The 576,716-nt window shown below is 38.3% G+C and overlaps 2 protein-coding genes, 4 long non-coding RNA genes and 2 pseudogenes across 10 annotated transcripts; 3 read left to right on the top strand and 5 right to left on the bottom strand.

The window, feature by feature from the left end:
* The first annotated feature begins 9,954 nt into the window (after positions 1-9,954).
* CCDC192 (coiled-coil domain containing 192) lies at positions 9,955-253,781 on the top strand. The gene is made up of 7 exons (XM_003900059.5): positions 9,955-10,986; positions 15,473-15,524; positions 48,152-48,259; positions 104,021-104,155; positions 105,044-105,100; positions 183,319-183,451; positions 253,451-253,781. The coding sequence occupies exons 1-7, from the start codon at positions 10,868-10,870 to the stop codon at positions 253,747-253,749; spliced, it is 903 nt and encodes a 300-aa protein (XP_003900108.2). The 5' UTR covers positions 9,955-10,867; the 3' UTR covers positions 253,750-253,781.
* LOC108586409 lies at positions 83,150-86,167 on the bottom strand (annotated as a pseudogene).
* On the bottom strand, positions 129,826-139,554 carry LOC103885394. Its single transcript, XR_648448.3, has 3 exons — positions 138,232-139,554; positions 135,535-135,742; positions 129,826-132,209 (listed from the first exon to the last, which is right to left on the bottom strand). It is a non-coding gene; the product is annotated as an uncharacterized LOC103885394 (long non-coding RNA).
* LOC103885393 lies at positions 253,002-325,297 on the bottom strand. Of its 4 annotated transcripts, none has more exons than XR_004183818.1 (5): positions 321,135-325,297; positions 307,765-307,883; positions 290,341-290,431; positions 288,800-289,966; positions 253,002-253,489 (listed from the first exon to the last, which is right to left on the bottom strand). It is a non-coding gene; the product is annotated as an uncharacterized LOC103885393 (long non-coding RNA). The 4 variants fall into 4 exon arrangements; XR_002522725.2 differs by lacking the exon at positions 253,002-253,489 and adding an exon at positions 276,870-277,344; XR_002522726.2 differs by lacking the exons at positions 288,800-289,966; positions 290,341-290,431 and having other exon boundaries at positions 321,135-321,284; positions 322,382-325,296.
* An 858-nt stretch (positions 325,298-326,155) lies between these two features.
* On the bottom strand, positions 326,156-340,051 carry LOC103885392. Its single transcript, XR_648445.4, has 3 exons — positions 332,983-340,051; positions 330,849-330,874; positions 326,156-330,250 (listed from the first exon to the last, which is right to left on the bottom strand). It is a non-coding gene; the product is annotated as an uncharacterized LOC103885392 (long non-coding RNA).
* Positions 340,052-393,124: 53,073 nt separating this feature from the next.
* SLC12A2 (solute carrier family 12 member 2) lies at positions 393,125-496,384 on the top strand. 2 transcript variants are annotated; one of them, XM_021939656.2, is made up of 27 exons: positions 393,125-394,056; positions 421,997-422,116; positions 423,372-423,447; positions 423,747-423,842; positions 438,147-438,286; positions 441,095-441,205; positions 442,616-442,724; positions 445,490-445,617; positions 445,717-445,801; positions 448,717-448,868; positions 454,447-454,554; positions 455,582-455,705; positions 456,819-456,920; positions 458,110-458,265; positions 459,532-459,631; positions 464,752-464,863; positions 468,363-468,503; positions 474,859-474,965; positions 478,890-478,969; positions 481,718-481,843; positions 484,249-484,296; positions 485,732-485,854; positions 487,676-487,787; positions 489,650-489,736; positions 491,124-491,259; positions 491,542-491,609; positions 493,232-496,384. In XM_021939656.2, the coding sequence occupies exons 1-27, from the start codon at positions 393,307-393,309 to the stop codon at positions 493,365-493,367; spliced, it is 3,633 nt and encodes a 1,210-aa protein (XP_021795348.2). In that variant the 5' UTR covers positions 393,125-393,306; the 3' UTR covers positions 493,368-496,384. The 2 variants fall into 2 exon arrangements, with proteins under 2 accessions (XP_021795348.2, XP_021795349.2); XM_021939657.2 differs by lacking the exon at positions 484,249-484,296 and having other exon boundaries at positions 493,232-493,764.
* LOC103885391 lies at positions 418,016-421,990 on the top strand (annotated as a pseudogene).
* LOC116274954 lies at positions 484,551-492,951 on the bottom strand. The gene is made up of 2 exons (XR_004183817.1): positions 492,864-492,951; positions 484,551-485,165 (listed from the first exon to the last, which is right to left on the bottom strand). It is a non-coding gene; the product is annotated as an uncharacterized LOC116274954 (long non-coding RNA).
* Positions 496,385-576,716: the final 80,332 nt, after the last annotated feature.

The raw sequence follows: 576,716 nt of genomic DNA on the forward strand, positions 1-576,716 counted from the left end.
GTAACCACACATTCTGTTCTAAACGAAAGAGATTATTTGCTTCCCTTCTGGCCCAAAGTCAGATTCTTCTTCCTAGTATGAACTTTCAGCACTTTATTTTGATTAGTTAAGAGAAGTCTAAAAATCCATACTAAATATCAAGAGAATTATTAGCTTTGGCAATTCAAAAAAATTAAAACTTATGATGTTTCCTATGTAGGAGTTAAGAAATTAATCTACTTTTCCTAAGTACAGAGAAAAAGTACTATCTTCAATGCAAACGTCAACAGAATCTACATCTCAGGAAGAAGATGGGGACTGACCCACTTAGAGCATCTCCAGTCCTCATTACAGAACACTGAAGTAGTAAGATGATAGTTTAACATAAGAAAACTGCCTTCCTGGATTTTCCTTGAGAAGTGATTAATATGTAAGAATGGACAACGCAGGGTTTCACTTCTACCTTCTCCATTTGATGACTTTCAGAATGACCAGATATGCCATGCATGGTGATGGAGAACAAGAACGATGGTTTGAAATCAGAACAATGGGATTCTACCCAGCACTGGTACCTATTAAATCTATTTGAATCTCAGTTTTCTCATTAGTAACAATCTCAGAAGGATTGTTTTAAAATTCATTGATGAAAAGTGTGAAAAGTGTTGCTGTACACATTATCCTTGTGATTTTTATTGCTTCGTGTGTGTAAATTCCAGAACATTCTAAGAGAAGCAGCATGATTTAGTTATTCAAACACAGATGCTGTGACAGAAATTTAACTCTGCCATTCATAAGCAGCATGACGAATTTAAATCTTCATTCCATTCCTTCAGGGTACATCCAAAGATATGCCTGCATAAGGGATCCCTGGAAAGCTTTTGTCAACTGACATAAAATTTTAAAATAGACTTTGAAGTTCATCATGTAAATTTTAAATATTAAAAGAATTCAACTAAAATATTTTTTCTAAAAATATATTTTCTTTCATCTACCACACAGAAAAACACCAGCCAGTCTTGTTATATAAATGACATCATTTTAATTAATATGAGTTTTAAGAGAAACTAACCCTTGAATTAGTTATTGTTGAATTAAGTTGCCATGTCCCTTGCAGTCAACAGAAAGTGACTGCAGAGAAAGGTGAAGTTTGAGGTAGTATTACTATCTGTTCCTGAAAAGATGTGAGGCAGTGGGATGAAAGGGAGAGGGGATCATAGCCACTTCTCTAGTTCCCAGAAGGATATATTGTGATCATTAGGCTTCTCTGACATATTCAGTGGATGAACTTGAGTGCCCTCCTTCATGATCTATGATAGCCAACATATATTTGGAGTGATGGGAGTGTGTAGGTAATGGATTATAGCATAGAGACGAACAGTATGAATTTTAGCTCCAAAAAGACCTGTATTTGAATCTCAGTCATTCTAGTTCCTGACTGCGGGATCTTAGGAAAATTATTAAATTTCTGTAAGTATCATCTTCTTCACATGAAATGGAGCAATAATCATAACAATTGTTACCAGAGTTGTAAGAATTAAATGGAATAATATAAGTAGAACACTAAATCTTGTACTTTATGAGAGCTCAATAAATAGGAACTCTACATATATTGCTATTTTCCATGTGCTCTTAAATTATGTATAAAAATGGAGATGTAGTCATATATTTTAATGATATTCCTAAGTTTCTGAGCCCATTCATCCTCATATTCAATACACATATATTTCTCATTTTATAGCATCATTTTTCTTATACTTTCTTTTGTAATATAGATGTAGTCCTGATAAACTAAATCAATATTTTGTAAACCAAATTATATTTGGTAATGAGGGGTAAGTATTACACTAGAGAAATATATTCTTTTAAAGGAATAATTTTCAAAATGTATTAAAATACATATTCTTTTGAAAATCTGATGATAGCTATGTATCTGTTTTCTACCGAAATGCACAAATCCTTACATGCACCAAACTGTATGTATAATTAAAGGGATATATGGATCTTCCCTACAATTTTTTAGAAATTTTTAATGAAGTGGCTAAGCATTTGAGCCAATAGCTCAACCATTATTTACCTGTTGTATAAAATCAAATGTATGTATGGTAACTTCTAATGAAGTACCTCACACTAAATTTAATGTTTAATTCCATCTGAAAGATGTCATATGTCAAAATGTTTGCTAATAAAATTATTTTTAGCCTAGGCATATTAACTATGCTGTACCTAGCAGTTTCGTATCCAGTAAATAAATTGTCACTGGAGTACCATTAATGTTAGTGTCAGGTGGAAATATCAAGTTACACAATCTGATTAATTACTTTTCTTTTATGTTTCTTCTGTACCAAAGAGCCAGAAAACATCTTTTTTTTTTCTAGAGCAGTTTTTTTTTAAAACTCTGTATTTTCAGTAAACTTCTTTTAGAAATTTCTATAAAATACTTATTCTCCCAGCATATCAAGATCTAACAGGCATTTGAATCTTAAAATGAGTCAACAAGGTGGTAAGTTTACAACTAAACACTCAATTTCACTCCAACACTCGATATTGTATTAAAGTTAATGCAACATGGTGTTTTAGTATTTAAAACATCAAATTATTAACAGACTCCAAAGACTTCTCTGCAGCAAAATTTGATATTTCTTTTAATAAGAATAAATCCCAGTGACACCTTCTGAATCTGAGTTTAAAGATCGGTTTCAGAAGATATGAGATCTTAAGGAAATGTAGTTTAGCTATTAGATAATCTTTAAAATTTCATTTCTGAAGTTGAACATTAACCGGGGATAACCTAGGTTACCATCTCATTTGCAATTTGATCTCTTTTATGTCTCCAAAATTCAACTAAAGGAGACCAATTGTTGGCTTCACCTTTTTTTTTTTTTAACTATGGAATTCTGATAATGTGTTTTATTGCAAGATTTACATTCGTTTGTTTGCTTCAGTGGCATTAGGTAAATCAAGAGGCACGTAAAAGCAATTCCCATCGTGGTACTGAGAAACAACCTACGCTGGCAGTTGGTTGGGTTGTTGATCTGGTGCATCTGACATGTGTAAAATGACAGCAGGATCACTCAGGAAATTCAATATACCCACACACAGAAGCCAAATATGTCAGCTTATTTTGGGAACCACTCTATCATGAAGATGCATTTGCTCTTGGAGCAGCCTCAGAAAGCCTCCTCTTTATCCAACTGTCTCTTGATTAAAGAAGCAACTGATGTATACTATTGTAAAGAATGGTCTTTCTCTGGAAAAGTTGTCTTTTTGTCAATATTTTTCTTATTGCAAGGAAGATATTTTATTGCTAAATATTTGTTAATTGCTTTGGTAGCACAGAATGAAAGATGGTTCCTGGAAGGCTGAGCACAGTCATCTGATAAATCACAAATAGTAAATCCTTGTAATAACGTATATGACATTTTTATCATATAAACAATAGGCTTCTGAAGCAGGATGTATGGCAATGTATCTGCTGTTTGTTTAAAATGTTAGATTTTTATTCCTTATGCTTGTAGTATAGTTCACCAAAAATTATTTAGCAACTAAAATTTAAAAATTAATTCAAATGCTATTTTGTGTTTTTATTAGAACATTTAGATAAAAGCAAATAATACTATATTAATTGTGACTAAAAATTAAGAATGATATTTGTTAGGGCACTAAATCATGCTTTTTCTCTTTCATTCCGTTGAATTGTTTTCTTTACTTTACCTATAATTTCTACCCTATCTTGGGATTTGCTGTTCATGTAACTTCTCTTACTAATTCTATCCAGGATAGCCAAAATAATACTTTATAAACAATAAGTGACAAAAATGATATATTGAAAGTAAGCGAGTACCTCTGTCTTATTAGTTTCTGGGACTTGACACTACTGAATTGCTTTTAGATTCAGCAAGCATTTCACAAAACTCACAGGAAAATAAAATAATCATCAATATCTTGCAAGGACAAGCAATGCTTCACTGGTTGAGATGTGTCAGGTAGGTTTGGAGCATTTTTTCTCTGTGTGATAGAGATTAAAGGTTTCTAATTAAAACCAAGAACTGTGACAAAACTATTTGCCTTTTTGAGCTTGTCTACTAAAACAATATATTTTTTTCTTGTTTCTAACCTGCCACACATTAAACCTCTCCAAGATCAAATTGTTCTTTGCTTACATTGCAGTTAACAACTCATTTTCTCCCCAAAATTAAAACTACAAATACAACATTCCTCTATACTTTCTAGTTGTTAGAGATAAACTTAATTTCGAATAGTTTCCATATGTTTTTTATGAGTCAAACGCTGTTGAGTTTTGAAATGGGCAGTTTCTAGGAGGAATCGTTTCTCCACCATGTTTGGCATTAACCACACGGATAGTGCATGATGATTAATACTTCTACAATGATGAAACATTCCCTGCATTGAATAAGTACAGATGGTGCTGATTGTTTTTCCTACTTGTCATTGACTTTTAACTCACATTCACATTGAGTCCCAAAGCGTTATCCTCTTGGTGAGGAATAATGATGAAGATGTGACCTCCAGGTTAAAGATGTGACTTGTCAGTTGTTTTCAGACTCTGGCATCCGGAGTTGAGAACTCTTTTCCTGCTGCTCAGTGACCTGGCATTAGCACTTTGTAAAGGCAAGATATGTACCTTTATCGCATCCCTGTTCTCTCCAGTCTCTACCTCAGCTCTGAATCTCCAATCTCTCCTTCGTTGTTCTATGGGCTTCAGGAAGGGTTCCAGAAACCTCTTAAATTCCTTTTCATTTGTGCAAACACCACACACATGAACACACACACACACACATACATATTCAGTGCTTAGTGGAGTGCCTGTCACAAACTATTAATAAAGTTTGGTAAATTGCTGATAAAATGAAAGAATAACCAATGAAATTAATTACATTGAAATATGAAGGAAAGTTCCAGTCAACTTTGGAGTTGGATGAAAACGTTTTGTTTTGTTGCTGATTCTATCAAGGTAAATATGAAGAAAGATTCATTATTTGAGGGGATAGATTAATGTGGATATCATTTATAAATTAAATTCATTGATAGACATTAACATTTCAAAGTAATTCCTAAGCTACAACTCCAAGGTGATTGGTAATTTTCTGAAAGTAATATAATTATTACATTGTGAAAATAAATTATATATGTACAACTAGTTAGTTACTGTTTATTAAATTTATAGTTTTGCCTAAGAAAATGATCCTGAAATTATTTTTCACACTAAAGTCTTAACTGTTCTCTTTACCCTTTCTTTAACTTTTTGTTTTCCTTACTGGTACATTATACCTCATTAAGAAAGGATAGAAGTAAAGAAAGAGAGAAACAGCTGTAATCGTTGCAAAATAAATTAATCTTATTGAATATTTTTCTAGTCTAGATAATATAAAAAAGATGTAAAACATGTATATACGGTAACACCTTATATTAGTAATATATGATCACTATTATTTCTATGGTTGAATAATCAAATGAGAAATTTATGTGAATTATATACAAATTATATGCAAATATATACCTGCATTGGATAGTGCTAGAGCTCCCATATATATTTCACCCTTCCCCACTATGTAGTAGCCCTGGAATTTGAGTGGGATTGATCCCACTGGCAGCTCTAAGGGTGAGTTCTGATGGATCCTTTCTCATTGTCACAGTGATTGGTTTGGGGTGGGTATATATTTCAAATGGAAGCCAGTCAACATGTCCTCAGTCGTAGTGATCACCTATTTAGGATCAGTCAATTAGAATAAAACATAGGACTTCTGTTCTAAGGTCATGGAAAGCAACTCTGTCTTTATCTCTGGCCATGAACAAAGTCATCTGTAGTCCCAGTTCTTCTGGCAGCCACTCCATGCCCACAAGGAAAGCCAGCCCTCAGAAGAAGCCACACTGTTTATGGAAAGATACCACACGCTGATAATATCAATGATTAACCTTGAAGTACCTTTAACTTCTGGACTTTCTAGTCACATAAGCCAGCAAATTTCCTTATAAGTTAACTACCATTAGTCACCTTTTCTGTTACTTGTAGCTGAAAACATCCTTCACAGTACAATAGCCATCAAAACATCTTCATCCATTTGACAAAAAGCCATGAGAAAATCCTGGAAGATGATTTTTGAGAAATGCCTTCTTAGGATTCCCTACTGTCTTGTTTGTTTTTACTTATTTGAGACAAGATTCTTTATTGAAAGTACATGAAAATGAGTTTTAAATGAAATATTTAGATAAATTGTATTTAATTTTACAGCTAATAAATTTCTAAGAAATGTTATTGGAGACATAACTAGGGACATAAAGAACCTGGATTCCACAAAACCTAGAGTAGCAAAGCATTAGAAAAGACATGAAGAATATTTGAAAACATTCTGACAGCAGAAACAACCTGGAAGACGTTTCTTGGTGAGGATGGCAGTCTAACAAATATGCCTTGAAACCATGACTGTTTTGAACCACGCCGATCTCTAATGGCTTGCATTGTGATAGGCACGAGACAATGATAAATGTTTCCAAATAAGTGATCTACTCTCAAGAAGTGAATGTTATAAAGAAAAGTAAATCAATCCTTGGGAAACCATAATTCGGTACTCACCAACACAGTAGTAACATTTTAAGGAAAACAGTGTATATAAGTAAAAGAATGAATAGAGATTGTGCTGTAAGTTGAACAATTGTTTCCTGGGTAAAAATCAAGAATAATATGAAAAATTTAAGTGTGTGAACTAGGCATTTACTCGTAGGAAGTAATAGGAAGCAATTCTGGCTAGAAGAGAAAAAAGGAATTGATTGTTGGCATACTGGGGCTCATGGAATCAGGAGAAGGCTGAGTTAGGTTTAGAAATAAGCAGAAACCCAGACCACTCCAGTGATTAAGAAGCAAGACTTATAACAGGAAAATTTAGGTCAGAATGCTGCTGTTTAAGGACAAGATAGAGGTTGGCAGTGACCAAATGACAGCTGGTTCAGAAGAGTCTATGAATATTCGATTGGAGGAGATTGAAGAGAGAATGGAAAAATAAGCCACTCTTCTGAAGAATTTTTCACGAAAGGGAGCACAGAAAGAGATGAGGTCAAGGGAGGTTTGTTTGTCTTTAAATGGTGCTACTTGAGCATGTTTCTGTGATGACAGGACTGAATCACTGGCTGCAACACTTTTCCCTGCAAGCGCCCCAAAGTTGGTTTCTTCTCATCTTTCACATCTCTGCTCTATGTCACCTCCTGGTCCTAGTCTTATGACATCGTTTTATTTTCTCGATAGCACTTGTGTCTGTCTGTAATTATCTTCTGTGTTTGTTTGATTGCCGTTTACCAACTACAGTATGAAATTCATGAGAGCAGCAACTTTGTCCTGCTTATCACTGTCATATAAGCATCCAGAACAGTGTCTGTGGCAAAACTGAGCCTTAATAAATATTTGTGGGAGAAATTAGAAAACAGATAACTAGAACTTCAACTGTTTCTTTCCTTCTTATGTTAACTGTTTGAGATTTAAAGACCCAGGATGCAGTTGCTGATGAGCCAAGTTCAACGCTGTGTAGTCCTTTGTCTGGACAGGGTCTGCACCACCAAAGGTTATTTGGCGGGGTCTAGGGAACTGAATTTACTGTCAGTCCAAAACCAACTATGAGAGGAGAGAGGCCATTCTCACAGGAAAATCAAATACTGCTAGGAATCTCCAAATGACAAGTGCTCAATGCAGTAAAGCACAGTAAGGAGGGAGAAGAAATGTTTATTTCTTGCCACAAACAAGCCAGAAATGAAAAGTTTACATTCTGGCTGATCCATTAACAGCTGTCAGTTTCATCCCTAGGTTTCCCAAGAAAAAACTTTAGGACCAAGGGGACAGACAAGTCTGTCTGCTTATACAGATAAACATCCCTCTTCATTAAAACAGGCTGGGAGTCTGGAGATAATTAGACCCACTGTGTCAAGCAATCAGCCACACAGGGAAGAGGTCAGAAAAACAATGACAAGCGACCTGGCTAATTCTTAAGAGAAACAGAGGAAAGCCTTTGCAATCAGTTGAAAGACTTTTTGGCTATTGTCGCTCATGGCCTGACCTGTACTTGTTTGTGTGCTGTTCCTTTGGTTTCTCTGTCACTTTCGCCCTTTCTCTTGTCCTCCCCTAGCACAGACACACTCACCTAGACTCGCAGACATGAGCACAGTCACCACGTGTTCATCACAACGAGAACACAGTGAACTTTCCCAGCTTAACTTTGGGAAGGGCGGTCATCTTTCTCTACAAGATTCTACCTCCTCAGGAGGAAAACCTAGGAAGTGCCCCTGTTTGCTTCTATTTACTTATCTTTTTATTTTTTCAGTGCTTGGGATCTGTTAAGTTAGAAGAGCTTTTTGGGAATCCCAAATGTGCTTCGTTAATTTTTTCTAATAAGACGTTAGTGGCTACTAGAATGATAGCATGATAGAATAATGAGCTCCATGAGGGCAGGAACAGCATCGATTTCATTCGTGCTGAGCACCTTGCCTAGCACAAAGTGAGTTTTCAATGAATATTTGGTGAATAAACAAATAAATACACAAACAAAGGAGTGAGCTGAAGGGCTATTTTCTAAGCAGAGACTCCGAAGACCACTGCAGCTTTCTCTGCTCTCCTCAGTCACACCAATTCATTGTAAATCTATTATCTTTTCTGTCTTGCCCTTTTCTCATTGCAATGTTCTCCCTTCCATTCTCCTTTCTGATCCTATTGATATTTACTCACCTAAGTTAAATAAGACATCCTGATAAGCACTAGCTGTGGAACATATAAAATATGCATATTCTTAAGATTCTTCCTTGTTATATAAGCATTATATGATTTCTGATTCTAAGAAAAGATATATTTTTGATAGGCTACAAGGTAAGTTTTTAAATTGTACATAATAATCTACAAGATCCCCAATAAGCTTACAGCATTTTTTCGATTTAAAACAATGTTAATGGTGGAAGTGTCAATGATTTATATGTATTTCTAGAAGTTTTGTTATAATACCTCCTTGTTTGCTTTACATTTAGAGGGGGAAAATGTAGTTTTTCTAAACTACAACTCAACTTTTTAAAATAAAATCATTTGAGTGACTTTCATAAGTACTTTTCCTTAATTATAAAAGAACAATACCATTAATTTTGTTAGTTAGCATGTTTAGAGTTCTGTAGGTCAATATGCCTTTAACGACCCAGCCAATTTCCTCACCACCACTTTCTGAAATCCTCCCATGCAGTATTTTTTTAAAGGAGAAATGGGAATGGAAGAGTCACTTTGTTTTTCAAGGACTTTTTGAAAGTCTGCTTTTGTACTAGCCATATCTCTCCACCTCTCTTTTTGATCAGCTAGATGCATGATAAGATTAATAACCATTACAAATAATTAGTGCCTACAGTGCCTTTCACCAGCCATTATTGAAATGACTTTTCTTTTATAAAATATTATGACTGCAACTACACGGTGAACATCTGGACATTTCCTCTAAAATGCACTAAAGTGTAGTCCACTCTGTGGGTCTGTGGTTTTTGTCTTTTTTTCTTTTAATGAGATGAGCTAAAGAAACAGAACAAAATGTTAGAGTTGGAAGGGATGACAGAAATAGTTCAAGTGGTTCTTTCTTTTTTTTCTTTTTGAGATAGAGTATCGCTCTATTGCCCAGGCTGGAGTGCAGTGGCGCAATCTCGGCTCATTACAAGCTCCACCTCCCAGATTCATGCCATTCTCCTGCCTTAGCCTTCCGAGTAGCTGGGACTACAGGCGCCCACCACCACGCCTGGTTAATTTGGTTCTTTCTTAAAGTAACAAATCCAAAGCATAGAGAGGTAAGATGATTTCTGATCCCCAACAGGCTGCTAACTACATGCTAGGCCAATTGCCCAATCCTTGTCTTTCCACAACTACCCATTTAGTGTTGGCTTTTCTATCCAGCACAACAACTGCTCAATAGTTCTTAATTTTATTCATAGGGTTGTTTTACTGAGGAGCTGGGTCACTTGAAGTTTTGTTGAAGAAGTAAATGCTAATTATACTCTTGAATAGATAAGTCTTAATATTCATTCCTGTTACTATTGTAGTTACTTGCTCTATAATGCTCTAACCCTAGAAACAAATTCTGTGATTAGAAACATTGCTGTCATGCCAATCCAATTTATTTTAGGATGAACACTGTGACTAGGTTGGGTGACTCCAGCACATACAGACCAAAATCCAGGAGTGATTCTTAACTGTCGACTGCAGGGATCCTACATGTACTTCCTGTCAGAGCAGAAAGTGAAGTGGATACAGGTTCACCTGGTCTACAAAGGCATCCAGGGAGAGATGCAGCAACTGGCTGGGAGAAAGTAAGTGGTGTCTTTGGACAGGGAAGTTGGAGCAGCAGCTGCAGGTGAACAATGAGCAAAATACCAGCTACTCAGGCACAATGAATCACTTGTACAATCCTGTGTTAGGAAAGAAGCTTTCATGAGAATATGGCCAGGTGGGGTCTTCTGTCTGTGGCCAGTGGGTCCCAGGGAAAGCAGATCATCACAATAAGGGGTTGGTTTGTGATGAAATCACTGATTGCCTGTAAACCAATGCATTTCTGGGTATGCACCCCTCTCAGACAGCAGTGTGGCTGTTTCCTTAGCATTGGTTCTGGATGTAAACATGCCTTGGTTTGAGCACAAAACCACTGTTTCTGTTCCACTTTGAATGAGTTTTACAGAAATGATGACTATGTGGTGATTCTTCACCTATTCTCATGCCTGGATCTGATTTGTGAGATGTTTTGAGAGGTTACTGTGGCTTTGAAACCGATATTTTTTTCTTTGGGAAATTAACTGTCTTTTCCACAGCCATTGTGGTAGCCTAGCAACAAGGGACAGCAGAGCAATAGCAGGGATTCTAAAACTCTAAGGAATGATGCCTGTTGACGCCTGTCCCAGGGATAAGGGATCCCAGTGGGCCTGGCTTGAGATGGGACAATGCTATAGCAAGAAATCTGTGGTCCCAGAGACTGACAGCCCAGAGAGAAGCAGGTGAGTTCCCAGCTCCTCTCATCCCAAAATAATTAATGGGAATTCCTGGATAAAGTAGCTTTCACTTAGTACTTCAAAGAAAATCTTTCTTTAAAGTCTGGGGAATAACAACAGACAGTTTTTTATCCTTTCCTGGAGAGTGACCCCTTTCTTTGAAAGCTGCCGTCTTCCCAGATCATAGGGCATGGCCTGACACACAGTAGGAGTTCAATAAATATTTGTTGAACAAATAAATTGTCCCTTACTTGGTCTTCTAAAAATCACACACTCACCCACCACAGCCATTTTACTGATGTGGGAAGGGGGAGGGTTTGAAGCCAGCCTTCTTACAGTTGAAATGAAATGTCATCTTCACTACCCTCTTGCCAAGAGATGCACACACAAAAAGCTGGGTCATTCCTCCTCTACAGGTTCCCCACATAAAAATCTAGATCAATGCTGGCTAGAAATATGGAAGTACAGTTCACTTCTCTAACTGATCTGCATTTAATTACTAGAAATTGAATGTTGACACCATACTCATCTCCCTTTCAAATGTGGAAATATCTTCCATTTACCCAAATTTTCTTTTAAATCTTGAGTGAGAGTTGACCACATCTCTGTAGCAGGAGTTACATCCTATAAGGCAGTATCTTTGTGGGATGTTCACATGCAACCATGGTTCTGGTTTTAAGTTTTCGTTTGTTTTTGAAACAGAGTCTCACTCTGTTGTCCAGGCTGGAGTGCAATGGAGCAATCTTGGCTCGCTGCAACTTCTGCCTCCCGGGTTCAAGCGATTCTCCCACTTCAGCCTCCCGAGTAGCTGGGATTACAGGCATCTGCCATCATACCTGGCTAATTTTTGTATTTTTGTAGAGACAAGGTTTCACCATGGGTCTATGGTCTGTGGATGATGTGAGAAACTCACAAATCTAAGATTTTATGTAAAATGTTGTTTATTTGTGCAAAGGATTCCATAAGCCTCAAAAATTAAATAATCTATGGGAGGGAGTAAGGCTTTTTCCATTTATTAAAGCTAATGAAATTTAGCAAACACTCATTTTCTTTTAATTTCCCAGAACAAAGCAGCTGAAGAGATAACGTATCAATATGTAGGCAATTGGAGAGTTGAACATAAAGTTACCAAATGGAGGGAAAATGCCCTGTGATGAACAACTTTCAAATGAATAGCCCAGTATACATTCAGCAGAAAAACCAAGTGAAAAGCAGGACTTTGCTCTCTCTGTAAATTATTGTTAGTGTTTTTTACTCCTGGTGTGTGGAGTTGAGTGTTCTGTGCAGGTAGAAAGCTGGGCTTTTGAGGTAGGAGGCAGGGGAGTGTCACACTATTCTTGTTGATCTGTAGGTGAGTTCAGTTCAGCTTCTTCACTTCTAAGCAGGAACAAACTGGTCCCGTGTGTCTTGTTTGCCTTTCCTTCTCCTTTTCCTTCCCCTTTTCTCTTCTCATGCCCTTGAAACAGACCTTCTCCACAGTTTACATAAAATGAATGGAAACTTGCTCCTACTTTGTCTAAGTAAGGGAGAGTTAGGCCCTGGATGTAATTAATCTAAGGAACAAAACAGAATTTTCCCAGGAAATCTTCTCTTATAAAAATTAAGTGCTCAATAGCTGTATTTCCTCACCAATTTTATTAAAATCCTTTATTCACCCAGACTAATTGGTGACTAATTAATCCTCCAATTTGACATAAAAAGCATGAAGTAAAAAGTTTAGAAACCAGATATAAGACATTTCATTTAAAGGAGGAAATTTCAATGTTCTTATAACACACTGAGAAAAAAACTATGCAAGGTTGATATGTCATCTCATTACTCCCTGCCAGTAGAAATTTAAAGAAGTTTTCCCAGGTTTCCAGTGAACCCTGAAGTAAGAAAACAATGCAATAAAAAACAAACTTCATAAACACATTTATTAATTATATGTTGTCTTTATCTCAAAGCTAATAGGCTTTCTAAAGCTTTCTTCCCCCCTTAATTATTGTACAACATGACTTCTCCTGTGTATGTGGGTTACCATGGTTACTCTGAGGCCATGACTCATGACTTTTAAATATAATTGTCAGGCAGCCAAAGCTCTCATTTTTAAATCACCAGTTTTGTTTCAGGCATTATTTTTTAAAAGTAATCTCAAATTGTACTTTCTGTGATGCATTTGTGGCACATCTGAGTATGCACATAAGGATATTGCACTCACATATTTTGTTTTGTTTGGTTTCATTCAGTGACTGAAAATGACTTTCTTGCCCAGCATAAAAAATACACGAAGCACAGCCTTTGTCCCCTATGAGGGTGTTACTGAGAAATGCAAAACACAGGTAGAGAAATAGTCACATACATCATGAACCATAATAAGGGCTGCAAGAGGTGGATGCCCAAAACCTGCTTGTGCAATATAAAGGCAAGAAATACTTCTGACCAGTAGGGTCAGAGGGCCTTCAGGGAGAGGCAGCATTTGAGTTATGGTGTGAAGACCTGTAAGATTTCAACAAGCAGAGAAGAGAGTATGAGTGTTCTGGCCTGAGGAAACAACTAAGAAAAGGATAAACGCACACTCTGGACTATTAGGCCGTTCAGTTGAGGGAAAACATCCGTTTCGTGAGTTTCACTGATAGAAGATAAAATTTGTTAGAGGGCTCAGTTTATTAAGATCCTTTAAAGCCATTTGTTGGTTTGTCCAGCAACTGTGATGACCAAGAGTTTGTTTTCCATTTCATGATAAACAGGTGTTGTCAAGTAGAAAGTACCAAAATACTGGTTTTTTTGCTGATCTGGGTGTCATGTGAAAAAAGCAATTACATCTCTTAGAGCCCCAGTGTCTCCTTCCAGTAAGTGAGAACTTAATTAATTTTATTCAGTAGTCACTGATTACTTTATGAACATTTGTAAATGATTTCAAATTTTTTGAAAAGTAAGTAAAAGAGAGAAATGTGCACAGACATATGGAAATAAAACTATATATTCATGAGGAAGATAGTGGGATAAGAAATAATAAAAGTACCTTGGAATTTAAAAGTAAGGCTTTATTGGCTGGGTGCGGTGGCTCATGCCTGTAATCCCGGCACTTCGGGAGGCCAAGGTGGGCGGATCACGAGGTCAAGAGATCAAGACCATCCTGGCCACCATGGTGAAACCCTGTCTCTACCAAAAATACAAAAATTAGCTAGGCGTGGTGGTGGGTGCCTGTAGTCTCAGCTACTCGGGAGGCTGAGGCATGAGGAACACTTGAATCCCGGAAGCGGAGACAGTGAGCCAAGATTGTGCCATTGCACTCCAGCCTGAGTGACAGAGCAAGACTCCGTCTCAGGGGGAAAAAAAAAAAGTACGGCTTTATTGATTGGCAACAACAGAAAGGAATCTATTAAATCTATGAGATTTATTAGATAATTCATTTATTTATTCAACAAATATTTGTTGACCATCCTATCCTTCTTCAAGAGGCTGAGGGTAGAGTAACAAAAAGAACAGAAAAAATTTCCTGTCTTCAAGGAGTTTACATTTTCAGTTGGGAGATGACATAAAAAATATAGTAAATAAGCAAACTGTATAGCATGTTAGAATGTGATAAGTATCACAGAGAAAAGAGTATGGTGATGAGGTGAGGGGTTAAATTTTAAATAAGATACATATGGTAGGTCCCACTGAAGTGGTGACATTTGAGAAAAGACAAGAAGGAAGGAAGAGTAAGCCAAGTAGATAGACTTAGAGAAAAATATTCCAGGGCCCTGGGATGTACTGGGAACTGAGTGAAGAAAGTATTTCAAAGAGAGAATGATAAGTCATGTCAAAAGATGTTAAGGTGAGTTGTGAAAAGTAATCACTGGGTATAAGAATGCAGAGATCTTTGGTGAATTGGACAAGTGCAGTTTCTGTGGAGTGGTACTAGTGGTGGCACTAGTCTAATTACAGTGGCTTTAGAAAAAAAGAAAGAAAAATGAAGGGGAGGAATTGGAGACAGTGAGAATATCGTTTTTCTGTAACCTGAAAAGCAAAAGAGGTTAGTATAATCAAGTGGAAACTAAAGCAGTAAGAAGGCTCTAGGCATGATAAATAACAACATGTTTATAAGCTAATGGAAATGATCCAGGAGACAGAGAGAGAGAGAAGAGAGAGAGAGAACAGTGCAGGAGACAAAGAATTCTCCACGTCTGCTGATTCTTATGAGGTTATGCTTTCTTCTCTCCACTTTTTTTTTTTTCAGTTGAAATACCAGATTTTTCAGGTTTTCAGAACAGATTGTACTGTTCAGAGTACTTATTCTCAAGAGAACCTTTAAAGGCTATTTTATCTTCTGCGAGTAAAGTTTACATTCCACTATTTTTATTTCCTTTAGAAATGTCCAGAAATTGACATTTGGAGGAAATACTTTAGAAAATTTACTTTAAATGTTACAGTGTAATGATCTATTCAATGTAGGTGCGGGGGTGTGTGTGCGCACATGAGTGCTTGAAATAAAATTTTGGAATTCTAAACTTTTACTTTATTTCAGCATGACGTCTGGAAGTTTAGAGTCAGATACACAACAAGAAAACAAAGTATCGGTAAGAAATGAAGTTTGCATAAATTCTTTATTTAAAAAATCATTGTAGGTAATGAAACTAACTTCTTTAATTAATATTGATGTTTTCTTGATATTGTTTAGTTTTCACATTTTACTAGTAAAGATTTTAGAAATAAAACATAGAAAGTTGTTTTCCAAGTAGAAGATTGAGGTAAAGTGGAGTGGAGTGGTAACTATGGGATGTTACTGGAGCTTTGGAAAAGTTAGGCATGATGTGGCATGGCCTTTCTTATTTTGACATGTAATAAATGCCACAATGCTCTCTGTGGCCCTACAATACTATAGACATCCTGGGCTATTTTTTGAAGTGTCAGCTTGTGTATGAGGAAATCCTGGAATTCACACATGAATGATACACATTGGGTACAACATACTATTTGGTTTAGCTAGACTTAGGTTTAAATCACAGTCTATTCCAGATATATCTAGTTTTCTTCTCTTTCAAGTCACTCTGACCCTTGAAGACTTCTTCCACCATGAGCTCCATTATGTCTTGGAAAAGCTGGGTCCTTTCTACCTGAGCACCACTGGGTCCCTCCCTAGGCCTCCAGTGAAACTGTGGGTTGCTGAGAGGTGCTGGAGTTGGGTGATGGGTATACAGAAGATTATTATACCAGTTCTCTACTTTCATGTAAGTTTGAAGATTTCTCTTTAAAAAGAAAAAAAATAGCTGTCTATATTTCCCCAATCTCCTTTGATTCAGGTTGAAGACCCTCTGCACTCCACCAGAGATATTTCTGGAATAATCTTTTCAGCTCTAATAGAGAGGCAGTGTAGTATGGAGAAAAATTACAGACTAGGAATCAAAAGACTTGGAATGAGGCCAAAATTTGCCATCTTCAACCTGTGTGATGACAGCCAAGTCATTTAAACTCTCCAAACTTTACTTTTCATCTGTAGAATGAAGATAATGAGACTTAACTAGTCTACTTCAAATAAGATTTTTGGGATGTGAAAATGGTTAAGTGCCTGAGAGTGTACAGGAGCATGGTTATTTGGAATTGATAGCATTCCACTGGGTTTCCCTGCGGGCCAGGGGACTTTGTTCTTTAATTTCTCTATTTCTTTCTGGATTCAGCAGTTCTGGCCTACCGCTCCCTTGCAATCCCAGCATCACTAGCTGTATTAGTTCATTCTCGCACCACTCTAAAGAAATACCTGAGACTGGGTAATTTATAAAGAAAACTTATTTAATTGGCTCGTGGTTTTGCAGGCTATAAAGGAAGCATAGTGGCTTCTGCTTCTGGGGAGGCCTTAGGAAGCTTCCAATTATGGCAGAAGGCAAAGGGTTAGCGAGGCATCTCACATAGTGGGAGTAGGGGCGAGAGAGAGAGAGAGGACCGATGCTACACACTTTTTAGCAACCAAATCTCCTGAAAACTCACCATCATGAGAACAGCACCAAGGCACCAAGGGGATGATACTAAACCATTCACAAGAAACTGCCTCCATGATCCAATCAGCTTCCACCAGGCCTCTTCCTCCAACATTGGAAATTATAATTCAACATGAGATTTGAACAGGGACACAGATCCAAACTTTATCACCAGTTAAGAACAATTGATTCTCAAATCATGCTGCTATAAAGACACATGCACACGTATGTTTACTGTGGCACTATTCACAATAGCAAAGACTTGGAATCAACCCAAATGTCCATCAGTGACAGATTGGATTAAGAAAATGTGGCACATATACACCATGGAATACTATGCAGCCATAAAAAAGGATGAGTTTGTGTCCTTTGTAGGGACATGGATGCAGCTGGAAACCATCATTCTTAGCAAATTATCACAAGAACAGAAAACCAAACACCGCATGTACTCACTCATAGGTGGGAACTGGACAATGAGATCACTTGGACTCGGGAAGGGGAACATCACACACCGAGGCCTATCATGGGGAGGGGGGAGGGGGGAGGGATGGCATTGGGAGTTATACCTAATGTAAATGACGAGTTGATGGGTGCTGACGAGTTGATGGGTGCAGCACACCAACATGGCACAAGTATACATATGTAACAAACCTGCACGTTATGCACATGTACCCTAGAACTTAAAGTATAATAATAATAATAATAATAATAAAAGAAATTAAAAAAAGAACAATTGATTCTCTTGTGAGTTAAATATCTAGAATCTCACTTCTGTGCAATTATTTTTGATCATAAAATGTTAACATCTCTCTTCTCAGTGTAGTTCATTTTACCTGGTCCTAAACAAACTGGACATAGCTCTCAAATGTATAATAATTTTCAGAAAGAGAGTTTCTCTTGAATAAATATTAGCCAAAGGCAAATCAAATTAGTTTGGTTTCAATTAAAAACGTATTTTCTAACTCTAGTGATAATTTAATCTTATGTTGCTTTTTTTAAGCAAGAAAACCTGATAATGAAGTTTTGCTTCATTTAATGGAGCTGTTTATGATACTGTTGCCCAAAGAGTGTCCCTCACTGGACCATATGAAAACAGTTTTTCTCTGGTTGGTGGGGACCCTTGAATTGGGTACATGGGACTCTTCAGGTCACCAATCTTTACTTAACTGCCCTGTCTTTTAAGGATGCTAATCAACCAGCACCCTAGAGGTAACCCTCTCGTGGGCAGTATCTATACTGAAAAGGACAAGGTGCCAATTACCTACTACCTTTAGGATTTCTACCCAGGGCTCCAATTAGCTTCCTGGAGTTCCAAATCCATCCTCTTCTAATTTACATTTGGCAAGGTTGGGATCCCTGGGGCTTGAAGGAACTGGTTCTTCTTCAGTTTCTGATTTTTTTTTTTTTTAATATTTCTAAAGAAATACATTTAGCTGGAGGGAGTTGGGATTAGAGACCTCAAGGTGGTAGTGATATCCATGATTACTGCTGCCTCCCTTCACAACACAGTCCCTTTTAAGTCATGGAACTCACAGAGCACAGAACTCAGCAGAATGAATTCTGCTGTGAACCGTGAGGAACCAAATTGCAGGTGGTGGATCTCAGTTGCCTCTTTTAAATAATTGCTTTTAGTTTTGGTTGAGAAGACAGAGATGAGAAAATCTTCTCAAGTCTTTGAAGATTTCTTGACCACCAAGCAGAACTAACCCCGCGCTCTCTGCCTTTGTGTCTTGGTGGTTCTTTATTTGCCTTTACTGCACCATTCTCTGAATCTACTTTGACATTTGAACTCTGTTGGTAAATTGTGCATTCCTAGAGAAAGGACTAGGCTCTACTAATCTCTGGGACAAAATTTCAGACATCAAAATGACTCTCAATCTATATCATTTGAAATAAAACAAACAGACTGAGCTCCAGGCATAGTAGCAGGTGGTTGAAATTCCCTGTCCCTCTGAATCTGTAGAGCAGCACATGAGGGTGGTGTCTGGCATCATCATTATTATATTGATAATTTTCTTCCTATTATTATTATTACCAGTTTAGAAATTGAGATTTGGAGAGATTCAAGGAGTTCCGGATGTTAAGTGATCAAAGAATATGTGTTTACTTTGTCACAGGAACCTGATGGGATAATCTAGTAAGACTTTACTTAAATTCACTCTCAGGTGCCAGGTAGTCCCCATTTATCTCAACCCTATCTATACCTTGGGCCTGCTGGAGAATTTGAATGTTGTTTATTGCTTTTGCTGCATTTTAACATCTTCTGACAGAATAGCTAGTGCATATAAATTATCTTATTTGAAACTGTTTAGGAAATAATAATTCTATTGCAAGAAGGGTTGGCCTACATAGGATCAGGACCACTCCCTCTGAACTATTTCTGAGAATCTAGATGCATAGAAATGAGCAATGTAAAACATATAATGTCATTGGTTATGTGGAGTGGCACATCTAAAAGACTATGGGTGTGACTTCATTAGCTCTAGAATATATATGAAGTATTTTACTCAGTGTGCAAAACTAGGCTTATTATAAAATCCCATAAGCCCTTTAACTTTCAAGTAGTAATTTAGTGATGACTTTATTAAAGAATCATTATTTTAAGTGCCAAAGATAATGAAAGAACTTTCTGGTTTTTAATTGGTAAAATCAAATCATAGCCCACTATATAAAAAGTCAGTTTTACAAAGTTACCTTAAATTAGCTAAAAGATGTTATATTTGATAAGTTGGAGAAAGCAAGCAGTGTCTTAGTTGTGTCAAATTATATAAATTCTGTTCTTCTTTTAATACTTAGTGTTATATGCTATTAGTTTTGCTGGAAACATACAGTTGGCCGTATTTCTGGTATCTATAAATTTTAACATTCTAAGATGACTTTCAAAAGATTCTTTCCTTTGATGAACAAACTTTCAAATTGTTAACAAATCAAGGTTATAAATATGTCATTTGTGTTTTAAATAAGTGATTTAAAGGAGATATCACTCTTTATTGTTAAGATGAGAACAATATAGAATTGTATATGTATCTATATTTAAATAAACATTTGTTGCTGTTCTGGGAAGAAGGTTAATTTTTTTACCACTCTAATAGGTAAGAAATTACATCTCAAAACTTTTTGTTTTGCGTCTCCTTTCTTTCTCTCTCTTTCAGCTTTACTAAGACATAATTGACACATTTAAAGTATACAAGTTGATGAGTTTTGATACCATGTGAAGCTACCACCACAATCAGGCTCATTATCCTCAAAAGTTACTCATGCGCCTTAGGAATTCCCCCACCTGCCTCTCCCCACCTGCCCACACCCCTCAAGCATTTCCTGGAGATTTTTATAAACGGAGACATACAGAATGGGTACAGAATGTACCCTTTTTTACTGGTTCCTTTCACTTAGAAAAATAATTTTGAAATTTATCTATGCTGTAGTGTATATCGATAACTCATTATTATTGCAGAATAATTTCCCATTGTATTGGAGGTACCAATTTGTCTATCCCTTCTACAGATTGGATATGGTTTGTTTGTCCCCATCAAATCTCATGTTGAACTTTGATCTCCAGTGTTAGAGGGAGTTCTAATGGGAGGTGTTTGGGTCATGGGGGTGGATCCCTCATGCATAGATTAACATCCTCCTCCCGTGGGGGTGAGTTCTCAATAAGCTGATTGTTAAAAGAAGTCTGGCACCTCCCTGCGTTGTCTCCTTGCTTCCTCTGTCACCCTGTGATATCTGCACATTCCTGCTCCTTCCACCATTAGTGGAAGCAGTCTGAGATCCTCCAGAAACCAAGCAGATGCTGACACCATGCTTCTTGTACAGCCTACGGATTCATGAGCCAAATAAACCTCTTTTCTTTTCAAATTACCCAGCCTCAGATATTCTTTTAGAGCAGCACACAACAGACTAAGACAATCCTTTGTCTGTTGACTGACATTTAGATTATTTCCAGGTTTAGGCTCTGAAAAATAAGACTGCTATGAATATTCATGCATGAGTCTTTGTATAGACGTATGCTTTTTTTTCTCTTGGGAAAATACACAAGCGTGGAACGGTAGATTCATATGGTAGGTGTACTTTTAACTTTTAAAAAACCTGCTAAACTGTTTTCCAAAGTCATTGTATCATTTAACATCTCCACCAGCAATGCATGAAAATTTTAGTTCATCTACATTCTTTGCAAGCCTACGAAGGTCAGCCTTTAAAATTTTAGTCATTCTGTGGCTGGGTGCAGTGGCTCACGCCTGTAATCCCAGCACTTTGGGATGCCGAGGTGGGCGGATCACCTGAGGTCGGGAGTTCGAGGCCAGCCTGACCAACATGGAGAAACGCCATCTCTACTAAAAATACAAAATTAGCTGGGCATGGTAGTGCATGACTGTAATCCCAGCTACTCAGGAGGCTGAGGCAGGAGAATCACTTGAACCCGGGAGACAGAGGTTGCGGTGAGCCGAGATCACACCATTGGACTCCAGCCTGGGCAACAAGAGCAAAACTCCATCTCATATATATTTGCAAGTATTTTCTCCTGTCTGTATTTGGTTTTGTAATTCTCTTAGTAATGCCTGTAGATGAACAGAAGTTTTTTATTTTGATGATATCTAATTTATCAATTTGTATTTTCATGGACCATGCTTTTGACATCTGATCTAAAAAAATCTTTGCCCGAGGTTACAAAATATTTTTTCTAATTTTTATTCTAGGAATGTTATACTTTTAGAAATTTTTTCCTGTTGTTTTCATCTTTTAAAAAGTAATTGACACATAATAATTGTACATATTTATGGGGTAGAGTATGATGTTTTAATATGCGTATGTCATGTGTAGTGATCAAATTAGGATAATTAGCATATCTATTACCTCAGACATTTATCATTTCTTTGCTAAGAACATTAAAAAACCTCTTTTCTAGCTATTTTGAAATATATAAATGTATTATTGTTAACTACAGTTACTCTGCTTTGCAGTGGAACACTAGAACTTATTCCTCCTATCTAGCTATAACTTTGTATTTATCCCCCTATACCACCATCTCCCCGACCTTCCTTAGCCTCTGGTAACCCCTATTTTACTCTCTATTCTATGAAATCAATTTTTTTTAGATTCCACATATAAGTAAGATTATGCCGTATTTGTCTTTCTGGCTTATTTCACTTATCATGATGTCCTCCAGATCCACCTGTGTTACAAATGACACAATTTCAGTTGTTTCTGTGGCTGAATAGTATTCTATTGTGTAAATAATCACATTTTCTTTAGTCATTCATCCATTGATGGACACTTAGTTGGAGTTCATATCTTTGCTATTGTGAATAGTGTTGCAATAAACATGAGTGTGTAGACATCTCTTTGACATACTAATTTCGTTTCCTTTGGATATATACCCAGTAGTGGGGCTATTAGATCATATGGTAGTTTTATTTATTTATTTATAGACAGAATCTCACTCCATCACCCAGGCTAGAGTGCAGTGGTGTAGTCTTGGCTCACTGCAACCTCTGCCTCCCAGATTCAAGTGATTCTCCTGCCTTAACCTCCTGAGTACCTGGGACTACAGGCACATGCCACCATGCCTTGATAATTTTTGTACTTTTTTTAAAGTAGAGATAGGGTTTCATTTCCTGACCTCAAGTGATCCATCTGCCTTGGCTTCCCAAAGTGCTGGGAATACAAGCGTGAGCCACTGTGCCTGGCCAGTAGTTCTATTTTTAATTTTTGAGGCACCTCCCTACTCTTTTCCGCAGCGGTTGTACTAATTTACATTCCCACCAACAATATATAAGAATCTCCCATTCTCCACACTCTCACTGGCATTCATTATTTTTTGTCTTTTCAATAATATCCATTCTAACTAGGGCGAGATTATATCTCATTGTGGTTTTGATTTTCATTTTCCCAATTAGTGAAGTTGAGCATTTAAAAAATATACGTGTTAGCAATTTGTCTTTTGAGAAATGTCTGTTTAGGTCTTTTGCTCATTTGTAATCAGATTATTAGGTTTTTTTTTTTTTTTTTTTTTTTTTTGCTATTGAGTTGTTCAGGATCCTTATATATTCTGGTTATTAACCCCTTGTCAGATGCATACTTTGTGAATATTTTCTCCCATTCTGTAGGTTGTTTCTTCACTATGTTGATTGCTTCCTTTGCAATACAGAAGCTTTTCAAATTGATGTAATCCCATTTGTCTAATTTTGCTTTTGTTACACGTGTTTTTGAGGTCTTATTCAAAAAATGCTCACCCATACAAATCTCACAAAGCGTTTTCCCGATATTTTATTTTAGTGGTTTCATAGTTACAGGTTTACATTTAAGTCTTTAATCCATTTTTAGTTGATTTCTGTAAGTTGGAAGAGATAAGAGACTAGTTTCATTTTTCTGCATGTGGATGTCCAGTTTTTCCAGCACCATTTATTGAAGAGACAGTCCTTTCCTCAGTGTGTATTATTGGCAACTTTGCTGAAGCTCAGTTGGCTGTAAATGTGTGGATTTCTGTATTTTATGCCAGTAGCATGCTGTTTATCATTGCTTTCCAGTATATTTGGAAGTAAGGTAGTGTGCCTCTAGCTTGGTTCTATTTGATCAAGATTGCTTTGGCTATTTGGGGTTTTTTTGTGGTTCCATACAAATTTCAGGATTGTTTTATCTATTTCTGTGAAGAATGCCATTGGTATTTTGATAGGGATTGCATTTAATCTGTAAATTTCTTTGAATAGTGAAGACATTTTAACAATATTAATACATGTGCATGAACATGAGAAATCTTTCTATTTATTTGTGTCCCCATTTCTTTCATCAATGTTTGGTAGTTTTTATTGTAAAGATCTGTTTTTGTGTGAAGTCTTTGAAGTTTCCTATACAAAAGACCATGTCATCTGTAAACAGGCATAATGTGATTTCCTCCTTAACAGTTTGAAGGCCCTATATTTCTTTCTACTGCCTAATTGCTCTGGCTAGGGCTTCCAGTACTATGTTGAATAAAATTGGTAAAAGTGGACATCCTTGTCTTGTGATTTTAGTGAAAATGTTTTCAACTTTTCTCCATTCAGCATGATATTAGATATGACTTATCATATATGGTCTTTATTGTGCTGAGGCATATTCCTTCTATACCAAATTTGTTGAGAGTTTTTATCATGAAGGGATGTTGCATTTCATCAAATGCTTTTTTTTTTTTTTTGCATCTGTTGAAATGATCATATGTTTTTGGCCTTCGTTCTGTTGATGTAATGAGTAATGTTTATTGATTTGTGAATGTTGAACTCTCCTTGTATCCCTGGTATGAATCCCACTTAATCATGATGAATAGTCTTTATGATGTGCTGTTGGATTGGATTTGCTAGCATTTTTGTTGAGGATTTTTGCCTTTATGTTCATCAGGAATGCTGGCCTGTAGTTTTCTTGTTTGTTGTGTCCTTGCCTGGTTTTGTATCAGGGTAATGCTCACTTCATAGACTGAGTTAGGAAGAATTTTCTTCACTTCAATTGTTTGGAATAGTTTAAGAAGAATTTATATTAGTTCTTCTTTAAATGTTTGGTAGATTTCAGCAGTGAAGCTGACAGATCCTGAGATTTTCTTTGATGGGAGATTTTTATTACTGATTCAATCTTGTTATTTGTTATTGGTCAGTCCATGTTTACTATTTCTTCATGCTTTATTCTTGTTAGGTTGTATGTGCCCAGGAAGTTTCTCTTTTTATATTTAGGTCTATAATCCATTTTGAATTAACTTTTGGCTGCTGATGACTCACAGCTAAGTCTCTAGAAATTTCCCTCAGCTGAGGGAGCTGCAATTTACCAGAATTACCTGCCCCACCTCCTTCTTCATAGGATTAACCTTCATTCAATGACTTCCGATGCAGGGCCATAAGATGTGACCTCCTTGCTTTGATTGGGAACAGTTTTGAAGGGCTAGCCTAGCTCCATATCTCCCCTTGGAATTGGCTGAAGCCTCTGCTGTATTTTTCCTTCTCTCCTTCTTTCATAGGGGCTATCTGCAATAAGCCTTCTGCAGCCAAATCTCTCTTTCAGACTCTGTTTCCTGGAACCCTAACCTCATACAATCACAAAGATCAGAATAAATCATAACCTAATGAATGAGGTTGTGTGAATAGAAATTGATAAGAAATATTAAACAGCTATAGTATTATCACTGAAGGCAAGACAAAAAAATATGAATAGAAACTGTCATTGTAACTGACAGCCCTTTAGAGAAATCTTTCTTAATACATAAAAGAAATTAAATGAATATCTGCTTGCAAACTTTAGGGAAGCAAAATATTTTATTTAACAAATCATTGCAATGTTCATATATTCAATTTTAAGAATTTACTTTTTGCCACAAAAGGACACAAATAGTATGTAAATTGAATCTTTATTTCTAGATTCTTCTGCTAAAGGTAAGTGATGTTATTTTCCCAGATCTTATTTATCCACATTATCTCTCCTGTTCCCATTCTGTTCCCTGCCCCTATGTAACTATATTCACCCAATTTAAATAGTGTAGCCTAAATTCTCTGCAGAAAAATGCTTCTGAAGATTTCAGCTCAAGCAGTGCATAGAAAGGTAGTAGCAATAGTATCCTTGTAATTGGGATTTTTTTTTTTTTTGCCTGATATCAAGAAAGATCAAAATTTCAATTAATTTAATTTGATTATCGTTAATTTTTTGAGTGTTATCTGCTGCAATTGACTAAAGTCTTAATATTTTATTTGCCTTAATAGTTTATTTCTCCTTCATAAAACCCATTAAAGTTGGGAAGCAGAAGGTCTCTAGAGAACTCTCTGGATGCACGCTTCATCTGGGAATGCACTTCTGCAATCTGGGCAGCAATAGGAAGGAGGGGGAAAATTGTCATTGTGAGAGCTCTCTCCAGAAGTTACACATATAATTTCTGCACTCCTTCATCAGCCAAAGAAGTCACATGGTCCCAAACAACTTCAGGCTTGTGGAAGTAAAATCATATTATGTGCCTGGGAAAAGTTTTAGAACTATCTTGAGACCAGAAAATCACAGCAATATAAAGTTAGACTTAAAAAAAAAAAAAGAAACAAAAAACAGAATTAAACCTAAGAAGGAAGCATTATCTCCAGAAGTTCTCACTTTAATAATAAGTGCTATTTAACTTGAGAGCAGAGGTCATAAAAAAGATCTTAGTGATTTAAAATGAGGTTGGCCAAATATCTGGGAAGTGTCCTTTAGAAAATGATCCTTCACAAACAGCGGGGCAAGATGACCTATTTCATTTTTAATTTATATGATAGTGTAGATGCATAAGAAACAAAAGGTCCTGTCTTCATGCAAATGTGTTCTTTTAATTTTGTAAAATGTCAACAGGCAAAGAAATTTAGAAAACATGTGGCACTGAAACAGATTGTTTACAGACAGAATGTTTTTCAGAATTTCCCCAAGAGGCACCACTGGTGCAAAGAACCTCTATAAATGGAAGCATTTGAGTGTCTCCAAATTTGTTTCATCAGATACCCATGACATTTTTTTCTCCATTTGGCTCCTTCAAATGGCAAAAAGTTCCTAACAACTGGCATAATTTGAGGCAAGCATACTAATTTGTGCTGTGTAGTGCTGGCACATTTTATTCTCTATGAGGGTGTTGAGGAGTTCGTATGTATAGAAGGAAGGGAATTTGGTAATGTGAAAAGGGGAGAAAAATATATATCCGTAGAGTTTAAGGGTTACTCTGTACTAACGTTTTGAATAAAATCAAATTTTATGTGCAACTTGCTCATCCTCTGGAAACTGAATGTTTAGATCAGGGAAGACTGGGCAAGGGGAAGCATGTTTTGAGGATCGTCTTGTTAAAAATATTTTACAATTTTTAATTGTTATGGGTACACAGTCGGTGTATATATCTATGGGGCACATGAGATGAAATGTTTTGATACAGGCATAAATATATAATAATCACAACAGGATAAATGGGTACCTATCAACTCAAGCTTTTATAGTTTCTTTGTGTTACAAACAATCCAATTATACTTTTAAAATTATTTTTAAATGTACAATGAGTTATTGTTGACTGTACTCACCCTGTTGTGCTATCAAATACTAGATCTTATTCATTTTCTCTAACTACATTTTTGTACCCATTAACCATCCTCACTTCCCCACCCCCTTCCAGCTTCTGTTATCCATCCTTCTGCTTTTTATCTCCATGGATTCAATTGTTTTAATTTTTAGCTCCCAAAAGTGAGTGAGAACATGCAAAGTTTGTCCTTATGTGACAGGTTTATTTCACTTAACATAATGTCCTCCAGTTTCATCCATATTGTTGAAAATGACAGGATCTCATTCTTTTATATGGCTGACCAGTACACCAAAGTGTATATCTACCACATTTTCTTTTTCTATTCATCTGTTGATGGACGCAGACTGCTTCCAAATCCTGGCTATTGTGAATAGTGCTGCAATAAACATGGGAGTGCAGGTATCTCTTCAATATGCTTGTTTCCTTCTTTTATATATATACCAAGCAGTGGGATTGCTGAATCATGTGGTAGCTCTATTTTTAGGTTTTTTGAAAAATCTCCTGTATTAGTCCACTCTCACATTGCTCTAAAGAACTACCTGAGACTGGGTAATTTATAAAGAAAAGAGGATCAATTGGCTCATGGTTCTGCAGGCTGTACAGCAAGCATGGCTGGGAGACCTCAGAAAACTTACAATCATGGTGGAAGTTGAAGAGGAAGGAGGCACGTTTTGCATGGCCAGATCAGGAGGAAAAGAGGGGGAAGGTGACATACGCTTTTTAAACAAGCAGATCTCATGAGAACTCACTATCATGAGAACAGCAAGGGGGATGTCCACCCCCCTGAGCCAATCATCTCCCACCAGGCTCTTCCTCCAACATTGGGGATCACAAAATTCAACATGAGATTTGTGCTGGGACACAAACTCAGACCATAGCATTTCACCCTCACCCTCCCAAATCTCACATCCTTCTCACATTGCAAATTACAATCAACCCTTCTCAACAGTCTCCCAACTCTTAAATCATTTCAGCATTAACTCAAAAGTCTACAGTCCAAAGTATCTTCTGAGACAAGATAAGCTCCTTCTACCTATGAGCATGTAAAATCAAAACCAGTTAGTTACTTCCAAGATACAATGGGGGTACCGGCATTGGATACATACTCCTATTCCAAAAGGGAAAAATCAGTCCAAACAAAGGGGCTAAAGGCCCCATGCAAGTTTAAAACTCAGCAGGGCAGTCATTAAATCTTAAAGCTCCGAAATGATTTCCTTTGACTCCATGTTTCACATCCTGGCAACACTGATGAAATGGGAAGAATCCCAAGGCCTTGGGTAGCTCTGCCCCTGTGGTTCTGCAGGGGACAGCCCCCATGGCTGCTTTCATGGGCTGGCATTGAGTGTGCCTGCAGTTTTTCCAGGTGCATGGTGCAAGTTGTTGGTGGACCTACCGTGCTAGGGTCTGGAGGATGGTGGCCCTCTTCTCACAACTCCACTAGGCAGTGTCCCAGTGGGGACTCTGCGTGTAGGCTCCAACCCCATATTTCTCCCCCACACTACCCTAGTAGAGGTTCTCCTTGAGGGCTTTGGCCCTGAAGCAGACTTCTGCCTGGACATCCAGGCCTTTCCATACATTCTCTGAAATCTAGGCAGAGGCTCCTAAGCCTCAACTCTCACATTCTGCACCCACAAGCTTAACACCACATGCAAGCCTCCAAGGCTTACAACTTGTACTCTCTGAAACAATAGGTATCTTGGGACCTTTAAGATACAAACCTTAAGATGACTAGACCTGGATTGGCTCTAATGCATGGCACCATGTCCTGAGGCTGTACAGAGCAGCAGGACCTTGGGCCTGGCCATGAAACCATTCTTCCTTCCTTGGCCTCCAGGCCTATGATGGGAGGGGATGCCATGAATTTCTCTGAAATGTCTTTGAGGTGTTTTCTCCATTATCTTGGCTATCAACATTTGGCTCCTTTTTCCATATGCAAATTTTTGTAGCTGGCTTGAATTTTTCCCCAGAAAATGGGTTTTTCTTTTCTACCACATGGCTGGGCTGCAAATTTTCCAAACTTTTACAATCTGCTTCCCTTTTAGATATTAGTTTAAGTCTCAGATAATTTCTTTGCTCATGCATATGACCATAGGCTGTTAGAACCAGCCAGGGCATGTCTTGAATGCTTTGCTGCTTAGAAATTTCTTCTACCAGATACCCTAAATCATCTCTCTCATGTTCACCATTCTACATATTCCCAGAGCAGAGGCACAATGCCTCCAGCCTCTTTGCTAACACATAACAAAACTTACCCTACTCCAGTTCCCAATAAGTTCCTTATCTCCAGCTGAGACCAACTCAGCCTGGACTTCATTGTCTATATCACTATCAGGATTTTGATCACAACCATTCAACTAGTCTCTAGGAGTTCCAAACTTTCCCTCATCTTTCTGTCTTCTTCTGAGCCCTCCAAACTCTTCTAACCTATGCCCATTACTGAGTCCCAAAGCTGCTTCCACATTTTCAGGTATCTTTATAGCAATGACCCACTCCCAGTATTAATTTTCTATATTAGCCCATTCTTGAATTTCTATAAAGAACTACTTAAGACTGAGTTATTTATAGATAAAAGAGGTTTGATTGACTCAAGGTTCCACAAGCTGTACAGGAAACATGGCTGTGGAGGCCTCAGGAAACTTGCAATCATGGTACAAGGCAAAGGAGAAGGAGACATGTCTCACATGGCTGGAGAAGGAAGAGAGAAAGGGGGGAGGTGCCACACACTTTTAAACAACCAGATCTCATGAGAACTCACTCACTATCATGCGAACAGCAAAGGGGAATCTGCTCCAATAGTCCAATTACCCCCCACTAGGCTCCTCCTCCAACATTGGGAATTACAATTCAACATGAGATTTGAGTGGGGACACAAATTCAAACCATATCACCTCCATACAGTTCTTTATAGTAGCTGTACTAATTTACATTTCCACCAACAGTATATGAGGGTTCCCTTTTCTCCACATCCCTGCCAGCATTTGTCATTGCCTATCTTTTGGATAAAGGCCATTGTAACTGGAGAGAGATGATATCTCCTGTAGTTTTGGTTTGCGTTTCTCTGATGATCAGTGATGTCAAGCACTTCTTCATATGCCTATTTGCCATTTGTATGTCTTCTTTTGAGGAATATCTATTAAGATCTTTTGTTCATTTTAAAAAAGAGTATTAGCTTTTTTTTTTTTTTTTTTTTTTGCTATCGTTTGAGTTCCTTATATATTCTGGTTATGAATCCCTTGTCAGATGGGTCATTTGCAAATATTCTCTCCCATTTGTGGGTTGTTTCTTCACTTTGTTGATTATTTCCTTTGCTATATAGAAGCTTTTTAACTTGATGTGATCCCATTTGTCCATTTTTGCTTGGTTCCCTGTGTTTATGGAGTATTACTCAAGAAATATTTGCCCAGAACAATGTCCTGGAGAGTTTCCTCAGTGTTTTCTTTAGTGATTTCATAGTTGAGGTCTTAGATTTAAGTCTTTCATCCATTTTTATTTGAGTTTTGTATATGGTAAAACATAGGGGTCTAGTTTCATTCTTCTTCATATGCATATCCAGTTTTCCCAGCACCGTTTATTGAAGAGACTGCCCTTTCTCCAATGTATGTTCTTGGCACCTTCGTCAAAAATGAGTTTACTGTAGATGATGAATTTATTTCTGGGTTCTCTATTTTGCTCCATTGGTCTGTTTTCATTTTTCTGCCAGTATCATGCTGTTTTGGTTACTATATCTCTGTGGTATAATTTGAAGTCAGGTAATGTGATTCCTCCAGTTTTGTTCTTTTTGCTCAGGGCATCGTTGGCTATTCTGGGTCTTTTGTGGTTCCATACAATTCTTGGATTTTTTTTTTTTTTAATTCTGTGAAGAATTTCATTGGCATTTTGGTAGAGATTGCATTGAATCTGTACATTGCTTTGGGCAGTATGGACATTTTAAAAATATTTATTCTTCCAGACCATGAATATGGATTTTTAAAAAAAATTTTTTTTGGTATCCTCTTCAATTTCTTGCATTAATGTTTTACAGTTTTCGCTGTAGAGATCTTTCATTTATTTGACTAAGTTTATTCCTGGGTATTTTATTTTATTTTTATCTCTAGCAAATGGAATTACTTTCTTGATTTCTTTTTCAGGTTGTTTGCTGTTGGCATATAGAAATGTTACTGATTTTTGTATGTTGATTTTGTATTCTATGACTTTACTAAATTTGTTTATCAGTTCTAACAGCTATTTTTTTTATGAAGTCTTTAGGTTTTTACAAACATAAGATCATATTATCTGCAAACAAGGATAGTTTGACTTCTTCCTTTTCAATTTGGATGCTCTCTATTTCATTCTCATCTCATCGCTCTAGGTAGGAGTTCTAGTACTATGTTGAATAACAGTGGTGAAAGTGGAGAGACCGTCAAAATTAATCAGTCTGACTTTGAGAGCACACTTCAATTGCTATGATCTGAAGAAAATTACTTTTCAAAACTTTAAAATTTCCTTAAGAGAAGATATCCTTCCAAGAGGCTAGGACAATTACTCAATCTAGCCTTTCCCTTTGAGAGGCTTTCTCTGGATACATGGGGAAGTTGGCAGAGAGTGCAGGTGGCAGCAGGGTAAATAGCACAAGGATGCAGCCTCTCAGGAAGAAAGTCTGACCTCTGGCTGCCCTCAGTCTCACCGGGCAGATTTCATAACATCAGTTTAATTTATTTTGATAGTTTTGTTAAACTGAAATTTGCTGCTGGATATAATAGCCCCAGGTCTTCATATCAATAGCTAAACCATTTATGTTAGATCAGGTATCAGAATCCATTGGTTATTTTGAAATACATTTAAATATTTCAATCAATGTGGTGTACTATCTGTACTTAGGTTCAGAGAAATGGTGAGTTTTTCTAAGTTTGATTAGAGCTTGCTTCTTCACAAAGTTGATTGTCTCCTTGAATGAGGTTATGCATTAACACACAAAGATGACAAAATAATTTGGATTCTGAAAATTCTGTATCTCATAAGAAAAGTTATCACTTACCATTTTTTCAACCCATTTAAGAAGTATTTCCAAATACTCAAAGTAAGTGATGGAAAAATATTTATAATGTTTATTACAATAAAATATCCTTCATATATTAAGGTCTTGCCTCAAATGCCTAAGGAGAATGCTATAAATTCTAGAACAGCCTGCTTTCTCTAGGGCCTATTTCTACCTGCAATCTTCCTTAAAATAGAAACATCTATGTCTGTGGTGACTGCATTCTGAATCCTATTAATCTTTCTTCTTCCAAATTATATTATAGCAGCATTGAGTTTTTGTCTCCTAATGTGTTCTTACATTCTTTTCTGATAATTATGTTATTGAAAATCTAGAAAGAAGACTTCCATAGTACTTGCTTTGTTACCACTCATCACGTAATGCTGAAATCTAAATGTACTAAATGGTTGGAACTGATTTGTGGTTTTAAAAAAAAAGTCTAGGCCGGGCACGGTGGCTCACGCCTGTAATCCCAGCACTTTCGGAGGCTGAGAAGGGTGGATCATGAGATCAAGAGATCAAGATCATCCTGGCCAACATGGGAAAACCCCGTCTCTATTAAAAATACAAAAATTAGCTGGGTGTGGTGGCACGCGCCTATAGTCCCAGCTACGTGGGAGGCTGAGGCAGCAGAATTGCTTAAACCTGGGAGGCAGAGGTTGCAGTGAGCTGAGATAGTGCCACTGCACTCCACCCTGGTGACAGAATGAGACTCTGTCTCTCCCCCCACCAAAAAAGGAAAGTCTAGTACCTGCAAGGTAAGTTTCAAATATTCTAGTACTTACCCTTGTGTATACTACGAAAATAGTCATCATCATTCACCATCTCAACTAAAGAAATCCATCTAAATTTTTGTATTTTTAAAGTCATTTTTCAAATAATTTACAGAAGGATAAAGGCATAATAGAAAAACTGATTAGAAGTTGTAATAAAAGTTAAACATAGCAAAACTCTTTATATCAAATAAAAAATTTGGCACACAAACATTATAAAAGATAAAAGAATATTGTCATATATTCAATTAGCAAAAAAGGAAAGTCCAAATTCTTGTTGCAAAATATGGTGTGATACAGTCTGTCCTGTATGAAAGTACCCTATTTTCTTTATTTTCCATAGAGACAGGTTGTTTACTCATTGATTCATGAATTTGAGGAAATTTATTAAAGTTTGTAGGAAATCATGATCTAAAGATTCATAGTCTATTTCACTTACATGATTGATTCCATCATCGACATTAGTGTGTAAAGTAGCACTGTCCAACAGAAGTATATTTCATGTTATATATATAATTTAGAAGTTTCTAGTAGTAAAATAGAAAATTTTAAAGTAACCGGTGAAATTAAATTTTAATAATACATTTTATTTAATCTCACATATTCAAAGTATTATCATTTCAACATATAATTGATATAAAAATTTAATAAGATATCTGACATTCCCATTTATTGTACTAAAGCTTCAAAAAATCAGTATGTATTTTATACTTAAAACACATCTTAAGTCAAACTAACCATATTTTCAGTACCTGAATGTCACATGTAGTTAGTGGCTACCCTATGGGACAGTGCTGGTCCAGAGAGCTTGCTGTAGCTCTTTATATTCATCTTCTGATTTGTCTAAGAATTGTGAAATATCTCCCTCTGTCAGTTTTCTTCTGTTTGGTCATTATAGATGGAAAAAGAAAAAATCAGTATTCTCAACTGTGTTCAATGAAAGCTAAAAACATACTATACACATGGTGTCCCCTCTTCTGCACCATCTTGAAAGATGATGTAATACTTTCGGCAACACAGTATAAAATTCAAAGATGATTATTAATTTCACTATTGTATTTGTCTTCCTAGTAGGTTCCATTATTTTTTGTTTTTCTCTTCAGTCTTTTTTTTAAGTCATAGTCGAAAACAATTGATGAATAAGAAAAAAAAAATCCTAGTATAACAAAATAGCAAAATGTTTAAAATGTTAGAAAAAGAAGATCACTAAGATCCCACAATATATCTTAGCTTTATAGAAGGCTCAATGGACTTGTGTGATAACTGCAAGATAGAATAAATTTTATTTTAAAATAAATATATGTTATGTTTGTTCTTTGTAAGACTATTAAGAAATAATAAACTTCAAAAAATATCAACTTTTACAGATAGAACTGCTCAAAAAAAGAAACAAAACTATAATTGAGTCCAATGAACTTCGATGGTATATGGAGGGTTAAATCGCATTAATTAAACAGCATGTGGGGGAAAACTTCAGAGACACATTTACTTTTTAGTCCCCCTTTTCTTCTCTGTAAGCTTTCATCTCATAGGACTTTTCCCAAGTTTTCTCCTCAAAAAGTCTTTGAAAAACTTTCTCTGTTAGTCCCAGTCCACACTCTCTTCATCTCAAAAGCCCCAAAGAGCCTGTCTAACAAGAAGGTCGCCCAGAGGAGGGACAGCAGCCATCACTGCAGCTCCAGTCTGCTATTTTCTCCTGTGGGTGCAGGCAAGACTGGGCGGTTTGGGCCCACAGCACAGCACAGCGGCTGTGGCAGATCATGACCAGACTCCCTCTTGAGGCCAGACCTGGACCCATCCTTCCTCACTGGTCAGGGCCTCCTTGTGGGAATTTCAGCCATTCTGGCCAGGGGTTTACAGACAGAACTCTGATCTCCCGGGGTAAGGGGATCAGCAGACTTAGTCTTTCCCCTTGCTGGCTCTGAGGAATCCAGGCAGTCTGGATGAGTGGGATTCCTCCCACACAGTGCACCCCCTCCACCAAGGGGCTGCCAGAGTGCTTCATTAAGCAAGTCTTTGATCCCATGCCTCCTTACTGGGTAAGACCCTACAACAGTGGTTGCCAGCTCCTCTGATCTCTCAGTGAAAACCTTACAAGCCAGAAAAGATTGGGGTGACAATACTCAACATTCTTAAAGAAAAGAATTTCCAAACTAGAATTTTATATCCAGCCAAACTAAACTTCATAAGCAAAGGAGAAATAAAATCCTTTTCAGACAAGCAAATGCTGAGAATTTGTCACTACAAATCAGGCTTTGCAGGAGCTCCTGAAGGAAACACTAACTATGGAAAGGAAAACCCATTACCAGCCACTACAAAAACACACTGAAGTACAAAGACCAATGACACTATGAAGCAACTACATCAACAAGTCTGCAAAATAACCAGCTAGCATAATGATTACAGGATCAAATTCACACATAACAATATTAACCTTAAATGTAAATGGGCTAAGGGCCCCAAGTAAAAGACACAGAATGACAAGCTGAATAAAGAGTCAAGACCCATCAGTGTGCTGTATTCAAGAGAACTATCTCATGTGCAAAGACACACATAGACTCAAAATAAAAGGATGGAGAAAAACTTACTAAGCAGATGGAAAGTAGGAAAAAACACAAATAGCAATCCTAGTTTCTTTTTTTTTCTGTTTTTTTGGAGCTGGAGTCTGGCTCTGTCACCCAGGCTGGAGTGCACTGGCATGATCTCGGCTCACTGCAGTCTCTACCTTCTGAGTTCAAGCAATTCTCCTGACTCAGCCTCCCGAGTAGCTGGGACTACAGGCACATGCCACCACACCTGGCTAATTTTTGTAGTTTTAGTAGAGACAGGGTTTCACCATGTTGGTCAGACTAGTCTCAAACTCCTGACCTCAGGTTATCAGCCTGCCTCAGCCTCCCAAAGTGTTGGGATTACAGGTGTGAGCCACTGAAACTGGCTGCAATCCTAGTTTCTGATAAAACAGACCTTAAGCCAACAAAGATTGAAAAAGACAAAAAGGGCATTACATAATGGTAAAGGGTTTAATTCAACAAGAAGAGCTAACTATCCTAAGTATATATGGACCCAATGCAGGAGCAACTAGATTCATAAAGCAAGTTCATATATACCTTCAAAGAGACTTAGACTCCCACACAATAATAATGGGAGACTTTAAGACTCCACTGTCAATATTAGACAGATCACAGATCATAGCAACAGAGCATTGACAAAGATATTTAGGACTTGAACTCAGCTCTGGATCCAGTGGACCTGATATATATCTACAGAACTCTCCATGTCAAAACAACAGAATATACATTCTTCTCAGTGCCACATGGCACTTACTCTAAAATCAATCACATAATTGAAAGTAAAACACTCCTCAGCAAATGTCAATGAACTGAAATCATAACAAACAGTCTCCCAGACCACAGCACAATCAAATTAGAATTCAAGATTAGGAAACTCACTCAAAACCACACAACTACATGAAAATTGAACTACCTGCTCCTGAATGACTCCTGGGTAAATAATAAAATTAGGGCAGAAATCAAGAAGTTCTTTGAAACCAATGATAACAAAGAAACAATGTACCAGAATCTTTGGGATGCAGCTACAGCGTGTTAAGAGGGAAATTTACAGCACTAAATGCCCACATCAAAAAAGATTAGAAAGATCTCAAATCGACATCCTAATATCACAACTAAAAGAACTAGAGAACCAAGAGCAAATAAACCCCAAAGCTAGCAAAAGACAAGAAATAACCAAAATCAGAGTGGAACTGAAGAAGATAGAGACACAAAAAACCTTTCCAAAAATTGATTAATCTGGGAGCTGCTTTTATGAAAAAATTAATAAAATAGATAGACCAATAGCTAGACTAATAAAGAAGAAAAGAGAGAGGAATCAAATAGACACCATAAAAATGATAAAGGAGATATTACCACTGACCCCACAGAAATACAAACAACCATCAGAGAATACTATAAACACCTCTATGCAAATAAACTAGAAAATGTAGAAGAAATGGATAAATTCTTGGACACATACATCCTCCCAAGACTGAACCAATAAGAAGCTGATATCTGAATAGACCAATTACAAGTTCTAAAATTGAGGCAGTAATAAATGGTCTACCAACCAAAAGAAGCCTAGCACTAGAGAGTTTTATAGCTGAATTCTACCAGAGGTATAAAGAGGCGCTGGTGCCATTTATTCTGAAACTATTCCAAACAATTGAAAAGGAGAAACTCCTCCCTATCTCATTTTATGAGGCTAACATCATTCTGACACCAAAACCTGGCAGAGATACAACAAAAAAAACTTCAGGCCAATATCCCTGATGAACATCGATGCAAAAATCCTCAGTAAAATACTGGCAAACCAAATCCAGCAGCACATCAAAAAGCTTATCCACTATGATCAAGTCAGCTTCATCCCCAGAGTGAAGGCCGGTTCAACATATGCAAATCAATAATGTAATTCATTACATAAACAGAACTGAAGACAAAAACTGCATGATTACCTCAATAGATGCAGAAAAGGCCTTCAATAAATTTCAACATCACTTTATGTTAAAAACTCTCAATAAACCAGGTACTGATGGAACATACCTCAAAATAATAAGAGCCATTTATGACAAATCCACAGCCAGTATCATACTGAATGGGCAAAAGCTAGAAGCATTCCCTTGAAAACAGGTCAAGATGAGGATGCCCTCTCTCACTACTCCTATTCAACATAGTATTGGAAGTTTTGGCCAGAGCAATCAAGCAAGAAAAAGGAATAAAGGGTATTCAAATAGGAAGGGAGGAAGCCAAGCTGTCTCTATTTGCAGATGACATGATCGTATATCTAGAAAATTCCATCATCTCAGCCTCAAAGCTTCTTAAGCTGATAAACAACTTCAGCAAAATCTCAGGATACAAAATAAATAAGCAAAAATCACAAGCATTCCTATACACCAATGATATACAAGCAGAGAGCCAAATCATGAATGAACTCCTGTTCACAATTGCTAGAAATGGAATAAAATACCTAGGAATACAGCTAACAAGGGAAGTGAAGGACCTCTTCAAAGAGAACTACAAACCACTGCTCAGGGAAATCAGAGAGGGCACAAATGGAAAAACATTCCATGCTCACAGATAGAAAGAATCAATATCATAAATTTATAATTTATAGATTCAATGCTACTCCTATTCAAATACCACTGACATTTTTCACAGAACTAGCAAAAACTACTTTAGAATTCATACGGAACCAAAAAAAGAGCCTGTATAGCCAAGACAATTCTAAGAAAACAGAGCAAAACTGGAGGCATTATGCTACCCAATTTTAAACTATACTACAAGCTTACAGTGACCAAAACAGCATGGTTCTGGTACAAAAACAGACACATAGACCAATGGAACAGAATAGAGAACTCAGAAATAAGACTACAACCATCAGATCTTTGACAAACCTGACAAAAATAAGCAATGAGGAAAGGATTCCCTGTTTAATAAATGGTGCTGGAGAACTGGCTAGCCATATGCAGAAAATTGAAACTGGATGCCTTCCTTATACCGTATACAAAAGTTAACTCAAGATGGATTAAAGACTTAAATGTAAAACCCAAAACTATAACATCCCAAACAGAAAATCTAGGCAATACCATTCAGGACATAGGCTGTGGCAAAGATTTAATGACTAAAATGTCAAAAGCAATTGCAACAAAAATAAAAAATTGACAAATGGGACCTAATTAAACTAAAGAGCTTATGCATACCAAAAGAAACTATCATTAGAGTGAACAGACAACCTACAGAATGGGAGAAAATTTTTGCAATCTATTCATCTGACAAAGTTCTAATATCCAGAATCTACAAGGAACTTAAAGAAATGTAGAAGAAAAAGAAAAACAACCCCATTAAAAAGTGAGCAAAAGACATAAACAGACATTTCTTAAAAGAAGACATTTATGTGGCCAACAAACATATGGAAAATAGCTCAACATCACTGGTCATTAGAGAAATGCAAATCAAAACCACAATGAGATACCATCTCACACCAGTCAGAATGGCAATTATTAAAAAGTCAAGAAAAAACAGATGCTGGCAATGCTATGGAGAAAAAGAAACACTTTTACACTGTTCGTAGGAATGTAAATTAGTTCAACCATTGTGGAAGACAGTGTGGTGATTCCTCAAAGACACAGAACAAGAAATACCATTTGACCCATTTTTAGGTATATACCCATTATTAGGTATATACCCAGAGGAATATAAATCATTCTATTATACAGATACATGCATGCATATGTTCATTGCAGCACTATTCACAATAGCAAAGACATGGAATCAACCCAAATGTCCATCAATGATAGACTGAATAAAGAAAATGTGGTACATATACACCATGGAGTACTATACAGTCATAAAAAGGAATGAGATCATGTCCTTTGCAGGGATGTGGATGGAGCTGCTAGCCATTATCTTCAGCAAACTAATGCAGGAACAGAAAACCAAATACCACATGTTCTCACTTATAAGTGGGAGCCAAATGATGAGAACACAGGAACACAGGGAGGGCAATAACACACACTGGGGCCTGTCAGGGTGAGGGTGGCGGGAGGAAGGAGAGCATCAGGGTAAATAATTAATGCATGTGGGGCTTAATACCTAGGTGATAGGTTGATAGATGCAGCAAATCATCATGGCACACGTTTACCTGTGCAATAAACCTGCACATCCCACACATGTACCCTGGAACTTAAAATAAAATAATTTTTTAAAAAGAAGGTCAAGGAAGAGAAGAAATGGAGCAGACCAAGTAAAAATTATCCTTTGCTGGCAGGGGAGGATACAAGATTGTGACCTACCCACTTGCATTTTTGAATTTTTGCTCTTAGTTTATGCATAACGATGTGCCTTTTCTAACAAGGGGTAACCAGGCTAGGAGGTATATTCACATAAAGCCAAGAGTTTCTGGTCCTTACAGTCAACTCCCAGACTCTCTCCTAGGCTGGGAACTCCCAGAAGCTACACCATAGGAACATAAAATCTACAGCTTGAAGAGAGAATTTTCTTTTTACTTGCTACTGTGGACCAGTCATTATACTAAGTAAGTTTCTGAATTACCCCATGTAATAATCACAGTAAACCCTGGAGTTATCATCTCCTCCATTTTTATAGATGAGGAAATGGGGGCTCAGAATAATTAAATTACTTACTTAAAGTCACACAAACAATAAGTATAATTATGTCAAGGACTTTGCATCAATCAGATTCATATTTGAAATCAACAGAACCCGTACTAGTTCAGATTCAGGGGGAAAAGAATTATTGGAAAATATTAGATATTTCAGAGGTTCTTTAGGAGAGCCAGAGAATCAACCTTGGAGGCTACACCCAATTACCTTGCAGATTCTGAGGACAAACCTGTTACTGCTGCCACCAGACCTATAACCTGTCATTTTCCCTGAATCTGAGATATTACTTCTAAGTCTTCTGTCACTGTAGCCCCTGAAAACAGAATGACCCCGTCCACCAAGCCAGATTCCACGCTGTTTGGCACCTTTTTCATTTCAGTCTCATCCACATTGAAGTTTCATGCTGGTGTGTCTGACTTGGTGGAGTCTAAGTCACATGACTATACCTTGGCTGTGAAGAACGCTTGGGAAGGAGCTCCCGGCTTTTAACTTTGGAAGACAGGGTATATGGGATGGGAAATTCTCCAAAGAGAGAAAGACACTGGGCAGTCAAAACAGCTCGCCAAATGGCCCGTGCAGAGGTCAAGTTGAATGACGTACAATGGTCTTCTCATTTCACAGATGGGAAAACTAAGGCCCACTGAGTAGCTACAGTTGGCTGTACTATGCTTCCTTCTCCAATATTTTTGCCATGCCTCTTAGAAGCATTTTGACTGCAAGACCTTAAAAGAAGTGGAAATTCACAGCACAATGAGCCTTTCCATCTGTCTTCTGTGCCTTATCATATTGGAAAGCACTATGGAAATAGTTGCTAAACTTTTATCTGTTATGAAAGGATGCATAACACATTTCTCCTTCGGATCTTGGTAAAGAAGGGAGTCTGCAAATGCCAGTCTGGGAGGAAATGAAAGGATTTCTCATGAAAACGGTTTCTATGAAACTTCAAGTTCAATGAAGGATTTCCTTGCTAGGTTTTGGAAATAGCATTGTTGGAATATTGAAGTTCTTATCATTGTAATTGATTTTTTAATTTTTTAAAAAATTCACCTATTTAGAATCTAAAACTCTTTAGTAGAAAAAAGTTACCTCCAGTCTGAACACTGTCAATCATAAAACATTTGCTGTTGATTTTACACAGTATAGCAAAATTTATATAACAAAACTAACTTTGAAAAGCCACAATCAACTTGGGCAATGAAATGTCATCAATTCTATCACTTTACTCATGAGCTGACGTGAAAGTCCTACAGGCATGTGCATTTCCTGAAACACTAAAATTCAGTTGGAGAATGAAAACATAATTGGCCAACATGCCAAAGTACTCAAAATCTAAACTTACGCATGATGAGTGAGAAAATAAATAATCCTCTCACACAAAAAAGTACCGTCTTTACAAATGGCAAACGATATCCCACTTAACTGAAAATTTTATTTAAAAACAAATAGTTTTTAAAAAAATTTTGTTGTTGTTATTGTTGTTGAGACAGGTTATTGCTCTATCATCCAAGCTGGAGTGCAGTGGCATAATCTCGGCTCACTGCAGCCTTCGCCTCCCAGGCTCAAGCAATCCTTCAGCCTCAGCTTCCCAAGTAGCTGGGACTGCAGGCACGCACCACCACCACCTGCTAATTATTTTTAATTTTTGCAAAGACGAGGTCTCACCATGTTGCCCAGGCTGATCTTGAACTTCTGGGCTCGAGATACCTGTCCATCATAGCCTCCCAAAATACAGGGATTGCAGTCTTGAGCCAGCACACCCAGCCTGCAATTTATTTTTGAATAAAAATTAAAGGTTGCTAACATGTGACATTCCCTCTAAACAAGGATTGCTTAATGTGGGCTACATGAATGACATTGAGAAGGGTGCTTAAACACCCTGAAAGCATATACAAAATTATGTGCACATGTGCTTACTGTATGTGTGTGCAAGCTGTGCACATACTTTTTTTGATAAGAGAATTCACAGATGTTATCAGGTACTCAAAGGAGTCTGTGTTGCTCATAAATCAAATGATAGAGGGCTATTTTAGGTCACAGAACAGATTCTGTAACATATGTAATATAATATGAACTCGAATTCAGGACTCCTCTAGCCCAGATCCTATTTTGCTATTAACTTTAATTTAAACCATGGAAGATATCCATCTTTTGCAAGGTCCTTTTTCTCCTCTGATGCTGTTTATACAAGGTCTCTAAGAGCCTATAAAGCAATATTACTAGAGATAGACCTGGAATATTTGAAAGCAGATTAGAACTGCCTCTTACCACCTTCTATCAGATTCTAACCAGAATCTTCATCAAGGAGGAAGGAACAAAGCCCTAAAGCTTAAAGCAGTATATTATGAGTGAGTATAAAAATGTTAAATTAACCACCAAACTTGTGACATTCTTTTCATTTTTACATAAACCCAATTCCAAGATTTCTGTATTGGAGAGAAATTCTAGGCTGAGACTCCTGGTGAGCATATTAATCACGTCTGCTTTGTTACTCCTTATTTCCCCGTTGCCTAGTATAGTGCCTGGCAAATAGTGAGCCTTCAATAAATATTTTTTGAACTTGAATTGAATTGCTTTGAGCTGAACTGGAATAAGAGCTGGCATGTTAAGAGTTTTGGGTTAGCCATTATTTAAAGTTATTTATGAAGCTATCAAACGTCACGTGGTCATTTCTCTTTAACTTCCATGCCAACAACCTTTTTATAAATTAAAATCTGAGTCAACAATTTCTTTCCAATATCTTTTTCTTTTAGTCTATCAGTGAGGCTATAGAAATGGACAAGTAGTTAAATCTTTCACAGGGTGAAAGGTTGACCTTTAGGAATGTGTTTATTTCTTTAAAAAATAATATCCTGGAACCTTGCTAAGGCAGATAAGTTGATATAGAATATAGATGCATCTTGAACGAGGTCCAGGGTGATTCAGGGACTCTAGATCTGGAAAGGCCACCTGATAAAACATTCAATTCACAATTTAACAGGGATCATTTAGATAGGAGGTCTCTATACTTAGATTTCATAAGCCAGTAAGAATTTTCACACCCAAAATAATTAAGGTTAGTTCTCATATGATTGCCAACTTTTCAATTTTTTTCAAGACACTAAAACACAATAATTTCCATATACTGCCATCATTTGTTAAAGAAATATCCTCTTAACACCAAAGACAGTAGAATGATTATAATCTCAGAATAAATGACAGTCTTTAAAGAGGAATCAATTTGGCTTCATGAAAAATTCACAATGTTCTCTTTAAAAGTTTGCCTTGTCCTTTTGTTACTGGCTGGCACAAATGTTATCACAAACCAACACTGATCTATGGGGTGGCATTTGGGAACCACTATTATAATTAAACCCCTTTGGGCTGAGGTTTCTTTGTTTCCTCCTCCCTATCCACTCTCCACCCTTTCCAACTCATCTTTTCAGGGAACGCTAATCTTTCTGGACATTTATTCGGGTTCTCTTGACCTCTGGCTTGTTGAGTTCAGCCGGAGAAAGACACAGACAGGAGAACAGGGGATGAGAGGAGTTAAGGTCAGGCTATTGACTCCGCTGGTTCGTTTCCCCTCCCTACTTCTCTCCAACCACCACAACTGCCTAGACATAGTTGGCCGTGGCTGTGTTCCTCTCCTCAAGCTTTCTTTCTAGACCTATCAGTTTTGCTCTTCCCCTACCTCTTCAGGTCAAGGTAAGGCAAAGGGCACCTGTACTTCCAGGGAATGTCTCACCAACCCTTGTTGGTTCCTTTAATCTTACCCACACCTTCTAAATCGTCCCTTCGTCTAATTCTCCTCAGTTTCTGCACTGGAGTAGCCATCTATTTCCTCCTGGGCTTTATCAATACATTCTTCATTTAAAGACAAAAATGTTGAGACGCAGACAAATGAAGCAGCTGGCTCGAAGTCACATGATCACTTAGAATCAAGTCAGATATAGACCATACCTTCCAGATTACAAGCAGGGTGCTCCTTAGGCTATGCTCAATCCAGGCCACCATCCTCCCAGAGCCACGTCCTGCTCAGCCATATTGATGAGCATTTCGATAACTAGTTGTAATTTGTTCACATTTTGAATTTAAATATCTTCTTAGGTGACTATTGAGGCAAACCCAAACACAGAGGAATACTGTTTTCATCGGAATGGATTAGAACCAGGAAAATTGAGTTTTTAAATATTTGCCTAAGTAGAAATGGGCAATTTAGTGTAAGAAACTGCTGCAAACGCTAAACACAAAAGAACATGAGAGTGATGCAATTATCACTGTGACGTGAATTCTGATCATGAAAGGGCAGTGGGGAGAGATGAAATAAATGTGCCCAGGGTGAGGGGATGAGGCATGGGTGGTGGGTGGGGGAGAAGATGATCAGCTGGGGAAAGACTTGACTCTGCATGAGAAAATGAGTAGGTTGCAGAAGGGTAAGGAAGAATAGGGTGAGAGGTGCCTGTCAAGCAGAAGGAGAGAGGAATGGGCAGCAGTAATGAATAGATATCAAACAGGATATTGTAAAATGTGTTCATCTGGAAGGAAGTTACTGTACCACTGAGCAGGGGCTGCTGCTAGAACCCTGACATATTAGTAGCTTCAGATTTTAAAGACGCTGAATTCTCCAAAACTGACCTATGTCAAAATGCTCTTCCACAAAGGTGAAATTTGCCATAACCACACTTTTATTTAAAACTCTTTCTCTTAAATAAATGTACGTGCACATATTTAATACATTAACTGTTCTTAATTACAAACTTGACTGAATTTCCCACTGCCGTTTGATCACTTGCTGTTATAAAAGTGTCCCCGTGGGTATTTTCTTTTACTTGGGTTTTAAAATAAGCTAGAGAGTCTTAATACGAAATTATTCTCTTTAAAGGAATTGGGATAATGGAATTATTAACATGTATTGAGCACTTCATCTGTCAAAGCACTTATCTGCTTTACCTCATTCAGTTCTTACAACAACCCTACCATCACTCAGCCTCATGACCACATTCTTGTCCTCATCTGCACAGTCTGGCCCCTGACCATGGCAAGCAGAACTTCTCTGTGGCTCTGATCCCTGTCAATGTCCCAGGTCAGATGCATGAAAAGTATTGCTCAAAGAAGCCACTGTTATAGCCTCTCAGCATGAAGGACTGCTCGTTCTGGTACAACCACCTTCATTGACTGCCGAGCCTTTAATCAATCAACAATTATTTATCAGGCTCCTACTTACTGTTCAGCAAAGTCCTGTCTGGCTTCTGCAGACACGAACATTTCTAGATATGGTACATGAAGTTGGATCAATCAGAAACCTTGAGCCAGTCCTTAAGGGTCAAAGGGTTTGTATAGCTGTCATTTTAGGACAGAGAAATAAAGCCTTAACAGCAAGGTAGAGGATAATGAGAAGGTACTGGAATAGATTAAGAAATCAAGAAATATAAAATTAGAAAATAATATGTAAATTTTCCTTTAAATTATCATATGAGAAACCTTTGCAACCAGAACAAAGTCTACTCTTACGATGTCATATAAAATTTGTTCAATTAGTAAACTATCAACCTCAACATCCATGCATAATAATAGTCAGGTGTCTTTACTGTAATCAAAGAGTTTATTGAATTTTTAGTGTTATTTAGTATCATCTTCGATTGATCATCTTGGCTGCATTAGGTATCTGTATTTAGATAATAACTTTATATTTAGGTAGACAATTTTAAGACAAAAAGTAGAAATTCACAATGGGGATTATTATTAAATTGTTGGAATTTACCATTTGGAAATCCATACACAGGTTCAATTCCCAAACACCTGTATATTGCCTATATTTTCATCATTTTGATGTCATAGACTGTTGATTAATATAATTCACTTGCAACTACTTTAACCACTGAGAATATTCATTTTCATTATTAATACAAATTGCATGTGTCCACATGTACCTGGAAGTAAAATGAAATTAATAATGGAAGTCCTATCTTTCTGCCCTTCTGCCATTGTACCTTGCAAAACTGGGACAACGACTGAGTGCATCTAACTTTTTTAGTCTTTGAAACCACATATCCACCTCCCAAACCTCTATCTTCATGTGTTTACTTATTTTTGAAATTGTTCTTGACTTCATTTTTGTTTGCCTTTGTTCTGTTAATGGAGTTACCTCCTATTTAAAAAGTGCCTGCTTTTGTGTAAGCTTTTTCCCTTAAGAGCGTGGCAGAAGCTGAAAGGCGGGTCAGAGAGCAGGGCGTGCTCACTACAGCTGGAGTGGGGGTGTAAAAGACTGACTTTGCATTCTCCATGGTTTGCTCAGGTCTTTCCCTGTCCTAAAACACATGACAATTCCCTAAATTTGTCTGTACAAAAAGTCCTGTGTTATTTAATAACAGTTTTCAGTTATGCCTGTTTCATTTGGCTTTGACTTATAATGCTTTTGTCTTATGGAAATGTTTGTTGTTCTCGGCGGGGGAAATTTTGGGTGTTTGAAGAAGCCCTGGAGAAATGGATTAGATGATCTTGCTGAGTCTACTCACACAAATTTTAAAAAGTTCCTCTTGAGATCAACCGTTCAACAAGAAAATTTTCCCTGGAAATAGAAGTCTAGATCAGGGATTCCCCATCTTTTAAAAATAGTTTGGCCTCATGACAATTCCCCATTTCTGCATATAATGTCTTACAGCCTGTATTCATCTCTAAGTGTAAATGCACAAGAATTTTGTTTAAAGGCTTTTTTTTTGAGAATTTTTGAACCCATTTTTGAAATTACTGGAACCATCAGGGATCTGAGGACAATTGGTTCACTTCCTAGTATCACCATTCCAGCCTAAGATGTTCCTCCCCTAAAGGCAAACTTTTGAGGGTGAGTATGCCCCTGTAGTGGCAGAACTTGACTGTTGAGCTAGGCTGTTGGTGAAGTAGAAATATTTTTTTGCCTCTCGTCTCATAGAATTCTGTTTATATCAGAGGCCAGTGGCAGAGACTCAAGGTTCGATGTATGGTATGAACAAGTACAGAAACTGAATGAATGCTGTATTTTTATGCCTGGTTCCATTTACCACCAGATGGCTCTATTGTATCGTCAGGAAATGCACACATGTAAAATCGGTGGTCTCATAAGCCACAGGGAAAAAAATAAAACAGAAGTTAGACCTTTAAGATATGTAGGAATGCAGTTCGTTCTTTATGGGGTTAATTGGAAACAGCTGCAGCAGGAGTATTCGCAAGAAAACAGGACGCACCCAGAGAAACTATAGGAAGGTCATCATCCTAGCATGTACAAGGTTTCCCAACTTTTTGTATTGCTTTGTAATTATTAAGTATTACAATAGCAAAAGAGTAGCAAGGAAGTGCTCTAGCCTCACAAGGGCCTGTACCTGGTGTTTTCATACCAATTTTGTGTACTCTTCAGCTTGTAGCTGAGGAAAAGTAACTTTAGAAACATTTTGAGTCTGGGCACAGTGGCTCACACCTGTAATCCCAGCACTTTGGGAGGTGGAGGTGGGCAGATCACGAGGTCAGGAGTTCAAGACTAGCCTGGCCAACATGGTGAAACCACATCTCTACTAAAAATATAAAAATTAGCTGGACGTGGTGGCACGTGCCTGTAATCTTCAGAGGCCGAGACAGGAGAATCGCTTGAACCCAGGAGGTGGAGGTTGCAGTGAGCCAAGATCGTGCCCTTGCACTCGGCCTGGGCAACAAGAGTGAAACTCTGCCTGGAAAAAGAAAAAGAAAAAGATAAAGAAAAAGAAAAATTTTGAGAGGCAGAGTCTACACATCTGCTAATTTGAGTCATATTAGCCAGGCTCTGGGGAAGAATGATCTGATTCTAAAACATGTGGTATCTTTGCTTTAATGACATGTGCTGAGAAGGTGAAGATGAGAGGAAACAGGGTTTCTCTGAGTTCACTTGACTCCGTTCCTACTGTTAGGTGAATGTTAAAAACATAGGCATTCTAGGTGACATCTTCCATCAGGAATGTGAAATTTTAAACCTAACCTTTTGAAGAATAAAAGTTTCAAAGTAATCAAATTCCAATGACAGTTATTTAATCTAACTTTCTAAAGCTGTTCATTGTCATCATTTATTTTTTACTCTTTTTACATTCTATGTTTTAAATAAAACTATTGTTAAAACATTTTGCCATTTTATTTCCTTGTTAAGAAAAGGGGAGGATTTGTGTGAGTTTATCAAGCCTATCATTAGTCCATAAGATTGTTTGAGATGTGCTCAAACAATCCCTGTCAAAAAGTAATAATTGATTTTTTTTTTTAAAGAAAGTGTCCCTGGATACTGGACAGATGGCGTTTACCTTGGCCCAACTTGAGTCATTGGAGACTTGTCTGAAAGAAGCAGAAGAAAAGGCTAAAGCTTTATCTGAACAGGTAACACCTGTTATGGGAACTGGAAACAAATGTTCCCCAGTGTGCAGCATGGCAAGTGTAAATGTAAACACATGTTTTAACCTCTGCCTCTACTGATACACACACACACACACACATTGCAGTTATGCACACACACACACGCACACAGCATTCCATTCATTTTAGACATAACAGTGCCTACTTTAGTCTGTATGGAACTTTTCGGTCTTTAAAACTTTTTTCATCTTTATATTTTATTTGAGTTTCATTCACCACAGGCCATGAGTTAGGCAAACCTTCTTTAACTAAATGGTTTTCCTGAATAAGCAAAGCATATTTGCATTATAAATAGATAAGCTCAAAGATAAAATAAAGCCTATTGGAGTCATGCAGAAGTAATTTTATTTTTAGGAAACAGTACTTAGAAGAGAGTTTTTCAAATATTGACATCTCTCTTAGGTTTTTGAAACTTACAGAAGCAAAGCAGCAGATGATAAGTGGAGCCTGGCCTGCACCAGGTGGCCTGGACACCTTAGAGTGCTTTGCATGTACAGCAGGTCCATGATTTCAGAGGCAGTAAACCAGCTTTACTAGTATCAGTAAAGCTCAGACCAGGGCTGGAACATTTCCCAATAAGATTATACTTTGCAAATAGTGCAACTATTGTTGCCTTTCCCCCGGTCAGAGAGACTTGGCCCCAGAGGACAAACTGCTTGGAGTCTGGGTCCCCCAGTGCTCTCTTTTGGTGACAGTCAGTGAAGGAAAAGGATGGAGGAGGCCGTGCAATGTTAGAAATGTTCATTAATTTCTCCTGGATTGGTATATTTAGATAAAAGTATATTTTAGATACTTTGGAAAAAAATAATTTTAAGGTACTTTTAATAAAGACAGTCTCTCTGTACAGTAAAAGCTAATTGCATCAGAATTTTAGCGGAAACTAAGGAGGAAAGGTGCCTTGTGTTATGAGAAAAAGTATAATTAATATATAATTTAGTGATACACACACAAATGCCCTTCATTTCTTTTTCAGCTTACCAAAAAAGGTACATCCCTTACTTTGGCATATATTTATTGTTTACTGACTAAATGCGATTGATGCAAGGGGTCACAGGGGAGTTGTGTCAGCTAATAAAAATGTGCTACCCTTTTGGAAAAGTTTCCATCTCAGCCTCAAGCCATAGCTCTAGCCTGCCAACTGTTTTTTTTTTTTTTTTTTTTTTTTCTAAAACAAACAGAAACAAGCCTCGAACTGTGGCAAAATTAAGAATTACCAAGAATATAATGATAAACATGAGGTACCATTTCAAAGCAAAACAAACAAACAAAACAACAAAAACAACAAAATAACCTAAGAATTTCAGAGTCTCCAAATTGGGAAGGATTTTTCAGTGGATAACTAAAAAGGGGCACCCCTGCTGGGATTAGGTTACACTAAGAAGGTATATGGGATTTTTTTGGTAATCAAATGACTTTTAATGATTTCTCGTTTGAATCAGTAAGATTCAATTCACTCATAAAAGTACCGATTCCTGCACTTTGGGAGGCCGAGGCGGGTGGATCACGAGGTCAGGAGATCAAGACCATCCTGGCTAACATGGTGAAAACCCCGTTTCTACTAAACATACAAAAAAATTAGCAGGGCATGGTGGCAGGTGCTGAGGCAGGAGAATGGCATAAACCCGGGAGGCGGAACTTCCAGTGAGCTGAGATCGCGCCACTGCACTCCAGCCTGGGCAACAGAGGGAGACTCCGTCTCAAAGAAAAAAACAAGTACCCATTCCTTTGGTTCTTAATGAAATATTTCTATTTTATCCAATGCAGATGTAACCACCCAGTGGGTTCACCTTGCCCGCTGCCTAGACAGAATCGATTTATCAAGACAGGGAAATTACAGTGGAGAAAGAGGAAATCACAGAGCCACAGAGCTGGCTGTGCAGGAGACCGGGGTTTTATTATTACTCAAATCAGTCTCCCTGAGCATTCAGGGATCAGAGCTTCTAAAGATAATTTGACGGGGAGGCACCCGGAAAGTGGGGAGTGCTGGTTGGTCAGGTTGGAGAGGGAATCATAGTGGGTGGAAGTTAGGTTTTCTTAATGTCTTCTGTTCCTGGGTGTGATGGCAGAACTGGTTGGGCTGGGTGGTGTCAGCTGATCCATCAAGTGCAGGGTCTGCAAAATATCTGAAGCACTGATCTTAAACTGTACAATAGTGATGTTATCCCCAGGAGCAATTTGGGGAGGTTCAGACTCTCAGAGCCACAGGCTGCATGACCCCTCAATTGTAATTTCTAATTTTGTAGCTAATTTGGTAGTTCTGCAGGGGCAGATTGGACCTCAGGCAAGAGCAGGGTCTTTGGGAAAAGGCTGTTATCAATTTTGTTTCAGAGTCAAACCATGAACTGAATTCCTTCCCACAGATAGTTCGGCCTATGCCTAGGAATGAACAAGGACAGCTTAAGGGTTAGAAGCAAGATAGAGTCGGTTAGGTCTTATTTCTTTCACTGTCATAATTTCCTCAGTTATAATTTACAAAGGCGGTTTCACAGATAGCTCCTAATATTTAAGATTCTTTGCTGGATGATCTCTTTGTATAACACCAAACAATTAGATGTATTCATTTTTTCAGTAATATAGCAGATTAAATATATAAAATGGAAACTGGATTTCACAACCTTTTCGTACCTACCATAAGTAAGATGCTGGTTAGGTGTTTTGCAGGAAAGACATATAAGTCAGAGCTTCTCTATCCAAGTAGCTCACAGACAATAGAAAAATTAGAAGATATGAAGAATGAAAATAGGTGTTTATATGACTCCAAGATAAACTGCACAATAGCATTAAGTTGCAGGATCTGTATGTGTTAATTGTACTAAAGCATTTTTCTTGAAGTTGCCAAATTTGCATAACCAAGTGAGTTTAATTGGAAGTTGGCCATGGTTTGAGGAAAGGGAGAGTATGATATGTAAAGCACATTGCAGGCATTTTCGATATTATATTTTTAATTAACTTGAGCATTTTATGAGATTTGGCTGTCTTCATTGTTACTGTTGAGAGGAGTCAATCAACACTGTTGTCACAGGATTTAATCCTAAAATTTTTGCTTTCTCCAGTGTTTGAGTCTAGTCTTTTCCTTGAAAAGATAAAAACTTTAAGAACAGTCCTCTGTCCCCTATTTTAAAATTTAAGTCAGCATTAAAAACATGGATGAGAGGATAGGGAAAGGGAAGAACCTGATATTTCCTAAGAAAGTTCTTGAGAATATTTCAGAATGGAACACCTGTCTCAAACAATCAAACATTTGTCCACTGGGTGCCACTGTCTTCCTTACCAGGTCGTGCCACTAAGCGATTACAGAAAGATTGCCTTTAGTGTTAAAGACAATGATTACACACACACGCATACACACACACTCTCTCAATCCGTGTATATGTGTGTGTGTGTGTGTGTGTTGAAGGAATATTTTTGCCTGCTATACATGTTAATGCTTCTTCTAAATGTCGTTAATTTAGGATTTGTCACAAGGATGTTGGGAATGCTACCTTGCCTTTACTGGTAACCCAAATTATGGGCTGTCCCAGTGGAGTAGAATGAGGTGAGGAGTGTGGAAGAAACAAGAAGAACCAAGATTTGTGCTAGAAGGAAGCAGTGGAAGCTTGCAGTATTATCAAACAATGGGTCCTGCCTTTGAGAAAATGGTTAATCTCACTGTTATTCAAGACCTTATCTCTTAGCTTTGCCTCTGAGAACATAGAATTAACTCAGAATGGAAAGTATAGGTGCCTAGGGTTGTTACCTACATTAATCATCTGTTGATCCGGGGCCTCGGTTTATGCAAACTGGACATTTCTAAGGACTCCTTCAGCAAGGTCCACTGTTACAAAGAAAAAAATAGAAATAGGCAACAAACAAGAAGGTTGTGGCCACTTCCTCCGATGAGGTCACACAGTCAATAGAATTCTTTGTTGGGCTTCACTTTAGCTTACAATTATTCTTTATTTCTCTGCAGTCAAGTCACTAATGTCAAAATAAAAGAAACATGAAATTAGAATAATTTGCAATTAGGACTTATCATCTGGGTTAGTCAAGACTTTGAGAAATAACTGACTGCAGCAATTCAGCCAAAGTAGAGTCAGAAAGTGTCATTAGGCCCCAATTTCTAACCTGGATTATAACGATAAATCACTCAACATATTACCAAGTCTTGCTTAAGAAAATACTTTATTATATTTCCCATAGGTTAAGATCAGGTGGGAGGAAAACTAAATGCCTGGATGTTGGGTAATAGATAAAGAAAAAGGGTGAATAAGAAAGGGAGAAAAGCTGTTAGGAATGTGAAAGAAAGATGAGAAGTAAAGGGTTTCTAGAGAAGCCCATAAAAAAAAAAGGCTTTTCATGTGTGCTGGCTTCTATCACCAGTGAATATAGGAGGACAATGAAAAGGACTCTGGTGGACTGCTGTTTATAACCATACACAAGCAAATAGACCATACAGCTTTTGTGTTGAGACAAAAGAAAGTGTCAAGAAAACCCATACTTTTGCAATGAAGCCTGAATCCAGATGCACGCCAATGTAGAGTTTATGAGGCAACATTCCCTTTGGCAGCAGTGTTAGCCCAGAGTCTCTCTCATTTATTGATGGCTTCTGGTTCCCAGCTCCAGGTATCAGATCAGGGAGAGCCCAGGCTTTGTTCCTGTTCCACTATTTGCTAGCTTTATGGCCTTGGGCAATTCACTTTGTCTCCCCAGCTACAGTTGTCTTATCTAGGAGGGTGTAAACATGTTAGTTTCATAGGGCTGTCAATAGGGCAGCGAGGATTAAATAGGATAGGTATTGGTCCTTCTGTCCCTTTGTAGGTATTATGGCTGAATGTTTCTGTCCCCCCATCAAAAAGAACAAATTCATATGTTGAAACCTAATCCTCAATATGATAGTATGTGGTGGTGGGATCTTTGGTAGATGGTAAGTTCTTGAGAGCACTGACTCAGGAATGGGACTAGTGTCCTTATAAAAGAGGCTCAAGGGAACTTCCTCACCCCTTCCACCATGTGAGGACAGAGTAAGAAGCTGCCATCTGTGAACCAGGAAGCAGACCCTCATAAGACACCAGATCTGTTGGTGCCTTGATCTTGGACTGCTCAGCCTCTAGAATTTTAAGAAAGAAAGAAATTCCCATTGTTTATATGCTAGCCAGTTCATGGTATTTTGTTATAGCAGCCCAAATGAACTAAGACAGTAGGCTCTCAAAAATATCTGTTTATTTTCACTCCTACCAGTGGTCATAATAGAACTGTGTAGTTCTCTTTATGCCTTGAGCCACATAAATTAACGAGTCCCAACTTACCACAAAAGTCTTTCTCTCTCACATACACATACACACTGCCCCCCTACCCAAGCTCCCTTTGTCCTAACTTGGCTGGCTTTTCTACTATCCAGTTTCTCTTCTACTCTTTCTCATCTCTTCATCTGGTAAAGGGATTTTAGTTCTTTAACCTTGTCTTTCCTTTCTGCTTCATCTCTTGGAACTTTTGTCTGTTTCTGCCCATTATCTGATTTTGTACAGACTGGGAGCTGTTTTCCTTGGCAAGCTGGGCAGGGAGGGTGTCAGGAGGTGAATCCAGTAAGAATTATGTAGTCAGAATTCATTTCATATATCTTCTGGGTACCATACCTAGCAAAATATAGTCACATATGAGAAGACTTTTTAAAGTTCATGGAAAAATGGAATTAAACAATAAAAATAAAAAGCATAAATTTTATTTTTCAACATGAGCTTCATCAAGTTCAAGATACTTTTGAAGTGATGATACCAGCCCTTTAGTCCACTTTGAAGAACTGAGGGTCCTGGGGATTTAACCATCTAAATACAGTGTTTTCTTTACATCATTAACTAAAGAGAAATGAGTGCCCTTTAAAGGTTTTTTTTAAGACTAGGAAACAAAAATAAGGCAGAAGCAGCCAAATCAGTACTGTAAGGAAGATGCCTAATGATTTCCTGTGGAAACTCTTGCAAAGTTGCCCTTTTTGATGAGAGGAATGAGCAGAAGCATTGTCATGGTGGAGAAGGACTCTCCTGAAGCCTTCCTGGGTGTTTTTCTTCTAAAGTTTGGCTAACTTTCATAAAACACTGTCATAATAAGCAGATGCTATCATTCTTTGTCCCTACAGAAAGTCAACAAGTAGAATGCTTTGAGAATTTTAAAAAACTCTCGCCATGACCTCTGCTCTTGACCAGACTTTTGCTTTGACTGGACCACTTCCCCTTCTTGGTAGCCGTTGCTTTGATTGTGCTTTGTCTTCAGGATTGTGCTGGTACAGCCATGTTCCATCTCCTATTACAATTCTTTGAAGAAATGCTTCAGGATCTTGATCCCACTTGTTTAAATTTCCATTGAAAGATCAACTTTTGTCTTCAGCTGATCTTGGCACAACAGTTTTGGCACCCATTCCCATCAAGTAGAAAGTTTGCTCAAGTTTAATTTTTCAGTCAGAATGGTGTATGCTGAACCAATTGAGATAGCTATGGTGTTGGTTATTGTTTCTCTTATTAATTTTGGTCCTCTTCAATTAGGACATAAATGAGATACATTTTTCCTCAAAAATTGATGTAAATGGTCTGCTGCCACAAGCTGCTTCTTCAACATGGTCTCATTACTTTTTAAAACAAATTATCTACAAATAAACTGCCAATTTCTTTGGGGCATTGTGTATATAAACTTTTTGTAAAGCATCAATTATTTCACCATTCTTTCACCCAAGCTTCACATAAATTTGATGTTTGTTCTTGCTTCTATTTTAGCAGAATTCATGTTCCTCTGGTAGAGGCTCTTTTCAAACTGTTTTCTTCTTCTTAATACCTCATGCTAGATCCTGTTTGGGCATTTTTTCCCCTGACCTGATGAGAGAGACATTTATTAAGGCCTATTAAGGCCCAAAATAAAACTAGGAACAGGGCATTCTTGTATCCTCACTCTATGGCTGACCTGAACAGTTAAGTTATATGCAAAGAAAATTTCTTTCTCTTTATTTTTTTCCTCTGGGATGTCTCTGCCTTAGGTTCTTTCTCATCTTAAAGAATAATTGAACCAATAATGGAGACATAAAAGGAGGTGGAAGAGGGTGTCTAATCTTGCATCCTGCAGAAATACATGCCTAGGACCAGATCCCTGGGGCAATGCATTATAAATGATAGAGAGTGGAAGAACTAACATTTATTAAGCATGTACAGTTTTCCACGTGTTGTGTTGAGATTTATAAACATTTCATTTTAGCTACACAATAACCCAATTTGCTATTGAGGACAATGAGAATAAAAATCATTTTCATTTGCTAAAGCTCATATAGTCAATAAATTGTGATATGGATTGATTGTGTCCCCACCCAAATCTCACTTTGAATTGTAATAATCCCCACGTGTCAAGGGCAGGGCCAGGTGGAGATAATTGAATAATAGGAACGTTTTTCCCCATACTGTTCTCCTGGTATTGAATAAGTTTCACAAGATCTAATGGTTTTACTACTGGGAGTTCCCCTGCATAAGTTCTCTTGCCTGCTGCCATGGAAGACATGCCTTTGCTTTTCCTTTGCCTTTTGCCGTGATTGTGAGTCCTCTCCAGCCATGTGGAACTGTGAGTCCATGAAATCTGTTTCCTTTATAAATTACCCAGTCTTGCGTATGACTTTTTTAGCAGCATTAGAAGAGACTAATACAAATTGTTAATCTAGAATTAGAACCAAAGTATTTTTAAAATTCAAAGCCCCTATTCTTAACATGTGGTCATAGACCAAAGACACTTAACAGACATTTCTTACACAGCAACATCGAACAAGAAGAATTTGCCTAGGTTTTCAAACTGGCACCTCAAGAGCCTGTTAAACAGATTGCTGGGCCTTATCTCTAGAGTTTATGATTCATAGATCTGAGGTAAGTTTCAAAACTTTGCATTTATAACAAGTTCCCATCTAGCTTCAGTACCAGATGCTAACCCAGACCTTCAGGCTGAGTTTCTTTTTCGCCCTTGTCCTGTGTTCTCCAGCTGCATGGCTAACATGGTGAAACGCCATCTCCACTAAAAAGTACAAAAAATTAGCCGGGCGTGGTGGTGGGCACCTGTAGTCCCAGCTACCTGGGAGGCTGAGACAGGAAAATGACGTGAACCTGGGAGGCGGAGCTTGCAGTGAGTGGAGATAGTGCCAAGTACTCCAGCCTGGGCAACAGAGTGAGATTCCATCTCAAAAAAAAAAAAAAAGAAAAAAAGAAAAAAAAAAGAAAGAAAGAAAAGAAAAAAGAAAAGATGTAGGAAGAATGACAAAATAATATTGCTCCAAGAGCCCCATGTTATAGTTCACAGAGATAATCTCAGCAAGACAGAAGACCAAGTCTCAAATTAGCAGAAGATGGCAAGAGCTGAACTCTGATATACCTCTCCTTGTTGGAGTTGTATGATGAGACTTCTGGAATGTAAGAGGTGGGGATAAATTACCTGTAATCTGCATTTGAAGAAAGAAAATATTATGTGTATGTTGTCAGAATGAACAAGAAAGTTAAAGGAAATTCAAGAGGGGGCAAAAATGCAAAAGAAGCATTCCTTTCTGAAAAAGACTTGTATCTATTCTGACTTGCTCCCCAACGTAGTGCTCCCCGTCAGGCCCATTCTGGCTTATTGCAAGAACCTAATTTGGGGCATTTGTGGCTTTGTACGCTGTTCAACGTCAAGATCAAGCCAAGTTTAATTTCTTTCTTTTTTTTTTTTTTTGTTCATTTGTTTTTGTTGGCCAGCACTCATTTGTTCATATAACAAGTGCTTATTGAGGATTCACTATATGCCAGGTACTATATCTAGAAGTGGGAATACAGCAGTAAACAAGATTAATAAGATCCCTGACTCATGGAGCTGACATTCTACTGGAGGACACAGACAGAAAACAAATAAACATTGAAAATACATAGTGCTTCAGATGGTGTTAAGTACTTTGCTGGGCCATGCTAAAGGATATCTGTGGGACTACGCTTGACCTTAAATCCCATTGGGAAGTCTGGTTCCTGAGAATAACCTTGTGGGCCCTTGTCCTTGAGAAGCTGGTGACTGTAGATCTGTGTGTATGTGTATGTGCATGTGTGTGTGTGTTGGGGTGTGTGTGTTATTCCTGTTGTTTTTGATATTAAACAATAAAAGGTAAGGCCAAATTATTGCTCTAGGTTAGATCAAGGTTCTTGGGACTCAGGTTTTCTCTTCAAGATGGTATTTTCAAAGAAACGGGAGGATTTTAACAGTTTACTTTCTCTTGAGAGTTTTAACCATTTTGCTAATATTTATCCTAAATTCTTCAGGTATATTTATGTGTATTGTTATAAAGCTTGGACTAGAAATGAACAACGCCCCACAAAAAAAATATAATATGCTATGTTTAACTCTAATCAGTAAGAAATTATGAATCATTTTATGCCTAAGGCCCTAACAAAACTCCCATTATTTCTCTCTTAGTACATCTTAGTGTCCAGTCTATCTTTTCTTTATGTTTAGGAATAGAAGGAACAAAGATACCAGCAAATTTTTAGATACTGAATTTGTGTATTGAGTAGCTAAAAGTAATCTGATGCATACTGAGATTGTCCAAAAAATGTTCTGTTTTTTTTTTCATTGTTTATATGCAACAGTGGATCTTTTGATGTCAAGTTTATTTGAAATAAACAATGTGCCCTTGGTAGGAGTATTCATTTCTGCAAATGCTCAGAAATTATGCTTGACATGCCAATCTGAAATCATGAGTTTTGTGAATGAGTTTTTGTTTTCAGAACTATTTTGAAGTGTACTTTAATGCCACAAAATCACAAGCAGTCTGTTTGACCTGGAATGGGTTCCTTATCAACATGAAACCTAGTTATCAGGAACTTCATTAAACAATTTGGCTAGCCAGAGTTCTGATTGATTTTACAGCAGACAAGTTCCCTCTGTATTAAAAAACAAAATCCAACAACCTCTCATTTAAGCAGATGTTCATCTTCATCTTGTTACTGGGTTGTTGGCATAAATTGGTAGCCTCAGAGAATGCAAGGAAAAAAATTAGAAGCTGGTGAAGAGATGGTGTTGTTTTGAATAGAGTCAAACACAATGACAAATCGGTTTCTGTAGTGTATTGTTGTTGCAGGCGGGATGTGTGGATTGTTGGCCTGTTACATAACTAAAGACTTCCTTTTGCTTGTAAATGTCAAGATCAAACAGAGGTCAGTTTTAAATAGCTGACCGGTGCTAATAAATGTGACTTTCTCCTCTTGGAAAAAGCAAAAAGCCTAATGCCTTAAGAGTCATGGCTCTGCTGTTAGGAGGATGTGTCTTTGTGTATGGGCTTAACTTGTACTTTGTTCATGAGATTTTCTTTGAGATGGTAAACGAACTTTCCCTTTGCTTGTTGTCTACAAATAAATTAGTAAGTTAGGTATACGCTTTTGTTCAATTATTCATTCAGTAAATATTTATTGAGTTTATACTATGAGCTAGACATTCTGTTTGGGACTCCTGTGAATTTTAGCTCATGTATTTCTCCAAACAGTCCTGGAAAATTGTATATGCCATTTTGCAAATGATGAAAGATCTTTTGTGGGCTTGCAGTCCTCCTGTCTGCTCCTTCTACACACTCTCCTTGGTGATCTGACTTTAGGGTACACAATCTGCTGAAAAGTCTTAAGTCCTCACTATTAGTTCAGGTCTTCCCTGAATCCAGACCTAATTATGTGTACTGAACAGCTCCACCAAGGTTCTCACAGACAACTCAAGCTCTCAATCTCCACAATTCAACTTACCTGCTTCTTGCCCCAAACCTCTTCCTTTTCCCACATTCCCTAGGTCAGTTATCAGTGCTGCCAGCCACCCTGTGCTGCTTTCATTCTTTCCTCATGCCTCATATGCAATCAATTGCTGAGTACTGTGGGTGATGACTCCCAAATCACTCTTGAATCCATCTTTTTTCCTCTATCTCCACTATCATCATTTTTGTCCAGGCCACCTTCTGCAATGCCTCTCCTGACTTCACCGTCATTATGGCCTTTGTTTAATGACTCCTCAACACTACACTGGAATGAAGGTTCTGTAACAAAGACCTCATATCTCTCAAATTTAAATCTTAAATTAGCCTGATTTCACTGTCAGGGTCAAATCTATCCTCTAACAGATCTTACAATACCATTTATGATCCACCCACCTGCTTGTTTCTCCAGCTTTACCTTATACCACTCCCTGTATACCACTATGACGCCACTTTCAGTTCTTTAAAGGTATTATATCCTCTCTCACCTTTCTAATCTAGAAAAAACAAAGGCCTCATTTCTTAGAGTCAAATTTTCATTAATACACCTCTTCCTAGAATTTCTCTGCTAACTTTCTCCATTTCTTCTTTTTTTTTTTCCTTTTTTTTAAATGATATTTTAAGTTCTAGGGTACATGTGCACAACGTGCAGGTTTGTAATATATGTACACATGTGCCATGTTGGTGTGCTGCACCCATTAACTCATCATTTACATTAGGTATATCTCCTAATGCTATCCCTCCCCACTGCCCCCTCCCCACGATAGGCCCCAGTGATGTTCCCCTTCCTGTGTCCAAGTGTTCTCATTGTTCAATTCCCACCTATGAGTGAGAACATGCAGTGTTTGGTTTTCTGCTCTTGCGGTAGTTTGCTGAGAATGATGGTTTCCAGCTTCATCCATGTCCCTACAAAGGACACGAGCTCATCCTTTTTTATGGCTACATAGTATTCCATGGTGTATATGTGCCACATTTTCTTAATCCAGTCTGTCACTGATGGACATTTGGGTTGATTCCAAGTCTTTGCTATTGTGAATAGTGCCACAATAAACATACGTGTGCATGTGTCTTTATAATAGCATGATTTATAATACTTTGGGTATATACCCAGTAATGGGATGGCTGGGTCAAATGGTATTTCTAGTTCTAGATCCTTGAGGAATCGCCATACTGTTTTCCATAATGGTTGAACTAGTTTACAGTCCCACCAACAGTGTAAAAGTGTTCCTATTTCTCCACATCATCTCCAGCACCTGTTGTTTCCTGACTCTTTAATGATTGCCATTCTAACTGGTGTGAGATGGTATCTCATTGTGGTTTTGATTTACATTTCTCTGATGGCGAGTGATGATGAGCATTTTTTCATGTGTCTGTTGGCTGTATGAATGTCTTCTTTTGAGAAGTGTCTGTTCATATCCTTTGCCCACTTTTTGATGGGGTTGTTGGTTTTTTTCTTGTAAATTTGTTTGAGTTCTTTGTAGGTTCTGGATATTAGCCCTTTGTCAGATGAGTAGATTGCAAAACTTTTCTCCCATTCTGTAGGTTGCCGGTTCACTCTGATGGTAGTTTCTTTTGCTGTGCAGAAGCTCTTTAGTTTAATTAGATCCCATTTGTCATTTTTGGCTTTTGTTGCCATTGCTTTTGGTGTTTTAGACATGAAGTCCTTGCCCATGCCTATGTCCTGAATGGCATTGCCTCGGTTTTCTTCTAGGGTTTTTATGGTTTTAGGTCTAACATTTAAGTCTCTAATCCATCTTGAATTAATTTTCCTATAAGGAGTAAGGAAAGGATTCAGTTTCAGCTTTCTACTTATGGCTAGCCAATTTTCCCAGTGCCATTTATTAAATAGGGAATCCTTTCCCTATTTCTTGTTTTTGTCAGGTTTGTCAAAGATCAGATGGCTGTAGATGTGTGGTATTATTTCTGAGTGCTCTGTTCTGTCCATTGGTCTATATCTCTGTTTTGGTACCAGTACCATGCTGTTTTGGTTACTGTAGCCTTGTAGTATAGTTTGAAGTCAGGTAGCATGATGCCTCCAGCTTTGTTCCTTTGGCTTAGGATTGTCTTGGCAATGTGGGGTCTTTTTTGGTTCCATATGAACTTTAAAGCAGTTTTTTCCAATTCTGTGAAGAAAGTCATTGGTAGCTTAATGGAGATGGCATTGAATCTATAAATTACCTTGGGCAGTATGGCCATTTTCACCATATTGATTCTTCCTATCCATGAGCATGGTATGTTCTTCCATTTGTCTGTGTCCTCTTTTATTTCACTGAGCAGTGGTTTGTAGTTCTCCTTGAAGAGGTCCTTCACATCCCTTGTAAGTTGGATTCCTAAGTATTTTATTCTCTTTGAAGCAATTGTGAATGGGAGTTCATTCATCATTTGGCTCTTATTGGTATATAAGAATGCTTGTGATTTTTGCACATTGATTTTGTATCCTGAGACTTTGCTGAGGTTGCTTATCAACTTAAGGAGATTTTGGGCTGAGACGATGGGGTTTTCTAAATATACAATAATTTCATCTGGAAACAGGAACAGTTTGACTTCTTCTTTTCCTAATTGAATATCCTTTATTTCTTTCTTTTGCCTGATTGCCCTGGCCAGAACTTCCAACACTATGTTGAATAGAAATGGTGAGAGAGGGCATCCCTGTCTTGTGCCAGTTTTCAAAGGGAATGCTTCCCGTTTTTGCCCATTCAGTATAATACTGGCTGTGGGTTTGTCATAAGTAGCTCTTATTATTTTGAGATACCTTCCATCAATACTAAATTTATTGAGAGTTTTTAGCGTGAAGGACTGTTGAATTTTGTCAAAGGCCTTTTCTGCATCTATTGAGATAATCATGTGGTTTTTGTCTTTGGTTCTGTTTATATACTGGATTACGTTTATTGATTTGCGTATGTTGAACTGGGCTTGCATCCCAGGGATGCAGCCCACTTGATCATGGTGGATAAGCTTTTTGATGTGCTGCTGGATGCGGTTTGCCAGTATTTTATTGAGGATTTTTGCATCGATGTTCATCAGGGATATTGGTCTAAAATTCTCTTTTTTTCTTGTATCTCTGCCAGGCTTTGGTATCAGGATGATGCTAGCCTCATAAAATGAGTTAGGGAGAATTCCCTCTTTTGTATTGATTGGAATAGTTTCAGAAGGAATGGTACCAGCTCCTCCTTGTACCTCTGGTAGAATTCGGCTGTGAATCCGTCTGGTCCTGGACTTTTTTTGGTTGGTAGGCTATTAATTATTGCCTCAATTTCAGAGCCTGCTATTGGTCTATTCAGGGATTCAACTTCTTCCTGCTTTAGTCTTGGGAGGGTGTACATGTCCAGGAATTTATCCATTTCTTCTAGGTTTTCTAGTTTATTTATGTAGAGGTGTTTATAGTATTCTCTGATGGTAGTTTGTATTTCTGTGGGATCAGTGGTGATATCGCCTTTATCATTTTTTGTTGCATCTATTTGATTCTTCTCTCTTCTCTTCTTTATTAGTCTTGCTAGCAATCTATCAATTTTGTTGATCTTTTCAAAGAACCAGCTCCTGGATTTATTGATTTTTTGAAGGGTTTTTGTGTTTCTATCTCCTTCAGTTCTGCTCTGATCTTAGTTATTTCTTGCCTTCTGCTAGCTTTTGAATGTGTTTGCTCTTGCTTCTCTAGTTCTTTTAATTGTGATGTTAGAGTATCAATGTTAGATCTTTCCAGCTTTCTCTTGTGGGCATTTAGTGCTATAAATTTTCCTCTACACACTGCTTTAAATGTGTCCCAGAGATTCTGGTATGTTGTATCTTTGTTCTCATTGGTTTCAAAGAACATCTTTATTTCTGCCTTCATTTCGTTATGTACCCAGTAGTCATTCAGGAGCAGGTTGTTCAGTTTCCATGTAGTTGAGTGGTTTTGTTTGAATTTCTTAGTCCTGAGTACTAGTTTGATTGCACTATGGTCTGAGAGACAGTTTGTTATAATTTCTGTTCTTCAGTCGGTTACTGAAGCTTGTGCACTTGTCATGTAGTTCTCGTGTCGTGGTTTTCATCTTATCCATTCTTTTAAGGTCTTCTCTGCATTGATTATTCTAGTTATTCATTCATCCATTCTTTTTTCAAGGTTTTTAGTTTCTTTGCGCTGGTTATGTAGTTCCTCCTTTAGCTCTGAGAAGTTTGATCGACTGAAGCCTTCTTCTCTCAACTCATCAAAGTCATTCTCTGTCCAGCTTTGTTCTGTTGCTGGTGATGAGCTGCATTCCTTTGGAGGGGGAGATGCGCTCTGATTTTTTGGGAGATGCGTTCTGATTTTTTGAATTTCCAGCTTTTCTGCACTGCTTTTTCCCCATCTTTGTGGTTTTATCTGCCATTGGTCTTTGATGATGGTGACATACTGATGGGGTTTTGGTGTGGATGTCCTTTCTGTTTGTTAGTTTTCCTTCTAACAGTCAGGACCCTCAGTTGCAGGTCTGTTGGAGTTTGCTTGAGGTTCACTCCAGACCCTGTGTGCCTGGGTATCAGCAGCAGAGGCTGCAGAAGATAGAATATTGCTGAACAGCGAGTGTACCTGTCTGATTCTTGCTATGGAAGCTTCGTCTCAGTGGTGTACTCAGCCGTGTGAGGTGTGAGGTGTCGGTCTGTACCTAGTGGGAGATGTCTCCCAGTTAGGCTACTCAGGGGTCAGGGACCCACTTGAGCAGGCAGTTTGTCCGTTCTCAGATCTCAACCTCCATGCTGGGAGAACCACTGCTCTCTTCAAAGCTGTCAGACAGGGACTTTTACATCTGCTGAGGTTTCTGCTGCTTTTTGTTTAGCTATGCCTTGTCCCCAGAGGTGGAGTGTACAGAGGCAGGCCAGCCTCCTTGAGCTGCGGTGGGCTCCACCCAGTTCGAGCTTCCCTGTGGCTTTGTTTACCTCCTTAAGTCTCAGCAATGGTGGGTGCCCCTCCTCCAGCCTCACTGCTGCCTTGCAGTTAGATCTCAGACTGCTGTGCTAGCAATGAAGGCGGCTCCGTGGGTGTGGGACCTTCTGGGCCAGGTGTGGGATACAATCTCCTAGTGTGCCGTTTGCTAAGACCCTTGGTAAAACGCAGTATTAGGGTGGGATTTACCGGATTTTCCAGGTGTTGTGTGTCTCAGTTTCCCTTGGCTAGGAAAAGGAATTCCCTTCCCCTTGCACTTCCCAGGTGAGGTGATGCCTCGCCCTGCTTCAGCTCTAGCTGGTCGGGCTGCACCCACTGACCAGCACCAACTGTCCGACACGCCCCAGTGAGATGAACCCGGTACCTCTGTTGAAAATGCAGAAATCACCCATCTTGTGTGTCACTCATGCTGGGAGCTGGAGCCTGGAGCTGCTTGTATTTGGCCATCTTGGGCGTGCCTCTCTCCACTTCCTCTTATCCCCTTCCCCGTTATCCAAAGAATCCCATGAGACTTCTTTTCAGATCATCAGTTAGATGCCATTCCCTCCAAAATGCATTTCTTCTTCCTTCAAGTTTGGGTTAGATGTCCTTAGGTGCTTTCATAATCTCTCTTCCACCTCCTACTGATAATAATTGTTTGTCTGTGCCTCCCACTATACCATATAATCCATGGAAGAAGCTCAGACAGTAACTCCTCTGAGGTCCAAAGTCAAATTAGAATTCATTACTTGTCCCTTTTATGTCAAAGCCCATGTTTTTTCTGTTATACACTTGGAGTTGACTCCTACACAAGGAGGGCCACTGAAGGAGACACATTCAGATCTGTGCTCAAGAGAGAAAACAATGAGGGTACTGAGAAGGACAGATTTGAGAGACCAAAACCAGGCATACCGATGTGTAGGATCTTATAAAAATCCAGTTTGGAAATGATAAAGGCCTAAATTATTGGTGGAGAGAAGACAGAGACAAGATAAATTTATGAGTTGGATTTGGTGATTAAGTAAATGTGGAAGTTGAGGGGAAAGTGGGATTCAAGACTGATCCCAAGTTTCAGGTGACTGTGTAACCTGTGGTTACCCAACTGTCTTATATTAGAATCATTTGATGTTAAAAATGATTCATTTCTTATGGACAACTCCATGCAGGCTCAATTTACCACTTATGCTATAGATTCTTCATCCAAGTTTTGGATGATTTTAATTTCCTTTTTTAGATCTTCTGAATCTTGTAATCCTTGGATATTATGTCAGATTCTTTAACCCAGGGGTGTCTAATCTTTTGGTTTCTCTTGGCCACAATGGAAGAAGAATTGTCCAAAATAATAAATGCTAAACAGACCTCCAAAGGGGGAGCCTTATCAGTGGCTGGTAACTGGAACAGTTGGTCACTCTATCACTGAACAGAATATTACTAAATGTCCTTCAATTAGTAGGAGAATATCAATGAAATGAGAGTGTTCCTTATTCATACTTCCACAAGACCATGAATGAAAAAGAAATTGTCCATATTATAGAGACTCTTTGTTTTCTTCCTGATCCCCAGTATTTGTGCATCTAAGCTCCCTGAGCCTGTTTTGTATTTCCCTGCTCACTGAAATTCTTCCTCCACTGCCTGTTGTCAGCTTCTTAAGCCTATTTTCACAACATGCCCTATGTTGACCCATCCTACTCACTTATGCCCTATGTTGACACTGCATTTCTGATTCTGACAGGATGATTTTTAAATTTATAGCACACACAGGCAGATAAATGCCTTTTTCAGAATTGTTTGAGGAAAGGGCAAGGGCTTCTCTCTGATTTTGCCTAAGATGGAGAGCAGTCTTGGTGTCAGTGGTCTGAGTCTGATCTGCTCAGTTAAGGAAAAATACCTCCAGGGAGTGTTCTTTAATGTCGTGAACAGCAGAGAGGCATTTGTTGAGAATGACTGATTACACAGAGTATAATATGCAGGCACATATAGAAAAAAAAAGTTCTAGAGAGGATATATAATGGATTATGAAATCAATCAATCAAATTCAATTTCCTCTCTAAGGAATTGGTAAACAAAACAAAAACCTGTTACCTAATATAAATAAGGGAGCAGTTCTAACCTTTTCTACATTTTAATTTCAGGCCATGGGACTTCTGTGGATTCTATTCTATTCTTGTCCTACCCCATCCAAATGTCTACTTCTTACTTCAAAGTCCCTTATTATCTGTGTATATGCTTATGTCCTGTGTCCAGAAAAAAAAGTATGAACTCTATAAAGTTTCACTTACCTGAATTACCTCAAATATGTTATCTCAGATTGTTTCCCTTAGTAACACAATGGACTGCTGCATCATCCTGCCGCTTTGAATGTGTGGTGTCCTTGTCCACCCCCACTCCCCATCTCTATTCCTCTGTTCTCATCTTGAGTATTCTGTGTTTTCTTTGGAATCCACACACTCTAAAGAAGCAGTAAGTGGAACTGGGATTCCATTCCGGTGGGAACAATCACTTCCTGCTTTAAAATTCATCTGGGAACAGTTGCCTTCCTCATTCAGAGTAGGGGACTCTGTATTTCCTAACCTCAGGGACTTTCCCTGAAGTTGCCTAATTTTTGTTTCCAAAAGCCTAAACCCATCAAAAAGACTAATAAGGCCTTGAGAGAAACGGAGACTCCTGAGAGAGACTCAAAGATAGCAGAGTGCCTTTTCCCCACACTGGAGACAGTCGGCTCTCTGAGTCACACCAGCATGGGAAGCCTGTACCCTGTTCCATGAAAATGCTCTTGAGAATGTGCCAGTTAGAGGGATTGTTGTATCCTAGGAGTGTGTCCTAGGCCTCTGTGAAATGTAGGATTTAGGATTCCAGACGAGGGTTTCTGGTGGGATGAGAAAGGTATTGCCAGTGCCCTGGGGATATATAGGGTTCCCAGATGGGTAAACTACACTGGGGAGAGAAGATCTTCGAGAACGGTTGTGTAACTAGAGGTGAGGACTTAACGTTGAAATAAATAAGATTTACAGAAAGTAAAAAATGTGCTATTTTTTGTACACTTGGATTTGTGGATTGAGAACTGTCTGCTTTGCAGTAGCTCTATTTCTGTGTAATTACTTTATGCCCAATCTCATGTTGACTTTAATTTCTTAGAACCCAATATTATTGCTTTTTGACCTTTACGTCTAACGGTTGCCCTTTATATCCAAGTCAATGATTAATCGCCTCACCTTTCCCATATCTTTTCATTTCTCTCTGGTAATCTTATCTATTCTTAAGGCCTAGAGAAATTTTTCAAAGATTAAAGGAAACTTAGGAATCTCTTTGCCTGCATCCCTAACTTTGTATTTCAATTATTGATTGACCTGTTGGTAAATATTTCTATTTTCACTTGAAGTTTAAATGATCCTTTATTAAGGCTTATTAAATGATCCTTTATTAAAGATCCTTTTCCCCAAAATAATGTGAGGGTGTTATGGGTTAAATTATATGTCAACCTCCCAATTAATTTGTTGACGTTCTAACTCCCAGTACCCCAGAACATGACTTTATCTTTTAAAAGGGTCATTGCAGATGCAATTCATTAAGATAAGGTCGACAGGGCATGGTGGCTCACACCTGTAATCCCAGCACTTTGGGAGGCCAAGGTGGGCAGATCACGAGGTCAGGAGTTTGAGACCAGCCTGACCAACATAGTGAAACCCTTTCTCTACTAAAAACACAATAATTAGCCAGGCGTGATAGGACGCACCTGTAATCCCAGCTGCTCAGGAGGCTGAGGCAGGAGAATCGCTTGAACTCAGGAGGCAGAGGTTGCAATGAGCCAAGAGCCTGCCACTGCACTCCAGCCTGGGTGACAAAGAGAGACTCCATCTCCAAAAAAAAAAAAAAAAAAAAAAAAGATCATACTTGAGTAGGATGGGCCTGTAATCTAATCTGATTGGTGTCCTTATAAAAAATGAAAATTTGGACACACTCATACAGGGAGAAAGCCATGTGAACCTGAAGGCAGACACCCGAGTGATGCTTCTGCAGCCAATGAATGCCAAAGATTGCCAGCAAACCATTAGAAGCTAGGAGAGGGGCTGGAATATATTCTCCCTCACAGCCCTCAGAGGGAGTCATCGCTGCTGACACTTTGATCTCAGAATTGCAGCCTCCGGAACTGTGAGATAATAAATTTTTGTTGTTTAAGCCACCCAGTTTGTGGTACTCTTTTATGGCAGCCATAGTAGACAAATACAGGAGATAATTATACTTCTAAGCAGACCCTTGGAGATCTATTTTATGTGCATAAACCTAGAAATGACTACTAAAGCTATTAAAGACAAAAAATATTAATAAACATAAAAGTCTCTTCTGTCTAGGATGGGCTTAAGGTAAAGATTTTGTTGTTTGTTTAACTCCTAAAATTGAAATGAGACTAAACCTGTTCTGTGAGCTCAGTCTACATTCAGATATAGGGCTTCCTGCCCATTCCACAGATAGGATAGGTAACTTTTAAAGTGCTTGCCTCTGTTATTTACTGCCAGGAAATTTCATAACTTGTGTTACTAATCCAGTTCAGCTTGCAAAGCATTTGGCACGAGAGAATGCTTTGTTTTTAAATTAAGTCCCTCCTTTCTCTGTAGCATGAGCTCTACAAGGTCTGGCAAGACTTAATTTGTTTTTCAGTGATTTTTGAGTGACAGTGGAGAACTATTCTGCAATATTAATTGCTGCATGTAAATGTGTGGGTTGTAGAGGAGAAAATTTTGGAGAACAGACAATTAGAGGAGATAACTAGGAAATTCACATTACTTAATGGAGTGGTTTTAGTAATTGCACCAAGTGATGGATTGCGTGAATGGTGAGAAAAAGAGAAGTCTTTTGTCTTTGTGGCTTAAACATATGGATGGATGGTGCCATGTATTGAAAGAAGGAAGTCTGGGGAAGGAATAGATTATGAGGAGTTCATCTTGAATGCATTAATTCTGATTTGCCTGGTATACATTCAAATGACAATATCAAATAGGTTGTTGGATTGTGTGTGTGTGTGTGTGTGTGTGTGTGTGTCTGAAGCTGAGTGGTTGTACATTTGAAAATTGGGAGTCATCAGTATGTGACTGGCATTTAAACTGTCCTATCTAATGAGATTACTTAGAGAAAGAGTATAGATAAGGCAGAGAGGAGTGCCCAGGACCAAATCCTTAGATGTCAACATGTAGATTTGAAGAAGAGGAAAATCCAGCCAATGAAACTGAGAATGTGAAAGAAATTCAGAGAATTCTGTCCTTGCAACAGAAAGAGGAGAGTGTTTCAAGGGGCATGAGGTGATCAAATGAGTAATACTTTATTGTGAGGTTGAATAAGGTGCCCAGAAAATTGTATATTGCACTTGGTAAAATGAGGATCAGAGGAAACCTTGACAAGATCCATTTCGATACCATAGTGGAGGGCACAAGCCAGATTGGAAGCATGGTTGGGAGAGGAATGTAATTTAGGCTGCTGGCAGCCCTCTTCCCAGTTACTGGAAAATTTTTTCCATAGTGAGAGAAAGATATAGAGATAGAGATAGAAACAGAAAGAGGGGGGAAGGAAAAGAGAAAGATTGAGAGAGAATGGGCAAAGGACTAATGGTAGAGTGAGAGATTTCTAAAACTCTAATTTGAGATTCAGGTTCTAGGGGAGCCTCTACTTCCCAGTTAAATGAACCAATTTATTTTTTGCTTTGTTTAGAGACGGAGCCCCACTCTTTTGCCCAGGCTAGAGTGCAGTGGCATGATCATAGCTCAGTGTAGCCTTGAATGCCTGGGCTTAAATGACCCTCCCACCACAGCCTCCCAGGTAGCTGACATTACAGGTGCAAGCCACTAAACCTAGCTCAGTTATCTTTTTAACCTAAACATATTTGCACTGAGTTTCTATAATATAACTGCAGTGGCCTTGACAAATAGATAAATTGGTGACATACCTGAAACTGGAATTTAGTACAACTCCCCCCCAAAGGAATCCTCCGTAGCTCTTTTCTTGGCTATGGCCATGGAAGTAAAGGACAAAGAAAAGCTCTCAGAGGTCAGAAACAGTCAAATTGTTCAGCTACCTCCACTCACTGCACTGCCAGGACAGTGAGGCCTTTCTATCTCTGACTAATAGAATCTGCAAATAGAATTTGCAATGGCTGGTGACAACTGTAAGTGATTTCCATTTGCTCCTGATTGTCCTGTTTTTCTGTATATTGGGCATATTAGGGATGGTACCTTCTTTATTTAATTTTAGATGCTATATCATGACGATTCTCATCTGGATCTGATTCAGGAGGGAATGCACATCGTTTGGAGATCTGAATGTAGAGCTAAAGGCAGTAACTTGATACAATTTTGGCTTGTCTCCTTTTGAGAGGGAGTGAATGCATTTTTGGATTAACATATAACAGATGCATTATATTATGCAGGAGCATTTTAGGAAATGCATATTATGTATAGGTATAAGGGTTTAATTGTGCTGAACACCCAGAGGTCAAGGGTGGACTGTAATTGGCTTCCGTTTTTGTGTCTGCTTTATTTGGAGAATGACTCCTTTCTCACTCCAACCTTTTAACAATTCTATGGCTGTAAATCACAGTATTCCTGGCTAGAGGGAATGACTTTTGAGCACAAGATCTAGGTCCATTCAATTATAATATCTCATTTTCTTGACCATAAAAGTTGATTCAGGACAAGTTATACGATCTAATAGAGTCTTTTTTCAATTTTAACTGGAAGATGAAGTGCCTTACTACTAAGGCCATGAAACTGGAAGTCTATAGATGCCATTTTTCCTAGTGTGTGAAGATAGCTTGTCTGCACTGGGAAATAACAAGGCAGACACATAGGAGCAGCACTAAGATTTGGAGGTAGGAAGAGACAGAATACTATGACCTTGTTTGAGTTTGTGGAATCTAGTTTATGTGAAACAATACCTATTTCTGACTCCTTAGTTATATAAGCCAATAATTTTTATGTGCCTTTTTAAAAGAGTACAATTACAAAAAATGACAACAGTAAGAGAAGGTGATTGTTTTACAAAGTTTTGGAAAAGAAGTAAAAGTATGGGATGATAATGGAGAGGGAGGCAATGGAGTGTTCAGTGGACACCTTTCATTCATGGAAATGTCTATGTCATGTTTATACGCTGAATGGAATCTTTCAGAAAGAGTAAACTAGAAAATGCAGAAGTGGATTGGGGAGTAGGGTACAGAAATTACCAAAGTAAAGGCTTTGTGACAGGTAGGCGTGATAGGAGTCAAAGCCAAGTGCAGTGGCTGGCCTTTGATAAGCCGAAGAATATCATCTCTATTTGTTCAGTAAGGATGCTTTCCTCTTCAAATAACAGAATCCCAATTAAAGTAATGTAATAACGTTGCGGGACTTTTCCTTAGTTCAGCTAAAGATAGGGTCTTTGTCCCACGGCCAGCAAGGTTTAGGCTCACAGGTTTGAAGGGTGAATACAGCAGGGTTTTATTGGGTGAAAAGGAAAAAAAGGGGAAACAGGGACTCTCTGTGAGGCCAGAGTTCCTGTTGATGTGCTTCCCGCCTTGTGTTTGAATCCCAGGTTCCACACAGGAAGAGGAGGGGCAAGCTCCTGCCTTCTGCAAAGGGTGTGAACTATGTGGCTCAGTCCCAGTGCATTCCTTCCAGTGCGCAGGCCAGTTGGAGTTTTGCCAGGGACCCCTTCCTACCTTGCTGTTTCAATAATGCCAGCTATCATCTTATATAACAATATGTCTATAGGTGGGCCAGTTTCAGAGTTGGTTAATTCAGTGGCTCAGGACTGTCACCAAGGGCCAGGTGCAGTGGCTCATGCCTGTAATCCCAGCACTTTAGGAGGCCAAGGCAGGTGGATCACTTGAAGTCAGGAGTTCAAGACCAGCCTGACCTACATGGTGAAACCCCATCTCTACTAAAATACAAAGTTAGCCAGGCATGGTGGCATGCACTGTAATCCCAGCTACTCTGGAGGCTGGGGCAGGAGAATCAGTTGAACCTGTGTGGGGGAGGTGTGGACGTTGAGGTGAGCCAAGGTCATATCACTGCATTCTAGCCTGGGCGACAGAGTGAGACTCTGTCCCAAAAAAAAAAAAAAAAAAAAAAAAAGTTACCAAGATCCTTTGCTCTACCCTCCTTTGCTCTACCCTCTCTATTTGTTGGTTGTGTCATACTTGCAAGATATCAGCAGTAATTCCAAGCAATAAGCAGTCAAAACTACATCCTGATAAAAAGAGATGTGCTTCTTCCTGTGCAGCTTCTTAAAAATCTAGTAAAAATCCTCCTCAAGCTCTGGGGGCCTCTATATATTGCATGCCCGTGTCAGAAATGATCTCTTATACCTGGAAATGAAACAAACATGACTGATTTAGTTCAATCATGATTCATGTCTCAGGACTGGACAAGGCCAAGCTCTCCTGAACACATGGATGCTAGCTAATCCAAGTTGGGCTTTGGTTAGCAAGAGATAAATGGGTAAAAAACTCATGGGAAATAGATGATCAGTATCTGCTGCAGTAAGGTTTATAGATTAACTGGTGGGAAGGTGAGGGAGTAGCTATCTGGCAGCTTGTATTTTTTTCAGGGACTTACTGAGGTTGTCATTTGGGGTGGGTAGAATTTTTGAAGAGAGGGGAAGTATGAAATGATATTTGAGGAGAAAGTTGAGGGAAATAAATAGCTACCTCACAGAAGAGAAAAGTCAATTTACTAGGAGAAAAATATAGTGGTATTTTTATTTCAGGATATTGTGGAGTACCCACCTGAGGTTTGTGTTTATTAATTCAAAATGAAACCAGTGAATCCAATTTTGTGATGCTTTTTCTGGTAACATTCAATGAGTGGATGTAATGCTAACAATTTTCTAAACCTTAAAAAATCATTTTATTTATTTTCTATTTTTAATGGGGGTAAAATTCACAGAACTTGTAATTCATCATTTTGAAATATACAATTCAGTCACATTTAGTGTGTTCCCAATATTGTGCAACCATCGTTCTCAAGTTTCAATGCTTTTTCATCACCCCAGAAGAACACTTTATGCCCATTAAGTAATCACTCCTCAAACCCTCTTCCTCTCATCCCTTGAAAATCACTAATCTGATTTCTGTCTTTATGGATTTATTTATTCTGGATATTTCAGATGAAAGGATTTATCTAATATGACCTTTTGTATCTGGCTTTTTGCACTTAACAAAATGTTTTTGAGGTTTATCCAAGTTATAGCAAGTATAAGTACTGCCTTCTTTTTTATGCCTGAATAATATTCCATTGTGTGTACATAATGCAATTTGTTTATCCACTCTGTTGATGGACGTTTGGTTTCCAACTTTTAGCTATTATGAATAAATATTAGTATGCCATATTTTGTGGATGTAAGTGTTCATTTCTTTTTGGTATATATGTAGAAGTAGAATTGCTAGATCACATAGTAATTCTATGTTTAACTTTTTGATCGGTCACCAATTACTTTCCACATTGCCTGTAATATATTACGTTCCTACCAGCAATGTGCAAAGGCTTCTATTTCTCCATATCCTCAGCAATACCTTTTATTTTCCATTTGAAAAATTTTAGTCATAATAGTAGATATGAAGTAGAATCTCACTGTGATTTTGATTTGTACTACTTTAATGACTAATGATGTTGAACATCTTTTCATGTGCTTCTTGGCCATTTGTGTGTCTTCTTTAGAGAAATGTCTACTCAAGTCCTTTGCCTAGTTTTCAAATGAGTGGTTTGTCTTTTTGTTGCTGAATTATGAGTTCTTTATATATTCTACATACATATATGATAAACCTTTATCATATATATTATTTGCAAATACTTTCTTACATCTCGTAAGTAGTCTTTTCATTTTCTTGATTATATTCTTTGCTGCACAAGTTCTTAATTTTCGCCAAGTCAAATTTGACTATTTTTAAAGTTTTTGTTTGTGTTTTTGCTGTCAAAGAATCCATTGCTTAATTCAAGATCATGAAGATTTACCCCGGTGTTTTCTGCTAACAGTTTTACAGTTTGTGCTTACATATTTAGGTCGTTGATTTAGTTTAACATCATTTTTGTTTATGAAGTAATATAGGGGTCCAACTTCAAGCTCTTACATGTTGCTTATCCATTTGTGCCAGCACCATTTGTTGAAGATCCTCTTCTTTGTCTATTAAACTGTCTTGGCGCCATTGACAAAAATCAGTTAGCCATAGATTTCTGGGTTGATTTCTGAACTCTCAGTTCTATTTCAGTGGTCTATGTGTCTATCCTTATTCCATTCAGATACTCTTTGGATTACTGTAGCTTTGTAGTAAGTTTTGAAATCGGGAAGTGTGAGTCTTCCAACTTTTCTTCTTTTACAAGATACCATAGGCTGTTCTGGATCCTTTGAGATTTCATATGAATTTTGAGGATTGGCTCTCTTATTCTGAAAAAAAGAAGCCATTGTAATTTTAATACAGATTGCATTAAATCTGTAGGTTGCTTTGAGGCATATTGCCATCTTCATAATATTAAGACTTTTAATCCATGAACGTGAGACGTCTTTCCATGTATTTAGTTTTTCTTTATTTCCATAACATTTTGAGTTTGCATTGTACCAGTGCTTCCCTTCCTTGATTAAATTTATTCCTAGGTAGTTTATTCTTCTGGATCGATTGTGAATGGAATTATTTTATTTCCTTTTCAGATTGCCCATTTCTGGTTGTATAAATCATGCCTTTTTTCCCGTGTATTTCTGATACGTTGACATATGAGGCCTTGGTGACCCTGGTTACACTACCACTCCTTCCCAGGGCTAGCCAATTCCTAGAAATAGCAAATAACTTTCCCGGGAGCATTCCTTTCATTTGGAAAGTAACCAGTCCAAAGCCCACACTCCCATTCCCTCCTCTATTGGGTTCTCAAACTCAGGGCCACAATTCCCCTGCCCTAATCACCCTAAGTTCTGGTACCACACAACTAGGGATAAGCCCCTATGTTCCCGAGTTTGCTGAAATTTTTCAAACTAGCCAATCCAGTGCTTGCCTATCTTGACTTATTCGTCCCTTCTTAACGAAACCACAACAAGGGCTCTTGCCCATGTTTTCCCCTTGCTCCCTCTGCCTCCTGACCAACTCCGGTGCTTTTCTATGTTCCTCCTGTGGTGTAGCATGCTACTTCCTCTTGGGAACTGTGAGTGACAGACTACCTTTTCAATGGCAGTCATCTCCTGATTTCTTAGCCTCACCACACCTGAATAATAATAAAACCTACACTTTAAAACACTGGTGTATAGAAACATGAACTGATTTTTGTGTATTTATCTTTGATGTGGTTTGGCTGTGTCCCCACCTGAATCTCATCTTGAGTTGTAGCTCCCATAACTCCCACATGTTGTGGGAGTGGGAGGGACCTGGTGGGAGATAATTGAATTATGAGGGCAGTTTCCCCCATACTGTCCTTGTGGTAGTGAATAAATCTCATGAGATCTGATGGTTTTATAAATGGGAGTTTCCCTGCACAAGCTCTCTTTTTGCTTGCTGCCATGTAAGAGATTCCTTTGCTCTTCCTTCATCTTCTGCCAGGATTGTGAGGCCTCCCCAGCCATGTGGAACTGTGAGTCCATGAAACCTCTTTTCTTCATAAATTATCCAGTCTGGGGTATGTCTTTATTAGCAGCGTGACTACAGCTTAATACAGTAAATTGCTACCATTAGTGACTTGCTGATGTAAAGATACCCAAAAGTTTAAAAGCAACTTTGGAACTGGGTAACAGGCAGAGGTTGGAACAGTTTGGAGGGCTCAGAAGAAGATAGGAAAATGTGAGAAAGTTTAGAACTTCCTAGAGACTTGTTGAATGACTTTGACAAAAATGCTAACAATTACATCCAGGCTGAGGTGGTCTCAGATGGAGATGAGAAATTTGTTGGGAACTGAAGCAAAAGTTGCTCTTCTTATGCTTTAGCAAGGAGACCATGGCATTTTGCCCCTGCCCTAGAGACTTTTGGAATTTTGAACTTGAGAGAAATAATTTAGGGTATCTAGCAGAAGAAATTTCTAAGCAGCAAAGCATTAAAGAGGTGGTTTGGGTGTTGTTGTTAAAAGCATTCAGTTTTATAAGGGAAGCAGAACATAAAAGTTCAGAAAATTTGCAGCCTGACAATGTGACAGAAAAGAAAAACCCATTTTCTGAGAAGAAAGTCAATCAGGCTGCAGAAATTTGCGTAAGTAATGAGGAGCCAAATGTTAATCACCAAGATGATGGGGAAAATGTCTCCAGGGCATGTCCAAGGTCTTCACAGCAGCTCCTTCCATCACAGGCACTGAGGCCTGGGAGGAAAAAATGGTTTCATGCACCGGGCCCATGGTGCCTTTGCTGTGTGCAGTCTAGGGACTTGGTGCCCTGCATTCCAGCCACTCCAGTCATGGCTAAAAGGGGCCAAGGTACAGTTCAGGCCATGGCTTCAGAGGGTGCAAGCCCCAAGCCTTGGCAGCTTCCATATGGTGTTGAGCCTGAAGTGCACCAAAGTCAAGAATTGAGGTTTGCAAACTTCTGCCTAGGTTTCAGAGAATGTATGGAAATGCCTGGATGTCCAGGAAGAAGTTTGCTGCAGGGGCAGTGTCCTCATGGAGAACCTCTGCTAGATCAGCACAGAAGGAAAATGTGGGGTGGGAGCCCTCAAACAGAGTCTTCACTGGGGCACTGCCTAGTGGAGCTGTGAGAAGAGGGCCACTGTCCTCCAGACCCCGAAATGGTAAATCCACTGACAGATTACACCCTGTGCCTGGAAAAGCCACAAACACTCAATGCCAGCCTATAAAAGCAGCCAGGAGGGAGGTTGTATCCTGCAAAGCCACAGGGGCAAAGTTACCCAAGTCCATGGGAACACACCTCTTTCATCAGTATGACCTGGATGTGAGACATGGAGTCAAAGGAGATCATTTTGGAGCTTTAAGATTTGATTGCCCTGCTGGATTTCAGACTTGCATGGGACTTTTAGCCCTTTCAGTTGGGCCAATTTCTCCCATTTGGAATGGGTGTACTTATGCAATGCTTGTACACCCCTTGTATCTAGGAAGTAACTAATTTGCTTTTGATTTTACAGGCTCATAGGCAGGAGAGACTTTCCTTGTCTCAAGTGAGAGTTTGAATGGTGGACTTTTGAGTTAATGCTGAAATGAGTTAAGACTTTTGGGGACAGTTGGGAAGGCATGATTGGTTTTGAAATGTGAGGACATGAGATGTGAGAGGATCCAGGGGTGGAATGATATGGTTTGGCTGTGTCCCCACCCAAATCTCATCTTGAATTGTAACTCCTGTAAGTCCCACATGTTGTGGGAGGAAGCCAGTGGGAGATAATTGAATCATAGGGGCCATTTCCCCCATACTGTTCTCGTGATACAGAATAAGTCACAAGAGATCTGATGGTTTTACAAATAAGAGTTCCCTTGCACAAGCTCTCTTTTTGCCAGCTGCCATGTAAGACATTCCTTTGCTCTTCCTTCATCTTCTGCTGTGATTGTGAGGCCTCTCCAGCCATGTGGAACTGTGAGTACATGAAACCTCTTTTTTTTACAAATTATCCAGTCTTGGGTATGTCTTTATTAGCAGCAGGAGAACAGACTAATAAGATCTTATACCCTGAAACTTTACCAAATTTATTTATTAGCTCGTGGGTGTGTGTGTGTGTGTGTTGTTTGGAATTTTTCTTAAAATAGAATTATGTCATTTCCAAATAGAGATAGTTGAACTTCTTTGTTTCCAATGTGAACATCTTATTTGTTCATTTCATAGCTCTAGCTAGGATTATCAGTACAAGGTTGAGTAACGGTGGTGAAAGTAGACATCGTGTCTTGTTCCTGACCTTACCAGAAAAGCTTTCTGTTTTCCACCATTGAGTATAATGTTAGCTGTGGAATATCCATAAATGTCTTTTATCATGTTGAAGAAGTTTCCTTTTCCTACTTTGATAAGTATTTTTGTCACAGAAGAGTGTTGGATTTTGTCGTCTTTTTTTGCACCTGAAGTGACCATGTAGTATTTTTCCTCTATTTTATTAATGTGATCTATTGCATCAATCCGTTTTTAGATATTGAACCACTCTTGTACATCTGAGATTAATCCCGCTTGGTTATGGAGTATAATATTTTTACTGTGCTGTTGGATCCAGTTTGCTAGTATTTTGTTGAGGATTTCTGTATCTATATTCATAAAGGATATTAGGCTATAGTTTTCGTGTACTGTTTTGTCTGACTGTAGTATTAGGGTATTGTATTAGGAAGAATTTCCTTCTCTTCTGTATTTTGGAGGAGGTTGAGTAATATTAGTGTCAGTGTTAATCCTTTTTGAAATGTATAATATACCAGTGAAGCCAACTGGTTCTGGGCTTTTCTTTGTTGGGAGTTTTGTTTGTTTGTTTCTTTTTTTTTTTCCTACTGATTCAATCTCTTCAATTGTTGTAGGTCAGTTGACATTTTCTATTTCTTCTTGAGTCAGTTTTAGTAATTCATGTTTTCTAGGAATTTATTCAGCTCATCTAAATTATCTAATTTGTTGGCACTCATTTGTTCATACTAGTATCTTATAATCCTTTTATTTCTGTAAAGTTGGAAGTATTATTTCCACTTTCATTTCTGATTCTAGTTATTTACATCTACTGTCTGTTTTTCTTAGCAAGGTAGCTGAATACTTATCAACTTTGTTGATTATTTCAAGGAACTAATATTTGGTTTTATTGATTATCTCTATTTTTTTATTCTCTAGCTTGTCATCTCACTTTAACCTTTAATATATCCTTCCTTTTGTTGGGTTGTTAATGTGACATCTTTTTCATTTTGTAATGTAAGCATTTTCAGCTATAAACTTTCCTCTGAGCACTGTCTTTACTGAATCGCGTAAGTTTTTTTTCTATATATATAGATTTTATATGTGCATATATAAACAAACAAACATATATAAGGATCTATTTAAAATTACATACCATCACCCAATGCAGAACCCATGCATTAAATAAGTAAGTTGTCATCAACCTGAGACTGACGTTAAAGCAGTAATTTCTTTTTCTTCTCAATCTCCTTTGTCCTTTTTTTAAAAAGTTTTAATTTTTTTATAGGTTATTGGGGTACAGGTGGTGTTTGGTACATGAGTAAGTTCTTTAGTGGTGATTTTTGAGATTTTGGTGCACCCATCACTCGAGCAGTATACACTGCACCCTATTTGTAATCTTTTATCCTTCACTTCCCTACCACTCTTTCCCCTAAGTCCCCAAAGTCCACCGTATCACTCTTACACTTTTGCATCCTCAGAGCTTAGCTCCCACATATCGGTGAGAACATATGACGTCTGGTTTTCCTTTTCTGAGTTACTTCTCTTAGAATAATAGTCTCCAATCTCATCCAGGTTGCTGCGAATGCCATTAATTTATTCGTTTTTATGGCTGAGTAGTAGTCCATCATACATATAGATATAGATATAGATATAGATATAGATATAGATATAGATCACAGTTTCTTTACCCACTCGTTGATTGATGAGCATTTGGGTTGGTTCCACAATTTTGCAATTGTGAATTGTGCTGCTACAAACAAGCATGTGCAAGTATCTTTTTCATACAATGACTTATTTTCCTCTGGGTAAATATCCAGTAGTGGGATTGCTGGATCAAATGGTAGAACTAAAATATTCTACTTTTAGTTCTTTAAAGAGTCTTCACACTGTTTTCCATAGTTGTTGTACTAATTTACTTCTCACCAGCAGTGTAGAAGTGTTCCCTGATCACTGCATCCATGCCAACATCTACTGTGTTTTTATTTTTTGATTGTGGCAATTCTTGCAGGAGTAAGATGGTATTGCATTGCGGTTTTGATTTGCATTTCCCTGATCATTAGTGATGTTGAGCATTTTTTCATATATTTGTTGGCCATTTGTATGTCTCATTTTCAGAATTGTCTATTCATGTCTTTAGCCCACTTTTTGATGGGATTGCTTGTTTTTTTCTTGCTGATTTGTTTGAGTTTCTTGTAGATTCTAGATATTAGTTCTCTGTCAGATGTATAGATTGTGAAGATTTTCTCCCACTCTGTGGATTGCCTGCTTACTTTGCTGACTGTTCCTTTTGCCATGCAAAGGCTTTTTAGTTTAATTAAGTCCCAGCTATTTATCTTTGTTTTTATTGCATTTGCTTTTGGGTTCTTGGTCATGAAATCCTTGCCTAAGCCAATGTCTAGAAGGGTTTTTACAATGTTATCTTCTAAAATTTTTATAGTTTCAGGAAAGCACATAAGATTTAAATCCTTAATCCATCTTGAGTTGATTTTTGTATAAGGTAAGAGATGAAGATCTAGTTTCATTCTCCTACATGTGGCTAGCCATTTATCCCAGCACCATTTGTTAAAAATGGTGTCCTTTCCCCAATTTATGTTTTTGTTTGCTTTGTCAAAGATCAGCTGTCTGTAAGCATTTGGGTTTATTTCTGGGCTCTCTATTCTGTTACATTGGTCTGTGTGCCTATTTTTATACTAGTACCATGCTGTTTTGGTGACTATGGCCTTATAGGATAGTTTGAAATTAGGTAATGTGATGCCTCCAAATTTGTTCTTTTTGTTTAGTCTTGTTTTGGATATGCAGGATCTTCTTTGATTCTACATGAATTTTAGAATTGTTTCTTCTAATTCTGTGAAGAATGATAGTGGTATTTTGATGGGAATTGTGTTGAATTTGTAAATTGCTTTTGGCAATATGGTCATTTTCACAATATTCATTCTACCCATCCACGAACATGGGATGTGTTTCCATTTGTTCGTGTTGTCTATGATTTCTTTCAGCAATGTTTTGTGGTTTTCCTTGTGCAGGTCTTTCACCTCCTTGGTTATGTATATTCCTAAGTATTTTTTTGTTTGTTTGTTTGTTTGTTTGTTTTTTGCAGCTATTGTAAAAGGGATTGAGTTCTTGATTTGATTCTCTGCTTGGTTGCTGTTGGTGTATAGAAGAGCTACTTATTTACATACCTTAATTTTGTATCCAGGAACTTTGTTGAATTATTTTATCAATTCTAGTAACTTTCTGCAGGACTCATTAGGGTTTTCAAGGTAAATAATCATATCAGCAAACAGTGACAGTTTGACTTCCTCTTTACTGATTTAGATGCCCTTTGTTTCTTTCTCTTGTCTGATTGCTCTGGCTAAGACTTCCAGTACGATGCTGAAGGGGAGTGGTGAGAGTGGACATCCTTATCTGGTTCCGGTTCCCAGAGAATATGTTTTCAACTTTTCACCATTCAGTATTATGTGGGCTGTGGGTTTGTCATCTTTTATTACATTGAGGTATATCCCTTGTATGCTGATTTTGCTGAGAGTTTTAATCATAAATGGATGCTGGATTTTGTCAAATGCTTTTTCTGCATTTGTTGAGATAATCATGTGACTTTTGTTTTTAATTCTGTTTTTGTGGTGCATCACATTTACTGACTTGCATATATTAAACCATCCCTGGTATGAAATCCACTTGATCATGGTGGATTAGCTTTTGGATAATGTTGTTGGATTTGGTTAGCTAGTATTTTGTTAAGGATTTTAGCATCTATGTTCATCAGGGATATTGGTCTGTAGTTTTCTTTTTTGGTTATGCCTTTTCCTGGTTTTGGTATTAGGGTGATGCTGGCATCATAGGATGACTTAGAGAGGGTTCCCTCTTTCTCTATCTTGTGGAATAGTGTCAATAGGATTTGTACCAATTCTTCTTTGAATGTCTGGTAGAATTCTGCTGTGAATCCATCTGGTTCTGGATTTTTTTTGTTGTTAATAATTTTTAAATTACCATTTCAATCTTGCTGCTTGTTATTGGTCTGTTTAGGATATCTAATTTTTCCTGATTTAAGCTAGGAGGGTTGTATCTTTCCAGGAATTCATCCATCTCTTCTAGGTTTTTTAGTCTACATGTAAAGACGTACACAATAGCCTTGAATGATCTTTTGTATTTCTGTGGTGTCGGTTGTAATATCTCCCATTTCGTTTCTCATTGAGGTTATTTGGATTTTCTCTTTTCTTGGTTAATCTTGCTAATGGTCTATCAATTTTATTTATCTTTTCAAAGAACCAGATTTTTGTTTAATTTCTCTTTTGTATTTTTTTTTGTTTCAATTTCATTTAGTTCTGCTCTGATCTTTGTTATTTCATTTCTTCTGCTGGGTTTGGGTTTGATTTGTTCTTGTTTCCGTAGTTCCTTGAGCTGTGACCGTAGATTGTCAGTTTGTGCTCTGTCAGTCTTTTCGATGCAGGCTTTTAGGGCTATGAACTTTCCTCCTAGCATTGCCTTTGCTGTATCTGAGAGGTAGTTTTTGTTGTTGTTGTTGTTGTTGGGTTTTTTTTTTGACAGAGTCTCATTCTGTCACCCAGGCTGGAGTGCAGTGGCATGATCTTGGCTCACTGCGACCTCCACTTCCCAGGTTCAAGTGATTCTTCTGCCTCAGCCTCCTGAGTAGCTGGGACTACAGGCAGATACTGCCACACCCAGCTAATTTTTGTATTTTTAGTAGAGATGGTGTTTCACTATCTTGGCCAGGATGGTCTTGAACTCCTGACCTCATGATCCACCCTCCTCGGCCTCCCAAAGTACTGGGATTACAGGCATGAGCCACTGCACCCAGCATCCCAGAGGTTTTGATAGGTTGTGTCACTATTGTTGTTCACTTTGAAGAATTGTTCAAATTTTCATCCTGATTTCATTTTTGATCCAATGATCATTCAGGATCGGATTATTTAACTTCCATATATTTGCATGATTTTGAAGGTTTCTTTTGGAGTTGATTTTCAGTTTTATTCCACTGTGATCTGAGAGAGTGCTTAATATGATTTCAATTTTCTTAAATTTATTAGGGCTCATTTTGTGGCCTATTATATGGTCTATCTTGGAGAAAGTTCCATGAGCTGTTGAATAGAATGTGCATTCTGCGGTTGTTGGGTGAAATTTTGTATGTATATCTTTTAAGTCCATTTGTTCCAAGGTATAGCTTAAATCCATTGTTTGTTGTTGTTGTTGTTGGCTTTCTGTCTTGATGACCTGTCTAGTGCTGTCAGTGGAGTATTGAAGTCCCCCACTACTATTGTATTGCTGCCTATCTCATTTCTTAGGTCTATAAGTAATTGTTTTATAAATTTGGGAGCTCCAGTGTTAGGCGCATATATATTTAGGATTGTGATACTTTCTTGTTGAACAGGCCTTTTACCATTATATAATGTCCCTCTTTGTCTTTTTTAACTGCTGTTGCTTTAAAGTTCATTTCGTCTGATATAAGAATAGCTACTCCTGCTCATTTTGGTGTCCATTCACATGAAATGCCTTTTTCCACCCCTTTACCTTAAGTTTATGAGAGTCCTTATGTATTAGGTAAGTCTCTTAAAGGTAGAAGATAGTTGGTTGGTGAATTCTTATCCATTCTATTGTTCTGTATCTTTTAAGTGGAGCAATATGGCCACTTACATTCAATGTTAGTGTTGAGATGTGAGGTACCATTCAATAAGAAATCCTTTAATTTTCTTTATTTTCACACATTAAAAATGAAATACACTAAACAAATGGTTTTTCATAACAGATTACACATGAGTCCATTCAGACTTGCTCTCAAAGTGCTGCCAACATGACAAGTGCTGCCAATACAACAGTTGCTAATGGGGGAGCCCATGTCTTGATTTAAATGCAGTAGCAGGCAGCCTTCACCATGGGAGGTTCAGTCTTTTCTGTTCTTAAATTAGGGTAAATGGCATTGGTGTCCATATTTACAGATTTGAAATGTATCTATCCTGAGCAGTTCCAATGTAAATCTGAGACCAGCTGATAGGAGTCTTGGTCTCAGTTTTAAAAAGGGAGGTCCAATGGTGGCAGGCTGGCTGCTATAAACTTGAGTTGTTTCCATTCTTTCCAACATGAACTATTTGCTGCAGGACACACAATCAGACCCTTCCTAGAGGGTTAGGTGAAGTAACTGTAGGTGTCTTTTTCACCATCAACTTGCTCCAAATGTTCTTTCTCAATTAGAATGTCAATGCATTTCTTGATCAGGGACCTGGGGTTTGAACCTGGAGGATAGCTGAGTGAGGGCCTCATCAACTAACTGCTGGTGTTTCAGAACCTTCCTCATCTTCATGATTCTCATGATGGCCGTCTGAGTCAGTAGTTTGCAGTCTTCCTCAATATTTTTGTGTGTGGTTTCTTGTTCCTGCTTCTGTTCCATTTCATTGGCACATTAATGTTAACCCTTAATTTCTAATTTTTATAACCAAGATATAATTTTATTAAGGTATCTGGCTTCAATTCCACCTCATCAGCATTTGCATTTTCATCTTCCAGGACCAAGGCATCTTCTGTGTTGTACTGAAGCAGGATTGCTATCTGGAATGTGGATGCCTGAAAAGTATATCTGTTTGTGAAGCAGTTAGTTACTAATTCTCCTTTAGACAACTGATATAACCATGTCAATTTTCAGCCACTGTGACGACCGGCATAGAAAGCTGTGAATTGCCGATAACTACATTCCAACCCTAAGGGAAGGCAAACATACAAGACTGCTCAAAGGACCAGGACCCAGAGCTCAGCACTTAAATGCTGAAATCTCAGTCTATGTGTTCTGAATTTGTCAGGTGATTTTTGAATTGCTCATTCAGATCTTTGCTCATACCAGTGTCTTGAAACATCCACTGAAGTTTAGAGATATACTCGAAACCACAAGCTTGCTTTAACTTAGAGAACATGCTGGCTTCAGCAATGTCACTCACTGCCTTCCCTTAGGGTTGGAACGTAGTTATCGGCAATTCACAGCTTTCTATGCCAGCCATCACAGTGGCTGAAAATTGACATAGTTACTGGCATCATCACTCGCATTGTCACCGTGGATGAGCCTCTTGGCCAGCATTTTTCATAGAACTTCTGAAACATGTCTTTGTCACCTGTGTACTTGTGACAACCATTACATGATTGAGTGTATCTTCTAGTTCTGCCTCATCTGTGTTCTTGGAACTTTTCCTCAAGAAGGAGTCACAGTATTGAGCCAGTGACTCAGGGGATTTTACTGGATGACTGGGCCATCTTGGTAACCACATTATTGTTTATGAAGCAACCACAAGCCTTGTCAAGAGCAGCCACAAAGCCAGTGTCATTGTTAAATGCAGACATTATCAAGGCAATGCATTTTTTGAACATCAAGCACAGTCTGTATATACATTTTGGGGTCATTTAAAGCAGCTTCTCCACACTTTTCAATGGCTAAAAGACCCTGATTATGAATGTGCATCTCCAGCAGTTTTTTTAATTCTCCTAGGTTATTCTGGATTCTAGATACAAGATTATACATGTGTCTCAAATCTTCATTTTTGTCAGCTTCCAATAAATTCTGAAGTTCTGTGTGGAAAATTTCCAAGTGTTTTTCAATGAGGACATGCTCACATTTCCTTGCTAATTCATCTTGTGTGCCTTCATGAAGGTAAACCTGAACTCTTTGCTGTTCCTGAAGCACACAAGCTTCTGCCTTATTCATATATTCAGTAACTGGGTTCTGCTGCAAGAATTCAGTGCTCTCTTTGGCATAAAATCTCTCTGTGACAGAAAAAAAAAGAGAGATTCAAAGGATTCTTTATACACTGTTAACGTAGGGCCCTTTGCAAATGCATCATCTTCATTCAGCTCCAATTCCATGTAAAACTAAAACTCCACTCACAGTTTTGTATTGATGGTTTCACCATTTCCTTCCTTTTTGATCAGCTTTGAAGCAGAGTTTCTTACCTGTTTATTCAGTGGCCTAAATAGTCTCTACAAGTCACTAATGCAAGGGAATAGATTTCACATATTCCTTTCATCCTTTGTCACATTCACAGTGAACCCAATGTCTATTGAGGTAGGCACAAATTCCATTCAGCACTTTGCTTGAAAGTCAGTAATCTTCCCATTGTTGAGTGTAGAATTTCAGTACACTCTTGTCCATCAAATCTTCTCCATCCTTAAGAAGACTTGTCAAATAATTCTTCAAAAATTACTTAAGTTGTTTGTATAATTCCAAGCCAACGAACTGAGCACCTTCAGGTGTCTGCCCCTTTTTTGACTTAGAAACTCCAGCTCCTCATGCTTGGTTTGACTGGTGTACCCTAGCACACTAGTTATAAACATGAGGGTGGAGCTCCATGTATCTGGACCTGGTCATGCTGTGCGGCATGTACACCTGCTGGATGGTGGCTCTAAGGTCGTCCCAGATCTGGTCCAGGCCAATCTGCTTCAGGCCTTGGGGGTTCTGGCTCCGGGTTTATGACATCGTGAGGGATGTTCTAAAGTCATGCAGTGCAGCAATCCTTATTCAAAGTGCAGCTAGTTCTCCATTAGATAAAAATATGCAGTACCATTCCAAATTTATTCACAGCAGTTTGGAAAGAATGTCCTTTAAATGTAGAGAGTGAAATATATTGCAGGCAAACACACATCTCCGTGGTACCCAAAAGGCTCCCGTGATGCCTCCACCTAGTCGCCAGACCTAGGCCTTGGCAAAACCCGCATCCCACCAAGGTCTGGCTGCATCCCTCAGCCACTGGACTGCCCTGCCTGGAGTTGCATGTGACATGGCGCCTACCTTCTCCTCCCCTGCCAGCCCAGGCCTCCTCCTCCTGCTGCCGCCACCTCATCCCATAAGTTTTTGTATGCTATGTTTTGTCTTCATTTGTTTCTAAATATTTTTTAATTTGCCTTGTGATTTTTTCTTTGACCCACTGGTTGTTTAAGAGTGTGTTATTTTTGTGTATGTGAAAATTTTTCAATTTTCCTTCTGTTATTGATTTTTAGCTTTATTCTCCATTGTTGTGAGAGAAGGTACTTTAAATGATTTTATTCCTTCTAAATTTATTGAGAATTATTTTTATGAACCAAATTATAGCCTACCCTGGAGAATGTTTCATGTGCACTTGAAAAAGTATATATATTTTTCTGTTGTTTTGTGGATTGTTCTATCTGTCATACTATGTCTGTTATGTCTAGTTGGTTTATAGTGTAATTCAAGTCTATTTTCTTCTTGTTTTCTGTGTAGATATTATATCCGTTATGAAACTGGAATATTGCACTTTGAGAGGTCAAGGCAGGCAGATCACTTGAGGTGAGGAGTTTGAGAACAGCCTGGCCAACATGGCATTGGTCTCTTCTAAAAATACAAAAATTTGCTGGGCATAATAATGCATGCCTGTAATCCCGGCTACTTGGAAGGCTGAGGAGGAGAACCTCTTGAACCTGGGAGGCGGAGGTTACAGTGAGCCAAGATCATACCACTGCACTCCAGCCTGGGTGACAGAGCGAGACTCCACCTCAAAAAAAAAAAAAAAAAAAGTGGAATATTGAAGTCTCCAACTATTCTCACAGAAGTGTCTACTTCTCTCGTAAATTCTATCAATAGTTGCTTCATATATTTTGTGACTCCACTGTTTGGTGCATTTATGTGTATAATTTTATATCTCCTTGACAAATTGCCACTTTTATCAATATGCAATGTGTTTCTTTCACTTTTATAAAAATTTTTTATAAAAAAATTCAACATCTATTTGACTATGTGACTATAGTCACATTCGCTGTCTTTTGGCTACTATTTACATGCAACGTCTTTTTTCATTCTTTTACTTTCAACCTATTTGTTTCTTTGAGTCTAAAGTGGGTTTCTTGTAATCAGCATATAATTGGATCACACTTTAAAATTTATTCTGCTGGTTTCTGTCTTTAATTGGGGATCTAAGCCACTTAAAATATATAATAAAGAATATACTTCTGCCACATTGCTTTTCATTTTCTATATATTTTATATCCTTTTTATTCCTCAGTTCCTCCAATACTGCCTTCTTTTGTGTTTGATTGATATTTTCTAGTGTTCCCTTTTGATTCTGTATCTTTTGCAGTTATTTGTTCCTAGAATGTGTATGTTAGTATGCTTAAGAGTGTCCCATAGGCCTCTTAGGTTCTGTTTATTTCTCTTCATTATTTTTTTTTTCTGCTATTCAGACTGGGTAATTCCAATTTCTCTATTGCTATGGACTGAATATTTACACCTCCTCCAATTCATATGTTGAATTCCTAATTTTTAATGTGATGGTATTTGGAGGGGGTGCATTTAGGAGAGAATTAAGGTCATGAGGTTGGAATCCTCATGATGCAATTATTGCCCTTATAAGAAGAGGAGATAAGAGTTCTACTTTTCTCCATCATGTGAGGATACAGCAAAAAAAGGGGCTGTCTGTAAAACAGAAAGAGGGTCCTCACAAGACACTGAAATTTTTGTCACTTTGGTCTTGGACTTCTAAGACTATGGAATTGTAAGAAATATTTTTTCTTTAAGTCACCAAGTCTATGATGTTTGTTATAGAAGTCTGAACTGACTAAAATAAATTGGTTAACAAGAAGTGTGATACTACTGTAACAAATACCTTAAAATGAGTTTTGAGCTTCATGCTTTAAGAAGTAGATATTTCCATGAAGGGGCTGCTGAAGACAATCTGGTGAGGCCTGACCAAAATAGGAGAACTGGAGAGAAATCCTCCTTCTTCTTAGAGAAGACATAAATAATCATGAGCAGAATGTTGGTGGAAATATGAACAGTAAAGGCCATTTTGATGAGGTTTGAGATGGAAAAGAGGAACATGCCATTGGAATCCAGAGGAAAGCAATCCTTGTTGTAATGTGGCAAAGAACTTGGCTAAATTATCTTTGTGTTCTAGTGTTTTGCAGAAGATAGAACTTGTGAGTGATAAAATTGGATATTTAGCTGAAGACGTTTCTAAGCAAAGTGTTAAGAATACCAAGGGTGTGGCCAAGCAACTGTCTGTTAAGGAGATTGGTATGGGTGTGAAACATGGACTTAATCAGTACTCCACCAAGAACACTGCCAGTCTGAACTGAAGGAGATGAAAGTTGGGGGGAATGAAAAAAGTTTCTCAGACTTCTTAGAGGCTACAGGACAGGATGCTAAAGTTATTCAGTAGTCTTGTGCTATTCTAGAAGATGGGGGAAATAGCCCCAAAGGCAGTTCAGAGATTATCAGGGACATCATCTCAGCTTCAACAGGCCAAATATCCTCCAACTAAAGCCATGAAGGTGCGGTCACCTGGAGCCATGGTAGCACAACCCTACCTGGAAGAAATTTGAAAGTAAGATCCTTACATGGTAGAGCCCTTGGGGTTTAGTTTCTCTCTGACAGAACCCTGGGGGAGAGACCACAATTCTGAGAGCCTTTGGGCATAACCCCCATGCAGTAGGGCTGGGTGAGCACAAGTCCTGCTCAACCTAGCCACAGCATGGGTGGATCTCTGCCAAGCTGTGGGGGTGACATTTCCACTCCAGTGGTCCTGGAGGGCAGAGTATCAAATGAAAAAGGATTATTCTAGATTATTCTTGAGCATTAAAGTCTAGTGGAATTTGCTGTGGTTGGTTCTGGACGTTTGTGGGACTCATCACCTCTTCCTTCTTTCATTTTTCTCCCTTCTGGAATGGGAATATCTACCTTGTGCCTTTACCATCCTGTATTTTGGGGTTTGGGGGCCATTTTGGGATACGTTTTGTACTGACAGATCATAGTTATACGTATTTTGGGTGCATATAATATTTTGATACGTATATACAATGTGTAATGATCAAATTAAGGTAATTGGGACATCCAACACTCAAACATTATTTGTTTTTGTATTGGAACATTAATATTTTTCTTCTAGTTATATTGATCACAATAAATTATTGCTAATCATAATTTTCTTACTGTACTAATGAACACTAGAACTTATTTCTCCTATTTATTTTTGTACCATTAACCAACTTCTCATTATCCTCTCCTCTTCCCTTTTCTTCCCAGCCTCTGGTAACTACCATTCTACTCTCTACTTCCATAAAATCTGCATTTTTAGCCCCAGATAGAAGTGAAAACGTATAATATTTGTCTTTCTGTGCCTGACTTATTTCAATTAACATACTGACCTCTAGTTCCATTCCTGTTGCTGCAAATGATAGGCTTTCATGCTTTTTAATGGATGAATAATATTCTGTTGGGTATATATACCACATTTTCTTTATCCATTCGTCCATTAATGAACAGTTAGGTTGATTCTGTATTTGGCTATTGTGAATAGTACTGTAATAAACATGGAAGTACATATATTTCTTTGATATAGTATGTTCTTTCTTTTTTTTTTTTTTTTTTTTGAGACGGAGTCTCGCTCTGTCGCCCGGGCTGGAGTGCAGTGGTATGATCTCAGCTCACTGCAAGCTCCGCCTCCCGGGTTTACGCCATTCTCCTGCCTCAGCCTCCCGAATACCTGGGACTACAGGTGCCCGCCACCTCGCCCGGCTAGTTTTTTGTATTTTTTTTTTAGTAGAGACGGGGTGTCACCGTGTTAGCCAGGATGGTCTTGATCTCCTGACCTCGTGATCCGCCCGCCTCGGCCTCCCAGAGTGCTGGGATTACAGGCTTCAGCCACCGCGCCCGGCCAATATAGTATGTTCTTTGTTTTGGATATATACCAAACAGTGAGATAGCTGAATCATATGGTCATTTTAGTTTTAGTTTTTGGAGGAACCTATATAATGTCTTCCATTATGACTCTATTACTTTACATTCCCACCAACAGTGTATGGGTATCCCTCTTTCTCTGAATACTCACCAGCGTTTGTCCTTTTTTGTTCTTTTGATAATAGCCATTCTAACTGGGGTGAGTTGATATCTCATTGTGGTTTTGATTTGCATTTTTCTAATGATTAGTGATGTGGAGCACTTTTTCATGTACCTATTGGCCATTTGTATGTCTTCTTTTGAAAAATTTCTATTTAAATCTTTTACCAATTTTCAGATTGGATGATGATGATTATTATTGCTGTTGAGTTGTTTGAGTCCCTTATATATTCTGGACTTTAATCCCTTGTCAGCTGGATAGTTTGCAAATATTTTCTCCCATTCTTTAGGTGGTTTCTTCACTTTTTTAAGTGTTTCTTTCTCTGGACAGAAGCTTTTTAGCTTGATGCAATCTCATTTGTTTATTTTTGCTATGGTCACCTGTGCTTTTACCTGTGGTTTTTGTGCTTTTACCTGAAGCATTTCCCCAATGTTCTCTTCTAGTATTTTCATAGTTTCAGGTTGTACATTTAAGTATTTAACCCATTCTTTTTATTTTTGTATATGGTGGAAGAAGGGGTTCTATTTTCATGCTTCTGCATATGGATATCCTGATTTCCTCATACCATTTATTAAAGAGACTGTCCTTTATCCTTTGTATGCTCTTGGCATTTTTATTAAAAATGAGCTGACTGTAAGTGTGTGAATTTTTTTTTTTTTTTTTTTGGTTCTTTATTTTGTTCCATTTGTCTGTGTATCTGTTTCATTTTTGTTCGGGGTGGTTTTTTGTTGTTGTTGTTTTGTTTTGTTTTGTTTTGTTTTTGGGGTTTTTATGCCAGTATTGTGTTGTTTTGGTTACTGTAACTCTGTAATGCAGTGTGAAATTAGCTTTCAGCTTTGCTCTTTTTGGTCAAGATTGCTTCGGTTGTTCAGGGATTTTATGGTTCTGTATGAACTTTAAGTTTTTTTTTATTTCTGTGAAGGATGTTACTGGTATTTTGATAGGGATTGCTTTGAATCTGTGGATCACTTTGGGTAGTAAAGACATTTTAACAATATTAATTCTTCCAATCCTTGAGTGTGGAATATCTTTCTATTTTCTTATATCCTCTTCAATTTTTTTTAACCAGGATTTTATAATGTTTCTTACAGAGATCTCTTATTTCTTTCATTAAATTTATTTATATGTTTTGTTTCCAACTATTGTATATGAGATTGCTTTCTCAATTTGTTATTCAGGTTGATTGCATTTAGCATATAGAAACACTACTGATTTTTGTATGTTGATTTTGTATCTGCAGCTTTACTGAATTTATTTATCTGTTCTAGGAGTTTTTTGTTTGTTTGTTTGTTTTGTTTTGTTTGAGACAGAGTCTCACTCTGTTGCCCAGGCTGGAGTGCAATGGCACAGTCTTGGCTCACTGCAACCTCCACCTCCCGGGTTCAAGCAATTCTCTTGCCTCAGCTTCCTGAGTAGCTGGGACTACAGGTGTGTGCCACCACGCCCAGCTAATTTTTGTATTTTTAGTAGAGATGAGGTTTCACCATGTTGGCCAGGATGGTCTCAATCTCTTGACCTTGTGATCTATCTGCCTCGGCCTCCCAAAGTGCTGGGACTACAGGCATGTGCCACCACGCCTGGCCTCTAGGAGTTTTTGATGGAGTCTTTAGGTTTTTCTAAATATAACTTTATGTCTTTGGGAAAGAAGAATAATTTGACATATTCTCTCCAATTTCAGTGCCTTTTATTTCTTTTTATTGCCTAATTGCTCTGGCTAGGACTTCCAGTACTATGTTGAATAAAAGTGGTGTAAGCGAGCATTCTTGTCTTGTTCCAGATCTTAGCAGAAAGGCTTTCAATTTTTCCCTTCCCAGTATGATATTAGTTGTGGACTTGACATGTATGACCTTTATCATGTTGAGGCTTGTTTCTTCTGTATTCAGTTTATGCAGACTTTATTTATTTATTTATTTTTGAGATGGAATCTCACTCTGTCACCCAGGTTGGAGTGCAGTGGCGCGATCTTGGCTCACTGCAAGCTCCGCCTCCTGGGTTCACACCATTCTCCTGCCTCCACCTCCTAAGTAGCTGGGACTGCAGGTGACTACCACCATGCCCTGCTAATTTTTTGTATTTTTTTTAGTAGAGACGGGGTTTCACTATGTTAGCCAGGATGGTCTCGATCTCCTGACCTCGTGATCTTCCCGCCTTGGCCTCCCAAAGTGCTGTGATTACAGGAGTGAGCCACTGCACCCGGCGATGCAGGCTTTTTCTTAAATCATAAGAGGATGTTGAATTTTATTGCATGCTTTTTTAAGCATTATTGAAAGGATCTTATAATTTTTCTCCTTAATTCTGTTGATGTGACATATTAATTTGCATATGTCAAACCATCCTTGCATCCCTGGGATGAGTCCCACTTGATTATGATGAATGATCTTTTACATTTGATGTTAAATTTGGTTTACTAGTATTTTCTTGAGGATTTTTGCATCTATGCTTATCAGGAATATTGGCCTGTAGTTTTCTTTCTGTGTGTGTGTTTCTGTCTGGTTTGGTATCAGGTTAATGCTGGCCTCATAGAATAAGTTTGGAAGTATTCTTTCCTTTTTAACTTTTTTGAAGAATTTATGTAGCATTGGTATTCTTCTTTAAATGTTTGGTGGAATTCATCAGTGACCTCAACAGGCTTTTCTTTGATTGGAGACTTTTTAATCCTGCTTTGATTTCATTACTCATTATTGGTCTGTTCAAATTTTCTATTTCTTCATTGTTCAATCTTGGTGGGTTTTTATGTTCAGGAATTTATCAGTTTCTTCAGTGTTTTCCAATGTTTTGATGAATAATTGTTCTTAGTAGTCCCTAATGATCCTTTGTATTTCTGTGGTATCATTTTTAATGCCTCCTTTTCTATTTCCAATTGTATTTATTTGAGTTTTCTCTCTTTTTTTCTTTAGTCTAGCAAAGGTTTGTCAGATTTGTTTATTTTTTCAAAAAAAAATGCTTCATTTTATCTTTTGTACATTTTTAGTTTTAATTTTATTGAGTTTTGCTCATATCTTTATTATTTCATTTCTTTTACTAATATTGAGTTTGTCCAGTTCTTGCTTTTCTAGTTCCTTGAGGTACATCATTAGGTTGTTTATTTGGAGTCTTTCTTTTTGTGTGTGTGTTAAATGTTTATTGTTTTAACTCTTTTTGCTGCATCCATTAGGTTCTGGTTTGTTGTATTGCCATTTTCATTTTTCTGTCCTGAAGAATGTTCCTTGTGCTGATGAGAAAAAATATACTGTGCATCAGTTGGATGTAATGTTTTGTAAATGTCTGTTAGGTCCATTTGCTCTAGAGCACGGTTAACTCCAAATTTTTCTTTCTTTCTTGATTTTCTGCCTGAATAATGTCTTCATTGCCAAAAGTGGAATGTTGCAGTTTTCTCCTATTATCATGTTGCAGTCTATTTCTTCCTTTAGATCTATTAATATTTGCTTGTATATTTGGATGCTCTGGTATTGGGTACAATTCGTTTCCTATTGTTATTTCCTCTTACTTAATTGACACCTTGATTTTTATATAATGACCTTCTTTGTCACTTTTTACAATTTTGACTTAAAGTCTACTTTAACTGATGTAAGTATAGCCATTCCTGCTCTTTTTTGGTTTATTTTTTATATTGCCCACTTCTTCACAAAGTGTTCTAGTTATTTTTTTAGGTTTGTCTTTTATCTTCTTATTAAAGATAGAAGTGGTTTGAATACAATAGTTGCAATATTAGTATAGTTAGTGTCATTTTCTTTCCATTTGAAGAGCTCTCTTTAACATTTCTTATAATGACAAATTTCCTTAGCTTTTGTTTGTCTTGGAAAGTCTTTGTAGTTCCCTCACATCTGAAGGAGAACTTTGCTGAGTACAGCATTCTTGCCGGGAATTTTTTTCTTTTGCACTCTGAATATATCACTGCACTCCCTCCTGACCTGTACTACTTTCAGGATCCCTCTTTGTAGTTGACCTTTGTGAGTTTAATTATAATATGTCTTAGGGTATTCTTATTTGGGTTGAATCTAATTGGTGACTTTTGACTTTACTGTACCTGAATATTTATATATTTATACAGGTTTGGAAAGTTTTCTGTTATTATTTTTTTGAATAACCTTTCTACCCTTTTGTCTTTCTCAGTTATCTTTTTAACTCCAATAACTTGAATGTTTGCTCTTTTGATGTTGTGCCATAGATCCCGTTAACTTTGTTTATCCCTTTTCATTCCTTTTTATTTTTTTCCTCTCTAATTGTGTGTTTTCAACTAGTCTTTCTTTGAGCTCACTAATTCTCTCTTCTGTTGGTCCAGTTCTGCTCTCAATTCAATTTTTGTTTCCTTCATTGTATTTTTCAGCTGTAGGATTTCTGTTTTTTAAATTATTTTTATCTCTTCGTTAAGTGTCTTTGATAAATTTCTGAATTGATTCTCAGTGTTGTATTGAAGTTCATTGAGCTTTCTTAGAACAGCTATTTTGAATTATTTGTCTGAAAGATCACACATCTTCATCACTTCAGGGTTGCTCTCTGACACTTAACCATTGGATAAGCCATATTTCCCTGAATGTTCTTGATGCTTTTGTAGGTGCAATAAGGTCTGCATGTTGAGGGACTAGGTATTTGTTTTTGTCATCACAGTCTGGCTTTGTCTGTGCCAGTCCTCCTTTAGTGGGCCTTCCAGGGAATCCAAACTGACTGACTGTTGTGTTCCCTGAGCTGTGATCACTGCAGCCATCTTAGCACTAGAGAATGCTCTAAGCCTGGGCCTGCTGAAAGTCTCACAAGGGCTCTGAGGTTGATGTGGCTTTCTGGCCCAGATAGACCTGGGAAAAATCCAAGGAGGACTCTGGAACTGTGTAAAACTACTGGCCAGCACTTGAGTCTAGAAGACTGTTCCAGTGGCCCAGACAGGGATGTCTCCCAGCAGGTCTGTGCACAAATGGGATAGGTCCCTAACTGCAGCAGGAGAGTCTGGATTTCAGACTGAGCCCTTTCAGAACCTGCTGTTTGGGTCCCCAAAAAATCATATGTTACAGTCTTAATCTTCAGTGGGATGGTATTTGGAGTGGGACTTTTGGAAAGTAATCAGGTTTACGTGAGGTCATGGGGGTGAAACACACATGATGAGATTCATACCCTTATAAGAAAAGGAGAAAACTAGAGGTCTCTATCTCTATTTTCCATTGAAGATACAATAAGAAGGCAACTATTTGTAATCCAGGAAGAGGGCCTTCAACAGAATCCAACTCTGCTGGCATTCTGAAATAAGACATCTAGCCTTGAGAGGTGTGAAAAATAAGTTTCTTGGTTTAGCCACCCAATCTATACTATATTTTGTTATAGTAGCTTGAAATGACTAAGACATCTATCTTCAAGTTTGGTGATTGTTTTATCTGCCAGCTTATATCTTCTATTGAACCCCTCTAGTGAATTTTTTCTTTTAGCCATTGTGCTTTTCAACTCCACAATTTCTATTTTTCTTCTCCCTTCTTCTATTTCTTCTTCTTCTTCTTCTTCTTCCTCTTCTTCTTCTTCTTCTTCTTCTTCTTCTTCTTCTTCTTCTTCTCCTCCTCCTCCTCCTCTTCTTCTTCTTCTTGTTCTTCTTCTTCTTCTTCTTCTTCTTCTTCTTCTTCTTCTTCTTCTTCTTCCTCTCCTCCTCCTCCTCCTCTCTCCTCCTCCCTCCTCTCCTCTCCTCCTCCTCCTCCTCCTTCTCATCTTTCTTCTTCTCCTTCTCATTTTCTGCTTCTGCCTCTTTTTTGAGATAGGGTCATGCTCTGTCACCGAGGCTGGAGTGCAACAGCACAATCTCAGCTTACTGCAACCTCTACTGGGCTCAAGCAATCCTCCCATCTCAGCCTCCTGGGTAGCTGAGATTACAGCTGCACACCGCCACATCCAGCTATTATTTTTTGTATATTTTATAGAGATGATGATATGGTTTGGTTGTGTCTCCACCCAAATTTCATCTTAAATTTCAGTTCCTATAATCCCCATGTATCCTTGGAGGCCCCCTGTGGTAGGTAATTGAATCATGGGAGTGGTTAATCCCACACTGCTGTTCTCATGATAGTGAGTGAGTTCTCACGAGATCTGATGGTTTTATAAGGGGCTTTTCCTCCTTTTCCTTGGCACTTCTTGCTGCTGCCATGTGAAGAAGGACATATTTGCTTCGCCTTCCACAATAACTGTGTTTCCTGAGGCCTCCCAGTCATGTTGAACTGTGAGTCAATGAAACCTCTTTCCTGTATAAATTGCCCAGTCTCAGGTATGTCTTTATTAGCAGCATGAGGATGGACTAATACAGACAGAATTTCACTTTTTTGCCCAGGTTTGTCTCAAATTCCTGAGCTCAAGCAATCCACCCAACTTGGCCTCCCAAAGTGCTGGAATTACAGGCATAAGCCACCATTCCCAGCATTACTTGGTTCCTTCTTATAATCTCTGTCTCCTTATGTATATTCTCAATTTGCTCATACTTTGTTCTCCTGATTTTCCTTACTTCTTTGCCCATGGTTTCTTTCACCTCTTCGAACATATTTATTTGTCCAGTAAGTCTGGAATTTGCTCTCTAGGCTTCCTGAAGAATGGTTTCTGTCTGTGTCTTCTTTTTCTTATGAATCGGCCGTACTTTACCTTGTAAGATTTATAATATTTTGCTGAGAATTTAACATTTTATATATTATAATGTCATAATTCTAGAAATCAGATTCTTCTCCTACCCCAAGGTTTGGTGTTGCTGCCTGTTGAAGACTGCTGTCATCCATTTGTTCAATGACTTTTTCAACTAATGTTGCAAAGACTATATTCCTTATCATGTATGGTCACTGAAGTTTCTATTCCAATATTTCTGCAGCCAGTGACCTGACAGGAATTTCCTTGTATTCCAGTATCTTTCTTCATCAAGCATTTCTCTGGAAGCTGAAAGAGTCCTGCTACACTCCAGAGTTCTGAAATAATTGATTCTGACAGTTCTTGCCAGTTCAGTAGTTATTTTTGTGAAAGGACCAATTCCTAGAACTTCTTATTTTGTCATCTGCTGTGATGTTCAAATCATCTTATTAAGTGTTACTTAAATATAATTCCAAAATATATCAGTACCCTTTCTTGACTGCAACAATATGGTACAATAGATATAGTTTATCTTCCTTTGACTTTTAATATATTGCAATAATTTTATGGTGTTCTTTTATTGGACATTGGAGTAAATATTGAAAGTTGAATTTTCTGAGTAGATTTGCAGAGCTTCAAATTTATATATGACAATTGTTACCTCGCTGTACACAATTTTTCAGATGAATATTGTTCATTCTGTTTAAATGATCTCCTCCTTCCAAACTTGTTAGGACCACGGGTGGAGGGAACAGAGTCCTGGTCTTCACAAGGTATCATATGTAGAATATTAGCTTCCCAACATCATGTAAACTATATATTTCAGCAAAGGTGGCTAATTACAATATATAGAAATTGGTCATTTAAAGAATGGATGCATTTCTACTTTCTTTTTTGTAAGCAAATACATGAAACTAAATTAGGCTGAGCTTTCTTTTTCTATGCTCTTTCAAGAAAGGTAGTCTCTAAAAACAAGAAGTTTTTATTAACAAACAAACATTTAAAAAGCAATAAAAAGGAAGTTATACCCAAGTTTCTCAGAGTTTAAAAAATTCAACTCTGATATCTTGCAGTTGTTAACTTGAATTTCCTTATTTATGTTGATACCTTGTTTCCTATCCCATAATTAAATGTGAGTTTAGGCAGAATGCCTAAGTGAATCCCAAATTGAGAATTATACTTTAAAAAGCTTTAAAACCCCTATCAAGACAATGAAGTAAATTTAAGATGGCAGCTAACATCTTGTGATTAAGCAGTAGAGCACAATCATTTTCACAGAGCTTAAATTTTTTAAAAAAAATCTCAGATGTGTAACTTATTTTAGTCTCATTTCTCCTTTTTCCTTCTGGATTATCAGGTGTGTTTGATAGGCCATTTGCAGTGGGGATGGGGTATATCAATTGTCCTATGTTGATAAACAATTTCACCATTATATAATAGAATCCAATAGTAAATTATTAGTTCTTGCTACAACTTGTCTGTGTAAGGAGGAAAAAATAACATCCCTTTATCTTGCTTTTGTGAAGTGATGTTACATATGAGAATTAAGACCCACAGTTTAAAAGTTAATAAATGGAATAATCTTAGCAAAGATTGCTCCTGGCCAATTTGACTGTATCTTATTATACATTTTGACAGAATTCCTCATCCATCCTTCTGGGGAATTTGCAACCTAATCTGAACATATATGACTGGATAACTATCCTACTAAGATACAACAAGGTAGCATAGTAAAGTCCTATTATTCAAAAGAATAAAACTGCACCCCTTTCTTTCACAGTACACAAAAACTAACTCAAGATGGATTAAAGATTTAAATGTTCAACCTCAAACTATAAGAATCCTAGGAGAAAGCCTAGGAAGTACCATTCTGGACATTGGCCTTGGGAAAGAATTTATGACTAAGCTCTCAAAAACAACTGCAACAACAACAGAAATTGAAAAGTGGGTCCTAATTAAGCTAAAGAGCTTCTGTACCACAAAGGAAACTATTAACAATGTAAACAGATGACCTACAGGGTAGGAGAATAAATCTTCAAACTATGCATTTAACGTAGGTCTAATATTCAGAATCTACAAGAAACTCAAACATTTCAATAAGTGAAAAATTAAAAACATTAAAAAGTGGGCAAAGGACATGAACAGACACTTCTCAAAAGAAGATATGCAGCAGCCAACAAACGTATGAAAAAGCGCCCCACATCACTAATCATCAGAGAAACACAAATCAAAACCACAATGTGGTACCATCTCGCACAAGTCAGAGTGGCCATTATTAAAAAGACAATAACAAGTGGTGGCGAAGCTGCTGAGAAAAGGGAACACTTGTACACTGTTGGTAGGAATGTAAATTAGTTCAGCCACTAATTTAGAAAGCAGTTTGAAGATTTTTTCAAAGAATTAAAATAAAACTATCATTTAACCCACCAATCTCATTACTGGGTGTATAGTCAAAGGAAAATAAATTGTTCTACCAAAAAGACATATGAACTTCATCGTAGCACTATTCACAATAGCAAGACATCGAATCAACCTAGGTGCCCATCAACAGTGGATTGAATAAAGAAAATGTTGTGCAAATACACCTGGAATACTACACAGCCATAAAAAGAATGAAATCATCATCACGGATGCAGCTGGAGGCCATTACCCTAAGCAAATTAATACAGGAAGAGAAAAACAAACACTGCATGTTCTCACTTATAAGTGGGAGCTCAGCACTGGGTACACATGGACATGAAGATGGGACCAAAAGACACTGGGGACTACTAGAGGTGGGAGGGGAGGAAGAGGACCAAGGGCTGAAAAACTACCTGTTGGGTACTATGCTCACTACCTGGATGATGGAACCATTCATATCCCAAACCTCAGCATCATGCAATACACCCATGTAACAAATATGTACATACACTTTCTGAATCTAAAAAAAAAAGTTGAAATTATTTTTAAAATCCTATTATAGGCACCAAGGTTATAGAGTCAGTGAGTTGTGGAATTAAGGCTAAAGCATAGGTATCCTGATTCTAAGTCAACATTTCTTAGAATTAAGCTGAACCTGAGCTAAATATATCTGAGTTAAAGAGATATTCAGTAAGAAACTTATTACAAAAGGAGAGGAAATAAGGGGTTAGTGTCTGTATAAAAGGAAGCAAGATGGTGGGTTAGAGAGAATTCTAAGATATTAGAAAAAAATTCCTGTAAGTATATAAGTTAAGATCCTGAGAAATATTGCTGAAGTCCATATGGTAAGGAAAAAAACATCACAGGCCTCATTGTGACAGGCAGTCTGAATTAGGATTTGGATATGATATAAAACCAGGAATGGAGGCAGACAAATGAGGGCCAAAATCTAACCTCTTCTTATTAGCTTTGGAATCTTACACAAGTTAATTCACCACTAAAGCGTTTAGTTTCTCAATCTTTTTGATGATGATAACAAAAATATAAAGAAAATTGCTGATAGGGTTTTGAGCAATGACGTAAGGTAACATTTATATATGTAGCACCCAGCAGAATGCCTAGTATACTATATCTACCAAACATGTGTTAGTTTCTGCTGTTTTTCATAAACTTTCCTTACTCGTGGTCAAGAACATGGAATCTTGATACCAAACAGCATATCCGTAGAATACTTTTGGCAACAGGTAATAGAAAACTCAACTCCTTAAACAATAAAGGAATTTATTGACTCACTAAGTGCAAGTTGCAGGGTAGGGTGTGCTTCAAGATTGGTTAATAAAGCACTTCAATAATGTCATCAAGAACTTAAGATTTTTCTGTTGTTTACTCTTCCTTTCTGAGTATGCCTGGTTTCCTGATGTCTGTAGGATGGCTGTAGTAGCATTCGCGTCTGGTCGGTGACAGAGGGTGATTCTCCAAATCACTCTCCAATTCTGTGCAGTGGGAGTAACCCAAATTAGGTCACATCTCCTTATACGATAACTGTTGCTACAGGAAAGCCAGGCTATGATTAGTTTATGCTTTGATTCCTGAACCAATCAACAGCAAAGAGGATAGAATTGTCATGATAACCAGGGCCTATTTTGGAGCTGGGGTCAAATTTGAGTGTAGGGAGTCAAATCTGATGTCCACTACTAAAAAGTTGAATTCCAGAATTTACTTGCTATATCCTTTGATAAGTCATATAATTTTGTTGAAACTCAACTTCTTTATCTGCAAAATGGGAGCTATAATAGAATGAGCCTTTAGGATGTTTTGAAGATAAATCGAGACACTAAAATAAATTTGAAAACAAAAGGCTCTGCAGACAGTCTGACATGTAGTAAGTACCCAAGAAATGTTAACTACTACTAATATTATTTATTCACCTATATAGTTTTGCATTATATAATAGCTATTTTTAAATGATCTGACTTTCTGGCTAAAGTATGAGTTTTTTGAGGATATGAACGACATTGTTTTCATTTTTTTAATCTACAAATTCTTACATATAATAAATGTCCAACTTATTTCTTTAACAAATGAGTGAATAAATGATGTCTTTTGAGTGAACAAATAGAGGCTTTCAAACAATAGAAGGTAGATTTAAAAGAAAGACAATAAAATGGTAACGATGGATCACGTAACAAACAGAATATGGGAATAAAATGGACCCGACTGAGAGAGACTATACATGAGAAAAAAATAATTCCAGACATAGAGAGGAGATTTCTCTGAACATTAGAGTGGTTGTAGGAAATGAACAAATCAAATATGGCTTGAGTTCAGGCTATGCAGCTCATAAAGATTATGATGTCTTCAGATATTTTGTTTTTGTTTTACAATTTGATAAATAGGCTGGGCACAGTGGCTTACACCTGTAACCCTAGTACTTTGGGAGGCCGAGGCGGGCAGATCACTTGAGCTCAGGAGGTCGAGACCAGCCTGGGCAACATGGTGAAAACCCATCTCAAAAATACAAAGCATTAGCCAGGCATGGTGGTGTGAGCCTGTAGTCCCACCTACTCAGGAGGATGAGGTGGGAGGACCCCCTGAGCCCAAGAGGCGAAGGTTGCAGTGAGCAGAGATCGCGCCATTGCATTTCAACTTAGGTGACAAGGTGAGACTCTCTCTCTCTCTCTCTCACACACACACACACACACACACACAAAATTGATAAATATTTAGATAAAACCCAGAAAAACACCTACTGTGATCTAGAAGAGGCAGAAAAATAATTATAATAAGAGCTGCTAGATGCTTGATATGTTCCAGGTATTGTTCTAAATGTTTCTGTTGTTTAAACTCATGTAATCCTTAAAAGCAACCCATGAGATAAGTAGTATTCTTTTCATCCCCATCGCTATTTACAGATTAAAAAACTCAAGCCCAGGTAGGTTGAGTAACTTGCTGAGATCACACAGATAGCAAACAGCAAAATTGAGTTGTTTTTTTTTTTCTTTTAAAGACAGAGTCTCACTCTGTTCCCCAGGCTGGAGTGCAATGGTGTGATGTTGGCTCACTGCAACCTCTGCCTCCTGGATTCAAGCGATTCTCCTGCCTCGGCCTCCCTAGTAGCTGGGACTACAGGCACCTGTCACCATGCCTGGCTAATTTTTGTACAAAACTGATATTTTTTTTTTTACCCAAAGAATAAAGACACAAGACTCCTTGGCTTTAACCATCACACTATACTGTGTCTCTAATAAAATAGAAGGGTAGGCAGAGAAGCCAGACTGCAATCCCAAACCACCATGGACTCAGGAGTTAAACACGTGTTAGTGATCATGAGGAGCACCTCTGGTCTCCAAGGCCACCACGAGCCAAAAGGCATGGCCAGCAGTTTGTAACATGTGTGTTCCCTCTAACCCTTATTTTGCACTTTCTCAATCTGCGGCACATAACACAATGGCTGTGGAGGAGGCAACTGAACAAACATTTGTCCGGTGAATGAGTGTGTGGCTGGATAGTTTGGTGCCGGTGTGTATGATGTGCTCACAGTATATATGATACGCCAGTATGTATGATGGGCCAGTATAGAGAACATGCTTATTTCCTTGGCAGACTGAATTCTTCATGCTTCCACATTTGATACATTGTCTTTAAAAATCTAAGGACAATTAAGTTTTTTCAAGATGAGACAACTTGCCTTGCAACAACATTCAGAGTAATGCAAAAGAAATGTAGAGATAATCCATGCTTCAGAGAGTACCCTGGGAGTTGAGCTGCAGTGAATACAGACTTGTGTGTCCCTTTCCAGGGAGTCTTTCAGGATTGTTGCTGAACTGTAGAGAAAAAGCACAATAGCTGTCAGAATGAAAGGAGAAGCTAGTACAGGCGCTCTCCAAGGGAATTAGAGACTAAGGACTATCAAACTACCACTTTCCTCAAGAGGAATCTACAAACAGTCAAACAAAGACAAAGTCATTGCTAGGAATTTTTTGGTTGTGGCTTAGCATAGATCTGCCTTTGATCAGACTTTAACTTGAAATTCCTGCATATACCCCAGTTCCATGCACCCTGCCGCTTCTGTGGCGAACATTCAGGAGAGTCAGAACTCCCACTCTTTCTAGATAGCTGTAGCCGCCTAAGAGTTAAGTTTCAAGGACCATATATAAATCACAATACAAGTTTCAAATTCAGCTGTACAAATAAAGTGCAATCTTGAAACCCAGTGAAGATGAGTGTTGAGATCTTTGCACTAGACATTTCACTATTTCTAGTATTTCTATATTCTCCGTTGTAACGCGGTGATTTCATCTCTTGTTCAGAAAGATCTTAGTTATAAACAATAAATAAAATCAATTTTTTCCTTCTTTCTCTATGCTAATTTATCATTTATGAGGAATGCTCCAGAAGCTGTTTTCATGTTTAATAGATACTGGTGGAAAATAAATTATTTCTAAGTTGAATTTTTAAAACATCACTGTACTTACATACTCTTATAAAGAAAATATCTTTAGCTTTCAGTCTCTGAAGGAACAAAGTCAAAACTGCTTGAACAAGTATCCCGGCTGGAGGAAAAACTGGAGGCTGTTGTGGACCACAAGGAAGCCAGTGGGGAACCATATGAAAAAATGGTTCTTGTGAAAAACCAGGTATGTTGTAGAACAACGTCATCTTTATTTTAATAGTTACCTAATTTTATATGAACTGATAATCCTGGAAAACCATTTCAGTCTGGATTAAAAGTTCATATTTTTAAGTTCACAATGGTAAATAACAATATTTGTATTTGCTAAAAGTAATTTTATTCCCTGATGAATATTGACATAAAATTTATTTTGCTAGTAGTAGTTTTAAAGTTTGTTTGATATGTATCCTTTTGAATAATATTAGCTGAATATTCTATTTATTTTATAAATGGTATTGACTGCACAAATGTCTCTCAGTTGTCAACGCTGGAGTGTTTCTTTCTGTGCAGGAAAACAAGAGGATCATAACATTTGGCATATGTTTCTTAATCAATTACTGTATAAAAAATGATTAATCTCTGAATATCTGAGTGTTAAAATATATATCATTATATAAATTTAGCTCTTGTTAAGTCCAAAGGGTTTGCATCTGCTCTTGGAATATATGAATATGCTCTCATGTGAAGGTGTATATATATATATATATATATGCGCAATATATATGATATACATATCATATATATATGATATATGTATCATATATATATGATATACATATATATGATATAGGGGCATTTGCATTAACCATAGCATGTCAAGCTAACATTATCTTACTCAGGCATATCCTAGTTCTTAATATATTTGTGTGTTTTTATTTTGGGCTCTTTCATAAAATGGAAGAGAAATAGGAATGGTGGGATGATTTCTCTAATGACGATTTTCAAAACCTGTAGCTGAAATAATGCTGCCATTCACAAGATTTGAAAACTGATACACATTTATGTCTGCAATAGGTTGAGTATGTAAAAGAAAGAGTTACACACTTAGTTTCTAAACTTGTCTCCTTTTCAGTGCATCCAGAAATTGCAAGCTGAAGTAAAAGCTTCCCAGGAGCAACTTACAGCCCAGGTAAGTGTTTGCCTCCTTTTTTCATCGCTTTATTTACGTCATTGTTAGCTTGGAAATGAACAGAAACTGGAAAGAAGTTATAAATGAGTTTTGCCTGGTGCAAACCAAATCACAAGGCTAAAAATGAGTAGTTCTACTGAGTCTACACAGCTTCTTTTCATACCTAAAATTCTGATTTTTGTGGATGACAAAAATTCCAAACTGAGCTCTTATATATAATCAAATGGCCTAATCAGGTGCTATCATGAGAAGAGAACTGCAGGGCAGAAAGATGAAGAAGCCAGCCTAGTTGGGTGAGTAGGTAGAAGTGGAGAGATGTGGTAATTATTGACCCATCAGATAAAGGTCTAGAGAAGTGCTTCTTAAACTTTACTGTATGTAAGAATCACCTGATAGCTTCTTAAAACAAATTACCCAGATTCTGTTTCCTGCACACCTAGGGTGGGGCCTGGGAATTTGCACTTTTGGATGATTCTAGATTCAGACAATGCTGATGCTGCCAGTCTTCAGGACACACATTAAGTAACGTTGTTTTTTATACATACATATATATATTACATATATTTAATATATATTATAATATATATTTTGTTTACGTATAAATATATATATTCACTCTGCCCCAGCCTTGTGATTTTAGGCAAGTGACTATATAAACCAATCAGAGTGCATAGTTGCCCATTTTCTCCTGCAAGTACTCGCCTGAGACAGACTCCATGAATTTCTACGGCAAATTTCATTTACACACCAGCTTATGTTTGCTCAGAGAACAACATGTGAGCATCTTCTGCCACCATGCCCTGTGTGTCTGTGACCATAAATCTGTCACCCTGCCACTATTCCTTCCCAAGGATCTGAACAATAAATGCCTTAGACATCTCCTCAAAGACTTGATTGCCATCCTTTTGGACATCTTTTTCATCCACATCTTGGTGGCTATGGAATGATTTCTTGATTAAAGACGCTGACCAATCACGTTAATGACCAATCTTAACTACACCAGGCTCCTCAGACAGACCGGAGACCTATGAGGTTGCCCTCCAAAAGACTGCAAGATAATACATTCTGGTGACAATTCCTTTGGGGTTTGGAATGAACTGACTTGGGTAAAATATTGGTAATTGTCCCCATTTTTGGGCTGGAGAAGAGAAAAGCTAATCTGCTGTGGCAGTTAGCAGAGCTTTTAACTCTAAATTCAGAATCTTTTTTGGGCTTGTATGCTCAATTGTCCAATATTGAAAATGACTAAGGCTTGCATTTGTAGCACCGTGACATATTTAGACAGAAATATGTCTCATTAACCAGTATTTTGTTGCAGATGCCTTTCCCCTGGTCTCCCCCTGAGGGTGCCAGATAATGACTATTGTCAGAGGATGTTCCGTCATGACAATTTGATACCCACAGTCATTCACATGGAAGGGGCTTTTAGCTCAGGATTTTATATGGAGGGCAAATGTATTCACTAAGGCTCAGATATTAGCTTCCAGCATCTCTTTGTGAAAAACAGATGAAAAAATCATAGCTCCTGGTGCCTTAGGGAAATTCCTATGGTGTCTCCTTTCATTGCCTAGTTACTATGGTTGCTATTCCCATACCATGCTGTTAACTGCTTGAGGCTTGTCTGAACTAGGATTGCTTCCCTGTATTAGGGTATTGATACCAATGACTGAGAGTTCTCATATGTAATTGTTCAACATTCAGGTTTCAATATAGCAGCGTATTCATCAAGGTTTTGCTTCAATATGTCAAGAAAAACTTAAATGAAAACAGTATTAACAATAGTATTTATTGAAAGTGGATTATGTATTTTCTATGTGGAAGATATTTCACGTATCTATTTTAAATCTCAACACAAGCCAACAAGGTAATCATTAATTTTCAGAAAGAAAATGGAATCTTAAAAAGATATAGATCACTCGTCACACTCTGAAACCCATGATTTTGCTATTACAACTTGCTGTCTCTCCAAATTATATTCTCTATGTGCCATTTGAGGTATCAAATGGTGTTTATCAAGGCTCTATCTCCAACCTCCTTTTCTCTTTCTGTTCACTTTTGGTGATTCAGCAGTTCATAATGCTTCAACTCTCACTCCCATGCAAACAAACTGCCTTCTCCCACAGCAAGTTCCTTCTATCTTAAGTCTCCCCTGATTAGAGATCCGTAGTGTTTTAATGAGCATTTCTCAGAACATTGTCCCTGAAGAAAACATTCCATAGGATACTAAGAGGTATTCTGAAAAAAAAATAAATAAATAAACAACAAAAGTTAGGAAAGAGTGTTGGAAGCAAAGTTAAATGGGTTTATTTCCTGCAAGAGTTATCCATGTACAAACAATCTCCAAGAACAGGCTGTTGTCTGTCATTTTTCCAGAAGAGTTTGATTATGAATGGTGATTTGTAACATCCAGGTTTAGAGATGGCTGGTATATGGCATCAGATTGAAGTACTCTAGTTCTTAAATACGACCTGAATGTCTTGCTGACACCTCAGACTAAGCATATACAAAGCCAAGTTTATCATCTTCTGTTATTATCTCTTAAATATGTTTCTCTATTCGTATCCCTCAGCCATGGTGGATGATATCACACTGTTATTTTTTTCTAGATTCAAACTACAAAGCAGTTTTAAAATCCTACCTCTCTCTGCCTCTGTCCTACTTTGGTTAGTTGTCAGGCCCTGAGTATGTCTGTACAAGTTATCTCACTTTCATGTCTTCTATTCCATTATACTGCCACTTCTCTAGCTCTTTCTGATCGTCTTATATTTTAATTATTGTAACTGTCCCCAAATTGTTAACATTTGTGAGTGAATTCAGAGCCTCCCACAACCTCACTCCCCGTTGCAAAGTAGTCCACTTGCTCTGACACCATCAAGCCCTATTGGCAGAGAAGAGAGAGGATAAAAATCTGTGTGTAGAGATTTGGAGTGGGTGCAGAAAACTAAACAGAGCAAAAGTATATCACTCACAGGGTGAATGTGATCTGCTGGAGGGGCAGAGAAGAGAAAGGGGATTAAAAAACCAGGGTGGTAGGAATGGAACACTGAAGATGGGGTGAGGGTTCTTCTGGAATAAGAGATGAGAGTTCTGAGGATGCTGAAGATTAGGAAATAATTTGAAGTATTAATAAGAGTTGCCTGGCAAAATATATACTCGAACCCCTTTAAGTGAGAGTCCCATGAAAAATCTGAAATTTCTGTTTGAGGTGTGCCTCCTTAATGTAATACCTGTGGGACTTGACCTCTATAATAGTCTCCTGGTTTCTGTGCCTCCATCCTGAGTGAAGTTTCCAAAGCGTAGTCCCTGCCCCTCATCTTCTCTTCTCCCTCACTCCCCTCTCTCTGCCTTACACTGAGCCTACTAGTAGAATGGAGCTGCTGTCTTTCTTTACACATCCAGTATTATTTGATGTTCTGTGATTTTTCTCACAGTATACTCTTATACTGGAATAACCTTCTCTCTTCTCTTCATTCAAATAACTCTTTTCTGTCCTTGCAAGACTCAAGTTAGGTACCAACTTCTCCCTTAGTCCCCAGATTACTTTCTGTGGGTCTTCACAGCCTCCTTTAGATACATCTATTTCAGCTGTTAAAATAAACATTTTAGGCAAATTAAATTTAACAGAGTTCATTTGAGCAAAGAATGATGCCTGAATTGGGTAGAAATCAGAACCAGAAGAGGTTGAGAGAGCTCCATCCAGCAGCATGAGTAGCAAGCTTTTATAGGCGAAACACAGAAGCAAAGTAAAGACATTATCTGTTGGCTACCTAAGTTAGGTATTTGACTTATTTGGGTGTGGTTGGATCAGTTGGGTGCCTGTGATTGGCTGAAGCTCAGCTGTTTGTGATTGGCTGAAACCCAACTATCTGTTACAAAAAATATACTCCTAAGTTAGGTTTCAGTTTGTTAAGTAGGAACTCAAAATAGGGAGAGAACCTCAGGCCAGTGGCCTCCCGCTTGTTTAACAGAGCTCAACATACTATACTTTGTTGACATTATCTGTTTATATATCCGTTCCCCCACTAGACTCCAGGGACATTGAAGGCAACACTAAGAATGTGTCTCTGAATGCACTACACTAAGTACAGGGCTGGGTGCATTGTAGCTACTCAATACATTTTGCTGAACTGCATTGAATTTTACTCTGATCATGTCATTTCCTTCGTTCCAAAGCCTTGAGTGAGACAATGCTTCTCCATTATCCCAGAATAAAGTCTAATTTCCTGACCACGGTGTTTATCATGCTGACAGTGGGGACCTGACCTCCTTTCCTGCCTCATCTCCATCTCCAACTGCGACCCCCAAGTGCACCCGGCATCCCTGCCCTAGCAGCTTTGCTTGTAGTTCCTTGCTACCCTGAATACCTGTTCCTGCCATTGATTTTGCCAGACTTTCTCCATTCTTTATCAAGACTTTTTTTTCCAGAAAGTTCTCCCTGACTATCAATCCAGAAGTAATCTCTCCTTCTTTGGTGCATTCACAGCACCTCTCTGAGCCTCTTTACAGTCATTTTTCACACTATGCCCCACAAGAGAATAATCTGATGTGGTCTCTTTTTCAAGACTGCAGGTTCCTGAGGAAATACGTCTGTTTATCTTTATGACTCCCACAGTGTCTGGCTCAATGTCTTGTACAGATTTTATTGAAACGAATTGTTAAAATGGCTAAAATAAAAATAAAATTATTTTGGCATCTGTGGGAGCATCCTTTATATATCAGGGAAAATCACTTTATGAAAAAGGATTGTATTCCGTGAAGATGTAAATATTACATCAGACATTAATTTAATGAGGCTGACACTTTCAAGATATAACATGCAAGTGACAAAAGGTAAGGATCTCTTAGAGGGGAAACAGAAGGGAAAAAATAGCAGAGAAAGAAAACACAGTTTCTGGAAATTTCTATTTCGCGTGAAATAAAAAGAGTTTCTAAAGGAAACATGGTTTTAACATGAAAATTAACAACGTAATATCTAGGCTTGCTTTTATTCAGAGTTCACTGCTCTAGAACTCAATAGTTGAATAATATTATTGTTTAATCAAATTGATAGCTATGAAATGGAGAGGAAATGAAAGCCTTAACATTTCAGAGTTATCATTTGCTAATACTTTGAAGATTAAAATCTCATCCCATTAAATTTACAGTGCCTAGTCACAACTTATACTTCTAAAGAAATTCTTAAGGGTTGCCCCTCCCAGTGCACATGTGGGCACACAGCCTGAGCCACCACCGGGCTAAGCTGCCTTGGGCATCTTTATCACTCCCTCCGGTGATTACTTATCCGCTTAACGACCTACATGGGATAAAACAAATATTTGAAGTGAATGTTTATATTTACTTAAAGATATCTGTTCATCTTAGGGCAATTTGAGTTAGGAATAGGGATCTTAATTAAAAAATTCCTTTTAAAATTAATACCTTCCAAATTATGGAATCCATATGTTGCCTATGTTTAGTATTGGCAGGTATAAGTATGCTCAGCCCCATCTCTTCACTTCTTCATTGATGACCTGAATATCTGCAGTACTCCAGATGTCTGCCTCCCCTCTTTACCTCCATTTCTTACTTCCTTCAACTAAGGCCATCCCATGTCTCAGTTTCCAGCCACCCACAAGACCTGACAAGGGCCAAAAGCTCTGTAATATTCAATGGGCTTATTGCAAAATGGAAATCTGGGTAATTGGGTGGTAGGCACCCAAGTGTGATGTTATTCTCTATACCGTCCTGTATGTTTGATACATTTCATAATAAACTAAATAGTTAAAAACATCCAGATGAAGGAATCCTTCAAATGAATCATACAGCATGCTTGAAAGTGTAGGACAGATGAGTGAATTTTGGAAACCAGAAGATCCTGAACCACAGTCCCAAGGATCCACTGAGGCCTGAAAGCTCAGGGTGAAGAACTCAGGGCATGGGAGGCACCCAGGACAGGGGTCTCCCAAAATGCTGGTTTAACTTCCTTTCCTCCTCTAAAGAAGCTATAAACTGCCATTTTACTTTCTAAATTAAGAATCTACAAGAGCAGACTGCTCCCTCCTAGAATTCCAGGCCCTCTGCTAATTGACTTGTTCCTACCATAACAGAGGACATGGCCTGTTTCCTTGGGTTTGGTTCTGTTTTGTTTTGCTGCCTAAGCAGCCACTGACACACCTTTGGCAATAATACCCAGATATTCTTTACAATTGCATCTCTCCCTTTATGTGCAATCTTCCAGGGCCAGTCATTCAAAGAACTCCGTCAGCTACTAGCTGAGGAGTAGACATGTGCCAACTGGACTCTTTCTCCAGGGACTCAGCACATTAAATTCAGGTGAGGAAAGAGAGATAAAACAGATGGAGCTGGTACATTCTACCAGGGATGCCCAGGCATCATGGTGAAGTAGCTTATGCTGCTTGAACCAGAACTGTCCTAGATCCTCTCCATTTCTGAATTTGTTTCCTATTGATTTTAGGAGCTACCCACAAACCCTCCAGTAAATTCTCTTTTTCTGTAAGCTAGCCAGAATCAAAGTCAGTTGTTTATAACTGAGAACCCATCATTCTTCTTTTATCCCAGTGGTTCTCAAAATGTGGCTCCTGGACCAGAAACATTAGCATCACCAGGGACTTTGAAATGCAGATTTTGAGGACTAACCCCATTCTGCTAAAATCAGAAACTCTGGGAAAAGGATGCAGAGTTTTTAAAGTCCTGTAGGTGATTGTGATGGTGGCAAGATCTGAGTTGCACTGCACTGTCCAGTGAAGCCCCTAGCACTTCCAGCATAGACCCCTACTTTCTGACCAGGACATCGTCCCCGACCAGCATCTCACAGATGAAGCTGGCCTCACGGGCCTCACGCTCTTTGTGCTGAGATACTTCTCCAGCCTGGTTCCTAGTGCAGTGCCGGGGATTGAGACTTGGAGACATGCTGCAGCACACAATACGTGTTTGTTCAACTGATGAGTCAAATGAGAATGATCTTCCTGCCCTCCCTTTCTCAACCCCACACTTCTATGTGCTCTAGAAGCATCACTTCATTCCTGAGGCTTGTCATGACTAATTCTACTGTACAGTGACAGCAGTTAATCACACCTTAGAGTCACATAACAATATACAGCTTCCTAAATGCTCCCACCCACATCGTGTCATTCGTATTTCACAATAATCCTATGTAGTAGATATCACTCCCCTTCCTCGATCAGAAGAAGAAAGTGAGAGTCAAAGACACAAAGAGCCCCGCTCACAGTAAATAGCTGGTATGTAGCACAGCAGACGTGCATGTAGATATTCTGACTGTAAAGCTCCTGTTTTTAAAGCTGAATTTCACTTCCAAGTCAGGATTTTTGCTGCATATATATGCCAATGCACTTTAGTGTTTAACTTTAGTGTTAAAAGATCATGTGGGACTCAGACCACATGGCAGAGTTAATCAGTGGTTATAATAGAATTCTACCTGTGCCAATGAGGAATGGGGAAATTCCTTTCCTGTGGGCCATTCTCTTAGGGCCACATGTACATTAGTCTAAATGGAAAATTCCTCAGTGATTATTTATGAACAGAACCAGGTGGTACTGAATGATTGCACTGAGATCAATCTGGGGAATATTTTTGTTGCATGTGTTCATTACATTAAAATGAGCCCCTCTCTGTATCCCACCTTCCTTGGTTAGGTTATCTGCACTGGATGAGCATTTAGCCCTTCATTTTAACCCTTTATGTGCTTACCCCATGGCCCATCTTTCCCATGCTGAATCTGGAAAGGTTGAATATCATAGAAGAATAGCAGAAGCTTTCAAATTCCATTAGTGGGTGTTGCTGCCAAGCTTCTCTGTGCGCTCAGAAGAGGAAGGGTTCTGAGCTCTCTTCACATCAGCAGGTTGATCCTAACCTAGATAGAATCAGCACTCTCTGAACTATGATCCACTGACAGATCCTGCCCAGTTAGACGTAGTTAAGAAGCTAATCTCTAACACATTGAGGCAATATTCAAAGTGACACTTTGGAGCCCCACCAGGATATTATCTTTTCCTTTCCCCATAAAATAGCCAATGCACAACAAATTGCTCTAGAAGCCGCTAATTAGTCGTTGGGTTTACTAGTGAGGATGCACGGAGGGGCAGGGACCTAAAGTTTGAGTTGGGTTCATTATATCACACAAGGTCCCTGGCTGGCACCCAGGAGGCTTATTTTCCCCTTTCTGATCAGATCTAAGTCCTGTTTCCTCATTTTCTATAGATGATGAATAAGTTGAAGCTTAACAACCACGTGTACCAATTCCTGCACCGCACCCCCCCCCCCCCCGCCCCTGGCCACCCACCCAGCTACCCTCACATGTGTCTAGTGTTTGCTTAGCTATTTTATTAGACACAAGGGGTAGACCTTTTTTTAAAAATAAATACCTATTAGCTAACCATGCATTTCTTCAAACATGTATTTCAGTTTCTTACTTAATAAGTTTAGACTTCTCACGTCAATATTCTATCAAAGGAATATACAGATTTTAGAGGTTCTCATATTCAAATACAGATCATCATTACAATCCCTATTTACTTGTTGAAAAATCAGATGGGAATAACGTAAGACAGTCTCAGCTTTTCCCTGCTCTAATTCTGAGCCACATTTATCTATATAAACCTCCAGCCATCGAGGTTCACTCAGAACTCACCCTTTACTATTACTGTAAGAATCTAATAGAAATCATATTTGGATTGTTCTTAAAAATTTAAATTATTCTAAGAAGACTGAGAGGCATACCTCTCCATTACAGAGAGCAGAAAGATGAGCTATTTATGTGAATCATGAGGGATTTTTAAAAGGCCTCTGGTCCTGCTGCCTAATCCCTGCCAAAGAGGAAAACAGCACTGGGAAGTGAAACACTGGGCTAGACCTCAGCCCTGCTACCAGTTGTGGACCTGGCAAAGGTTACTCTATTTCTATTCCTCCTGTCAGTAGAAAGAAGCTGACATTACTTAGCCCCATAGGGTTTTCTGGAGGTTGTAAAGTGAGATAATTCACATGAAGTGGTTAGCAGAGTGCCCAGAACATAGTAAGTGTTCAATAAATCTATTAACAGGTTATTCTAAAATCGAGTTATCCCTTACAGTAACTGTCCCCCAGTTTATAAGATTATAGTTCATAATTCTATAAAATAAGGCACCTCATGTTAGCTGCCTATTTATTTTATAGACAACTAGGAAGTTAATTAATCAAAGACAAAAGTGCTTTCTGAAAAGAATCCTGCCACATCCTGTCAGGTCAGTACTTTCTCAGCACATTCCTTTCCATGGTCAATGTCTTCTTAAACCTTTCCCAAAGCTATCTGCTTGTCATTTGTCTGTTTCTTTCTCTATCCCCCGTTAGATCATAAGCTTCTTGGGGGTAGAGTCTGGGTCTAGTTCACTATGCCTTCTGAGTAGTAGATTGTCAATTAGTATTTGTTCAGTCAATCAGTTGTTCGATCAATCCTTCAGTCAATCAATGGATGAGTGGATGAATAAATATGAGTCGTCCTTCAATTCAAGAAATATCAAGAAAATCATTTCCAAAAGATTTCTGTTCTACCCCTCACCCAGCTGGCCATTTCTACCAGAGAGCTCTGTGCTTCACTCCACTCCTGGGATGATCAGGAGTCAATATTTGAGCTCAATGCTTAGCTTTAAAAAGCTTAGGTGAAAAGATGCAGGACTATTTAAAATATAGTCCTTTTTTTTCCGATATATAACTTAAAATCCTTCCTGAATTAAGTGAGATCAGCAGAGAGCCACATTCCTAGACTTCACCAAGGTGCCCTAGAGCTACTTTATTGAATGGCAAGCAGGAGCGGGTAGTCTGATGTTCATGACTTACTGTGGGAGGATTTTATAAGAAACTGCCCTGTGAAGCTTATTACTGTTTACTGTCAGGTTATTATTGAGGACATTTATTATTCTATTAGGTAGTATGCCTTTCTGCACCAGTAATGTTGCTGCTTCCTCTGAGCACTGGACTTGATTTTTATTTCATGGATGCGTTTTTGTTTTTATAAACGGTTATTTTGACCATCAGAAAGACTACAGCGAACGTTTGCCTTACCTCTAACAAGTGAGTATTTTACGTTCGGGCATGAATTGTGTGAACCTTCCCTCTTGCCCCATTTTACTTCTCTGCCCTTAAATTCTCTTTATCACATCTTTTGAGTTCTTATTTTAGTGGTTTCTCACTTAGTTTATCTACCTTTTTATTCAAGATACATAAATCCTTTCTGAAATGTACAGTCTCAAAGGAAATCAATGAATCCTAAGGGAAGTAGTCAGATCCATATTGGCCCTGAGTGGTTCTTGCAAAGTCAGTTCCATGGACTGTGGATTCAGTTACATAAGTCTCACTTAAAACCCTCGGTGGTTGCCCATAGGTCTCCTGACACTCTCCCTCTACCCTCTACTGCTAGTTGACACTCAGCGATGGTGCTCATTTGAAGACTTGGAATTTACTAAGAATTCCTCTAGGTTCAGGCCTCCATCTCTTTGCAGAGTGAGTCTTTCCCTCTGCTTCATCCACTACTTACTTTCAACATCTGGCACTCATCTCCCCTAAAGGACAAGGCTTTCTTGACTTCTCAGTGAGAAGCCAACCTCTTCTTGCACATTTTCTATGGATCTCTTTTTTCTTTATTCTATTCCATCAGTAGAGTTCCCCAGGTACTGGGACTTGAGTTTATTCACATATAGTTCTTGACACACAGGAGGTGCTCAGTAAATGCCTTTTTCAATGAATGAGAATGGAGTAAATGAGAGAATGTATAAATGCCATATACCTGGATTTAATGTTGATTTTTAAAAATGAGCAAAGCGACAACAGTTAAGTGTGTCTCTCTGTAGCAAATCATCCAAAAAAGATATTAAGAGATTTATGTATAATTTTATCTTATTTTCAAAAAGGAAGAAACAAAATCAAATAAAAATTTGCATCTCAATTGGATATAGCCTGTTACTTTATGAATGTTAAACTTTTGCTGTTCTATTGATACAATTTTATACGGTTGTTAAATATTAACTATAATGTTTAATTTAACCATATTTATTTATACTCTATTTAATTTCAAAAAGGATCTGAGATTGTTTATAAGAAGCAAATATGTGAAATAGCTGAATTTTTAAAAAGCACTTAAAGAGCCATAACTGAGAATACATATTTAAATAAAATAGAAATATCAGGGAAAACAAATAGGATACACATGTGTGAGTTCTAACTTCCCATGCAATATAATTGAAACATAAATATGACTTTTATCTTTCTAAGAGCCAAAGGCAGATCAAGGAAAATGATCAAATAAATAATTAGTGTGTTGGGGGATTCTACAGGATGCTACCATTTATTTCTACTGAGTTAACCCTAGAACGAGATTCTGTGTTGAATTTCATATAGGGAATATTGAAAGGCATAGTGGGGGAAAAACTCATGAACAATATCAGACCAGCAAATGTAATAATTGGTTTTATTTGGCTATTTCTATAATTTCCATCAAAAGAAGCCAAGGACATAACATGTAAATAGTTAATCTTTCCTTATTGTAATTCTAGGCTAGCTAGTATTGCATATAGTTTTAATCCCCAGCTATTTTTGATAATCCAACTGGCAAAGTCAACTGCAGTTGAAGGCCAAGTAAGTAATGTAGAAGAGGGAAGATGGCCAGAATCAGCCATGTGGGTCCGGAGGGTGCCTGACTCACATAAAAAGGAGAATAAGGCCCAAGATCACTGATTTTTCAGAAAATGAAAGTCCAGATTTTTGGTGTGAAATCTTCTCATTTGTAAATGTTGTTAACTGATTTGAGTAAAATAGAGTGCTCTGTGTGGCAAACAAAATATATTTATTCGTAGCCTAAATATGAGCCTTACACTGGATTTTACATTCAGGCTGCTATTTTCTTACATCTGTTCTACAATTTGAAAGACGTTCTTCAAAAAAGGACAGGAATAAGTGGCGATTGATTGTAAGTGAGGGAGAATTAGGTTTTGTAGTGGTTGTTTCAGTCACTTTAAGTTTGCTAGTTACATAATGCTAGCTTTTGTAACAAATAGATCCCAGAATTTCAGTGCTTACCACAATAGAAGTTTATTTCTTTCTCATTCAAATAACAGTCCATTGTGGGATGTGCTGGTGGGCAGACTCTGCCCATTCATTGTTATTTAGAGTCATTCTGTGATAAAAACTGTTGGAGCCTCTGCTGTGCTCAACATGTAAGATCCAAGGTCATTTTGGGGTCATCTCTATCCCAATTGACCAAAAGAGAAGAGATTGTTGAGATGTGGGCTTGGAAAATTTCTAATTGGTCATACCTGGAAGTGGTGCATTGGTTAGAACTCAGTCATGAGACTACATTAATTACAAGGAATGCTAAAAAGGGTAGTCTCTCTGTATACCCAGGAAGGAGAGGGGAACATGATTTTTGTTAAGCAGCCATCAGATTCCGCCATGTGAGTCTTTTAAGTGATTAATTTTATCTTGGATCTCTCTTCACAATTTGATTCCAGGGTGAAGAACATTAGAAATTGGTTTAGTATTACTATTATTATTATTAAGCCAAGTTAAACTGGAGATTAAAATTTATGCAATAAATACAAGACAATACAAAGATATGAAAGAGAACATACAGTCTTGCTCTATGATATTCCAGGGAAAAAAGTCACTTTTTTGTTGTTGTTTAATATAATCAAATCTGACTCAGGCTCCATGTGTCATTGTTAGCAGAAAGTTCAGTTTCAGTAATTTGGGAGGAAGGGTGGTCCTCTCTCCTTCCTGGGATTTGCAGAAGTACCCCAGTAACTTTACTTGCCAAAAGTTGGGGCCACTAACTTCTAGTCAATTGTGACTTTCCTTCCCTCTGCTCCATGCCCACGCCTATGGGCCCATTCAAAGCCTTGTGGCTCTTTTTGTTCACTGCTAAGCTTTAACAGAGGGTTTGTAGCAGCTCCTTGCCTATATACAACACTCAGCATCAGGCCTCTCTTCATATCACTGCCTATTTCAGGTCTTATTACCCAAAGGACCTGTATACAAGTGGAGTACACTCTCTGCTGTCTTAAGAACTCCCAATATTTAATCTGCTCTAAATTCTGAAGCAACTTCCTCCCCTTAGGTTTTTCTACTTCCTTTTCCTTTTCAAAGCACCAATCTCCATTCCCTCCCTTGTTGGGGCATTTTCAGGTTGTTTTATTAATGAGACCAGGTTTCCCAACCAAAGGCTTTCCAGATGCTCAAACTCTACCACAAAAGTTAATTTCCTCTCCTTGCATGGGAGTTGGGGGTAGTGCCAGTAATACAGTAGCAGCAATTCTTCTTTATGAAGAAGTTAATGTTTTTAGTCTGAACTTATTTGAAACTTAAGGGATTTTTTTAAGAGGGTTGTATACTTAGTAATGTTTAGATAGGAAGATTTAAACAGAAATGCTTAGACAGAAACACGTGCTTAGATAGTTGAGTCAAAATTTGATATATTTTAATTTATTTTGTTCGCAAATGTGAAGAAATATTAAAATTATTAGGTAAAATAAAATCAAAGCTGTAAGCATTAGTTATTAGCACTGAAATGGACTTTGCCTATTCTTTCACCTGTTAGATATCATTTACTCCCCAGTGATAAGTTTATTATCATCAGATTTACCAGGTGGTAACATGCATAAGAGGAAATATGAGTACTTACACCAATAATCATGATACATGATAGAGTCATGGGCAAGGTCTGAAAAGAAAAGGGAGACTCGATAAATGCCTGTCTCTCCTCTCCCCAGCCTCTCCTCACACTATCTACCCCCTTCATACACACTGCTCCTTGCCCCAGTAAATTGGATAAGTTGACTAAATATTTAAGAAATTCTTGAGTATAAACTGCATGTGTAGAACATTTTCTCCTCTGAACATTCAAGACAGACTGCTTGGGTTTAGAGCCCAGCTCTACCAGTTACTAGCTGCGTGTCTGTGAGTAGATCGCTTGATCCCTCTGAGGCTTTATTTCCACAACTGCAAATGGGAATACTAAATGTATCTAGCTCACAGATTTGTCATGAGGATTAAATGTGTTAATTTTTATAAAGTCCTTAGACGGTACCTACAACACAGTCAATCTTATGTAAGTGCTTGCTAAACAATAAAACAAAAAAATAAATAAAACAACAAAACATTTCCACGTTTTGCTCAGTGGTAAGTTTTAACCACATTCTTTGTGAGAGAATGCTCTGAATATTCAGCAGCATGATTATCTGTAAAATGGAATAATGGTAGAACCTACCTCAACAGAATTATTGTGAGAATTAAATGAGATGACACTGGTGAAGAGCTGAAAGTGGTCCTGGGGTATAGCTAGCCCTCATTAATGTGGGTGATGATTATCAGTGCATCGGTGCTGCTGCTATTTTTTGCCTTGTCCTGACCCTCATTTGCTATATATGCTTTAACATTTATCCAACTGTTTAAAAGCATATATTTTTTGGTACCAAATTCCATTTTATTGATTTTAACTCTTAATTATTTCACTGTCTTCAAAAAAATACATGTCCCTGTTGAGCCCAAGGAATTACTCACTCATTCGTTCTGGGCACAAGGAGAGCATGTAGGAGTGTTCTGTTTCTGCCAAAGGAGGAATTAGTATGGGGCGTTTCTGCTCACCTTCACTTGAGTGAGAACACAGTGGTTGCTTTAGGCAGAGGCCAATGCCATGGGGAATGGAAAATTACTGCCTACGACTTTTGCAACTGAAAAAGACAATCTTTGATGTTTCAAGGCAATTCTGACCACACTCTTTTTCCTCCAGCTTTGCTGCCCTAACCTTTACTTTCTCAGCTTCCTGGAGAATGTCCTCCTACCTGTTTATCTCTAACTCTTGCTTGAACCCATAACCAAATGCCCCAACTGGGAATTTTTATGACGCATATTCCCTGTGCTCAGTGCTAAATCAAGTGCAGCTGATTTTACCGGTTTCTTTGACATCCATTTTTGGATGCATGTTCCTGGAGACATTTGTGTCCCTTTAGAGTGGGAGCCCATGCAGAGCAGAGAAAGGCCTGATGGCACACACCTTTCCATGAGACCCTTTTGATGTTACTCTTCACCTTCCTGATTGTGGGGGCCAAGGATGGGACTTAAACTGTCCCTATTTTATTACTTTGTTCTTTTTCTGCTTTAGCCTTTCCACTCTCAAATTCTCTTGTCAGGAATTCCTCTAGAAGCACCCTCAAGCAAATTGAATGAAAAAACTCAGAATTTTTGAAAATTTAAACAAGTAAATTTTTGTATAGTTTCCTAAAAATCATTGAGGATATCAATCCCCTCTCTCGCAAAATAGAAAAAGGAAGTTGCTTCTAATTTTAAATTTTATTTAAGTAACTGCTTATGTGCAGATGTTTATCATTTGTAGTGTTTCAAATACAAATAATTCAATGTTTTGCCCAATCTCTTTGCCATTTACTGAGGGCTGACATAAATCCCGTTGGGAGACTACAGAGAGTAAAAAGGGACCTGGAAGAGTTTGCTTGAGACTTTATGACTGAAAAGTTTTGTCATAGTCTCAGAATCTGTAACAATAATTAGTGACCATATTTTAAAAAATGATTCAGACAGACTTGTTCAAGCAGGTGTGATTTCTGCAAGAAGGATAGCCAGGTCAGAGTCCACAAATGGTTTAAATATGAATCATCTTAAAAACAAAGAAAAACTAAAATAGTAACTCTACACCTCTTCAACTTTTTCCATTAAAAACTCATGACAATATTGTGTTTTAGGAACTAAGAAGGGCCTGAGTTTCTCATAGAAAGGATACCAGTAAATCACAAAATCCAAGAAGAGACAAAGGAATGCAAAATCAAAATAAATAGTTATTAATTATTCATTCTTCAACTATTTTACTGATCCTAACAAGCCAGTTTCTCATCTGTCAGGCTTAGTGGGTGCAGGGAGCCTTGGTTGTGAATTGCTATTGTCTCCCTCACAGAAGAACTGGTTTAGAGGAAGGATTGAGACGAAAAGCAAGAGGAGGTTTGGAGGATCAAACAGGGAGGCTGCTTCAGGAGTAGGGGAGAATGCAGAGGGCAGTAGGGTGGGAGTGGAAGCAGGAACAATGTGAATAGTGAGACTGGAAGTTCAGCAGAGGGAATAAGTGGAGATCAGAATAGGAGGCGTTATTCTTCTTTGTGGAATTGCTAACGAGAATACAACTAAATGTTTGCATTAAGCATTAAAAACAAGTTATGTCCAGTTTGAGCCCATAGGAATGTTTCCCCCTCAATGCTCTTCCAGGCACAAAACACACATTCTCCGGAGTGTGGAGCTCAGGAGGTAACCAAAGTAACCAAAAAGCTCTGCCGTGGTAACCCTTACAAGGCTACCATTTTGAGTTAAAGTCATCGTTGTGGATAAAAGCTTAACTGAATGGAAACGGAGGATTGAGATTGTAGCCTAAACAGTAGCATGTTTAATGCCCATAAATATCTAGTTTTTAGTTAATTGGAATAGTTAAAAGCTTAGTTGGGAAAAGACTCAGTAACATTTCGGGAGATCGTTCCGTGACTTCTCCAAAATTGTGTTGCCTGAGGAATTTACTTTGCCTTTCAGCCCTGGATCTAAGAATAAGAATTTAGACTTTAGAATGACTTCCCAGCAAAGCAATCCTTGCTGGTCAGTTTCAAGTCTGACATGTTTGGAAATTTGTGCCAATGAAATTCTAGCTGTGCAGCTCCCACTGTTCTCCCATTCATGTCCTACGTACCTGTGTTGTCTTAAACATTGTTGATGGTAAACAGTTGTTTTCAACATCTTCAGTACAGCGAATTTTTAAAAATATATTTTAATTTGTTTTCACGGATGAGTTTTTATTTATTTTTATTGTCAAGACAGCGTGTGTTGGGAAAATTTCTAGCCTCAAAATATAATTCTTTGCACCTCTCATGAATAAATATTATGACAGAAGGATCTCTCTCTTTTAGCAATGACCATGTGTAGCTTTAAAAATTCTCAGTAGTAAGACTCTAGGCTGGTGTTTCTCTCTCTGAAACTGTAGGTTCAGGAGCATATTTTCAGATCTATGCGGTGTATTTATAGGCTGTGTGACCTGGGAGCTATTGTACACATCAACTTTACCATATTTTAGAAAGAGTCGATGGATATTTGTGTGCCATTTTCTGTTGACTCCCACTATCAGAGCAAACTAAATCTGAGGAAGATGGTGAAATGTCAGAACAGCAAGTAAAATCCTGCTTCTCTCTTGCTGGATTTCATTTAGAAGCAAGTGATCAAAGAGACTCAAAACCTGGAATCTTGAGGCTGGGTCTGTCCAGTGGCACATTTGGGGATGATAGCGGGTGGGGAAAATCAGGTTTTACATGGTTTCTATAAATTCACAGAGTTGCTGCATGGACTCTACCTTCAGCTTCACAGAAACAATCTTCTCTTAAGCCTTCCAGGTTGCCCACAAGAGTCTAAGGAGTTTCTTTAAAGAGAGATGTACCAGCCGGGCGCGGTGGCTCACGCCTGTAATCCCAGCACTTTGGGAGGCCAAGACGAGCGGGTCACGAGGTTAGGAGATCGAGACCATTCTGGCTAACACGGTGAAACCCCGTCTCTATTAAAAGTACAAAAAATTACCCAGGCGTGGTGGCAGGCATCTGTAGTCCCAGCTACTTGGGAGGCTGAGGCAGGAGAATGGCGTGAATCCAGGAGGCAGAGCTTGCAGTGAGCCGAGGTCGCACCACTGCACTCCAGCCTGGACGACAGAGCGAGACTCCGTCTCAAAAAAATAAAAATAAAAATAAAAAACGAGAGATATACAAGAAAGAGAATTTGTCAAATTCAATGATTGACTATATTTGGGACCAGGTGTTATTAAATATACTGTATATATATAGAAAGTACAAAAATCACAGATCCATATTTTGTCTCTAAAAGTTTTCATCCATCATTGGTTAGATAAAGCTATTAGACAATGTACTTTAAAGAAGGTGAGGTACATTAATATGTGTTAAAGAAAGGTGATGAGGTGGGGAGGGGATTATGATGGATTTGGCAAAGAAATCATGATTCAGAGTTAATGTTCTGGAGAGAGTGACTTAGAAATCAACATACTGTTGTGTGGATAAATATCTTATAATTAGCATTAAACATTACAAAGGGTTCAAATTGCATCAGTAAAGCTTTGTAAAGGGAATTTGCTCCATTGAGCCAAGAAAAGGGGGGATTTTCTGCAAACGAGGCAGACAGAGATTTGCTAGGACCCTAAAGCTAATAAGCAAATTTGGGATAAGCTTGTACTTAAAGTTTAGCTTTAGTGGGGCTTCTAAGGTAGAGTCCTGTGATATCAGTTATGTTCTTGTTTTACAGAAATACCAATTTAAGCAGAATAGGTATTAAGTGAAGGCCATGGCTAACTCTCACTCTCCAGGAGAGCCAGAGGACCAGACTTGGAAATGGAAGCTGAAACAATGGTCAAATCGCACCACAGAACTTCCCCAGGTAGCCTCCCACTGCTGTATAGTTCTTGCTGGTACCTCTGGCTCTGGGCACTGGAAGCCTCCACTAGAACTTTTGCTTCTAAACAGGGTGTATCTGCTGTGAACAGAGAGTACATAGCAGCTATTCTTATCTGAATTCTGGCATAAATGTTTCAAGCCTGCACTGAAGATGCAAGGGAGTCTTCTGCTTTGAGAAAGTGAGGTCTCAAGGTGGGGAAATAACCAAGCTTAGGATATGTGTTCAAAGATGGTTGGCAGGCAAAAAGAATGGTATATTTCCATCACACCCAGTAAGTTTGTGGTTCTCAGATAAAATAAAATCAAGGCAAGTTCAACCGTAGGCTGGAAAAATAGTAGAGTTCTTAATGATTGACTTATTCCATGCTATTTGTTTCTTTAAACCTTGTCCTTCAGTATATCTGGATTTAAATTTGTCAAACAAAGGTGATAATGTGATATTATTAGTTATTCACACTGTTGACATTTTGTTTATGAATCATAATTGATTGGATGCTGTGACAGGCTTTCTTTTCCACCTTTTACCGGGTGCAATGTCACACCTGTTGGCAGTTGGTGGATCGCAGATACAGTGCCTTGGAGGAAATAGTGACACCCTAAAAAAGTGGTTCAAATTTAGTGAGTGTTAGATTCACCTGAAAGGCCTATTTAAAATACAGGTAGAAGAGTCAAAATATGACCCAGCAATTCTGTTCCTAGGTATATACTGCAGAGAATGGAAATATGTCCACACAAAAACTTGTACAAAAATGTTTGTGGCAGCATTATTTACAATAGCCAAAAACTAGTACAACTCAAATGTCCAGCAATTGATGAATGGATAAAAAAAAGTAATATATTCAACTAATGAAATATTATTTACCCATAAAAAAGGAATTCTGGTTCATACTACAACATGGACGAACATTGATAATACTGTGTTAAGTGAAAGAAGCCAAAAACAAAACTCCACATACTGTATGATTCAACTGATTGAAAATGTCCAGAATAGGTACTGGTTGCCATTGACCTGAGGGGGTGAGATGGATAAGGAGTGAGGGAGTGACTGCGAATGGATATGAATTTGTTTTTGTGTTTATGAAATGTTCTGGAATTAGATAGTAGATAGTAGTGATAGTTGCACAACTTTGTGAATATACTAATATTGCTGAATTGTACACTTTAAAAGGATGAATATTGTATCTCAATAAAAAAATAAAAATGAAAACAGATTCTTTAATTATTTCTCAAAGAATCTAAATGCATATCTAGGATGAAGGCTGGAAACATGTATTTTTATTTGGATGCAACTGATCTCTGTACCACACTTTTAGAAATATTGCATCTAGTCCTTACGTGTATAAACCTCCTAAGCTATGACATTGTAGAAGTATTCATACAAATCCACAATTCTTCAAAGTTCATGAACTTACTTTAGAAAATATCCATAAAAATAGTACAAATTACTATTAGAAGAGTCTTCAGAATAAAGTATATGGAAAAAAAAACCCAGTATGGTGTTTTCCCAAATCACTGTTCTAAAATCAATGGGCTTAGTGATTTTTAATCAACTGGATATTTACAATTTTTTTGCTTATAACCTGCTTGCACTCTTGAATAAACTGCTACCTCTTAATGTCACGTGATAAGAGTCTAAAGCACTTGAATTTGAACATATAAATCCATTAATTTAGCAAAATTTTAACATCAGACAGTCTTATGTATTGGGTTGACATACTAAAGACTGAGCCTCTAGGACTTTGCCATCTAATGCAGAGGTTCTCAACCTTGGTTACCATTGAAGTCAAGTGGGAAACATTTTTTTTAATGAATCCTGGGTTCTACTCCAAGACATCCAAAATTCTATTGATTTGGAGTGCAAACAAGACATTGGGACTTTTAACATTTCCTCAGGTCATTCTAATGTGCAACCAAAGTTTGTAATCACTGCTATCAGGAAGAGATTACATAGAGACCCCATATAAAGGTCTTATAGCACATTATGACAGGTGGAATAATGGTGGCTGTCAAAAATTACTATGAGAATTCAGAGGAACCATCCTTAACCCCAGGTGGAGAAGCTCAGAGAAGCCTTCATGTAGGTCAGTGATACCTGAACTGAGTATTAAATTAAGGAGAGCAACTGTCCAGGGGAAGATGGGGCTGAGAGTGGGAGTGATCTAGGCAGAGGAAGTAGCCTGTACAAAGGCAAGGAGAGTTGAAAGAGACTGGATGTTAGCTAGGGGAAACTAGCTAACCCTAGGAAAATCCCAAAAGGCTTGTGATATATTTTATAGCTGGCTACAGCCATTGGAAGTTTCCTCAGAAACCAACTTGAGTTGGCAATGCTGGGACTTTCAGGTCATGACATCTTCTTGCTTTGTTTCATTCGAGGAAAAGCAACAATTCCTTAATACCCCACATAACAGACTCGTAGAAAACGAAAGCCTAGCAGTGCTGGGCTTTTCCTGTGAGATTATTAACTGTTCAAAGGGATCCTAGAGTTCGTTATTTGTAAGCTGTTTCATACGTGTCTACCTATATCCATTTAAATGTCACTTTTCCAGACGTTGCTGAAGCCCATGGTTCCAGATAAAGACCCTCTATTGTCCCTAAATTAAGCCACCATTGAAAACAGCGAGGGTACACACTAAGGCAAGCACTAGGAAGTGAGCTAACAATGACTTTCCCTCAAGAGATGCCTGTTTCTTTCTTATCCCCAAAAGAACTTCGGGGGTTGGGCTGTCACCACATAATGATGTCAACAGACTCTGCTCTAGGTTCCTGACCCTGTATTCTAACTCTCTCCCTAGTCAGAATGCCAAATACAGGCGGTTCTCAGGTAGGGTAAATAACCATGTTATTTCCACAAGAATATTTGAGATTGTAGGGAGGCTGCCCTTATCTGGCAGGGTAGAGTCAGTGATATGATAATATATGTTCTCTTTTTTGAGTCTGGGTGGTCACTTCCATCATGTGACTTTAAAGACCTAAAATGAAAGAAACTTACAACTTAGCAAACATTTAATGCCACAGGGAAGGCTAGCATGGGAGCCAAGCCCTCTGATGGTTGTTTCTTTTCAGATGTCTTTACTTCTAAAATGAATTTATTGTATAGATTGCATCATAGATTCTGAAATCCTTTCATGAAGAAGTTTGCTCTTTCCTTAGACCGCCACCACAATCCCTATCAAACGATTTACAGGGAGATTCAACAGCAGTCGAAGGTTAGGGAATCATCTTTGTCATACTTTCGGCAGAAAGAGGTTTAGACTCCTGCTCCTCTGCACAAATGAATAGTCCATGGTCTATAAGGTGCTTGCACTTGCACAGGCAGCGTTAGTTTCCATTCTCAATGATATCTTTATCCTTGTTTGTTTTCACAAAGTATTTTAAAGCATGCACGCACGCAGACTCTGTCACACACGTACATCTCTAATATTGAAACTTAACCTTAGTATTTCATCTTCATACTCTTACTGATTGTTTTATTTTAAAATGTTCTTATTTTGAGCAGATAATGCTGTGAATTTTGTGTGTGAGACTGAATGAAGATAATTTCCCTTAGAACTTTTTCTGTACACCTGTGACATTTCATTCTTATTACATTTCTTTTTTTTTTTTTTTGAGACGGAGTCTCACTCTGTCGCCCAGGCTGGAGTGCGGTGGGTGGTGCGATCTCGGCTCACTGCAAGCTCCACCTGCCGGGTTCACACCATTCTCCTGCCTCAGCCTCCCGAGTAGCTCGGACTACAGGCGCCCGCCACCGCGCCCGGCTAATTTTTTGTATTTTTTAGTAGAGATGGGGTTTCACCGTGTTAGCCAGGATGGTCTCGATCTCCTGACCTCATGATCCGCCCGCTTCGGCCTCCCAAAGTGCTGGGATTACAGGCTTGAGCCACGGCGCCCGGCCATCCTTATTACATTTCTAAATAGGTTATTCTTTAAAACAATTTTACTCAGCCTTTGCTCTGCAACCACAAAATATAGCCAATGAATATTTGGCCAGAAAGTCAATAATATAAAGGCATATAAATTTTAATATGTCGGCTGGGTGTGGTGGCTGACGCCTGTAATCCCAGCACTTTCAGAGGCCCAGGAGGGTGGATCACCTGGGGTCAGGAGTTCCAGATCAGCCTAACCAACATGGAGAAACCTAGCCTCTACTAAAAATACAAAATTAACCGGGCATGGTGGCACATGTAATCCCAGCTACGTGGGAAGGCTGAGGCAGGAGAATCGCTTGAACCCAGGATGCGGAGGTTGAGGTGAGCTGAAATCATACTACTGCACTCCCGCCTGGGCGACAGAGTGAGACTCCATCTCAAAAAATATATTTAATAAATAAATAAATAAACAAATTTTAAAATGTCTTCCTTCTTCCTACTTTCTCACTCCCCATGTTGACAACACATACTTTCTATACACTACAACATAGAAAAACACATATATGCACGTTATTTCTTTTAAGTTGATTTTTTATTTTTACAAAAATGTGATCTTCTATATGTATTACTTTTCAAATATATGTATCATCTGTTTCCTTTATTAGTCATAGACATATTTATCACATGACTTTAAATGATATAATCTTAAACTAGTGAAATGTCTACCAAGGACTAATTTAATCTAAGTATATTTTAATATAAAAACATCTCATTAAGTTTGAGATCTTACTTTCCATCTTCCCATGCTCTCTGGTCTCCATCTGGTTAGTTCTTTTCAAACATCCTTTTTTCCCTCCCATCCCTATAGTATCCAAATATTACATGTACACACACACATATACACACACACTGGAAGCTCAGGCAAGCAGCATTCATAGTAACATTGAGTAATGACTAAGGACTAGTGGTGCGCTGGTAAATGTTTAGCAACTAGCTCTGGTGGAAGGGTGGCTGATTTATAGTTTTTGCTTATTTCTGTGGTTTAAATGCATCCTTTCGACATGGTCCTTTTTGAGCTACCGATGTTAGATCGACCAGTTCACAATTTCCTGAAATTTTAACAACTAGCTTTCACAAATCTAAAAGAACTGGCTTCAGGTTGCCACTGACAGAAGTTATGTTGTCAACAATAGAAGGTGCTATAATTTATACAAAGTATTCTGTGGTTGGTGGAGAAACTCATCTCGGGGACAGCCTCTTTTTCAGGAAATTCAAAAAGTCACCTCAGCCCTCTGCCTTGATCCAAAGTTGACAAGAGATTGGAGAATTCAACTTACTAAGGATCCCATGAGTCCCTTTTAAATACTTTAGGGATCTTTAATGTAGCTCCCAATCTGGTATGGGGTAACTAGGCTTTTGTGGACTTTATGAGCTTATCTCCATTTTACTAAAGTTGAAGTTAAGAGTTTGCCCAGGCATCCTGCAGGAAGTCTTAAAACCCAGCTCAGAACCTACAGTCCCTGGCATCTGGAATTCAGAGTTATAGAAAAAGAGAGAACCTGGGAGATCAAGTACCTCCTCAGGTGGTCCTTAGACCCATTGATGTTTGAAGATCCTTTCCTAGTAGGTGACTATTTCTTCCATGGCAGAATAACTATAACTGCCATAAAGACCCTGTTTGAAGACCCTTTCCTAGTAGGTGACTATTTCTTCCATGGCAGAATAACTATAACTGCCATAAAGACCCTGCGTTAGAAGGTAGTACCCAGAAAGTGTGGAACAGAAGGGCTAACGTAACATCCAGCCAACTATGAATCTTTCCATACAACTGAATTACGAAGTTAACTGTAAATATCTCACAAGCTCTATTGGCTCAAAAAGTTAAATCAAGGGACAATAACGGGAAGATTTAAATAAATTAAAATTTATACACAGGTTAGTAACTACTGAACTCTGGCATTTTCCTAGGCTACCTTTAATCAGTTGTCTTTATGCTTTTTGCCTAAGAAACAGGAACTTGCCACTGCAACTCCAGGGACAGCATTCTGGGCTTGGTAGATTCCTGCCTTAGACACGTAATCAGAAAACACTGAAAACTGTTTGCCCTTCTCAGAGCGAAGGGCCTTTCACATTGTCCCTTCATAAACTGCTGAGGCTCAGGACTGTGGCTGCTTTTAGGCTGTGTCCTCTGAAGAAAACCTTTTCTATCTATCATCGCTTTTGGGATTCGATCTGCCCATTGGTCTTAGGAAACAGTTAACAGCATTGCTTAAAACCTCATTCATTCCTTTCTAAAATATTTACAGGATGCCTATGGTGGGACATAGCAGTAAGCAAAATAGACTAAATCTCTATCCTCAAGGAACTTATGTCCTAGTGGGGTAAAAAAAAAAAAAAAAAGACAATAAGCAAATAAACTAGTAATTACAGGAAATATCAGATGGTTGAAAGGCTAAAAAGAAAAACAGACTATGAAAAGGGGGAGGGGTTCTGGGAGAGGGTGTACAGTTCTTTTCCACGTGGTCAGGAAGGCCTCACTGGTGAGTGCATGTCAGAGCAGGATGTGCAGGGAGTCAGGAAGAGAGCTCTAGGAGCAACTGTGGAAGGACGCTCCCTCAGAGGCTCCAGGAAGGACAAAGATCATTCCTTTGGGGGACTTAGGAAAGATTTCAGGGCACAGGTCTCTGCAGGCTATGATTTCCAAAGAATAACAGATAAAATGGCCCTCAAGGATGAAGTGCTCTTGCTGCAGGGTTGGAGGCTCTGCCCAAGTCCCCAGACCTCTGAGGCCCAGTGAGTGACATCCAGCTTCAGGGGAAGACCATGTCTACCTTGTAGGCTGGATATCTTCTTGTGGTTCCAGGCCTTAAGACAAGGTTTCCAGGGAGAGAAAGAACCAGGGCCCTCTCAACGCTCCTCAAGAAGTGCCCCAAATCCGGAAAAACACCACATTACTCTGATGAAGATAACCCTGCCTATCAGCTCTGTATTGCAAAAGGGCAACCCAGGCAAAACGCTACCCCCGCAAAGCATCTCTCATAGGGTTTTGTTGATTTGTTCTTCTCCTCTGAGTACTTCCTGACAGCAATAGTGCAGCAACAGTAATCTCACTGTACAGGTGTCTCTCCCACACTTTGTATGGGTAAAGTCCGTCTTTTCAAATCTGTGGGCACAGGTAATGTTGACAGAGCCTGGAGCTGTTTACAACCACGCCTCTTTCCTCTACCATCTGCCCAGGTCTTGGAACAGAGAGAATCCCTCTGCCTTTGATTGTTGAGTTCCAGGTTGATCCATTTGCCCTTGGGATCATCCAGAAGTTTCCATGATGCCACATGATTGGGTGTCACATTTTAATAGATTCTTAACATGTTCTTCTCTCCCCACTGATTTTACGTATTCAATTTCCCACACTGAAGACTATTTTATTAGTGAACTACCCTTTCTCCACCTATGAATTAAAGGTTGTTAAACTCTACTAGGCCAGCTTTCCCTTGTACCAGCCAATAAATTTCTATTTTCAAGCCTTGTTGGAGTTTCTGCCTTATATCTAAAAAACCACTGAACAAGTGGGACTGTTCTCATTGGAAAGAGTTGTCCTCAAAGCTTCATTCCCTCTCTGACCTCCAGAGTCATCGTAGGGTCACCCTGAGAGTCCTTCCTGTGGGCCGCCAAGAGGTCAAACGATTTTCCTTAGTGCCTCTCTACAATCGTGTTTCAGAAGTGTTATTAAAATTGGTGAAAGGCTTTCTGTCCCAGCTGTGCCTACACAAAAGAATCTTATTGATTGGACCATTAGTTACCAACTGACCAATTTTTTCTTTGCTGATGGAAATCATGGGCATTTCCAAAACGTGCAGTCCTCATGTCACCTAGCACAACAGACCAACCAGGGGCCACATCAGCTGTGTGTGCACCTCCACCCAATAGCAAGGTTTCTAACCATTAAGCACACTCAGGAAAGAAATGAGAGCAAACTAATGAAAGGCCAAAAACTTCTATTACTACTCCTTGCCCTTAGGGAAATATTAGGCCTAAAGGAGCCTATCTTCAAGGACAAGATGAAGGTTAAAAGATGTGCTTCCCTTAAGAAAACAATTAGCAGCTGTGCTAAGGTTTCCTTGAGACACTAACAATAATATCAACAACTTCTTTCTTAGCCATTAGAAAGGAAAGAAAAAGGATTGAGGGTATAATACAACCTTTAGTTTTGATTGAGAAAGGTACCGGAATTGCTCAATGTCCCATGAAATCCATCTGAATGGATCCTGTTTAAGCGTGCCAGCTGGAGGGAATATTATTTATAAAAGCAACAGGCAACATCCAGTAAGGAAACAGAACCTGTGAAATAATGTGGAAAATTTTTATTTCTAAACTTCCATTCTTAATGGTTTTCTCACTGAAGGTTTATATAAATTAAACAGATTTTGTTTGAGTATTTCCAAAACTCCCCAAATCTTTCACTGAATGGAGTGCTTTCTGAACACTTTTTGCATGGAATTTCACAGACCCAAGGGCAGAGATACAGCTGGGAAGATTTTGGATATCATTAAATTTAGAAATTGCCTTGTAGATCAAGATGAAGTCAGAGTCTCTGTTTAAAAATCCATTGTGATTGCTGGAGCATGGGAGCCCTGTGAGCTGTGCAGGATGTAGGATCACCTCAGCATGCCTTGCCTTCTCTCCTCAGGCTCCCGGGGTCACTGTCTTGGAAAAGAGAATATTCAGGAAGTCACAGAGCTTCTTATGAAGTAGCCTATTTTTCACCACCTGTGCTAAGATAAATGAGGTTACGTTGGTGACAAATCCTTGAATCCAAACATGCTTGTTTACAGAGAAACAATGAAAGGGATTAAAAGTTTTTAGTATGGGAGAAGACTAGTTTGGTAGTTGTTCAAGCACACGAGCTTGATCTTTAAGAAAATCTGGATACCTAAACAGGAATACCACAATAGCGTTGTCGAACTCTTTGACCAGATTTTGTTTTATGATAAAACAAAAAATTAAAGTATCTTCAAGTGTTTTCTTAAAGAGTTTTGAGGAGTATTGACTAAGAATGGAGAGTCACTTCGAAAAGTTTGAGAATAGCATTTACTTATTTTCTAATCTATTAAAACACATTAATATAAAAACACATCACCCACAATGGCATAGAGTAACAGTTCAGAGACACAGTCTAGAAACTAACAAGTTGTATTAGTAGTATCTGTCTTAGAACATCAAGAGTACAACTTTTGAAATACGACTTAGAGCTAAAACTCTGAGAAGAAATATCTCCTCATCAGTCATAAATGGTGACTTTCAGGTCAGCAGGAGCCTTAGAGACCATTTTGTTCAAAGCTGATACAAGACTGGAACCTCTCAGTAGCATCCCAGTACTTCAAGGACAGTCTACTATGCTCCATCAGGAGTTTCTCTAGTTCTTAGAGGTTTATATCCCTCCATTCATGGAATAAGTGGGTGAAGCAGTCTCCTGGGCATGACACTTGGGTTTTCCAGAATGGTCCACATCCCTAGGTGCTTCTGGGAGGTTCCTCCTGATGGGTCTCTAACTGCTCCAAACGCACACATTCTTCCTTTTCTTTATAGCCAATGATGTACATTTTATGTACAATATATATATACATTCACTTTTAGGGAGGGCCAAAGATTTTTACTAGTTAAATAGAAGATGAACGATTATAGATTATCAATATTTGAGGCTCATCAACTAAACTTAGCACATTGTTAATATTTAAGGAAGAAGATATTCCATAAGAAGATATTCCATATTTAATGCAATGCTTGGCAGTACTAGAAAGCTACTTCTATGAACATGAACAAGTAGTTGATTTTTGGTTTTTAATTGTTGCGTTTTTTGGCTTTAAATTATAAATGAATGTTACTTTAGCTTTATCATTTTTTATTTAATTTGTTGAGAATTATTTGGTCATTTATTGAGGGTCATTAGGTTAAACATTATTTGGATATTTGGTTGATGAGTATTAGCATTAATAGTATTTCAAGTTTATATGTTTCATTTTTAAATTTAATTTAATTTTTAGTTTTATTTTTATTACCACTTATCCCCAAGTTCTATATCTTTCAAATAACTAGTCATTATGATATGTGCATATTAAGGTTTAAATAGGAATCATCCATATCATCCATATTAAAGATGTGTACAGTCCCCATACTACCACTTCAGCCCACTTCTACCAAATGGCTAGTAACATGAAACTCACTGATGAGATGTACTAACTGAATCTGTGAAGATTAAGTGGTTACATGCCATCAATATACGTGTGATAAAATTAATATATTGATTTTTGTTTTCTAGGATGCTTCTTTATAGCACAATGTGTGTATAAGCTCAAAGTGCAAATTGTTTATTTTTTTCTTCTTAGTTGTCACTGGGTTCTTTTTCAACTGGAAAGGCAGAATGAATCAGAGAGATGGATTAGAACCTCTGACTTCCTTTATTCTTCATCACCGATGTAGACTGCAATTTTATTTAAAAGGTGAAGAACCACTGCCTTAATCCACAGCATACTCTACAATGTGTTTAAGTCAGAGAGGAGTACACACAAGCCTTTTGCTAAGGGACGTAGTTGGATTGCCAAAGAGACCATTTAAGCATAAGGGAAACTAAATGAGTGAAATAACTAGTCCATCTGTGACTGTCCTGTACCCAACCTGTGCATTTTCAGAATCACAGACGAAATAGGCAGCCATTTATCGTATAAGAGTATTTCAAGATGTTAGTAAGGGTTGGCTTTAAGTGAATTTGAAATGCATGTCCTCTAGAGATGACTGTCTCTGGTTCTTCGGAGGTTTAAACTAATCCATTCTTCCTGCTGAGGTGAAGATCACAGTAATCTTGAATTGAATTTTGTAATGATCTTAGAAATAGATCCATTTACATATTCACAGAGTATGCATCCAACAAAAGTCTAATATACAGAATCTGTAAGGAACTCAAACAAATGAACAAACAAAAACTAAATAACCCCATTAAAAAGTGGGCAAAAGACATGAACAGACACTTCTCAAAAGAAGACATATAAGTGGCTAACAAACACATAAAAAAAAGTTCCACATCACTAATAACAGTGAAATGCAAATTAAAACCACAATGAGATACCATCTCACAAGAGTCAGGATGGCTATGGTTAAAATGTCAAAAAAACAACAGGTGCTGGTGAGGCTGCAAAGGAAAAGGAAAACTTATACTCTGTTGGTGAAAATGTAAATTCATTCAGCCTCTGTAGAAAGCAGTTTGGAGATTTCTCAAAGAACTTAAAACAGAGCTACCATTTGACCCAGCAATGCCATTATTGGGTGTATATATCCAAAAGAAAACCAATCTCTCTACTGAGAAAACACATGTAAGTTCATCACAGTGCTATTCACAATAGCAAAGACATGGAATCAACCCATTAACGGTGGATTGGATAAAGAAATTGTGCTGGAGGCCATTATCCTCAGTGAATTAATACAGGAATAGAAAATCAAATACCACATGTTCTCACTTTTAAGTGGAGACTACCAGATGGGAGAGGGAGGGAGCGGGGCAAGGGTTGAAAAACTATTGTGTACTCTGTTCAGTGATGGGATCATTCATATCCCAAACCTCAGCATCATGTAATATGCCCAGGTAACAAACCTGCACATATACCCCCTCAAGCTAAAATAAAAGTTGAAAAAAATAATAAAATAAAAATATTTTTTAAAAAGAAAGAAATCGTTTTACTGGAGAACAAGAATAAAGACCATCTCTCAAGCTTCACCACCTCCAATGTTCTGACCATGCCTTGGTGATAACTTTAATAGAGTAATTTTTTAAAAGAGGAACAATGTTTTCATCAGTGTGCTTTTCTCCAGGTATTTTGAAATCAAATAGTAAAACTTGTGTGTATATTTATTTTTAAAATATGACAAATCAAGATAATATGGAAATGCTGAATGAATCATGATTTGTGTAGTGGATGAATTATGTCACCTATACAGGCCTGCGTTCCAAGATGTAGGTCTGTGATATTTGTAGGGCTGTCTGGGCCAGCTCTACAGAACAAAAAAATTACACAAAGTAGGGAAAATTCCCAAAATGCCGAACCTTTTTCAGAGAAGTCAATTTGTCCTTCATTGATTTGAGGAAGAGCAAAAGGAGTAAAGGTTTCTCAGTAGGCACCAAATACGCATTTGGTCTGTCAAGACATTAGATCTTGGTAGCAAACTTCAAAGGGCAGTTTCTGGTGCTTTTTTCCAGCATCTGCTTTTCTTGGGCCACACAAAACATCCACCGTGTCCTTAGGGAATAAAGCCTGAAAGAAAAAGAACAGATCTCAGTTGTTTAGAAAATTAGCTTATTTTTATTATTCTAATGGTGAAGGATTAGCTTAAAGTCTTGGAAATGTCTGATTTTAAAGATCTTGTAGTTTATACTGACATGGTTTATGGTGTCTTTAAATACGGAACCAATCTGTTCTTAAATATTTAATTAGCGTGGAAGAATTAGGTGTGGTCTGTGGAAGAACGCCTTGTGCTGTCTATTGTCATTAACTCAGCACTTCTCCCCTGCCCAGACACAGCTGTGCAATGTGCAAGGGCTGTCCTGAAATAACTGGACCAACATATAAATGTCAGAACAATAAACTAATGCTTCCCTTCAACTTGATCATTTGGTCAAATGCTAACTTCCTACTACTTCTCTGGCGCAGTCTCACCAGTACCTAGACAGAAAAATGAGAGGTATATACCTCAACTCTCCCCGTGTAAAATCCTTCACCAAGGTCAGCAATCTCCTACCCATTATTTGCTAAGAATTTTTTTTTTCCTTTGAGACTGAGACTCACTCTTGTTGCCCAGACTGGAGTGCAGTGGTGCGATCTCGGCTCACTGCAACCTCTGCCTCCCAGGTTCAAGCGATTCTCCAGCCTCAGCCTCCTGAGAAGCTGGGATTACAGGTGCCCACCATCATGCCTGGCTAATTTTCGTATTTTTAGTAGAGACAGGGTTTCGTCATGTTGGCCAGGCTGGTCTCAAACTCCTGACCTCAGGTGATCCGCCCACCTCGCCTTCCAAAGTGCTAAGATGATAGGCATGAGCCACCGCGCCTGGTGCATTTACTAAGAATTTGAAGACATGACTCCATGATTCATTTTTCAACATTCATCCGATCATTTCAAGAAATTTAAAACATCCTTCAAGTTCTATATATGTGGCCTCGAGAAAAGGTTAAACTTCTCTTGAGTAATTAGAAACCATAGGGAAAAGTGCATCACACCTTAGAGTCATCTGGTAGACGACTAACAAAAAGACAAAAGAAGAGGTTCATTAGAAGTAGCATGATCTTTGTTTGCTAATTACTATTTTCCTGTTCATTTAATAAATACTTGGTCATTATCTGTTATGAACCAGGCTCTATGCACACATAGTGACAAGCAACATAAAGATGATTGCCTGTGTCTCTCCCGGTACTTTCAGACCCGTGGAGGACACCATCAAATTAACAGACATTTGCAATGCAGAGTGTAGCATGCTAAGACAGGGTAAATATGCATCTTTGTGACAACATGTGGGAATAGCCCCTAATTGAGCCTGAGAGCAGGTGGGGAGGTCTCTCAGAAGAAATGACATATAAGTGGAAATATGAAGTGCCCATAGGAATCCAGGTGAGAATATCAAGGAGAAGGGTATTATATTTAGTCCCTTGAAAAGGAATAAGGGCATTTCTTGGAACAGAAAGTTGTCTAGAAATCAGGGTAAGGAGGTAGGCATTGCCAAGAGCAGTTGGTAGCCATCAGGTGATTTTCAATATACTCAGATTTATATTACAGAAACAGACTGGGAGCAATGTGGAGAGAGGATTGGAGAGCATGGGCCAAGGTTAGCTACTGCAGCAAACCTGGTTGGGGGCATATACTGGCTCTCCTTTGGAAAGAAGTAATGAGGATAGACACGGAAGCCATGCGGGTAGGATGGTGAGAGATGGGAGATGTCTAGAGGGAGAACCCAGTATGCTGCTCCAAGAGCTTGAGTCAGAGGGTGGAAGGTGGCAGCAGTCATGGAGACGGGGGAGTCTGTTGAAGAGCAGGCTGGGGAGTAGGCTGAATTTGATTTTGAACACACTGCCTTTTGGAACATCTAAGTACATGTGGTGGTCAAGAGTAAGTTGAAAATGCAGATCTGAAAAAGAAAGTGCAAACAGGATTGGAAACAGTTTTAAATACAAGTCAAGGAAACAAATGGGAAATTTAGGTCCTCTTTTATATGTTTTCCTAGAATTGTTTTTTGGTAATTAACTTTATAAACATCCTTTGGAATCTTTAAAGGGGAAAAAATCATCTCCCACCTTTGTCTTGCAAATATCTATGACAGCTCTATAATTTCTAATGAGTTTGTTTATTTTTAACATTATTGCTGGGAATCAAAGAGAAAAGATAGCAGGGAACAAAAGAGATTGCCATAGGAGGAGCTAGATGAAGAACACCTACGCCATGAAATACAGTTTTAATATACAAAAAAGAAATAGTTCTAATCTCATAAAATATTTGCAAAGAAAATTAGATGCATGAAGAAGTACAACATCTTAGTAGGCTTTTATTGGTCCATTTTTTAAAGGTTACTTTAAAAATTCCCAGTTTACTAATTTCCAGAATTAGTGCTTTTGTGTCTTTGTTGATTTTTATGGAGTCAATTAAATACAGCTCAGGGACATGGCAGTATCTTTCCCCAACTGTAGCCCCCACAACTGTTACTAATAACAACACAAACACAGACAAAGGATCTTTAACAAATGAGAATAACATACCGGTGGCTTGAGTAGAGTCGTGAAGGAAAAAATGTACTCTATTTTTTAGTAAGTTATCCATTTTCCCAAAAATTTGCATTGTGAAATGGAATGAAAAATAAAACATGAACTCATATTTATTACCTACTTTTTATTCATTCTAAATTTATTTTCTAAGACTCAGAATTGTTTTTAAAACCGTCTACATTGTCAGGTCATGATACACCTTATATAGCAAAGGGAGAAAAACAGTGCAAGGGTCACATACAAAAGATACCCAGATGCCTTTCGCAGTCTCAAAAAAAATCAAGGATTCCTGTAGCAAGCGTGTGTGTTTTTCTGGTCGATTTTTAGTCAAGAGTTTGGAAGATACATTCTTGCCCTGACCAGTCTTCTAAGGTCAGTGGTTTCCATTTATTTTTGTAGAGACTGAAGAAAAGGAATGACTACCTTGTGTGTTAGTCTTTGAGGGTTGCCATAACAACATGCCACAGACTGGATGACTTAAACAATGGAAATGTATTTGCTCCTCATTATGCAAGCTGGAAGTCCATGATCAAGGTTCCAGGAGGTCTGGCCTCTCTCCTTGGCTTGCAGGCTTCTTGCTGTGTCCTTCCATGATCTTCCCTCTGTACATGGGCATGTCTAGTGCCTAAATTTCCTCTTCTCACAAGGACCCCAGTCAGACTGGGTTAGGGTCCATTCTGAAGATCTCATTTTAACTTAAATATCTCTTTAAAGACTTTATGTCCAAATATGGCTACATTCTGAGGTACAGAGGGATAGGACATCAATATATGAATTTGTGAGGTGGGGGACACAGTTTGGCCCACAACATTCTCTTGCCTCAAGTTAGCATGCAGGAGATTAAGAACAATGCTAAAGGTTTTTGAGGAAAAAAAAAAGGAAAGTTTCCTTCTACCCCTATGACTTTATAATCTGCAAATGAACTAAAAAACAAATAAAACTATTCTTCTTTATGAAAAAGTAAAAATTTAAATTTATCTAAACACAGAATGTTAAACCACAGCTTAAGAACATATTTTGGCAACCTATGGGAATCCTAATTGAGTATCTGTTAATGCTCTGTTTTCAGCAAACTCACCTAGCAAGCTTAGCAAAGAGGCAAAACCTCCAGGGCTGGTGAGTTATTTATGGTTAATTCTGAGGGTTGCCACTTCTAAATTTGTACAAGCTGCAGCTCAGTTCATGTTTTCTGTAAATAAGTACTAGGGGCATTCTAATTCCAGTTGGGTTTGGAGGTTAAGCTCCAAAAACGAATTTTTCTCCTAAAATACTGTGTCTTCTATCTTCAAGATTTTGTATTCTTATCCTATTAAAAATCAAAAAAAGCTATGTTTTTTAAGTTCATAAGACGTTGGTATTAATTGTAGTAAAAATTAAACATTTAAAATCAAGTCTGTAATCATAAGAATAAATTGTGCTTTAAAATCTTTAAAATCTTCAAAACTGTGTGTGTGCATGTGTATGTATGTGTGTGCACGTGTGTGTGCGTGCACTTCTCCAATCATTGAATTAACAATCCATGTTGCATGTTGGGTATTTTTATAGTCTGAGCTTTCTCACATTACTTTCTTCCCAACGAAATTCAATGCCTATATTACGTGTGTGTGTTTTTTAAGTAGTTGTTATTAGAAAATAATCATATAATGCTGATAAGGAAACAACTTATCGAGGTATTAATCACTGGTTATGACATACTTATCGTTAAGAGTCTTGGAAATAAACAAAATGAATACATAAAGGTAATCCCTAATGATACAAATTCAACTATTATAGCACATTCAAATTCATTAATATAAACATAATTAAAAATACACTTGAAAGTAAAGTATACATACAAACATATGTACACAAGTACTCCTGATTAACATATGATCTTTAAATATTATAATTCACATTATGATTTCACATTATGAAAACTTATATATAACTTATATAATAAGAATATTATATCAAAAAATCTTGTGAAATAAAACTTAGATACAAGGAAAATCATAACATTAATTGCAAGTTTTTTTAAAACTGTAAATAAGTTAAATTGCTTATTTAAAATGCAAGATAAAAATAGCATAGTAAGTTCAAATAAATAGAAGGAATTAAATAATTAAAGTAATAGAAAAAATATGAACTCTGGCAAATCAAATTTTAAAAAAGAAAAAGAACAACCCAGTAGAAAAATAAGCAAAGTTATGAGAAAGCAAAAGTTACAAATAAAACTGAATAGCTAGTAAATATATGAAAATATCTTTAATCTCACTAATATTCAGGAAAACAGAAATTAGTACAGTGAGGTACAATTTCACACTCATCTGAATGGATAAAATAGAAGAGACTTCAAATACTAGAGAAGAAGTGAAAAACAGGAAGTCTTGCAAAATGCTGGTAAGAGTTTACATTGGCGGAATCACTCTAGAGCCATGAGGCAAACTCTGATTTGGATGAAAATGTACGTGTCCTCTATCTGTGCAATCCCACTTCTGTGTATGTACCCTGAAGAAACTCCCACACCAGGAGAATCGCTGAAAAAAGATCTGGACAATATAATAGCATCAATGTGAAAATTTTTAAAGACATATGATAAAGGCATAAACCATGCCTGTGATAAAGGATATGTAAAAGAACCAGTGAACAAAATAGAGTAACAACTTTGTAAGAAACATGGAAAAAATTACAAAATTCCAAATCGTGATTGCATCTGGAGGAAAAAAAAATGGGAAAACAGAACCAGGGATTAGAACAAAGTGGATATAAAACTTAGTAAATAAATATGACACACACACATGCATACATGTATATTTAATATATAATAAGTTAACATTAAGAGCTAAACCAAATCACCAAAACCCAAACTGTTCACATCTAGCTAAAAACCAAACCAAACAAAAATGCCCTGGAGCATGGGCATCTTTAAACTATGTCACATGTGTCAGCAAGTCCTGTCTATTGTGGGTTATCTTGGGGCTTCGATCTCCTAAATATTGAAACTGTAGCCAGAATAGCTAACCTTTTCAAGCAATTATAATATTCTCCACTAAGCCAAAGAAAGGAGTTATTCTGCAGGCTGATAGAATCTGAGGGAAAAATGTAATCGTGCCCACATTAAAAGGCTTAGCCCTCTTCTAATAGATGATCTTATTCTTAGGTTATTGTCTGTGTAGCTCTTATTCAGAAACCATAGCTTGGAGTAAAATTCAAGCGTTAACATTCTTATAACTCCTTTCTCATTTCACAGTCCCGCCTTGTTCTTTTTCACTAATGGGTTGATAATAGATAATCAGGTAGTTAATTATCCTACGCATGTAATTTATACCTCTACTCTATCATTTTTATTTATTGTTTGAATTATTTTATTAAAATTGCATTCCATCACAATTATTTTATGTGTTCACCACTTTCAAAATTTTTTAGACTTTTGATTCACTGTCCTACTGTCCAATGGAGGGAACATTCAGAGCTCACTAAATAAATACTGATTAGAACTTCTTTGATCTCTTCTGGTCTCTGTTTGTATTACATTATAAATATAAAATAGTAAACTACTTGAGAACGGGGACATTATGTTCCATGTACCCTCCTTATACTACTTGCCATCATACATATAGCAATTGCTTCATATTATTTGAATGGTTGTTTAGGTAGAAGGATAATACTTTTGTTTGTTTTCTTTACCAAAGCAAAGCTGTATTTCTGTTAATCTTCAGAGGGTACCTGTGCTTGAAAGCTAGTATTTCTTTGCAGATGACCTGTTTGTGCTCCTAGAATTAATAAACCTATTGATAGAAAACCTATATTTTCTAGATTTGCAAGATCAGATCACTGCAGTTAGCAATAAGTGTTAGAATAAGCTGTATAAAAACCAATTCAGTTAAATTTTCTGTCTTAGAAAAAGTCTCAATCTTTAATCAAGACAGAGAACTTGAAAATTTCTCTTCTATCACACACCAAAAAACTTACACAGTGTTTACTGTGCATCCACAATTAAGTGACAATTAGAGATCAGCTTAAGAAAATGGAAATCATAATTATGAAAGGTAAGAGAATATGCCATCCCAAAATATGCCACTTTGACATAAGAATTATTTTGAGCTGAGGGCAATTGAGCTATGAAAAAGCCTCTCTTCCCTCTTCCTATTTGTCTAAAAGCAGGACATAAATTGGTAAAGGTGTTCTGACTCCCCTCTCTGCCTAAATGACAGAGGTTAATCACCAGAGATGTGCCTAGACCCTTATTAGCACAGAGATGGCACTAGCGGAATCTACAAAACAGATTACTAACCAGCCCTTATCTTTCATTAGTTCCCCCATATATTAACCTTCCCACAATTTGTTGCCCTAGAAACTCAAAGTCCTTTTCCTTTGTCTGGTCACTTGTCTAAAAAATTTATTGTTCTTTTGTTAAACTATGCAAGTTCAAATTCTAACCACTCCTTTGAGTTACTTATCAACTGAATACTCCCATGCACGGTGTACAGATGGATATGTAAAAAAACTTCTGTTTTTCTCGTTAATCTGTCTCATGTCAGTCTAATTTATAGGGCTCTAAACAATGAACCTAAGATGAGTGGAGGAAAAAATAACAATAGCAAAAGCAAAAGTTAAATATCAATTGTAGTGCTTAGACAAACTTTGTAAGACGTACAAATGTGTTTTATAGTATTACATGCTGTATTCATAGCATCTTTACAGGCAAGAATTTCATGTTGAAAAATAAGCCAAAATTCTCACCAGGAGAATTTTTTAAAGGGAGCAACTGTTGTGTGCAAACACTAGTCTCCTGGGCACTGTCAAACAATACCTTCCCCGAGTGTCAGCTGCTAATTGTTAAACTCTCTGGTGAATAGTAAAACAACTGTGTCTTGAATCTGCAAAAACATTATCATCTAATGAGTGAAGAAAATGTAATTGCACAATAATAAAAAGGAAAAGGGGCCAGTGTGTGGTTAAGTGTGCCAGTAGTACAAATGGGCCTGTGTGTGTGTGTGTATGTGTGTGTGTATTTTACAAAGCAGAGAAAAGCAGATTTTTAAGTTATTGGTAAACTTGACATGAAAATATTAAAACGAAATAGTTCCAAAACATTTTCTTTCTCTTCAGCCAGTCTATAAACTGTCTCAGAAAGCATATGCAACTTGAGAAAAAAAATAAAAGTAATGATCGTGTCTTTAAATCCTATTTAAGCTAAAAGGCAGGATGAAAATAAAATTATTTAAGCTAAAGCTCTTTCTATTTGGTCCTATGGTATGTGTTAGGTATAGATAAATAACATCAAATTTTACAGGAAATTTAGAGAGATTCTCAAATAAACTGTATATTTATTGAAATTGGAATACTAAGGATAAAATTGATCCAGTTTACACATCAGGAAACACTCCATATGGTTCAGCAGTCGCACAAAATCTGAAAGGTTTCCCAAATTCACTCTGATATTTTCCACTTTTCTCGGCATGTTCCTTTTGCCCAGTTTCTAAATTCCTAATCAACTCTCACAGTCTTCTCTGAGGACACACACAGTGTTTTCTTCCTTTGCATACTGAATGTCTCTTTTGGCCCTCCTCAAATGGCCGTTTGGTTTATGGTGATTCTGGAGATATCTCTTTCCCTGTATTAGAATGTGCATAGGTTTGTTTTCACACTACTATAAAGACATACCATACTTGAGACTGGGTAATTTATAAAGGAAAGAGGTTTAATTGACTCAGAGTTCTGCATGTCTGGGGAGGCCTCAGGAAACTTAGAATCATGGTGGAAGGGAAAGCAAGCATGTCTTACATTGTGGCAGGCAAGAGAGACAGAGAGCGTGTGTGAAGTGAAGAGGGAAGAGTCCCTTATAAAACCATCAGATCTTATGAGAACTCACTATCACAAGAACAGCATGGGAGAAACTACCCCCATGATCAAATTGCCTCCCACCGGGTCTCTTCCTCAACACCCAGGGATTACAATTCAAGATGGGATTTAGGTGGGGAGACAAAGCCTAACCATATCATTCTAATCCTGGCCCCTCACAAATTTCATGTCCTCACATTTGAAAACCAATCATACCTTCCCAACAGTCCCTCAAAGTCTTAACTAATTTCAACACGAAGTCAAAAGTCCAAGTCCCTTCACCTTAAATAAGGGAAGTCCCTTCTGCCCAGGAGACTGTAAAATCAAAAGCAAGTTATTACTTCCAAGATACAGTGGGGGTACAGGCATTGGATAAATGCTTCCATTCCAAATGGGAGAAATTGGCCAAAATGAAGAGGTTACAGGCCTCATGCAAGTCCAAAATCCAGCAGGGCAGTCAAATCTTAAAGCTCCCAAAAGATCTCCTTTGACTCCATGTTTCACATCCAGACCACACTGATATAAGAGGTGCTCTCTCATGGCCTTGGGCAGCTCCACCCCTGTGACTTTGCAGGGTACAGCTTCCCCTGCCCCAGCTGCTTTCATAGGCTGGCTTTGAGTGTCTGCAGCTTTTCCAGGCACATAGTACAAGCTGTCAGTGGATCTACTGTTCTGGGGTCTGGTGGCCCTTTTCTCACAGCTCCACTAGGCAGTGCTCCAGTGGGGACTCGTGGGGGGGCTCCAACCCCACATTTCCCCTTTGCACTGCCCTAGCAGAGATTCTCCACAAGGGCTTCACCCCTGAAACAGACTTCTGCCTGGACATCCAGGCATTTTCACACCTCCTCTGAAATCTAAGCAGAAATTCCCAAACCTCAATTCTTGACTTCTGTGCACCTGCAGGGTCAACACCATGTGGAAGTCACCAAGGCTCAGGGATAGGACCTCTGAAGCAATGGCCTTAGTTGTATGTTGGCCCCTTTTAACTACTGCTGGGATGCAGGGCACCTAGTCCCAAGGCTGCATAGAGCAGCAAAGGGGCCCTGGACCAGGCCCACAAAACCATTTTTCCTTCCTAGGCCTTGGGTCTGTGACAGCAGTGGTTGCTATGGAGGTCTCTGATACGCCATGGAGACATTTTCCCCATTGTCTTGGTGATTAACATTTGGCTCCTTGTTACTTATGCAACTTTCTGCAACTATCTTAAATTCCTCCTCAGAAAGTGGACTTTATTTTTCTACTGTATGGTCATGCTGTAAATTTTCTAAACCTTTATGCTCTGCTTTCCTTTTAAACATTAGTTCCAATTTCAGATCATATCTCTCAAGTTGAAAGTTCCACAGATCTCTAGAACAGGGATAAAATGTCACCAGTCTCTTTGCTAAGCATAACAAGAGTGCCTTTGTTTCATTTCCCAAGGAGTTCCTCATCGCCATCTGAGATCACTTCAGCCTGGACTTCGTTGTCCACATCATTATCAGCATTTTGGTCAAAGCCATTCAACAAGTCTCTAGGAAGCGCCGCACTTCCCCACATCTTCCTGTCTTCTTCTGAGCCCTTCAAACTGTTCCAGCCTCTGCCTGTTACCCAGTTCCAAAATCGCCTCTACATTTTTGGGTATCTTTATGGCAGTACTCTAACCTCTGATATATTAAATTACTGTATTAGTCCTTTTTCACACTGCTATAAACACATACCCACGACTAGGTAACTTATAAAGAAAATAGGTTTAATTCACTCACAGTTCTAAATGGATGGGGAGACCTCAGGAAACTTACAATCATGGTGGAAGAGGAAGCAGGCACATCTTATATAGTGGCAGGTAAGAGAGAAGTGCAAGCAGGGGAAGTGCCGGATGTTTGTAAAACCATCAGATGTTGTGAGAACTCACTCACTATCATAAGAACAGCATGGAGGAAACCACCCCCATGATCCAATCACCTCCCACCAGGTCTCTTCCTCAACACCTGGGGATTACAATTCAGTATGAGATTTGAGTGGGGACACAAAGCCTAACCATATCAGAATGTAAACACTTTGTGCACAGGGATTACACTTTACTATGGGCAAGAGCCACCTGGAAATTGGCACCATTTGTCTGAAAACAAATCTTCATTATTTTGTACTGATGAATAAGAGGCCAGATTCCAGCCAGGCACAGTGGGTCACGCCTGTAATTCCAGCACTTTGGGAGGTTGAAGTGGGAGGATCATGAGGTCAGAAGATGGAGACCAGCTTGGCCAAAATGGTGAAACCCCATCTCTACTAAAATACAAAAAATCAGCCAGGCATGGTAGCACAAGCCTGTAGTCCCAGCTACTCAGGGGGCTGAAGCAAGGGAACTGCTTGAACCCGGGAAGCAGAGGTTGCAGTGAGCTGAGATTGTACCACTGCACTCCAGCACTCCAGCCTGGTGACAGATCAAGACTCTATCTCAAAAAAAAAAAAAAAAAAATTAGGCCAGATTCCATAACATATATTCTGAAATGTGAATTCTCTATTAAGTATTGGTTATGCAAAAGACGTTATCTATCCAACTCTCAACCCTGCATGGGTAAACAACCCTGTTCACTCTTCTTTCATCTCCCTGACTCCTACAATGCCTTCAAACTTTACCTCAATTTGTAGCCTCTGGGAAAGCAAGAAGCCTAGTTTCTACAGCACCTAGCACAATGTCACATATAGTTGGCATGAGTATTAATAAGGACATAACAAGAATAATGTATTTTTGTTTCACTTAGAGAAAGTTGTAGTCATGGTCACTTAAAGAGTTCTAAATTGTTCAGCTGAAAATGGAAAGATGTTATTAAAGACTTTTAATTGGTGATGCTGAGAAAATAATACCTTTTAGTCTTCAGGGGACATTAATTTTCAAGATGCATTTTAATTATATTAGTAAACATGTATGTACTCAGGACATAAAAGTCACAATTGACAATGGTTATTTTCTGAAGGTGGAATAGGTACAGAATGTCTTTCTGAGGATAGGTGGATGGGTTGTCAAGAATGTGCGGTCTTCCCATGGTCTCTCTTAAACGTCCTTTTCTTAGGCCACTGAAGCCTTTTTTAAAGACTGAGTTCTGCTACGATGGTTACTTGTACATTTCACCTCCCTGTTGTCAGTACTGAGAAGAGGTGAAAAAGAAAATGAGACTCAGAAGGTCAAAAGTGCTAAAAATGTACTCATCAGATTGCCTAGACCCCAATTTCCATATTCACTCTTTCCATGTATCCCACACTCTCCTCAACACTGTGAAAGCAGCATCCTATGTATAGACTGTACTTCAGTGGTGTGACCAAAACTGGTAGGCAGCAAAGACTGTCACTAGGGTGACCCAGCCTCAAACACAGTGACAGCCTGGGCCTCTTCCCATGAGAATAAAATCCCCTCCCATAGAGGCCGAACAATGCCAAGCAGCAGCTCCACAAGAAGCTGTTGTTCTCTTTAGGTAAATTGTTTTCACCTGAACCCTGGATTTTTTCAGACACTTAAGACTCACAGGTCTTCCTCCATATGGAAGGTATATACTCTTAATTCTCTTGATAAACTGAGAAAGGCCTGATAACTTAAAAATAAGTACAAACAGTTCTTGGAATGCTAAGGTAATAATAAGGGTACCTATTACACGTACTTAAGGTGAAAACCTGGAAACAAACTAAGTGTTAAATTATAGTACAACTCCACAAGAGGAAGTAGATGACCATTCAAAGTCATGTTCTCACAGAACATATAATAACAAGGGGAAATGGTCATCATTCAATGTTAAGTGAAAAGAGAGGGATACATAACCACATCACTACAAATGCTATATTAGTATGCTACAAACGTCATAAAGTATGTTTTAATGTGTATAGAAAACAAAAGCCAGGAAGAAAACACACCAAAATGTTAGCAATAGTAATCTTAGTAGAATTTCTGGTGATTTATAATTCTTTCTTAAATTTTCTATTTTTAAAGTTTTTATAATGAATACAGGTCAACTTTTAAATCACAAAATAAAAATAATCATTGGTTTTTAAAATAATAAATTTGAATATTTTTATAAAAATATAATTATGGAGAAAAGTGGCAAGTACCACTACACCACATTGCAGGGAAGTGGTCGAGGGACTGGGCTCTGGAATGACTATACAGTCTCATGACCTTAGGTTAACTTCTCTGAGCTGTGTATCCTTGCCAATTGAATACAGATACTGTATTTCATCAAACTAAGATTCTATGGATTGTGAGAGATATATGTATACCATCCTTTTATGTACAAGTAAGAGTTTTTAAAACTATTGCCAATACTCCATCTTAAGGCAAATTCTTAAGGCAAATGTTTTTCATAGATATGAAAAAAAAAATGCGTCAGAGCTTCAAAGAACTATGGTAATATTTGTACTTACTTCATAAAGTTTTGTGAGAATTAAATAAAACAATCTATGTAAAGGTCTCAGAAGAGCATATGACACTTAATAAACACTTAACGAATGTGAGCCATTATTGCAGACTCACTTAGGATGGCTAGCAAAGACCCTGAGGGTGAAATTTGAGAGGTCTGAGGGTGGCTATCTTGAAAACCTGAAGCCAGAGTCTGCTACCCTTTCTGGCTAGGAATGAGAGCCACAAGGAGAAAATACAGCCATTGTTTTAGAAAGCAACATTACATAGGATTCTTGGACATGACATTCTTAAATAAATGGGTAAGAAGTTAAATGTTTAAGGTTGAGAAAAAAAAGAGGAAGTGGAAGAAAGTTTGAGGTTGGCTTAAGTATTAACAATCGTCAAATTATCTCTGTATCCCTAATATTTATTGAGTAACCACAGGACACAGAGAGCCCTGTAGTTGCATGGGTGAAGTAGAAATAAAGCTTCAAAGAAAAAAAGCACATTTGCAGCTTTTTTCTTAGAACATTCCAAACAAGTAAACAAAATAAAGACATACATATAGGAAAATATGCAATTTATGTGCCTATAATAGTTTGCATAAATGTCAATAGAACAATCAATAGAGTAAAGACAAGTACAAAAATGAAGGTGTGCTAAAATTATTTTATTAAATTATTAATTGATTTATTAAATTGTTAAATTATATCACTTTTTTTGAGCTGCAGTAAGACTCCAGGAAGTTAAGCACTTTTTGAAAAAGACCTATTATGACTAAATGTAAAATATTCATCATTATCTTGGCTTAAGAGCAAAACTAGTGAAAGAGTTACTAAAAGCATTAAAAAGCAACACGTTTCATCATATTGCTCACTTAAGGGTTAAATCTATTGTGTTTTTAATTACTCACGTATAAAGTTTCTACCAAATATTTACCATGTGGGTTTTTAAGTTCAATGAATATAAAAGCGCTGGCACAGGCTTCAGCTAGGAAATGAGGTAAAAATGTTGACCAAGTGGGAGAAATCTGGCAAAACAAGTCAATCAGAACCCTGACCATTGAGCCTTTTCAGGTTTTGTATAGAACAAATCTTGTACAGAAATAAGATGTGACCTGGAAATGGTCCCAAAAATTGAAATACTCTCCAGTGCCAGGAACCACATCACGTCAAACAAAGGGGAAAAGGAACTGTTAGCAGAAAGACATTTCTTCAGTTTGTTATGTGCCCTTAAGAGACAAATTAGTATTAGAATGTAGAGCAACAGCCATAGTGGGGTCTGAAATACACCTTTAGCTTATGGTGAATTTTGAGGCTCAAGAGAACAAAGCACATTATTTTGGGGTATATTATAACCTGGAAGGGCTGAGCGCTTCAAATCTGTCCTCTAAGTTGCCAAAGTGCATAACTTTCTCTCAGGGGAAAGATTCGTCGATGTGCATCAGATGGGGTTGAAGGGAATGACTGATGTTCAACATTTTCTGTGGGTGTTGATTTGCAAACAAGGAGTGATTTTCTAATCACAGATTGGTATCTGTGTTTGCCAATTTTTTTTTAAATCTTGGTTTTCATTTTAGAACAAAATATTTCAAGTTTTCATAAAATGGTAGATTTCTTTGAATACTAGAATGAAAGAAGCTTCATTCGTCTCCTAGTCTGCATTACTCCATGTAACCCCTTTGGAGCAAGAAAGGCATGTTGAAGTCCTGCAGTGGGGAGGCCCTGTGGTCCATACTGAGCTGCTTCTTAACATATACTCACTCTTGACTACACTGTCTTAGAACAAAAGGAGTTGTCCAACCTGTATATGGGTGGCTCCCATGGTCATGAGCCTTGACCCAAGCCTTGGGTCACCAGCCCAACGAGTGATCAGTAAGCATGCCTTGGTATGGGGGCAGTTTTAATCTTTGGACCAGAGGGAATAGCTCTTATTTCTACAGGTACCAGGCGGGTTGTGTAAATGAGCTCAGGGAAGCTGCAGTGAAAAATCCATTGAGCAAGTGCAATGATGAATGTTGACTATTGCTTGGCCTCAATGAGGACAGAAAAGGGAGTGACAGAGGCTGTGATGACCCAGAGAAGACAGGCTCTGTTTTAAAGGGGGAGCCACCACTCAGCTCCCATTGCTTTTTGTGAGGAAAATGGGCCCAGGTGCCAGCTCTTCTGAATTTTCTAGCAGGGCTGGCTTCCAGGGCATGCATCCCCTGCAGTGCCCCAAGGCCAGCGCTCAGAAAGACCCACACCTGGTTTAATGCTCTGCTGTCCCCATCTTGAAATTCTTTATTATTATTATTATTATTATTAATTTTTCTAGAGACAGGTCTCACTTTGTGGCTTAGCTTGGAGTGCAGTGGTAATATCATAGCTCACTGCTAACTCAACTTCCTGTTTTCAAGGGATCCTTTTAGGAGCCTCAGCCTCCAAGTAGTGGGGATGACAGGTGTGAATCACCATGCCCAGCTAATTTTTTAATTGTTTGTAAAGATGTGGTTTTGCCATCTTCCCCAGGCTGATCTTGAAATCCTGGACTCAAGCAATCCTCCCACCTTGGCCTTCCAAAGTGCTGGGATTATAGGCCTGAGCTACTGCGCCTGGTTGAAATTCTTAGTAATTTTTGAACAAAAGGTACCTGGGCTTTTTGTTTTGCACTGGATTTCAAAAACAATGTAGCCTGTGCTACTTTCAAGAGCAGTTATACATGTGTAGTTTTCTACAAAATATGCCAGTTTTTAAATATTGGCAACTAATTGAAATTTTGAAATATAATGAATGCTACACATCTGCAAGGTAACTGGTCTAGAGGTGGCCAACATGTTCACCACCCCTCTAGATTGCCTCAGCGATTATACTAAAATCTTAGAACTTGGAGCTATGATGTCTTAGATGCAACTGGCTAATCCCCTAATTCTCTGGGTGAGGAAACAATCAAAAGAAATAAAAATGGAAATAGAGACTGTCACTTACAACTTCCACAATACAGGGCCCATTGGGAGCAGCTTTCCTGGACACACTGCCTATGGCAAAAAGTGCAAGGAATTGGAGTTTCATGGCATCTGTGATAGTGTACACTTTCTGCTTCATCACCTTAATTTCCTGGGCTGTATTTCAGTCAAGAAAGTTTTTTTTTTTTTTTAACCTCTTACTGACTTCATTTTTTTTTTTGCCAGGGATTTAAGCCTTTGTTGATTCTATTATCATTTACACAGTAATTATCCAAGAATAACTCTTATTTTATTTATTTATTTATTTATTTTTTGAGACAGAATCTTGCTCAGTCACCCAGGCTGGAGTGCAGTGGTGTGATCTCGGCTCACTACAACCTCCACCTCCCGGGTTCAAGCACTTCTCATGCTTCAGCCTCCCGAATAGCTGGGACTACAGGCATGCACCACCATGTTTGTCTAATTTTTGTATTTTTAGTAAAGACGGGATTTCCTCATATTGGCCAGGCTGGTCTCAAACTCCTGACCTCAGGTGATCTGCCTGTCTGGGCCTCCCAAAGTTCTAGAATTACAGGCGTGAGCCACCTCACCCAGCCCCAAGAATAACTCTTGACTTAGCCAGAAGCAAGAAATACATTACCAGATCCTACCCAAGGTCTGCAGGTTTTCGTGTGGGTGATTTCTTTCTTTTCCCCTTCCTTCATGCCATCAGCTTTGATAACATTCTAGGTGATGTAAGAAGGGAAAAAAGTAGCTTAAACAAATGTAAAACCATATTCTAGTTTAACTGTTTTAATCTTTATATTAGCACATTAGAAAGATGTGCATTCCTGGGTTACCAGACATTATATGGACTGGCTATTTTTATAGATTTTAATTTGTGTTGAACCCATCCCTAAAAAAATGTAAAATAAACAACATCATCCCTTTTCAAGAGTCTCCCAGTGTATATTTCTTTGCCTTTATGCCCCCATTTTTGTGTCTTTCTCCTTGCCCTGTTCCATGGCATCTCATAAGAAAGGAAAAATCTTGTGAGCCATCAGTAACTGAATATGTGCTTTGACAGATCCTGCAGCAGGCAATGAATACATTTCTGATAGGGAAAATTTATACTTGAAGCTGTGCTAGCTTAATCATTTCATCCCTGTTTGCCTCAAAGTCTAATTTTCAAAGTAGATTAAACTTGTTAATGAGGCAACAGGATTTAGAGACAATTTAGTTGAAAGATATTGTGATGGGTAAGACAGGTGATTGCAGAAATGGATTTGACAAAGACTACAAAGCCAACCGTCACAATAATAGAGCTGAGTAGAATAGAGCCCGAGTTCAGACAGATTCAGGGTTTGGTTTAACTTAAGCCATTTTTCTTTGGATTGCTCACCTCTCCCTTGTGAGGGTGTCTGCTCCTGCCCAGGTCACTCTGAGCAACCCGGTGAATCTTTCTCATCCAGCACTAGGCTGGATTTCCCTCTAGCAGAGACAAAGGGTGAGGAGACAGGGCTGTGTGGCGGATGAGTGAGATGTTTTGGGGACGCAGCAGGATGCGGATGGTGTGGCTGCTCTTTGTGCATTCACAGCGGCAGCCTGCTGGGCAGCCCAGCTAACAGTGCCCTGTCTTTGCTCTTTTGTTGTTTCGTACCATGTGGTGCCAGCAATATTCTGGCATCTGACACCGTCAGCAGGTGTCCCTAAAATACCAAGAAACCCTGGGAGGACAAGAGGAGGAAATAATGTCTGAAGCCACACAGGGCCTTGTGCCACCATTTCACTGGAATTGACTTTTGTTATTTGTTTATTGTTTTTTAAATCAAAGGGTGCCACCCTTCTCTTTGTGGTTCTTTGAAGATAGCAAGATTGCACTCTTAGTCTCTGTTCTTAAGAAGGGTCATGTGTGGAAGAACAAATAACCCTGAGGTACTAAAGGGAGCTGGATGGACTTGAAAAAGCAGCATTTGGAATAAAACAAGTGAATACCACCATCTAAACAAAGCAAGAAAGATGCGGTTTTTACTTAAGAAATGGCTGTTATTAGCCAAGAAGCCATGTGAAATGTTCTTGCCTTCATGACAGTCATGGAGACTGGAGCTGTCTGGAGGAGAGTCAGGGAGTGAGTGGGAGACTGCTAGTAGAAATAGTGAGAGTGGGCCACCCTTTCAAGACATGTGGCCATGAATGAGAGCACAGGGTGAGAGCTTGAGGGGCATGTGCAGTAAGAAGGTGGTTCTTTTGTTGACTTGTTTGTATGAAAGGGAAGTCTTAAGCGTATTTATAGCTGTGAATAATATTGAGGAGAAAGTTGAAGTAATAAGTGGAGGAAACCACAAGGGACAGACTTGACCGAGCTTAGGGAGGTGGCATTTGAGATCATTTTGCAAGCCCCTTAGTGAACAAATAAGACAAGTGAGGCTCAGAGGGGAAAAAAAACACACACACACACACACACATCACACACACAGTTTACTGATTTATCTGAAAAATGTGTCATCAAGCAAATCATTTCAGTGTATTTGCTGGTTTCCCATGTGAATTTTGTTATAAATGAAGATTCTATTGCTGAGCAAGACCTTGGGTTCAAATAGATGATAGGCAGGAACAACAGAATGCAATTTAAAAAAGAAAGATATAACTCTTACTTTAGCGTGAAAAAATTAAGCTGAGTCAAGAGCGACATGTATGTGCTATACATATGAACTGTACAAAGGGTTTTCATGTACCTCACTGTACTGAAGGAGTAAGATATCATTCCTGTGTATCATAAATTTGTCCTGAAATTAATATTGTAGATACTTTCAGTAGAATGTAACCTCTATAAAAGCCAGCACTTTGTCTTTCTTGCAGTGGTCTCCCCAGAATCTAGAATACAGCCTAGATAAGCAGCATTCAATAATAAAAGAATATTTGTTTGACCAGGTTTGGTGGCTCACGACTGTAATCCCAGCACTTTGGCAGGCCGAGGCAGGTGCATCACGAGGTCAGGAGTTCGAGACCAGCCTGGCCAACATGGTGAAACCCTATCTCTATTAAAAATACAAAAATTAGCTGGGGGTGGTGGTGGGTGCCTGTAGTCCCAGCTACTCAGGAGGCTGAGGCAGAGAATTGCTTGAACCTGGGAGGCAGAGGTTGCAGTGAGCCAAGATCGCACCACTGCACGCTAGCCTGGGCAACAGAGCAAGACTTGGTCTCAAAAATAAACAAACAAATAAATAAATAAATAAAATTGTTGAATGAATGAATATATGAAACAAGGCTGAATCTTCTCCTTGACCTCTTATAGGCATCTAAATGTTAAAACTGAACTTATTTTGCACCCATTTTCACCCCACACACCCTTTACACACACAAAAGAATGTTATCTTTCTTTATAGTGCCTATTTTATTTTACTTTTATTTTTATTTTGAGAAGGAGTTTCACTCTTGTCACCTAGGCTGGAATGCAATGGCACGATTTCGGCTCACTGCAACCTCCACTTCCCAGGTTCAAGCGATTCTCATGCCTCAGCCACCCAAGCAGCTGGGATTATAGGCACTCACCACCATGCCCGGTTAATATTTGTATTTTTAGTAGAAACAGGGTTTCACCATGTTGGCCGGGCTAGTCTCGAACTCCTGGCCTCAAGTGATCCACCCACCTCAGCCTCCAAAAGTGCTGGGATTACAGGCGTGAGCCACTGCGCTCGGCCATAGTGCCTATTTTAATTAAAGATGTTTCCATTTACCTAGTCAATAAAGCAAAAAAACAGGGAAACATCAGTGATTCCTCCCTTGTCTCCATTTCTAGAACTAATGGGTTCCCACATTCTATCAATTCTATCTTGGAAAAAGGTTGATTAATATTTTCCCTGCCCAGCATTCCCACAGTCCCCCTCTGTGCAGGCCTTCATCATCTCTCAACTGGTCCCGTGTTTATTTTCCCCATCAATCCAGTGTTATTTCCTAATTGCCATCCAATGGTTAAAAGTATGACCCATGATTTTCTACAGAACAAATTTCCATGGTGCAACCTTTAAGAGTGCACAATCTAATCTCTTGCTATGCTTGGTGTTTCATTACTTTCCACCATGCACTTTTGCCCATTGGAGGTGGACCCATACTTTCACAGTCTCATGCCATTTCTCATGCTGTTTCCTCTGTTTAGAATATCCTTGCCTCCTAGCCATCTGATAAAATCAAAATTATTTTTCACATTTTTCCTCCATTATCTTTCCTCCAACTCATCTTCCAAGGAGCTTCTTCTCTTGAAATTCACGTAGTGAATAGTGCATTATATTTTTGCTGCTGACAGTATTTCTTTTAAAGACCTGTCTATTGTCAAAAGATATGGAACTTTATGATAGAAGGTGAAGAGAAAATAGCCAATTTAATGTTTAAACCCAGTATGTCTGTATTTAATGGACATAAAATATAAATAGATAAGATGTTTGACTTCCCTCATAACTAAAGTAAGTCAAAATAGCTGTATGTCATTTTGTACCCTTCTGATTGGCAAAATATAAAAGTTTTATTTAAAAAGCAGAACTTGTTTGAGATCAACCTGACCAACATGGTGAAACTCCGTCTCTACTAAAAATACAAAAATTAGCCAGGTGTGGTGGCGGATGCCTGTAATCCCAGCTACTCAGAAGGCTGAGGCAGGAGAATCACTTGAACCTGGGAGGTGGAGGTTGCAGGGAGCCAAGATTGCACCACTGCACTCCAGGCTGGGCAACAGAGTGAGACTCCATCTTAAATAAATAAATGCTCACTGCAACCTTCACCTCCCAGATTCAAGTGATTCTACTGCCTCAGCTTCCCAAACAGCTGGGATTACTGGTGCCTGCCACCACACCCAGCTAATTTTTGTATTTTCAGTAGAAACAGGGTTTCACGATGTTGGTCAGGCTGGTCTTCGAACTCCTGACCTCAAGTGATTCACCTGCCTCAGCCTCCCAAAGTGCTGGGATGACAGTGTTTTGTTTTGTTTTGTTTTTTAATCTCTATGTTTGGTGACCAAACTCTTGAGTGGCTGCAGTTTTCTTATCATTGCTGCTTCTAAGCATGGCCCTGGTTCTCTCTTATGGTTGCAGTCTGTGAAGCATTTCTGTACCCTCCTGGAGTCGGTCCCATAGTAAACCTTTCACCTGGTCACACAGGCTCAGTCCTTTTATTCAGAGGGTCATAAAACAACTTCACAACAGATGGAACACAGAGGGATTTAGCCATTGCCCAACTTGAGAGTGAACTTGGAACTTCCTCCTTCCCTAGGCCTGTTTGCATTTCTGTACTTTTGTTTTCTTGGTCTGTGTTTACCTGATATCCATTGGCTATCCAATTCCTGAACTTACTTCTAGCCTTCATATTTTCTTCCTGGAGAGCCTGGGCAGCTTTCCTTATTGAAGCCAGTCCAACAAGAGCTATTAAGAGCTCAGGCCGGATAACTCTTCAGTGATTCAAAACCCATCTCTGCCACTTACTAGATGTGACTTCTCACCTAAACTCTGCCACTCACCTTGGCCTATCTTCTGTGCCTTAGTTTCCTCTACTGCAAAATAAAAAGGCTAATAAGAGTCTCTACCACAGAAAATTCTTATCATATTCTTATGAGTTAATATATGTAAAGTGCTCAGAATAGTATCTGACATGCAGAAAGGACTGACTAAGCATTAGCTCTCATTATTACTTCAGAGACACTTAGGTCATTCTGGGAAGAAAAGGCAGTATCCATTATTTAAATTTGAAAAGACACTAGTTATGTAAATTTCACATCAAAGATAAACTATATAAAAGGAGCAGTTTGCCACCTACTCAGAGAGAAATGCTTCTGTGTAAATATTAGAAATCCAGTCTATATAGCCAGGTGTGGTGGCTCACACCTGTAATTACAGCATTTTGGGAGGCTGAGGTGGGCAGATCACTTGAAGTCAAGAGTTTGAGACCTGCCTGGCCAATGCAGTGAAATCCCATCTTCACTAAAAATATAAAAATTAGCAGGGCGTGGTGACGGGTGCCTGTAATCCCAGCTACTTGGGAGGCTGAGGTGGGAGAATCACTTGAACCCAAGAGGCAGAGGTTGCAGTGAGCTGACATCACGCACTACTCCACTCCAGCCTAGGCGACAGAGTGACACTCTGTCTCAAAAGAAAAAAAAAAAAAAAAAAGACATTGAATTTACTTGAAACTAGTAAGCCTAGACTGCCTTATTCTCCCCAGTTCTATAGCCAGGATTCCCACCTCCTCAGCACTCCCAGCTTAGCAGTCCACAAGCCACAGGGGCTGGATGCTGACTTCAACTGGCCACTGTGATCTAGGGTGATCTCCAGAGGTCCGTCCAGGCTGACTCACCTCTGTTCAAGAGAATGTCTGGAAGATAGCCTCAGGAATTCCAGAATGTAGAAAGAGTTGGCTCTACTGGGACAAGAAAGTGATTTAATCGGCCCTGAGAGAACCTTCCTCCACTGCCTACAAGTACCTAAATACCATCATTAGAGATTCATATTTTTGGCCTTAGGCTCCTATAGCCTTTAAAAAAAATGAAATGTTGCCAAATGAGTAATTTATACTTGACTTAGGTTAGAGATTTGTAAGGCTCATAAAGAGGTGGGGAGAGATACAAGGCCAAGGAAGCAGGAACAAATCTTCAGCTTCTCAGTAATACCTTTTCCTAAAGCCAGTCCTGTTTCCTAAACTAAATCAAGACTTACAGCTCAGGATTTTCCACCTGAGAACATTTTTTTTTTTTTTTTTTGTGAAGAAGAATCTTTCAGGTAGGACTCAGAAAACCCAAATAAGACCTTTCAAGTCTTTAGTGAAAACAAGATCATTTACATTTATTATACCTACCAGACTTTTATACTTAACTCACATCCACACTTGGAGAATTACAACAACAAAAGAAATAGAAGAGGGTTTATCTGCCTTTTCTGATAACATCTGCTAACTGACTGTAAAGCAATAGTAGTTTATAGCTATAAGGCTGGTTGTAAAATAAAGGCCTTATGGATTATAGAGTTTGGGATCAGCACTGCCGCCTGAATCCGTGGCTTCTTTCTTTGCATGTGGTTTCATGATCACATTTAATCCCTTTATCTCTGGCAGGTGTAGAGCCACCAGGAACATTGCATATATTTGGACATGGGCACTCAGCTCAGGGGCAAGTGGGGACTAAAATTCAGCTATATTCTGCTGGTCTAACTGAGAGCCTTGACTCAGGAAAAGGATCCCCCCCAAAGAAAGAGTAATTTTCAAAAATTCTCTTAAAGGTACTTCCAGGGCTAATGCACAAGAATGCATCTTTCTCAATGGGCATCTTTTGCTGATTCTTACAAAGGTACTCCATGGCGTGCAGTAGACATCTTGGTGGATATTTTAGTTTCCCAGAATTTGGAACCCCTTACCTATAATAAGGAAATTCTCCCTTCTATAGGTCTTCAAGGAAAGCAGAGCCCACCATAGAAGCAGGCCAACGTCCCTTGCAGCCTGGATGAAATAATATGATCAGTCAGATGTACATTCCCTGCACTGTGAGTTAGGAGTTTGAGAGGCACAGGAAAGGGCAGGGAGAATTCCTTGGGGCAGTAGCAAATTCTGGTTTCCAGAGTAGCAGAGGGCCAGGTGCGGTGGCTCATGCCTGTAATCCCAACAATCTGGGAGGCCGAGGCAGGCGAATCACCTGACCTCAGGAGTTCAAGACCAGCCTGGCCAACATGGCAAAACCTATATCTACTAAAAATACAAAAATTAGCCAGGCATGGTGGCGGGCGCCTGTAATCCCAGCTACTCCGGAGGCAGAGGCAGAAAAATCACTTGAACCCATGAGGCGGAGGTTGTGGTGAGCTGAGATCACACCACTGCACTCCATCAAGCCTGGGCAACCGAGAGAGACTCCGTCTCAAACAACAACAACAAACAAACAAACAAACAAAGCATCAGAGGCAGAGGTTGCAGGAGCAACAAGAAGCATGTGTCCCTGGTGCCACCATGGAGGCTTTGCAATCTGGGCCACCTGGGTATCTAGTTCTGCCAAAGGATTGGGTGCTTGTCCTGGCTTCTGTAAATCTCCCTTGTCTTTGGCCTGTTTTCCAATCTCATTCTCCAAATTTCCCAGCAGTAAATTATTTTTATTAAATTGGTGTCTATGATTTACAACTAAGAACCCTGAGCAGGGATTAGGAAATTATTCTAAAATGTTATCAGACAGGCTGATTCAGCTTCCTACCACCATGCAAACCTGTGTACCTACTTCTTCAAGACCAACATACACCTAGCTTTGGGTCAAGTCATCTCTCACTAGCTCAGGAATCCTGGAACATCAACTATTTATGATACTTAATATCAACTATTCATATATCAACTATCCATGTCTCTCTTGTTTTGTTATTGCTGTTTTGTTTTTTTGAGACGGAGTCTCACTCTGTCTCCCAAGCTGGAGTGCAGTGGCACAATCTCGGCTCACTGCAACCTCTGCCTCCCAGGTTCAAGTGATTCTCCTGCCTCAGCCTCCTGAGTAGGTGGAATTACAGGTGCGCACCACCACACCTGACACCTGACTAATTTTTGTATTTTCAGTAAAGACAAGGTTTCACCGTGTTGGTCAGGCTGGTCTCGAACTCCTGACCTCGTGATCTGCCCACCTCGGCCTCCCAAAGTGCTGGGATTACCACCGTGCCCAGCCTCTTTCTTGTATTTTTAAATTTCCCTTTTTAACTAGATCCTTCCTGTCAACACTTGAACATGGTTACATTGTTCCCAGTTAAGAAAAATGACTTACATTGAGCCCACACATCTGTCTAGCTAGTACTGTGTCTCAGAGTTTATCAACTGGTTTGCCAGAGTATTATGTGTTCCAAGAATGGGTCGTAGGTGTTCTGTGATATATTGAGGGTTGTAAATATTTATGGTAATAAAAAATTAAACCAGTTTTATAACCATTCAAAACTTAACAGCTAAAATTAAATTTGAACACTTGTTTTATGGTCCCCTCTCTGTTGAAGTTAATAATTCTTATTTTGTGCTCAAAATGTTTTCCATGATACCAACCCCAGAGTGCAAACACTAGTGCCTATCATGCATGCCTCCTCTCCTTGACTTCCCCTTCAATTATTCTCGTCAGTCTGGCTTAGTCACAGCTCATCCTGCTGAAGGTACATGTAAAATAGTGCATGATTTTGCATTTGATTGAACGTATTCACATTTTCACAATTTTTTTCTTTATGCATAAAGCATATGTTTGATTATTACCTTGGTTTTACATGACAGACAGGAGAAAAGGTGGGTGTAGCCCTTAAGGGGAGCACCTGTTCAGCCTGTGGAAGAGAGGCCTCTGCAGTATTTTCTCACATGGGGGAAGTATTGGCTGTTATGTGAAACACACAGTCACATTTACACACTCTGAGAGGTCAAGATAGCTTTCAGAGCCACAAACTTCTGTGGTGTCCACCCAGATGTCTCCATCTCATGTTTTGGGGTCCTAGGTGGTCCCAACCAGAGCCTCGGCTGAGCCCTCTGTTGTCTTTGAAGCTTAGCAACCCTGACTATAAAACTCTGAGTTTGCTCCTCACTGCAGCTATTCTACCATAACAGGAGGGGGAGACACTTTGTAAGCTACTAAAGATGCCTGGTGGTCCTCACACTTAGTTCTTAACTGTTTGGTAACTATCATCAGTTACCCATTATTCTCTGTAGGCTTCATCACAGCAAACCAGTTCATTGTTTTAAAATGCTGCTATCCCCATGCTGAAAGAGTCTGAATCTTTGCACCAACCCAGATGTTTACGGTCCACCAGAATATTCTACCAAGTTAACACCAGTGGAAGTTTCAGCTGGACTGAAACTTCAACTGGACTACTACCTCATTCCAGGGACTATCTATGCCCCATATACTACCCAGAATGGGATCCTCAGTATCCCCTAGAAACATTATTTTCCATATATGTAATAATGTAAAAAATGTTAAAATTCTTCCCTTTCTCAAACACATACCCCTCTCCCAACCAAGAATTCTTAATAAGTTGTCTACGCTTTCTGACTCCATTTGCTAAACTCAGCCACCTTTTTTAAATTTCACAATTTTAATAGATAATACATTCCCAGTGTACAATATTCAAAGCATAAAAAGCACCCAGAGGCTGGGCATGGTGGCTCATGCCTGTAATCCCAAAACTTTGGGAGGTTGATGAGGGCAGATCACCTGAATTCAGGAGTTTGAGATCAGCCTGACCAACATGGTGAAACCCTGTCACTACTAAAAATACAAAATTAGACGGGTGTGGTGATGGGCACCTGTAATCACAGCTACTCTGGAGGTTGAGGCAGGAGAATCGCTTGAACCTTGGAGGCAGAAGTTGCATTGAGCCATGATCACGCCACTGCACTTGAAAGAAAGAAAGAAAGAAAGAAAGAAAGAAAGAAAGAAAGAAAGAAAGAAAGAAAGAAAGAAAGAAAGAAAGAAAGAAAGAAAGAAAGAAAAGAAAGAAGGAAGGAAGGAAAGAAAGAAAGGAAGGAAGGAAGGAAGGAAGGAAGGAAGGAAGGAAGGAAGGAAGGAAGGAAGGAAGGAAGGAAGGAAGGAAGGAAGGAAGGAAGGAAGAAAGAAAGAATCTGGAGTTAGAATTCTCCCTCTCAATCCTTTCCTCAGCCCCATAGTCCTTCTTAGAGATAATCATTGTTTCCAGGTGTTGTGTACTTTCAAAGATGTCTGCTTATGTGTTTATGCACCACTCACTTTTCACCCCACCCTTTCAATGATTCTATTCCCAGCTCCCCAAAGGCACCATGGCACCTTCATCATGAAACCATTTGAACCTTTATTGCCTGTGACCACTCAGCAGCATGCAGCACTGTTGATCACACCCTTCTAGAAACACTATTCCTTTGGGTTCCATGTCATAATACTCTCTTGATTCCTTCCTCCAAACCCCCATCCTTCCATTCATTCTCTCTCAGGAGGCTCATCCTTCTTGATCCTTCATTAAATCCTTCATTTCCTCACAGTTCAATCCTATGCATTTTTTCTCTTTTCACTCTCTGGTGTTTCCAGAGACAATCTCTTCAATTAAATGACTTCATTTACCATTATCTGCAGATGACTTCCTGATTTGTACAGTAGTACCCCCTTATTCACGGTTGTGCCTTCAGAAGTTTTGGTTACCCACAGTAGAGTACAATAAGATAATTTTGAGAGAGTCCGCAGTCACATAACTTATATTACAATATATTGTTATGTTTTTTCTATTTTATTGTTAATAATTAATAGTTAATCTCTCACTGTGCCTACTTTTTAAGTAAAACTTTATCATAGGTGTGTATGTATAGTATAGGAAAAAACACAGTAAAATATCTATAGCGTTCAGTTTCAGGCATCCACTGGGGGTTTTGGAAAGTATCCGCTGCAGATAAGGGGTGACTAACCTAGTCACCTAGACCTCCTTGACCAAGCACCACACCCATATAGCCAAATTCCAAGTCACATAAACGCATACCTCAGAGATACTGCAGGTTTGATTCCATACCACCACAGTGAAGTAAATAATGCAATAAAGTGAGTCACAGTAATTTTTTTGGTTCCCCAGCGCGTATAAAAGTTATGTTTACACTATTCTATCATTTATTAAGTGTACAATAGCTTTATGGCTTTATGACTGTTGCCCACTTAATAAACTATAGAATAGTGTAAACATAACTTTTATAACAATGTAAACATAAATTTTGAGCCTAACTTTAATAACAACCTTTATAACTTTTATAACAAAAACAATGTATATGCCTTAATTTAAAAATAATTTGTTGCTAAAAAATGTTAACAATTATCTGAGTCTTCAGCAAGTGGTAATCGTTTTGATGGTGGAGGGCCTGGCCTCGGTGTTGGTGGTTGCTGATTGGTCAGGGTGGTGGTGGTGGTGGATGTTTGCTGCACTGATTGACTCTTGCTTTCATGAAAGATTCTGTAGTATGCCACACTGTTGAACAGCATGTTTCCCATAGCAGAACTTCTTTCAAAACTGGAGTCAATCCTCTCAAACGCTGCCACTGCTTTATCATCTAAGTTTATGTAATATTCTAAATTCTACTTTGTCATTTCCACAATGTTCACAGAATCTTTCTCATCTACAAGGAGCAACTCATTCATTCAAGTTTTATCATGAGATTGCAGCAATTCAATCACATCTTCAGTCTCCATTTCTAATTCTACTTATCTTAGTACTTGCACCACAGTTGCAGTTACTTCCTCTGTTGGAGTCTTGAACCCCTCAAAGTCGTCCTTGAGGGTTGGAATCAATTTCTTCCAAACTCCTGCTGATGTTGATATTTTGACCTTCTCCCATGAATCGCAAGAGTTCTTAATAGTCTAGAATGGTCAAACCTTTCCAGAAGGCCTTCAATTTACTTTGCCTAGATCTATCAGAAGAATCATCATCTATGGAAGCTATAGCCTGACAAAATGTATTTCTTAAATAGTAAGGCTTGCAAGTCAAAATTACTTCTTGATCCATATACCAAAGAATGGATGTTATGTGAGTAGGCATGATAACATTAATCTTGTATATCTCTATCAGAGCTCTTGGGTAACTAGGTGCATTCTCAATAAGCAGTAATATTCTGAAAGGGGTCTTTCTTTCTGAGCAGTAGGTCTCAACCGTGTGCCTACAGTATCAAGTAAAGCATGCTGTAAACAGATGAACCAGACTTTGTCGTTCCATTTATAGAACACAGGCAGAGTAGATTTAGCATAATTCTTAAGGACCCTAGGATTTTTGGAATGATAAATGAGAAAGTTATCAGCTGCAGTTAGCCCTTAACAAGAGAATCAGCCTGCCCCTTGAAGCTTTGAAGCCAGGCATTGATTTCTCCTCTCTAGGTATGAAAGTCCCAGATGGCATCTTCTTCCAGTGGAAGGCTGTGTTGTCACCATTGAAAATCTGTTGTTTAGTGTAGCCACTTTAATCAATGATCTGAGCTAGATCTTCTGGATAATTTCCTACAGCTTCTACCTCAGCAATTGCTGCTTCACCTTACACTTTTATGTTATGGAGGCAGCTTCTTTCCTTAAACCTCGTGTATTAATCTTTACTAGCTTCCAACTTTTCTTCTGCAGCTTTCTTACTCTCTAAACCTTTCTAGAATTGAAGAACGTTAGGACCTTGCTCTGGACTAGACTTTGGCTTAAGGAAATGTTGTGGCTGGTTTGGTCTTCTATCTAGACCACTCACATTTTCTCCATATCAGCGACAGGGTTGGTTTCCTTTTTTATTCACGTGTTCACTGGAGTAGCACATTCAGTTTCCTTCAAGGACATTTTCTTTGCACTCACAACTTAGCTAACTCTATGGCGCAAGAGGCCGAGCTTTCAGCTTATCTTGGCTTTCAACATGCCTTCTTCACTAATCTTAATCATTTCTGACTTTTGATTTAAAGCGAGAGACCTGAAACTCTTCATTTTACTTGAACACTTAGAGCCATCGTAGGGTTATTGATTGACCTAACTTGAATATGCTTGTGTCTCAGGGAATAGGGAAATCCAAAGAGATGGAGACATATGGGAGAACAGAGATGGTTGTTTGGAGCATCAGAACACACACACTATTACCACCGATTATGTTTGGTGTCTTATATGGTTTGTGGTGCCCCAAAACAATAACAATAGTGATATCAAAGATCACTGATCACAGGTCACCATAACAGATATAGTAATGATGCAAAAGTTTGAAATATTTCTAGAATTACCAAGATGTGACAAAGTTACCACATGCTGTTGGAAAGGGCACTGATAGATTTGCTTGACATAAGATTGACACACACTTCCAAATTGTGAAAAATGTGGTATCTGAGAAAAGCATAATAAAACAAAACATGCCTGCATTCTCATGGAAATCTCAAAAGCCACTCAAATAATTCAACATTCTTCAAATAGAGCTACATCTCCTTGATACCAACACATGTAAACTTGTACCCACCTTACGTCAGTGATCCTTATATAGGGTTACTCAACTCAGTGTGTACCATTATAGTCCTCTCAGCTGTAAGCTGAAAACTGGGACTCATCCTGAGTACCTCCCTCACCTTTCCCACCCTTATCCAAACCAGCACCATACTCTGTTAACTCCTGAATATCTCTAGATCCAACCTCTTCTCTCAGCTTCTGCCACCATTACTCTGGTCTTATCATAGCATGGCTAAGTTATTGAATTAGTTTCCTACCTGGTGTTCCTGGATTCATTCTGTCCTACTTAAATTTATTCTCTACATTGAAACCAGAGTGTATTAGGGTTCTCCAGAGAGAAACACAACCAATAGGATATACATACATACATATTTTATATATATATGAGAGAGAGAGAGAGATTTATGTTAAATATTGGCTCACATGATTGTGGGGGTTGGCAAGTTTGAAAGCTGTAGGGCTGGCCGGTAAACTGGGAATGCAGGCTAATTAGTTGATGTAGTTTTCAGTACTAAATCTGCAGGATGGGGCAGCAAGCTGGAAAGTCAGGCAGGGTTTCTAGGTTGCTTTATTGAGGCATGATTACTTCTTCTTCAGAAATCTTCAGTCTTTGCTTCTAAGGCCTTCAAAGAATTGCATGGAGCCCATCCACATTATTAAGGGTAACGTGTTGTACTTGAAGTCAACTGATTAACATGTATACATGTTAATCATACCCACAAATACCTTCACAGCACATTTATGCTACTGTTTGACCAAACAACTCTAGCCTGGCCAAGTTGACACATAAAGTTACCCGTCATGCAGGGTGACAGCTGTAAGTCTCCATTTGCTTATATGTGTAATGGGAATAGCAATAATATCTATTTCATGGGGCTGCTGTTTGTGTAAATGAGTTAATATATATGAAACACCTAGAACAATACCTAGCCCACAGCATGCACTAAATGTTCACTACTCTAAATATTAGTATTGTAAATCTGATCCTATTGACCACCTGCATAAATCATTACAATCACCTCCCGTTGCTGTTAACCTCACACACCAGGCTTCTGTCTGTCTTTGCAGACTCCCACTCTCTCTGCCCGAGGCCTGCTGGATTTCATCCAGGCCCTGGTGCTCACCATTTCTCTTTCCATTGCAAGACCTTTACACACAGCGTTTCCTCTGCCTTAATGCTCTTTTCTCCCTGCATTACCTAATTAATGCCTCTTATCCTTAAGTTTCCCTTCAACTGTGAAAATCTTTCCTAACTTCCTTAATGAGGTCACTTTTCTTATCATAAGCTCTCAGAACGCCATGTGTCATTCCCTCATAATGCTTGTCACAGTTGGCAACTGACTGCATCTGTGTGATTATTTTAAGTCTGTTTCCATAACTAGATTCTAAATACCATAAAGCAGGAGATTATGATTGTCTTGCTTTTCCCAGTATTCCCCGGGTTGCTAAGTTCATCTGTGATAAACAAATAATGGCTTCATACATTACTGCATGAGGCATTTACCCACTCGTAGCACCAACTTACAAAGAACAAAGAGAAGAAGCAAGGCCCAGTCACTGTGTGAACTCATATGACCATTTCACAGCTAGAAAAATGGAGGAAAGAGACCAAATCAAGTACACAATTTACAGCTGTACTCAGAACAAAGGAGTCAGCTAGTATTTCATAAGATAAGAAAAACAATACAATAAAGTCACATTAAATCATGATCAAGGGGCTCAAATCCTTTGACACTTTTGTGTGCTTATAAAAAAAAAAACCACTATCACATAAAAATTGTGCTAAGTATAGATGTACTAAATGTAAAAATGAATCATGAAGCTCTTTCTGGAGCATTTGCCAGTTCACAAACAAACAATGCCTCATGGAGCTTATATTCTTGGGACAACTAATGTTCCCAACTGCCTTTTTCCTTAGTGTGGAGAAAGATCTATCCCTTGAGGAGAAATCCATGAGTTATTTTGTGCCTGAGATGTTTATGTAGACAAACTGTGAATTGTAGAAGAAGCTATAATTTATAGCTTACCTTTCACTCTTTTCTTAAATATTAACAAACATGTTTTGTTATTATTTGCTAAATAATAAAACATGTTTGTTAATATTTAACTCAACTTTGGTCTTCTCCAGTCTAATGTCTCTATGGTCAGACACAGGAATCTGTATTTTAATTAGTTCCCCATATGATTCATATGTGTCCTTATGTTGGAAAATTACTTCTAGGATTCTGGAATTTGGTTGTGCAACGGAATCACCTAGGAAGTTTCTCCAAAATACAGATCACTTGAGTTCCACCTCAGCTCTAGTGAATCAATCTGTAGGAATAGGACCCAGGATGTTCATTTTAAAGGATTTTTTTTTTTTTTTTTTTTTTTACCAGAACTCAATGTAATTTTTAATCTGAGGAACTGTGCCTTCCTTCATTTCCAGAAATTTGCCCACCATTTTTACTTCAAATATAGCTGCTCTCCCATTCTCTCTTCCTTTTCTCTGGAAAACACATTAGATTTTATCGAAGATTCCCTTCTCTACTCCATGTCTCTTAAATGTCCTTCCATATTTTTCATTTCTTCATTTCTGTGGATTTTCATGATTTTCCCCACATCATCTATCAATTGACTAAGTCTCTTGTCGGCTATACCTCTTCTATGGTTTTACACATATGTGTTTCCATTATTATAGTTTTTTACATTTTATTTGATTCTTTTGCATGACCAAGCCTTTTTGCCTTCTTTTTATCCCATGTGGTTCCTTACCTAGACAATGCTATTTATCAGCCTCCAGTCTTGTGCATACTGGAATGACTTCCTCCTTGTACCCCTTTCTTCCTAACCTGCCTAATTTATTAGTACTTCAAGACTCAGCTCAGGTAATATCTCCTCTAGTAAACCTTCCTTGAACCCCAGTCTCGCCTTGGTGCTCCCAGAACACCCTACATAAAGCCTGTCACAAAACATTATATTGAAAATTTATTATATATCTGTTTCCCCCATAAGACAAAAGCTCCAAAAGAAAGGGATTATGCTTATTTCCTTTTGCTTTATTTACCCAGCATCTGGCATATAGTACATACTCAATAAATGTTAGTTGAATGGAACTAAATTATTGAGAATTGCAGAAAAACGGGCTCTTTCTAATGAGCTGTATCCTCTCTTAAAATTTTCTCTGCTTTGGAAAGTTTAACCCAGTGAGAAAAACATGCAAGTCTTAGGCTAAAAAGTGTTTTAGTAGGTTATGTACTTGGAAAATTGGGATCAGTCCAACAGAAATGTTCAATTCTTGCTAAATGCTCACTTGACATTCCCAGGTTAAATACCACTTCTAGTAGAACTTTCCTTATTTAATTTACAGCTTTTCTCCCACTTACTCTATCATAAAAGATAGCAATAAAAGTCCCATCAAGAAATAAAGAGGGCTATTGAGAAAAGTAATAGAGAAGTGACTAGATGCACCATTTCTTTCCTTAAAAATATGTACAGTGTGATGCCACTCTGGGACAGAAGAAATAAACAGAAACCATACAAATAATCAAAGTCTGTCTAGTAACTATACTTCCCATTAAGCCTTTTCAGATAACACATCAAGATTCCTTCTTTTCATACGTTAGAATAACAGAATACTTCAAGATCCCATAAGACTTTTTCCCCATAATGGACAAAAATTAGGTTAGCCAGCAAAAATCCCTGAGATATTTTATACCACAAAGATGACAAGTTTTCTTTCTCTTTTATAGGATGTGTATTTCTGCGTTAAGTAGACACAGGGATTAGAAAGGATTTAAAGCATTTTAAGAAGTATGGGTTACTTTTTTTTTTTTTTTTAAACATCTTGGGTTTTTTTTTGTTTTTTTGTTTGTTTTTTTTTGAGACAGAATTTTGCTCTTGTTGCCCAGCCTGGAATGCAATGGTGCCATCTCGGCTCACTGCAACCTTCGTCTTTTGGGTTCAAGCAATTCTTCTGCCTCAGTCTCCCAAGTAGCTGGGATTACAGGCATGCGCCACCATGCCCAGCTAATTTGTATTTTTAGTAGAGATGGGGTTTCTCCATGTTGGTCAGGCTGGTTTCGAATTCCTGACCTCAGGTAGTCCACCCACTTCGGCCTCCCAAAGTGCTGGGATTACAGGCATGAGCCACTACGCCCAGTTCATCTTGGGTAGCTTTTGAAATAAAAATAAACTATAATTTTAAGCAAAAAAAAAAAAAAAAAATTTCCTGGCCAGGCACAGTGGCTTATGCTTGTAATCCCAGCAGTTTGGGAGGCCGAGGGAGGTGGGCAGATCATCCAAGGTCAGGAGTTCGAGACCAGCCTGGCCAACATAGGAAAGTCCCGTCTCTACTGAAAATACAAAAATTAGCCAGGCATGGTGACTGGCGCCTGTAATCCCAGCTACTTGGGAGGCTGAGGCATGAGAATTTCTTGAATCTGAGAGGTGGAGGTTGCGGTGAGCCAAGATTGTGACACTACACTCCAACCTGGCAATAAAGTGAGATTCCGTCTCAAAAAAAAAATAAAAAATTCTTAAAGTATTCTTTTTATTCTCTCTGTTCCACACCTCACTTTGAACATTTGAGGCTCAAAGCATTTGAGTTAATTCATGAGTATGTAAACCCTGAGGTGGTTTTAAAAATTCCATTTGGCATTTGGAGAAAGTGAACATCCAGGCACTTGCCTCAGATTTCTCTGTTGTTGATGGAGTTAGGAAAAGGACTTAGATTTTTTTCCTGCTAGATTTCTTTGAAGCCTATGAAAGTCACTGAAATAACTGAAAAATTCACTGAGTGTGAAAACAGGTATGGAAACATTTTTAGTTGTTTTGATCTGCAAGGAGTTTTAAGGGAGTTGTGAGTGGGAAATAAGAATCAGAAGGACTGGGGTTTTTTCTCCGAGTCAGAGACAGAGGGAGTGCTGGAGCATTGAATGACTTGGTGCAGTTTGATACTTTGCTTACTATTTCTTCATATCTACCCCAAGAAAGGAAGCTGCTATACTCTACAAATTCCTTAACTGCACTGCAATATTTATAATTTCAAAAACCTGCAATTCCTTTGCTTCAACAAATCTCTTTCTCTCTAAAGCTGAAACTGGCTTTCTACAGAAAAAAGGCAGCTATGTTACATGGACCAAGTTCTCATGGGAACCTCCCCGTCTGCAACATTCTGGAGTTACTGCCATCCCTGCTTCCCCCAGCACACTCATGCTGGCCTCAGTGACCTCATGTATACAAGCATACACATGTCCGCAAGGACACTCACAGCTTTTGTGGCCAGCATCTGGCTGTTGCCTAAGATATTCTTCCAGTTGACAGTTGATCTTTACAGTCGTACATATCAGAACCAACCAGAAAGCCTAAAAGTCAAATTACAGTCTTATGCCCAAACTCCCCCAAACTCTGACTGAGTAGGACTGGAGAGAATCTGGAGCATGTGTATTTTTAAAAGAGTCTTCAGATAGATCTGATGTGCAAATCCCAAACTATAGAACAATAGGGGAAACCTTAACACAACTTTTTCAAAAGAGTAGAAGATTGAAAGAAGCTCACCACTGAATTAGCTTGTCTGATGGTAATTTCTTTTCTAACAGCTCCTGAATATTTATCAAAGTTTTCCTATTTCTTATCCTAATGCATTGAGTGATGTCTGCTTGATGTCTTTAGGCCTGGCTCTGTCATTGAGGTTTTGCATTTCCCAATAAAAGCGTTGTAAGTCATAGTGACAGTAGTATAGACTCTTCCTTTATTAAAAAAAAAAAAAAAAAAAAAAAAGGAGGAAGGCTCTAAGTGAGACACAAAGACACAAAAGGAAAGCTTAACTTAGAAATCTGTGATAGAAATTGTCCTACCAGAATCATATAATAAGATCTGAGATGGCTTCAAAATGTTTTCCCACTTTGAAGCCTATGTGTCTTTGGCAACAAAAACAAAAAGTAAGTATTTTGGGGAAGAGAGAATGAAATTTATAATTAAAAGGTAAAAAGTTTCAGTTAATTTGGAAAAGGCAAGTATTGTAAGTATAGTGCTACCATGATCACTACTTCAAGAAATGTCTGCTGCACAGTAACCAAGAGCTGGAAACAACCCAAGTGTTTATCCGTGGATGAATGAGTAAACAATACATATACATACAATGGAATAGTATTCAGCTTTAAAGAGGAAGCAAATTCTGACACATGGTACAACATAAATAAAGTGCTAGATTTGTAATGGAATTAGAGAAGACGCCTTGCTGGAAAGTAAATTATGAATGAGGACGTCATGCTAAGTTAAATAAGTCAATCTCAAAATAAATACTGTGTGATTCCACTTATATGAGGTACCTAGAAGAGTCAAATACATAGAACTAGAAACTAGAATTTTAGTTGCCAGAAGCTGGAAGGAGGAAGAAATGGGGAGTTGTTCTCTAATGGGTATTGGACAGCTTTGCAAGATGAAAACTTTCTGGAAATTGGTTGCACAACAATGTGCCTATATGTAATACTACCGAATTGTACACTTAGAAATGGTTAAGATGGTAAATTTCATGTTATGCACTTTTAAATCACAATTAAAAAAAAAAAAAGTCTTCCAGTTGAAAGTCAAATTCCTTTGTGACTCAGAATAACTGACGTTGTCAGTTTAGATAAGACACTATAAAACTGAAATTAGAGCAAGTAGAGGTCACTTTCAACTTTGACGCATAATATATGAGCAAAATTAAGGAGCATATTATTCATCTGTTTGTTCTTTTAAACAGTCAAAAAATATGTATTTGTTGTGCATCTCCTGAGCTTTAGTTTTACAGAAGCTTGGCTGGCCTTGGGTCAGCCTCACTCTTACCTAGAGGAAACCAGAGTCAATCCAGAGTGTACCAAGGATGTATTTCTGGGCACCAAACATCTTCATATCTGAGTGGTCTTGTTTCAGGCCATTGTCACTCCCACTATTATAAAGGATGATCAGAAAGTTCAAGTTCAAAACATAACTGATTAAATTTGACTCCCTTGAGATTTCTGGGTCAGGACCATAGCAGGAAACTCACCATTTATCTACACTGGGAAATCCTCAAACTCCTCTGTATTAACAACTCATATGATTATTCCTAAATTTTACATTCTCAGACTCTGGGAAGTTGTGACACCACAAGTCACTAGTGAGAGATGAGGCAAGTGGTTTTAAGCCAAATCCACAAGTTCCCTCCCTACCTGTTATCACTGCATATCTCCCAGAGATGAGCATGTGTTGATGGAAACAGGCTTAGAGGGCTACCAGATAGGATACTGAGATCTACTTAAAGATCCTTGCTTGGGAGTTCAGCTTCATGTGCTGTCTTTTCAGTGCTAGATTTGTAATGGAATTAGTTAAGACACCTTGTTGGTGAGTAAATTAACAAGATAGTCCTTGAATCCAAAAAAAACCAAAGAATAATCTGTATGTGATTATTTGTTTTAGAGCAAGGGCATTTGTTTAGGCTTGTTAAAATATGCAATATGAAACTTACTAATATCTCCATAGTAAAAGTTCACATCACCACCACACCTTTTCCTCTCTCTCTATTTACATGCTATTTACAAGTATCAAGTGCTTCATTTATTGGGTCATGTCTTGGCAACCTCACCTTGCATACATATAACCCAATTCACCTGCAACATCACACTCTGAAATTAAACTTATGTTCTAAGGACTATTAAAAATTACTACATATAAATCTAAATATTCTTGTCTCTCCACCTATGAAACATGGCTTCATAACATGAACAAAAAGCTTCTCTGAATAGGGGAGAAGGATAAAACAAAAAAAGTAACTAAAATCACAGCTGAAATGTTGAGTATGAGAAATGAAACTTGATTTAGAGTGCAAATACTGCATGAAATTCAGACCATTTCCCCAGGTGCTCAACTACTTCCATAGAGCAGGACTGACAGCTTTAAGTAAAGAAGTTTTCAGCTGTAGCCTACTACTGCTATTTTTCCCATCATTTTTAAAGGTTTAGGGTGTAGGTTGCCCTAGTGGTCAAGGACAGGAGCTGCAGGAAAGCTGAAGGGAGAGGTTAAGCTAATGATTGTCAGACCATTAGACTAAGGTTTTAACTCAGAAAAACAAGGAGTGATTTTGTTTCAATATTGGAAACATGGAGACATGGTTTTCTTGTCATCAAATGGGCACAGACTACAGTGTCATCCATACTAGATCAAATATCTTCAGTACACATTTATAAAATGGTATGAATATGGATGGAATTGGGAAGGACTATAAAATATGTTGGCAAGGAGACCCCCAAAGTGACCTTGTCTTGTAGCTATCGGGCAAATGAACTTGAAAGTAGTTCAGCTTTGATCGCTGGGTTATATCTATCGTTGTCAAGATCACATGTTTGTAATTTATTTGCAGATCAACTCCTTTATTTGCTCTGTGCCTATAGTACCCTGAGGAACTTGGTTTCTCTAAATAAAGAACAGGATAGAATTGTAGTGGCACTTGCTGTCCCCTCTGAGCCTTTTTTTATACTATGGTGCTCCCTGTGTTAGAGTAGGTAAGTGAGAAGAGGAAAATCAAGAACAGAGAACTTTCAGGGTAGGAATAACAACTAAACTGTTGAACACTATCTACAGTTCTAGATAAAAGTAGTTATTCTCAGCATGTGCAGACCATATAGCATCGGTTCTATAGCTCAGCAATACTACGTGGTTATGAGTACCCCAAGAAAAAAAAACCTCTGCTTCATCAACTTATTCTAACTTCTTACATTGCCCAGTCAGTTTGATATTTTAGTGAATATTACCTTTCAAGTAAAAGAGTCGAGAAGGAAAACCACATCTTGAGCCAGAAGCCAAGTTTGATGCTTTAATTTTTAGTAATTTCTCCATATGTGTTTAAATGTCCTTAGTTAAATTAACTATCACATATTGCTTCTAAGGAAGTCAATGGAAAATTTTACATTTTCTTAGGAAAAAACTTAGCTTGAGATTCTTGCCTCTATAAAACCATTTTTTTTTCTGTTTCCAGACACATACTAGATGAAAGCAATGGAAAAAATTAAAGAACTGACTCATTTAATTGCAGCTATATAATATTCAAATTACAGATAATACTGTGAAGTCATGTGCTTACATGATTCATTGCCAACAATCAATTACTTTCTCAGAAGTTTTACTTATAAAGAATAAATATTCTAAAGTATTAATATCAGTAACACTATTAACTAATACCATGCAACTCAGCAATTTTCAAAACAGTCACCCACATACTCCTTTGCTTTTAACATGGAAAACATGTTTATATGAGATCATGTCCATTTCACATTAAACCTAGACATTTCTTCTATAAATGTCTAAATAACTCTGCCACAAGAAAGCTGCAGTTTTTAAAAAAAATATTGTATTTTATGAGAAAATAAAACATGTCAGAGAAAACCTCCCATTTGGCCATTTTCTCTAATTTCTCCTGTACAGTGTGTGAGCTATTTCATGCAGTTATAAGCATCATTTCTCCTCTTATGATAATTTTCCTTTTCTCTACTTTGGTTTCTTTATCATTATAAGTTGTTTTAAGGCCAGTTCTTGTACGTCACTGAACCTGTATCCCATGTAATTTCACTGCTTTCAGGGCAGAGCGGGGCTTGTAAAGAAGAAGAATATTCACTGGGAAAATTAATTTAATTAGGTTTTCCTTACTACACCAAAAACCCTAAAGGTGAATTAAGTGCCTTGGTGCTTCAGTACCTCAATTTTCCAGTCCTTGAACACATGCCTGTGCTTTCTGATCCCAGATAAATCACAGATGGCCAATAGCTGTTAATTTTCTTTCGGAAGAGAGCTTCAGTCAAGTTCAAAGAGAGTGCTGGACACAGAAAAAGCAAAGTATCTGACCGATTATAAAGTTATTACTCTTCATTATTTTTGTAATCATGTTAGAAGAGCGTAGCAGCACTTTCACTAAGCAGGTATGGGAATTCTTTTTCACCACTTGTAAATTCCATCCTCTCTGGTTTCTGTGCTCTTCTACTCACGGCACTTCTTGCAGATGTTTGCCAATGATATTATACCAACAACTGTAGAGGTAGGGCTGAGAAACTGAAATTGCTTCATATATAGCTTTGGCCCTTTGGGCGCTTTCTGTCCCCAGGGGGAATTGGACTGGAAAACAGCTTCTTGCCAGGCACTGCTAGGTGTGACAGTGCACTTCTCTCGCTGTTCTCAGGGTGTGATTGAGATCGTAAGACCAAATCTGGTAAAGCCAGATCTCCTCCTTGGTCTACGTTTTCTCTTCGCACGACCTGCTTGAGCTCTCAGATTTGTTCTTTGCTATGCTCAGCCAGTAATATGAAAACTTATTTATTGTACAATAGGTTCTTTCTTTCTCAAAAATCTTGATTATCAACTTCATTGATGTTTACTGGGTAAAAAGATGCGGCAGTATTACCCAAAGAAAAGAATCTGCAAGTAGAACCTCCTTAATCTCAGAAATGGGTTAGAATATGGCATATAGCATAATGCTCTGTGAAAACAGGTTTGCTAGTAGACATTGATTCAGCTTTTTTTGTTCTTTCTTTTTTTTTTTTTTCCCCCAAGTTAGCAAGATCTTAGCTGCCTAGACCATTCTATCAACTTCCTGGACCTTTCTGCCTGTCTATGTATACTACGTAAAAGGGCCTGAGTCCAGTCTTCCCTGGCTGTCTATAAAGGGGGCTTTAAGTGAAGGCTGCCTGCCAAAAAGTCTTGCTGCTTCTGATACTGGAACCTTACACTTAAAAAATCTTAGGTCCCACTCCAGATTCCCATGACATAGACATCCCATTGTTCTTCAGTTCTTATGGCCAAGGAGCAGCATAATGTGGGATCAGGAAAGGGGGCAATAAGACAAGGAATCAGAAAATCTGGCTCTGAGTTTTGCTTCTTGGAACTTTATATTAATGAATTTGGCAAATTATTTCATTTTTCCCTGTTTCTACTTCTCCATTTCAAAACACTGGACAGTTTGTCCCGTAAGAGGGCATCCAATTCTGTGTCATCCAAGATTTGATGATTCCATCTGACTCTAATTCATACTGAGTGGTCAAGTCCATGTCTATAAGACTTCATGGTCAGAGGTTAGACACTGCTTTCACTTGCTTTAAAATAAATTTATAGAATCTGAAATGCCTTGGCCATGTGTGATGTTTAACGCCTGTAATCTCTGCACTTGGTGAGGCCAAGGCAGGCAGATCACTTGAGGTCAGAAGTTCGAAATCAGTCTGGTCAACATGATGAAACCCTGTCTTTACCGAAAAATACAAAAATTAGCTGGGAGTGGCGGTGGGCGTGTAGTCACAGAGAGAGATTCTGTCAAAAAAAAAAAAAAAAAGAATCTGAAATGCCCTCTTATCAAAACTTCCCACAATGTAGGACACTGGGTAAGACACTGACTGAGGCATGCACAGCATTATGATAGAAAGCAAAGTCTGGAGATAGAGCGCAGAGATTTAAATTGTGACTCACCATTTCACTTTGGGCAAGATACTTAAATCTTTCTGTGTCTCAGTATTTGCAACTGAAAATAGGATTTATAATACTTCTCCCTCATTGGCTTGCTACAAAAATGAAATGAGGCGTGGTGGCTTATGCCTGTAATCACAGCACTTTGGGAGGCTGAGGCAGGTGGATCATCTGAGGTCAGGAGTTCGAGACCAGCCTGGCCAACATGGTGAAACCCCATCTCTACTAAAAATACAAAAAATTAGCTGGACGTGGTGGCGGGCGCCTGTAGTCCCAGCTACTTGGGAGGTTGAGGCAGGAGAATCACTTGAACCTGGGAGGTGGAGGTTGCAGTGAGCTGAGATCACACCACTGCACTCCACCCTGGGCAATAAGAGCAAAACTCCATCTCAATAAAATAAAATAAAATAAAATAAAAGAAGCTAGTACATATAAAGTTCTCAGAATGATGCTTGGCATATTGTAGGTGACCAATAACTGTTAACATCTCTCTGGAACACTCCCAGCAATGGCCTGTCTACCACATGCAGGGGAGGGAAGCGCACTGTATTTTAGGGCAAAACATTCCAATTTTTGGACAACTCTACTATTAGAACGTTCTATCTTATCACTGGAATTCACCCTAAGTGTAAGGTTATCCCTTTATCTTGTATTAATTCGTAGTTTCTCTTAAATAAACACTTATACAGGCATCCTGGAAAGCAGAACATCTATTGTCAAATGCCACTTCTGTATCTAATAACTATTTATCCTACAGAGGGAACGAACTGAGATTTGGCTCCAACTATAAGCAAATTCTTCCCCTATAGTGAGTCAGGTTGTTGGTCGAATTACTGGGATTTTGTTTTCTTTTTATTATAAATCCCAAACCTTGGGTTTCAGGAGTAACTAAAATATATTTCTATAGCATTTTGCAACATGAAATAAAATGAGTCGGGACTCACATGGGAGGGCTACTGCAAAGAACTGAAAGGTGTTAGCTTTGATTTCCAAGATCTGACTCTCTTGGCCATCAAGCATCTACCAGTGGGATCGGGCTCTGGGTCAAGGTTAGGGTGAGTCCTAAGGGTCTGTGTATCAACTAGCTCCGCAAAACTTTATCAAATTAAATAAGAAAAAGCTGTGTCTTATATTTGTGATGTTTTTCATTTGAGGCATTTGTAAGAAAGGTTCATCTGATCCATTCTTTGTCACTTCAGATGACTCAACAGAATGGTCACAATAACAAGAATCAATTCAGGATACTCCAAGGAAAGATACTAAAGGGAAAGAACAATACCTGTCTCAGAGTGCCCTTAGCTGGGCTCATCAAATCTTCCCTTTATTTCCTAGGTTCTCTAGGGATATCTTGGCAACTCATGCAATAAATGCCATCACACTTCACCAGCACACTTCAATGCAAAATTTTTATAACCAAGCTGTCACATTGCCTTTCTAGGTTACCTTTAAGTAATTTAAAAATAATAATAATAATATGGTGCTATTGATTAGTGCAGATTCATGTTGTCATTGGAAAAAAAATCAACGTCTGGAATAAAAAGACCTTGGTTCAAGTCCATTTAGCTGTCTACTCACTGTACAAAAAGGATTAGGTCCAGCTGAACTCTCTTGCAGCTCAACTTCCTTGTCTACATAGAGAGATACTAACACAGATGACAGGTTTCATCAATGGGCAGTGGCTGCTGAAAGTGTGACTAAATGATTGTGAATCCAGGGGTGCAACACAAGGTTAAAGAATCCCCAAATCAAAGGCCTGCCATGAACTGAAAAAGAACATACATGACACACATTTGACATCCCTAGACTTTAAAATATTCTCCTGAGGGTATTATAAATACAAAACATGTAAAATTGACTTTTAAAGACAAGTTGTATCCAAATTCTATCACTATTTATAACTTTCATTACTATTATTGATTGGCTATTAGAAGAGAAATGCAAGGAAGAACCCTTGTATACCTTCTGTATTCAAATCAAATTCTCTTTTACGTCTTCAGTAGTGAGCATTTTCTTAGTGGGCCACTGAAGACAAAATCCCCTTGTTATACAGGCTCTTAAGTGAAGGAGGCTGGGATGGACAGAGTAAACTTCACATAAAGTGGAAGGAAGCTCTGCCCTGGCAGGCCCAAGAGAGAGCTGCTGTGAGGAGCAAGAGGCAGTGCCTTGGAGTGCTCCTCACATCATTACACGCAGGCAGTCACCGACTTTGCCTAGGCACCGGGCCAGCTCTGGCAGGAGATTGAATCAAGGCTATTTGCATGTCTGTTTTCAGAACATTAAGTTTTGTCTACCCATCCAAAGTGAGGAGGAGATCAATGCAATCACGCGGAAAACTTAATTTCTAAAAAAAGAAGAAGAAATGAAATGTCTTGCTTTCAATTAAGTACAAATTTTATTTTCTGTAAAGTATGACAACTTCCATTTTATTTTCTGTAACATTTCAATTATTCACTAAAACACTAAAGTATCCTTAGAGAAGGTGCTTAGTGTTTTAGTGAAGAGTTCAAACTTTCTCTTGTGTGTTTTAAGAGTAATGACAAAACCAGAAAGACATAACTACTACATGGCATAGTGCCGGGTGCTGTCATTTCTATGTTATGTCCTTGGATTCCCACAGTAGTCCTATGACATGAATCTAAGGCTTAGAAATGTCATGGGCCAGGCGATTGGGTAACTGCCACAGTTTAAAGTATGTGGAAATACCCAGAAATTTTAAACAGTGCTGGCAACTTTGTGTTGACCCTCTTCTATGAATAGTTCCCTGGTTATTTCTAATTCTCATTAACTTGGAGTAATGCAAGCCATTCAGCAATACGATACGAATAGATATTTCCTTTTCAAAACATTGCACAAATACATGATTTCCTCCCTCTTTCCACCTAGTAGGAGAAGTAGGAAAAGAGCACAGTAATAGGAATTTACCTCCAAGCTATAAAGCCTTCCTATCCTTTCAGTAATCACCAAAGAGAGTTCCTAGTTACTAAGGAGACCATAACAGACTGCATTCGATTCAAGTATGACATTTGGGTTGCCTGGCTAGTGAACGGCAAACAGCAAGGAAAATATTATTGTTACTGAAATCATTTGATGTCTATGACTAATAAAAAACATGTTGGCAAATTGAATTGTTTGAAATGCCCAAAGGGCTTGGTTAAAGCTATGAATTAATAGCAGAGAGCAATTCTTTCTGAAGAAAAGAAAAAAAAAAAAAGATGAAGATGTTGAACTATTTTTAAGTGTATCTGAGTAATCAAAAGGTCTCAACAGAAACATTAGACAGCCAATCTAAGTCTTTTATCCAATCTTTAATTTAAATTTAATTTTCCCCTCCCTTATAGCTAAATATTAAAGTGACATTTTGATCACATCATCCTTGAATTCTAAGGGACCCACAGGCTTTCTTGGCCTTCTTATCCAACTTCTCACAAATACCAGAATTATCTTTAAAGTGTACCAACTACACCAACCCTGGAGGCTTTGAGGGCTGAGATGTTCATTTACTCATGTGCTGTGCCCCTCAGGGAGCTGGAGAAAGCCAGAAGTGGAAAGAGTTGAGGGAAGCCCAACTTCCAGTGACCTCTCAACCCAGGTCCCACAGGTCACCAAGGGCCTGTCTGAAGATGTCCATCCAGTCCCTGCTTGATCTTTCCCAGAGCAGGAGGTCTTTGCCAGGATGCATCCTATCCTGTTCTGGATGCAGCTCTGATTGTCGGCGGGTTCTTTCTCATGTTGTGCCAACGTCTGCCTCCTCATGGTTTCTACCCATTGTTCTTCGTGTTATCTTGAAAACAACATTGTTTGACTCAGCTTCCTCCCCTCTTGAATAGTCCCTTAGGTAACTAAAGTCAACTGCCATGACTGCCCTGTATACTGTAATGTCTTCTCCAAACCAAATAGTCTCAATTTCCTTCTCAGATTATAAGGTAAATATACAAATATTATAATAGAAGAGATAGAACAATACAATCACCGTAAAAGACAGACAGGAATGTGTTTTCCGGTAATTGAATATTTTTTTTAAAAGAGTTAAAATGTGTACCTAGAAAGGTGAAATTCTTAACTGATATTGAGAAACGCTGTCTCTGTTCACTGAGTTCCTGAATTCTATTCATCAAATTATTCCATCAAAATGAAAATGTAGCTTGGTAAGCCTTTTTCTTAGTGACAGACACCATGGCAGCTCCTAGTGACTGTTCATTAATTCTCACCTCACTGCATTTATTTTTTCTTGTGTTTATTTACTGTCAATGCATACTTTGAGAAAAGTTTCTGGAAAAATACATATCTGCATGTGAAGAGTTGTGACATAATTTGAGAATCTGAATACCATTTATTAAGAATTAAGGGAGGGGCAATGTAAGGAAGACAAATCTTAGTTCTTTCTCCCCCAATATCCTATAATGAAAAATTGCAAACATACAAAAAAGTTGAAATAATTATGTAGTAAACACGCATATAAGTCAAAAAGTAGATTCTACAATGAATATTTTACTATCTTCTTCATCTTATCAGGTATCTATTTTTTCTCTATCCAACTGTCTTATTTATGCATTTCAGTGCAACTTGCTCTCATTAGCACACCTAGTCCTTAACATTTCAGCACACATACCATTGTTAGTTCTTTTTGGACACTTTCTAGCACTCCTTTCGCAATCTCTCTTGTCTTATTTTCCCTCATTCTCAATCTCTCCACTTTCTCAATTTTCATTTCTGTACCCTTCCTCCTACTCTATATCTCCAAAGTTCTAAATTGTAAAAAGAAAGTGTAGAAATTTAAGCATGGAAGAGTATTGAAGAGGAAAAGGTCAATGGTGACCATCCAGGACCTCACAAGGTGCTGTCACTGCAGGCCTGGGATAGATAAGATCCTCATGAACAAGCTGACCCAAACCAGCTCACAAGAGACAGAGGTATATATTAAAATGCCAACTTAATAATTGAAAAACACAGCTGTCCAGCTGCCAAATACTCAGACATATTTCTTGATCAGCTCGGTCTCTCCTGAACTAATGTACATGACAGGCCAAATTATGAAGCCTTTTAGTGAATAGAGGCTCAGAAGAAGGGAATTCGTTAGAAGGTCTTCATGACTTGGAGGCAGAGACTTCATCAGTCTTCATGTTTCAACATCTGGCCAGCATCGTGCCTGACACCCAGAGGATGCATCCTAATAATTAGTGCTACCTCTTTACAGGTACTGCCATGAAAACCAGGCCTTTGCGTTGTGGCTCAGGGTACCTCTCACCTGGATTGTGCTGGCTGAACTTTGCCTAATTCTACCCTCTAACTCCCCTTAAAGAAGTTTCATGCCTACCATTCTCCTTCGAGTAACACATTTCTTTTAGCCGTGTTTATGCCATTAACTAAGCTTTAGTGAAGTCCTGATCTTCCTGTTTGGGGTCTAGAAGATAACCTGATCTGAGTGACCTCCCAAAGGTTTAGATCTCATAAATCATCCAGATGATGTATGTAGTCGTACTGGCAACAAAGCAAAAAGTGAAATGAGGGGTCTTTGAAATGAAAGGCCCGTTTCTATTTAAGACCGTTTTTGATAAATTGATTTTACTGGTGTTACTCTCAAAGAGTAGAGTAATTCCCTGCTGCCTGAGTATACTGCCTTCAGAGGCCAGGGAAGAACATGATCTTCCCTAGTGAGCAAAAACCATCCCTTCTGTATCTCAAGATTTATGTCTGATAAGAAATGTCAGTAGATCTTTTTCTGAGCTTCCTAATTACCAGCACACAAAGACTTGGCAAGGTGAGCTCTTCAATGGAAAGGTAGCTATACAAAAGCAACACGAAGTACAAATGCAACACCTTTCACAACAGATAGCTTCTCCAAAGTAGCAGATAAATCCAATTTTAAAGAATCAAATCTAGTTTGAAACCCTAAAAGGAACTTTTGAGCCATGAAGTGTCAAGGTGAATCCTTCAGTTATGTAACAAGTTCCTGATGCAGCTCTCCCAAAGATTTAGGTCTCATAAATCAAATTATTTTAGAGCAAGGCATCCCTGTTCACTACTGCTTAAAAACCATTCTTATGCTTGACCCTTTCTTACCCTTGACACTTTCCCCATATGGATCCCATACTAAATATCAGAAAACACCAGCATTTGGTGGTCACATCACACATTTTAGAATGTATCTGAAAGCAAACCATTATAGTGTTGAGGGGGAAATGACTTAGACTCAAGGCTCTATTTCACAGGAGTCTACTTACAGATGGGGAAAAAAAATCTGATACTGGTAGGCATTAGTACCTCAGTGGCAAATGCCAACTGGCAACTAGAGTTCTTCTAATTGCCTCTATTATAAGCAATAGGGTTCTGACCCAGATAAAAACTCTTCAAAAGTGTAAAAGATACTATGATGTAGAGAGTGGGCTTTTTTTGTTGAGGGTTCAAACGCTCTGACAGGAGCACATACACTGTTTCACAAACCTCGAACAGGACTCAATCTAGATAAACAGGGAGTGTTTCATCTAAGCAGGCTTCAAAGGCAGTGTTTGTTCAGACATCATTCCTTTTATTTCTTTGATGCGTCTGTCCCCGGGGATGGAAATTCTTATTTTTTTTATTTTTTATTTGTTTAAGAAACTAAAGCATGAAAAGAAAGTGAAAAAGCTACAAACTGATTTGGCAACAGCTAAGCAAGAGGCTGCCATCACAGTTCTGGAACTCAATGAGAAGATAAAGACTCTATGTGAAGGAAAGCCAGCCCCTAGAGGTCAGTATTACCACGTGACAGATCCACACTGGCCCATCAGCTGGGTGATGTATGTAGTTGTATTGGCAACAAAGCAAAAAAAAAACGAGGCCACAGGCCTGGCCTGACCTCTGTGTGGCACCAATAGATACAGCACATGAACTACTAACTCCAGGCTGGATTCACTTTCACCTTGAGAGGGGCAGAGAATGAATAAGCGGTTTGCTCGTTAAGGGAAAGTCTTTGAGGCTGAAGAGCTAGACTGAAATAGATCTGAGAAGTGTTGCTGGACAAGCTGGGTGGTAGTAGGGGGAGGGCAGGGCATAAGAAGGAAGGCAGGCGCCTGCAGGGACTGGGATCTGGCGTGAGACAGAGCTGTCTGAAAACACAGGCTGACAGACTAGGGCACGGGGAAGAGAAGATAATCTTTTTTTTTTTTTTTTTTCCCAATAGGCAAATGAACCAGAAACAAGCAGGGAAGGCTGGCTGGAGATGAAATCTGGGTAGTTCAGAAAATTGTTAATAGCCACATTGGTTCTGATTTTTTTAAAAAAGACTTCTCCAGCTAACAAACTATAAACACACCGTTAGGCAACAAACAAGCAAACAACAAACAAGAAAACCCCAAATCTCAGACTGTTATTTTAGCGAGAACACTAGTTAACATTTAATATAGTACCATGGGCCAGGTATTTTGCTAAGCATTCCATGTCTATTTAATTCTAAGAATAACCTCTAAGGTAAGTACATTTACGAATTCCCGAAGAATAAGCAGAGGCTTAGAGATGTTCATTACCCTGCCACTGCACAAGCAACACTTGGAGAGTTAGCCTCTAGAGCAGCAGCTGACTGTACCCTAGTGTGCCTTTCCCATCTTTGGGAGGCTCAGGGCATTCCCTCTGCTATGTCGCAGTAATATCAAACTTCATTCCTGCCTGGTGAATCTCTTGCAAAGCTGTGGTTCCCTGGGAAAAATGTCTTCCTTTGATGTATGCCACTCTTGGAAAGCCAGGAACATGTCATCGTTCTTACTCTGGCTTCCTTTATTACTCATAAGTAATTGTGGAAAAAGAGGAGTAATGCAGAACCAAATGGAGGAGGAGGAAGCAGGTGAAGTGTAGTTTCAGAAAGGGAGACACTCCCAGCACCCTGACTACATGGTAAAGCTTTTCATATGAATTTGATTTTCATTTTCAATTTTGAATAGTGCTTTCCCAGGATTCAAATGCACGTAACACTGTGAACTTGAAACACAGTTTTTTTCTTTCAATAAAACAACATAAAGGCAGTTTGTAAATTTGCTTTTACCACCATGAAGCCTAAAAGAATAAAATCCATTAGAGAATATTATCCATTTAAAAGTCCTTATTCTGAGGTATTAGCCAGATTTTTCACTGGTTTCATTAGAAGAAACTGGCAATGATTGTAGAGCACATTGGAGAAGGTTCCCCAGCTCGCTTAAGAGAAGCTTTCAACTTTTCAATTGCATTTTAAACCCCGTGCAAAAAAAATAATCGCAAGGTCTCTAATTCTTCTTAGTTTCCTTTTTTCAATATTACTTACTGTCTAATGACAATTTTGTCTCTCAGATATTTTGAGAGGGCAAAATTTAAATAATACTGAGGGATAAGGACTCTAATGGCTTGGGAGAGGGAAGAAAACATTAAATCCTACCCTTTTTTTTTTGCCCATTATTCTGTTTGTGTGTGTGGTTTTTTTAACTACCTGTAGAGAAAAACATGGCTACTCATGAACAGATGTAAATTTAAGATTTAAATAAAGCCATCCATTATGGATCAAAACAGTGATTCTCTTTTGGAGCTACATGTTGCTTCTCTTATTTGGTGGGGAAACTGACTCAGTTGACTGACATGTAGCACCAAGATCCTAAATCAAATATTTGCACAATCTTGCTCTTCTGCAGGTCCCTTGCAGCCTTACCCAAATTCAATAGTCCGCGAGATCGTCAAGGCCATTGTGGTCCCAGCATAATATTAACCAGCATTCTCAGAAACCTTGGTAACCTTGGCCTCTGAATTCACTTCAGAATAAAGTCTGAAAAGATCTCCAGTAACTTTAACACACAATGACCCCTATTTAATCACAGGACAATTAGGGCTGACCCACCCCCATACACACACACACACACGTTTCTGGACCTAGAACAACACCACTGCCCTGATTATCTTGTAAAATGTTTGTTTTGGGTTTTCAGACCTCTGTTTGCAAATAAGCTCCAGTCATAACAGCTTAAGGAGAAAGGGTGATTTACTGGTGCATGTAACAAACCAAGAGAGAGCACTGCACTAGCCTTAGAGTTAGATGGATTCCAGTCTAAAGGACCATCAGGAAACTTCTGTGTCACTCACCTCTGCTTCTCTCTGCATTGAGACTTGATTCTCTCAAGCTAGATGTCAGAAGAGAATGGAAGTATGGCCACAAGCAGCTATGGGCTGCCCTCCTTATCATATAATCTCCAGGGAGGAAAGAAAGCATTTTTCCACTAGCTCCAGTTGGAAAGTACAAGAAAGAAATCAATCCTAGCTTAGTTGGGTACCCATCTGTGGATATGAACCAATCTTTGTGGCCAGGGCTGAGGAAATAAGGTTGGACAAACCATAGTCATGTCTCCACCACTGGGTGGCAGGGTAGAGGAAGTAAACATAGGGAAGGAGAATGCTCCAGCTGGCAGCTCCCACCAAAAGCACAGAGCTGGATTAAGAGAAATCCACTTTCTTAAAGGAATATCTCATTACTGGAAAAGAGTGATAGGCAAAATCAATATCTCCTAGCCAGGCGTGGTGGTGCATTCCTGTAATCCCCGCTACTTGGGAGGCTGAGGCATGAGACTTGCTTGAACCTGGGAGGCAGAGGTTGCAGTGAGCTGAGATCTTGCCACTGCACTTCAGCCTTGGTGAAAGAGCAAGATTCTGTCTCAAAAAATAAAATGAAAATAAATTTAAACAAACAAACAAAAAACATCTCCAATACACCTTCAACTAGTGGTCAAGTTAAAATATAGTGTAGGCCGGGCATGGTGACTCGCACTTGTAATCCCAGCACTTTGGGAGGCCGAGGTGGATGGATCGCCGGAGGTCAGGAGTTTGAGACCAGCCTGGCTAACATGGGGAAACCCCATCTCTACTAAAAATACAAAAATTAGCTGGATATGGTGGTGGGTACCTGTAATCCCAGCTACTCCAGAGGCTGAGGCAGGAGAATCACTTGAACCTGGGAGGCAGAGGTTGCAGTGAGCTGAGATCCCACCACTGCAATCTAGCCTGGGTGACAGAGTGAGACTGGGTCTCAAAAAGTAAAATAAAATATATATACATATATATAGTGTAATATTTACTGAGCCACCCATACCATGGGTATTTGTACTTTAAATGTCAATTCTTCTTCAATGAACAAAAGACTGTCATGGTCTAAGAAATAAATCTCCAGTAGTATAATTTCAGACCCCATAATAAATAGAGAGTGAACCACTTTAGAAAAGGAGTCCCCTTCTAGCCTTCAGTAAGTGATACATGGTCACCTACTCTGAAGGCTTGCTTTGTTTTAACAATTATATGGCGAGAAGGGAAAAAAAGTGTTGATTCTAAGCGACATTTGTTACCTAGATTAGCACTCCACTATTTCTCTGTTATAGTTACAAACTGATGCTTACAGTTCTAATAAGCAGATTAATGAAATGTTTCCAAATAAGTTAGAACTCCTTTTTACCTCTGTGTGATTTTTCCTTGTTTGGTTCATTTTCTAAGCAGTCTATAGGTCATTCAGGTCTGCCATTCAGGTCTTCTGATCAGAGGAATCAGAGGGATCTTCCAGAATATTAGGAATATTTTTAGGCATATTCATATTCAAATTAATGAAACTGTGTGCTATCAAATTTCTTTTTTTAAAAAACCTAAACACAGTAAACTATTTCATTGGCAGTGTGCTTAAATTACCTCCAAAGAAATAAACGATTTAAGTCTCGATGGAAAGTTCAGCTGAAAAGAAAAGCACCTTTATTACAAAACTGGCACAGCGGGAAACTTACCTACAGCCTGAGTGTTGTTTGTTGATTTTACTTTGTTCAAATAATCACAACCCAAGGTGGATTCCTTCCATCATTTCCACACCTGAAATGCTTACAGCTCTATTCAGCAGAACTCAGTAAAAACACCTATTGTATCCCTTCAAAGCTTGAGTTCACCTTTTGGTACACTTCAGTATGCTGGAACCTAAGGTTAAATTTTAAAACAATCCTTGTGGCCAGTCGTGGTGGCTCACACCTGTAATCCCAGCACTTCGGGAGGCTGAGGCAGGCATATCATCTGAGGTCAGGAGTTCAAGACCAGCCTGGCCAACACGGTGAAACCCCATCTCTACTAAAAACACAAAAATTAGCCGGGTGTGATGGTGGGTGCCTGTAATCCCAGCTACTCGGGAGGCTGAGGCAGGAGAATTGCTTGAACCTGGGAGGTGGAGTTTGCAGTGAGCCAAGACCACACTATTGCACTCCAGCCTGGATGACAGAGTGAAATTCCGTCTCTCTCTCTCTCTCTCTCTCACACACACACACACACACATACACACACACACAAAACAACAACAATCCTTGTTTCCTTTGGCTTAGAAGGACAGTTACTTTGCAAAAGACCTTATTGACTGTGTCCTGTTGTTGGTGCATGAGTAGTTACTTGATCTGATGAAAATGCCTGCCTTTGACCAGAACATCAGGAACTTGGTTTATAGATTTCAAGCTAGCATACTTAAGGGAATGCATCCTTCTGAACTTTTTTCTTTTAGTTTCTTTTTCTTTTCTCTCTTAATACACGCAGCTACCAAATAAGGTGTCTAGCCTACATATGCATGTCCCTATTATCCCAATGAAAGTCCTGGCAACTCAAAAGTTATCTCTTTGTTTTACTCCCATTAAGGAGGTACTCCCCAGGTAGTGCTGGTACATCCCAGGGTAGGTTTATCCAAGACTCAATGTCTGAATCAAGCCAGCTACACTTTTGAGGGGAAGCCTGTAACAGGATTGACATTTTAGTGATTTTTCAGTGACACATAACTTTTTAAACACTAGACAACTTATCCCATTTATTTTAAGTATCAGACTATTGCTGTCCTACATTCTTGAGAAAGTCTGGAAATATATTTCTTTGCCGACACCCCAGAGCCAATTTTCATCAATATTTTAAAGTGAATCTTTTATCATGATGCTCACCCCTAGGCACAGAGTTCAAACCTTCTCTATCTTGCAGTATTCTTTTTACCTCTCCACCTGCAAACTTCCTCAGGATCAAAGTTCCTGTGACAACCAGGTGTTAGGAAAAGAGGGATTTGGAGGTGACAAAAATGTTCTGGAATGAGATATAGCAGTGATTGCATGGTATTTTTAATATAGTAAAGCCACTGAACTGTACACTCTAAAATTGCTAACTTGGTGAATTTTATGTTATGTGAACGTTATCGCCATTAGAAAATAAAAAAGTAGTGATTAAAGCAATCCTAACACTGACTAAAAACCCTGTCAAGTGTAAGTGTATTTTAAAGAAAGTGCATTGGGCCTAAATAAAATCTTGAGTTGGCAGCATTCCAAGCGTTTCGAGAGCGGTCATGTTAATATTTACTGGAATAAGACTAGGCTTGAATAGTTGTCCACTTGTGTGTAGGTCTGTTGAACAATGCCACCTTTTCCTCTTCTAATTTCTCCCAGCCTAGCTCTTTCAAAGCTGTTATTTGCCATAATAGCAACCAATTATTTGACCATGAGTTCTACAGGTAACCTTCTTTCACCACTGAACACAGATATTTGTTTTCCCAGTCTACCTAGGGTTTTCTAAGAAAGTAACTAGTCTGGTCTTGGCATTTCACTGTTTCAGCTGCTGGGACTTCGTCAAAAACCACTGCTCACCATCATCAGACTTTATGGAGCTCAGGTTGATATGTAGTCAAAAGCACAGTGTTTTTGCACTTTCTGCTCCCTACTCTCTACTATGTCCAAGGGTGCTATTGCCTTGACAGAAAATTAAGAAGTGACAATGTGCTAGCAGCCCTCACTCACAGCGCCTCCTCAGCCTTGGCGTCCACTCTGGCAGCGCTTGAGGAGCCCTTCAGCCCGCCACAGCACCGTGGGAGCCCCTCTTTGGGCTAGCTGAGGTCAGAGCCTCCTCCCTCTGCTTGCGGGGAGGTGTGGAGGGAGAGGCATGGGCGGGAACCGCGGCTGCGCGCGCGCTCACGGGCCAGTGCGAGTTCCAGCGGGCGCGGGCTCGGTGGGCGCATGCTCCGCGGGCCCCGCACTGGGAACGGCTGGCGGGCCGGCCCAGCGGGCCCAGGGCCGTGAGGGGCTTAGCACCCAGGCCATCTGCGGCAGAGGTTGCGCGGGGTCCCCCAGCAGTGCCGGCCTGCAGGGACCGCACTCAAATTCTCGCCGGGCCTTAGCTGCCTGCCCGCAGGGCAGGGAATCTGCAGCCCGCCATGTCTGAGCTCTTCCCCCTGCGATGGGCTCCCCCGCGGGCCTGAGCCTCCCCGACGGGCGCCGCCCCCTGCTCCGTGGCGCCGGGTCCCATCCACAGCCCAAGGGCTGAGGAGTGCAGGCACCGCTCAGGACTGGCGGGCAGCTTCACCTGCAGCCAGGGTGCAGGATCCACTGGGTGAAGCCAGCTGGGCTCCTGAACTGGATGTGGACTTGGAGAACTTTTATATCTAGCCGGAGGATTGTATGTGCACCAATCAGCACTCTCTGTCTACCTCAGGGTTTGTGAATACACCAATTGGTACTCTGTATCTAGCTAACCTAGTGGAGACTTGGAGGACTAGCACTCTGTAACTCTGTGTCTGGCTCAAGGATTGTAAATACACCAATCAGAACTCTGTGTCTAGCTCAAGGTTTGTAAATACACAAATTGGTACTCTGTTATCTAGCTGACTCTATCTAGCTAACTAGGGCTCTGTGACTCTGTGTCTAGCTCAAGAATTGTAAACGCACCAATCAGCTGTCAAAATGGGCCAATCAGCTCTCTGTAAAGTGGACCAATCAGCTCTCTATAAAATGGACCAGTCAGCAGGATGTGGGTGGGGCCAGATAAGGGAATAAAAGCAGGTTGCCTGAGCCAGCCAGGGGTAACCCGCTGGAGTCCCCTTTCGCAGTACGGAGGGTTTGTTCCTTTCCTCTTTGCAATAAATCTTGCAGCTGCTCAGTTTTTGGGTCCACGCTGCTTTTATGAGCTGTAACATTCACCCCAAAGGTCTGCAGCTTCACTGCTAACAGCGAGACCATGAACCCACCAGGAGGAAGAAGCTCCAGACACATCTGAACGTCTGAAGGAACAAACTCCGGACATACCATCTTTAAGAACTATAACACTCACCGTGAGGGTCCACAGCTTTATTCTTGAAGTCAGTGAGAAAAAGAACCCACCAATTCTGGACGCAAAATGACAAGAGATGTCTCCCCCACAGGAATCATTACCCCAGGATTTGCAGGAAGGAATTTACTTTCACAGCATTACCACTGAATTTTCAGATACAGAAGCTACTCCAAGGTGGGATATTTTACATTTAGACCAATACACACCAGCAATTAACAGCAGGAAAAAAATAAGAGAGCATAGGAGTGATCAACTAAAGGTGTACTTTCTAAATATGATAAATTCCTAAGGAGTTTTAATATTTGCCTCATATAAATAGCTTATATTTAACTAAAAAGTTAAATATTAAAAAATCTGTAGGTCTCATTCAGAGATTGCCTGTTGGTTATCTCTGACTTTGTCCACTGAAAGTATTTTCCTGAAATAGAGCCACTATACCCCTAAACCAAAGTCTTCTTCCTGATTTCAGAAGTTGCCACAAGGATAAGCATCTGTTTCAGGAGTCCCTGCAGAGGTTAGAGATTTATTGCACAGAAGATCCCAAGAAATGTTACTTCTTTCAGCTGAAGGCTGTGGCCTAATTCAATATGTACAAATTTAGTGTGATTGTGATTTTCAAAATGTCATTTTAGAGACCTATAGGCTTAAACAGCACTGAGATAAAAACTAAGCATTGATCAGGACTTTATTGGTTGCAAGTGACAGAAACTAAAATGAAACTAGTTGAAGGAAAGGGATGTATGAGCCCTTCAGGCTGGTAAAGAGGCTGAACTGCAGGCTTTCTAGACTGCTCCCGTGGCCCCTCCTTGCCTGTTGATCCCATGTAGACTACTGCAGGTACAGAAAGGGAAAGGATCCCTTGGCTGTCCAGTGACACTCTATAGTGAACATTTACTATTTCTGCTCAGAACCACTTCCCCCTTCTTTCAGTAACAGAGGCATGATTTATGTTACTGAAAGAAGAGGGAAGAGGCTACATCTCAAAAAAAAAAAAAAAAAAAAAAAAAAAAACAGAAAGCTATCTTATGTCATTACCATAAATTCTTTTTTTTTCTTTAGGTAGTTAACACTGGTTCATAGTGCTTGCAATCAAAGAACATTAATTCACACCCAACTCCAGGTAACAGAGCTTCCTTCTCAGTCTACAAAGAAATCTCAGAGAAGGAATTTGATTGTCCCCGCTCATATCACTTTCTTACTCCTTAGATCAATTACTGCAGCCAAGGCAATGGGATATGATCCTGGACCACACCTGAGTCATGTGCCAGAGGTGAAGGGCTAGGGAGTGTTATCAGATAAAAGAAGATGAGGAAACTTTTGGATAGAAGACAAAATACACCTCTCACCGTGCCTTCTAATCTGTTTTTAGTTAAACCTTACAAACTTGGAGAAGAGAACTATCCACTGTTTTATCTTGTCAGGAAAGTACACAATTTCTCTTCTTTTTTCTCCCTCTCATTTTTACACTACTTACTTAGGTCCTTGCTTTGCGAGAGGTCTGGAAATCTGTTTATTTTGTAATTAACAAAGGGCAAAAAGATCTACTCTGAAATTTTTGGTTGGGGTCCAGTGTTTTCTAACTACACCAGCTGTGGGAATTCAATGATGTCAAGGTCCCCTCCCTCCTTTGTTTATAAGACTAATTTTGGAATTAGACCATTATCAGGAAATGGTGTTCCCTTCCTTCTGTCCATTCCTTAGGAATGGTACTTTTTGTTTGTTTGTTTAAAAAAAAAAGTCTTCTTGCCTCCCTATCCAGAGAGGCAAGCACCAGCTAAATGTCAGACAAGGCACGAGGGAATTGGAGCTTGATCAATTTCAAAGGTTTCCTTCTTAGCTACAGAGATTGCTCTGATTACTTGAAGGGCATGTACTGCTTGGGAATGCTGCTAAATAGCTCAGACTGGAGCTGGGGAGGAAGATACTTCCTTCCAGGATATTTGCAGAACAGTCTTGGGCACTCCTTTGTCAAACATCAGCAGATGGACATCAATTTGTCAACATAAGCTGAATTGGAGACTTTGGGGTTGCAAACAATTGTCAGCCAGCTGTCAATAGTGGAGCAGCTGTCCCTGGTATAAACCACTTGTTGACAAAGAAAAAGTGAATGGTGTTCTCTCCTGTCACTCCCCAGAAACCTCACTATTATTTTATTTAGTAACTCAGTGTTTCCTGATAGGAGGTTAAGGATAGAGATTAGCTACGTTGGTCATATGAATACATTTGGAGGAAAGAGTAGATATTTTTAGGGAGCTTGAGCTCATCAAATCAAATTTAGAAAGGATGCACAAAACCAAATTCTGCTGGACAAGCAGGAGACTTCTGTTTGAAGGCACAGGATTTATTTCTGGCCAGTGGGATAATGTTATATGTATCTAATATGTATATTAGACATATACCTCCGTGCATTATGGTAATCTATGTGCATATGGTAATTTACTATGGTATTCTAAAGATACACTGGCTTGGACCAGATTACCCTACTATGCCTCTAAATTCCTCAATTAAATAAAGCCATAATTTGATATTTGCCAAAGAACATATAATTAAAAAGAAAAAATGTGAGAGGAACAGCATTCATTTTTCCTTAGTTGCCTTGTATGCAGTTGGATCCCAGAAAAGTGTATTATTAACTCAGCCAAGCATAGGAAACGGGTCTGGCAAGACTGAAAATGTTACTGCTCTTCTGCACGTGCTTTTCTTAATCCCAGAAACTGTGGCTATAAATGTCCCCTGACTCCCCAATTTTCCACTAAGACCTGGAAGTCCTGCTATGCCAAGTTATCATCTGAATCTGGGCACACTGATAGAGCATCTGCTCCATAAATATGGTCAAGACATGTTCCAGGGGCTACTTTTTTTCCATGGCTTTCCTGGTGAATAAGTAAGGAGCCCCGTTCCTATTCTAGAGAACTTTGAATAGAACTTGGAAAACAAAGGAAGGAGGAGCCCTCAGCCACAGACTGAACTTGCATTATTATACTGTCAACCCTTGAACAACATATGTTTGAATTGTGCTGGTCCACTTACACCCAGATTTCCTTCTGCCTCTGCCACCCCTGAGATGACAAGACCAACCCTTTCTCTTCCTCCTCCTCCTCAGATGCTGAAGATGAAGATATTGGATACATTTTTCTGCTTAATGGATAGTCAATATGTTTTCTCTTCCTTATAATTTTCTGAATAACATTTTCTTTTCTCTAGATTGCTGTATTACAAGAATAAAGTATATGATACATATAACATAAAATTTGTGTTAACCTGCTGTTTATGTTACCAGTAAAGCTTCTAGTCAACAGCAGGCTATTAGTAGTTCAGTTTTGGGGGAGTCAAAAGTTATATGTGAATTTTTAACTGTGCAGGAGGTCAGCAACCTTAACCACTGTGTTTTTCAAGGGTCAACTGTAAATTTATTGTAACTCAAAAAGGTAGATTGCTGAGGCCAAGGAAATGAAAGGATGCAAAGAGAGATGACAAGAGAAATACATGTATGCTTCAGGAATGAAAGAAAACAAGAATTGTTACCAGTCCTCAAAGGCAGAACAAGTACTTACAAGACAGATCAAGGGGATAAAACTTAGCTTCTATAGAATCACTATGTTATAATCTGTATTATCTTAACTCTTAAAAAGGCTGGGTGCGGTGGCTCACGCCTATAATCCCAGCACTTTGGGAGCCCGAGGCAGGCGGATCATTTAAGGTAGGGAGTTTGAGACCAGCCTGGCCAACATGGGGAAACCCTGTCTCTACCAAAAATACAAAATTTAGCTGGGTATGGTGGCGCAGGCCTGTAATTCCAGCTACTCTGGAGGCTGAGGCATGAGGATCACTTGAACCGGGGAGGCGGAGGTTGCAGTGAGCTGAGATCACGCCACTGCACTCCAGCCTGGGTGACAAAGAGAGACTCATCTCAAAAAAATAAAAAAAATAAAAAATCCCCAAATTTATAAGGCAATAGGATAGCAAAAATTTTTATCACACTAGGCTGTCTATAATAGGATTCTGACTTCACACAAACGTATCATCCTCTAAGTTGACTCACAATATGTCAACCTATTTGACAATGCCTTCCAGTCCCTTTATCCCTGCTGACCAGAACAATTTTGATGGCTGTTCAGAGTAAATAGGTTTTTGTAACTTTGGATGAGTGCCAAAACCTCTGGAAAATTTCTGACAAAATGTAGTTAACTTTCAATATGCTTTTATTTCATGTTTGTAAGGTTTTGCCACAGCCAGACATTATTCATTTTCATTTTAAATTATGTATAGCATTAATTAATTCATAATGCTTATTTACTATTTTTTAAAGATTAACAAGCTTTTAACATAAGAACTCCTTTAAAATACTTATTTTTAATTTTCAAATTTTAATACTTTATATATCTATTGTGATCATATTGTTAGATCTGAAAGTTAGGACAGCCAGGGATGGTGGCTCACACCTGTAATCCCAACACCTTGGGAGACCAAGATGGGTGGATCACTTGAAGTCAGGAGTTCGAGACCAGCCTGGCCAACATGGTGAAACTATGCCTCCACTAAAAATACAGAAAATAGCCAGGCGTGGTGGTTGGTGCGGTCCCAGCTACTCAGTAGCTGAGGCAGGAGAATCACTTGAACCTGGGACACAATGGTTGCAGGGAGCCAAGATCACGCCATTGCACTCCAGCCTGGACAACAAAGTGAGACTCCGTCTCAAAAACAAACAAACAAACAAAAAACAAAAACAGAAAAAAAAAAGTCAGGACATCACTTGGGATAAATTCTGACATATAAATTTATATTCATACTCAAAGATATTTGAAGTCAGGACCATGCTCCTGAATACTAGATCTAGTATCACTCTACTTCTAATTCAAATAGGATTGGATGCGAGTATGGAAATGCCATGTTTATTTAACTGTTCTCATTTATGGATGTTAACCACTAAGTGTCACATAGTCATAGAAGCAAAAGTTAGAATTGAATATACTTTTAATAGAATGTGCTTAACTCCACAAATCTAAGAGATTGTCAAAGAAATTGAGGGAAATATACAGCTGACTACTCTGAATGTGAGAATCAGTGCTTAAGTTTTATTAATTGTAGCAGAAGACGACAAAGTATTTAAACCAGAACTTATATAATCCATCTATCTTGATGCTATAAACAAAATTTCCAGATACAAGGGGCTAATCTTTTCTTTTTCATAGCCATAACTTTTCCTTGTAAGTCCCAAGAGAGAGTCAATAATTGAATTTCAGCAAAGATGACCTTCTTTTGAGGTTGTTTTTGATCTGAAGCCAAAGGGAGATAATTTATTTAGCAGAAGCTGTGGGTTCTAAACAAAGATTCGTATGTGGAAATAATGGCAAACAAAATAAATTACCTTAATTTATTCATCAATAAAGCAGTATCAAGATGCTAAGAATTCACATCAGAATACATGCTTATGGGAATGGAAACTGGTTTGAGGTTTTCTTTTTTCCTTTTTCATGAGCACATGCTGCTGAATGCTTTCATTTATGTTGTATAAAAAAGCTTTCATCCTTTGAAAACATTCCTGAAGAAAACTGATCTACCAGTCTTCTATTGCCTCAATTATGTCAGCTTTCATTTTGGTTAATTTAATCTAAGGCAATAAATAAGTAAACACTCTTATCCCTTTTAAATGACTTATTTCTCATGTATATTTCTTTTTCTTTTCTTTTTTCTTTTCTTTTTTTTTTTTTTTTTTTTTTTGAGACAGAGTCTTGCACTGTCCCCAGGCTAGAGTGCAGTGGCACCGTCTTGGCTCACTATAACCTCTGCCTCTGAGGTTCAAGCAATTCTTCTGCCTCAGCCTCCCCAGTAGCTGGGCTTACAGGAGCCCGCCACCATGCCCTGCTAATTTTTGTAGTTTTAGTAGAGACGGGATTTCACCACGTTGACCAGGCTGGTCTCCAAATCCTGACCTCAGGTGATCCACCCACCTTGGCCTCCCAAAATGCTGCAATTACACACGTGACCCACCACATGTCTATTTCTGTCTTGGTTAAATTTTATTTGTATTATTCCTGGGTTTATTACATGCATCCGTTATAGTAAAAACTCTTTTAAAATTAAGTGTTTATGAAAATTAAGCAAGAGTGAAAAAAATCTTGATTGAACTTCGAATCAAGGAAGGGGAAAACAAAATAAATAAATATACTAAAGAATTAAAATCCACATACAATGAGCAAAATCCAAACCTAACTGAAATGTAAGGCTGGTGGCAGTGGCTTACACCTGTAATCCCTGCACTTGGGGAGGCCGAGGTAAGCGAATCACCTGAGGCCAGGAGCTCGAGACCAGCCTGACCAACATAGTGAAACCCCATCTCTACTAAAAATACAAAATTAGCCGGCATGGTGGTGCGTGCCTGTAATCCCAGCTACTTGGGAGGCTGAGGCAGGTGGAGGTTGCAGTAAGCTGAGATCGCGCCATTGCACTCTAGCCTGAGCAACAAGAGTGAAACTCTGTCTCAAAGGAAAAAAAAAAAAAAAAGAAATGTGATAGTAGTAGCTCTAGCCATTATGCAACTACAGGGAATTCTCCTCCAAGGCATCACTCTGCTCTGTACCTACAGGCATCACATTATTTCCTCTTTCTATATTGTCCTAACCCTTATTTCCACCCCATCTGCTTTGTCTTCAGATCTTTCTTAAAGGAAGTCTTCTGTGACTGTCTCCATCACCACTACCACCTCCCATCCTTTTCGTGACCTTTGCATGAGTTATACACCCATAAACCTTGCGCATATGACAATCAGAATATCTATTATAGATATCTTTTTGCTTTTCATTTTTTTATCAATGTACTGTAGGTTTCTTGAAGGGAAACGAAGATGGTGTCTTATTTCTCTTTGTATTCATGGCCTATCTCAGTGCCTGATGCTTGATAGTCATAAGATGTTGGATAGATGGATATTGAATAAACCTTAATGGAACTGTGTCTTTGTGTGGTGTTGCTTAATATGCTTTTTTTTCTTTTCTTTTTTTATTATACTTTAAGTTCTAGGGTACATGTGCGCAACGTGCAGGTTTGTTACATATGTATACATGTGCCATGTTGGTGTGCTGCACCCATCAACTTGTCAGCACCCATCAACTCGCCATTTACACCAGGTATAACTCCCAATGCCATCCCTCCCCCCTCCCCCCATCCCCTCCCGGTGTGTGATGTTTCCCTTCCTGTGTCCAAGTGATCTCATTGTTCAATTCCCACCTATGAGTGAGAACATGCGGTGTTTAGTTTTCTGTTCTTGCGATAGTTTGCTGAGAATGATGGTTTCCAGCTGCATCCATGTCCCTACAAAGGACACGAACTCATCCTTTTTTATGGTTGCATAGTATTCCATGGTATATATGTGCCACATTTTCTTAATCCAGTCTGTCACTGATGGACATTTGAGTTGATTCCAAGTCTTTGCTATTGTGAATAGTGCCACAATAAACATACGTGTGCATGTGTCTTTATAGTAGCATGATTTATAATCCTTTGAGTATATACCCAGTAATGGGATGGCTGGATCATATGGTATTTCTAGTTCTAGATACTTGAGGAATCGCTGTACTGTTTTCCACAATGGTTGAACTAGTTTACAATCCAACCAACAGTGTAAAAGTGTTCCTATTTCTCCACATCCTCTCCAGCACCTGTTGTTTCCTGACTTTTTAATGATTGTCATTCTAACTGGTGTGAGATGGTATCTCATTGTGGTTTTGATTTGCATTTCTCTGATGGCGAGTGATGTTGAGCATTTTTTCATGTGTCTGTTGGCTGTATGAATGTCTTCTTTTGAGAAATGTCTGTTCATATCCTTTGCTCACTTTTTGATGGGGTTGTTTTTTTCTTGTAAATTTGTTTGAGTTCTTTGTAGGTTCTGGATATTAGCCCTTTGTCAGATGAGTAGATTGCAAAAATTTTCTCCCATTCTGTAGGTTGCCTGTTCACTCTGATGGTAGTTTCTTTTGCTGTGCAGAAGCTTATACAATGGTAACAGACAAACAGAGAGCCAAATCATGAATGAACTTCCATTCACAATTGCTTCAAAGAGAATAAAATACCTAGGAATCCAACTTACAAGGGATGTAAAGGATCTCTTCAAGGAGAACTACAAACCACTGCTCATTGAAATAAAAGAGGATACAAACAAATGGAAGAACATACCATGCTCATGGATAGGAAGAATCAATATTGTGAAAATGGCCATACTACCCAAGGTAATTTATAGATTCAGTGCCATCCCCATTAAGCTACCGTGACTTTCTTCATAGAATTGGAAAAAACTGCTTTAACGTTCATATGAAACCAAAAAAGACCCCGCATTGCCAAGACAATCCTAAGCCAAAATAACACAGCTGGAAGCATCACGCTACCTGTCTTCAAACTATACTACAAGGCTATAGTAACCAAAACAGCATGGTACTGGTACCAAAACAGAGATATAGACCAATGGAACAGAGCCCTCAGAAATAATACCACACATCTACAGCCATCTGATCTTTGACAACGCTGACAAAAACAAGAAATGGGGAAAGGATTCCCTATTTAATAAATGGTGCTGGGAAAATTGGCTAGCCATAAGTAGAAAGCTGAAACTGGATCCTTTCCTTACTCCTTATAGGAAAATTAATTCAAGATGGATTAGAGACTTAAATGTTAGACCTAAAACCATAAAAACCCTAGAAGAAAACCTAGGTAATACCATTCAGGACATAGGCATGGGCAAGGACTTAATGTCTAAAACACCAAAAACAACGGCAACAAAAGCCAAAATTGACAAATGGGATCTAATTAAATTAATATGTTTATTAATTGTGAAGTGACAAAGAGAATTTGCTCATGAAATGAAAACATGTAAAGGAATCTGAGTGGCAGATTTCCCAGGGAACAGATTGTACTTTCAGATTGCCAGTAATATTCATGGGATCCCTAGACAGCTGCTGGCTCCCAGGTTTAAGAAGATTATCAAATCCTGAGATTGGTTTGAAAGATTGAAACTGCTTTTCCAAAGATTATGAGATCCAGAGAAATCTAGCATGGTTGACTCCATCTTGCTTTTAGCCTCATAGGCTGGCATTCTTGCTCATTCCTGGGTGTAGGCCAAGCTAACCATGGCCCGCAGGCTGCATGTGGCAGCCCAGGATGGTTTTGAATGTGGCCCAACACAAATTCATAAACTTTCTTAAAACTATGAGACATTTTTGCAATTTTCTTTTCTTTTTTTTTTTTTTTTTTTAGCTAATCAGCTATTGTTACTGTTAGTGTATTTTATGTGTGGCCCAAGACAATTCTTCCAGTGTGGCCCAAGGAAGCCAAAAAATTGGACACCTCTGGTTTAACTTGAAAGCAAGGATTATAATAGCCTCCCTAGAACTAATCCCCTCCTTATACCCAGACTGAAATCATCTTTGTAAGACTAATGAAAGACCACGAGATTAGGATTATGTGAAGGTCCTGCCTTTCTATAATCTGTTGCTGCCCAGGAGTCATGTGACTAGAAGTCACAAGACTTGTGACTATCCCAGTTACCACTGTAGATAACATTACTATTATAAAACGTATGATTGGCCTTTTGAGATGTTTTACAGATTTCTGCATTCTGGCAACCAACTAACCCCACCTGGATCCATCATTCATGACTCAACTGGTCCTGTGACCCCCACCTGGAGGCAGACTTAGCACACAAGGACCACTTGCCACACCCCTTTGATTTCACCCCCAACCAATCAGCAGCATCTATTCTCTAGCCCCCTGCCTACCAAATTATCTGTAAAAACCTTAGCCTCTGAGTTCTTGGGGAGGCTGATTTGAGTAATAACTCTTCCGTGTGGCTCGCCTAGCACTAATTAAACTCTTTCTTTACTGAAACATCACAATCTCAGTGAATTGGCTTTGTGCAGTGGGCAGAAAGAACTCATCAGGCGACCACATTATTAGACTGATTTTGACTTATCTCTAACTGTGTTATGTTATGACTTTTCATTTCACGAGCTCAACTCATATAGATGGCACATGTATTTAGAGGGCCTGTAATCTAGAGCTCAGTGTTCAAATCAGAGCTTTGTCACTAAGTTGGCCAATCCTGTAAAACTGAACTGAACATTAATTTCAAAGTCCTTTCTATTCTCTTTCTATTCTACTGGGTTTTTTTTGTTTTTTTTTTTTTTGAGATGGAGTTTCACTCTTGTCACCCAGGCTGGAGTGCAGTGGGGTGATCTTGGCTCACTGCAACTTCTGCCTCCTGGATTCAAGCAATTCTCCTGCCTCAGCCTCCCAAGTAGCTGGGATTACAAGTGCCCACCACCATGCCCAGCTAATTTTTGTATTTTTAGTAGAGATGAGGTTTCACCATGTTGGCCAGGCTGGTCTTGAACTCCTGACCTCAGGTGATTCACCCACTTCAGCCTCCCAAAGTGCTGGGATTACAGGCATGAACCACCATGCCGAGCCTCTATTCTACTTTTTAGATTGGTTGGCCTCCCTACCCTAGTCAGCACCCTGGGCCAGCACCTGGCCCCTGTATTGGCATGCCTATCCCTTGAACTGCTTTGAACCTGTCTATTCTGCCCACCTCTTTCTGAACTCTTCCTGACCTCCTCTGGCCATGCCACTGCTCAACAGTTTTATAATTTTTTTTTTTTTTGATCCAATATTCAAGGTAACTTTTCTGGTTCTTACTGCATTCCTTAACTAATCAATATGTCCCTTGATGGATGTTTGCTTCCAGCTCTTTTAGGTAATACCCTGCCCAATTCTGGTCCAGTCCTTAGCATTGTCTCCTATGTGGTCTGATGTTCCCACCAAATTGATCTGGATCTCACAGACACCAAGATCTCATGTCCATATATGGTGGCTCACACTTGTAATCCCAGCACTGTGGGTGGCCAAGCTGGAGGATGGCTTGAGCCCAAGGGTTTGAGACCAGACTAAGCAGGATAGTGAGACCCCATTTCTATAAAAATTAAAAAAAAAAATAGCTGGGTGTGGTGGTGCATGCTTATAGTTTCAGTTACTCAGGAGGCTGAAATGGGAGGATCACTTGAGCCTGGGTGGTCGAGGCTGCAGTAAGATGTGATTTTGTGACTTTCCCAGTCACTCCTGTAGATAAGCATCACTATTGTAAAACCTAAGATTGGTCTTCTGAGATGCCACTACACTCCAGCCTGGGCAACAGAATGACAGTGAGAGACCCTGCATTTAAAAATAAATAAATAATAAATAAAAGGCTTAGGAATTTAACCTTCAGTGGTCTGGCTGAAGTCCACTGTTGCTTACCTTCATCTAATCTCTGGTCCTTTGCAGATAGTCTCATAATTTATTTTCTTTAACCAACTCAATGCTTTACATTTAAGACAGGTTAATTATGTAGGAAGATAGCTTTGGGAACATCATTTTCATAGTCAAAAATTCTTCCATGGATTCCCATTGCCTGTGAAATAAAATTTACATATTTTAGCCTGACATTCAGGGTGCTCTATGAACTGGCCTCAACATGTATTTCTAGATTTATTTCTTAAAACTTCCTTTCTTATACTCATATTCCCTGTCTCCATCATTTGCCCAACAAAACATCTGGTGGAAGCTAGTTATCTCTGTTCTCCACTGCTACCTGGTTGGTCTCACTTTGTTTGCGTGGTTGTAGATCTCAGATGAGCATATAATTTTGCTCAGCAAAGCAGCCATGATTTTTCCCCCATAGATTGCTTTCTCTCTATTCTGTACCCTCACACTTCTCTTCAAACTTCTCTCCTCATTCCCTGTATGTACACCCAGGAAAATGACCTTACTTGTTTGTTTTGAGACAGAGGCTTGCTCTGTCGCCCAGACTGGAGTGCAGTGGCGCAATCTCGGCTTACTGCAACCTCAGCATCCTGGGTTCAAGCAGTTCTCCTTATCTCAGCCTCCCGAGTAGCTGAGATTACAGGTGCCTGCCACCTCTCCTGGCTAATTTTTGTATTTTTTACTAGAGACAGTGTTTTGCCATGTTGGCCGGGCTGGTCTTGAACTCCTGATCTCAGGTGATCCACCTGCCTTGGCCTCCCAAAGTGCTGGGATTACAGGTGTGCATCACTGTGCCCAGCCGAAAATGACCTTACTTATGACTCATTGAGCGTCACATGCCATCCGTGAGGGATTCTTATCTTTTATCTTTCCGCTACCAAATCTAAATTCTTGCTTCTTCACTTGTGTTCTCCTGATTGCTTTTTGTTAGAGTGAAAAAAGTATCCCTCCTCCCTTTCAAGGTCTCTCGTTCCACCTAGTGCTCCAGACTCATCATTCTCACCTTTCCAGTGATGTACATATTTGCCTTATCTTATGCATGCATCATACACTCCTCTTTACTAGCTCATTACTATCTGCATGGGAACATGTTGGTATTCCACATCTCTGCAAAAACTTCCTTTGATGCCTCATTTCTCAGTCTCTTTGTCCCACTCACACCTTAGAATAAGGTCAACATTTTGAAAAGATTATCTCCACACAGTATCTTCACTTCTTCACCTCCCTCTCATTTGCTGTTTAATCCACCCCATTCTGTTTCTTTCCACTTCATCTACATGAAGGTATTCAACTAACAGTGCTCTTATGCATGGCATTTACTATCTTTTAGCTTATCTAACAATTTTTGTCCATTTCTTCCCATTGGACCACAAGCTCTTTGAGGGTATATATTATATCTTCAGCATATTTGTATCCTCCCACAGTACCCAGTACTGTTGCCTTGCATAAAGACAGGCAGAAAACTTTGGGTTTTTAGCAGAGTACTATTAACAGGAATGGAAATGAAAGATGTTGTACAAATTACTAAGCCTAAAAAAGCCGAGAGGCTATAAAGAATGTTGGTTACAATAATTATCATTTGAAGATTGTTAAGTGCTTATGTCATAATCAAATTGTAAATTATCTGATGCTAGCATATACTTGGAGCAGTGGAGAAACCCCTAAAATTAGACACTAAACATCATAGAAACACATGATTTCAAAAGAAAAGGTAGACAATCCTGAGATAATTAAGGTGCTGTTGTTTGTTGTTTTGTTACCATGTAATTCTGATTACATGAGGAAGATTAACTCCTGGATGGAACTAGCAGAACAGAAAAATACAGATGTAGTTATTTCTAAATTTATAGAGAAACTGGTTTAGTATCTAAGATACTGACATTTGTTGAGCTGTAGCGTGGATTGAAAATGCCTTTAAAAAAATCTATATGAAACCCAGGCCGGGTGCAGTGACTCATGCCTATAATCCCAGCACTTTGGGAGGCCGAGGCAGGCGGATCACAAGGTCAGGAGATCGAGACCATCCTGGCTAATAGAGTGAAACCCCGTCTCTACTAAAAATACAAAATATTAGCTGGGTGTGGTGGCGGGCGCCTGTAGTCCCAGCTACTCAGGAGGCTGTGGCAGGAGAATGGCGTGAACCCGGGAGGCAGAGCTTGCAATGAGCCGAGATGGCATGACTCCACTCCAGCCTGGGTGACAGAGTGAGACTCCATCGCAAAAAAAAAAAATCTATGTGAATTCAAAATGTGGTTCCATTATAATCAGAAGTGTGTATGTACATTTTAGGTATGTAGGTGATGTGGGAGGAATTTTAAATTTTATCTTCATGAGCTCTAGTAGTTCACTTGGCAACTGGCAGTGCAGTCCTCTGACATCATTTTCTCATTGTTGACTAGTTTTATGAAGATGTGGCATTGTTCTAGAGATAAATTGAATAATTACGAATTTAAATAAAGTACTCAGAAATCTGTGTTATAGTTGGCCAAATGTGCAAATAAATATTTTATTTTATTTTTAAATGCAAGAGCTGGTTAAATAGAAACACATAGCTCAGGGTTAGGAAGAGAAACAGTATAGAGTAGGTTTGTATGAAAATAAAAGAACAGAGAAAATAGTGCTCCCCATTGTCTTGAGTGACACAGAATTGGCAGTAATCCAAATACCACAGGAGACAAGATTAATATTAAGTATATCTGTCAACATCCTGTTTGAAAATCTCAGCCAGGATCGGAGATATCTGAAAACATCCAACGGGGGTTTCGCTTAAGAATGAGTCATAGTCTCCATAGCAGAAAGCCCTAAAATATCAGTATCGGGTGTTAGAAGTCAAGCAGACCTTAGAGATCATCTTGTCCAATCTTATGTTTTACAGATGAGAAAACTGGGGTCCAGACAACCCTCTCTCCACCCAGCTACACTGGCAGGCACCAGGAAGTAATGAACAGTATATGGATTTGGAACTATATAGAATTAGGACCAGATCCCAGCTCAGTCACTCAGACAAGTCCCTTACTATCTCTGAGCCTCAATTTTCTCAACTTTAATATCAGAATCAAAATAGCTACTTTGCAGGGTGGTTGTGAGATTAGGAGCAATGCACATATAAATCATCTGACACATAGAGAATCAACAAATGCTAGGTCTTCCTGCCCATAGTCCTGTGATTAGTGACAGAACAAGGACACCCACTACAATCCAAGTGTGTTCTCAATATACCTTTAAAGATCCCCAGTCAGTTGACCTCTTCCAAAAAGGTGGCGGGGAGGAGTTATTACACTCTTCTATAAACACGTAGGCCTTTGATAATCTGGAAATATCAAATGAGTCAGTATTTTATAAAATGCCAACTGGAACTTACTAACTTTTCCAGAACATCAACATGACGAAGGATAGTTTAACACAAGAGGCAGAAATCTAATAAACATTTATATATACAGCCCAAGGAACCTTTCTGAACTGAATCTTTCATACTTAAGTATGTGTGGAGATGGGGTGTCAATGTTGCATATATGTATACCAAACCAGGTTTTATAAGTTATACAATGGCTTATTTTTTAAAATTCAGCAATATCGCATTAATTTATCTAACATTTAAGACAGACCTCCTGTGTCTAAAATAAAAGTTGAAATTAAAGAAAAAAAATTTCATGCCAAATTAAAACTGACTTAACTTTGGGGGGAAAAAAAATCCAAAGCTTTAAATATTGAATGAATTATAGCAAAAAGATAAAGGGAAATTGCTTAAGTCTTTATGGTTTGTAAAAGAGTGAGACAAAGCTGAAATGTTTATTTGTTCTAATTACCTATCTCCCTTGCAGGTGTATATGACATGGAAATACAGGCCCTACTACTTACATGATAGACTTAATGACTCATGGGCAATCTGATTGCTCAGACACTTTAGTCCTATCTAATTTTAACTCATTTGTATAAATGTAGTCATTAGTCGTGACATGTTAAGTTTGAATGGACAATGTAAGTTTCCACAGCCAGATTCTACTGAATACCTTCTCAGGATAGTCCCTTTGAAAATGAATGAGAATCTAAATCTATAAAGGAATGCTAAGTAACTAGCTTCTCCAAGTTACTACTTGCACTGTTTCCAGGTACCTAGAGTCACCAGTATGGTAACATAAGATCTAAAGAGCTGAGAAAAGTAAGAAATATGTAAGATTTTAGAACTAGAAATGTTGTTAACAAGGCCACAAATTCGCCCACAGGTGAAATCCAGCCAAGCAAAGTGTTTTAATTGTTCCTTAAAGTATTTGCCCATGCTATATGTTAGATACGTTGCAATAGTCTCAACCACTTAACAATCAAGAGACTTCACATTAAAAACAAGATTTCCAGCTTCCTTTGAAAAGTTAGATAATCTGGCAACTCTGGGCTAAATTCTTTTTTTTTTTTTTCCTTCAAATTTTATTTTGAGTTCAGGGGTACATGTGTAGGATGTGCGGGTTGGTTACATAAGTAAACGTGTGCTGTGGTATTTTGCTGCACAGATCATTCCATCACCTAGGTATTAAGCCCAGCATCCATTAGCTATTCTTCCTGATGGTCGCCCTCCCCCTACCACCTTCTTCTGACAGTGGGCCTGAATTCTTGCATGGCAGTCTTTGGTTAGGGCTGAACAGTGGCCACCCCTTAAATGCAATGAGTTCTCTCCAGTTGCCCCATCTCCTATTACTTCTGATGGGATTACACAGGCCGATCCTGCTTGCTGACATTGCCTTCAAAGCTCCTGCTCTAGTCCAAATTCATATTTTACAGAAAAAAAAGAAAAACCAATGCCCAGAGAGATCAAAAGATTGAAGCTAGCTCCAGAATCCAGATCTCCTAGCCAACTATACCTTTTCCCATTTCAGAAAGTCTTGAATGAGTGTTTGTTTTAATGAGTATTCCCTAAGAAATGAATAAGCACAAAAGTAAAATCTAGAGCACGATTTACAAGAGATTAAATACTTAGGTAAAAAATAGTAGGGCTGGGTGTGGTAACTCACTCCTCTAATCCCAGCACTTTGGGAGGCCGAGGTGGGTGGATAACTTGAGGCCAAGAGTTCAAGACCACCCTGGCCAACATGGCAAAACCCTGTCTCTACTAAAAATACAAAAATTAGCCGGGCATGGTGGTGCGTGGCTATAGTCCCAGTTACTCAGGAGGCTGAGGTGGGGGTATGACTTGAAGCCTGGGAGGCAGATGCTGCAGTGAGCCGAGATCATGCCACTGCACTTTAGCCTGGGTAGCAGAGCCATACCCTGTCTCAAAACAAAACAAAACAAAAAAAAGTAGTGCCAACTCAGACAAAAATATTACTGATATCAGTTGCTGCTTAACTTGTTCTTAGAATGTTCTTAGAAGGAGGACTAATTATTAACAGGCAATTGGTTTTGTATAATTTTTTTTAAATCTCTAAATTGGCTTTATTTGAATCTTGAATGTTAACATACATAAGAGTCCACTTGGTGGAATTTAAGTCCCTAGGTCCTTTTTGAAAAGATTCTGAATGAGTATGTCTGTGTTGAGATGCAGGAATTTGCATTTTTAAGTGAGTATCACAAGAGATTGATTGCACTTACCCATCAGAGTAATATGTCACTTTCAGGTGGGTGTGGTGGTGCCCTCCTGTAATTCCAACACTTTGAGAGGTCCAGGCAGGAGGATCATTTGATGCCAGGAGTTAGAGACCAGCCGTGGCAACACAGTGAGACCCCTGTCCCTACAAATAATAATAATAATAATGATTAATAATAATTTTTTAAAATTAAAAGTCACTTTCACTTTTTCAATTCTCATCTTAAGCTTCAGACCTTAATCATGGTACTCAGTTCCCCTCCATTCAAAGAATGAAAATTTCCTGCTTGTAGCTCCTGATTCTTTTCATTTTGTTCTTCTTTTGTTGTTGTTTTTTTTTTTTTGTTTTTTTACTTGAGATGGAGTTTCGCTCTTGTTGCCCAGGCTGGAGTGCAATGGCATGATCTCGGCTCACCACAACCTCCGGCTCCCAGGTTCAAGCAATTCTCCTGCCTCAGCCTCCTGAGCGGCTGGGGCTACAGGTGTGCATCACCACACCTGGCTAATTGGTTTTTTTGTGTGTGTGTGTGTATTTTTAGTAGAGACAGGGTTTCTCCATGTTGGTCAGGCTGGTCTCAAACTCCTGACCTCAGATGATCTGCCCGCCTTGGCCTCCCAAAGTGCTGGGATTACAGGCATGAGCTACTACGCCCGGCCCATGAGTCACTGTGCCCAGCTGATTCTTTTCATTTTCTGTGTTTCCTGTTTTGCGGTTTATTAAATAAAAACCCAAAGAAGATATAATGACTGGTATAGTACAAAGGACCAATTCCATAAATGTAATTGCTCAATCAGAATGTTTTTATAATGGTGACTAGGTCACTAGTAGAGAGTATCTCCTACAGACTCTACTGACTTTGTTCTTCCTTCTAAATAATGCTTTCTTTGAATTGAAAAATATTTCCTTTATGGAGCAAATGTACCAGAAGTTTTTATAGCTTTAGCTTAAAACTGCAGGTCAACTTTTGTATTTCTTCTCTAATGTCTCTTTGAAAAAAATAAAAAAAGGTTTTTTCATCTTCTCTGCCTTTTAAATAGACTTTTGGTATAACCAGACAAGCAAAATAAATAGCTACACAGTAGTTTCCTCACATATGACTATTATTTGATTCCATCTAATGAACTAAATATTATATCCTACTTTATATCAAAATCACTTTATTTTACCTAAGGCAATTTTAAAGTGAATATTTCTATATTCAGCCCCCCAAAAATAAAAATCAACAACAAAAAATCAGTCTCTTATAGGAAAGAGGGATATGCCATAAAGGGATATAATGTCTCTCCACAATTAATTCATATTGAAACGCTGCAAAAGTAGCACCAGATAAAGGGAAAAGAAAGTTCACTGAAGCATTGAGTTGGATTCACAGTAGGATATTTTTGAAGGTGAAAGTTAAGGCTCTCAGGTTCTAAGTGCTTATAACAGAGCAATTCGTGATGTAAAAGCAGGCATATCTGATCAGGCCACTTTTAGAGGAAGAAATAGGACCTCGGAGGATTTTTAATACTATTCAATGGAAAAAAATCTTGTGTATATATGGAATAATGCAATTTTAGAAAAAGTGCATACACAGCATTTTGGGGTTTTTTCATTTTTCCTCTTAGGAATTAGCCTTTAGAGAGGATTCTCATTTTTTTTTTCTTTTAAAATTTTGCATTAGAATAGGTGTTCTACTGTATGAAAACACTTTTGAAAAAAATCATTTGAGAGTGTGAAAATATTTAAGAGCATTTCAACTTCTCATGTAGTTTACTTCAAAAGTAACCTTTATAATATTAGACTGTAAGTTATGCTGCAAAAGTAATTAATTGGCCTGATTCTATTCAGTAAGTAAGACTCTCCCTGGCATCAAATGAGAAGCTTAACATACTGGGCAGTATAACAGTAATCACTGTGAAAGAGCGCACTTTGGCTTTATGATTCACATAGGAACTTAAGAACTGCTTAGCTTAAAAACTTACTGGAGTATATGTAATGGCCTGAAAGAGACCCTAATATGGTCCAAATTTTTTATTTTTTTTATTTTTATTTATTATTTTTGAGACAGAGTTTCGCTGTTATTGCCCAGGCTGAAGTGCAATGACGCAATCTCCATTCACTGCAACCTCCACCTCCTGGGTTCAAATGATTCTCGTGCCTCAGTCCCTCAAGTAGCTGGGATTATAGGCGCCCGCCGACACGCACAGCTAATTTTTGTATCTTTAGTAGAGAGGGGATTTCGCCATGTTGGCCAGGCTAGTCTTGAACTCCTGGCCTCAAGTGATCCGCCCACCTCGGCCTCCGAAAGTGCTGGGATTACAAGCGTGAGCCACCGCGCCCGGCCCAAATATCTGTTAATAAAGGAGAGGAGCTGGTTTAGTTCCTTGATTCAGAGTTTCCTATATAATGGAAAGCTTGTTTGTAGGTGCAGTAATTTTTAAAAAGGAAAAAGAAAAACTGAAATCATGCCCTACTTTTAGCAGTGGTCCTGCTTTGCAGGTGTGAGGAGGAGGGAAGAGGAAGGGAGAGGTGGAATACAAGAGAAGGAGCTGAGCATGAACACAGCAGAGCATGCAAAAAGGTTTTTAGACTCCATGAAATGCCGAGATGTGGATAAAGCAGCCTTCCAGGGAGCCCATTTCCATCCCTGCATGGCACCCTCCGTGCTCAGCAGTGTCCTACAGCGAAGGTGGGGCGAAAGAGGGAGGGAGAAAGACAGAGGTTACTGTGACTGAGACGGTTCAAGGGTAAACCTGTAGTAATTCTGTACTTAGGACAAAAGTATGGTTTTCTAAGTAACCCCTGTGGCTCTAATGCACACAGGTCAAATCTAATGAGGACAGATTTTCACTGCGAACAAGGGTCCCTAACCTCAGTTTTGCCTTTTCTTTGTCACCTGTTCTGGCACCAGGGCAGTGGTTACAGTGAAAGTGAGTTTCTTTGAGTCAACTAGCTGTTTAGAAAGAAAATACATTTTATGAATGAGGAATGACTCACAGACACCTTTTGAAATTTAGTTTCACATGTTATAGAATGCTGCAAATTTTGAACTCCAGAGCAAAAGTTAGAAATTATGTCTTTATTTGTCTGTTTTGCGTTTTTGGAGGGGTGAAGAGGGGGAGCTTCTTTTCAGTAAAGCAAAAGAAATGCTCTAATACAGAGGAGAAAAGAGGACCAAACAGGGACCATTCTCTATGCAGACATTTGTCTGAGGAGAGAAACGTGTTCAAGAAAAGCAGTGGAAAGGTTAAGGGACCATCCAAAGAGAAACCCAAGCCCTGCTCTGAGGCTGTTGACCAAGCTCCTCATCAGCCTGGACAATGCACATGCTGGCAGGAGAGGAAATGTTTGGAGAGTTTCTGGAACAACATGCGGGCTGGCTTAATCATAAAGCCTCAAGGTTGGCAAGCCAGAGGGCCTGCTCCCGAACTTAAAGAACATAAACACAGCCTCTCAACTGCCACCCATAAAAGTACAACATCGTCACACTGCACCAAAAAAAAAAACAAAAAACAAAAAACAAAAAACCGCAAAGAATTGATTTGATGAGGAAAAAAAACCAAAACAGCTTAAACAGCTGTCCATTCAAAACCAATCACCCAGCAGTGAATCTGCTGATTCTAAGCTCATTTGCGGGCTTGTGGAAGCTTCGGGGAGACTCAAACCTGATCTTAATCTTGCAGGACCAGACTCACAATTTTATTGTGTTTTCAAAATCACAGCAAGTTCTCAAAACAAACTGCATGTTTATCTTCAAATATTTACCCAAATACCCTGAATGTACAGTTGTCCCATAGGAATGGCAACGGGCATCATTAGGGGACACAGGTCCCGATTTCTGTGTGGGACCTCAGGTATCCTCTGTGGTTGCCTCAAGTTTGTTTCCCCTGATGCTTAACTAATACCTTCAGGTTCCCAAAGAAAACTGCCAAGCTGATTCCAAAAGTCCCTGCCTTCACCAGTGTTTAGCATCATGTGCAGTTTTAACCACCGTTTGTCGGACACATGTTAACACTTACTTTGAATATCTCGTGCATAGGAGAAAGAGTTCAGAGTGGAAAGAATCAGAAAAGCTAGGATCAAATCCCAGCTTTGCTAATCCTAGTATTTGGGCTATGCCTCAGTTTTCTCATTGCCTTGAGACTGGAATAGCATTACAAAATTTTGTTGAAAAAAAATATGGAAATCCCCAGCACCACAGGTGCTCCTTCCTTTTCCTGGAAGTGTCTGTTCCTCTTAGACATGCTACACCTTTAAAGCAGGGTAGCCTCCTAAACTCAGATGTGCATGGAAAATGGAATTGGGTTGAATCTATTATTACAAGAAAGTCAGTAAGGCCAGTGCAGATTCAAGGAGACAGGATGAGATTCCATCTGTTAATGGGATGTGGCAAGTTCACATTCCGGAAAAACATGTGAGATGGGACATACTACTGTGGTCTTTGGAAAATACGATCTGTCATCCGTGGTTTGCCATATAACCCAATTTCGAAGATCAGAAAGTGAAAATAGCCTGTTGGTGTTTTCTTTGTAATAAATTTCAATTTCTCCTTGGCCAGACACTTAAATGAGACTAGCAGAAATGATTTTTTTTATTCAAAAAGACAAAAGAGAAAAGTATATTAAACATTATAAAACATGATCACAAATGCACCTCTAATTAAATTAAATTGACAATGTTCCTGAGCCATGACCTCATGGATAGAGTGGTTTGGCTTCCTAAAGGCCTAGGTAACAAGTACGGGGGATATGGCAAACTCTCCTATTGAATTAGGTTTCCTTAAAAATTCTTTTTTATTAAAGCAGTACTGGATAAAAGTTGCTATGTTGTATCAGAATCTCTTCGAGTGAAAAATAAATAAATACAGTTGCTGTGTGCCTCGGGTCTTACTAAACAGTCCCTCTTCTGAAGAAAAGACCAATTTGAGAAAAAAATTAACATCTGGGTTCAGAATAAAACTTTTTTTTTCCCCTAGAGAACACATAATTTGGTCAAAAAAGTGTTTAAGTCTGTATGAGTTTTTTTTAAGCAGAAATATAAATTAGTCAAAACAGTGGGACATGACTTAAATTATAATCAATTTTATTCCATGTAATACAATTGGGTATCTACTTACAGAAAACAAAACAAACAAACAAAAAAAATGAACTCTTTCTTTTTATGAAGTTTATATGATGAAATTCATTCCACCTTGTTTCACTGAAATATTCTTAAGAAATTAAACTGTTTGGTTAAATCATGACATTGCTAGGTAATATCCTAAAAAATCATTCCTAAATAATAATTATCAATGATTTGCAGTTATTTTGAATAAACCTAGGGTAGAAATAAAGTAAGGATTAGGCAGTTATTACCACACCTCTTTTTCATTTGTATTTTCATTTGTATATATGAGGGGGAGGAGCACCTTGTAAAAACTATATTCACATCCCTGCAGGATTTGACTGGTTTAGAAAAGTAAAAAAATATAGTTTAAAAACAAATAGAGAAATTCAGAGAGCCTCCCATTAGTTTAGATATGAAAAGCAAACATAATTAAAAATAAAAATAATTAAATAATCCCTGAGGGATAGAGAGAAGAGAAGACAGTTATTTTTGTACTTGCTTCAGAGAAAGCATAATGGAAAAGTATGGCATCCAAGATCTTCTCTTCATGCTCCAAACCAGTCAGGCCTTCTTTACCATTCATCTCTTTCCATTCCACACACTTTTGAAGGTTCATCTGTATTTTAAAGGCTTCTGGTCCTCCCTATATTTTAGAGGCTGCTGCTAGTATTATTTTATGCTAGTTTTTACAGTCCAAATACTATTTTGTATTCTGCAACTTTATTTTGTATTCTGCAACTTTAATAAGATCTTTTAAATTTCAGTACTACAGGGATCCCAAATAAATCCCAAATAAATTGTGATGAATAAATTGTGTGTATAAGACAGTAATTGTCGAGGAACACAAATCTTTCTTCTAATAATAATAACCACAGGCCGGACCCGGTGGCTCACACCTGTAATCCCAGCTCTTTGGGAGACTAAGGCAGGTGGATCATTTGAGGTCAGGAGTTCAAGACTAACCTGGCCAACATGGTGAAATCCTGTCTCTACTAAAAAATAAAAAATAGCCAGGCATGGTGGTGTGTGCCTGTAATCCCAGCTACTAGGGAGGCTGAGGCAGGAGAACTGCTTGAACCTGAGAGGGGGAGGTTGCAGTGGGCCGACATCCCACCACTGCACTCCAGCCTGGCCTCGGTGACACAGTGAGACTCCATCTCAAAATAGTAATAATAAAAAAATAAAATAAGAACCATATAATCTAGAGAGAGCATAACAACAGGAAGCTATAAAACAGTTTTTTTTTTTTTTTTCCATTCTTGAATCTGGGTCCTAACATTCACAACATGTTTGTTAAAGAAAACAAAACAAAACAAACAAACAAACACAAAACCAAAAAAACTTCCTGCTTTCATTTAGTTTAGGGAATGTTCTTTAACTAACGAACATAAACATTCCTTACTTGATCATCACCCCCGGTTTTCACATACCTCCTATCTGCATGCATTCATGAGACATATCATACTTGGCAGTGAAAGTCAAGAGATGAATCTGATGTTGGACTAGTCTTCAGCCTAGCATTCAACAGCTTGCATGACTATGAAGTGTGAAGTAAATGCCCAGAAGGATTGCTGCCTGCCGTAGCTACAGAAAATTTTCTGGATTCATATGTGTCATAGAGTAACCTCCTGGGCAATTAGCAGTGGTATTTCTATAAACGATGACACCAGTTACTCTGGGCAGGTCAAGCCTGTGAAGTACCCTATTGCTTCAGCAATGGCTTTGAGAGTGTCGGTCAAAATTCTTAATTGCCTGGAATTGTTCTGGAGCATGTGAGCTTAACTTTATTGTGTCTATCAGTCAACACTCATGTGGTTGCAAGTGTCAGGAACCCAAATTAAACTTGCTTAAACAAAAAAGGGAATGTATAGGCTTTTTTTATTAAAACTCTCAGGCATGGCAAGTTCCAGATGCTCGGAGAAGATTAATGGGAGTCAGGAATCCATCTGTCTCCCAACACTGATTTCCTCTCTAATGGTTCTACTTTCCAGCATACTCTTCCATTGCTGTGAAGAGGCAGACACCAGCAGCTCCACATATGCACTGTACATGGTTAGTAACCCCAGCGGGATAAGAACTCCTCTTTTAGAACAATCCTGCCTAAGTTCTGTAATTCACTGTTTTGGAGGAGTTTTTGTTTGTTTTGTTTTTGTTTTTGTTTTTTAGATGCAGTTTCACTCTTGCTGCCCAGGCTGGAGTGCAATGGCACAATCTTGGCACACTGCAATCTCCGCCTCCTGGGTTCAAGTGATTCTCCTGTCTCAGCCTCCTGAGTGACTGGGATTACAGGCACCCGCCACCACACCTAGCTGATTTTTGTATTTTTAGTAGAGATGGGGTTTTGTCATGTTGGCCAGGCTGGTCTCAAACTCCTGACCTCAGGTGACTCGCCCTCCTCGACCTCCCAAAGTGCCGGGATTACAGGGGTCAGTCACCGCGCCCAGTCTTTGAGGAATTTTTTGAAGGAATCATTATGGCTGGATGATGAAAAGCTTTGGATGGGTATGTCTGGTTCATGTGGGCACCAGTGGAGCCTCCAATAAGGTCAACTGCTCCCAAATCATACAGCCTGGGAACAGAAAAGGGGGGATTACCAAACAAAAAATAGCTATTCATTACAAATACAAATGTCAAAAACTTGGTCTGAAGTCCAATTTTAGGTGCCCAAAACTTGAGCCAATAATTTTTAAAAAGAAATAAAATCCAAAGAAATGAAAGCTTTTATTGAAAACTGTTTTGTGCAAGGTGACAGCCAGTTATTGACATTAAATTTAAATGAGAGTGAATTTCATCATGACAAAAAGTGGCTGTTATGGGTAAAATAATGACCGTCCCCCGAAAGATGTCTTCACCTAAATCCTGGGACCTGTGAATATGTTACTTTACATGGCGAAAGGGACTTTGCAGATGTGGTATAGTTAAGGATCTTGAGATGGGGAAATTATCCAGGTGGGCTCAGTGTAATCACCTGAGTCCTTAAAAGTAGAGAACCTTTCCTGCCTATTATCAGAGAGAGATGTGATAGATTGTGAAGGGCCAGAGAGATGCAGCATTACTGTCTTTGAGGATAGAGAAAGGGAGCCACGAACCAAGAAATATGGACAGCCTCTGGAAAATGGGAAAGGCAAGAAACAGATTCTATCTTAAAGCTTCCAAAAAAGAAGACAGCCTTGCCATAACCTTGATTTCAGCGCAGTGAAACCTGTTTGGACTTCTAACCTCCAGAGCTGTAAGATAATGAAGGTGTGTTGTTTAAGCTGCTGTTTGTGGTCATTTGTTAGAGCAGCAATAATAAAGTAATACACCAGCTATTCCTGCACCTTCATACATTCTGTCGTCTAAATTCTTAGCACATGGTTTGTACAGACCACTTACAACTGCTCAGACTGAAGAGCCTCATTTTGGCAGAGACTTTTTTTTTTTTTTTTTCCTGAGACTGAGTCTTTCTCTGTTCTCCAGGCTGGAATGAAGTGGCATGATCTCGGCTCACTGCGACCTCCACCTCCTAGGTTCAAGCGATTCTCCTGCCTCAGCCCCTGAGTAGCCAGGATGACTGGCACCCACCACCACACCCGACTAATTTTTGTATTTTTAGTAGAAACAGGGTATCACTCTGTTGGCCAGCCTGGCCTCGAACTCCTGACCTCAGGTGATCTGCCTGTCTCAGCCTCCCAAAGTGCTGGGATTACAGGTTTGAGCCTCTGCATCTGGCCTGGCAGAGACATTTAATGCTCACTGAATACATCCGCATCACCTGCCTTTCCCAGTGTCTGTGTAGTTAGGTAGGGTTGTGTGGTTTTCTCTGATCAGTGGATTGTGAGCTTAGGTAAGAGATGTCACCTTCCGGGCTCAGACAATGAAAAGCCTCTGCGCAACCGTTTGGCTTGTTCTTTTCCCACCTGGGCAAATTGGAAGTCATGTTGAGGTAGTTAATGCTACTAGATGCAAATATCCTGAATCTCTGGGCTTCTGCTGAAAAGGAGCTGCCTGGAGGACCACTGGGAGTACAGCAGATTTTGCATGAGTAAAAAATAAATTTTTATGTCTTAAGCCACTGAAGTTTCCAGATTGATTTGTTTCTGTAGACTAACTTAGTCTATCCTGATGAGTGAGAATAAGGCTATCTGAGGAGACAAAATGTTCAACCTATCAAGTTTAATGTGAAAACTAATTTCTAACAGTCTCTCTTATTCTATGAAGTTGCATCTTTAGGCTTCGGATTCCCTCTATGCATAATAAGGAGATATGTACTTTTATATAGCACTTAAAAAAACATTGAATATAATTTAAGTGACTATTCCCTTTATTTGTGGTGTTTACATCATATAATGATGAATTTTAATTTAGCAAACAAAAAGAAGTTTTGCATTTTATTAAGAAGTAATGCTTTTTCTGTCATTGACTGGTAATGCTGATGCAGATACTAAGCTTTCATGTCAAGTTCACAATTTACGTGATGAAAATTGCCCCTTTTCAAAATATTTCACGTTTAAGACGTTTGACAAGATACTAATAAACTTTAGCAAAATAGCATACTTACAGCTATCAAAAGGTGTGACTGACATGAAAAGTAAACTCACAGTCTATGTTTCTTTTCTAAGAGAATTGGAATGCAAAAAAAAAGTAAGCCAAAAGCATAGTCTGTTTTAAGTAATGGCTTAATATTTTCCATTTAATCATCCAAGGTGAGAATCACAGCTCAAAAAAAAAAAAAAAAAAACGGAGATTACCCAATTTCACTCCTTTATTTGATGGATGAGAAAACTGAGAATTGCAGAGATTAACTAATTTATGCCAGGTAGCCAATAGGGAGAGAGATATGATTCCTGGGGGAAAATCTAAGTGCAGGTAGAAAGCAGCGATTTTGTCAAAGGCAAGCTGGATTTACCTGATCAAAAATCAACTTCTCTTTTTTACAACTGTTTTTTGTTCTGATAAAATATATACAACATACCATTCACATTTTGACCATTTTCAAGTGTACAATACAGTGGCATTATACAAATAATGTGCATTGTACAAATACAAAGTATATTAAGTACATTCACGTTGTTGTGCAACCATCACCGCCACCATCCACCTCCACAACTTTTCCTTCTCTCAAACTGAAACCCTGTGCCCACTGAACAATAAATTCTCTCCCCTACCTGCAGGTAACCACCATTCTTCCTTCTGTCTCTATGAATTTCACTATTCTAGGTACCTCCTACAAGTGGAATCACACAATATTTGTCCTTTTGTATCTGGTTTATTTCACTTAGGAAATGTTAAGGTACATCCATGTTGTAGCATGTATCAGAATTGCATTATTTTAAAGACTGAATAGTTTTCCATTGTATGTATATACCACATTTTGTTTAGCCAATCATCCATCAATGGACATTAGGGTTGTTTCTACCTTTTGGCTGTTGTGAATAATATTGTTATGAGCACAGGTGTACAAAGATTTATTTGAGGCTAGGCACAGTGGCTCATGCTTGTAATCCCAGCACTCTGAGAGGCTGAGGTGGGTGGATCACTTGAGCCCATGAGTTCAAGAACAGCCTGGGCAAAATGGGGAATCTCCAACTCTACAAAATATACAAAAATTAGCCAGGCATGGTGGCACGTGTCTGTGGTCCCAGCTACTTGGGAGGCTGAGGCAGGAGATCACCTGAGCTTGGGAGTTAGAGGCTGTAGTGAGCCATGACCACACCACTGCACTCCAGCCTGGGTGACAGAGTAAGATCCTATCTCCAAAAACACCCAATAGAAACAAATATCTGTTTGAGTTCCTCCTTTCAATTCTTTTGGGTACATAGCTAGAAGAGAAATTTCTAGGTCACATGGTTGTTCTGTTTAATTTTTGAGGAGCTGGCACATCATTTTTCACAGCTGCTGAACTATTTTACATTCTCATCAGCAGTGCACTAGGATTCCAGTTTTCTCTACATGTTTGCTAACAATTGATATTTTGAGGGTTTTGTTTTTGTTTTTTGTTTTTCTATTTGGTTGGGTTTTTTTTTGCAATAGCCGTCCTAACAGGTGTGAAGTGTTAGTTCATTTTGGTTTCGAAAAAAATCACAACTTTTTACTGCTGAAAAGCTCTACCACTACCTTTTTTGAATTTGGAAAAAGTTACAAGGAGTCATATCTGTGAACAAAGTCCTACAAACCCACAAGTTAGCCGCAAGTTTAGTCTCTGTAAAGCAGAACAAACAAATAAATAACATAATTCATTTATATAGGGGTATTTTTTTCAAATTTTATGTTTTAAAACAAACTGAAGTATTTTATTTTACCTAACTCAAAATATCAGATTTGGGTTTTAAAGTCATCTCAAGGTCGGGCACGGTGGCTCACACCTGTAATTCCAGCACTCTGGGAGGCCAAGGCCAGCAGACCACGAGGTCAGGAGATCAAGACCATCCTGGCTAAGATGGTGAAACCCTGTCTCCACTAAAAAATACAAAAATTTAGCCAGGCGTGGTGGTGGGTGCCTGTAAGTCCCAGCTACTCGAGAGGCTGAGACAGGAGAATGGCTTGAACTCCAGAGGCGGAGCTTGCAGTGAGCAGAGATTGTGCCACTGTACTTCAGCGTAGGTGACAGAGCAAGACTCCATCTCAATAAATAAATAAATAAAAATAAAGTTATCTCAAGTAATTTACATTTAAAAATTTGCATATTATAATTCTTCAGTTATTGTGACCCAATATTAGTATCAATTATAGTAATTTTAGACATAACAAACTATTCCAATTATTCATTTCCTTTCTCAGCAGAGAGACTAATATAAATAGATGTTAAAGTCTGACATCTATTTCAAAGTTTTGCTTTTAAAATAAATGTTAAAGTCTGACATCTATTTCAAAGTTTTGCTTTATCTTAATCAGCTATTTCAAGTAATTAAGGATTTTTGCCTCGATTTTACTTCAAAAGGGTTTACATTTTCATTATGTCTGTCTATTACCAGTGGCTGAAACTGGTAGAAGTAATGTAGCTCACATAACAAGATTTGTTATTTATCAAAAATTAAGTCATCATCAAAAATCTTTGGTATGCTGGTGACTCTTCTCTCAAAATAAAATCTACAAAAATCTTTAGCTGCTTTGTAAAATTAGTTGAATCCATATGAACTGATAATCCAACTATTTAATTTGATAACCCAGAGCATTCTGCCTATCTAGACCCAATAGAAATGGTGTATAAACTCTGTAGGTCATACTCAGGTTGTAATAAACAAGCAGTGTATTTGTGAAGGAAGGAAGATTATTACCTACTCAGGGTTGGTACTTTCTAAGACTAAAACCACAATTTAATGGTTTGGTATAAACCATTAAAGAAATGCCATCATCGTGCTCACCTGTAGAGGACCCATCTCATCTATGTCTCGTCTTATACACACACTGACCACACACATCTCACAGCTTGTTCAGCACTGGGACAGTTAACTTCATGCTTTTTTTATTGTTTCCAGATAGATGATTATTCTGGAGGTGGAAGTGCTCAAAACATACTAATAATCCAAACACATTTATTTCCCCTGGTCATATAATTTAACAGCTCTTTGATATGGGACAAATCAATTTCTCCCTTTAGGAATTTAGAGGTCTGTAGGTTCTTACTCAGAACTAAATGAAATGCAATTACATGAACACAGTTTTTTTAAATCTTCATTTTCAAAGAAGTGTAAAGGGGTATTATTCTACAAGTCATTCTTTTACTTTCTCAAAACACAATAAAAATCTCAAACAAATTAGATTAGAAATAAAGTTTAACATCACTTCTTCCTGCTAAAATATAATCATGTTGGCATCACATGCTCAAGAAAAACTTAAAACTATTATATTTGTTCCTGAGTTGAATTTTTATACTGGTAGAGCACTAATATTTTGAAATATCCTCTGATATAATTTATAAACTTGGTAATTTTATTTTATTTTTATTTCTCCCTCACATTTCCTTTTGTCATTAAGTGTAAACCTTGCGGGAGGCTGAGGGTTACTCCTCAGGGTAGGGAAGAGTAAATACTGCATAGTACAAAGAATAACTGTTCAACTTTGGCATTCAAATTGAGATTTTAAGCTCTGTAGGGAACTAATAGTTGTGAAAATCAGGCTTTGAAGAGAAAAAATGATTTTCTCAGACTCTCAAAATCATATCTTCATAGGTTGAATTGCACGAAATGTTTAACATTCAACCATTTTTTGACAATGAAATGTAAATTTATTACTGTTCAATTTATAATGTATATCAAGAACGCAAGCTTGGAGAATTGACCCTAGATTACAGCACAGAGAAGAAAGGGAGGTCATGTGATGTGATATAAAGAAAATGCTTACCTTTCTGTTGCTAGAAGGAGGAGCCAAAGAGAGAATAGGGAGAAAGGTCTGTGAAGGCAGACACAAGATCAACTCCTGGGCGAGAGCAGTGGACAGGGAGATACACACCCAGGTGGGTTTGGGGCCAATTTCACTGCCTCACCACACAGAGCCTGAGGACTTTTCAAAACCCTTCACAATACCTTATGTTAACTGGATACAAGTAGGAGCATTTCTGGTTCCAAACTGCAAGGACTGAGTTACCCTAAATGGCCAAGTTTAAGTTCATTTCTTATAGGAGATCAATAAAAAGAAGAAATCAATTAAATTTTGAGGTATTCCATACTAGATTTAGATAAACATGGTCTCATAATGGGTTGCATTTAGAAAGAATGCAAACTTTTTCTATTTTTAACATGTTTGCTACTTTTTAACTGACTACCTAATTTGCAGTCTTTTGTGTCCTTAGTATACAGTAGTTCCAATATCAACAGCTGTAAAGTGAGACAATTCATTCATTGTCACATTGCTAGTTAACGGAAAAAAACATCAGAAGCAACATTCATATTTTCTGAGCTTGGTCCAGGGCACTTTCTAATAGTGTTACTTTATTTTTAAGCTTTAGTTATAAAGTGCTAAGACAATGATGCACCGAAGTTTACTGGACTAATGAGAAATTCTTCTTTTTAAAATGTTCTGGTCAAGACAGATGAATAGAAGTGTTCATATCTTGACAGAATGGTTTGTATATATATATATTAATTCTTAAGGGAGACCACAATCTCAATTCATCTCTACAATGGCTTTTATTGCCTCTTCTATGAAAAGGAATCAATACAAGGATCAAATTTCCATATTTTCAAAATGTGCTCATTTTAATTTGGCACAGTTCCCTCATTTCCTCTGCGGATGCCGAGAAAAGCACCTGTGTGAAAAAGGCTTATGTTAAACTTAGACAAAACAGGCCAAGGGCCTATAAGAAGACAAAAACAATCAGAATGTGTTGCGAAGAAAAGTTGACCTTTCTGAACCTCCAAAGCCTCAGATTTGCATCTTCTGCATGAAGCTAGAGGCTAGACTCTTCCTGTCTTATTTATCATCTGAAAATAATATATGCCTTTATGGCTGTCAAGATGATGAACTTAAAATCCTCTATTTATCAACCTTTAAACAAGATTACTGCTTGGTGAGTCCTTCGAAGCTTTTTGGCATCTTCACTAAATACAAATTGCAAAAGTTCGACACACAAGAATGGGTGGCAGCTCTTTAGACTGGCTTCTTAAGTAAATTAATTAATACAAAGAATTCACGTCCAGATAAAACCAATGTGGCTGGCTTTCTCAGATTTGTTGGTTAGTGCATCCATCGTTACTAGCAAGTGATTGGTGCAATGTAAAAGGAAACTTCCAACTGTGCTTTAAATGGTTGGGTCTGTAGTTACGGAAATCCATACAACCATAAGCTCCCAGTGTTGAATTAGTAATTGTTCAGAACTGAATAAATATGTAGAAGTGTAAATAACTGAATGTAACACAATTCCCCAAAAAGTCCCATTGTTTCCCCGCTGCAATAAACATGGAGATTTCTTTTCCCATGCAGGAGCCACAGGAAAGGTGGTATTCAGTAGTAAGTAGAGGATCACTGACTCTCCAGATCACAGTATTTCACATGACCCCACATACAGGCTAACAGCAGTGTCCTGCCAAAGTATAACCCATGGGAAATAGGCCTTTGAGGTTGTTTAAAAGTGGCAGACTGTGAGAGAGAAGCATATTTCCTTTCTGGGAGCCTAATTTAGCTGGAAAATGAAGATAGGCTGAATGTGAGTTTCCTGTAGCTTCATGCATTATGTAATTTTATTAGACATAAAAACAAACTTCCTCTGAATGACCGATATTAACCAATTGAGATGTTTACTTTTATGTAAAATGTGACCTTCAAGCTATGTAAACACTATTATCCAATAAGAACACAAAATATTCATAGCTACCTAAAATGCCCATCCCGATCAGTCCAGTTATCAAATCCTGCAATGGAAATTGCTTTCACTAGGCATAAATTTCACTAGGCATGCATTGAGTCCCACAATATGTGTATGTATGTCAACAAATATTTGTGGGACATCCATTGTGGGCCATAGAATTGTTCAAGCCCTGGAGACATGAAGACAGGTAACACAGTATCTCTAACCCCAGGGAATTGTCATGCCAGCGTGGGGAACAGACATGTAGACAGGCAAACACTAAGATTAATGTGGGGTGTTATGATGGCTGAAAAGAAGCTGGGAGCTAAACCTGCTGTTGGTATATAAGTCTCTGAAAGACTCTGGAGACATTACCAGTTACTTGTAATATTAATGGACAAATCCTGCATCCTTTTCTATGAAGTGATCACAGGAAGCTGAAAAAGCATGTATTATATTCTTCTCAGCACCATACGTTCATGCACTCTATAATTTAGATATATTTATTGATAGATATAGATATACAAAGAGACAAGTTTTCCTTCTAGGTCCATAAAGGAGTACAGTAAACTTACTAAACAATGTACAGTAAACTTGAAAAAGACAGTGACAGATAATATACAACAATTCTCTTTTGCCTTATACTACTTTTTTTTTTTTTTTTTTGTACAAACGGGGTGGTTTTACTCTGTCACCCAGGCTGGAATACAGTGGTGTAATCATAGCTCCCTGCAGCCCTGAGCTTCTGGGCTCAAGCCATCCTCTCGCCTCTGGCTCCTCAGCAGCTGGGACTACAGGCACCACACGACCATGCCCAGATAATTGTTTTGGGGTTATTTTAAGTTCTTTACTTATTTATCTTCCACCTCTCACCCTTTTTTTTTGAGACAGAGTTTTGCTCTGTCACCCAGGCTGGAGTGCAGTGGTGCGATCTCGGCTCACTGCAAGCTCTGCCTCCCGGGTTCAAGTGATTCTCCTGCCTCAGCCTCTCAAGCAGCTGGGACTACAAGCGCACATCACCATGCCTGTCTAATTTTTTTTTTTTTTTTTGTATTTTTAGTAGAGACGGGGTTTCACTGTATTGACCAGGCTGGTCTCGAACTCCTGTCCTCGTGATCCACCCACCTCAGCCTCCCAAAGTGCTGGGATTACAGGCTTGAGCCACCGCTCCCAGCCCAAAAAAATTTTTTTGTCAGGAAACAAGGAAACAACATCAGGCAGGGAAACGCTACTGACAGTATATTTAGGCTATTCTTCCAGTAGCCTCCCCTTAGAGCATAAATTATGAGTCCTCCTTAACAGAGTACAACAATGGGTTGTATAGCTGTTTTCCTGATCTCTAGTGAGAATAGGTTCCTGGGTTTAGCAAAAAAAAAAAAAAAAAAAGCTGTACTTTACACTTTTTTTTTTTCTGTAATGTTTAGAGGTTATACTAAAGATGTTTAGAGCTTATTCTGGGAAGCCAAGGGCTTCTGCATTTGCAGACATCACAGGAGAACACTGAGCCTCTGTGATAGGGGGAGGTTTCTCGGCAAGGGAGGCAGCTTCTTATCACAGGTGGATTCCTTGTGGTGATAAGAAGGTGTTCGTTGGAGCTATTATATCCAAGAGACGCAAGATTACCTGGGGAGGAGGAACTCTTCACTCTCTGTTTAGATATTTGAAGCAGTGGGAAATTTCTGCTATAGATTTTCTCTTCCATTCAACTCTCAATGAGTTCCACAATGCTTCTAATGAAACTTCCTATGGCTTGCCGTATGTACCGCAAAACCAGGCTTACACCTAATCATAGAGTAAAACACAGTCAGTTCCACCTTGCCCTACCCGTCACGATGTTAATTAGGGTGGGTGACACTGTAGGTGTGTTCTGCACTGGCCCTGACCAACACATGGTACCATCATCAAAAGTCAAACTGTACAAAAGCTTTTCCGCACCATATTGACAGCTAGCTGTATTGTTCAGCCATAGAGGAAATGTTCTGGTTTATATGTGAACTTTCTAGAGATCGCATGATTCAAGCACAAGACAAATGGTTTTGGGGTCAAGCAGATATGAATTGAAGTCCCAGCTCTGTAATTTTTTGGCTGTGACCTGGTGTAATTCTGCAAAAGCATGTATTATGATGCCTAGTTTACAGACCAAGAAACTAAAGCCCAGAGAAGCTCCAGGAACACACAATAAGAAAAGGAAGGTCTAGGAAGGATTCAAATGCAGATGCCACTTTACCATATTTTTCAAAACGTTGTGTCTTCTCCTCCCTGGGCTTTGAATGTTCCCCTTGTTCAGATTACCATCTGTGATAAACCTACATTTACCTCTTCATTGTTGGCCACCTTAGTAACTAAGTGGTTCTACATCTTGAGGCCTCACTGACCACCACAGAGAAAGAAAATATCCTGAGTATCCTGGAAAAGGGATTTTTAGGTTCAATTCTACCTAGACTGCTGCTTTTTATTAGAAATGGAAGTGAGATCAGATTTTTAAACCTAGCTGCAATTACTGTGGTTAAAGCTGATGTGGAGGTCAAGTCTATTTGAAAATTTAAAAATATATGAAAAGACATTTAGATTCGCTGGAGATAAAGAGGAAAGAGCCTTAGAAAAATTTTCTCCTGGACATCTCTGGAGATCTTAGGAACAGTTAGCAAGAATAGGTCTTTTAGATTGGGATCTGTTGTCAACTTCCTGAGATAAAACCAGATGAACTGCCTGAAGAAAAGATAGTTCTTCCAACCAGTAGTTCATGCATAATAGTACATGTGCTGGAGTTAATAGGCTTGGCAAGACCCAAACATCCTGATTCCTTGACTTACCCCATGTGGAGGTAGATGGAAAAAGCAATCAAGAACAGGGGTGAAGGAATACAGAGCTATGCCTAACAGTTTGTGTTTGCTTTGACTGGTATTTTATGATATATTTGTATGAATGTGAATAAAAGTGGAGGGGTGTAGAGATTAAAATAATGGGGAGAAGAAGGGCAGACTTATGATAACTTGGTAAATAGTCCAAAACCAAAATAAGTGCTCCTTGGAAATTATAGCAGAGAGAATGAGTAGGAGGAAAGACTGATCTAGTGATAATGAATGTCATGGAGAAAATCAGGTTCACATTTTTTGGATGTGTAGAGCTGATTGGTTCAGGATGTTTGTAATGGAGAAACTCACATTCTCGCTTAATAAATCTTGCCTTGCAGAGCTACATATGAAAATTTCTTCTATACTATCTGCCCTGACTAGTATGTCTATAATGTCTTATCTGAAGCTTGGGGGCCAAATATGTTTCAGAATGTGGACTTTTTAAGATGTGAAAAGTAACCCAGGTATAGTCTAGAACAGTATCCTAGTATCAAATACAATAATATTTACACGAATGTATAAATACTATAAACAGCCTCCCATCCGTTCAGATCAGGTTTTGCTGCCAAATGAATTGAGATTAGGTCAGGTCAGATTTTGCCACCAGATGACCTCTGGAAAAACTTAAATTTTCCAGAGGATTTAAAAAATAGAACTATGAGATTGTGAACCTGTACAAATGGAAACTTTTACTTGACTATTCTACTAAACAAAAAATATCAGTTGATTTACAGGAAGATGGAAGACTTTGATTTGGGGAATGTGCTTGGGAATAGTGTACAGACAATAATAACAGTAGTTAACATTTCTTGAGCAATTACTATGTCATGGCACTATTCTAAGAGCTTAACATGAATTAACCCACTTGAGCCTCTTACAACATTACAAGATACTGTATTGATGTACTGATGGGCCAACTGACACGTGAATAAACTGAGGCACAGAACGTTTATGTAACTCTGCCAAATGCATACAGCAATCAATTGGAAGGGCCCAAGTTTGAACATGAATTGATTCCTTTCCTGACTATTAATATAATTTTATGTTCTATAAAAGGAAAATAGGACTTATGTGTCATTCAAATTACATTACTCCTGACAACAGAAAACTAAGGGATATAGTTTACATTTTAAGTTAGTATAATACAGGCATAACTCAGAGATATTGCAGGCTCAGTTCCCGGGAATCAGAATAAAGTGAATATTGAAATAGAGAGTCACACGATATTTTTGGTTTTCCAATACATATAAAAGTTATGTTTACACTATACTGTAGTTGATTAAGTGTGCAACATGTTTAAAAAACAATGAACATACCTTAATTTCAAAATACTTTGTTGCTAAAAAGTGCTAACAATCATCTGAGCCTTCAGCAAGTCCTAATCTTTTTGCCAATAGAGCAACATGTGGCCACAGGCCATGTACAGCCCAGGACAGTTCTGAATGTAGCCCAACAAAACTTTGTAAACTTTCTTTTTTTTTTTTTTTTGTTGAGACAGAGTCTCACTCTGTCACCCAGGTTGGAGTGCAGTGGCGCAATCTCGGCTCATGCAGCCTCTGCCTCCCAGGTTCAAGCAATTCTCCTGCCTCAGCCTCCCAAGTAGCTGGGACTACAGGCGTGCACCACCACACCCAGCTAATTTTTTGTATTTTGAGTAGAGACAGGGTTTCACCATGTTGGCCAGGATGGTCTTGATCTCCTGACCTCGTGATCCACCTGCCTTGGCCTCCCAAAGTGCTGGGATTACAGGCATGAGCCACCACGCCCAGCAATATTTGGTAAACTTTCTTAAAACATCATGAGATTTCTTTTGTAATTTTTTTTTTTTTTTTAGCTCATCAGCTATTGTTAGTGTATTTTATGTGTGGCCCAAGACCATTCTTCCAATGCGGCCTTGGGAGGCCAAAAGATTGGATCCCCCTATGACAGATGGGTCTTACCCGGAGGTTGATGGCTGCTGACTGATACAGGTGGCTGAAGGTTTGGGGGGCCGTGGCAATTTTTTAAACTAAGACAATAAAAAAGTTAGCAGGATTGATTGACTCTTCCTTTCATGAATGTTTTCTCTGTAGCATGTGATGCTGTTTGGTAGTATTTTACTCACAGTAGAAACTTTTTCAAAATTGAAGTCGGTCCTCTCAGACCCTGCTGCTGATTTACCAACTAAGCTTATGGAACATTCTAAATCCTTTGTTGTTATTTCAACAAGGTTCACAGCATTTTCACCAGGAATAGATTCTATTTCAATAAAACACTTTCTATCTGCGAGCAACTCCTCATCCATTGAGGTTTTATCATGAGATTGCATGATACATATCTTTAGTCTCCATTTCTAATTCTAATTCTCTTGTTATTTCCACCATTTCTGCAGTTATCTTCTCCACTGAAGTCTTGAACCCCTCAAAGACATTCATGAGGGTTGGAATCAACTTCCTCCATACTCTTGTTAATATTGATAATTTGACTTCATCCCACAAATCACAAAGGTTCTTTATGACATCTGGAATGGGGAATTCTTTCCAGCAAGTTTTCAATTTACTTTGCCCAGATCTATCAGAAGAATCACTATCTATGGAAGCTATAACCTTACAAAATGTATTTCTTAAATAATAAGACTTAAAAGTCAAAATTACTCCTTGAGCCACAGACTGCAGAAGAGATGTTACATTCGCAGGTGTGAAAACAACATTAATCTCCTTGTACATCTCTATCAAAATTTTTGGGTGATCAGGTACATTGTCGTTGAGCAATAATATTTTGAAAATAATATTTTTCTCTGAGTGGAGATCCCAGTAATAAGTTTGAAACATTCAGTAAGCCATGCTATAATCTGATGTGCTGTTATTCAGGCTTTGTTGTTCCATTTATAGAGCACAGGCAGAGTAGATTTAGCATCTCTTAAGGACGCTAGGATTTTGGAATGGTAAACGCACATTGGCTTTAACTTAACGTTATCAGCTGTATTAGCTCCTAAAAGGGTCATCCTGCCCTTTGAAGCCAGGCATTTATTTCTCCTCTCTAGCTATGAAAGTCCTAGATGGCATCTTCTTCCAATAGAAGGCTGTTTTGGTGCCATTGAAAATCTGTTGTTTAGTGTAACCACCTTCATTAGTTATCTTAGCTAGATCTTCTGGATAACTTGCTACAGCTTCTACATCGATACTTCCTGTTTCAGTTTGCACTTTGTGTTATGGAAACAGCTTCTTTCTTTAATCCTCATGAACCAACCTCTGCTAGCTTCCCGCTTTTCTACTGCAGCTTCCTTACCTCTCTCAGCCTTCATTGAATTGAAGAGTGTCAGAGTTTTGCTCTGATTTGCCTTTGGCTTAAAGGGATGTTGTGGCTGGTTTGTACTCCTATCCAGACACTGAAACTTTCTCCATATCAGCAGTAAGGCTGTTTTCTTTTCTTATCATTTATGTTTTCACTGAATAGCACTTTCATTTCCCTTCAAGAACTTTTCTTTGCATTCACAACTTGGCTAACCAGGGCAAGAGGCCTAAACTTTGGCCTAGCTTGGCTTTCAGCATGCCTTCCTCACTAAGCTTAATCCTTTCTAGCTTTTGATTTAAAGTGAAACACGTGTAATTTTTCCTTTTACTTGAACACTTAAAAACCATTTAAGGGTCATTAAATAGCCTGATTTTACTATTGTTGTGTCTCAGGAAATAGAGAGCCCAGAGGAGAGGGAGAAAGATGGGGAAATGGTCAGTCAGCGGAGCTGACTATTTATAGACCCACATACTATTTATAGATTAAGTTTCCTGTCTTACATGGGTGCAGTTCATGGCACCCCAAAACAATTACAACGGTAACATCAAAGATTATCAATTGCAAAACACCACAAAAGATACAATAATAATGAAAGAGTTTGAAACATTATGAGAATTACCTAAATGTGACATAGAGATGCAAAGTGAGCACATGCTGTTGAAAAAATGGCACTAAAACCGGGCATGGTGGCTCACACCTGTAATCCCAGCACTTTGGGAGGCTTAGGGGGTAGGTCACTTGAGCCTGGGAGTTGGAAACTAGCCTGGGCAATATAGTGAGACCTCGTCTTTACAAAATACAATTAGTTGGGTGTGGCGATGGGCACCTGTAGTCCCAGTATTCGGGAGGCTGAGGTGGGAGGATCACCTGAGTCCAGGAGGTCTAGGCTGCCGTGAACTGAGATCGCTCCACTGCATTCCATTTGGGGCGACAGAGCAAGACCCTGTCTCAAAAGCAAAAACCAAAACAAAACAAACTCAATGGCATTGGTACACTTACCTAGTGCAGGGTTGTCAGACACCTTCAATTTGTAAAAAATTAAAAAGAAAAAAATGCAATATCTACAAAGTGCAATAAAGTGAAGCCCGATTAAATGAGATATGTCCCTACCTTTCAAGGTGCTTGCTTTTATCATGGAGTGTCCTTTTTTATTTGAGAACAGCTGAAGTTTTGTATCTTGAAACTGAGTAAATTAACAGATTATTGACACAAACCATGTTAGCATGAGCAACATAAAAAGAATCAAGCATTTGCATTTCTCCTTGAGAGTAGGCACTGGTTTTTAGTCATTGTTTTATCCCCAAGGCCTAACTTAGAGGCTTGTATATACTACACTCTCTGTGGGATGAATGAATATGTCCCAACCTCAAAAAAGTCCAACAATGAAGGAGTCCCGTTCAAAAATGCTACTTTGCATTACTCCGTTTACACTTTCCTCTTGGTTGATGTTAATCCATTAGTTTTTAGTAAATCAAACTTTTATATTGGTTTATATTTATATAAAAGTGTAGCATTGATGAGGAGGGGGTAGTTAACCGCTTTGCATTTAGCTGAATGTATTATTTTAGCTGGTCCCTCCTGACTCCTAGTCATGCTTATATGTGTGTGTGTATATATGTGTTTGTGTATGTGTGTGTGTCTCTGTGTATATATATGTAAGTGCATGTGTGTGTATATGTGTGTGTATATATGTGTGTGTGCATGTGCATGCATATGTGTATATGTGTGTATATGTTTGTGTATGTGTGTATATGTGTGGTTCTGTGTGTATATATTTGTATATGTGTGTATGTCTGTGTATATGTGTGCGTGCTTGTGTGTATATGTGTGTATATGTGTGTGTATATATGTGTGTGTATTTGTGTGTGTGTATATATTGTGCATGTGTATGTGTGTGTGTGTATCTATGAACATGTAATATGTAACATCTCCAGATTAGATCAGGCCTTATTCCAGCAGCTCTTGGAAAATGATGCAGCTTATCCAGTTTGACTGCTCTGGATACCTGACTGCCAGAGTCAGGTGCTTTCACCTGGTTCCCATGACTATCTCTGACAATATCTGAAGAGTTCTTTGACTCAGAACCTTGTCGAGATGATTAAGGTGAGAATCCCTGAAACCATATCACAGGATGAACTACATAGAATTTTTTTAAGTTATCTTGAACAAAATATGTACTTATAGTATTAATGTCCAATATTTATTCATTAAGAAATTTACGGATAAGAAAAAAAACTTCCAGAACCCATCCATATTTTGCACCACTGCCATGGATCCACGGCTCCCGGCTTATCCTGTTCTGTCTCAGTTTCAGACCGTAAATGGTAGAGTCACTCTCTTGTCTCAGTGCTTCGGTACTCAAAGCAGATTCTCAGTGTCTCTATCTGCAGTTGTGCAAAAGGCTTTCCTCAGAGCACAGCATCATTCTCACGAGCTTCTACAGTTAACTGGACTTTGCTGCTCCATAGGAAAGTGCTGAGACTTCAGAGTGTTACTCTTTTCCAAAGCTTCCTCTCCAAAATGACTAGATGACTGCTCCTTCCTGTAGCTTTTTCTCTGCTATTCTATCTTACAAGATAATCACTTGCCATCTCTCTCCGTGTCCCTCTGTCCCTCTATCTGCTCTGTACTACAGTGGATAGATGTACTATTTTGACAGAGAATGCCAGTTTCAGGTAGGGTAAGACCAGGTAAAGGATTGCCCATTGGCTAGCAGCCACTCACTCTCTGTTACTTTCTGTGGCACATCCTTATACTTCCTCTCTGGTTATTCTTGGATCCTACAGACATATGTCTATACATGCAGAAATACACACACCTGCACTCCTATACCATCCTTGTGGAGAGAGGAGAATTTGATAACTTAAGATGTCCTATTTGCTTTTCACACATTTCTTACACCAGTTGTTAATATAAAACCATTTTATAAATAGTTTTTTTCAGTTTTAATTAAAACCTTAACTTGCCAACATTCTTATTTTACCCATTTGAGAGATTTGCGCTCTACACAAATACTTAATTCTGTGATTTATCACCAATGGATAAATCACAGAATTTTTCTGAAAATATAAACCCCAGAATTTATATTTTGCTGATATATCATCATTAATGATGATGATTATCATTATCATCATCAATTATCATAATTTCTAGGAAGCTAAAAAAACTAAAGAGTTTTTTTTGAGATGGTGTTTTTGCTCTGTTGCCAAGGCTGGAGTGCAATGGCACGATCTCAACTCACTGCAACCTCCACCTCCTGGATTCAAGCAATTCTCCCGCAAACTCAAATCCTGAATACCTGGGATTACAGGTGCTTGCCACCACACCCAGCTAATTTTTGTAGTTTTAGCAGAGATGAGGTTTCACTATGTTGGCCAGGCTGGTCTCGGACTCTTGACCTCAGGTGATCCACCCGTCTTGGCCTCCCAAAGTGCTAGGATTACAGGCATGAGCCACCACGCCTGGCTGCTAAAGAAGTATTAATGAGTTATTTTTGCTCACATTTGGTCCTTTTTCTCTGTAAGAAAGAACTGGCGACTGGGCTTGGTGGATCATGCCTGTAACCCCAGCACTTTGGGAGGCTGAGGTGGGAGGATAACTTGAGCCCAGGAGTTTAAGATCAGCCTGGTCAACAGGGTGAAACCTGATTTCTCCCAGTATACAAACTAGCCAGGCATTGGTGGCAGACCAGAACCCAGGCCAATCTGGGAGGCCGAGGACAGGAGGCTGAGTCGTGCCTGATATCTGACCATGACCCAGGTTTGGCAGATGGACTCATCAGAAAGGAAGGAGGAAAGAGTATGGAAAGAAAGGAAAGGAAAGGAAAAAGGAGAAGAAAGGAAAGAAAAAGAAAGGAAAGGAAAGGAGAAAAGAGGAAGGAAAAGGAAAGGAAAGGATAAAAGAAAAGAAGGAAGGAAAGAAAGAAAGAAAGAAAGAAAGAAAGAAAGAAAGAAAGAAAGAAAGAAAGAAAGGAAAGGAAGGAAGGAAGGAAGGAAGGAAGGAAGGAAGGAAGGAAGGAAGGAAGGAAAGAGAGAGAGAGAGAAAGAAAGAGAGAAAGAAAGAAAGAAAGAGTAGGGGAGGAAGAAAGAGAAGGAAGAGAAAGAAGGAAGAGTAGGAAGGGAAGGAAGGAAAAGGAAGGAAAGGAAAAAAGAACTGACAAGGTAGTTAAGTAGTTTGGGGGTCATGATGACATTAGTATACTAGATAAACTTCACTCCAACCCATTCACCTACTAAAGAAGACACTCATAATCACCATCATTGCCTCCAATTTAACTCAACAAGAATTTAGCACTTACCATGTACCCACTATCCGGCAACATAGATGGAGAGTTCTTATACAAGGCATAAGAAGCTTAAATGTCAACATGTGCATTAACAACACAAGGCATTAAGTATTAAAATAGTCTAGAATAAATGCTCAGAAGTCCAAAATCCCTAATACAATCATAGAATTGTAGAGTCAGGGAAGTATTTCATTAATTTATGGATTAACATTTTTCTTTTATAAATGAAGAGACTAACAGACAAGGAGGGGCTGATTTGTCCAAGGTTTCAGGAAATTACTGTAGTGGCCATCCATATGAGTGTAGGCCCTGAACCTCCTCTTGCTTCTTTTGGGAGCTGCCTTCTCTCTCCTTACTGGGTCGTGTAATTCATTCCCTGCCTCTCGGATGGTATTCACTTGCCAGAGAGTGTATCTTAGAACATATAAATAATTTTTTAAACTTTGTGATGTATGTGGTAGCCACGCTGGAAATGCTGACACTTCTGTCATTAAACATAGCTGTGCACTAAAAAGTACATGCTACTAAAAATATTTCTTCTTATTTATGTTGATATTGATGATGAAGAGACTTTTAGTCTCTTCAGATGATAAATATGAAAGCCAATTTGGATCTCAACGAATTGGATTCTGTGTTAGTTCTCTAGCCAAATAATAATTGATTAAACTTCCTCAATATCAACATGTTACAATTAATAACTTCTTAATGTTCGTCAAAATCAATAAATTGCATGTGAAACAACCAGCTTCTTATTCTGCTTAGAATTTTGATACAGTTGTGACTTTCCCTAGATTTTTCCATAAGTTTGATTTTTATGATTTGCTTTATTTTAAGCTATCTTCTAGATAACATTATTCAGTTTATTAAAACTCTTACTAAGAAAATAACAACAAAATGAGACTTGTAATAATGGGGAGGGGCCTTTGTTTATTATTTATTTATTTATGCATTATTACATTCACTCGTATTCCTGATTTCCTTTAATTTCTGTTATAAATCACATTGCTTAAGTACATGGCAACGCTGAAAGTTTAAACATGGTCAGGTGCGGTGGCTCATGCCTATAATCCCAGCACTTTGGGAGGCCAAGGCAGGCAGATCTCTTGAGCCAAGAGTTCAGAATCAGCCTAGGCAACATGGCAAAACCCCCTCTCTACATAAAAGTACAAAAAGTTAGCCTGGTGTGGTGGCACATGCTTGTAGTCCCAGCTACCCAGGAGGCTGAAGTAGGAGGATCACCTGAGCCCAGGAGGTAGAGGTTGAAGTGAGCTGGGATCACACATCACACTACTGCACTCTAGCGTGGGCAATAGGGTGAAACCCTGTCTTAAACAAACAAACAGACAAACAAAGCAAGGAGGAAAGAAAGCTTAAACATCAATTACATAGCTCACTCACTTATTCAGAGATGGACCTTGTCATCTAAATGAGCCAATGGGATGTGGGGAGTCTTTGTTGAAGTTAGCGGGAAAGACAAGCTGCCTGTTTTTCTGTAGTAAATAAATACAGGTAGAAACGTTCTTTGACACTAGACAGAAAAGAGAAGAATTCTCTCTAGAATATAATGGCAGCCATCTGAGTACCAGAATAGTATCAGACTTAGGAAGAAGCTGGCACTGTAAAGGGAGAGCAAAGAGACCAAAAGAAGCCACATTTTCAGTCACATTATTGAGGCCACTAGATCAAGACTTGCCTGAAGCTATCTCTGAATCCAATACATTCTCTTTATTAGTTAAGCCAGTTGGAGTTAGGCTTTCAGGTTGTTGAACAAAAACAGTACTGAATCATACACTATTATTGACATTGGGTATAAAGAAAAGTTTTGCTCACTGTGGCAGACCCTATTCATCACCTACACAAAAATAACTCTTCTTCCTTGCCAACGGAACTCCAATTTTATTCATAGTTCATTCATACAATATTTTAGGGGTCCTCCCCCACCCACTTCAGAATGCTAATTTTCGTTAGTCTTAACCAATCATAGTGATGATTTTTTTTTTCTTTGTCAAGGGCTGCTTTAGGAATATGATAGACATACACACACAAAAATATGAGGTAAATTCTGTTGCAAGCATCACGGAAGTTTTCCTAACTTTTAAAAAGATGAGACAAGACAGGACTTTCTCTTCCAACTTTCAGACAATGCCTTGTGAAGAATGTAACCACCTTGCAAATAGAAAGGAGAAACAAAAGAATCCCAGAGAAGCCAACCTGGCTCCCCAGAGCTACCAAATGAGCTAAGCCTGGAATTCCCCCAGGTTTCACCTTAGGTACAATAACAAACTTCCCATTGTATACGTTGCTGATGGTCACATATCCTGTTATTTGGAGCTAAATCACTCTGACCAATATATTCACAGACAATATTGATTCTTTGAGGCTAACCTCAAGTAAAATATTACGTTACTTAATTGATTAAAGCTAATCTGAGTCCTAAAGAGGAAACAAGTACTTTCACCGTTTTTGGCACACTTTGTCATTTGATGGTTTGATTTAAGTGGTTTGAAGAACTGAGGTGACCAATGAATACATAATGCAGATTAAATTTAAATAATTTCTATATCTTAAGCCTGAGATGAAATAGAAAATTGGCCTGCTGAAAATGAATGTGTGCCCAAAGCCTTTGTTTATCCAGGTGGTTAGAACCAGAAAACCCTGGGAGGGTCATCTGGGGAAGCAGCCAGAACAAATGCCCACAAGTCTTAATGGTAACCGTGCTGCCAATTCCTAAGATTCTTAGCATTTGCTAGATCAGAAATTAATAATAGATGGAAACAAAAAAGAATGAGACACCTGGCTTGTTGCTTTATCTTTTAAAGCCAGGAATATTCCATAAACAATTGAGAAGTGCTTAGCATATGACCCCCATGGGGATGTTGTGATCCCAGATCAGTAGGAGATGCTAGTGGGACAAGACTCCCATGACTTATATATTTACCTGATGGTAGAGGCAGGATGGAGTGATGTGGTTGAAAAGTTGCCTGCATGTTTCAGACCTATCTGAACAATGGATAGGTGCTCCTATCTATACAAAGATTCTGGTGGTATCATTTGTAATAGTAGCAATAAGAGGCAAATATTTACTCGGCTTTGGTGTAATTGCTGAACAAGTTCTTAGTAAAATGACATGGATAGGTGCTCTGTAAATGTTTATCTTTCCCCCACTTTCCTTTTATCCCCCTCTTTCCTCCTACCTCACAAGTACAGGGGAGGAAGCTATGGGAAAAAAAATCATGGATTTTTTTTCAAAAAAAGCCATGGAAGTTTTTGACATCTCTAAAAATTATATTATTTTTCTATGATTAATGTACAACACATCTCAAATACATACAACAAAACTTATATACAACAACACAAGCATTTTGCTGAGTTTTCCATCCATCCTCTAGACAATTTATTAGGCCTCTCTAAAGTGCCTTGGATTTGAGTCTAACCTGAAAATAGCTCTGTTACCACTAGCTTTAATAATGTTCTCAAGGAATATAACTTACCTCATAAAGTAGGTAACTATTGGGAAAAACACCTATGAAAATTAATATTTATAGTAGAATATCAGAAGATTTCCTTAACTAAAAAAAAGCTTGTTTGAGTCCCCTCTTGGAGACTTTCTCTGTAACTTTGGAATTATCTTTTGTAATTTCAAGATGAAATTGTATCTTGATATGAAAAAAGTAAAATCAAGCTGATAAAATTGGAATGGCATTCCACAAGGAGGAGGAACTGAAAGAAGAGTATTCCACAAGCTGTCCTCAAGAACAGGGCATTTTTATGCTGCCAGGTTAGCTTAGCAGAGACATCCCTGTCCCCCAGCCCATCCCTGAGTCAATTTCTTACTGTTGTTTTATTACAGTAAAATTTAAACTAAAAGCAAGTAGCGCAAAGTAAAAGTGAAAGAAAGTTGATAAAAATAAAGTTAGATTTGATTGTTCATATTGGAGAAGATTGATAAGCAGTCATTGCTTTTGTAAGTTCTTCCTCTCAAGTGTGCAAGGGCCCTCCCACTTTGACATTAGTTTTAAGCACTTCAACTCTGCTATTGCTTCTTGTTCGCTTAAACCACTTTCATGGCTCTCCCCCCAAAACCTATTTTTCCCTTGGTGTCTTCTGAACTGAACCCTGTAGATTCCAACAATAAATGTCCAAGTGCTCAGGCGTGCCACTACAAAGCCCATTTGTATTATCTTACTACAAGAAAAACTTCAATCAAATGAAATTAAAGGCGTTTAATTGAGCAATGAATGATTCGCGAATCGGGCAGCCCCCAGAATCACAGCAGATTCAGAGACTCCAGTGCAGCCACGTGGTGGAAGATTTATAGACAAAAAAAGGGAAATAGGGCATACGGAGATTTTAAGTGAGGTACAGAACAGCAGAATTGGTTACAGCTCCTCCTTTGCCTTATTTGAACACAATTTGAACACTCGGCAATGCATGAGTGGTTGAAGTACTGCCGCTGCAATTGGCCAAGACTCAGCTATCGTTACAGGTGCATACTCCTGAGTTAGATTTTCAATTTTTGTCTACCTATTAAGCTAGGTTGCAGTTTGTCCTCAAGGACTCAAATGTAGAAGTATGGAGTCCTCAGGCCTCCATACTTAGTTGCTTTAACAATCTGATAAGTGACTCTTCATCAGCTTGTTACTTCCTTGTGGCTATTATATCTCTTAAAGTGACTTAAACTGATGAGGAAACATGGGGTTTGGACATGTCCTTGATAAACTAGTACTGCACAGAGATTGAGAACATACTCTGTGAAAGAGAATTATAAGGATGCGGAGGTGAAGGAAGTTGCAGGAGCATGTTGCATGACCTAATAGGGGTGGGGATAATTAGACAAAGTTAAAAGGTATTTAGAAGTTTAAATCAACAGAACTTTGTGAAAAGACAGATGAAGAGCATGGAGAAACCGGGTAAGAGATAAACTTCAGAGGTTAGATAATGAGTTCAGTTTTTGACATGTTATATCTGAAGTGCTTATAAGATATCTCAGTAGGAGTTTAGAGTCTAGAGCTCAGGTCCGACCTAGAGTTGTAAATTTGGCATTATTCATACCAATAGATTGCAACCAAGACCACGGGGGGCAATGAAATGACCTATAGAGAGGGAGAAGAAAGTTTAAGACCAGGAGTTCAAGAATCTCCATGCAGTAATTGCTCTGAGGAAAAGCTCACAGGGGACCAAAGGAGTAGGCAGAAAGTTTGGAGAAAAAGAGTGTCCTGTTACCAAAATGAAGGAAAGAGTGCTCTGTGGAAGACTGTCAACAGGGCAAGTGTTTAGAGGTCAAGTAGGTGAACTTGAAGTAAATCCATTGGATTTGGTGACCTTGGTAACCTCAGTAAGGCCAAGTTTAGTAAGGCCCTTTTGAAAACAAAAATTAGATTGTAATAGGTTGACATAAGAAAAATACAGCAGTCCCCTTTTATGCATGGTTTTGCTTTCTTCAGTCTCAGTTATGTGAAGTAAAACCATGGTCTGAAAATAGGTGAGTATAGTACAATAAGATATTGAGAGAGAGAGAGATCATGTTCACATAACTTTTATTACAGTATTTTGTTATAATTGTTCTATTTTACTATTAGTTATTTTTGTTAATCTTTTATTGTGCCTAATTTATAAATTAAACTTTATCAGAGGTATGTGTGTACAGGAAGAAAACACAGTATATATGAAGTTTGGTACTATCTGTGGTTTCAGGCATCCATGGGGGGTCTTGGAACTATCCCCCAAGAATGAGTAGGTTCTACTGTAGAGGAAAGGGGAACAGCACAGACAACTCATCCAAGAGGTTTGACTGTGAAGGGGAGAGGAGTGACAGAGTAATAGCTAAAAAGGCATTAAATAGCCTAAGAATTTGATTTTCTGTTTAAAATGGTAGCAATTAAATGTTTAAATGCTTATGGCTTGGAGCCAGTAGAAAGATTAACATTTACAAAGAAGAGGGAACTATAATGGTTTAAGATTCCAGAGGAGGCAGGAGGGTCTGTAATCCAGATCTCTCTGGATGTCTGGAAACCCTCAGTTGCCCTTAGTTGAAATCGAAGTCCACTGGCGACAATGCACTAAATGAGATTTCTGGCTCTCCTATAATGGGTAGATTTTCTTCATTATTCGGATGTTCTTTGGTTTTTTCCCTTCTCTATTCATTTCCTGTTGCTACTATGACAAATTATAGTATAATAGCTTAGTAGCTTAAAATGACACAAATTTGTGATCTTATAGTTCTTTTTTTTTTTTTTCGAAACAGAGTCTCACTCTGAGTGAAGTGGCGCAAACTTGGCTCACTGCAGCCTCCGCCTCCTAGATTCAAGTGGTTCTCCTGCCTCAGTCTCCTGAGTGCCTGGGATTATAGGCACTCACCACTATGCCTGGATAATTTCTGTATCTTTAGTAGAGATGGGGTTTCACCATGTTGGTCAGGCTGGTCTCGAACTCAGGTGATCCATCTGCCTCATCCTCCCAAAGTGCTGGGATTACAGGCATGAGCCACCACATCTGGCTGGTGATCTTTCATAGTTCTTATAGATGGAGGTCAAAAGTCCAACAGGTGTCAGCTGACTAAAATCAAGGTGTCAACAAGATTGTGTTCTTTTTATAAGTTCTAGGGGAACATATTTTTCTTTGCCTTTTCCATCTTCTTTAGGCCACTTACATTCCTTGGCTCGTAGCCCCTGTCTCTATCTTCAGAGCCAGCATCGTGACATTTTCAGATATTTTTCTCTGACTCTGACCCCCTACTTCCCTTTTATCATCTTTGTGATTACATTGGGTCCACCCAGATAATACAAGACTATCTTCCCATCTCAAAATTCTTAATCACATCTGCAAAGTCTCTTTGGTCATATAAAGCAACATATTCAAAGGTTTTGAGGATATCTTTGGGGGGTATCATTCTGGACATCTTTGTGAACAGGCAGTCATTCTGCCTACCACACTTCCCTATTTCTAAAGTACTCTTCCAAGTTTGCTGAGAATTATGGATGGAGCTTCCTCTGCTCTGTGGTTTACATAAGTGAAAATCTCAATAACAAATTTCAGCCATGTCATTCTTAAGTGATAGAGTGACCACCACTCAGAGAATATGTTCTGAGAATTATGTGATGATCCCACTTGGCTGGTACTAGTAGCAATTGATTTCATCATTTTTAGTATTCAGGACAAAATAAATGAACAACAAAAATAAGTTCTGTGTGAACCTGCCGCTGCTGTAGTATCTTTTGCAGTTTATTATGTCTTATGCACACATTTTTAAGCTCCGGCCAAAAGACACTGACTTCAGGCATTCCTTCTTTCATAAGGAGGTATCCTGAACTAACCCTGTGCACCACCAGGAAGAAAAACTTGAAAAAGTCCCACATTTGACACTAGTGCAACATGCAGTCCAAAAGATGTAAAATGGCTGGGCGTGGTGGCTCACACCTGTAATCTAGCACTTTAGGAGGTCAAGGCAGGCAAATCACTTGAGGTCAGGAGTTCAAGACCAGCCTGACCAACATGGTGAAACTCCATCTCTACTAAAAATACAAAATTAGCCAGGTGTGGTGGCAAGTGCCTGTAATCCCAGCTACTCTGGAGGCTGATGCAGGAGAATCACTTGATCCCGGGAGGCGGAGGTTACAGTGAGCCGAGATTGTGCCACTGCACTCCAGCCTGGGTGACAGAATAAGACTCCGTCTCAAACTAAACTAAACTAAACTAAAATAAACTAAATGAAAATAAAAAGATGTAAAATCATCTTTACTTTTGTACCTTCAATTGACTTTGAGTCCAAACTGATTCATTTTCAGATAAACGTAGAAGCAGTGCTTCATCTATTGTCTTCTGTCTTTCTTCCTTTCATTCAATCTCATGGTCTCTCCCTCCTGGAATTTCCTGACCTCCCACCAGGGTCCATTTTTACCTTGTGGTTTCTGGCCAGTCTGCCAGTCACTGCATTCCATCCATTATTGTCTTCAAAGAAACCAGAGTTATAGGAGGAGACTTCAGGTCCTGCTCATAGGAGGAAGTAAGAGAAATTCCAGAAACCCTTTCTTCTGCTCAGATTGACTTCCTCTTGGCAGACCTCAGGTACATGGTTATGCTAACAGTCTTCTCAACCTTACCAAGAACCCCTTCTGTAAAATATTCTGATGTGACCTGAGACCCTGCAGTGGGTGGGAAGGAACCCTGCCCCAGAAAGGAACTGATGAGCTAAGTAAGTTAGCCTAGGGTGTCCTACCCTCAAACCTAATGGAACACTTTGCCCTACTGGTGAGTAGACAGAAGATGGGATACACACTGCACCCTGCCCACCCGACAATGTTTGGCCACTGGGGCCTACCCCCACCTCCCACAAGCCTATATTCATTTTGCGGCGTCATCTTTGAGACCTCATCACTTGCTTTTCCACACAAACGACCAACACCTAGCCACCCTTACCTGTGCTAGCAAAGAGCACACATCTTTCTGTGATACTGTTCTTATCAGTCTTCTTGGACATATGCGCTGACTCCAGCAATCTCCAGGAATAAGGGCCTGGATTCAGATTCTCAGGATGAGGGGATTCACTTCCTTCCTGCATGGTGGTGGTAACTGTTAAACTTCTATGGAAGCTGGAGAGTCACTGTGCTTCCACCCCAAATTCCAATCTCTTCCTTCCTCTCCCTCTGGCTCACCCTTCTTTTCCATCCACTACCCATAGGAAGGAAAAGAGAGTCTAAGGAAATAGGTCTGTTCATCCACTGAAACAGAAATGGAAGCAAAAATAGAAACAAACCCCTGACCACTCCGTTTTTTCTGTATGTTCTGGAGATAATTTAGCCAAATTGGAACTGGCAAGATATTGTTGGGATGTAAGCTAATTAAAGCAGGGGGCTGGCTTGCAAGGACCATGGATGCATTCAATCAGCTAGTAACATTTAAAGGCAGAGCTTTGTCAAGTAGCCAGCACAATAGATGTGCTCTCCCTCCTCCAGCTGTGCATATTGCAGCCTTGTCAAGAATAGGCTTGCCTGGTGATTTCTGGCCCACCTGTTAGGATTTAGCCAAATCTTGGTTCACCATAAATCTTGCAGGTCAGCAGAAATTCACTTGTAGAAACCTGGCTGATCATCAGACTTTCTTGGGAAGCTCTGTAAAAATATAGATTCCCAGGCACCCACCTAGATTTGCTCAAGCAGAATTTCAAGGATGAGATCTTGGATTCTCCATATTAACAGATATTTCCCAGTGCCAGCCTTGGGGAATCATTTTTACAGCTTATAGAAATCTAAATCCCAGATTGGGAAGACATCTAGGGGATCAATTTTCTAATTTTCTGTTTTCTATCAAAAAAGAAGTAAACTTAGCAATGCTACATGAAATGAAATGACAACAGTTTTTGTGTGTGTGTGTGCTTTTGTGTGTGTGTGTGTGTGTGTGTGAGATGGAGTTTCATTCTTGTTGCCCAGGCTGGAGTGCAATGGCACGATCTTGGCTCACTGCAACCTCCGTCTTTCGAGTTCAAGTGATTCTCCCACCTCAGCCTCCCTAGTAGCTGGGATTACAGACATGCGTCACCACGCCCAGCTAAGTTTGTATTTTTAGTAGAGACAGGGTTTCTCCATGTTGGTCAGGCTGGTCTTGAATTCCCAACTTCAGGTGATCTGCCCACCTCGACCTCCTAAAGTGCTGGGATTACAGGCATGAGCCACTGCGCCTGGCCACCAGTTTATTTTTTGTAATGCAGTAGTGAAAGCATTATTTGAAGAAAAAACACCCCTGGGGAGGGAATCTAGGATATTGTTGTATCCATCCTAATAATACAGCAATTGTAACCTTTGGACCGATGCTCTCTTAAGTGATTTGTGTTATATATGCACTTAACTTTCATTTATTTATTCACTTGACAAATTACCACCACTACAATCCATGCACTATTTTGGGCACAGGGGATACAGTACTGAACGAAACAGTAAAAAAAAGCTCTGCTTTCATGGAGCTTTCATTCCACTAGGGGAGAGAGACTGCAAACAAGATAAAAACAAAATCTAGAATAGTCAGATACAGCATGTCAGTAAAAACAAGGCAGAAAACAAGGATGTGAAGTGTTCAGCAATGGGGCTTGGGTTGAAATTGTAGGTAGGATGGCCAGGGAAGGCTTCATTGTGTGAAGGTGACTTTGGAGAGTGAAGACCTGAAGGAATTGAGAGAGCTAGCCATGTAAGCATCAGGTGTACAATTGTGCAGGCAGAAGAAATAGCAAATGCAAAGGTCCTGGGATAAGAACATGCCAGGCCTGGTGAAATAGCAATGAGAATTGTGGAAATGTAGCAGAGGAAATGTTGCATTTACTCTGGAGAGGAGGAAGGAGGAATAGGTTACGTGCTATTGAAGTAAAGAGGTCCCAGATCACATAGGACCTTGCAGGTCAGTGTGAAACTTTGGTCTGCATGAGATGAAAAGTCACTGGAGGATTGTAGGCAAGAATGTCAAGACCTAACTTATATTTTAATGGGACCTTTCTGTGCAGAGTTGAAACCAGACTAAAGTAGCAGAAGCAGGGTGACCAGAGAGGAAGCTATTGCAATACTTAAATACTAGGCGAGAGGGAATTACCACTTAAATAAATGATGACAATAGGTACTGGAGTGAGTATATGCCACAGAGTGAGCATAAGAAGGAAGATAGGAATCTGTATTTCTCTTGGTCTGCTTAGCTCCCACACACCTCTCACAGTAGGAGCATCTAATTGCCACATGAGTGATGCTAGTGGTTAGAGACAAGTGTTTTTCATTCATTCTATGTGTTCACTAAACGGTAAACAAGTCCTAGAAGTGTCTTCAGCAGCCAGACCCCTCACTCTGGTCTGCAGAGTGGTGGAGTACTAGGGTCTGAATGTTTGTGGCCCTCCAAAATACATATGTTGACATCCAATCCCCAGTGGGTTGCTATTAAAAGGTGACGTCTTTAGGAGGTGACTAGGTCATGAGGGAAGAGCCCTCATGGATGGGAGTAATGCTTTATAAAAGAATCTTGAGGGAGCCTGTTGGCTTTTCCACCATGTATGGACACAGCTGGGAGGCACCATCTACGAGGATTGGGTCCTCACTAGACAATGAATGTGTCGGTACTTTGATCTTCAACTTTCCAGTCTCCAGAACTATGAGAAATAAAATTATGTTGTTTATAAACTAAGGCCGCCTAAGCAGACTAAGATATGCAGGCACCACAACTTCTTGAGGCCCAGATGAGCAGTAAGCAAGAACTGCTTCCTACGTGGTCTCTCTTGCCTCTTGTTTTCCTTGTCATTGGGTGTTCTACATGCTCTCTGATCCAGTATTCTCAGGAGCACTACCCCATGTCATTCAGGCTGCAGCCCTTCCATCATGGTCTCAACTAAGTATTGTTCCCTTCTAAAGCACTCACAGAAACAGAGCTTCTTAAAATCTCAGGTTTGGGCCTGCTGCTAGGTGAAAACGTATATTCCTTCCAGCGTGCCATTGCATTTCAAATTTTTCCTCTAAAATATAACTATTATAAGACTGATCTTCATTATGAAATATTATAAAAAATTCCTAGCTAATATTATACTACATTTTAATTCTTTTTAGTGACCAAATCTCTTTGCCAATCAATTCTATTCTTATAATGCTGCTTGCTTTTTCCAAATCAATGAACACATGCCTACTTCAGATGGATCCTAAATGTTCACAGCTTTAGTGGAAGGAAATTGAAGTACCTTTGAAGTCAGTCATTTGGCACTACAGAGATTGGCCTCTTTACAAATAAAAACATTAAAAGGGGGAAGATAGATTAAACCTCAAGACATAGGACTAATTTGATTTTCAAAAAGAAAAATATTTGTACTACAATACAAAAAAAGTGAATCATTTATTTCAGAGAATAGCCATTTGCAAACGTTCAGTGTAAAAATCTAGAGAAGGATAGAAAACCTAAAAAGTTGTTTTGTTTAGGTTTGTTAATTTAAGTGGGAGGGATATATTTCTAAAGAATATGTCCTAAAGGTGTGTGGACTGTGCAAATCCAAGTATGGCAAGAGGTGAACCTGGACTCTGTGGTGGTTGCTGACAAATAAAACACAACTTTCGAAACCAGCGTGTAGTGAGTCAGAGTGATGGGCATTTGTACAGAAGAGGAAGCTGACATTGTCCTTTAGGCCAAACAGCAATCCTGGGTGGCTCTGGTGGAATGAGGTATTTAATCACCTCACCCACCGGTGATCCTTGTTGAGTCTTTCTTGTTGTGTAAATACTTGGCAGCCTTAGTCATTTGCTTGAAAGGCAGAGAGAAAAGTAAACTTCCAGCTGAGGTGTTTGTTTAGGCTAATCCCAAATTTTATTAACTCAGTGCTGCCCCTCCCCTACTCCACTGTGAAGCTGCAGCTGTGGGAGCCAACATTTTATCTTATTTATTCTCTATGTGCAGGTTCCCAAACATAATTATTGGCTGAATGAATGAACAAGAAGATGACTATGGAGGATACTTGGGATCTGGCTAGAAACAAGTATATTTCCCATTGTTAGAAGTAGTTGGATCAGAAATTAGATCAGTGCTTCTCAGCAGTTCTCTGTTTAACGCATATTTTTTGGTGGCAGCCATAAAGAAATCAAAATGGGGACAACCCTTTTTAGCAAGAAGTATTTAGAAAATCTAAAAGAACTCTTCCTCCTATTCATTGGGTCACTTTTCAGCCCTGTATCACTGTTTACAGAAAAATGTTAACTTCTTGGACTCGTGAAGCAATGTTCTCACTTATTCTAGGTGTGTTGACCTAATATGAAACCACTCCTTCTTGCTCTGATTAGCAACAAGTGGTGCCCTACTGTCCTCCCAGTCTATGTTTGGCGGCGTTCCCACTGTCAGGTCTCTCTGTAACAGTGTGCAACTGCAGCGATCACAAAATGCAGATTTTTAACTCATTGATTACAATTGGCAGCCAACTTCTGAAGAGCTGGAGGGACACCACTGACTGAGAGCCACTTGCTTAGAAAATTATCAAAGAGAGGTCAGGCATGATGGCTCACGCCTGTAATCCCAGCACTTTGGGAGGCCCAAGGCAGGTGGATCACCTGAGGTTGGGAGTTCGAGACCATCCTGGTCAACATGGAGAAACCCCGTCTCTACTAAAAATACAAAATTAGCTGGGTGTTGTGGTACACGCCTGTAATCCCAGCTACTCAGGTGGCTGAGGCAGGAGAATCGCTTGAACCCAGGAGGCGGAGTTTGCGGTGAGCCAAGATTGTGCCATTGCCCTCCAGCCTGGGCAACAAGAGCGAAAATCCGTTTCAGAAAAAGAAAAGAATCAAAGAGATGTTACAGAAATAATTCCTATAATGGGTAGCAGGTGAGACTGGATCACCCCAAAAATATAGTCAACTTGTCAGGCCTCTGAGCTCAAGCCTGCACGTATACATCCAGATGGACTGAAGCAAGTGAAGAATCACAAAAGTAGTGAAAATGGCCGGTTCCTGCCTTAACTGATGATATTACCTTGTAAAACTCCTTCTCCTGGCTCAGAAGTTCCCTCACTGAGCACCTTGCGACCCCCGCCCCTACCCTCAAGAGAAAAACCCCCTTTGACTGTAATTTTCCACTACCCACCCAAATCCTATAAAACGGCCCCACCCCTATCTCCCTTCGAGGACTCTCTCTTTGGATTCAACCTGCCTGCACCCAGGTGATTAAAAAGATTTACTGCTCACACAAAGTCTGTTTGGTGGTCTCTTCACATGGACGCGCATGACACAACTCTCAGTCTCTTAAGGTACTCCTTCAACTACAGTCGCCTCTATTGTTACCTATTTAGCCATTATTAGTCATTTTTGATGTAACTCGCGCATGTCACTTTTCTCAGAGCATGAAGGTTTTGAGGGTACGAAGAACACGAAGCTGGAAACGGCCAAAGGCAATGTATTTTGTTCTGGGCCTTTGGTCTTTCAAGGCTGACATAGAAAAGTGGGTACAGCCTGAGTCAGCCAAAGGCAGAATGCGGGACTGCCTCTTCTCTCACTAAATCTTTCTAACCCTGCCGAACTCCCACCGCCCATCCCCTATAGCCTTTTTGCGAGGACCCTAAACCCTCATTCTCAGTCCTGACTTACATCTCTTTTAAGTAATGGTAGAAAGAGGGAAAATGATGAAAAATGATGTATGACTGTAAAAACCCCTGCAGTAGTGGCGAAAGTGATGAGTTTATACCCTCATTGTTGCTAATCAGGTTTTTCCTCCCTGTCTCACATAGAAGAGCCTTTCTTGTTGCAATCTCTGAGTTTCCTGGATCCTGTGGGTGTGGGGTTAAGGCTGAGATGATCTGGTCAGATAACAGCACCTCCAGGCTTCAGGGAGCACCACCTTGGCAAGACTGAGCTTCCAGCAGAAGCCTATGAGAGACCACAGCTGTGTGAAGTGTGGGACATATAGAGCTGTCAGGACTTTGGGGACATACATCACTTCCTGTTACAGATGAGGGAGACGAGATGGGGCGAAAGGAGGGAGATGGTTAGTGAGAGATTCTAGAAAATTCACTGGGGTGGCCTTGGGCACTTTCCAATACAAATAGGACATGAGGCTCTTGAAGTCCCCCACTTTGCAGAAGAGTTTTAAACACTTTAGTTGTAATGTGTTTAGAAATGGAACAAAATATTTGTTTTACATGTGTAAATAGACTAGTAGTAAAATATACTTGTATGAGAATTTTTATTTTTAGTATGTCTTTAGGTTGTCTATTCGCATTTTCATTTAATACATGAGAACAATACAGTGGGAATCCTCATGCCATCTCTCTTTTTTCAGCATCTACTCTACCCCTTACCTGACTGTCCTCTTCTTGTGCTATGGACTGAATTATGTTCCCATCAAAATTCCTGTGTTGAAACCCTAGCCCCTGACTAGATGGCATTTGGAGATTGGGTCTGTGGGAAATAATTAGGCTTGGATGAGCCTTTCATGATGCAGCCAGTGCCCTTATAAGAGATATGAGAGAGTTTTTAGTCTCTTTCTTTCTGCCATGTGAGTGTGTCCGGAATTGGGGGGTTCTTCCTCTCACTGACTTCAAGAATGAAGCTGCAGACCCTCGTGGTGCGTGTTACAGTTCTTAAAAATGGTGTGTCTGGAGTTTGTTCCTTCAGACATTCAGATGTGTCTGGAACTTCTTTCTTCTGGTGGGTTCATGGTCTCACTGTCAGGAGTGAAACTGCAAACCTTGGTGATGAGTGTTATAGCTCTTATAGGCAGCGCGTCCAGGGTTGTTCATCCTACCCGGTGGGTTCGTGGTTTCTTTGCCTTCAGGAGCAAAGCGCAGACCTTCATGGTGAGTGTTATGGCTCATAAAGGCAGTGTAGGCCCAAACAGTGAATAGCAGCAAGATTTATTGCAAACAGTGAAACAACAAGGTGGAAGGACACTCCAGCAGGTTGCCATGCCTGGCTCCGGCAGCCTGCTTTTATTCCCTTATCTGACCCCACCCACATCCTAGTGATTGGTCCATTTTACAGAGAGCTGATTGGTCCATTTTGACAGAGTGCTGATTGGTGCATTTACAATCCTTGAGCTAGACACAGAGTCACGGAGTGCTAGTCCTCCAAGTCTCCACTAGGTTAGCTAGATACAGAGTACCAATTGGTGTATTTACAAACCCTGAGCTAGACAGAGTGCTGATTGGTGTATTTACAAACCCTGAGCTAGATGCAGAGTGCTGATTGGTGCATGTACAATCCTTGAGCTAGACACAGAGTGCTAAAGGGAAAAATTCTCCAAGTCCCCACTAGGTTAGCTAGATACAGAGTGCTGATTGGTGCACATAAAATCCTCAGGCTAGATATAAAAGTTCTCCAAGTCCCCATCCGGTTCAGGAGCCCAGCTGGCTTCACCCACTGGATCCTGCACCGGGAGCTGCCCGCCAGTCCCGAGCTGCACGTGCACTCCTCAGCCCTTGGGCTGTCCATGGGACCAGGCGCCCTGGAGCAGGGGGCGGCGCCCATCGGGGAGGCTCAGCACAGGAGCCCACCGCAGGGGGCAGTTCAGACATGGCGGGCTGCAGATCCCGAGCCCTGCCCCTCGGGGAGGCAGCTAAACCCTGCGAGAATTTGAGAATTTGAGTGCAGTGCTGGTGGGCCGGCCCTGCTGGGGGACCTGGTGCAACCTCGGCAGCTACTGGCCTGGGTGCTAAGCCCCTCACTGCCCTTGGCGGGCACGACCGGCCGGCAGCTCTGTGTGCAGGGCCCCGCAAGCCTGTGCCCCTGCCCGCCGGAACTCGCATTGGCCCGCGAGTGCCCTGCATAGCCCCGGTTCCCGCCTGCGCCTCTCCTTCCATACCTCCGGCAAGCAGAGGGAGGAGGCTCCGGCCTCCGCCAGCCCAGAGAGGGGCTCCCACGGTGCCGTGGCAGGCTGAAGGGCTCCTCAAGCGCAACCAGAGTGGACGCTGAGGCTGAGGAGGCGCTGAGAGTGAGGGCTGCTAGCACATTGTCACCTCTCATAAGGACGCAGCATAAAGGTGGCCAGGAAGAGAGTCCTCACCAGAACCTGACCATCCTGACACCCTGATCTGAGACTTGCAGCCCCCAGAACTATAAAAAATAAATGTTTCTTGTTTAAGCCACCCCATCTGTGGTACTTTGTGATAACAGCCCGAGCTGCCTAGACACCCGCTTCTCCTCTCATTTTCTTTCTACTGTCTGGCTGTAATACTCTCTTCCAGGAGGATGTGGTGCTGGTGACCCTGACTGCCTATGCAATGCCACTTTGCTGCATTTTTGCTGCTGTATCATTAGAGCTGGATGAACTCTACCTATATTGCATTGTCTAAAACCTTTTTGACCAGTTTGACCAGGGGTGGCACTAAACTCCTTTTTCTTCATTGTACACATCCACTAAAAACAACTCATTCTAAAAGCAGAGGAAAAACTGGGGAGAGAAAACATGGAAGGAGAAGTCAAAGAGGAAGATGTCAGACAGGCACAGTGAGGCTCCAATGCACCCCCCTGCACCCCTGCCCCCTGCCGAGGCCCTGCATCCCCCGCTGCTCACTGCTCCCCTCCTTGGCATCTTCCCTGGCTACTTTGCTGCCATTTTTCTTCTCCCACTCCTGATGAAACTCGCTTCAACCCATCTGAATCAGTTTCTTATGTAGTTTAAGGAGTAGCTTAGGGACTCAGAGAAACATCACTGTCAGTCACGGATACAAAAGCCTGCTACCTGGATACCTACACACCTGCTTAAGGTGGTGCAGCTTTGCTGTGGTAGTGCATTCAGGCAAGAAATCACCCACTCCTCGGTAAATAAAATTAATTGGCAGTCATCACTTTTTATCAAACTTTGATTTCCATGACTCCATCCTCTGGGGTGACAGAAAAATGATCTCTGTGCCAATGGTTGAGGACCAGAAATCCTCCCTCTCAAATAATATCTGTGCAGGTTAACTAGAGCCATCTCCAGCTAATATATCCACCTGGGTTTCAGAAAGTGCTCATCTGGAAGGAAATGCTAGCCCAACACATTATCCAACAGAAATATAATGGGAGCCACAAATGCAAGCCATGTATTTTACATTTTCTAGGAGCCACATTTTTTAAAACATAAAAATAAGTCAGTGAAATTATTTTAAAAATACATTTTCTTTAATACAATATATTCTAAATATGTTAATGCATAAGCAATATAGAAAATTTGAAGTATTTAACATTTTTTAAACTAAAATCTTCCAGTCAACTGTGTATTTTACGTTAAAGCACATCTCTATTCAGACTAGCTACATTCCATTGCTTAATGGTCACATGTGACTAGTGACTATTGTATTGGACAGCACAGCTCCAGCCAAATGAAAGGAAAGGTGAGACCTTGGCATATCTGGAGATGAGAAAGGCCTCCTGCCATATGGACTCCCTCTCCTAGGCTGGAAAACACAGGCTTATCCCAGAGGCAATGAACTGAATGCTCTTTTGAAATTTGAGATGTTTTCCCATTGCTTGTTAACTTATGAAAGGTACTGAAACCAACATCTTTTTTTTTTTTTGAAATGGAGTCTCACTCTGTTGCCCAGGCTGGAGTGCTGTGGTGCAATCTCAGCTCACTGCAACCTCCACCTCCCGGGTTCAAGCGATTCTCGAGCCTCAGCCTCTTGAGTAGCTGGGATTACAGGTGTGCACCACCACACGTAGCTAATATTTGTGTTTTTAGTAGAGATGAGGTTTCACTATTTGGCCAGGCTGGTCTTGAACTTCTGATCTCAAGTGATCCACCTGCTTCAGCCTCCCAAAGTGCTGGGATTACAGGCGTGAGCCACCATGCCCCACCTTCAAACCAACATCTTAAATATTGTTATAATTTTAAATATTCTAACAGAAATTCAGAACAAAAATTTCCCCACGGGTTCTTAAATGTTAGTAAGGTGCCAATAATTTCTAAGAGCAGAGAATAGCTTGATGTCTGTCTCCTCTTAACACTTTTGTGAAGCCAAAAGCACCCTGCCCACTATGCAATGTGCTGCCAAAGATTTTACCCCTTGATCCCTTGGGAACGTGATGACTGTCAATTAATTTTATTTGTTGAGAAATGGGTTATTTTTATGCTCTTTTGCCTGCATGCACTACTACAGCAAAGGTGGTCCATTTTCAGCAGGTGTGTAGGAACCTAATAATAGCAGGCTTTTGTATCTGAGACTGACAGTAATGTTTCTCTCAGGTGAAGCCGTGAGATTTATTTTCACTGGGAATCTCATAAATTCAGGACCTCAATTGTAACAGTCTACCATGGAGACCATGCATCAGGTTCATTCATACATGCCATTAGCTCCATTAGTGCTGAAATGATACCCAAGCCCTTGACATCTCTTCCTACTTACACCTAAGTCTGCCTTTTATATAGCTCAGAGACATTTAATGCTGGAAATTTCTACAGTGGTAGGGTACTGCTAAAGGCTAGTAAGATGGACTTGAGTTTAAGGAGCTACATTTTTTGATGGGCTAGAGAGGTGTGTTTTCAAGGACTCCTTATGGCCACTCATCTTTTATCTCTTTGTTGGAACCTCTGTCCTTAATTACTCAGGCCTTTATCCTCATCTGAGGGGTTAACTGATAGAAATTGATAAAGGATAAGCTTTCATGTCCAAGAGGTATTTGTGATTTTATTAAGAAGTGCCAAAAAGACTTCAGGCCTAAAAGAAATGAATCTGTATGGGAAATACCATGCTAATAGAGTTTTCCTGGATCACCTCAAATTGCACCCTTGCCGACTTTAAAGCTGACTTGGGTTAAGAAACTGGTCTTTCTTCATTATCGCTTGCCCCAGAAAGGGCATGGCAAACTTTTCGCTATTCATTTATTTATTTATTTAGAGACGGAGTCTTGCTCTGTCGCCCAGGCTGAAGTGCGGTAGCATGATCTCCGCTCAATGCAAACTCTGCCTTCCAGGATCATGCCATTCTCCTGCCTCAGCCTCCCGAGTAGCTGGGACTAAAGGCACCCGCCACCACGCCTGGCTAATTTTTTGTATTTTTAGTAGAGACGGGATTTCACCGTGTTAGCCAGGATGGTCTCGATCTCCTGACTTTGTGATCCGCCTGCCTCCGCCTCCCAAAGTGCTGGGATTACAGGCGTGAGCCTCTGTGCCCAAATCTCATTTTTTATTTTAATTGAATTAAAATTCAAATCAAAGCATAATTCTACTCAATCATAGCTCTTGTGAAAGATTCTGAGGGAAAAGAATAAGATGAAATTTGGGATGGCTGTTGTTTGTAGATTGGATTTTCATGGATGGATGAATCATTCCCATGGTTAATTGAAAGTTAAATGCATATAAACAAGAGTTGGCAAAGGCTGATTCTGAACACTCTCAAGAGGCTCCCAAGTTTTGTTTTGTTTCTTTTTTCATGAGCACCCAGAATCTTTCCTCTCACTGGATCCAGATTTTATTCTCAGGGTATCTAACCAGATGACGCAACATCTGTGCTCTCTTTTAAGAACGTGAGAAATGAAGCTTTTTCATTTTTCCTCTCTTCAGCTTCTGGGAAATCTAATCAAAACTTCTCAGACTTTCCTTTTCTTGTTTGCTTTAGAAGACAGCTCGCTGGAAGGGTTCTGTGGAGGTCTCCCACCTGTGGAAGAAGGTGATAGAAAAATTAGCCTGATAATGGAACTGTCGACCCAGGTTTCCCTTCAGACTGAGAGGATCACTCAGCTGAAAGAAGTTTTGGAGGAAAAGGAAAGGAAGATTCAGCAGCTGGAAGCTGAGCGGAGTCCCCATCCTCCCCAAGAGGTCAAGGACCCTCCAGGATGTTTACCAGAAGCCCCAGTTTTCTCTACTGATGACGTCCCTCCTGTGGTCTCTGATGAGAATTGTAGAGATTCCCAGTAAGAAAACAATAAAAGTTTATTAAGTGTCATCCAGGTAAAGTCCGATCCCAAGTAGTGTCCTAGGTGACAAACTCAAGTTCAAGTTCATGCGTTTGACTGTATACTATAATGTTTGTACTGGAAGGAAACAAATTAAAGGAAATGTTCAGGAGCAAACACTGCATGTTTTCCCTTCGGACAGCAATCGTCACGTAAACCACGCAGCTGTAGAATACTATGTTTTTAGACATTTCTGGTAGCAGTAGGGGAGGGAAGAAAACAAAACTAGACAGATGGTGAAAGAACTTAGCATTATCCTCTTACCAGAGATTTGTCACACTGCAAGGGAGGGGCGGCACCGACCCCGTTTAGTATGCAGCTCTATTGTGAACAGAAAGCTGTCACAGAGGGCCAGTTTCAAACTGGTGAATGCGCGGGTCTTTAGCAGGAGCTAAAGAGCAGGAGCCGTCAGCAGAGTAAATAGCCATGAGGTCTGTCCTTTCATGTCCTCAGGAGTTGATTTCTTTATGGCATGCATTTTATTAACATTAGCAAGGATAGAAAGGAAATAAAACTAAAGCAATAAAAAAAAATTAAAAATGGGTGAATCAAAGCTGCAGTCCTTTGGGAAAAGTGTCCTGGTATAGCATCTCCCTGGGAAAAAACACAACACTGATTTTTCCCTTAGGAACAAGACTAAAACCAAAGCAAAATACAATCTTCTGTTATGATTGTACCAATGTGCTGTGAACAGTGCAAAACACTGGCAGGAATAATGGAGAATGGGCAACGGAAATCTGCCCTGTAATTAATGGAATAAAAGAAATCAGATCATATTCCTTTTCCACTCAACCCCCTCAAATAAACTATTTCCCACTCAAAGGGAGCAGCTAGGCACTAACTGTGAGGAAGACTTCGGTCCTTAGTTCTTACTGTTCTGGTACAGCAGGACTCAGACAAATAGCTCTAGCTGTCTCATGAGTATGACTGTAATGCTAGTTCTCAATTTAATTCAACTAGTTCAACAAATCCTCATCAAATACTCTTGTATCTGGAAGGCACAATTATAGATGTTAGAAATCACAGCAAACATGAGAATCACCATTTTCACCATCCAGAAGTTCACAGACACACAAGGATCTCCTTAAAGTAAGGCTGATTGTATTGAGAGATGGGAAATGGGAGAAGGAAAGTGGGTGAACGTGGGGTAAACCTGATCAGCATTGCTTTAGCAGAGGTTCTCAGACATACCGAGCATGAGTAATCAGCAAGAATGTATATTCCTGGCCTCTAGTTTAGGGTCCAGGGATATGCATTTTAATAAATACATGTGGTATTCCTGATGAATTTATTCCAGAAACTACATTTTAGGCCACATTGGCTTAGGGATGGCTTCAAGCAGACCTATTATACTTTTGCTCCTAGACTGATAGAGAATCCCCAGAAGGAGAATTTCTCCTTGAAATCTGGGATGAGTCTTCTACACTATTTACCTATTGCACAATCTGATTACGGATCCCGACTATCTACAAAACACATTTTCCAAATGTGATTTTTCAAAAACAAAAAGGAATTAATTGAGTTCTTGACTCACATAAGAAAACTTGTTGATATTGACTCCAGAGTTGCTACTCCACCACCAAAAAAACCCAAAAAACATGGGTCCTATGAGTAGCTTCGGTTTTCAACCAGGGCAAGAATTTCCCATATTTGTATTTAACCATTTAACCTCAGTTTTGCCTACAATGGCTACAAGTATGTACAGGTGCAGTTCTATATCAGAAATGAAACCAACTTACTGATCATGAATGTACACTACCCCAGAAAGTAGTTAAAAATACCTCTTTATCTTTTCCATAGGGTGCACTTCAGTCCCTACAGAATCCACTTCAGAAATCCCTTCTCGCTGGTCCCTCCTTTTTCTCACCTCCCCAAAACCCATGATTTCCCTGATCTTTTCTATCTCTCTGGCCTAGGTGTCCCTGTTGCACTCATGAAGAGCCCATTGTCCCTGACCCTACAGTGAGACTGAGGGTTAGCATGTTCTTACTGTGTATTTGTAGGAGAAAGCTTTAAATCCTTCCCTTTGTTAAGAGTGGACCATCTGCAAGATAAACTGTCATCTCCACAATTTTCCTGTGTTATTATGCTAACCAAGTTTCCAATTCTTTATTTGACCAAAGATTGTCTTAATCTCATGGGATATTGGGAATGAGATATCCCAGTCTCACTATAGGAAAGTAGAGAGAGAGAGAGAAATTTTCATCACATTCCAGATAGCCGTGTGTCAACTTCTAGATCAGTTTCCCCTGGCTAATGCCCTGAGTAGCCCTCAGTATGAAAGCGGCCTGTCAGTGGAGATAAAGTAACAAGCAGAGCAGGAGCTGGTATTAATAGTTAATTGAGCCTATCACCTCTAAATATTCAAGGACCAGCCATCGAAGAAGAAAGCATCAAGGGTCATATTACCCTGCAAAACCATCTTTACAAGAAGCTGATCTTGACTCAGGTCTAGGTTACTACCAAATTAGAAGTGGGGAGGAAATTTGGCCCAAAGGTATGAATAGACTAATCTCTGTTAGGGACATCTTAGTAACAAGAAATTTTTAAGTATCCAGGGTTGGAGGTGAGGGGATGGGAGGAGTAAGTTATTGGCCTCTGAGAAATTTATTCTTTTCCTTTATTTGTTTATTAATTTAATACCATTTAGAGACAGGGCCTCACTCTGCAGCCCAGGCTAGAGTTCAGTGGTGTGATCATAGCTCATTGCAGCCTCAACCTCCTGGGTTCAGGCAATCTTCCTGTCTCAGCCTCCGGAGTAGCTGGGGCCACAGGCATGAGCCACCACACTCAGCTAATTGTTTTAGTTTATTATAGAGACTGGGTCTTGGAATGTTGCCCAGGGTGGTCTCGAACTCCTGGCTTCAAGCAATCCTCCTGCCTTGGCCTTCCTAAATTCTAGGATTACAGGAGTGAGCCACCGTGCCCAACCTGAAAAATTTTAAAGTAGAAAAATTCGCATTCCCAGCCAAATCTCTTTGCGATTGTATGCCCCAAACTTCATTTCTATGTTCTGCTGAACCTCTAGAGAATTGAGTAGTGAACTTCAAATTGTGTTAAACACTGGGTTCAGACAAACTGAAAATCAGATTATAGCTGACACTGTAAACACAAATCTCATTTTCTTAGAGCAAATCGGGTTGCTGAGGCAGTTCACACTGATTATTAAAATATTGTGTATAAATATAACAAAGAAATTAATATGCTAATGATCCTATTTTTAATGAAAATTGAGCAAATCATCAGGTAATATATCTGATTCAAAAATAACTGAAAATCCAGGAAATAAGGTACTTAACAAGAGTAACACAAGCCATTCTGTAACAGTATAAAAACATTTACAGAACTATATACATAGTTTTAATTCTCCTTTTTCACCAGGCATGAACATTTCTCAGACAGAAAGTTAAATATGCAACATTTCTAACCAATTTAAGTAAATGTTGGATTTAACAATTTAGTTTCATTACTATATTAGTGGACTTCCAAATACTTTCATGGAAAGCTGAACTCATAGCAATAACCTTGTTAAAGATTAGCAGAAAAGCAAGCCATTGGAGTAACTGGCCCAGGAGTTGCTCTAGTATTCAGTTCAGCAAAAGCAGATAAATTATAGTACTTTCTAAGAGCATTTCTGGAAAAGAATGAATCTAATCCAATTCTAATTATCTCCTATACTCTCTCTGCTTATTTCAAAATCCAATCATTTTCTTCTATATTACACTGAAATAAATAATTTTTGGTTTAATGCAATAAAAAGAGAATTGTTGATAAATGTTATAGGCTTAAGTAAAAATAATGTTTATTTGGCAATTATCAAATATAGGAACTGCAAAGATAAAACTATTCTAAAAAATTTTTTTAAACATTTTAAAAAGACTTAGGAAACCAAATGTTTGAGATTCAAAGCCTGATTCTCATAATTTGAAATTAGACAACAAAAAAGAACAGATAAATTATAAAGAAATAATTATTATTTCTCCATGGTTTTATAACAAAATTTTTTATTAAGATTTCCCACACACAAGAGAACTTTCCTGCTAAAAGAGGAGAATCAAGTTCAAGTAGGAAATAACCTTTTTAAAATAGAAGAACAAGTACACTGGGACAAAGTTCACAGCAAAAGACAGGCCTCACCATGAAATTTCCCACACCTAATGAAATTAGGACTTTTATGGTAAAACAAAACAAAACAAAACAAAAAACAGTGATTTTCAGTTTCCCAAAGAAATCATTTTCAAAGCCAGACACTCTCCTTCTCCCCACCCTCCACCCTCAAGTAGGCCTTGGTGTCTGTTGTTCCCTTCTTTGTGTTCACGTGGACTCAAGGTTTAGCTCCCACTTATAAGTGAGAGTTTAGCTCATTTATAAGTGAGAACAAGTATTTGGTTTTCTTTTCCCTGACATTAATCTGCTTACGATTATGGCCTCCAGCTTCATCTACATTGCTGCAAAGGAAATGAGCTCATTCTTTTCTATGGCTATAGTATTCCATGGTGTATATGTACCATATTTTCTTTATCCAGTCTACCATTGATGGGCATGTAGGTTGATTCCATGACTTTGCTATTGTGAATAGTGCTGCAGTGAACATATGTGTGCATGTGTCTTGTGACAGAATGATTTATGTTCCTGTGGGTATATGCTCAATAATGGGATTGCTAGGTTAAATGGTACTTCTGTTTTAGGTTCTTGGAGAAATCGCCACACTGCTTTCCACAATGGCTGAACTAATTTACATGACCACCAGCAGCATATAAGCATTCCCTTTCCTCTGCAACCTTACCAGCATGTCTTATTTTTTTTGACTTTTTAATAATAGCCATTCTGACTGATGTGAGATTGTGTATTACTGTGACTTTGATTTGCATTTTTCTAATGATAAGAGATGTTGAGCATTTTCTCATGTTTATTGGCCACATGTATATCTTCTTTCAAAAAGTGCCTGTTCATCACCTTTGCCCACTTTTTAATGGAGTTGTTTGTTCTTTGCTTGGTAATTTGTTTAAGTTCCTTATAGATTCTGCATATTAGACCTTTATAGGATGCATAGTTGGCAAATTTTTTCTCCCTTTCTGTAGGCTATCTGTTTATTCTGCTGATAGTTTCTTTTGCTATGCAGGAGCTCTTTAGTTTAAATTTGGTCCCATTTGTCAATTTTTGTTTTTGTTGGAATTGCTTTTGGTGTCTTTGTCATGAAATCTTTGCCCCAGCCTATATCCAGAATTGTGTTTTCTAGGTTATCTTTCAGGGTTTTTATAGTTTTAGGTCTTAAGATCTAAGTCTGTAATCCATCTTGAGTTGATTTTTGTATATGGTGTAAGGACAGGGTCTGGTTTCAATCTTCTGCATATGGCTACCCAGTTATCCCACCCAGACATTTTTTGAATATAGCTAGTGTCCCAGCATTTTTTGAGTACAGCTCCCTTTTCCCATTGCTTGTTTTGTAAACTTTGTCAAAGGGCAGATGGTTGTAGGTTTTGGCAGTATTTCTGGGCTCTCTATTCTGTTCCATTGGTCTATGTGTCTGTTTTTGTACCAGTACCATGCTATTTTCATCACTGTAGCCTTGTAGTATAGTTTGAAGTCAGGTAATGTGATGTCTCCAGATTTGTTCCTTTTGCTTAGGATTGCCTTAGCTATTTGAACTCTTTTTTGGTTCCACATGAATTTTAAAATAGTTCTTATTTCTAATTTCATGAAGAAAATCATTGGTAGTTTGATAGGAATAGCAATGATTCTCTAAATTGCTTTGGGCAGTATGGTTATTTTAGCAATATTGATTCTTCCTATCCATGAGCATGGGATGTTTTTCCATTTGCTTGTGTCATCTCTGATTTCTTTGAACAGTGTTTTATAATTCTCATTGTCGAGATCTTTCATCCCTCTATATCTAGCTGTATTTCTAGATATTTTATTCCTTTTTTGGCTATTGTGAATGGGATTGTGTTCTTGATTTGACTCTCAGTTTGGATGTTGTTGGTGTATAGAAACACACAAACGATTTTTATACATTGATTTTGTATCCTGAAACTTTGCTGAAGTTGTTTAGCAGATCTAGATGCTTTTGGCCAGAGACTATGGGGTTTTCTAGGTATAGAATCATATCATCTGCAAACAGAGATAGTTTGACTTCTTCTCTTCCTGTTTGGATGCCTTTTCTTTCTTTCCCTGGACTGATTGCTCTGGCTAGGATTTCCAGTACTATGTTGAATAGCAGTGGTGACAGAGTACATCCTTGTGTTGTTCCAGTTTTCTAGGGGACTGCTTCCAGCTTTTGCCTATTCAGCATGGTGTTGTACCTTTTCAATAACATGAGCTTGTGGCAGGATGACATTTAATTATATGACCGTTTCCATCTCTACAGTTTACTATTGTTTTTTGTTTAACAAAGAATGACCCTTAGTGCACAATTCCAATAGTACCAAATCTTTCTGTTCTTGGATGGGAAAATCACATGGCATGTGATCTAATAACTCTTTAATCCATTTTCCTCAATGTCACAAATAAGCTTCACCAACAGTTCATTATCTGTTATCACCCTTTTCATATAGCATGATTATATCACAGGCAATGGATGATAGCAGAATGGAAGAGAAAGAACTAGCCCTGAACCAGTCCTTGGTCATATGAGGTCCAAGTAATGATAACAGTGAGTTATTATTAAAAGAAAAATGCTGATAATATAATCTTTGGCCTTGCAATAAAAAAGTGCGCCTTATTGCCTAGCTCCTATTGAAGTAAAGTTGATATGGTGATAGTGAAAGGAACAACAAACACCCATCATGGATGCCCACTATCTTGTTCCGGACCTGCATTTACTAACCATCAACTATGTATATAGAAATGTAACTAATATTTACACAGCAATTTACAGTAATTTAAAACATTTCAAATAGATTATTTTATTTGATCATCATGAGAAGGTTTTAGCTAGATAACTGGTCCTAAACTTACAACTAGAAAGTGCCAGAATCAGGATCTGTAGTCCCCTGGCCAGTATACATTTCATCACTCACCACTCCTGTGCAGTTAGACAACAAAGCTATTTATTGCCTATACCCCCTTTCTCAAGTCAGACTCCATCCCATTTATAAGAAAAAGAGTTTTCCATGGGTATCTTCTTTCTCATGCTTGCTCCTCTATAGGGGTCCAAAAAGTGGTCCAGATTCAACTGACCAACTGTTTGGTTCGGCACAGAACAGTGTTTTGTTTTTTGTTTGCTCATTTTGTTTCATTTTGTTTTGTTTTAAAGGAAATGCTTTTAAGAAGGGTAGGGGTGGCCGGGCGCGGTGGCTCAAGCCTGTAATCCCAGCACTTTGGGAGGCCGAGACGGGCGGATCACAAGGTCAGGAGATCGAGACCATCCTGGCTAACACGGCGAAACCCCGTCTCTACTAAAAAAACACAAAAAATTAGCCGGGCGAGGTGGCGGCGCCTGTGGTCCCAGCTACTCGGGAGGCTGAGGCAGGAGAATGGCGGGAACCCGGGAGGCGGAGCTTGCAGTGAGCTGAGATCTGGCCACTGCACTCCAGCCTGGGCGACAGAGCGAGACTCCGTCTCAAAAAAAAAAAAAAAAAAAAAAGAAGAGTAGGGGCTGCACTCTACATTTTGCTCCAGGTCCCACCATTTCCTATTGTTTTATGCAGGGCTGCTTAAGGCATTTGTCTTGCCTGCCTGGTCCTATAGGTGTGTAAACCCTGCCTGAAATGCTCTCAATTGTGTATACCAGGTCTGATTTGGTATGCTGTGGTTGTTAACTTTTGATTTATAGTCTAAAACAAACATTCAAAATGAGTGCATTACATCCTACATTTAACATCAATACATATTTCCACATGTATAATAAAGAAGGAAAAGAAAACCTAAAGAACGTTACTAAGAGCCCACTGCCTCATTCTCATGACTTCAAGACAGCTTATAAATCTTACTTTTTCAATCTGTTTTGTATGTGGTGGGGAATTCTGACAGCAAAATGTCATTTTACCCACATCACAAGCACAGGTAAATAGGTAAGTGATTACTACCAGAACCAGCATTTTCTGAAGGCAGGAGACCCACATATAGACATTCTACTCACTTGATCGTCAAACTTCCCTTTAAGGTCAGTGGCCTGATCTCACAGATTTCAACCATATGTCCTAGAACCTGGGTTATTCAAGCCTAAATGACACCCTCTGTGGGATACCAGAAGTCGCATAAAAATCTATATTTAGGAGGAAATGTTCTCTATACACACTACTTTACAGACTGCTTAGTATCTCAATCTGTGTATCTGCACTCAGATATATGGTGACTTCCATCTCAAGAAGTAGGTATTTGCATTCTCATAATTAAATGACCATTTTTATGACTTTCTAATGGAAAGGAAGGCATCTTCAAAGATGAATTAAAGTCATAACTCTAGAAATCCAGCTGCTGATAACTCATATGAAAGTTTTATATTTCTTTTTTGTTTGTTTGTTTTGAGACAGGATCTCACTCTGTCACACAGGCTGGAGGGCAGTGGTAAAAGCATAGCTCACTGCAACCTTGAATCTCTGGCCTCAAGCAATCCTCCCACTTCAGCCTCCCTGGCAGCTAGGCACAGCCACATGCCATCACACCTGGCTAATTTTTTACTTTTTGCGGAGATGGGGTTTCAATTTATTGCCTAGCCTGGTCTTGAACTCTTGGCCTGAAGTGATCCTCTTGCCTTAGTCTCCCTAAAGAGCTGGGATTACAGCTATGAGCCACCATGCCTGGATTCATATGGGAATGTTTAAGCTAAAACAAAGTCTCTTTCTCTGCCATACCATCCTCTACTATTCCAAAGACTTACAGAGCAGTACCACTATAAGCTGAAGTAGAAATCTCTCACCACACTGTCATTTTTGTTAAAATTTTCTGTTTTTTAAAATAGATTGACAGCCAGAGTATATATTCACTCGTTCACTCAAGAAACCGTTACTGAATACTTATTCTGAGTTTGTACATATCATATGCTTTAGTAATCATGTCAGATGTCTAGATTTAGCCCAGATTTACGCATAGAATAATATAGTTTCTTATTATTGCCTCAGAGATGTTTACTATACATTTTAAGTTTATTAAATAGTAGATTCAAGTAATGGCCGGTAAAAAGAAATCAGGAGGAGAGGTTTTCTATGCCATAGTTTCTCTTACAAATATATTTGAAAGTGATTAGAAGGAACTCTTTTTTAATTCTCCATGCTCTGCACATTCTGGAGAGAATGAATGCTACTTTGTAGGGGCAGATAACCTTCAGAGAGCCAGGTCATTTAGCATGTGCAGTAGATTGCAGGTTCAGGCACTTAGATGAAGGTCTAGGGCTTCAGTATGCAGATTCAGATTTCTGAAGGTCGGTCTAGGTATAGAGAAGAGCCATGGCTTCCTTTCTTCTCTACCTGACCTCCAGTGTAGCAAAGATGCCAAGAATTTAAATTAATCCGATTATCCTCTGGGAGTTACCCAGTCATACTATTTTGCCATAGAAACTTAGACCCATTCCATGAGGTTGTTCTCTAGATTGCTGGTTGCTACATACTTTAATAAACTGAGATTCTGAAGACAGAATATTGTTTTTCCTTCTTGGTGTTTGCTCCACAGTTGTGAAATATAGTAGTTATCTCGTGAAGATGTCAGAGTGCCTGTGAGTCAGGAGCTCAGGCTGTGGAAGGGCTAACTATAATGGTGGGAGTTGTTTCAAGCATCAGATCATAGTGACGCTTGCCTGAGACCCCATCCAATACTGAAATTCAATAGGCCCCTAGACTGATGTGTAATTTGAGAGAGCTTATTCCCATCTGCTACTTTTTCAGCAAGAACTAGAGAACTCAATCTCTACTGAGAAAAAGGAATTAAATTTTTAAAAGAGAGCCTGTGTCTATATGTAAATTTCCTTTTGTAGTAATTAAAATTGGAAAATAAAATAGTTGCATTACAAAACAGATGCATGGAAAATATCTTCCAGGGAATCAATCCCAAGAAACACCTTTTCTCATCAGTACTAATAATAACCCTTAATAGGCTGGGATAGTTGGTATTTTTCCCTATAGGGAAATGTGTGGTAAATCTGTAAGTCCTAAGTCCCAACACACAAACAAACATTCTACTGATTTAGTGAGCTCTCTACAGAGCAAATCATTGGATGAAATGACATCTGTTAACGTTAGTAAGTGGAAAATCGAGATACATGCTATTTTCTTCTTTGTACTACTTTAGTTGTCCTATATGTTTGATTAAATTAGAGTTTTTCCAGATGTCTTGAGTAGGCACGATTAACTACAATAGCTAAAGACTAAACAGGACACTACTGATCTGAACTTCTTTAGCACTTCACCCAGATAAATGAAAAGAGAGAGTTAAAATTGTTGTATTATTTCCAGCCAGCACTGAGACAGTGAAGTTTGTTATGAGTCTGGTGAAAATTACCCCAGAATGAGATTGATTAGAACTTTCCTTAAAGTGAGATAACTTGGGAAAGCTCACCCATACTGTGTCTTACACCAATCAGATGCTCGTAGATGCTTCTTCCTTCTCTTCTGGTGACCAAAGTTATGGTGGAGTACAGTGGCTTCACAAAATAAGCAACTTAATTGTCCTCTGTGTCAGAGAGCATTTTATGAGTCTTCATTCTGTTCCATTTCTTTGAAAGAGTTCTATAGAATCACAGTGGGTTAGATAATGAAATGGCACTGATATACCTTTCAGCCTCAAAATAATCCACACATGATTAAGAGAACTAACATTAAAAATTCACTGAGGGCCAGGCACAGTGGCTCGCACCTGTAATCCTAGCACTGTGGGAGGCCGAGGTTGGCAGATGGCTTGGGCCCAGGAGTTTGAGACCAGCCTGGGCAACATGGTGAAACCTCAACTCAACAAAAAATACAAAAATTAGCTTGTTGTGTACCTGTTGTCCCAACTACTTGGGAGACTGAGGTGGGAGGATCACTTGGGCCCAGGAGGTGAAGGTTGTAATGAGAAAAAAAAAAATATTTGAAATCTTGCAATACTTTTTCATCTCCAATGGTAGATTGTTTTTTTTCTTTGAGAATGGGTATCACTCTGTCGTCTGGGCTGGAGTACAGTGGCTCAATCACGGCTCACTGCAGCGTCGATCTCCTGGGCTCAAGGCATCCTCCCACCTCAGTCTCTCAAGTAGCTGGGACTACTGTTGTGTACTCATGCTCCTGGCATTTTGTTTTGTTTTGTTTTAATTTATTGTAGAGACAGGGTCTCAGTATGTTGCCCAGATTGGTCTCAAACTCCCAGGCTCAAGCTATCCACCTGTCTTGGCCTCCAAAAATGCTGGCATTGCAGGTATGAGCCACCATGCTTGGCCAACAGTAGATTTTAATAACTTGTGTGTATAGAATGTAATACCTAAAGTAATCACTTAAGCTATACAAAGAAATATACTTTAAAAATGGTATAGTGAATCAAAACTGAATTTAAAAAATGTTCAAATAACACAAAGACAGAAAAAAGAAAACAGAGAAAAAGAAGAACAAACAGAAAATAAGAAACAAAATGCAGAGTTAAACCCTGTAACAGCAGTGGTTACATGCAAATGTAAATGGCCTAAATACACAGATTAAAACACAGATAATGGTAGAGTAGGCAAAACTATATATCAAATTATATAATGTTCAATATATAGTTTTAAGAAACTCATTTCAAAGGTAACAACATAGACTGGTTAAAATTTTTTAAATAAAAAAAGATGCATTATGCAAGCAGTGATCAAAGGAAAGCAAGGGTGGCTCTATTAACAAGAGATAAAATAGGCTTCAGAGCAATGAAAATCTCTAGCATGAGAGAGGAATATTATGATTGATATGATCATATGATATGAAAAGAAGAAATAAAACTATCCCTCTTTGAAAAGTTGGAGAAAATCCCAAGTACCAAAAACAAAAACAAAAACAAAACAACAACAAAAAAAACAAGCCTTCTACGACTAATAAATGAGTTCAACAAAGTCTCAGGATACCAAAAAATACAACAATTAATTGTATTTTTATATAGTAGCAATGAACATGTAATTAAAAACACTAAAATAAAAAATGCATTGTCATTATAATCACTTTTTACAAAAATATCTTAGGTGTAAATCTAACAAAACACAGAGGACTTGTAGGGTGAAAATTGTGAAATGTTAATTTAAAAAATCAAAAAAGGTCTAAATAAATGGAGAGAAATACTGTCTTTATAGATTAGTAGATTCAATATAGTGACACTCTCCTCAAATTAATATACAGGTTCAATACAATGCCAATCAAATCTCAGCAATTTTTTTTACCTATTTAAAAGATTATTCTAAAATCTATATGTGAAGGCAAAGGTACTAAAATAGCTGGACACTCTGAAAATATTTGAAGTAATGTGGGGAACTTTCCAAAGTGAATGATAGTTATCAAATCACATATCCAAGAAGTTCAGAGTATTCCAAGCAGAATAATAAATTTAAAAATCAATAAATAACCCATACATATTTATGCTTATTATATTAAAATGAAAAAAAAAAAGAGGCAGAGACAAAGAGAAAGTATTGAATAAAGTCAAAGGAGGAAAAAATACCTTACCTATGGGAGGAACAAGGGAAATCACCAACCTAGGATTTTATATCAGCAAAGTTATTCTTCAAAAGTGAAGAATAAATAAAGACTTTCTCAGAAAAGCAAAATTATAGAAATAGACGACAGATCAGGGGTTGCCAGCTGTAAGTGCTGGAGAGGGAAGCAGGTGTGTTTATAAAAGGGCAACATGGGCCAGGTGCGGTGGCTCATGCCTGTAATCCCAGCACTTTGGGAGGCTGAGGCGGGTGGATCATGAGGTCAGGAGTTTGAGACCAGCCTGGCCAATATGGTGAAACCCGGTCTCTACTAAAAATACAAAAATTAGCTGGGCATGGTGGTGCATACCTGTAGTCCCAGCTACTCAAGAGGCTGAGGCAGAATCGCTTGAACCAGGGAAGTGAGGTTGCAGTGAGCCAAGATCACACCACTGCACTCCAGCCTTGGCAACAGAGCGAGATTCTATCTGAAAAAAAAAGGTGGGGGGAGGGGAGGCAACGTGAAGTTCCTTGTGTTGATGGAAATGTTCTATAACTTGACAATATCCTGGCTGTGGTTTACATTGTTTTGTAAACTGTTGCCACTAGGGAATACTGGGTAAATGGTACCCGGATCTCTCTGTATGATGTCTTTTTTTTTTTTTTTGAGACGGAGTCTCGCTCTGTCGCCCGGGCTGGAGTGCAGTGGCCGGATCTCAGCTCACTGCAAGCTCCGCCTCCTGGAGTTCATGCCATTCTCCGGCCTCAGCCTCCCAGTAGCTGGGACTACAGGCTTTCCACCTGCGCCCAGCTAATTTTGTGTTTGTGAGAGTTGCCCTGTAGGTGGTCTGATCTCGGCCTTGTAATCCACCGTCTCCTTCCCAGTTGTGGCTGCAGCCCAGCTCTTACTGCAAGTGAATCGACAATTATCTCAAATATAAAATTTAGTAGAAAAAAAAAACTCAGCCTGTTACGAATCGTTTTTACGTATCCTCCTTCTGGGGCTGACCCTAATAAGCTGCGAGAGAATGTAAGCAGATGGCAGCCCTGCAGCAGTGGGCAGCAGGTGTCCATATCTGTGTCAGGCCCATGCTGGCCTCCCGCTCCAGGTGTGACTCATCCTATCTGGTCCTGTGCAGACACATGAAGTGTGGTGCTTATTCCCATGGTGGCTGGAGGAGCTGCAGACCTTGGCCTGGCTCCCATGTAGCATCCTGGCATCCATCTGCTAGCAGGTAGCTTCAACCCCCTGCTAACAATGCAACACCTCATTCCTGCCACAAGACCTATGTAGCACAGTGGTTCTCCTCACCTTGGATCAGTGACATGCTCTAGGGGTTTGGGGGAACTTTTCACATGTCTTTGCCCACAACTTCAAGAGCACATAAAACTGAGGAGACTCTGGCCCTCTCCTGCCTGGATCCACTGTGCCACCAGTTCTCATCTATACCTGTCAGCTGGCATATCAGGGTGGCATGGGAGAAGGGATCATTTCCCTGAGAATTGTCATTGCCTAGTTCAAACCGTGGTTATAAGTTTCACTCTATTTTCCAAAATGCGCCCTCAGAAAGGGTTCCATCATATCCCCGTTTCCCAGATTTGACCATAAGAGAAACTAGTTCTATAAGGATGCTTCTGATTTTTTTCTGTCTTCCTTCTAAACCAGCATATTTTGCTTAAGAATCAAGACTATGCTACCTTTGTTATTCTAGTTGCGTAGCATCTTTCTTTCCCCAGGGCAATGTGCAAGTTACGTCTAACTTCTCTGGGCTGAAAGGAAACAGCCTTAGGTAAATATGTGAAGAGAAAATATTTAAAGAGCTTGGCAATGAGAATAAAGTACATAAATGCATACATGGGTGGGGGGAGGTTATGCTCCTACAGTAAAATATCTCTGTGTTGTACCGTACATAGTAGCAATGCTGCCATATGGCTCTGGCTGCTGGGCTTCTGTTACTGAAGTTGTATACAACTTGTCTTTTAATGATAGTTGCATACAACTTGTCTTTTAATGATAATGCAGTCCGATTGCATTAAGACTCAAGACTCAAAAGTCTCTTTGAAAATGCTTATTGATGTGAATGCCTTCATTTTTCTTAAAGAAAAAGGAAGAAACACATGCAAGAAAAGAAGCATAAGAGGAAAACCTTGAGCAAAAACCCTGAGAAAAAATAATGATTTGTAATCCCTTGTCTTAATGTTATCCTTACAATAAAGCTTTCCTTTCCCCTTCCTCTGTGCTGTCTTCCAACTTCCTGATGCCTTTCACTGCATGCTGAACCTCTGTTTCCATGTGGGCCCTTTGTGGTGCCTCCCCACCATTCACACAAAGGTCCTTTTCAAAAACTCAGGCAATATACTTGTTTGGTACTAACCAGTTGCTTACTAAGTCACCTCACATCCTGGTGCACAGAGCGCTATAGATAATTAACATTGTGAATTCTCTGTAAAAATCCAAGCCAACGTACTGTTGGTTAAAGATTTCAAACACAAGAAAATCCTTTGTGTGAACAGGAAACTGATTTGCGTACTTACTGTTAACTAGGCAAACAACTTGGAAGTGAATAGCATTTGTTCTCTTGGCAGCCCTGTGTGTATAAAGAGGCTTAGCTGGAAGATTAAAACAAATTCTCTTAAAATATTGCACTGTAAAACCATACACCTGCCCAGAGTTCAAAGGACTGTGGTCTTACAGGTTGTATAAGCATCAGGAAACTTTGACATGGGAAACAGTTTATAATCACATAGCTAGACATCTAAGGCAAATTCCCCTAAGTCCAAGGTTTTTCAAGCTTGCAATGTGAAAAGAGAAAGCCAGACTCATCCACTTCCTGAAGAAAGACCAGGCGGAATGATAGCAAGGAGTATTTAGGAAGCTTCCAATGTCCTGTGGATGAGGGAAAGTGATGACTGCTGAAAGGCAGGCAAAACATGAAGCCACTTGGGTATGCTATGACAGAAGACAATTTAGGATTTTGTTAACTCCAGCAATTATTATGATTATGAAAAAAAATGCTGCTTCTTAGCCTATATGGTGATTATCCTTTAGTTTCTATTGAAGATTATAGGCTGAGGGAAATAGAAGTATATAGAAAACGTAAGAAGTTGTAGAGAAGCGACAAGGCTGTTCAAGCTTTCATGCAGGCTGAAACTTTCTGGGAAACTACCCACACACCAGATAATATTAAAATAACGCAGGTGTGCAGTGGGTGAAGCAGGGAGAGGCCCATTCATCCAGGTGTTAAAAAAATAACTGCTGTTTTTATTACTACCTGTAATTTTCAAATTAATGACATAATGCTTCACAGGATAAATAGACCACCTCATAGAGGATAGTTGAATTTATTTTTTTAACCCAAAGCAGGAAATGCTCTTGCTGGGCTCTGTCCCTCTCCTGAAGCTGCTCTGGGCCCCCAGCCAAGGATTGCTCACCAGGCTCCTATTTCCCTTTTTTGATCTCATCCAATCCATTTACCTTATGCTCTCACTTTTTTTTTTCTTATTTCTCTCTTTTATATACCTCCTGCATGTTAGGTAATAGAGGCAAACTGCATTTCCTGTCTGCCTGCTTAAAGCAGGGAAAGATTAGCTTGGACAGATGTAAAAAGCAGTTGCTAGTTTTGCCTTTAAAGACACAAGGATACGTAAAAATCCTTTAAAAGTGAGACTAGATTGCACATCTATAAGCCTCTGGGGTGACTGTATTTCTTTTAGATAAAACAAATGGTTTGGGGGAACTTAAGCTATCCATGTGGATCCTCCCTCTGTGGTGTGCAAACAGGTGGACCACTCATGGGCTTGATGCCAATGAGTCCCCCCACTCCATGGGAATTCACAGAATGCCCAGTGGCAGCCTTCAATCTCCGGTTGCTTGCAGAACAAGGTACCCAATCTCCTGTTAAATTAGGCTCTGTTTCTTTCACTGAAAGAATTATGTCTTTATTATTTACTTTCCAGAGAAACTTTCTTTACAAAACTCCAAAGTTTAAGCCTCTTAGCATTTTCTCATCAGTTTTAGCAGATATTTCAAACCAACCAGACTCAGAGACACATTCACTATTCCGTCTGTCGCTCAAGCTCCCCTTCTCTTCAAATGGCTGTTCTACTTCTGGGTAACTAATTTAATTTTATAAATCCAGCTACAGTCCCCTTAATAAACTTATAGGGATCTAGTTCAAGTAGGTGGAATCATGAAAGCTACATGGAATGCCACCTGTTGGAGTTTGCTTTCACTGTAGAAGAAACTTTGCACCATATGAGCAGCTCTCCAGGAAGCACCCTTTACATCCATTATGTTGCTTACTCTTTCATTTCCTGCTATTTCAGCAGGCAATGGTGCACCCATGTTCAATTTCTGATTGCACCACTTCCTAGCTGTGTAACATTGAGGAGAGTCCTTTAAGCCTTGGTTTCTAGCTTAGGACCATGCCGAACACAGTGTTATCTGATCTTCCTTTCTGGATTTTCCCTTGGAGCCAGAGGCCATTTCCACCTAAACTGAAAAAGACAAAGCATTGCCACGCAACTAACAAAGAACTGATGTCTGTTCCTTGACCCTCCCTTTATAAGATTTCCTATTTCCTGCTGCAGCTGCTGAAATTAGGGATTCACTGACTTGAACAGTTACTATGGACTCATTTTTTATCTTCCTATGATGCCCACAACACACACACACACACACACACACACACACACACACACACACACACATATATAGAGAGAGAGAAGTACTTAACAAGCAGTGATAAAAATTTAAGACATGTTTGTTGTATGAATGATCCTTACTTAGTGGAAACTTGAGAGGATAAAACTTTTTAAAAGCTAAGATGTACATGCCTAGACCCACAAATGTGTTATTTAGCAAAGCACTTTGAAACACCAAAGTAGCACACCACAATTACAGAGTTTTGAACAGGAATGTTCCACAGACCATTAGGTTTCACCATCAATACTGTTCAATAATGAATCCAGAGAGTCCTGATTTTTCAAGTTGAAGAAAGGCCAACTTGTCTTGTCTGTGACACTTATCAGGTGTTTCCTGAATGTCATCTGCCAAAGTCTATTTTTATGCAGGCCCAGAAGTCTTTTGTTGCTAGAGCAAAGAATCATAGATCAAAATCCCAGATACAAAATGATTTAGAAAACACTAAAAGCATAAAAACTGAGAGTAACAATAGCTCTCTCATATGGTCACGGTGAAGATTAAATGAGATCATATGTTATATGCTCAGCAGAGAGCCTAGTAAGCACTCAGCAAATGTTAATAAGCATTGTTATTTTTATCAAAGTGTAGAATAGCATTTTGAAATCTCACAGAGACTGCAACTAAGCTAAAATATGCAACTCTGCTTATAAATATATACTAATGACAAGTGCTGTCTTTTAATATCCTATGATCATAAAACATCTGTCTTGGTAGAGATCCCTAGAAATAGGTCCTGAGTCAGGGAATTGGGTGCCTATGAATTACTGAGAGAGTCCTCCTCAGGAAAAACCTGTAAAAGGGAGAGGAAAGTAAGACTAGAGAGGGATAAAAGAGCAAGGACGTGGTCTCAGACAAAACCAAGCCTTGCCTTGATCCATACGAAGGTTCTGGGGCTTAAATCATACAAAATTGTTGCCTACTGAGAACCAGCCTTTTATACTCCCACATCCATGAGCCATTTGCTATGAGCTGCACCTCTTTCCTCCCACATGAAAGATGAGGGCATAATCTCTAGGGCAAGGCAGTCCCCTTCAACACGGGGTAATTCTCCAAAAGTGGAGAGGTGTATTTGTTAGCTTGGGCTGCCATAACAAAATACCACAGACGGGGCAGCTCTATTTCCTCATAGTTCGGAGAATAGAAGTTCCAGATCAAGGTCCAGCACAGGTGGTTTCTGATGAGGGCCCACTTCCTGGCTTGCAGGTTGCTGCCTTCTTGCTGTGTCCTCACATGGCAGAGAGAGAAAGAAAAAAATTCTTTCTCTTTCTCTCCGTATAAAGTCACAGCCTTATTGAATTAGGACCCCACCTCTATGATCTCATGTAGCCTTAATTACCTCCTGAAAACTCTATATCCAGATACAGTAACTTTGGGGATTAGGGATTCACCATACGAACTTTGAGGTGACACAAGTCAGTTCATAGCCAGAGGCATCTGTGACCCTTTGGCAGCCAACACTCATAGCAACTGAGGCAGGTGTACAAAGGCCAGGTATGGTAGATTGTTTACAAAAATGATGGCAATTCTTCTTTCTGTATTCATGGCCCTTTCAATATGACTTTGCAACTCCCTGTCTACTCTTTGAACCTAGACTGGCTTTGTGAATTACTGTGACCAACAAAAGGCCGAAGTGACATTGTACCACTTCTAATCTTAGAGCTCAAAAGGCTTGCTTCCACTTGCTCTCTTGGAGCTTGGATGCCACCACATGAATAAAGCTGGGTTGGCCTGCTGGATAAGAGGAATCGTCCTGGTCAATAGCAAGCCAGCCAACGACCAAACACATTAATAGAGCAGCTAGCCTCTAGTCAATCCTCAAGCTGACCACAGACACGTGAGTGAGCCCAGCAGAGATTAGCCAAGCCTGACTGGATCAGCAGAACTACCAGGCTGACTGGTAAATTTGGGAGCAATAATAAATGGCAGCTGTGTTAAGCTACTAAGCCTGGGGCGTGGAAGGGGCTTGTTAAACAGCAATAGATAACTGATACACCCAATAAAGTAAATCTGGACAGAAATATGGAGTGAATACAGGTCACCAAGCATCTTAAAGAAATAATTCATGAAATTCCTATGTAGCTAAGGAGTAGCTAGTTCTACGAGTTTTTAAAATAATATAAAAATTTAATCTGTCATCAGCAGACATATTCTTCTCAGTGAATATTGAATCAAACTCTTAGAGTCTAGTTCAATTACTGTCTAGCCTCAAGGATATAGATCTAGATTTAAAACCAATCTTGGTCTAAGGTCACTGATCTCACCTCAGCTTTCTTTCTATACCACAGTCCACAGGAGGTATAGAAGTTAAACATTGTACTCAGAAAAAGAATTTTGGAGCTTATGAACTGGCTTTTCCATTTTGTGTTTGTATAATTTGGCAAAGAACCTGTCTGAATCAATTTCCTCATGTGCCAATGAGGATAATATTCTATAACTACAAGAAAATTGTCAAGCGGCTCAAATGAAATACCAGTGTGAAAGTCTAGGTGAGGTGAGAAATGTTACACAAACATGAGTGAATTTGAGGGGACCTAATCTGTATATCCTTGGAGACCAGGAGTTCTTGTTGTATAAAGGTTCTGATACTTCCTGAGATAAAGGTAAAGTGGATTTTGAGAAACATGCTCAAAGTTTGAGCCTTTGAGATAAAGGTGGTCCCCAAGTTCTTACCCTGAAGTAGAAGAGATCTGACATGTGCCTCAGCAAGAGACTCTAATCATGAAGCAGAAAACGGCATGTTGGGACATAGCTCAGAATACTTCTGACCTGATTTGAGACATCTGTTCTAAATCCTTCAACAGAGGGAACAATAAAAAGGAAAAGTCCTGGTTATATATTGAAGTCCTAAACAAAGAGTTGGCTTTCCGGTTCACATTGGCTAACTGGATACAAAAGTTTACTCTGGGGGAAAGAAATCCCATTAAGATGACAGAAAGCCACATATAAAGTGAATCCGTAATAGATTGGGAAATTTGAAAGTGATGCCACAAATCAAATTTCTAGAGGATATAGAGTCATTGAGACTAGATTGAAAGTGGAAACTAAGAGAGCTGAGGAAGCCACAACCTCATATAGAAGAAACAGAAGGTCAAACAGAGTATGTTTTCCCAACTGTGCCCCCAAATAATCCAAAGAGCAGAACCAGTGGGAACTAGGGGAAAGAGCAGGATGAAGACCATTAGTAAGGTGACTAATTAAAGGATTTCAAAACATTTACCTCAGTGTCCACCCATGTCCCTGATGTCATGAAGGGAGTGGTTACTTCTTAGAGCTACACACTCCAGATTCGAGCCATGAGAACACCTCTCTAAAGTGAAAGTTGAGGCACAGAAAATTCCAGAGTAGCTGAGGCTGGAGAAGCAGAGCAGTACTACAACCTATCGTTACTGTGAGGGACTGGGGCTCTTGGCATTTGTGATCTCATTCATACTTCCCCTACATAAGCTCCCAGGGCTCCTATAATCAGAACCTGTTTCTGTGTCACATGAGCAGTGATTTTTTTTTCTTTTTCTTTCTTTTTTTTTGAGACAGAGTTTTGCTCTGTCACCCAGGCTGGAGTGCAATCTTGGCTCACTGCAATCTCCACCTCCCGGGTTCAAATGATTCTCCTGCCTCAGCCTCCCAAGTAGCTGGGATTACAGGCGCATGCCACTACACTTGGCTAATTTTTGGTATTTTTAGTAGAGATGGGGTTTCCCCATGTTGGCCAGGCTGATCTTGAACTCCTGACCTCAGGTGATCCACCCACCTCGACCTCCCAAAGTGCTGGGATTATAGGCATGAGTCACCACACCCAGCCTATGAGCAGTGATTTTCATTTGGGCTAGGATTCACATCTATAGCTAAGAACAGATAACCAGAATATCTAAATATTTGAGGAAAATCAACCATAAATATATCAACTATAATAACAATAACAACAACAAAGTTCTAAACTCAACAAGTAGAAAAATTAACCCCTGGGGAAATAACAAAATCCAAGCAAATGAAAGAAAACTACAAAGGAATATAAACACAAGAAATGAAACAAAACTTCAAAATAAGAATAATTAATTTCCTCAGATTGGTTTGAAGAGATACTGTGTTCAAAAGAAAATAATATATTGTAATGAAAAAGCAACAAGGGAGATCTCCAAAGTAAAAAATATGATCACCATCTATTAGCGGCTCAAACAGAAAAATGCACACAGCTAAAGAGTCAAATAGGCAGCAAATAGAGCCAAGTGATTCTCCTACTCTGTAGTCCAGAAGGACAAAGAGGCAAAAAACATAGGGGAAAACCTAAAGAACATGAGGAAGAGACCCAGAAGAATATTTATCCATTTATTAGGCATTCTAAAAAACAGAAGAGAGGGGATGAAGGAGAAGAAATAAAAACAATAATGGAGTAATATGTCCTTATCAGATCTTCAGATGAAAAACCTCAAATCAAAAACAAAAACAAAGCCCATTAGGCTTATCTTGAGGAAATTTTGGAAAAAACAATAAAGAGACTATCCTAAACCACTTCACAGAAACAAAGGGTATACCAATAGGAAACAGAATCAGATTAACATTGAACTTCTTACCTGCAAGTACAGTTGCTAGAATATAAAGGAACAATATCATTACAATACTGGAGAAAGGTCATTTTGAATCTAGAATTCTATACCTAGCCAAACCCTCACTAAAAGAAAAGAACAAGGTAAAGATTTGGGGAGCGTGTCCTTACACAGAAAAGGTACCATTAAAAAAAAAAAGAAAACCTTTCTAAAAGATGATATAAATACATATATGTAATATTATAATAAATACGTTTTACCTAATACACATTAAAAGAACAGTATACTCTAAAGTAAGAGAATATACATTCTTCTTAAGATCCATAGAATATTTACAAAAATTGACCACATACCTATGCATACAAACACATACATTCACACACACGCTTTTGATACATTTCAAAATGCAGAATTTATTTCAGCAACAATTTTCTTTTCTGTTTTTTTTTTTTTTTCTTTTCTTTGAGATGGAGTCTTGCCTTGTCATCCAGGCTGGAGTGCAACGACGTGATCTCAGCTCACTGAAACCTCTGCCTCCCGGGTTCAAGCGATTCTCCTGCCTCAGCCTCCTGAGTAGCTGAGATTACAGGTGCGCGCCTCCATGCCCAGCTAATTTTTGTAGTTTTGGTAGAGACGGGATTTCACCATGTTGGCCAGGCTGGTCTCAAACTCCTGACCTCAGGTGATCCGCCCACCTCGGCCTCCCAAAGTGCTGGGATTACAGTTGTGAGCCACCGCGCCCTGCCCTTCAGCAACAATTTTCTAACTCCAATGAATAATAAATTAGCAAGGAAAGAGGAGCAAAAATTATTCCATTTGCTTAAAAATTGTTAAACATCTTTCTATAATAAATCATGAGTAAAGTCAAAAGTAAAAACCAATGTATAAACAAATTGGAGCTGAAAGAAAAGGAGAACAAGATTCATAGGATGTGGTCAAAGCAATGAAACGGAAGAGTTCCCTGATTCCCCTTGCAGGGCATGCGACAGGGGTGTGGCTCACCTGTTCAGTAGCCCCTCTGCTGAAACCCCTTGCGAGAGGGGGAGCATGCAGATGGGCAAGTGCAGAGGCTGGGGTGAGGGCTTTGGGCTCTGGCCTTGGGTAGCGTCTACAGGTGGGTGTTACAAAGCTCTTTCAGCTTGGCCACCATAAACTACTGGAGTGTTAACCAGCTCAGTGGACCCTCTGCCTTTTCAGAAGAGCAAAGGACCAGGGGACAGCTTTCTGTATCCCGAGCATTTGTCCAGCATTCCGGAAAAATCGGGTCACACACTGACTCGAAGGATAAATGCGAGGTTTTATTGAGCGGTGGAAGTGGCTTTCAGCAGGATGGATGGGGAGCTGGAAGGGTGGGGATGGATGAAGTGGGAAGGTGATCTTCACCTGGAGTCGGGCCGCCCAGGGGCTGGACTCCGCTCTGACTGCCTCCAGCCAAACATCTCTCGGTGTCCAGGCGTCCCTCCTCTTGTCTCTTCCTCTGCTGCGTTGTTTTGCTGTCAGTCGGCTTGCCTCCTCGTCTCCTCACCTGCCGGTGTGCTCTGGAGCTTGGGGTTTGGGGTTTATATGGGGGCAGGATAGGGGGCGTGGCCGGTCAAAAGGCAACTTTTTGGGTCCCAAACAGAAATGCCTGTTCTCATTTAGGGTTGCGGGTATCCAGGCTTGAGGGTGGGGCCTTTGCCAAGCAACCGCCCTCTTCTACTCAGTATTTCTGTCTCCTGTTCGTGTCAGCAATACATAGAAGAAAATCCATTCCTAAAAACATTTATAAGAGAACAATAAAACTGAAAACGAAGTATTTGTGAAACCACCTTTGCAAAAATCATTATCAGTGAGAAAATTATGACAGTGAAAGAGATCAGAGCTAACTGCTTTTGTAAAGCTCATGGAAAACCATCAGCTTTGGGGAAGGAGAGGAGCCTGAATCCTGCTAAGGTCCAGACATGAACGACTGTCAGGCGGTGTTCCAGAGGTTGTAAGACATGCAACTTCCCCCTTTACTCCTACAAATAACACCACTACTGGAGACTGGTCTTTTGAGATATCTTTCCAAGTTTCTTTGCGTGTCTGACACCCATGACTCCACTTGGGATCCCCCAAGCCTGCTCCTGTGGCCCCAACCAGAAGCTACTCAGCCAGCAGAAGGACAGTTTCCACCCCCTATTAATTCATCTCTGACTCAACCAATCAGCCGCAAGCCTAGCCACCCTCACCCTTTTTCCCAAAAATGCCTTTGAAATACTTTTAACCTAAAGCCTTTGCAGGATAATGATTTGAGTACTAACTCTATCTCCCACATGGTGTGGCTGGCCTCATGTCTATTAAACTCTTTCTCTACTACAATGCCATGGTCTGTCTTTGTGCAGCACGCAGGAAAAACCCCTCCAGCAGTTACATTTCAACTAAGAAGGTTCATAAGGGAATATAAATACAAATAAATAAAGAATAAAAGAAGACAACTATAAAATAGAAAACTAGAAGATTAATAAGGCTTTGATTAACAAACTAATACTGTCTTTTTAAAAGACAAATAAATTAGTTAAATCTTCAGCAAATATACAAACAGGGAAGTCAGCACTTCTGTAAAGACAGGCACAAAGGAACAATCAGGATCTTATAAGCTGAATTATCTGAACTATGTTTATTCTGAAGGCCGGGGGGAGCCATTCTAGGGATTTCTGAGGAAAGGAATGGCCATGGTCAGATCTGTGGTTTTGGGAGCAATCCCTCTTGTAGATATGAGGAAGGAGGAGAGGAGAATGAAGTTGGAGATACCAGCAAGTAGGCTTTGCAAGAGCCCAAATAAAGCAGTGGCAGCAGGGATAGAAGGCATGAGAAGGATTCTAGAGATGTTTATAGTGAATAAAGTATAGGCTTTGGTGACTAATTAAATGGCAGAAATAAGGAAAACAGAAGAGAAGCAGATTTGGAGGGTAAAGACAAGTTGATGTTTGAACATGTTGAAACGGAGTTATCCCTAAGTCATCTAGATAGAGATGGAACATGGGCTTCAGACATTCAGATAGGCAGCTTGGAGAAGGTCTGGATTAGATACCTCAATTTGGGTTTTATCTGGGTCTAAGATTAATTAATGGTAGGTCCAAGAATAGATTTCATCTTTCATGCCAATTTGGATCAGTTTGCAGTGTCATATTGAAGACACATGTTCAGAAGGACTGTGAGGCCAAGTCAAGGATGGGCAGGAATGAGTACCAGGACAAATCAGCAATACATGCCATGGGCCTAGGCCAGAGGTGCAGTGGCAGGCAGGCAGCACATTGCCCGACCCTGTGATAAACAGAGTTGAACTCATGGTCAAGTTTGTCTGCAAATAGCATGAAGCATATGAAGAAAATCATGATCAAGAGGAATCCAATGATTCACCAATATTTAAGAAGTAGATAAAAGAAGGTTCGTCTTAGGATAGCTTCAGCAATTTTTATCAACCTGGGTTTTTAAGCATTTCACCCTTTTCACAAGGAGTCAGAAAGTTTTGCCCAGGTTGTACCTGTAAAGTAATGAGGCAATTTGAAAACTATGTGTATCAATTGACTTCACTGCTTCCCAACTTTTATTAATACAGAATTCCTATTCATTGTCTCTTGCCTTTAACTGAAGCCTCTTATGTTTGTGATCTAGTAACTATGGTCCTAAACTAATATCCAAAACAAATGCTCTCTTTGGCTATCCTTAATATGCTGCATTGATTTTTTTTTCTCCATTCAATAAAGACAAAAATAGCCTGCTATCCTTATTAAATTTAAATTAGATTAAAAATGTATGTACTAATGCTGAGTTCTTAGGGATAAGATGGCCTAAATCAGAAGTCAGAGAAAACTTTCATAAATATCCAGAACATAAAGTCGACCTGACCATTATAGTATTCCAGAGTCTTAACATGTGGCTCATGAATGAGAAAGTATTTTGATTGTATTATGCTGTCCTAAGAAAGGCTTTGTACTGGAAGTCAGCATGTGTTTTAGTTTGCAATGTGTCAGTAAAGGCTGTGAAACTTTGAATTAGGTAATTAGTTTTTGGGGTGATCAACTTATTCCCAGTTGCCTGCGACTTTCCCAGTTGTAGCACTGAAAGTGCTGCATCCCAGGAAACATCTTACTTAGCCCAGGGCAAACCAGCATGATTGGTTGGACACCATATTGGTTGCTATCTCTGAACCTTAATTTCCTCATTTGTAAAATGGGATAACTGAATTAAATAATCTGTAAAATCCCAGTCGACTCTAAAATTCTAGACACAAATAAATTACATAGGCAAAAAGGTGGCTCCTTGCATAATACAATTTTTCCTGCAACAAAAGGCCAACTATTCAAATATATTGCCTCCGTTACATAGTATAGTATTTTAAATCCCGGTGATTTAATCCCACAAGATTACACAAGTGGGTCACACCCTGACTAACATGGTAGGATTAACATTTTTCAGGGATCTAAAGCTAGGGGAAACTAGGAAACAAGGAAGCAAGGGGCACTGCCTGTGCCAGATGAATGCCCCATTTTGGGACTAAGAAACTTCCACTTCACAGTTCTGCCCATCCTGGCCTGGACAACGTCAGATCCCTTTCGTTTTATTTGGTGGCCATCAACAACAAAGGTCCTGAATAGAGATCAGCCTCCAATCAGAATGAAAGCAGGGCTTTGTCAAGCCCTGAATACAACATGCAGTGACCTGGTTTGTATAGGGCTGGTCAAAATAAAAGGGAATCTTTCTCTAGCAGAGACCAAGTGGTTGCTTATCTCTAGGACTCCCAATGTGAAGTCATTCAGAAAAATAGCAGGTCCCAAAGAGTGTATGTAGTTGTTTTCACTGCCCTGCTTCTTCCTGTCAAAACTCAGTGTCAGACAATTTTCAACTGCTTCTGAGAGACAAGCAGTTCTCAATAGGGCATTCCGAGTTTTACTAGTATCATCTCTCTGAAAGACATTTTACAGCACCAAAAGAAAACTGACTTGTGATCTTCTGATAAAGTTTGTTAAATCTGAAAATGTTTTCTATAGGAAAATAATAAAGGAAAACTAAATGTGGAGCATTAGGAGTCCATGGTTCATGCTTCACAGACACTGACTTGTTGAGCCAGCTTAATGACTGACAGTTGAGTCAGATGCTCTTACCTGAACTTCTCTGACAGAAAAACAAAGGCTATAGTGTATTTTCAAGTAACTGAATTGTGGTTAAAATACCTGGCAAAGTGCAGGTGAATGTACCTTTAAAAGAATGTGAGATGGATTCACAGATGCATCCAGTTCCAGGAAGAGAAGAACATAATTTAATAATTAGCATCCAGTACATTAAAATTTTAAAATATGGAAGACAGAAGCTAACAGCAATCCTTTTTCTATAGAGAACCAAATAAAAAGTAGGTTTAAATTTATCATGTTTCTTTCCTGCTTAAACATAGCCTCCTACATCCCACACAACAAATTCCAAGTTCCTTGGACCAATTATATTCAAGTTTTGCCACTGTTTATTCCACCCCAGATTTCCAAACTTATCTCCCATTTCTGAACAGAAAGCTTGCTCTCTAACCCTTCTCTGCTAACCATCATTCCCAAGTACCATGAGTCTTTCCACCTCAGTGCCTCATCTGTGCTGTGCCTTCAACCTGGCCTGCCCTCCCCACTTTTGTCTTCCTTTTGGTATCATATTTATCCTCCAGTCTCTATCCCTTCACAAAATTTTTCCTGAGTGTTCCAGCCTACACTGATTTCTCCTGCTTCTGAATTCTTACAGCACATATTGTCAAGTACTTGTATTAGGCACTTAATAACCTATTGTGTTAGCTGTTTTTTCACACACATGTCTTGTCTCAACTAGACGCTTACAGCCTTGAGGGCAGTGCTTTTTATACCATGCATTCCCCTACAACGTTATTAAATTGAACAGTACAATTTCCTGAGTCCTGAATTAGGTCACAAGAACATGCCCTTCCCTGGAGATTAGGAGACTTGCCCATTGGCCTGAAACAATTTAAAAGAAGAATAATTGAAGTTGGAGGGATAATAATAGACTCTAGAGGATAATAATAGAAAATAGATAGATAATAACAGATGATAATAATAGACTCCAGGAAGATTCTAAAAGTCTAAAATTAGATACAACTGACAAGCCACTTGTCCCGAGCCAAGCAGAAAATAGGATGGAAAATGTGGCAATAGCCATTGACTAAGGTGTGAAAATATTTAGCCAAGTAATCAATTGGGTTATAGTTGTGATGTCAAACACTGATTCAGAAGTATTACATTATTAACTTTTTGTAGTGAATTGACATAGTCAGCTAGTATTAAAGAATGATTAGATTCAGGGGTCTACTGCAAATCAAGCCAAAGCTAGAGTAAGTTCAATTTCCTCCTTTTTCTTTCTTCTTATTAAATTTATCTCCACAAGAGACTGTGTTTTGGCAGAATAATTGGGTGTATTTATGGCAAACGTGAGGGAAAATTAGAATCTGCATCGAATTTCAAATGATGAAATTTGCTCAGTGACTACTGGCAAATTTTAGTTAAGACATGAAGACATGAGCAATATGAGAGATACCAAAGTTTAGAAATGATACTTCTCAATACTCTGGTAGCTCATATGGGATATGTTATTCCTCCAGAGCCCCTTCGGGATGCCAGATGTCTTGCTTTCTCTCTCCCTTTCTTCCTCTATTTTTTGGTATCTCATCTTCTACAAGATATATAGAGCTGTGCTTCTAGGTGAAAGTAAATGTAATATGCAATCCATGCCAAATGTAAAACAGTTACCATTGAGAAAGCATTTTTCCAAAGGAGAGGAACTAACTTATCAGTAGGAAGTAATTACTTTCAAGACAGCACAATTGATTAAATTTTGTAAAATTGCTGGACCTACGTATGAGAGAGTATAGAGAAACTTGGAGTTCATAGGACTCTAGAACAACTTCTCTGGCACGGTTCCAAAAATGGATTTCTAATCCTTCTTCTGATAGTTAAAATGTCCACAACCTTAGACTAGGGCTAGGTCAACCATACCTATGTAAAAATTCCTATAGAAAAAGAAATGGTGCTTCAGTCATTTCATTGCCCATAATCAGACAATTCTACCACCACTTAACACATTTGTTTTCAGGAGCTCCATGTCCTTCCATTCCATCAGCCCTCCTCTGACCCTGAATTCCTTCCTCCTCAGGATAGACTTACGTCTGCCATTTCTGTGATGGTCTTTCTGACATCTGAGATTCCACCACCTGTCCTATTATTTTGTCCACCTTTTCAATACCCAACTCTACACTAACCCTTTCTCCCTCCTTCTCTGATAGGGAGCCATTGCAGACGTCTGGTCAGTGAACCAAAGGGTCACCTTAGAAATCACTGCCCTTAATTTCTGATCTATAGTCCTTACCCTCCCTTATCTCTTGCAGACTTTCATAGCCATCCATGATCCTCAAGCTCCCAGCTCAATCAATGCTTGTCTCAGTCTTTGCAGCTACTTCTCCTATACTTTACTCACATGAGAAAAAGCCATAGACATAGACTGGGAGAAACTATTCACATAAATATTTCTAATTTAGGGTTTGTGTCTATAATATATAAAGTATTCATAAAGTCAATAAAAAGATAGATAAATCCATTGGGGGGTTTTTTGTTTGTTTTTCTTTCCTTTTTCTTTTTTAGAAGACAGGCTCTCTCTGTCACCCATGCAGGAATGCAGTGGTGCCATCATAGCTCACTGCAGCCTCAAACTCCTGGGCTCAAGTGATTCTCCCACCTTAGCCTCCCAAGTAGCTGGGACTACAGGGTACATGACCGGTTATTTATTTATTTATTTTGGTATATACAGACACTCAATTACTCAAGCTTGTCTCAAATTCCTGGCTCTAAGAGATCCTCCCGCTTGGGCCTCCCAAAGTGTTGGTATTACAGGCATGAGCCACCGTACCCAGCCCGTAAATCCGTTTTTAAAAAACAAAAGTTTGACCAGATACTACACAAAAGAAGATATGCAAATAGGGAATAAGAACGTGAACAGGTGCTCAAAATAATTAATCATTAAATAAATATAAAGTACAAACTATAATGTGACACCTTGTCACACCCACTCAAAATAAATAGAATAAAAAAGACTGGCATAACTGGTGGTAGGAATGTAAATTAATACAGCCATTATGGAAAACAGTATGGAGGTTCCTCAGAAAACATAAAATAGAATTACCATATGATTCAGCATTCTGCTTTTGGGCATATATCCAAAGCAATTGAAATCAGTGTGTTAAAGAGATATCTGTACTCCCACATTCGTTGGAGTATTATTTGCAATACCTAAAATATGGAAGCAACCTAGGTATCCATCATTAGATAAATGGATTTTTAAAAGGTGATGTATAGGCACAATGGAATACTATGCAACCTCAAAACAGAAGGAAATTCTGTCATTTGGGACAACATGGATGAACCTGGAGGACACTGTGCTAAGTAAATAAGCCAGGCACAGAAAGACAAATGCCACATGATCTCACTCATATGTGGAATCTAAAAAAGTTGAACTCATAGAAGCTGAGAGTAGAATGGTGGTCACCACGGGCTGGGGATGTTGGTGGACAGGGAAAGAGGAGATGTTGATCAAAGGATACAAAGTTTCCATTAGACTAGAGGAATAAGTTTTAGTCACTTATTGCCTACAATGTTGATTAGAATAATGTGTTTTATATTTCAAAATTGCTAAAAGAGTAGAGTTTTAATGTTTTTATCACAAAAATGCTAAGTATGTGAGGTGATGAATTTGTTAATCCACTTGATTTAATTATTCCACAAGGTAAACATACTGCATATCAAAATACCAGGTCGTATACCATAAATATATACAATAATTACTTGTCAATTAAAAATAAAATTTAGTATAAAAAGGCTAGCATAGAAAATATTGGCGAGGATGTAGAACAACTAGAATTCTCAAATGTTGCTAATGGAATATAAATACTATTTTGAAGAATGTTTTGGCAGTTTCTTACAAAGTTAAATAGAAACTTATCCTATGACCCAGAAATCCCATTCAAGGTCCTCACCCAAGAGAACTGCGGGAAAAAAATTGTCCACAAAAAGAATTGTATAAGAAAACTTTATTAGAGTAATTAAAACCTAGAAACAGCCCAAATGTCCATCAATAACTGAATGGATAAACAAATTGTGGTATAGCTATACAATGGATCCTACTCAGAATTAAAAAGAAACAAATTATTGATATACTCAATAATATGGATTAATCTCAAAAATAATATTTAGAAGAAAAAAACCAGAAAGTACATACTATCTGATTCCACTTATATGAAGACCAAGAACAAGCACATCTAATCCGCAGTGAGAGAAATGAGAAAAGTGATGGTTCTCTGGTACTGGGGAAGGAAAGAATTGACTGGAGGAACAAAGGAAACTTTCTGGGATGATAGAAGCATTATCTATCTTAACAGAAGTGTAGATGCCATAACTGTATGCATTTGTCAAAATTCACTAAACTGAAAATTTAACGTCTACCAATTTTATTATATGTAAATTACATCTCTAGTTTTTTTTTTTTTTTTGACAGAGTCTTGCTCTGTCACCCAGGCTGGAATACAGTGGCTTGATCTCTGCTCACTGCAAACTCTGCCTCCCAGGCTCAAGCGATTCTCCTGCCTCAGCCTGCTGAGTAGCTGGGATTATAGGCACCCACTACCATGCTCGGCTAATTTTTATATTTTTAGTAGAGACAGGGTTTCACCATGTTGGCCAGGGTGGTCTCGAACTCCTGACCTCAGGTGATCCACCCGCCTTAGCCTCCCAAAGTGCTGGGATTACAGGCTTGAGCCACCGCACCCAGCTTATACCTCTATTTTTTTTAAAAAAATAACCCAAAAGCAGAAAAAAGTGAAAATGTGTGTATCTCTATACATTCCTCAAAGATTGCATCTGGGTTTTATTTATAGAATATCTTACATTCAATGGTTCACACTCTATAGGTACTTTATAAAACTTGATAAATTGTTGATTTCAAGGTATACTCTTACGAACTAAACTGTTGCAGCCTTCAAAAAGGATTTACTGGGGAGTCTAGCATTGCTATGTTTGAAAGTATCAATATTCAAGTCAAGAAATGAACTTTTTTTTTCTTTGTAGTCATTGAAGGCTAGTAAAAACCAAGCCACTTAAAGAAACAAGTAAATGTTAAGCTCTGGGATGACCTAGCCATGTTGATCTGTTCACTTACTGTGTTTCTAAAGCCCAGCACATAGCTGAATGCCTCGTAGGCACTTAATGTTTATGGAATAAATGAACAAGTCAGGATGGGTAGAAAAAAGAAGACAATAGAGTTATCAGAAGAGAAAAAAGAGGTATGATTCCTAAAGATAGTTACTCTGGCAATAAAATAATTAATATTAGACCTATAATTATATTATATTGACCATATTATGAATTTTGCATCATTGTCACCTCCTAAATATGTTATAGAAGGAAGTGAGTGCTGGATAATAGGAATGGTATTGGATTCACCATGCATGAAAAATTCAAAGTTGATTTTAGGCACCTAGGACTGAGACAGGAATAATAGAAAGATCTTTAGAATTTTTTCTGTATAAATTAATGTGTATTTTTCAATTGACACATAATAATTTCACATATTTATGGGGTACAAGTGTGTTGTTTCAGTGCATATATATGTTGTTTAATGATCAAATCAGGGTAATAACCATATTCATCACCCTAAACATTTATCATTTCTTAGTGGTGATAACATTAAAAATCTCTTCTAGCTATCTTGAAATATACACTACATCGTGCTTTGCTATAGTCACCCTTCTGTGTACTAGAACACTAGAACTAACTCTTCCTTTCTAACTATAACCTAAATGCCCATTGGAAGGCACATGGATGAACCTGGAGGACAGTATGTGAAGTGAAATAAGCCAGGTACAGAAAAACAAACATCAAATGATCTCACTCATATGTGGAATCTAAAAAAGTTTATTTCATGGAAGGAAAGGTAGAACAGTGGCTACCAGAGGCTGGGGAGCGTAGGAGAGAGAGGGGACCAGAAGAGGTTGGTCAACAAGTTCCAAGTTACACTTAGAATTCTTATTAAGCTTGATAATCATATTATGAAGGTTCAGGGTTCATAATTTAGTCTGCTATCATCCGCACAGAAAACACGTTAGGTCACCTATAAATTATACTACAATCTTCTCTCGAGTTATTATGGTATGTTATTCTAACTAAAGGCAAACGTATTTTACTTTGTCTGGGATCTACCAAGATCTTCAGTGCTGGGAAGTGTTACCGGTGGAGGGTGTCCAGGCTCTTGGCATTTTGAACAAAGAATTGGACAAAACACACCAACAAAGCAAGGAAACAATAAGGCAACAAAAGCAGAGATTTGTTGAAAATGAAAGTACACTCCACAGGGTGGGGGCACGCCTGAGCATAGGGGCTCATGAGCCCAGTTACAGAATTTTCTGGGGCTTAAATACCCTCTAGAGGCTTCCATTGGTTACTTGTTGTGTGTCCTATGTAAATGAAGAGGCTAAAGTGAGGTTGCAAAGTCATTTATTAGTGTACACCCTATGTAAATGAAGAGGCTATTTCCTGTCATAGCTGATGTGTTTCCGTTTGATTTCGATCTAGGAAGTCCTTAGGTTCCCTGCCTCCAGGCCCTATTCTCCTGCCTCAGAAGCACGGCCCTCATTTTTCTACACCCCAATCTGTATCAAACTATCTCAAAGAGCATTCCAGTTTTTAAGAAAAGTTTTCAGAGAAATATTCTTTAAAAAAAACTCTAAAATAAAAATCTCTTGAATTTAACATTGGCAGAATGAAGAAGGGGTATCTCTAAACCTGTCATTCTCAGAAATTCTTGTATAAACATATTAGTAAGACAGAAAAAAGGAAGAAGACTGGAGCAGAATTCAATGGAATGGAAATTAAAATAGCAGGAATAGTAAAAAAAGATAAATAAAGACAAGAATAAAAGAAGATGACAGGCAAAAGGAAGACATGTGAGGTAGCCATGGAAATGAGATACAAACACAGTCAACATCCGTCTTCATATGACTACTTATTATGGCCCTGCAGGAGGCAGAAAGAGAGAAGACAAATGGGACTTCATATTTGCTTTATCTTTAAACTCCCATTCCTAAATCTGGCCTTACTACCGCTTGTTTTAAGGGGAAAACATTTTACTAAAGGCCTTCTTTCCATTGTTCAAATCTCCAAGACATTTTACAGAAATGAAACAATGGTGCTAAACTTTTGGGTGACAGTAGGAAGGGAAACAAGAAAACAAGGGAGAGCTTATTTCCCAGTCTAGGGAACTTTGCTTCAGTTCTGGCTGAGTGTCCTGTTTGGGATGTAACATTTTTTTCTGAATGTAGACTTCATCATGCTGGTAGTTCAGAACAATACACTGTAAGCAGCAGTGGCAGCTTCGAGCCCCTGCTCTCAGGACTCTGCTGCAGGTGCTTTAACAGGCAGTTCCATCCTTCTTCCCCTCCCTCCCTCCCTCCCTCCCTCCCTCCCTCCCTCCCTCCTTCCTTCCTTCCTTCCTTCCTTCCTTCCTTCCTTCCTTCCTTCCTTCCTTCCTTCCTTCCTTCCTTCCTTCCTTCCCTCCTTCCTCCCTCAACCCCTCGCTCCTTCCCTTCATTCCTTCTTTTTTAAAATTAAAGCGTATTTTCAAAATACTTTCCACTGCAAGGCTCAGCTGGGATGAAGATCAGACCCAGAGGCAGCGACACAGGTGCCTCCACTCTTCCAGTGAGCTTCCTAAGGCCTGCCTCACTGATCCCCACTTCACTTCTTTCCCAATGCCTCCCTTCCTCTTCAGTCCCAAAAAGGATCTGATGTTGCATTCAAGCAAAACATTCAAAGGCATTTCAATCCCATTTCGGAAGCCACTCCTTTTTTTCTGTAAAAGATACTTTAAGCTCCATATGTATGTTTTTTAAGAAGCAAGTTTTCTTAAAATCTGAATCTTTAGTAATGGTTAATTCGAATCCTTCCTTCTCTTAATAAAAATTCTGAAAAGGCTGCCTTCGCTAACCTCACAACAGCTACATATTACCTACAGTGTTTCATATTATTTAATTAGGCTTTGCTTCAGCCTCCACAACACCTTAGTCGATTTGGCGTTTATTTCATATCCACAAATGCCAGAATTATCTCAGAGTATTTAACACACATGCAGAAATATCTGCAAGGGAATGTTTTACCTGCAGAGGAACAGTCAGTACAAATTCAGTACATTTTCATCCTCTATGCCCTAGGGCAAATCTTCTTTTTCAGGCTTTTTCCCTCTCCATTATGCTTGAAAGAAGAGAGCAGAGCATTGCGTTGCCTATTCAAAAATGGGGACAGAGCTTCAGGTTAAATGGGTGGAGGAAAAGGTAAACTATTACTGAATGCCCACTATGTACAAGACATTGATGCTAGGTGTTTTATCTGTATTTTAAAATTTAATCCTCACAATCTCCTCATGAGGTAAATATAATTATTTCTATTTTCCAGATGATAGTACTGGAGCAGAGAGAGTGTACATGTTAGGCAGTTAAGAGTTCTATCAGATTCCATTACACTACCGACTTCCTTGCTTCACCAGATTGTTCATATCAAACCCAAACAAGTAGCTATGACAACCCTAGGAGAACCGAAATCTGGTCCTTCCTTGGTTGGTGATTTCACAAAGGTTATGACAATGAGCAGATAGCCCCTTCCTCTTCTGAGTAGAGTGATGTCACAGTGCAGGCATACCACCTGAATCACCTGTGTGCCGAGGTCACCAAGGACACAAGCATTGGGGTTAAATAGCTGTCTAGGTCCCAGTTGGCTATGTGACCTTGGGGTTGTTTGTGCATTTATTCATTCATGCATGCATGCATAGTTCAGTCTACGAGTATTTATTGAGCACCTATTATGTGCCAACCATACTAGATTTTGAGAAAACAGCAGTAAACAAAACAAATTAGGCCATCACAGAGTCTACATAGTCAGGGAATGTAAAACATTATGCCTCTACTTCCTTCTCGTGTGAAGTGGAAGTAACAGAACCTCCCTCATGAGGTTGTGCTAAAGATTAACTAAGTTAATCTGGGATTTTTTTTTTTAACTTTAAAATGCCCATCCTTAGTACAAATTGAACTAAAATCAATATAGGTGATAACAGCGGGAGTTTTGGTACATAGAAATGGGGTGAGAAGGAACAACTGTCCCCGAAAGTGCCGGGAGAAATTTCCTGTCATGTTTAGTTGAGAGGAGAAGGCTCTGATGTGGGCTGCCAGGCTGCCATTCATTTAAGTGCTGATGCAAATGTTAGGCTGAATTCAAGGTCTCAGTTTCCTGCACATTTCAGTGTGCAAAGTAGTCCTCGGGTTTATTTTTGCCTGGTACAGAAAATAAAGGAAAGTACAGGTGTTACAGTAATTATTTTAAATAACCCAAGCTTAAGCTTAAGAGAGAGCTTATCTATAATACCTTTTGAAAATCAGACTTTTTTTTTCCTGTCTCTCTCTCTTTTGGAAAGCTGGAGTAGTATCTAATCTGCCTTCTAAGGTTCAAGAGTTAATAATAGTGCACAGAACAAAGATTTGATTGGTTAATGGTTTCCTACCCATTCCAAGGAGTTTCTAGACTCCACGGGTCATGGGTGCCAATATAGACAGCACCAGGAGAGTATAGGGGTCAGCCCAAATTTCAATAATCAGCTTCCTGAAATTAAGGGAGAAGACAAGGAAGACGGGTAAGAAATGAGACATACCTATAAAAAGCTTAATCATCTGCCCAACATCTCAGGTAATAAATACATCTCCCAGGCAGTGACCCCAGATCTCTCCCTTTGATTGTAGACTCTGGAATTTTAAAAATCACAAATTTTGTTCTCTTCATTTCTGAGAATACTTTGTGGTGTTCTCGATTAAGGGGAAAAAAGGTCATTCCATTTCAAACCTATTCATTAGAATTTTAAGAGGAAAGAAAGAAAAATAAATTCTTTCATTTAGCCCATGCCTTAAGTAAATATTTATTTGTTGATCTATCTTTGGTTCAGGGTTAGCAAGACAGTCTAGTGGTTATGGTTTTTGATACAAGTTTCAATTTGGTATAAATTCCTGCCCAAGAGGTATAAAAAGACACAGAAATGAAGTGAAATCAAAATAAGAACAATGAGGAAGAACAGAAAGGGATTCTTTCGGAGACATTTTCTAGCAAACATACCTAATAATGACAATCTTGGTTATAATTTAATAGTTATATGATGTTTCCATTCACTGAATCCCCTTTATTCTTACACAAAATAATGTGCTATGACTTCCCTACCTCTTCAAGAATTGACAGGTCAGAGCCAAGAGCTTCAGATAGTTTTCTGAGTCTATAGGTCAGCTCCTCCCAAGAGGTAGAAAATGTCTGGCAGTGGCTTGGGGAAGCCTGCAAGCCTCCCTCATAAAAGGGGCTCTGAGGGATCATTTTAGCTGATCTCTTTTGACTATGCAAGAAACAGTTATTAGTTTCTTGGCAGGAAATCAACGCTTTATTGATTTTCAACCTATCGGTTTTCGGAATTACATGGGGGTGGTCCATAGGAATAAGCTGGCTGGGCTATCTCAGCTGACTTCCATGAACACTAACTGCATGTCACTTGTACATGAATCTGGATGCCAAGTGGGCTGGTCCTTTGGTAGAATAACTAAAAATTTGTTTTTTATGTTTCTGTATGTATGAATGTTTCTGTATGTATGTGTGTGACAGCACTACCTAGCTGTCTCTGCCAATGTTCTCCAATAATTACAACGTTCTCTAAATAATTAAGATTTCTTTAGAAGTTTAAGAGAGAGAAAAATATTGAATACAAAATCCTATGAGGCAGGTTTAACTTAAGCTGTGACTCTGCCCATACATGGAAATTTTGAGTACACAATAGGAATTTAACACAAATAACTAGTATTTACTCATGAAAAGTACACTCACATATTTGCCAAGGGTGAAAAATAAAGATGGGATTTTTCCTACTAAGTAGGAAGGCATCATAGATTTTGCAGAATTACCTTTATAGATCGGAATCATGGAGGGCAACAGCCAGGCTAAGCCACAAAATAGACTTTGAGTCTTCTGTCCCTGAATAGACTTGGTGCAGTATCACTGATGAGAAAGCACTGATCTCAGCTTTGAAGATGGCAATCTAGCTCCAGGGTCTAACTCCAACTGTTGCATACAGAAGAAGTTCTATGGTGTCACAAGACCTGACTTGGAGTCCTGACTCTGTGATTTTGGATATGCCACTGAGCCTCTCTGAAGGTAAAATCAGATCTTGTAATGGAGAGATTCTTACGTGCCAGGTGCCCCAGTCAGTCCAAATTAGAATTCAGGGTCTAGCTAAGCTTAGAAACTGGAAGATATGGTGATTCCCAAGTATATTTTATGAGTTTATTTGCATACAAGTAAGAGGTAGTTAATTTATAAATCTGAACACAAATGTAGATTGGGAGGGGGAAGGAAAATAGGATTATAGAGAAAATTATGTCTAATCTCCAGCCTGAAGCCTATGGGCCAAAGGGTTGAAGGCAGAAGTTAATGGGACTCTTTTACTCCACATTTTATAAGGGTTGAGACCCTCACGTGGGCATGTGTGGAAACACAGAGGACATTCCAGAAATACCTAGAGGGAATGGGGAAAGAGGAAGGAGGGTGTCAAGATGTTCAGCAGCAATGTTTGAAGAGGATCTGAGCCAGGGAAATTGGGATAAAGATGTTAACATGACTCTGTTCTCCCATACATGAAACACCATTTAATCCTCACAATAACATGAGGAAATAAATATCATTATCCCTGTTTACTCCATTTCTGGGTTTCAGAAGGTAGATAGATGAAGTTAATGCTGTTAACTGTGCATAATAGGATTTGAGTTCTTTCTGGTAAGTAGATCATACTGTCTTTAAGCACTATATTCTGTTCATTTGCCTACTTGCAGCTATAAAATTCTTAAAGGAAAAAACAAGACAGACAACTGAAAGGGATGCTCAAATTGTTTTAGATGCAGGATAATTAACAGTGTCAAAAAGAGAATGAGCAGGGGTTGGGTTTGAGAACAACCTAGGCATAAATCAGGAAGCTCAAATTTTTATACTTTCTGCATCAACACTTTTCTTAGACTCACATGAAAACAGAGTGGAAATACTGAGAGAGAGATCTCTCACAGTGCCCTTGCAGAGGTCAAACACTTCCTTATCTAACTCTGATTTACTTGGGTTGCATGGAAATTAGTGAGCTTGGCTTGATCACTGATGGTTCTGGCATTTCACATTGGAGACTTAAGCCATTTTGGCCAATGCCTTGGTTTGCCTTGGAGTAACACAGTAAGCAGCTCTCTCAACAAGCAGTTTCAATTATTTTTAATGATTATTTTAACCTTAGATTGTAAAGAAAAACCTCAACAAGGGTGAGATACTCTCTAGCAGTTTTAATTTTACTTAAGGTCATGTCTGAGATATCTGGATTTCTTCAATTCTGAATGGAACTACACAAATCTTGCCTTTCTCAGAAGGAATTTCAGTCATTTATCAAGAGCAGAGAGTTCTTTTCATGTTTTGGAAATACAGCTTATGTTCTGAGGGGCCAGAATCACTTTTCCTGCAGCGTGGGGCCAGCTCTACCTAGGGAATCATTAAGCCTATTTGATTTAGAAAAATATGCATATAATTGACTCAAAAGATAGTCTTTATATTTATGCAGCTCTTCTTATTTATTTCACATCCATTTCCACAAAGTGCTTTCGTATTATTTTCTCACTTGATTCTCACCAATTCTCTCTGGTTTTGGAAGGTCAAATAACACTATACTTCTTTACAGATAAGGCAACTTGAGCCCAAGAAAGCTTACTTGATATGATGAAGGTCTTAAGGGTAACCGATGGCAGAGGTATTATGACTCCTTATTCTTTGCACTGATTTATGAGTGTTTCATTTACTTACTGCTGTGTAACAAACAACTCCAAACTTCATAGATTCAGAGCATCAGGAATTTAGACAGGACACAGTGGAAATGGCCTATGTCTTCCCCTTGAGGTCTGGGGCCTCAGCTAGGAAGAATAGATGACGACTAGGGTTCGGATCATCTAGACGCTTCAAGAAGACTCACATGTCTGGTGCCTGAACAAGGATGACTAGAACACCAGCTGCAACTATAAACCAGAACACTTACATGTGGCCTCTCCATGTGGCTTGGGCCTTTCCCAGCATGTCATTTGCATTCTGAGGAGCACTTCCAAAAGGGAGCATCCAGAAGGAGAGTGTTCTAGAGAACTAGGCAGGAGATGAATGGCCTCAGATGTCACACAGAAACCCTGCTTCTGTATTCTCCTGGCTACAAGTGAGTCACTAAGCCCAGATTCAATGGAAGGTGGCTCTTGGTGGAAAAGTGGCAGGGTCACATTTAGAAGAGCATTTATGATGGCAGATGCTATTGTGGACATCTTTGAAAAATGTCATCTTCCACTGTAAGCACAAATATATTTCCTGCACAAATAACAGGGAAATAAAAGAAAAAAATCTGAACTAGGGCTTCAAATGGTTATGAAAGAACTAAACAAATAGTAAGAGCTTTCCTACACAGCAACAATAATAGGTACAAAAATAAAGTGGAGCCCCTGGCACAGTGGCTCACACCTATAATCCCAGCACTTGGGGGGCTGAGGCAGGTAGATTGCTTAAGCCCAGGAGTTCAGGACCAGTGCCTGGGCAATATGGTGAAACCCTGTCTCTACAGAACATACAAAAATTAGCTGGTCATGGTGGCGTGTGCCTGTAGTCCCAGCTACTTGGGAGGCTGAGGTGGAAGGATCACATGAGCCAGGGAGGTCAAGGGTGCAGTGAGTTGTGACTGCACTACTGCACTCCAAGCTTGTGACAAAGCAAGACTCTATCATGAAAACTTTAAAAAAATACAAAAAGGTGGAAAAAATCCCATTTACATCAGCACTACAAAATATAAAATAATTCAGAAAAAAGTTTACAAATTACATGGGCACATATGAAGAAATCATCACATTTTCTGAAAGATTTTTTAAATGAAATGAAGATATATATTATGTTTCTTAAAAATGTCCTTTCTGACCAATGCCATATATCATATTCTTGGACAGTGTTATTTCTGCTCTAAATGTAACTCAGTTCCAAGAAAAAAATCCCAACATAGAGATATGTGAATTTAATATTATTAATGTAAAGTTCATCAGGAAGAATAAAATTATTAGAAAAGTCAATAGCCTTATTAATTAAAGAATAAAATATAAAACATATCAGATATTAAAATCTTATAAAGTTTCCATATTTTAAATAAAGACACTGCTGGTATTAAATTAGATAATCATGTGCCTGAGACCAGGTTTCACCTCTTGTCCTCGTATAATTGTAATTCTTTTTACCCTCAAAAGTATCCTGTTTTGGATGATAAATTATATGGCCACCCTACAATTAATCATACATATGTATCTGTACTCCCTCCCCAAACCCTACTTAAAAGGCAATAAATACATTTTAAAAATGTTAGTCAAAAGATCCAAGAGAAGCGATCGATGGATGGATGGATGGATGGATGGATGAATGGATGGATACATAGCTAGGTGGATAGAAAGAGAAGTAGATGAAGGGATATGTAGATGGCTAGATATATATAAAATAAATAGACTGATCATTCAGCCAACAACTAACTGGGAAAAAAAGAGAATCAAATAGTGAAATGTGTGTTGTGGTGAGAATCAAAGTTTGGTGTGATGACCAAGAGTGACTTTGGCTATTTCTGGCTGAAAATTTTATTTGAAAACATTAAATTTAAGTTGGTATTTGAATGGCAAGAAGGAGCAAGTCCTTCAAAGAGCTGGAAGGAACACTTTCTATTAAGGGAAATTAATTAGTACAAAGGCCATATGCTAAGATTAAATTTAGCTTGTTTGAGAAAGTTAAATACTTATGTAGCTGAAGCATAGTACCCATATAAGATGAAGTCTGAGAGGTAGGTTAGACCATTTAGGATCTGTAAAATAGAGTAAGTTAGAGTAAGAAAGCAAGCTGGAGCAAAAAGTTTGGATTTTATCCTAAATGAAATGTGAATTAATTAAAGAATTTTAAATAGAGTAATATCTCATAAATATTTTTTAATAAGAAAGGTATGGACAATGAATTGTGGAGAGGCAAGAATAGAAGGTGGTAGATCAGTTATGAGGCTATTACAGTGGTCTTGGCAAGGGAAAATAGTGTCTTAGGCAAGAATGACAGAAAGAAGAGTGAAGTGTTTGAATTAGGAAGGAAAATCTGACAGGGCTTGCAGAAGACATAAGGCAAAAGACTGACAGATGTTGCTGTATAGAAATATAAATCTTATATATCAAATAGACCATAAACAAAGTTAACAGTTAAAAAAAAAATGAAGAAAAAATGTGTAATATACATAACAAAGGATTAAAATAAAATGTCAAAAATACATTTTAAAAGCTGTAAATGAATAAGAAAAAAACAAACAACTCAATAGAAAAATGTGCAGTGATATAAAGAGATAATTTACAAAACAAAATACAAATGAAATAACACGTGCAAAGACATTCAACCCTGTCAATAAACACTTACAAAATAAAATAATAAATCACTTTAATCTTTTTCACTGGAAAAATTAAAGATATAAAATTTAAAATATAATAAAAGAGAAAAATACATAAGTTTAAATATTTTGTATTGGTTGAAAGTAATAATGGTAATATAAATGAATATGGAAATTTGGCAGTTTGTCTACATCTATCAAGATTTTTAATTGACTGTGAAATTCCCCTGGTATTTATTCTAAAGATACACTTTCATTATTTATTAATTATTTTTATTATTTATTATTTATTTTTAGACAAGAGTCTCATTCCATCACCCAGGCTGGAGTGCAGTGGCACAATCTCCGCCCACTACAACCTCCACCTCCCGGCTTAAAGCAATTCTCTCACCTCAGCCTCCTGAGTAGCTAGAACTACAGACACGCACTACCACAGCTGGCTAAGTTTTGTACTTTTAGTAGAGACAGGATTTCGCCATGTTGGCCAGGCTGGTCTCAAACTCCTGACCTCAAGTGATCCGCCAGGCTCTGCCTTCCAAAGTGTTGGAATTACAGGCATGAGCCACCTCGCCCAAGCTAGAGATACACTTTCAAATGTGTACATGAAGATACATACAAGAATATTCATTGCAAGGGGGTTTTTGTAATGGAAAATGTCACCCATTTTTGGTAACATTCACCCCAAGAAATATAATGGAAATACTGTGAAGAATTTTTAAAGAGTAATATTGATATATATGGACTTACTCGGAAATATCTCTATGACTTTTTAGAAGTAAAAAATCAAGTCACAAAACAATAAAAGGAGTTTGGTTTTCTTTATATGGAGGAAACTGAAACTATATGTGAATGTGAATGTAGGTAGATTCAGAGTAATATCTTCAATGTCTTAAAATTTTAACAGCGGTTCCACAGTAGGGTAGGAAGTTAATTGACCTGACTTATGGGAGGGCTGATGGATGAAGAAGCACTTTTGTTTTTTATGCTATACACATCTGCATTGTTTGAACGTTTATAGCACATATTTTTGTATTACTTGAGTAATTCTCTATATTGGATTTCAAAAAGTGAACAAATGAAACTTAGATTATGTTGGCAGTCACAGAAGGGGCTTCAATCATGAACAGTTGTGAAACTTTTGGCAGTAATTTGAATTTAATAAATCTTTTTTTTTTTTTTTTGAGACGGAGTCTCGCTCTGCCGCCCAGGCTGGAGTGCAGTGGCCGGATCTCAGCTCACTGCAAGCTCCGCCTCCCGGGTTCATGCCATTCTCCTGCCTCAGTCTCCCGAGTAGCTGGGACTACAGGCGCCCGCCACCGCGCCCGGCTAGTTTTTTGTATTTTTTAGTAGAGACGGGGTTTCAACGTGTTAGCCAGGATGGTCTCGATCTCCTGACCTCGTGATCCGCCCGAATCTTTACTGAACAAAGCTTGCAAGAGTACAGTTCAATGTGGAGTCTGGTCAAACGCTAAAGGAAGTGCTCCAAGAAGGGAGAGTCTGAGGACTTGGTGGGGTAGAAAGAACAAGGCAAAGGCTTGAATCTGTAACGTCTTTGAGTTTTTTGATTTCCCTTATCCATAAAATGAAGTATTGGCCAAAGCAGCATTTCAAACTCTTTTTTTGTTTTGTTTTGTTTTGTTTTTGAGGGGTGGGGGCAAGGGACAGAACACTTTTGTATTCCCAAAATACAAAATAGTGAGAGTTATGAAACTCTCACTATTTACCCTGATAAAAGCAGTATTTCTCTGGTTAAAGGAGGTCAAAAGCCAGAGCCCTACCAGCTCTGTTCCTTGGGCAACACTGCAGCCTTCCTCAGGATGTCCCAGGGGAACCCAAGGCCATGGAGAACACTCCTTAAAAACTTCCAGCCTGGGTCATTTCTAAAGCCTTTACTACTCTAAAATACATAATTCTCATTTACAGATGTAACTCCTGAGAGTCAGCCTCAGTGAGTGCAGAGTATGGTTAGAATTCAACTGAGGAAAAGCAAAGAGGAGCAGCATTTATTACACTATTTACATGTGCTACACCTTGTTTAAGCCATTTTAATACCTTACTTTGTTTAATCCTCACAACCATCCAGTATTTTTAGCTCCATGCAGAGAGGAAACAAGGAGATAAGGAGCTTTCCAGAGGTCACACAGTAAGTACTGAGCTGGAATTCTAACAGATTTGCCTAACTGGAAACGTCACACTGGGTAGGCCTAGAGCACGGTGTCCTATTAGGGAAAAGGGGATATAACAATAGTATTTCTGGGGGCTGATGGGGTGGGTGGTGGAGGACACCAGGATAGGGTGGGTGGGATGACTTCCAACACCAGCTCCTCATGTTTCCCAGCTTTGTCAGGGACTATGCCTTGTAACAGTCTATTTGGGGGAGCTAAGACTATCACATGTGGAACAAATTAAGGAAAACATAGGCAGCTTGTAATTAGCTGTTTAACCACATGGTATACTCTAGAATTTGAGGAGCTTTGAGGTATTTTTTTTTTTTTCCAGAAATGATTATAAATTTACACTACTCTTGTTCCGTCCTCTCCAGATACCTGGTTGTGGTCAGTGCCTGTGGTCAAGGCAACACGATGCACATCCATCACCCCTGAGCAAGATATGCTCAAACACATGTACACTACAATGTTCCCATAACATCTGCCTCCATAGCATCAGCAACTGACCTAAATGCCTGCCTTAATGGGCAGGGCTTTTCTGCATGCTAGATGTCCAGAATACTTGCTTTCCCTATTTGTAATTTACCACTGCAGTTGTTATTTACATTATTTTCCAAGTAATCAATTCATAGAACAGGCAGACAAGAGCTGAGTCATCTTGGAAGAGAGCCCAAAAATCTCCCCTGCACAGCAAGCTTTACAAAAAGATCATCCTTTGTGGAATGCAAACAAAATGGCCTCCGCAATTTATTAATGTTCCCAAGAGCTGTGATTATGAATCCAGACATTTTAACAATGTTGAATCTAATTATGCCAAGTGAACAGAGTATCTGTCACAAGTTACTCCAAACCATCCAGAGGTACAATGTAAGCCTCCTGTTTTTACAGGTTCTTCTGTCAAATTTAACTGAGAGCATTTTGTCTTTTGAACTAGACTAAGGTTAGACAAGATTTACACTGAATGCAGCCAGAGCAATCAATGACTAAGCCAGGATGCCTACATTTCAGTCACCACATTCTCCAATTTTAAGGAGAATAAAATATTGGCATATTCCCAATTCAACCCATTTAATTCAACTGCTGTTTGTTTTAAAAGGAAATTTAAAACAATAACAAAGAAGGAATTCATCAGTGCTGATTCTATGAGACACACAAAAAATCTTTTTTTTAAATTATACTTTAAGTTCTGGAGTACACGTGCAGAACGTGCAAGTTTGTTACATGGGTATACACGTGCCATGGTGGTTTGCTGCATCCATCAACCCATCACCTACATTAGGTATTTCTCCCAATGCTATCCCTCCCCTAGTCCCCCCATCCCCTGACAGGTCCTGGTGTGTGATGTTCCCCTCACTGTGTCCATGTGTTCTCATTGTTCAACTCCCCTTATGAGTGAGAACATGTGGTGTTTGGTTTTCTGTTCTTTCAATCGTTTGCTGAGAATGATGGTTTCCAGCTTCATCCATGTCCCTGCAGAGGACATGAACTCATCCTTTTTTATGGCTGCATAGTATTCCATGGTGTATATGTGCTACGTTCCGCCTCCCGGGTTCACGCCATTCTCCGGCCTCAGCCTCCCGAGTAGCTGGGACTACAGGCGCCCGCCACCTCGCCCGGCTATTTTTTGTATTTCTTAGTAGAGACGGGGTTTCACCGTGTTAGCCAGGATGGTCTCGATCTCCTGACCTCGTGATCCGCCCATCTCGGCCTCCCAAAGTGCTACGTTTTCTTTATCCAGTCTATCACTGATGGACATTTGGGTTGGCTCTAAGTCTTTGCTATTGTGAACAGTGCCACAATAAACATACGTGTGCATGTGTCTTTACAGAATGATTTATAATTCTTTGGGTATATACCCAGTAATGGGATCGCTGGGTCAAATGGTATTTCTGGTTCTAGATCCTTGAGGAATCGCTACACTGTCTTCCACAATGGTTAAACTAATTTACACTCCCACTAACAGTGTAAAAACATTCCTATTTATCCACATCCTCTCCAGCATCTGTTGGTTTTCTGATTTTTAATGATCACCATTCTAACTGGAGTGAGATGGTATCTCATTGCGGTTTTGATTTGCATTTCTCTATTGACCAGTGATGATGACCTTTCTTTCACATGTTTGTTGGCTGTATAAATGTCTTCTTTTGAGAAGTGTCTGTTCATATCCTTTGCCCACTTTTTGATGGGGTTGTTTTTTTCTTGTAAATTTGTTTAAGTTCTTTGTAGATTCTGGATATTAGCCCTTTGTCAGATGGATAGATTGCAAAAATTTTCTCCCATTCTGTAGACTGCCTGTTCACTCTGATGATAGTTTCTTTTGCTGTGCAGAAGCTCTTTAGTTTAATTAGATCCCATTTGTCAATTTTGGCTTTTGTTGCCGTTGCTTTTGGTGATTTAGACATGAAGTCTTTGCCCATGCCTATGTACTGAATGGCATTGTCCAGGTTTTCTTCTAGGATTTTTATGGTTTTAGGTCTTACCTTTCAGTGTTTAATCCATCTTCAGTTAATTTTTGTATAAGGTATAAGGAAGGGGTCCAGTTTCAGTTTTCTGCATATGGCTAGCTAGTTTTCACAATACCATTTATTAAGTAGGGAATCCTTTCCCTTTTGCTTGTTTTTGTCAGGTTTGTCAAAGATCAGATGGTTGTAGATGTCTGGTGTGATTTCTGAGACCTCTGTTCTGTTCCATTGGTCTACATGTCTGTTTCGTACCAGTATAATGCTATTTTGGTTACTGTTGCCTTGTAGTAGAGTTTGAAGTCAGGTAGCGTGATGCCTCCAGCTTTGTTCTTTTTGCTTAGGATTGTCTTGGTTCTGCGGGCTCTTTTTTTGATTCCATATGAAGTTTAAAGTAGTTTTTTCCAATTCTGTGAAGAAAGTCAATGGTAGCTTGATGGGGATAGCATTGAATCTGTAAATTACTTTGGACAGTATGGCCATTTTCACAATATTGATTATTCCTATCCATGAGTATGGAATGTTTTTCCATGTATTTGTATCCTCTCTTATTTCTTTGAGCAGTGGTTTGTAGTTCTCCTTGAAGAGGTCCTTCACATCCCTTATACGTTTGTATTCCTAGGTATTTTATTCTCTTTGTAGCAGTTGTGAATGGGAGTTCACTCATGATTTGGCTCTCTGTTTGTCTGTCATTGGTATATAGGAATGCTTGTGATTTTTGCACATTGATTTTGTGTCCTGAGACTTTGCTGAAGTTGCCTATCAGCTTAAGGAGATTTTGGGCTGAGATGATGGGGTTTTCTAAATATACAATCATGTCATCTGCAAACAGAGACAATTTGACTTCTTCTTTTCCTATTTGAATATCCTTTATTTCTTTTTCTTGCCCGATTGCCTTAGTCAGAACTTCCAACACTATGTTGAATAGGAGTGGTGAGAGAGGGCATCCTTGTCTTGTGCCGGTTTTCAAAGGGAATGCTTCCAGTTTTTGCCCATTCAGTATGATATTGGCTGTGGGTTTGCCATAAATAGCTCTTACAATTTTGAGATACGTTCCATCAATACCTAGTTTATTGAGAGTTTTTAGCATGAAGGACTTGAATTTTGTCAAAGGCTTTTGCTGCATCTATTGAGATAATGATGTGGTTTTTGTTATTGGTTCTGTTTATGTGATGGATTACGTTTATTGATTTGCATATGTTGAACCAGCCTTGCATCCCAGAGATGAAGCAAACTTGTTTGTGGTGGATAAGCTTTTTGATGTTCTGCTGGATTTGGTTTGCCAGTATTTTATTGAGGATTTTCTCACCAATGTTCATCAGGGATATTGGCCTGAAATTTTCTTTTTTTGTTGTGTCTCTGCCAGGTTTCAGTATCAGGATGATGCTGGCCTCATAAAATGAGTTAGGGAGGATTCCCTCTTTTTCTATTGTTTGGAATAGTTTCAGAAGGAATGGTACCAGCTGCTCTTTGTACCTCTGGTAGAATTCGGCTGTGAATCTGTCTGGTCCTGGACTTTTTTTGTTGGTAAGCTATTAATTACTGCCTCAATTTCAGAACTTGTAATTAGTCTCTTCAGGGATTTGACTTCTATACAAATAAACTAGAAAATCTAGAAGAAATGAATAAATTCCTGGACCAAATTTCAATCCTAATATCACTTAATACAAGTAACACTAGCAGTTTCAGAGAGTAACAACAGATGTAGAAGTCGAAATCTTTTTTATTCAAAAAAGGAGATGGGAAATGTTTTATTCATACATGCATCACCCATGGCCAGTATGACCTTGCATGCAGTTGGTGCTCAATAAATGTTGATTATATAAAGAAAGAAAATCTAGTTATGGGACTTTGTGTGATCAGTATAATATCCATTTTTGTTTGAAGACAAACTTTAATTTTTTCTTCCTGTTCTCCTTCAGTGGATGGTATTTGATTTTTCTTTTCATGTTAAAAAGTTAGTAGGCTCTTATCCATTGTAGTAGAAGGTCCACCATACATTACATTTCTATTTCTCTTTCCTCTCTAATGAAAAAAGTTTTGAATAACCAAACATCCTAACTTCCCTTGTTTATGACTGGAGTTCTGGTACAATTATTCTTAGTGTCCTTTAAAAAATATCACAATTTAGGAAACAAACAAACTATAATCTAAGTCATCTAGAAAAGCGCCACAAAATCACCAATCACCTTTATCTCACTGAAGATTGTACCCTGGGGACAGTAATCCTTTCCAAACAAAGGAAGAGTAGCTGTCAGTACCCTGGAATCACTTCTGAATCCTTTTCAGAAGATAAAACACTTTTCAGTTACTGAAAGTATTCATCCTCAGAAAATAAGTTGAGCAAGTCTTCTCAATATGAACGAAATCAAACTGAGTGGATCCTCAGTGAGAGAAGGGTGATGTTGTTTTGGGTCTATGAGCAGACAAATATCAGACCAGACCAACCCAGCAAACCTGCGGTCTATTAATGTGCTGTATAGGAAAGAGCCAAGCAAGTTTAGCATTGGTGGGGTGGTATTGGACTCCCTCTAAGGGAGGAGTCCACAGCTATGACACACACCACTTGTCTTGAGAGCAGTCATCAATAGTGACATCCTGTGACAGTCAGAGGCAATGGGATCTGATCAGACTCAATTTCTCTCCTTGCTTATACAGGAACGCCAGGTTCCTAACTCTCCCTTTGTCCCCAATCTTTGGACTATGTAAATTCCTAGTGTTCTTAGAAACCTGAAACACACACACACACACACACACACACACACACACACAAAAAAAAAAAAAAACAAAAAACGGTGAGACTAAAAAGATTCTTTGAAATGAATAAAATAGTGGTGGCATTAATTTCATACCAAGTTTGTGGAGGAATTCACAAAAGACAGACAAAAAGAATAAAATTTAACGGGCAACAAGCAATTTTAGCTAAGATTTTGGGAAGAATGTCTTGAATATACACAGGATGTCCACACCTGGAGTTCTTAAAGACCCCAAGTGGCTTGCAGTCAAATGCACCCATGACCTACTTGGGCCCCAGGGTCAGGCAATGACTAGGGTCTTCCACTTCTAAGCAACTCACTGTAAGTTAGCTCTGGAGCTTGATTTAAAAAAGACTAGAGGGCAAACTTTTCTTTGCCCATAGAAAAATCTAGGCTCATGAAAAATGTAATCGATGTTTAGACACTTTGGGACACTGACATGGTTATAGAGCTTATCATTGTTTTGAAAAGTGTCTGAAACAGTTTTCTGTACACATAGAGGTATTATCAGAATGACTGCCAGAAAAACTAAGACAGCGGATACTGAAAGCCAACCTAACAGTGCCAATGGGAATAAGGACCTCCTTTTTTCATCACTTTTCATCCAAAGAGATCTCTTTAGAGATGCCATGAGATACAAGGAAGAAGAATGTAAAGAATGCATAAAAACCAAGAGCACTCAGGAATTTATGGAAATTATGGAAATGATTCATGTAAAGAAGACTGATAAGAACAAAGAAAGAAAGGCAAAGTAAAATTATATAGGAAGACAAAGATGGTAAAAAGAATCCAAAAGTTACCCCAAACATGGCGTATGCTTTGATAAGACTACTGAGACTACACTAAGATTTTAGGGGGAAATTCCTCAAAACAAAAGGATGGCCAAGAGATGTGAATGTGTTTACATTAGAATAAAATAATGAATAAGACCCTAAGTGTAGATTAACTTTCCTTTTACCTTTTAGGTACAAGGCCAGCATCTGTATAGCTCAGTGTTTACATTTACACTTACGTAATGTGTGAGTTGGCACATTGAGTGACCCATGCAAGCAATCACAGATTAATTTTATTGATGAGCAATTCAACAGCTCCACAAGATGGCACATGGGAATTTTTCACTGCTTATAGACTAGGCCAGCCCCTCCATTCCAGGAAAAGTACAATCATTTATTTGTAAGGGGTTTGGGACCTCAAAGGGAAAACTGCAGATGGAATCTCCAAGTTCAAAAGGGTTCATTGCTGCCAATTATAAAGTACTTCTATTATTGGCTATTTGGTCGTGGGGTGTCATTTTTTAAAACTGGATTTACTGATAACTATGGAGCATAAGGTTTATGTTCTAATTTCTCTGGGATTTGATCAGCGGTTTCCCAGTTTTGACACAGAAGTAGGTTCTTTGCAAAACTGTATTTGCGTCAAGTTCTGACTTTGGAAATCAAAAACTCCTAGTGAGAACGTTATTATTGATCTAATTAATCACAATGTAAGAATTGCTTTCAGTAATACTTAATATAGAATGAATCATTTAATTAATAGCCAAGAAAAGAGCTCGTAGAATTTCACTCTGTTCACTACTCCACCCCAATCCTGTGAATTGATTTGGTTGTTAAATACAGTTGCGAAACATATTTGCAAGAAATAAACAAACTCAAACACATAAAGGACATGTTTAGCATCCGGTCAGGTATGAAAAAGTAACTCTTGCATTATAGAACAGAAGACAAAAAGAATAATTGTAAATTAATCCAAGTAAACAGGATGTTCTGTCATATCAATTTAAAATCAAACACAAGGATCTGGCAATCTGAATCAGGAAAGAAAACAAGGAAAACCTTCCCTCAGCCAGTACTCGAGAAGAATGCCAGCCCTGGTGGACACGTGTCAAGAGAATTTAGTGGAGCCTCATCGTTGCACACATATTCATTTCTCTTTCCCCCTTGTTAAGGCTTTACTCTGTGACATTAGCAAAGATACTTTCATTCATTCAACAAATGCATGTTGATGTATACACTAAGCCAGACTCCTGGCACACTGTACTCAATGCCTTTGTTGCTTGTCAACTAAAAATACCCTTGCTTGCCTCAATTTAGCAAAATATATAGAAAGAATATTTGACAATGAGACAAAAAGATTCAGTTCTAGTTCATGTTCTATTACTTATTAAATATGTTACCAAAAGCAAGTATGGCCAAATACAAGCTCTTATAAAATTATAAGCAATGATAAATATTGGGCAAGTTGCTGCATGAGGGCTCTGTTTGTTTCTTAAATCCCAGACTGGCAGATGCCAAAAACAGTTTTGTCATGGAAAAGGATGGTTGGTAATTCCGTTTTCCCCTTTGCTTTACTGCCCACAGAATTTCAGTGAACATTCAAAATAGGAAAGAAATCTCAGAATCCAGGATGTATGCGATAATACACAGACAGTATTTAGAATATTCACAGGAGCATGTGTTCAATCTTCCCTATTTTCAAGCAAATTAATTTGAGACCTAGATTCCACAGACATGTATATCACATGAGCCTGCAAAGAGCCATGAACTGCCACCTCGCTCAGAAGAAGCTAATCAGAGTATATGTTTTTTCTTCCCTGTACCATTTTCCTCCTGCCACTCAAAATAGACCCAGAGCCTCAGGGATTCGCATATGACTCAGATTGGGCCAATTATAATACCTTACCCCTCTCCTTGGCAATGATGGGCACATAGTTCAAGCCACGCCTGTTGTGTCACATAATCAGAAATCCATAAGATGGTGAGTCCGGAGCTGCTGGTGGCCAAGTCCCTAGCATGTGGGAAGAGCTGGTCTGGAAGAATTAGGGCAACACTCTGTTTCTCTAGAAGATGACAGAAATCCTGACGGAATGAGAATCCTGATGGAATGTGAACTCCTGGTTTTAGTCTTCTGAAGACCTCTCAAGGGTTGTTGCTCTGTCTTCTTTGAGCTCTAATAAATCTCCTTTTTGGGGTAAGCTAATTTGGATTGGTTTCTGTCACCAATGTAATGACTGATGCATAGGAAAGGGCAGAAATACTCACTGTTTTTTTTGTTTTTGCATTAATGCTTGCTACAAGAATGCCTGGAACTGGGAAAGTGGCTGGAATGGAGATTCAAGGCCACAATATCTGGCTCTTGTAGAGAGAGGAAGAATGCAGATTTATTGAGAGGACAGTGGTAGCATGAGAAGAATGAGCTTGGGGTCCTCTGGCCAAGGTCTGAGAGGCCCCCAAAGCTATGCCATACTGACTTTCAAGCAAAAATTAAAGTATAGGAGGCACAATAGGATACTCATCCTGGCACTGCAACCAAGTTTTTTACTTTGAGCCATTCATATAACCTTTCCAGGACTGGTTTTCATCTATAAAATAAGGGTCTCACATTGCAAAGTGCTGTACTTCTTGAAGCTCTCATGAAAACTGACTTTAAACTTGACAAAAAAATAACTGTGAGAAAGAGTGGACAGGGAGAATAGGCGAAAATAGTTCATTGAGATTATATTTATTTTTAATAATAATAACTAAAATACAGCATAACTTTATGGAGGACACTGTTTTATATGTAGTACATTTGTTAACTCATTTAATCATCAGTTCAAACCAAGAGATAGATACTTTTATTATTCCCATTTTAAAGTTGAAGAAGCCCAAGGCACAGAGGAGTCTAATAACTTTCCCAACACTACCCAATTAGCACGTCAGAAATAGGAACCTAACGCATGCAATCATTGTCCAAAATCCGTGCAATTAATAACTGTGCTACACATCTGCTGTTAAGTGTACCTGTTTCTCTGCCTGGCACAAAGTAGAAATTCAGTAAGTGCTTATTAAATGTTAGCAGATGAATATAAAGTGTTCTCTGTAAAGGTATTGATAATAACCGAGTGATGCATTTTTCAAAGTCATGGTGCTAATGGTGAAGTACCTGTCCATGGGACAAGATAGCCTTTGTAGGGATATTTTGCAGCCATACTCCCAAATACAACCCTCTTTCTGTCCCACTCTAGCTAGAATTCTTGGAGCATTATGTGCAAGGGTTAAGTACATTTTGTTAGAGGTAGGACAATCCTCATGTAATTTCCTTGGCAACTGGATTATACTAAGTAGACTGGTTTTTGACAAGTACTTCTACCTCATGCCAATGAGAAAACTGTCAGAAATAAACTGTCAGAAACAAAGAATAGAGAAGTAGAAGAATATGTTCACCAAAAACACTTACTTGTTTCTTTGCCATGTGTTAAATGAAGGCATTACTTATGCTGTCTCATCAGGATTGTCCTTTCAATCACGACTTTCTTAGCCCCCAGAATTGGCAGAAATGGCTTCTGTAATTAGCACCTATAATTTGAAAATGTCCATATGATTAGGTTTATTGAAGACTATGTATTAAGCAAATTAGAATTTAGATTAGAGCAAAATTTTGATAAATTCACTATCCCTTTAAGTAAGAATCAGATTTTCCTACATTAACTCTGTTGTAAAGAATTATGTTGCTAGAGTCAAACTTGATGGTTTAATAAAGCCACTCCCTCATTGGAATGCTGAGATCAAGTTTATTAATCCATACCAGCAGAGCTTATCTAAGCAACGGAAAAGACCATCGTAATTGTTATCTACCATGTGATTTTATAAACCAGTTGAAGTTTAGCAATCTGCACTTTCATTGTCCAGTGGCTTCAAGGATCTAAGGAACAAAATGGCTTAAAGGTTAGTTCAGCCTATATCATGACAATTGCCATGGTTTGGAAAATTTGTATTACAAGGACTACGAATAGCTCTCATGCGATCAGAACAATAGCTGTGGAAAAAAACTATTAGGTCATTGCATCTACCGATCCCCCTGTCGGTTCTAGAGAAGCAATTAGAGCTTCACTTGCTCTGGTATTGCTTCTCTGTGTGCAGAGAGAAAGCTTTAACTCCTTGTGGTGTAGCCAGCCTGGCTCTGGTGAAAGATAATGGAGTGCTGCTCATCCAGCCTCATCCACATAGGAGCCTCATCCACATTCAGCCCAAGCTGAATCCGGGACCGAGTCCATTGGTGTGCTCGAATATGGATTTTATAGTTCTTAGTCCAGAACTGTTTATTTTGCAGATCTTCTCCCCCTGTGGAATGCAGCAGCCCCAAGAGCAACACCTCACCAAGCCCTGAGAGGACAAAAACACTCCACACAGGTGATGGTCTGTCGTGTTCGGCCCACAAAAGAGCCCTGCCTGCTTGAAGCAGACATTCTCTAGTGGTAACAGGACGCAGGTGCATGTCCTCACTTGCCATATGACTTTTGAATTATTTGCATAAGCTATAAAACTGGAGTGGATGTAATGCTCTCTAAACAGAAATATAGCTTTTTAAAAATAAAGACTGTACTAGAGGTTTGAGGGAGCCTCTACAGTGAAGATAATCCTAACGTCAAACAGAGGTTGGGTAAGCCAGAAAATGAGGGTTTGGAGTGACAAAAAGGATTTACCCTCAGTCCTGCCTAGAAAATTAGCTAATAAAAGCTGCATTGAAAAGATGACTCCTTTCTGCTTCTCCTGACAGTTTGGGCAGATGAGACTGATTCAGATATAATAGACTGGAAATAAATTTCTGACTTTAGGCCCCAAATTAGATCAGTTTCAGAGCAGTCAGAATTCCAATTCAAATATTATAGCAGAAACCGATAAGACAGATTTGGGATTTTTATTTTGAACTTGTTGACAGCTTACTTTTTAATTTTTAAATAATTATTCAAATATTTCTATAGCCCAACATAGACTATAAACTCCTTTAGGGTTAGGATTGGCTCACTTTGTCCTCTATTGGGGGACACACTGTTTTAGAATAGCCTCCATAGCTACTACTGTAGCTGGACTCTAAGATGGTCCCCAAAGATCCAAAGATCACTGCCTCCTGTTATTCACACACTTGAATAGTCTTTTCCTACAATGTTCCAAGGTTGGTTTGTGCAAGCAACAGAATACAGAAGTGATGAGATGTCACTTCTAGGATTAGATTATAAAAGACTATGGTTTCTGTTCAGGTTTTCTCTCTCTCTCTCTCTCTCTCTCTCTCTCTCTCTGTTTCTTCACTTACTCTGGGTGACAACAATGTGCCATGTTTGAGCAGCCTTATGTAGAGGTTCTCATGGCAAGAACCTGCCAGCCTACCAACAGCCAATGAGAAACTGAGGCCCACCATCAACTATGGGAGTGAGCTTAGAAGACTCTCTAACCCCAGTCAAGCCTTGACATGGCTGCAGCCCTAGCCAATAGTTGGACAGCATCCTCATCAGAGGCCCTGATCTGGAACCACCCAGTTAAGCTGCTCCTGGGTTCCAAAACAAATTGATATGTTTTGGGGTAACTTTGCTATTCGGCAACAGATATAAATAGCTGATGAAGAGTCCATTAGGTTACCAATTTTTCTCAGTGTCCCTTGATCTAAATATTTCTTTCTAGTTAATCCCGGACCAGAACTGTCTTTCTTGCTTCCTGGGGAAGACGACATGGCCTTTTCTAGTTTGATGACTTCTAATTTCAGTTGAAGCTAAGTCATGCTCATATAATTTGCTTTTGGTTGGTTCCCCTGCTGCCTGAGCCACCTGAGATGCCCCCACTGCATATCCATTTTTTCATGCATTCAACAAATATTTAGTGAGTGTCATTGTTCTAGGAGCTATGGCTGCAGCAGTGAACAAAACTCAAGGCCCTTGCATCTAGCATACTCTCCTGATAAGCTATATTTCCTGAAGTACGGTACCGTCCTTTGGACCTCTTCTACCAGTTATCTGGGCTCCAAATCCCTATCTAAACCCTTGTTTATGGAGACCCAGCAATAGTTAGCCTTTTCAAAGTAAGCTTGAAAGACATTCTTATCATTTACAACAACCCTTAATAATTGCTGATAGTCATTTAGCCCATAAGCAAGGCAATTGTATAACTGCATTGTCCTGGTTATAAAAACATGGATACATTCAGTAGAGGTAGGAATTTGACACACATGTCTTGCTTCCCTCTAATGTCAACCTTCCATGGCATTTAATAATGTTCTTCACACCATATAGTTTTAATAAATCACATTTTATCAGTTGGTAAACATTCTAATGTCACATTTCCCTCCCAACATCCAACTAAATCATGCAGATCAGTCATATATAACCAATTAACTTAAATCTCAACTATAAATATTGTCTAAAATGCATATATAATCATGTTTCAATGCCACAGATATTTGTTTCACCCACTTCAGTCATCTTTATTCTAGCAGAAACTCTAAGCTGGTGGAAAATCCATGTTTCCTAGGTCATCACAGCCAGAGAATAAATATATTGTCAAAACAATGATCACAAAACCATATTTCCTGACTCAGCTTCTGTTTCTGCTAAGAAGTATGAGGCTTCTCAAGAACTTCTTCCTCTGTGTTCCACAAACTAATGTCCTTTTTATAGGGTAATATTTCCTCCTACTGAGGACATCAAAGGGAGCAACCACCACCCGTGTCTAGCTGAGAGTGCAATACTTGCAGCCAAGGCCATCATCTACTGAAGCTTCTAGTCCACTTTCTGGCAAAGTTACTGAACCTGTTACATGTATGTACCAGGGATTAGTCTGAGTATTAAGGATTAAATTCAGAGGGAAGACACAGTGTCACCCCTTTTCTATAGTATTGGTCAAACTCCTTCTTTCCAGAAATAAAATTTTGCTCAGAAGACTCAAGAACACAACATAGTCCTTACCTCCTCTGCAAATTTTTCAGACCTGTTTATATGTACCTAAAGGCTGGGTGAATTTGGTTTAGTCTTAAGCTAAGACACTTGATTTAAGGGTATCCTAGCAAAATCAGTCTGGGAGCCAGGTTAACCTGTGACTATTTACGAAAGGCTAGAAGGCCTAAACTCGATAAATTTTAATTTATTCATTCATCCCATGTGAATTTATTGACAAAAACCTGTTTCCTGCCTTCAACATTTTCATTTCAGTTTTTACATTTTCAACCAGAGCCAATGAGATTTATCACCTTATCCACTCAATAAGGTTAGTTTTTAGAAAGCCTTTGAATTACAACATGATGACAAGTTCAGCCCATTATAAAAAGGAAAGAGGAAAATCTTTGATTTAGAGACACTAGATTTTTGTTTTTAAGCTGCTAGGAATGAAATTATTTCATTGGTGTTATGTTCAGCTGCGATTTTAAAACAACAAAAAAATGTTCTTTTTGTGTGGTTCGGAAAGTAAGGGGGTTTTAACTGAGCAGGTGAGATTGCAAACTCAAGACGCAGTCACAGCTTTTTCTTTTTTCTTTCACCCTGCTTATTCATTATTTGGATGTGTGCTGTTTCTTCCCTCATGGTTACATTTTATAAGACGAGTTTGTTTTTTACAAACATAAACTTTGAATTAAATACACTATAAGATAAAATAAATACATTAAGATAATTAGTTGAAGTTTATAACCCAGAGCTATGAAAAAGAAGATTCTGGGAATAGAGCCAAAATGGAGGTGAACATAGTATTTCAACCAGACTAAAAAAAAAAAAACATAAAAATCAGATATATATATATATATATGTATATGTATATGTGTATATACAAACACACACACATCCTTGTCCTGTGTTATGTGACAACTGGATGAGATGACCAATTCTGCATTTTCTTTTCCTTCCAATAGCTCATAAAAGGATCATCTGTAATCTCTACACCGTATTGACCTGAAATTTATCTTTGCCGAAACTAGTTCTTATAGATTCAAAATATTTCCTGACTGATGAACATACACATTCATTTTATGTAATGAAATAAATATATTCAGAAGTATAGAAAAATAGAAATAATAAATCTTGAAAAAGGAAGAATTTTAAAATGCATAGCATTTGCATTAATTTCAAGGTGGGGGAAAGGGTAATTTTTTGTTTGCTTCTTTATACCTTTCATCACTACAGATATAATTTTCTGTAACAAACAGATTTTGCATTTGAGGGAAGTTTAAAAATAAAAAGGAGGAGGAAGAAAGACGTAAGACGATAACTTCCCGGACCCCATATGTTCATTTATCCCTTTCCTTTGGTAGAACATTGTGCTAACTAGCTTTCTTCACACTAGTCTACTTAAGCTCTCTCATCCACCTGAGAAGGTTGTATGTTTTGTATGAGTATCTTGAATGGCACAGATCTAGGTGCCAGGGATGACTATGCAGACTGTTCTCTTGGTGCCACAAACAACCAGTGGTCACTGTCATTTCCATTAGTAGAAGGTGACAGTCACCTATAGAATACAGTAAGCAAAGTGTGGATTTAAGTCTTCTTCTCTTTAAGAAACGAGGGTCAAAATGCCAGAATGGACCATGGTAAAAGGAAAGCAATATTCAAAGGCAGCAAATGTATTCTCCAGAATGTGGAGTTTTTGATAGGCTTTTCTGTGAATAAAGATGTATATACTGCTTTACAGAACATTTCCATTTTTATATTATATTCCATCTTTGAACTGTAGGTTCAGAATACAGTCCCATGGTTCACTAGTCTTATTTCCAAGCCTCCAAACAGGAAGGAAAAAATTGAGCCATTGAATGCCTGTGGGAAGAGAAAAAAAAAATCTATACCAATTTGCAATTAGGTGATTAACACAAGAGCCAGTGGTAACAAGCAATGTGTTTTTATTCCAAACATCTTTGCTACAAATTGCGGTTAAAAGCTTCACCCTGAATTTTCTTTTTGTCTTTTGACTGTAGGGTGATGATATAAGGTAATTGCACAGTAACTACAGAATGCTGCATGTTATTTCATGCAAGCCATTTAGTAACTACGTCAGGTAACTACACAGAAAACCCTTTTAATTACAAGATAGGATAGCTTGCATTACCCAGCTGCATTCTTTCTGGTTAGCCTTGACCTATCGGTTCATTGCTAAAACTTCCATTTGTCCCAGGCTATGCTTCATCAGCTGCCAAGGGCTACACTGACTCTGGTCGAGTGCTCCTGCAGCTTGAGGCATCACCATGCGGGGATGCTCTCTCTAGTCTCTCCATACACGGACTAATGGCTTGGCTGCAGTTGCTACTTGGATCTGCTCAGTTCTGGTTAGCAACACTTGGAAGATTCTTCTTGTCCTGGATTCTATGAAAAAAGTGAAAAGTATAATTGTTGATGACTCAGCCCACACTGAGGAATAAATTAAATAGAGCTTCCTTAACAGCTAATTTAAGCAAATATATGCAAACATATATTCACTGTAAGTAATTAACAGTCTGGAGTTATTCCCTTTCAGCACTCCTTCTAATTTTTCCTCCTTAGAGAATGGTGACTCAGTTAGCTATATGTAGCTAAGAATAATATACCCATGGTGATCTTACTTGTGTCCTCTTTTTTCATCATCCTGGTTTACATGTTATCTACTGATATTCCTCCATTTTTGTGTAGTTCCACTTTCTACTTAAGTACATGTCAGGGCTGTTATTTCATTTAGCAAGGTTGGCATGCTAATTTGCAATACATATTCAGTATTTTTATGCTAATTGCTCAAAATTCAATTTCAAAATACACATGATGAATTGTATTTATAACTCTAGCTATTGTTGTTCCTAATTTGCTATGGAATAGATACTGAAACCTAGGGAGAGACATTCTCTCAAGTCCTCTGTAAAATACTTGCTTCTGCGAAGATTCCCTTTTCTGGCACCCTGGCTTTTGACAGTATGAGAATGACTATCTTCCAGACTAAATGCTACTATGGAGGAGAGACTAGATCCTGTTGTGCAGAAATTGGATCACCTTATCCAGTGATTTCTCCAGCTGCAGCTACTGGAGGCCTGTTGCTTGACTCTTTCATGGCGGCTTATTTGTGGGCTACGACTGTTACGTCTAAAGGAAATCATGACATTCCTCCCATGGGATTTACAGGTACGAGCAGTGACAGAAAGTATAAGTGGAACTTTTACTTCACCATTAGAATAGGCCTATTTTATCTGAAAATTGCATCTAGAAGTTTTTCAGGTTAAAATATTTCACATTGGAGAGAAATATCAATGTGGTTTTTCTGGCCTCCAAAAAGTTTCAATTCTTCTTGTTTTTATAATGGCTGATTGGTAGCAATATTCTGCCATGGGTCCTGAGTTAAACCGACAGCTCAATATGCCTCTCTTACTCCATCTTATCTTCAGCACCAACTCTTCCCAGAGGGGTTCTTTTCCGACCACCTTGTCTTGTTCAATACTCCACCCTCTTCCAAAACAGATCTGAACCTAGAGAGTCTTCCTTGACTTCTAGACCCCACACACATTATCAGGTAGCAAAATCCTATAGTTTTAGAACCATAAAGACAGGAAAGATATATTCAATTTTAAAATACCTACTTTAAATTACATATTTACCAATAAAGCCACATGGGTTTCTTTGCTTTGGCTGAATTTTTTTTTTTTTTGACAAGAGTCTTGCTCTGTAACCCAGGCTGGAGAGCAGTGGTGCAATCTCAGCTCTCTGCAATCCCTGCCTCCTGGGTTCAAGTGATTCTCATGACTCAGCCACCCAAGTAGCTGGGATTACAGGTGTGCACCACTAAGCCCAGTTAATTTCTGTATTTTTAGTAGAGATGGGGTTTCACCATGTTGGCCAGGCTGGTCTCGAATGCCTGACCTCAAGTGATCCACCCACCTCGGCCTGCCAAAGTGCTGGGATAACAGGCATGGACCACCATGACCAGCCTGAAATTATTTTATATCAGTATGGTAACACTTATTGTCTAAGGATTATTAAAACATTACAATGTCTTTTGATAGCATCAGAAGAATACCTGAAACATGAATGTAGATCAGACTTAAATCTAAAATGTTGATCACGTGACTGACCTTGGACGTGGGCATAGTAACAAGGATCTGATATGCAAAGCAGTAAAATATTTTAAAATTTCTGCTCCCTTGTTCAAGTTTGGTACTTATCACAACCAGAACAGTGCTGTGACTTTTTTTTTTTTTTTTTAATATTTGGTGATTATGAACTGTTAGTTACAATCTAGATTTGTGTCATAATGGGAAAAATACTAATCTCAAATGGAACATGTTTATCTTTGTTTAGTTAAATACAGTTTGCTTCATAAACAAAATCTTTTGGATCACGGAATCACAGTTGGTGGTAAGATTGGGAACCACCACTATAGTCTGCCTACAAAAATAGCTCTTACCTCTATACCCTCTACTCCATTCCAACTGCAAATGCCGTAGTTTATTCCTTCCTTTCCTTTTACTTGGGCTCTTATAAAAGGCTTCTAACTAGGCTTCCATTATTTTCTCTCTCTTGATTACATTCATTGCTACTCAATTAATTAATCCTGCTCAAAACATTTTAATATATCTCTATTGATATCCTAAGTATAAACTTCCTTACCTTGGCACTTAAGCCCTCTAAAATACAACTGCAACCTGTATCCTAAGCCTTAACTTTCATCACTGCTTCACAAAATGCCTGCGTCAATCAAGATGTACTAACTCCTAGTATTAATCATGGCAATTAGATATAAGGTTCTGAACTGTTGACTCTGCCAATAATTAGCTCTGTGACTTCAAGCCCATTCTTTAACCTTTCTGAAACTTAATCTCCTCATTGGCAAAATTGAGATAACTCAAAAAAGTTGTTTGTCATTACTATTATTATTATTTAAAGTACCCTTCAGTTTCCTGCCTCTCAAATTTGCTCATTTTCTTTCTTTTTGCTGAACATTCTCCACTCCTTTTTAATCTCTCCAAAGCAGTGGTTCTCCAAGAGTTGTCTTTGAAAAAGCAGTAACAGAATCGCCTAGGAACTTGTTAGAAATATAAATTCTGGGCCCCATTCCAGACATATTAAATAAAAAATGTTGAGTATGGGGCCTAGCGATCTGTGTTTTAACAAGTCTTCTAGGTAATCCTGATGCACACTAAACTTTGAGAATCAAGATCATTCTCAAATGCTACCATCTAAATTCTTTTCCTTTCTTTCCTTCCTTCCTTCCGTCCTTCCTTCCTTCCTTCCTTCCTTCCTTTTTTCTTTTCTTTCTTTCTTTCCTTTCTTTCTTCTTTCTTTCTTCCTTTCTTTCTTTTTTTCTCTCTCTTGTTCGTTCATTCTTTCATTCGTTCTGTCTCTCTCGTTCGTTCATTCATTCATTCATTCGTTCGTTCTCGCTCTTTCGTTCGTTCTCTCTCTCTCTTTCTTCCTTTCTTCTTTCTTTCATCCTGATGCACACTAAACTTTGAGAATCAAGACCAATCTCAGATGCTACCATCTAAAATCTATTTCTTCCTTCCTTCCTTCCTTTTCTTTCTTTCTTTCTTTCTTTCTTTCTTTCTTTCTTTCTTTCTTTCTTTCTTTCTTTCTTTCTTTCTTTCCTTCTTCTCTTTTCTTTCTTTCTTTCTTTCTTTCTTTCTTTCTTTCTTTCTTTCTTTCTTTCTTTCTTTCTTTCTTTCTTTCTTTCTCTTTCTTTCTTTCCTTCTTCTTTCTTTCTTTTTCTTTCCTTCTTTCTTCTTTCTTTTTTTGTTTTGAGACAGGGTCTCGCTCTGGCTGTGTACCCAGGCTGGAGTACAGTAACACCATCTTGGCTCACTGCAACTTCTGCCTCTGGGGCTCAAGTGATCCTCCTGCCTCAGCCTCCCAAGGAGCTGGGATCACAGGCATGTGCCAACACACACAGCTAATTCTTGTATTTTTAGTAGAGACAGGGTTTTTCCATGTTGGCCAGGCTGGTCTCGAACTCCTGGCCTCAAGTGAGCTGCCCATCTCGGCTTCCCTAAGTGTTGGGATTACAGGTGTGAGCCACTGCACCTGGCCTAAAATTATTTCTTATCCTTCCAAGGGCACCTGATCTCTTCCCTGACTAAAACTTTGTACCGTACCTTGGCATTTCTGCTTTACCTTAACCATATGTGTATACTCATCTTATTCCTATTTTACTTTTGCCAAATTGGTAACACTTTGCAAGAAGGAACTCTGCTTACTAATCTTTAACTAGGAATCAGGGCTTGACAAAGTTTCTTTCAAATATTTGTTGACTATATTTGAATGAAAGAATTTGTTGTACTTACAGTACTAGAGAACAAATAACTAGAAATAGAAAACGTTCTTTTTAATATCAATTAAAAATTTCCATTCTGGAAAATTCAACAGCAACATGGATTGGATGCTTCAAGTTCTCAACTAGCAGAGTTTCAAGTAAGGCAAAGGAGTTAAAGCTCCATCCTTATAATCATCTCTTCATTCTTTGGTTCTGTAGTGTAAGCCCTTTTTAAAAAATAACTTTCTGAATGCATAATGTTGGACAGGAAATGTAATATCAAGAATCGAGGCAAAATGTATGTGTAAGGCTGATGGTTCTGTAAAAGTACTTTCTATTTTATCTGCCTATAAAAGGTATACACAATGCTATTTATGCTTCCCATTTTGCTTAAGTAACTTTGAACTCAGAAAGGAATCCAAGCTTGGTCCATTAAATTGCAAATCCAGTAAAAATAACATGTAGTCTCTTTCTTTCTAATTGGATAGAGTCTATCATATACAAAATGAAATTTAAAAATACTATTTTCTTAAACATCATTCACTAATTAGTACTAATCAATGTTTTAAAAGAAGGTAAAAAGAAGGAACTAGTGGCTACTTAGATGTCTTCAAATCATGTGTGCACAGTGTGTATATATATTAATGTATATGTGTGTGTATATATATACACACATATATACTGGAGACTAAATAACTAAAAATAGAAAATACACACACACACATAAAGATACACTAATGAGATCTTTATTTTTAATTAGTTGGATGCTTGATATTATCCAGCTGATAGTTGGGTAGTAGTTGAGCACAGCCTTGTTTTCAAGCAGTTGTAAGTTAGTGTGACTTGCAGTGATGAGAAAAGAATCCACTGTCATTGGGTTTCTTTTGATCCAGTGTTTTGTCTTTACTACTTACTTTGCTTGGAGACAACCTTTAATTCTCCACAACTATTATAAATTGATATGCAGGCTGAACTCATAGGTAACAGAAAGATGTCACTCTCTTCTAACTATATCTATCAGAAGATTGTTGATTTTTTTTTGTTTGTTTTTTTGCCTTTGGCAGAGAGTCATGTGCTTGCCGCCTTGTCAGATGTAAGGCAAAGGTTTATGAAACAAAATACAGTTAGTGATTTAAAAATTCTCCTTTCTTTTAAACTTTTTCATAACAGTAGCATCTACTTATTTTATTTACTGAATATATGAGAAAAAAACAATAACCATGTTAATGACAGAATGCTAAAGAGAAAACTGCCTTGCAGGTAAGGTCCATTCAATACAGCTCCTAACAGGTATTTTTTCCTCCCTATTTCTAAGGCCCTCAGCTTTACAGATTACTTTCAGAAGGAATTGGAAAGAGACCTCTTGGAGAAATTCTAAAAGACTCCTAAAATGTTTTGGGAAAACTCTGCTTGCTGTGGCTGGCGAAGGAATAAGATAACATCAGAGATTTCAGAGACACTCTGTACGAGTCACAGAATAAATAATCAGCACACAGAATTCTATTCACCTGCTGGTAAAGGCCAAACAGAAACAATTCCAGAACCCATACCTTTATGATAAGTAGACTCAGTTTAAAAAAGTTTAAAAAAAGGGAAGATGATTATAAAATAAAAAGGAGAGATTTCTCTTGGAAAAGGACTCTAGAAAAAATGCAAGCTCCAATAAGAAATACAGATTATAAGAGCACGCAGGGATGAACCTTGAAAACATTATGGTAAATCAAATGAAATAAGCCTGACACAAGAACAAATATTGTGGGATTCCATTTGTATGAGGTACCTAGAATTGGCAAATTATTGGAGACAGAAAGTAGGATTGAGGTTACCAGGGGCCATAGAGAGTGGAGAATGGGAAGTTACTATTTAATGAGTACAGAGTTTCTGTTTTGGATGATGAAATAGTTCTGAAAATGGATAGCATAGCCTTGTAAAATATACTTAATAACATTCAATTATACACTTTCAAAAGGTTAAAAGAATAAGCTTTATGTTATGTATATTTTGCCACAATTTTAAAAATATAATGTAAACAAATGAAAAAAAGCAAGTAAGGAGACCTTGTGATAGAAAGTCACTCTGATACTAACATGTTATGAACTTACAGAAAAGAAAAAAAAAGAATTTTCAGAAGAACTAAAAAAACAAGAAATAAATTGGATCCTCATCTGCAAGAATTATATCATGTTACCCATACAGTAAAACAATATAAGATCAAAAAATAGAACAGAAAGCCAGCTAGCACTGAGCAGTGATATTTTTGAAAAGGGAGATGATCATAAGTAGGACCGATTCTAACAATATCCTGTCCATTTACAATGTTTTTAATAAAAGTTAATGTATTCTGTAGACCACCATCCTTACCTATAAAGAAGAAAAAAGGTGAAAAAACAAATCATTTACTGATAAACAGTTGGCCAGAGAGGAAGACTGATTTTTTACCACAAAGCTTAGAGATATTGAGTTGCAGCATAAAGAGTGAAATTGTATTTAAAGCTTCATAAAGAAAGGAAGGGCCGAGCGCGGTGGCTCACGCCTATAATCCCAGCACTTTGGGAGGGCAAGGTAGGTGGATCGCCTGAGGTCAGGAGTTCGAGACTGGCCGGGCCAACATGATGAAATCTCATCTGTACTAAAAATACAAAAATTAGCTGGGCATGGTGGTGGATGCGTGTAATCTGATACTTGGGAGGCTGAGGCAGGAGAATCGCCTGAACCCGGGAGGTGGAGGTTGCAATGAGCTGAGATCATGCCATTGCACTCCAGTCTGGGCAATAGAGTAAGACTCTGTCTCAGAAAAAAAAAAAAAAAAAAGAAAGGAAGAAGAAGACAAAATTAGAAAATCTGGCTCCATAAGGTAATGCCCAACACTTGAGCTTCTGAGATTTTGTGATTCAGAGATCTTTGGAAACATTTTAAACACTCAGCATCTAGCAGTAAAAAGTGGTTAGTAAGTGTACCCCAGGATTACAGAAAATGATCTATATTTGTTAATAAACAACTATTTTAAAACACTTCTGTATATATTAAAGCAGCATTTCTTCAAGATGTAGCAATAGCATCTCTAGGGAACTAGTTAGAAATGCACATTACCGGGCCCCACCCCAGACCTGCTGAATCAGAAACTCTGAGTGGGGTCAGCAATGTGTGCTTTTACAAACCAACCCCCCAAGTGACTGATGCCAGCCAAAGTTTGAGAGTCATTGTTTAGGATGGAAATCAGCAGAGAGTTAGCGGGCCCAGCGGGTGGTTAACCAGACTGCACTGACCCAGGGGAGAATCACAGACAGGTCTCTTGCTGGAGAGAGCTGCTCCTGAAGATAGGAACATTGCTGAAGCCCTCAAGGGAGGACTTTCTTCTCCTTTTCCAGGAGGATTTCTTATTTGACTGGGGAACTACTTGTCTGTTGCTAGTGTTAGTAAACTAGGGTTTTAGAGAAATCTGGAAAATAATTCTGCTCAGGAGACAGCATGAAGACTCCTCCTGCTTGCAGAGCACCTGCTCCCTAGCCTCTTCCTCTACATTTCTTCCTATTGGAACATATTTGCAATTTATTAAGTCAATTCCCTCAAATCTTTCAGAATGTATGTTCATCTCACCATGACCCAGAAGTCCTCTCAAGTTAGGCTTGCCTGATATCACTATCCAAATATTCTGCAATAAAAGGATTTAGCTGGAGATTTCAGGAGCCCCATTAGATGTGTGTGTGTGTTCTTTTAATCCTTGTTCTTCTTTCTGTCATGGAGTATCTGGGAAAAAGGTCCATATATAAGTTAGCAGCAAAAACATCTGTTTATACTTAGATTAAGGTTATGAAACCCCCTTAACCTCAATATGCTGTCAAATGTTACTAATTTTTTAAAAATCCATGAACATATATATATTTAAATCCACGGGCATGTTTCTTTTATAACGTCACCCAAGTTGATGAATATTGATGATTCTTTGTGCCAAGTCTTATCATCTTTCTCTAACTAGACTGAGAGCATCATTTAATTCTACAACCTTAAGCCCATGATCTGCCCCTCAGCACTGATACCTGCCTGTTCCCTTTTCAGGTGTATAACCTGAACAAGATCCAGCACTTTCTTTGTCCAGGTCATGTATCCTACCTTATTTCCCAACTTCTTGTACTGTGATCTTACCACTTCTCTGCAGCCTCATACCTGTTTGCAACCTGACATCGATGTTACTTTTCTTTCTATAATTTGCACTGGTCTCTTGAATTATGTCTACTTCTGGAAGCCGTAGTAACAACTGCACAGGGTTCAGGAAACAGCACACCAAGCTAGGATTTCCAGCAGTCTCTTCAAAGAGAACTGGGTAAACTGAATCCTGTTTAGAATTAAACCACTAAAAAGTGTTTAATAGAGGTTTACCAAATAGTTTTGTTTTTACTCCAAAACCAAAAACACACATATTCACTCTGTGCCAGTGCTTGCTAATGCCTTAATGCTAAATGTAACTTCCCAGCTGCCTGGCCAAGAATCAGTGATTACAGGATTTATTCCTATTGGAAGAGACAGTACACAACTCTAATTAGACCTTTTTTTAAAAAAAAATGTCTTGGAGGATTGTTGAACCAATGAAATTTAGAAGAGAAAACATAATTTCTAAAACTTTGATAGATCATGATAAGTCATGAAAATATGCATTGACTCTTAGAGTAAGGGTTTCAAGGAAATAAGGTAGCCTAATAAAGAGGATTAGCTGGTAAGCCAAATGGAAAATTTAATACACTTTTTTCTCCCTTCTATGTTATTTTCACTTAATTTTCTTGGAATCTATGTTTGTGAAAGAAGTAGAGGTTTGATTTGCAACAGGAATATTTTACTGTCTCCATTACCTGAGGGTAGGCGCCAACACTTCAGCTCCATGTATCACCAAAATTGCCAAAGTTTGAGTAGTTCTGTTCAATAGTAACAACAACAACAATAATGACTGGATGATGCTGGGCAAACTGCAGTAACCATAAAATAAAGTAAAATAAAATAAAATAAAATAACAAGCTCAAATCATAGTGGCGTAAGATGATCAAATTTTATCCATGTTCATACAAAGTTCAATACAGTCCAGGAGCTCTCCTGAGAAGTTCCCATTTAATAATGACCCAGGGGTGCAATTTCCTTGCATATTGTAGCTACACCATCACCAAGGTTCCTGCTGCAGAGGTGGAAAGAGGTGCAGAAAATACACTGGCATTTAATTGTCCTGGCCCAGAAATGCTAATTTCCCCTCATATTTCATTGGCTATAGCTACTCATATGACACTAATCAAACTGCTAGGTAGGCTGGGAAGTATAGAAGAGCACCAGAATATCTTGTGAGCCCTAAGAGCCTTTCCCACAAGTAGTGCTGACATATTGATTAATGCTGTCTATATCCTAAGAACTGTGCTAATTAAGTGCATTATCTAGGATCCTCAAAACAACCTTTCAAGATATGTGTTAATAATTTCACTTTATAAATGAATAAACCAAGGCTCACAAAAATTAACTAATTTACATGTAATTTACATGTATTCTTCTTTCTGTCATGGAGTATCTGGGAACAATGTCCGTACATAAGTTCTCTGATTCCCACAGAAACTTTTAAAGGTTTGTATTAACTTGGGTTTACAATTGAGCCTCATAAACATAAACTAATTTTCCAAAAGTCAAAGGGCAAAAGTAGGATTTGAACCTTGAAAAGACCCTATCTTTTTACTTCTTCACATGCTGTGTACCAAGTGTACTGCTAGGCTCTGGGGATACCACAAACAAAAGGAAACATGGGGAGGGGGAGAAAGACAGGCCTTGCTTCTACTAAATGACATCAGATACTGCCACATCAGCACCATGCACTGGTGCCCCAAGGGAATGTTCACACCTGGACCAGGGATATAAAGAACATTATTTCCAAAGTCAAAAAGACCAGGCACTTGGTCAGAGTTAGGTTTTCCTTAAAGTGAATAGAATTTTAGGTTCGGAATCTACAGACAGAAATCCATAATTTTACACAATCAATCATGGGTTGTAGAAATAAAATAAACCCTTTGTAAACAACTAACAATAAGAAAACAAATTTGTATCAACCATGCTAGAGAAAAGTTTATTCTAGTCTCTTTATAGAAAATGATATAAAATTTAAAAATTGTTGACATGTAAAGAGGTAATCAAAGAGCTTACATCCCAAAATACTGGGAAAAGGACAGTTTAATTTCAGGAAGTTAATTTAATTTGTGGTATTTGTCAGCTCTTTTAAAGCTGTGTGTGTGATTTCTTTTTCTACGTATATATCCCATACCTACTTTGTGTTCTTTTTCTTAGAGAGTCCTCTCCCACCTCCAATTATGTAAGGTTCAGGTCCCCCTAAACCAGAATTCACCCTTGCACTACCACACATTGGCAGGTAAAATGCTCATCTCACTGACCTAGCAGAATTTAATTTTTATTTTAAGTTTCAGGGTACATGTGCAGGATGTGCAGGCTTGTTACATAGAATTGGCGTAAAATTTGAAAACCATGAAAAAATAAAACAATAAAGGATCTAGATGCTAATAATGTGATTAGTTAACATGTTGGCCATTTCAAAGCAAAATAAGTCTTTGATGTTTTAAACTATTCAAGGAAGGACATAAGTATTTAATCTGCAAAGACATGTAGATTTGAAATCCAAATGTAAAGAACAGATTCCTATATTATTATTAATATCTTCATAAAGATTATATTTATCAATAATGGGTACTATTCAACTTTAAAGGACACCTATGGCTCAGTTAGGCCAGGGAATAAAGATACTTGGATAAAAGTCGTGTTTATAAAATGAAGAAAGGGGCCCTTCTGATCCACTGTACATAAAAGGAAACAATCTAAAGTCTCTAGGGAGAATTCGAGTTTCTGTCTGGCACAAAGTGAAGTCACCCTCTTGTTAGTAGATATAGGATACATTTAATCACCAAGATATAAAAGGAAATTTGATAGTGCCCAGAAAAAAATGCAATGCTAATGAGTTGAAGTTTAATAAATAATGTTAATGCTTATGATCAATAAATGCCTGATGGACTTTAAAAATATTTGCTACTATAGTCAGCGTTCTCAAAAATTCTACTTGGAAAACAGAAATAGCATTTCTCATACTGAATGTCTTTAATAGCATGAAGAAGAAAATGAGACTAAAATAAGATATTGTCTTTATCAGTTTTTATCAGACTACCTGAAACATGTTACAGAGTTTAACTCTGTAGCCCTTACATTCCAGATAATTTTGAAATATACCACTGTTCTTTAACTGGGTAGCCTGTGGCCCAGAGAGATGAATCGATTTGTTGAAGGTAAGCAGTAAATTCATTATAAAAAGAAAGGTGGGGAGGAGCGGAGGAGAAGCTAGAATCTTGAGCACAAACTCTGAGGCTGATCCATTCCAGTTAAGTTTCTTAAAATAAATTATTCTGTTTCTTCTCAGGAAGACACTAAGGCCCTGTTTTCAATAAACTAGGATAGCTCCAGAAACAATTTAGTGGCCAATCTGATAGTCATTTAGATCGATATAATTATATTCCAATGGCTATAAATATATTGTGAACTATGGATAATTTTGAAAAATTCAATTCACAGAGAAAGTATAGAACCACAAATCAATAGAGAATGTGTCATGGTAGAAAATTCTTCTCATATAAAAATAGTTCTGTTCACACTTTGTACCTCCTCTAAATTCTACTTCACTAAAATTCTAGGAAACCAAAAAAAAAAAAAAAAAAAAAAAAAAAAAAAAACCATCTAAAACTAGATGAATAAAATCCCAGAATCTTTTTTTTTTTTTTTTAAATCTGGAAAGGATTTTAAAGATTATCTCTTTAACCTTCAACTCTCTTGTTCTACAGACCCTGAATGTTTAAATGACTTGTCTGAAATAGTCATTTAGGTAGAGGCAGAACTAAGACCAGAAACCAAATCTCTCCACTCCTGCTACCACAAGACTGTCATAAATCACACTGCCTCTTCCCAAACCTTTCCCCACTCCCCCCAAAAAATATATATATTTTTAAGTCTTACAGTGGATGATCACATTAAAAAAGAATCTGAGGGTATATGAGTACAATTCCTGAGTTTAGATTTTTGAGAAATTTTTTATTAAGATAAAACTAATATTCCCAAGAGACAGACATTGGGAACACTATTTGGCTTTAAGGTTAGGAGTGGTGATAGCAAAGGAGCAAAACAGAAAAGTAAAGGCAGGGAGAAACTGCAGAACTATACACTCAGTAACCCTATTGTGAGCCATATGCTGGATGCTGAGGAAAAGGAAATGAAAAGCTTTGAAATGCAGCTGTCCTACTTCCTGCTATTTCCATTTGAACCAAACTATTTTTCCACCAGGATCCAACATGTGTGCAGTGACACATGGAAACAGGGTGAGCTCATGAACACAGGGGAATAGTATCCAGCAATCCCAGCACAGCACCCTGGAAGCACACGGCCACTCCCAACCTCCACCCCAATGGATGGTAAATGTGGAAGAAGACCTATTGATGGAAAAACCCACTTTGGAGCAGAAAAGGAAAGCCAAAAAATAGCTCAGGCACCTGGATGCCATTCATGAATAATGCCAGCAGACAAAAAGCATTAGATCTAAAACCATCTTAGTTGGAAAAGATCTTTATTCATTCAAATTATGGCAAGAAACTCCTTCAGGAACACTGGAGATAGTGGTACCAAAAACAGATAACCATGCAAACTATGCAAACTTGGAAAAGTGCATTGCTCTGTCAAAGTTCATGAAGTAGGTCTTAATATTTAGCAAAAGAAAATCTTCCATTCGAACACAAGGCATGACAAAGCTCATTTCATACAACGGAAGGAAGGCTTTTTTTCTTGTTTCATGGTTGTATGTTTCTGACACTGCAGTATTAACATTTAAATTGAATCTTTAAACGATTTTTCTGATGTCAACAACATTATTGGGAAGGCCAAACTCGGCAGATGACCTTAACTGAGGTGGTTACAGCATTGTTCCCGGTAATTTGGCTTTGTGATATATCCTTCTTCTAGGTATTAAGGTCTGGTTTGAATTAAAGTCTGCAGCATACTCACAGCTGTGGGAGTAACTGAAAGGACTTGTTTTCATCCCATGGCCAAAAGACTTTCTTGTAACATACAGTTTGTACATTTAATTACTTACTTGGGCATTTATTGACCCTCTACACACCTGATGCCAAGCACTGTGCTAGGTATAGATATAAATCCTGACTTAGTTTCAAGCCCTACTTCTGCTGAGTAATTACATTTCAGTGGAGCATAATATTTAACCCCTACGAGCTTGTTTCCTCTTAGGTTTACTGTAAAAACTGAATGAGATATTATATGTAAAATACTCAATACATCATGGTTTTAAGACGACAGTTTCTGCCTTTGAATAGCTCGATTTGAAAATGACATGTACATGAATAACCAAAATGTAATATGCTACTTGCTACAGCAGAAGGTGTACTCTATAAGACAGTTCAGAGAAAGGAGTGGCTAATTTTGTCTAGAGTGGGGCTGGGAGAAGGTCATCAATGAAGTGTCAGAAAGAAGGTAACCTTGACAGATGAGTAAAGAGGGGAAGAGAGAGACATTTAGAAAAGTTAAGATTAAATCTCCCAGGTCTCCTGGTAGCAGCAGAAAAGTTCACCCCCTCAAGCACTGATGCTCCCTTTCTTGGAAGTTGAAAGTTGCACACATTTCTGGCTTTGCCCCACACTGCCTGGCACTGATGGCATTTCCAAAAAGCATTCTACTGAGGGGACTGATCCTTCCAAGGAAGCAGCTTAGGAAAAAGATAAGATAAAATCAGCAGATGAGTCATAGAGGAACTGAGGGAGAGGGTGGGGATGACAACATTGGATAAATCTGGAGTTAAAAAATAAAATAGTTAAGATCACATAGTACACTCAGGGTACTCAGGACTTAGTATGCGTTCTACTAGTTTTCTACTAGAAAAAAAAACTACTGGTAAAAAAAAAAAAAAAAAAAAAAAAACCCAAATAACAAAAAAACTATTCGCCAAAATGTTACAGCGTCTGTTTCTTCTAACATGTAAGGAAAGTATTGTACAGTGACAGACAAAGCAATAAGTATATCACTAATGAAGCAGTGATCTAGTATGGCGGTGGCAAATAGAAGAAGCCACTGCCCCCTCCCCTCCCTTTCCTCACCCTAGGCAGGTATTATAAATCAATGATGGCACGCTTTCCTTTTGAGACTGGACGCAACCTCTGATTCTTGGTCTTTACTGTCATCCCTGAACTACTAGCCCTATAAAGAATATGCTGAAAACACAGTGAACAACATGATATTGTGCCCACAGAAAGATCAGCATTGCAGTCTCATTGGTCTGATTAAGAGGATCATATAAACTCTCGAAGTTCAACTTGACTCTAGATATTTACTGTGAAATGAGGCTGAGACACAGTGTTGAATATTATGGATTGGTTTACTCAACATTTAGGCCAGCTCTTCTAGCATGCAGAAGCTGGAAAGCTAAAAAACCACATCTCTTGGTCCTTTTACATTCAGGTTTTAGGTTTAAATTCAGAAGGACTTGCATGAAGAGAAAGGTAGAGTTCAACATACATATTCCTAGAAAGGTCTGTGCTGGAGGCAGCACTGTCTCATGGTCAGCCGCAGTAACCCAGGCTTCCTGATCCAGGGACTGCCTGGCCCTGATGGAGGAGGTGGCAGCAGCTCACCCAGATGCCCAGTTCTCTAATAAGGTTTGAGAGCCATTCCTGGAAGCTCATCCTAGACCCTGTTTCTTCAGCTCCCTTTGTCACAATGATTTCACAAACCTCTTAAGAGCCAAATATCTTTCAGCTTAAACAAGCCAGACTCTTGTCTAAAACTGAACTCTGGCTATAACAAACATGAAAACTTACCTTAGACCATATTCACTGGAAAACATAATTTGGTAAAAATAGTTCTAATGGCATGGATATTTTAGGTGAAGCTCGTATTATTGTAGCTTCAGCTGTTAACTCCCTATGAAAATAAATTCAAAATCCATATTTATATCTCCAAATTCTGACCTTACCTGCCCTCCCATATCTTAAATTGCTTCTTAAACTTTTACACTTGGGTTTTCTGACATCACCAAGAAGTCATATATCAATAATTTTTTCAGTCTTCCCTTTCATTATCCTGGGCACCTGGGCCCAAAATTTCAGCATAATCTCACCTCTCTCTTTGTCCTTTACCAAGCCCTAACAATTCTTTTTTTGCATAATCTCTCTTTCCCATTGGCACTATCATCAATCTAGTTCAGCCTTTCCTCAACTTGTGCTTGCTCTACTGTAATATTCTCCTATCTGGTTTCTTCTGTTTTTAGTATCTCCTAATCACTTTGGCCCACAAATTTTTCCTAGCTATCGCACCCAAATTAGCACTCCTAAAAATCATTCTCATTTTGACACTTTCTGCTCAAATATTTTAAGACTTCCTATACCCCAAATATAAAATTCAAACAATTTAGCTTGGCGCTCAAGGCTTCCATAATCTGACTGCCAACTATCTAACCAAAATTACTTCCCACTACTTCCCTTCTTAAGCACTATAGCCAACTACAGCCAAACTGGCTTCTTCACGTTCTCATCTTACTGAAATACTATTTCGAAGAATCATGTCTTGTACACCATTTTTCCTTCCTTCAGTGCCCCTTACTCTCTTCTCTGCATTTCGTGTAATACGAATGGAAAATCATAAACCTCCTCCATTACAAGGCAAAAAGGGGAGTGAAGACTCCAGAGCTATCTGAATGACAATTAGAAAAGAATTTACTAAATTAGGAAAATAACATTTTAGATTATTTTATTGTTTTAGTCAACCATCAGACATATGTTTTGTTTGGATTCTGGGAGGGTTGCAACTTTTTGTTAGTCTTATGGTTCTCCAGGTGGAAAGGAGACCAACATACTGTTCAAATGGACTAACATCATGAAATTATTTACATTGGATGACAGATAATACCACTTGCTTACATAACTGACTTTTTTGGTGAATATAGTTGTGAATAAAGCCAGATAAGAACTTGGTTAACTTCAGCCTATTGAGACATCCACGCAGATGATCAGCTGGCTGAAACTCTCTATCACCACTGTATATATATTTTTTCTGTGACAATTTTAGAATCTGCTTCAGGAATGCATGGCTCATTTTATCTATCTCATCAGAGAGCCTCAACTCTACTTGAAAAACAATGGCCTGTTTTTCTGTTTTTTTTTTTTTTTCCATCCTTTCTCCTGTTCTGCAGTGTGCTTGCACCAGCAGGTAGAAGGATTCTCTTCCAGGTATGCAGCATCCTGACACACGTCACCTCTCCCCTCTCCCGGCTCTGCCACTGTACTTTTCCACTTGAGGGCTCTGGCACAGTAGACCAAGTGATGCATCTGAATTCACGCTTGCTGATTATGGTCTTAGGCTTATTTTGTTCATCTTGTTTGCTAGGTCCATATCACATAAGGGATGGATGTTTAAGGCTTCAGTGTTATTTTTCGCTTCCCTGCCTATTTTCACTTGTCAAAACCTGAGAAGCTCCCATAATGTTTTCCTGTCAACCAGCTCTTCCATAGACAGTTAGTCTGGGTGTTTCTCTTCATCTTCTCTTCATACCTCTCATGTCCAGTTCATAGAACTATAGACCAGGCAAATATATTCTCCATTCTAATAAGACGTGTGCCACTGGTAGCCTAAAATTCATCTTCCTATTAAGACAACCATGATTCAGAGACTTCCCATTGTTGGATCCCATCTTGGTAACCTTTTAAATACTTTTAAATACTTATTGCTCATCTAAAGTCACAGAAGTTAATTGGAAAAGGAGAATGACGACTCAAGTCTGGGATTTTTCCCCCCTAGGACCTTATTGCCCAAATATCCTCCAGAATTCCTTCCCTTCCCAACAAATGAGCTCAACAAGTCTTTTTAGGCATTCCAAGCCAACTTTTGTACTGGGGAAGGACAAGAAATAGGTCACACCAAATCTGCGTATAGACACATACAGGGATTCACTTTCTATTCTCCTAACTCAACTGTCAGTTCTCTTTCACCATGCTGGAATCCTGTATTTCCTGGTTTTCTTGTTTTCTTAATTTTCTACAAGAACTTTGCATGCTCTTTCTTTTTTTTTTTTTCTTTTTTTCATTCCCCAAGTCTCTTCACACTGTGCTCAAGCTAGATTGCGTTTAGTTCCCACGTGTCTGGTTCTTCCCTCTGGCAAGAAGATAAACAGTACTTTCTCTGTCTCCCCCTTAGCCCCATTCCTCTTCAATCTAGGATTGAAATCTGAAATGGAATCCTCACCCTTTGTGACTTCTCTCCACAAGTGCCTTGCTCAAAACAAAAAAAAAAAAAAAAAAAAAAAAAGGTTAATCATACATTTCTCTGCCCAAAGAAGCTGACAGCTGCTCTCATTGTACTTCACCTATCTTTTAGAAAATGTAGACACTTTTAAAACTAAAAAATGAGGGTCTTGGGGTCCTTCATAAATTTAAAGCATGCCTGTCTTCCATCCTATAAACTATAATGATCAAAAGCTTAGATTTCATCACTCTTCGGGCCTGGCCAGGTACCCATTATATGTTCTCAGGGGGCCCTATACCTTTCCTTTATTGCCGTCTTCACTGTTATTCTCAATCATTTGTGTGATTATCTGCTAAACAACTGAATTCTTAACCCCTCACCTACCATTACCCACCAATTTGCTACTTGCTATCCAAAATATGAATGGAAGGCAGTAGGTTTCACAAGCATCACAGTGAATATTCAGCAGTATATGGAGAGAGAACATTTCAACCCACAGCAAAGGCAGACATGAATGAAGATGCACTGTAGGCATATGCTCCAAATGCAGATGGGCTAACAGCCTGCAGGCACCACAGAAAGCAAACGAAAGAACTTCTTTTGGGACTGCAGAGTCACTGCAGAAGATTATACACATTCCAGAACCTCCTGAGCAACAGAGCCACAAAAGAGATCTCAGTGGAAAAGGATGTTTGGCTTCAACTCTAATAACCTGAACACGATGGAGGGCAATTAGCCTCAAGCTGTGGCCTCCAGGGCGTGCTTTTTGGTCACCTTGCAGCAGGTGTGCCTTCCTCCTGTGGTCCAGAGCAGCCCCATACTGCTTCACCATCCATGCACCCCACTTCCCCAGGAAGAATCAAGTTTCTCCTCTCCTGCCTCAAACCATAACACACTAAATACTTTTTCTCCTGATCACATATCAATTTTTTGTGGCTTCTTATAAACCCCTTTTGTGCTTGTTCTTAGGTCATGGAAATCAAGAGTAGAACAAATAATGAAGTGCTCTAGGACAAAAGAGAACTGAATTCTAATCCACTGTGCAAATTTGAAGAATTTGAATAGCATTAATCGCTCTGCTATGACCTGGCTTTTGTCTTGAGCAAGTCACATTGCTGGACCTGTTTCTTCAGCTGTTAAACAAAGGAGCCATCTGCTTCAGGGTTAGATTGGGCTGGGTTTTCAGTTAGGGTAGACTCTCTAGGACAGGGTTGGTCAAACTGGGTTTGTAACCATTTGGTTGGTCATAAAATCAGTTTTTGTAATGGACTGGAATACGTGAGAATACATTGCACAGAACAAGAATATTTGTCTATAAACTTGTTCTATCTGTGAGTTGGGTGTTAAACATATTTCTTATTGTTAATAGAAGTAACATGTTTTTAAAACTCTGAGCTACAAATATAGAGAGACAGAAAATAGATTAGTGGTTGTGTAAGCCTAGAAGTAGGAATGGGGAGTGACTGTAAATGGACTTAAATTTTTTTTTGGGTGATGTAAATGTTATAAAATTAGATTGTGGTGGTGGTTGGACACCTCTGTAAATATACTAAAATTCATTAAATTGTGCACTTAAAATGAATGAATTTTATGGGATGTAAATTACATCCTAATAAAGCTATTTGAAAACAAAACAAAATACTGCTCTATTTTTGCTTCAGGGCATGTATGGACTCTTCAAAGGTATATCATAAATTTTATTTTTCTGGGAAAGAGAACATAGCTTTTATTAGATTCTCAAAGGGATCTAAGACCCATAAAACTTTTTAAGAACCACTAGATTAAACTGTCAGTTTCCTCCTACCACTAAATTTCTATGACTCTAAAATTCTAAAGTTTATTTTAACTTTATTTCTTCAAAATTAAAATGATAAAAAAAGTTTCATTTCCAAAGCACTTGCAAGAATCTGTTTATTTATCCAGTGATCGGAGTGTATGGGCTTACATGTGTTAACATATTTTAAGAAATAAAGCACTGTGCAAATTTGAAGCATTTGAATAGCATTATCATTATTTGATTATATTTTATATATTTTATTATATTTACCTGCATTTGGTTTATATCCACAAGGTTTTTAGTCATAGATACATCTGTAATTTATATGCCAGTTATATATGATAATATTATTTGTACCTCCAATTTTTTTTCTCATATTGGTGATCCCTAATTCTAGGTGTGGTAGAGCTCACAGATCATGCACAATCTTCTCACTATGTATAGACCCTTTGGTAGCAAACACAAAAGAAAATCAAAAGATAAAGAGATCACACAAAAGGAATTTTGCATATCTTCTGTAAACAGAAAGACAGATTGGAAATTTGTGAGCAAAGTTGCAATATGGAAATAGGAAAAGGCATTTCTGAGTAAGGGGAATGTTTATTCAAGAGGTTGTGTTAGGTCCTGTGTATAGGTAAAGAGCTATCAGCCAACTACAATTACTAGGTTATGAGTTCCTGGATGGGAAGGAATATGCCTACTTTGTCTAACAATCCTAAAAAATAGGCTATATGTACATGGTAAGTTCTTAATATCTGTTAGTAATAACCAAAGAGATGAATACAATCTAATTATCTATCGAGAGGGGACAGGTCAAATAAATTGATATTTTCAAACCTTTATAATAATAAGGTATATTTACATGTGCTTTTAGAAAATGATCTCCAGAATATATTATTATATGAAAAAAAGCAAAGTTTAGTTTATCCCCTTTAAAATAGTAAAAAAGAAAAATAAGGAGATTTTATATATAATAATTCTAGAAGAATTCAGGATATCTGTTTATGGTGAATGTCCTAAGGAGTAGGACAGAGTTACTGGTGGGAAGGAGAATTGCTTTTCATTGTATACCTTTTTGTCCCTTTTGAATCTTTTAATTTATAAGTTCATTAATTTTTCATTTAAAATATTTAAAAAAGGGTATTACAGAAAGTAATTCTGTATCACTATGCATTCAGCTCTTTAGCATACCACATCCCATTTAATATAAACAAGGCATCTTATGGATGAATACATGAAGGCTCAGAGACCGCAAGTGACTTATATAAGGTCACACAGCTAGACAGTAAATAGCATATTTAACACTTGACCCATATCCTTGGGCTTCCTACTCACTGATGCTTTTCCCACAACTCCACAGACCAAGTGCATATGGATATAAAACCATAGTACATTTCAACATAGTTCAGTCAGGTCAGTTTGGTACTCAAGCCTGCTGGTTTTGCTATAGATGACAGGTCAAGCTTAAAAGTACTACATGATATTTATCCACATGGCTCCTGCTCCTTCTAGTCTTCATAATCCTTTCCTGTTGGGGCCCAACTTCTTCATTTACCTGGCTCTTATCTCTGGCTTCCAGCTTACACATTACTTTTTTCCCACTGCTGTAATTAGCCCCTGAACTCCCGTCATCTTGGATCTTCCATGCTACATTCATTGTTCCTTTCCAATCTCTTTTATTCCTTTTTTTTTTCCATTGAACTCTTAGCTTCTACTGATTTCCATTTCTTTTTTTTTCCAGGTACTAAGTTATCTCTCCCTTATTTTATATAACTTCCTATCTTCCCACCTACTCCCAAATTAATCAATCCCAATTAATCAATTAACTCCTGATTAATCAACTATCTCCCAATTAATCAATCTCTGCTAAGAGTTCCTTACCCCTCCACTGAGCATGGCTATTTTGATACCTTTTACCCCAAACAGAAGTACTTATAATTATTTTTATACCTTTGTATGTTATCCATTTTAAAATTTTACCACATTCTTTAATAGCAACTCAACTGCACTTCTCTGATATTAAGACCATAGATAATATACCTCAAGAATACGTTTTTTTCATACTAACAATTCCATGGTTGTCAGTGTCCAAGTGGTTAAAAGCATGTCTCTAAAATTAATCAAACCTGGGTTTGAGTCCTAGTTCTGTCATTTAATAATTCTGTGAGCTTGGGAAATTTTCTTAATCTTCTCTGTTTCCCTATTTGTAAAATGAGGAGAGGAATACTTACTTTATAGGTTTCCCGTGGTAATGGTGTGGATAATGCAAGTAAAGTGCTGCAGATGTTAGTGAACTCTATGTAAGTAGCAAGTAAACGCCCCTCGTCTTAGCCTCACTACTGCATCAGCTCTCCACAAACCTTGCGAAACAAATCTTTTCCTTCTCCAAGACCCATCCCACCCACCTCTCAGCCTCAGCACTACCTCAACACATCATCTGTGTTGAAACCAAGAAAATCTCATCATGCCACTTACACTAAGGGATTCATAGGAAAAATGCCAAATATGCATCCTTTGGCACAGAATATTTTGTGCCTTACCCTTTTTGGAGTAAGATATAAAATTTCCTCTAAGTCATAAAACTCTAGATTTTAATCTCAAACATTTTCTTTTTGGAAACAATGAAAGTCTCTTTGTGTTGCATTGGAATTCAAACAAAAGCTATCCAGTGTCTATTTACATTAATTATACTGGTGATTGACTATGGCTATGCCAGAGAATGTATTCCAGGCTCAAGTTCTATTTTTCAACGACTGTGCTGAGGATCGTCAGACACCTGTCCTATGTGGCAGCTGGAATATTTAAGCATCATAGTGTTTTAAAATAGCAGACAATTGCTAGGGCTGCAAGAAAAAGAAAAAGAAATTAATTAAAATAAAATAACAGATAAGCCAAACCACAAAGACATACTTTAAACCAGGGGTTTTAACACTGAACACCCTGATTTCAATTTTTTCAGTGCTATCTAAATAGAAGTACATTATAATACAAGATAATACAAGCCTATGGCCCCAAGCAAAGTCAGATGGAGAAAAAAGTACATTTGGCCAAAGATAAATGAAAAGAAAAATTTCTTCCTCACCTTTACACCTTGATTGTAGTTCCTGGAATCAAATCAGAATAGAGCTAGGCTCCCTACAAGCCCCATTGGAATGGATAAGGGAAACTGTGAAAAACTCTAAGGGACCAACAAGCCGTCTGCACTGGAAGGAATCTTCAGAGATTTTCCTGACCCTAGTCTAAATTCAGTCCCTTTGTTTTACCGAGCAGGAAACTGAGGATTAGAAAGATAAACTGACAGTGCCAACATGAATTCTAAAGATTGTCAAAGGAATCATGATAATAGTGAGATTCAAAATAATATACCTTCTATTTCTCACCCAGTGCTAGGTGAGGAAGGCTGGGTATAGAGTATAATTGGTCTAAGTGAATATGGTAACCCATTGGGTTACCAAATCAGGAATAAGCATGTGACCTAGTATCAATCAAACAATGTAAGGGAAATTTCTATGGGGATTTCTGGAAGGAATTTTGATCCTTAATAAAAAGAGAAACAGTGAGAAGGGCTATATCTTCTGGCTGTGAATGCATTACTTTGAAGATGCAGTTCCTGGAGCTATCATAGGTATACTGCAAACTTGCTTTAGACAAACCTTAGAAAGAAAATCAAACCACTGAGGGTGGCAGAAGGGAAAGATACAAAGGGCAATGGTCACTGAGAGTATTGTTGAATTGCTGCACCCAACTAGTAATTTAGTAAGTTACTAAATTTACTAAAAATTATTGCATTGTGCACTTTCAACGGGAAAAACTATGGCATGCAAATTGTACCTCAGGAAAGTGTAAAAAGCAAAAATTTGATGAATTGTTGAAATATCTTAATCATTCAGTAAAGGATTTGATGTGAACAACTGGTCTACCCAGTACCAAACAACAACATATAAGGATGCAAATATATTCCTTTAGGTGGATTAACAGATGAGTTGTTCTGACTGAAAAATTATTAAATTAAGGCTAAAGTGAATAAAAGAAGAGAAAAGGGGTACTAAAACGTCAAAACAAGAAGCAATCATTGAGAGCTGCATTTTAGGAAATATATTCTAATATCTGAGGCAGAGCCTCAACTGGGCTTGGACAAAAAAGAAGTATTTGGAGTAAAACAAAAAAGTGTTTAGCATATTCTGACAGTCGAAAAAAGTAGGGAAGTGCAATTGTTAAGGGTTAGGTTGAGTGTTTCAGTTTGTGTTCAGAAAGGGCTATTTATAGTTATTTAGATTTCAAATTAATATTCAGATACTTTTAAAGGTAAGATTTTCTTAAACCTTTGAGGTCAACATCCAAATCTTTCACTTAAAAAATCTAATATTTTTGTATAAAATAAGAATAATCACTTTCAGATGTTCTTTTATTGTTCTTTTTCACTGAACATGAATTCAAGTGATTCATGTTGAACAGATTACAATCATGTAAGTAATTATGTTTAAATACTTAATTACACTTTGCCACATTTTAAATTATAAGTTTAATAGATTTGACTTTTTGCAAGCATTTCAAGTGTCTGCACAGGCACACTTATACCCTAAAAAGTAAGGCCTTCCACAGCTCCTATATCACTTCTATAGAGCTAATTAATTGTATCTATAAAAACATGAATCACGATTGTTCATATTCTGAAACTGATTTTAACAAATTATTCAAATTCTATTATACTTTTTCACTTAAGTCACATATCTAAACCAAATCATATTTCAAATGAAAGTGACATGCGTAATCTCTTAGATTAAATAACACACATATTTCCCTAATGATTGTGTAAAATGTTTTTATATAAAAGCCTAAGTATCATGGGTTTCATTTTATTTCATTGCATCCATTTTAATTCTAAACCTTCCTGAGTTTCAAGAGATTTACTTAGTGAAGGAAATTTACCATCTCAAGTATTAATATAATGAAGTTGTTAAATCAAAGTTCTAAAATCTTGATAGTTATTTATTGTTCAGAAATTTAAGGCCGGAGAGTGGAACTTGAAATCTATACTTCCATGATTTTTCCAAAATCACAAAATAGATTGCACCTATTTTATACAAACTGTGTCAGCAAGTCTATGCAGCTCACAAACCAATTTTAATCACCTAACTGGGATAGCTAGAATTGTGCATCCTTACCATGACTGCAATTAACTTCCTTCATGCTGTGACTTGATTTCATTAATCTCCTTACTGTCTGATAGGACTCTGCAAAATTTTCGCATTTTTTTAGTCCTGATTGGATTTTGTATGCCTCTCATACTTTGGTCTGACTCTAGACATACTCATAATCCTTTTAATGACACACTTGACTTTGCAGTGGATCTGGCCCACAGCATCTTCTATCCTTTAACAGAGTTCTTTTTGTCAAGGATCAGGTGCCAAAGAAGGAAGTTGGTGAGGTCATGAAACTGATGCCCAGGTCATTACTTTCATGATGGAAGGTGATCTGTAGTGTTGGAATGGTTAGAATGGAAGTCAAGCAGGGAATAAATGCAAGGTGGTCAAGGAAGACTCACTGGGTGAAGTAATAGTAGTGGCCTGATAGAGAAGTAGAGAAGACAGAAGCTATAAGAATGTGGTCCTAAAGGAAAAATGGCTCCATTTACTCTGGGAAATTTATGATGATAAAATCCAGGGTTAATGCCACACCCATATATGGAAAATATGTTGGGAAAGTGAACCTGTGCAAAATTAGAGAGTGAAGGACCTCAAAGTGGAGAAGCCTAAAATGTACTAATGTAGATGTAAAAGGCATTAGGGTTGATGGCAAAGGTAAAATGAAGAAAGAAATTTGATCCAAGAGCTCCAGTTATCTACTAAGAGAACCCCATGCCAAAAAATCCCTAATCAACTAACATTTTGGACAGTCCAAGGATGTGTGAGCAACAAGCCAGCCACCTCTCCATTTTAAGCCACATCTGATATATCAAAAATTTCAACTGGTGACAAGAATTGAAGTAATACAGTTTCTTTAGAGCTGGTAGTGATAATGGAATTTCATCTGTGGCAACTTTAAAAATAGTGTTTTGAAAATAAAGTTTTGAAAAGTTGATAAAAATATGTTCTTGTACTACACTAAGCTAATCTCATCTGTATTTAAAATCATACTCCAAGGTTGGTCTACATTGTCTTCTATATTCTTGCAAATGTTTCTGAATTGGACAGCCTGTGATTCAAATAGAAAAAGTGAAATGTAAGAAGCCAGAAAACTTATTGCTCATACATTTCCTTAAAGGAAAGAAAAGGAAGAAATGTTGGCACTCAGCTTGTTTTCCTAAATGGTGAATGGCTTCATCATCCCACCCCTAATTCAAGTGCCTAGAAATTTAGCAGAACAATTGATGACAAATTTAACTTGATCTTTGCCAGAGATACGAAAATTTTAGTTACAAATAGGATTGCCATATTTATCAAATAAATATTCAAAATACTCAGATAGATTTGAATTTCAGGTAAGTTGCAATTTTGGTAGAAGTATTTAACCAAATATTGCAATAATGCATGGGACATCCTTATACTAAAAAGTTATTTATTATTTATTTGAAATTCAAATTTAACTGAATGTGCTGAATTTTATCTGGCAACATTAGCTTTAAAGTGAGTAGAGTTTAGTGACTTGAAATTAAAAAGTCATGAACCAGAGGCTGTATGACAAATACAACTCATAAGGGTAATAACTTTACCCAAGACTCTCATCTCCTTCCATTACCTATCCCATGCTCCCATCCCTGTAATATTTTTTAAATTTTTAAATTTTAAATTTTAGTACAATTTTTACATAGGGATAGTCAAGTGAGTAGCAACTTTGAAAACCAGTTTGACTCTAACAGAAAATCAGTCCTTCTCCCAGTCAGAAGGCATTCTAGATTTAAAAGTTTCATTTATTTATGTCAACATTTTTAGCTAATAAGGAAATAAGCACAGTTTATACATAGTTGTTACAACCTACTAAATTAGCTAAACCTTTGCCTGTTTAATAACTAATATACGTGTCATATAAATGAAAATAAGTAACAGATTACTGACTTCACATTGTTAACTGAAATTTTAACAAAAAGTGCTCAATTTGTCATATGTTGGTAATAAAAAGTTATCCTCTTTAAATGTCAAATGTATGAGAATAAATGAAATTCCTGGAGAAGGAAGTGAAGCGAAGATAGAATATCCGTGGTATCAGTACAGACAGGGAGAGGAAAGAAAGAAAAAAGGTTAGCAAATAAATGCCTCCCAAGGTGTAGTGGGTAGAATAATCACCTCCCCAAAATTGTCCATGGCCTAATCTTGGAACCTGTGAATACGTTACCTTATATGGCAAAAGGAATTTTCAAGATGTTAATAAGGCCAGGCACAGTGGCTCACATCTGTAATCCCAGAACTTTGGGAGGCTAAAGTGGGAGGATTGCATGAGCCCAGGAGTTCAAGACTTGTCTGGACAACAAAGGAAGACCCTGTCTCTCTGTATAAATAAAATTTAAATAAATAAATAAAATATGTGAATAAATTTAAGAATCTTGAGACAGGGAAACTATCCTGGATTATCCAGGTGGGTTCAGTCTAATCACCTGAGTCTTTAAAAGTCTTTGCCGGCTGTATAGAACCAGAGCGATAGCAGCATGAGAAGGACTAGACCCACTGTTACTGGCTTGAAGATGGAGGAAGGGGCCATGAACTAATATGGTTAGGCTTTGCGTTTCCACCCACATCTCATCTTGAATTGTAATCCCCATAATCCCCACATGTGAAGGGACAGATCAGGTGGCAGTAACTGAATCATGGGGGTGGCTTCCCCCATGCTGTTCTCATGATAGTGAGTGAGTTCACACAAAATCTGATGGTTTTATCAGGGGCTCTTCCTCCTTTGCCTGGCACTTCTCCTTCCTGCTGCCTTTTGAAGAAGGTACCTTGCTTCCCCTTTGCCTTCCACAATGATTGCAAGATTCCTGAGGCTTCCCCAGTCATGCTGAACTGTGAGTCAATTAAACCTCTTTCCTTTATAAGTTACCCAGTCTCAGGCAGTACTTCATAGCAGTATGAAAATGGATTGATAAATGAACCAAGCAATATAAACTTCTAGAAACTGGGGGAAAAAAATGGATTCTCCCCTAGAAAGGAACTCAGTGCTGCCAACACCTTGATTTTTAGCTCAGTGAGACCTATGTTCTGGCTTCTGGCCTGTAGAACCAATTATAATAAATTTGTGCTGTTTTAAGCCACTGTTTGTGGTAATTTGTTAAAGCAGCAATAAAAACCAATACATAAGATTTGACTGTTTTTAATTAAAACACATACAATTTTAGAGTGGGAATTTTCCCAGGAAAGGTCTCAGTGTTGGGATCTCTACAAGGATATAAAAGGATTTTCTCTGGATACCTGCCTGTGAATTTGCATGCTAACTCCCATCCTACCCCCTCATCTTCACCCCTAAAATTTACAGAGAGTTTCTAAGGATTGTCAAGATGGTGGCTACTCCACATGCAAAAGAATGAAGCTGGACCCTTATCTTACACACAAAAATCAACTCAAAATGGATTAAAGGCCTAAGCATAGACCTGAAACCATGAAACTCCTAGAATAAAATAGGGAAAAAGTTCCTTGATAGTGGCCTTGGAAATGATTTTTTGGATAGGAAAAACTCAGGTTACAAAACCAAAAATAAACAAGACAAACTACATCAAACTAAACAATCAGCAAGATGAAAAGGTAACCTAGAGAGTGGGAGAAAATATCTGTGAACCATATGTCTGGTAAGTGGTTAATATCCAAAATATACATGAAATTCACACACTCAATAGCCAAAAAAATCTGAATAACCCAATTTAGAAATGGGCAAAGGACCTGAATAAACATTTCTCCAAAGACTAAAACTGTCCAACAGGTGTATGAAAAGGTGCTCAACATCACTAATCATCAGGGAAATACAAATCAAAACCATAAGGAGATACTACCTCACAGTTGTTTGAATGGGTCTGTAGTCCTAACTACTCAGGAGCTAATGTGAAAGGATCATTTGAGCCCAGGATTTGAGGCTGCAGTGAGCTACGTATAATCACTCTAGCCTGGGTGACAGAGTGAGACTCTGTCTCAAAAAAAAAAAAAAAAAAAAAAGAAGAAGAAAAAGAAAATATTAGTGTTTTATTGTAGAAACCTTAAAAGGACCTTAAAGATAAACCAATTCAACATCACTCATTTACTACATAAGGGCCTTTTTCAAATTCTTCGTGTGACAAAAAAATGAGTTGAGCTACCAAATTAAGGCAGAATTGTTAATCTGATGACAGTAGTATGAATAATTCAACAGAAGCAAGGAATTTTTTTATTGATGTATTGACTCATTTACAAAGCTAGAAGGAACTTGTCTGTTGTTTGTAAAATGTTTCTGTTTAAATTAGAGAAAACCCACCAAGCAACAGAGTGAACATTTAGCACCTTAATCTAAGATGATGAATTCATTAAAGAATTTAATGTCTGGCTATTAAATAATTTGCATTCACTAGCAGAATACAGCAGTATGGTGACAAAAATCTATCAGACTTAAAATTAAATGTGGTACATTTGCTAAAAAGAGTGATCATGTAATTTAAAAGCAAGTCTAGAAATTAGCTGGTTAACATTATGTGTTTTTCAATATTTTGAATTTTTCTCTTTATAAATGGTTTCAGCACAGTTTTTAAAAAGAGGTCCCAATTGCTAGTGTTCTTATACACCAACAACAGCCAAACCAAGAGCCAAATCAGAAAGGCAATCCCATTCACAGTTGCCACAAAAAAAAAAGAATAAAATACCTAGGAATATAGCTAACAGTGGAGGTGAAAGATCTGTACAATAAGAATTACAAAATACTACTCAAATAAATCACAGAAGACACAAACAAATGGAAAAACATCCCATGCTCATGGATAGGAAGAATCAATATAATCATAATGGCTATACTGCCCAAAGCATTTACAGACTCAATGCTATTCCTATTAAACTACCAATGACATTCTTCACAGAACTAGAAGAAACTATTTTAAAATTCATATGGAACCAAAGAATAGCCTGAATAACCAAAGTAATACTAAGCAAAAAGAACAAAGCTGGAGTTATCATGTTACCCAACTTCAAACAATACTGCAAGGCTATAGTGACCAAAACAGCATGGTACTGGTACAAAAACAGGCACACAGACAAATGGAACAGAATAGAGAGCCCAGAACTAAGGTAGCACGTCTATGACCATCTGATCTTCACAAAGCTGCCAAAAATAAGTAATGGGGAAAAGATGCCCTATTCAACAAATGGTTCTGGGAAAACTGACTAGCCATATGCAGCAGATTGGAGCTGGACCCTTTCCTTAGACCATATACAAAATTAACTCAAGATGGATTAAAGACTTAAACGTCAAACCCCAAACTATAAAAACCCTGGAAGACGACTTAGGCAATACCATCCTGGACATAGGAACGAGCAAAAATTTCATGGCAAAGATACCAAAAGCAATCACAACAAAAGGAAAAACTGACAAGCAGGATCTAATTAAACTTAAAAGCTTCCACACAGCAAAAGAAGCTATCAACAGAGTAAACAGATAACCTACAGAATGGGAGAAAACATTTGCAAACTATGCACCTGACAAAGGTCTAATATCCAGCATCTGTAAGGAACTTAAACAAATTTATAAGAGGAAAACAAACAACCACATTAAAAAGTGGGCAAAGGACATAAAGAGACACTTCTCAAAAGAAGACATACATGTGGCCACCAAGCATATAAAAAAAAGCTCAACATCTCAACATCACTGATCATTAGAGAAATGCAAATCAAAACCACAATGAGATACCATCTCACACTAGTCAAAATGGCCATTACTAAAATGTCAAAAAAACAGACACTGGCAAGATTATGGAGAAAACGGAACACTTATACACTGTTGGTTGCAATGTACATTAGTTCAACCATTGTGGAAAGCAGTATGGTGATTCCTCAAAGAGCTAAAAGCAGAACTACCATTTGGCCCAGCAATCTCATCACTGGGTATATACCCAGAGGAATATAAATCATTCTACCACAAATACACATGTACACAAATGTTTGTTGCAGCACTATTTCACAATAGCAAAGATATGGAATCAACCTAAATGCCCATAAGTGACAGACTGGATAAAGAAAATGTGGTATATATACACCATGGAATACTATGCAGCCATAAAAAAGAACCAGATCATGTCTTTTGTGGGATCATGGATAGAGCTGGAGGCTATCATCCTTAGCAAACTAATGCAGGAACAGAAAACCAAATACCACATGTTCTCATGTATAAGTGGAATAGAAATGATAAGAACTTATGAACACAATGAAGGAAACAACAGACACTGGGGTCTACTTGAGCGGGGAAGATGGAAGGAGAGAAAGAAACAGAAAAGATAAGTATTAGGTACTGAGCTTAATACCTGGGTGATGAAATAATACGTACAACAAACCCCCGTGACACGCGTTTACCTATGCAACAAACCTTTACATGTACTCCCGAACCTAAAATAAAAGTTAAAAAGGAAATAAAGTTCCCAAAACTTTATTTCTCTCTAGCTTCTTTTCCAAGAGCAAGTGATTAAATCATGACAATGTTTCTAACTATGAATGTCACACATAAAATATGATACCAATTGAAAGTATATAGCTTGCAAGTACATCTGGGAATTAAAGAAACAAAGACAGCTCCATCAGTGTTAGTTCAGGTACGCTTTTGAACAATGTTCTGTCTACGTATTTGGGTTTTCTGATTACCTAACTTTCCTTTCTTGTCTACATTTCTCAACAAACATTTTTAGTTTATCTTAGAGTATTCATCATGGCTCAACTTATAATTTCAAGTGAAGTATGATTCAGAATGCCCTTGATTTTTAGCCCTTCATACCCTTTCGTTATCTAAAAGTTACCTGTTCTAATGTCCATATCAGTATGCTAAAGTTAGGAGACTATGATACTATATTCCAAAGATTTTCCTCAGAGAAGTGAAGACAGTTGTCTAATCAGTCTGAAGTGCTTGTCTTTTGCTTATAAATCAGGTGCTCCATAAGTTACAGTTCTTTCTTTCCTTATCTGTATTCATGCCGCAGCTGAGGAAACTGTGCTATTATCTTCCAAATGATCTGGCATTTTTTCTGTAGAATTGTAAAACCAATATAAATCAGCTGAGAATTAAGGAAAGTGGTAATAAAAACACTGAGGCAAAGTTAATAAATTATAAGGTTTCTGATGCATGATTCTGATTCAGATTAGTTTCCAAGTAACTGTTTCAGGGTCAAGAAAGAATACATAAACTGATGATGATTTGGGTAAAATCTGTAAGAAATAGAAACTTGGTATCGATATAAAATGATGTTAACTGTATTTATTATACAACATCAACATCAACATGTACCCGACAATGGAAGAATGCTCTGTAGCTAAAGCCAATGATGAGAGAAATTTGGTAGACGATAGATAGACAGACTGCACTGATTCCACGGGCCCCCAGTATTTTGTATTCCCTTGAGATGTCTCAGTGCCTGGTCAGCAGCTGGTGGAGAAAGGTCAGAGTGAGCAGCACCATAAATCAATGGTACAGAGAGGCAGGGTGAGTGGTTGGGTAGAGGTGGGGGAGCGGGGGACTTAATAGGAATAAAAAGAGCAATAAGTTTTAAGATGGCAAGTTAATGGTTACTGAACCAGAAAACTAACACTGCAGGTTACAGAAATGGCTAACATAAAAACTTTGCATTACAATGAGATCTAACTCAACTTTAGAGTGTTTTTACTTCTACAGTTTCTAATAAACTGAATGAAGTTTCTTAAAATGCCAAATTTATTCTCCAAAAGTTTAAGCATTGGTAAATTCAGAGGGCATACTAGTAGGGTTTGTAAAACAAACAAAGAAAACCCACAAAAATATTATTTTAGTAATACATTTGCAGACTTGTTCATTATTTAACTTATGCCATGTATAACTCTGAGTTGTAATTGCTGGTTCTATATTTGAATTCTCATCAAGTATAAAATAATCATGCTGAATCCAAAAACTCATTTCAGAAGAGATGTACGGTCATAATTATTTTTAACATCAGTAAAGATCCTCTTCGAAGTTCCACTAAAATTATACCATAAGTGCTACCATTTCTAGGGTTTATAGTTTTTAAAGCAAAAAAAAAAAAAAAAGGAATATTTACCTGAGTATGTCAAATAAACAAATATTTTTAAACATTTGTTTAAATTGTAACTTTAGCATATTGTAATTTAGAGGAAAATATCCCAGAGATCTTTTAGCCTAATTCTCCTCATAGTACTGATAAGACAGTCATGCACATTGCAACCCTGGGTCCCCAAAGTCACACTACAAATTAAGGTCACAGGCAGAAAATTGAATCTAGGTCTCCTATTTCCTGGTCCATCTTCCTCTCTTCACCAGAAAAAAAAAATTTTAATGTATAAAGACTATCATGGTAAGATATTAGAAGTATGCTTCAGTAATGATGTTATGTTTTATCTGAGTCAATGTTCAGTATGAGTAGAATATAATCAAAATTAGAGAGAAGATAGAAAAGAGTCAGGAAACGTGCTGGTATGGTTATCATATCTTGATAGTGTGTGTTTGTAAAACTTAGAAGAAAAACCTGGGATTCAGTTGCCCAGATATATTTAAAGAAATATGGTTGTTCTAGAGGATTTTTTTCAAGTAATAATACAAAAAAATAGCATCAGTTTTGCTATTGTTGTAGGAGTAGTAGAATTAACAGAAATTCATCAATTGCCTCATTTTTTTTTTTTTTTCTAGTGAAAGGAGATGGCCAACAGTCAAGAATTTGCAGGGGCTACTACAAGGAAGTGCAGATTCTTCTCACAATTGTTTCTTTTCTCACGTCCAAGAGAATTCAGCATTGCTTAAGCATATTTGTCCCCAGGGTCTAGATGACAACTGATTGGAGTGATGTTTGCCCTATGCTTTTCAGACTTGATTAAAATGACTAGTGGAATGAATGTGTGTTGTGGTTCATAGCCTTCTAAATTTGATAAAGAAAACTATAATTATATCCAATCTTACCTGATGTTTTAAACAAAATATTTACAGTGTGCAATGAAGATATCTTTGTCCTTTATATGACCTGCAAAATGGCTTAGAAATGATAGCTCAACTGGGTACCTTGATATGATTAAATATATATTTAGTTGACTACCTAAGAACTTGCATGACAAAAATGAAAAAGTAAGCCTGTGGTTTTTTTTTTTTTTTTTTTTTTTTTATCTTCCCTAAGAACTACTTATGTCTGAATGTGAATACAATTTTTAAAGTAATGCTCGTTAGAAACATAAAAATAAGAAAAGATACTGTATTTTATTTTCACAGAAAAGAGCTTCTATAATTTTAAATAGATGCAATATGTAGGGGACTCATCCAACTCTGTATCAGAAAGGAGACTGAAGAAACTGGAATACAAAATGCATCTGCTTATCCTATTTTCAAATATAATCAAAATTGAGATCTTTTAGTAGATTTTAATCATCTTTAGTATTTTTAATTCTTCCTTAAATTTATCTTTATAGCACAAATCTCTCTTGCCATGATTTGGATCCAATTCCCATTTTTCACCTTTAACAGAGGTAAATCAGTGGGTAGTGTCTATGATATGTGATAACCTTCAATTGAAAAGCAACCATCAGTTTACAAATGTTTTGTATTTTCAAGGATGGATCTGCTTCTATTGAAATTGAGAATGTAGGTAAAGGCTCAGGACTGTCACTCTGTTTACAGACTCACATGAAACTCAGGTTACCGAGAATTTATAATAAGACATGCTCATAGTATATTTTAGAAGTGAAGAAAAGCATGACAAATCGACTGAACTATAGGAAAATCTCAATTTAGATAAGTGCTTGGCTCTGATTTTTTGTCAGTGACTTGTGCAGGATCTCAAAATCATATGAAGTGTGGCATTAAAGAGATAGGGCTCAGTCACAAACTTAGCTTTGCTTGGGAATTCTAAACATGGTCAGACCATTTCAAAGTGCTTCACAAAAGATGTACAATTACTTACAAACTAATGCAATCTGTGGTCCCAAGATAAGGATTGAAAGCAGAAGGAAACAAGTGAGTCATTACAACTATTGGCTTCTATTTTTGATAAGATAAAGGAATTGCCTGCTTGAGTTCTAGCTGCTTCCTATGTGAATATGCACAAAGAATGTAGGTGTGGTAAATAAAACAGAAGAAGCTATTTTAATACATTTTCATAATATTTTGCGTGTAGCTTTAGACTGGGTTCATCTGATACAATCCGATCTTCAAAATAATTACATAATAAATTTTTTAAAATTTAAACAGACAGTTCTTATTTTTGCTAAAGTAAGTTCTTGATTTGGTGGTCGCTAAGCTTCTATTTGCATTATATGTCATGTGACTTAAATTATCTTCAATATTTAAATGTTTTTCTTTTTCTTTTTGGCTAGGACTATTGGTCATATAATTATTAACATGTCTAGGCTTTGGGGCTTTGTGTAGCAGTTAGGGAAAAAGTACATAAAGATGAATCTTTTTTCTTCCTTCAAAATTCTGTGCCTTTCCAATTTACTGTAGCCTGAAGCAGAAGGTCACTCACTGTCTGATCCCCAAACTTCTGATGGTTCACATCTTCATTTTGCTGCTACTGATAGACTCGCCTTCCTGGTCTTCGTACATTTTGACTTAACTCTTTGTGTCTTTTGTGAGCATACACACACAAACCTGGAGGAATGTTTTAAAAAGATGACTAATAGTCAGAATGGTAAACACGTATCTGGGATTTCCAATAAGGATATCCTGTGACAAATTTAATTTAATTTCAAACTAGGAATCTCTACCAGCACCTAGCAAATACATTGGACAATGAGGGTTAATAGAGAGGAATGATAAGTGCTATACTGCTGAATTTTATACTTAGTGTTCACCACTTTTTCTTTGATGGTAATAACAATATCAATAGCTAACATTTTTTGAGCATTTACTAATGTATGGACACTGTTACACATACCTTATCCATTTGCTAATTAAATCCTCACAACAATCTACAAGGCAGGAATCATTTTCTTCCCAATTTTACTAATAAGGTAGCTGCATCACAAGGAGGTCAAGAATGTGCCCAACGTCACATAGTCAGGATGTAGTAGATGGGAAATACCAACATAGGCAGTCTCATCCTAGAACCCAGGCTCTTGTTTAGCACAGGGATCCATCTTCCTCTTTTGTACATGACCTGAGGCATAGCTGCAAAAGGATATTTCTCCTAAAATAATTGAAGACACATCGGAACCACCTGTAAGTTCTGTAATTATATTTGAATAACATTTGTGTTGCTATTTCCTTCTCTGATAATTATCCTCTATTCTCCTTCCATCTGTACGGCTGTAATAGAAACATCCATATGACCCTATCTTCTAGACCATAGTTTACTGAACGATGAGTGGGCATCTGACTCAAGATGAGCCACTGAGATCTCTGCCAAGCTATACGGTGTAGGTAGAGGTTTCAGTTTTAGCCTGACCATCTTCTTGAACAGCAAAAATATAAACGTGGGCCGGGAGCAGTGACTCACACCTGTAATCTCAGCACTTTGGGAGGCTGAGGCAGGGGGATCTCTTGAGCTCAGGAGTTCGAGACCAGCTTGGGCAACATGGCAAAACCCCGTCTCTACCCAAAATACAAAAAATTAGCCAGGTGTGGTCGTGCAAGCCTGTAGTCCCAGGTAATCAGGAAGCTGAGATGGGAGGATCACTTGAGCTTGGGAGGCAGAGGTTGAAGTGAGCCAGGGTCATGCCACTGCATTCCAGCCTGGGTGACTCCATCTCAAAAAAAAGTAAACTTGGAAGCTGGTAGCAGTGGCCATTTACTACCATACTACATGGACCAGGTAAAAGAGAAAGCTGGTCTGCAGTAAAAGAATAAGCAATCCTTCCCTGGGTTACTACAGGAGACAGATTGCATAACTGTCCCCAATTCTTTATTCCCCTTCCTGTATGCCACTCCCTTAACAGTATGACTCAGGTCTTCCCAACAAGAGGTGGAACCAGTGGCCCAATGCTTAGATCTGGGCCGGACTTGTGACTTGGCAATAGTGACGGAGTGCCAGTTTCAAGTCTTGATCACAAGAAGCCTTGCATATTTACAATTTTTATCTTCTCCCTAAGAACATGCTTGGCTAGCTTGCTGGAAGGATAAGAAGCGTAGCTATGGTGTCACAGCCAACATCATCCTAAAAAGCCAGGAGAGAGCTGACCCAACTGACTAAAGAGACAAGGAGATGCTCCCCTGAGATCACCCAATCCTAGTCCAGATAAGCAGAACTGCCCAGTCAACCCATAGACTTGTGAAAAATAGTAAATCGTGGTTTTTATAAGGGTGGTTTGTAATGCAGCATTAGCTAACTGATACAGTTACCTGCACTATTCCCATCCATTAAGATACTAGAGGCCTGGATAAGTTGTAGTAGCAGGTTTCCGTAACTGACACTTATAGTCTTATAATAAATTTTCCATTTGTCTTAAGTGTTCTCAATTGGGTTTCTGTTATATGCAACCATAAGAATCCTAAGTGACGTGGGTTTTATAAGTTCTGAGAATAACAAGAACAGCATCTTACTTTTACAGAGTCCTATAAGAGGTAACCAGTTCTGTAACAGTGCATTAAAAAGAGATACACCATGAGCTTTGCTCTGAATGCTTCAACATGTTTGGGGCTGGATTTCTACTTTTGTTTTGTTGGTGGTGACACTGGCAGATTTTTATTTTTATTTATTATTTATTTATTTTTTATTTTTATTTTTGAGATGGAGTCTCAATCTGTCGCCCAGGCTGGAGATGTCACCATGGCACAATCTCGGCTCACTGCAAGCTCCACCTCCCGGGTTCCTGCCATTCTCCTGCCTCAGCCTCCCAAGTAGCTGGGACTACAAGTGCCCATGACCACGCCTGGCAAATTTTTTTTTGTATTTTTGGTAGAGATGAGGTTTCACCATGTTAGCCAGATGGTCTCGATCTCCTGAACTCGTGATCCTCCAATGTCACTAATATATAAATATATCCACATTGCAACAACTTAAAAGTCTACATATGCCTGAAGCATTAAAATGGAAAATTCCCCCTTTGCTATTCCCAACCTATAGTAAAGACCCTCCTCAGGGGAACCAGAGTTAATAGCTGAGACAGCTAATCAGGAGCAAGAACTTTGAACTTGCACCTTTACTGAAACTTGGCCAGTTGAAACCTGGCTGGAGAAGATAAGAACCTACAAAATTGTCAAAGAAGTGAACTGGGTTTTCCTGTTGCTTCTTTTGCAGTTATTGGATCTGCTTTTAGGGTAGACCGTTGCTTGTTTGACCTGAAAAATCCTCCATAGGCCATTTAATGATGTAAGTATTAAGCTGATCTCTCATCTGAATAGATGCTGGAGATGGTGAGCCCCTAAAACTTGAGTGTTTTAGCACAAAGAGGTTCACATAAGAGGCTGGCTTTATGGGTAAGCTAAGTGTTCTTATTGTGTGACAAGTATTAGTCTCTTTGAGATAAATGTTTTATTTTATATATTTAGCTTAAGATCTCATGGTCTTAAAAATGTCACTTGTTCTTATGAATAAACATTCGTGTTTGTTTGCAGGATTGCTGATAGGGAACTGAGCTCTAAGAAGCTAAAGGAGAGTCATGGCACATGGCAATGCTGTTTTGAGGCCCACAAGATACTTGTCAGTCTTGTAAGCACCATAAGAACCTTCACAGAGGGAGAGGACACCATTAGCAATGGCGATGATAAGTTCCTTCAGGAGCCACAATAGTAAACATGGACCCAGGGGAGCCAGGGCAGGGAAGAAAGAAGGTGATAGATACCTGTTGGAGATCAGGATAGATAGACTACACAACAATTGGAAATAATCTGGGTGTCAAATATTCATACAAGCCTAGTTTTTAATTATAGACTGTTAAAGCTAAGCTTGCAATACACCAGCTACAATTTATGTAAGTATACACCAAAAGAAGTATTTGGAAGGATATACCCCAGAACTTATACACAGGATATCTCTGAATAATAGTATCAGGAGTTCTTACAATTCTTGTACTTTTGACTTTAGTATTTTCTAATTTCTTGTAATGTAAATGTACTAGTTATATAATTTTTAACAATTAAAAATTATCCCAAAGGGGAGAAATAAAAGAATGTATATCACATTTCCCTTAAGATAAACATCTGCTTTGTTTTATGCTTATGATTTTTTTTGAGATGGAGTCTTGCTCTGTTGCCAGGCTGCAGGCTGGAGTGCAGTGGCAGGATATTGGCTCACTGCAAGCGCTGCTTCCCGGGTTCACACCATTTTTCTGCCTCAGCCTCCCAAGTAGCTGGGACTATAGGCGCCCACCACCACGCCCGGCTAATTTTTGTAATTTTTTTTTAATAGTGATGAGATAGGGTTTCACCATGTTAGCCAGGATGATCTCGATCTCCTGACCTCATGATCCGCCTGCCTTGGCCTCCCAAAGTGCTGGGATTACAGGTGTGAGCCACTGTGCCCAGTCATGATTGTTTTTAAAGAGCATGTGAAAGCATCTTTTAATTTTTTAGAATATCAATAGTTAAAATATAATTTCCTTTCCTTGTGACCTGATTATTTGGAGCTGCAGCACTTGGGTGTATATTGATAATTTGGTAACAGGCCTTTTATAGTCACTACTGGGGCTTGGTTTATAAGTTCTTAGGGATAAAATGATAGGGATGTGATTGGAGAACTTATCTAAAAGTAAATAGGTCTGCATGTCACTGAAGTTACTTGTTTGATCCTGTTTGCTACATATTCAATATCCCTCTAGGTTTTTGGAGTTCTATGGAGTCATAACAGGAAGAATAAAGAAGGCATCTGTGTCTTCCTGTGTGCCCTAATAGAAGAACATATATCTATGGAATCTTAAGGTTGGACTTTGTTATTGAAGTGCATAGAGTGGCCAAATATCTTGATTCACAAGAACAGTTCCCAATTTTAGATACTGTCAGGCAATTTATCTTCAAAAATAAAGTTTAAAAAGAGAGGCTTTAGACTTTAAATGTGTGAACTGTATAATACAGGAATTATCTTTCAATAAACCTGTTTTTTTAGAAAGAAGGGGATACTAGTCAGGTTCCAAGATGGCCACTTAGGAATAGCTCCAGTCTGCAGCTCCCAGCAAGACTGACGCAGAAGATGGGTGATTTCTGCATTTCCAATGGAGATACCTGGTTCATCTCACTAGGACTGGTTGGACAGTGGGTGCAGCCCACAGAGGGCGAGCTGAAGCAGGGCAGGGTGTTGCCTCACCTGGGAAGCACAAGGGGTCAGGGGATTTCCCTTTCCTAGCCAAGGGAAGTCATGACAGACTGTAACTGGATAAACAGTACATTTCTGACCAAATACTGCAGTTTTCCCATGGTCTCAGCAAGCGGCAGACCAGGAGATACCCTCCTGTGCCTGGCTCAGGATGTCCCATGCCCATGGAGCCTTGCTCACTACTAGCACAGCAGTCTGAGATCAACGTGGGATGTTGCAGCTTGACAAGGGGAGGGGCGTCCACCATTGCAGAGGCTTGAGTAGCTCACAGGGTAAACAAAGTGGCTGGGAAGCTTGAACTTGGCGGAACCCATTGCAGCTCAGCAAGGACTACTGCCTCTCTAGATTCCACCTCTGAGGGCAGGGCATAGCAGAACAAAAGGCAGCAGACAGCTTCTGCAGACTTAAATGTCCCTGTCAGACAGCTCTGAAGAGAGCAGTGGTTCTCCCAGCATGGCATTCGAGCTCTGAGAATGGACAGATTGCCTCCTCAAACAGGTCCCTGAACCCTGTGTAGCCTGATTGGAACACACCCCCCAGTAGGGGCCGACAGACACCTCAAACAGGCGGGTGCCCCTCTGAGATGAAGCTTCCAGAGGAAGGATCAGGCAGCAATATTTGCTGTTCTGCAGCCTCCACTGGTGATACCCAGGCAAACAGGGTCTGGAGTGAACCTCTAGCAAACTCCAACAGACCTGCAGCTGAGGGGCCTTATTGTTAGAAGGAAAACTAACAAACAGAAAGGAATAGCATCAACATCAACAAAAAGGACATCCACACCAAAACACCATCTGTAGGTCACCAACATCAAAGACCAAAGGTAGATAAAACCACAAAAATGGGGAGAAACCAAAGCAGAAAAGTGGAAAATTCCAAAAACCAGAGTGCCTCTTCTGCAAAGGATTGCAACTCCTCGCCAGCAACAGAACAAAGCTGGGTGGAGAATGACTTTGACGAGCTGACAGAAGTAGGCTTCAGAAGGTTGGTAATAACAAACTTCTCTGAGCTAAAGGAGCACATTCTAACCTATCTCAAGGAAGCTAAAAACCTTGATAGAAGGTTAGATGAATTGCTAACTAGAATAAACAGTGTAGAGAAGACCTTAAATGACCTGATGGAGCTGAAAACCACAGCACGAGAACTTCATGACAAATGCGCAAGCTTCAATAGCCAATTCAGTCAAGTGGAAGAAAGGATATCAGTGACTGACCATCAAATTAATGAAATAAAGTGAGAAACAAGATTAGAGAAAAAAGAGCAAAAAGAAATGAACAAAGCCTCCAAGAAATATGCGACTATGTGGAAAGACCAAATATATGTTTGATTGGTGTACCGGAAAGTGATGGGGAGAATGGAACCAAGTTACAAAACACTCTTCAGGACCAGGCGCTGTGGCTCATGCCTGTAATCCCAGCACTTTGGGAGGCCGAGGTGGGCAGATCATGAGGTCAGGAGATTGAGACCATCCTGGCCAATATGGTGAAACCCCAGCTCTACTAAAAATACAAAAATTAGCTGGATGTGGTGGCATATGCTTGTAATTCTAGCTACTCGGGAGGCTGAGGCAGGAGAATCACTTGAACCGGGGAATCAGAGGTTGCAGTGAGTCGGGATCATGCCACTGCACTCCAGCCTGGTGACAGAGAGAGACTCCATCTAAAAAAAAGAAAAAAAAAAAAAAGAGAACACTTTTCAGGATATTATCTAGGAACACTTCCCTAACCTAGCAAGGCAGGCCAACATTCAAATTCAGGAATACAGAGAACACCACAAAGATACTCTTTGAGAACAGTAACCCCAAGACACAAAATTGTCAGATTCACCAAGGTTGAAATGAAGAAAAAATTTTAAGGGCAGTCAGAGAGAAACGTCAGGTTACTCACGAAGGGAAGCCCATCAGACTAATAGCGGATCTCTCAGGAGAAACTCTACAAGACAGAAGAAAGTGGGGGCCAATATTCAACATTCTTAAAGAAAAGAATTTTCAACCCAGAATCTCATATCCAGCCAAACTAAGCTTCATAAGTGAAGGAGAAATAACATCCTTTACAGACAAGCAAAGGCTGAGAGATTTTGTCACCACCAGGCCTGCCTTACAAGAGCTCCTGAAGGAAGTACTAAACATGGAAAGGAACAACCAGTACCAGCCACTGCAAAAACATGCCAAATTGTAAAGACCATTGACACTATGAAGAAACTGCATCAATTAAAGGGGAAAATTACCAGCTAACATCATAATGACAGGATCAAATTCAAACATAACAATATTAAACTTAAATGTAAATGGGATAACCACCCCAATTAAAAGACACAGACTGGCAAAATGGATAAAGAGTCAAGACTCATCGGTTTGCTGTATTCAGGAGACCCATCTCACGTGAAAAGATGCACATACGCTGAAAATAAAGGGATGGAGGAAGATCTACCAAGCAAATGGAAAGCAAAGAAAAGCAGTGGTTGCAATCCTAGTCTCTGATAAAACAGACTTTAAACCAACAAAGATCAAAAGAGTAAAGAAGGCCACTACAAAATGGTAAAGGTATCAATTCAGCAAGAAAAGCTAACTATCCCAAATATATATGCACCCAATACAGAAGCACCCAGATTCATAAAGCAAGTCCTTAGAGACTTACAAAGAGACTTAGACACCCACACAATAATAATGGGAGACTTTAACACCCCACTAAAAATCTTAGATCAATGAGACAGAAGGTTAACAAGTATATCTAGGACTTCAACTCATGTCTGGATCAAGCGGATCTGATAGACATCTACAGAACTCTCCACCCCAAATCAACAGAATATACGTTATTCTCAGCACCACATCGCACTTATTCTAAAATTGACCACATAACTGGAAGTAAAACACTCCTCAGCAAATGTAAAAGAACAGAAATCACAACAAACTGTATCTCAGACCACAGTGCAATCAAATTGCAACTCAGGATTAATACACTCACTCAAAACCACACAACTACATGGAAACTGAACAACTTGCTTCTGAATTGACTACTGGGTAAATAATGAAATGGAGGCAGAAATAAAGATGTTATTCGAAGCCAATGGGAACAAAGACACAATGTACCAGAATCTCTGGGACACATTTAAAGCAGTGTGTAGAGGCAAATTTATAGCACTAAATGCCCACAAGAGAAAGGAGGAAAGATCTAAATTCGACACCCTAACATCACAATTAAGAGAACTAATGAAGCCAGAGCAAACAAATTCAAAGGTTAGTAGAAGGCAAGAAATAACTAAGATCAGAGCAGAACTGAAGAAGACAGAGACACAAAAAAACCCTTCAAAAAATCAATGAGTCCAGGAGCTGTTTTTTTGAAAAGATCAACAAAATTGGCTGCTAGCAAGACTAATAAAGAAGAAAAGAGAGAAGAATCAAATAGACACAATAAAAAATGATAAAGGGGATATCATCACCGATTCCACATAAATACAAACTACCACCAGAGAATACTATAACATCTCTATGCAAATAAACTAAAAAATCTGGAAGAAATGCATAAATTCCTGGACATATACACCCTCCCAAGACTAAAGCAGGAAGAAGTTGAATCTCTGAATAGACCAATAACAGGCTTTGAGATTGAGGCAATAATTAATAGCCTACCAACCAAAAAAAGTCAGGACCAGATGGAGTCAGCCGAATTCTACCAGAGGTACAAAGAGGAGCTGGTACCATTCCTTCTGAAACTATTCCAAACAATAGAAAAAAGAGAATCCTCCCTTACTCATTTTATGAGGCTAGCATCATTCTGATACCAAAGCCTGGTAGAGACACAGCAAAAAAAGTGAATTTTAGTCCAATATCCCTGATGAACATTGATGTGAAAATCCTCAATAAAATACTGGCAAACCAAATCCAGCAGAACATCAAAAAGCTTATCCACCATGATCAAGTCAGCTTCATCCCTGGGATGCAAGGCTGGTTCAACATACACAAATCAATAAACATAATCAATCACATAACCAGGACCAATGACAAAAACCACATGATTAACTCAATAGATGCAGAAAAGGCCTTCGGCAAAGTTCAACACCCCTTCATGCTAAAAACTATCACTAAACTAGGTATTGATGGAACATACCTCAAAACAGTAAGAGTTATTTATGACAAACCCACAGCCAATATCATACTGAATGGGGAAAAACTGGAAGCATTCCCTTTGAAAACCGGCACAAGACAAGAATGCCCTCTCTCACCACTCCTGTTCAACATAGTGTTGGAAATTCTGGCTAGGGCAATCAGGCAAGAGAAAGAAATAAAGCGTATTCAATTAGGAAAAGAGGAAGTTAAACTGTCTCTGTTTGCAGATGACATGATTGTATATTTAGAAAATCCCATTGTCTCAGCCCAAAATCTTCTTAAGCTGATAGGCAACTTCGGCAAAGTCTCAGGATACAAAATCAATGTGCAAAAATCACAAGCATTCCTATACACCAAAAATAGACAGAAGCCAAATCATGCGTGAACTCCCATTAACAATTACTACAAAGAGAGTAAAATATCTAGGAATACAACTTACAAGGGAATGTGAAGGACCTGTTCAAGGAGAACTACAAACCACTGGTTCATGAAATAAAAGAGGACACAAACAAATGGAAGAACATACCATGCTCATGGATAGGAAGAATCAATATTCTGAAAATGGCCATACTTCCCAAGGTAATTTATAGAGCCAATGCTATCCCCATCAAGCTACCATGGACTTTCTTCACGGAATTGGAAAAAAAACTACTTTAAAGTTCATATGGAACCAAAAAAGAGCCCACATAGCCAAGACAATCCTAAGCAAAAGACCAAAGCTAAAGGCATCATGCTACCTGACTTCAAACTATACTACAAGGCTACAATAACCAAAACAGCATGGTACTGGTACCAAAACAGATATATAGACAAATGGAACAGAACAGAGGTGTCAGAAATAACACCACACATCTACAACTAATATTTGACAAATCTGACAAAAACAAGCAATGGGGAAAGGATTCCCTATTTAATAAATGGTGCTGGGGAAACTGGCTAGCCATATGCAGAAAGCTGAAACTAGATCCCTTCCTTAAACTGTATACAAAAATTAACTCAAGGTGGATTAAAGACCTAAATGTAAGACCTAACACCGTAAGTCCCTAGAAGAAAACCTAGGCAATACCATTCAGGACATAGGCATAGGCAAAGACTTCATGACCAAAACACCAAAAGACCAAAGCAACAAAAGTCAAAATTGACAAATGTGATCTAATTAAACTAAAGAGCTTCTTCACAGCAAAAGAAACTATCATCAGAGTGAACAGGCAACCTACAGAATGGGAGAAAATTTTTGCAATCTACTCAACTGACAAAGGGCTAATATCCAGAATCTAAAAAGAACTGAAACAAATTTACAAGAAAAAACAACCCCATCAAAAAGTGGGCAAAGGATAGGAACAGACACTTCTCAAAATAAGACATTTATGCAGCCAACAAACATATGGAAAAATGCTCATCATCCCTGGTCATCAAAGAAATGCATATCAAAACCACAATGAGATACCATCTCATGCCAGTTAGAATGGTGATCATTAAAAAGTCAGGAAACAACAGATGCTGGAGAGGGTGTGGAAAAATAGGAATGCTTTTACACTGTTGGTGAGAGTGTAAATTAGTTCAACCATTGTGGAAGACAGCGTGGGAATTCCTCAAGGATCTAGAACCAGAAATACCATTTGACCCAGTGATCCCATTACTGGGGATATACCCAAAGGATTATAAATCATGCTACCATAAAGACACATGCACACGAATGTTTATTGCAGTACTATTTACAATAGCAAAGACTTGGATCCAACCCAAATGTCCATCAATGATAGACTGGATTAAGAAAATGTGGTACATATACACCATGGAATACTATGCAGTCATAAAAGAGGATGAGTTCATGTCCTTTGCAGGGACATGGATGCAGTCGGAAACCATCATTCTAAGCTATCACAAGGACAGAAAACCAAACACCGCATGTTCTCATTCATAGGTGGGAGCTGAACAATGAGAACACATGGACACATGAAGGGGAACATCACACACCGGGGCCTGTCGGCGGGGGGAGGGCTAGGAGAGGGGTAGCACTAGGAGAATTACGTAATGTAAATGACAAGTTGATGGATGCAGCGAACCAACATGGCACATGTATACCTATGTAACAAACCTGAATGTTGTGCACATGTGCCCTAGAACTTAAAAGTATAATAATTAAAAAAATAATAAGTAAATAAATAAAATAAAATAAAAGAAGGGGGTATAACACAGGGGTGACATGTTAGTACAATAAAGAAAGCACATTGCCCTGAGCTCAATAAGTGATTGTTGAATGAATGAATGAACAATAGCCTGAATACAGATAAATATTCAATTGGCCTGTTTTTGTTTAAAGTAGGCTCTGTGCTCAAACTGTAAAATTAGAGTGGATTTGTAACATTACTCTGAATACCAAGAAGAGAAATAATAGAAGGGAATCAGAGTTCTAAAGATACAACTATATCTCAAGTTAGGAGAACAATTTTTAACATCTGATGATGGTATATGTGGGAGCCCACCCCTAAGATGACCTCCAATGATTCCCACCTCTTAGTATTCACATCCTGTATAATCCCTCCCACATTATATTAGGGTTGATCTGTGCAACCAACAGAAAATGGCCAAAGTGATGGTTTGTCACTCCCAAGACTAAGCCATAAAAGACAGTGTATCTTCTGCTCCACCCCCTCTTCTCTCAGATAATTTGTTCTGTGGGAAGCCCAGCTCCTGTGTCATGAGCAACCCCAAAGAAAGGCCCATGTTGTAAAGAAATGAGCCTCCCTTTTAACACCCAAATGAGTGAGCTTTGAAGCCTTCAGATGACTGCAGCTACAGCTGACAGCTTAACTGCAACTTTATGAAAGACCCTGAGCCAAAACCACCCAGCTAACTCCCTTCTGGATTCCTGACCATGAGAAACTGTGTGTAATAAATGTCGGTTGTCATATAAGCTGCTAAATTTGGGGGAAATTTGTTATGCAGCCTTAGGTAACTATTACAGTAGAGAACAGGAGAACTGACAAAATGTAGAGATTCCAGTCTTAGGTAACAATGTAGGCATTTCTAGAAAACAGAAAACCGATGAAATTCTGTAACACCTGATTTGCCTTGGGCCTTCTATCCTATTAATTCCTTTCCCTTTACAAGTTTTTAATGTGCTTGACTGGAAGATTTTATTCTCCTATGGAAACATTTCTAGTTGTATAATGAGTATCCACAGAAAATTCGGATTTACTTTAAGTTGGTTATGATTATTTTCTCTGTAAAAATTAATGTCCTTTTCTTAAACACTAGAATTACTTTTCCTATAATAACCATAAAATTTATTATGTGAGAAAGGTGATGTTACACAGAAGTAAGTTTAGTTCAGAACAGTCAACAAATTTTAAGACCTTTTTCCATCATATAATTTTCTATTATGATTTTGAAAATAGATAATTTCCCAGTTCAATCAAACTAGAGTGCTTTTGGCAGATGATATCTCTTTTGTAGGTCCATAGTTCAAAAACACGGGAAGGAGTTACAGCCCACTGTCAGATAAAGCAAATTTAATCTTAGAAAAAACTATCCTCACTAATGAATGAATCAAAAAGAATTTCCTTTTACTAGTTTAACTGTGCCAATTTATTACAACAAATATCTCCAAATAAGAATGAGTGTAAGTAATGAGAATGTGATAGTATTTACAGGTTGTTTGTCCAGTCTCTCCTTTACTTCTGAATAGCCTCTCCTGATCACTTGTATGGCCATAGGGTAACACACGGCAGCCATATTCGTCAAACATCAGCCCTTGGCCCCAGTTGATTCTGCCAAGGTGAACATCCGATAATTCTGAAAATTTGGAATCGTGAGTGGGGAAGGGAGCTAAGAAAGGATTGGGATTGATTTTGTTTTTCTCAGGATAACTGGACCTATCATATATATACTTGGGAGCAGTCTTGGTCATGTTTTCATCAATGTAGTAAAAAGCAGAGGAAAACTGTTGGTTAAGAGGCAGGGAATGAATCAGAAACACAGAGAGAAGCATACATAGAAGTCAAGAGAATGTTTTCAGCTCCATCTTTGTCCTTTGATTCAAGATATTCCTGTGTTTTTCTAATATATTTGTTAAGCTCAAGGGGGTTTCGTTACTTGAAAATAAGAGTTCTATCTAATACAGAAATAACATAGTGCTATATCCTAAAGGGTTAGTTAAGAATATGAATCATATTATAGAAGAACATTAGGGTAGGATTATACGTATGTAATAGATGTTAATGAAAAAAGCAAGTTTGGGAAGGTTATTTGCTAACCTTTCCAAATGATACCATTCATGTTTTAAATTATTTATATTTAGGCATTCCAAATAATTATAGTATCATGTAAACAAAAATGTCGACAGTGGTTCTCTCTGATAGAATTGCAGAACATTTTACTCCCTCCTTTTAAAAAAGATCTCATGGCTATCATAATATCTGGTTTCAATTGATAGATATCAAGCAATGGATGAGTTCTCTGTTGTTTTTAAACTTTTATATCTTTTAGTTTTGCTTACTCAACTTGCAGATTGATAAATATTCCATATATTATTTTAATTTTCTTTTTGGTGTGAATCTTTATTTGTCCTAATTTTTTCTTGTTCCTCATCTTGGTGCCTATGTAGTATTTGTTCTTAATACACAAGAAATCCAAGTTCCTCATTGATACAAAAGTTAAAAAGCAACAGAGAACTCATCCATTGCTTAATATCAATTGAAACCAGATATGATAGTCATGAGAATGTAAAACAAGGAAAAAACCTTCTGTAAATTATAGTTTGATTGTCACAGTTATATTATGTGGATAAACAAAAGGTTTATAACAAGGCACTGAATAAACAATATGTAGTTTATAAGGCTCAGTCATTCTCTGGGCAGCTAGTCACTGTCTCGAATTTCACTCATATAGTAACTGTTTAATCCAAAGTGAAAGTCCAACAGATAATAAACACACCCTGGAAGGATAATGGATGCTAAAATCTAAGCACACTATGATAAAATGACATTTATATTTAAAGTAGATGGTTAAAAATGACCAGGAAAAAGTAGAAAATGACCAGATTGCATATTGAAAACATTTTTGCAGAAACAGATTTTCTAAAGCAGAAGTCCCCAACCTTTTTGGCACCAGGAACCGGTTTCATTGAAAACAATTTTTCCATGACAGGAGGAGTGGGGGATTGTTTCAGGATGAAACTGTTCCATATCAGATCATTAGGCATTAGATTCTCCTAAGGAGCGTACAACTTAGATCCCTCATATGCAAAGTTCACAATAGGGTTCACACTCTTATGAGAATCTAATGCCGCTGCTGATCTGACAGGAGCCAAGCTCGGGCAATAATGCTCACTCGCCCTCACTCACCTCCTGCTGTGTGGCCCAGCTCCTAACAGGCCATGGACCAGCAGGGGGCTGGGGACTCCCAGTTCAGATCAAGGGTTTGTAGCCTGGGGGTGGGGGATCTAAACCATGATTTATTCATATATAAAAAGATCAAATTCAAAACTCTCTCTCTAAATACCTGCTTGGCATCTCACCCCCAACCTGTTTTATACCAAAAAACTTCAATCACAAGATGGGGTTGGCAGTATTTCAGAAATGCTTTTCAACAGTACAACAACCTTTTTTTAGAAACTAGGATTAGCTTAACACAAATATGGGTATGTAAAAGTAGGCACTGAGTTATGCAATATTTATTCAAGTGGAATTCTTCCAATATTTTCTAGAAGAGAGCTACTTTTCAATAATACCGTTCTGTGGACCAACATCTTAGAGGAAGTGCTTTTGAGTGTTCATCTTTTTTAAAAATAAGTGTTTTTAAGTATAAAAAATGCATAAGTGTGTAAAAGTAAGATAAATATTAGATTTTCTGTGTAACCAATGATTAATTTCAGTAAATTTTATTTGAAAATTTTAAAATTGGGATTTTTTATGTGAAAGTTCTCTCCATTAGTTTTTTTTTCCATTTTTAAAATCCTGACAAAAATTACTACATTTGGATCTACACGTTTCTAACTTTTCTCCTTTAGTTCATTCCTAACAAGCTTGTTACTTGTCAAGAGTGAACTATCTCCCTCTGCATTCATCTGCTCAGTGAACCATCTCCATTACTGTCTCCATCTCTTCACTGTCTATTCTCTATTTCCATCTTGAGCCTCTTTAGTCTGGTCTCTGACCTGATGGTGGAATGGCACTGTATGTTCTTCCCACTTATCCACCATTACACATAGCTCTAAACTTGTCTATTTTCCTGAGTGCTCAGTAGCTGTCCTTTCCTTTTCCTCTGGATTTCTGAAATCTGACCATTGTCTGAAATTCAGTCTATAGCCCATTGGCCGTCTCTTCATAAAGTCTTCTTTCTCAAGAACTCATTCATGGCCAGCCATAGTGGTTCACACCTGTAATCCTAGCATCTTGGGAGGCTGAGATGGGAAGATGACTTGAGCCAAGGAGTTTAAGACCAGTCTGGGCAACACAGGGAGACTTTATCTCTAGAAAATTTTTTAAAAAATTAGCCAAGAGTGGTGGCACGCATCTGTGGTCCTAGCTACTTGGGAGGCCGTGGTGGGAGGATCATTTGAGTCCTGGAGGTCAAGGCTGCCATAAGCTGTGATCGTGCCACTGAACTCACTTCTCAAAGTAAAAAAAAAAAGAACTCATTCATCCTCAAGATTTCAACTCTCACTTGATTCCTGAATCTTAGCTCTAACTGCCTACTGGGCATCACACTAAAGTTATGGCCTCTTCTAGGATAGAACTCATTATTGGACCATCTGAGCAGACTATTGTCAGTCTTCATTGTTTCATTACTAAGTACTGCCATTCTTATATAGATTCTATCTCTCAAATCTATCTTTTCACTTCTCTTTACAATTACTGTTCTTAGGCTATGGCTTCATTATCACATTGATTTCTCCCTCCCCTGGTCAGACATTAGTCTTTCAAAATAAGGCTAAGATATAGGCTTGCGTATTGGTAGTTTATTTGGGCAATAATCCCAAGAAGCATAACTGAGAGCCTAAGAGAATAGGACAGAGAAGGAGGGAGAATGAGTTCAAAAATGCCTCATTGAATTGGCCACCACTATGGGTAACTGATGCTAGTTCTCACCAGGACCTTATAATGAATCTTATGAAACGCATCTCAGAAAATCCACCTGAGAGGTGAAAAGAAAAAATATTTATTAATAAGTTCCTGGCCTCCATTGATTAAAGATGACCCTGCTGGCAATACCTCCCCTGAACTTCCTGACTGCATGTGCATGAGTCTGAGCAGTTCTGCTGGCCTTCACCATGGCACTGGAGAAGCTCTGCACAGGTAAGAGACAAGCAAATAGAAAACAAAGACATGGGTAGTGGTAGGTAAATGTTTGGAGTTTAGGTGACTGTTGTCCAGTTGTATCAACAAGATGCTGGATCAAACCTATTATAGCAACTTCTAGAGCAAGACATCGCAGAAAAAGGACTTGACTGGTTCATAAAAGGCATATAATACACCTTTTATTTAGTTCGTTGTGTGGTTCTCTTGTTTCTTCAGTAGGACTCTAAATGTCTCAGTAACATATATCCATTCAGCAGAATTAAGACACTTACTAAATGAATCATTCAATCATTCACATTCAATTTTCTCATGAAAATATTAAATATTTCCAGTTCTATTTTCTCAATAAATTGACCAATTTAGTAAAATTCATGTCATATAGTTAACTCTCTTGAATTCTACCAACAACTACCACCAGCCCTCTCTGGATCTGCTCCCAGTATTGATGTCAAAGCATTCCCACCCACCATTATTAAAGCTTATATTTTGAACTCTTTTCTCCTGATTATATTTTGTTTCTATTACATGGTTTTCCTCAAGACCATGTAACCTCTGTGTAGGAAGTTTGACCAGTTTAGCAACACAGTTACTGGCTAAAAAAAATAAAGAAGGTGAATGGACTATCTAAGGTTGGAACACTGGGCTCATTAGCCCTCACAGTCTAGCCATCTAAACTAGACTATGTTTTGAAATCTTCCATCCCTGGATTAAGATAAAATTGTTCCAGTAAGTTAAGGTTGCTTTTCATTACATTTACTTATTTTTACACCCTACAACTTCGATAGACTTTTTTTTTTTTTTTTTTTGCATTCTCTTCTCTAATCTAGTCCATCAAGATAGTTTGGAAAACTTCAGCAATTCGTATCAGTTCAGGTTAGATGATGACACTCAGGCTGTGTTTATGTCCTACATGCAAATAGTGTTTATTTTGAGGATGTTCTAAAAATGAGAAGGGGAAAACAAAGTCACCTTCTTTATCCTTTGGGTGAAATATAACATCCACAGAATTTATCAAGCTCTTTACTTATCATCAGGGGTTTTCAAATGTTGAAGAGAGAGTTTTCAGAATACCTCCCTTAAAGGCAATTTGGGGAGTTATTTAGACCTAAAATAAATGCCATTATTGTTTTTAAAGACACTAGGAAAAATGTTAGAGAATTTGAAAAATACACTCATTCATTTAACAAATACTCACTAAGCATTATACTGTGAAAAAGAATATAAATCCTTGTTTATCACTTTAAAAAACCTTTATTTTCCCACTTATGCAACATTAAATACATTTTCTGCAAAACAAACAAACCAAAAGCTTGGAAAATATAAAAGCACATATAAACACACCACTCAAAGGAGTACTGTTAACCTCCAATTGATGTCTCCATTGCTTCTTCAGTAAAATCCCCTCAAACATGTTTTCATGGGTTGAAAACATTAAAAAGAGTCTCTATTCGGGTAGACTCATTTCTAGGTACTGAGATTGTATCCTACTCTTCATGGTATCAACCCCAAGAGTTGACACATACTATGTGCTAATAAAAATGTTTAAGGGGATAGTTCATCAGTCCCATCAGAAACCAGACATAAACAAAATATATTACCAAATGAGCTCAATTCCCCATAGTACCTGCTGTGAAGCAGGACATTTGGAACGCTTAGGCTCATTAACTCATTTAATTACAAGTGGATGTGCACCAATCTTGAATAGAGTTTCTCTATGTTTACCACGCGATGACGAACTTTGGTGTTTTATTAGGAATGATATTTGGTGGCACGGGCAAGAAAAGTCCTTCCTTACCTGGTTATTGAAAATCAGGAATATGCTATCATTTGGGGCACAAATGGCAGTAACAGTCTAAAATTCTCTGCACCACTTTGTTTCACACCAACCAGAGGAATAAGGCAAAGACTGATTGACAAATGTCAGTAACTCATTTTTCACATATGAAAAAAGGTGACTAAACTGAGAAAATTCTCATTTCAATGTTCTTGCCAGAAGGCTCAAGTAATTAGCAAAACTAATCAGCAAAAAAAGAGCAAAGCCCATTATTTTTCTTATGTTTGGAAATTACATAAGTACTTTCCTTCAAAAATAAAAGTTTTCCAGCCGATATCTGTATGCTGGATATAAACAATTAGCCTCTTTTAATATGGAATTTTCTCTTTTATTTTTAGTATTAGAAGAGAGATTCTAATAAATCTATGAGGAGGAGTATCACCCTTTATTTGTAACCTCAGGACATAAAACAAATATTTCCGACCCCCCTCAAAGTGTGGAGATAGGTCCCATATTTGTAAAACTAAGTTCTTTTAACCCTTAAGGAAATGAAACCAGCTTTTAGTCGGCCAATGTTTTTTGCTACGGTTTTAATATGCAGTCAAACTTGATTATGAAAGCAGACAGCAGATATTTGGAGCTGAGAGATAAAAAAAGTAACAGGTCTAGCATGGGAGACCTGGGGAAAATGGATGGTGGTGTCATTTATTGAAGTGGGAAAGGCAGAAAAGCAGGTTTGGGGAAGCTGGAGAGGAGTTCTGTGTGGCTACTTGGTGTCTGTGGTAACATAATTCAATCTTGGTTATGAGTCTGTGGTGCTGTTTTGTTTAACTGAGCTTATGACTTGGTCCTGTTTTTCATTCTGTTCCAATACCCCAAGAGAAATGAATCTTGCCTCACCTTTGCCAGGCCTCCTTACTGGGCTCTTGCATCACCTCTCCCCTTGAATAGTAGGCCAGAAGGGACAGGCCATCCAGGTGTCACTTCTAATCAGGCTTTCAAGGCCAGCTACCTGCCTTACCTAGAGTTCATGAGACCCTTTTATGTCAAACTCTCTGTGCTAAGATATGGATCATCAGTCATTCAGAAGTCAGGCCCTTTCCTGACTTCTCTGTCTTGTGAACAATTGGCTTCATCCCAGTGAGTTCTGAGCGAGACAGTTGTTCAATTAAGAGAACAGATTTTTTAGACTATTCATCTGTTAGCTGGAGAAAATGAGGTGCTATGGGACAAATGGTTAGTTGTGTATAATACATGAACTTAGGAATAATCATCAGGCTCTTGAAGACCTCATCAAGCAAGGAAATATATGCTAGTTAGCTTCAGTGGTCTTCAAGAAGAGGCTGTGCAGTTTTAAGTAATGTATCTCAAAGCTTGCAAAGGCATTTTTTTTTCCCCCAAAATAAGCCTTAAAATTGTAAGTATGGAGTTAGAGTCACCATGTATATTTGAATTGTACAGTGAACCACTGGGATAATTCAGGCTGACTCCATAACCTCTTAATTATCTTTGACAGTTTAGAAAAATTAGTGCTTCCTATCCTGAATTACCCAGGTAATTAGACTTGTAAACCTTACCTACTATCTTTTATTGTAAATGATGTTCTAATTTGAGTTGGCACTCTTTTAAATGACATTTTAGGGTTCAAATTCTTTCCTAGGAGATAGAGAAAACTTAAGAAAAAGGTCCTCCAGAACCCCAAGTCTTGAAATAGCTGCCAGTAAACCAGGAACAAATTCCATATCAAAAAGAGCCTAAAGTTCATCTCTATTCTGATACACACAGTCACAATTCTAGTTTTCTAGTATCAAAAAACTTAATCAAATGAGGAAATATCCTGGTTTTAAAACGAATTGATGGTTTGTTTGTTTAAAAATATTACAACTTTTGGCCGGGCGCGGTGGCTCAAGCCTGTAATCCCAGCACTTTGGGAGGCCGAGGCGGGTGGATCACGAGGTCAGGAGATCGAGACCATCCTGGCTAACATGGTGAAACCCCGTCTCTACTAAAAATACAAAAAAAAAAAACTAGCCGGGCGTGGTGGCGGGCGCCTGTAGTCCCAGCTACTCGGAGGCTGAGGCGGGAGAAGGGCGTGAACCCGGGAGGTGGAGCTTGCAGTGAGCTGAGACTCCGTCTCAAAAAAAAAAAAAAAAAAAAAATTACAACTTTTTATAATAATCATATTTCCCAAAGCTGCCAAACTAGTTCCTTCTTCCATATTGTGCCAAGCTATTTGGCCAGCTAAATGGACAGTGATCTTATTTTATTCAAGTATACTATAGAATCAGTGAGTCGTTTTCAGCTCTAAATTTACTCCCTCCTGTGATCCCACCAATAATAAACTACTAGCCTTCAGGGAATGGCATTAAATATTTTCCTCTTTTGGCAACTTAGTCTCTGAATTCAAAATCAAATGACGCTTTCATGTTAAATGACCAATTCAAGTGTTTTTTAAATGCATTTTTATAAGATGCAGCATATATTTTTTAGCAACTAGCAAATAATTATATTAATATACCTATACCAATGGTTTAAATCATAATGAAACGCTGACAAATAAAATAGCAATTACTAATATAAAATGGGGAAATAATTAGCCTGTTTTTACTCTTCTGCATTTGTATAGAGAACATCTAAGATATTTTTGAGTAACGGTATTCCCAGGCAAAGTAAACTGAATATTTATCTGGTGGATTTAGGCAGCAGAACACAACACAGACAGTTTACATGTTTCAAGAAGTTACATACCTCCTGCAAGCAATATAACCTAATATCCAAATTATCTTAGTCAATTTGAGCCTCTATAACAAAGTACTATAAACTGGGTGACATAACAATAGAAATTTATTTCTCACAGTTCTGGAGACTGAAGTCTGTGATCAGGGTGCTAGCATGCTGAGGGTCTCGTGAGAGTCCTCTTCTGGTTGCAGACTGTCAACTTTTCATTGTACCCTCATATGGTGGAAAGACAGCTAGCTAGCTCTCTGGTCTCTTAAGAGCACTAATCCCATTCATGAGGGCTCCACCTTCCAAAGGTCCTTCCACCAACTACTATCGCACTGGGATTATAGTTTCAACATATGAAATTTGGGAAGCACACGGACATTCACTCCATTGCACAAATCTTCTGACCCATTCTAAACTTATTAGGATTTTTCTCATTCCAGCTACAGAAATCTCATATGAAAGTCCATGACATTATTAAGTAGCAAAAAACAATGATATCCATCCACAAGATGCATTTTCCCCACTGGCCCTTAGTGGCTCTTTAAATACTAAACATTTATAAACAATTGATAACATGAGAGGATTACACAAGCAAAGATTTCACTCTTTTGTTTCACCTCTGATGGGCAAAAAGCCAAATGAGGTGAAGCTGATATAGGTTTAAAAAGAGGCTTGAGTGACATCCCAGGGTATTGAAAGGGAATGAAGAGAAACTTACGAAAGGTAGAAACAGATCTCAGCAGATGTTAATTTTCTTGAGTTGCTCAAATTATTTAGGACAATTGCAAGTCAACAATCAGGGAGAAATTGATTTGGAAAAGTTAGATGAGGAGTTTAATTGAACATGAGAAAAAGCACTGAGTCAGCACTTGGGTAACTACATAGGAAATGTTGACTCAGGAATTAAGCAGACTGGCTGATCTGCAAAATGGATCAATGTTAGAAATAAAAATCACCATAATTTCCCATCTGCTACTGGCATCAAGGCAGAAAGACTAGTTTTCAAATAATAAAAAAAGCAAATATTTGTGAAGTGCTAACTTAACAGCTTTGCCATATTACCTTAGTTATTCTCACAACAACCTGTAGGGACTCACCGAGAACCCCAGAATTGATATAAAGATTATTCTAAAGACATTTGAAATTCAACAGATGCAGAAAAACGCCTTCTCAGGACTTACCCTATCTCACTAAATGCAGAAACTACTGGGAGTGAGGCTGCCATAAATCTCCTCTTCCAGAGAATTTTACTGGCCAGAAAGAAGACAGAGAAGACCACTTGTACCTGCATAAACAAACATTATCACAAACTTTCTTCTTTCTCATTTCTTCCCCTAAATACTCATTTGTTCTTCCCTACATAGAAGCCTTTACTCCCTCCTTCTTCTCCCTCATTAAGTTACCGCTCCCCTATTAAGTTAGGTATATAAACCCCCATCTTTAGTTGTTTAGAGTCACATTTTTCTGTGTGCTCCTGCGTGAATAAAAATCTATGTTTTGTCTAAGTTTAATTCCCAGGACCTCAAGAACTGAACCTAAGAGGGTAGAGGAAAAGATTTGCCTCCCCAACAAAACCTATAAGGTAAGTAATTTCATCTTCATTATAAACATGAGAAAACTTAGACTCAAAGAAGTTATAAAATTTGCCCATGTTTATTAAACCAGAGGAATGAGGATTCAAATGCAGGATTCAAATGCAGGTTTCAAATGCAGGTTAGGCGGGGCACTGTGACTCACACCTATAATCCTAGCACTTTGGGAGGCCAAGGCAGGCAGATCATATGAGGCCGGGAGTTCGAGACCAGCTGGCCAATATGGCGAAATCCCATCCCTACTAAAAATACAAAAATTAGCTGAGTGTGGTGGCACATGCCTGTAATCCCAGCTACTCCGGGGGCTGAGGCACGAGAATCGCTTGAACCCAGGAGGCGGAGGTTGCAGTGAGCCAAGATCACACCACTACACTCCAGTCTGGGAGACAGAGCAATACACTGTCTCAAAACAAAACAAAACAAAACAAAACAAAACAAAAAGCCACAAAAAACACATGCAAGCTATATTATTCCAGAGTCTACACTAGTATCACTTCATTAAATTGTTCTTATGTGGTCTAGAGGCTTTAGCGGCCATGCAAACGGGCAGATCTTAAAAGTGATTCTTCTTAGACCTTACCATTAGGTGTCCTAATTCTGAATGTTTCGGTATTTACCAGGAGGGGCATTATTTGGGTGACTGCAAGGTTTACCTAAATTATTTGGTAAAAGAAAAGATAAATGGAGCATTTAACTTTATTTTACTTCCTTCACAAGCCAGTTTCTAAGGTTGGTATGTTTAATTCACTGGAAAAAATTTCTTACATACAACTGAAAAACTGACTCAAGGTGAAAGAATCTAGCATGAGTAAGACTTGTAGTTTCTCACAGTCAGTAATGCAGAAATTGATCAGGCAATACACAGGACATATACCAACCAGAGACCAATGCCTTTGAACTCCCAGACACGCTCTAACTTTGCACAGCTGAAGAAACAGCCACTGAACAGTCATTACTAGCAGCCATGAAGGAAGAAGACAGCCAGCCAACCTCACAGTGAATCGACTGCAGTTCAAAGGATATGTATTAAAGGAGTAAGCTGGGGATGGGGGTGAAAGGGAAGTAGGATGGGGGCGTAAAAGTAAAAAGAATGTTTCTGTGATAGACACAGATAGGAAAGCAAGCACTGAAGTACGCAGCACCACAGAGCTGTGTTAAAGATGCCAAGACATACTACTACCTCCCGCCAGCTAAAATAATGGAGATGAATTAACATGCATAGATTTCTAGGGCATTTTTGAGAGAAAAAAAATCAAGATATAAAACAATACATGTAACATTTTTGTTTTTAAAAATCCACAAAATGGTATATATTTCCCAGGGATATACACATATAATGTCCATCGGTATATGCACAATAGAAAGACTGGAACCATACTATGGAAATAAACACAGACCACCCAAAATGAGAACAATCAGAAGCTATTTATTCATTACTTACTAAAATAAGGGAGTCAAACACCATCACTTGTGTTTGGCAGATACTCACAGGCAGCCAAGGCAGAGATGAAAAGCTTTATAGTGAAAAGAGGGAAGACTCACAAATGCTACAATTGAAACTGTTGGTTTGGGAAGCTAGAGGTGGGGAATTACAAGTAAGCCACCTTATGTGGTTGGTTTGGGGAGTACATTTGGCTTTGTCTTGTTGGTTCTGAGTTAAAAGCTGACAGTCATTGACCAAGCACTGACACTTCTGAACCAACTGTATCAGAGCTTGCGGTTTGGCTTCCCAGGCTGGTTGCTGCAGAGGTTGTGTGTCCGAGTTCTATTGACATACATGGTCTGGTCCTTGTCGGTTTGTATATTTAGTCTCAGTATGCACCAAACTAATATTAGTGGTTACTACTGGCAAGATGGGAAGGGATAGGGTCAGCAAATAATTTCATATTTTGTAATTCTAAGTTTGTTTATAAGGAGAATTTATTTACTCATTTTTTTACAATTTTGTAAAATTCTGAAGCAAAATGGCAGAAGATTGACAGCTATCATTCCTAGTCCTCACAACACTGCAAGACGAGTTGTATTCTTATTTTACAGTGGAGGAAAGTGAGGCATTAACAAATTAACCAGTTCAAGACCACACAGTTGATAAATAGCACATATGGAATTTAATTCCAGGCATATCTGATCCTAAAAGTTACTTTTCACTATGCCATGCTGCTGCTTACAAATGTATAGTTATACTAACACTAAAAGAGAGAAAGGGCTGGGCATGGTGGCTCATGCCTGTAATTCCAGCACTTTGGGAGGCTGAGACAGGAGGGTCACTTGAGCCCAGGAGCTTGAGACCAGCCTGGGGAACAAAATGAGATCCTATTCTACAAAAAGTTTTTAAAAATTAGCTGGGTGTAGTGGTGCATGCCTGTGGTCCCAGGCACTTGGGAGACTGAGGCAGAGGGATCACTTGAGCCTACAGTAAGCCATGTTTGCCCCACTGCACTCCAGCCTGGGTGACAGAGAAAGACCCTGTCTTAAAAAAAAAAAAAAAAAAGAGAGAGAGAGAGAGAGAAAAAAAAAAAAGGCAAGCTGCGGTGGCTCATGCCTGTAATCCCAGCACTTTGGGAGGCCAAGGCAGGCAGAGCACGAGGTCAGGAGATTGGGACCATCCTGGCTAACACAGTGGAACCCTGTCTCTACTAAAAAATTCAAAAAATTAGCCAGGCATGGTGGCGGGCGCCTGTAGTCCCAGCTACTCGGGAGGCTGAGACAGGAGAATGGCATGAACCTGGGAGGCAGAGCTTACAGTGAGCCAAGATCCTGCCACTGCACTCCAGCCTGGGCGACAGAGAAAGACTCTGTTTCAAAAAAAAAAAAAAAGAGAGAGAATGGCCATTTTTACTCCTTACAAAGGGTGAGCATAACATATTGGATTAACCCAATATTAGCATCTATTAGTACAATAGCATCTATCTACTAAAATGGTATTAGAACTCAGAAATGGCGGTTGCCATTTCAAGTTATCTGAAGTTATAGAACTTGACACGTGACAGCACGTGAAGTCCTGCCTGAAGTCTGATCCTTTGTACTTCCAGAAGGGTAGCTTTGGCTTTTGAGAGAGAGATAGCATTTAAAATGTAGTTATAACTAATGAGAAAGTAGGTATCTTTCAGAAAATTCCTTTTAGAACACCATCTATCACCTATATCATTGATAATGGTGTTAGCCAATTTCTAATCTAGGAAATGCTAATGTATCAATTTCCTATGGATTTAAAGCAGTTGTGTGAACCAGCTGACTGTTTTTCATGTGGTAATGTAGTTAACTTAACTTTGATTACCTTGATGATCAAGAACTTACCAAGGTACCTCTAAATTAAGAAGGGTTAACCAGTTGTTGCAGGATTAAACTTTTCTCTTTTTAAAATCTTTACTTGGAACCACAGGTTGTAATGATCCGTAATTTTAAAAACAACAGTTCTTATGTTGGGTAACTACAGAACTCACATGGAAAAACAGATTAATATGTATAAATATCTTTGCTATTTACTGCCCTAAATATTACATCAATGATTTACATAGTAACTCAGTGCTTCTCAACACTGAAACAGCATAGTAAAATAATCTGGAGATCTTAAACAATAATATCAATGCCCTCCTCCCTTCCTCCAAGATTCTGATTTAATTGGTCTAGGGAAGGTCTCTGCATCAGTATTTTTAAAAAGATCACTAGTTGATTCTAATAGGCAGCCTAAGTTGAAAAGCACTACTATAGATGAAGATGCTAAGATGAAAAGGACTTCATGATGTGGTTCAGTTTGTTCACCAGCATATATCCCTTTGGAGAATCATTATCTCCTATGCTATGAGTTCCTGGTGAGGCTGACCCTGACTCTTCTAAACCATAGCGAGTCCTTGTAGTGTGCACATGACCCAGTTCAGAGTAATGCTTTGTATATATTGATGCTATATAATTAGATACACATATATTTTATACCCTCATAGTGGCTTAGTATTTTTGTCATTATGAAGCATACATTTTATCATTTTATTTTTACAAATGCTTTTACCTTATAGTTTGCTGCTATGGTTCAAATGTGCCTGCCAAAACTCATGTTGAAATTTAATTGCCATTGTGAAACTGTCTTTGCAAAAATTATAACTGAGAGACTTATGACAGTGAGAGAGATCTGATCTAACCAACTCCATCTTGTCTTTAACCTCAAACTGCCCTTGATCATCCCCGGGTGTGGGCCAAGCTAACTTTGGGAGAAATTTAATTTACAGTTTAAATGAAATAACACTTCCCCCAAACTAAACCACTTTTATAAAACGAACGAAAGGCCACCAGATTAGGAAGATGAGAGGGGCCTGAATCCTGCTAAAATACAGGTATAAAAGATTACCACCTATTATTCCAGAGGTCACGAGATTTGTTAACTTCTTCGATTACTCCTGTATTGATTTTTTGAGATGTCTTTTCAGGCTTTTGCACTTCTGACTACCAGATAGCCCCATGTGGACCTGCAATGCTGGATTCAACCAGTCTTATGGCCCCCACACAGATGCAGACACAGTGCAGTAGGGCTGCTTTCCACACCCCTATGATTGAATCCCCAACCAATCAGCATTTCCTAATCCCTCACCCGCTGCCTGTCAACCTATCCTCAAATAGCCTCCAAATTTTCAGGTGGCTGATTTAAGTCATAATAAAATTCCTATCTCCTGTTTAGCTTGATCTAACATGTATTAAACTATTACAATTCCCACATCTTGATAAATAGGCTCTATCTGGACAGTGGGCAAAATGAACCCATTGGATAGTTACAATTGTAATAGTATTAAGAAGTGAGGTCTTTAAGAAGCGATTAGGTCATAAGAGCAGAGCCCTCATGAATAGATCAAAGCCATTATGATGGGAGTGGGTTAGTTTCACTGGAGTGGGTTCCTGATAAAAGGATGAGTTTGGTCAGATTTCCTCTCTGTCTCGAGTGCTGTCTTGCTTGCCACGTGATGCCTTCCTCCATGGGATGACCCTCACCAAATGCCAGCACCATGTTCTTAGACTTCCCAGCCCAAGAGTTATGAGACAAATATATTTCTTTTCCTAAATTATAGTCTATGATATTGTTACAGCAGCAGAAATGAGACTAAGACATTTGCTTCATCTAACTTTATGTAAATTTGATTTATGAAATCAAATTTTAAAATATATACATTTTCATTAAAAACATTTTTTTTGAACATTTATAAATGTATCTGACATATAACTATGTTAGTATTTCTTTGGCTAGTGCTGACATATTTTTCTACCCTTTTAATATTTCTGCATTCTCACAATTTAAACATCATGCTTGTAAACAGTACAACATTGACTTTGTCACTTAATGAAGTATTTTCTTCTTTCACATTTAATGTAATTATTGATACATTTGTATTTAAATCTACCACTTTATGAAGTGCTTTCTGTTTATATTGTCTTCCTTTTTTGTTTTCTTTTTGGATGCAATTTTAATTGCATTTTGCCCTCTGAATTATCTTGAGGTTATATAAAAATCAGGAAGATACTACTGTTTCTTTTTATTATCTAATTAATTTTACAGTCATATTTTATTTTCAAGCAGACATGCAACAATACATGTTTCATTTTATTATAGTCATGAGAAAAGCATGTTTGAAAAGCAAGCCATCATAATTTTGAGAGAAGTTCTGGGGAACTTGCTGGGGGTGGAGAATAGTCATTTGATCCCATGATCTACATTAGAGGTCCGCAACCTATATCCCATGAACAAAATATAACCAAAAGACTGGTTTCAGATGGTCTGTAAGTTAAGGAAGGGCTTTACATTTTTAAAGGGTTGAAAAAAAAATTAAAGAAACATATGTGACAGAAACCATTTATTATCGATCTGGCCCTTTACAGAAAAAGTTTGCTGATGACATATCCTATATCATCTTGCCAAGACCTGTAAAGGTCTGAGAGTTTTATCCTACTTGCAGACTAGTAAATTAGCTTGCTACAATTTCATGGATGCTAGTGGGACACAGGATAATCCAGCGTAAGAAACAAATGACTTTGTTATTTACAGCAATAGCAGTCATCAGAACATCAGCATTAGTACCAATTCCTTATGCCCCAATTTCCACCAGGTAATATGAAGAGAGGCAGGTGACACCAGCATGCACAGTAGCTGGTTACAGGAGATGATAAGGAGCTTAGGGCACCCAAATATTTTATAATGGACAGTAAGCACACCTGCTCTTTGCTCTGCAGGGAGACATTATCTCAATCTTCCAATGCTGTTTGCTATTACAAGTTACAAATATTTAAGAAAAGATAGTTTGGAACAAAGTCAATGCCTCTGATTGAGAAATACAAGAGAATCATGGAGAAGATATAGAGAAATACAAGAGAATCATGGAGCACTGTGATCCAATAATCTAAATTTGTATCTATAATGGCCTTCAGATTTTATGAGTTGTATCATTTCAAAAGTTCATCTGAGCCAAGTGCTAAAGTATTTTCAGTATTATCTTAAAGAGTGGAGGAAATAATAGTTACATCACCTTATAGGGATTTCTAAAGGCAGTTTAAAATCTTAACATTTAAAAAACTATTATTCAGCTATTTAAAAACGTCTGAAATGAAGAAGGATTGATTTATGGTAGGGGCCAGGTGATAACTTACTCTATAGTCATCTTCTAACTAATTTGGTAACTTGACATTTTCTTTGGTGGATGCATAAACTATATCATGTTCTATAAAATTTTATTATTACAGTCCAAAATGTTTTAAAATTATCCCAGGATTTGGCTAGGCACAGTGTACAGCTGGCTGTAATCCCAACACTTCAAGAGGCCAAGGCAGGTGGATCACCTGAGGTCAGGAGTTCGAGATCATCCTGGCCAACATGGTGAAACCCCATCTCTATTAAAAACATAAAAATTAGCCTGGTGTGGTGGCACACGCCTGTAGTTTCAGCTACTCAGGAGGCTGAGGATAGAGAATCGCTTGAATCCGGGAGACGGAGTTTGCAGCAAGAAAAGATAGTGCCACTGCACTGTAGCCTGGACAATAGAGCGAGACTCTATCTCAAATGATAGTAATAATAAATACATAAAGAAATAATTTCAATCCCAGCATTTAATAAGAAATACACATTTTACAGAAGAAATTTAAACACTGTAAGAACATTCTAAAATGTATTGATTTAACAAGTATTATAGTTGATATTTAACATCTAGAAGTAGAGCCAGCTAAGCAGTTTTCTGGCAGCATTATAAATGGAACAGTGTTTCTAAAAATTATGACTTTTTTTTTTAAGAACTCTTTTATAAGATGAATGTTTATGAGGATGTAAACTATGTAACATTCAGTTAAATATTTAAAAAGCTGCTTCTATTAGAAACAGTAAGCTGTAAAATTGGGTATTTTTGAGAAAATCTAGATCATCTTTAAATGTCAGACATGGGGCAGTTAGCAGAATTCTCTAACATGACATCTTTTTAACCCTAGAAACTCGAAGTATGAAATCCAGTCAGAACTGATCTGATGTTGCTTTAATACAGGCCTGAGCTGGAGAGCTCTGCAGAAAGCAAGATTACTCTGGGGACAATATGGAATCTCTTGTGTCCAACTAAGTACGGTCTGGTAGCTTTGAGTTTCTAGACTACTGAACAAAAGCTGCAGCTAAGATCTGATGTTCCACTACATAATTTTCCTGAGTAATTTTAACGTAACTTTATAACATATAGGAAGAATATAAACTAAAAAAGTCTTGCATGATTAGTTGCTCTTCACTACTTAGTGTTGCTATTTAGATTTGTTCAGTCTCTTTACTATAGTTTGGGTTAAACTAGAAGTCATTTTAGCTGAGGACTAAGTATGGGCTAGGTTCGCGTGGACTATTTTTATATATTCATATACTAACTCAATTATACATCCTTAAGTGTTCTGACAAAATCATATTTTAACTGTTCTATTAAAATATCTATTATATGATTTCCAAGGCAAATTTAGAATATAGAAAAAGTCCACATAAATCAATTTCATTTCATTTCATTTATCACATGCCAACATTTAACCAAATAAATTTTATAGAGATGCTGGAACATCTGCTAGTCTCTGACAGGGTGTTTCAGGTGAGGTAAGAACCAGCAGTTTGAAGGAAGGTTGGAGAAAAGGATTACTTTATGTCTGGTAAGACAATGTTCTTTACTAATAAAACTTTCCCACTTACTGACTTTTAGGATGCCTGAAGGAAAAAGGAAATATGAATCATTTAAATATTAAACACATTTCTTTTTGACAACCCAAACTCATTAGATTTATCATATTCATCTGTTTACAGTGAATTTTTTCCTAGGTGTGTTCTCACAGACTTCTTTGAAAAAGAAAGAAAAAAGGCTGAGTTATATGTAAACTAAATTTACCTATCATTATACATTTACAAGACAAAGGGCAACACAGGAAATGGGCTTCTAAGCAATTTGGAAATTATATATAACCTGAAAGTCACAAAGAAGATTAAAATTTATGTACAAAAAGTTACAAACAAAGTATAAAAACCACAAAATGGGAAAAATACTTGCAACACATAATAGACAAAAACATTAATTTATTTAATTTACAAGTTTTACAAATCACTAAGAAAAAATGCAACTTAGCAGAAAAATAGGCAAAAGATATTAACAGTATTAACAGACAGTTGACACAGAAAGAAAAACAAATGAAATCATGCTCAACTTCACTCATAATTAAATAAATGCAAACTAAAATAAGTTATACTTTTCAACTATGAGAGCAGTAAAGGTAAAATATTCTGATAACACACAATGTTGGCAAGTAGCAGTTGATAGAAATGTAAATTAAAACAACTTTTTGGAGGGCAATTTTGCCATATATATCAAAATTAAAAATGCTTGTACTGTCTCAACTGTAATTTTATAGCTAGGAATTTAATGAATAAACTCTCAAAAATTGCAAGGTTCATTTTCCAGTGTACTCACTGATCCATTACTGGTAATAACAAAAAATGGAAAATAATCTAAATCTCCATCAGTCTACCTAAATAAATTATTACATACCCAATCAATTCAATATTATTTAGCACTGAGCAGAAAGAATCATACATGGTGTTAAAAAAGTGAAAAAAAAAACCTTTTGCATTATGATCCATTTATTTATATGAAGAAATATATATAATTTTTTTCAGGAAACAAAAGAAACAATGACGCACCTAAAACAGATCTTTAGGGAGAGGAATTAGTAGACTTCATTTTTCATTTTATATCTTCATAACTGATTTAAACTTTTATTTTGCCACATATATGTAAAAAATGTGTACATATATAACATATTTTAAATAAGTTATTACTGTAGTACTGTTAAATAGTATTTTAAAGAAAAGAAACCACATGGATAATTGTTCATGGGCCCAGTCATTCAATATGTATGGTATAGAATTCGTATCATCTACACTGAGATACCCTTTCAAAACAATGACTGCAAAAAAAATGGGTTTCCATTCTTTTTAGATGTTATTTTAAAATTCATTTCATAATAAAATCTAATACCATAGTAAAACTCATTTTTTCCCCTTTCTCCAGAAACTTTAAGCAAATACTTGAAGTTATGGTAAAGAATCTTAAAATAATGCCATTCTTGGTTCAACCACTTGGGGAAACAGTGCATCATTATCTATTGAAGGTGAAGATACACATTCTCCATGAACCAGCAATACCCTACTAAATATACACCCTAGAGAGAAATCTACTCATATATTCACCATGGTATGTGTATACAAATGTTCACAGCAGGAGTGTTTACAATAGCAAAAAATAAAAGCTAACCTTGAAACTACTAAAATAGTAATTAACATTAGAATGGCTATATTAATTATGGCATATTTGTACAATGGTATATCTATACAAAAGAATCATCCTTAGGCTTGCAGAATAAATTTTAAGGTTTGGGCATTTATAACTCAAAAATAAAGTACAAAGACGCTGAATACGGAACTGTGTCCAAACCATCATAATAAAAATTAGTACCAGTACAGAGAAGAGATTCTGTAGTTAGGTTAGAAGATGGAACTTCTAATTACTTCTTCATTTTTAAACCTTTAATATTCATTCCTAAATTAGATTTAGCCATTCCTTTTCAAGAACATTTCCTGATATATTTCATAAACTGCAAATACTCTTAGACAATCATACTAATATATCCTTCCTATCATCATTATTCATACTCACCTAGCCTCACATAAGAACCTCTAAGAAGCATAAAAAAGCATGTCAAGAGGCTAAAAACCACTACTTAACAAAACAATCTTTTTTTTTTTTTCTTTTTTTTCTTTGAGAAGGAGTCTCACTCTGCTGCCAGGCTGGAGCGCAGTGGCACAATCTTGGCTCACTGCAACCTCCACCTCCTGGGTTCAAGCAATTCTCCTGCCTCAGCCTCCCGAGTAGCTGGGATTACAGGCATGTGCCACCACACCGGGCTAATTTTTGTATTTTTGGTAAAGACGGGGTCTCACTATGTTGGCCAGGCTGGTCTTGATCTCTTGACCTTGTGATCCTCCTGCCTCAGCCTTCCAAAGTGCTGGAATTTGGTGTGAACCACCATGCCCAGCCTTTTTTTTTTTTTCTGAGATGGGGTCTCACTCTGTCACCCAGGCTGGAGGGTAGTGGCGTGATCTTGGCTCACTAAAATCTCAAAATCTCTATCTCCTGGGCTCAATGAGTTCTCCCACCTCAGCCTCCCAAATAGCTGAGACAACAGGTGTGTGCCACTATGCATGGCTAATTTTTGTATTTTTTGCAGAGATGGGGTTTCACTCTGTTGCGCAGGCTGGTCTTGAACTCCTGAGCTCAAGCGATCCTGCTGCCTCAGCCTCCCAAAGTGCTATGATTACAGGTGTGAGACATCAAGTGATAGAGTTTGGCAAATCTCATCTTGAATTGTAGCTCCCATAACTCCCCCATGCTGTGGGAGGGACACGGTGGTGGAAGATAATTGAATCATAGGGGCGGTTTCCCCATACTGTTCTCCTGTTAGTGAATAAGTCTTATGGGATCTGAGGGGTTTATAAGGGGAAACCCTTTCACTTGGCTCTTATTCTCATTTGCCGCCATGTAAGACGTACCTTTTGCCTTCCATCATGATTGTGAGGCCTCCCCAGCCAAGTGGAACTCTGAGTCCATTAAACCTCTTTTTATTTATAAATTACTCAGTCTCAAGTATGTCTTTATCAGCAGTGTGAAAATGAACTAATACACCATGCCTGGCCAAAACCAAAATCTTCTTAACTCATGTTCCACATTTAAACATATGGTAGCAGCGGTGAAGGAGAATGAAGTTTTGAATTGTTATAGCATACATGCACACACAGGTACACACGCACACACAAACCATTTTGTAAGAGGAACATTTCTTTTAAATGTTAGCCATGTGTTAATTTTCACTTAATATTTGTAGGAACACTTTCAGTTACATGTTTAATACAATACCATTTTAATACTAGTATTAAAAATGTTTTATAACCTTTATAACACAGGAAAACACAGGTTTCTACCAATGGGCAGAACTTGTCATCATGGGGGATTTCAGTAAAACACTATTTCCCAATCTGCCATGTACAGCCAACTGCCTAAATTTGGACCAGTAAGATTTGGCATGTGTGTGTGATAGGGAGTTGTTTTCTACTTTCTACTTTTTCCTTCTCACTGACTAGATAATAGCAACAAATGAAGGCTCCCATCTTTAAATCAGACATAGAAGTCTCCTGGCAAGAATGGCAGAGCTGCCTGGCCAGCTTCAGACAGGTCATTTCTAGATTGCTGTCTAGATAGTAAAACAGAAATGTCTGTTATTTCAGCACTGAAATTTGAAGATATTGTTATAGAAAATTTTAATGTAAAAGTCTAAATACTCAGTTAAATTATTTGTAGGAAATAGTTGAATCGTTTTCATTAGTCAAGGCAAAAATCTTTGTCATAAGAATTAGGGGATAAAGATAAAATCTTAAAAATATGTACACATGAATTGTTATGTATATGATCATGTGACATTAAAGGTCTCTCTATGCATTACATATGCATCACATCAGCGGTCCCCAACCTTTTTGGCACCAGGGACCATTTTCTTCCACAGACTGGGGTGGTGAGGGTGGATGACTTTGGGACATTACATTTATTGTGCACTTTATTTCTATTATTACTACATTGTAATATATAGTGAAATAATTATACAACTCACCACAATGTAGAATCAGTGGGAGCCCCAAATTTGTTTTTCTGCAACTAGATGGTTCCATCTGGGGGTGATGGGAGACAGTGACAGATCATCAGGCATTAGATTCTCATAAGGAGCACACAACCTAGATGCCTCCCATGCGCAGTTCACAATAGGGTTCACGCTCCTATGAGAATCTAATGCCGCTGCTGATCTGACAGGAGGTGGAGCTCAGGCAGTAATGTGAGTGATGGGGAGTGGCTGTAAATACAGATGAAGTTTCCCTTGCTTGCCTGCTGCTTATCTCCTGCTGTGCAGCCTGGTTCCTAATGGTACCCTTCTGTGGTCCAGGGGCTGGGGATCTCTGCATTACATCAAAGGTAAAAATCACACATACACAAAGACCAAGATACTTACAATAATAAATTGTCTAAATAGTTGAATGTCAACACTATGATAAACAAAACTGCAATGCAACTAACCGGAGAAAACCAATTTCGTTTAGGGTTTTTGTCCATAATACATGAAAAAGCTCTTAAAATGGGTAAAATGACAAAGAACATTGTATTAATACTGATTTTTGGTTGCAAGCCACAGAAACCAAGACTCTGGTTAACTTAGATGAAGTGAATTACTGGGAGAGTATGGGAAAGTTAAAAGAAAGAAGAAACAGATACAGGACAAGGGAAGTAGTTCCAGAGGGTGCTGGTGGCAGGAACTACCATACAGTCTTCCCTGAGTACTGCCACTGGAATGGGAAGTTCCTTAGAAACAGACTGAGGTAGCACAGTGATGGCATAGATAAAGCATACAGAAATGGCATGGAGAAAGTTTGATGGAGAGTGCTCTCAGGAGACACAACTATAAGGAAATGAGGAAGGCAGGATTGGGCAGAGGAAGAAGCAGACTCACAGTGAGGATGCAGCTGAAGCCTCAGTCCATCCTACAAGGTGTTCTTTGAAGTAATAGCTCTTTAGAATTGTCCCAAATAGAGTCAATGCCCTTTATATTCACCATCAGCCAGTCAGTGGCCTTGGGTTGCCCTCAGGCAAGGCAGTTCCCCAGGGAAGGAGGAAGTGAGATATAAGCAACTGAGAGTCCCACAACTGGACTTACTTTTCTGACTTTGCATCACATCACCCAAAATTCAAAACACTTACGAGAGCCAGATTGGCACATTTGGTCATATGTTCACAATTTGGCTGGGGTAGGCAAGCTCCTCTATTATGTCCTTTGAAAACTACACACAGAGAGGTAATTCCAGTAAACAAATTACCCTCACCTCACCAAAGAAACAAAACAAAACCCAAACAAAAACAACAACAAAAATTTGTATGCTATTACCACAACCAGACAGAATGGAAACCACAGAATGGAAACCACACTTCTAGGATACAGTAATGGTCTACTATAGATATCAATGGGCAATTCAGAAATAAAAATATATAAATGATTAATAAACTTTAAAAACTATAACCTCACTAGGAGCCAATGATCTGCAAATTAAACTTTTTTTTTTTTTTTTTTTTGCTAATCAGATTGACAAAGATTAAGAAGAAAGATTTTACTCAGACTTTATAGGGGTAGTGGAAGGCAGGCATTCAAACACAACGTTGATAGAAGGATAAACTGATAATAACCTTTCTGAAAATCAATTCTGATATGTGTTCCAAAAGTTTTAAAAATATACATACCCTCCTATTTCACTTCTAATAATTTATCCTAAGGAAATACTCAATTAAGAAAGATATACGCACAAAGATATCCAATGTAGCACTGCTTGTTCTTATTTAAAAGGAAATAAACAGGGTTTAAAAATAGGTGATAGATTCAGTAAATTATGATAAATCACATGATGCAATATTATGAAGCCATTAGAAATCATGCAATTGCAAGATATCCATTTTCATATACGGAGAAATGTTCACATTACTGGTTTTAAAAATTATAAAACATACAATAAATCATTTTGTAATACCATAAACAGGAAAATGTTATTTCAGGGTGATGACATTATAAGTGTTACTTCCTTTTGCTTTTTTCCTATGACTTCTATATTAATCATGTATTACTTTATAATTAGAAAGATATTATAAATAATAAATATCTAATTACTTGACTTCTTATAGCGATTTAATTCTTGATATATAATAGGATATATATCAAGAATTACGCTATAGAATATACATCAAGAATTATATAATATAGACAATATATCAATAATTTAATATCTATATATAATATAGAATATATATTAAGAATTTTATGTCTTTAGAAATTGGTTACAATTCAACTAGGCGTGGTGGGTGTCTCAGCCTGTAATCCCAGCACTTCGGGAGGTCAAGGCAGGTGGATCACTTGAAGTCAGGAGTTTAAGACCAGCCTGGCCAACATGGTAAAACCCCATCTCTACTAAAAACACAAAAATTAACTAGGCCTGTTCGTGAGCACCTGTAATCCCAGCTATTTGGGAGGCTGAGGCAGGAGAATCACTTGAACCCGGGAGGTGGAGGTTGCAGTGAGACGAGATCATGCCACTGTACTCCAGCCTGGACAACAGAGAGACACTCAGTCTAAAAAAAAAAAAAAAGAAATTGGTTACAATGGAATTTTAGTTCAAATCTCTTAAAAACAAGAAACATTTCTTGACTAATCAGAAGAGCTGACACTCAGGGCCATATTCAAAGTCGGCTGGTACTTCAGTTTTAAATGAAAACAATTACATGAACTGTAACAACCTGTCTTTACCTTCATAATCATGTTTTTAAAAACTGCAATATTGAACCTAATAGTTTTGGCCCACATTTAAAGGAAGATTAAATTACTTGGAAAGGGCTCAGAAGAAAGTAATAAAAATAATTACATACTTAGAAATTCAGTCCTATAATGACATGCAAGAGGAAATCGTTTAGAAAATAAAACTGAAAATAACCTTATTTACACTTTTATGGGTTACCATAACCTCTGAAGAACGAGACAAGAAGCCAAAAAATTGAATTATTATGAGAATAATTTAATTTAGTCATTAGTAAGAACATCTTATTCTTGAATAAGTATTTGAGTAATTATTAATGTCCAATGCTATGTAATAAGGACTTGTAACCACTAGGATGTATTACTAAAAATTCTTTTCTTAAAACAAAAGTGTCAAAGGTAGAACATTGTGTAAAGTAGGGGCTTACTACGTAACCCTTTAAGATCTTTTCCATATTTATGATTTTTTAAAAATTTCAGGCATCTAGAATAATTATAAAAATGTTATCTTATTTTTATGGCTTTTTAAAAGTCAAAATGGATTAATCACTAAGAAATATAAGAGGATAAAAATATTAGAGATTTTTCATTAATATTGAAGAAAATATAAGTATACAATTACTTAGGAAATGCATTATATTTGACTCCATAAAGGGGGAGCAATTAAACTAATTATTAAGATAAGAGTACAAGTGTGTTAAATGTCAGTATCTGTATTTTAAATCTTTTTTTAAAGTATAGTGCAATGTAGTGAATGCAGACAAAACTTTCCTATAACATATTTGTACAGATTTTTTTTTTTTTAAGATGGGAGTCTTGCTATGTTGTCCAGGCTGGTCTTGAACTCTGGGGCTAAAGCAATACTCCTTGCTCAGTCTCCCTAGTAGCTGGGACTACAGGAACACACCAACTTACCAGTAACACATTAGTTTTAAGGGGCTCAGATGAAGGAAAAAAATGGATTTAAGATGAATAAAAAAGAATAATCTTTTGTCTGGGCTTGTTCCATCTTCCAAATATGTAGCAGCAACATAATGACACAAAAAACTGCCCTAAAAATCTGTAACAGAAAAAAAAAACAGCTTATATGCTACTCAAAAAATTACCTAAATACCTCTCAAAATCAAAACAAAAAGCAAAGTTAAAAACAAAACAGGACACACTTGCAAGAAAAGATATGACCTAAAGGTTGTATCTTAGCACTGTTTGGTTTTTGAATAAAATATTAAGTTTTAAGCATTTATTTAATGTTTACATACATTAGGCTTTACCATACTAACAGGCACTGTTCTAAGTAGTTTACGAATAGTACTTAATGTAATCCTCATAGCTCCGTAAGAAAGCTGGGTATGGTAGCTCACGCCTGTAATCCCAGCACTTTGAAAGGCCCAGGCCGGCAGACTGCTTAAGTCCAGGAGTTCAAAACCAGCTTAGGCAATATGGCCAAACCCTGTCTCTACAAAAAACAAAAAAATTAGCCGGGTATGGTGGCCCGTACCTGTGGTCCCAGCTACTCAGGAGCCTGAGGTGGGAGGATCGCTTGAGCCTGGGAGATCAAGGCTGCAGTGAGCTGTGATCTTAACACTGTACTCCAGACTGGGTGACAGAGCGAGACCCTGCCTTAAAAAAAAAAAAAAGAAAAAGAAAAAAAAAAGCTACCATTGTTATACCTCATTTTATAGATTAGGAAACTGAGGTACAGAGGTCACACTAGGCCAAGATCACACAACAAATAGTGGAGCTGATGGAGCTGAGATTCAAATCCAGGCAGTCTGGTGCTGGAGTCAATGTGTGTAATCACTAAGCTATTATATACAAGTAATTCCTTCACATATTAATATTTGATAACAATTTTGAACTTTGAAGTTTGCAAATATCTATAGCCTGTCAGAAGTACAAAAGTAATCACAAATAACTTTTCTAATGAAGAATTTAAATTGGAAAAGATTTCCTTGACTAGCTTTACAACAAATACATGTGTAGATAAAAGTAGGGATAAGAAAGAAAAAGACTGTTTTTTAAATGCATTTGTCATGAATTTATTACCTGGGTAAGCAAAAACACTTGAGCTATCTCTTTTGAAAGATAAAATTTAAAAATATGAATTTATATATTGTCTAGTGGAAAAGCACAGTACAATTTCAATTAATGTTTAATTCTATGACTGACTAAAATCTTTATAATATTTTTAATTAAAGAAGAAGGTGACTGGGACTTAGGTAGGAAAGCAAAATCATAACATCTACTATGGAAACAAGCTTTTTTTTTTTTTTTTTGGATACAGAGTCTTACTCTGTCGCCCAGGCTAGAGTGTAGTGCTGCAGTCTTGGCTCAATGCGGCCTCTGCCTCCCAGGTTCAAGCAATTCTCACGCCTCAGCTTCCCTAGTAGCTGGGATTATAGACGCGCACCAGTACATTCAGCTAATTTTTGTACTTTTAGTAGAGATGGGGTTTCCCCATGTTGGCCAGGCTGGTCTCAAAGTCCTGGCCTCATCTGATCTGCCTGCCTTGGCCTCCCAAAGTGCTGGGATTATGGGCATGAGCTACTGTGCTAGGCCTATAAAAATGCTTCTTTAGGGTAACTTTTTTCTTTTTCCTGTAATAGGATAAGCACATTATTTCTCAAGGGAAATACCATTTACTGAATTTGTACTCTGAATGCCATCTAATAAAACAGCAAAGCCACAACCATGCAGAATGTAGGCACAGCATGTCTAACTAAAACTGACTGTAAGACAAAAAAGGAAAAGGGAGCTGATTTCCAAGGTTCTACATGGCTTTGCACTTCACATATTCTGATGCTGCAGATTCGAGAAGTTGTAGGTCTAACATAATTTATGTCTTCTTTTAGCATTTGTGAATCGAGAAGCTTGGAATAACAACTATGCAAGTCACTTCTAATCCTAAAATTCCAACTACATGAAATACATATTATTAAGTACTCAGACACACACAATGTCAAAGGCTGGCCTTGTGGCAAAAAGGAAATACAGCAAAGAAAGTCAGGTCCCCAACATGGCACTGACAGCAAGTCTGTTCTCAAGGTTAGTCTCTAAATTGACACCTGGTAAGTCTGACAATGAAATATTTGCCAACAATTAAGTAGAGGAGACCTCTCCTGAGAAATTTTTCATAAGTTTCACATACTACATTTTGATATCTCCTGGAATGTTTGTGGCCCTCCCCTTACTGGACTACGCTCTCATTTTGTTGGCTAATACATGTTACTAAAGTCAATATATATTCAACTCATTTTTCTCTGCCTCTTGGCCCGATTTAACACAGCTGATCCTGTTTTCAAATGCCTTCATCTGATTTTCTTCTTACCGCTTAGGCCACCTGCCCTTTGTAGGTCTTTTATGTGGTCATTAATGTTGGAATTACTTATTTTTTATTTAACCAAGTTTTTCATCTGTAAAATGGATGTAATCTTATGATTTTCTTCATAGTGTTGTGAGAATTCAGTAAGATTATGAATGTATAGATTTTGGCACAGTATCCAGGACATAAATTACTACTATCAACTCGTGGCTAGATTAGTGATATTGTGTCCTGCCTTCCCATGCTTACTCTTCCTCTTATCCACTCTTCTGCTCATAATATAACTAGTTTTATTTTTATTTATTTATTTTTTGAGGCAATGTTTCACTCTGTCACCCAGGCTGGATGCTGTGGCGCAATCATAGCTCACTACAACCTCCACCTCAAGTGATCCTCTCACCTCAGCCTCCCAGGGAGCTGGGACTACAGGTGCATGTCACCATGCCCTGCTAATTTTTGTGCTTTTTTTGGTAGAGATGGGGTTTCATCATTGTTGCCCAGGCTGGTCTCGAACTCCTGAGCTCAAGTCGTACACCTGCCTTGGCCTCCCAAGTGCTGGGATTACAGGCGTGAGCCACCTTGCCAGGCCTAGAGAGTTTTAATAAGCACAAATCTGATCATGTGCCCCTATCTATCTGGAAACCCAGTAATGCTTTTATAGGGCTTTTAGAATACAGACTCATCTCTTACTACTTATGCTCCCTAATCCCTCCCTATGCTTTAACCAAACTGATTTCAAGCTTCTTTGATAGTTCCTGCTCACTCCATGAGGGCATTTGACCACAACATTTCCCTTATTTGAAACCCTCTGCAAGTTACAGTTTGGTCCTAATATTCCTTTAGACCTTTGTTAAAAAGTCACTTCCGTCTTGACTAAGTCTGGCCTATTTTGCTTTTTCCTTATACCATGTTCCTCTCTCCTGGAACTTCTTTTTGTAGTTACACATTTATATGAGTGACTACTACTTATTATTACCACACATTTGTGTGTTTCCTCCAACAGACATCTCAGACTAAGCTCCTGATATTCATCCAACCCAAATCTGTTCCTTTAACCTCCTTTGCCATCTGAGGAAATAGTAATACCATTCTTCCAACTGGTCAGGTCAAAACCCTTGGACCCTCACATTTCACATCCATCAGCAAATTCTATTATGTCCCCAGAATTCAACTATTTTTCCCCATTTCCACTGCTACCCACTGTGGTCAAAGCGCTACCATCACTTCCTGGATTGCCGTAACAACTCTTAACACATCTCCTTGCTTCTTTGACTCAACCACTTATCCCTTGCCTACCTACAAGACAGCTAGATCAATTCTTTAAAAATGGCAGATGTCATTCCTCCACTGAAACCTTCCAACAACTTGCCATCTGCCAAGGACTGTTGTGTACCCCGCCAAAGTCGTATGTTGAAGCCCTAATCCTCTCCTCACACCTAGGTGACTGTATTGGAGGTAGTGCTTTTAAGGAGGTAATTAAGGTTAAATGAGGTGATTAGGGTAAAGCCCTGATCCCACAGAACTTGCCCTTATAAGAAAAGGAAGAGACAACGTTCTCTTTATCATGTGAGGAGACACTGAGAAGGTACTGTCTGCAAGCCAAACAGAAAACCAGAACCTGATCATGCTGCCACTCTGATTTCATTCTTCCAGCCTGAAGAACTGTGAGAAAATATATTTCTACGCTTTGAGCCACCCAATCTATGGTATTTTGTTATGGCAGCCTGAGCTGACTAACACACCATTCTACTCAAAGTCAAGTAGATCTAATAGCCAAAAAAGGTCCTAAACATTCTAATCTATTACGTCCCGTATCCTAAGCTCTCTGATGTAACTGCCTTTGTTTCTTCCCATCTCTTAAGCAAGTTCCAGCCAAACTGGCTTACATGCAATTCCGTGAGCATGCTATGCATGCTCCTGCCTTTGGGTCTTCTTTGGTTTTTCTCGGCTTGGGACACCTTTTTTCCCAAGAATTCACATCACTCACTTCCGCAATCAAATGTTACTTTCTCAGTGAGGCCATCCTATGGAAAATTTATGATCCCCATTTCACACAAATATCCCATTTCCCTTTCCTTAGGACTCACTGCTTGGATGCTGTGTATTTTACCTATTTATCTTGTCTATTGTTTCTCTCACTAGAATGAACTCCATGAGAGATGGGATTGTCCGTTTTGCTCACTGATATATCCCGTAAATACAGAGTAGCTCACAGTAGCTGTTCAATATTTATTCAACTAAATTAATGTTGAGTTCCAATAGTGGCAGAATTCGTCGTGGAGTTGAAAGGTACTGCACAGATCATCTACTAATGCAGCAATTCCCTAGAAGAAAACTGCACTGCTTAAAGGACCGCCTCATTTTTCTGGCCTCCTCTGGTTATTATTAAAGCTCAAAAGGAGCTTTAAAAATCCTGATGCAACAGCTGTTTTTCCCTCACCATCTTATAGAGATAATAGGCTGAAAAGTTGTGAAGTTCAAGTAAGATAATGTTTATGACAATTTTTTGAAAATTGCCTGGTTGCAGCTTTTACTTACAGCATTTGCAAACAGTTCTGCCAACTCTGTGGCTCTTTCACCATATTTCAAGTGCTCAGCAAAGCGATGGTGTTCGTCTCCATAAAGTCAAGTTTAAAAATACAAGGGCCAGGCGCGGTGGCTCACGCTTGTAATCCCAGCACTTGGAGAGGCCTAGGCGGCGGATCACGAAGTCAGGAGACTAGACCATCCTGGTTAACACGGTGAAACCCGTCTCTACTAAAAATACAAAAAATTAGCCGGGCGCGGTGGCGGGCGCCTGTAGTCCCAGCTACTCAGGAGGCTGAGGCAGGAGAATGGCGTGAACCCGGGAGGCGGAGCTTGCAGTGAACCGAGATCGCGCCACTGCACTCCAGCCCGGGCGACAGAGCGAGACTCCGTCTCAAAAAAAAAAAAAAAAAAAAAGAAAAAGAAAAAGAAAAACAACAACAAAAAACCAAACAAACAAATAAAGTACATAAATAAAAACCAAGTGACTGGAGGACGCCATTGATTGATTTTACTTAGGGCTTTGAGCATAAACTAGGTTTAAAAATTTCTGCTGCTGAGAAAGTGGGAAAACAGTTATATTCCCTTACATTTTACCGAAGAGAAACTAGACCTGCAGAGGAGTACCTTTCTGTTTCTATATAAACAGAGGCATTTTGCACAACCCAAATCACGCAGAAACCTCCTGGTAAGGACTTCACAGGTAGTTATTGCCGGCATTGTATTCTGAGAGATGAGCTTCATATCACTCTGGAAATGCCTTAAATTAAAACTCATCTTGAAACAACATGACGTCTCAACGAGGCTGCCTTCTCACCTTGGAACATCAGCTTTTAAAATAAAGGTGTCATCAGAAGTGTGGAGACACCCACTGCATCACAACTGGAATCAATCTCTGGTTATGCTAACCTAGGTCTGCCGAGCAGGGTAAGTCTACTGCTCGAAAGCGGCACAGAGGAAATCCTCCCACCCCTGGGTTCAGGCCCGGAGTTACGAGCGGAGATTCGCGGCGGCGTGCCAGAGCCCAGAGCAAACCCGGCTGCGGAACGCACCTCGCCCGCGGCTCCGGAAGCGGCTGCGGCCCCGACCGGAAAGCCCCCAGCATCGCCCGCAGGAATAGCTGCGAGCCTGCGGCTCCAGCCCAGCCTCGGGTACCACGCGCCTACTGGGAAGCGGCACTGACGCCTGCAGCATCTCGCGAGATTTCCGGCTCAGCCCAAGTACTGCGAGTTCATCAAAGAGGAGAAAAAAAAAAAAAAAAAGGCCAGCGGGCGAGAGCCTCTGAAGTCGCAGCTGGGGCGCTGGGGTGGCAGCTGCCGCAGGAGCATCAGCTACCGGCGTGAGGCAAGGCAGGGCCCGCGCGCCGTTCGCAGCCCCGTTGCCTGGGCTGCCGGTTCACTGACGCGCGGCCCCCGGGTGGAGAGAGGGGAGGCGGCCTGGGAGCCCGCTCCTTTTCGCCGCAGAGCGCGGCGGGGGAGGGAGGTGAAGGCGTGGGAGGAGGGCGACGGAAGAGGAGGTAGCGGCGTGGAGATCCTCCCGGCGACATCACCGAGGCGGAGGGCGGCCGCGCCTGCCCCCAGATCGCGCCGTTCGTGCTGCCCGTGCTGCCCGCACTGCCCGAGGCCCGGCGCGGGCTGGCTGGCCGCGATCCTGGCACCGGCCGCTTTCGCGTGGGGTCGTGCAGGAGCAGCGGAGGGCCGGATCGCTGAGTGAGCGTCAGCCGCGCGCCGCTGCGGGACCGTGGGTGGGCGGGCTGAGAGGCGGAGGAGCCTCCGGCCCCGCCTCCCGCGTGCTGCTGCCGGAGCCGCAGCAGCCACAGCCCCGCCGAGGCTTTAAACAGCGGGGCCCGCCCCGCGCCCGCCACACTCGCGCGCTCGCTTGGCTGCCAGTGGCGTCTGTGCCGTCCCAGCTAGCGGCGGCCAGCGGGCGGCGGGGAGAAAGACTTCCTCACCTGGTCTTGCGGCCGTGGCCACCGCCGGCCAGGGGTGCGGAGGGCGTGCTGCCGGAGACGTCCGCCGGGCTCTGCAGTTCCGCCGGGGGTCGGGCAGCGATGGAGCCGGTGCCCACGGCGCCCTCCTCCGGCGCCCCGGGACTGGCAGGGGTCGGGGAGACGCCGCCAGCCGCTGCGCTGGCCGCCGCCAGGGTGGAACTGCCCGGCACGGCTGTGCCCTCGGTGCCGGAGGATGCTGCGCCCGCGAGTCGGGACGGCGGCGGGGTCCGCGGCGAGGGCGCTGCGGCGGCCGGGGACGGGCTGGGCAGACCCTTGGGGCCCACCCCGAGCCAGAGCCGTTTCCAGGTGGACTTGGTTTCCGAGAACGCCGGGCGGGCCGCTGCTGCTGCGGCGGCGGCGGCGGCAGCGGCGGCGGCTGGTGCTGGGGCGGGGGCCAAGCAGACCCCTGCGGACGGGGAAGGCGGCGGCGAGAGCGGGCCGGCTAAAGGCAGCGAGGAAGCCAAGGGCCGCTTCCGCGTGAACTTCGTGGACCCGGCTGCCTCCTCGTCGGCTGAAGACAGCCTGTCGGATGCTGCCGGGGTCGGTGGCGACGGGCCCAACGTGAGCTTCCAGAACGGCGGGGACACGGTGCTGAGCGAGGGCAGCAGCCTGCACTCCGGCGGCGGCGGCAGTGGGCACCACCAGCACTACTATTATGATACCCACACCAACACCTACTACCTGCGCACCTTCGGCCACAACACTATGGACGCTGTGCCCAGGATCGATCACTACCGGCACACAGCCGCGCAGCTGGGCGAGAAGCTGCTACGGCCTAGCCTGGCGGAGCTCCATGACGAGCTGGAAAAGGTGAGCTCGCCCGGCCCTCCCTTCTTCCCCAGCCCCTGGTGCATGCCGACCGCGGGATGTGGCTGCAGACTCTTCCCGAGTTGAGGTGGCAGGAGTAGACATGCACGACTTGCTGGCATCTCTGGATTCAGCTGTCAAGGGTGGAATTGCAGAGGAATGTAACTTAATCTCTTAAAAAGTTTGTAGCGGGTTTGGCTAGTTAAGTGATACTGGAGGGCTGCTTTTAACAACCTTCCCCATCCAGTTAGGTATCTCGTGTGCACTTTCTTTCCCACCCACGCTTAACAGTCACCACCCCTCTGAATGACAGTTGTGTTTGTGGGCCCTTGAGAAGAGAAGGTGCAGGAGGTTTAGGTGAGGACCTCTCTCGAAAGAGGTTGGAGAGCACCTACCATCTGTGTCGTTTTAAAAGATTGTGTTGTGTGGCTTATGTACGCCTATTAGGGATCCCAACAGTGGGAATGTTGGTGTTGGAAGGAAAATCTTAACAGGGTGTGTTTATGGTCTATGAGTTACTAAAGCTCAATTCTTGCAATCTTGAATATGCAAAGGATCATAGAAATCTTAAATCTTGGGACACTCTGTTCCTGATAATGGCATAACTCTTTTTTTTTGCAATGAAAACGTTTTGAGAGAGGTGTATATTTAAAAAATTAGGGAGAGGGGCGAGTCTTTAAAGAAAAAAGGGAAACGGGAGAATTGGTTTTTCTGTAGAAGATGGCCAGGAAGACCTCTGGGGTCTTTACAATAAGCAGTTACACTTTGTAAACAGAAAACCATCCCCATAAACTCATTGATTTTTGTAATTCTGTTTTTTTATGGTCACATAAGACTGTTATTTCTTCAGTGTTCAATATCTTTGTTTTGAGATAACATTTATGCTTTTGAAATTTCATTAATGTTTAACTTTTTTATGAGCCGGAATTACTTGAAGTCTTCCTTTACAAGTGTGTAATGACTACATTGATGGAATTTTGTAAACGCCAGAGGATAGTACCACATAGGTTGAAATGATCACAGTGTGGAAAAGCTTAAATCCAGTATGTGAATTCTTTTGAATATGATTATTTGATCTCATACAGTGATTTCATACAAGACTGTACTTGTCCCAGTGTTTGATAATGTAACATTCACACAGAGGTAATTACAGAGGTCCCAACTCTTACAGCTTATTGATTGTTTAAAAGCCTGAGATCATTTAGCTTTAGATAATATTATTGTTCCATTGTGGTATTTTATCATAATCAGAAGCAAAACAATGTCTAAAACATTTTTCATTCATACTTCTGTAGTTTCTATCAAGTCTGTTTTTTCTTTTCAAAACCCAAAAATCATTGTAGACAAAAGTAGATATGAAGCTAGCAATTTTCCTTTTCTTAGGACGTATTTACTAATGAAAATATTATACAGATATATTTTAGATTTATTTTACCAAAGCCAAGTAGGTGAGCAGTAAAGTGATCTGTATTTACCCATAAGTTTTAGAAAGACATCCAGTTGAAAGGTATATATCTTGAGCATATATGCTTCCTATGGAAGTTTTTGGTATTTTGAATTAAATTATCTCAATAACAAAGCACTTAAAGTTCTCCAAAGCTTTAGATTTGTGTGTCTTTGTGTTTTTTGCTTGGCTTTTTGGTTCAAAGTGTCTAAAAAACAACACCTGTATTGTTTGTTGTACGGCAGTTGAAGAAATCACCCAACCTCTCAGCTTCAGCTTTTCAGGGTTATTATGAAGATTAGAAGAAAAGCGCAATAAAAATGACCATGTTCAGTGCCTGGAAAATAATAGCTAGTTGTTATTTCCCTCTTATATTGGCCCTTCAGAAGACTCTAGGATCTCAATTTTAGATTCTCTTAATTCTTATGTTATTAGATGAATATAGTATATAAAATGTTATGTTCAGGTTCATTTATGCAACAGGTAGTTTAATTCTTTATAGTTTTTTACCTTCTGCCACTCATAATCTTTATGGCCACTGTTTTGTTGGCTTAACTAATAACTACATGTTGAAGATAATTTTGGTTAGAATTTTAGCAGATGGATTAAAGAAATGGGTGTTAAGTAGTACAATTATGACTATACACCGCTGTCGAAAGAGGGGCAGAGTAGGGGTGATAACAGGTTGGCTGGATTCCCAGAAGTTGTCCCTTACTCTGTCTAAATTGACTTCCACCTCTCTAACACCTCTAATGCTTCTAGCCTTCAGTGAATTATAATATTTAGAATTTTTATAACACCTAATTCTAGCAGTCGATTGATTGACATATACTCTACTTTGGTCTACTAAGTGCGTAATTATCTACCATGGGACTAACTCTGTGTTGGGAACTGTAGAATAACAAAAGAAGTAAAAGACTTCAGAAACTTGTTAGGGAAAAGGACTGGATTGTCTTTCCTCCAGTTGAATTCCTTTCATTATCCATCACTGACTTTAAAAGTATTTTGTCTAGATGTCCAGCTGTAGGGGAATAGATAAATATCCTTGGTACATCTTGCTATATTGTATAGCCATTCTAGGACCAGTAGGTATGAGTTTCTCCATCTATTAAATAGTTATTGGGGAAGGTGGTATCTTAGATGTTGACAACATGGTTGTGACACTGTGGGATTACACGGTGATTAGCAAACCAGTTACTGCTTCTGCCTAGACAGACATTAACAAAATAGTTGGACAAATAATATAGTTAATAACTGTTTTTTAAGTATTATGAAAGAAAAGGATACTTGTAAAGATGTAATAGGACCTAATTTTAATTGGGGTTTGGGAAGGCATTTTTTTTGAGAAGTATGACATTGAAGCTGAGCCCTGAAGGGTAAGTTGATGATTGGGTGGAATGACAGTCCAGACCAAAAGGACAGCGTACGTGAAGGTAATGGGGTGAGAAAAAGTGGTATATTCACATAACTAAAAGGAGCTCAGTGTCTTTCATTATAAATGTAGTGGGACACTATTGAAGAATTTTGTGTGGGGTAGCCACCTGATCCATTTTGTTTTAACATCTTTAGGCTCTGGGTGGAGAATGGATTGGCAGGGGCAAGAATGGAAGCAAAGAGACTCAAGTGATTACTGTGGTCTGGGTGACAGATAGTAAAGGTTGGTGGCAGAAAGGATGGGATGTGCGGGTGAGATAGAAGCTGACTTCTAGATTTTGAACTTGAGAAACTTAATAGATGTTGGTACCGTTGCTTGAGGTGAGAAAGATGGGAGGAGGAATAGATTCGGTGGTTGGGAGAAGTTTGTATTTGAGACTATTCTGTTTGAGTAGCCTGTAAAGACAAAGACAACTTATTCCAAGAGTCATGGAGGAGGCAGTGTATATATATATATATATATAGAGAGAGAGAGAGAGAGAGAGAGCGCGCATATATATATACACATACACACACACTCGTATATTTTCATATAAAGGTTTGGTTGCTTAAAGTCATGCACTAAATTACTTAGGGAGAGTGATAGATAAGAGAACAGAAAATAGGGTCTGGCATTGGACTTCGAGATTGTTTAAAGCCACTAGCAAAGGAAATTAAGGAAGAGCTGCCATACTGTCAAATAGCCTGGAGGGCAGTGTTGGGGGAAACTGAGAGAAAATAGTTTTTAGAAAGGCAGAAACTCTTCAAAGCTGATGCCAGGAATTGGTTTAAAAATGTATATATGTACACACACAGAGTGAAAAATCAAAGTATGGATTTTTGGCCCTACAGGAAGAAATAAAAGGTGGAGGGTAACAAGAAAGTATTTGATGGACATCTTCAACATGTATGATGGAATGCAAGATTATCAAATGTGGAAAGTGGAGTGGTGGACAATCCGTACTAGCTCTTACTGAATTTAAAGCGTTATTAAAATAATTTTTTGTTTTTGTTTTTTGTTTTTTTGTTGTTTTTGTTTTTGTTTTACTATTTTGACCAGTAAACCATAATTTCTAGTATTTTTGTTTTTAAAGGTAGCATTATCGTTGCAGTTGTCCTTAGGCCAAGGCTTTGGAGCCTTTTGCTGGTGGTATGTCAAGGGTTTCTATATGGTTCCTCTATTTTTGCCTTTCTCGTTAACAAGGGGAAAGGTCAAGGGAGCAACTATATTGTCTTTCATGGTGTCACTTTGCTTGTTGGATTTTCATTAATTCCTAAGAAATAGGTCTTATACACATTTTACTCAAGATGAAATGGGCTAATAGAAACAGAAGAAATTGGCCAGGTGTGGTGGCTCACCCCTGTAATCGCAGCACTTTGGGAGGCCAAGGCGGGTGGATCACCTGAGGTCAGAAGTTCAAGACGAGCCTTACCAACATGGTGAAACCCTGTCTCTACTAAAAATACAGAATTAGCCAGGTGTGGTGGCACATGCCTGTAATCCTAGCTATTCAGGAGGCTGAGGCAGGAGAATTGCTTGAACCCGGGAGGTGGAGGTTGCAGTGAGCCAAAATTGCGCCATTGCACTCCAGCCTGGGCAACAAGAGCAAAGCTCCATCTCAAAAAAAAAAAAAAAAAGAAAGAAAAGAAAATAAACAAGAAATTGCTTAACAGCCATTTTTACAGAAAATACAGCTGGAGGACAGGCGCCATGGTAGGTAAGAGCCTGTTGTCCCTACTTGGGAAGCTGAGGCAGGAGGATTGCTTGAGCCCAGGAGTTTGAGACTGTAGTGCACTGTGACCATGCCTGTGAACAGCCACTGCACTTCAGCATGGGCAACACAGCAAGACCCTGTCTAAAAAAAAATAGCAGTACAGCTGGATTTGGACTTCACATCCAGGTTTTTCTGACTTTAATGCTAGGACGTAGAAGCAGCAGGTTCTTTTCTTTTTATCTCTTCTATCCCTTAGACCTGTTCTAAGATAACAAAGATGTTGAGGGGGACCCTTGGGGATTACCACCAACATTTCTGTACCTTGAACTCCTGAGAGTTGAATGATTATATAACTGACAGAAATGAGGAGATGGGATGATGTAAATATTGATTATTATGACTTCTTCACTAGCATCTGTATATGTCTTTTTTTCATCTTCATACAGAGAATATGCACTTAATAAAGATTTGTTCATGGGATGTACAAATCAGGTGAGCAGTTACTGTCACTTAATAAGTACTTTAAGTAAAACACTAAATAATTATAGTATCTCTTCTAACCATGAGCTGCTTCTCTGAGTGGGCTGTGTTGATGCCTAGTCAAGAAGTTTCACACACTGTTAATCATTTCAGTGTATGGCTTTAGTCCTTGAAAATCACCCTGGAGGAACAAGAGTGTGTCTCTTGAGGGTAAGGGGAAGAGTAGGGTAGTGTCCAGAACTGGGTAAAGGTGGGACCCTGATAAGAAATATTTACATGTGGCAAAGTCAAATTTGGCTGATTTCACAGTTTTGCCAGGGGCTTTACCCTGCTAAACCCATGCCACTTGCCACTGAAGTCAAGCTTACTCATACTACTATATGCATTCCCCCAGGTGTACACTGACTAAAGTAGTTCTACAATGCGGTGAACAGGTAAAATTGCAGCTACTGCTTTGTTAAATAGTAGAATTTAAGAAAACAGCTTTTAATTTTTAGCATAAAAATTTCCTGGGTAGAAGGAAAGAGAAATTTTGGGATTTAAAATGTAGCAAAAATCAGTACACTGCTAAATTAATATCTTCTCTATGTGTATTTATGTTCATACATTTTAAAATCCTGTGAGACTGGAATTTAAAGGACCAAAATAGAGTTTCTTGGTTCTTATGTGTGGAGTGTGTTTGCTTTCATTGATTTTCCATTATGTTACATATTTTTTTATATATATATATGGGAAGTCTATAGTATAGTTCCATGCTGAAGTGAAATAAATGTGAACCCAGTTATTCAACAAATCCTTATTGAACATCAACAGCAACACTGTTCTAAATGCTGAGGATATAGCAGTGAACAAAACGAAGTCATGGAACTTTCATTCTAGTGGTAGGAGACAATAAACAAAATTAAAGCAGGGCGAGGAAAATTAAAGGTGGCTAGATGATGGCTGGGTGGTGCTGTTTTAGCATTGTTAGGGAAGGCCTCTGATATGTGAGCAGGCTCTAGAAAGGGGTGACCCCCATGCAGATACCAGGGAACGGACACTCTAGGCAGAGGAATGGCAGATACCAAGACTTTGAGATGGGAGTGTGCTTGGTGTGATTGAGAGACAGGGAGGTCCGCAAGACCAAATCGATGAGGCAGAGTGTGATAGAGAAAGTCAGGGTGTAGTGAGGACCAAATAGTGTAGAACCTAGCAGATCATGATAAAGACTTAGGATTTTACTCTGAGTGATTTAGGGGAAGGCATTGTAGGGTTTTGAGTCAGATTTGACGTGATCTGACTTATGTTTTCAAAATACCACTCTGATTGTTGTGTAGAGAATATACTGTAAGGGAGCAAGAGTAGAAGGCAGGAAACCAGTTAGAAGCCTACTGCAATGGTTCCGTTAAGATGATAATGACTTTTACTAAGATGGTAGTGATTGATACAGTGAGAGGTGTTCAGATGCTGGATGTGTTTCAAAGGTAGAATTGTTGGGATTTGCTGATGTTTTGGATGAGAGGATGTATGGACAGAGTAATACCAGGGTTTTCCCCGTTTAGAATGGAGTTGGTATCAATGGAGAAGTCTGTGGGAAGGGCAGGTTTGGAAGATGGACTCAAGATAAGGTTTCATTCTACAAGTTAGTTCTCCAATGAGGCACACAGGTAAAATTGCAGCTACTGGTTTGTTAAATAGTAGAACTTCAGAAAACAGCTTTTAATTTTTTTAGCATAAAAATGTGCTTTTGTTCTTCAGGTAAAACCATGAAAACTAGTAGTCTTTCAAATACTGTACGAAGGGGTGGGGAATTAGTGGGTTGATTCCACAAAGTGAAAGCCCACTGAGGGTGAGCAACAAGGAAAATTACTTAAAATACTGAAGTTAAAAACATATTAGTGGTGTCTCATTTAAACCATGAAAGCTTCTATCTGCTGAGGGCCTCCTTTGTCTTTTTCCATTTTCACTGGGATCTCTACCAATGCTAGCTTAAAGCTATTACAAAAAACTTGGAGCTGATAGAGAACTTGGGGGTTTCTAGTTGGAAGAAGGAGGAAAGCCGAAAAGCAAAAATAGCTTAGTGGAATGTTGACTCTCAGCAGAAGCTAATTATGGCTAGTACATTGGTAGTATCATTGGACTCAGAAATTCCTCTGCCTTAATTTTTTAAAAATATTCTGTGCTTTGGCCGGGCGCGGTGGCTCACGCTTGTAATCCCAGCACTTTCGGAGGCTGAGGTGGCTGGATCACGAGATCAGGAGATGGAGACCATCCTGGCTAACACGGTGAAACCCCATCTCTACTAAAAATACAAAAAAACTAGCTGGGTGAGGTGGTGGGCGCCTGTAGTCCCAGCTACTCGGGAGGCTGAGGCGGGAGAATGGCCTGAACCTGGGAGGCGGAGCTTGCAGTGAGATCCTGCCACTGCACTCCAGTCTGGGAGACACAGCGAGACTCCGTCTCAAAAAAAAACTCTTCCGATCTTAAAAAAAAAATTCTGTGCTTTTTCTGAATAGTCACAAATTAGATACTCATCTAGGTTCAGAATTCTGGAAACCTGTGGGATAGTTCTTTGTTGGGTCAGTGTGAATTAGTTCTTCCATCAATTTGGTTTCAAACAAAATTTGGTATGGTATGCTAGCCATTTTGGAGACTTTTGCAGGGGAGCATAGGTGGTTTGGCAGGGCAGGCTTGAGTATTCCAGTGGGGAAAGACTTGGAGGACCCTAATCATCTGAGACCTGCCCTCCCCACAGACTTCTCCATTAATATCAGCTCCGTTCTAAATAGATATTACCCTGTCCATACATCCCCCATCCAAACTATCAGCAAATCCCAACAATTATATATTTGAAACACATCCAGTATCTGAACACCTCTCATTGTATCAATCACTACCCCTTTGGTAAAAACCCGTTATCATCTTAATGGAACCATTGCAGTAGCTGAGATGAGAGGAAGGGGGGTGATTCTTGGAAGGAGGTAGGAAACTTCACAGAGCATGACTGGGCTGAGGACCCCAGTCCCAAGTTTTGACTAGCACTTGTTGTGATTATGGCTTTTTACCATTTAAGGTCTTTATCAGTGCTGTCTGACAGAAATATAGTATGAACTACATATGTCGTTTAAAAAAGTGAAGAAGCAGGCAAAATTAATTTATAATATATTTTATTTGACACTGTGTCTAAAACATTTATTGCAGATACAATGAATATTAAAACATTTATAATGAAATATCTCAATTTCTTTTTTATGTACAAAGTTTGAAACCCTGTGTGTGTTTTTCACATACAGTACAGCACATCTCAGTTCAGACAAACATTTCAATAGTGTTGAAGTAGTAGCTCCCCTGTGACCTTTGGTTACGATATTGGACAGTGTAGATGTGAACAGTATTTTGCAGTTCGGTTCTGAGGTCCTATGATTTTCATTTTTCTTCTTGCATATTTAACTGTTCCTGTCAATAGTTTACTTCCTTTAAAGAAATTTGAGTAGCTTCTATCTGACAGAAAAAGCAGAATATTTTATGTAACTCTCATTGCTTTCCAGGTACAAGCTCTTTCCTTCCTTCCTCAGCTAGACTTGTTGAGAGTATTGATTATAATTACTGTCTTTCCTTCCTTACCTTTCACTCAAACTGTTGTAGTGTGGCTTCTATTTTGCATAAATAGTTCTTGTTAAAGTCACAAGTGATCTCCATTCTTATCACAAATTTCAGAAAGTCTTTTTTTTTTTTTTTTTTTTTTTTAAGCAGTGTTCGGCTTTCAAGCAGCATTTGGTGTTCTTTTGAAGTCTTTTGGTCACTTCCTTGGCTTCTTAGTTTTCCTTCTGCCTTTCTGGCTCTTTCAGCCTGGCATCCTTTGCAGTCACCTCCTTCTCTAACCTGAGCATCCTCAAGGCTTTATTTGGACTTTTCTTCTTCCTTGTTCCTCTTTTTTCTCTCCTTATGCTACATCATCTGTAGTCCAATGACTCCCAAAATTTCGTCTTCTACCCACACTCCTTCTCTGAGTTCTGGGTATCCAATGCTTGCTTGACATTTTTGTTTTAATGTCTCAAAGATAACTCAAGCTCACAAACTTATTATTTCCTCCCATTCCCTCCAGAAACAAAAGAATCCAGGCCATCTGCCAGTGTGTGCTGTATCTCTCGGAATGGTACCACTATTCATCATACTACAAAAGTGAGAAACCTATGAGTCATCCTTGCCACTTTGCACTCATTCCCCCATCCAATCACTGAGTGCTGTCAACTTGAATTTCTAAATATTCTTTTAATCTAAGCTGCCACCATCCTATTAGGTTGCTGCAAAAGTAATTGCGTTTTTTGACATTGAAAGTAATGCCAAAAACCACAATGACTTTTGCACCAACAAAGCTGCAGCAATAGCCTTGTAACTGAACTTCTCATATTCACTATGCTTTCCCATCACTATTGTGCCCAAAACAAAACTGATCATTGTTGCCCAATGCTCCCTGCATTGTCTATGTCTGGTTTGCCTCTTCAGTGTTTCACTTCCCCAGTGGCACAATAATTCCTTTGGTCGTGCGGCCTTTGTACATAGTACTCTCCATGGACTCTTCCTCTCCCTTCCACCTTTCCATACACCCAATGTTAACTTTCAGTTTAAGATTTCACTTCAGTCCTTATTTCTTTTGAGAGGAGGCCTTCATCCTCCAGTCTAGAACAAACTCATTTTCCCTTAATGGCTTTAGTTAGTGGTAGTATATCTATTAACATGGTTGCTTGAGTATCCTTAAGCTAACTTCAAGCTCCATGAGAAGCTGACTTTGTGATTGATCACCATTATGTCGTTGTTATCTAGTAGAGGCCTGGCACAGTAGACGCTCAATTGATACGTACTGAATAATAGGCCTAATTCTTTACATATTAATGTGGTACAAAAGAATCTTACCTACCTTATATTTGTTATCTAGATTCTCTAAAGGATGTTTGGCAGAGAAATTGCCCTGTTTTGCATATGTGGCATTAAGACCCAAAATAACTAAATGACCTGACCAAAATCGTAGACATGCAGAACTAGCATTGGAAATTGGGGCAGGCATTACTGAGTCTCAGTTGGCATTCATTTCAATATCCTATAGTTTAATACTGCATAAGCTCTTGTTATTTTGGTGACTTCTTTTTTCTTTTTTAAAATACTTATGACATGTTTTTATATTCATTGAATATAAAATAGAAAAGATTTAGGCTCCACAGTTCTAGTGTATGGATGTATCTCTTCCTAGTAGAAAAATTTTCAAAAATTAATAAGAAAGTTTTTATACATGGAGTCTTAGTTTTTTGTATTTCCTCTGCCATCCCCTGTCCTTATCTTCCAAAAGTATGATATAAATTTTTTAATGTAATATGGGTTGTACTTTGCAGTAACTAGTAACTTGTGTCTGTTAAATTTAACTTTAAATTAACATCGTGTTAAAAATTCAGTTCTTTGGTTACTTGAGTCACATTTTAGGTACTTAATAACCACATTTGGCTAGTTGTTATCATTGGACAATTGAGATACCAAAGATTTCCATTATCACAGAAAGATAGTGCTGTCAAGGGAGGTGATATCTAAAATTACTTTTTTCCTTCCTTCATTCATTCTTTCCTTTATTCCTTTTCTTCCAGGTTAGTCACCACTAGTTTAAAGTCATTAGAGAATCTAATGTTCTTCTAATTTTGCATAGGATCCTTCCTTAAATAAAGATGTCTAGAACATTAGGTTCTCAATGAAGTGTTTCAATCAATGGATCTGTTTTCTTTGTGAGAGTGGAGATTTGGGCCTGTGAAAATTTAATATTGTATTGTTAGAAATGTTAGTTTCCAAAGCATTCTTAAGTTACGTATCTGCGTTTGGTCTTCAGTTGTTGGAGTAGGTGGGTTTTTTAGAAGGTTGTGGAGTAACAGTCTCATTTTGCAAGGCTGTGGTTTGCCTTCAAGCTAATACCTGGTAGGGCAGGTCTCTGTATCCCTGTATTTTTCTTTTGGACCAGTGATTCCAAAATATCTAAAAGAACCACCTGGGGGAAAATGGCTGTTTCCCCTTTCCCAAAGAGTTTGTGTAGTGTTTTGTTTTTATAAACAGGCAAAGTATGTTTTATTCAACCTCTTAGAGCAAGTTTGACCAACCTACAACCTGTGGGCCACATGTGGCCCAGGACGGCTTTGAATGTGACCCAACACAAATTTATAAACTTTCTCAAAACATTATGAAATTTTTTTTGCAATTAAAAAAAAAATCAGCTATTATTAATGTTAGTGTATTTTGTATGGCCCAAGACAATTCTTTCAATATGGCCAAGGGAAGTCAAAAGATTGGATACTCCTGTTTTAGAGTGTTTGTGGTTTTTAGAGTTTTCCTGGTAATTGTTAAAGAGCCTGGTTTGAGAATTGGTGTCCTAGACCATGTTGAGTCTTTGATTACCATATTGAGAGTGCAGAGTCATTTGTTTTCATTGATGTGCTGATTCTCAATTTTGGAATACCCTGATATAGACAAGTACTATCTATCAAAGTTCTGGCTTTAACTGTTAGAGAACTGTGTACTGAATTAAATTAAGTTGTCAATTGTTAAACATCTGATATGTTTCAGGAGTTTTCTGTAGCCTGGGCACAACAACCTTGCAAGGTAGGTAGTTGACAGATGGTCAGACTCAGAAGCTAATATCAACTTGTAAGTGGTAAACACTGGCTATTAGGAAAGGTAATAGATATTAATACCTAATTATTTAGTAGCAGACACTGGTTATTAGGAAAGATGAGGTATTAGGAAAAACATCTATGTTTTTACTCCTTAAGTGTGAACAAAACATGGTATGTTGCTATTAAGAGTTCTATTCAAATGTTGTAGGGATATCAGACATACAAGTACGAAGTGATAAGTTTGAATCCTGATGAGTTATTGTGGAACAGTTGGGTCTAGATATTAACCTCTTTTTTTTTTTTTTTTAAATAAAACCTAATGGTTTAGGGCATAACTTATCAGACTTGATATTTTAGAAACTAATGGTATGGCAAATAATTCTTGATTCTATAGGAGGACTTTTTTTCTTTGAAAATTAAAATGTGAATTTGCTTTTTGTTTATTTAATCACCAATTTGAATCTCATTCTTTTGGTTTAAAATGAAACTGTCACGAGAATTGTGTACTCAGAGCGTTTGCAAATAAGTATTGTAAAGGAGAAATATTTTTTGGCAAAGCTGGTCAGGACATAGCCTCAGTACTAACTTACCTATAAATTTCTAGAGATTTGCCTAAGATTGGGTTTAGAGAAAATATTGTACTACCTCCCCTGTATCAATCCCAATTATCAGGCAGATTTGCTGATCAGAGACAAATTTAAGAACCGGTAATTAAGAAAAATAACTGCAATAACAACAAACAGACGTTCATAATAAACGGCTTTGAGGCATCTTGCAGAAACAGAAGATAATTTTGTTTCTGCTTTTCATTATTTTCTTATCAGAAAATAGCAGTCTGTAATAACCCTTTAGAGTAGACGTAAGGACAGGAGCTGAATTTTGATCATTGCAATATCTTCATCTAGCATAATGCTAACAAAATTAACAATGTTTTAAATCTCAATACAAAAAAGGGTCAGTGAACTATACAATTTCGGAAAATTTCAGTCTCAAGCCTTCCTAGAGTATTCAATTTTAAGAGTCTGAGGATTAACCTTTTTCAAAACCAACGCTTTAAAATTTTATTCAAAGAATTTCATTGTACTTTGCTTATTTCAAATGTTTGTTGTTTCATGAGGAAAAGGAAGTAATATAGAAAGTTTGAGAAATAGGGAAGGTAACTTAAATGTCTCAAACCCTTAACCTTTTTGCATTTGTGTACATTTTTAAACTAAAATTTTGTATCCTTCTCTCCCTATCTAGCATTAAGTAACATTTGCAAATAATCAGTTTCATATACCACCTATAGAATATTCATATAATTATAATACTTTAAAGTATACGTACCATAACTTGCCATTTCATGCTCTTTGTACACTTTTTAGTCCATTTACATTTATTGTGATTTGGTTGTAATTAGGCCTGACATCATGTTGTTTCCTATTACCTGTTTTTTGTTTCTCAAATTCTTCTTTCCTGCCATTTTTTTGTGCTAAGATTTTTTGGCCTTTCATTTAATTCTTCTATTGAATGTCTAGTTATGCATCTTTGCACTATTTTTTGGTGGTTACTCTACTTTGAATATTGAATTTCTTCAGCTGAAATATAGGAATTTTAAAACACAGTACTTTGTCTTTTCTTAGTGCTCCTGTCATCTAGATGATAAATATGTTGTATTTGTTGCTTTCAATAGTTACATGGCTTTAAAAAACAGAAGAGAAAAAATATGTATGGTTTTAAAATATTTTCATTTATATTCATTCTTTATTTATCAGACTGCTTCCCTTCGTTGGGCACTTCTTGTAATGGAGGTCAGTTGGCAACAAGTTCTCTTAGTTTTTGTTTATCTAAACATGTCTTTATTTTACTGGCGTTTTGAAGGATAGCTTTGCTGGTTATAGACTTCTTAGTTGACAGCTTTCTTCTTTCAGCCGTTTTGGTATGCCATTTCAGTGTCTTCTGACCTTTGGTGTTTCTGGTAAGAAGTCAGCCAACTGTGTAAGATGTTATTTTTCTCATTGCTTTCCAGATTTTCTCTTTACCTTTGGCTTTCAGCAGTTTGTGCCTCAAGAGTTTTTCTTTTTGTGTATCCTTTGTCAGTTTGTTAAGTTTCTTGAATCTGTAAGTTGATATTTTTAACTTTTACTCCTTCTGCCATTCCCATTCTGCTATTAAGTCCACCTAGTGAATTTTTCATTTCAAATTTTTTTTTCATGAATTTCTTTAAAAATTTATTCCAGGTCTAGAATTTCTAACTTAATAGTTTTCGTTTCTCTATTAGATTCTATCTCTGTTACTCATTGATATATTTACCTTTGCTTTTGTTTAACTGTTATTACAGCTATTTTTGGAGTCTTTGTCTCCTGAATTTAACATGTGGGCCACATGGAGGTAATTTCTAATGACTGCTTGTTTTTGTTTTTTTTTTTCTTTTTTCTTGAGTGTGTGTTACATTTTCCTGTTTATTTGGATGTCTAGCAGTTTTTTGGATGGAAACTGGCCATGCAGATACTACATTATATTTGACTTTGGGTTTTGGGGTTGGTTTTTAAAAATATTCTTCTGAAGATTATTGTTGTTAGGTGTTTTTTTTTTTTTTTCTAAAAGGCACTTTTTATCTAGGCTCAAACTGCAGACTTTCCACCCCCATCCACTCCCCTCCCCATACAATAACTGATATCTCTGTTCTGTATTTTATGGTTTCCAGCTACTTATTTTTAGGTTGGCCCCTTGTGTAATTTGGTGGCCTGCAGAGATTCGGGGGCTTACCCTTGCTATCATTCTACTTTTTCTAAGAATTTTCACTTAATTTCCAATTCCTCTGTTGACTTTGGGCTCTATTTCCTGATATTTCAAGTTACTAGGACTTTACTCTCAGCCATTTAAGCTATCCACAGTTGAGAAAGGCTCTCAGTTAAAAAGCAGCAAAGTCAGGGATCTGACAAAGTACAGCTACATGTATCATGAGTATTTTCTTTCCTGTCTTTGCTTCTTTTTCATTTACTCTGGTTTCTTTTCCATCCACATACAGTCATATGTTGCTTGACAACTGGGATACTTTAGAGAAATACATGATTATGTGATTTTGTCATTATGCGTAATGATACAAACCTAGAGAGCATATTCTACTACACACCTAGGCTATATGGTATAGCCTGTTGCTTCTAGGGTACAAATTGGTACAGCATGTTACTGTACGTGGTTGGAACATAATGATAAGTATTTACATATCCACACATATAAACCTAAACAGTAAAAATACAACGTAAAAAGTAAAATGGTACACCTGTGTAGGATACTTACTATTGAATGGAACTTGCAGGACTAGAAGTTACTCTGAGTGAGTGGTGAGTGAATGTGAAGGCCTAACACATTACTGTACACTACTATAGACTTATAAACACTGTAAAATTAGGCTACATTAAATTTATTTAAAAATATATTTTTCAATAATAAATTAACCTCAGCTTGTTTTAACTTTTTACTTTATAAACTTCTAGATTGCTTAAAACTTTTTGATGCTTTTATAGTAACATTTGGCTTAAAACACAGACATATTGTACAAGTGTACAAGAATATTTTCTTTGTATCCTTATTCTATAAACCTTTTTCTATTTTTTAACATTTTAGTTTGTTTTCTTTTAAACATCTTTTTTTGTTAAAACGAAGACACAAACATACACATTAGCCTAAGCCTATAAAGGTTCAAGATCATCCATATCACTGTCTTTCACCCCACACCTTGTCCCACTGGAAGGTCTTCAAGGACTATAACACATGGAGCTGTCATTTCTTATAACAACAGTATATATTCCTTCTTCTGGAATACCTCCTGAAGGATCTGCCTGAGGCTGTTTTACGGTTATTATTTTTTTTTAAGTAAGTAGAAGTAAGCTCTAAAACAATGATAAAAATTGTAAGTGCATAAATCGGTAACATATTTATTATTGTTATCAAGTGTTATATACTGTGAATAATTATATCTGCTATGCTTTTATATTACTGTCAGCTTAGTAGGTTTGTGTTACTCCAGCATCACCACAAACACGTGAGAAATGCATTGCACTATGCTCTTGCAATGGCTACCACATCAGTAGGAGAGGAATGTTTTAGCTCCATTATAATCTTATGGGACTATTGTATATGCAGTTCATTGTTGACAGAAACATTATTATGTAGCACTCGAGGGAATTTAACTCTTGGCATTTCTACTTAATAGTTTGTGGGACCTCTATGAAAAGGACTCTGACCTTCAGTTTCCTTATATGAAAAATGGGAAAGGTGATAGAGCGAGAGTATCCTAATCTGAAATGCTCGAAAATCTAAAACTTTTTGAGTGCTTACATGGTGTGCAAAGGAACTGTACATTGGAGCATTTTGGATTAGGGATGCTGAACTCCGGTAGGTGTAATGTAAATATTCCAAAATCTGAAAATATCTGAAATTTGAAACACTTCTGGTCCCATGCAAAAAGGACAAGGGATACCCAACCAGTATTCATAGTGAGAAGTATCATAAATTCCTGTGAGAAATACATGAAAAATCAAGTGTATCTTATCTATCCAGGTGTATACTAAAATGTAGTTTTTAATTACATGGTTTTTCATACATACTGCTTTTCCAGTGTTTTACCCATTTATGATGCTACTAGACATGTACTTCTCTATCTTCTTATCAACTTTTGGTTCATCTTTAAAATAGTTTGAAATATAAATTGCACAGTTATTCATTGATACTGGAAGGTATAAGTTTTCTGGTAACTCTAATTAAAATGTTTTCAAGCTTTTAGTTTATTGACATTAGCAAGTTGTGTGGGATTTGAAGCAATGCTATTTCTAATGCATTCTGTTGTAACTCAGTCTTGAATGGTTAGTAAAGAATATGATGGGCTAGGTAGAGGACTGAATTGTTTGTAATCAGCAGTTCTGACTTGGTTCATTGTAAAGTCACATGGTCACACCATCCACTTTTATCTGTGGCACTTGAGTTTTGAGCTTTGCATTAATACCACTGGATATTAATAGCGCATTGTTAACCAGAGGAGATTGGATTCCTGTAAAACAATACTTTGTTTTGAAAGAGTAGTCTGTATGGGGAGCATTACACTGAATACACCAATCACCGACAGCACGGATAGGAAATGTTGGTAGCTTTGGGATGATATAATTGGCCAGCACTTGATTAAAACAAAAATTGTTAGAACAATTGTTAGAATAAACCCAGCCACTTTGGGGTCGAAATTTGCATATGTATGCACATATTTTTAGTTGCTAAATCAGCTATGATTCATGATAGTAATTTAACACTTTGACTTACCTTAGTATTAAGCAGATGCTGTTAAACCATATAAGAAATTTTGATCTTTAAAGTATCCTTAATAACATTTTAATTCAGAAGTTTGTAGGGTGTAAATAAATAGCATTTTTTGGTGGACTTTAACATTTTTGAAATATAATTTTGGGTTTATTTAAATCAACAATAAACTACTTGTCAAGAAAGTAATACATTTTTGTATGTTAACAGTGCCCTAAAATAAAGATCCCCACTCTGCTGGCTGTCATTAACCATTATTTAATTTGCTGAAATAATGCTGGGCGCTGAAGTTTTGTTTCTGTTCTTAGACTAGGCAATCTTACATTAACCCTAGACATTCCTTTTGTAAAGTGTGTATCAGTGCCACTAAGGCAAATAGGAAAGAGTTTATCATTTATTAAATTTTTAGTGTCAGAGAAGTTGTGAAACATTTCTAGTACTGTGACCATTGGTCGTTAAATCCACATTCTTGTGCTATACTCTGTTGAATCCTTTAACACCACCATGCGGAATGGTGATTTCATATTTGTATGCGAAAGTCCCTTTTTAAAAGTCTTTTAGAGGTAATCTTAAACTTTGTCAATATCAAATTATAAGAAGCTATGTAGTAGCGTCTAGATTAGTAATGTTTTACGGTATTTATGTATTTTTTTCAACATCCAGTTTTAAGCTCACAGTATGGGCAGTTGCAATTGTAGATCGCTTATTTGTTTATAATAACAGCTAAAATTTATTGAGCTCTAACTCTGTTGTCAGGCAGTGTACTAAACATTTAACACATTTTCTCAATGTTTTAAAAGTATTTTTTATTGTGGAATCTAAAAAGAACATAAAATATAAATGTGTAACATAAGTTGTCAAATGAACATCTATGTAATCACCACCCAGCTCAAGAAATAGAATGTTGCTGGCATCCTAGAAATTCTGTGTGCACCCCCTTCTAATTCCTCCACAAAATAGCCACTGCCCTGACTTACGGTGATCACTTCTTTGGGTATTGATGTTACTGTTTTTTTAATGATTTTTGTCACCTTTATGTATTCCTGAAGACTATTAGTCTAGTTTTTCCTGCTTTAAAAATTTATGTAAATGGAATCGTCTCGCATATTTTCAATCTGACATCTTTTGTTCACTCTTAGTTTGTGACATTTATTTATGCTGTGTCTTTTTGTAATTCACTCTTTTTTTTTTTTTTCTTTTTTTGAGACAGTCTCACTCTGTTGCCCAGGCTGGAGTGCAGTGGTGTGACCACGGCTCAGTGCAGCCTCAACCTCCTGGGCTCAAGTGATCCTCTGGCCTCAGCCTCCCAAGTAGCTGGGACTACAGGCAGGTGCCACCATGCCTGGCTAACTTTTTTTTTTTTTTTTTTTTATTGAAATGGGGTTTTGCCTTGTTACCCAAGCTGGTATTGAACTCCTGAGCTCAAGCAATCCATCAGTCTTGGCCTCCCAAAGTGCTGGGATTACAGGCATGAGCCACTGTGCCCACTCCGTAATTCATTCAATTGCTATTTATCTTCGACTGGATGAATATACTACAATTTCTTTATTCTGCAGTTAAGGATGTTTGTGATGTTTCTAGTTTTTGGCAATTTTAAACAGTGCTGATGATAAATGTTTTTATACAAGTATCTTGCTTCATAGAAGTATTGTATATCTCTAAGGATATGCTGAGGAGTAGAATTGCTGGGATAAAGGTATGCATTTTTTCAACTTGAAAATATGCCCAAACTTTTCTTTCAAAATTGTTTTAACAGTTTGTATTCTCACCAGGAACATAGGAGAGTTTTTGTGTTCTGTACAATTATTGTATTTCCTCACTTCGTCTTCTCAGACAGTATGGAGTGGATAATATCCCCATTTCGCATATGTTGGAACTGAGAACCAGAGGGATTAAATAACTTGCCAAAGCACACATTGCTAATGAGTAGCAGAGCTGGGATTTGAGCCTATCTCTGACTTGAGAACAGACACTCATTTCACTCTACTCTTTCAGGACATTATTTGGAAAACAGATTCCTCATGAAAAAGCTCAATATTCATTTACCGTATCTTTGATAAAAATGACAGGAAAGATCTGTGCTGTTGTGGACCTTACATTTTAATACTTATTGAGGGAATGCATAGATTACAAAACACCAAGTACATAAAAAAGATAATTACAGAGTATGATATGTGTCACAAAGGAACTAAACGCGACTAAGAAGAAACAATATGTTAGGTGTTTTGGGAAGGAGAAGGCTACCTTTAAACTAAGACCTAAAGGATAAGAAAGAGACAGCCATCTTCAAAGTGCATTTAACAGGCAGAGGGAAAGGCAAGCCAAAAGTCCCTCAGGAGAAAATACTTTAAAACCAGTATTTCAGCAAAAGAACATTATATCAAATTAAATATTTTAGTTAGAACCCTCAATTACCTAACTTAGAAGATGAGAGTTTGGTGGGGTATTATGAAATTCAAGGAAAATTAAATAGGAAAGTGGTCTATGGAAAAATATAGGAATGTCACTTCTATGACAGACGAATATTTGCCTTTTCTTTAATCATATCAAAATGTACTATGTGTGGTAACAACATATTTATGACAGATCAAAAGAATTCCTTGGGATAACATTATTTTTCAAGGCTTCGTGAAAAAGGCATGGATGCACAGGTAAACCCAGGGGTCCAGAGGTTGCAGTGGGAAAATATCTAAGGGAAGAAAGAACCTAGTTTGACCTGGAACATTGATTAAAAGGAGATGCTAGCTCGAGCAGCTAATGGGGATTGTTTAATTGGAAAAAAAATCCTAGATAATGTAGAAACCGAATGATTGGCCTATTTTACCTACCCTCTCTACCAGAATAGCCTCCAAATAAACTTCCAAAGTTAAATAACACAAAACTCTATCTAGTACACAATTTCATACTTAAAACATTTGAATCTGGGTGCAGTGGCTTATACCTGTAATCCCGGCACTTTGGGAGACCCAGGTGGGCAGATAACTTGAGGTCAGGAAAGTTTGAGACCAGCCAGGCCAACATGGTGAAACCTGTCTCTACTGAAAATACAAAATAAACCGTACGTGGTGGCAGGTGCCTGTAATCCCAGCTACTTGGGAGGCTGAGGCAGGAGAATCGCTGGAACCCAGGAGGCAGAGGTTGCAGTGAGCCAAGATTGCGCCATTGCACTCTAGCCTGGGCAACAGAGCAAGACTGCAACTCAAAAAAAAAAAAAAAAAAAAAAAGGTTTGCTTTCTCAGATGGATTTTCTGGAGACTATAGCAATTCTTCTCTAAAGGTAGTCTGGTACAGCTGTTTGTAACAATCCTGTATAGCAGTTTCATAGATGCTGCATGCCCTGGGAGGTATTTCTACAAAGTTCAGAATTTAAAAAATCTCCTCTGGAGCTGTTCAGTGCAGAACTTCTGCTGTCCTTTTTATGAGGACCATGTTAGAAGCCCTTAGCTTCTGCAGAGTTGGGAACAAAGGAATGAGGGAAATAGATACCTAAAAATAGATACCTAAAATAGTTTACCTTGACTCATTATAATATGTGGAATTCTGTCGTTTGGAAAATGAACTTAAGTGTTTTCAGTGAAACCATCAGGAATTTAAAACTAGATCCAAAAAGAAAAACTATTTCCCTCTCCATTTTGACAGAAGTCACTGTTTATAGTACACTGAGAAGTTCTTTTTATCTTTTGGTAAGGATTAGAGTAGTAAATGTAATGAAACATCCTGAGTGGTAAGATCAGTGTTTTATATCCAGGGTTGAAACTCACAAAAGAGGACTGAACCTAAGCCATCACTTATGACTTAACACATATACACGATATTTAAAGCTATGAGTCTGGTATGATAACCATAGAAAATAACAGCATGAGCAAGGGAGACGGGTATAGGACCAAGTGCTAAAGGAACTCCTACCACTTAATTGCTGGGTAGAAGAGTGTGTTGTTTCAAGGAAGGGAGTGGCTAACAGTGTCAGATGCTACTGTAGTAGTTCAGTGAGACAGGGACTGAAAAATATACATTAGCTTTAGCAGCCGAGAAGTCATTGGATGTCTTAATAAAACGATTTTGGTGTTGTGCTGAGGGGAAGCCAGTTTGGCTTGCATTTAAGAATGTGCTGCACTATTGGAAACTTTGGCTAGAGTCAGAGTGCAGTAAAAAGTTAACTGTGATTAAAGGAGAGGGAATGATCAAGTTGAGGTGGAAATTTAAATATACTAGGGAGAGAAGAGATCATCCTTAGTGTAAAAATTATCCTTTTCTCTACATCCTGCAAAGAAGTAATGACCATGGAGACCAGAGTTTCCATCTTTTTTTTTTTTTGTATTTTCCACATACTCAGAAAAGTGTTCAGCTTTCTATGTTTTCTGTTTTTCTTTTCATCTGTTTGTATAGCTTCTTTATCTACTAGCTTTTTATCCCTGGCTCCTCTCCTAGGTTCCAGTCATACATTTTTTAACTGCTGGATAGGACTCTTAATTGTCCCATAGCTCCTCAAATTCAACATGTTCAACTGAATCTTTTCCTTTTTGATTACTGAGGGCCTAAATATCTGGATCTTCCATTCTCTCCTTTATCTCTTCCTTTCTTCCCCGTTTTTCTCTCTCCTTCCGGTCCCTGCTGGGAGACTTCAAATATTCATAATGCTACTTTTTGAAAGATTATATTCTGGAATAGTTCTAAATTTGGTCAGCTTCATTTAATATAACATTACCCATAAAATCATTTATGTTACCAATTTCTACTGTTTATCCATAAGTGTGGAATATACAGTAAAAACCAAAAATCTATCATTTCTGTGAAAATGGCAGGTGGAGTGAAGATTTTTATTTATGTACCTTTGTATCAGCATAATTTATAGTTCATAATTGCACACTTGAACCTCCTTGATTATATAGTTTTTATACTTCTTAAATTAAATTTTTTGTGTGTGTGTGAACCAAATACCATACCTGCTAATTCTCTTATTTCTCTGAAACGAATTTAAAGAAACAAAAGATGTATCTTCCACTTTGGTTTCCTGGTATTTCAGGAAATTAATATAATTATGAACCCAATTTTATTGTATTTAAGTCTACTAATTGAACTACAAATAAAAACAGTTATTTGCTTTTGACTTTTGAACTGTATTTTAGAGATAACTAAAACACTTTTAAAAATAGATCTGCCAGAAGATGATAGGGAAGATACATTTTTTATTTTGTGTGGACATACCTTTATTTTAAAATAAAATACTGGAAAATTTTACTTTGTTCTTATAACATAGTTGTGTGTAGTATGGTGGAAAGCTAGTTGCATAATTATTGCTAGCTCTTCAACTTTGAGTTGGAATTCTGGTAAACACCCACAGCAAAAATTTTTGGATGCCTGCATACTTTTGCATTGTTAAAAAGACACCCACATGAAATCTTAGCCTTGGAAAAATTGGCGTACTAAGTACATACATCTTTAGTTTTCTTTTAACGTAGATGGGAAGAGAGATGCCTTTTTTGTGTATATTATAGACGTTATATTTTCTTGTAATACTTGGAGGTTATATATTTTAAAGTCTACTTTCATTAAAAAACTGAAGAGCACTATGTGTTCTATGGTGAAAGCTAAGGAACTCCTCTTTAAAGTTTGTTGAATTAACTGGCAGACTTCCTTGTTCTGACTGTATTTGAATAATTGAACAGTTGAATCATCGATCCCTATTCAGAGTCATTTCTTATTATTTGGGATTGTCCCTGACTCTGCTGCCTGAAACACATTAAACCGTCATAGAAGTACAGCTGAAGTGGGTTGTGACTGTGATTGAGCTCCACAGGCCCCTAGTCATATTTTTTTCTTTTACTGTTTATGCATACTTCTTATTTTTGAATTATACTTTAAGTTCTGGGATACATGTGCAGAACATGCAGTTTTGTTACATAGGTATACATGTGCCATGGTGGTTTGCTTCACCCATCAACCCATCACCTACATTAGGCATTTCTCCTAATGCTATCCCTCCCCTACCCCTCCACCCCCCGACAGGCCCCAGTGTGTGATGCTCCCCTCCCTGTGTCCATGTGTTCTCATTGTTCATCTCCCACTTATGAGTGAGAACATGCAGTGTTTGGTTTTCTGTTCTTGTGATAGTTTGCTGAGAATGATGGTTTCCAGCTTCATTCATGTCCCTGCAAAGGACATGAACTCATCCTTTTTTATGGCTGCATAGTATTCTATGGTATATATGTGCCACATTTTCTTTATCCAGTCTATCATTGATGGAAATTTGGGTTGGATCCAAGACTTTGCTGTTGTGAATAGTGCTGCAGTAAACACATGTGTACATGTGTCTTTATAGTAGAATGATTTATAATCCTTTGAGTATATCCCCAGTAATGGGATTGCTGGGTCAAATGGTCTCTGGTTCTAGATCCTGGAGGAATCGCCATACTGTCTTCCACAATGGTTGAACTAATTTACACTTTCACCAACAGTGTAATTTCTCCACGTCCTCTTCAGCATCTGTTGTTTCCTGACTTTTTAATGATCATCATTCTAACTGGTATGAGATGGTATCTCATTGTGGTTTTGGTTTGCATTTCTCTAATGACCGGTGATGATGAGCATTTTTTCATATGTTTGTTGGCTGGTTTATGCATACTTCTAACAACTTCAACTTTAACCATTACTGGTTTCTATGTTCATACCAGCAAGCAGAAGAATAATAGGCATCTTCATTTTAAGTAGGAAGGGGGCTAACAATAGGCAGGCATATTTGCTGAAATGGGAAGTGACAGTTTGCAGTCTCATACAAAGGAAGAGATGAGAAAAATGACCAGAAGTAGTCACTTCAAGAATTATATTGTGATCCAGCAATTCCACTCCTAGGTGTATGCTCAAGATAAATGAAAACATATTTTCACCCAAAAACTTTAGACAGATGTTCATGGCAGCATTATTCATAATAGCCAAAAAGTAGAACCAGCCCAAATGTCCAACTGATTAATTTTTTAAAAAAAGTGGCATATCCATACTATGGAATATTATCTGGCAATAAAAAGGAGTGAAGTACTGATACATGTTATAACATGAATGAACCCTGAAAACATGCTAAGTGAAAGAAGCCACACATAAAGCCCACGTATTGTGTGAGTCCCTTTATATGAAATGTCAGAGCAGGCAAATTCATAGAGACAGAAAATGGTTGGTGATTGGCAGGTCCTGAAGGAAGGGGAAATTGAGGTATTTCTTTTTGGGGTGATAAAAATATTCCAAAGTTTATTGTAGTGATGCTGGGAATAAGAGTACAACTTTGTAGACACACTAAAAATGATTAACTTGTAAACTTTAGTGAATTGTGTGATATTTGAGTTATATCACAATAAAGCTTAATAAAGTTTAAAAACAATTGCAAATTTGGGGTAATTTTAAATTTTTATGGGGTTGGTTCCATTTTCCGTAAGCCTGGGGGCATCCTTTTTATAGTACAGTAAAATAATCATAGGTTGATAATAGTTATGAAACAGTGTGCTGTAAGGAAAATATTTAATGTCTTTTAGGATCTCTTTTGAAAAATGTATGAACTACTGTCATAAATGTTTAACATTAAACTTCATATTTGAATTCCTGGTTATCTTAAAATGACTCATTTTCCATGTATTTCACATAGCTGAAGTTACAGCCATGTCTGTTAATGAAAACATGAGGATTAATTAAAAATTTAATTATTTTTCTCACCATTACAAAGCCCAGTTAAAATAATTTTCAAAAAATGTACTTAATTAAGTTCATCATTGTCCTGAGAAAGAGGAGCAGAGCGGTTCTTGGCCAGGTCAGCAGAACTCCTGGCAACCCTCACCCGGGTGTGCTGGGGCACAGGCTATGATTGTCCTGGGGCGGCGGAGACCCGTGCACTTGCCTTGCATGCCAGGCAGCACCCTTTGGAGTCGCTGCGATCGGCTGGTATGCCCCTGCCAAAGCCTCGGCTGCTTCTGTCCACCTCTTACACTTCTCCATTTATCCATGGATCATTTCGAGAGTCCATCTTGTAAATGTTTAGCATTTTGCTGCTCTGTTGCTTCTTTCTGGGGACAGTTCCAGCACTCGCTGGGCGGAGAAAGGCAGCTGAGCCCAGAGAAGAGCGAAATATGGAGACCCGGGCTAAAAGCAGACATCGTCCTTCCCACCCGCTATTTCTGTATTCAGACAGTGGATACATCAGGGAATAACTTCATGTCTTCTCCAGGAAAAAAGTCTTCCAGGTGAAAGTCTCAGCACCAGAGGAGCAATTCACTAGAGTTAGAGTCCAGGTTTTAGACCAAAAGGATGGGTCCTTCATAGTAAGATACAGAATGTGTGCAAGCTACAAAAATCTAAAGGTGGAAGTTAAATTCCAAGGTCAACATGTGGCCAAATCCCCATTTTAAAAGGGCCAGTTTGCCATGAGAATTGTGACTGTCCTTTGCAAAATAGTGCAGCCTGGCTACGGGGGATGAACTGCTTGCCCGGAAACCATTGCTTAGATTCAGAGAGATCTGGCACATTTCCCTACTGTGGATCCAGAAAAGATTGCAGTAGAAATCCCAAAAAGATTTGGACAGAGGAAGAACCTGTGTCACTACACCTTAAAAGGTAACAAAGTTTGTATCAAGACTCATGGTGAACATAGAGGTTTTACAACTTTCATGGATGCCATACTAATTTCTTTGACTAGAAAGATGAAGATGCCAGATATAGAGTTCTTTGTTAATTTGGCAGACTGGCCTTTGCTTTGGAAAAAAAGAAATCCAGTTCAAACATCCATCCGATCTTTTCCTGATGTGGCTCCATAGATTCCAAGGATATCGTGATGCCCACCTAAGACTTGACTGACTCTGTTCTCGAAACCATGGGCTGGGTAAGTCTGGATACGATGTCTGTACAAGCTAACATGAGTCCTCCCTGGGAAAAAACTCCACAGCTATCTGGAGAGGGCAAGACAGTCACAAAGAGAGACTTGAGCTGGTTAAACTCAGTAGAAAACACCCGGAACTCATAGACGCTGCTTTCACCAACTTTTTCTTCTTTAAACATGATGAAAGCCTGTGTGGTCCCATTGTGAAACACATTTCATTTTTTGATTTCTTCAAGCATAAGTATCACATATCTATGGCACCGTAGCAGCTTATCACCTGCCATGTTTACTAGTTAGTGACAGTGCTGTTCTGAAGCAAGACTCCATCTACTATGAACATTTTTACAATGAGCTGCAGCCCTGGAAACACTACATTCCAGTTAAGAGCAACCTGAGTGATCTGTTAGAAAAACTTAAATGGGCAAAAGATAATGATGAAAAGGCCAAAAAGATAGTAAAAGCCAGACAAGAATTTGCAAGAAATAATCTCATGGATGATAACGTATTCTGTTATTATTTCAGACTTTTCCAGGAATATGCCAATTTACAAGTGAGTGAGCCCCAAATCTGAAAGGGCATGAAAAGGGTAGAACCACAGATGGAGAATGACCTCTTCCCTTGCACTTGCCACAGGAAAAAGACCAAAGATGAACTCTGATATGCAGAATAACTTCTATTAAAATAATGGTGCTCCGAAGACTCTTCTTAACTAAAAAGAATTTTTTTAAGTATTAATTCCATGGACAATATAAAATCTGCTGTGTGATTATTTGCAGTATGAAGATACGTTTCTACTTATTACACAATATTCTCATGACTGTACTTTACATTTTTAGAATTTTATAATAAAACCACCTTTATTAAAAAATATGTATACACACAGTTATTGTATCTGGCTTATAATTCTATTGCTTCAAAAATCAAAGAATTAACAGTAATTAACATGTAAATATGGAATCTAAGAGCTAATCTAGGTTGATAGTACTTTAATAAAGCATATAGCAATATTGCATTAAATGGAATTGAGTGAATCTATTTGGCTGACAGATGTTGGTTAAGGGAAAAGAGTTTCGATTACCATGTAGATTTTGTACTGTGGTAGCACAGAACTTGCTGCATCTCATTTCTGTTAAAAATATATGTATATATATGGAGAGAGAGAATTCACTAAAGGATGTGAAGTACTGAAAACATGTTTTAAAAATGTAGTTGGTTCTTCTGCATTTAAAGAACATCTGAAATACAGCCATATTATGTTCTCTACTGTTTAGATGTGGGTAGAGGAAGAACCACAGGATGGTGTTAGAGAGTTAATTCTAAACCCAGAACATCTATTTCCTAAACCATCTCCCCTTTGCTTTCATGACCTTTTTAAGGCTCGGTTACTGCTTTGAAAATGTGTCATATGTTGGGATAGAACAAACTCAAGAAGCACTGAAAGAGAAAGAGAAGTTAGAGTACAAAGAATTATGGAATCAGATGTGAAACTAAACACCTAAAAAGGAAACACTAGTTGTCAAATTCATTGTGTCAATCAGTACGTATCTGAATCCGACAAAAACTACAAGGGAAAGCAATGAAGAGCACTGAGTCACTGCAGACGAGGAATGAGTAAAGAGAGGAGCTGTGAAGGAATCTTGATATCCATGGGATTCCTGCTGTCATGGACTATAAAAAAACCATATTCATTGGTGATGAAGAAGAGTTTTAAATTGTTAATGATGAAATTTCAGTTGTAGGACTGATGGCAACTAGGTGATATAAATTTGTGGCTTGAGAGATGAGGTCTGAATTGATCGACTTAGCTACCCTGTAATTAGCAAACAGGAATCGTTGTTTCCTCCAGACACCATGAAAAGTGTAGCTAGAATTTGGAATTACTAAAATGGATTTACTGTCATGGGGAGACTTAAATTTTAAGAAATCTCAGTAATTAAGATTTTCTTCTAGCTTATTGCTTTGTCCTTTCCTGGGGTAAAATATTTGGAAATGCTTGATTCTTGGAAATCTGTACTATGCCCTCTTAAATACGGTTAGATGTGTTTAGTTATGTTTGTTTTTATCAAGTGATTTTAAATTTTAAATGTTAAGCATAATCCATATTTCTTTTTATAACCAGGAGCCTTTTGAGGATGGCTTTGCAAATGGGGAAGAAAGTACTCCAACCAGAGATGCTGTGGTCACATATACTGCGGAAAGTAAAGGAGTCGTGAAGTTTGGCTGGATCAAGGGTGTATTAGTATGTACATATAGACTTAATTTTATAGTTACAGCATATCTGTTATAAAATCTTCATAATGTTCTCATCAGTTCTCAAGAGAACTCTTTTTTCTCTTTGTTAACTGTCTTATCTGAGTGCTGTGGGAAACCAAATTAATAGCTTGTATCTCCTTTGCTTTTGGATATTAAATTCAGCAAAGGAGGTATGCCATTTATTTTGCCAAATTATTCTTGATTCTATATAATGTGTTACTGATGGTATTAAATCATATTTCATTGCCTCTTGTGATTTTCGTGCACTGTCACTTTTCAGAAATTAAGTATGAAGACTATCAAATTGGGAGCATCAGAATCAAGAAGGCTGAGCAGGGAATAGAGCTGAAATATACCTACTTCCTTTCATACTACCCCCATTATGTTTTGAGGAGAAGCGTATAGAAGTTAACAAGCAAGAAAGGAATACAGGAGAAATACTTAAGTGTTGAGTTCGCTTTGTTGCATAGGTTTAGGTGGTTAAGGTTCAGATTTACTTCTGTTTTTCTATGTTTGAATAGGCACTAACGATCTGACTAAAATAGGCTAGATTGCCTTCTCATTGGGACTTTGGAAGCACTTAATAGGGGTTGTATTGGAATTTCAGGGAGAAATAGAGGGAAAAAAAATCACAGTTCTAGTAGTAATTTTATTGCCTAATCCATAAGGTGAATGTGAAGCTTCAGGTTACTGTATTGTTTGCTTATTCTTAGATTTTAGTGTTTTAGAAGACTATGTTCTATGTATGAACTTAGTAAATAAAAGTGAAAATAGAGGAAACTTTTACAAATAATTAAAATTTTAAAACATGAACAATTGGCATTTTGTATTGACAAATATTATGTAATACTTAAATCTGCTGAAGAAATCATGAAATGAGGATGTTATAAAAGAATAAGCAAAAGTTAAACTTGTATTGATAAAAGGGAATGTGCACTACTTTTTTAAAGGGCTGAATTTTTTAAATATTTCTTGTATCTTGTTCTGTTGCTTCTGCTGCTTCACACAATTGTGATGAGTGCATTTATTTTCATACACACTCTTATATGTTACACTGTGTTTATATTAGCTCAAAAGTAAGCTCTTATTAAGCTCTTTATAAAAAACTGTTAAAGAAAAGGGTGGAGTAGGAGTTAGATTTAAAACTATGCATGTCATTCTACTTTGGCTGGTTTAATGCTTACTATATAATGTTTGATTATTCTTCTTTCTCTGTGACATGGCCTCTTTTTCCCTCTTAGGTACGTTGTATGTTAAACATTTGGGGTGTGATGCTCTTCATTAGATTGTCATGGATTGTGGGTCAAGCTGGAATAGGTAAGTGAAGTTATATCCTGCTTGATTTGAGAATAAGCAAAATAACCGTGTCTGAGCTCTTAACCTAATAAAACTCAAGAAATTAGAGTCATTTTGAACTACGTTTTCCTGTATATCAGATTGTTGTCTTAATGTTCCTTTTTTCATAATTCTGATTTGGTTTTTCTAAAATGAGATCAAAATTGGGTAATTTATAACTTAAAATGTAAATTCAGCATTCTTAGACCAACCAGTTTTAGGTAACGACAGGCTTCAACAACAGTGTAAGTATTCTCACGATCTTTTTTTTCTCCATAAAGGTCTATCAGTCCTTGTAATAATGATGGCCACTGTTGTGACAACTATCACAGGATTGTCTACTTCAGCAATAGCAACTAATGGATTTGTAAGAGGAGGTAAATTGAATCTTTTTGTATCGTCATCATCAGATTACTCTTACTAAACAGAAATCTAAATTGTATTTTTAATTATTTTTTACTTTAACTGAAGCAACATATTAAGTCTATATAGACAACTGAGCACTTATAGACTAGTATATTTCAATGTAAAATTTTATATCAACTCATACAGGTATGCTTTAAGTTATTCAGAGTGTCCCGTAGCAAGAATGGAGCATCTACTTTGGTCTCTTATCCAGTGGGCTTCTTCTTAATTGCCTCCTCCAAGGCTTGCCCTTGGATCATTCAGCAACATGCTCCTGGCATTTGTTCAACATTGTAATGGGGTAACCTCATTCCCCACCTCCATCCCCTATTGAGGGAAACTGAAGCAGTATACCTTCCCCATGATCTAATAGAGTTGTGTGAGCTATACCTGGGACTGTAAATTAATTAATTAATTTGGAGATGGAGTCTTACTCTGTCACCCAGGCTGGAGTGCAGTGGCGTGATCTTGGCTCAGTGCAACCTCTGCCTCCCAGGTTTAAGTGATTCTTCTGCCTCAGCCTCCTAAGTAGCTAGGATTACAGACATGCACCACCACGCCCAGCTGAATTTTGTATTTTTAGTAGAGATAGGGTTTTGCCATGTTGGCCAGGCTGGGCTCGAACTCCTGACCTCAGGTGATTTGCCTGCCTTGACCTCCCAAAGTGCTGGGATTACAGATGTGAGCCACTGCACCTGACCCTGGGACTTTAAATTCATACTTTCAAGTCTAGCTTTCTGTGGGCACTATGAGACCTCTCCTTAGAGTCTATAAGATCTGCCTTGTGAGATTTTTAGCCTCCCTAGGAAGAGGACCTAAGAGAGTACAGGAGAATGGAATCAGGATCCCTAAAAACAAGAAGAAAATAATTCCATTTTCCAAATCAAAATTCCTCAGAGTAAGAAGATCCCTGGAGAAAGGAGACAGAATGTCTGCCAGCACCTGTAAAGTCATGGTAGCAAATCAACTGAGAAAAGATTTATTTCATCTGCCTCAACTATTTTGAATATCCCTGTTTGACATTATGTAACACAATTTCCATTTTACCTGCATCAAGTATTTGGGTGTGGGAGGAAAAGAGAGAGAGAACCAGATTGAGCTTTTGATTTTTCACCATCGTCTTTATATATTTTAGACACCAGAGGATCCAAATCACTAAGACCCTTGGAGGCTGGTGTCTTGTATCAATATGATTATGACTATGCTGAGCATGCATCACTGTTGACTGAAGTTTTATGCTTCTGTTAGCCTGGATTGAGCTATATTGGGATATACGATGCGGATATGTTCAGCAGGGTTAGTCAGATAATGCTGAGAGATACTTTTTGGCTTCTCGTGAACTGGGTACTCCATGTGTCATTTCTCTCTGCCACAACTGGGGAATGAAAGTGGGAAGAGAAATGGACTGGGCTGTTACGTATTTGTAGGGGATCAGCAAATCATCAAATAATTTATCCTTTTCCTCAGACCTTAGAAACTAGGCTGTGAGCCTCAAAAGGAATGAGGCATGAAGCCACTGGCAACATTAACTTCACACTTTTCCCCCTTTTGAATCAGACTTTTGGAAGGTAGAGATTTTGCAAGATTGTGACCAAAAAGCCATTTCATTTTTCAATACCATTGGTAGTTTACATATCTATATATCTGTCTATCTATATATATCTCTCTCTTTACAAATACATTTCCCTCGTAGACTTTGTGTGCAGTCTTCTGTCCTGGAGTGCCAGGGAAAGTATAAGAATGTGGAACCCACACAGATGTGTCCCAAAAAATGACTATATATTGTAATTTTACATGAGTTTCCTGAAAAATCTGTTCACAAAGGAAGAACCTAGAGGCTAAAAACCATTTGAAATTCTGTTATGAGGTGTTCATACAATTGAGAACGTGATACATTTGCTGAAATAATGAAACCCATGGAAGATAAGAGAGAAAGTTATTAATTTAAAGAATGACCAAATACTATGAAGCTTTCTTAGAAGGTATTCATTTTTCACTTAGTGACTTTGGACATCTGGATGATCTTTATAGAATATATGTGAGCTGCATCGTCTGCCATGAGTGTTTTCTAGAGATTCTTTATTGACTTCAGGCCCCTTCTGTCTCCTCTGTATCTGACTCAGATTTGGAAACCCCAACATGATTTATTTTGCTATCATGGAAAAAGTATTTTCCACATGGGTGAAAGTAGATACAGACATAAAACGGAGATCACATTATACCTGTATTCAGGATTCTAAATTGAAAGTATTAGTCTTAAAATTTATACTGAAAGTACATATTTTTTAGCTTTTTCCATTAAAGTGACCTGTAGTAAATGACCAACTCAGCGGCAATAATTCTTGTGCCCATGTTGTGTATTTCCACTCAAAAGAACCAGCGGACTTCAGAGAAAAGATTGATTCCTTATCTGGTTAGGAAATGAGCTTAGACAACTTTTCAGATCCAAAAGTATTGAACACTATTAGTTTCATGTCAAAAGGACCTAAGAGTCAACTTAAAGGAGCTAACACTGGCTAAAGTTTGGATAATTTGAACAACAATAATGATGATAACTGACTTGGATGAAAATATATGAAAATATGGATGTAAATCCATAAGTTCACAGTGGAACAAACCAAAAAATCTCACTTTTCACCTTTGAAACACACTAGGGAACCATCTTATGAAAATTGATAAATAAATAGTGTTGACTCAAACTCCTGAAAGTTTTCTTTCCTGAACTCAAGGTAACCAAGAAGTTGATGAGATTTGTTCTTCAGATAATTACTCTACATAATGAGTGAAGGAAGAAAGAGAATTAGAATATTCCAACTTTGAATGGATCAAAGACTTAAATCTGAGACCTGAAACTGTAGAAATTCTAGAAGATAACATTGGAAAAGCGCTTCTAGGCATTGGCTTAGGCAAAGAATTCATGACCAAAAACCCAAAAGCAAATTTAACAAAATAAAAATAAATGGGACCTAATTAAACTAAAAAGCTTCTGCACAGCAAAAGAAATCAGCAGAGTAAACAGACAACTCACAGAGTAGGAGAAACTACTACGCATTGACAAAGGACTAATATCCAAACTCTACAAGGAACTCAAATCAGCAAGAAAAAAATCAGTCCCATCAAAAAATGGGCAAAGGACATGAATAGACGATTCTTAAAACAAGGTATACATATGGCCAACAAACATATGAAAAAATGCTCAACATCACTAATTATCAGAGAAATGCAAATTAGAACCACAATGAGATACCACCTTACTCCTGCAGGAAAGGCCATAATTTAAAAAAAAAAATGAAAATAACAGATGTTGGTGTGGATGTTGTGAAAAGGGAACACTTTTACACTGTTGGTGGAAATGTAAACTAATATAACTACTGTGGAAAACAGTATGGAGATTCCTTAACTAAAAGTAGAACTCCCATTTAATCCAGCAGTCTTCCTGCTGGGTATCTACCCAAACAAAGGAAAATAAGTCATTATATGAAAAAGACACTTGCACACACGTATTTATAGCAGTAGAATTTGCAATTACAAAAATATGGAACCAACCTAAATGCCCATCAACCAGTGAGTGGATAAAGAAAATGTGGTATATATACACCATGTAATACTATTCAGCCATTAAAAGGAATGAAATAATGGCATTTGTGGCAACCTGGATGGAGTTGGAGACCAACATTCTAAGTGAAGTAACTCAGGAATGGAAAACCAAATCTCATATATTCTTACTTACAAGTGGGAGGTAAGCTATGAGGATGCAAAGGCATAAGAATGATATAATAGACTTCGGGGATGCGGGTGGAAGGGTAGGAGGTGGGTGAGGGATAAAAGACCACACAATCACACATTGGGTATAGTGTATGCTGCTTGGGTGATGGGTGCACCAAAATCTCAGAAATCACCATTAAATAACATCCATGTAACCAAAAACCACCTGTTCCCCAAAAACTATTGAAGTAAATTTTTTTTTTTTAATTCCAACTTCTGTAAAGCTTTTACTTGATAAGAATACCTGTGAAGTATTGTTTCCCAACAAATTAAATCTGAATCACATTATGCCAGTATCTCCAGAAAGCATTTTATAGAATATGCAGGGGAGAAAGGAACTTCTTAAATGACAGCATAGGGTGATGACAGAAAATTCCAGACTGGGAATCTCTATGGAGCAAGGAATCCTTATTCAAGGCTCAAAAAAAGATGGAGAGAGGAGTTAATGGTTTAAAACAAACTTGAGATTCAATGTATAGTTACGAGTTTTGTTTGCCATTTTAGCTATAAACTATAAACTACACTTCTTGGTGGTAGCAAGAATCGCTGAGTTGGATTTCGTACAGCTCAACTGCTGAGGACTTGATTTTGGCGGCCTACCTTGTAAGGGCTACTTAGAGAGGACGGTAATAGAGCTAGAATTACCCAGAGGATTGGTGTCTTAAAAGGAAACGGAGAAATGCTGTGGGAAAAGTGATATCTGGTGAACCCATCTGAACTTTTTGTAGACTGAAAGTTGACTATTAAGGGAATTAATAAGGAAATAAATTTTCTTAAAATACTATTCAAGGGTTGGGGCACATTGTGGTTACTGTTTAGTAATTTTCATTCGAAGAGCCCCATTTTAAATGAAACTTTGATGCATAGTTTTAAAAAATTAATGTTAACTAATTTGAGATAATGCCTGTTTATCTTGATTCTTAACTGAATTATAACATGTATTTATATTTTATTAATTGAATACTGTTTTATTGTCATCTCAAAAATTATGTGTTTGCAGCTTTGCAGAAGTGTGTGAATTCAGTGAACTTTCCCTAGTGGTGTGTACTTATTGCCATGGGGGAGATTTAATATTACTAATTAATTTTAACATTGGCTTTAACAGTACATTTTAGAGATTAAACAGATAATCTAGAAAAGTTGTACTTTGTTATTAACTTGTCAACAAATGTAGTAATGTCCAACTTTGAAGTCTCATGTAATGGAAACATGCAAGGTTTCTGAAAAAGTCAAAATGTAGAAAATAAAAGATGCTTAGTTTCAGGCCTAATTCAGTTTTAGTAGTAATTTGGGATACTATTATTTATTTATTTATTTATTTGAGACAGAGTCTTGTCCTGTCACCCATGGAGTGCAGTGGCGTGATCTTGGCTCACTGCAAGCTCCGCTTCCCAGGTTCACGCCATTCTCCTGCCTCAGCCTCCTGAGTAGCTGGGACTACAGGTGTCTGCCACCACGCCCGGCTAATTTTTTGTATTTTTAGTAGAGACCGGGTTTCATTGTGTTAGCCAGGATGGTCTCAATCTCCTGACCTCGTGATCCACCCAGCTCAGCCTCCCAAAGTGCTGGGATTACAGGCGTAAGCCACCTCGCCCAGCCGATTTGGGGTACTATTTAAAGCTACTGGAAGCAGGTTAGAGAATCATCACTTAAGTTGCCTGCCTTCCACAGGGTAAGAATAGCAGTGCCAAGGAACTGATGAAGTTTACTTTATTTCTGTCATAGTCCCTGCCTGCAAGACACATTAATGCTTTGCAGATTATTGCAGGCTACAGGGATTTTAGAGCCCTTCCCTGTTCTACGAATCATGGCAGTGTTCTTGAGAGCTTGGATTTTATAGAATTCTCATGGATCTTTGCAACAGGTTTTGCAACTTGAATGGTGCTGGCCAGCAGCCACCTTGACTCAGATCTGCATTTCCTAGATTACACAGAGTTGTCCCTTCTTTAATTAATCCGTGAATTTAGACTCATTCATAGAATAGAGGGCAACTACAGGCAGCCTTTCATAAGATGAAGACTATAAATTCTTGGTTTTAATTCATACTGTATTATATGAACTGAGCAATAGAAAAGAAAGGTTCCTCAATCACTTTTTGTTTGGGGGCATTTAGTTGACTTAGTTAAAAGCAGAGGTCAGTACCTTTTCAGATAAAAGCCGTGGTTACATAAAACTTCAGACAGGTAGTTCTGAAGTTTCCAAAATCTAAAATCAACATAAACTTGCCTATTACGTGATGAAGTTTTATGTTACTTGTACTTTAGTCAATCAACAGACAATTGTTGAGCATTTTGTGACAGACACTGGGTTTTTAACAGTGAAAGACAAGATGCTGTGTTCTTATGTTCTTGGAGAGCTTATGTTCAGATAATAATAGTAGCTATTATTTTTTGAGACCTAACTGCTAGGCATGATGCCATGGTGTTGACATACATTATCTTACGTAATGCAACATTGTGGTTAGTCACATTTAACATTTACATGGATAGTGAGAACAAAAAATCAATTATATTCATTTTTTAACAAAATTAATTTTCATGCAGATTCTGCTGGTGAATTTTTAAAATGTCTGCATAAGTCATAATTACTTTTATGTACTCATATCTGTTTTACTTTTATCTGAACTAATTGAATAGCTCCTCATTTTTGTAAATAGATAAAGTCAAAAACATTGGAAATAAGGAAAAACTTTTTCCACATACTGTAACAGAAAGTGCTTTCTGTATTTGAAAAATACAGAAAGATTATCATTGATCATCAAATTTTTTTTGTTTTATTCATCGTGTAACTATTAGTTCCTACAATTATCAAGCAAGGAGTTCTAAGTTAGAATTCAGCTCCATAGTTACTTTTTTAAATAACTAATTTCTTTGAAATTATAACTTTTCAGATCAATGAAATGTTTGAAGCAGCTGTATAATACAACAACACAGTTGTGTTATGAGGTTTATTAGATTTAACATAACATTGTGTTTTCAGTTCAGTAAAACACTATTTGTATACTATGAATAGCTCAGATATGAATCTGGCAAGTAATAGAATTTTCAGCATGGGTTTTTTCTTTACTCATTGGTGATCTTTCAGTTTTGCCAGTTTATGCAGTTTATTATTATTAATACTTCAGCTTGGTTCCAAAATTGTTTGCTGCAGAATTAGGATTATATGTCTTTTCCTCTTGTATCTTAAAATTTAATTGAATTATTCTGGTGATCATTTACAATAAGATAACACCTAATCCTGGTTGGAAGATTCCTTGTTTGTCACTTTGCCTTTCCCTGTTTGATAAAATAATGGCAACAAAATAGAGAAAATTTGCCAAACATTAACAGGCAAGGTCTTTATTTTTTATTTGTAAACCAGGGTACTAGAATGTATTTCGTTATTGTCACCCTTGATTCTTTCCTGAAAACACCAAGAAAACTTTATTTTCACAAAATTTTCACTTTCTATTCCAACCAACAGTGAGTTTCACTTGTTCCATATCTGTATCCTCACCAACAGTTGGTATTGTCCTTTTTATTTTTCATTCTAGTATGTGCGTAATGGTATCTTATGATGGTTTTCATTTGTACTTCCATGATGGCTAAAGATGTTGGGCATCTTCTCATGCACTATAAGTGTCAAATCTGTAGCCCATATTTTGAAGTGTTATTTATTATATTGGGAGTTCTTACTGTTGAGTTTTGAGAGGTTCTAGATACAAGTACTTTACCAGATAAATGATTTGTAGTTATTTTCTCTGAGTATATGGCTTGTTTCGTTCCTTCAATGGCATCATTAGAAGAGCAGCTCATAGTTTTAGCTATGTCCAGTTCATCACTTTTTCCTTTTTGGATTATGCTTTTGGAGTGGTATCTAAGAAACCTTTCCCTAGCCCAGGCTCCCAAAGATTTTCTTCTGTGTTTTCTTCTAGAGGTTTACAGCTTTAGGTTTTCAGCTAGATGTATTACCATTTGTAGCTAGCTTTTGTATATGTTGTGAAATGTGAATCAAGATTCATATGGATATCCAGTTATTCCAGCACCATTTGTTAAGATGATCTCTTTTCGGTTTACTTACCTTTGTGCTTTTCTCAGAAATTAATTGACCCTACAGGGTGGATCTATTTCTAGTCTCTGTGCCATTCCATTCATCTTTGCAAAAGCCCTTGTGACTCTTACACCATTCATGAAGTTCTGCACTTTAGGTAATAGCAATACGACTAGGATCTGTTTCTTGTTTACACACTTCTAACTCCAGATGTATGGGTTTTCCCCACACAAACCAACTCCCCAACTCTCTGGACACTAATTGGGTATCCAACAATTTGATTAAAGTTTGACACTAATTGCCCAGAGTTGATGCAGACCCTGTAAGTTAAGAGCTCCATCTCACAAGACTACTCCCATTTCAGATGCCAGTTGCAATTCCAGGCCTCCTGTACCTCTGACCAACGGGCTATATATTGGGGGTTTCTACAGCCCCTTCCTCAGGTTTGATGATTTGCTAAAATGGCTCCTAGAACTTAAGAAAACAGCTTACTATCATTAGTTTATAATAAAGACTACAACACAGAAAGAGCCAAATAAAAGAGTTGCATAAAGCATGGTATGGGAGAAGGGATGCAGAGCTTCCATGACCTCTCCAAGTGCCACCCTCCTGGCACCTCTGTGTTCACCAGCCTGAGTTCTCTAAACCCCTTTCTTTATAGAGTTTTCCATTATATAGCCACGATTGATTAAATCGTGTATTTTGCCGGAGTTTAAAATGGAATTGTGATCGGGCTTTATTTTTTCCAAAGGTTTTTAAATTACTTAACTCTTAAAACGATAATAAGAGATAGGTGAGGCAATCATTTTAGTTTTGATTATAGTTATGGGACTAAATAACAGATTGCTTTAGTCTTCTCACAGCTTTACTGTTCACCTATGGCTTAAAATGACAGACCTTTCTGAATCTCAGCCTTACTGTGTGTGAAATTAGAAGTTTAGTACCAGGATTCTATGAGGCTACACATATGGACCACAGTGGAAGTGTAGGGAGAGGGTGGTAGGTGGCGAGGAGGAGTTTGGGTCATTTCCTTGATGTTCAGTGATGAGGAGCATCTTTTTATGTATTTATTGGCCACTTGTACTGTCTTCTTTTGGGATGTAGTCACATCTGTAGCCAATTTAAAAATTGGGTTGTCTTTTTGTTACTGATTTGTAGATTTTTCTATATATCTAGATATGTTATTAGATTTGACATACATATTGTGTGTATTCGTTCTCAATCTGTGGCTTGTCTTGCCATTTTTATCATTTTCTTAATCATGTCTTTCAATGAACAGACATTTACCATTTTGATGAAGTCCAGTTTCTCTCTCTCTTTTTTTTATGCTAGTGCTTTGTTCATGGTAGAAATATTTGCCTATCCCAAGGCCATGAAGATATTCTCCTATATTTTCTTCTAGAAGCTTTATAGTTTTAGTTTTTAGATTTTTATCTGTGAACAATCTCAAATTAATTTTGAGGTATAATGTGAGATGGAGAGTGTAGTTTTTCTTCCTACCCTTTTTGCCCCCAGCCTTGTACACATATCCACTTGTTTTGGCACCATTTGTTGAAACAACTGTTTCTTATTGAGTTGTTTTTGATACCATTGTTGAAAAATCAATTGTCTGTCATCTGGACTAAATTCTGTTGCATTGATTTGTTTGTTTATCCTATACTGGCACTATCTTGTCTTGATTGATTAGTTTCATAGTAAGTTTAAGTCTTCTAACTTTTCTTTTTCAAAATTGTTTTGGCTTTTCTAGATCTTTGGCATTTTCATATAAATTTTTGATTTAGGATGCCAATTTCTGCCAAAAAAATTGGATTAATAACCTAAATATATAAGGAGCTCAAACAACTCCGGGAACAAAAGCTAATAATCCAATTTAAAAATGGGTAAAAGATTTGAATAGACATTTCTCAGAAGAAGATATACAAATGGCAAGCAGGTATATGAAAAGGCAGTAAGCATCACTGGTCATCAGAGAAATGCAAATCATATAAAAAAATCAGGCAGTAACAAATGCTAGAGAGGATGTTGGAGAAAGGAGAACTCTTGTACACTGTTGGTGGGAATGTAAATTAATATAACCACTATATAACCACTATGGAGGACAGTTTGGAAGTTCCTCAAAAAAACTAAAAATAGAGCTACCATATGATCCAGTGCTGTGTATATACCCAAAAGAAAGGAAATCAGTATACTGGAGAGAGAACTGCACTCCCATGTTTGTTGCAGCGCTCTTCACAATAGCCATGATTTGTCATCTGTGAATAGAGATGGTTTTTACTTTTTCTTTAGAGTCTCTAGGACTTTTTCTCCTCTTTTTCTTGACTGTTGAACTAGCTAAGACCTGTGGTACCATGTTGACTAGAAGTGGTGAGAATAAACATCCTTTCTTTGTTCCTAGTCTTGGAATGAGTTCATTATCACTGTTAACTATAAGATTTTAAAATATGTCATTTGTCAGATTGAGTTCTATTTCTGAGTTGCTGAGCATATTTATCGTAAATGGATAGTGAATTTTGTCATGATTCTCCTGCATCTGTTGAACTGAATGTATTTTTTCTTCCCTTATTCTATTATCACAACCTATATATATATATATATATTTTTTTTTTTTTTTCTTGCGTCTAAAACAACCTACCTTTTGTAGGGTAAACTTCACTAGGTCAGAGATATTATCCTTTCTGTCGAATTTTACTTGCTAAGACTTTAACATTTTTGAGTATGACCATAAGGAATATTGGTCTGGAATTTTTTCTTTTTTTTTTTCTGAGACGGAGTCTCACTCTGTCGCCCAGGCTGGAGTGCAGTGGCGTGATCTCGGCTCACTGCAAGCTCCACCTCAAGGGTTCACACCATTCTCCTGCCTCAGCCTCCCAAGTAGCTGGGACAACAGGCACCAGCCACCATGCCAGGCTAATTTTTTGTATTTTTAGTAGAGACGGGGTTTCACCGTGTTAGCCAGAATGGTCTCAATCTCCTGACCTTGTGATCCGCCCACCTTGGCCTCCCAAAGTGCTGGGATTACAGGTGTGAGCCACTGTGCCCGGCCTGGAATTGTCTTTTTTTTATAATAACCTTATTAGGTTTTCATGTCAGTATTATGCTCATCTTATGTGTTCCCTTTTCCTCTATTTTCTGAAAGAGTTTGTGTAAAATTGATCTTATTTCTTCCTCACTGGTGAAGTCATCTGCGCCTATAGTTTTTTGTTTTTCTTCTTTGTTTTTGATTAGCTATTGTTTATCAGTTTTTTTTCAATATTTAAGAATAATTTTTGGCTTTCTTCTTACTATTTTTTCCATTTTAGATTTTATTTACTCTTCTTCCAGTTTCTCAAGGTAGAAGCTTAGATTATTGATACATCCTCATTTTTTAGTATAAGCATTTAAAACAAATTTTACTGTAATTTCTATGTTAGGTATATCTCACTAATTTTATGTTGCACTTTCATTATCAAATCAGTTCAAAATACTTTCTAATTTCCCTTGTGATTTATTTAAAAGTGTGTTACATAATTTAAACATTTAGGGATCTTTCATGCATCTAATATAGTTCTGTTATGGTCAGTAATATACAGTGTGTCATTTCAGGTTTTTGAAATTGAGACTTATTTTATGACTGATACCAGTTTTTAATGTTGGGCTTTTGATTAGCCTAGTTAGGTTTTTGATTACTGATTGGAGATTTAATAAGAGTTACAGGGGCATATATCCCCAAATTAAGATGTAATAATGATGGAACTCAGTATTGTCACTACTTAGTATCTCTAGCATCTGACTAATTATGTTCTTTACAGTCAGGGTTAAGGGTAGTTTATGGCCAAATTCTGAGACCCCATCAGGACTTTTTTTCCATATTAACATCTGTGTTTGCTTGATCCATAGATTTTTTTAATGAAATAATTTTTATTTTCTATTAATGTCTTCAGCATTTTTAGCGATAACAGGAAGGCTGATTTACAAGAGTTTATCATACATATTGTACTGGTAAGCAATTAAGTCAGGGAGATCTGAGTTTAAATACAGTTATTTACTTAGCTGCTTCCATGACCTTAGCCAAATTACTTAACCCTGAGCCATAATTTTCTCATTTGTAAAATGAGGATGACAACAGTACTTTAGTAGAATTAAGTTAAATGTGTAGTATTTAACAAAATAAGGTGTATACCTAGTCTGTGCTGATTAGTAAAAAATACCACAGTCTTTCAGAGTGGTAGATCTTAAAAATAATAATAATAATAACCTCTAGGAAATAGGAATGGAAGTGGGAGGGAATAGGGCAAATAACTGTTGCTTTTCATAAGAAATAATAGAAGATGATGTGCAGTTGTTTTTATATTCTTATCCATGTGTCACTTCCTTTTTCTTGAAAACAATACAAATCTTTTAAAATGTGAGTTTTACGTTTTAAGTTTCTGTATTTGTGAAAGACTTAAATATTGTGAAATCTCAGTTAGCATTTTATAAAATCAAAACTTTAAGGCACATAACATGAATTTCTTGGTTTAATAGGTCCTATTGGTCATATTTCTGATTCTAAAGTTTGTATTGTCAACAACTAAAGACAGGAGTGTTGACCAATTTCAGTAACCTGTCTTTGTGACTCCATTTTCTCATCTATAAAATCAGGATAAACTGTTTTAATTCATTTTTGCTATTGGGAGTAGATGAAATAATTTGTTAATTTTGAAAACATGTTAAATAAAGGTTGATAATTATACTATTCTAGGGATTTTCCTTGTGATTAATTATAATGTGATGTAATATATTCATTCTAAGATCTTTGACAAAATTGTCATTATGTAAATTAATTGGAGTTTTTAGTGTTCAAGAATATTTCATAGAAAATTTTAAGTCATTTTTATCTCATAAAATCATGAGGCTAATGTTAAATGGTTGGGTTGCGCTTTTTTTTAATTTTCAGGGTCATGAAAACTAAGGAAGTTTTATAGTGGATGGATTTTAAAGTATAGAATGTTTTGAGCAAATTGATAGGAATCAACTATAAAACCTGTTACAGGCGTTTTCCAAAATGAAGTTTGCATCATTAGTACTTTAACTGTAGGATTTTTTTGTTGATACATTTACCTTCTTTATACTGGGTGAACAATAGAAACAAATATTCAGCTGTTTAATGACATTTCACTATATGGTCTCAAGTATTCCATCAGTTTATAGAAATATGTATATAGCTTTATGTAACTTCAGTACTATTAAAACCAAGTTTTGATTATGACCTAATAGCCAAATTTAAATTAGAATTTTAGAAGAGCTCTTAGAGACTTCAGGTAAGCATTAAATTGACTCTGAATCATAATACCGATTTATTTTTTAAATTAGAAAAATAACTTGCTTCTTGATAGCTTATTTAATATTTTTGCTTATTCTGCCATTTAGACAGGATTTACTAGGATACAAACTACATCTTTTAGGGGTACCATTATATGCTGTTGTGAGACTTTTTTTTTTTTTGTCTTGGTATTCACCTTACTAGCAAATTGCCATAATTAAGTAATTAAAATCATACCAACTGTGATTTAGAAGTTACATTAAGGCTGGGTGTGGTGGCTCACACCTGTGATTCCAGCACTTTTGGGAGGCTGAGGTGGGGAGATCACTTGAGGTCAGGGGTTTGAGACCAGCCTGGCCAACACGGTGAAACTCCATTTCTACTAATAATACAAAAATTAGTCACGCCTGTAATCCTAGCACTTTGGGAGGCTGAGGCAGGTGGATCACGAGGTCAGAAGATTGAGACCATCCTGGCCAACATAGTGAAACCCCATCTCTACTAAAAATGCAAAAATTAGCCAGACAAGGTGGCGCACGCCTGTAGTCCCTGCTACTCAAAAGGCTGAGGCAGGAGAATCACATGGACCCAGCAGGTGGCAGCTGCAGTGGGCTGAGATCGCGCCAGTGCACTCCAGCCTGGGTGACAGAGCGAGACTCTGTCTCAAAAAAAACAAAAACAAAAAACCTTAGTTGGGCGTGGTGACACGCACCTGTAGTCCCAGCTACTCAGGAGGCTGAGGCATGAGAATTGCTTGAACCTGGGAGGCAGAGGTTGCAGTGAACCAAGATTGCACCACTGCACTTTAGCCTGGGTGACAGTGAAACTGTGTCTAAAAACAAAAACATAAAAATAAAAGTTACATTAAGATTAAATATATTAGAAATTCATTGGGAAATGGTCTCTTGGGATCTGTGAAGGGGAGGAGGCTGTGACCCATTTTAATCTAAACTTTAAAAGAGAAAATGGGAATTCAAGTAGGATGATTTTATATGTGATATGGGGAACATTATCTGGATGCTGAGAATTGTTAGGTGTTTTGTGAAATATCCTTTTTAGGTATTTCTGAAAATACAGTCACTCACTTGCCTATTTAATTGCTCTGCTTATTGGGGGCATCTGCTTTGTGAACTCTTGTGTAATTAAAGGATAATTTGGCTTTTTAAATTCTAACTTTAGTACCTGTTTTTTTGTTTTTTAGGAGGAGCATATTATTTAATATCTAGAAGTCTCGGGCCAGAATTTGGTGGTGCAATTGGTCTAATCTTCGCCTTTGCCAACGCTGTTGCAGTTGCTATGTATGTGGTTGGATTTGCAGAAACTGTGGTGGAGTTGCTTAAGGTAATTCACCTTCCTTTTAGTCATTCGTTTACCAAATCTTTATTGAGGAATTATATGCCAATCACCATGTTAGAGGTTGGTAAAGCAGTGATGCGATGACCAAGAGATTCGTCCTTCAAAAAGTTTAGTACAGGAGATAGGCAAAGATTAAAATACTATTAGAATGTCAGCAGTGGCAACACAAAGTGGGGAGCACTTAACTTACTTTTCAGGAATTGGGGTTGGAAGGGAGTCAAGAAGGGCTCTCCAAGGATGGAAGTCTAGATGTTAGTAAGCAAATTGGAAAGGTGGAAGTGATATGAGGGGAATAAGGAAGAAAAGGAAAGAAAGGCCTTTAAAGGGTAGAGGTAAGAAAAACATGGCCGGGCGCGGTGGCTCATGCCTGTAATCCCAGCACTATGGGAGGCAGAGGTGGGTGGATCACCTGAGGTCGGGAGTTTGAGACCACCCCTGTCTCTACTAAAAATAAAAAATTAGCCTAGCATGGTGGTGCATGCCTGTAATCCCAGTTACTCTGGAGACTGAGGCAGGAAAATCGCTTGAACTGGGGAGCCAAATCCCAGTTACTCTGGAGACTGAGGCAGGAGAATCGCTTGAACCAGGGAGGCGGAGGTTGCGGTGAGCCTGGGCAACAAGAGCGAAACTCTGCCTCAAAAAAAAAAAAAGGAAAGAAAGAAAGAAAAATGCAAACATTTTTGTATGGTTCAAGCACAAAGCAGCAAGACATGTAAGACTAGAGAGAGAAAAAATAATCAGGAGAAGGGTCTTATTTCCATTTAAGTTAGGGTCTTGTTTGGGATTGGGGGACGTGACATGCTCAGATTTGGGACGTAGGGAAGTATCTGACCATGGTACAGGGAATGGACTTGAGGAATCACAACTGGAAATAGAGACCATTTCAAGGTTGTGGGTGTCCTGGGAGAGGAGATGGTGGCTTATATTAAAACAGTGACTTGTGGAGCAGGAGCAATGTGGGTGAATTGGGGAGATTTTAAAAAATCTGAATGAGCGGATTTGATAATTAATGGGATGTGGGAAATGAGAGAAATAGGATGTCAAGTGTATACACACATTTCTGACTTTTGGAGTTAGATGGAAGATAATGCCATTTGCCGTGTGATGGAGAACACAGGACAGTTTAGTTTGAATGTATTAACTAGAAGAACCGTGAGTATATCCGAATAGAGGTGACTGTATTGCTCTGGAGTATAATTAAAGAAGTAAGAGTGAAATAGGATTCCTCAAATATTATTAAATGAAAGGAACCTCAAGTGACACCTATAAATTGCTCATGTTAGGTTAGGTTGTAACTATTCTACAGTAGTAAATGGTACATAAGGAAGTATAAAATCTGACAAGGATTGACACCTGCGTTGACATTGACCTTTACTTGTGTACACCAAAGGGATGAAGAAAAAGAAGGGTTGTAATACCATGAGTAAGCAATGTAACCATTAGAGTTTATATTCTTTCATTGTTTAATTTAGTGTATATTTTTATTTGAGAGGCAAAGTTTAAGGTTTACTCTGTGAATGCTTATCAAAGTATTTAATTAGGGTTTATACATGTTTTTGTTTCATGGAAAATTTAATTTAGAGAAATATGAAATTTAAAACATTTTAAACTACATTTATTATATAAAATACTGAGCTATAGCGGTAGTCTTCTGTTGCAATCATGGTCCATAAATCTAAAAGCCAGTCAATAGATATTTATACGAGTACCGTTTTTTTTTTCAAGTAATTCTCAGATATGATTATCCAAATGCTATAGAGAATTTCAAAGATCAGATTCAAGAGATGTTGAAATCAAATATCAAAAAACTAAAAAATTTTTTTGCAAAGTAAAAAGTATGTACTACTTTATGAAATTTAATGGGACCCTTGAAGGTTGGACAAGGTTGGGAAATGACTTTTCCTACTGTGTTGGTTAAATATTAACACTTTCTATGCCTTCGCTTGTCAAAAGCATCTTTGGATCTAGGGGGTTTTCCACCCTGATATTTGTATTAAGGTCATTTATCTGGAATTCAAGCAATCTTATTCCTCTCTTGTAGTTGACTTTTATGAAAGAATTTCTTTTGAAAAGCATTAACAAGATTGCTTTTTCTTAAAAGAAGCAAATTGATAGGATTATTATAATCTATACTTTGTCAGTTGCAGCAGAATATATAGTCATCCTGAGTTATCAAAACAACTAAATTATGTTTTAGTTTTTTTGGGCCTTTTATTACCTTATTTGAGAAGTGGTAGTAATTGATAAATCGCTTTTTACTTAGTTAAGTGGGATATCATAATCTTTAATTTTATCCTAGATGGGAATCTTTTAAAAATGCCATTGATATTAAACTACAAATAATTCTGTTTGCAGAGTGGAAACGGTGTGTGTTTTTGGACAGCAGCAGGAAGGTGTGCTCATCACTTACTCTCTTGCAGTGTAAAAGACCCTTAAAAGCATGAGCTCACTAATCACAATAAATAAAAAATATATTTGTGCTATATAACTTAAAATTCTAATTAGCAGTATTATAACTTTCTTACTTGTTAGCAATTCCTTTTTTGATTTGTTGAGTCTATATTAAATACAGAAGTGTTAGTAATCACACATTTATGTCATCAGATCCTTGAATGACACCTCAGTGGTAAATAGTAATTTGTTCCTTTAGGTCTTCCATTTATTTCTTAAGTAACCATTTATTCAACTTCTACAGGTAAGGCACCATAATATCTCTAAAATGTTTCAAAAGGAGTGTGAATGTGTATAAAAATAACTAGTATTGCTTATTATATTTATGATTCTTTTTTCTAGGAACATTCCATACTTATGATAGATGAAATCAATGATATCCGAATTATTGGAGCCATTACAGTGGTGATTCTTTTAGGTATCTCAGTAGCTGGAATGGAGTGGGAAGCAAAAGTAAGTTATGATGGGAACACCTATAAATATTTAATATGTGAGCTTTTAGAGCTTATGTTTTGGGAACACTCTAACGTATGATAATATTTCCAGATTCTAATGGTACCTAAGTGGCCATTTTCACAAAAGTTTATATATAAGGTTATTTTCTACTTGACAAAGTAGAGAATCTTTGGAGATAACACTCAACCTAGGATCTAGTTAAACAAAGTACTTTGTAAATTTTGAATTTCCCACCGTCTCGCCCATTCTCCAGTTTTGCAATATGTAAAAATGCTCAGGTCAGTGTTTAATTCCAAATGAAACATCTGGCTTTGTAATTTATTTAAAAGTTCAACTTAAACATGGGGCAGTAAGTAAAAGTTATTGCCCACATGAGGTTAGAGAAGTTATTCTTGCTATTGAAATTTCAGAAGTTATGACTACCAAAGCCAGTATCATTGTTTCTGGAAAAAATTGCTAAAGTCACATTACCCATAAGCAGAGCACCCAGAAGTGTTTTTGTCTCTTTGAGAATTAGAGCATCATAGCACAGTTGTAGTTTCCCAAGTAATGGATATCCACGTTACTTTAAAGACCTTATAAAAGTCACATATTTGTGCTATATATGATACGATAATGTTTACCAAACCAAAAATTAGGAAAGCCTGAAAGAGTAATTTTTTCAATCTTGTACTTTATTGTAAAGTCATATTAGTATAAAATTAAATCATTTATTTACACATTTTACACATTTACTGTATGAAAATAACAGAATTTTATACCACCTGGGACATGATTAGTGTATATGTACTTCCTTTTCCCACAGATGACACCGTTTTTCATGAGTGTTCAGTTTTATTGAGAGGTTAAGAGTGGAGAAGGGGAAATGGTAGTTTTCATAGATTGCCCTTTCCTTCCATTCCCATTGCTACTTGAATTTCCCTCCTGTATATTGTCATCTTCTTTCTGTACTTTTTCTTATTTTCCTGTAGCAGTCACACACTCAACATTATGTTTGGACCATTTATAAAACTTGTGTTTGTGTTCAGCATGTTTTCTATGTCAAGATTGTAGTGTTAAGGTGGAAGAGACAGGAATGATCTAGAATGAAAGTCTATAGTATTTTGGAATTTACAGTGCTTTTTGGTTTGTGGGAAGGCATGCACATCTTTAACTCATTTCAGAAATACAGCATGATCTCACTTTTACTATCTTTTTTTTCCCCCAGATATTTCTTTAAAGATCTCTTTGTTCATTAAACAAGGAATTATTGAGCAGCTACTTGGCATGTGGCATTGTTTAAGGCACTGGGGAATCAGGCAAAACAAGACATAAATTTTTCCCTCATGGAAGTTATATTCTAGGGGAATTGAATCAAGATACAGAAACAAGATTCTTGATTTTAATTTTTAATGTTTAAAATTGCAGGCTCAGATTGTTCTTTTGGTGATCCTACTTCTTGCTATTGGTGACTTTGTCATAGGAACATTTATCCCACTGGAGAGCAAGAAGCCAAAAGGGTTTTTTGGTTATAAATGTAAGTAAAAAAGTTTCAATATTTTTTAAGAGTACCTGTTTATAGAATTCTATTATCAATTAAATTTTGTACATTTTAGATATTTTGTAACAGAATTGACTATGGTTTGGTGATTCATCCTAATTTACAATTTAGTTTTGTCCCCTTTATGTATGCTGTACAGTTGGAGTAAAAATTACTTCTATTTACATCTTTTCTTTTTCATTATTAGCAACAAAAGGCAATAGATTTTATTCTCTACTAGTTTTGGGAATTTGTAACTGAATTTCTAACTTTTGTTCTAATATGACTTTCATTCTTTTAGCATATTTAAGCACAATAGTTTAGAAGCACCTAAGATTGTGAAAGCAACTAGAAATATTAGTTTCTTGGTATAATTGCATTTTTCAAGAGTGCAGGCCATTTGATTTTCAGGAGATCTCTCCAGTTGGGTTTGTCTTATTTGTTTTTATAGATAGATTTAAGTTACTCGTTTTTGTCAGGAACATAAGTGAACCGTGTCTCCTTCTTAGTGCACCACATTTGGAGGGTGCATGATGCAGTTTTTTCCATTACTTAGTGGTGTTAGTTTTGATGACTTAGTCAGGGTTATACCTGCACAGTTTCTCTATTGTGAGGTTGCTGTTTTTTTCTTTACAGTTAATAAGTGATCTGTGGAAGAATACTTTGAGACTGTTCATAGCCCTGTCAAACTTCTGCCAAATGGCTTCATCCTTAACCCCTCTCACATCTGGCTTTTGTTGGTCAAAATAAGTCAGATGGTGCTAGATCTACTATGAATTTTTTGTCCTCTGCTTCATTTCTCTTAGTCATTTCTTCTCCTTCTTGAAACACGTCTATTTTATTCGATGTCAGATACCCTAGGTGTCTAACTTGCTAGTCACTATGACTATTACTCCTGTTACCCCCTTTAAATGCAGAATTGTACAACTATTATAGTGCTGACCTTCTAACTATATGCTTTTCCTTGGGTGGTGTGTATTCTCATGGCTCAAAATGCTATTAAGATAACTGACATGTTTCTATTCCTGAATCTCTCCTTTGAAGTTGAAACATAAATATATATCCAACTGATTATTTGAAGTCTCTCCTGCTTATTTCTTCTTAAGCTTTTCCATCAAAGTAACTGAAACCAGGATCTTAGTGTTTCCCGTCCTACCTGCTCCTATTAATTTTAATCCTTTTCTAATCAGTGCATTTATTTTCCGATCTCTAGATTGAACCTCTGCAGCAACCTCCTAATCAGCCTCCCTGTTTCAAATGTTGAATCTTTCAGTCCATTGTCCACACATTAATAGTATATGTCATTTGTGTGTTTATGACCCTACTTTGATTTTCCATTTTATTTAGGATAAATTTAACTTTTATAAAATATTCATACTCTGTCCCTCAGTGGTGACTCCATTCTCATTTAATTCTTCCCCTTACTGTAAGAGTTTTATCTTCTTTTATTTCCTCAAAAGAGTTAAACCTTTTTCTACTTGGGGGTCTTCATACATGTTGTTTCTCTTTTCTGGTGTACTCTTTTTCCCTGATCATCACATGACTGATTCTTGCTCAGCAAACTCTTAGCTTAAGTATCGTTTCCTTCCTTATATTTGCTTAGCCTTTTGTAACCACATTGAATTAGACTCTCTCTCTCTCATTTGTTATTCAACTCCCTGTTTTCATCAGAATATTTACTGCTGTTTATAATTACCTGTTTCTTATTTTGTCATTTGCTATTGAGACTCTTAAATTCCATGAAGGCAGGAACAATGTCTAACTTGTTTATATTGCATCTCTAGGTTCTTCGAGATGCTAGAAAGCTCTAGTACAGGACCTGACACATGGTAGCTACTCAAGTATTGAATGGATAGATGGATACATTACAGTTAATCGGTTATCTTAGAGTCATAGATGAAAACAGTAGGTCTAGTTGAAGCTTTTATTGTTGAAATCAAAAGGAACTTTATTTAGGGTACCTTAGCTAATTGTCTGACAGCCTCAAAAATCAATGGATCACGGGATAGTAGAGAAAGCTGTGGACCAAAATCTATACAGATGGTAATGTAAGTTGGAAGCTATCAAAAAATTGATTCTATATTATTATGATGTTGCTTTTGTTTTCCTTTTTTGTTTCCCTTGAGATGGGGTCTTACTCTGTCACCCAGGCTGGAGTGCAATGGCATGATCATGGGTAACTGCAATGTCGACTGTCCAGGCTTAAATGATTCTCCCACCCCAGCCTCCCAAGTAGCTGGGACCACAGGCATGTGCCACCACTCCTGGCTAATTTTTTAATTATTTATAGAGACAAGGTCTTCCTCTGTTGCCGAGGCTGGTCTCGAACTGCTAGGCTCAAGAAATCTGCCTGTCTTGGCCTCCCCACGTACTGAAATTACAGGTGTGAGGCACCACACCATGCCCCCTTTTGTTTTTCTGCCTCCTTTCTTGTTTCTTTTACCTCAGAGATTTAGGAGATTATCCACATTCTGATTTGCATTTGGGCTAGTCGTAACAATTCAGTCGGAGGCTCTTGAAACGTAATTGGTGAGGTATACAAAAATGGGGCATGAATCAGATCAGATGATCATTTTGGTTGTAAACCGTTGTCTCATACAAGAAAAGAACACCAAATACTTGAACTAGGAAATATGCAAAAATTTACCAGTTACTTTAACTGAAGAAAAGTTAGGGGTCATATATACTTATTACTCTTGACCTCAATTATTGTAGTCTAATTTGCTTTCCATTAATTGTCAAAAATATTTTGTTTTCTACAGCTGAAATATTTAATGAGAACTTTGGGCCAGATTTTCGAGAGGAAGAGACTTTCTTTTCTGTATTTGCCATCTTTTTTCCTGCTGCAACTGGTATTCTGGCTGGAGCGAATATCTCAGGTGATCTTGCAGTAAGTAGTGTAAAGTGCTATAACAATTATATATTTTAAAAGTGGAATATGTATATTTATTTTTACAGACAGACTTTTAAAAATCTTCTTGTCTTCTAGGATCCTCAATCAGCCATACCCAAAGGAACACTCCTAGCCATTTTAATTACTACATTGGTTTACGTAGGAATTGCAGTATCTGTAGGTAAATAGTTTTACATTTCTTTATGTTACAGAAATTTCATGATGTACATACTATAAATACTTTTATGACATTTGCTAACTTATAAATTCAGAAATATTTCAATAAAAAGATATGGAATTGCTTATTATAATTCAAAAACAGTTTTTAGAAAACTAATAATGACTTTTATAGACATTATCTAAACCACCAAATGCTTTATGACATTTCCAGTTTTTTAATTAATTATGGTAAATTAGAAAATTATACGAAATTGAATCTGTAAACTCATTCCACTGAGATATATTTATCGAAAACAATTCATATGTAGAAGCAAATGAATTTTACTGCTACAAATTTCTGAACTTTTTTAAAGATGGTTATTTTTTTTTTTTATAGTATATAAAGATTCTTTCAAGGCTATTAAGCAATGCTTGGCAATTTTTTACTATAAAAACACTGGTTTCGAAGAATAGGACATACTAGGTTTTACTTAGGAAAAGTTTTACTAAATTCTTACTAGATTTAATGAAAATCATTTCAAAACCATGTTGTTACTTCATGGGATCATGGTATTTTAGAACTTGAAAGGACTTAAGTGGTCAACCAGTCTCTAAACCTTTTCTTACAGATGAGAAAATAGAAGCTCAGAGATTTCACTACCAAAGATAGTGGCATTTGTTTTAGAGATTTGTTTTCATGGCAAAGAAGTTTTTTTTGTTGTTGTTTGTTTTAAATAAAGTCTTTAAGGCTATTTTCTATGAATTACTATTAGTTTACATATGGTTTGCATTTGTCAAGCTTTATAGTTAAATTTCTTAAGCATAATGCAAAAGTAAATCTTAGTTTAATACTAATGTGAAGAATCATAAACTCCAAGTCCATAGGCTACACAATATGAGGTTTCTATTGGATTTGGTAAGAAAATTTCATTTTTGCTATATATTCACTGATATGCTGGGAAGTAATAGCGTATTTATATTTATAAACTCTGCTTCTAGTTGCTTAAATGTAATTTGGAAATGTCACTACATGACAGAAATACTAATAATATCAGGGTGGGCTGAATTGCCTTTTGTTTTTGTTTTTTGTTTTTTGTTTTTTGTTTTTTGAGATGGAGTCTTACTCTCTGGCCCAGGCTGGAGTGCAGTGGCTTGATCTTGGCTCACTGCAACCTCCGCCTCCCGGGTTCAAGCAATTATCGTGCTTCAGCCTCCTGAGTAGCTGGGATTACAGGCACTTGCCACCACACCTGGCTAATTTTTGTGTTTTTAGTAGAGATGGGGTTTCGCCATGTTGGCCAGGCTGGTCTCAAACTCCTGACATCAGGTGATCTATCCGCCTTGACCTCCTCCCAAAGTGCTGGGATTACAGGCATGAGCCACCACGCCCAGGCTGAATTGGCATTTACAAAGGAATTTGGATTTCATTTATCCTTAGAATTCATAGACAAATCTCTGAAATTTATTTTGAAAAAACAGATGAATATATATGCTTAGCAAAATATATGGGTTCCCCTAAAAGTTCCTAGCATGCTTCTATACATTATTTAAAGTAAATTTAGTCTTAAAGTGACTTAATTGATAATGTTTTAGCTTGTAAAATAGTTTGTTATTGCAAATGAACATTTTCTATTTTTATTTTACCCTCTAACATTGCTAGCCCTCGTACGCATTTCATTCTGTCTACATTAGCCCTTGAAACAATAGGAGTAACCCCTTGATGCTGATGTTCAGTAGCTAGGCCAGTAAAGGCAGCCTCTACACCAGTGCTTGTTAAGCTCAAAGCAGTGGAACCTTTTTTCCCCCAAAAAATTCAGGCATAGACTATCAGAATACAAAGCACATGAAAATACAGTTACTTTAGGGCTGGGGGGATTTGCAGGGCTCTGTACTCCCCTCATTTGCCAGTTGTTTCAGAGGTACCTTTATGGAAACATGGTTTTTCAAGGACTGTTCTGAATGGTAGATGAAAAAATTGAAAAACAAGGAACTGTATAGTCTGCCTAGTCATTAAAATATCCTCCCTTCTCATACTTAGTTCTGTTTATTCAATTTTTTCTGTCATGCATGTAATTTTTACCTCAATATATGATGAAATAATACTGAAAAAGTGCTTCAGAAAGTAAAAATCTTTAAAGTGTAAGGAACGGTAATTACCATTAGTTGTGCATTACACGTTACTCTGAATAGTAAAGCTTGCTTCAAGGTCACTTTTTAAATATTTTATTACGGAAGTTTTCAATTTTATTGAAGAGTAGGGAGCATTTTCAAATTAGCTCAATAATTATTATGCAGCTTCAAAACAGTTAGCAAAAATATTAGTACATGCTTAATCTTGTTTCATCTATTTCCAAGTCACTCTGCTCTACGGGTTATTTTTAAGCAAATCTTAGATACCATGTGTTTTCTTCTTTTCAGGGTAATCATATTTGAGACAGAGATTTAAATATAATTATAATTCATTAATATTCAAATTATTTTCCCTCACAGAAGAATGGTATTACCTGAAGTCTGATTTTTAGCCACGTTCAAGTATAAAATATTTGGAGTATAGGAAAACATCACTGCCGTCTGGAACTCTTTCAGTACAGTGTTTTCATATTTACTTAAGGACATCTTTACCAAATAGGCTAGGAAATAGTTTGCTAATATACCATTTTCCACAACTCTGTTTACATGATTTTTAAGTGTTTATGTGTAAATACTATTCTTTATAAAAGATTCAGTTTCACCAAATATTGGGGACCATGATGCTTTACAAATTCTGTTCCAGGTAAAGTTTTAACTGTAAATGCAATGTATGCTATTATAATTGAGTAGATATATAGTCAATACTTTGGTTTCTTTATAAATATATAAGTGTATAATTTTGAAATGAATGTAGATATTAAGTATATTATTCTTGTTGTCACTTGTGTCTTGTTGTCACAACTTTAGGTTCTTGTGTTGTTCGAGATGCCACTGGAAACGTTAATGACACTATTGTCACAGAGTTAACAAACTGTACTTCTGCAGCCTGCAAATTAAACTTTGATTTTTCATCATGTGAAAGCAGTCCTTGTTCCTATGGCCTAATGAACAACTTCCAGGTGAGCATTGGCTTTGTAATATACAGACGTTCTGTATTTATCTAGGGGTGAGACTACTGTCAAATCTGACCATTCACAATATAGCCATAGCATAGAAGGGAAGACAGTTGTTATTTTATTTTTCTTAATTTTTAATTTTTTTCTTGAGATAGAGTTTTGCTCTGTCCCCCAGGCTGTAGCACAGTGGTGCTATCTTGGCTTGCTGCAACCTCCGCCTCCTAGGTTCAAACGATTCTCTCACCTCAATCTCCTGTGTAGCTGGGACTGCAGGCGCCCACCACCACGCCCGGCTAATTTTTGTATTTTTAGTAAGGATGGGGTTTTACCATGTTGGCTAGGCTGGTCTCGAACTCCTGATGTCAAGTGATCCACCTGCCTGGGCCTCCCAAAGTGCTGGGATGGCAGGTGTGAGCCACTGCGCCTGTCCAGTTGTTCTTTATATTCCCCTAAAACTGTAGATATCTAATTGGGCAAACTAAAATATGAATGGATAAAATCTGAGGATGTTCAAGAGCAAAGAACCCCTGGAAGTTAATGTTTTTATAACAGCATGTAACATATATATATGAGTGTGTGTGTATTTATATATGTAGTATATAAATATACTGCTTTAGAAAGCATGGAATCATCTTGCACATGGTCATATTTGTGTGGGTCTGTTTTTAGATTCTTGATTTTGTTCTGTTGATCTTTGTGTCTGTCCTTGTGTCAGTACCACACATTCTTAATTACTGTAGTTAAATGGTAAGTTTTGAGGTCAGGTAGATTAATTCCTCCCATTTTAGCCTTTCTAAGAAAATTGTTTTAGCTATTTTAGTTCGTTGGTCTTTCCATATAAAAATTTAAAATAACATTGTGTGTGTGGGGTTTTTAATTAATTTATTTACTTTTTAATTTTTTTTTATCACTCCAGTAGTTTTTGGGTTCCATGTGGTTTCTGGTTACATGGATGAATTGTGTTGTGATGGAGTCTGAGATTTGGGCACACCTATCACCCAAGTACCTTACATTTATTTTTAAAAAGTCTTGTTGGGATTGTGATAGGAATTTACATTAAACTGGTATATCAATTTAGAGAGAATTGACTATGTTGAGTGTTCAATTCATAAACATCATCTCTCCATTTATTTGTGTTGTCTTTGATTTTTTTAGTTAGCATTTTGTCGTTTTCAGCATACGCGTCCTGTATGTATTTTGTTAAATTTACAACTAAATATTTTTATTTTGCGCAATTTAAACCCATACCAATTGAGTTCAGTTTTCTAATTAGTCTTCATAATTGCTTTATATATAAATGGCCTTTATAAAAGCATTGATCAGTGTCAATAGTAGTGTTACTTTATTAGATACGGCTCATATAAAGTCATTCAGCATGAAATCACCATTTAACATTTAACAACAATTTAATTCTGAATGGATACTTGAAAGCTAGTGAATTTCTAAAACATACAAACTGGACAATTTAGTAGTACTTCTCAAGTATTTGGAGGCTGTCAGTTCTGCTGTTTATTGTTACCTCTATTAAGGTACTGAAATTGAAATGAAATTTTAGTCTGCCAGATTTATGCATTTTTAGAAACAGAAAAGATTATATAAGGGGAAAATATATTACTAAAATTAATTTGGAGGATAGTTTTGAGTTGTTTATTAAGTCCTAGGATGGTAGAAAGAACACAAAGGTGTAGATTCAGGAGATTAAATCAAAATATTCTATTGTAAATTCATAGAGTACATGGTTCTGCTGATTTCCAAAGAAAAATAAAAATTTTGCTTTGTAATTTTTTTCAGTATTGTATAAACAGAATAATTTGGATTTTAATGTATTTAAAATGCTGTGTTTTATGTACAATCTGTAAATTTTACAATACAATTTTAACTAAAATTTGTAAAGGCATTGTTTTTATTTTTTATTATGTAGTTTGAAGCAATTGACAGTACTTTCAGTGGTTACAAATATTGAACTCAATTATGTGATAGAAGTTTGTGTTTTCTAGTCATGAGACTAGGCAGAATTGTAGGAATGAAAGAAAGTATTCATATCCAGCTAATGATTCAGGCCAATTCTGACATTGATATTGTGTATGGAAGGCACAAACGTTGGTCTTTGCCCAGTGACTGAAAATACCAGTCAGATTTCTGTGTGGCCTTAAGATAGAAAAGTTTGTTGTCTTTATCAAGTCTAGTATGGACTCATTCAAGCAAAGAGGAATTTGGTATAAGTAAAGCTGCTTTTCTAATTTAAGTAAACTTTTCAAAAATACTTTGTAAAGCGATACAACATGAGGGAAAATCTTGTGAAAATATAAATACCTTGGCATTTGGATAATGAAGAATGGTGGATAGGACATAACTGAGGAGTATGTAAGTTGGAGTCTCCATCATAAGATCTGTACAAGTCATACTTTATAATCACCTTTTCATACTTCAGGAAATAAAGTTATTTGGGTTATCTTGTTGCTCTTAAATTTTAAATTGTATATATAGTCTTATATTGCTTGCTATATTTCTATATTATAATGTCCTCTGAAACCTTTGACTCACTGTTGCATAATAAACAAAATGCGAGCTTTAGTCTAAATCAGTCAGAGCCCTTCATACCTCTTCTTAAGCCTCACTGCCTTCTGTTCCCACTGGACCCCAGCCACTGAGTGTATTTGTACACGCACACATACATACCCTACTCTCTTCCTTTAGTCATTGCTTCACTCTGCTTGGAATTCTCCTGTGGTTTATTTTTCCATGTCCAGATCCGCCTGACTTCAAGGCAACTTAGTTCCATGAAGATTTTCTTGAATCCCAAATCATCTTCAACACACACCCCCACACAGACTTTTACCATTCATTTTGTTTACTTGCTATCTTGTAGCTTTTATTAGACTTTTGTCTTTTTTTCGCCTTTAGAGACAACACGGTCATTTTTTCATCTGTTTCCACTGTATATCGTTTACACTAATATTATTTACATTCAATATTATTATCCTTGCTACTATTTTACCATTATATGTTGAGAAGTGCAGAGGTTATTGGATAACTGTTCAACTATTTACTAGAAAACAGGAAACCTATTATAGCAGGCCCCAAAACATAGTATTTCCAGATGAAAAGTCTGGATCATAATTTACTTCAATTTGTAACTGATGGAAGAAGGGAAAATGTATTGTTTCCTCAACATGAAAGATGAAAGGTTATAGTAATGCTGGTGGTGTCAGTTTTGCCTTACTCCTACAATGCAGAATGTATCATATACTCTTTCTCTACTTTCGTCCACTTACGTCTTTCTTTGTACTTAATTTAACTTTGAGATCGTTACGACAGATATAGAATTTTGTGTGATCTAATGAGGCTGTATAGCAGAAACTGGGTTTATTCATTTTAATCTTGACTCATCTGTCCTTCACAGTCTCCTTCCCTAAAGATAAGGTTGTCAGTTCTAAGTAATCCAGCATTACTGTGAAAAATAGTGACTATGAAAAATGCACAGCATATATATAACTATCAAATTGTTATTAAAAGGCTGAGTAGAAAATAATCTTTTCAGATTTTCTCCCCACTCTTAGAAGTCTGTGCTAGTGTCTTTAAAACACTTCAGAGATGTATTTTTCATATTTAACCTTAAATCTAATGGAAGATCTAGGGAAAGATGCTTAGTCAACAGGGTGGTTTATGTGTACATGAAATCAGGCTTATGCATTGTGGACAGGGATTGTACCCGTTGCTAACTTTCCGTTTGGTTTAAACAATTAAATTTTACAGTCAAATGTGTGACAGAAACAGCTTAAAACCTGATTTCCTTATCTCTTTGGTCTCAGTTGACATGTTCTTAGTCAATATAAATGAAAGATAAAATCTCTACCAATGAAGCAAATAATCTGAGTGAAGATCATCATTCACTGCTGGGAAATTTATAATACCATTCACAGCTGCTCAAGTTGACAATAGTTGAATCCACCACACAGCTCCTCCACTTTAATTTTGTGGTTTGACAAGTTTCACAGATTCAGAAGTACACAGTGAATACCTGTGTACTTATCCTTCAGTTATATTTACTAGTTTATATTGTACCCTATTTGCTTTGTATGTGTATATGTATAGTCTTTTTCTCCTCAAATAAGTTATAGACATCATGACATGACAATCATTTTGAAGTATTTAATGCATTTTGTGTAAGCACAATATGGTTATCCTACTTAAGAAATTAAACATTGATGAAATACTGTTATTTAAATATATATCCTATGTTCATATTTCTCCACTTGTCCCAGTAATGTCCTTTATAGTATTTTTTCTAAGTCCAAGATTCATCTAGGATCACGCATAGTATTTAGTTATCATGTCATTTTAAAATCATTTAATCTAGGGGAGTTTCTAGCTCACATTAATCTTTATGACATTGACATTTTCAGCATTTGAACCGGGTTGTTTTGAATTGTGCCCCTCAGTTTGAATTTACCTGATTCATGAGCTTGGTGATCAGTCCTTTGTTGTTGGTGTTTTTTTTGTTTTGTTTTTAAGTTTTCTAAGAGGAAATATTTGAACATGTACACAGAGAAAGCAATATAATACACCTAATACCTATAATACCCAGCTTTATCAGTTATCAATGCATGGTTAATTTTGTTTCCTGTGTAACTCCTCCTATCCCAGATTATTTAGAGCAAAACCCTAGACTTTAGATCATATCTTCAGCTGGAAATATTTCCACATTTAGCTCTAAAAGATAAAGGCTTAGAAAAAAAAAGTCTAACCACAATACTATCTTAACATAAGAAACAGCCTTCCTAATGAGAAGTACATGATGGCACTTATGCAATACTCTTGCCAAAACTTTTACCTCATTTTGATTAACTGTCTAGATAGAACTAGTTTACTAGAATTATAGAAATGAGAAGAGTTGTTAAGCAACACAATGATAATGAAGTCCGAAAAATCCAGAGCATGAGATCTCCATGAGAGAAATGATAGAAAAATAATAAAAGGAAAAGGAAATGTGAACCTGTTGATTGAAAAAGACTGAAGAGACACATAAACCAAATATAATGTGTAACCTTTTTTTTTTTTTTTTTTTGGATCCTGATTTGAACAGACTCTTTTTGAAAGATAAGAAAGGGTAATTTAGGGAATTTGAATGCTGACTTGCCTTTTTGTGGTACTGTTAAGCAATTATTAAGTTTTTAAGCTGTGACATTGGCATTATAGTTAAGTTTTCAAAAGTCCTTATCTGTTAGAGATACGTACTGAAATATTTATATGTTAAAGGATATATGGGACTTGTTTCAAAATATTGTGGGGAATGTCCCTAAGTTGATCATTGTTGACATTAGGTGATAAATGTTAGCAGTTCATTATTCTCTTCTCTCTGCCATTGTGTGTGTTTACCATTTTATGAATGAAAAGGTTTTCTTAAGGTAAGGACTAGTGGTAAATTTGTTTCAGATATTTGTAATGCACATAGCATTGTTGTTGTTATTACTATAAAATTATCCCCAGTGTTAACCTCCTTCAAAATGTGACCACATAATATTGTGCTATTTTCTGAATTGTGAGATTTATTTTTCTATTTTTGTCACTTTTATTTAAGGTAATGAGTATGGTGTCAGGATTTACACCACTAATTTCTGCAGGTATCTTTTCAGCCACTCTTTCATCGGCATTAGCATCCCTTGTGAGTGCTCCCAAAATATTTCAGGTAAGCGTTTTTATATTACAGGCTTTATTAAAGGGAGAGTTAAAGTAATGCTTCTTAGTTTGAAATTGTTGCTGTTTACAAATTTATTTGCTTCTGTCAACCATGTATATACATATATATGATATATATATGCACATAAAGACATACATAATTTTATGTGTATGAATGAACGTGAATGTTTATTTATATAAACATTTGTGCATTTGCCTGCTGTCAAGGTATAGTCTGAGTTCTCTTTTTAGAAGTGCTGGATGTTTGCTTTTTTGACATATTTAGCATACATTTTCAAGATGTCTAAGGTATAGGAATGCAGTCTAAGACTGCAAATGGGGAGTAGCAAAATATCTTTGTTCTGGTTAGTATGGTTTCAACCTAAATATTTTATTTTACAAATATTTAAGTACCTAACGTGTGCTACACATTGTGTTCATTACTTGAGGGTATAATGATGTATAGGATAGACATTATCTCCTTTTAGTGAGCATTAAATAGCTGAATACTGATGGGAAGTACTTTTTATTGCTAAATCAAATAAATGAATGTTGATTCTGCAGTCTTGTTCTTAATGCTGTATTTATAGCCAATGAGTATACCAAAGGTAGAAAATATCATTTAAGACAGTGTTCAGCAATGTTTTAAGAAAGATAGTTAAGTTTTATAGTCAGGATTTTTATCTGCTTTAAGATATTGGCTTGTTTTTCTTAAAATAGGTCACAACTATATCATTTATCAAGCTTCCAACTTTGTTTTTACTTGTATGCCTGCTTCTCTGATTTCTTCTTCATAAAATTTAATTTCAACATGGCAATAGGGTAAGGCAGATAGAAATTTTGACCAGCATCCTTCTGATGTTTGAAATGTTTGAATTTCCTTTACATTTTGTAGGTGAAGCAGTATGTGGGACAGGATAAAAGAGATGACCGAGAATTAGAAACTTGAGTCTCAATCCTGATTAACCTATTAGAACTATCAGCAAATCTATATATCTAATTTTAATATATTTCATTTTAATGTTTTCTTTCATTAGGCTTTATGTAAGGACAACATCTACCCAGCTTTCCAGATGTTTGCTAAAGGTTATGGGAAAAATAATGAACCTCTTCGTGGCTACATCTTAACATTCTTAATTGCACTTGGATTCATCTTAATTGGTTAGTTATATAAATGGTGTGTTATTGTAGATTTTTGGTGCATCTATATTCTAGGCATTGAATTATTAAATTATTAACAACGTTATCTTGGTATACTAAGTCTCTTTGTAATCAAAGAAAGTTTATAAAGTACTGTAAGTAATAGCACTCAGTACATATTTGCTGAAATTATTGCCATTACTAAGTCCTCATTAGAGCTAAAGGGAATTCCTAGGTTCTTTTTCCTAAAACAAATATGATAATGGCATAAAGAAAAGGATTCCAGTGTCACCTGTGACATCAGTGCCTTTGGTGATCTATTTTTTTGGCACTCTGCCTCTGATCACAAGTGAGCTCTGTTGGGTCTTCCACTGCTAAAGACGACATTGGACTTTTTAAGGTTTAAAGAATTTTGTCTAACCTCTGAGACTAGTTGACATTAAAAGGCTGATGTACCACCAAGTATTGTGGGACTGTGTGGAAACTAACTCCCATCTGACACCATTAGATGTGTATTTGGTGTAGCCACTTCTGGAGAACAAGTGGGCAATATCTCGTAAACTTTTCTGTAATCAGCAGTTTTCCTTCTAGGTGTGTGCCCTGTAGAAACTTGTATATATACTTAAAGAGCCATATACAATAATGTTTCTAGTATTATTCATTATAGTGAAAAATGAAAGCAACCTAGATCAATAGAAGAAAAATATGCAGCAGTTAGAGGAATAAATTTGGTTTTCATATATCAATGTGGATGAATTTCAAAAATAAATGTAAAAGATCAAATTTCAGAATGATACATATGGTATGCTATTTACATAACTTTTAAAACACCCAGAACAGTACTGTATGATGCATGTAGACTATATATGTCATAAAACTATGTATGACTGGACAGAATATACCAAGTTTGGAGAAGTGTGAGATAAAGTATAAAGGGGATTCAATAGTTTGCATAGGATTGGATTTCTGAAAAGTTAAGTATATGAGGCATATATGGCAAAATCTAAATGTTTATGAAATCTGGATGGTAGTTATGGGGTGTTGTGTTGTTAACTAAAGATTTGAAATACTTCATAATTTTAAAAAGTTAAATGTCTAATACGTCAGTAAATCTTGCACGTGTTTGTTTTGCAGCTGAACTGAATGTTATTGCTCCAATTATCTCAAACTTCTTCCTTGCATCATATGCATTGATCAATTTTTCAGTATTCCATGCATCACTTGCAAAATCTCCAGGTAATTTTACATTTTTAAAAAAGTTTGCAAATACTATTTTTGATTTCAAAGAAAATAAAACTTTTGCCACATTTTAAAAGATATTATGTGTGGGATTAGTTCATTAATGCCATGTCTGCCTTTATAGTTAATTCAAATTAAGTCTTCAAAGATCTCTTTATCAGTAAGTTTACTGATAATATTGTTTGTCTTCAAAGCGTTTAGCATTAATCTCTAATTCTGATAACACTGTGAAAAATTGTTACTTTTTAAAAAACTAGTTTTTCAATCTTTAGCTGATTTCTGTTTTAGTTCTAAGAACATCACTATGATGAAGGTTACCTGTAAGAAAATGGTTTTAACATAGTGAATTCTGTAAAATTCTGACATAAGGGGTCTCTATCAACTGTAAATGTATGAGACTTTTCTTATAAACTGTGACTACCATTGCAAATCAGGAAAGGAACTGAAGAAACAAAAGCATTGTTCCTTTTAAAGATTTGAAAGTCTGAGGACAGGGAAGATAAAGTATGAGAACTTTGAACACAAACATTCTAGCATCAGGGTTTTACTTTAAATATATAAATTTTATTGAAATAATCTTTTAAAATAATTTTGCCTGTGGAACTACTTACCAATGAAAATTTAAAAACGTGGTCTTCAACATTTTTTAAAGTGGGCTTCCTTCATAAATACTTCACTAAATGGGAAGGTATGTGTTTCTGTAGTCAGCTCTTAGTTCTTCTAGCAGGTTGATTATGTTTTTAATGATTTTTATGAACATTTTGTTTGAAATGTTTTATATATTCATTAAACTATGGATATGAGTCATCTTAGAACCAGAAAATAAAGCCTAGTTACTACTAAGGATTCAATTTGAAACCTTTCTTTTTAAAATCTTCTGTAGTTTTTAACATTCACCTAAGGTAAGTTGATTTACTCTTTTAATGAAGCGTTTATTGAATACAGAACTAGTAGGATACAGTAATGTGGAAATAGATATTACCTTTTCATAGTCATCAAGAATTGTCAAATTCAATTGTGATCAATAATAGTCTTTGACTTCACTTTTCAGTATTAGACTTATACTTAATGCTTAAAGTCCTCTCAGTGTGTCAGCCCTAAAGAATGTTATTTTTTGAATACATATGTACCATTATGTAAAGCAGATGAAGTATTTGCGTGACTTTTATTTATTTGTTATTGTTAGGATGGCGTCCTGCATTCAAATACTACAACATGTGGATATCACTTCTTGGAGCAATTCTTTGTTGCATAGTGATGTTTGTCATTAACTGGTGGGCTGCACTGCTAACATATGTGATAGTCCTTGGGCTGTATATTTATGTTACCTACAAAAAACCAGGTTAGTAGACTTTTTTGTTTGTATCCCAAGCTAGAAAACATCTAGAAGTTCTTTGTTATTTTTCATTTTAAGCATCATCTTTTGTATATTTGAAAGCTACTTTGTATAAAACCTAAAATACTTTATTTCCAAACTCTTAAAAGTTTTATTTTTTTCAAATACATGTAGTTTTAATAAAACAGTTACTTCGAGATTTTTTTATTCTTACGGTTTCCATTCTTACTCATAAATTAAATTGATCCTATTTGTAGAAAAATAATAAATGCATATAATTAACATTTTGCTGCACTCACTGTATTTTAAAATTATTTTTTGAAAGGATCCAGTTACAGTACTGTAGTAGCTATGTAGCCTAATAAGCTAGGCTATCTATATATATATAACCTACTGTGGTCTTAGAACTGTATTGAATAACACGGAGTTAACAAAATATTGGAAGACATAGTGTCTTTCCCACTAGGATACTATGTAGCAGGGGAAATTGGACAAACTTGTTTTAACTGGGCAATGATTAGTGATTTCCCAGTATGCATATTGATAACAGCTAAATGTATCTTCCTGTAAGATGATGATGCTAGAGTATGTTAGGATTGGTCCCAGTATTGAGCATTATAACCTGTGACACAAGAAAGACCTGATGAGAAAGTCTTCATTTGGGCTTAATAGAATAGATTGGGAAGAGATTACATAAGATTAGTTTCAATAAGAATACATTTTGTAATCCAGATATGAAATGATGAGCTTTTAGATTAAAGTGGTAGCTCCAGAAATGAAATAAACTATTTTAGAAGAAATTATTTCTCTAACGTACCTATTAAGTCTATAAATTAACAAATGTCTAAAATCATTTGAAGTCCAAGTTGTTTATTCAATAAGAAATAAAATTTTCCTGTTCAAATAACCCAGACAGTTAAGTACTATAAACAAGTATTTCTTAACAATTAGAAATTTGCTCATTTCCCTTTAGACCTTTGGCTATACAAACAATAATTTTAACATATTTATTTGTGAAACTCTTTTAGAGCTGTATGCACAGCATATCTGCAGCCCTATCTATCTTTTCTAAATTCTACTTTAAATGAATTATAGTTCAGATTATCAGTCTTAATATCTTGCTGTATATGTGAACTATTGAAAGTACAATAGTGTATTTCAGCAATTGACTTTTTAAATGTGAAAGCATGTTTAATTCTCTGTGCCTCACATTCGCTATTGATTGGTTGTTATTACTGATGTTAATGCTGCATGAACATTATCTTCCCACAGATGTGAATTGGGGATCCTCTACACAAGCCCTGACTTACCTGAATGCACTGCAGCATTCAATTCGTCTTTCTGGAGTGGAAGACCACGTGAAAAACTTTAGGTATGTGATAAAGAAGGAAACATGAAAGCATTTTCTTTTTGCTGGCCAGTCAGTTCTTATTTTTCAGTGACATTTTCATGTGCATTTCACATTTTTAATTGGACTTGGGCAGTTTAATTATTCAAGAACAAAATTGTACAAAGAGAAAAATTAACAAAAATGTTATGAGGGTTTTGGAGTTTTCTCACTTGAAGACTTTTAAATGATGCGTATCATAAAGTCAAAGTTTTATTTTCTCCATGGCCATTAAAGTTATGTAACTATGAGATTCATAAAGATTTTTTGACATGCCTTATTTTGTACATTACCAACACACTAAAATTGTTAGTTGTGTCTTATCAGTGATTAACTGGAAGTAACTTATAGTGACAAAGAATCAGTGCTTACACTAAAGAGCATTTATTACTATTTTCCTCAATAAATGACTTTAAGAATATATTACCTTTTTGGATGGGCACGGTGGCTCATGCCTGTAATCCCAGCACTTTGGGAGGCTGAGGCTGGGGGATCACTTGAGGTCAAGAGTTCGAGACTAGCCTGGCCAACATGGTAAAACCCTGTCTCTACTAAAAATAAAAAAATTAGCCAGGCATGGTGGCGCATGTCTGTAGTCCCAGCTACTTGGGAGGCTGAGGCAGGAGAATGGCTTGAACCCAGGAGGCGGAAGTTGCAGTGAGCCAAGATCATGCCACTGCACTCCAGCCTGGGCAACAGAGTGAGACTCCGTCTCAAAAAAAAACAAAAGAAGATTATATTATCTTTCTAATAGTTTATTAACCCTCAGTATAAACTTTCTTTAGTCATGAGTAATCCCTCCTTATTGGCTTCTGCATGATAAACACAAATCTTTCCTATGTTTAAAGAAACGCTGAAACATAGATAAGTGTCAAAAGAGAATTGCTGTACCCAGTCTCCCTCCCAGTCAAAGTAATTGTTTATTTTTTTGTTACTTTTTCGAATTCCCCTCTTCCTTTTGCTAGAATAAAAAGTTCTCAGAGACCACACGCAGGTCTTCAGCTTTAGTGTAGACAGAAATGGAGAAGAAGGAATGAGAGCCCTGGGAGGAAAACTTTTCACTTCAGCATATTTTGGATAGTGATGTCAAAGATAACAGAAAATAGAAATTACTCTTTTTATGTAAAAAGTTGTATCCTAGAACTGAGAGTATGACCAAGAGTCTATGTTTATTTGCCATTAATTTAAAAAACAAACAAACAAACACAAAACCTATTGCTTTGGCTCATTGTAGTAAAGGCAACATTAAAAAAAATTATTTTTGGGCATGGTGGCTCATGCCTGCAGTCTCATCACTTGGGGAGCCTGAGGCAGAAGGATCACTTGAGCTTAGGAGTTGGAGACCAGCAGTTTCAGACCAGGCTAGGCAACATAGTGAGATCTTGTCTTTACCAAAAATTTAAAAAATAGCCAAGTATGATAGTGCATACCTGTGGTCGGGAGACCGAGGCTGCGGGATCGCTTGAGTCTAGAAGTGTCTAGGCTATAGTAAGCCATGATTGCACCACTACGTGCTAGCCTGAGCAATAGTGAGACCCTGTCTAAAAAAAAAAAAATTAGCCCAATTTGGCTTTTTAATTTTTACGAGAATTATACGTGAATATTGTGTAAAGAAGAAAAGCTAGTCTGCAAAGTTTGTCATGCAAATCAGTAGTTGCCTGCTCCTCATATCCTACTTCATAAATATCATGCTTGCGTTGCTGCACAGTAGTCCCGTTACCCACAGGGGTTATGTTCCGGGACCCTCAGTGGATAGCTGGAACTGCAGAGAGTACTCAACTTCATTGTCATGGGTCAGAACACCTTTTTGTGGTTGTTGTTCATGTCTCCTATCCACAAAGTTAGTGCCTTTTCCATCTTAACTAAGCCCTTATTACACATTACAGCTGCAACTCTTACAGTTTGAAGTACAGAAGCAAAACTAGCATGAATTTATTTTTCCTTCCTTATAATTTCACAGTTAGAAGATTCATTTTCTTACTGTAGATTTTAGTAACCTCTGCATATGATTTTTTTTTCTTTCCTTACTAAGAACTTTCACCTTTTCACTTAAAGGAAGCATTTTACAGTTTTTCTTGGCATATTCAAATTGCCAGCATCACTACTCTTGTGCTTTGAGGGCATCATGAAGTAAAAAAGAGTTGCCTGAACACAGGCACTGCGATATGCAACAGTTGATCTGATAACCAGGACAGATATTGGGCAGGTAGTATCTGTAGCACGGAGACGCTGGATAAAGGGAGAATTTATGTCCCAGGCCAGATGGAGCCGGATGTTGAGAAATTTCACCACACTACTCAGAATGATGTATAATTTAAAACTTATGAATTGTGTATTTATGGAATGTTCTATATTCTGAAACAATGGAAAACAAAGCTGCAGATAAGGGGGGACTACTGTACTTTTTGATTTTTAATTTTGGGTATTATTGACTGATGTCTTTCATCTACATATGCCTACCTCATGCATGCATCCTTACCTTTATACCCCATCCTCCCTGTACATTTTATATCATGCTTTTGATTATATCATATTTGGTATTTCTATTTTTAAGACTTTTAAACCTGCTGTAACAGCTGAGCTATGTAGTAAATTACTGTTTTTTCTTTGCTACATAGCTTTTTTGTTTCCCCAAAAGTAATTTTTCTTCTTACTTAACTATATTCATCACCGTCTTAACCTTCACCAAACTTGCCGAAAGATTTTTGTTTTCTTCACCTTGTGAAGACTTACTGTTTACTGTTTCTTTAATTTGGGTTTTGGAATTTAGCCTTGTCTGAAATGAAGTATCTCTAATACTTGGCCAGGGAAGTTCGGCATTGGTGAGTGGAGCTTGTCAGTTGAAGTCCTTAATGTAGATTAATGTGGCTTTGCTGGAAAGAAAGGCTTTCTTTTTGATCTGATTAGATTTTCCAGAAAAGATCTTTTAATCTTCTGCTTGTAGGTAGAGCGTTCTGGGAGCCAAGTGGAGAAAGAAGCTTAAAGGTTTCAGGGTTCAGTATATACATGTTCTTTAAACTCTCCTATTAAAAGTAGCTTACTTCTGCCCCCAGCTGTTGCTGGTGACTCCCAGACCAGGGGCTCTCTCCAGCAAATAAGCCCCAGCTTAGTAGGGTTGGGAAGGGACAGGGACAGTGACCTGTCACAGTGATGGAAATGATTTAGATCCATTTAGTTATTTCTTGTGTAAACTTTTACTTTCTTTAACACACTGTTCTGCCATGTCCAGAGGGACCTACTGTTCCTAACTCCTAGGCATTTTGGTGATTTTTAGATGTAAAATCAGGTAGTTTCATAGCTTTCTCATGTGCTTTTCAGATTTTGGTTTTTCCTGATTTGTCAAATCCTTTACTTTTCTTCCAGTTGCTTTCTAGCTTTCAGTATTTCAATGCACTTGTGCTCTAGATGTTTTTGTGGTTTGTGACTTAAAAAAAAATCTCTATGTCATGGAGAGCTTTGAGAAAGGAGACAAAATCAAGGCAGATGTGCACTCTGCTGCTGTTACTCAAAGTCATCCCTAATAAACTTTGTACTGTACCATTTTTGGTATGATAAAACTGTACCAAATTATATCTTTGTGTTTTTTTATTTAGTAGAGGTAGGGGCTACAAGTTAATTTCTCACAACAACAGATTCTGTTAGTTAGGGTATGGGTTAAACTACTGTAACACAAAAACTGAAAAATACAGTGGCTCAAACAAGAGAGACATTGGTGTCGCACGGTAGTCCAGAAGTAGACAGATGGTTCATGGCAGGTAAGCAGATTTGCTATACTTTGGTCACTCAGGACCCGCATTCCTTATCAATCTGTCATTCCCTAGTTGTTTTTGTTCGTGTGGTCAGAGTCATCACCGCATCCATAGTCTAGCTTTCTGGAAAGGGGGAAGAATGTATGGAGGCAGCGCAGCTTCCTGGAAATAGGAACATACTTATGGGCTATAAGTTAGTCATTGGGCCACATGTAGCTCCTAGGAAGACTAGGAAATATGCTGTCTGGCTAAGGAGTTATGTAACTTGCTGAAGCTCAGAAAGCCTGGGGCATGATTTCATGTTTGATTGCCTCAAAGCAACTCTCCCAGACAGAATTGCTTTACCAGCTCATTTGCTAAAATTCTAAGTAAGATGGTATTTTTTGAAAAGTCGTTATTTAGGTTTGCATGCTCATTTTAAGGGCTCCTCTAAAAGTTAATGTTTAAGTCAGAAATGATAGTCTGCAGTTCACTTTCTGTTATAGTTTATTTTGATTATATAAATCCTTGTCTTAAAGAATTTTTGCCAACCTGTTTGGACCTACCAAATGGAGACCTGTATATTTTTTTCATTAAATATCAGTGATTTCCATTTCTAGTCAGTGAAAATCAAGAGTTACAAATATATGAAAGGCATGCCACTGTCTCACATTTGCAAAGGCAATTAAATTCAGTTTTGGCTTTCATCATTGATAGCTAGAATTAAAATTTCTAGTTCAAGTAGAAATCTTTTTTTCATCATAGGTGATTTTACTTACGTGACAACAGTGATTAATGTTAAGCTAGATTAGAGAGGGCTGATACCACGAAGTAGTAGTAATTATGAAGTGATCAAGCTGAGAAGGAAAGTGACCTGTTTTGTACATGAAGGCAAAGCTGTGCTTGCAGGAAGTTTTGCAAACTCTGTGAAAGAATTATTAATAGAATATTTATTACCTTTAGAAAATGAAAAATTGTTACATATTTGAAGGCAAAGCTGTGCTCGCAGGAAGTTTCGCAAACTGTGAAAGAATTATTAATAGAGTATTTATCACCTTCAGAAAATGAAAAATTGTTACGTGTTTTTTTAACTAGCATGATAATTTCTTTCTGTAATACCTACCAGAATCTTGGTGTATAATATTACCTGTTATTTTAGAGGGACATTTGGCATGATGTTTGTTCCAAGACTTTGTTTCTGCATTTCTCATGTACCAAGAAGTCCAGGTTAAAAATACTATTTTTGAGAATCCTGTGGCTTGCGTCTTAAGGACAGTTGAATACAGAAAGCTTCTTAGAGAAACAACTTAAAATCATGTTCTTGTTGCCAGAAACACAAATTTATCTAATTTTGTTTGTCTTTTCATCTTAAATTAGGCCACAGTGTCTTGTTATGACAGGTGCTCCAAACTCACGTCCAGCTTTACTTCATCTTGTTCATGATTTCACAAAAAATGTTGGTTTGATGATCTGTGGCCATGTACATATGGTAAGTATCAATTTTGTTTTCTTCTTCAAGTTTTTTAAAGTTTTATTTTAGGTTCAGGGATACATGTGCAGGTTTGTTATATAGCTAAACACAGGGGTTTGGTGTACAGATTGTTTTGTCACCCAGGTAATAAGCATAGCACCCTGTAGGTAATTTTTTGATCCTCACCCTCCTCCCACCCAGTAGCCCCCAGTGTCTGTTTTTCCGTACTTTGTATCTTTATGTACTTAATGTTTAACTCCCATTTATAAGAGTGAACATGGGGTATTTTGTTTTGTGTTCCTGTGTTAGTTTACTTAGGATTATAGCTTCTAGCTGCAGCCATGTTTCTGGAAAGGAAGTGGTCTCATTCTTTTTTATGGCTGCATAATATTCCATGGTATATATGTACCACATTTTCTTTATCCAGTCTACCATTGATGGGCATTTAGGGTGATTCCATGTCTTTGCTATTGTGAATAGTGCTGCGATGAACATGTACATGAATGTGTCTTTATGGTAAAACAATTTATGTTCCTTTGGAGATATGCCCAATAATGGGATTGCTGAGTCAAATGATAGTTCTGCTTTGAGCTCTTTGAGAAAGCCAAACTGTTTTCCACAGTGGCTGAAGTATAATTTACATTCCCACCAACAGTGTATAAGTGTTTTCTTTTCTCTGCAACCTCACCAGCATCTGTGGGGTTTTTTTGTTTTTTTGTTTTTTTGACTTAATAATTGCCATTCTGACAGGTGTGAAATAATTTTTTTATACTAAAATTTTTTATGCTATATATAATTTGTAATTTATAGGGCTTTCTAGATTGGTAATAATTTGACAAGCAAACCTGTTTTTTTTTTTTTTCAGGTAGTTGTTTTTTTCCAAATTTTTTGCCCCTAAATGGTCTCGAAGTAGCATTTTGGAACAGATATTGAATTTTGAGCTCTCATTGTTTTTCTTATTCATTATGAGCAGATTTTAACAAACTGTGTTGTCCTTATAGAGTGGTTTGGCTTTTTGATACTTAGGGAGTCAAAATTCACTGTTATTTTTCTCATTAATATGTCTGAAACTGGGCCCCTTCCTTATACCTTATACAAAAATTAAGATGGATTAAAGACTTAAACGTAAGACCTAAAACCATAAAAACCCTAGAAGAAAACCTAGTCAGTACCATTCAGGACACAGGCATGGGCAAAGACTTCATGACTAAAACACCAAAAGCAACGGCAACAAAAGCCAAAATTGATAAATGGGATCTTATTAAAGTAAAGAGCTTCTGCACAGCAAAAGAAACTATCATCAGAGTGAACAAGCAGCCTACAGAATGGAAGAAAATTTTTGCAATCTACCCAACTGACAAAGGGCTAATACCCAGAATCTACAAGGAACTTAAACAAATTTACAAGAAAAAAACCACCCCGTCAAAAAGTGGGCAAAGGATCTATCTGAACAGACACTTTTCAAAAGAAGACATTTATATGGCCAACAAACATATGAAAAAAATCTCATTAGAGAGAAATGCAAATCAAAACCACAATGAGATACCATCTCACGCCAGTTAGAATGGTGATCATTAAAAAGTCAGGAAACAACAGATGCTGGAGAAGATGTGGAGAAATAGGAACGCTTTTACACTGTTAGTGGGAGTTCAAATTAGTTCAATCATTGTGGAAGACAGCATGGCGATTCCTTGAGGATCTAGAACCAGAAATACCATTTGAGCCAGGAATCCCATTACTGGGTATATACCCAAAGGATTATAAATCATTCTACTATTAAGACACATGCACACGTATGTTTACTGCAGCATTGTTGACAACAGCAAAGACTTGGAACCAACCCAAATGCCCATTAGTGATAAACTGGATAAAGAAAATGTAGCACATATACACCATGGAATACTGTGCAGCCATAAAAAAGGATGAGTTCATGTCATGTCCTTTGCCAGGGACGTGGATGAAGCTGGAAACCATCATTTTCAGCAAACTAACTCAAGAACAGGAAACCAAATACTGCATGTTCTCACTCATAAATGGGAGCTGAACAATGAGAACACATGGACACAGGGAGGGGAACATCACACAGCAGGACCTGTCGGGAGGTGGGGGTGCTCGGGGAGGGATAGCATTAGGGGAAATACCTAATGTAGATGACAGGTTGATGGGTGCAGCAAACCACCATGGCATGTATATACCTATGTAACAAACTTGCACATTCTGCACATGTATTGCAGAACTTGTGTGTGTGTGTGTGTGTGTGTGTGTGTGTGTGTGTGTGTGTGTGTTTTATAAAGTCCCAAGAACACTTGGGAACATTTACTTAACAGAAAAAAAATGGGGGTTGGAAAAAATAGGCAAATTGTGATAAATATCTCCAGGGGGAAGTAGTATCTCTGGTATGTAAGAAGAGCAAAATGAATGCTGAATTTCTAAGTTCAAACACTTAGTTGCCAATTCTTTTTTGTTTTAGCCAGAAGAGAACTATTAAAAATGATGAACCTTTTTTAATCCGAAAGTAGTTTTTAGTTTTTTGGCATTGTGGTTATTAAGAACAGACTGGATGATGGCTTACCTGTGCTGCATAAGAAATAGGGCTATTTGTTGAATTAGCTTCTCTCCCAAGTTCTGTTCTTCATCTTGCTTTGGTTCTAGAAGTGTGTGTTATATACCTCATGTCTCATCCCCAGCTGGTTGTTCTGCTTATACAGTGGCAAAGTCAAGGGGCGTGTGTGTATGTGTGTCTAGGGTGGTGGAAGGATTCTTGGAGACACTGACCCCACTTGGGACTTGTGGAGTTTTCTAGTTTGTCTCTGAGCTGATCAGCTAAATCAAGGCTTGAGCATAAGACGTTTACAAATGAGACAGTTTCCCTACTACAAAAGGTAAATTATATTTTTACTTATTTACATTTAGGGTGTGTTAAGCTTATTTTTAGATTTTTGTTTTATATATTTGTGTATAAAACATTTTGTGTATCGCTTACAAGGATCAAAATAGAGTTATGAGTTAACAAAGCTCATTTAGTTTCTCCTGTTATTTCATCCTTTAACAGAATTTTGAAGAAAAATGCATTAATATTATATAGCTCACTTTGATTTTCAGTGATATTCTCAAGTTAGAATTAATAACACAGACATTTGGGAGTAACGAAAATCAAGCTAGGGAAACTTTCTGTAGAAAAATAGAAGGTGGTTATTTTACTCTGTGTAATCTCTTCATTTTCAATAGCTTCTAACCTCTTTCATTTACTTAGAATGGAAACTTAATTTATTTTTAAGTCTGTGTTTCTTTTCTTCTTTCTACTGGTGTCCTTGTGCCTTAGCTATTCCATCAACTCTACTTTTTTGTAATCTTACATATTAAAAAGACTACATGAAAATAAAATGCTGTTATTATACTTCTTCCGCCCCTACATTTAGTCACCTGTTTCAAGCCAGTATAACAGGATGAATGGTTTATGTAAATGTGAAGTAGTTTACTTTTTAATTAAATATATTATTAATACTTTTATTCAAAGGGTCCTCGAAGACAAGCCATGAAAGAGATGTCCATCGATCAAGCCAAATATCAGCGATGGCTTATTAAGAACAAAATGAAGGCATTTTACGCTCCAGTACATGCAGATGACTTGAGAGAAGGTGCACAGTATTTGATGCAGGTAACTTTGTTAATGCTTTTCAAATGCCTACATTTTAGATTTGTATAAGCTTTTTAAAACTTTTTAATTCTAGATTTCATAGATTTCGTTCTTCATATTAATACAAATGATAAATCTTTTTTTTATGTCTTTATTAAAGTAAACTACTTTGGATCGCCTGGCTAGTTCAATCAGTAGAGCATGAGACACTGAAAGTAAACTACTAGGATTTGTATAATTCAGAATTAAAGGGACCGTAGAAATATTGTGTTGTTCTGTGTTAACTGTGTAATTGTGGAGCTACTTTGTTAAAGTAGAGGTGGGAGACTCAGAGTATTGTCTTCTGATCTCTTTTTGTTGTGTGTTTCTTAGAACTTGATAAGCACAGGGTTAAGAATAGCCAAGGCAATCCAGGAAGAAGGGACAGGGTAGGCTTGCTTGATAGGAAAGAAAGCCCTGTCAAAAAACTGTAGTAATTAAGACATTGTGGTGTTAAATATAGTAATAGACAGTTAGATGAATGGCACAAAACAGAAGAAACAGCACAAAATATAGCAGTAGACAGTTAGATGAATGCCACAAAATACCAGAAACTTAACATACATGACAGAGGTGCTATTGAAAGCATGGGCCAGAATAATTCTTTATTTACGTGAAAAAAAAGACTGGATCCTTATGAAAACCACACAAAACATACCTCCAGATGGATTAAACACCTAAATTTAAAAGGCCAATTTGTTTTGTTTATAGAAAAAAATTCTAAAACGATTTTATGACCTTGAGCTAGGGAAGAGTGAGGCACCAAAAATTGAGTGCAGTAGTTTTGTAGTTTAAAATTTTGAGATTCTAAAGAAAACATGAAAATAAGAAAAGGAAGCAGAGACCACGGGAAGATAGTGATCCTGACATGTAATCAACAAAAGATATGGTCCAGAATACAGACAGAAATACTATGTCAGTAACAAAAAAAAAAAAACAGCAAAATATATGAACAGAGAGGAAAACTAAATGACAGAAATAAAAATTAAAAGCACAATATACTCTTATTCCATATCCGTTAGACTGACCCCAAATTAAGTCTGCCAATACAGAGTGTTAGAAGTGGCATAGAGCAGGCTGGTTCAACCCGCGGACTACGTGTGGCCCAGGATGGCTTTGAATGTGGCCTAACCCAAATTCATAAATTTTCTTAAAATATTATGAGCTATTTTTGTGATTTTTTTTTTTCTAAGCTCCTCAGCTATCATTAGTGTTAGTGTATTCTGTGTGTGGCGCAAGACAATTATTCCAGTGTGGCCCAGAGAAGCCAAAAGATTGGACACCCCTGAAATAGAGCAACTGGACATCTTTGAAATGCTGTGGTAATGTAGATTGGACAACAACGCTGTCCAAAATCGGAAAGCAACCTGGCAGAATGTCCTGCAAATTGGGTTTGAATATTCTAGGACGCTCTGTTCTTAGGTGTACATCTCACAGGAACTTTTGCACATGTGAAGAAGGCTATATGAAACTTCAGGCCGGGCGCAGTGGCACACTCCTGTAATCTCAGCACTTTGGGAGGCCGAGACAGGTGGATCACCTGAGGTCAGCAGTTCAAGACCAGCCTGGCCAACATGGTGAAACCCTGTCTCTATTAAAAATACAAAACTTAGTCAGTTGTGGTGGCACACACCTGTAATCTCAGCTACCTGGGAGGCTGAGGCAAGAGAATCTCTTGAACTCCCAAGACAGAGGTTGCAGTGAGCCAAGATCATGACAGCGCATTCCAGTCTGGGTGACAGAGCGAGACCGCATCTCAAAAAAAAAGAAAAAGAAACTTCATGGCAACATCATTTGTAATAGTGAGAAAGAATTGGAAGTAACAACCAGCAATCACAGAAATGAAAACAGTACAGATGTATGGTAGAATTCTATACAGTGGTGAAGGGGAGCTATCAGCATGGATATACCTCAGAAACAGTGCTTAGGAAAAATAGCAAGTTTTAAAAAGTATAGGAACAATATGAAGATTTAAATATTTTTAAAAGTAGTAAATTTTATATGTATGAATTCCTAAATGATAGAATACGTAGTAAAAGTGCAACGAGAACGTGAAGAACATTGGAGGCTTTACTGTGTTTCTGATGTTTCTTAATGGGGTGGTAGATACATGAGTGTTTATTACTTTATACTTATTCCTTTTTGTATGTGAAATATTGAAATATTTCAGGTAGAATGCTACACTGGGTCATATGGTTATTTCTAGTGGGTAAATCTTGTTTCCTTCATATAATTTATAGGAACATTCTGATAACCAATTTATAGAAGCAATACATTTTAGGAAGGAAATAAATGAAAATTTTTCTTTAGAGCAGTGGTTGTTAAACTTCAGCATGCGTCAGAATCATCTAGTAGACTTGTTAAAACACAGATCGTTAGACCCCACCCCACAATTAATCAGATCTGGGGTGAGGGCCCAGCGTTTGCACTTCCAAGAGAATTTGAGGTGATACTGCTAATTTGGTTGAGGGACTATACTTTAAGAATCACTGCTCTAGGAAGTCCCAGTGGTATAAATGATTCTTTTGTAAATTTGGCAGGAGCTAGAATTCATCCTCCAAATTACTCTCATCCGCCTAATATATTTACTGCAGTGGGCCATGACAACTATATCAGTGTGGGGCAAAGTTTTAGGATAAATAGAAGAGTATTGTTTTGAGAAAGATACTTAGGAGACTGGCTTTCTAGCAGAGCTGTCTGAGGAACTGTATGAAATATTATTACAAATAGGTGCCGGTTGCCTCCATAGAACTAGTAACTGTAATTTTTAGTGTAAGTTGCTGCTGAGAGTATTTCTCTTTCCTTCTACTGTTGGGAATCGTGTTACACAGAGTGTCAAATGTCTTTTAGTTGTTTATTACCTTTGTCAAAAGAATTTTTTACATTAATTTGTTTGTACAGTGACTTTTAGTGTAGTTGTAGAGCTGCTGTTTTTAGATGTTATTTGTTTTACTGGACTTACCCTCAATTTTTCTCTGTCCCCTCATCTTTCTAGTTACTAATTATAATCTTAAGCATCTATTTATCATTAAACCTGCATGTAAGTATCCAGCTTCCACAACAAAACTTTTTTTTTTTTTGAGACAGAATCTCACTCTGTCTCCCAGGCTGGAGTGCAGTAGCTATAGCTGACTGCAGCCTCCACCTCCTGGGCTCAAGTGATCCTTCCACCTCAGCCTCCTGAGTAGCTGGGACCATAGGCATGCACTACCATGCCTGACTGGTTTTTGTAGAGATAAGGTTTCACCATGTTGCTCAGCCTGGTCTTGAACTCTGAGCTTGAGCAATCCTCCTGTCTCAGCCTTTCACAGTGCTTGGATTATAGACGGGAGCATCCATGCCCAGTCTAAGACTTCACTATTTTAAAGAAGAGACAATCTTATCACTAAATAGCTTGCTTAAAGACCTCTTTAAGCAAAGGACATTAGCACTGCTAATTTTCTTGTTTTGTATGTTTGTAATTTCCTTGTCCCTTTAAATTTTTTGTAAGGCAATAGCCACCTGATTATCAACACAGTTTTAAACCTTCATATTTAAATAGCAAAACTAAATACATTTTTTTTGTCAGCAAATTTTGACTTAAGATGAACAGAAAACATTGCTAAAGATTTGAAGAAATAACACAGTGGGAATGTTTGAAACTAGTGTAATAAGCTTCAAATGACTGCATTTTGCTAAATAAGTTTCAATTATGTAATCCATGAAGAACTCCTTTCCTATCACATAGTAAAGAAGTGTGTTCTGGAGAAGACATATTTTCGGTAGTAAATTACTCCATTGATAAACATATTGTTATTTGGACACTGAAAACATTACCTCTGACTGAATAGCTACTTTGATTGGAATTTGCAAAGGATTTAGGGATAAGAATGATATATATGAAGTTTCAGTCATTCAAGGGAAAGTTATTGCAATAACAAAATTGAAAATATAAGTACACAGAGTACAGCAAGATGTTACTGTTAACTTTATAAAAATAAAACCTTTTAATTATTACAGGATTGTAACAAATTTCTGTGAGTGACCTGACAGTATTTTGTACCATTAAGAAGGTACTGGTTATCTTATGGCTTAGTTCTTTAAAAAGCTGTCAACCTAAAGATATTCTTGGTTTTCTTTTACTCCCCAATTCCTTCCCCGCCCCCAATTAAAAATATGCTGTGTGGTTAAGATAGTTTTAAAAAACTAAAATGAATATTTTTATCTGCCTCTTCAAGTCAAAGGTGCTTTCAGTATTGAATGGGGGGAAAATTTACTTCTTGAAAGAAGTCTGTACATGGATGGAACACTTTGAAAACAGATGTAAGCTTTACAGAGTTAGGGATATTTCTTCTGTCCTAATTATCCCAAGTAGGTCAACACTTGATAAATATTTGAATTAATTTTTTTAAAAAATGATGTAAGTGGCAGGGCGCGGTGGCTCAAGCCTGTAATCCCAGCACTTTGGGAGGCCGAGGCGGGCGGATCACGAGGTCAGGAGATCGAGACCATCCTGGCTAACCCAGTGAAACCCCATCTCTACTAAAAAATACAAAAAAAACTAGCCGGGCGAGGTGGCGGGCGCCTGTAGTCCCAGCTGCTCAGGAGGCTGAGGCAGGAGAATGGTGTAAACCCGGGAGGCGGAGCTTGCAGTGAGCTGAGATCCGGCCATTGCACTCCAGCCTGGGCGACAGAGCGAGACTCCATCTCAAAAAAAAAAAAAAATGATATAAGTATGTCACAAATAATCCTATGTGACCTCACACTATATATAAAAATTTAATCAGTGACATGAATCATGAGAGCAAAACCCATAAAACTCTTAGAAGAAAACATAGCAATAAGACTTCATGGCGTTGGATTTGTTAGTGAATTCTTAGATATGACACCAAAAGCATGAGCAACAAAAGGGACAGATAAAAAATATTCATTCTGAGATCTGGCCACTGCACTCCAGCCTGGGTGACAGAGCAAGACTCCGTCTCAAAAAAAAAAAAAAAAAATATTCATTGCGGTGTTGTTCACAATAGCCAAAAGATAAAAGTGTCTCCCAACAGATGAATGGATAAACAAATGTGGTGTGTGTGTGTGTATGTATGTGTGTTGTGTGTATGTTATATGAAATATTATTCAGCCATAAAAAGGAACGAAGTTCTACAACATGGATTAACCTTGAAGACATTATGCCAAGGACGCATACTGTTATTTCACTCATACAATATCTAGAATAGGCAGATTCATAGAGACAGAAGTAGATATTACCAAGGGTTGGAGGGAGAAGGGGATGGGTAATTATTACTTGATGGTTATAGAATTTCTGTTTGGGGTGATGAAAAATGTTTAGAAGTAGATAGTAGTGTTGATTATATAACATTGTGAATATAATTAATACTATTGAATTGTACATTTTAAAAAAAATGGTTAAAATGACAATTTTTTTATTCCTCTTTTTCTACAATAAAATACTAAAACGTGTGTGCACACAATCTTGGAAACAGAATTTTCTGATGTGTTTAGAAATCTTAGATTGAGTGGATTTTGGGGGATACTTTGGCCCTCTGTGTCTGCAGGTTTACATCTACAGATTCAACCAACCATGGCTTAAAATTATTTGAAAAAATAATAATACAACAATAAAAATAATACAAATTTTAAAATACAATATAACTATATTGTATTAGCTATTATGAGTAATCTTGAGATGATTTAAAGAATAAGCAGGGATATGTGTAGGTTATATGCAAATACTATGCCATTTTATATAAGGGGCTTGAGCATTTGCAGATTTTGGTATCCAGGAAGGGCTGAAGGGAGACCCCAAAACCGATTCCCTATTGTTAAACATACTGAGTTGCAAATCCTGATTAGGTTGCAAGAAAAATTGATGGAACAACTGAGGAAGGAAATTAGCCGAATGTCAGCAAAAACTTTTGCATGATTGGTAGAACAAATTCAGATTTTAGTATTGATGTGATTCAGAACTGCATTCATTTGGACTTTTGTTTGTAGTTTTTAATGGTGTTATCAAAATATATAAATGACAATACCACTGTATTATAATCTATTTCTCTTAGAAAAAATACGAAAATTTTGGTAGATCATAAAAGTACAAAAATGTACATTTAGAACTTTTCAAGTATTTTATTTTTAAATTATATTTTTGTGTATGTTTACTTATAAGTAATATCAGTGGAGTAGTATATATAATTTATAAGTAAATATGCATATATGCAATGCTGAAGAATTTTTGCTAAGAGTGTCTATAGAAGCTGTCAATTTGGAGGACAGTTTTATCACTTCAGAAAATATTTTGTTGAAAATAATATATCTGTAAAGTTATATTGACCCTATATTTTAGGCTGCAGGTCTTGGTCGTATGAAGCCAAACACACTTGTCCTTGGATTTAAGAAAGATTGGTTGCAAGCAGATATGAGGGATGTGGATATGTATATAAACTTATTTCAGTAAGTATCTTTTTAATTCAATAATGTAGTTCATTTAGAAAATGTTAATTTTGAAAGCTTGCCCTAATTTTTGGAGCCTGTTTCTCACGTCTCTTCTAATGGAAATATAAGAACGAAAAGAATCACACAAATCATCTGAGTTTTAAATTGATAATCTATTAATTTTTTATTGATCTTTGTCTCTTTACATACATGCATATATATATACACACATACCTATGTATGTATATGTATACATGTATACACTCTGGCTTCTCATTTAAGTTTGTAAACTTTTTCCTATTCCTACAGCTGTTGCTGAGCAGAGTTCCTGAATGTTAGACCCATCACCTCCTAAACTATGTCATTATAATGTGCTGAGGAAGGGTATTTTATCCCTGTTTAGGCTTGTTCCCCTTCCAAACAAATTTTGCAGTTAATCATTTGGTTCATTCATTAAGTTATTTACATTTCTTTTATTTAAATGTACTTACATGTTTTGTTTTTCTACCATCTTGAAGAGTTAAGTTTGAGTTCACTGTAACTTCCGTTTTTTGGGTTGTCTAGTGCAGCAGTCCCCAACCTTTCTGGCACCAGGAACCAGTTTCATGGAAAACGATTTTTCCACAGACATGGGTAGTGGTGGGGGCTGTGGTTTCAGGATGATTCAAGCGCATTACATTTATTGTGGACTTTATTATTACCTATTCACCATAATGTAGACTCAGTGGGAGTCCTGAGCTTGTTTTTCTGCAACTAGATAGTCCCATCTGGGGGTGATGGGAGACAATTGAGGATCATCAGGCGTTAAATTTTCCTAAGGAGCGCACAGCTTAGATTCCTCACATGTGCAGTTCATAATAGGGTTTGCACTCCTTTGAGAATCTGGTGCCGCTGCTGATCTGACAGGGGGTGTACCTCAGGTGGTAATGCTCACCTGCCCATGGCTCACCTTCTGCTGTGTAGCCTGCCCAGTTCCTAACAGGCCCCACCCACCACTGGTCCATGACCCCACCCACCACTGGTCCATGACCCGGGGATTGGGGACCCCTGGTCTAGTGTGTTCTTTTTTATTCTTTTGCTACTTTGTCTTTCTGGTTGTATTCTGTTTGTGGATTTTTGTGGATGTGTCTGTTGAGTGTAATCTATCACATGCTTTTTGAAACCGAGTTATTTAACAAAAAGAATAAAACGGTTTTTTTTGTTTGTTTTTACCAGATTTTCTTCTTAATCTTGAAAAGTACTTGTTTTCCTACTATTCTAAGATTTGCCTAACCTGTTTATCTTGTTTATACTGAAGATAAGCATTCCCTCTCCACTATGCCATACTTGATTTGAGGAGTTTTTTTTTTTTCTCATCCTAAGCACTGATGAAATAAAACTGTCCACTTCTTATAATTGTCCTTTAAAACAAACAAAACACTTCTATTTACAAAGTAGCTTTAAGATGAAAGTTTAAGTCCTATTTTCTCTATGAATTTTGATCTGATCACCCTTTTTTCTCACTGGAGTCACTTCCTTGCTGGAACTCCTGTTGTATCTTTGGCTATAACCGCATATATTTGCCTGTCTCACATGTGATGGTTTTATTAGGGACATTTGAAAAGTCTTTGAGGAAACAGCTGGATCTCATAATCTACTTTTTAATGGATCTCTTTATATGGATTAGTAATATATATGGTAAACAAGATTTACCAACTAATTGTTAAATGCTTTTTGTAAAATTAAAACTCTGCTGATTTGTTGCATGTTGTCACTACTGTTGAGCTTTGGTTTTATTAACTTTTTTGTAAGCAAAACCTCGTTGTGGCTTTCTAATTCTGTATTCTGTATATATAGGGATTAGGGACAGAAAGATTAATGTGGTCCATGAGCCATGAAACCCATGAGCGGTGGGCTATGCTTTTTCTCTCTCAAGACCTAAGAGCAGTGAGATGAAGTAATTATCCTAAAAAATAGAAAAACTGACATTTTTTACAAATTATTTCATACGCCTCTCACGTTATTAGGTGTAGTTGCTCATAATGGAACACTGGAAGGGGTCTTTCTGACTCTGACCTTCTAGGGATTAAAGTGAGTGAGTGTTCTGAACGTTGAGTATTACTCTGAACATGACTCCTGTACGTCAGGCAGCAGTTAAAGGATAGGTGAAATACCACTTTCTGATTTTAGAACCATGTAAATTAATAGCAGTTTCAAAGCAGTGACACTGCTTATTCTTTATCTTGTTGCACTTCCACTGATGTTTTAGCTGTGATTTTTAAATACCTTGTGCAATTTAGGTATGCTTTATATGTTGTTTTTATTAGTAGTATATAAGATCTGAAGCTGCAAATCAATTTTTATAGCTTATAACAAAAACATTTATTCGTTTTAATCCACAGTAAACTTGGGGAGCTATATTCCCTAGCTTTAAAGAAATTGATTTTGATTTAATCGATTAACCAATTTTTCAAATGTCTGTATTTTTTCCTCTAGTATTAATGAGATCTTTCAAGATACAACTGAGAAAGATTAATTCCTTAAATTAATTCCTTAAACTCTGTTTTGCTTCTCTCAAAAACCATATCCATCTATCCATGCATCTACCTGTCTATATCATCTATCATATATCCATCTATTTAATATTGCCTGTTAAATTTCTTTCTCCAGTGACTTTTTTAACTTTAGTTAGCTCATCTTAGGAATGTGGCCAGATTGTCTCTCCATGATTTAAAAACAAAAGACCTTTTATAACCATATATTATATCCTGAACACATTCTTCCATTTGTCAGTAAGATTAATAATTTGACCATTTTATTGGATTTTAGCCTTTTTAATTTCATATAGCTATATCTTAATATATCATTTTTAATATATCTACAGTGAATACTTATTACTTGTGCAATGAAAAATATTAAAGATGAAAGTTAAACCTGCTACCACTATCAGAGAACAACATGATGCTTCGAAATTTAAAATTAATTCAGTAGATTTGAGAAAAACTTGGATTAAAATGAAGATTTATGCTCATAACTGAGATTCCAGGGTTTAAGTCTGGTTTTAAAGCTGTGTTTGAAATTTTAATGTATTTTCTGTGTGTATAGAATGCTCTCAATTGTGTTTTTAAAAATGAAAGGGATCACGCCTATAATCCCAGCACTTTGGGAGGATGAGGCAGGTGGATCACGAGGTCAGGAGTCTGGCCAATGTGGTGAAACCCCATTTCTACTAAAAATACAAAAATTAGCCGGGCGTGGTGGTACGCATCTGTACTCCCAGCTACTTGGGAGGCTGAGGCAGAACAATTGCTTGAACACAGGAGGCAGAGGTTGTAGTGAGCCGAGATCACGCCACTGCACTCCAGCCTGGGTGACTGAGTGAGACTCTGTCTCAAAAAAAAAAAAAAAAGGGGGAGAGGTAAATATGTATTTGCAGATGTATGTAAAATCTTTGAACCACTGTTCAAATCAGTTTTGTAAAAATTTAAAAATTATGTTAAAATTCCCTCTTTTCAAAAAGAATTTCTTCATATCCTGGAACCTGCTATCGTTCGCAGTAGCATGTAGGTTTTTGTGTGTGTGTCTTCATGTATTTCTCTTGGTTTTAATGGTATAAGCCCAAATATAAATATAGCGGGATTCTGAAAGTAGTTTTTCTATAATTTAACTCAGAAGGATAAAAATACTGCTGCTGCTTTAAACCACTGCTGTAGGTATAATGTCAGTACTGCAAAGATCTGAAAAGTAGTTTTCAAGGGTATTACAGAAGAGAATGTTGTGGGATTTGAAACTAACATACATATCTCAACAAGTGATTTAGTGATTTTCAAAGCATGTTTTAAAAATCAGACATTTAAAGCTGAAAGTAATTTTAGAGATCGTCTACTATTATCTTTATTTTATAGAGGATAACAAATTTTTGTGGGTTTTTTTTGTTGTTTTTGTTTGGTTTTTTGTTTTTAGTGATGCCTTTGACATACAATATGGAGTAGTGGTTATTCGCCTAAAAGAAGGTCTGGATATATCTCATCTTCAAGGACAAGGTAAATTTTGCTTGAAATAAGTTTCTTATTTAAAAAAAATAAACTACTTTGTTAGAAAATTATATTCTCACGAACTCTTCATTACTTTTAATAATTATGTGTCATGGACTTATTATATGGCATTTTAAGATCACATCTGTTTGACTCCACTAAAGTTTGTGTTTTCTCTTTGTACCAACCTGGATGATGGTTAGTGATTATTACTGGAGAGAATAAAATTCAATCCAAAGGATAAGCTTAAGAGAAGCAGACATTAGTTAGGTTTGTCTGTTGGCCAGGTTTTTTAAAGACATAAGTAAAATAGCCTGAGGAAAAATTTTTAAATGACTACTAAATCATTAGACATTTTCATATTTATAAAACTATGCTTTGTACAGTCATATTGATAGTAGAAGCCTAAACTTTGTCGTAATGTTTTCTATCTTCAGCAGACCTAATGAATGTTTTTTTAAAAAACATTTTTTAATTTAAAAATATTTATAGATTCACAAGAAGTTGCAAAAAAATAGTAGAGAGGTCCTCTGTACCCTTCATCCAGTTTCCCCCAATGGTAATATCTTGCCTTATCCTAAGGTACTGTATCCAAGCCAGGAAATTGACATTGGAACAATCCACGGACCTTTTTCATATTTCAGCAGTTTTACAACTCTTGTGTGTGATTGTGTAGTTGTGTGCCACTTACTATGTGTTCATTTGTGTAACCACCATTGCAATAAAGATACAGAACTGTTCTGTCACTACAGACATCTCCCTATGTGTTCCCCCTTTCTATGTACTTTTCTTGTCTCCCATCATTACTGTATAATTTTGACATGTCAGGAATAGTGTGTAAATATTATAGTGTGTAACTTTTAAAGCATTTTTGGAAGTGAAGATTAAAGCCTAAGTAAGGTATAATTACTGCTTTTGCCAACTTTATAAAAACTATGGCCAGGCACCATGGCCCATGCCTGTAATCCCAGCATGTTGGGAGGTCGAGGTGAGTGGATGACCAGAGATCAGAAGTTTGAGACCAGCCTGACCAGCATGGTGAAGCCACGTCTCTACTAAAAATTCAAAAATTAGCCAGGCATGCTTGTAATTCCAGATGTTCGGGAAGCAGAGGCAGGAGAATTGCTTGAACCCAGGAGGCAGAGGCTACAGTGAGCCAAGATTGCTCCATTGCACTCCAGCCTGGGCGACAAGAGCAAGATTCTGTCTCAAAACAAAACAAAGCAGGGGAGAAAAAAAAAAAAAAAAAACCAACTGTGAAGATTTTCTGGTAGTTTAAGAAATTATAAGCTTAAGAAAATTTACATATATAACATATTACCCCTAAGCCTACATACTTAAGAAGTATCTGCTTCTGTATTTAAATTGTTTTAATCTTCCCTCTCTTTACCCCTTTAAGGGCAGTCTGCAGTTTTGAAACACTTTGAGGTCTTTATCCATGTAACCAAATATGCATTTTCAGCAATCTGGAGTAGGTTTGGCAAATTATTCAATTATTTCTTGCTCTACCAGAATTGAGGTTTAGAGTGCCTTATACCTGTTAACTCAACAGAAATAGTAGTGTTCCCTTTCACATATCACAGTTTGATGAATAAATTATATAGTTCTATCATTTACTGAAGTTTGAATGTGATTGAAACTTTTAAAAAGTATTTTCATGTATTTATAATCATTGTGAAATGTTTTTGAATACCTTATTATTCATCGTTAAGTTTTAAAACAGGAATTTGACTAGGCATAAGAATTAAGGGCATAGGCATTGGAGTCAGGCAAATCTGCTTTAAAAATCTCAGCCTTTTCTGTTAGATGTTTTGTAGCCTAGGCAAATTTGGTGACTTCCAAGCCTCAGTTTCCTTATGTGTTAAAATGTATTTACCTTACAGGTTGGTTGTTAAGATTAAAAAGGAGATTAAGGCCTGCGAGCTCTTAGCATAGTGCTGGCATGTAGTTTCTTTTGTTTCTCTTCATTTACACAAATAAATGATGAGGATTATGGACATACTATCAGTTTTATATTTGTCTTTGTGATACATATTTGTATGGTGGAAGTTAAATTTTTACTAACTCTGACAAAAAGAGAAAATGAAGAAAAACTACTTTAAAAGGAAGAAATGGTACTTTCACCATGAACTTAGGAAGACTGTATTCGGTGGTCTTGGTTTTATAGTAGTGGGTATAATTTTTCAGTATTGTCTGTCATCTTACATATCTATGGACAGTTGTTACATTTTACATTTTTTATGTAACTGATTTTGAGAGCAGAATTGATTCACATACTATGTATTACTGTCTACCAGATTCTACTGTTCTATGAATTGTACTCATTACTAATTCTCTAGCTCGTAATTCAAATACAGTTTATGTATCTGTATCCAAAATGCTTAGAACCTGAAGGGTTTCAGAATTTGGAGGGAGGAGGTTGATTCTGGAATGTTTGCATTACATGGTACTTACCAGTTGAGCATCTCTGGTTCAGAAATCCAAAATCTGAAATGCTCCATTCAGCATTTCCTTTGAGCATCATGTTAAGTATGTAAAAAGTTTCAGATTTTCAGGTCAGAATATTCAACCTGTAACCTAGTTGTGGTTTACGTATTTAAATGAATAGTCATTTCAAACAGATTATCACAGTTGTTTAAATAAGAAGGCATTTATAACAAACATTTTTTCATAATAGTTTTATTACTAAACCATAATGCCTTATTTAACAGTTAAAATATGACTTAGATACTATTGTAAATAATTTTGTGTCTACAGAAGAATTACTGTCATCACAAGAGAAATCACCGGGCACCAAGGATGTGGTAGTAAGTGTGGAGTATGGTAAAAAATCCGATTTAGATACTTCCGAACCACTCAGTGAAAAACCGGTTACACACAAAGGTAATTCTCATTCAAACAATAAGTCTTATTAATAGTAATGTTTTAATTTGGGAGAAATATTTTTAATTATATAATATGTCTTATAAAAATAACCTGTTCTCAAACTTGTACTGGTCATTTCTTGCTGGTCAGGTAGAATTTATGGCTTTCAAAAATGGCTACAAAATGACTAGCTGTGTAAGGTACTAGAGTAGATCATCAGACAGAAACCATGCCAGATATTTACTAATATGGCCTCTGTGTTTTTATTTATAGTTGCTTTAAATAAAACATTTTAATTTGAAGCATAGGTTAAATCTAAATTTGGAAAGAACATGGTAATTTTAAAGTAACAAACTCATGAAACTTTCACATAATTTCATCCACAAATCTGTGTGTCATGTTTGAGAAGAAAAGAAGGATGACTTCCAAATCTTACTCTCCCACCCTCACTCTCCTACCTCTGTTCGGTCTAGTATCTCCATCTGTCCTATTCCTAGCTGACACGCAACAAGAAAAAAATCTGCGCTGTAAATCATCAGACTATAACATACTTTTGATTCCTGCAAAGTATTTCCCATTCTTTTTCTGAAATTACAACCTTGGACCAATCATGTCTTTGTGCAGTTTATCTCTTCTATATTGTTTAGAAGCAGTAATGTTGCTTTTTATTTCTTTCCTTCTTATTTACCTTGTTGGCTTAGAGTATTAGTAAAGTTTAGTTCACACCCATTTTCCTTTTCAGTTCTTTGCTGGCTTGATTATAATTTATTTTGTTTTTCCTCAAAATTCTATAAACTGATTCTGATAACTGTTCTTATATTCCAGCATTTATTTTAGTTTGCAGTATACATTCTTTCATTTCCTCTTGTTTTTTTCTTTTGCTTCAAACATTCTTTTTCTACAGAATCTGTTGGGAATTAATAGGTGAAGTTTAATGGGAGGGTAAGAAGTAATACATATCAAGCATCTACTCCATGCACCCACATTATAGTGGATGTTACCCATATATTAGCTAATTAATATATGTTACAATCGTATGAAATCATTATTTTTATAGAACAGGAAAGTGGGTCAGTACATTTCTACTTACCTTTTTATTGTAAAAATCTAAATGCCTTTAACTTACTTTATAATTGTTAAATGTCAAGATTTCCTTGACATTTCTGAGCTCTTTTAAACAAATGCAGCATATCCATAGTTATATTTATAATTTTTATTATCAAAGACAAATGCCATTAAATATCTGCTTTATAAGAACAGTATTGAATGCTATAAAATTAAATATAGTTGATTCTTTTTCCATTACAAGTTTAAGAAATTAGCGTTTGCTTTGTGTTTATTTTCTGTCAGTTATTCTCAAAGTCAGCAGCATAGATATTATAGAAAAGTTTATACATTTTAAAGTCTTCAGAATTAGAGACATTACTGTGTAGTTATTATAAATCTACAGTATTTAGCTGTGTTTGTCTTGGTTATTGAAGCATACATCATGCAAAGAGTCGTAAAGAACACCCTTTAAATACTTTCTGCCAGGCCCAGAGCTCAGTGCATTAATACTTGCATTAGTATAACGAGCTTAAGAGGTAGGTACTAACACCTCTTTCTACAAATGAGAAAAGCAAGTTCAGTAACGAAAGCTCACTCAGCTAGTAAAATGAGTAGAGGGAAGATTGCAATCTTGCAGTCTAACTCCAGAGCCCATTGCAGTATACTCTCCTGTCCAAGTCCGGAGTTTTATATGCCGTAAACAAATATTTTAATACAAGCTTATATTAAGGGAACAGAATGAGATTAGGACAATTTTTAATGCCAGAAAAATATTTGTAGATATTTTTAAATATAAATGGATAAATATATGCACACATATATACATACACATATACATTTACATATTTGAGAAAAATCACTCCTGTATAACCTGGCGTTTTATATAAAGCAAAAATACTTCTTTCTCTGATCAAATTTCTTAATATTTCAAGTGGTGATTAATTTTTTACAAACAACAAATATCCATTAAATGTTTCTAAAATTGCTCTTCAGTTATTTGCACAGTGATGCAGTGGCATGTTTAAAATTTATGTATTATCTGCAATATCAATGTTTAATGTCATTTATACTTTATAAGCCACAGTTCAACATCTTCTCAAGTATGAAAGTGTAAAAATTTTAAAAATACGCTGAAATTTAAAAAATAATTTTACAGAAATTAGAGGTGTTAGTCATCCTGTAGGGGAGGGGTCTCAAATATGTGTGCTTTTTAGAAGCTTCAGTCAGTGCAGAAAATATTAATCTTCAGTCTTATTTTTCAGTGGACTGTTGCTTCCTACTATATTTTGTTTATAAATGTGCTCTAGTTGCATTTTTATCATTTTATTAATATAAAGGCAATTAACATATTTTTGTGTTTTTTAAACATAATCTAGTTGAGGAAGAGGATGGCAAGACTGCAACTCAACCACTGTTGAAAAAAGGCAGGCATTTTTCATCATTTTATTTTAATCCCTTTTTCATACTGTAAACTCTTTAACTCCAGCCTTATTCCCTTCTTTTTTTTTTTTAACCTTGGTTTTTATTTTCATGGTGAGGTAATGTTACAGTTCTGTGAATGCAGATTAGAAAAAGTATTATTAGTCTAAAGAGGTAAGCCTTCCCAGGACATGGAGTTATATCATAGACAAATTCTTTTCAATCATCATAGCATTTCTGAAATATTCAGACCCAGACAGCCGGTATTAATTTTTTTTTTAATTTTAAACTGCATGGTTTAGATGATAAGTAGGGACACTGAAACAGGTTTTATTTGCAGTGTCACTTGCATTCTTTACCATCAGTTGTACCCAGCCAAGTCCTCAATTTTGATACTAATGTATTTTTCATTTCAAAAATTACAATATTTCTCACAGTCGTGCTGCGTTTGGGAGATACACAGTCATGTCAACATACATGAATTTTATGAGAAGGAGATAGAGGTGAGAGTTATGGAGCAGTGTGGTTTGGTAGCCATATTATTTCATCGTGCAAAATCATTTGTCATGTTTGCATATATCACAGCAGCATGAAAAGTGACATTCTGCAGAAGTAATCAGATGTCCTCATATGGATTTCTGCTTTTAAAATTTTGGTGTAGGAGTTTCATGGTAGTCATTTGCTTGCTCACGGAATCAATGCTGTTTTTTGTTTCATTTTGTTTTGTTTTAACTCCTGGGAATATAAATGGGAACTCCTTGGTGTACTGTTCTCAGGCCTGCAGCAGATGGGTGCCCTTCCAAGGAGCTCCCACCATCTTTTGGTGGTTCAGAGAAAGATGCGGTGGTTATATGGCTTTAGAATTGGGTTCCACCTATTGGGGACAAAACATAGGTAAAAATTAGAAGTCTTTCTTTAGACTAAGGTTTCACTGTGATCATTGTAAGAATGTGTTAGTATGTCTTCAACTCCCATCTTTCATTTTTATTACAGATAACAACTTTGTCTTTTAAAAAGTTGTGAGCTTTAAATTATTGAGATACCAGATTACCAAAGAAATAGTTTCACAGAACAGGTATAAACTTGATTTGTCCAGTTTGACTAAAACAGCTTTTCAAAACACAAAATCTAGCAGCTCAGTATAATTTTTTGACTGTTATTTATGATTCTCTTACATTCATTCAGAATGCTTGAAAATATTAGTAATTAGGCAGATAATTTGGATTGGTTTAGCTATTGTAAAGAGTTCTCTCTAGCCATTTATAAAGTAAACTTTTATTATAAACAACTGAACGCTTATGGTAGATGCCATATACAATTGTCTGAATTGTCTGTAGTATAAACATCTGAATATAAAAAAATTAGGAAACGATAGGAATTCAGCAAAAGGGACTTTAATATTTACTTTGCTTACATTTTATTTTTTGCTTAATCCTTTAGAATCCAAAGGCCCTATTGTGCCTTTAAATGTAGCTGACCAAAAGCTTCTTGAAGCTAGTACACAGTTTCAGAAAAAACAAGGAAAGAATACTATTGATGTCTGGTGGCTTTTTGATGATGGAGGTAAGGTTGTTAATTTTTTAAAAAATGATTTTAAATTTAGTAAAATTGTGAAAATAGTAAGAAATGGCAGGTACTCTTTACCCGTGGACCCCATTCAAATTTTGCCAGCATTCCCAAAAGCAAAAGGATTCATTTCAGAATCAGGCACAGCATTTAGCAGTCTGGTCTTTTCAGTATCCCTAATGCGGAGGTTGTTCAGTAGTATTTCCTTGAGCTTCATGACCTTAACTTTTAATATTATGAACCGTTTTGTTGACTGTCACCCAATTTGAAGTGCTATTTTAATGTTTTATTTAATTAGTTTTTAGGTTGTCTATCTTTGGCAGAAATATTACAGAAGTGATGCTGTGCTCTTCTGTCTACATCTCATCAGGTGGCACAGGATGTTGATTTGTCCCATCACTGATGAAATTAACCATTGAGTAATATATGATTTTTACCACGTTTATTCACTGAAAAGTTATCCTCCCCCCCCCCCCCACATTTATAATTACAGGTATTGGGGATGGCACAGAGGAATTACTCTGAGACTATGTAAATACACTATTCTTGCAGCCTTTGCCACTATCTTTAGCATCCATTGATGTTTATTGTTGTTATTGTTGTGGTTGCCAAATGATGATGTTCCTATTCCATCGTTTCTTCCTCATTTATTAGTTGGCATTTTATTGTAAGGAAGAGCTTTCTCTTTATTTCTGTCAGTGTGGACTCATCAATTCCTATTTTATTGATATTCAGTGGGATATGTGTTAGACTGTTCTTGTGTTGCTTTGAAGAAATACCTGAGACTGGGTAGTTTGTAAAGAAAAGAGGTTTAATTTGCTGACGATTCTGCAGGCCACACAAGCATGGTCCTGACATCACTCAGCTTCTGGAGAAGCCTCAGGGAGCTTTTACTTACAGCAGAAGGCAAAGCAGGAACAGGCATAACACATGATGAAAGCAGGAGTGAGAGAGACACAGGAGACAGAGATGCCACACACTTTTAAATGACCCAATCTCATGAGAACTATCACAAAGACAAGCACCAAACCTTGAGGGACCAACCCCCATGATCCAAACACCTCTCACTAAGCTCCACCTCCAGCACTGGGGATTAATTACAGTTCACTATGAGATTTCAGTAGGGGCTGATATCCAAACTATGCCAGAATATAATTTGTTACTTTCGTTTGTTTTGATGTTCCAATTGTCCCATATTTTGCCAGCACAGTCCTCCTTAGGCTGATTTCTTTCCATTTATCATGTCCCAGTCATTCTTTTGAGTTATTTTCCAACACAAGAAGATGTTCCAGGCTCAGTTTTATTGTTTTACACTTTCTCTTCATAGCCGTGAAAGTAACCCTTTATCCAAGGAATGCTGGTTCCTTTTACTGAATAACAGTGTTTAGAAACAAAGATCAGGGCATTGGATATGCTTGTGTCTACTAGAGTGTCACTGCTCCCAGGCCTTCTCGATGGACAGAGCCAGGAACTCCTTGTGTATGTGTGTGTGGAGCTATAAATGGAGATCAAAAACCAATTTCAGTCCAGCTTCTACCTTTTCATATTTCTAATTTCATTGTTAAACATGGCTCCTGCTAAGGTCAATAAATACACTATCCCATTTGGCTATCTTCCTTGAATGGGATCAGACTCCATTAGGAGTCCTTTCTTTCTCAGGTCTGCTAATGGCTTTTTGACTGAATTATCAAGGAAGGACAGAAATAATATTTTTGTTTTATATGGTGTTGTAGTAGACGTGTTTTTCGAGGCTAAATTGATGTTCCTGATTAAGAAATTAGCATTTAGTAAATGATTCATTATGTTTTTATAATTCAGGTTTGACCTTATTGATACCTTACCTTCTGACTACCAAGAAAAAATGGAAAGATTGTAAGATCAGAGTATTCATTGGTGGAAAAATAAACAGAATAGACCATGACCGGAGAGCGTAAGTTTATTTCACATCGAAGGGCATGCATCTAGTAGCACTTCATTGCTACGGTATAAATCTGATAGGATAAAAATTAGACAGTCCAGAAAATGTCTATTATCTTGCTTTGTTCTTTACTGAAATTAAAAATTTTAAATATAACCTTGTTGTATTTAGTCTTCATGTTTAACTAGTAGATACTTAATTTTACTTAGATGTAATTTTTTTTAACATATTAGCATTTTAGAATGTCCTTCTTAAATACTTGTAACTTTAAAGTGCTAAGCAACATTTTTCTTTTAATCAGGGGAGAAAGTGCACAAACATTACCTATTTGTATATGGGATACATTTTGTTGTAGACTCTAGACAACAAAATGCAGGATGCCATTGTCATTCATCCAATTCTTTCCGAATATACTGTCACAATTATAGTTCTTGTTTCAGTATTTCTCTCCTGCTCTGTAAGTACTTGTTTTGTCTTTGACCTGTAACATGTATATTGTACAGACTACATAATGTGCATAATCTTCAACCTAATTAATGTGTATATTGTACACATTATGGATCAAAGATATGGGTACTTAGAAGCATTGAAACCCAGTTTTATTTTTCAGAAAGCAGAGTTTTGACCATATAATTCCTCTACCCAAAATACTTTAACGACTTTCCTGCTACCTGCCATAGAAAATCTAATTGTTATAATGTAGCAGTCAAGGCCCTTGACAGTCTGTCCTCTCATTCCCTTTCTGTTCTTCTATTTCCCCCAGTATGCCTTATACTTCAGTACACTTTTCCATATGCTCTAAGCATGCATGTGACTTCAGGCTTTTACTCCTTTGCCTACTCTCATCTCTCTACTGTAAATAGCTCTTCACTTGCCTCTCCTTTTATCTCTTTAAATACTGCACTCTTTAAAACCTAGCTCAGTTCTTCATAGTGCCTTTCCTGTTTCCCCCGCCTTACCCCCAGATCTAGTTGTTATGTTTCTTTCCGGAATCACAATGTACTTTATACCTACCACTCATCACATTCTGGCAGGTATTATATTTATTTTCTTATTTAAGTTAAGTTTTGTGGGCCCTGTTATGTTTAGCATGTTTTATAGTAGGCACTTAATTGATAGGTCCTGGAATTCAGCTAGGTGTTTATTCATTTCAAATAGTGAATTATGCAAGAAATGCTAATAATAAATTTAATAATCAAACCTGTAGCAAATCTTTTTTCTCATCTCAATTTAAAAACATTTTCATTACAAATAAAATTGCATTTTTTTTGTATATATGTGCACTTCAACTGTTCTATTGTTGCCACCAGTGTTTCATTGCCAGCTATGCCTTCAGAAAGGTATTTACTGAAAAATCAGGCTTGTTGATGCTCCTTTTCTATGTCCTGTTCCAGTTCCCTCCTCCCCCAAAACGCTATGAACTTAATCTGCCATCAACTATATCTTCAGTATGGCCCACAGGTCATATTTGGGCCCTGAGATAAGCATTCTTCTTGGATGGAAGAATAATCCAAAAATAAATATTTGTCTACTAGTTTTTATTGAAATTTATGTACTTATCAATATAGTTTGACTAACCTTAAGAAACATTAGCTGCCATTTAAATTTAATTATTAATGTCTCTTTGTCCATTACTCAGTACTAAGGAGAGATACAGAGAAAGTAAAACACTCAGTGATTGATTACTCAGAAAGTAAAGTACTCAGTGAATTTAAGTCTGCTTTGTGAATGAATGGTGTGAATTAATTCAAATGGACATTGTTTAGCACATGATAGACTGACTTTTTCTATAAATTATGCTTTTCAGATATATGGATTCAGCCCAATATAGAATGAAAATACTTGTATCTTAATTCTATTTATTTTTGTTGTAGGATGGCTACTTTGCTTAGCAAGTTCCGAATAGACTTTTCTGACATTATGGTCCTAGGAGATATCAATACCAAACCAAAGAAAGAAAAGTAAGTTACTCTACAAGTTTCTGATCCTTTTATAGATGGCCTACTCAGACAGATTCAACTTAATTAAAACCCAGAGATTTATTTTCCTGCTGTTAGTTACATGTGAAGTCAATATTTTAAAAATCTAGCATTAATAGTTGGTATGCATATATCAGATATTAAAGAAAGTCTAAAGAGTTTTCAATATTCAGAGAGGATTTAAATTACAGCTTTACATGTGATTTCTGAAAGGTGGTTCATTTCCATTGCCCCTGCCTGCAGTCGTTATAACCACTCAGTCCCTGCTCTACATACCTATTACTTTCCACTGTTTCGTTTTATTGCTAAAATAGGAAAATCTAAACATTTGCCTACAATAGTTGCATTCAGAGTTCTTCTAGGAAAGACTTTGGAATATTCCACCTTAAAATGGTATATACAGGTTGTTATAATGATATTTGTATTTATTTTACCTGATATAATTTTAATTCTTAGATTAATGTTGAATCAATACAAAGCTGATGTAAAGAATTCCTTTTAGATAGGAAATAGTAAGGTAAAATTTGTGAGATTGCTTTTATTGTAAAACTGTGTACTGGGTGCTTCATACTAGATTTGATACTGAAAAATACGTTTTTCATGTTCATAGAGGATTAGAATGCCATTCATGTTATTTTATTGGTAAGTATATGGATGTAGAAATTAATTTTTCATTTCCTTAAATTTTTAGTGTCTGCCCTTTTCCCCTTCAAAATGTTCTAGTACATTTTTTTACACTACTTTTATTCATTGATAACTGGGAAAGCCTTTGGGTGTTTTAGAGCAGAGTAGTAACACAATTTGACTTATTGCTCAAAGGGATCATTTTGGCTACTATGGTAAAATATATTTAGGTTCAGAGAAAATGGCCATAGGGGGAGGAGGGGTAGATACAGGGAGATCAGCTTTAGCAGTTAAAAATGCAATTTTATTACAGGATGGAGATTCCTTATCCCAAATGCTTGGGATCAACCAAAAGTGTTTCAGATTTCAGATTTTTTTTTAAATTTTGAAACATTTTCATTATACATGCTGGTTTAGAATCCCTAATCCAAAAATCAGAAATTCAAAATGTTTCACTGAGCATTTCCATTAGACATCATATTGGTGCTTAGAAAGTTTTAGATTTTGAAGCAGTTTGGATTTCAGATTAGGGATGCACAATCTGTATTGTCCATATGGGTTCTAATTTTCTCATCAGTTTGAGAGACTAGAAATTGCTGTTTTTGAAATAAATTGCCAAAGTGATTATTATGGTTGGGGTATGGAGAGGAGGCACTGACTTTGCAAGTTATAGTTTAATATTTAAGATCTTTCTGTTATGTAACTTAAAATAAGATTAGTTGTGAGAATTCTTTGTTTTTTAAAGTATTATAGCTTTTGAGGAAATGATTGAGCCATACAGACTTCATGAAGATGATAAAGAGCAAGATATTGCAGATAAAATGAAAGAAGATGAACCATGGCGAATAACAGATAATGAGCTTGAACTTTATAAGACCAAGGTATTCTTTCACTTCTGCTTTATTTTCATTGATTTTTTTATATAATAAAAGACATGAAAAGCAAGAACTTCAAATTTGATATAGGAGGGGTCAGTTGTATAAATGAACTCTAAAATAGATTTATTTGAGGTTAGCAGAAAGCATTTTTTTTTAAAAAAAAAAAACATTTTTATTACACTAAAATTCATTTCCATTTCTTTTTGTCTCCTTATAGTTTTATGAACCATGCTAAATTCTTATTTCCAAATGGTCTAGGAATGACTTTGTCCTGTTTCATTTCAGACCTACCGGCAGATCAGGTTAAATGAATTATTAAAGGAACATTCAAGCACAGCTAATATTATTGTCATGTAAGTAGTAAGTAATATCTTTATAAAGATTTTCTTGCTAATTTCTGATAATATGCTTTGAATTAATTTCTGTTCCAGCTACATATCTATATAACACCCATATTGACTTAGTTGTTGTAAGGAGGAAAAAACAAACTTGTAAAAATATACTATGCTTTAAGCATATGGAGAAAGACTAACCTTAAGCTTATATGAATCCCAAGTAATTTTTTTATCGTAATTGGAACCTTTTGTTTACACTTCTCACCTTTTCAAAATTCCTTATCTTTGTAAACACTACAGCATAGCCATTAAGTATGTGTGGATAGGAGGGTCCTACGTTAAAATTTGGACCCCAGACAGCTTCGTCTTGAAAATAACCCAAAAAATGTTATTTGGCAGATTAAACTTGAATAGTGATTCCTGTCTGGATTCCCATTCTTATGTTTTCCACACACAAATTTTACATACCAACACATTGTCCTTGAGTTAAATACAGATGTAAATGCCTGCTTTGGCTCTTCCTCTATTGAACTAGGTTAGCTAGATATTCTTTGAACCCACATTTTCTCAGTTCTGGAACATGTGTCCTTAGATAGGAAAGCTCAGGCCTCTCCCCCACAAAAAAAGCCAAATAATGAAAAAAACTATCAAAAGATTGTTAGTTTAACAGCAAGCATTTAATAAATCAGAAAGTTTCAAGTTTTGCTGATGATAAATACCTGTAATGGAAAAGACACTAAAACACAGAAATTTAGAGAAGAACTTACAAAGCAGCTGGTCACTGCTACCACCATCCATAAATAGAAATTAAAACTGAGATAAGAAGATAAAAATTGCATTTATCCATATATAGCTTCTGTTTTCTAAATTTGGATAGTAAACATACCTTTCACCTAAAAGAATTCTATTCTTATTAAAGAAGGGGAAATCTAGGGTTTAGTGTTATATCTCAGAGATACTGTGGTTTATAGAAATATTTACTGTTCTTATGAACAAATTCTTAAAAATCTTTGTTGATACAGATTATAGTCTTTTATATACACGTGTACGATGGTGGTACCATAAGATTGTAATACCATATGTTAAGCTGGGCATGATGGTGTGCACCTGTAGTCTCAGCTACTTGGGAGACTGAGGTGGGAGGATTGCTTGAGACCTGAAGTTTTGAGTCCAGCCTGGACAATGTATTAAGACCCATCTCTCTTAAAAACAAAAACAAAAAAACCATATTTTTACTGTATCTTTTCTATATTTAGCTATGCAAATGCTTACCATCATGTTACAGTTGCCTATGGTATTCACTACAGTAACATACTGTACAGGTTTGTAGCCTAGGAGCAACAGGCTGTGTCATATAGCCTAGATGTGTAGTAGGCTATACCATCTTGGTTTGTGTAAGTACTCCTATGATGTTTTCATGAGGGCAAAATTGCCTGACAATAATAAGTTCTAAGAAATGAGTCGCTATCGCTAAGCAACACAACTGTGGTTGTTATTCTATATGCAGAATTCTCCTGCACTCAGAAATATTCTGTAATTATAGTAATTTATAGTAACTTATTGTAATCTACTTTATAATTTTTGCTACATTTTATTCTGTCAATGCATTGCTCAGGTTTTTTTTCTCTTTTTGATACCAGGAGTCTCCCAGTTGCACGAAAAGGTGCTGTGTCCAGTGCTCTCTACATGGCATGGTTAGAAGCTCTATCTAAGGACCTACCACCAATCCTCCTAGTTCGTGGGAATCATCAGAGTGTCCTTACCTTCTACTCATAAATGTTCTATACAGTGGACAGCCCTCCAGAATGGTACTTCAGTGCCTAGTGTAGTAACTGAAATCTTCAATGACACATTAACATCACAATGGCGAATAGTGACTTTTCTTTCATGATTTCATTAATTTGAAAGCACACAGGAAAGTTGCTCCATTGATATGTGTATGAAGACTTCGGTTTTAGTCAATTCCATATCTCAATCTTAATGAATGGTGATTCTTCTCTGTTGAACTGAAGTTTGTGAGAGTAGTTTTCCTTTGCTACTTGAATAGCAATAAAAGCGTGTTAACTTTTTGATTGATGAAAGAAGTACAAAAAGCCTTTAGCCTTGAGGTGCCTTCTGAAATTAACCAAATTTCATCCATATATCCTCTTTTATAAATTTATAGAATGTCAAACTTTGCCTTCAACTGTTGTTTTTATTTCTAGTCTCTTCCACTTTAAAACAAAATGAACACTGCTTGTCTTCTTCCATTGACCATTTAGTGTTGAGTACTGTATGTGTTTTGTTAATTTTATAAAGGTATCTGTTAGATATTAAAGGTGAGAATTAGGGCAGGTTAATGAAAAATAGGGAAGGGGAAATGGTAACCAAAAAGTGACCCCATGGTACGGTTTATATGAGTATATGTTAATACAGAGCTAGGAAAAAAAGCCCCCCAAATGCCTTTTTAACCCCTCTGATTGGCTATTATTACTATATTATTATTTCTTGAAACCTCTAAGATTAAAGATTCATCCCATACTTTTCTATACCATGCTTAAAAACGTCATTCTTTAAACAAAAATACTCAAGATTATTTATATTTATTTGGAGAGAAAACTGTCCTAATTTAGAATTTCCCTCAAATCTGAGGGACTTTTAAGAAATGCTAACAGATTTTATGGAGGGAATTTAGACAAAGCAATGTCATTTAATAGAATATTTCAATATTTAAGTGGAATTTCAGTATACTGTACTATCCTTTATAAGTCATTAAAATAATGTTTCATCAAATGGTTAAATGGACCACTGGTTTCTTAGAGAAATGTTTTTAGGCTTAATTCATTCATTATTCAATTGTCAAGTACACTTAGTCTTAATACACTCAGGTTTGAACAGATTCTTCTGAACATTAAAATTTAATCCATTCTTAATACTTTAAAACTTTTGTGTTAAGAAAAACTGCCAGTTTGTGCTTTTGAAATGTCTGTTTTGACATCATAGTCTACTAGTACAATTTTGACAGTGCATATGTACTGTTACTAAAAGCTTTATATAAAATTATTAATGTGAAGTTTTTCATTTATAATTCAAGGAAGGATTTCCTGAAAACATTTCAAGGGATGTCTACATATTTGTATGTGTGTGTGTATATATGTATATGCATACACAGATGCATATGTGTATATATAATGAAATTTATGTTGCTGGTATTTTGCATTTTAAAGTGATCAAGATTCATTAGGCAAACTTTTGTTTAAGTAAACAAGTTCAAAATCAGATTAACAGATACAGGTTTCATAGAGAACAAAGGTGATCATTTGAAGGGCATGCTGTAATTTCACACAATTTTCCAGTTCAAAAATGGAGAATACTTCGCCTAAAGTACTGTTAAGTGGGTCAATTGATAAAAGTTTCTGTGGTGGAAAATTTATGCAGGTTTTCATGAATCTTTTTTTTTTTTTTTTGAGACGGAGTCTTGCTCTGTTGCCATGCTGGAATGCAGTAACGTGATCTGAGCTCACTGCAACCTCCGCCTCTCCAGTTCAAGCAATGCTCCTGCCTTAGCCTCCCTAGTAGCTGGGACTACAGGTGCACGCCACCATGCCCAGCTAATTTTTGTATTTTGAGTAGAGACGGGGTTTCACATTATTGACTAGGATAGTCTCTATCTCTTGACCTTGTGATCTGCCCGCCTCGGCCTCCCAGAGTGCTGGGATTACAGGTGTGAGCCACTGCGCTCGGCTGGTTTTCATGAATCTTGATAGACATCTATAACGTTATTTTCAGTGGTGTGCAGCATTTTTGCTGCATGAGTATGAGCTAGGTATAGAGATCTGATAACTTGAATTCAGAATATTAAGAAAATGAAGTAACTGATTTTCTTAAGAGAAAATTCTACATTTTAACTCACAGCATTGTTCCATTGCAAGTTTTGCAATGTTTGTTTGGGGGTAAAGACAGTAGAAATATTATATTATTCAATAAACAATAACGTGTGAACTTTAAAAATGGATAATAGGGCATGGACTGAGTGCTGCTATCTTGAAATGTGCACAGGTACACTTACTTCTTTTTTAAGTTTTTCCCATTCAGGAAAACAACATTGTGATCTGTACTACAGGAACCAAATGTCATGCGTCATACATGTGTGTATAAAGTACATAAAATGTATCTAAATATTCATAATGTGGGGTGGGTAATACTGTCTGTGAAATAATGTAAGAAGCTTTTCACTTAAAAAAATGCATTACTTTCACTTAACACTAGACATCAGGTCGAAAATTTGCAAGATTGTTATAGTACTTATTTCAGCAATTTTTAGAGATGCTAGCTAGTGTTGAAGCTAAAAATAGCTTTATTTATGCTGAATTTTGATTTTTGTGCGAAATTTTTTTAGTTCTAATCATTGGTGATAGCTTGGAGATAAATAATTATGCCATGGCATTTGACAGTTCATTATTCCTATAAATAAGAATTCAGTGAGTTTAAAGAGAATGGTGGTGTTAGGCTGATTATTAACAGTTACTGAAATCAACTATTTATTTGTTACATTATTCCATTTGTATTTTAGGTTTCCTTTTACATTCTTTTTATATGCATTCTGACATTACATATTTTTTAAGACTATGGAAATAATTTAAAGATTTGAGCTCTGGTGGATGATTATCTGCTAAGTTTGAAAATGTAATATTTTGATAATATTGTACTATAACTGTCACACAAATGCTTTTCTAATGTTTTAACCTTGAGTATTGCAGTTGCTGCTTTGTACAGAGGTTACTGCAATAAAGGAAGTGGATTCATTCAACCTATTTAATGTCCATTCTTATATTTTATCTGTAAGTTTTTGCCAGCTTTGTGGTTTTGTGTCATTTAGATAACTATTGCTTCATTCATTTCTGAATTTTTAAAATAGCTTTTACCTTAATATTCATGCCCTGGAAAAGTCGTTCACTATTCCTAAACCTTTGCAGTAATCACTGTTGATACTTATAGTATGACTGAACCATCTGAGCTGCAGCTCATTATGGGTTTTTTTTAAGTGACCTGGCTTTTCTAATTCTGCTTTATCTTTGGGCCAAATCTCTCATTTGTCAATGAGGAAACTAGAAGATTAAAAGCGATTCATAATCCCTGAATATCATCTGATTCTTTCCTTCCAAAGATTTTTATCTAAGCTCATTTAGAGTTCTAGAAAGCATTTTCATTTTCTCATTTAAACATGACTGTAGATGTGGTATATATGCAGGACAGCTGTTTCTTTCTTCTAGTCTTGAGAAAGCAGCTTGGAGCAGTTTAGGGAGTTTTCCAAGGTCATGTGGTAAATCAAGGAAGGTTGTTGGTCTAGAGCCCAGGTCTTTCATCCCCGGGAATTCCTTCATTATGCATTCACTGCTGGCTGATCCATAAGACAGATGGCTGGGATACATTGGTCGTTTCCAAATTACTCACCCCTGTCCGCCGAGTAAATGTGTGTTCAGGTAACGCAAATTATAGTTAGAAATATAGGTTGGCTACAGGCTGCCTTAATAGTTTCAAAACAAAATGTAAACATCCATTTTTTTGTTTGTCGTCTTCCTTATTCTCAAGCCACTATTCAGGCCACTGTTCACTTATTTGGAAAGCTAAAAGATAATTTAAAGGCAACTATGTATGTGACATTTTCTAATATCAGACCATCCAACAGTTTTTAAAACAAGAACATCATTCATCTTTGAGCCAGCAGGTTTCTGCTGTTCATTCACCAGGAAGAAAAGATAAATCCATTTGGTATGCTTCCCTCTTTATGTTTATGTACCTATAGGAAGTTTCTAGGGCCAGAGAAAATAGATGGTAGTTTAATGTTTAACTTTTGGGGAAAGATGGTACAAGTTCTAGGATATGCTCAATAGAAAGTACTATTTAGTTTATCTAGTTCAGATAATAAATAGTGTGTTGGTGGGTTAACCAACTTGACATACTTTTTTTGGTAGTACTCGAATACCTAAGGATCTAAGTCTCATTGTCTTGTATGGAATCTGCTGGTAATGGTGATGGACCTGTTTTACTTACGTGATGGGCATTTAACATAGTCTGTTAAATGATAGCATTAAGAACCTCAGCCCATTTTTTTTCTCCTTACCTTTTTGTTTCAGACAAGGTAAAAGTTTGAAACTATTAGGGAAAATGTGAATGCCTTTGCATTTGTCCCCTCCTGCTGTGCAGCCTGCCTTGTGGCTGCTGTCCTCACAGATCAGGAACTCATTCCCCAAAATGATAGTGTATTAGTAACACACATCCTTTGTTCCACTATTCTAGGATATGAATACAAATTACCAGTGTGTTCTACGCAAAGCTACAAATGAAAATAAGCTTACTTTTTGGATCCACAAAACAGGGTCGGGATCCATGGGTATGGAATGCCAAAACCTGACTCAATACTTGTCAGAATTTTGTTAGAATACTGCCGAAGCTTTTGAGGTAGAGAATTGTGGAGGTTTTATCCTGGAAGAGTTAACTTCATCTTAAGAAAGGAAGCAATTTGTAGGGTGACTTTATATCCAGCTATTATCTCTCTAAGATATACCAAAAAAGACAGTTTTAAAATTAAGTAGGCACTGTTCATATTTATTTATATAAGGTACATATAAAGGTGTATAACTACTAGAAGATACATTTGCTCTTTTACATTCTAAATTAAGCTTCAGTTGAGCCATTTTTCAAGGAAGTCATAATTTGAAAAGAAGCAATCTATAGGCATTTATTTGAATAACCAGAAAGTCACAGGTTATTTTTAAGTTTATAACATTTTTGCTTAAGCCATGAAAACTCCCCTCTGAGTTCCTAAGAAATGTTACTATTTAAGAACTTTAGAAGATGACAAGGACAGTTTGGGAAGGAGGTGGCTGGTGACAGTGAGATGAAAAATTATGCTCCAAGAAAAGGTTTATGAATTGCAAAATATGTGCCTTTAAGTCTTAGTGCCATATTTCCTTTTGGGAAATAGTGAACTGTGAAGAATGGAAGTAGATTTTTTTCTGAATTTTTAAATCTGTTGACATAACCAGCACCTTCTATTAGCTACGTGGTGCCGGTCTCAGAGCTCTAATAATCTACCTCTTTCAGGTTGTCTGTTTTCTCTGTGGTCTTTCCATCAGTAAAGATTATCCTTTGCTTACTGTCCATGCCCCTGTGAGTTTAGTATTATTAACATAAATTTTGCACTTCGGTTTTTTCAGAAAATTGGTAAGGAAGCACAGGTGTATTATGTATTGAAACATTGATTAGAACAGTGGTTCCCAAACTTTAGTGTGCCTCAGAATCAATGGCAGGGCTTGTTAACACATACTTTACTCCTACCACATAATCTCTAAGTGAAATCCTTCACGTAGGCTACTTCTCAATATAACTTCCCTTCTTTACACTTCTTTTTGTCCTTTCTTTCTTGGTATACATGTATTTCCATCTCCCCTTAACACCAGCTGTGAATTCAAATGATTATCTCCCTTCCAAATTCCTCAGTGTTTCCCTTTTATATTAGGTCTTTGTCAGTGGCAAGAATAGAACCCAAAGCAGGCTAACAAAAGGAAGCCCTAGAAGGCAGCTGAGCTCAGGGACTTCAGTGAGTGTAAGCAGGGACTCTGAATAGGGTCCTTAGGGCTCATCTTTCCTTCTGTCTGGTTTGCCTTTCTAAGTGTGACAATTCTTCCCATAGACTGTCATCGTGTAGTGTGCCCTGTGACTTCTGAGAAAACCATACTCAATCCTGATGGCTTAACAACTGCAGTAAAAAGGTGGTGTCTCCTCATAAGCTTTGGCAGAAAAGACTAGGGAAGGGTCCCAATGGGCTCAGTTTGGGATCCCCCAATTCAGCCATGCCATTGATTAGGCATGAATCTTGTGCCCACTTGATGTGAAGTAGGTTCTCCATTTTAAAAAGATTGTATTATTGAAAAGATAGGAGGCCAGGTGTAGTGGCTCACGCCTGTAATCTTACTACTTTGTGAGGCTGAGGCAGGAGTATCGCTGGGACCAGGATTTCAATACTGGCCTTGGCAACATAGTGAGACCCTGTGTCTACAAAAAAAATAACCCGGGCATGGTGGTACACTCCTGTAGACCCAGCCACTCAGGAGATGGGAGGATCACTTGAGCCCAGGAATTCAAGGCTGCAATGAGCTATGATTCTGCCACTGCACTCAAGCCTAGGCAACAGTGAGAACCCGTCTCTAAAAAACTTAAAGGGAGGTTGGGAAAACCAAACCAATAGATACCCCCGGGAGTGCCCTAAAGAATAGTGCTGACCCACATGTAACTAAAAATCAGAGAAAATCTAGTCATCTGCCTCCGTTGGAGTCTCTAGCTACAGGGACTTGTCTTAGTCCGGAGTATTTATGATGATCAAATCCAGATGTGGCTCCTCATGATCCAGCAACCTATGATTGGCCAAATGATATTTTTACCCCTAATACACCTTACAATGACGGATGGTTATTGAAGGCCTCTGTGTACTGGACACATGCCATGTTCTGCCTCATGTAATCCTCACAAGTGGGAGGTAGATTCTATAATCCCCATTTCTCAGATGAGATAACAGGAGTGAATTCAGGTTCATATAATGCAAAGCCAGGGTCCAGATTCAGGGAATATCACTGATCCCTGTGCTCTTAACCACTCAGCTGGACTGCTCCCTGGTTACATACAGTTATGGAGAGAAAATAGGAGAGTCACTGTAAGAACACTCATTTGGAAAGGGGGAGAAGAGGAAGCCCTGGCCTTAAAGTGGGTTCCATGGTGAGTCACCACTTCCCTGGGTTCTGCTCTGTGATCATCAGCTTACCCATTGTCTTCCATGGCTGCGTGTAAGGATTCCCATTCTGGGGGCGCACACTTGCTATTTTCCGAGGGGTCTGAGGACTACTCTAGGGAAGTCTCAGAAGCTTGTTGCCAGGCTAGAGGTTTCTATGGCAACACCCTTGACTAGCCAGCTACTTGTTGAACTGACTTTGGGTACTGTAGGATGGGTAAGCAACTCCAGCAACCTTGGAAGTCTGACCCTTGATCTGAACGCTGCCTTTTTTTTTTTCTTTTAGCACCAACACAGCCTATTTTCTAATTCTCAGTTTACTGGCTGCAGTGATCTGGCAGAGATTCTCTTTCCTGCTCCAATACTTTATGATGGTCATAATACCTCCTGTGGAATTGCAATTTAGGCAAAGTCACATTCTAAAGTCATCATAGGAAGTCAGCATTGCACTTGAAAATCACTTATCACTTCCAAACCACACAGTTCTGTTTCTCAATGAGTCTAGCACAGTTAGTTTTTCCTTCCATCATTTCTTAAGTTGTGTACCAGCTGAAACAGCTGGCTTGCAGTTAGGACAGTGTTGTTCAAATATTACAGATAGTAAATTCCAGGATCCCACAATGAGGGAGCCAACACCACTGGCAGGAATGACAGGTTCATCTCATACCACTTTTTTCTTCAGGACAAACGGAATGACTGGAGTTATTTTGTTTGGTTTTTTTTTGTTGTTTTTTTTTTTTGTTTTTGAGAGTCTCGCTCTGTTGCCCAGGCTGGAGTGCGGTGGCGCGATCTCGGCTCTCTGCAAGCTCCGCCTCCTGAGCTCACGCCATTCTCCTGCCCCAGCCTCCCAAGTAGCTGGGACTACAGGCGGCCACCACCATGCCCAGCTATCTTTTTTTTTTTTTTTTTTGGTAATAACTGGAGTATTTTAATTGTCATTGCCTTCTTGTTACCACCACCACCACTCTCCAACAGAACGTGTATAATTCAGTCCAATACATGTAAGTTGCAACTCCACTGGATTGCTTTTGCCCAGAAGGGTATGCATAAGAGGAGAGGCTTAGAAGGGGATGATCAGGGGTCCCTGGTTCTCAGGCTTCTCCTGATCCCCATCCTGTGCATGGTTTTTGAATCTACCCTTTACTCCTATGGATCAAGATTGAGTGTTGGGATTTTTAAATGCTGAGAGGCCTTTGATTGTTTAATCTCATCCAGTCATGTTTGCTAGCTGCAGAAGAGCGAGTTTCTTTTAGCAAAATCACTTGTCTCCTTTCTACTTTCACAAGGGCCAGCCAGCTAGAAGTTTAACCTTTTCTTACAGAAAACTTGGTGAAACCTCCAGAAATAGCCAACTACATGTCAAACTATCATGTTACAAAAGTAAAACATGTGTATACAAATAGAGTAAATAAGTCAAAGATTATGTTCAACTCATTAGAGAACCAATAGGCAAAGCTGGTTCAAAGGAGAATTAAAGGAATAGGATGTATGGCATTTTTAAATGTTTGCCGAGTTAGAAACAGATCCTAACCTGTGGGGTTTTTATACTATTCAGACAATATTTACATCTCTAGCAGATGAGGTCTACAGTAAAACATGTAACTTCTTAGAGTCTAAGCCCTTAATAGTAAGTAGTGAAGTCAAAAATAGATACATTTTCCTAGAGCAGTGGTTCCTAAAGTGTGACATGGGAACTTCAGGGGGTTCTGCAAAGTCAAAACTACTTTCATTACAATGTTAAGATGTTAGTTGCCTTTTTCACTCATTCTCTGCCAAGTGTACAGTGGTTCTTCCAGAAGTTAGTTGACATGTGGAAACCTCATTGCTCCAATGGTTAACAGAATCTATGAAGCTATGAGAATCTGGCTGTCTTCTACTAAGCCAGATGTTGAAGAGTTTGAAAACATGCAGAGCAATGCCTATCTTCTTACTAATCATTTTTGGAAAATATAGTTATTTTCTTTCAAAAAAGTTATTTGTATTTACATGTAATGGATTTATTACTATTTGTGATGACTAAACTTTTTTAAAATTTCTATTTTTATATCTAAAGTGGTATATCAGTCCACCCCTGGACCAATCACCTAGGTCGGGGGATAGGGTACTGTGTCCACCTGAACACACCAAGTAGGGAAAGGACAGCTCCCCAAAGAGTAAAAGGTGCTCTTCTGGTTTCATCTTTGGTTGTAAGAGCCAGGCCATAAAACCACCTTAAGGACTGATGAAGATTATAGGGGTTAACAATAAGTTTATTCTTAAGTTGCTGAGTTGGGGTGTAGAGGAGTTGAGGGAGAAGGTACTTTCTTTCCCTTGCCATGTCACAAAAATGACTAAGAATCTTTTATCAACACTTTGTTAGTAGGAAAGGCAAAAGCTGCTTTATCAAGACCAAGATAAACTAGGCTCCCCTTGGGGTCAACCAAGCTACCCTTAAAATACATGAGTTCATTCCTCGTAGTATTTAAGATGGCAGCCACGGGCTCTGAAGCCAGACTGCCCAAATTCTAATCATCTTCTTGTCATTTGCAAGTGAACTTTTCTTTGCCTCAGTATCCCTATCTGTAAAATGGGAATATAGTTTTCTTACTGATCAGTATAAGGTTTAAATAAGACAATTTATTGAAGAGGTTTAGAACTGTGCATGGTACATAACATTTATATTGTCCACTATAACGATAATGTTGAAACAAGACTGCTGTATTTGTCATTTAGTTATAAGGTTTACATTTGCTTTTATTGCATGAATTGGGTAGCTTGCTACCTTTTCTTTGACATTCTTCATTGTATATCTAGAAATAAGAGTCATCAGATGAATAATAATACAACCTGTCAAATAGTCATTTCTTGATTTGTTTCTGTTCCCTGGAGGCCACACACTCTTGGATTTATTTATCACTTCCATTAATTTTCTCAGGTGTCATGGCTGAAGAAACCAAAGAAGAGAAGCAGTGCTCTGTTTTAACTCTCCACTAATTCGAAATAATGACCTAAATCACATGGAATATGTATTTTTCTCATAATCTCAGAAAAGTACTTATATATGAATCTATGAAGATACTCATTGGTTTCCAAGAGGTTCCACTGTCTTGCAAATAACAGTTTGTGGATAAAGGAAAAGTCATGCTTGTATCTCCAAGAGACTTAACTATTCCAAAACATCAAAGTAACTCTTTTGTTTCTAAAACCATGGCAGAAAATTAGCTCATTGGCAGGAAGCTGCATGTGAAGCTCAGATTGCACCCAGAGCTGACATGTTCTGTTAGATGAACTTGACTGGAGCAGCTGATAAACAAGAAATATCCCTTGAACTTCTAAAAAAGTGATGAGGTAAAAAGTCAGCAGCTTAGTTCAATAAGTAGATTATTTTCTGCTTACTATAGGAGACTGTGCGTTTTTAAGAGAAGACGTTGAGCATAAAAATACCAGAAGGTCTAACTGTGAGAGACAAGAGAAGTGTTGATGTAGCTTTCCATAGAGATTGTGGATTCCTGAAGCTGACTCTGCAGCTCCCTATGATCACAGACACTTCCCTTAGCCCCTCTGAGCCTTGCTGCTCAACTCTAGGATGAGGATACTACGATCCCCTTCAGAAGTGTTGTGAGATTTCAATAAGTCAAAATATGTAAACTGGCTGGCATATAGTCAGTGTTAATTGCTATGAACTCTTTTCTTCCCCTCTCCTGAATTAGAGTAAGAAGACAGCACTCAACCAATCCAGACACCTTGCAGAGCTCCTCCCTTCTGCTCACTGCTCATGTGCAATTCATCACCCTGTCCTAGACATTTTTCTCCTCAATATCTTAAACCTTCCTACATTTCACCAACCCTTTAGCCATAACATCAGTTCAGGGTTCCAACACTGAGACTGGTCATGTCAGGCCTGCCCTAAGCCTAATATGATGGAAAGAAACAGAGTCCAGAGTCCAGCCAGGGCAGCAGAGGGAGAATTCCTGCACAGGGAAGAGGTGGGCTCTTTTTGCTGATTCAAATAATGCATCTGGGCATTATTCAAAGTCTCTCCCAAAGCCCCCTCCTGAAGTCTCCCCTCCACCTCCGCAGAGGGGACCCTCCTCCTCCCCCGAATATGACAGGTGCATCCACAAGAAATTCGGGTACGTCTATCATTTTTACACTGTGCCTCCCTACCAGTTTCTTTGCTAGCTCTTCAGCAGACCCAAGCGGTGGCCACTTACACTGAATCCAAATCATCACTGGCCCTCTAACTGAGACTGGGACTTTTTTGATTAGCCAAGATCTGTTGTTTTTCCCTCACGTTATTGCAAAAGGTTTCTAATTTGTCTTCTTGCCTTCTATGTTATACCTGTCTGTATACTAAAGTCAGGTTGAAATTCAAAAGACAGATTTGATCTTATCACTTTTCTCCTTAAAACCATTCCTTGGCTGCCCTTTTTGCCTGGATGCATTCCAAGTTCTTCAGCATGAACTGAGCCCTTCACACCTCTCTAGGTTCATTTTCAGCCACCACTTGCCACGCCTGGAGCTGTATACTCCAGTCAGACTAACCATTTGCACAGTGCTCTTTTTTGCTTCCAGGCAGTAGAATATGCCATTCTCTCTGGCTGGCCTTTCACTTTCCTCCTTGTCATGAACTCAATTTTATGTTACTGCAGCATCTACTTGGACTGAAACTTAAACTTTTTCATACCAGAAGCAGGGCTCAGTCACCCTTGACAAGAGTTTCCAGTTCTACACCTCCTCCCAGTTCCTCAACCCGGTCAATCCAGATATCTTCCTGATATGGTTTGACTGTGTCCCCACCCAAATCTCATCTTGAATTGTAGCTCCCATAATTTTCATGTGTTGTGGGAGGGACCCGTGGGAGATAACTGAATCATGGGGGGCGGTTTCCCCCATACTGTTCTCATGGTAGTGAATAAGTCTCACAAGATCTGATGATTTTATAAGGGGAAACCCCTTTCACTTCGTTCTCATTCTGTCATGTCTGCTGCTATGTAAGATGTGCCTTTTGCCTTCCACAATGATTGTGAGGCCTCCCCAGCCACGTGGAACTGTGAGTCCATTAAACCTCTTTTCCTTTATAAATTACCCAGTCTCAGGTATGTCTTTATCAGCAGCATGAAAACGGACTTACACATTGCCTTATACAACTGCCTCCTGGGGACCACCTCCCAATGCAGCCTACTTGAATTCCCTTACGGACCCACGTACCTAACATGGACTGTGCAGATATGTCGTAGTGACCAGTTCCAGTGTGACTGCATGAGACAGCTACCTGCTTGCTCCAAACCCACTAAGTAGAACTACCCATGGGAAACTGCTTGGGTAATGCCCTGGTCCCCAACAAAAGCTTCAGTCCCACAGGTTCTCTCTCTCTTGCTCCCCACTCCTTGGTTGAATGCATGTGTTCTGGACAGCTCTCCCCATCCCACTGGCCCTGTGAGGCAAGGTGTGCTGCCCTCTTCTCTTTGGGTCTGTAAGTAATGCACTGCTTTTGTTATTTAATGTGTTTGTTGCGCTGCCTCCTGTGTCTCACCCCATGGACACAGCCAAACCTAACTCTTCTCCCAGTCAGAGCTCTCCTACAGAGTGGCTATCTTGGTAAGAATAAACTGGGCACAGGTCAGACAAGAGCCATAAAGGTGTTTGCCAATATAAACAAGTTTCCTGTGAGAGGGACACCTGGTCATGAGTCAGACACTTAGGCATGAGGCCATCAACCAGAATAAAGTAGTATCCCATGAAAGGCACACAGTAAATACTCATGACCTCCTTTCTTGTAGCCCCATCAGGGCAGGACTAGAATTTATAACCACTCTCCAGAGAAAGCCCTCCAGACCAGATGAGAGGAAAATACAGCACTCTTCAAGCAGCAGCTCAGAAAGACCTCCTCCAGGAAGTTTGATCTGATGCCACAGGGCTGGGTTACAGTCCCTCCTCTCTGCTGTGCCCCTCTGTGCTCACCGGCTTGGCTCTTTCATGTCCTCACTATGCTGGTGTCACCTGGTAACACACTTAAGTTACCTGGTTTTGTTCTGTGGTCTACACCAATCTGGAGCTCCTTGTGGGTAGTAACCTTAGACAAGGCGCACAACATAATTAGCAATTAATATTGTTTAATGTCTGAGTCAATGAATAAGTGAATGAATGAAGCAAATAACTGGCTTGGTTTCTCTTATGAACACTATGGGTCGTGTAATTTTGTTTCCCACTTACTCGTCACTGATGAGGGAAGGACTATCAAGAGATTATGGCAGACATTTAAGGTATTAGGTGAACCCCTGGCTCCCACTCCTACGTGCTGCTGCTTCACTGATAGCTGTAGTATAGTATCAGCACATTTGTAGAACTAAAGGGGAGTGCCAAAATATTTTAAAATTAAATGAATTTATCCCTGTGAAAAAGCCAAATGAACATCCACTATTAATGCCTTATCTTGTCAAGTGTCTAAGGACTGTGTGCCTCAAAAACTCATGCTTTTAATAAATTTTGAATTGGAAAACTGCAATTATTACTTTTTCCAACTAGCAAAGTCTTATTGTTTCCTGATGACACAGCTCAAAAGTCACCTTCTCTGTAAAACTCCTCTAACATCCCATCACCACACTCCTCCTGCAGCCCTTCCACCTGATCTGTTGGACCATCCCACTGTCATTTATTTGATTTCCCCATTAGATTGAGTAACTGACAATGACTTTCATACCTCTAGTGGTTTATTTTAGTTGTGAGCACCTTGGAGTTTTCAATACAGGATTTCTTCATGAAGGAAGAAAAAGATTAAATCTATAAAGGGGGAAGACTGCTGGTGACAGGGGAATAGCTCAAAGGGGTTATAGACAAGGAGCCTTATTAGGATTGGATGTTTTTGAAGCATGTGACTTGGTTGAGTGTGCTAGTTGTAACAACTACACACTAATACGATGTGCATGGCATGTTTCATGTATGCTTGAATTCTTGAGACCTTACTTACAATAACCATTATTTCAATTCATTCACTTATTTCCTTCATGCTAAGGATTAATGATTATTTGAAGAGGGTCATTTATTAAAGTGCGTATTGATTCAGTGAATACTTATTATTTAGGCCAAGGCAAACCATGTGGAATGTCCCTAGAGCTCCTGTGGACCCTGGCTCAGGAAGGTGGTGGGGCTTGGTTGGAAATGCTTAAGTCAAGGAAAAAAAGGAAGATAGTGTTTAGTTAGGTGTCTAAGTATTTGCTTAAGGAATTGGCCACCTGCTTGTCCAAGTTCAGACTGTTATCTTAACTGCCCTTTGAATGCTTCTAGGTTGCGTTTATTCTTTGAGGATTAGTGAACAATTCAGTCCCACAGGTGTCCACTGTTTTGAGAAAACTTAGTGCCGAAAAGTACACGAATGGAGGCAAATCCTTATTTGTTAAAACCTCCAGTCTTTCAAGAGATCCTTTTCCTAGACACGTGACTCAGAGTTCACATAATCCCATTTCTGCTTAACCCGGGTCACTCCCAACTCAAGTTCACACCAACAGAAGGATCCTAGGATAGACCCATTCATCCATCCATCCTTCTTCCTGCTTCCTTCCTCCCTCCCTTTCACCCCCTACCACCTGCTCTGGAGTTTAACTGTAATCCTGATTTACTTCATTCCTTTCTTCTGTTTGACATTTCTCAGATTTCACAAGAGAGGAGTGAAGGAAAAAAACCACGTGCTTGAAAATATTTTTCTCTTTTTAAAGCCACGTCTTTCTACTTCATTTTGATTTCAGTGTAACTCGCAGAGTGAGGACTCCTGGCCCAGGCTTGGAGCCCGCCGCCCGCCGCTGGCATCCGCCGCCGCCGGGCAGGTGTGCGCTGGGAGGGCGCGAGGATTTGCCTTTGCCCGGCCCGCGGCTCCCCCGTGTGGCCTGAGTGGGTAGTGACGTGAATAATGTGCTTTGAGAAGGCAGGAGGCAGGGAGGAGTCTCTCCGGTTTCCTTTTTAACACATTCTTGTCTTCCTCAGAGGCAAAAAATTTCCAGTTGGTCTCAGGCTAACATGGACTCGGGCAGAGGAATTGAGTGATGGCCGGTTACAAGGAAGCAAAACAAACTCCTACCGGGGAGACAGATTGGGGTCGAATGATTTCAGGATACCCAAGACCACTCCTGCCACACAAGCGAGGGGAAAGAGCAGGGAAGGTTCTAGATGAGCTAGATCCCCGCTAGGTGCCAGGCATCTGACATGCATTATTTAATCTTACTGTACCCCAAGCTAGGTAGGAATTGTCACCTCATTTTACAGAAGAGGAAACAGATTCTCCAAGGCCCACAGTCTCAAAATGGCATAACAAGGGTTCAAACTGTGACCAGGCTGACTCCAAATCCCATATACTTGGCATGACAGGACCTCATACAATATGGGCGTCTCCGTCCGTTTGTGTTACTGTAAACAGAGTACCTGAGACAGAGTAATTTGTAAAGAACAAAAATGTATTTCTCACAGTTCTGGAGGCAGGTTCAATGTCTAGGGAGGGCCCACATCTCTGCTTCCAACATGGCACTTCAAACCCTATGCGCACATGGAGGAAAGGCAAAAAGGGCAAGAAGAGACGAACTTGCCCCCTCCTCTAGCCTTTTTATAAGGTGCTAATCACCTTTCTATAGGATGCATTTTTAATCCTGTTGCACAGGGGATTCACTTTCAACATGAATTTTGGAAGGAACACAAACATTCCAACCATAGTGAGGTGAGGATCTCCTGCTCAGTTCTCTCCTTCGGTTGGAAATAGATGTCAGGCTCCAGAGAAAGCTGCTTATATTTCAAGTCCAGTAACCTCACATCTGCAGGGCCCATCTGAGTTACGTGAGTGTGGCATTCTGATCTCTGCAAAGTATGCTGCATTTTCTCAAGAACAGTCCTATGAGACGATTTTTTTATTGGCAATTTAATCGTAAAATGTAGAGATGAAGTCACCTACTTAAAATTCTAACAGCTAGCAAATGTACATGAATTTGTCTTTTTCAGGTCTAGTGGTGTGAAATCAATTTTAATTATCATATCAAGTTGTCTTACATCTACCTTTGTAGACTAGTTTTGAAAAATTTGTCAAATGAGGGAGTTGGGGATCCTAAAGTTCCCTTCTAGCTCCTGAGTTCTGTGAGTTCTGGTTCTTGAGCGCTCTCACATGTTTCTCGTCTTCCTAGTGCTCTAATCTGGGGGTACCAGGGTGATATGGTTTGGCTTTGTGTCCACACTCAAATCTCATCTTGAATTGTAATCCCCATAATTCCCCCATATCAAGGAAAGTGACCTGGTGGGAGGTGACTGGATCATAGGGGCAGTTTCCCCCATGCTGTTCTCGTCATAGTTCTCACAAGATGATGGTTTTGTGTTTGACGGTTCCTCCTTCTCACACGCTCACTCTCCTGCCACCATGTAAGATGTGTGTGCTTGGGGGGCGGAGCAAGATGGCCGAATAGGAGCAGCTCCAGTCTTCAACTCCCAGCCAGCCGCACACAGAAGACCGGGTGATTTCGGGCATTTTCAACTGAGGTACTGGGTTCATCTCACTGAGTGCCGAAGATCGGTACTGGTCAGCTGCTGCAGCCCGACCTCAGCTGGGAGCTGAAGCAGGGCAAGGCATTGCCTCACCTGGGAAGCTTAGCAAGGGGAAGGGAATCCCTTTCCCAGCCAGGGGAACTGAGACACACAACACCTGGAGAATCGGGTAACTCCCACCCCAATACTGGGCGCTTTGGAGCAAACAGGAACACCAGGAGATCATATCCCACACCTGGCTGGGAGGGTCCCACACTCCACGAGCCTCCCCTCATTGCTACACGCGGCAGTCTGTGATCTACCGGCAAGGCAGCAGCGAGGTTGGGGAGGGGCGCTCGCCATTGCTCAGCCTTGGGTAGAAACAAAGCTGCTGGGAAGCTCGAACTGGGTGGGAGCTCACAGCAGCTCAAGGAAACCTGCCTGTCTCTGTAGACTCCACCTCTGGGGGCAGGGCACAGAACAATAACAAAGCAGCAGATACCTCTGCAGACCCAAACCACTCTGTCTGGACAGCTTGAAGAGAGCAGTGGATCTCCCAACACGGAGGTTGAGATCTGAGAAGGGACAGACTCCCTGTCAAGCCGGTCCCTGACCCCTGAGTAGCCTAACTGGGAGACATCCCCCACTAGGGGCAGTCTGGACACTCCCACACCTCACAGGGTGGAGTACAACTCTGAGAGGAAGCCCAAAAAGAATCAGACAGCACTGTTTCGTTCAGAAATATTCTATCTTCTGCAGTCTCTGCTGCTGATACCCAGGCAAACAGGGTCTGGAGGGACCTCAAGCAATCTCCAACAGACCTACAGCCGAGGGTCCTGGACTGTTAGAAGGAAAACTATCAAACAGGAAGGACACTTACACCAAAACCCCATCAGTACATCACCATCATCAAAGACCAGAGGCAGATAAAACCACAAAGATGGGGAAAAGCAGGCAGAAAGCTGAAATTCAAAACAAGAGCCAAAGATCTCCCCTCGGCAAAGGAGCTGCGAGCTCATCAGCCAGCAACGGATCAAAGCTGGATCGAGGAATGACTTTGACGAGATGAGAGAAGAAGGCTTCGAAACCACCAAATTTCTACAGAGCTAAAGGAGGAATTACGCACTCCAGCCGCGAAAGAAACTAAAAATCTTGAAAAAAAGTGGAAGAATTGATCGCTAGGACTAATTAATGCAGAGAAGGTCATAAACTAAAATGAAAGAGATGAAAGCATGACACGAGAAATACGTGACAAATGCAATAAGCTTCAGTAACCCACTGGATCAACTGGAAGAAAGAGTATCAGCCATTGAGGAATGCCTGTCGAAATGAAGCGCAGAAGAGAAACCAAAAGAAAAAAAAAAGAAGAAAAGAAATGAACAAAGCCTGCAAGAAGTATGGGATTATAAAAAGACCAAATCTACGTCTGATTGGGGTGCCTGGAAAAGTGAGGGGGGAATGGAACCAAGTTGGAAAAACACTCTTCAGGATATCATCCAGGAGAACTTCCCAACCCAGGGCAGGCCAACATTCAAATCCAGGAAATACAGAGAACGCTTTACAAAGATACCTCGAGAAGAGCAACTCCAAGACACATAATTGCCAGATTCACCAAAGTTGAAATGAAGGAAAATCTTATGGGCAGCCAGAGAGAAAGGTCGGGTTACCCACAAAGGGAAGCCCATCAGACTACAAGCAGACTGCAGAAACTCTACAAGCTGGTAAGAGAGGGGGGCCAATATTCAACATTCTTAAAGAAAAGAATTTTCAACCCAGAATTTCATCCAGCCAAACTAAGTTTCATAAGTGAAGGAGAAATAAAATCCTTTACAGATAAGCAAATGCTAGAGATTTTGTCACCACTAAGCCTGCCTTACAAGAGACCCTGAAGGAAGTACTCAAAACATGGAAAGGAACAACTGGCAACAGCCATCTCAAAACATGCCAACAAAGACCATCGAGGCTAGGAAGAAACTATTATATCAACTAATGAGCAAAATAAATCCAGTTAATATCATAATGGCAGTGGATCAAGTCTACATAACAATCTTAACCTTAAATGTAAATGGACTAAATGCTCCAATTAAGAGACACAGACTGGCAAACTGATAAAGAGTCAAGACCCATCAGTCTGCTGTATTCAGAGACCCATCTCACACGCTAGAGCATTACACATAGGCTCAAAATAAAGTGAATAGAGGAAGATTTACCAAGCAAATGGAGAACAAAAAAAGCTGGGTTGCAATACTAGTCTCTGATAAAACAGACTTTAAAACCATCAAAAATCAAAAGAGACAAAGAAGGCCATTACATAATGGTAAAGGGATCAATTCAACAGGAAGAGTTTAAATCACGTCTCAAATATATATGCACCCAATACAGGAGCACCTAGATTCTCATAAAGCAAGTCCTTAGAGACTTACAAAGAGACTTAGACTCATACAATAATAATGGGAGACTTCAACACTCCACTGTCAACATTAGACAGATCAACGAGACAGAAAGTTAACAAGGATGTCCAGGAATTGAACTCACTGCAGCAAGCAGAGACCTAATAGACATCTATAGAACTCTCAACTTCAAATCAACAGAATATACATTCTTCTTCAGCACCACATCGTAATTCTTATTCCAAAATTGACCAATGACCAGCAAGCAAAGCACTACAAATGTACAAGAACAGATATTATTACAAACTGGTTCTCAGACTACAGTGCAATCAAACTAGAACTCAGGACTAAGAAACTCAATCAAAACCGCCAACTACATGGAAACTGAAATCAACCTGCTCCTGAGGAATGACATTGGGTACATAACGAAATGAAGGCAGAAATAAAGATGTTCTTGAAACCAATGAGAACAAAGATACAAATATACCAGAATCTCTAGACACATTTAAAGCAGTGTGTAGAGGGAAATTTATAGCACTAAAATGCCCACAAGAGAAAGCAGGAAAGATCTAAAATTGACACTCTAACATCGCTAATTAAAAGAATTAGAGAAGCAAGATAAAACACATTCGAAAGCCAGCAGAAGGCTAGAAATAACTAAGATCAGAGCAGAACTGAAGGAGATAGAGACACAAAAACCCTCCAAAAAATCAATGAATCCAGGAGTTGGTTTTTAAGTGCATCAACAAATTGACAGACCACTAGCAAGACTAATAAAGAAGAAAAAGAGAGAAGAATCAAATCGACGCAATTAAAAAATGATAAAGGGATATCACCACCGACCCCACAGAAATGCTACAAAACTACCATCAGAGAATACTATAAACACCTCTACTAAATAAACTGGAAAATCTAGAAGAAATGGATAATTTCGACACTTACACCTTCCAAGACTAAACCAGGAAGAAGTTGAATCCCTGAATAGACCAATAGCAGGCTCTGAAATTGAGGCAACAATTAATAGCCTACCAACCAAAAAAGTCCAGGACCAGATGGATTCACAGCTGAATTCTACCAGAGGTACACAAGGAGGAGTTGGTACCATTCCTTCTGAAACTATTCCAATCAATAGAAAAAGAGGGAATCCTCCTAACTCATTTTATGAGGCCAACATCATCCTGATACCAAAGCCTGGCAGAGATACAACAAAAAGAGAATTTTAGACCAATATCCCTGATGAACATCGATGCAAAAATCCTCAATAAAATACTGGCAAACCGGATTCAGCGCAACACATCAAAAAGCTTATCCACCATGATCAAGTGGGTTTCATCCTGATGCAAGGCTGGTTCAATACCTCGCAAATCAATAAACATAATCCAGCATATAAACAGAACCAAAGACAAGAACCATGGTTATCTCAATAGATGCAGAAAAGGCTTTTGACAAACAAACAGCCCTTCATAAAACGCTTCAATAAATTGCATTACGGAACGCATCTCAAAATAATAAGAGCTATTTATGACAAACTCACAGCCAATATCATACCGTAATGGGCAAAACTGGAAAATTCCTTTGAACACTGGCACAAGATAGGATTTCTCACCACTCCTATTCAACATAGTAGTTGGAAGTTCTACAGGGCAATTAGGCAAGAGAAAGAAATCAGGGGTATTCAGTTAGAAAAAGAAGAAGTCAAATTGTCCCTGTTTGCAGAGATGACATGATTGTATATTTAGAAAACCCCATTGTCTCAGCCAGCCCCAAAATCTCCTTTAAGCTGATAAGCAATCTCAGCAAAGTCTCAGGATACAAAAATTAATGTGCAAAAATCACAAGCATTCTTATACACCAGTAACAGACAAACAGAGAGCCAAATCATGAATGAACTTCCATTCAATTGCTTCAAAAGAGAGAATCAAATACCTAGGAATCCAACTACAAGGATGTATGCGCGGACCTCTTCAAGGAGAACTACAAACCACTGCTCACTGGAAATAAAAAGAGTAATACAAACAAATGGAAGAAATATACCATGCTCATGGATAGGAAGAACTCACAATGGAAAAACGCCATACTGCCCAAGGTAATTTATAGATTCAATGCCATCCTATCAAGCTACCAATGAGTTTCTTCACAGAATTGAAAAACTGCTTTAAAGTTCATATGGAACCAAAAAGAGCCCGATCTCCCAAGACAATCCTAAGTCAAAAGAACAAAGCTGGAGGCATCACGCCACCTGACTTCAAACTATACTACAAGGCCACAGTAACTAAAACAGCATGGTACTGGTACTCAAACAGAGATATAGACCAATGGAACAGAACAGAGTCCTCAGAAATAATACTCACACACTACAGCCATTCATCCTTGGACAAACCTGAGAGAAAACAAGAAATGGGGAAAAGGATTCCCTCATGGCAAATGGTGCTGGGAAAATTGGCCAGCCATCAGTAGAAAGCTGGAAACTGATCCTTTCCTTACTCCTCTTATACCTAAATTAATTCAAGATGGGATGAGACTTAAAATGTTAGACCTAATACCATAAAAAAATCCTAGAGGAAAACCTAGGGTAGTACCATTCAGACATAGGCATGGGCAAAGATTTCATGTCTAAAACACCAAAAGCAATGGCAGCAAAAAGCTAAAATTGACAAAATGGGGATCTAATTAAACTAAAGAGCTTCTGCACAGCAAAAAGAAACTACCATCAGAGTGAACAGGCAACCCACAGAATGGGAGAAGAACATTTTGCAATCTACCCATCTGGACAAAAGGGCTAATATCCAGAACCTACAAAGAACTCAAACAAATTTACAAGAAAAAAAAAACAAACAACCCCATCAAAAGTGGGCAAAGGATATGCGAATAGACATTTCTCAAAAGAACATTCATACAGCCAACAGACACATGAAAAAATGCTCATCATCACTTCGCTTTCATCAGAGAATGCAAATCAAAACCACAATGAGATACCATCTCACCAGGTAGAATGGCTTATCATTAAAAAGTCAGGAAAACAACAGGTGCTGAGAGGATGGAGAAATAGGAACACTTTTTACACTGTTGGTGGGATTGTAAACTAGTTCAACCATTATGGAAAAACAGTATGGCGACTCAAGGATCTAGAACTAGATGCAGTACCCTATATGACCCAGCCATCCCATTACTGGGTATATACCCAAAGGATTATAAATTATGCTGCCTCTAAAGACACATGCACACGATGTTTTATTGCAGCACTCATTCACAATAGCAAAGACTTGGAATCAACCCAAATGTCCATCAGTGACAGATTGATAAGAATGTGGCACATATACACCATGGAATACTATGCAGCCATCAAAAAGGATGAGTTTGTGTCCTTTGTAGGACATGGATGCAGCTGAATCCATCATTCTTAGCAAACCATCACAAGAACAGAAAACCAAACACCGCGATGTTCTCACTCATAGGTGGGAACTGAACAATGAGATCACTTGACTCCGGAAGGAACATCACACACCGCCTATCATGGGAGGGGGAGGGGAGGGGATTGCATTGGGAGTTATACCTGATGTAAATGACGAGTTGATGGGTGCAGCACACCAACAAGGCACAAGATATGTAACAAACCTGCACGTTATGCACATGTACCCTACAACTTACAGTATAATAATAATAAATAAATTAAAAAAAAAAAAAAAAAAAAAAAGATGTGTGTGCTTCCCCTTACCACCATGGTTGTAAGTTTTCTGAGGACTCCCCATCTATGTGGAACTGAGTCAATTAAACCTGTTTTCTTCAGAAATTACTCAGTCTCTTTATAAATTACGCATTTCTTCATAGCAGCATGAAAACGGACTAATGCACAGGGGTATACAGCTTGGTGAGTAGCCATTGGACACACAGGCGGTCTCTGCCCCATCTAAGCCTGGGATGCAGGTTCCTTGACTGTGGACCTTGCTTTGTGGGCTAGGAATTTACTGTTTGGCCTCATCTTGCCCCTTTTCTTTGATAAGACTCAACATTTCCCTCTGGGATGAGCCGCTTTCTCTCTGGTTGGGGTGGGGCTGATCCACTCAGGCTTTGATGGTGTTTATATAACTCTGGCCTGGGTTGTCAAAGTGATTGGTCCATAAACAAAATCTTGCTCTAAGTTGGGCTAAGGGCAGGCAGCTGCAGCTTCTAGCCTCTTTGAGAAAGAAGTGTGTTTATAGTTTTAGCTTCTAGCCCCTTTGGTATGGAAGTGTGCTTTTGACTGTGATTGCTAACGTGGTTTTTATGGACTGAATATTCATGTACCCTCTCCACCCCCTAGTATTCATCTCTTGAAGCCCTAATCCCCAGTGTGACTATATTTGGACATGGGACTTCTACAGAAGTAATTAAGGTAAGGGATAGGGCCTAGATCCCACAGGATGAGTGTCCATAGAAGAGGAAGAGAAACCAGAGGTTGCTCCCTCTCCACATGCATGCACTGAGGAAAGGCATGCACTGCGGACAGAAGACACAGTGGGTGGCCAGGTGCAAATCAGGAAGACTCTCCTCATAGGAACCAAACCTTGCTGGCACCTTGATCTCAGACTTCTCAGCTGCTGGAACTGTGAGAAATACATTTCTGTGATTTAAGCCTCTCAGTCTAATGGTATCTTGCTATGGCAGCTTGAACTAACACAGTGGTAAAAGGTTAGCAGGGGCCTACTAGTCATCATCTCTGCCACCAAGTGAGAAAGCCAACACAGGCAATAAGAGCTGAGAGTGGGAGTGACAAGGGCTGTGGACCCCGGACTGTTCATAATGTAAGCCAATACGTGTCTTTAACCAGCTTTACTGATGTATCATTCATATACAACTTCCCCTCTTAAAGTGTATAATCAATGGATTTTTATATATTCACAGATATATACACAGGTGGAACTATCACGAGAGTCATTTTAGAATATTCCTCACCTCAGAGCCCCCATTTCTTCCATTTACTCCCCTATGTTCCCATCCTTCCCAGCCCTAAGCAATCACAAATTTTTGTTTCTCAACATTTGCCTATTCTGTATATTTCATATAAACAGAATAATATGTTTTTTTGTGTATGTCCGGCTTCTTTTACTTAGCATAATGTTTCCAAGTTTCATCCACGTTATGGTGTATGTCAGTACTTCATTTCTTTCTATGGCTGAATAATATTCTGTCCTATGGATATATGACATTTTGTTAATCCATCAGTTGGTAAATGTTTGGGTGTTTCCACCTTTTGTCTATTAGGAATATTGCTGCTACAAACATTTGTGTTCATGTTTTTATGTAGATATGTTTTTATTTTTCGTGAGTGAATTTGAGTGGAATTTCCCTTGAATAGAATTCCACCTTAAGAATGAAATCACTGACTCATATGACTATGTTTAATTGTTGAGGAATTGCCAGGCTGTATTCCAAAGTGGCTACATTATTTAAATTCCCACCCACACTGTTTGAGGGGCTCTGATTTCTCAGTATCCTTGCCAATACTTATTAATATCCAACTTTTTTATTCTAACCATCCTAGTAGATGTGGTGGTATCTCACTGTGGTTTTATTTGCATTTCCCTGATGAATAATGACTAATGACGTCAAGCATCTTTTCATATGTTTATTGGCCATTGTGTATCTTCCTTGGGGAAATGTTTATTCAGATCCTTTGCCCATTTTACTTTATGCATTCTAGATACAAATTTCTTATCAGAACTTTTCCTTTTGTTTTGCGCTTGTGCTTTTGATGTTAAATGCAAGAATTTATTGCCAAATGCAAGGCCATGAAGATTTGTCCTTATGTTTTCTTCTAATAGTTTTGTAGCTTTAGCTTCTATATTTAGGTATTTAATTCATTTAAAATGAATTTTTGTATATGGTATGAGATAAGAGTTGAGCTTCATTCTTTTGCTTGTGGTTATCCAGCTGTCCCAGCACCATTTGTTGAAAACACACTCCTTTACCTATTGAATGGTCTTGGCATCTTTACTGAAAACAAAAATGAGTTGATCATAAACACAAGGGTTTATTTTTGAACTCTTAGTTCCATTCCACTGATCCTTGTGCCAGTACCACACTGTATTGATTACTGTTACTTTATTGTAAGCTTTGAAGTCAGAAAATGTGAATGCATGTACTTTGTTTATATTTTAAAAATTGTGTTGGTTATTCTGGTTGACTTGCAATTTTGTATGCATTTTGAAATCAGCATGTCAATTTCTACAAAGAAGTCACATGGGATTCTGATAGAGATTATGTTAAATCTGTAGATCAATTTGGGGAGTTTTGCTATCTTAATGTTAAATTTCTGATCCATGAACACGGATATCTTTCAATTTATTTAGATTCTCTTGAGTTTGTTTCAACAACATGTTGTGGCTTTCAAAGTATGTTTGGCATTCTTTTGTTAAATTTATTCATAGGTATATTATTCTTGTTGAAACTATTGTGAATGGAATTGTTTTCTTAATATTTTTGAATAGATCATTGCCAGTGTGTAGAAATACAATTTTTGTATTTTGAGCCAATCTATATTTGTTTACCTTAATTCTGCTTGAATTGTGTTTTTGGTATTTGGAACTGAAAGAATGCTGTATTAATCCATTTTCATGCTGCTGATAAAGACATACCTGAGGCTGGGAAGAAAAATAAGTTTAATGGACTCACAGTTGCGCATGGCTTAGGAAGGCCTCACAATCATGGCAGAAGGCGAAAGGCACTTCTTACATGGTGGCAGCAAGAGAGAATGAGAAAAAAGTGAAAACAGAAACCCCTTATAAAACCATCAGATCTCGCGAGACTTACTCCCACGAGAACAGTATGGGGGAACCATCCCCATGATTCAATTATCTCCCACTAGGTTCCTTCCACAACATGTGAGAATTATGGGAGTACAATTCAATATGAGATTCGGGTGGGGACACAGAACCAAACCATATCAAATGCTAACCAGTACTAGCCTGTGCCATAACTGGATTCCCCAAAATCTGGGATGTGGAAATATATATGACAGTGTTTACAAAGAGCTTTCACATGACTTTATTTGATCCCCACTTACTTTGGGAGATGTGCATAGTATTTTTATCTGCATTTTAAAGATGAGGAAACTGAGGCTTGAGAAGCTAAAAGACTTACTTAACCCTCAAGCTTAGTAAGTGGTTCTTAGTAAGCCATAACTGTGGTCTTCTGACCCCTGTACCAAAGCCTTTCATGTAGCCATAACCCCAATCTTCTGACCCCTGTATGAAAGCCTTCCTGAGGGGCTCACAGAGCCTGAGAGAGGTACGTTTTTGCCACTCTTCCACTTTTTAAGAGACAGAGTCTTGCTCTGTTGTCCAGTCTGGAATGCAGTGGTGCAGTCAGAGCTCACTGCAGCCTCAAACTCCTGGGCTCAAGTGATCCTGCCACCTCAGCCTCCCAAGTAGCTAGGACTACAGGCACAAGCCACCATGCCCAGCTAATTTAAAAAATTTTTTGTAGAGACGTGATCTTGCTGTATTGCTCAGGCTGATCTCAAACTCTTGGCCCCAAGTGATCCTCCTGCTTTGGCCTCCCAAAGTGCTAGGATTATAGTTATAAGCCTCTGTACCTGGCCAAAGATACTTTTCTGACATGTCTGCTAGGAAACAAGGGTGGGGCAGGGAAGCACTGCCTCAAACAACAATATAGAGCAGGAGTGCTCAATCTTTTGGTTTCCCTGGGCCACACTGGAAGAACTGTCTTGGGCTACACATGAAACAAACCAACACTTACAATGGCTGATGAGCTTAAAAAAAAAAAAATTACAAAATCTCATAATATTTTAAGAAGGTTTACAAATTTGTGTTGGGCTGCACGCAAAGCCATCCTAGGTCACATGCAGCCCACGGGCCATGGGTTGGACAAGCCTGATAGAGAAGCAGAGTCTCAGAAAAGGAGTCATGACTGAGGTAGAAGATCAAGGAATTAAATTCTAGTGCTAACCCTAAGGAAAAATGAATATTTATCAACCGGAGAACCTTTTTTTTAAGTCTTTATCCTAAAGAGTATGGAAAATAAAACCTCACCCACCCCTGTCCCAAAATAAGTATTTGTGGTAGATAATTTATACTATTTTTAGGGACTTTATAAACTTTATAAACTACAAGGCTGAGAGCTAAGAAACCCAACTTGGCTCTGCAACTCTTTTAATTAACATAATTATAATGAAAGTTGAGTCAAAGGCAATTTAGTACAGTGTGTGCTGCACTTGGCATATTTCTAAACATGGGAATTAAGGTCAGAGAGGGAAGGCCATTACTTGGCTTGAGTATTGAAAACTTTCTTCGTAATTGCACTCTGCTGTAAGTCATCATTTTTAGTTTAAAAACTGTTTCAACCATATTTTCACACTTCAGTAGGACTATGATAAATATAATTGTATGTATTAACAGTGTCAACACGAAAGGAAGAATGGATCCAAAACTCTCCATCTAGCTCTTAATTCAATCAAACCCAAGTAGTTCCATTTAAAAAATAAATGTTTTCTTTTAGTTCTTACTTATGGCGGATAGTGATGGGAGACAGTAGGCAGTACCAATAGTACCTGTTTTTTGGTTGCCAGATCTCCTGTGATGGGCAGGGCAGGGCAGAATGCCAATCTTCTTGTCTTTCACCAAAAGAAGGAGTATCAGTGATGGAGGTGGAGGCCTGTACTCCTTTTCATAATAATCTGTGGTTGAGAGAGATTAGGAAATTCCTCATTCATTAGAAGCCTCACCTATTACAACTAATAATGTTTTGTAATGATTCCGTGCCCATATGAGAACCAGAAATCCTGTTTATGTTTATTGATTATTGCACATGAAGATTATAACACAAAGAAATGATACATGTTGGATGTCATAGATATTCTAAATACCCTGATTTGATCATTACAAAATGTATGCATATATTGAAATATCATAAAAATTACTATGTAACAATAAAAATACATTTTTTAAACTGCAAAAAAATTATAAAGAAAGAAGTTTTTGTATTATTTAGAAACATCTGACATATATTCACTTCTATAAACCTAAGATGATGGCAGAGGGGGCATAAAAATATTAAATCCAAGTTGAAGTGGTGCCCAAGATGGCCAAATAGGAAGCTCCAGCCTCCAGCTCCCAGCGTGAGTGACACAGAAGATGGGTGATTTCTGCATTTTCAACTGAGGTACCAGGTTCATCTCACTGGGGCATGTCGGACAGTTGATACTGGTCTGCGGGTGCAGCCCGACCAGCGAGAGCTGAAGCAGGGCAAGGCATCACCTCCCCTGGGAAGCACAAGGGGGAAGGAAATTCCTTTTCCTAGCCAAGGGAAATTGAGACACACAACACCTGGAAAATCAGGTAACTCCCACCCTAATACTGCGCTTTACCAAGGGTCTTAGAAAATGGCACACCAGATTATATCCCACACCTGGCCCAGAGGGTCCCACACCCATGGAGCCTCCCTCATTGCTAGCACAGCTGTCTGAGATCTAACTGCAAGGTGGCAGTGAGGCTGGGGGAGGGACGCCCACCATTGCTGAGGCTTAGGTAGATAAACAAAGCCACCAGGAAGCTCGAATTGGGTGGAGCCCACCACAGCTCAAGGAGGCCTGCCTGCCTCTGTAGACTCCAGCTCTGGGGACAGGACATAGCTAAACAAAAAGCAGCAGAAACCTCTGCAGATGTAAAAGTCCCTGTCTGACAGCTTTGAAGAGAGCAGTGGTTATCCCAGCACGAAGGTTGAGCTCTGAGAACGGACAGACTGCCTGCTGAAGTGGGTCCCTGACCCCTGAGTAGCCTAACTGGGAGACATTCCCAACTAGGTGCAGACCAACACCCCACACCTCACACGGCTGGGTACACCCTGAGATGAAGCTTCCAGAGAAGGAATCAGACAGCAACACTCACTGTTCAGCACTATTCTATCTTCTGCAGCCTTCACTGCTGATACCCAGGCAAACAGGGTCTGGAGTGGACCTCAAGGAAACTCCAACAGACCTGCAGCTGAGGGTCCTGACTGTTGGAAGGAAAACTAACAAACAGAAAGGACGCCCACACCAAAACCCCATCAGTACATCACCATCATCAAAGACCAAAGGCAGGTAAAACCACAAAAATGGGAAAAAGTAGTGCAGAAAAGCTGGAAATTCAAAAAATCAGAGCGCATCTTCCCCTCCAAAGGAACGCAGCTCATCGCCAGCAACGGAACAAAGCTGGACGGAGAATAACTTTGACGAGTTGAGAGAAGTCTTCAGTCGATCAAACATCTCAGAGCTAAAGGAGGAACTACATAACCAGCGCAAAGAAACTAAAAACCTTGAAAAAAGAATGGAAGAATGGATAACTAGAATAATCAATGCAGAGAAGACCTTAAAAGAACAGATAGAGATGAAAACCATGACACGAGAACTACATGACAAATGCACAAGCTTCAGTAACCGACTCGATAAACTGGAAGAAAGATTATCAGTTATTGAATATCAAATGAATGAAATGAAGCGAGAAGAGAAATGTAGAGAAAAAAAAGACTAAAAAGAAATGAACAAAGCCTCCAAGAAATATGGGATTATGTGAAAAGACCAAATCTATGTCTGATTGGTGTGCCTGAAAGTGAGGGGGAAAATGGAACCAAGTTAGAAAACACTCTGCAGGATATAATCCAGGAGAACTTCCCCAACCTAGTAAGGCAGGCCAACATTCAAATTCAAGAAGTACAGAGAATGCCACAAAGATACTCCTCGAGAAGAGCAACTCCAAAACACATAATTGTCAGATTCACCAAAGTTGAAATGAAGGAAAAAATCTTAAGGGCAGCCAGAGAGAAAGGTCGGGTTACCCACAAAGTGAAGCCCATCAGACTAACAGCAGATCTCTCGGCAGAAACTCTACAAGCCAGAAGAGAGTGGGGGCCAATATTCAACATTCTTAAAGAAAAGAATTTTCAACCCAGACTTTCATATCCAGCCAGACTAAGTTTCATAAGTGAAGGAGAAATAAAATCCTTTACAGACAAGAAAATGCTTAGAGATTTTGTCACCACCAGACCTGCCCTGCAAGAGATCCTGAAGGAAGCACTAAACATGGAAAGGAACAACAGGTAACAGCCATTGCAAAAACAAGTCAAAATGTAAAGTCCATCAATGCTAGGAAGAAACTGCATCAACTAACGAGCAAAACAACCAGCTAATATCATAATGACAGGATCAAGTTCACACATAACAATATTAACCCTAAATGTAAATGGACTAAATGGTCCAATTAAAAGACACAGACTGGCAAATTGGAGAGTCAAAACCCATCAGTTTGCTGTATTCAGGAGACCCATCTCACATGCAGAGACACACATAGGCTCAAAATAAAGGGATGGAGGAAGATCTACCAAGCAAATGGAAAACAAAAAAAAGCAGAGGTTGCAATCCTAGTCTCTGATAAAACAGACTTTAAACCATCAAAGATCAAAAGAGACAAAGAAGGCCATTACATAATGGTAAAGGGATCAATTCAACAGGAAGAGCTAACTATCCTAAATATATATGCACCCAATACAGGAGCACCCAGATTCATAAAGCAAGTCCTCAGAGACTCACAAAGAGACTTAGACTCCCACACAATAATAATGGGAGACTCCAACACCCCACTGTCAACATTAGACAGATCAACGAGACAGAAAGTTAACAAGGATATCCAGGAATTGAACTCAACTCTGCAGCAAGCAGACCTAACAGACATCTGCAGAACTCTCCACCCCAAATCAACAGAATATATATTATTCTCAGCACCACATAGCACTTATTTCAAAATTGACCACATAGTTGGAAGTAAAGCACTCCTCAGCAAATGTACAAGAACAGAAATTATAACAAACTATCTCTCAGACCACAGTGCAATCAAACTAGTACTCAGGACTAAGAAACTCAATCAAAACCACTCAACTACATGGCAACTGAACAACCTGCTCCTGAATGACTACTGAGTACATAGCGAAATGAACACAGAAATAAAGATGTTCTTTGAAACCAATGAGAACAAAGATACAACATACCTGAATCTCTGGGACACATTTAAAGCAGTGCATAGAGGGAAATTTATAGCACTAAATGCCCACAAGAGAAAGCAGGAAAGATCTAAAATTGATACCCTAACACTACAATTAAAAGAACTAGAGAAGCAAGAGCAAACACATTCAAAAGCTAGCAGAAGGCAAGAAATACCTAAGATCAGAGCAGAACTGAAGGAGATAGAGACACAAAAAAACCCTCCAAAATAATCAATGAATCTAGGAGTTGGTTTTTTGAAAAGATCAACAAAATTGATAGACTGCTAACAAGACCAATAAAGAAGAAAAGAGAGAAGAATCAAATAGACGCAATAAAAAATGATAAAGGGGATATCACCCACCCCACAGAAATACAAACTACCATCAGAGAATACTATAAACACCTCTACGCAAATAAACTAGAAAACCTAGAAGAAATGGATAATTTCCTGGACATTTACACTCTCCCAAGACTAAACCAGGAAGAAGTTGAATCCCTGAATAGACCAATAGCAGGCTCTGAAATTGAGGCAATAATTAATAGCCTACCAACCGATAAAACTCCAGGACCAGACAGATTCACAGCCGAATTCTACCAGAGGTACAAGGAGGAACTGATACCATTCCTTCTGAAACTATTCCAATCAATAGAAAAAGAGGGAATCCTCCCTGACTCATTTTATGAGACCAGCATCATCCTGATACCAAAGCCTGGCAGAGACACAACAAAAAAAGAGAATTTTGGACCAATATCCCTGATGAACATCGATGCAAAAATCCTCAATAAAATACTGTCAAACCGAATCCAGCAGCACATCAAAAAGCTTATCCACCATGATCAAGTGGGCTTCATCCCTGGGATGCAAGGCTGGTCCAACATATGCAAATCAATAAACGTAATCCAGCATACAAACAGAACTAAAGACAAAAACCACATGATTATCTCAATAGATGCAGAAAAGGCCTTTGACAAAATTCAACAGCCCTTCATGCCAAAAACTCTCAATAAATTTGGTATTGATGGAACATATCTCAAAATAATAAGAGTTATTTATGACAAACCCACAGCCAATATCATACTGAATGGGCAAAAACTGGAAGCATTACCCTTGAAAACCGGCACAAGACAGGGATGACCTCTCTCACCACTCCTATTCAACATAGTGTTGGAAGTTCTGGCTAGGGCAATCAGGCAAGAGAAAGAAATAAAGGGTATTCAGTTAGGAAAAGAAGTCAAATTGTCCCTGTTTGCAGATGACATGATTGTATATTTAGAAAACCCCGTCGTCTCAGCCCAAAATCTCCTTAAGCTGATAAGCAACTTCAGCAGTCTCAGGATACAAAATCAATGTGCAAAAATCACAAGCATTCTTATACACCAGTAACAGACAAACAGAGCCAAATCATGAATGAACTCCCATTCACGATAGCTTCAAAGATAATAAAATACCTAGGAATCCAACTTATAAGGCATGTAAAGACCTCTTCAAGGAGAACTACAAACCACTGCTCAGTGAAATAAAAGAGGATACAAACAAATGGAAGAACATGCCATGCTCATGGATAGGAAGAATCAATATTGTGAAAATGGCCATACTGCCCAAGGTAATTTATAGATTCAATGCCATCCCCATTAAGCTACCAATGACTTTCTTCACAGAATTGGAAAACACTGCTTTAAAGTTCATATGGAACCAAAAAAGACCCCACATTGCCAAGACAATCCTAAGCCAAAAGAACACAGCTGGAGGCATCATGCTACCTGACTTCAAACTGTACTACAAGGCTACAGTAACCAAAACAGCATGGTACTGGTACCAAAACAGAGATATAGACCAATGGAACAGAACAGAGCCCTCAGAAATAATAACACACATCTACAGCCACCTGATCTTTGACACATCTGACAAATACAAGAAATGGGGAAAGGATTCCCTATTTAATAAACAGTGCTGGGAAAATTGGCTAGCCACAAGTAGAAAGCTGAAACTGGATCCTTTCCTTACTCCTGACACAAAAATTAATTCAAGATGGATTACAGACTTAAATGTTAGACCTAAAACCATAAAAACCCTACAAGAAAACCTAGGTAATACCATTAAGGACATAGGCATGGGCAAGGACTTCATGTCTAAAACACCAAAAGCAATGGCAACAAAAGCCAAACTTGACAAATGGGATCTAATTAAACTAAAGAGCTTCTGCACAGCAAAAGAAACTACCATCAGAGTGAACAGGCAACCTACAGAATGGGAGACAATTTTTGCAATCTACTCATCTGACAAAGGGCCAGAACCTACAAAGAACTCAATCAAATTTACAAGAAAAAAGCAAACAACCCCATCAAAAAGTGGGCAAAGGATATGAACAGACACTTCTCAAAAGAAGACATTCATACAGCCAACAGACACATGAAAAAATGCTCAACATCACTCGCCATCAGAGAAATGCAAATCAAAACCACAATGAGATACTATCTCACACCAGCTAGAATGGTAATCATTAAAAAATCAGGAAACAACAGGTGCTGGAGAGGATGTGGAGAAATAGGAACACTTTTACACTGTTGGTGGGACTGCAAACTAGTTCAACCATTGTGGAAAACAGTATGGCGATTCCTCAAGTATCTAGAACTAGAAATATCATTTGACCCAGCCATCCCATTACTGGGTATATACCCAAAGGATTATAAATCATGCTGCTATAAAGACACATGCACACGTATGTTTATTGTGGCACTATTCACAATAGCAAAGACTTGGAATCAACCCAAATGTCCATCAGTGACAGACTGGATTAAGAAAATGTGGCATATATACACCATGGAATACTATGAAGCCATAAGGATGAATTTGTGTCCTTTGTAGGGACATGGATGCAGCTGGAAACCATCATTCTTAGCAAACTATCGCAAGAACAGAAAACCAAACACAGCATGTTCTCACCCATAGGTGGGAATTGAACAATGAGATTACTTGGACACAGGAAGGGGAACGTCACACACTGGGGCCTATTGTGGGGAGGGGACGGGGGGAGGGATAGCATTAGGAGAAATACCTAATGTAAATGACAAGTTAATGGGTGCAGCACATCAACATGGCACATGTATACATATGTAACAAACCTGCACGTTGTGCACATGTACCGTAGAACTTAAAAAAAAAAAACTCAAGTTGAAAGCTAAGCTGGCATTCAGAAGACAATGGTCTGTAGTATTGAGACAGACTGTCTACTACATGCAGAGGCTTAGAGTTCCGAGCAGGAGGCTGAGGTAAGCAAGACACCCATGCTCAGTCCAAAAGCTGGCAAATATAGTACACTCCTTAGTATCACTGTCTAATGTCACAGTGACACCCAATTGAGTGGGTAAAAAACTTCCAGCAAGGCCCACCAAGCTGCAGTGCTTTCCTAGCCTGCTCCCTTCAAGAGTTCTGGGGAGGAGAGCCCTCCTGCTCTCCAGTACAACTTGACCAGAACAAAGGCCTAGAACAACCTGGACCCCACCTGCCACCCGTAGGGAATTCCCTCCTTCTCCAGCCAGGGGAGGCAGCCAGCTGGGTTAGAGCCAATAGTTGGTCTTAGGCTCTATTCTTCCCCTTTCCCTTTCTTTTATCCGATGGGGCTGAATGAAGAGCTAGAAAGCAGCTGTTCTTATTTTAGGTAATTCTTCCCTTCCTCCTGCCACATATCCAAGAGACTAAGCTCCTTGCCTCCCTATTGCCTTGAACAATTCCTTGCACATCATTGATTCTCAATGAACTGTGTTAAAATGGATCTGCAATCAACTTTGCTATGCTCATGGGTCTGTTTACTTTACCACATCAATACTGACAATGAAGGGTAGTTTTGTGGTGCTTTTCCATTTATGTGTCTACCTGTTTTTGCTTTAAAGATGAGGAAAACATTATTTCTTGCCTCCTCTAGCTGAAACCCTGAGTACTGATTAAGAGTTTATTTGGGCCCATGCACAGTGCCTCACAACTGTAATCCCAGCATTTTGGGAGACCAATGCAGGAGGATTGCTGAGCCCAGGAGTTCAAAACCAGCCTGGGCAACATAGGGAGACCCGGTATCTACAAAAGTTTATTTGGTACTAGTGGGCAGTTTGGAGAGATTACCAAAGGCTGAGTCAATATAAGAATCCCTCAAAAAATTATAAACGTATTTATACAAGAAAGCAAATCAAAGTATCCAGGAAAAAAATGTTCTCCCCAGCACAAATTCAAAAACATACAAATTAAAGCAAATTTGAGGTGCCACTTACAACTAAATTAAGAAACATCATAACATGATGATATATACTAATGTGTTTGTACTGAATCTGACTTATTTCTACAGCTTAGGAAGTGATATGACAATAGTACTGAATATCTAACTGACAGTGTCTCAGGGAGCACAACTCCACAATGTAAATGGTGGCCCTGTAAACAAAAATGTTTTTATCTAATAATCTTTGCTCCTGGAACTTTTTCTGAACCTCAAAGGGCACATAGAACAGGAGATAAGGTTCCTGGCATGCTCAAAAACAATTGAGTTCTTCACCAGCAATCCTCAAAAAAGAAAATCCTTACTGTCGTTCTTGAGAATAGAAATATATAAATTCAGAAAGAATGGCTTAGATATGACAATACGTACAGAGAAAAGAAAATGGCTAATACATGGGTAAAATTTACTAAGTGTTGACCCTAATTAGCAATAATTTCTCATGTGGATTTTTTAGAAAATGACAGTTTAAATCAATGACTAACATATAAATTTGACTGGGCATGATGGCTCATGCCTGTAATCCCAGTTACTTAGGAAGCTGTGGTGAGAGGATTACTTGAGGCCGGGAATTCAAGATCAGCCTGAGCAATATAACAAGACCCCATCTCTACGAGAAAGTTAAAAAAAAAACACACAAAAAAAACGACAAAGAGAGCCAGGCATGGTGGCTTGTGCCTGTAGTCCCAGCTACTGAGGAGGCTAAGGCTGGGGGATATCTTGAGCCTAGGAGATCAAGGCTGTAGTGAGCTATGATTGAGCCACTGCACTCCATCTTGGGCAAAGAGTGAAACCTGTCTCTATGGAAAAAAATGGTATCTTCCAAATTAAGAGAAGGAAAAAGGTAAAAAAAAAAAAGCAATCTCCAAAAAGGAAATATGGAAGGAACAAACAAAATACAAAACTGTAATTACATTAAATCTATATGGATCATATCCTCCAGTAAAAGAAAAAAGAATACTTGTTTAGCTAAACAAAACCCCAACCATATGTTGTTTAACAAGAGATACATCTAAATAATATGAATATGAATGCATCTAAATAATATACTATTTATATTATATATACTAAATATAATATATTTAGATGCATCTAAATATAAATAGTATATTATATATTATATATAATAGTATATTAGTATATAGTATATACTATATTATATATAGTATATATAGAATGTATATAGTATATTATATTAATATATAATAGTATATTATATGTAAATAGTATATTATTTAGATGCATCTAAATAATATGAATAATAAATAGTTGAGATTAAAATGATGAAAGAGTATACCTGATAAAAGTATAAAGAAAAGAAGACTGGTGTGGGCTATATTAATATCAGACAAAAGAAACTTTCAGGCATAAAGCATTACTTAAAAATAAAGTTGTTCTTGAATGATAAAAGGTTTCAGGGAGCGAGAGAATAACTTAAAATTTGCATGCATTTAATAGCATATATGATAGAGGAACTGAAATCAGTATTTCCAAGAGATATCTGCACTCTCATGTTCATTGCAGCCAATAGCCAAGACATGAAAAAGACCTAAGTGGCCATTGATAATGAAGGGATAAAGAAATTGTGTATGTATATGCAATGAATATTATTCCACCTTAAAAAGAAAGCAAATCCTGCCATTTGCAACAACATGGATGAACCTGAGGGCATTAGGCTAAGTGAATTAAGTAAGACAAAGAAAGGCAAATACTGTATGATTTCACTTACGTGCAGAATCTAAAAAAAGCTAAACTCATAGAAATGGATCATAGAATAGTGGCTGCCAGGGCCCTGCCAGGGGAGATGGGGAAATACTGGTTAAACGGTAGAAACTTCCAGTTATGAGTAAGTTCTGGGGATCTAATGTACAGCACAGTGACTATAGCTAACAATACTGTGTTGTACACTTGAATTTTGCTAAAAGAGTACCTCTTAAATGTTCTCATCATACAAAAAAAGTAACAAGGTGAAGGGATAGCTAGCTAACTTGATTGCAATAATTATCTCACTATACACATATTAAATCATCACACTGTACACCTAACATTTATACAATTTTGTCAATTACACCTAAATAAAGCTGGAAAATAAAAAACCTCCCATAAAAAAGAAAATAGATAAATAATTTACATGCATTTATTACACAGTCTCACAATGTATAAAGAAAAGTTGACAGACCTACCAGGAGAAATAGACAAGTCTAAAATCATAGTAACAGATTTTAACAGGTCTCTGTGTAATTGAAAGAAAGAAAGCAGAATACTACAACGAAGCATGCAAAAAAGAAAACGCTAGTGGGATTATGTTTTGTTTTTCTTGTTAAAATTTCCCCTGAAATTTAAATGCATAATTAGAGTCAAACAAGAAACAGGATCCAAGGTGAGGCTTCCACGGTTTTGTGTCTTGGGGTCTCTGCAGGCTGAGGTTGCCTGTCCGTTCCTACACACCTCCGCGTCTGTACGTGATTACGAGCGGCACAGGGGGAGGAAAGAACGTGTGGATCAGGTGTTAACAGCATTTTTTCCAAACATTCTCCATTCTGCTTTTCCTAATAACTTTGGTTTTGGAAAGTCCCTTGTGCTAAAGTAATCCAAGCTGCCTCTCCCCAGAATGTTCTGTGGCCTGACCATAGACTTTGCCCACCTTGATCCTGATTCCAAGAGGGGAATGACCCGGAAAGGAGCTGGAATCTAAGGGCTGGCATCCGGTCCTGTGGCGGAGACACACACACTTTCAAAGATGTAAAAAAAAAACCCCACTTGTTCTAAGTCACTTTGCTTCCTGCCTGGGACATGAAAAGGGGGCCTTGTTCTCTGTGAGGGAGTGTGCAGCTAATTCTGGTATGACGTAAAGGCAGTTTATATTATTTTATTGTCTGTGCAAAATGAACTGTCACCTCCCAGCTTATTACACAGCAGTCTCACAGTTTTGCTTAGCATCTGAGGAACACACCCAGAGGCCAGAACAGTCCACCAGAGACTGAACTAATACTGCAGTGTGGAAGACAGTCATACCAAAATGAAAGATGCTTTCCTGTGCCGAGTGAGGTGATGGAAAAATAGAAAGCCAGACAAGAATGTACACAAAAACGATGTACAAAAAGGCACCTCTTCTCCGACTTGGTGCAGTACTAAGGGCTTGCTTTTGCAAAGTTTGCCTCATACAAACTGCTTCCAAAACCACTTTACAGTTAATAAAAAGCTGTGGATGGCCATTTGTTAGCATGCAATAATAAATCACAGTTGAGGCAGAGGGAAAAAATTACATTTAGATGACACTGCTGTCAGCTGTCTGTGGGGTGGGGACAGGTTTAAGACTTGGTGGTGAGGCACGAGGGGACTGGTCTAGGGAGTGGACTTCACTCTCTTACTTGCGTGTGATAAGCCAGGAAAACCCCTTAGGGCAGTAACCGCAAAGATTGGCCTCTCGCTATTTCTCACTCTTCTCCCACTTCTGTGCACCCACTGTCCTTCCAATTTGCGGAGTGCAGATGCCAAACCACACACAAATTGCCACCCATCAGTCATTTTTAAGTGTAAGTAAGTTGAGGGTGAAAGTTCGACGATAACACATGATATAAAATTTGGGAGAAGAAATTTGACTACATGTCGCCAGGGCCCACGATCAATCTCAAGCCACTTTCGGGTCCCACCAAGAGGTGTTCAAACAGTGAACCTCTGTAAAAATAGGGCTTCTTCTGGAAGCTGAAGTAGAAATGGAATGATTCATTTTATAAGGTATCAAACAAAAATGTTCCAGTTTCTTTACTTTGTTAAGAGCAATTTTCTCTTCAGTGATTGTGTGTCAACGGTAGATGGCGATGTTGCCCTTGTTTTTGAGGAAACAGCTGTTGGAAGCGGGTGAACTGTGGCAAGCATGGAAAATTCGGGGCTGAAATCTTGATTCCGTTGTGTTAGCAATGTAGTGTTGAGGGTGTTGAGGCTGTATGGCCGGAGTAGTAGGTGTGGGGAAGGAACTGATACTAATCCAAGGTCATTTGCTCTGGCCCACCAATATACCCATCTGAGGAGGCAGGCAGACCCTGACAAGAACCTACCAAATTATGTTTCGAAAAATGTACTCCAAGTATTTGAAAGAAATGGTAGACAAATTGCAAAGTTAATACACTTCAGCAACAGCAAATCTCAAGAAGTAATCATAAAAAAGCAATGTCAATGATATTACAGATGCATGATCAAGTGTCAGTATGAGCCAGGCGCTGTGCCAAGTACTTTGTATGGCTGCTACTACTTAATTCTTAGAGAAAGCTGTGAGACACGTTTCATTACCCCCATTTTACAGATGAAGTCACCGACTTTCAGGAAGTTTAAGTACTTTTCCTGATGTTCCACAGTTAAGTCAGTGGGTTGGCCAGAATTCAATTTCAAGCCTGCTTGGCTCCTTGAACTATAAAAAGAAATTTTTTTCTTTTCTAAAGCCAGTCGAGATAAAGACAAGTTTAGTTTTCTGAATGAACCTTCAAAATCTACACGAGATCCATAAATTTAACAAATGGGGAAGAAGGAAGCCTTCTAGGGTCGGAGGAAATACTTTCTTTTTAGAGCTTCCTATATCTTACCCCAAATAATCAGATCAAGTGTGTGTATGTGTGTAATTTTAAAATATGGCATATGGATTCCAAAGGTCTATCTGCTTATCTGTTAGTAAGATTATTGCAAATTCAAGAGAGCTTTCAGGCAAAAAAAAAAACCAACTAGTTTTCACAAACTTTCATCTCATAAATCATGTTTTTCTTAGCTATTCTACCCTTAAGTATAAGTTCATGTCACAGAAACAGTTTTCCCTTAGTGACACTAGGCAATAAATTTTTTTATTGCCAAATTGTTATTTATTGTGTGTCCATAATAATGTATGGCATTAGAAACTATCAGAATTCCCTTCCACTGGGAGGTCATGGGTGACGGTGGATAAACTCACATCCAGAACCAGTACCAGGAAACTCGCCCAGTCTCTGCAGTACTGAATATATGTGCCTTATCCAGGACAACTCAGTAGAGCCAATCAAATCCTTCTCAATGGTCAACAGGGTAGAAAGAATTCCCGGAGGATATACTTGTGAAGTTAGTGATACTTCAGATAAGCTCAATGATCAAAGTATAAAAAAGTCCTTTAAAAGTTGTTTTTGAAATATCTTGACTTTGACAACTTAACTTTGATGAATTGGAGACATAGCAAAAGCCTGCAAACATATTTTCTTTGAGAACTTGGATATGATAAGTTGGAGAGGCTGCAAATTTGTTCCCAGGTAAAGTTCGCATGTGCCTTTTAATCTTAAGTCTAGACCAATCAAACTGCTCCACATCTCCTTGAATTCATTTCAGGATTGTTTGTGAGTCTTTACAGGAAAACAGAGGACAAACCTAGTTGAATAAAACCCCAAATCTGATACATGAGTCCAGACCTATCCCTCAGCTTTGCAAGGTCTGGAACAAGAGTTATAAATGGAGGTCCTGTATAGTAATTTATCATTTTAAAGTAAGAAGTCAAGCTAAAAACTGTTGAATAAAATATATTCTATCCTCCTAAGTTGAAGAATATGCCTTCCTGATGGCCTGGGAAGAATGTGGGTCCCCAGAACCCTCAAGTTTCTACCCCAGAACACAAACATGCAGGAAGAACTGCCTCCCAGCTGCTCAAGAGGCCTCACATGCATGTGTGCAGACACCAGGCCACATATCCAGACTCTGTCCATGCCCCTCACAAACCAGCGCCCCCTACCTCCTACCCCGTTGGCCCTTGGGATGCACATAGTAACATTGTGATTTGCCTGCTGGAGGAAGGGCCCAGGGAAGCAGCTGACTGTGGGGTCACTGGAGTGAAAAACTGTGGGGATCATGTTTGAGATGGGGAATAAGGTGAGGGCTCCAGGTTATGTTCCCTTGAGCCTGCAGACTTTCCACTCTATGGAGAGGTGGGACGGCCACGGCAGAGTACACAACACACAGGGCCTGGCTGGGGCTCTCCTTGTTTTCTTGAGAGACTTTCTTTCTCTTGGTCAAAAGTATAGAGGTTCAGCTTTCTCTGTAGAAAAGGTCACAAGAGGTGGTAGATGGAAAAGCAAGGAAGGCAAGGAGAGGAGTTAAGAGAACATCTCTCAGCAGAGGCAGAGGGGTGGGAGAAGGTAATGGAAGTGCATGGTTCAGGCCAAGGAAACCAGGGATGAACCAAGTAGCCTGGAGGGCATGTGGGCTCAGCATTTTAGAAGTCAGAAAGGTGTATTTTTTAGAAAGATTGTTATTAAAATGAAACCCCAGAGTCACAAGGTTAACATTTTGGTTACTGGAAGCATGAAAATCATGCTGCTATGATTGTTGTGAGGGACAAAGGTTATAGGGAGGTTCCCTTAGTTACGTATGGAAGAAAGAGTCAGGAGCCACCTGGGAACCAGAGTGGGGCATCCCTGTCTCAACCACTTGGCTGGACCCAAGACGCCTCTGGTCTTGTTTCCACTCATAATCAGGAGTCCATTGGCCCTTCACTCTTAGGTCTCAGCGTCTTTGCTCTGCCAAGTTCCACCTTGACTTCTAAGTATGGCTCAGGTGCAAACCTTTCCAAGGAGACTGATTGGATTGTCATTATCCACCATGAAACCCACTACTGGGACACACGGTTTTGTCAGGCTCCGCCTAGCACCCTGGTCCAGATGAAGGCTCTCAGCTGTGGTACTGAGCACTTCAAATTTACTTTGACCAGGGCCACTGGCCCCCTGACTCATGCCTGACCCCATTCATAGGCCCAGCTCCTTGTCTGAGTTTGGCCACACACAGCAATCCAGGCTGGTCCAGACTTCAGACTAGTAAGCCCTGAAGGTCAGTGGTTTACTGATTTTCTAAATAAGACAAACCTCACCCGCATGCCTTTTAAAGCTCAGCAGAAGACAAACACACGCAAAGAAAAGGACAGAGCAGAAGGGGAGGCGTCACTGTGGCCGGTCTCTGGACAATGCTCTGCTTTGGTTTCCTGCTCTGTAAAATGCAAGGTTTGCTTTCGATGGTCTCCAGGTCTTTTCAAAGAATACATGTCCATGATTAGATGTCATGTCACTGGCTGTAGAGTCCTGTTACTGAGTGAACACTGAGTGTGTGCTGATGGTTTTGTAGCATCATTCCCACGGAGTAACAGCCGGCTCCGTTTTCATAACCCCTCGGAGTGAGGCGTCACCTCCCTGTCCCCTTTCCTCTAAGAACTCAGTTGTGTGCCAGACCTCAGGAGGTCATTTTTAAACCCCACAGCTTGGAGAAAACACAGGCCCTTGGTGACCACAGTGTTGAGGGAACCAGGCAGGGGCTTTGCCAGGAGCCACGCTGTTGATCCTGGCAGGGTTTCTACCCTGATGTGGACAGCGCACGGGAGATCCGCCTCCCCTCACTCTCACTCCCCATTCCCGCTCCCCTGCTGGGCAGGAAGGCCTGGGTTTCTGAGACTCCCAGTGGGAGCCAAGAAGCTTGCCTCAGGCCAGGGGTTTGTGGCCTGGACCCGTTGCCTCCTGAGCCAGCTTTAATGTGCTCAGATGAGCTTGTGCCCACAAACCCATGACTAGAAGATGATTCAGGGCCAGATGCAATTAGACTGTGGGCCAGGCAGGTCTTCCTGGAAACTGGAATATTGCAGGTCACACCTAGAGTGTATGTCATATAAAACTAATGCAGCAGGAGGACATGCGAAGTATTCACTGGGGTTCCCCTGCTCCCTCTGCTACTGTATCCTTGCCAGTTGGGCTGAGGCCACAGCCTGGCACTGTCCCTCAGGATAGGGAGGGGTGTCAAGAGGGATCTGGGAAACAAGGACAGCAAAGTCTGACTTTTAATCTCAAAGCCTTGGGTGGAGGTATTTTAGGAGATCGAGGCAATCAGCCCCAACTAGGACCCACCCTTATCCACCATCCTCATTAAATAAAGATTCCCTCAGGCTGGGGACTGAGGGAGGAGAAATTATTAAGGAGAGAAGAAGAGTTCAAGTTGAGTGTGCATGTGGTAGTGACTGAAAGGGAGGGGGACTCTGAACTGCAAGCCTATCCGTACATCTCCTGGGCCAGAGACTGGGAAGGAATAGTATCTCCAATGGGTTTGGTGGTCCCAGAGCAAAGTGACCTTGTGACTGATTTCCAGAGTGCAGCCTTGAGAGGAAATTCTATCCAGTGTGTACTTCATGAAGCAAATAGGCAACGGGAAGTTCAGGGGACTCCAGGAGACTCAGCCCCAACCACCAAAGTGCCATGAGAAAACACCCGCAATTTTTGGTAGCCCTTTGATTAGGGTGTAGAAGGTAGCAGAAGGAGTCTGCAACTCCTGTGGCCACGGCTGGCAGGGAGGAAGGACCCAGAGTAACCTGCATGGACCTGGCAACTGGAGGCCAGAATCCCAGGACACATAAGGCCATGTGAAGTATTAACTGGAATGGTGGCAGCCAAGGGTAATGGTAGGAGGGTTGTAGCTGTTGCCAGGAATCAGCCAGGACAGCTGGAGTAAGAAGTGGACCTCTCTCCTCTAGCATGCCACAGCCTGGGGTGTGCGCTCCAGCTCTCTTCCATCTCCATGCCAGGGTGTTGATGCTGAGTTTTTGTGGGTGATCTTGTGTCTATATGTGCACAATCTTGTGTTTGAACAAATTTAAGCCTAAAACTTAACAAAAGTCATAAAAGTGGCTGACTATCTGGAAGTGACATGGTGAAATTCTTTACATCTCACAGAATGGTGCTTCAAGATAAAAATTGAGTTACAGAAAAAATAGGCTTTTTTTTTTTTTTTTTGCATACCCAAATGCATTTTTAACAACTTTTAACCATAGAAAGCACCACTGGCTTCTTTCAAACTGGTTTTTCTCCTCCTCGTCAGAAAAATTATCTGAAACTTTGAAATAGAAGAGATGACAGGATGTTCTCTTTCAGTGTAGTACTGAGTTTGCAACTTTGACTTTTCATTTACTGGTTAACTTGTAGATTTTTGTCTGGGAGAGACACAAAAAGTTTGTCCCATGGAAAAGTTAATGCCAAAGGTCTCAGTGTGTGGACCTGTAGGCCAGTAACTCGTCTTGCATTGAATGAACAATTTGATCCTAATGTTCCCTTACTAAATTACCTATAAATGTCTATCTTCTTGTGTGTTCTTTGAACCGTTCATAACATCTTACTGATTTCCTCATTAATTGAACTTAAAAAAGACCTTTGACATATGTTCATAACATTTTGTTTTATAAGTTTTTGAAAATTACACTTGAGCATCATTATAGTCCCAGACCTACTAACTTACATGGCGTACAATCTAATGGAAATCAATCTAATCTATTGTGTCACTCTTAGTAGAATGTATGGTTAAGTACCTGTCATTCTTTGTTCTTGATTGAAATCCCAAGAAAGGAAAAGCACCATTTAATATCTTGTTTCAAGTGGTTATTACAACCATTTTACCAATGAAGGAACTGAGGTTTAGAGAAGTAAGGTATCTTGCCCAAGCCTACACAGCTAGTGGGTAGCAGAGGTAGAAGGATTCACAGTCCAAGACTGTATGTGTCTCAAGTCTTTGCTTTCCTACTGCACCACAGGAACTTCTATACTACTAGTCTGAGTCAAACATTAATTTGTATTGGAAGAAATAATCCAACATAAATCAATCCTTCAGCACGCACACACGTGCACAAATATGTACATCCCCACACACATATAAAGAAAAAATAGAAAGTAAAACATCCTACCCAATTATAAATAAAACTCAAACCTCATAAAATTTTTTATCCAAAGGTACCCCAAATACAACATGTGCTTATTTTCTTTCTCCCACCCAAGTCTGGTCTTTCCTCTGAATTTGGTTGGTGATAATACCACCCATTGTCCACCAAAATTAGAAACCAGGGAGTCATTTTTTACTTCCTTCTTGTTAACCTTCCTCTCTGCTAGTGCCAAAGCACTAGCCTTAGGAGTTGGAATACTCCTTAATAAATCCTTTTTCTCTATTTCTTCTGCCAATGCTTAAAAGTGAGCTGCAGATGTTTTTTTTATTTTTTTGGCTTCCATAACTCCTACAATACTTATGAAAAATTTTGTAACCCCGAACATTATCAAACTTTCCTCTAAAGTGTTTCATCATAATTTCAAACATTTACAAAGGATATAATTTCCAACATATTATGAATACTGACATTTGAAAATAAAAGTACTTTATTACTCATTGTTGGTCTTTAAAAATGAATCCAATGAAACTTAAAAACTAGTGTTGATACCATCACTTTTTTTTGGAGACAGAGTCTTGCTCTGTCACCCAGGCTGGAGTGTTGTGGTGCTATCTTGGCTCACTGCAATTTCCAACTCCTGGGTTCAAAGATTCTTGTGCCTCAGCTTTCCAGGTAGCTGGGATTACAGGTTTTTGCCACCATGCCTGGCTAATTTTTGTATTTTTAGTAGAGATGGGGTTTCACCATTTTGTCCCAGGCTGGTCTCAAATATCTAGGCCAGGCTGGTCTCAAACTCCTGACTGCAAGTGATCTGCCTACCTCAGCCTCCCAAAGTGCTAGGATTACAGGCATAAGCCACTGTGCCCAGCCCATCACCCATTTTAAAAATACATGTTTCATCAAATGGTGTTGGTACCACTGGATGTCCTGTGAAAACATTTGAAACTCATATTTTACGCAAAAATTAACTCAAAATTATCACAGACCTAAATGTAAAACCGAAAACTATAAAAACTTCTAGGATAAAACATAGGAGAAAATCTTTGCAATCGTGGGTGAGGGCAAAGAGATTTTAGATGTGACACCAAAACACAGTCTATAAAAGAAAAACAATTGATACATGAGACCTATCAAAATGAAAATAATTCGTACTGGGAAAGGCACTGCTAAGAGGATGAAAAGACAAGCCATTGACTGAGAGAAAATATTTGTAGATCACATATCTGGCAAAGGACTTACCTGGCAAAGGACTTGTTTCTCCCAAAATTGTAGCAAGAAAACACAATGTTTTGACAAAATATTTGAACACTTCACCAAAGAAGACGTATGGATGGCAAATAAGCAAATGAAAACGTTCATCATTAGGGAAATGCAAATTAAAACTATGAGATACCATTTTACAGCTAGAAGGATAGCTAAAATGAAAACAATCTGACAATAGGTGCTCGTGGAGATATTAACTGGAAATTTCATGCATTGCTAGTGGGAATGTAAAACTGTAGGGCCTTTAAAATGATATAAAAACAGTTGGAATTTCTTTTAAAGTTTAACATGTACTTGCCATGTGACTCAGCAATCCCACTCCTTGGTATTTGCCCAAGTGAGATGAAAATTTATGTCCTCACAAAGACCAGTATGCAAATGATTATAGAAAATGTTTATTCATAATGGTCAAAAACTGAAAACAACTGAAATGTCCTTCAACCAGTGAATGAACTGATACATCCATCCAATGGAATACTACTCACCAGTTAAAAGGAATGAGTTATTGATAAGCATAATGAAATGGTTGAAGCCAGACCTCAAAAATTGTATAATTCCACTTAAATGATATTTGGGAGAAGATAAAACTATAAGTATACAGAGCGTATCAGTGGTCACCAATGACTGGGATTAGGGGAAAGAATTGTCTACAAAGCAGCAGCATATGGGAATTTTGAGGGTGCAGGTGATGAAGTTGTTCTACATCTTGATTGTGGCAGTGAATACATTTGCCGAAACCCATAGAACTGTAAATCACAAAGGAGGAATTTTACTGTATATAAAAATTTTAAAAACATATATATACACACACATATGTGGCTGACTGCCACTACTACTACTTGAGACCTTCATTACAGTAGTTACTACTGTTAATGCTTGAGACCATCATTATAAGACAGAACAAGCCTCTTTGGTTAATTACCGCGGGGTAAAACTTTCCACTGATAATCAGAAAGAGCCTGTTTCTTGTTAACGGAAGGCACAGAGAAAGCAAATTGAGGCTTATCCTTTTTGTACAACAGTATAGCAAAAAGCAATCCTTAAACCTTCAATTTGCACTATTCAGGTGGGTCCACCAGATGCTATGGGTTATGAAAGCTAAATCTCTCTCCTAGTTGCACTTCCAAATCCCTGACCTCCTTGCTGCTTCTTACGTAGAGAAGGGTACAATTTACAGGGAATAAGCAACAGTTGACCAACACATTCTCCCGGTTCGAAAACCCAAAGATCTTGTAACATTACCACTACCTAAATCCCTCCTTCACAATCAGAATCAACAACTCCTGGGCCTGTAACTTAAGACAGCTTTTACCAAAATCTATTCCATGTATCCTGTTGGCAAAGGTCCCCAAATACCAGTGGGAATCTTAGTGAGTTTGTTTCTTTCAATTAATGTAGTTTGTTCTCTAGGAGATCTACTCCTGCGTTCCCAGGTGTTCCTGGGGAGAAGGAATCAATGTGCCTCTGGAAACCCACCCCTGAAATGGAGTTGTGGCCTGGATGGGGAATGCCCTCAGAGTTTGAGGTTCCCGGGTCCAGGCCCCCTTCTCGGTTCCTGACAGGGGGTGCCATTTTGATGAAGTTTTGAGTGGCATTGATTAACCCAATGATTTCCTTTATTACAATGAGGGCAAAGTCCTGGCATTTTTTCTGTTGTGGGGGTAGCTGCATTATAAAGTCCCCTCTGCCCAGAGGTCTGGCAGTGTTTTTTTTGAAACATCCAATTTTTCTACACTAGTAACTCTTCCCTACTTTAGGGCTTAACCCTTGGCTTCTTTTAGATCTGTCAGTTACCAAATTAGCCATTGCCTGAGTCAATACTGCAGAGCGATGAAGCTCAGTTCCCACATCTTGACAAGCTCCGAGAAAACCTCTCAAGTCCTCTGCACATCTCACAGGTGCCAGCGCATGTTTACAATCCACGAAAGCCAAAGCTAAAGTTAGCCTTTCTGTAGCCACAAAAGATGACAGTACAAGCCAATTTCCATTCTCCCTTTCCTGTTCACCACTTTTGATAGGTGCTGTAGGTGGGGCAAAAAATTCAAACCCTGAAATAACAAGAAGATGGTACGTACCAAACTCCAAACAAAAAAAGAGAAAGGAAATAACCAAATTCTTCCTCATGTTACCCTGATTCAAAAACTTCCCATTCTTTGTACCTCTAGGGCACTGACCAGTACCTTTTTAGAGCACTGACCTTATGTTGCTGCTGGTAGACTTGTAACGGGGTTTCTTGTTCGTCTAGTCGGTTGTAGTTTTTTTCCTCCGGGCTTTAGTTTTTTAGTTTTTTATTTTGGTTTTGCTCAAGCAGACCTTCCTCATTCAAGTCTCTGTCGGACCCTATCTGTCCCTGCAAATTTCTGCTAGTCTTTGCTAGCCTCTAGGTTTGTACCTCTTTAGGGCACTGACCTTATATTGCTAGTCTTTGCCTGTCTTTATCTCTGTCACTCCCTGTTTCTATGGTACCTGTTAGTTCCTGCAAGTCCTTGTCTTTCCCTTCTCCTCTCTCCCCTTCTGTCTCCCTAATCTCTACCTACTAATCTCATCTCTACCTACTTATCTCTACTTGTCTCTATTTATCTCTATTTCTTTCTATTTCTCTCTATTTATACCTACAGGCTTCTTCAGGTCCCTTCGGTTCTCTTCAGGTCTCTTTTTGCCCCTGACATCCTTCGTGTCCATGTCCAGGTGCCACTTGTGGCTGACTGTCACTACAGCAGTTACTGCTGTTACTGCTTGAGACTATCATTACAAAACTGAACAAAGAGACGAATGTAGAAATGAAAACTTAAGACAAAAGGAACATTTAAGGAAAGGCTAGCATGGGGAAGAAGAGAACACCCTGCTTCTAGTGAAGAAAGGCAGTCTCCGAGGTGCTACAGCCCTTTGTATTTATTGGGTAACAAGCGTAAGGAGGAGGAGGTAATGATTGGTCAGCTGCTTAATTGATCACAGGTTCATTTATTGAAGCCTGACAGGCTTCAATTATGCCTAATCATAAGAAACATTTGTGTGGTCTCCAACACACATATACAGTGCATCTTTAATAATTGACTTTTATCATTCCTTCTTCTCTTTAAATTCACATTTCCATTTTACCCCCTCCAAGAGTTTTACCCTAATGTAATATATTTTTAAACTTGAAAGTCTCTTACTGATCACCCCATTATACTTCTGTTTCACAAAGTATATATAAATTGAAATTTGAAATGTTGAAAAAATAATTTTTTTTTTGTTTTGAGACAGAGTTTTCTCTTGTTGCCCAGACTGGAGTGCAGTGGCATGATCTTGGCTCACTGCAATCTCTGCCTCCCAGGTTCAAGCAATTCTCCTGCCTCAGCCTCCTAGGTAGCTGGGATTACAGGTGCCCACCATGATGCCTGGCTAATTTTTTGTATTTTTAGTAGAGATGGGGTTTCACCATGTTGGCCAGGCTGGTCTCAAACTGCTGATCTCAGGTGATCTGCTCTCATTGGCATCCCAAAGTGCTGGGAGAAACATTTTTTTACATGATCGTAAGTCTACATGTAATTTTAAAATTCTGGTAAGAGTTATTTTTGACATTAATAGTAGTACAAATTGAACCAAAACAGCATAAATATATTATAAATTTGGGTAATTAATAAACATTAATTTATATAAAATACATTTGCATTAACGTACACAAAAGTAAATGTTTTTGGAAAAAATCTCTCTTAATGAGATTGATATCTATATCTTGGATTGTCCCTTTGTTGGCATCTTCTCTTCTCCCCCAGAGTGTTTTCACACTGAGACATTACACCATAATGAGGCTCTGGGTGGGTGAGAGGGAGGCCTTTCTGTCATGAAGTAAGGAATGGGTGACTGTGAAAGAAGACGCAGTGTAGACACTGCAGGCAAGTGCTCAGCCTGGCCAATTTGAGAAAAGAGAATGGAAGGAGGCTGAAGATCTGCCTGGGTAGCTCTTCAAAAAGATTCCTCTCCCCTGAGAGTTCAATCTTTCCCCTTTCTGCCTGGGCCATTCCAACAGCTTTAATCCTTGGTCTCCTTGCCTCTTGTCTTAGCTCTTCTGAGCTACCCTCCACCCATCCATCAAGCTTGACCCAAATGACAAACGTGACCATTTTCCTCCTTGGCTTATCGAGTTCACTGCCAAAGTTCACCCCTGCCCCCGACTCCATACACAACATCCTCTTTTCTGCAGTATCCAAATTCCGTAGCTGTTCCCTTCAGGATCTGGCTCAGAACACCTCATTGTAGCCTTATTTGCCTTACCTCTGCCCTATGCCACGATCTCCCCTTCTAGTCTGGGCATTTTGAGAGCTCCTTTCATAAATCTCTCCGCTCTGAATTCCTGTGCCTAGCAGAGTGCCCGTCATGAAACTGGCTTTTGAAGAGGGGCAGTAAATTAAATGCCAGAGAAACAAAAAGAAGAATACTGATATTTCTTTTTGATTCTTCATAAAGTGTTTCAACATGGAGTAGGAAGAGACAGAGCTTATACCTATGAAACATTAAAGCTGATAGGATCTTAAAATGATTGGTCCATGCCTGTGTGGCATTTTTATATTCTCATGGAAAAGACATGCCAGATGTGGGCCTTGCCTTTTGGGCCATAAAGTCCAGTGAAGAAGGGGCCACGTGTGTGTTCTCCCCATTCCTTCACAGAGGGTGGGCTCTAAATATATATTAAATGACAATGAATTGCCAGAGGGTTAAGCTGGTTTGTTAATCTTGGCACTTGGGCTAACCATGGTAATGTTAATAATGAAATTCCCCTTTTGAACACAGCCCCTTTTCACCCACAATATGACATAATGTGGCTTTGAAGTCTCATTTTATGAAACAGACAACAAAAACAATGTTAGCGTTATGAAGTTCCAATACTGCATTTCACCTGAATGCATCTTTTAATTGTACTTCCATTTTAAAAAAATGCTTTATTGCAGCAATAGAGATGTCTCAGAATCTGTCCAGGAAGGAAAGGGAATAAAGGAAACAATTGCCAAGTCACTGGCAATGTGCAGATTTATATAACAGTTTCAGCCTGCATGGGAAGTTGCGTGCTGTACACTGTACTCCAAATCAAGTTCTTGCCTTGATTTCTGAGAAAGGGAAATTCCACAGAGTCAAGTAACAGCATCAGCCACCAGCCTTCATGTTGGTAGAGGTCAAGGTCCAACTACAGAATGCCTTTGGGTTCACGGTTCCCATCTCCATGAGAGGCTGACTGGCATCCTTATAATATTTTCCTTTTAGTTATTACAACAATCCACAAGTCTTTATTCAATGTGGCATCTCCATTGACACTCAGATAGTAAGTCACTGACACATTTGAGCCTCTTAGAAGCCCTGGAGCTCCCTAGCAAGGTGAGTAAAGGAAGTCATTCACAGAGGCAGCCACAGGCCTGGGGATTAGTTACCATTCACTGTTGGTCTGACCTTCTTTCTTGTTCCATGCCCATAGTTGCTGCTATAGTTTAAATATCTGTCCCCTCCAAAACTCATGTTGAAATTGAATCTCCCAGTGTGGCAGTATTGAGAGGTGGGATCTTTAAGAGGTGATTGGATCATGAGAGTTCTGCCTTCGTGAATGGGTTAAGCCATTCATGGATTAATGGGCTAATGGATTAATGGGAAATCATGAGATGGGACTAGTGACTTTATAAAAAGAGGAATAGAGGCCTGAGTGAGCACACTTGACTCCCTCACCATGTAATGCCCTGTGCTTCTTTGGGATGCTGCAGGGAGTCTCCCACCAGCAAGAAGGCTGTCACCAGATGTGGCCCCTTGACCTTGTACTTCTTGACCTCCACAACTGTAAGAAAGAAAATAAATTCCTTTTCTTTATAAATTACCCAGTTTCAGGTATTCTAAGTAACAGACAAGAGACTAAGACAGTTACTTTGATAGATTTTTCAAACTATTGAGATTCCCAACAACTTTAAAGAGCTCAGTGCATAACATCGTAAATTGGGTAGATGGAATGGGTCTGGAAATCCAGGTAGAGAAACTTATTGACTTTATCTATTTATTTATGTATTTATTAGACATGGTTCTTGCTCTGTCGCCCAGCTGGAGTGCAGTGGCGTGATCTTTGCTCACTGTAACCTCCACCTCCTGAGTTCAAGCAATCCTCCCGCCTCAGCCTGCTGAGTAGCTGGGACTATAGACACTCGCCACCATGCACGGCTAATTTTTGTATTTTTTTGTAGAGACAGGGTTTTGCCATGTTGCCCAGGCTGGTCTCAAACTTCAGAGCTGAAGCGATCCACCCACCTCGGCCTCCCAAAGTGCTGGGTTTACAGGTGTGCGCCACCACATTCTGGCCCTTGTTTACTTTTAAACTAAAAGAAAACAATGGTACAGATGCATGTAATCAAAAGAGTATGTGGCAGGAGGGATCAAAAAGAAAGAGCTGAGTGTTCAACTATGAGAAGAAAAAATAAAGACCTTATTTCCCTCTCTTCTGTAGCCAGTTGGATGTGGTGTGACTCTTCATTATTAAATGTCCCCTGAAGAAAGCTAAGGGAACAGAGAGACATTCTAGTGTCCTACTTTGGCCTATTGGTGGTGGCAGCTCAGGAAAACAGGTAGATTAGGAGAATGAAGGTGGGATAGGGAAGGGAGAAACCTTCTAAAGGGTGTTGGTGCTGGATGTCTTAGCCTTTCAGGAAGTAGGGAAGATACTGCTTTTCTGGGAAGGGGAATTGTGCTAAAAGGAACAGGCATGCTTAGATGTATGCTCAGGGACCTAGGCAGTATGGCCTATTGCCATAAGGAGGGAGTGAAATATTCTAGGTAGCTTTGATAGGAATATATTCCTTGGCTGGGATCATGCCTGTTCTTCTAAGATTTCCACCTCCGAACTGTAGCCCCTTGAAGAATTGTAGCCTATATGCATTTCTTTATCCCTTCACCCATATTCACTCTGAATCTTATAGTATGAGATCTATTGAAGTGAGCAAAAAGTCTAAATAGTTGTAAGGTTTGAGCTATAAGACAAAAAATAGTTGGAACAAGAAATAGACTCAAAAACTCAGCTTAAGTTAGAAGGGACCATAGGAATGATCTGGAGCCAATACTTTTATTGTACATATGAGGCAAACAAAACAAAACAACCAACAAATAGTTTGCCAGAGTCACACACCCAAAGAAGTAGGAGAACTAAGAGAAGAATTCATAGTAAGCAATCAGAAATTCACTGTAATTTCTTCTTCACCAAGCTGTTTTAGCACAAGGACCATTCAACTGTCTGTGTGTGTGCTGCACGTGTGTGAGAAGTGGGCACACAGCATGGCCACCTACATATTTTGCAGCTGATCTATACTAATCCTTAGCAATGACATACTTGGTAGATTCTATGACTTCATAATACACATATACCCCCTGCCTGGCTGTGGTGATGGACAAACATAGCTACACCTACTTTTTTGGCTCTTTGGAGGAGGCTGACCCACTGACTTACAAGTTGTTGGCTAGCTTGGAGAATGACTCACTTCCTCTGGAAGATGTCAGTGACTCCTAATACACTTATGACTCCTTGGTTGTTGGTAGGTGGGGCCCAGGCTAACCCCACCCTGGGCCGATGTGGTCCGTGGTTTTGAGGGTAGGCAGCAGTGCCAATCCCTGCTCTAAGTAGGCCTGTGTCTTTCTGAAGCATTCTTGTCCAACTGATCTGCTCTGGCCCTACCAAACTCACTGCAGCAACGGGCCTCATTTAGCACCATTTTTAGGGTCTTATTTACCTCCATAAACATGGGGAAAGACGTGAAATTAGCTTATTAGTTAACACCAATTACCTATTCTCTTTAAAAGTATAATTTTTAAAAATCTGCTATGAACATTTATTAGAGATATTAATGCCAACCCTGGGACAATTAACACATACAGGACCTCACTGTGCTGAGTCTTAATTATGCTTCATTTGCACCAAGGAATTGGCATTTGATTCTTTCCAAACTGTGCTATTGGCTGACCTTGCCGGTATTAGGTCATTAAACACCAGTAATTCTTATCCAGATTCTCTGCAGACACCACACATTTGAGCAATCATTTGTTTTACTGTCCCTCTTTGCTAAAGCATCTGTTGTAGGTGGCATTGTTCCAATCCCACTTATTCAACAAATTAAACTTTCCCAGGAACAAATAATCGTCCCTAAAATTCCTCGAACTACCCTGGCTTCCAATAGGCCCACTTAGAAACACAGTCTGGTAAAAGCTGAAGGGTGCTAATGCTACCAAAAATGGGCGTTCCAAATCTTGCATGGTGGTCTCCCTGGTTTGCACTGAGGGTAGCATCCCACATACCACAAAGGATGTGATATACAGATGAGGATACAAGCTCCTCCCAGGCAGGGCCAGCTTATGGGATCTGTTAGATAATGCAAGAAATATTTGGGAATGCTATTTAAACTTCATATTGCCCCGCAGTTCTGCTGGAACCCCACAGTAAATACTTTCTGTACTCCCCAGGGAACACGTTATTATAGTTTTCAGTATTGATTTAGCTGCAATCTCTAAATCAATATTGAGACATTGTGGCTTTTAAAGTTAATCTCAGGAAAGGACTCCTCTACTCCTTTTTTTTATTTTTAATTTTTTCATTTCAATAGGTTTCTGCAGAACAGGTGGTGTTTGGTTACATGAATAAGTTCTTCTTCTTCTTCTTTTTTTTTTTTTTTAAGCAGAGTCTCACTCTATTACCCAGGCTGGAGTGTAGTGGTACAATCTCGGCTCACTGCAAACTCTGCCTCCCAGGTTAAAGCGATTCTTCTGCCTCAGCCTCCTGAGTAGCTGGGACTACAGGCATGTGCACCGTGCCTGGTCAATTTTTGCATTTTTTAGTAGAGACGGGTTTCACTATGTTGGCCAGGCTGGTCTTGAACTCCTGACCTCGTGATCTGTTCACCTCAGCCTCCCAAAGTGCTGGGATTACAGGTATGAGCCACCATGCCCCACCATGAATAAGTTCTTTAGTGGTGATTTCTGAGACTTTGGTGCACCCATCACCCGAGCAGTATACACTGTACCCAGTGTGTAATCTTTTATCCCTTGTTACCCCTCACACTTTCCTTCACGTTCCCAAAGTCCAATGTATCATTCTTATGCCTTTGTGCCTTCATAGCTTAGCTCTCTCATATGAATGAGAACATGTGATGTTTGGTTTTCCATTCCTGAGTTACTTCACTTAGAATAATAATCTCCAATTCCATCCAGGTCCTTTTTATGGCTGACTAGTATTCCACGGTATATATATGAACATTTTCTTTATCCACTCACTGATTGATGGGCATTTGAGCTGTTTCTATATTTTTGCAATTGCAGATTGTGCTGCTATAAACATGTGTGCTAGTATCTTTTTCATATAATGATGTCTTTTCCTCTGGGTAGATACCTAGTAATGGGATTGCTGGATCAAATGGTAGATCTACTTTTAGTTCTTTAAGGAATCTCCACACTGTTTTCCACAGTGGTTGTACTAGTTTACATTCCCACCAACAGTCTAAAAGTGTTCTCTTTTCACCGCATCCATGCCAACATCTATCATTATTATTATTTTGATTATGGCCATTCTTGCAGCAGTGAGGTGGTATCACATTGTGGTTTTGATTTGCATTTCCCTGATCATTAGTGAGGTTGAGCATTTTTCCATATGCTTGTTAGCCATTTATACATCTTTTTTTGACAATTGTCTATTATGTCCATAGCCCACTTTTTGATGGGATTGTTTGTTTTTTTCTTGCTGATTTGTTTTTGTTCTTTGTAGATTCTGGATATTAGTTCTGTGTCAGATGTATAGATTGTGAAGATTTTCTCCCATTCTGTGGGTTGTCTGTTAACTCTACCTATTATTTCTTTTGCTTTGGAGATGCTTTTTAGTTTAATTAAGTCACAACTATGTATCTTTTTGTTGTGTTTGCTTTTGGGTTCTTGGTCATGAATTCTTTGCCTAAGCCAATATCTAGAAGGGTTTTTCTGATGTTATCTTCTAGAATCTTTATGGTTTCAGTTCTTGGATTTAAATCCATCTTTGTTGATTTTTGTATAAGGTGAGAGATGAGGATCCAGTTTCATTCTTCCACATGTGGCTTGCGAATTATCCCAGCACCTTTTGTTGAATACGGTGTCTTTTCCCACTTCATGTTTTTGTTTGCTTTTTTGAAGATCAGTTGGCTGTAAGTATTTGGCTTTATTTCTGGGTCTTCTATTCTGTTCCATTGGTCTATGTGCCAGTTTTTATACCAGTACCATACTGTTTTGGTGACTATGGCCTTATAGTATAGTTTGAAGTCAGGTAATGTGATGCCTCTAGATTTGTTCTTTTTGCTTAGTTTTACTTTGGCAATGTGGGTTCTTTTTAGGTTCCATAAAATTGTAGGATTGTTTTTCTAGTTCTGTAAAGAATGATGGTGGTATTTTGATGGGAATAGCATTGAATTTGTAGATTTATTTTGGCAGTATGGTCATTTTCACAATATTGATTCTACCCATCCATGAACATGGAATGTGTTTCCATTTGTTTGTGTCCTCTATGATTTATTTCAGCAATGTTTTATAGTTTTCCTTGTAGAGGTCTTTTACCTCCGTGGTTAGGTATATTCCTAAGTATTTTATTTTATATATGTTTTGCAGCTATTGTGAAAGAGGTTGTGTTCTTTATTTGATTCAGCTTGGTCACTGTTGTCGTATAGCAGAGCTACTGATTTGTGTACACTAATTTTGTATCCTGAAACTTTGCTGAATTCATTTACCAGTTCTAGGAGCTTTCTAGATGAGTCTGTAGGCTTTTCTAGGTATATGATAATATTATCAGCAAACAGTGACAGTTTGACTTCTTCTTTATCGATATGGATGCCATTGATTTCTTTCTCTTGTCTGATTTCTCTGGCTAGGACTTCCAGTACTATGTTGAACAGAGGTGGTGAAAGTGGGCATCCTTGTCTTGTTCCAGTTCTCAGGTGGAATGTTTTCAACTTTTCCCCATTCAGTATAATGTTAGTTGTGTATTTGTTGTAGATGGCTTTTATTACATTAAGGTATGTCCCTTCTGTGTTGATTTTGTTGAGGGTTTTAATCATAAAGGGATGCTGGTTTGTCAAATGTTTTTTCTGCATCTATTGAGATGATCACGTGATTTTTGTTTTTCATTCTATTTTTGTGGTGTATCCCATTTATTGACTTACATATCTTAAACCATCCCTGCATCCCTGTTATAAAACCTACTTGGTCATGGTGGATTATCTTGTTGATATGCTGTTGGATTTGGTTTGCTAGTATTGTGTTGAGGATTTTTGCATCTATGTTTATCATGGATATTGGTCTATAGTTTTCTTTTTTTGTTGTTGTTATAACCTTCCCTGGTTTTGGTATTAGTGTGATACTGGCTTCACAGAATGATCTAGGGAGAATTCCTTCTTTCTCTATCTTTTGGAATAGTATCAATAGGATTGGTACCAATTCTTCTTTGAATGTCTGATAGAATTCAGCCAGGAATCTGTGTTCCTGGACTTTTTTTTTTTTGTTGGCAATTTTTTTAAATTACCATTTCAATCTCACTACTTATTATTGGTCTGTTCAGAGATTCTGTATCTTCCTGATTTAATCTAGGAGGATCGTATATTTCCAGGAATTTATCCATCTTCTCTAGGTTTCCTAGTTTATGCATGCAAAGGTATTCATAATGGCCCTGAATAATCTTTTGTATTTTTTTGGTATCAGTAGTAATATCTCCTGTTTCGTTTCTAATTGAGCTTATTTGGATCTTCTCTCTTTTTTTTCTTGGTTAATCTCACTAATGAGCTATCAATTTTATTTATCTTTTTAAAGAACCAGCTTTCTGTTTCATTTTGGAATGTCTTGTTTGTTTGTTTTTTTTCAATTTCATTTAGTTCTGCTCCGATCTTCATTATTTCTTTTCTTCTGCTGGGTTTGGGTTTGGATTGTTCTTGTTTCTCCAGTTTTGTGAGATGTGACCTTAGATTATCTTTTGTGCTTTTTCAGGCTTTTTGATGTAGGCATTTAATGCTATAAACTTACCTCTTAGCACCACTTTTGCTGTATCCCAGAGGTTTTGGGGGTTGTGTCACTATTATTGCTCAGTTGCAAGAATTTTTAAATTTCCATCTTGACTTCATTGTTGACCCAAAGATTATTCAGGAGCAGATTATTAATTTCCATGTATTTGCATAGTTTTGAGGGGTTTTTTTTGGAGCTGATTTTCCATTTTATTCCACTGTGGTCTGAGAGAATACTTGACATAATTTCGATTTTCTTAAATTTACTGAGACTTGTTTTGTGGCCTATCACATGGACTATCTTGGAGAATTTTCCGTGTACTGATGACTAGAATGTGTATTCTGCAGTTGTTGGGCAGAATGTTCTGTAAATATCTGTTAGGTCCATTTATTGTAGGGTATAGTTTAAGCCCACTGTTTCTTTATTGACTTTCTGTCTTGATGACTTCTCTAGTGCTGTCAGTGGAGTATTAAAGTGTCCCACTATTATTGTGTTACTGTCTATCTAATTTCTTAGGTTGAGTAGTAATTGTTTTATAAATTTAGGAACTGCAGCATTAGGTGCTTGTATATTTAGAACTGTGATACTTTCCTGTTGGACTAGTTATTTTATTATTATATAATGTCCCTTTTTGTGTTTTTTAACTGCTATTGCTTTAAGTTTGTTTTGTCTGATATAAGAATAGCTACTCCTTCTTGCTTTTGGTGTCCATTTGCATGGAATATCTTTTTCCACCACTTTACCTTAAGTTTATGTGAGTCCTTATGTGTTAGGTGAGTCTCCTGAAAGTAGCAGAAACTTGGTTGGTGAATTCTTATACATTCTGCCATTCTGTACATTTTAAGTGGAAAATTTAGGCCATTTACATTCAATATTAGTATTGTGATGTGATGTGATGTACTATTCTATTCATCGTGCTGTTTGTTGCCTGAATACCTTGTTGTTGTTGTTGTTGTTTTCATTGTTATTGTTACATAGGTTCTGTGAGATTTATACCTCAAGGAAGTTCTAGTTTGGTGTATTTAAAGGATTTCTTTTATGCTTTAGAGCTCCTTTTAGCAGTTTTTGTAGTTTTGTCTTGGTAGTGGCAAATTCTCTTAGCATTTGTTTGTCTGGAAAAGACTATGTCTTTCCTTCATTTATGAAGCTCGGTTTCACTGGATACAAAATTCTTGTCTGATAATTGTTTTGTTTAAGGAGGCTGAAGATAGGGCCCCAATCCCTTCTAGTTTGTAGGGTTTCTGCTGAGAAATCTGCTGTTAATCTAATATGTTTTCCTTTATAGGTTACCTGATGCTTTTGTCTCATAACTCTTAAGAGTTTTTCCTTTGTCTTGACTTTAGATAACCTGATGACTATGTGCCTAGCTGATGATGATCTTTTTGCAATAAATTTCCCAGGTGTTCTTTGAGCTTCTTATATTTGGATGTCTAGATCTCTACCAAGGCTGGGGCAGATTTCCTCCATTATTCCCTCAAATATGTTTTCCACATTTTTAGATTTCTATTCTTCCTCAGGAACACCAATTGTTGTTAGATTTGGATGTTTAACATAGTCTCAAACTTCTTGGAGGCTTTGTTCATTTTTTAAAATTCTTTTTTCTTTGTCTTTGATGAATTAGGTTAATTCAAAAGCCTTGTTTTCAAGTTCTGATGTTCTTTCTTCTGCTTGTTTGATTCTATGGCTGAAACATTCCAGTACAGTTTGCATTTCTCTAAGTGTGTCCTTGATTTCCAGAAGTAGTGATTGTTTTTTATTTATGCTATCTATTTTACTGAAGAATTTTCCTTTCATATCTGGTTTCATGTTTTTAATTTCTTTAAGTTGGACTTCACCTTTCTATGATGTCTCCTTGATTAGCTTAATAATTGACCTTCTGAATTCTTTTTCCAGCAATTCATAGATTTTTATCTTAGTTTGGATCCACTGCTGGTGAGCTGGTATGATCTTTTGGGGGTATTAAAGAACATTATTTAAGAATCATTTTTCTGGTTCCTTCTCATTTGCATAGACTATGTCAGAGGGAATATCTGGGATTTAAGGGATTCTGTTCAGATTCTTTTGTCCCACGGGGTACCCCATGGAAGTGGTGTTCTTCTCCTTCCCCTAGGAGTGGGATTTTCTGAGAGCCAAACTGTAGTGATTGTTTTTGTCTTTTGGATCTAGCCACCCAGCAGAGTTTCCAGGCTCGAGGCTGGTACTGGGAAGTGTCTGCAGAGTGCTGTGATCCGTCTTCACGTCTTGCAGTGGTGGATACCAGCACCCACTCTGGTGGAGGTAGCAGGAGAGTGAGGTGAACTCTGTTAGGGTCTTTGGTTGTGTTTTTGTTTAGTGTGCTCATTTTGCGTTGGTTGGCCTCCAGCCAGGAGGTGGTACTTTCAAGAGTGTGTCAGCTGCAGCCCTATAAGGAGGATGCAAACTTGCCCTAGGGACACTTAGTTAAGTATTCAGGTTTCTCAGGTGATGGGCAGGGCCATAGAGGTCTCAAGAGATTATGACCTTTGTCTTCAACTACCAGGGCAGATGGAGAGAGACCACTCGATGGGGGCAGGGATAGGCGTATCTGAGCTCAGCCTCTCCTTGGGCAGGGCTTGCTGCCATGGCTGTAAGGGATGGGTGTGTGGTTCCCAGTCCAGTGGAGTTATATTCCCAGGGGGATTATGGCTGCCATTGTTGAGTCATACAGATCACCAGGGAAGTGGGGGGAAAGCCAGCATTCACAAGTCTTACAATGTTCCCATGCAGCCCGCGGTCCTAAAGGCCAGTCTCACTCCTACTGTGCCCCTGCAACAACAACCAATCTATTTCCAGGCAGCCAATGACCAGAGCTCAGAACTTGCCCCAGACCACTAGCCTCCCTGTTGAGAATGCAAGCAGACTCAACAGGTTTTCAGCATCTCAGGGAGCCTGCAGCTATGATCCATTTCCTTCGAAGGGTCTGTGAACTCTCTCAGCTTTCCTGGTATTGTTAAGGCAGTAGTTCTTGAAGCAGAAGTTCATGATGTGAGTCTCCACATGCTGCTCTGTTCATCCTAGCGGGAGCTGAAAGCTAGTCCTCACTCTTATCTACCATCTTAATCCTCCTCTACTCTTTTTGTCTCTGATTTTAACCAAAGGTGTTGTCTGATCCCAGCTCATGTGTACATATATACATACCAACACTCTCTTTAGTGGTTGGCTTCATTCAGTTACTCTCCATTTTCCAAGCCAGTTATGTTGTTTAGGTATTAAACTTTGGCTTCTTTTGCATATGCCTAAAAAAAAAAAAAAGGTATCTTTTGACAAAAGATAAACCATTCAAGACCAGCCTGGGAAACATGGTAAAACCCCGTCTCTACTAAAAATACAAAACTCAATCAGGCCTGGTGGTGCACGTCTGTAGTCTTAGCTACTCAGGAGGTTGAAGCAGGAGAATTGCTTGAGCCTGGCAGGCGAAGGTTGCAGTGAGATAAGATCGAGCAACTGCCCTCCAGCCTGGGCAACACAGCAAGACTCTGTCTCAAAAAATAAAAATAAAAATAAAATGATGAACCAAGAATTTCAAGAGGAAAAATAATTCATAATTCTAAAAAGTTACTCAAAATGAACTTTTGAAGAAGGAAGCCCAGACCTGTTTTTGATCAGAGCAGAGCCCTCCGGCTCCCAAGACTCATCCTTTGCTTTCCTTTGATCAAGGCATTATTTGGGTACATCCCTAAGACATTTTCTTTTCCTGAAGGGCTTGTGGAGGGAGGGGCTGGTATGATTGGAAAATGGAGCTGACATTTCTGGGTTGGTGGGATTAAGTGCTGTTTGGCAATGACCCGATAACTGAGGTATAGAAAATATCAGCCAACTCACTGAGTAACTTCATTTCGACACATAACACTAAAGATAGTTGGAAGTCACACCAAAGGAATCTGCTCCACATATTGTAACCTAGACTTTCCCTATCCGGAGAGAAGTGAGTGATGCAATCTGTCATTTGGGTGTCCTAAACATGGAAGAGCCTTACATATGGGTAAAGCAGCGGTGAGCAAGCAGGGACTGGAGGTGGTCGTGTGCCCAGCACCTTCTCTACACCTGACTCCACGACAGGAGTTCTAAATGCTTTACTTTATTTAACCCCCACAGCAGTTTTCAGGATATAAATCGTATTCCTACTTTGCTACTGAAGTGAAATAATTTGCCAAGTTCATGCAGGCAATATGTGTCAGAGGTGAACCCTGAGCCTTGTCTAATTCTGAAGCTCACTCACTGTCTTTGCACTTCCTTACACGGCCTCATTCAGCCCCGGTGTGAAATAGGAAATGTCTCTTCATGTCTAATTAAGAAGTTGATAGTAATTTCTTTACTTAATGATAAAGTTAATTTTTTTTTAGAATGCCCAGAATTTAGCCACATCAAACCCACACATTCCTTTTTTTCTCAAAATTTAAATAACCGTTTCAAAAAGTTCTCACACTTAGAAATGATGAGGAAGGGTGCCCCCCTCCCCAAAAGCAAATAAAGTAAATTTTACTCTCCTTTGCCAACCAGGAGAAAATATTATTTTAGATCTTGTAAAGGGGAGCTACAATTTATTTCAGTGTTAACAGTGACTTCTCCTTGGAACTGGTAACAAGTTAACATCTTTGTACATGAGTTTTTTAATGGTTAACTCTGGGGGAAGAAAGCAAGCCACGAAACCATTGAGGGGTTCTGTGCCAGGTGTTCTGCTACTTTATTTAAGGACCATCATTTCTAAATCTGTTCTCTAATCAAGACTTGGCAGAAGGGCCTCCCTCTGGCCCTTCTGCAAAGAGCCTTCCTGTGCCTTTGGGGGAATTCTTCATAGTTGAACTCTGAAAGTAGTCAGATGGCCTGAGTCTTCTACAACACATAATCCAAGAGCTTCTCTCAGAGTTTCACAAATAATTTTGACTCCTTTGCAGAGGCAGAATGCGCAGAGAAGTGTTCAAAACCCCCCATGTAAAAATCTTTTTGGAACGCAAAAACTCAAAACTTAAAAAAAATAATAAAGGGCAACACCACAACGGAAAATAGCGTTGTCATCTGTTTCTCGTTATTTTCTTATCTGTTTCTCATCCTTCATTTTGATAGGTGCAGTTTTATTTTTAGACTCTTGTCCCTATGGCTGGAGGGCTCTTGCTGTGGTTTTCCACACGTTTTACCAGCATTCTCCACAGCATGCTTTTAATGCGAGGGTTGTTTGGGTGATTGACCTGACTGCTGAGTTTAAGTGCTGCTTGGCATGAGGCTGGGTCTATGCTTACAGCATGTGTGCAGAGTGTTATGTTTTCAGGCAGAGCTTCGGAGATTCATTTGTTACACTCAGTATTTTCCCTGAGGAAAGCTTTTGAATAGCTCTGTTTTTTGAAACATCCTTGTGACAGGTCTGATTCATGACTATCAGACCTGGAGCGAATTTCCGATCATCCATTTTGGAAGAAATGCCTCTTTCGTTGGGAGCAGGTTGGAGGGGTCCATTTTGCTGCTGGTTTAAAAACCAGGATTAGAGAAAGAGATAGTGAGAATTGCAGAGTACAAGGATATTTACTAAGTACTGAATTATTAATTTGTTTCCTAATGCATGTCCTTTTTTGTGAGTTACTATTTTTATAACTTATTTTGCATATTGCTAGATCTTTCCATTTGCCTATTTCCTTTTCTTTTGTGAAATAATAACTACATGATCGTGATGCTTTACTGGCCCAAATTTCCTAAATGTTCTTTTTTCTCTTTGTATATATTAAAGGATGTGGGGAACCAGGTGAGGCGTGGCACGTTGTTTCCAAGAGCCTGACTCATGTTCCGCATGTGAAATGATGTAGAGAGCACAGAAGGAGCCTGAGAGCAAAGTGGCCCCTGGATATATCTTGTGTTTGAATTGGATTTTCTTTCTCAGCTTGGTAAAGCTCACATGATTTCCAAATATTGTGAATCATCATTGGAAATTGCAATTGGGAGAAAATATTTTTTCTGTTCATTTATTAGACAATTTTTTTTTCTAAACCAGGCTATACTTTAGGGCAATGACTTCCTGGTGGGCAAACTTATCATAATGGGACTCATAGCAATCTGATGGAGGGGACAATTTAAGTGTTCAGCTTGCAAGAAATATATGGTGGTTTAGAGCAATTTGTTCCAACAGACTCTTTGCCATTTGTGAAGCTCCTGCCAGGGCAACTAAAAAGCAACACATTGAAATTTCCTGGTATTTTCACAACTTCTTGGGTTTAATGATAGCAAAGGTTTTTCCCATAAAGTCTGTTCTGCTCCTGGCAGAGGACAACAATGGCAGTCTTTGGCAGGCTCAGTCACCCTTCAGGTAAGCTCCTTATCCCAAGTCAACCTTTTCTCCTTTATTTTTCTTTTATATAGCATATCTAGCCCACTAATAGATTGTGTGGGCCCCACGTCAGAGGTATCCAGCAGCTTCTCCTTTCTACCTCTTCCATTGTTTCTCCCCTGAATGACTGCAGTGATCTCTTCTCTTGTTCCCACATTTGCCCTTGCCTCTCCATGGCACAGAGGATCTACCTGGACGGGTCCTTAAACGCCAAGATCAGACCAATCCATTTCCTGCTTAAAGCCCTGTAATGGCTTTCCATTTCACTCAAAATAAGATTTAACACCAATAAAATTCAATCTCTTTATCAAGGCCTCATATCCCTTCATATAATTTGGTCCTTGCTCTGCCATCTCTCATCTCTCCATCACCCCTCTCTCTCTCTCCTTCTCTTTTCTCTGCATTCTACTACATTCACCTTTTGTTTCCATGAACATTTCAAGTTCAACCCTACTATGAATCCTTTGCCGTTGTTGCTCATGCTGCCTGGAAGTTCTTTCCCCAGGTTTTTACATGGCTGACTTTTTCTCATTTAGGTCTCAGTTCCTCGGTAGTATCTAAAATAGCCCCGCCTGAGCAATTCTCCTTGAGAGTCATCACTGAGTTTGCTGTCATCATAGTCTTTGTCACTGGTTGATATTTTTTGTTTACTTTTCTTACTATCAACCCTTCACCTAGTTTATGTGTTATATAATATTGAGACCTTAATTTTTTCCCTCAGGACATTGTAGGTACTTAATACAGTAAATGAATTCAGGTTTTCACTAAATGAAGACAGCAAGAAAGAGTACATACTCAAGAGTACTTACTGAAGGTGGTGGACTGGAGAGAAAAGGTCTTACTGCCTAGGCGTGCTACATTTTAACTTCAACCATCATTAATTTATCCATTTAAGAAATATTTCATTGCTTACTATGTGCTAAGCACTGTTTTAGGTCATGCCAGTAGAGCATAAACCAAATAAGGCCTCTGCCCTCACAGATATGACATTTTAGAGTGAAGATATAGATATGAGATATGTAAGATATCAGATGATTACATGTACAATGAAGATTAAGAGAAGAGGAAGTGTTGGGCAAGGTGTGAGGATTTGCTATTTTAAAATAAAGGATGATCAGGGAAGGCTTCTCACAAGGTAACAGTTAAACAGAACAAGACACGTGGCTATGAGTGGGAAGAGTTACAGGGGGGGCATATCCAGAGTCCCTGAGGGAGAAGTCAGCCTGATATATTCCAAGGGCAGCAAGAAGGTCAGCAACAGCAGCAGTGGGTAAATGAGGAGAAGAGTAACAGCAGAGAAGTTAGAGAGTTGGGGAAGGATGGGAGATCACAAAGGGCCTTGTGGGCCATTGTAAGGATTTCAGTTTTCACTCTGTGTTACATGGGAAGCTGCTAGAAGGTTTGGGGCAGAGAAGTGATCAGACTTACACTTTTAATGGGTCACTTTGGCTACTGTGAGGTGAACTGACTATAGCAGAGGCAAGAGTGGAAGAAGGAAAAGTCAGTTGGGGGGTTATTGCAATAGTTCGAGTTAGAGGTGGTAGTGGTTTTAGCCAAGGCACCGGCAGTGGAAGAGATGAGAAGTGGTCACCTGCCTATGTGTAATAAAAGCAGTGCCTACAGAAGTTGACGTAGAGTGTGAGAAGAGAGGAGTCAGGATTGCCCCTTGAATTTTGGACTGGATGTTCTTAGAGGCCTCATTCAGTTCTAAGTTCCCTTTGCATCTGATATGCAATAGAAAGAAGCAGAAAGTTATTGTTCCATATTCAATACATAGACATGACAAAGACTGATGCAAAATGGAATGGGCACCAGGATTTGTAAACAAGGTTACTCATTTGGACCACAGGATTTAGCTTGAGGAACACAAGAAATCACACCTGAAGTTCTCACCAACAATCGCATTGCTTTATCGCATTAACACTTTGAGTTGTGTAAGGGATTGGATTTCCCTTTTTGTGTGGCTGCTGAAAAGCTTAATGCTATGTTTAGTTAGTCTTTGCTATGTAACAAATCCCCCCAAAATGCAGTGTCTTAAACAGCAAATATTTTAATAACCAGTGGCTAAGTGAGTCAGCAACTTATGCTGTACTCAGCTGGGTGGTATGTTATGTTGCTGTACTTCATACACATTACAAAACTATCTTTAATATTGTAATTTGTTTTACTATAATTTATGTTTGAATTTTTTACCCTGATGTGTGGGATGTCTTGGTTTAGAAAACTTTGCACCTAGCCTTTTGTGAATTTCTGGAGTACTTCACAGCTTTATATGAACTCAAAATTAGTTATCAGATATTTGAGGGAGCCAGTATTTCCCTTCTGGGCCTGACTAGTAGTCTTCTCTCCAGAGACTTCTTTCATCTTCATTCAATGAAAGGAGGGTGTTCTAACATGTAAGAGTGACAAACCACAAGCATTGCCTCAATGTACGCTACGGGAACACTCTATTCTAGTTCATCTCTGTAAATTGATGGACTTTGAGACTCATTCTTTGCAGAGAAATGAAAATTCTAAAACTAGAGTATTTAAGAAGAAAAATGATCTTTGTTTGTGGTCTGCTTCTTCTTCCAAGTAGCTGAAGATTGAAACAGATCCAACTGTAAAAAGGAACATTGACTTCCTCACCAGCTGTAAAATGATCTAGCACGGTCAGGTTTCTTTGAGGGCTTCTTACTATTTTTCCTTATGTCTGACTACAAAGCCAAATTCCAGGAGGGTTATTATGTTATTGAAGAGCAGTTGCCCAGTGACTCAGTTGGCTTCTCTGGGCATTGGGGCTGCTGAAAAGAGCTCTTCCTCTACATATCTAGAATAAATGTATTTTTATTTCTTAAAATTCACCATATAAAAATGGCAGGATTTGGATCAGAGAAGAGTAGGTTGAACCATGGGCACAAAAGGGATGCTGGAGATTTGGGGGAAAACTGCTTCCCATGCCTCCCCCTGATGAGTAGGGCAGACCTTTGTTTGGAGTAGCTCACAGAGAGCTCCTGGAGAAATGAGAAGGCCTCTTTGATTGAGGTTTAATAGGCTTGAATGCTAAATTTTTAGGGCAAGAAGTAAATGATGGTGAATACAATTTGAGAAGTGACAGTGGCTTTATCCAAGGCATTAGCAGTGGAAGGGATAAGAGGTCGTCACTTGCTCATACCTAATGAAGGCAGTGCCTACAGGATTTCAAGTAAAGTGTGACAGGAGAGGGTCAGAATAATTCAATTAACTTTTATAGGAAAAAGCAATGGTGGTGATTTGGGAGGTTTCTATTCTTCCCTTCTAAGATCACAACCAACAATGAGGCTTAGTGGGTACACACTGCTTAATATATTGCCATTTTAAAAAGTGTGGCTGGGCGCGGTGGCTCAAGCCTGTAATCCCAGCACTTTGGGAGACTGAGGCAGGCAGATCACTTGAGGTCAGGAGTTCAGGACCAGCCTGGGCAACATGATGAAACACTGTCTCTACAAAAAATACGACAATTAGTTGGGCATTGTGGCATTCCCTGTAGTCCCAGCTACTCAGGAGACTGAAGTAGGAAGATCACTTGAGCCTGGGAGGTTGAGGCTGCAGTGAGTTGTGATTGTGCCACTGAATTCCAGCTTAGTCAACAGAGCAAGAACCTGTCTCAAAAAGAAACAAACAAACAAACAAAAAAACAAAAAGAGAAAGAAAGAAAAGTGCTATATTAACTTTAAGAGAGCTATGTCATGAAGAAAAGCTGAAGGAAATACATTAAATAGTAATTATGGATTTATCTGCATGATTGGGATTATAGGTGCTGTGTCCCAATATTTTATTATAAAAATTTTCGAATGTACAGAAAATTTAAAATAATTTTACAGTGAACATCTATATACCCATTATCTAAATGTTCCCATAGGCACTTATTATACTTGCTTCATCACATATTTGTCAATCTATCCATCCTACATTCACTCATTAAACCTTCTTATATTTTTATAAAATACTGCACTGAAAGGATATAGGATAGTTTACAGATACCAGAAAGGATGGGGAGACCAGCTTAGACAATCACTAAGAAAAAGAAGGCTAGGAAACAAGAATTGCAGGCCAAATCATGCCACAAAACCACTGTGATAAGGATCTCCCACCCTCCACCAAATATCAGAACACTAAAGCTTGCACAAGGGCCACTGCTGCTCTAGGAACTTGTCGTTGTAGCCACCACCAGAAAGGGTTCCCCACTGTCTGGTGGGTGCAGCTGACTGGCTGAGTTGTTGTCTGTTTGAATACAAGGCCTTTTCAGTAGAGGGTGATATTCTTTGCTTTCCACTCAGATACATGTGGTAGGGAATTGCCCAATCAAGATGCAGAGCAGCCAAAGCCATCCTACAAATGTCCACTAAAAACAATGAAAGGGGCCAGGCGCAGTGGCTCACACCTGTAATTCCAGCACTTTAGGAGGCCAAGGAGGGCAGATCATCTGAGGTCAGGAGTTTGAGACCAGGCTGCCCAACATGGTGAAACCCAGTCTCGACTAAAAATACAAAAAATTAGGCAAGCGTGGTGGCGGGCGCCAGTAATCCCAACCCTTCAGGAGGCTGAGGCAGGAGAATCGATTGAACCTTGGAGGCGGAGGTTCCAGTGAGCCGAGATCACACCACTGCACCCCAGTCTGGGTGACCAGAGTGAAACTCTATCTCAATAAAATAAAAATAAAAATAAAAGCAATGTAAGGAAGGATGGGTGGATGGATGGGTTGGTGGTCAGTTGGGCAGCTGGATGGATGAGTGGGTAAATGGATGATGGATGGACGGACGGATGGATAGGTGGGTAGGTGAATGGATGAATGGGTGAATGAATGCTGGATGGACGGGTGGGTGGGTGGTGGATGGGTGAATGGTTGGGTGAGTAAGTAGATGGATGATGGATGGATGGATGGATGGATTGGTGGGTGGGAGGATGGATGGGTTGGTGGGTGGATGGATCAGTGAAGAAACTGAGGCTCTGTGACTGATCAAAGTTCACACAGCTGAGAGATAGCAGAGCTCTATTACTTCTGAGCCAGTACTCTTTCCTCTGCCCCACACTGATGCAGCCAAAACCCATTGTTTTCAAATGTTTAATCTTCTATGTTGCCTTTGAAGACACTGCCTTTGCTGAGGTGTGTTACAAGATATGCTAGTTTTAAAACATGGCTAAAATTTCTATTGCATTCCTGTTAAAAGATGTAGTCCATGTTCCTTCCCCTTGAGCCTGAGTAGAACTTTGTGACAGCCACCATAAATAGAATGCAACACACATGCTACACACTTCCAGTGACGTTAGAAAAGACCAGCGTCATTTAAAAAATGCATTTCAAAGTAAACTGTAGACTTCAATGTACTTCCTCCTAAACACTTCAACAGTTATTTACAGTTTCTCAAGTGTAAAATGTACATACAATGAAATGCCTAAATCTTAACCATGCATTTACTGAGTTTTGACAAATTTATATACCCATTTAAACCCATTTAAACTCTATGGAAATATTGAACTTTGGCACTGAAGGGAGTAAAAAAACTCCCTATCCCCCTTTCTAGGCAACCTCTCCCTCCAAATTTGAAATAACTAGTGTTCTAATTTATTTCCCCACTAGATTAGTTTTGCTTGTTCTAGGATGTCTATAAATGAAGCCATACTGTGAGTACTCTTTTATGTAAGGCTCTTTAAATCAGCATCACATTTTTGAGATACATCCATGTTGTGTTTATCAGTAGTATGCAACTTTTTATTGCTATGTGCAATTTCAATTTTATTATAGAAATATGCCTATTTATTCATCCATTCACTTATTGATGAATATCTTGGATTTTTCCAGTTTAGGCCTATGATGAATAAAGCTTCAATGAACATTCTTGTACAAGTTTTTTTTGTGGACATGTTTTCATTTTTCTTGGGTAAACACATAGGAGTGGAATTGGTGGGTCATAGGATAGGTGTATATTTAGTTTTATAAGAAAGGGCCAAACTTTTCCCAAAGTGCTATTAACATTTTATATTCCAGTCAACAATGTATAAGTCTTACTGTTCTATATTCTTTCCAACATTTAGTGTTGTCAGTGTTTTGAATTTTAGTCATTCAGGTTGGTGTGTCATTATATTGTAATTTTAATTTGCATTTCACTTATGGCTAATTATGTTGAACACTTCTTCATGTGCTTATTGGCCATTTGCATATTTTCATTTGTGAAGTGTCTGTTCAAATCTTTTGTTCTTTTATACAATTGAGTTATTGTTTTATTTTTGAGATGAAGGAGTTCTTCATGCATCCCAGGCAATAAACCTTGTCAGATAAATGTCTTGTGAATATTTTCTCACTTCAGGCTGTGGTGTGCCTATTCATTTTCCTAATAGTATCTTTTGATGAACAGAAGTTATAATTTTTGGCAGTGTGATCTACTTTTTCTTTTATGATTTTGCTTTATTGTTTTAGCTTTTACCTTTAGATCTATGATCCATTTGAAGTTAATTTTTGTGTATGGTGAGAAAAGGGTCAAGGTTCATATTTTACATATGAATATCTGATTATTTCAGCACTATTTGCTGAAAAGCCTCTCTCTCTCTCTCTCTCTCTCTCTCTATATATATATATATATATACACACACACACACACATATATATATATATATATATACACACACACATATATTTGAGATGGAGTCTCACCCTGTTGTCCAGGCTGTAATGTTATAGTGGCATGATCTTGGTTCACTGCAACCTCCACCTCCTGGGTTCAAGTGATTCTCTTGACGCAGCCTCCCAAGTAGCTGGGATTACAGGAGCCCACTACTGTGCCTGGCTAATTTTTGTATTTTTAGTAGAGACGGGGTTTCACCATGTTGACCAGGCTGGTCTTGAACTCCTGGCCTCAAGTGATTCACCTGCTTCGGTCCCCTAAAATGCTAGGATTACAGGCATGAGCCTCCATGCCTGGCCTCATAATAATTCTTCATAAAAACTCTGAGTACTTATGTATTGTTTTTCTATTCCTGCTGTAACAAATTACCACAATCTCAGTGGCTTAAGCAACACTAGTTTATCTTACACTTCTACAAGTCAAAAGTCTAACATGAGTCTCACTGGACTTTAATCAAGGTGTTGGTAGCACTGTGTTCTTTTCTTGACCTTCTGATAGAGAATGTGTTTCTTTGCTTATTCCAGCTGCTAGAGGCCACTTACATTCCTTGGCTCATGGCCCCTTTTGTTGGTTGAACTGTGTCTCCAGAAAAGATATGTTGAAGTCCTAATCCTTGGTATCTGTGAAAGTGACCTTATTTGGAAACAAAGTCTTTATAGATGTAATGAAGGTGTAAACTAAGATGAAGTTGTATTATAGTAGAGTGGACCCTTAATCCAATATGACTGGTGTCCTCATAAGAAGAGAAGAGGTGCAGAGACAGATATACAAAGGAAGGGTGTCATGTTGGAAGCAGCAGGCCAAGAAATGCCAAGGATTTCTGGCAAACAAACAGAGGCCAGGAGGGGGCAAGGGAAGATTCTCCCCTACAGATTTTGGAGTATCACCCCACTGAAATCCTGATTTTGGACTTCAGGACTTCAGAAGTGTGAGACAATCAATATATATTATGTTAAGTCACATAGTCTGTGACGTTTTGTTACAGTAGCCACAGGAGTCTAATCAGTCGCCTTTCTCCATCTTCAAAGCAAGTAAGGATGGGTTGAGTCCTTTTCACACTGCATCTGTCTAATTCTTTGTCTGTCCTCACATCTCTCTTTCCATAGCCAGGAAAGGTTCTTTACTTTTTTTTTTTTTTTTTGACGGAGTCTTGCTCTGTCGCCCAGACTGGAGTGTAGTGGCGCGATCTCGGCTGACTGCAAGCTCTGCCTCCCGGGTTCATTCCACACCATGCCCCTGCCTCAGCCTCCCGAGTAGCTGGGACTACAGGCGCCCACTACCAAGCCCGGCTAATCCGGCTAATTTTTTGTATTTTTAGTAGAGATAGGGTTTCACCACGTTAGCCAGGATGGTCTCCATCTCCTGACCTCGTGATCTGCCCACGTCGGCCTCCCAAATTGCTGGCATTACAGGCTGAGCCACTGTGCCTGGCTGGTTCTCTGCTTTTAAGGACTCCTGTGATTCTACTGGGCCCATCTGGATAATACAGGATAATATCCTCATTTCAAAATCCATCATCACAAAATCCTTAATCACATCTTCAAAGTTCATTTTGTCATGTAAGGAAACATATTCATAGGTTCTGGAGATTTTGGTGTGGACATTCTAGAGAGATGGCTGTTAGTTTGCCTATCACAACTTATTTTTTCCCGAATCTACAGTGAATTGTTTTGGTCATTTTTATATTAAAAAATGAACAGCAAATGTTATTTTAAAAAATCAAAGATTCTCAGATTGGTTAAAGAAATAAGCCAAAAAACCTTCTTCTCATTAAACATACGAAATAATATTAATAACCTCCAACCATGAAATTACTGTTTCTTTGTTGATTTATTGGTGTAATGAACATTAAGTTTAATTGCTGTTTTTTGGTTTACCTGTTAATGTATATAAATGTTAAGTTTATGATACTGTATTTGATCAAGCATATATTGCAGGATGTTGCTTTATGTGTTGATTTTACAAGTTCCTTATTTTATGGGGTTTTCACTCAATAACTTCACTGTGAATAAAATGCAGTGTTGGAGAAGATATGTTATCCTGAGATGACCCCAATTAATGCTAACTGTGAACGTTAAAGGCCTTGTCTATTTTTGTTTTAAAGCAAATAAATTTACTTCCGATTTAGTCATTATTCCCACAGTACAATATCAAAATTGCAAGTCTCAGATCATCTTTTATAGAAGCTTTTTAATGATCATTTTAAAAAGCCAGTATGGTGAGTGGTTTCTTTGTGAAGATATTGAATTTATAAGATAAATGAGAATAATCAACTGTCCTAATGCTATGCAAATGAGCACTTGTAGCTTGAAAAAATTGCAGTACAGCCTCATTAGAAAAGTGCTGTATATCAGGCAATTTAGTAAACAGTGGAAATAGCATGTTTGGAAATCTGTGTTAAATTGTTTAAAAAGTGCAGAACATGCATCAAAGATGCATACAAGGAATTTAAATAAAATTGGCTTGTAAAATATGAATATAGAAAAATAAAACATTTTAAATCATATTATTTTAGATATGATATAATTTTCAAATAGGTGTGGAATTATATTGATACATGGAAAGTAAAAAGTTATTTTATACAATTTATAAAATTTATAGTTTTAATTCAGCCCCAAACTCACTTTCTTTCTCTTTTTAATAGTCTCAATTGGGAAAATACTTGAGGTTGTCTCGTACTCAGGTATATATGTTACGTGAGGAGGCGTGACTTGTTTTAGGGCTTGTAAGGGAGGAGCAGCTAACAGATGGAATCAGGACTGGGCTAAGGGAAACATCTCCTCATCCTGGCTCTCTCTGATCAAAGTGTGTTTTCATTTCCCTCCTTCAAAGAGTGAGTGGGCGATTAGATTCCTCACAGCCTCTGTGGTCCCGCAGATAGACTGTATAGAAATGCCTGCTATGAGAAGGACCCTGAGGGACCCTCACAATGTCACTGGCTATCCCTTCATCAGCCCTCAAAAGAGATTTGAAGGAAGAGAGGGAAGTGGATGTTTGTAGTTTATGGACAGGATCTATGCTATAAAACAGAATTGCTTTTATTATCAACAGCAAAAAGGAACTTGTATAAACTTTTAGGGACATAGTTGATATCTTTCCTCTATTTTGTTTTTGCTGTAAAACAAATATGAGGACAAAGTTAGACACATAAAGTAGATAAAAACAAATTTAAAACAGACACCGGAAAACATTTTTTTCCCTACTCTGAAAACCATTTGTGTGTAGTGTGGCCAACGAGACAAGGGTGAAGAATTAAACTGCCAGGTTGCTGGAGAAAGTTAGCTGACAGAACTGGCATTTGGAGAAGCTGGCTCTTTAAGATGTGAATTGGTTTTCTTAGGCCAAATGCGTTTATTCTTCCAAAAATGTCTTGTGTAATTATTTATTCCACATAAAGCTTCACATGCATGTACTCAATCAGCCCATGGAATGGTTTAGCAGGGTATTGCAGGAAGAGCAAAGGATGACAGCATGGAAAGAAACCCACCTAATTCAAGTGGCTGACATAAAGCTACAGCATTTGATTTCTTTTTCTCTTGCTTAGCTGGGCTATTTTGACCCTTCTTGGGACTGTTGGGCATAATCCTTGGGGCTCATGAGTGGTTCCTCTCTTGGCATTCCTAGGTCCTTTGTGAAATGCAAAGAGCAAACTCCCTGGCAGAACAGGCCAGCTTTCTCCAGCAAGGGCTCAGGAAACAAGAGGGCTCAGGAAACAAGAGGCCAGCCTCTGGGTTACTTCTCCTGGGACTAAGTCTAGCACAGCCTTACCTAACTCCATCCTTCCCAAACTAGAGTTGGGGAGGATGCAAGAAATAATAAATAAAGGCGACAAAATTCTTGTGAACTGCAGAACCATCCTGGCTTAGTTATTCACAGTAATAGGGGACACAGGAGAAGGGACTGGGGAAAATTCAGGGCTACTTCGTGACATCAGTAGAGAAGCTAGCAGTCTATGACACTATATTCTAGGTCCTGTGGTGGGAGGGTGGGAGTATTCCATATTTCCTGTTTTTTTCTTTTAATTTTTTTTTAACTTTTTTTTTTTTTTTTAGACATAGTTTTGTTCCTGTTGCCCAGGCTGGAGTGCAATGGTGTGATCTCGGCTCACCACAACCTCCACCTCCTGCGTTCAAGCAATTCTCCTGCCTCAGCCTCCTGAGTAGCTGGGATTACAGGCATGCGCCACCATGCCAGGCTAATTTTGTATTTTTAGAAAAGACGAGGTTTCTCCATGTGGCCCAGGCTGGTCTCAAACTCCTGACCTCAGGTAATCCTCCCTTCTTGGCCTCCCAAAGTGCTGGGATTACAGGCATGAACCACCACACCCGGCCAGAGTATCCTATATTGCTAAACCTCAAAACAATCCTAATGTAGGATAGATATTGTTTAGAGTTTTTTGGATGTAAGCAACAACTTATTTTGACAATAAAAGTAATTGATTCCAAGGATGTGGGATAGCTCAGATAATTTTGTAAAAACTGAAAAATCAGGCTTAGAAAGAAGATGGAATGGGTCAGCTTCTGGGGTCTAGATGGCAAGAACTGACTCATAGTTTGATTAGGGTGCTGCTTGGATGAATGCAAGATCTGTTATCTGCTCTTGTATTATTCTGCTCAAAATTCAAATTCCAGGGATACAGAAATCCAACCCAGGAGAGCAGAAGCTCTTAAGTCCTAGTATGACTTTATGTAATGGTGGTGAGTAGTTACCCAAAACAAAACTGGTGGTATGTTGTTTAAAAAAATACTTAAAACTGAACATAACTTGACTAATACCACACAGCAATTGAGTGGCATCCAAGATACAAACCCTATTGTTTTTTTTGCCCCAAAGACTACCCTCTTTTCCTTCTCTCCCATGCTACCTCTCATTTTAATTTATGGGCAAGAATCATGTACACTGTTCTGTCATTGCTTGCAACAAAGTGACTAAAGTGAAGGAAGAGTTGAAGATTGGAGGGTGTGAGAAACAGATATGGTTGGGAAAGGAGAAGATTTCATCTTACTAGCAAAAAATTTTGAAGATGTTTTTCTCAAATACCTTCTGATGTGGTTTGGATCTGTGTCCCCACCCAAATCTCATGTTGAAACGTAATCCCCAATGCTGAAGGTGGGGCCTGGTGGGAGGTGACTGGATCATGGGGGTGGTTTCTAATGGTTTAGCACCATCCCCCTCCTGCTGTTCTCGTGATAGAGTTCTCAGGAGATCTGGTTATTTAAAAGCGTGTGGCCTGATCAACATGGTGAAACCCCATTTCTACTAAAAATACAAAAATTAGCCAGGTACAGTGGCACATGCCTGTAATCCCAGCTACTTGGGAGGCTGAGGCAGGAGGATCACTTGAACTTGGGAGGCAGAGGTTGTAGTGAGCCGAGATCACACCACTGTGCTCTGGCCTGGGCAACAGAGTGAGACTCTGTCTCAAAAAAAAAAAAAAAAAAAATGGTGTGGCACCTCCCCTCCTCTCTCTCTTCCTCCTGCTCTGCTCTGGCCATGTAACACATGCTTGCTATCCCTTCTGCCATGATTGAAAGTTTCCTGGGTCCTCCCCAGAAGCTGCTATGCATCCTATACAGCCTGCAGAACCATAAACCAATTGAACCTCTTTTCTTTATAAATTTCTCAGTCTCAGGTATTTCTTTATAGCAATGCAAGAACAGACTAATACATCTTTCTATCTAGGCATCCTTGACATCACCCCTGTCTTCTGATTTTACTACTACTTCTTTACTTTATCTCTCTCTCAGATGTTGTGACAAATCTCCTTCTGTTCTTCTAGATGTGGGAAGTTGCCAGGTCTTGGTTCTAGACCGTCTTTCCTTAATCTATTCTCAACCATACACCAATGATTCCTCATTAGCTATGGACTACAGGATAAAGTCTAAATGGTTTAGAATGTCCTTCAGCGACATTCATACCTGGGCCCCACCCTTCCTAATCATCTTTTTCCTTCATGGTACCATCAGTTAAGGCCCATGGGTTTTGTTTTGTTTTTTGAGATAGGGTCTGGCTCTGTTGTCCAGGTTGGAGCGCGGTGGTACCATCTTGGCTCACTGCAACCTCTGCCTCCTGGGTTCAAGTGATTCTCCTGCCTCAGCCTCCTGAGTAGCTGGGATTACAGGCATGTGACAGCATGCTCGGCTAATTTTTGTATTTTTATTAGAGATGCATTTTGCAATGTTGGCCGGGCTGGTCTGGAACTCATGGCCTCAAGTGATCCACCCACCTTGTTATCCCAAAGTGCTGGGATTACAGGTGTGAGCCACTGCACCCGGCAGGCCCACGGATTTAACTCTTCTTTGTGTTCCAATATACCACTCACATTATGACTTACAACATTTTGTTCATGTTGTTCTATCTTTTGGGAAATTCGTTCTTACTCTCTGCCATGTATCCCAAACTGCCTCATTCTACAAGATCCAGCTCAAGCCCCAGCATTTCCAGGAAATCTCCCATCACTCTGCATTTCACTGACCACTCCATTTTCCAAGAGTCTGGGGTCATTTGTCTGAGACATCCACTATGGCCCTTAAGCACACGCTATCTTATAACATGTGGTTATCTTGTTTCTTTGTGGCTGGCTGTCTTGCTTGTTTCTTTGATTATTTGTAAGGTTTTGGAGGGAAAATCATTTAGGTCTGGGTAATACCCAACAGATTCTCATTTAATCAAGTTGTTCCAGAAATAAGAACTGTGTAATGTCTCTTGGAAGAGAAATTACTGTACCACTTCCCAAACCCAGAATTCTACAGAAGCAGTATGAACCTCCGTCCAGGTTTGGATCAAGGATATCCTCATGGGACAAGTCAAGATTGCAGCCAGCTTGCTTCAACAGCCTCTTCAATCTTCTCTCACCTTGGGGGAGACCTAAGGGGTTCTCTAGAAAGGTGGAGAAAAGCAGAATAAATCAAGAAAGTCCTTCTAGAAGATGGGAAGATACCTCCAGGATGATCTCCAGAAACCTGTTCTGAGGGTTTCCAGTAAAATCATGACTCTGATACCACCCGCTCCTTGGATAAGGTCCAATTTCCTGTGTTGGTCCATAGGTCTTCACTGTGAAGAGAGTCAAAATCCTCTCCCTCCCTTCATTCATTTATTATTTTCTGTCCTTGGCTCTGTGAAGTTTACCAGAATGACTAAGACACAGGCTCATAACAGGGTGAAGTCCCAAGTTCTAGTACATGGTCATGGGTCTTAGGACCCTGCTTTAGGCCTGAAGATCACAAATGCACAAGCCTGAGGCTCTAAATCCACTCCTACAGGAGCAGGTTCCATCAGTGTAGGGAAGCTGAGGTCAGGTAGTGTGGGAGGAAGGGGGTGGCCTTACGGCGGAAACCCAGGCAACTTAAGCATACCAAAAGCCTACTTTTTTTTTTTTTTTTTTTTTTTTTTTTTTTTTTTTACAGATTATTAGCAACTGACCATTCACAGCTTCTACTGTTATTTCATTAATGGAACTCACACATGTAGCAGTAGCTGTCTGGCAAAGGCTATTAATGTTAACTTTCCCTATAGCTTGCTCTAAAAATCATGTAAAGCATTTTTCCTGTTTTCTTCTGGAAAATGTCTATACTACATCCTGACATATAAGCTGCAGCCCTAATGGGGGTGACTAATGGGAGCCGTTGGTTCTTGGCTATTTCGAAAGTAAGCCAACTTAATCTAGTAATATCTTTTTTAGGCTCTCAGGAAAAGGAAAAAAAAAATGACAATTAAGCAACACAAGCAACTAGTGTACTTTCCTTAAGCATTTTTAGTAAAACAAATGTGTATGTGTTTTTAAAGTTTTGAAGGTCTGGTTTAAATAAAACGTTTAACCCTTTGAGAGCCAGGGCTCTAATATGTATTTACAGAAGTACAGGATTGGGGTGGGGCCTACTATGTAGCAGCCAATATCTTGGCATTTCAGTGCATACACAAATCTCTGGTTTATAAGAGATTGGGAGCAGTTACACAGACAGTGGGAGAGACAAAACAAAAAGCAGTGCTTGAATGGTGCTTGGAAAATATTTTTGGATTCAAGATGAGCCAAAACCATGGGAACTGGCCTATATCTTAGGGTTTAAAAGAGATCCAAATAGGCTTACCATGTAGTGGAAATATGAATAGAACCACACTGCAACTAGGCAACCAGGATTCTTGTCTCACCTCGATAGAAACTAGCTTTGCAATGAACTGTGTTACAACTCTGGGCCTTACTTTCCCCATTTGTAAACCTATAAACAGGATTGGATTTCTAAAGGCCTTTCTTTTTTTCTTTTGAGATGGAGTCTTACTCACTCTGTTGCCCAGGCTGGAGTGCAGTGGTGTGATCTCAGCTCACTGCAACCTCTGCTTCCCAGGTTCAAGCGATGCTCTTGCCTCAGCCTCCTGAGTAGTTAGGATTACAGGCACCCGCCACCATTCCCGGCTATTTTTTGTATTTTTAGTAAAGATGAGGTTTCACATGTTGGCCAGGCTGGTCTTGAATACCTGGCCTCAAGTGATCCACCCGTGTTGACCTCCCAAGTGCTGGGATTACAGTCATGAGCCACTGTGCCGGCCCTCTAAAGCCTTTCTAGTGCTAACATTGAACGATACTAAATCATCTCAAAAGGATGATCAGATGCCCATATTCTCCTTATTGGTTCGTTTCCTGGGGGTCTATAGATGGGAGGGCTCCCGCTGCATTTGTAGCTTGACCTATCATGCCTACAATTCTGTTAAGGGCAGAGTGATGTAGAGACGATAAACGCTCATGACCACGTCAGGACTTCTAAAGGTTCAGGCCACTTAGAAAATTTTCCTGATTGCCATTTATCTGGATGTGTTCCTACAATTCCATGACACAGCAGTAGTTCCAGGCCATGCTTAGAAAGGAGCTTTGTGTGGATATGTGAGCTCATTCTTCTACTAGTGATGGTAGTAAGATGAGTAGAAGGAGGAAGAAGAGCAGCTCACAGTTACTGAATGTGTGCTATCTGCTTGGGCCCTATGCTAATGGCGTTGCCTGTACTATCTCATTCAACCCTCTCAGCCACAGTGTAAGGAAAGATCATCCTAAGAAAGAAACCAGGTCTCAGAAAAGTTATGTAACTTGTCCACGGAGAAGGAATTGAAATTCAGGTCTGCTGAAAGTTTATTTCTTTTAACTAAAAGATAATACTGCTTGAGTGGGTGAATTGAATGATTGAATTGAATTGAACGATGTGAATAAAAATTCTCTGAAAAGGAATTTGGAGGAGAGATTTTATTCCAGTAATAATTTGCAAACTGTGAAGATGCAGCTTTTGGTGTAACATGAAGGTGGTTTCAGAGCACAAAGAGAAGGTTCAGATTTGAAATAGCAAAAGGTCCTACTCAGGTTCCCAATGAGGACCATTTTTGCAAATAAAGTATTGAAACTTGTTCTGACTGGTCAACACAATTGAGTCCTGATTGGTCAATACAACTGAGCCCTGATTGGCCAGGGTAGATGAGCTCAAAACCAGAAGTCAGCTGCTCCTTTCAAAGGGCCAGTAGGCATCATGTGTCCGACCACAGTTTATCTTGGCACCTACCACGGAAACTGGTTTGGCTTGATTATAGTCAGGGAGGTGCATTTACATCTTTCTAAGAACACAAAGTACATGACCTTCACCCAGCCACAGCTGCCTGGTTCTGTTTTAACTCGCTTGAGTTAGTCATGGGGAATCCATGGATAATCCACACTTTCTGTCGACCAGGGCATACAGGGAATTACATCTTGCCTGGAAATGATCTAGACATTTAATGAACACCCAGCATTTAATTTAGCTTAGCAAAACATCTGACACAGAAAGGATACCTTATAGGTGCCAAAATAACCTGTGGCCAGAAACCCTGCTGCCATCAACCCTTTGAAAGAAGCATTTGACAGAGACTTCGGGTTTGGGAGTTGGAAACCAACCAATCAGAGCTCACCTGTCCCCCTGCCAATCAGGGCTCAGCTATTTTGACAAATCAGGACTCATCTGTGTCAACCAGTCAGAACTAAGCAATTTTGAATACTTCATTTGCATAAATGAACCTGATTGGGAACCTGGGCACGACCTTTCGCTATAAAATCTGAATCTTCGGTTTTCTGGAACACACCTTTGTTTTACACTGAAACTGTTATCTTCCCAGTTTGCAAACTATTCACTGGAATAAAGTCTCTTTTCTTCAAATTCCTTTTCAGAGAACTTTCTTCACATTGTATTTTAGGACTCCACTGCTCTGTACACTGAAATAATTTTAAAGGACATGGGATCAGAAACATGTACTTCCTGTTGATCAAGAAAACCATGGCTTTGTATCTATTTGAGAAAGCAAGCGTGTTTAAAAAAAAAATGGAATCAATATTCAGGCTGGGATGAGATTGCAGACATGGTTGACACCCTTACTTCCTGTTGGGTGGCAATGAATCTCCATCTTTTCTTCTCTCTCAAGAAGTAAAAGTTCCTCAAGTTTTTCCTTTACTTTTTAAAAGAAAAAACAAAAACAAAAAAACACAAAACACTATGCTATATTCCAGCCTTTCCCAATGGACTTGTCTTTGTCTTTGAACAGCTTCCATAATCCCATTGACGTCCCAAAGGTGTGTGATTTACTCTTTCCAGTGTTTTAGAGCTTGAAAAAGAGTGGTTGTTTGAATAAATTGCGTATATTTTCTTGTGGACTACTGTAAATTAGGGGTACAAATGAGCCAACAATGGCATAGAAAGGAGTGAATGGATTACTGTCTTTTGAAGAGAAAGGATATGTTCACATTTCTAGTCTATTCTTGAAGAACGTATTTCTGAACTATTAAATTGAACCACATAAAATTGCCATTTTGTAGGTGAAACATGGCCAAATAACAGCAAATTTCATATGCTTCAATGTGATATATGAATTACCTTGTTTCCTTAAATGTTTGTAGGACTCCAGTAGACTGATGCTCTATAATTTTTTGTCGTATTTCCCATCCTCAACCCCAAGTGTTTATTCTGTGAACCAGGAAGGCAATTAATGCAAAATAAAACCCTAGAGTATTTAAAAGAGAAAGACTGTATGAATTATCCTGTTTAGTATTCCTAGATAATGCAAAAAGGCAGATGTTTGAATTTAGTGTAACTCTAAACGTTTTGTCCCTGAATTTTATTCAATGTTCATGCACAAAAATACCCAAATTTTATCTACCACAAGTAAGTAGCAAAAGCAAAAGGTACTAAACAGAGCTACATTTTTTAAAACTCCAAATTTAAATACAAATAGAAAAAGAATTCATGTCAGCTAAAGACCAAATTATTGCTTATTAACTAACGCATGTGCCCAGTGGATTTGGTTTATGTGTCTGGGCTTATATCACACTTTACTTTCCTGCAAGATTTTCTATAACTTAGCCAGAGTAGTTTCTGGGGCAAATGGGACATTCATGGGAATGACAAAATAGTGCAGAAAATATCATTAGCAGTTCATTATGAGAAAGACAAATTCATCGTGATTGTGTCAGTGTTCACAGTAAGAAAATGGCAACAAAGCTATCAAAGGTACCTGAGACATTTCCTCCTGGGAGTGTCTTGCAGTGGTCATTTCCTTCTATGTCATTATTCTCTGTAAACCCCTCATCAATTTTTGATCTTCTATGTAAGGCACCTAAAGGATGTGGATTCTCAAACTTCTTTAGGAGCAAGTTGAAGATAAACTAAATGTTGTTGCTCAACTCTCAAGGCTAGAGTCAAATTTGGTTCCAGGTAATTTCATATTACAGTGCTCATGCTGTACCAGTAATAGATGCCAGATGAAACTGAATACGCATGTTAAGTTTTAAAGGATGCCTTGAGGCAAATACTTTTCTTACTCCATGCAGCTAATTTCTGATTGGCAAAGAACAGCATTAAGATCAGTCACAATATTTCCTTGTTTACTTATTCCTTGGATAAAAAATTTAAGCACATAAATTCTTAAACCATGTATTAAATTAATCTCTAAGAGTCTTGGAAACATTTCTGTGCTTGTTTTAGCAGTGTATCAGAGAGAGTTCATGTTAAATACTTGTTAAATCTATCCACTTCTCCACTGAATAAAGTATACATCATTTTAAGAGATAAGGTTTGGATTATTTTTGAAGATGCCTTTTGGCCTGGGGTATGCCCACTATTACCTTAAATTAAAAACTTGAGTTTGGGAAATTTCTACCTTAAAGAAGTAAGATTCTCTAAAAGAACGTTTCACTTCCTCATGGATACTTTAAGGGGGCATTAGCATGAAGGGAAGAAATTCTTTGAAGTTTCCAGAAAGATGGGTCCCAGGAAGTTTAGAATTTATGCAGAAGT

Source organism: Papio anubis, chromosome 5 (assembly GCF_008728515.1).
Source record: "Papio anubis isolate 15944 chromosome 5, Panubis1.0, whole genome shotgun sequence".
Taxonomy (NCBI): Eukaryota; Metazoa; Chordata; class Mammalia; order Primates; family Cercopithecidae; genus Papio; species Papio anubis.

What these genes read in the sequence shown, in the direction of transcription:
- CCDC192 (XM_003900059.5), top strand. Translation starts at nt 10,868, where the DNA reads ATGATGCCTGTTGACGCCTGTCCCAGGGATAAGGGATCCCAGTGGGCC. An exon ending in CTAAAGCTTTATCTGAACAG is followed by an intron (nt 48,260 to 104,020) that starts GTAACACCTGTT and finishes AAATATCTTTAG; the next exon opens with CTTTCAGTCTCTGAAGGAAC. An exon ending in TGGTTCTTGTGAAAAACCAG is followed by an intron (nt 104,156 to 105,043) that starts GTATGTTGTAGA and finishes TCTCCTTTTCAG; the next exon opens with TGCATCCAGAAATTGCAAGC.
- SLC12A2 (XM_021939656.2), top strand. Translation starts at nt 393,307, where the DNA reads ATGGAGCCGGTGCCCACGGCGCCCTCCTCCGGCGCCCCGGGACTGGCA. An exon ending in ATCTCATCTTCAAGGACAAG is followed by an intron (nt 478,970 to 481,717) that starts GTAAATTTTGCT and finishes TTGTGTCTACAG; the next exon opens with AAGAATTACTGTCATCACAA. An exon ending in TTGAACTTTATAAGACCAAG is followed by an intron (nt 491,260 to 491,541) that starts GTATTCTTTCAC and finishes GTTTCATTTCAG; the next exon opens with ACCTACCGGCAGATCAGGTT.